Source organism: Hirundo rustica, chromosome 6, assembly GCF_015227805.2.
Source record: "Hirundo rustica isolate bHirRus1 chromosome 6, bHirRus1.pri.v3, whole genome shotgun sequence".
Taxonomy (NCBI): domain Eukaryota; kingdom Metazoa; phylum Chordata; class Aves; order Passeriformes; family Hirundinidae; genus Hirundo; species Hirundo rustica.
In genome coordinates, this window is record NC_053455.1 from 24,443,174 (window position 1) to 25,006,687 (window position 563,514).

At 38.9% G+C, this 563,514-nt stretch overlaps 5 protein-coding genes across 13 annotated transcripts; 3 read left to right on the forward strand and 2 right to left on the reverse strand.

Moving 5' to 3' along the window:
- The first annotated feature begins 5,155 nt into the window (after positions 1–5,155).
- Positions 5,156–10,024, forward strand: FOXA1 (forkhead box A1). Of its 2 annotated transcripts, XM_040067825.1 has the most exons (3): positions 5,156–5,227; positions 7,660–8,887; positions 9,381–10,024. In XM_040067825.1, the coding sequence occupies exons 1-3, from the start codon at positions 5,156–5,158 to the stop codon at positions 9,419–9,421; spliced, it is 1,341 nt and encodes a 446-aa protein (XP_039923759.1). In that variant the 3' UTR covers positions 9,422–10,024. The 2 variants fall into 2 exon arrangements, with proteins under 2 accessions (XP_039923759.1, XP_039923760.1); XM_040067826.2 differs by lacking the exon at positions 9,381–10,024 and having other exon boundaries at positions 7,660–8,998.
- A 22,106-nt stretch (positions 10,025–32,130) lies between these two features.
- Positions 32,131–221,383, reverse strand: MIPOL1 (mirror-image polydactyly 1). Of its 4 annotated transcripts, XM_040067220.2 has the most exons (14): positions 213,490–213,558; positions 190,687–190,824; positions 190,008–190,142; positions 188,700–188,779; positions 171,581–171,767; positions 168,560–168,695; positions 167,484–167,589; positions 156,211–156,340; positions 152,201–152,234; positions 151,771–151,941; positions 130,308–130,415; positions 84,140–84,234; positions 56,850–57,080; positions 32,131–37,706 (listed from the first exon to the last, which is right to left on the reverse strand). In XM_040067220.2, exons 3-14 carry the CDS (start codon positions 190,010–190,012, stop codon positions 37,640–37,642), a joined length of 1,350 nt encoding a protein of 449 aa, XP_039923154.1. In that variant the 5' UTR covers positions 190,013–190,142; positions 190,687–190,824; positions 213,490–213,558; the 3' UTR covers positions 32,131–37,639. The 4 variants fall into 4 exon arrangements, with proteins under 4 accessions (XP_039923154.1, XP_039923155.1, XP_039923156.1 ...); XM_040067221.2 differs by lacking the exons at positions 190,687–190,824; positions 213,490–213,558 and adding an exon at positions 221,262–221,383; XM_040067222.2 differs by lacking the exons at positions 190,687–190,824; positions 213,490–213,558 and adding an exon at positions 219,611–219,806.
- SLC25A21 (solute carrier family 25 member 21) lies at positions 221,159–461,559 on the forward strand. Of its 2 annotated transcripts, none has more exons than XM_040067225.2 (10): positions 221,159–221,286; positions 356,814–356,862; positions 401,805–401,888; positions 438,424–438,490; positions 444,762–444,821; positions 447,268–447,375; positions 451,094–451,258; positions 456,299–456,480; positions 457,297–457,349; positions 459,795–461,559. In XM_040067225.2, the coding sequence occupies exons 1-10, from the start codon at positions 221,220–221,222 to the stop codon at positions 459,863–459,865; spliced, it is 906 nt and encodes a 301-aa protein (XP_039923159.1). In that variant the 5' UTR covers positions 221,159–221,219; the 3' UTR covers positions 459,866–461,559. The 2 variants fall into 2 exon arrangements, with proteins under 2 accessions (XP_039923159.1, XP_039923161.1); XM_040067227.2 differs by lacking the exon at positions 356,814–356,862 and adding an exon at positions 441,221–441,408 and having other exon boundaries at positions 221,164–221,286.
- Positions 461,560–465,086: 3,527 nt separating this feature from the next.
- Positions 465,087–483,343, reverse strand: PAX9 (paired box 9). 4 transcript variants are annotated; one of them, XM_040067297.1, is made up of 4 exons: positions 483,181–483,343; positions 481,657–482,283; positions 479,261–479,400; positions 465,087–465,341 (listed from the first exon to the last, which is right to left on the reverse strand). In XM_040067297.1, exons 1-4 carry the CDS (start codon positions 483,182–483,184, stop codon positions 465,087–465,089), a joined length of 1,026 nt encoding a protein of 341 aa, XP_039923231.1. In that variant the 5' UTR covers positions 483,185–483,343. The 4 variants fall into 4 exon arrangements, with proteins under 4 accessions (XP_039923231.1, XP_039923233.1, XP_039923232.1 ...); XM_040067299.2 differs by lacking the exon at positions 465,087–465,341 and adding an exon at positions 475,143–475,421 and having other exon boundaries at positions 479,261–479,403; XM_040067298.1 differs by lacking the exon at positions 465,087–465,341 and adding an exon at positions 477,523–477,620 and having other exon boundaries at positions 479,261–479,403.
- A 51,245-nt stretch (positions 483,344–534,588) lies between these two features.
- Positions 534,589–536,408, forward strand: NKX2-8 (NK2 homeobox 8). The gene is made up of 2 exons (XM_040068433.1): positions 534,589–534,754; positions 535,864–536,408. The coding sequence occupies exons 1-2, from the start codon at positions 534,589–534,591 to the stop codon at positions 536,406–536,408; spliced, it is 711 nt and encodes a 236-aa protein (XP_039924367.1).
- The last annotated feature ends 27,106 nt before the right edge of the window (positions 536,409–563,514 follow it).

The window sequence follows — 563,514 nt, forward strand, 5'->3', positions numbered from 1 at the left end:
TAAAAATAATCCTGCAACGGAGCATCACTGTTGTAACGAGCCACACTACGTCTCCAAAGCCCGGCAGGGCGGCCATGAAGGGAGCACGGTCCCGAGCGAGATGCCGCAGGCCCGGCACCCCCGGGAGCGCTGCCCGGGGCCCCAGGGCGCGGCGGCGGCAGGACCGGGCCCCCGAGGGCCGCGCTCCGCGGGCAGCCGGGCCGCACTGCCCGGGGCCCGGAGCCCCCGCGGCCCAGGGCCCGGCAGCGGGCAGGCAAGGGGTGAGACGCCCGGCCCTCCCTGCCGTGGGTGGTGCGGAGGAGAGGGCACGTCTAGTCCGCTCAGGAGAACCAGACCACGGCTCCTGGGGAGGAAGAGGTGCTGTAGCAAAAGGGGGTGCCCTACCTTGGGCCGGCCGGAGCCCACTTGGTCGTCACGGTCCAAGACTGGAAGAGTACTCTCACTCGGCAAAAGGTCAGAATGAAATGTTGACCCCGTGCAGTGCCCTCATCTGCCTGAGCCCTGCTCCCGAGCGAGAGGAGGGTGCAAAGCCACCTTCTCGTCCGTGAGCTCCGGGGGCAGAGGCACGGGAGCGACCGACGGGGGCTCCTCCGGGCGTGTCTGAGGGGACCCCCACGGGCTCTTCTAAATGAGAACTCAGCCGCAGGAGCACAGAACCGGGGCGGCAGTGCCTGTGTGAGGGGCGGAGGGAGGGAAAACAACCCCCCGATCGGACGCCTTCTCTGTGAGCTCCCCCCAGAGTCCCCACCCCTGCTCCCCGAGCACCCAGGATCCCTCCCCGTCCAAAGCGCCCGGCTGTGGGCACAGGCACGTTCCCACACGGTTACTGTTTTGCCCGCTCGAATGGGGAAGGATGTCAGGTTGGAAACAGACGGGCCCATCGTGGGGAGAAGGCGGAGGAGGTTGATGGGGTCCTACGGTGTTTTTTGGCGATCCTCTGCGCAGGCTTAGGCCAGTCTGGAAAGCCGAGTATGAGGGACCCTCTGCAGGAGACAGATCCGGGCAAAAGAAAAGAAAGCTGTACAATGTAGAGCGGGGAATGCATACCGATGCGGAGATAACCACACAGCTCCTTCCCGAGCTAAACGCCTGGCCCGCGCAAGCACTGCCGAGAGAACCTCGTCCAAAAGACCTTGATATTTTGGGTAAAATCGAGTAAAACCCTGCGAGGCAAACCGAAGGGCCAGCAGATGCTGCTGCTGCCAGGGGAAACTTAGACTGGAACCAACCGAAACAGCGCTCCACGTTAAAATTAAAGCTCCCGCCCGGCCCACGAGTGCGAGAGAGCCTGCGGGCGACGCTCCCGGGCGGCGCTGGGAGACGGGCGCCAAAGAGCTCCGGAGCCCGTGGGCAGCGCCCTGCCGGGGCCAGCTCCGGAGCCCGTGGGCAGCGCCCTGCCGGGGCCAGCTCCGGAGCCCGTGGGCAGCGCCCTGCCGGGGCCAGCTCCGGAGCCCGTGGGCAGCGCCCTGCCGGGGCCAGCTCCGGAGCCCGTGGGCAGCGCCCTGCCGGGGCCAGCTCCGGAGCCCGAGGGGCTGCGGGAAGCCCCTTCCCAGGGGCGAGGCCACTCGGCCCGGCCAGACAGGGACGAGATTCCCAAAACTCAGACCCTTGCTGAGTGGCCTTTGCGGGGCCCAGCTCTTCCTGACAGCGCTGGTAACACGGTCTCCCCTGAAAGTCTTGCCCCCGCTCCCCACACACGTATTTCCGTATTTTTTTAGGTCAGGTTTTATGTTTGCATCCTTTGCAGAGCGCACTGGTGGAGCCAAGAGCTGACATCCTGATCCCATCTAGCCGGGTAAAGCAGAGCTCACCTCAGCCTGCGCTTTGTCCAGGTTACATTAACAGCTCGCCCTGGGAAAGAAAAAGAAAAAGGAAAAAAAAAAAAAAAAAGAAAAGAAGAAGGAAAAAAAAAAAAAAAAAAAAAAAAAGTGTACAGAAACTGGTGCTACTCGAACCAGGGCTGGGGAAAGGCACTGTGTAATTAAGGTCAGTGCTACTGACCTGACTCCGGAAAAACGCATCAGCTAGGGGCTCCTGTAGAGTTCCTGGTTACTACACAGCGTCCTGCATCCTAAAAGAGTGCTTCTCTGCTGAGCCTGCTGCAAAGAATACTGACAAATCCCGCTGGACTCGCAGAGCATCCTACATAGAGCTTCACTACATAAGGGCTCAAGTGCAAGGCAAGGACAGCTACTGAAATACCCTCTTTTTCCTGTGGCTGTGGGCAGTCCTGACCCCTTTCTGGACTTTAGAGAGGAATTTCTCCACCAGGGCTGCACCACAGCAACCGGGCTGAAGAGAATCTCCAGCAGCGGCTGGCTCTGACTCGGGCTTGCTTATTATGCATCAAGTCGAGAGGCTCTAAGCAGATTAAGAGAGGATCCTGCCTGTGCTCTCACCCCTGGGAGCAACCTCAGGAGGGAGCTGAGCCCGCAGCCGGACAACAGGAGGCGCTGAGGCTTTGCACAACCCCCGGCTCCCCTCCCCTCCCGGGCAGCGGGCATCCCAGCCGGGGCGGCCCGGGGGTGGCGGGCCCGCAGAGCGCCTTTGCCGGCTCCACTTTTGCTCCGCCCGGTGAAACGCCTCCGTGCTTTGTAGCAGCATCCGATGAGCGTGGCCGACTTTGTGCCTGCCCTTTTTTTCCAGGTACGCGGTGACCCAGCGTGGGCTGCCCTGCGTCCCGTCGGGTGTTGCTCCCGCGGGGCAGGGCTCTGGAAAGCGAGGCAGCACCGCCCCGAGGTCACCCAGCGGGGGGGTGCCGACAGTGAGGTCGCTGGGGCAGCTGCGCTCCTGCCAGCATCCCCGCATGCGGCTGTGCTGCTAGCGGGGAACCATACTCCACAGACCTCAAATACCGAAACGAGCAAGCCACCACCGAAGGGCATCTGTTTTCAGACATGTACACCGCTTCCATTAGGAGAAAAGAGTGGGTGCATACACGAAGACCGCAATTTTAATATTTCTTAGCTATTCCACTGGGGTCTGTCCCAATTTCCACGGGTGTAGTTTGACCATTTGAGAAAGCAGGGGTTTAATCCAGTGCTTTTACATATTTTATTTCCTTCAAGACATATTTTCATATGTTGTTCTCCTCTGCTGATTCCAGAGTTTTGTTTGTGTTCGAGAATTTGACTTAATTCCGTTTCCAGATTAAAAAAAAAAAAAAAAAAAAAAAAAAAAAAAAAAAAAAAAAGGGGGGGGGGAGAGAGGAAGAACAAAGAAAGAGGTAACAGAAAATGCATTTAGAGAACAAGTAAAACATATTTGTCGAGGCAGATATATGCTATATCTCGTCATTTCATCATTTGAATCCTGTGTCTTTATAAGAAACTTTAAAATCCTGCTTTTGAGGGTAACATTTCCACAGATCACTTGAGAAAAAATCACTGCGGAAGCAACTGTAGCCATGCTGAACGATAAACACATCAAGCTGAAATTCAGGCCCAGGTGTGTGTTACAGTTTGTGTGGTATGATATGCAAGCCCTTTTCAAAATCCCAAGAAGCTTTATTTCCCCTTCAAATTCCCACCGTTGGAAAAGTTGTTTGGGTCTTGCGGGGTAGAAGGGTTGTTAGTTGCTGGTTGGTGATGTAGATTTTTTTTGTTTGACTTTTTGGTTTATGTTTTCTATTACGAAGCGATAAAAGTTCTAGTAGCTAGGAGGGGATGCACTCACAAGGGATAGGCTAGAGAAACCCAAGAAAAGTCCGTGGTGTTGACATAGGCTCGAAGAGCCGGACAAGGCAGAAAATGTTTGATCCATCTGCAAAGACTGAGAGATTCCCTCCATAATAATAAAAACCTTTGTCCAGTGTCAGTTTGTTTTATCGGTGTTTTTTAGCTTTTACCAGCCTGTGTAGAATCCTCCTCCCCTGTTCGTTGTGAGAAATCAGGTCAATAAGCAAGAAGTTGGAAATGAGATACCCGCTACCTATTAGTGCTGCTCCTGGGCGTCTGGCATCAAAGAAAGCTTCCAAATGAGTCTTCTGGGCTGAAGGCTTTCCACGGCAAAGATATAAAATGGTTCTAGTGACTCACCTGATGTTTGCCTAGTGGAGGTTAATATCAGCGGATCCGCATTCAGGCCTCTGTCCGTATTTATTGGGAACCTGTAGTATTATGTCTCAGCACGGTGACTCACATTGTTTCTGAACATAAGGCACCCGAAAAACAATATCATTATCACCATCTATGTAGGACAGCGCCCCGTTTGAAAGGCTAGTTTAGCCTGGAGGAAGAGGGGGGGGGGTAGGGTGGGGGGAGGATTGGAGGGCTTTGGCAACGCGGAGCCGAGCCTCCTGCTCGCAGCCCGGAGCGCATAATCCCACCCCCTGCCCCGAGGGCCTTGGGAACGTGGGGGGCTGCGGCAGCAGGGCCTGGAGATACCTGCGCGGTAACCAGCTGTGAAGTGAGGAGCGGAGAGGGGGGTAACCTGTGCATTTCAGGACTCGGGACTTTGAAGCACGTCCCGGCTATCAAGTAAAAGGAGCATCTACCGGCCTTTAGTAAATATTGCCTCTAATCTCAGGGGTTTAAGGCTGGATGGCCTTTTGCGTTCTCTTCAAATAGAGGGGGCTGCCCTTCCTTCATCTACCTCATTTCATTTCCCCCTATCCTGCTAGCATTTATCCTGTCCACCTGAAAGGGTGATCTTGTCCGTCCCCCGTGCTATCCCGTCCCGCCCCCCCCCACCCCCCCGCCCCCCTCTGTCCCCCTCTCCCACCTCTGTCTCTCCTTCTTTCCCCACAAGCTTAAACCAATTACGCAGCTTTGCAAATAAAGTGCCGCCCCGGGGGGAGTTGCAGGCGAGGGGGACTGCCTTGTTTGCAGGTGCATCTCCGGCTTTGTAGGTGCGAACGCCTTTGTGCGGCGGACAAATGGGGAGAGGAGGAGGAGGAGGTGGGTACTTCTGCGACGTAAGATCCACATCAGCTCAACTCCACTCACATCCCAGCCGCACTTCCTCACTTTCTCAACTGTCTCGCCCCACACCGCTCCCTGCCTCCTTTTTGGCTGGTAATAGAGCAGAATTCAGCACCCGCCGCCCCTCCTGAGAGCTGGCTTCCTGCTAGGTCGGGCTTTCGGGCTCTTTTCCTACTGCCCGTCGCTCGCTTGCAAGAAGGCTGGATGGTTACACCGGGCAGGTTGGCTCCATAATGTTAGGGACTGTGAAAATGGAAGGGCATGAAACCAGCGACTGGAACAGCTACTACGCCGACACTCAGGAGGTGAGTAAATCCCAGGGTCTGGCTTCACTGCTGCCCCTGTGCAGGGTAGGGGGGGACCTGGGGGTGGCCAGGGGTCTGGAGGGGGCAGCAATCGGTGGAATCGGTTCGCAGTCCAGATCCTGCCAACGCAAACGTACCTCCCCCTCCCTCCGGCGCCGAAACTGGCTAGGCTTCCCCAAGGAAAACACAGTTTCCAGGAGCCCTGGAGGCGTTTGGGGAAGACGCGGGGCTGCTGCGATCCCGCCAGGAGGGCCAGGGGGCCGGGGGCAGCCCTTGATCTCATCTAAGAGGCGTAATCTTCTCTCGCGGAGCGCACAAAAGCACCCCGTAAACTTGGCTCGGGGCAGAGCACCGGCCGCGCCGCCGGCACCCGACTCCTTCCCGGCAGATGGCAGGGGCCGAGGGAGACGGACGCCAGCGCGTCCTGGTCGGGGGCAGCGCTTTCCCCGAGCTTCTCGGCGGGACCTCCGGCCTCTCTACTCGCCAGCGCCAGGCCCTCACCTGTTAAAGCCGGGGCAAAGGAAAGGAGGGGGAAAACCAGCCGTTTGTCCGTCCTTTGCGTACGGGCGGCCGGCGGCGTGCGCTGCTGCCGCGGGCCGGCTGGCGGCGCTGCCGAGAGCCGGGCCGGGCCGGGGCCCGCACCCGGACCCGCCGCCCCCCACCCGGACCCGCTCCGCACCGCCGCACCCCCCAGGCGCTTCCGCCCCCCGCGCCTGTTTGACAGCGCCGTGCATAAGGAAGAGGAAAACCGGCCCAAGCGCCCACAAGTGAGGCGGAGGAGAGGGCCACGGCGGAGCCCGGAGCCTTCCCCCGGCGCGCCTCGGCCCTGTGAGGCCTGGGGTCCGCTCTGAGCCTCCGAGGCTCTGCAGCGGGGGTCCCGGGAGAAGCCAGTGCCCGGCAGCACGGCCAGCAGCACCGCGGATTCCCGCCCGGGGAAGGAGCCGTTTTGAGGAAGTGCGGCAGCGGGGCAGGCACCTGGGTGTGCGCACCCGGGCATTGCATCAGCATACCCGGACACACGGCTCCACAGTCCCCACGCCTCGTCCCGCACCGGAGCTGGCACACGCGCGCATAGGGCCACGCGGACAGGGGCAGATACGTGTCACCCGGCTGGCATCTCCTTTAATAAAGGGAGTCGGCTAAGGGCAAATAAGGGTCATCCCAATTATGTGCCCTTTCCAAATTCATTTTTTCTCGCTATGTGCATTGTCCGCAAACATGAAGTTAAGCGAACTTCGCTTTTTCTATTTTTTTTAAACTTCAATCTTTTCTCCTCTCTTGCCATTTAATTTGAATAACTGCATGAATGCAACATGGGCAACCCAGCCGCGTTCTACCGTCTCAAATAATTAATGTGGTCCTCTGAATTAAAAGTGCATTTATAAGTTCGTGAAATTTGTGGAGATCAGAAATTAGTTTTCTATATTTAACCGTTGCTTAAACTTCATTTTCTTAGCCGTATTAGCCGTAGTTGGAGTAAACTGGGAACGTCTTTCTCCTGTTAAATCAGATGCCGTAGCGGAAAACACAATTTCAGGCTCTCCGGCTCTGCCTTTTTTAAGAGTTGTGTTATGTGGTAGGGTGCTACATTTTTCCCCACGTCGTGCAATTGTAGAAAATCTCATAGAGGAAAAGTTCCGGCTTTTAATACTTTCGGAAAGTTTTGGTGATTGGTTGGTTGGTTGATTGATATATTTTTTTAACTTTAATTGAAAGACTGTTTTGATAGAAAATGTGGACAAGGGGGAAGCTTTCCACAGATAAAACAGGCCAACAAGACCTGTTTGGTTTGAGTGAGGGTTTTTAAAAATTATTTTGCAACAAGATATTGTTGCATCTTGCATGTTTCTTAGAAAATAAATTTAAATTTATTTAAATTGCGGGAAGGGAGACACTCGTGAGATTTTTTTTCTCAGAAAATACATGCAGTTTTTCTTCTTGGCGCAAACACTGTACGCCCACCGATTTCAATACTCTCATGAGTTTAACTAGAGAGACGGGACGCAAAAACAACAAAATGCGGGAATGCGCCGAAGAGAACACGTCCTCCCGGGGCACTCTGAGCCCGCAGCCCGGCTTCGCAAGGGTGTGGAGCGGCTCAGGGAAGACGTTCCGTCCGTGCGCCCCGCTGATCCCGGCGCAGCCCGCGCAAGCTGCGACACGCCGGTGAACCGGGAGCGCGTCCGGAGAGAGAACCCCCGCTCCGTGTCCACTTATAAATGTATATAAATACTAAATAGACTTTTTCATGGAAACAGCTGCCTTTCCGTGCGGCTTTGGGGAAGATTTTTCCCTGGTGTCGGGGAAGCGGCCGGCGTCCCGCAGCAGGACGTTTGCACGGCTGGCCGGGCCAGGCGGGAGGATCCGGCCCCTACGGGGTCCTGCTACACCTCTCTCCTCTCTAACTCCGTCTCTTTGTCTCGCTGCCCTAGGCCTATTCCTCGGTGCCCGTGAGCAACATGAACTCGGGGCTGGGCTCCATGAACACCATGAACACCTACATGACCATGAACACCATGACGACAAGCGGCAACATGACCTCCAGCTCGTTCAACATGTCCTACGCCAACACGGGGCTGGGGGCTGGGCTGAGTCCCGGCGCCGTGGCCGGCATGCCGGCAGGCTCGGCGGGGCCCGTGAACGGCATGCCGGCCGGCGTGGCCGCCATGGGCACGGCGCTGAGCCCCGGCGGCATCAACGCCATGTCTGCCCAGCCGGCGCCCATGAACGGGCTGAGCCCCTACGGCGGCATGAACCCCTGCATGAGCCCCATGGCCTACACTCAGTCCAACCTCGGCAGGACGCGGGACGCTAAGTCCTTCAAGCGGACCTACCCCCACGCCAAGCCGCCCTACTCCTACATCTCCCTCATCACCATGGCCATCCAGCAGGCGCCCAGTAAGATGCTGACGCTGAGTGAGATCTACCAGTGGATCATGGACCTTTTCCCCTACTACCGGCAGAACCAGCAGCGCTGGCAGAACAGCATCCGCCACTCGCTCTCTTTCAATGACTGTTTCGTCAAGGTGGCCCGCTCCCCCGACAAGCCCGGCAAGGGCTCCTATTGGACCCTGCACCCCGACTCCGGCAACATGTTTGAAAACGGCTGTTACCTCCGCCGGCAAAAGCGCTTCAAGTGCGAGAAGCCGGCCAACAGTAAAGCCACTCAGGAGGGCAGAAAAGATCACGCCGGGGCCTCTAGTTCGAGCTCCAACTCCCCCCTGCACAGAGGCCACAACAAACCTGCGCAGCTGGACACAGCCACCTCCCTCTCCAGCTCCAACCCGTCCACCAGCCCCCAGTCTATGGACCACAGTGGATCAAGCACGGAGCTAAAGACCTCGGCCTCGGCCGCCTCCTCCACCATCAGCTCTGTACCCACCTTGGCCTCCGTCCCACACCCCCCTCACTCATTAGCCCACGAACCCCAGCTCCACCTCAAGGGTGATCCCCACTACTCCTTCAACCACCCGTTTTCCATCAACAACCTCATGTCCTCCTCGGAGCAGCAGCACAAGCTGGACTTCAAAGCCTACGAGCAGGCGCTGCAATATTCCTCTTACGGGGCCAGCATCCCCGGCGGGCTGCCCCTGGGCAGCGCCTCCATGGCTGGCCGGAGCAGCATCGAGCCCTCGGCCCTAGAGCCCTCCTACTACCAAGGTGTGTATTCCAGACCCGTGCTAAACACCTCCTAGCCGTGCAACCCCGGCAGCCGGGGCCGAGACCCCTCCTCCCCTTCCTGGCTTCTCTCCCCGCTTTCCCTGAGACAGACCAAGGTGTTTCCGCACGCTGCGTGCAAAGGACTGTTACTTTTTAATTGTCTCTCAAGGCGTCGTGTGTTGTTACGATCCACCACGACCTCCTGCAAAGCCGGCCGCGTCCCGCTTGTACATACTCCCTGCAGCCCCCGCCGCCCAGCCCCTCTCCCCGGAGACCTCCCCAGCCTATGCAGGGTGTTATTAAAAAGAAGAAGAAAAAAAATAAAAGTTGAGCTTGTAAACTACTTGTTTGTGCTTTCCGCCCCCTCGTCTCCCTCCCTTATGTGTTCTATAATCTCATGTAAGTTTACAGGTATGTGGCAATACTTTAACAATACGGAGATGAAGAAGCGAGTAGACATTTAAGACTTTTTTTTTTTTTTTTAATTAAAAAGGCTTTGAAGGACAATACTGCTGTGAAGTAGCAAAACACTAAGAGAATCTCTAAGCAACAAGAGAACTATTTACTTTCTCGGATCATCCTTTTGATACTTGCAAAATAAACCTTCGGCTACTACAACCCGCATAAAACCCAGATGCTGCGGGCCGGATCCTGCACTCCCGAGGGGACCAACTGGAGCTTTGGAGTGCAGGATGCGACCCTTATCTTTTTCCAAGTGTTACCTGTTTTGGGATGTAATATAAAGTTAAAGAGGTCACAGCCAGTTGGATTTTTTTTTTCCTTCCCATCTGTTACTGAAGATTCTAGTTCATCAGGAACTCTCATCAACACGTGGATGACATACTTGTTTAATTTGTCTTCATTGTGTACCACCTAGAAGTGTGTATCTATAACCAGGTTATTTCCCCTCCCCTAGGAAACATTGACTACTACACTGATGCAAGGAAAAGAGGACAGCTCTGTCTCTCCACCCTTTTCAAACTTGTCAAATAAAATTTTTTTGGCCCTTTAATTATCGCCATCGTTAGCTTATTTCATCCAGTGTTATTGCACTTTCCACAGTTTTACACGGTATTAGCATAGCCAGACGGGTTTTATTATTATTCCTGTTCGCTGTTTCAATGTTCTTAATTTATTGCATGGTTTATATTGTTTTCTTTCTTTACAGCTGGAAATTGCTTTAAATGTCCGTAAAAAATAATTACACGTGAATTTAAGAAATTTTGTTAATTTTATAAATGTGATTGTAATTGAAAAAATATTTTGATTTAAAACGATAACTGAGAATTTAATGCGTGAAGTATGTTTTTGATCATTTGCAGTTAAGGACTTTAAATAAATCAAATGTTATCAATGAAATACTTCTGCTATTTTCTTACAAAATTTCTGGGGCGGGTTACGGGGGATGGAGCCATGCAAGAAAATCAGAACGTAGTTCTTAAGTGTGGATGTGAAGAGGAAAGATTTGTACGGTCAGGCTTGTGCAGACGGAAGGCGGGGGACGCTCCCGCAGACTGTGCTTGTGGTAATTTTTTTTTTTTTTTTTTTTTTTTTCCCCTTATTTACTGTACTGGGATATGTTGAGGGATGGCAGAAAAAAGCCACCCGAGGCGATGTAACCTCCCGAGTGTTTTGCGGCCAGGGCTCGGCGTTTCCCCGCCGCACGGGACGACGCCCACGGGGAGCATCCCTAGGGCGGCTCCGCGCCGCTCCGGGCGGCTGGAAAGGCCCAGATCCCGCTTTGTAGTTCTGGCTCGGAACCATCCGTCGGAACGACACCAACAGCAGCGCTGGAGAGCTCTGGTCCCCAGCAGTAGACTTTGTCGGGGGAGGGGAGTTTAAGTGTGAACGGATTTCGCTGTGCCGAGCCCTATTCGTGCACGGCAGCCAGATAAAAGAACTGTGTAATTCTCGTAATTATCGTATAATTGCCCTCTGATGGGTTAGGGACAGCGGTGACAAACTAAATTAAGGCTCGATTTAGAAAAGAAAAACCAAGCCAGCGTCCCAGAAATCTTACCACATTCTTCCAGCACTGCTACCCAACTAAAAACGGGAGGGGGGGAAAAAAAAAAAAAAAAAAAAAATCTTGGGACAGCCTCTCACTTGTCTCACTTGCTTTGCAAGTGTGGCCGGATCAGCGGTGATCCGGATCGGAGATGCGCGCACGGCTCTCCCGGCGACACGGAGCTGTCTCCCGCATCGTGCTGCGCGGGTGCTCTTGGTCGGGCGGGCATTTACCGCAGGTCCCCCCCGGCTCCAGGGGGTTCTGTCCCGGTCGCCGTGTGCGGCCAGTTACCCCATGGCCCGGCTGTGTGGCACCTTCGCCTCTGTGTGTCCCGAAATGGCAAACATCAACAGACCCCTGCAAGCCGGGGGCAGCTCGGGGCTGCTCGGCACCGAGTCTGGGCAGGCGGATCCTATTTAAAGCCCCGCTTCTTCTGCCAAAAGGAGCTTCGTGAGAATCGAGACAGGATGAAGCCAATTTTCAGCAGGACTTCCCTTGTCTCCCACAGACTAGTCTATAGAGAATATGCCGCTGCAGAGTGGAGACATTGATTTAATGCCTTGGGCTTATACACGGAAAATATCAATCGACTGACAGCGATAAGGCAGCAAGTTTCACATATCAGCTGAGGAGCACAGACCTTGTGTAATGGAAATATTTGGGGCGTGGGTAATAAAAGGGTTTAAGCGGACCGACACGGCTCCAAACCTCTCAGAGATAAGGAGCCGAGCCTGTCACGGACGTAGCGTGTGCCCTTTCGCCACTCGCCATCAAGATTATATTCCTCCCCTTTCTTCTCGTAGGCAAATGGTGTCTGCGGTGGGCAACGAGCCACTGACAAGACAGGGATGCAGCTCATGTTAAAAACGCGGGTCCCCGGCGCAAAGCACGCAGCACTCTGTGATCAGTTTAAGACTTGGAAATCAGCAGGGCGAAGAGTCCCGCTTTACTTTCCTCTCCTAGCTGCCCTGCTGCTGCTGCTGCTTTAATCCTGTGCTCAGGGAACTCCGAGCCAGAGTGCAAAAATAAGCTAAAAATAGGCTCCAGAAGAGGAGGGTGCATCTCCCTGCCCTGCAATGTGTAGAGGGGAGTTTGCGAGCATCTCCTTCCAGCCGGACCTGTCGCTCTGTACTAGGAGGGAAGGAGCCGGCGGGTGCAGAGCTTTTGCCCCTGTCAGACATGGTGTCTCAGCCCCGCGCCCGGGACAGAGGCAAAGCGGGACCCCGCCAGGCTTCATGTTCCAGGCTCCGACCGACGCCCCAGTTAACAGGGGGAACTTCGTCTTTTCCTGCTCGGCAATTACCTCCGACCGGCCACGTGCGAGGGAGCGAAAACAGCTCATTTAGCGTCATTAAATACAAGCGGGGAGTAAATCGGGGCGGCGGGGGATCTCTGTAAAGATTTACACGGAGTTGGGGCGGCGAGGAGGCCCCCGGCCGGGGCGAGGGGGAGATGCTGGGTGCGCCGGCGGGGCAGGTGCTCTCCAGGCGGCGCGGCGGGGACGCTGCAGCCCGGGGCGAGGGGACGCGGAGAGCTCCCCCGGCGCAGCGGAGCGCTTCTCTGCCGCGGGGTCCGACAGCCCTGCGCCTCCCGGCAGGAGGGCACCCTGCCCCTGCGCCCCCCGCCCGTGGCACCTCCTCGGAGCACCTGCGAGCAGCGCCTTCGCGGAAGGGAAGAGTCGGCGGAATAAAAGCAACTTCAACCGCCCAAGCCAAGTGGGAGAAATCAAATCGCAAGGAACTGCTGGGTTCTTTCCTGAGTGCGAATGGACAAACACTGACATCTACATCGGCAAACAATCGGAGGATATACATTTGGAAGGAATAATTTGAAGTGTTCGGGACTACTGAAAGACGAGAAAGAAAATTTTTGCCTGACAGTTTTTCATTTTAATCCTGTTAGTGTCAATAAAATATAAGTAAATCGGAAAGAACGGCGCGAAAAAAAAACCACTTCAGCCATTGGCATAGCTTCAAAATTTGTTTTGAAATGTGTGTAGGTATTGAAATTGGTCCGTCAGCATAAACACGAAATAAATTAATTCCCTTGCTGTAACCTCAGCTAGTCTTTAGAAGAGCGTTTGTCTCGATTTTTTTAAAGGAAATATTATAGAAAAAACACCTGATCGCGATAACAATGCACTTTGTACGTTTTTTTTTCCTGTTCTGATGAAACGGAATCTAGGCGTATATGTGTGAGCATATGTGATTAATCACTCTGAAAAGACCATTTTAAAATCAGAGACTTAATAAATGTATAGATTTCGTGTGTGTTTTCGTGATAAATTTAATTCGCGAAGACGCAAATTATCCTCATATAAACATGGAGTATAAAGTTCTCTCGGGAGGAATATATAGATGCATATATTCTCTCTATTAACATACATATGATTAATATGTATTTGTTTCCAGGGGAGACAAGTGGAAATACACGTAATACACAATGACCAGGCAAAAATCACACCACACTATTGCACAGAGTGTGACCTGAGTAAAGAATGTACACGTAAGTCCCCGCAAAACTCCCACGCTGCAATATTGGTTAGGAAATATAGGAGAATGGTTAATAGCTAAAATCAAAATGTAATTAGTTTGATTATTTACATGTCAAGGGTCGTGCAGGAGAATGACTCTTTTTTCTTCTTCTTAATGTGAAGCCAGCCTTCTGAGCTCCTAGCAAAGGCATACTAAATATATATATAGTTTGTACATATTCTGCAGTTTGTAATTTCGAAAAGTCTGTTTCGGCTGGAGAAAATAATTGAGGGAAGAGTGGAAAACGCGAGATGATAAGAAGAAAACCTGCCTTTGTTCCCTCTGGTTATTTTCTAATAATTATTCTGACCATTGTGACAAAGTAGCAGTTAAGGATAGATTAGTGTAAATAACGTCGCATTTCACTTCCAAACCTTGCAACTTTCTGGCCCAAGCCTTGCCATGGTGATTGTTTCTCCCCTTCACCTCAAACAGAAACTCATTGAGATTTCAGATCTTTGAACTTTGGACAGATCAAGCTGCCAGCGCTCACCTTTGTCTCCAGTCATTAGGATTTAAGGCATATGTAGCCTCATGGCAGAATCCATTTGTCTCTACAAAAGAAAGAAGATGTGATGTCCTCTCTCCTCCCCAAAAAAAACCCCCCTCCTACATTTAGTTGAATTTATAGAAAGGGTCGTTTTCCGGAATGGCGCCTCTGCTGCGATAGCATCGCTCGAACGGGCTTTGCTCAGGCGAGTTACTTTAGGGGAAGTTCGACGTTGTTTTGATATTATTTTGTACGATTGGTAATCAATTTTTTCCTCATGAAATATTCCTACACCTGCTCGTTATTGCAGGGGTGAACTGCCATCAGACAGGGTATTATTATTATTATTATTATTATTATTATTATTATTATTATTATTAATCCAGCCAGCAGGCGGAACACGCGCTGAACCGGAGCGTTGCTGTGTTCCCCCTGCCCTGCACTCGCCCAGGCTGGCCCCCGCTGCAGGGAAGCTCTGCAGCGGCGCGGAGGCGATAAGGGAGCGGGCGGGACGGGGCCCCGGTGTGCGCGGGGTGCGGACGCCACTGACCTCCCTGCCCGTCCGAGTCTCCCGCCCGGTCTCGGTAGCCCAAGCCTTCCCCAGCGGACGGCGTTGCCCTCCTTTGGTTCAGCCCAGCTCACGATTTGGGAACCCCGTCCGCCTTCACTGAGTCGCCCGAGGGAATGGGGGGGGGCGGGGGCGGGGGACCCCAGATGGACGCGTTTCTGGTGACCGCATTTCTGCTTCCGAAATCGGGCCCGTTCACACACCACTTGGCAGTGAGTGTCGAGTCCGCAGTCGTCCGGTAGAAAAGCCACCTCCATCATCTGGAGCAGGGGCATCCCCTTCACGGACGGGTCACTCCTTGGCCACGAGCTGTCGGGGGAGGTGCCCTGTGTCCCCGGGGCTGGCACCGGTGAAGGGAGGGCTCCGGGAGCTGCCCCACGCCGCTGGGAGAGGGACCCGCGTGATTCCACTCCCCGCCAGGCTATCAGAGCACGGAGGTGCAGGCGTGCTCCCGGCGACTCTCACTTCGCTCCGAGCCTGCCCGGGCGCCAGGCGCAGGACTGCCCGCCCCGGGAGTGGGATCTGGCCCTCTCCAGCAACCATGTCTACGGCAAATACCGCCTTTGTGCCCGATATCTCTGAGTGCTCCCTAATCATCTACATTTGCCATCTACTGCGCAATAGATGAAATATATTTCCCTCTTTATTCCTTCTATTTCCCGAGCCTGCCCGGCGGGTTGCTAACACACATTTCCTCCGCTTATGACCGACGGAAAATGTAAACATGTTGGTAACTAGGAGGTGGGCCTCATTCTGCAAACCGGGATCTCTCCATAGTGACTCTCAGTAATGACCTCTTTAGCATAATAAAGCCCGGGGGGCGGGGAATCTTTGAACTGTGGGGCAGGAGATTGGAATAAGAGCATGTCTGAACTTATTCAAATGTATGCAACAAGTTTTCTGGTTCTAAGGTTATCTGATGTGAACAACAGACGTTTTACCTCTTCGTGGTTTTCTTTGCCTGGTTGCTTTATCTAAGGAAGTACTTTACAAACTTCAGGTATGTCATTAACTTATATGAAACGGAAAGGGAATAACTACAAGTGACAAAACCAAGTCCCGACCCCACATTCAGTCTGGAGAAAAACAAACACCCCCCCCGCGACCCCCCCGCAAACTAACAATACAGGCTCTTATTTAGAAAGCGGGGATGCCCTCCAAACACATGGCAGCAGTCCTAACATCACGCCTCGGCCACCAGGAGCCCTGGCGGAACGAAACGGCGAGCAGAGGTGACCCAGCACATCTCACCGAGGTCCCCCTTTTTCTCCCTCAGCAGAGCCCATGGTCGGTGCGTATCGCTTGCCCGTCTCGGCCCCGTGGACACGCGCGCAAACCAAGAGCCAGGGAGAATATCTTCGGGTCTCCCTTAAAAAAACACTCCCATCGGAGCACCGGTGTCCAGAGGACGGGGAAAAAAAAGGAGCCGCTGGACGATGCAGAGCAGAGCTCTCGCCACCCCACCCCCTTGGCAATTGTTCCCTTGAGCCCCTATTAATGCGGGACATATGTTATCCACAGGCAGTAGGCAGCGGGAAGACTTCGCCATCTAACTTGTTGCTCAACTTACGAGGCGGTTCTCATCTTCTCATCAAAAGCCGCCGGTCTTTCTTCAGCCGTATGGACAAAAATGTGAACAACAATGCCCGCATCCCTTCACTTCAAAAGCTGCCAGCGCAGAGGCTACCCAGAGAATTTTCTCTCTGCCTTTCATTCCCGGTTTGAAAAAAGGCACTACAGGGCCAAGGCGCTCCTAATACTCTTTGATGGGGATTGAATTCATTATCTCCAATAACACAATTGTGCTTGGCCAACGAAAAGAGCAAAGTAATACTCATCTAGAATTAGAGAGCAGGACTCAGAAGAAAAGGAGAGGGAGGGGTGGTGAGGGGGTGCATTTCAAAGGAAAGGGGTGGGGGGGGAGTGTAATGAGAAAACACCTATATCACAAATCAGCTTGAAAGGAGGGGGTCCCCAGAAGTTTAAATTGCAGAAGTGTATTAAGTGGCGGATTGTACGGCTCCAGGCGCGTTGGTGGTCTGACTGCGCATTCCCCCTCCGCCGACCGAGCCGGCAGCAGCGGGCTCGGAGGTTCTTGACATTTCCCTCCAGGGACGCCCCCGGGCCCGGAGGGTTCCTCCGCTCCGCTCCCAGCGTCAGCCGGGCCGCGGGCGGGGGTCGCCGGCTCGGACTCTGCCCGGGCGCAGCGCGGTGCCCGCAGCCCCTCGCTGCTCGAGCTGACTTGCGGAGACCCAGCGGCGGTGGGAGCCGCCGCAGGCACCGAGCAGCCGAGCAGGCAAATAGTCCTCTCCTCCGGCGTCCCCCGCCTCCTTCAGGGACGGCAGGGATACCCAGGAGCCTGTCCTAGGGATCGGGGTGGGGTGTGCCAGCACCATCGCACCCCGACACCGTCCAGGGCTGCGGGAATGAGACAAACCGAGGGCCGCTCCTTGCGGGGACGGCGGGCGCAGCCCGGGCTACCGCTGGCCCAGCGGAGGAGGGAATGTGATGGAGGAATGAATGAATGACGGAGCGGATGAATGAATGAATGAGCGAATGGAGAGAATGAATGAATAACGCATACACAAATGAATAACAGAGCACAAAAATCAACCGATTGGAAAACCGCTGTGTTAATATGAGAGATTAAAATATTTGCCTGTTTGGCTTCCAGCGTAAATGTTTTCTATCGGGTGTTATCCAAACAGGCTAATTTTCAAAGCCAAGCAAAATACGGCGATGAGAGTCATTGCACATACGACGGGCGGTGATGGGGCCCTGGGCGGGTGCATTTCACGCGTGTCAGCGCGCACGAGGAGCGGCGGCGAGAGGTGCAAACTCCTCGAGATGTAGGGCTAGAGGTGCAAAGCCCCGGGTCTGATGTATTCCTGCCTACCTGCAAACACGCATCCATCCCCCCACCGAACCCGCTTGTGCTTCCAAACTTCCAGCGTCAACAGCAGGAGCCTCGTAAAAGCTCATGCAAGCGCAGAAGTGGGAGCAGCCAGAACCCCCAGAGACGCTTTTCCGAGGCAATGCCCTCCAGGCATTGGCAGTCACACGGAAGGGGCCCAGCAAATCGCATCGGTCGCCCCAAAAACTTCCTGCCTTCTCTGCAGGCTCAGGGGGACACCACGCAAACAGTCAAATTGCGCTCTGGGGAACTGGAGTTCTTCCAGCCCACCCTAAATGGGGAGCCTGGAACCTTAAGCTGGCCAGCCAAGAGTTTCTCTCTGGCAATAAGAAACTTCGTCAGCTTCGTTAGCGGGTTTGTCCCCAGAAGGGACACACTGGCCAAAGGAGGAGACAGGAGGAGAGAGATGACCTCTTCCAGCCCCCGTGGGGGTTTCATCATGTGCAATAATGCTGACCCTGTCACCTTTCCTCTTACAAGACAAAGCTGACCTTCACAGGACTGGTTTCAGTGGATCCACACTCATCCTTTTAAACACTCCCTGGGTAGGGGGTAGATTTTTTCTTTTTTCTTTTCCTAATGAGTGTGACTGAGATTACATGGACCTCAGCAGAGTCCGAGGTTCAAGGATTTAGAATATTTCCCACTTTGCAAAGTGTCATAGAGTTGGTGTGGTTTTTTTTTTTTTTTTTTTTTTTTTTTTTTTTTTTAATCTGAGAGAATTGGGATCCTTATTTATTTAAAAAAAAATAAAGAAATTTAGAATAAGGTGTTTGTTCCCAGGGAAAGCAGTATTAAAGTACTTGTGCTTTCTGCAAAAGTAGGAGCAGACCTCACATTGTTTCTGCTGGGGTCTGTTTAGACCAAGCACATGCGTTAACCAGCTAACTAAGCATTTTACAGTTTGCAATTTACCTCCCCACGAATAATGACTTCTCCAAAGTGTACATTAAATGACCGTATAGTTCATGTCCAAGAATTACTCCTTACAAATCTGCTTACCTTGACGATCAATGTGCCATTTATACTTTTACACAATAGACTTTAATTGTTACAAGACTGTCCTTTGGTCTATGTGAAATAATTTGTTTTGTGCCATAGCGCAAACAGGGGATTAGGAGTTCAGGTAAGGAATAAGCAGCAGCAACAACTTAATTCCTAGGCAACAAAGATCCTGCTTTCACGCCAGATTTCTTTCTAGTAAAAAGCAGGACACGGCATCATCGCAAGCTCCCTGGACCACTCAGACACTTGCATTTCTTGCAAGTAAGCTTGCATTTCTTTCTGGTTTAAATCTCTCCAGGGTTTCGTGCCCTTCATCCCTTCCAGAGCAAAAAGTTGCATGTAATGCTATACAGTGCTAAGTAAAAATAAACACAAGCGATTTGCCAAATTAAATGGAATTCCATTAAAAAAAAAAAAAAAAAATCATGATTTGACAGACCGAGGTCAAAAGCAGCTTTGTAGATCTAATTTTTAGCATTCTATTTTTTCCATTGAGATTGGTATAAAATTATATTTTTGGTTTAAAATTGTATTTTAAACTATCACTTTCATTTGGGATGACAGCTGATTCCCCCGCCCCCCACCCCCCTGCAATTACCAGCATATCCCAAATTCAAGTAGAAATTGTAAAAACCAGACAGGTTTTGGACAAAGACCTTCTTTATTTTCTAGTGGCTGGGCACTGGTAGAGCATTGTGGTGGCCCAGACCTCACCCCTCACCTCTGCCAAGCAGTGGGTGGCTGGGGGACACACACACCTGGGTTTCCTTGGGTGTTTCAGCAGAATGAGCAACCTGTGTACACATGGCAGGCAAAGCCACTCAGAACATTCCCATATTTGAAAATGAACCCAACAACAAAGGGATCCTGAGCTTCAACACACCGGCTTTAGCCTGTCACAAAACTGGCCAGGGCATTATCAGTGACAGACAAAATGGGGTTGGGGGACCTGGAGGGGTGTGTGTGTCTCGTGGGCTCCCACCACCCCCTCGGGTGTGGGGCACCATGGGGAGCGACATGGGCAGTCTTAGCCTGGCTCCTTCACCCTCAGATGTCCCTGCTCATCCCCTCACCTTTCCAGGCTGGTGGTGCCCTTTGACAACAGCGAAGGTGGAAATTACTTGCTCAGATCCTGATCTCCTCAAAAATTAAATAAATACAAACGAAGGACATACAAGCTGATGCAGTAAACATCTTTTGTGTGCCCATATGAGTGCAAGCCATTGGGTCAAACCCGCTCAAGATCCAGGATGGATGGGTGAGACAAGCAAGAGGTACGTAGCAATGCTCTGCTGAATGAATGTAACGTCCAAATGCTTCTTCTTTCCTCGATACAGTCCTTAAAGCCATCCGAGATCACCCTCTTAATACCAATAACCAAGGGAAAGAGGTACTTAAGGTTGCCCAAGGATGGCTGGGAAGACTCTGGGATGCAGATAGTTTTTTCTCTTTCACTACCAGCAGCATAGATTAGTGGGTTTCCTTCTGTTGCTTCTAGGAACCAGGTGGAGATCAACCTACTGATCAGTTTCTTCTGCATTGAAACAGTCTCACACACAAGCACACATACACAAACAAGCACAACCACATGCACACACAGAGCTGGTCTCAGAGCTTCCCCAGGGGAGGGTTGCACTGAGAGGTCACCTGCTTAATGCAGGCTCCAGAGGAGGCAGCTGCCTGGGCCTCTGCCATGCTCAAGAAGGCTGGGAATACCTTAGTGCCAGAAGGAAGATGTTCTTCAGAGGTACTTCCAACATTTTGTCACCAGCTCTGTAACAGGGTCTGTTGTTTTGCCCTGTTATAGAGAAGGCTACAACCTAGGGGTTGCTGGAATGTAACGAGTAAAAAAGGCCTAATTAAATAATAGCTGTTCCAAGTGCCTCTAAGAGATGCACAGCACTTTGCAGGATGGAACTGCAAGAGACTTTCAATATTTTTAAGCAGTAGTTAAGATTTTTAAAGATTGGAAAAAAATGTATGTGTTTCCAGATTCACCTTGATCTTATGAAAATACTTCTTTCCCCGCCCCCCCCCCAAAAAAAAAAAAAATACACACACACACACACACACACACACACACACACACATCGTGTTTTTCACATATTGTCTTATAATAGGGTTATCTGCAGAGTGGTTCTTAAGCTTTTGGCAGATCCATATTCACCTGAGAAGATAGAACATTTCCGTCTACTGTGCTAGCTTAAAGGTTTGCCATCTCCTTTAAGTTTCTGGTAACATGCAAGACTTTAATATATATTAATATGTTTTCTAAGTCATAAATATATTTTCATTGTATATATTGTTTTCATACTAGAAATGCTGAAATAGAATAAGGGCTATGGTATATATTAATCAGATAAGACTTACATGGAAAGGAGTAATACCTTCTAAAGTTTGTCATTTCAGAAGGAGGAAAGTCACTGTACTTAACCAGGTGAATCATTTGTGACTGGGAAATCTAAGAACAAATAATCAAAATATCTGTATTTTGGATTGAATAATTCTTAGCAGTCAGATCCTCCAGACTGCAACAAATACACAGCACACGTTGATGACGTGAAGTATGACGATGCTGTTTCCATGCCAGTAACCTTAATAAGGAAAGAAAAGAGAAAAAAAAAAAAAAAAAAAAAAAAAAAAAAAAAAAAAAAAAAAAAAAAAAGAAGGGGAAAACAACTGAGAAAACATCAAAGAAGAAAGAGGGAAAAATTTTTTTTTTTCTCAAATTTCCCCTCGAAGTATCAATAACGCCTTTCAATATTGAGCTGCAAACCACAGCTAAACCCCTACGAAAATAGTCAATACACAGACACACGAGGACACAGATCTCTTTAATTTCCTGAAGACACAGTCTGGAGCTCTCCTCAGCTGCAAGGACCTCAGCTCTATAGGCTTTGCTGTTTGGCACAGGTTCAGCCTGAGCCAGAATGAGGGAGCGGGACACTTAGAAAATTAAAGATCTACGTAGGGGGAAAAAAAAAAAAAAAAAAGTTTTTCCAATATAACACCGCTTAAATTACGAATTTATTGCTCGGCTTACAAAACACGGGGGCGCCTCGAAATGCTCAGAGGAGGACTCAAAGCCGGGGCGGACCAGAGGTTTGCCGTCGCGGCTGGGTCGGGCTGCGCTGCCCGGCGCGCTCCCCTCTCCCCCCCGCCGGCGGCCGAGCGGCCCCTCCCGAGGCGGGGCGGCTCCCGGGCGCTGCTGCGGCCCCGGCGCCCCGGGCGGAGCGCTCTGGGCGGGGGACTCCGCACACCGCCCGAGGGGGATTTCCCTCGCCCCTGCCCGCCCCGCGGGCACTCCGGGCCTCGGGCGCCTTCCGACGGCGGCGGGGGATTATCGGCCCCGGGACGGGGGCGCCGCGGCCGGGACTGCTGGCGGGGCGAGCGGCGGGCCGAGGAGCGTTCCCCGGCACGGCGGGGCTGCTCCCCTCCAGCCCTCCCGCTGAAGGGTGCTGGGGGTTCCGCATGGATGTCGGTCCGTGACTGCGTCGGAAGCCACACGCACACGGCTCCTACAAGCACGAGTTGAGTTCCCTCCGCCCCGCCAGATCCGGCTGCTGAGCCAACTCCGGCCAGAGCTGCAGGCAGCGCCCGGTCAGGGAATCCCCGCACGGCGGGCAGCGCGTCCGCACGCCGGGGGATTTACTCTCCCTCCTCCTCCTCCTCCTCCTCCTCTTCCCGCTGCCAGCCGAACCCCGGAGCCAGCTGGAGGCACCCGGCGGCGGCCCCCGGGCGCGGAGCCGCCTCCCCTCGCTCCCCCCGCGGGGCTGCAGCAGCCGTCACTCCCCCGTGGGGCCACTTGCGCTCCCAGCCACCGCTGAGGCGCCGGGGATGCAGTTCCCTGGCGGGTGGGTGTCCGCTGAAACTGCCAACTTGCCTGGAAGGTTATTTGTTTATTTTTAAACTGTTCTTACGATCTGTGGTTTTCTTAAAATAAATGGAAGACCGCCCTCTCCCCCAGTCTCCCTTATCTAAGTCGGGCTAAAATATATGCCAATGGCCCCTGTGATAATCATGAAATCAAGCCACCTCCATGCCAACGGGTTTGTCGTGTCTGAAAATGCCAGTCCCGTCCAGGGTGGATGTGAAATCTGATCTTGCTTCAGTCTCAACCGAAAGAAATGATTCATGCTTGACCGTGTCTCCTTGATATTTCTTATTTTGATTTTTCCTGCTTCCTCTGTCCTGTCTCCGGGTTGACACTCTTTCCAAGGGGTCCTTTAAACACTCGAGGATTGCAATAACAGTGCTATATGAGGTATTTCCTTGCAGAGTTTTATTACTAGGCTATCTAAAATAAAAACAAAAGGCATTTTTCAACACATCTCTTTAAAAGAAAAGCGGACAGTGGTTGTTAAAATAAGGGAGGTTACATGGCAAGCCAGTGGTGCATTTAATAGTATCCTATTTTTCCTTCTGAGCTTCACAGTATTTGGTCTTAATTTCAAGAAGCCATTGTGAGTGCCTGATTCCTGCCTTCAGTTTTAAGGAGTTTGCTCCCTAGATGATGGACGCTATTTTGCTAGCGGGGGTGGCACTGCCCATTGTCCTCTGCCAGATGTCTGCCACATCTGCAGGCAGGTGAGGGGAGGTAGCACTTAGCACATAGGGCTGTGACTGTGGGGAACTCAGAGCTGTGAGTGTGGGGAATTCAGGCTCACACAAGACCCTGGAGAACCAGGAAGGCAGCCTGTGACTGTAGAGAATGACAGAAGCAGGGATGAGAATGATGAGCAATGAAGGCTTGGAAGGAAGATTGAGGACGTGGAAGGAAGGGATATAAAGCAGACAGTATGCAGGGGAAAGTGGACCTTGTGGTCACAAGTCAGGAGAACTGAGGGATGCCAGGAAATTGAGATTACTGCAGGGAGCAGATGGCTGATAGGGGTTAGGGGACAACACGAATGTGGACCACACCTGGAGCAGCTGCCTGCCTTTTCTAGGAAGTAAAAAGTAATAGGAAAGCAATCTACTGGCTGTTGCCCCCGGTGCAGACAACAGGAGACATACAGTGGAAGTCCGCCTCTGAACAGCAAACAAGGAAGCTTGCTTTTTTATGTGTGTGTTTAAGGCTGAATTTGACCTTGAGCTGACGTCATGCAAATCAAAGACTGTCTGCTTCCCTCTAAAAGGCAAAAGAAGTCCAAGGAATCAGCTTGAAATGAAGAGCTACTTATGTTTAAACATCTCCTGGTTTGGGGAGTGCAGAGAGGCTGACTCAGGGGCTTCAGAAGCCGCTGTCCCCTTTGCCAGGGGTCAGAAATAGCCACTGCTGTTTATTCGCAATACACACTAGGCCCTTTATAAACCTGTGGAAGGACAGTCCCTGCTGCTGCACTGTGCACTCCAAGGATTTGCAAAATGGGATCACTCGTGTTTCTTGGTATTATAATGTCACAGTGTCTCCAGGTTGGTTTCAAAGCATGTAAGAGCATGTGGAGAGCACTACTGCAAAAGTTACAAAGCTATAGGCAGTAGAGACTCAGGTTAGATAAGGGGCTGGCTGGGTGGAGCTGGTGAACAATGCACGAAAGTGCTTTTCTTTCACTGATCTTGGTTCAAATTAAGGTTAAATTCCAAGGGGAGTGTATTTTTTTTCCCCCTCTCTCAACCTCTCTCTCTCTCTCTCTCTCTCTCTCCAGGAAGAGGTTTTAAAGGCCATCATTTTCAGTTAAAAAAAAAAAAAAAAAAAAAAAATCACAAAGAAAGATACATGTTAATACAAATGTAGCATTCCACAGAGGGGAGCCAAGAGCTGCGGGTGTCGCACCCACAGCTTTTATTCAACCAAAGTGAGTTCAGCAGTTTCAGCACCTGGCAGGAGCAGGATTGATCCTGCTGTCAAGAAATGGCTATAGCAAAAGCAAGACTGCTTACATGCCAGAGTCTATACAGAAAAAATGCTGATATACAGGAGTGAGAAAAGGGATTATGGAAATAATACACAGAATTCAGGTAATTTTTACTAAAACGACACACATCTTAATTTGTGTGGCTCAGAAATCATTACCTTTACCCTTGTAAAAAAGTTATATTAACATCTAATCTATGCAAGTATGTAACAGAAGGAACCAGAATATATTTTTTTCTATTGAATCTATGAAGCCTGGTGCTGTAACTAAAAGAAAATGCAACAGGGCTTCCAGGCAGCTAGTCTTAGACCTGCTTTTGTTGGAGCGGGGGGAGAAAAGTAAAAGGAAACAAAAAGTTGGATCAACTTCTTCACAAAGCAAAATAATAGAATTTATTTGGCAATCTGTCCATCATTACTTTTCTACTTTAGAGCTGGTGTTTCAGGGCACTGTAAAAAACCTCAACAGATTCTGTGCCCTTCCAAAATTTGAAAGCAGAAATGCGGCCTCTCCTGTGATAAGAGCTCCCCAAAGTGCAGGGGCGAAGGTGGCACACATTTACTGCTGGCTTTTCTTTGGTATGACAAGAGCTCTTGAAAATCAGTGGGGAAATCTGTGGTCTTGAGATAGTACAAGTTTGCTATGGGGGCTCTCAAAGGAGTATACAGAACCTCCTCCCACAGCCTGCTCCCTAACTAGAGAGAAGCAGTCGGTTCTGCCGTGCTCAGGGGCATTTGTCATCCCTGTGGCTGCTTTTGTCTTTAAAGGTATGTGAGACATCAAAATATGTAATATGCCAGCACAAACTACCTTTTCCCATCTCAGTAGTAAGACTTATGTGCCCCATACACAGTACACAACACAAACCCACAAAATACAGCCTTTGTTTTATGAACTTTGTCTCTTTCTCCCCACCAAAATAAAATATTTTGGCCTACCAGTATGAGTGCTTAATATTGACTCTCAGTAGCTCCTCGTTACTATGAGGAGGCTGCAGCATGGAGTTATGAATGATTGCTTCACGTGTCTTATGGCTGTACAGTCCGAGGTAGGTGTGTTAGGTCTATTTTAAGCAGTGTGTTAACATTCTTAGGAATACTTTGGTCAAAAAGCAGTGCTACTCCATGTCAGTCTAGCTAAACAACATTTAAGTGCCGCAGAGCACAAAACATTGCTTAATTGAAGAATAGTAGCTTAGAATCAATCAGTGCCATAGCTGGTGACCTAATGCAGCTGATGATCAAATTATTGGTGGACTCAAAAGCTAAATTACCAGCTGGATACTTCTCTAGCTGGGCAGAGACTGCTGTTAGGTAGAACAAAAGTGAAGTGAATTCAGGGTTCAGCCTTACAGATGAGAAGTGCCTACTAGGGCAGGCAGATACTCAGTGCTGGTATTCAGCTCTGCAGTTTTGTTCCTGTGATATCCTTCCTTTCCTCTTTGAGTCCTATTTTTGACCTCCTCCTTCTTAACCAGCATCAGTGCAGTGTTTCTCACCCCCTTTTCATGAACAGTGCAGTATAACTTTTCCTACTCAGCAACTGTCATCCCTTCCTGCCAGCCCTAACTGCCTCTTGGCATTGCTCCCTCCCTGTCATACTTATGCCAAGAAAAGCCTCACCCCCCACTCTGGGAGCACAGCAATATCCCAGCCCATCAGATCTGCCCCCCAAATCACTTTTTTTCATTGACATTCCACTAACCTCTACCCAGCCACTATTCTTACCATCCTTTGACTTAGCTCAGATTACAGTATAATTAAAATCACCATGGAACACAACTAAACCAACAAGATTAACTACACAATCTTTTTTTTTTTTTTTTTTTTTTTTTTTTTTTTTTTTTTTTTTTTTTTTAAGAGCCTTACAAGACATCTACCTGGCTTCAGCAATTCTGACTTTCAGATGGTTGTGACAGGCAAGATTCATGGTCTAGCAACAAAAAATCCCGGATGGAAGCATCACTGTTAGTGAAGCAGAGTTCACTGAAATGAGCTTCCTATTTTTTTTTTTTTAATTTATTTATTACTATTTTATTACTGTTTTCTGCCTCAGATAGTTTTCTGCCTAGTCTCTTCCACATCCAGAAATTCTTAGAGAGGAATGGAAATACACACACTCTGAAGGGCTGTCTAGGACTGACATCAAGCACGAGGTCCTGGGGTGATGCTGTGTCTTAGAGAATAAGCATGCTCCTTGAAATCAGGAATGTGCACAAAAACAGCAGGGAAACATCAGCTCTGTATAGACCATATCTGAGTGCAGGAAAAGGGTGTTGTCTACAAGTCAAGCATCTGCATGCCCAAGAATTAGAAATGCCTTACTGTCTGAGCAATACCTGATAAGTGATATCAGAAACTCAGCCTGTTCAGTTTATCCAAAAGAAGATTAATGGTAGTCTGTTCATGGACCCCAGATACCAAAATTGGGAAGGATTTTGGGTAGCAAATTGCTCTTTGAGTTCTCAGGAAGAGGAAGCATAATGAGACCTATTGGTCTGAAGCTGAAAGAAGACAAACTAAAAAAAAAGTTTGACAGATCATCTGTGGAGTCCTTCATCATGTATCTGTAATTCCCCACACATTTGTAGTTCCACCTGAAGGCCCAAGTCTTCAGGTGTAACAAACCAAGGAGTGCTGGAATTGATGTAGTCATTGATATGCAGCTTTCCTAGGGCAAGTGCACCAGGAAAGCAAGAGTAAGTCAAGAACGAGGAGCCTGCCATCTGCTTTTTTGTGCGTTGGTTCTGTAGGGTTTCTCACATTTATGGCATGTAATAGCTTTTCAAGTTTTTAAAGCCTTTTCTTTGGGTTGAAATATGCTACAGGCACATATTATAATCACCATAAATTGACATGGTAGATAACTAGATACCTGTGGTGTATATCAATAATTTAGGTAAAAGAGTAACTGAATAGGAACTAAAGACGTAACTTGCAGGCTTTGCAAGCGAGGGGTGGGGCAGAAGGAGGGAACAGGACATGCCTGTGACAGGTGGTGGTATATCTCCTACACATCCTGGGTCAAGAGGGTAATATGTGGTTCAGCCTGCCAGACCTCAGCTTGCTTTACTACTAGTGGAAAGCAATAGTCATAGCACCTAGTTAGACACCTGCAGCAGGTGGTTTTGGAGGAGCTCTAAGAGGATAAAATGTCAGTAGCACTGAAAAAAAAAAAAAAAGAAAAAAACCACTTTTAATTAGATACTAGGTAGCAGGTCACTCAATAGCAATAGTTGGCTCTACAGGAAGTGAGACTGTGTGAGGGTAAAGTTCTGGAGAAAATACCTCGTAACATGCAAAGCTGGTCATTTGCAGACCAGATTTCAATGAATGGAAAATTACAAGGATAATGCCATTACTGGAAAATAGGGTGGATTGTTACAACAGACAGTTGTGGATTTGCTGTATAGGACTATTTAGAAAAGTCTTGTGGGATTTCAAAAAAACACCCAATGATGAAAATGTATTTTATTTAGGCACAAGTAGTACAGATTTATAAGAGTCTTACTCTAGTGGATGTTAGAGCTTTGGGGAAATAAAGTTATCCTGAGCAGACAGGCAAAATGTGGAGGAAGCCTGGCATTTAACTGCTTGAAAAGCAATTGAGCTGAGTTTCTCCATTATGTGATCAAAGAGGAGCAAAACTGCAACTCTTCCTGACCTCCATTGCAGTATGTGCTGTGGTGGTTGTTGCTGCATTCCAAGGTTTGGTGCTGTAGCTGTGCAGATGTGAGCAGTCCCTCTCACTGCGCACAGATAGCCCTGCACACCGGCAGCACAGCCCTTAGGCTGTGCTTAACACATTGCAGGGTGAGTTTGTGCGTCTTTGTCCTTGCTTCTCTGGCACTTCAGGCTCTCAGGAGGGGAGTAAATTGCAGTCCCAAAATGCTATAAATGGGCACAGTTAGTCCCATATGCAGTGCCTTTGGGACAGAATGGGGGAGCGAGCCCTGTTCTATGCAAAAGGCCAGGCAGACAGGTATCTCTGGAGAACAAACTCCCGAGGCAAATTTCACTCAGGATGCATCTATAGTTGTGTTTGCTTTAAGGTGAGGGTGCATTTTTAAAGCCAATCTTCCATCTGGCTTCACTTTCCGTACTTTGGTTCATGTCCCAGAGCAGTCTCGATGCACTCAGGATCCCACAGAAATGCCACAAGACTCAGTGATGTGATTCTACTGCCTGCCAGCAGGCAGCCCAACCCAGGGATTTTTGTGGAGCCAGCTCCAAAGGTACAGCAGTTGGCTGTGGGGGCTACATGCCATCTTTTTGCTCTAGGGGGTCTGCTTCTCCTGCTCTGCCTGACCTGGTAATCCAGACTTAGCCTTAGATCTTCCAGCAGAGGTGCAGCTACCAGCTGAGTACAGCCCTGGTTCATGCATCTGTGATAGGTCACTCACTCTAGCAAGGATGTACAGAAACACTGAAAGTAGTCCAACAAGCAGATTCTGTGAACGACTTAGACTGAGATTTGATTGCCTGTGTAAATCAGAGATGATTTACAATGATTGGGCACAGTCAGGCCTTAGTTGTTGGCAAGCCTGGGTATGGTATTAAAGACTGGCTTCCAGTTCTCTGTGGAAATGCAGGCTAGTGGTTCCCTGTCCGCTGGGATCACACAGCCAGATGGAATCTCAAGACTTTAAAAGGATTTGCAAAGCATGGTCACCTCTACCTTTCCTCCCTCCCTCCCTTTCTGTCCTGACCTCTCTTTCCCTTTGCCCACTTGACCGGCACATACAGCACCGCCTCTCTTGGCCACAGCTGGTCTGATCAATATTTATCTGGCTGCCTTTCACGGCGACCTGCTGAATTACAGAAAATCATCAGTATGGGGGATTTCTGGCCCCAAGCAGTAAGATGGTCTAAAGGCCCAAGTGAGGAACTCCATCTTGGCAGTGCAGGTATGCGCACCAGGCAAGGAATCCTGCACCCCTAGGGAAGGGGGAACACGAGTGGTTCAGTCAGCAGAAGACATGACCGCCTTCATAGTGCTGCTGCACACAACACAGCTGTTCCCATGGGATAATATCCCTTGTGGGAACAGTCTGTCCCTAAGACCACAAAAATCTTTCTGAGCTTCATTCCCTAAGACAGATCTCCTAGAAATCTGTTCATTTTCACGTGTATCTTCAGATGCCCTGAAACTCCACAGGTAACTCTGTCTCCAAGGGAGCCACTCTCCCTTCCGCACAGCTGAGCACCACTGCAATTCACAAGAGCAAAACCCTTAAGTAAATTAGCATGGTACAATTCAGTTTTGTTGACTCTCCAGTATAGTCCATGGAAGCTGTATACAGTTCTATAGATTCTTCCAGATTTTTGGCCCAAGAGCCAAGTGTTTGTTTCCAAAGCAGTTCAACAAGGATAGAATTTTTATTAAGGACTAAAAAAATCCTTTTGTATATACAAATTTTGTTGCTGATATAACTTTATATCTTGTCTTAAAGCAACTACTGAGCAAATAAATGACACCAAATGACAACTTTGCTATAGACAGGGCCCTTACTTTTATTCATACACTGGTAACTGATTATCGTGGATAGCTGAGAATGAATCCCTGAGAGCTGTAAATTAGCAAGGACTAGATCTTTCAGACATTCCTAGGGGTCATCAGTCTGATGAAAAGTCCACTGAAAAAGCTGTAGCCCCTCAAGCTGTTTGCCACTGCCTTCCCACACAGAGCTGTCCCACATCTGGCCAGCCATATAATCAAATGCTCACTTAGGCACTTCTTCTGCCAACTTAGGGACAAAACACTCTTAAATTTTCTTTTGAATGTGTTCTGAGATCTGTTGATGAAAGTTGTAGAAGGGTGCAGATTCTATTAAATATTACTCAATATTTACTATTTTCATACAACTTTTTAATGTCCTGTCTATATCAAGAAAATCTTAGAAGAGAAGTAGAGAGGACACTACCAATTTTCATACTGATTATTTACCAAGCAAAACAGCTAAATGTTAATTAGAAATGTTTTACTTGAAATTTAAAACCGAGGTACCTTGTCCTATCAAACACAAATTTAGTGAAAAAAATGAACACAATCAAATTTAAAATAATTTCCTAGTCTTATGCTGACATACCAACTTCAACCTTACGGAGACATCTACTTTCAAATATTACAACAGCTGTGTCTTGCTTTGACTTCTGTTAAGTTTTTAAAACTTATATATGTAAGCATAGCAAAGTATTTCTGTCACTCATTTGAACAACTTTTTCTCCTTTTCTATGTCTGAAGCAGGCAAAGCTTCCACACATACATATTAGGGTTTCACCCAGTTCTTGGTGTTCTGCTCAAAATTCAATTACTGTCTTGCACTCCACACACTAGTAGATTGTTAGGGGTGACAGAAAATTTTCACTGTCTAAAGTGGAAGAAACAAAGCTGGTAATTTTATATACCTCATTAAAGAACCAAATGAGATGATTTTAGTGCTATGAGCATGTATTGATGGAGACCATACTGCTTGTCATTTTATTTTTAGTGAAGAAATTAATTAACTTTCTGATTTTACTTAGACGCATGTGAAATCTTGCTTCTAAAGAGTATAACACCTAAATTGATAGCTACATCTACTTAGACTTAGGTCCACTCCATGAGTAGCCTCATTTCTCATTTCTCTGATTTTTGAGACATTTATCTCCTCGATCATAAAACCTGTGAAATATGGGCACCACATCAGTGAGTCAAATAATCATGACCAAAGCCCAAATTTATTCAGACGATAAATTAGAGTAGTACCAAAGTAGCTTTTTATTTTTGCATCTTAATGTTTTGATTTTTCTTTTAAGTTTGTTTCTGTAATTAGTTCTGTTAATACTCAGTTCATGAACAAATAAAACAGTTTCCATCCTTTGAAATCCTTGGGAAACCACCGTATGTTTCAACAGTGTGTGGAATGTAGAGTGCATATTCATGTGAGAGTATCAATCATCACACATTTATGTCACGTATTCTGCAAGGGTGATGCTAACCTCGTCTTTTCAGGGCCACTGGGAAGCAGTTGTGACCAATTCTATCAGTTATATTGCTATTTTACTATATGAAAATGGACCTGCACCTACCATGTTCAGAAGCTGTTCAAACCATGATGAGCTTCTGTGAACGTGGCACTGCATGCACCTTTGGCCCGAGGTCACCCTGAGGGAACCTGCCCAACTCCCCCTGATGACATCTTCTCCGAAAGGAGCGTGACCCTTTGCAGCTGGCAACTGCCCGGGCAAGACGCCAGCGCTCGAACGCAATCGTCACGGTGCGCCCAGGACTCCCGAACAGGGGATTGGCAGGTTTGACACCAAATATGCTGATTTCTATTCATAAATTCTCAACTTTTTATGTTTCACTACAAGTTTCAGGTTAAAGCTTGAAAGAAAAGAAAATAAAAGCAGTGGTGGTTTTTTGGTTGCTGTGGTTTTTTTTTGTTTGTTTTTGTTTTTTTTTTTTCCAATTAGACTAAACATTGCCCTTGCTCCTCCTTTCTTCCAAAGGAAGGAAAAGACTGCTTTACCTTTTCCATAGCTGTTCTATTTCATCAGTTCAGTACAGCTTTTCAATCTATTTTCTTTATTGCCTGGCTTTGCGCTCACCAGCAAAGTTAGTACTTACTCATCACAGTAAATAACAGGACGAAGAGTAAAGCACTGCAAGATTTGGTCCCACTATTACCGTGTTCCATTAATTTTACAATCCAGTCTTGGCTACCAACATAAAATCCTAGATTCCGAAAACACTTCTGGCTTTGTATTTCTGACATTTAGCTGAAGAGAGTTACCAGGTACATGTTACATTAAAATTGATTTTTAATAACAATATTTTACAATTAACAATAAGAAAAACCACACTCCAAACCCAACTTCTTTTGCAGACTATTTTAATAAAGGGATTATAAAATACAAAAGAGAGAGAGACAGGTAACGTGAGATGCAATTTTGGAATGCAAACTTTTAGTTCAAATGTGCAAGCTCAAACTTAACAAATGTTTAAAATATTTGAGTTTGTCAAATGGTGCCAAAATAAACCATGTCTTTTCTAAAGACTACATATTTAGCTAGGCACTGGCAACGTAAATCTTTCAACCATTTCAAGTATTTGTTTAAAAGCCTCCCAGAACACGTGGGCTCCCAACAAAACTGAAGAATGAAATGTTTAGAACACTGAAGCTCAACAGCTGACTTATAATCGACCTAATATGAGAACACTACTTTGTCTTTTTGAACTCGTGAATACATTTTATTTACCAATGCATGAGAAGAACAAACAGAGAAAGTCCAGTTCTGCAGACCTGATGTGAAATGTTACAGCGATAAGAGTCAGCCCATGTAACGCTGTGATCGCAGCAAGAGGAAAAACTGCCCGTCAGTGATTTCATGTGCCTCACAGCTGATTCTTGCATGGGAGGAAAATCTTCAGGGGTGTAAGTTAAGAAGAAGAAAACCCAACAAGAACAATAGCCTTATTCTAATTGAAGGAAATAAAGGCACAGAGAAATCCTGACATTTAGATAGTAAATTCATTTGTGTACGTGGATTAAAGATGTTACAACTCTTGATCACCTGGTATGACTTTATATAAAGTCAATCTTGTAAAATGTTCCCGATTTCGAATAAACAAATAAATAAATCACCATATGACAACATACTGCCCTCACTAAACCATTTCAATATGATATTTATAAAAACAGTTTTAATATTCCGTAACATTAATGATTAACCAGTGAATCTTACTTTGCTATGAATATATTTAAAGAGGAATCAAACAGACTTCAGCTACAGGACTCCACTAACAAGACTGAGCTGGCTTTGAACTTTTCAAATAGCAGTTTTCCCAACACTAGTACAGAAAGCAATGCCACCAGTTTTCAGCTGTGGGCTGCATGAAAAATAGTGCTAAAAGACTAAAGGTTCACAGTTCTTTTCTGTTAAAGTTGATTTGTCACAATATTGTTAATTAGTGAGGGCTTAGGGAAGGCTTACTAGGAATATAATTACAGTGCTGAAAAGCATTAATAATGCTCTTATCCCGAGCCAACATGATGCTATTTACATATTTTACCCTGACATATACCAGAAATGGCTCCCAATGCATAACGTGCCGCAGGATCAAGAGAAAGACACAAAAATCTCACAGGGGAAGAACATTTCTGAAAATCTATGTTCTATTCAAGACAGCAGGGACCCTAATTTAACCAGTAATTACAGCTGTCACCATAAGAATCACCTATGGTGAGCCACCTTTCATCATAAACTGTTTTTCCATCAGGAGGGAAATGAATTGCTACTCCTGGTGCATAATCGGATGCAATCTCACCTTTCTCACATGTATTAGGACAGAAGTGACAATTGCATTTGTCTGCTCTATGGGAGAAGGCTTCTTTTCACTTTCAGCGCTCTGCACAGGCATCAATCAGCTCTCAATGAATAAACCATATGATAAGCCCATTAACCCATGCTGTCATTATCGCCTCTTTCTACTGATCAGGGCAGATTTCCTGCCCTCATTACACTGAACGGTTAAAGTTAGACTGGGCTCAACAGGACCAGAAGTTCTGCTGAGGGCACTAAAGGCTGGGCCTCCACTCCCAGACCTATGTGATTTATGCTGCTCATTTCAGCAGGTGAGGAAGTGAAAGTGTTTTGACATTAACCACGTAGATAGTTTTGCAAACTCCCTGGAGGAGCCCAGGAACCTCTTCAGGGACCGCATGCCTTTAATGACAGTCACTAAGGAATTTGCCAAAGACCACACACCGGGTTGTTAGCAAGGAAGAGGGTGAACCCAGCTGTTTTTGAATCTTTCTACTCTCAACACAGTAAATTTCCCAAGGTCTTTTCCAAAGAATAAAAACATTTTCAGTTGAATTTTAAAAATCAACACATCTGATTTTATTACATTTAATTACAATCCAAATACATTTATCCACATTTGTCATTAATGACAAAACACCTTAACTCAAATTATCACTGAATTCCGGGCTGCTTGGTACAAGACAAGAGACAGTGTCAGGAACTATTTTTTCACCTTAGGTATAATGTGTCAAAAGGAAAATTACAGAGTAAAACTATCACTTAATTTTACCAAATCAAGTATTACCCACAATCATATGTATCTGACATCAAGCCTGCTAGATGGCTTTTGCATGGCCCATCCTACTTTTCCAAACAAGAGGCTGGAGATCAAACAGTCTGGCTGTAGGACATCTGCATTCACAAGATTATTCACGTGGACACAGAAATACTTGGGGAAAGGTGAGGAGCTCTTAGACACTCCCAGGGGAAGGAGGAACTTAGCACATTCATGCATGGAGCACGAGCCTTGATCCAGTAAACTTGCATTTTCAAAGTAGCAAACAACTTCCTCATAAAAGCTGCCGAGCAATAACCAATAATTTTACACTGAAAAATAAGTACTTCAAAGTTAGAGTAAAACAATGAGTAAGAAAAAATGTTTCATTTTCACAGTGAAGGAAAAGGAACCTTATTGACCTACAGGGATCTTTGTCCCAGAGTCCATGTTTAACTTAATTAAGAAATCACCTTGAAGAGGACATTAATTTGGAGATGGCAGTATTTCATATCACCGTATTCAGCATGGAGATGCTGATGATATTTTGCTATGGTGAGTATTAAAGAGGAGCTGTGAGAAAAGATGGAATAAGGGCTCATGGTCACCAGGGAATGCTAAAACAACAGGTGACATCCAGCACTCACAAATGCTACGGTATTCAGAAAACAGTTCTGTCTTCATACAAGCTACTGTGAACTCTGAGCTGAACATTACAACTGAGGAAGGAGATCTAGAGTTGTTGTTTTACTACAGCAATATTAATACCAATACATAATCTGTCATAAAGCAAATCCAATGCTAAAAATGGTTACAAATAGCACAGAGAATAAACCAGAAAACATCATTATGAAAACTATTAAAGTCATATTTTTGTCTGTATATTTGAACACTTGGAACAAATCTGGTTGCATCTCAGTAAAAACACTGCAGAGCTGGAAAAAAAAGATTAGTATGACAAGGCAAATTAAAAACACAAGACAGCTCCTTTAAATGAGACTAGGGGTTCTCTCTAGAAAAGCAAAGTGGGGGAAATGATGCCAAATACACATGTAAAAATCACATGGGACATGGAAACAATATGGACAGGGAATGGTTCCTCACCATTTCTCTCATACAAAAAACAGGTGATAGCAAATGAACAGAGCTGGTTCATAACAGAAAAGGAAGTATTTCTTCACTCAATGCATCATTAATTGCAAAAGACCTTGTGAAAGGAACAAGTAGATACAAACAATTTAAATGGATTAAAAAACAGCTCAGGAAAAAATGCTGCTAAATACAAAGACACCACCTCTGGCTTAGAAAGCCTCTAAATAACAAATTGCTGGGACACCAGTTGGGAGAGTAGTCACTAGTGCTGGTCTGACTTTGTACCCTTTCCTAGGCATCTTCTATTTGTTATGGCCAAAGGCAGTCTTTGGGCTTTGGTCCAGCAGAGCATGGTAGTCCTCACATTTTTGTCTTTACTCCTTCCTCGCTATCTCCTTACAGCAGAAATAGTTCAATAGCATTGACTGCTCAGGAGATCGTGTCATCCACCTCATGAACAAAGCTCAGTGAGAACAGGAGGACAAAGAGCTGTTGAGTCACCCAAAGAGCTGAACAGCAGCACGGGGGAGATGGTGAAGGGGCTGGAATCTGGGGGGGTGGCAATCCTCTGGTTTGGAAGCATTAAAATTTCTTCCCACTGAATAGGTGTGGGGGAGAGGCTCCAGACACACTGGCTATCTTAGGATTGACCAAAGGTCAAAAAGGAGCACTTCAGAAGTTTCTAGAAGTGACTTGGGTAAATGTGGCTTGGAGGGATGCTACTTATCTTCCTGCAAGAGGTTAGGTTTGGTCAACTGAAACTAGGAGGGGCTTAGGTCTGCAGATGGAGAAGGTTTAACATTTAAGTGTTTGAAAGAAAAAACAGACATTAAAATGTCTCTCCCTACACGTAAAATTAAAATTTCATTTTCTCCAGATAGACTGCACTATCACAACATCTGAACAAGCAAGCACTAAGAGGTAAGAGCATGTAACAACATTAAGCACAAAGCAAAGCAGACAAGTGGAAGCCTCAGGAGCTACATCCACCTTGCCTGAGTTGGCTGGTCCTGAGAAGACACTAAAGCCCAGCTGGCTGTTGAGATTCTTTATTGAATTTGGGGTGCTCAGAGATTACAGCTGCTTTATTGAGCAGGATTATATGAGTACTGACCTGACTGTTCATACCGGGAGATGGTTGGGTCACAAACATAACTCCAAGTTCAACTCTCATGTATCTCTAAGGTCTACAATGTCTGTGTACCCCAAATTTTCCTCCTCAGCCCTCAGTTTCTCCCATCCCTGTAATATTCTGTGCTTCAGCCTTTAAGTCCCAGGGCACTTCCTGAGTGCAAAAAGCTGAGGATTGACAGTTTGGCCTCAAACCCAAACTGGATGGTACTCCTGCACCATAGGGCAATCAGAGTCTTGTAGGAAAGGGATAAGAAGAGGCAAACACTGAAAAGGTGAATTTTTAATTTTTAAGGTGATTTCTGAAATCTAAGAGCTTTTCCCTCCTATAAAAGGACAGAGGAGTGACTAAAAACAATACAGGAAACTTTTTCCACTGTCTGGAACACTGTACAATGTCACAAGGCTTTTATGTTGCAACTTTTTAAGCCGTACTTCCAGTGAAACCTAAATGGAAATTTCTTTTTAATGTACATTGAAAGTGCCATGTACTAGCAGAAGCTATTCAACTGTTGTATAAAGCTATACATTTATCCTGCCCTTTGATGTAGCCACAGTTACTACCTGCAATTCAATGGGCTGTGAGTAAGGAGGAAAAAATATCCAATATACCAGCCAGAGATATTTCTTGAATGCCAACCTACATTATCAATTAATATATTTAACATACAAATACTGGACTATTTGCCGTCTCACAAATAAAATAAGGGACTTAAATTTTGAACCTGGAGCCTGCAGTATTTTAAAAAAATGACCATGCTGTGCCTTGCAGCAGATTACAGTCTACTAACACTGAGAGGACAGACTGTTAAAATAAGCATCTGCATAATTTTTCACAATGCACAATGCCACAATGCATTTGGTTAAAAACAAATACCTGTTTGCAGTGAAACATTTTAACAAATCACAGAACTCAGCAGCAAAGTAGTTAAACATTTATGATTTGATTTTATCTCAGCTTGGAATGTCGCTGGAGTGTCCCACTTCTAACAACTGTTTGCTAAGTTAAGGCTTCAGTGTTTACACAGTGCTGAATGAAGCAGCCTGGTCACCAGATGTGAAAGCTTCCTTAGACTACAGCTTTCAATCAGATCACGGTCCTAATGGTCCCTGCTCCAACCTTCTTCCTCAGGACATCCACCAGCCTTTCCAACCTGAGAGGGGGCAGGGGAGAGGGAGAGGAGAGAAAAAAAAGGAAGCTAATGTTAGGAATGTTCTGGCTGAAAGAGACAGTGTTTGCACTGAACCAAGCTGTCCTGGTGGTGGTCATGCTCAGAAACAAAGCACTACTGTAAAAGACAGACATTAAGGGAAAATGCAGACAACTTGCGAAAAACTTTTTAACCTACAACCCAACCCATCTGCAGTCAGTGATATATATCAACTCTCTTTTCCTTTGTAGTGCATGTAGAACCTGAGGTCCCTGTATGGCGTTAACACAAAACCCTGTGCAGCAATCCTGTAGTACATATAAACTTTGGTGTAAGCACAACAATTAATTTTTGCACTTTTAAAAATACAAACTGTCCATGGCTCTTGTCAGAGGTAGCATTTAACTATTGTTTCCCCTTAAAAATACCTTGCCCATTATCCAATACAGTCCAGTTTATAAATTTGTGTCTAAAAGCCAACATGTTTTATGTAAAAACTTTTTCAAAATACTCAACAAGCCAAGTTTCTGAGGATGTGGATGATGGTATTTTGAAGGTGGCCTGCATGATTCTTGTGTCAATACAACTATAGAAAAATTAACACTCTAAATTAGTAGGACAGAGAGTTGATCAAACTCTTAGTTTTAAGGCACAGGCACTACAAACATGGTAAGAATCTCACTGGCTTAACTTGTTCTTTCTGCTGTTGAAGTATGCAGACAAATGCAAAGGACTAAATTTGTTCATCATTTTGCATCTACACACATTTATCTTCAGCATTCTAGAAATCATACATTCACGATATTTCTTCAATTTGTCTGTATTTTATGGTATCCTTCAAAGAAAGCTCTCCCACAAATAAATTATCTGTATTTAAGCAGACACTGTGTATACCAGAACACTTTCAGAGCCATGTACAGAATATTATACTGGCAGCTTCCACAATGGATAAACTGCAGGTTTAAGCTGAGGTTTAACCTGAGCTGCAGGTTCAAATAGCTGTATTCGTTGTTACAAAGTTGACCATTTTTTCCTTATCTTGAAAGACAATTAAAAAAAATATTATACAACATGAGAAATGCAGATAGGAAATAAAAATAACACAGCTTTATCAAAATTGCAAAATTCATTTTATCTCATGAATGCATTAGTAACTTCAGTGCATGTAAACTAGTCAACATGGATTTATTGCCACAAGTCATGACTAACATGCTTGGTACGTATTGAAACACTCTTGTTTTCCAGGAACCACCAAGCACGATGAAGCTACACCTTTCATTGTACTCACCAGGTGACTTAATTCCTGAAATGAGATTAAGAATTCACCACCCAAATGTAATCATCAGACACCAGAAAAAGTATGTGGAAAGTTCAGCTCACTCTAGCTGTTCCACAGGGACTCTGAGGGAATGAATGCACAGGTAAAAAACTGCTCCTCCCACTTCAGTTTTCCAACAATCACTTTTCCCTCTTAACCAACTAGTGCATTTGCCCCCGGTTTTGTAAAACAACATCTACTGCACTTTGTCTTTATGGAGGCAGCACCCAAACAGCCGTAACTCAGTGCTGTCAGTCCATGCAAGGACTTCAGGGATTTCACAAGTTATTTGCTCCTCAAAGTTTTCTCACATGGACACATCAATGTTTTCTGAATTCTAAGGATTTTAACATAGGATTTTAACTGATCAGTCACAGTTCTGTCAGTCTCTCTTACTGGGAAGTTTCTCTGTTACACTGGTTGTCAGTCCATGTGCAATTTCAGACTAGTCCTCTTTCAACAGCATGTGTATTCAGAAGCACGGCAGCTTTCTCAGCCGTTTTAACTCTTGCTGGAGGTCTCTTTCACACTAGCACCCTCTCTAATGTACTTCAGAGACATTGAAGCACTGGAGAAACATTTCAAACTGTTTAGACAAACAGAAGGTTTGGGCTGAAAATTGTTTTTTCTGGGTGGCAGCATAAAACCTGTAAAATCTGAGATCATGGCTTATTTAAATCACTGTTCAGTTAAAAAGAAATATTGTGAGGCTTATACAAGGTGGTGGGGGGGGTGGGATAACTTCAGTAATTGAGGCTCCTTTTGGGGAAACATAAGTTGGATATCACAGCTCACACACTGTCCTACAACTGAGTTTAGATGTGCACCACTCTGTGACCAAGCAATGGCACTGCACACCAGAGCAGATCAAGTCAGCGAAGAGCTGCCCATGTTTGAAGAGAAATACCACTGGGATGAAAGTAGCTGTCTTCTGTTTAACCTTGAAACTGTCAGGCTTCATTGAAAATAATGAGGCTTAACAATCATAGTTTCTGCTTTTCAAATGAATGATGACTGAAATCATCGAAATGAGGTATTCCTCACCAAATACAAACCATGCAGAGCTTATTTGCCTTTTGTTTCAGTCATACGTGGATTCTCAAATTTATTTATTCTTTATCAGAAGGAAAAAAAGGTAGCACTGGATTAAATATTGTACCTTTGAAAGAGATTTAAGCAGCAACGTAAAAAAGAAATCGTAGCAGCTACTTATAAGACAAAATAACAGAGGGCAAAATTTACCCCGACACAGACACAAGACCCAATATACCACTGAAATCCCACTTAAGCCTACAAAATAATGCTATGCGCTGAATCAGTGGTTAATAACTCTTGATACAGGCCTCAGGGGGCTTTTTGGAATGATAATCCTGGACTCTTGTTCACCAAGGGCCAACTCGGTCATCCCAACTCACACTAAGCATCATTTTCTTTGTGGGTAATAAAGGGCAGCTAAAAGGGCCCTTGGTGCCAGTGAGATGTCACCTGGGAGGGGTGAGGGTGGCAGAGCCAGCCCTTGCTGGTAAGGCTTTGTGCCCAGCCCAGTGGGATACTGCAGGCAGCTCCCTCTGGAGACTGAGCATTTTAATGTGGAAAACTGCAGTAATAGTTTTATACTTCAAGATCAAAAGTAGCTTAAACAGAAGAATGGAAGGTGCTGGGAACTAGTCTCAATGTTTGCAGAGTTTTATTCAAAATATGGAAGACATGAAGACACGAAGAAAGCAACTTCTGTTACTTCGTGTAATTTCACCAAATTTTACTTAACTGAAAGCAGCACCGACTACAATTGATTGTATTCTAAGACGAATTCTAACAAATTCCAACATTCTAACAAATAACATTTGTTTTTTTGCTTGTGAAGAGTCCTCATAGTCTAAGTTAAATGTGCAACATGACATTTTCTCCTGAGATGTAGGGGAGGGCACTCACTGCATTTGCATCTCATGAAACAACTGAATAAGTCATTTAAGAAGAAAACATTTGAGTTCATATTTTAGGTCAGACAGGAGAATTATATGGTGGGTGGGCCATTCTGTTGTAGGGCTGAGGGTCCAAATGTGCAAGGACAGACACACACCTTTTTGAATGCTTTACAAAGCCTCCTAAGGGTTCACTCCCCTTTCTCACAGATTTCAATTTCTTCCTTAGAGATTTTTGAAAACTGCAGTAGATGATCTTCATTATTTCTTGCTTCTTCAAATACTTCTAGAAAATCTGTGTTTTCACAAATAAATTCTCTCAACAAATGCCACACCAGCATTCTTTGGACAATTACTGTATGCACACATGCAAAGTGAGTACAAAATATAAAATATAGGAAAAAACTATTGATTCAGATGGATAGATACAACTTTGGTTTTATTTCTTTTGATTTACATATATCGAAAAGTAAAAAGTAAAAATGTCCAGTGCTTTTCATGATAGATGAAATCTGCATTGATGAAATGCGCAAAGAAGATGGCTAGAAATATTCTTTATCTACACTGTAGACTTCTGTAATGCTCCCATGAAATGAAAAAATTAAATAAAACATGCAGTTTAGGAAAGGGACACCCGGTCCATCATTATTCTTAAGTTAGCAAAAGACACACTGTTCAGAGTCTTGAATTGCAGTGGCTTAATGCTTCCTCCATACAAATTTGGAATTAAGCAGTTGAATATGTGTTCTATACAGGAATAAAAAGAATTCCATAAGCAGCTTGCTACTATGACATTACAGGTTTAATTATGTCCTTTTAAACTTGTTGCTAAACTTCAAGAAGATCCTAATCTTTAGAGGAAAGCTACCTGAACAGGATTATTATTATTAGGTGTCTTCCCCAAGACAAAATTCTCAACAATTCTCAACTTCTCTTCCAGTTATTTCAAACTGTGTTCTCTTGCCACCTTCGCACACAGTTGTCAATGCCTGGAGGAAGCATATGTTGTTATGTGGAGTGCTCTTACACAGATCCTGAATTGCTTGACAATCTGCTCTGACTTTTAGCTAAACTTTATTCCTGTGAGTAAAAACAATTTTGATTTTAGACTTAGTCTCTACAAAGCAGACCTAAAATCCTAACTGACAGAGAAGTTTGCTCTGGGAGCCCAGAAGCTGAACAGATCGGCGCAATTATGTTACCTACTACTCTCTGTTTCTCATTCTTTCACATATTCTGCTGAAGAAGTCTAGCTCTAACCTGTAGCTTGGGATCAGTAAAAACTCTGCAACGGCGTAAATCCATGCAGACAGGTACATCCCTCCACACTGCTTCATCCAAAGGAACTCACCCCAAAGACAACAGTGGCCTTTACTCCCAAGTTCTGCATATGACAGCTGTACAGCCACAGAGTGACCTCCCCAGGAACCATGCCCCAGAAATAGACAAAGTGGACACCAACTGACAGAAAAGGGCACCTTTCAAGTAGCCCATGTCCTAATCTGCAAAGCAATATATAGACTAGCAAAAAACAATGGTTTCTACCTGCAAATGGAGGAGTTAAGTGATAAAAACAAAATCATCCTGGATTTTGAAATGCTATATAAAGGCTTATAAACCTAAGCTACAACCCCTGGTTATCTTTCCAGTAGATAAGATTAGGCTTAGGCTATGAAGATGGCCTTGCATGATTTCTGGCTTCTTGTGGAATGTGTTTTGCTGACACTGATTCCCTTTAGAAACCAAGCTTTTGAAAATATGTTAGATAAATAAAATGCACTGGACAAAAGCACTGCAAGCAGTGTAGCAGCAGAGTTCAGCAAATCATTGTTTGGTGAGTGGTCGTACAAACAAATTCACTTAATTTCATTTAGAACAAATTAACTCCCTTCCTTTCCCTCTCCTTTCCTTCAGCTTTCCTCTCAGATAAACTTCATAAAATTCTAAACGGCATACTCGTTTTCAGGCATCTTCTTTCAATTCAAGGAAACAAATGACCTAGAGAAGAGAGGCTGCTGTGATACTGGTCTCGCCCAAAAACCAGTCACTTGGATAGAATCATTTACTCAGGAGACTGGAGGAAACTGGTTCAGCTCTATTACCTGCAGGAGGGAACTGGACCCCAGCTGCTTCTCTGTCAAGGGAATATCACTGTGTTAACACTGGGTGTTGGGGAGGTTTGTTCTCAGTTTCAAAATCTGAGGCTTCTTTGATTGAATAAAATACTTAAATATTCACTGGTTTGAAGCCTGGTATCAAGGATATGACCTTGCAGTGCATGACCTATATACCATGCTACACAGCCATCACCCTCTTACTCCTGGCTGATTCAGTGAATTTTTAATTATCCTTATTCCTCAATTCAGGTATTATTTTTGCCAACTCAAAAGCCTGCCTTTTTAACAATATTTTTTTACCATCTCAGTAAAAATCACTGCCTGTAGAATTCAACGGTCTGTAACAATTCCTTCATAAACCATCATAGTGATAAAGACCACATGTGGTTCCAATGCACAAGTTGCCTCTCTCTTAACAAAGTTTCCTCTGCATTTTTTGGATCAGAGTCAGTGTGTCTTTCTAAATGGCACAATCGAGTTCAGCCCTGGTTTTGAACCTGATGCCGACTATAATTCAGTGCCCTCTGTCAGACAGGTGGCTGGACTGACTGGTACTAATGGTCCTTTCTGGTCTTAAAACATATGTCTTAGAGACTGATTTAGCAGCATCAGTGAGCTCTAAACCATGGTAGACCACAGTGCTGAATGTAATCACTGCAGGCACTGCCGCCAACTCCTGCCTGCCCAACACTGTTTGTAATGTCACTCCAAAAAGTATGTTACATTAAATGTACAGGCCTTAAATTTGGCAGGGCAAACCATTCTGCCTCTGAAAAGCACCGTGACCAAACAAGCATTCCTATTAAATCCCTTTCAGCATCTTCTCAACCCAAAAGAGTAATTCTGTATATGATTAAACTTAGAAGCAAATACAGCCAGTTGGGCTCTTGACAGCAGACATATTTCAAAATAAACCTGGCTTACACAGGCCTTGGCTAAAATATTAAGCCTTTATCTGTGGTCCACAATAACTAATCTTGTCAAACTGTTTGCCCTCTACCTTCTGTTTGGAAGATTAGAGCTAGCTCACCATTACTATTCACCTTGTGCCATCACTAGCAGCAGGAAAAGTGAGCAGTAAACACAGTTGGTCTATTTTGACAGCATTTCACCCTACTTTGCATTGATGTAGATTGTAACACATTACAGGATAATACAAAATCAGGACTTGGCTTCTATGCTGGATGTAATGCCACCTTGTGAAAGGTATCACTACTTGACTTTCAAATGCTTGCTCAGGACAGCATACACTGATTGCTAAAAATAAAGGAGCTTCTGAGAAAGAAAAACAAACACTTGAAACAACTACACTGTATTTCAGTACATCAAGATGTACAACATATCATAAAGGCCAGGCTCTTATTACTGGATGGACCATTCACATCTGAGCATGTGGCTGATATTAGAGATAAAAAAAAAAAATAGCTGAAATAGAGGACATATTGGCATATTTAAAGTCAAATGATACACAACAGATTATTTAATCAAATCTCCAAATTTTCATTATTACTCCAGCTTGAATCCAACAGTTTATATGGAAATTTTATGCAAAATTTACTAATATATGTGCCAGGAAAACCTTTTTTATACCTTCTTCCATAAGCCTGAATTACTTTGAGCACTGACAAGTACTGTTTGCACACATTTGGTGTCACAGTTGTTCTCTTCTCTTAGCAGAAATCTTGATATGGGAACCTACTCCTTACAGTGTACTCCTTACATTTCCATGAAGTTTGTGCTGATATAAGTAGGCAAGGGTCTCCTGGATTTTCTTGCTAAATATTTCCTGGAGTCTGTGTTACCTGCTTATGGAAAACTTGTAGTTTTACCTTATGCTAATATGTCTTGCCCACAGAAAGTATTCTGCCATAGTGTCTATTCATTCAAAGAGGGAAAAAAATTAATTCTTGAAAACTCCTGATGAACACTAGTCCTGCCCCTACATAATGATTGGTATCATTAGAGTGCCAAGAATCATAGGTAATTTTATTGTGTCTCTGAACTGTTCCTCACATTCTTGAGAGCAACACAATCTCAGATCCGGGTCCTCATGTGCACAAACATCATCATCATCATCATCATCATCACAATAATAATATCATCATCATCAACAACAACGACAACAACAACAACAACAACAACAATAATAAAACATCCCACTGAATTAGAGCCTAAAATTGCTGAATAGAGAGCCTTTTTCTCTTAGCTTCTCAGTTTAGGCTCTGAACCGTGTCTGGTAACAGCTCGCCAGTTTTCTTATATTCAACAGAAATGTATTTCAAGAGATGAAAAAAGGACCTCCTTTACAGAGGATTTTGGTTTGTTCTAAATCCATCTTCAGGAAAATTTAAAAGCAATGTGAAAAATGATTCTCTAAAACAAACAGTTTCTTTCAAATTTGCTCAAAATGAACAGTCAGGATTTATTTACAGATCAGCAGAGAATGGGGTTAATAAGAGACCCTAAAAGTTCCAAGTATCAGTCTGAAACCACCACATGACACCTTTCTGCATGTTAGACTTGTAAAGTCAAGTCTGAACCTCTCATCTGCCTATTCCAAGCAAGTCTCACCTCCTTCCGACATGTTCTGGTCAAGTCCTGTTTAAAATGAGTTTGTACAATTGCAAATACTGATGCACTATGGTGCTGGTTTTGGCTGGGATAGAGGCATTTCTTCTGGCTGGTATGGGGCAGTGTTCTGGATTTGTGCTGAACACAAGGTTAATAATATAGAGATGGTTTTGTTGCTGCTGAGCAACAAAGGGATTACACAGAGCCTTTTCTGCTTTGCGTACTGCCACGCTGGCAGAGGCTTGAGGCACATGGAAGGTTGGGAGGAGACACAGCAGGGACAGGTGACCCCAACTGACCAAAGGGATGTTCCAGACCACAGGACATTGTGTTCAGTATAAAAGGGAAGAGGAAGGAGGCAGAAGGGGGGATATTCAGATTGATAGTGTTTGTCTTCCCAAGTAGCTGTTCTGTGTGATGGGGCCCTGCTCTCCCGGAGATGGCTGAACACCTGCCTGCCAAGGGAAGCAGTGAATCTATTCCTTGTTTTGCTTTGCTTGCATGTGCCGCTTTTGCTTTTCCTATGAACCCACCTTTATCTCAACTCATGAGTTTTCCAGTTTTTATCCTTCCAATCCCACTGGAAAGAGTGATTGAGCAGCAGTGTGTGGCTTGGCTGCTGGCCGGGGTTAAACCACGACAACTACTCAGTCTCTTTCCCAAGTATATCCCCTCAAAGCACAGCTCTGGCAAACTCGTCTTCATATCATTAACAAGAAAGACAACAGGAACTTTTTTCTTGATTCCACAAGTATTTTAAAAAACCCAATGCAGACTTGACGGCTCTAAGCAGCTCTCAATCCCGTTCCACCTCCCTGAGATGGTTCCACCCCCTTGACCAAAATTAATCTGGAGCTCATGGAGAGAAAATTCTTTCCTATAAACCATCATCAAATCCCTCCACATTAAAAATAGGTTTTACATAGGTTTGTTGTATTTTATCACCAATGTGATAGTGCCTAAGGTGGAATGCTGTCCACATCACTGAGAGATCCAGTAGCAATGAAAACAGGTATGGATGTAAAAGGAAAGCATTTTACTAAGATGTTACTAGTGATAAGTCCTTCATAATGGGCTCAGACTAGTAGGTGAACTCTCTACCGCTCTGGTGGTTTCAGGACAACTCACACTGGGTCATACTTCTGAAAAAATATTTCTAGAAAAAAAGGGCATTCTTACAACAAAAACTAACACAAAATCCATGGACAAAAACATCCTCTCTTCTTCCTAATGTTTCCCCTGGTGGCAATTCTGCCTGGTGATGACATGAGTGGGACTGATTGTAGGAGAAAAATCTTCTAATTTCTGTTGATGAAAGCATAAAATTTTGGCTTTACATAAACAGTCACAAAATTCTTCAAAAGCGTAGAATAAAATTTAGAAAATGTGTTTTGTGTTGAGTGTGCCACTTAGATACCCCTTCTATCTGATGTGCATATGTTATATCCTTTAAATAATTAATGATTATTTTATTAAAGATTGAAATAGAAATGACAGAAATGCATATATTATGAAGCACAAAATAACTTGCTAAATAAAATAGTTTTATCGTACACATTTCAATACCTGCACAATACACAATACCTACAGTGTTTTTCATTCAAAGGCTGAATTCTGATACTTCCTATGGGCAAGAATTCCATGATCTGAAGCTAAAATGATAAAATTTGGTCCTAAAGATTTATGCCTTCCAACAGCTCAGTGTTTGGATCTATATCCTTATACCCACATAAACATAGAACAGGAAAGTCAAGCGACTTGCCAATAAAACAACAGTGACAATTATGGGGTTAAAGCCCCTGTTAGCTCTCATAAATACAGTTGATGCTGGCCTTCTACAAAATCTTGTTTACAAAAAGCCTTGTAGAAAAACCTGACAAAAAAGAAACACAAACTGTAATTTTTTTCTTAGATAACTAGCCCCTGGTTTAATAAAGGTATACTTAATTTTAAGCAGTGGAAAAATTTAAATGATTTCAAGTTTGCTTAAAACAAAATACTTTGCCGGCTTAGTGAGTCACTTCTTTTTGTTGTTGTAAAGAACTGTCCCAGCAATTCTCTAAAAGGTTATACGTAATTCAGAAGCTTCAGAAAGTCTGGGTTTTCTTTTTGAGCTTCTGCATATACATTTACAGTATTCAATCTTTTGCATATGTTAAGAAACAGTATGAGTATTAACAGAAAGAACCGCAAATTTATTTTTATTCCTTCAGCCAAGCCACAAATAAATGACTCTTGCAAACAAACCAAATACTATTTAGTAACGGCAGTGTAAATGCCATAGACTTATTTTATTTGGATATAAAATATTAAAGTAAATGAGTATTTGCTGTGACACTCTTTTTATCATCTTGGAAAAAAAAGCAAGTCTGAGAAAAAGTTTTCTTGCTATTTTTCAAGGAGCACTCAATCTGCTGTTCAAAGTTATTTAATAATTTGTCATAGAATGGTTAACTATAAGCTTACAAATACTGTGTCAGCATGCTTCTTCCTATTGGGCAAACAACTTCAAAATCTAATTTGTTTGTGTTATTGGTCTTACTAAATATTAGTCTTTGCAAGTCTGGTTTACACCACTGAAGTTAACTATGCCAACATTCTGATTTTGTTCTGAAGTATTCCACAACAAGCTGATATTATACAATACAAGTCCAAGAGCTGGCCGATCCAGTTTACTGAGTGTATACTTAGTGTATTTTGCTACTGATAAATCAATAAAACCACGTTGTAATCTACAAACTTCCATCTCTCTGAAGCAGCTATAAGTAAACTGTAAATGAACACACAGGTCAAAAACTGGGATGCTGTGATTATGTTGACTCTGAAAACATTTGACTTTCATAGAATACATTTCAGTGTTTGAGAGAATGAAGTTTCAGCACTGCTTTTTTTTTTTTTTTCTGTGAAAGGCTGAGATGATAAATATTCAAATGACAATAAATATTTGTGTTTATACTGTAACTACCCATACTTTAACAAAACAATATCTGCACTGCAATCCACAATGTACAGAGGTTAAGTAAAAGTAAACCATAGCTACAAAAAGAAAATAAATACTTGACTTTGACTGTATGTGCAGTTTTGCATTCTTCATCCATGTGAAACTCCCTGCAGCCAATGGATGTCTTGGCTGTGCAAGGAATGCACAAAAGGCATACCTGTCATTTCCTTTGATTGGGAATTTTTTTTTTTTTTTTTTTTTTTTTTTTTTTTTTTTTTTTTTTTTTTTTTTTTGTCTTCGTTCTTTGAAGTGCAACACTGAGCATAATACTGGCACTGATCATAAACTGTCACATGCTACAGGCCTCACTATAATTTATGACACCTAAAATATTCAGGAGAAGGATATCCCATAATCTGCTCTGGCAATATCACACATTATAACCGTATGAGACTTTCAGTAGTGATACCACAATCTGCTCTACTAAGGGCACTTCTTTGCTTTCAGTGTCTTGATCCAGGCTGTCCAGAAGTCCTCAAGCTACCTTCTCTAAAACTAAGGCCACAAGTTTCTTTCAAGGTGATAAAGATTACAGCAGTACTACCAGTTCTCCTTTTCAAGAAAAGCACAAGAAATAATACTTTCAGTTAGAGCATTCAGCCAAGCTAAGGAAAATCTTGTTTTAACCCACATCTGCCACTTCTCAGGGGAGCAGTACACACCAGGGTTGAAGACACTTCTATACTTTTCTTTCTGAAGCTGTGAGTTTCTACAGAAGAATCATACAAAATGCTATTAGACCTGAAGGTGTGATTCTGTGGGTGGCAATCAAGGGTGCCCACCTGGAAAACGGGAGATGGAAGTCCTGATACTGGTTTTGTATTTATGTTCAAGAGGCATTGCATAAAACTATGAAAAAGCCCTAAGTGTCAGAAACAAGTCTTGCTTCTCAGAGGTGAGTAGACTATTTGCTCCTCTCTGATCCAAGCAGCCTGCACTATTTTCTGCTACACAGCACAGCTTCAAACCAAGGAACAGGAAGCATCCAGAACAGACCTGTGGCTACAACACCCCTCTGACATACAGGAGACCTGAAACAGGGTCTCCACAGGTGGAGGAGAAAACTCAGATGCACTCTGTCACACCCTGGAAGAGAATGCCTGCTCCCAAACAGCTGCTTAGAAAACTAAGGGTGGGATGGGGACACTTTTGAAAGAAATGTCTGAGGTCACACTGCTCTGCATGGATCTCTGAAACCAGCGTGCCTCCCTCTGTTTCAGCATGTGCTCCTCCATTTGGGTCTCCAGAGAATCCAGGCAGAAAAGACAAAAAGTCAACTGTTTTATAATTTTTTGTTAAAAGTTTTCTGCTAATGCTTATTCAAGTCCTTCTATCCCAAGTGCTTATCCAAAGTGCTTCTTCAGGCTGAGAAGTTACCAGTATTAGTGGTACTGTGTTATTAGGCACTCCCTCCATCACATCCTGCAAATTTTTATCTGGACTGTAACATGAAGTGCCTGATTAAAAAACTGGTGTAATTCAATAAAGATAACCCAATAAGGAAAATACATTTCATTCCAGCTTTCCAAAAGTATTTCCTTTTGTACAGTATGAATAATATGTTAGCATTACCAAGGGAAAAAAGATCTGCCTAGTGATACAGAAATATGTAACAACAGCAGTCCAGAGAATATGCCAGTGATGACAGAATTTGTTCAGCTCACCTTAGATTTGAATATTAGTTCAATATTTTATTTCCTTCAGACCCAGAAGACAGATTTCTGTCTATATGTTGAATTTCTCTGAGGCTGCACATAACCTCGTTGGTTTACTCAATTTTTTTTTTGTTGCAACAAACAGGTATCTACAGGACTGCTTAATTTGTCATTTCACCATGCATATTAGTGCAGTCTGAGGGGAATTTTTCTGAAAGGAATCACTGGTGTTAGTGCAGAATTCCAAGTATTTAAAAAAATTATGACCCTGCTATGTACTGCTTTCAGTTAGATCAAACATGACTTTTTTCACACATTTCAATTAGTCTTATTTCCTCACTGACTAAAGAAGAATACTCCAGCCTATTGCCCCTAAATCCGGTACATTCACTCTATGGTAATAATATAATATGTGATATGAGTGACTGTTACTAGATTTTGTATTTTGGACTTTCTCATCTTCCTATTCATGTCTGGTATGCCAAAAAAATTTGCATCAGCTCTGCAGAATTCTTCAGAGTATATGGTAGTTTTGTGCGTCTGGGAATCTTCCATCTGGCTAGTGTGGGTTTCCTAAACACCATAAACCCCTGCCTTTGGAGGTTGTGTATCTCTTATGGGCCCCATGGAGCTTATAATCTGCTTTTAATCATTGTATGAGGCAGCCAGCACATCAGTCCTCATTAAGGCGTTTTTTCCATTTTGAATCCCCTTTAATAAGCTTTGATCCAATTCTGAAAATCCAGAACCTTTGCTAATTTGCATTGGTATCCTACACTGCTACAAAAGTTGTCTTCCTTTGCTTTCCATTTCCTTCCATGCAAACTCTGATGTCTATTGACTTCTGTGGATTGCTACAGCAAGTATAAGATTCTTAGCACCTTGCCCTCACTCACTTGTCTTTTGAATGCACCCACCAGCATCTGTTTCTCAGTAAACTACAGGTCATAGCCTTAACTGGGACAAATGAATGCAACTTAGTGAGACAGAGCAAAGTCAATTTGCTGTAACTAAGAAACTAGCTCTGTATCTACATTCTTCAACAAGACACCAGGACTTACTTTACATTTCAAAACGCCAGCACCAGTTAAATTATTCCTCATATGATATTAAAAGATTACCAACTATTATTCAAACTCAGCAGAATTTCACAGCAGCAGGCAGCTCAGTAGTTATCATTAAAAGGAAAATCACTTTTGACATGTGCTAAATTATTTACTGACACAAATCAGTGAAATTATTAATATCTATGAAATTGTACTCCTAGCCTCCAGTATTTAATGTTTTGATCTGACATGCAGCAGAGTACAAATCTGTAAGTAAAAAAAAAACAAAACCAAAACAACCTGAAAAAAAAGCGCAGGATAGTTTTAATAGAAAAGTCTCAACATCTAAATATAACATCTGAATAAAGTAAGAAATCAAATCATATTTATTGTTTTGAAAGAAGAAAGCAAAAAAAAAAAAATCTCTCTCAAATTTAAAATAAAGCCAACTGAGTTCTCTAAGACTTGGTGGTTCCTCCAAAACAAACAGCTTTAAGTCCCAGTGAATGTACAACTTGTTTCTTTTGTGAAGTGCTTCTGCCTGCAATTTCTAATTAACTAGCTCCATTCTTTTCTACAACAAGTAGCTCAACGCATACAAGCTACAATGTATACTTCAGCTAAATATATGTAGGCATGATTTTAAAAGCGAGATAACTAGTTAACAACATTTGCATGTTGCAAAGAGGCTCAATTACTACAATAATTCAGAAATCTTGCTTTCAGCCTCTTCCCTGCATAGCTGCCCTATACTGAATACAATCTGCACACTAAAGATATGTTTGCAGTTAAAAATCTCCAGAGACTTTAGACCCATACATAAAGATACTTACCTCACTCTTTTCTGAGACACTGACCTGTATCCTCATTTAAAAATGAACACCACATCTTTATGTTATTAAATCTTTGTTTTGATCTATTAGTATTCACCAAAGTGCCATTTTATACAACCCCACACTGAATAGGCAAGGCTGGAGGTAACCATCTGCAGCTTTAGAGTCAGCGTTTGAATTGATGAAAAGAGCTTTGTGTTTTCATTGCCAAGTTTGATTCTTCCAGTCATTAGACATTCCCCTCAGATCACATCAATGAAGCAAACTCCCTTACACCCATGTGTTAAATTCTCTTCTCCTCATGGTTCCCTTTGCCAGCTATACTCCAGAAAGACTACTGGGTCTTAGCCACATTCTTCTCACAGCTGTGTTAAAAAAGAGCATCAGAGCTTCTTCCCAAAATACATATGTGTATCTGGTCAGTCCCCTGTCGGAGGGTCACCTCACATTGTGGTGTGATTATTCAAATATTCATCCTTGTTCTTGAACTGCACTGCTTCTGATCATTCTGGGAAAGATTAGACCCTCCAGCCAGCACTGAAGAACGTGTTGGAGATTGATGTGAAACGCACACAGCTCCCGCACTCAGAAGGCAGATTAGCTTTACTTGCAGAAGAGGGGGACACTAACTACTTCATAAATGCTTTCTTCTTATTTCTTTGCATTTTTTGTATTCTTTTCATCCGTGTCAACTGTTGATAATAACTGTTTGTTTTTGTTGTTTGATAGATCGACTTATGTATCAGCATCAGCTAAGAAAATACATTAGCAAGTACAAAAGCAGAGAAAGTATTTTCAAAAAGGCTGGAGAGAAATTCAGGACTAAACAAATAAAGGGTGCGTTCCAGTCACAATGAAATTCAGGTGGTCAAAAAAAGTCAGAACTTAAGGGGTAAAGCAAATGTTATTAAGTATAGAATTTAATTCAGAAGACCACTTAGTTTTCTTATATATTCAATCAACTGAAATATTTTATCCAAAGGTGCAACTCTCCTGAATTCCTCTTTAAAAGAAAGAACAAAAAAATCAAAAGAAAATGTCTCTAATAAACAGTTAAGGACAAATGAAGCAATGACTTCTGGTTTGCATCACTTTTATATTAGCTTTATTCACAGTCAGAACTATCTTGACAAAGTACACAAGCAGGATTCTTCTCACCATTTATGCTTATTTTCATACCTGTATATTTTATCATTGCACTGTTACTTTGTGGATTTGTGTTTATTTTTAGAGGATTACATAGAAATTCTACCCACTCACCCTCCTCTGCCACTTTACACAGCTACATGACTATGCAAGAGTAGCTGTGCTCACATGCAGAGCTGCGCGTTACTGAGCAAGAATCATTATATTATAAGAAAAAAATAGAAGCCCCCAATAGACAAATTGCATTAAAATTCATTTCAGCTGCAAAGCTGTTGCAGAAAAATAGACCATTTCCTGGAAAAACCACATCAAAAGTGGCCTCAACCTTTACTGATAATTGGCTAATATTGATTTGGTATTACATTATAACCTCCTCTGATCTCACTGACATCAGCAACCACTCCACAATCCCAGAGGTTCCAGCCGGAAGGACATTTTTAAAATGCCTCGCTTCCTCTGTTGGCAGAGGCATTAATTAATTCACAGCCTCTCCCAGCCACCTTCTCCAGGTCACCCCATTTCCCTGCTGGGACTGCACCAGCTGGTTCCTGGCTTCTCAGGCAGGACAAACTTGCAGGGGGCCTGTGGTACTATACCAGCACTCCTGGCGAATTCTGTGCTCCTGTCCTAATTCTTTGTAATCATGAAATAGAAACATTCATTAAATCTAGAAAATTACAGTCATAGCCATTCCAGAGTATTGGTTAAAAATATTATTGTGCAGATCATAGTAGTTATGTATTGTTATGTATGTCCATATATGTATCTATATACATAGACCACAGTTAAAATGTGCACTTGCTTTATAAAGAATAGCACTCTCTTAAAAGTCAAAGTGTATCTTGATGGTGACTCAAAATCAAAACAGATTCAAGCAAATGCAGCCAAACCTGTGCGATCACCCTCCAAGCATCAACGTTTCTTGTTTTATACCAGCACCCCTGTCAGGATGGTGAATCATTTTCACAGGCAGGAGCACAGTCTCAATTTATAACTCACACTTCAGCGAGCCAATGTGAGATGTTCACCCTACTTCAGTATAAACAGATGTTTACTACATACAAGTTCACCGTAAGTAGATACCAAAACATCCTCCTTCTGGTTCACAGCTGCTGTTTCTGTTTTGTATGAGATAGGATCAAGAAATTTTTTAGATGCTTTTTGTCCTGATGGAAAGCACAGGACCACTATTCTGACTTGGGTCTCACATTTAGAAAGCCACAACTGCTGGTGGGTACACAAACGGCTGACATGATGGAAATGCTGTGGAGAATTACAACTCTCTTTTAAGCTCTGCATATCACGCTGAATGCAAACACTGAAGTTTTAAAGAATATTAAAAAATTCTTTAGTGTTGCCAGAGAACAGATTAGCAAAGGCAGTGTAAAACCAGTAAACTACATTGCATGAAGGTACAAAGTACATAATTTCTCAACATTATTTTATTAATTACAATGATGTTATTTTTAATGGTCATAATTATTTCACTTCTGTTTTTTAACTTTTGCTATTTTACCAAGTAATGTTGAGAAACTACTTCATACAGCTGACAACACTTCATATGTCAGAATTCAATTTTAGTTGAGCATTTTAAAAAGTCAAGAAAACATGTATTTTAGAACGGTCTTTAGTCTATGAATTTTAGTGCCACATTTTAAACTACATTAGGTACCCTCTTAAGGCAGTGCTAATAATTATTACTACTGTAATTAATACCAAAAAGCCTTTCTGTTGACAGGTTTATCAATTCTTTTTTGAAATGTAGAACATCCTACATCTTCTAAATAAAATGCTAAGCTAACAAATGAGTTCCTGCCTAATTGCCAAACACTGATTTGTATGAAGCAGTTGAGGTTACAAAGAAATTGGGAATTCTTAGCCCGGTTTCCCTGCTGATGAGTACGAACTGTCTGTGTAGCTCTCCCAGAGGTGTCAGAGGAATCTCTATAGTGTCACACAAGGGTTCTTAGCTCAAAGTAAACACACTTTCCACAAACTCAGCTGCTTAATCTGTTTGCAGGTTGAATTATAAGATGGGGGTGGATGACTCTGGTGCTGGGAAGACACGCAGAGCATTTCCACAGTTTCATGGTAAAAAGGGCATGCTATTGTCATCAGAAGGCTTCAACCAATTGTTTAATTTTGCTATAGGCTCAGTCGTCTGATCTTAACAATAATGAAAACTAACCTGACCAAAATTTTCCCAAGTAGTTGAGCATGTTAAATTCCATAAATTCTTTTCACTATAGTGATGCATCACCACTACTTTAATTCTGCTTGTGGCCGCACTTCTACTTTAGCCACCCTGGGTACATGGGATTAAACAAGATTGTTTTACTTAAGGGAAAAAAACCCAGCAAAAACCCAACCTCTGCTTAAACAGCTATACTATTAAGCAATTATAAATAAAACTAGATGTAACAACCTAAAACAGTGTACAAAAAGGTTCAATCATTATTCTCTTCACCACACTTTAATTTTTTTTCATAGGTTTATTTTTATCAAGCACACACCTCCTGAAGTTTCAAGTGTATCTATCTAAGTGCTCAGAACAAAGATTTGAGTGATTATCACACGACCAGTGGAGGCTTTAAAGTGATGACTAAAAATATGCATTTTCGTATATAGATCCCTTAATTATGTTTTATGCAGTTACAAATAAATTAAAAATATCGGAATATAACAATTTTTAAATAGAATAACTCATCATGTATTATTTTTTTTGGAAACAAGAAAAGCTTTTGTTGATTCCTTGCAACATATTATAAGCCAATTTCTGGCTATGCAGTAAATATGCTGCAGATATTGAAGTTGAAGACATATATGGACAGACAGGACAATTTGCATCAGTTCAGCATCGACCACCCTGGAAGGGTGAGAGAGGAGAATTTTGCAGTTGATGAATGTAATGCAGAGATGAGAAATGTCAGACTGTCAAGAAGCACTACTACTAACAAACATGACAATACGTACTTCACTAGAGATGAACTTCAGGTTTTGGAGTTCAGTAACCTTTTAACAGGGAAACTCATGATGGGAAAGAGAATACAATCTCTGTTCACTGACTCAGAGACTTCCTCTCTGTGGCTCTCAGTGAAATTTCGAAGCCACCCCTAGACAACCCCGTAAGCATTTACCGTGGCATGAAACCTGCAAGGTATGTAACAGACCAAAAATGAAAAACCATAATATTCTACCATGCAATTATAAAGGCAAATACTCTGTTGCCACGGGATTGCAACAGGGTAAAAAGACAGTGAAAACCACTCATGGGAGATGGAAACACTTTCTCTGTGCCTTGCACATGTAGGAAGCAAGTTCCATAACAGTAATGAGAGGCACCCTGACTTGCCTAATAGCACAAAACTGTTAAAATGATCAGCTTCACACTGAGTAGGAAATGAGCTGCCAAAGTAGGAATCATTTTAAAGGACCCTTTCTGAGTACTGCCACACTTTCAGTTATAGACAAGATACCAGAAAAAAATCCTTCATGTGGATTACAACTGCAATTTTTGTTGGATGGCAAGTGACTTACTTTTGAACTTTTTCATTGGCCTCCTGCGAAGCTGCCAGGGCTTTCTGGAGCTTCAGCTCGGTGTCCTTTTGCTCTGATTGAGTTTGCTGCAGCTGAGCTGCCAGCTCTTCAATCTGGCCATAGGTTAGGGTCACAACATCCTGCCTTCCTTGCAGTTCACATTCAGAAGTACTGAAAGCACAGTTAGGCTGGTTCTTTGGACTCATTCCTTCACGCAAAGACTTGTATAAGCTGGGAAAAACAAATCATATATGTTATTAAGTTTCAGTCTAAGGCTGAGATGCAAGGATTAATTAATATTGTTAATATTGTCATATATGGACTCACATGCAAAACATGTTATATTTAAGAAATGAAAGAGAACGAAGAGAACAAACCTTTTCCACAAGGCTCTTCTAGAAGTATGTAACAACGATCAAAATTTGAAAAAGTAAAAAAAGTATTCAGCAAAACCTCAAGAAGTAGTTTTAGCTGTAGCATTTTGTTGATCAGCTCTGAGCTGCAGCAGAAGTTTTTATTGTGATTTACATAAAGTTGAATTAATCAGTATAAGTAACTGATGTGTTATTAACCTGTGCTAAATGGGACTCTCTTTTAGCAAGCAGCTACACCACCAGCTACAGAGGATTTATTTGCAAAAGAAAACTTTTCAATAAAATGAAAGGAATAAAAACACTACAACTCAAAAACTAAGACCATTAAATCATCAGGATTACTTAGAAATATGATTTGCACATGCTAATCAATTCTAGAGATCCCCATTCATTTTTATCCATGATTTTGAGCTAAGTTCATAGAGATTCCAAATCACAGAGCACAAAACCAATACTCTTTCATTCCACAAACCAGAATATATTATTAAATGCTTTGTATTTGTGTGCCAGAAATTTCTGGACAAATCAAACATTGTTTCGGTGTGGATTTCTAGTAGCAGTACACACTAATTACAGTATTCAAGACAGTCTACATGACAGCTGCTGGTATGCGATAGCATATTTTCTTTCTTTGCAGTTTATTAGGGTGTTTGCATGGAAAACACTGCCTGTTCCAATAGCCCATGAAGGAAAACCATAAAAAACCTAAAATATAATATACATTGACAAACAAAATGTGGATGAACTAAGAAAAATACAGAAGCTAAAAGGTCTGAGTGTTGACATGTCATTGTGCATACTACCTGTGATTATCCGAATACAACGTGAAAAACCTTTTCAATTAAATGAAGACATATTGAAATTAAAAATATTTATAAAGGGACATTAAAATTCCTAGAATGGACTTATTAAAAAAAAAAAAAAATTACTCTAGCAGTTGCACATAAAATTTACTGACTGAAGTTCCACTACAGCTGAGCATTGATCACCACGGAAAAACACAAAGGTATGCAAATAATGTCGAAAGCAGGTTATTGAAATACCGCTGCTGCCCACTTCTTAAATATCTGGCACAAGATTAAAAGAAAAAAAAAAAAAAAAAAAAAAAAAAAGACAGATGAGAAGCTAAACTGTCCAGTGAATATATGGGTCCCTGATTAAAAAAAAACAACAAACCAAAACCTAAAAGAGAGACTAAATATTCTACCTTGTTCACACCAGCTCAGTTTTTTCTCAGAATATATGAAAAATAAAGTAATTTTTTTAGATCCTAAAATACTGGCTCTCTGTGGCTACAATTGGGCTTCTTTTCAGACTGGCCATGAAAAACACATATATACAACTACATGTCTTAACTCATGATTGTATCTGTTTGAACAATAGATTTTGGTGCATACACTTTGTAACCAGTGTGATTCCTCCAGATATAGGCACTGTGATTAATAGATCTTTAAATATTTTTTTTTCAAAAGCATGCTATTTCCAGACTTCCATCAATATATTTTGGTAAAATCCTTTTATTTCATCCATTCTGAAATTTACTAATTTGAAATTCCTTAATTGACCAGAAGACTATTTCTTCAATGAATATTGATGCTATAATTAAAAATAAATGGGAGTTCTAGGCCTGAAGAATGGGTCACAGAAGGATTCAAACAGTTCCTGGATTTCAGTAATTCACATATTCTTTTTAGTAAACCTTCTGCTTTACTATGGCAACAGAGCCTCTTTCCTGCTCCAGCTTGGGTCTGAGAGCTTCAAGGGCCTCAACAGTGTCTAAGCAGAAGAAAAAGTGACATGAGATGATATCACTTGTGCAGCTTGTGTAGAGAGCAAGAAGTTTCCTCAGTCCCCAAAGTCAGAGCAGCTTCAAGCCTGCAAAGAAATATCACCAGTTGTAACTGCTCCCAGAGGGACTTGACTTTGGCTGAAAATCAGCTCTGTGAAGTGCTGCTCCTAAAACACTTCTCACCTTGCCAGGCATACTTTTGCTGCAAGGTGGAAAATTATTTTCCACCTGAAGCAATTACTGAACAACATAGTAAAACCTTCCACCTAAAGGAACAACAACAAAAAAGCAGCAAAAAACCAAACATTCCCTAGCTGTCCCCTCCCTCTGCCTCCACCCCAGTGATAAACATATCCAATGTTCCCAAAGGCATGTAGGTTTTCACCACAAATGTTTCTCACAGGTCCTGGAGACCTCTCAGACCTCAGCCTGCACTCAGGATGGCTTTGAAGAGCGTCCTCTCATGACGCTGAGTGCACTCAAGGGCCAGGCAGCATCGATACCTTGAAAATACTACCTCAAAGGTGCTCTTAGGGAACACTGCAAGACATCAACAAAGTCTGTAAGACCTAAAAGAACTTTGAAGTTTTGCTGTGAAGTGAAGAATATTAGAGTCAAGTTTGCCTTACCTGTGAGTCAGGAGCCTGACAGCTGGTAGACTGGCAACTAGATGACATTGCCCTACCATAGACAAATATTTTACTAGTCTTCCTTTGCCTGCATTTACACAAGGTAAGAGGACCAAGTTTTCTTCTCAGTACAGCAAACCACGTTTCACCAATTTATCTGAAGACAGCAGCCAAAGGCAGACTCTGGCACACAGGCCATGGACCATGTTACAACAGGAATGCTCACTGCACACAACACAGTGTCCTAAGAGCCTGGACAATTCAAACATAGGTTCATTAGCTAGAGTGAAAGTTCGAATTGACAACTATCCATCTTTTTTCAATTTCTGTTTTTCAACAAATATCAATTAAAGGCCACCAGCAAACATGTTTTTCCACCTTGGGCCTCAGTCTCCTTATCTTTAAATAAGAGCAATCACAATGCTACCTTTGCAAAGTGCTCTGAGCTTCACTGATGTCAAGAGACACTGTTGAAAGAGCTAAGTTAGGTGCAGCACAATCAGAATTTAGGACAAAACCAAACCCGGATGGTCTTCTGGTGATGCCAAACTGCAAACACATTCTTTTCAGCCCAATTTTTACTGTCCAGGACCACTGAAGTACCCATACCATTTCCCTGCAATTAGCCTGGGAGAGGGAGTAAGGACATGGAGTTAATCATCTGAGCCTTTCTTGAAGCTGAAGGACTACCAAGATACGCTCTCAAACAAGACATAATTGGAAAGCATGCCTCCATTACAAACTCTTCATTTAGGGAGTTGCACAGTAATCAAATGTCTTCTGTTCACTTTATGCAGCCCCTGGGCAAATTGCTCGGATAGCACAGCCTCATGTGAGTGATACACACATGACATTCAGCACCACCTATCATTCCTCACATTCACCATGCCATCAAAAGGTCTAGGACGTCCACAAAAATAGTTTCTGGTTGAAAAAATAGGACCTTCACAAAAATTGTGTTTGGTTGAAACAGAGCAAAACATACATGAGACTGATGAGTAGAAGGAAGAGTTTCTGAGGTGTTTGCAGTTATAGTGCTATTCGCTTCAGCTAGAGCACAGACCCACAGCTAAGGAGCTAGCTTGTAGCTAAGAAATCCACCTGAATTCCCTGGGTACATGACGCACTTGGGGCTGGGGTCTCTGCTACCTCTAACTGATTAGAGACTGGAAGATTGCAACTTAGCATTAGCTTTTTTCTCACAGAGAGATATAGTGCACCCGAGTTCACAGAAGAGACTACTGTAGATTTTATGCTTTAATCCTGAATATTACTTGTCTCATGTTGACATTAACTACACATCTTCATGGTTCCACAATGTATCTGTGCTAACTGCAAAACACAGATTCACAGGCTCTCAAATTTCTTCCATGAATTAGAGGATTGTGTTTGCAATACAGCAAACTATTGCATATACTCTTTGTAGTTTTCCCAAGTTATACGTTATCCTAGAACCAAGCTTTCCATAAAATGCTCTTGTCATGTTTTGACCGGGAATTGGCTATATTAGCATATTCTAGCCTAAGCATTCACAGGGTGCACCATGAAGGCTTGCTTCTAAGTAAGTAAAATTAACCCAAAATTTAAAAAAAAAACAGGGAAAAAAAAAAAGGTAAGGTGTTTACTTTATCCCACTAGATGCTACAAGTAAGAATTTTGCTATCTTGTATCTGTTCTTTATTGTCAATTCATATGCTTTGGCCATTCTTAAATATTTGCCTAGGCTTTAGTTAACAAAATAACTTTAACTTAGTATTTGTAATACTGTAGTTATTCCCTACAGTAATAGATTATTTAGGTAATACTGCAAATAGAGAGGGAACCTTATCTATTAATCGAAGACAGAGCTGGAACCAAGAGTGACCTCAGTACGGGAATATAATGGACATTTAAGACGGTGCCAGTGAATCCGTGTTTTACTGGGTATCACAACCTCCTGTCTGCTCTCCCTGGGAAGCGCAAGCACTTAGCAGAGGCAGAGCAGCCCCTGGCTGGGCTGCGGGCAGCAGGCGAAGAGGAGGGGCACAGCCAGCTCACAGACAAGAGGCACTGACACCTCCCTCATCCCCAGGCTGAACTGGCAGCACCTGCGCCTCTCTGCTGGTTGCTGGAGGTCGCTGGGCTGACATGGATCACTGAAGGGGTGTGTACGTGGGTGGTGCGGAGCCAGCAGCTCTGGCCTGGGGCCAGCAGGGAAACTGCCGATGTCAGGGATTTGCAGAAACACAAGTTTGGTGGAAGAGACATAGAGGATCTTGTCCTAAAGGTCATAGCGATTTATTTTTTATACTGAGAGTATGTTTTAAACAACATTTCTGACAACTGTTTAAAAGAACAGTGCACCATTTTCTTCAAATCTAAACTGAATTAAGAAAGTAGTAACTCTTGGTAGTGCACTAAAATAACAACCACTGGCATACCAACAAAAACTGGTAGAAAACAATGTACTACTTTGTAATTTTAAACACTGTGTATTGCTTTTTGTCTTTTTCTGATGATCCTTGCCAAGAGCTTCATCCTGAACACTGTCACTCCCAATAAAAACAGGGTATTATGGCATAAAGGAACATCAGGCCTTCCGACCAGGCATTTTGGGATCAGCTCCTACGGTCCCCACACACCCACATGCCCACCAACCCAGTCTATACCTTCAGAAACCCCTTCAGCTCCCACAGGCTTGACAGTACTGCTGGCACGAACACTTACCCTCCGAAATGCCAACCACGAAAATCCTCCCTGATGACAAAGAGTGGGTGCACTCAAGGGCCAGACATTTCTGCTAGAGGCCTTAATTGATGTTGCCTCTCACCATAGTTTGAATTTAGATTTGCCTGTAGAACTAATAAAATCTAACAGGGATTTATTTGCTAGAAATTATGCATGAAGTTAAGGCTAATATGGCCTGGGCCATTATTTTCCTTCGCAGCTTCTCACTGGTAAAGATAATGGCATCTGATTTCCATTTTACATGAGTGATCTACACACAGACAATTTTATTTCAAATGAATAAAATCCTTTGGTAAAAAGTAGGAATATTAGTGAATCAACTCATATGAATTGCAACAATCCAGATGAAATAAATAAGAATCCTGACCCTGGAAACTGAAACAGCCAGTGAAGTGTCCACTCAGTGCAAAGGGGCACACCATATATACATCCATATAAAAGAAATCTGATGGTACTGATATATGTCATATTGCAGGCATCAGAATCACCTGAAAACAAGCTCAATGTAATGACTATGTGCTATTGACTTTTATTTTTGTCTCCAGGGAATAGTGTTTACTTTGCTTTAAAATTTATATGAGTCATTTTGTTATGTGCCTTTTTTTAATTAGTCGGAAAGAAATAACCATTTGAGAAAGAGAGCGGAAATCAATTCTGATTCAATACCGATAGCTACTGTGCGATGTAAACTGTGTGTTCTTTCTAATTAAATGTAAACACGTGCAGTTCTAAAGTCCAGCAGTGATGACAACTACTAGAAAGGATTGCCTAAGACCTGGTCAACTGATCCTTGTGAACCTTTTGTTCATACCGTAGGCGAACTTGTGCAATCTGTCTCAGGTGAACGCCAGTTGTAACTGACTTTATTTTAGGTCATCTTCAGAGAAAAGACTTGACAAGAATGTGGAGAGCTCTGTAATACTTCCAGTTACCCATTAACTATGTCCTTCTGATAGCTAATCAATAGCATTGCATGGAGCCAAACACACTGCACTGAACTGCCCCTCTTCCAAAAGCCAAGTCTTGGTAAATATTTAATGGCAGTAAAGGTGTTTTGACTCTTATCAATCTGATATGTTAAAGAACTCTTGAAAGAAACTTTATCTTGCTTCTCTCTGCATAAATAATTTGTTCGGTTACAATTTTAGTCTTATGCAAAAGCACCGAATTTAATGATCTAATGCTTTTAAATCAAGGCTTTGGACAGAGAAAATGTAGTTTCAATCCACATGTCACAAAATAAAGAAAAACCGGAGTTTGTTTCCTTGATAAAATGCCAACTAGAAATATACATCAAGGAACCTAGCCCTTTATACTGTAGTAGTAAATACTGTGCCAAACTCGCTCAAAACCTGTTATACAAGTGCGCATTTCAGATTTTCTTACAAGGCTTCAGTTTCTGAAAAAAATCTTAGCTCTCATTCAGATCAAGACAATGTAGGATTTTTTTAGCTTCTTTTCAGCAGGGAAAAAAAAACCCCAACTCTAAAATAGTTATACTAAGAGCCAGAGACCTTTTTGTACTCATACATTGAATATTCCCATCTTCAAGTAGGTATATTCACGTGATGAGTTTTATTAAGCATGTTTCCGTTTTTTATTTTTTTCTCTACACAGCTGCTTGTCTAGATCCCTAACAAAGAAACTTTTGTCCTGATCCTTTAACATCATGGAGGTCATCCCTCTGCTACAGCCTGGTAGGATCCAAACACCACCTTAGATACATAGATGGGCTTATTCCATGTCCCTATGCTAATGTCAGAGGATGGAGGAATCCTCTGACTCTCTCCCAAAGCACAGTCTTCTAGCTTCTTCTGTGTGATCCAACTTCATTATGAGCCTAAGTATTTTGAAGAAACGGATTCAGCAATGGATCCAAGCTTTTTCTTGGAAAATAATCTGGCAATAAAACATTGATAGTGTTTCAGTTTCCAAAATGTGAATCACCATAAATGTTTTCCCAGAAGTATAAGCATTACTTTTCCCCCAGTGTTTACATGGCCTCCTTTGTGCTCTTGATGCCATTCAACAGTCTTCAAAAATAAAGATCACAGGAATAATTCTCAAACACTGGCATAGATAGAGCAGCCTTAAGTTTTCTAATCATTAGTAACTGACTCTGGTGAAAACAGTATTAATTAAAATCATAAAGGCATATAAATTAATCAAGCAGTGAAGCACATGGCACCATCTAGGAATGATCAGCTGAAGAAAGCCTGTTACTAAAAACCTCAGAAAATATCTTGTACTTAATACAATGTTATCTTTATAAATCAGACATGATCGTGAATTTTATGGCTGTCCTGATTTGCTATTGTGATCACTTGGCTTAACTCCTCCACTGAATCAGAAAAGCAAGAGACAAAGCTGTCTTGGACCCCAAGCTGGAAGCCAGCCCTGCCTTCCAGCATGGCCAGGAACATCCAGCTGAGGAAGAGTTTCTCCAGGAGAAGCAATCAGAAGAAACACAAAGAATGGAAACATGTTTCAAAGATGGAATAATTGAATACATATGGTATTTCAGAGAGGAATGATCTCATGGATGAGCTGAGTAGCCCTAAAACTAGAAAACGTAGGCCTAAAGCTAGCTCTCAGTGTGACTAACCTGAGAAAGGGAATCACATGGGGCTCTGCCCCTTGTCCCTATTTTCTTGTGGGGAAGGTAGGTTTAAAAAAATCTTTTGAATAATTAAAAAAAAAAAAAAAACCCAAAAAAACCACAACTAAACTTTTGAAATTTGAGGAGACTTCCTTCCCTGTCCCAAGAAAATAAAGCAGAAAAATTTGAACAGTCTTGTCTGATCTTACTCAAAGGTATTACTGAAAAATATTATGCAGCTCTGACGAAAAGCAAACATGGTGTACTGTGCTCCAGCCCATGCCCAACTTTGGTCACCAGAGTGCCAGTAAGTGAGCAACTGATGAACTCAAGGTGAGTGTGCCCAGCACATTTTCCCCTTTCTTGGTACTGTACAGAGCAACACGTACCACTCTGCAATGGCTGGTGACTCACTAGGAGGACTGCATGTGCTGCAGTCTGAAATCTGTCCTCCACATGGGTAAAGACACCCCAAATGTCTACTTTAATGCCATCATGGCTTCTCCCATACAAAAATGCAGATGGTTTGGGGATTGCTGCATGGATACACACTTAGCAACTCACCTCCTGAATGCCATGTAAATGACACAATGGCAATGTATTGCTACTCAGTAAGTCATGTCTTACCTAGCTGCTGCTGCCAAACCCTTGCTCATATAAATCATACAGCTCCTTGGACAGTTAAGCGCTATGAAACAAGGCAGTTAAAATGATGGCTTAAATGATAAAGGGAGCGCCTGGGAAATTTAATATAGGGGAAGTCTGCTTCCCTATTGTACCAAAGCTTACTGAAGCAACTGGGCAGACTTGTCTGGGCCATTCTCCTTAACGTGAAACAAGGACACATGCTAAGGGAATGATTTAGTGGATTGGGGATAAGAGCTCTGTCTTGAATACCCTCTTCTATTTCATGTCTGCTGTGTGGTACTGAGCAAGTCACAACATGCAAAACTCAGCCTGCCATGATGAAACTGGGAGTAAAGTGCCTTTTCCTAGCTCATTTTCTTTGAAATCCAAGCTTTTGGGGTCCCAGATTTCCTCTTATTACCTACATGTGCCACATCTTGGAAACCTGAGGCCCAGATTTGGTTCAGGTCTCAGTGCCAATTATCGTTCATGGAAAGACACTAAAGAGCTAATTAACAGTATGCACATGTTAACCATGCACATCAGCCTGGTTAACCCCAGCAGAAAGATCCAGGGGCCTTAATGGAAAAAACAGTTCTTCACAAGTTTTTGCCTCCCCACTGCAGGTTCAGCCACCACTGTCACCACGGGGCATAGGCAGTGACACAGCTTCCTGTGCCTTGCTGATCTGCCCCGAGCACAAACATCCTTGTTTTCTGAGAAGATGTTCTTTCTTTCCTCCCAGTGAAAGGGGCCATCAGCTGGATATGGCACATGACTGGAGCCAAAACACACAACTTTAGAACCTTCTGAAAAGTGAGAGATGAGACTGGTGGCTGCTGGAGAAAAATCAGGGAAGAGAAGCTCTCAAGCATAGGGATTGGAAAGAGGCTATAAACAGTGTTGAATTGATTTCTATATCCTAAAAATTTTAAATCAGCTTACCTCACCTCTCTCTTCCTTTACCCTCATGAGTTTTGACCATTGAGCTATAGAAATAAAATGCATAAAAATTAATATAGCTGTGCACTTTACTTTAGCTTGGTTGAAGAGGAAAACAACATTTTTCACTTTATGACACAGGATTTCACAAGAAAATCTGCAGTTTTTTCTTTCATTTCTCTATGACCAGCAGGTAAAGTGAAACACCATAGCAGGAAATATACTGGTTGCACTGAACCAAAGAATTAATTATTTTCTCAGGACCTGACAAGGAAACTGAATGAGTATGAAAGCTCTTGTGAAATCTAGCCAACACGGAATTCAACACTCTTCAATTCCTTATTTATTTTTTAACAGGACAAGATAATTATTGATATGAATACTGCCTACTATGCTTATACACATTCAACAGGTATTATACACTCCTCTGATATGTGCAGTAATGTTGCTCAAGAGGGAAAAGTAAATTCCTACATCTCGACATTCCTCATTCTACGGTCACAACTGTAAAAGTATAGTAAAATGACTCCTTTGGTACAGACAGTAGGAAAGAAGAGCTAAATGAAAGAAATGTATTTCTCTAGCTCCATGAAAACCCTTAGGATGGAAGTCCCTTTTACAGAATATGATTGAAACAAACAGAACATTATCTTATATAAGCCTGGACAACATTAGATCCTGCCTAGCTCAGAAGCAAAAGAAAGATAAATCAGATAATATGAACCTTGTTATTCATCCTTCTTTGCAGTCTTTTTGGTGAGGGACAAATTCACTGAACTTCTTCCTCTCTGGCGGAAGTTCCTCCCAGTTCAATCTTCTTCAATGATAGTGGAAGCCAATAAGTGTATTTCCCATTGAGAAGCAGAAGAAGGCCTAGTGAAGACTGTTTTGAATTTGTATCAAGAAGTTAAAGGCTGTGGCCATAAGAAGGTGCTCTTCTGGCTGCCTAGTACAGCTAAACACTTCCTGGAAACCTTGCTGCTTCCTCCTGATCTCTGGGAATGGAAGACCAGAAGAAAAAAATGCAAGAAAATACTACTTTATACAGACAAAAATAGGGACAGTATAAAGTAGAAAGAAGAAAAAGTTCCTTCATGAATAAAAAGAAACAATAAATAATCTAGATGTTTGAAATTTTGGCCTCAACCTTGCTTGTTTCAATGACCATAGGTTGCGTTTGACACAAGTCCTTCATGGTATATTTCCAATACAATGTACATACTTTTTACCTTAATGAGATATGTAAGAACAGAATCAATGAATCAACACCATGATATGCCCCTAAGTTATTTTTTCATGGACAGCAGGTGAGCGGATGTCATTCCTCTGTTTAATCAGGAGTTAAAGCGTGTACAGTAATTCCTTATTTTCACAATATTCCTTCTGACAAAGATAACAACCATAAGAATGGCTCCCAGCTGGCTAAACCTGACATACAGGTTTTGTTAATAAAAAAATGCATGACTTAATTAATGAAATGGATCTATTAAGACTGTCCCCCAATCAACCAGAGTGGCCCCACCCACAGCTGAACTTCACATGACCTATCTTATGCAAAAAGAATTGTAATAACTTGCACTGGAAGCTGCTATAGAGGAAAGGTTGCTATGAAGAAAAAATATGACTTAGAAATGCATATAATGCCCCTAGAGGAGACAGCTTAGTATTTTCACTTTTACTCAGCATTTTCCTTTACAGTGAATACTCGAAACAATTTTGCTAAACTGTGTAAAATTATTTCACAAAGAATAATTACATTTGATCTATTAGCATCTGATACTATCTATTGTTTAAATTGCTTTCATTCAATTCATGAGTAATGTCAACAGTATTAACGTCCATTATAGAAGAATTAGCTGAGTAAAAATAATTTTTAAATGTTTGACATTCTTGTACCCTTTCTCTAGCATAATGTTCAAAAGAAGTATCATTATACCAACATATTCTTGGTTTTGCTTTTTTTTTTTTTTTTTTTTTTTTTAAGGCACGTCTTTATTTTAGTCTACAAACTCGGGGTCTTTAAAATCAAAAACATTTTTCCTGTTTTGTTCTGGCAAGCATAAATCTGTAGCAATCTACTCACTTTACACTCTTCTCAGTTCCCATCTAGCTGTTCCACACTAACTGGCTGTCCAAATTCACCTCCATTAACTTTGGCAGGCTCAACACCTCCTTCAGAAAACCATTTCCCCCCACCCCCCCCCAGTCATAAAGAGCTGCACTGTTACAAACAGAAAAAAGGAACTTTGCAACATTTCTACAACAAAGTTATATATTTATATATATATACACACACATTAATTTGATCACACACACACATACATGCCCCAAACTGAACTAATGCAACAGCAGATACCTATTTTTTTCTCTCTTGCAGCTTCATTCCTATTTCAAGTATTTCCAAATTTGTGCTTGCCTTTTAGCAGAGGAAATCCCATGAACTGTTTAAGATTACATTCTCACTGAAAGCAATGAATGCCACAGTCTTCTCCAGAATAAAAAGCTACTTTCTCTCCTTGGAATAGTAACTTTACAGTAATTTGGAGGAAGCAGGAGAAACAGTTGGTTATTAAACATTAAATGTATTAACGGGGTACTCACGGTGTATGACTCATCTGGAAAAGGCAGTTCTGTACTTGCATTTCAGAAGGACTGCTGCAATACAATAGCTACTGTGATAGATTTAGGTTTATCTCACTTAATATTTAGCAGAATCTAATAAAGAAAACTTAAATCAATGCATTTTCCAAAAAAATGCATGAGTAGCACTATTTACAACTTACAGCTAGGGGAATTGAGAGGCGAAGAAAAAACATTCCAAAGGAGGCCCTTCATTTGCACTCCCCAAACGCAGACCTTTAGGACTTGGTGTTTACAGCTTACAGGGACTTGCAATTCCAGATGAAAACAATGACAAATTAGAACATTCAAAGCAGGAATCCCCAAAGCACTTTAGCAGCATGTATAAAATCATCCACTTTTTCAGACTCACATTGCTCTTGAAGCCTTACTCAGTTCTCTGGAAATCTCAGACTTGCGAATATGGGTGAAGCACTTGGTAGCAGTTGCTTATTACATGATATTGTTGGAAACTGAGCTTCTGCAGAGCTCAGAAAAATGATCAAAACCCACTCCCCTAAAAAAACCAGGCTATTATAGGATGCTGACTTGATTAGTAAAAAGTTTCTTATGATGCCCTGGAGAGGAGGGAAAAGCGATTAATGTAAAATCTGATACATTAGCAGATACAAAGAAAGACATAGCTCCTATGGACAGAAATTCTGTTTGCTCTCAAGAAATTGTGAATCTCTGCTTTTCGGTTCTTTTTTACGAGCCCTAGTTGCTCATGATCTATTGAGCCCTAAAATCATATCACTTTGATGAAAGCTTTGTTCATTTTCTTATTCTGAAGTTCTGACTCATTTAGGTGATTAGGAGGCAGAACAGTAACAGAGATAAAATAACAGAACCACTTCAGAGCACACTTAAGTCACTGTGAGAACTCTCAAGTCCAAGGTAAATATATCTGTTCATAAGGAACTCCAGAAATGGAGACACTAAGAGAAACAGGCATGTGCACTGCATCCTGGGCTTTTAGTGTAGACTTTTGTCTTGTTTTGCACACTTTGTAGCAAATGAGCTCTTAGTTTTGTCTGAGGAAAAAAAATAGTTCGCAGGAATCTGAAGAACAGAAACAAAATACTTATGCCTAGAGCTAGGGAAAATGTGACACAGTTCAGAAGTCATTTGTAAGAGCAGAGTAGATGACGGGATTTTTTAGATGATGGACAAAAAAGCTTTGGGACACAAAACCTAGATATTTTACAACAAACGAAAACCAAAATTAGCTCACCAAAATAATCAGAACCCAGAGTCTGATGTACTTCTATCAAAAAACAGTAACATCTTGCTTATGTGTATGATGAATAAAATTCACCGGCAGCTGAGGTGCAGGCAAGCCTTCAGAGGGACACTCTGAGAAAAAGAAATGGAGTATGACATTCCCGGAGTAAATATGATGTGTGTGGGGAAGAACTTCAGTTGCTGGCCCCATCAAGTCCTAACAAAAGGAATGTGAGAGCTGTTCCCAAGGTGAAAGAAGACAGGCTGAACAATGTGGCTAATGGGATCACACTGAGCTAATGGGATCACCAGGACTTGTTTTACTTCTATTGGTGCATGTCAAAACTCTGATGTGTTTTAAAATACATTCTACAGCAGTAGGCTAAATCTTGAGGCATTTTGAAGAGAATTTACATATCTTCAGGTTTTGAACCTTGTGTAGAAAGAGTCTACTGGGTAAAAACACTTCAAGTTCAGAAACTGGCAAATTGTAAGAGCAGATTCTCTTCTGTCAGACCAAGAAAAAAAGAAGAAACAGAAGGCTCAAACATGTTAGTATCTTATTAAACAAGCGTTTAATGCACCTGCCCTCACATAAATCTGCAGAGGTTACAGACACCTCACACTTGCACAAGACCCCAATTGCTATCTTTCACAAACCAGGTTCAGACGAGAATAAAACCAGCCACACTGTAGCACCCAACTATACTATCACACATTTAGATTTGGCAAGTACTGACAACACTTGGGAATGCTGTAAGTAATATTACTGATTTCTTAAAGCTCTGAAAACTTGCTTAATGCTCCTGATTATGATATGCTGAAAGTATTCTAGGATTATCCTCAGTCAACACAAAAGGATTTAAAAATAAAATTGTACAGGTCAAAATGATCTAGCTTTGGCACCTACAGTTAAACTACTGCTCCAGAAAATGACTAGTTTTTCAAAGGGGCATTTGCAGGGCCCCTCCCAGCTCCCTACATGCAAACTCAGGTGTCTAAATTTACATATATGAGACTGAAAAATTTGGCTTCACTGTTTAACAGGCAGATCTTCTGGGAGGTCTCTTGTAACCAGATTTTTTTTTAAAGCCTCATATTTATTGGATAGATACTGGCCCAATTCCAATCCACAACTGCAAATCCAAAGAAACAGCTCAGAGCAAACCAGCAGCCTTATTAGCCTTTAAAGATTTCATTTTCAAGAACTCAAGACCCTTTATTGACTAATGAAAGGTTGGGTCCCCAAGCCCACAGACTGATGTTGCTTGGAACATATTTTAATCATTTTGGAGTGCTAGCAGCCATCTGTCTAAAGAGCTTTGATCACATAAATGCACTCTGAACTGCAGCTCCTTCCGACTCCAAACCCTGTCCAAAAGCCAAAGGAAACCCGCAGGCATGGCAACTTTGAGACAATTCAAAGCCTTGCAATGTGATAAGGCTGCTTTTATTATTTAGCACATCATTAGATTTAATGACACCACAGATAAGAGATACACTGAAAAGATACCATTGTCATCGCCTATCTTATAACAGCAACATCCAACTGTGACTTTGCTTTGTTTCTACCCAACACTTGTTACTTACTATGCTATTTTAAAAGAATAGTTAAATGAAACAAAAGGATTTCTTTTCCTGCTGCAAACATTGGAAATAGTAAAAAAAAAGTACCTAAAAAAAAAAAAAGGACTTTGTTTTCTTAATGCTTTCTTTCTTAATTAAAAAAAAAAAAGGGAAGACAAAAAGACAAGCAGAGAAATCCCAAATACTCTACTGTATTTTCAGACTTTTAAACTGTATTTTAGACTATTGACTGTCAGGCAGATACTGCTTGCACATACAATTCTACTTTGACCAGCACTGAATACAAATTTACATTGAAAAGAGAGAGATCCTTTACAGTTAGAACTCTTAACACTGTAACATTTATGAACAAATTTTACACAATTCCCATTATTATTTCCCACTTTTGAAACAATTCGGCCACCTCAAAGCTCATTTTATAGTGATCAGTATTTTTTGTTTGCGGTATCTCATGAATGGTAAAGACACATGCTATTAACTATGAACGCTTGGAAGCAATAACAGTGTCAGGCATGAAGAAAATCTATTTTAATTACCAGAGCCAAGAAATCGCTCTCAAAAATCAAAGCAGAAGCCCTAAAAGAGTGGTAAAAACTGTATAAAAACATCTCTTTTGATGACAGGAGAGACACAGTGGTGGAACCTGTGTGACAGAGCATGACTTTATTTGCTCCAAATATCAGCAACCTAAGCAAGTTCAACCCTGAGATTACAGTGCTTGTAGATTTCTCTTCATTCTGAGATCTCCTTCTTGGCTCTCTTCCTCAGCACATTAACCACCAGTAACCAGGAGAAACTTTGTGTTGCACAGTATAATAATAAACTTTTCAATTCACTAATTGTCATACCAAGTGCAGCTAGCTAGCGGTGCGAAGAAGGTGAAATAAATAAATAAATAAATAAGAAATAAACTCTGCATGTCTTTGTCATTCATGAAAACATTTTCCGGTGACCATTCTGTAATGCTGATACAGCATAGATTAAGAGAAAAGAAGACAAAACCATAAAATGAAATGGCTCAGGTATTGGAAGAGCTTCTCTAAACTTCTGCTGTCAAAGAAAATACAACAGTGATGATTCACTCAGGGTAACTCCCTCCCTCTCCTTCTGTGGCTTCTCCTTCCAAACTCAGAGACATAAAAGCTCCTCTGCTAGTGAGACAGCAGCTCCAGACCACTGCTTACGTGCCTGTCTTGGTGGCATCAGGAAAAAAGACAAGTGGCTCTGTGCTAGCTCTCCTTCCTATCATGACAATGTAACTGCTGCTTATAAAAGCAAACTATTACCAGTATGTTACACTTTATTCAAATATCTGAGAGACAGAACTGAGCAAATCCCAGCAGGCCCACTTACTCACTGGAAAACTGTGGCTGCAATTTCCAAGTTGTCTCTCCTAAAAATGACAGCTTTCACACCTGTGCTGGAAGAACTACCCATACCAGACAAGTAACACATCATTATGGAATGCTGGACACAGGTTAAAAACCTTCCAAAACACAAGACTTTTATCACATTAGTCAGAAAAGCAGCTTGTGAATGGGAAGTAAAACGGAAATTTTTCCAGTAAAAGGCATCAGCATGACATGCATGTATCAATTTAACAAAAGTTTTAAGTTTAGACAGGAATTGAATAAAGAAGATACCTTACTCTCGACTTCTCTCTTTGTAAACAAGAGGTGGGCAGGCTTCTATTTTGTGTTCTGTGACAGACAGAGGACTTCTTCTGCCACCTGCATTCTTACATACTCCCTAACATTTTTCCACTGTGAGCAGTGTTAAGGGCAGAGTAAGAAATTTAATGTCTAGCACTGACTGAAAATTGCTCATGTAGAAAGTCTTCTCACCAAAGATTGTTCTTTTATTGGGAAATGTAAATTCCAACACAAAAATATATGTTGTCTTCCTGTGGCACATTTCTAAGTGAAAAGTTTTCTTTCACCTTAGTATTTCAAACTGAAATGCCATTTTTTTCAGTTCTTCAGCTGAAGAGAATAGAACTGAAACACATCAAAGTCATGATTTTTGAAATTATTGAATTGACATTTTAACATAAAAACATGTCCTGTGAAAAACCAACAGAAAGGAAATGGCATTTTAAGTCCTCCTGACAATGTTATTACTTTATTTCTAAATATCATATTAATAACAAAAGAATTCCCTTTCATACAATATTTATACGGCAAGCCAAATTCTTCTTTAACACTTTTAGATTTTCTTCCTAACTTCCCATGGGAAAATCTGTCTTCCAAATAGCTCTTATTACACACACGGTTTTCCCATGTTTTTTTAACTTGCTCTAGAGAGGGCTGCTTCTTATTCTGTATCTGTTTTCCAACTCTCATTTTAAAGCAAGAGTATCTGCATTTTCATAGTCTCTGAAGGTGTTATGCAAAAGGGTAAAACTTCTTATTCCATTTATACAAATAAAGCAGCTAAAGCAGAATTTGGTGATGTGATTCATCTATATTCATCCAGCATTTCAACATTTCAATGGTAAAATCAGAATATGTAGCCTTTGGCCACACACCCTTTCTACCAGATAACACATATCATAATCCTGCATATGCTTTTTATAGATTCTCCAGTTTTGATTTTGTGTATTCTTACATTGTACAGACTAGGCATTAACTTTAGTGATCTCATCATCCTAATTTTTACAAGTATTTCTACAGGAGTTTTATACTTTGTATTGCTATCTACTCCAAATTACCAGTACGAGTCAGTGGGTTGATTGCAGGTAGTTATCCCAGAGACTTTAAACCTTCCAAGAACTCAATTTTATCACGCTTTAGCAACTTTGAAAAAGAGTTCCTAGACATCTCTAACTATGTGCTTATTTCAAAAAGCACAGAAAAAAGTTACACCTCCTAGACTTTTCAGCTCACTGAGAAACCAAGAAAGCCATAACAGAGAATCACACAGAGCAGAGGCAAAAAAGAAGGTGAAGGAATCAGCGAGGCAGAGGACAGCTGTGAACAGAACGCCAGCAGGGCCCTGTATACAGAGTCGTGAGACCATATCAGCATCCAGTGGCAAGGAATTCCTTTCTGTCAAGCAAATTGCTGCTCTTAGACAAGAACAGAAACTCATGAGAAAAGGCCCATCCCAGCAAAACTGACAAAGTAAATGTTGTTTCAGTTCACATTACCCCGCGATAGCAAATAAGTAGAGAAGAAGTCGGCTCAAGTCGGGCACAATACAGTATAAGGACCCGTGGAGTATTTCTAGCCTTGATGTACTTGGCACAAAAAGTGACTGGTTGGTCCTCAACTAATTTGAAAAACTTAAGAAACTTTGCCACCACAACACCCAGTAACAGAAGCGTAGTGGAATTAGCATAGTTTATAGGCGCTTCAGTCCACATTCATGCTGCTTCCTCAGACCTGCTGCTTAGTGTTTCTATTGGCAAGGCACCTCTGAAGGCCAAGAGGCATCCCCTGGAAACATTAGGCACGAAGATTTCATAAAGTGTAGGTCAGACCAATCCAACAGCAGCACAAGGCAATTCGAGTGTACAACATTCTGGTTGCAGGAATGGCATGAGGTGGCTTGTTACCCCATCAGGTGCCCTGGATCCTTGACAGTTCAGTGCTTCCTCTCTCGCAAAATTTTCATAAATCACTAAAGCTGAGGTGGAAATTGTTTTTCCATGCTAATTTTTTTTCCCCAGTGAGATAGGAAAACTTTCAAATCATGTCAGGGCAAGAAGCAAAACATTAAAAAAGTCTTTTTGCGTGCATGTTTCTAAATGAATGAGAAACACAGAAAGCTTAAAGAGCATGCTGATGGCTAAAATATTTCATTGGAGGGCAAAAAACAGACACCCCTCAGCCCACAAAGGGTCCAGACACTGCTTCGCCTTTTCATTGCCCACCAAATGGCCACTGTAAACATAAAGCCTAGGGTATATACTTGAATTTCTCTCCACCATCCCTTTTCTTTGCAAATGGTCAAATACTAATTGGAGAAGAGATGCGAGTCTGGTCTGCCATGCTCCCAAGAAATTTTTCTATCCATAGATTTATTTCTAAAGCCAGTCTCTCTGACTACACCATTGTTAGAAAACTGAACAAATGCAGAAAGTGAGAGAATAACCAAATCCAAGTCTGGAAATGGGGCATGGACAGGAGGATAATAAATTCAATTAAGTGTGAAATACACAAGGGTAACAAGGGAGGGCTCTGCTTCTACTGCTCACCTGCACTAAGCCACTGAGAGATACAGCCATCTCAGTAGCACCAGTAAAACTTCATGCAGCTGTTTTCCAGTGCAGAGCAGCCTTCCCCCCTTCGGCCATCTGATCCAGTTCAGAAACAGCCCCCAAACCTTGGACTTTTATCTCCTGTAACACTAACAAGAGCTGCGATTGCACAAGCATTAAAGTGACAAAGGAAAGAAGCCATAGGGAGACATAGGGGCTTACTAGTGGGAAAACGTCTATGAGACTACAGAGTGAGACCCACCTAAAATCTCAATTCTTTTGGGGCTGCAGCACCTCACTGGAAAGTGGCACAAAACAGAGGAGGAGAAGACTGAACACACAGATTCCAAAGCCCAGGTCCAAATTATCAGGGTGTTGGCTCCCCTCACCCTCACAAATTGATTAAAAATTCATTGAAACCTCCATGTATTCCTGAGAGAAGATGTGGTTTTAACTGACCTGATTTAAAGACAGCAGTGTTTCTCCACCCGAGTTTTCTATTAATTTTAACACTCAGTTCAATAAACAAACAGAAGGATGGTCTCTGAATTTTTCTTTGTTATAAGAGAAGACAAACAAAACCCTTAGTGCTCCCTTACAGAGTAATTGCTTTCTATGTGCTTGGCTGCATCAAACTGGAGCAGGTTAGCATCCTCCAAAACATGTATTACACAGTGTCCCACTGCATATCAAAGCCCCTCATCTCTTCGGTATAAAAAAGAACTTCTGTTAATGTAAGTGGGAAATTTAATTAGCTCAAGGTTTATATTTAATGTCAGGCGTCTGAAACTCTTTGATAAAACAGATGTCACTGCTGCAAGGACAAAGAATACTTAAAAAAAAGCTGCTGTCTTCTCCACGATCTCCTCAAAACTGCTTTGCAAAAAGAACAGTGCAGTTTACAGTGACACCATTGCTTGGTCATTCTTCTTAATGACTTTAATTACACCATGTTATGTCTAAAGCAACTCGTACTGAAACAATGACAGCAACTGCCAGAACAGAAGCAAGCAGACAGGATGAAAAGAGCAGGAAAATGAGTCAACGGCCATAACTGAAAAAGTGAGATAAAAAAACAGGTATGAAAAGACCAGTTCTCTGAGGTAAACTGCTGGGACAGGTGCTCAAGGTAGTCTGCTATTGCTTTAGAGGAAGGAATGAAACCACCACTCTGCATTAGTGGTTGCAGCTTCATTAATCCCACTGTAAATGGGTTCCAGTTCATTTGGGTTGGGAAACAGGATGTAGAGCAGCCCAATCTTCTGCTACATATTACGTTCCCCTGAGGGAAACCTAGACTGAGAGAGCTCTGAAGAAGCCTGAGAGATGGCAGGACAAACAGGCTGATACGTTTGAGCAGGGGTCAGTCAGAGTACAGGAATTTGACTATTTAGGCTATTTATTGTATTCTGACTTGCTACTGCAGTGGCTGTGAAGATGAATATTGACTTGTTAGGTAGAAATAATTTATAGTTTTTAATAGCCCTTAAAACTGGAATGAGAGCAACATTCTAACAGCAAGAATTACACCATTCTATATCTATACACAGAGTCCACGGAACATGGTTGAAATGGCACCACCTGAGTATTATCTTCCATAATACAGAATGGAAGTAAATTAAACACACAACTGTATCCAAAGCTTGAATAGAAGTGTCTTTTTACCCAGGACTAGAAGTAACAGCCTACAAAATATTTTATCTATTTCTCCTGTTACAGGGTGATTCAGTTCTGCAATTAAAATGAAAATTGAGTTTGTCCCTGCACCGGTAAGTTCTTCATTTGGGGAAATAATAAAGAACCTTCTTGATTTCCTACTTTCACATCTATTGATCTCAGTCTTTTAAAAAATGAACTTCCATGTCATTTTACAAGAGACTTTGTGGGAAAAATAAATGGACCTCCATAAAACCAACTGCTATTTAGACCATTTGCTTGCGCCACTTAAACATGAATTACAAGTATTCCAATTGAAGACTTGTAAACATTGATACTTGTAGATTTAAATCATGTTAAATGTCTTTAATAGTTTTTAACTTATAAAGTGCTACAACTGCTTAGGGAGCAAGAAAACTGCTGGCATTGCATGCAGAAAAGCTACCCATATTCACTGAAAGTTTGAATCCAAAAATACTTATTTCAGGTAATTGTACTTATTAGTACAAGGAGCCTTACTGAAGTTATTCTTCTATTTCATTGTTGAGAACCATAACATAACTGTAAAATAAACCATCTTTTTCTCCCATGCTCACCATCATTTACAGATTTCAGTTACTTTGCAACATTATGCTGCTCTTGATTGGGATACAGTTGAATTTCTTCATAGCAGCTGGTATGGGGCTACATTTTGGATTTGTGTATAAAAAAAGTGTTGCTAACACATGGATGTTTCAGTTATTCTTGAGTAGTGCTCACACAGAGTCGACCCCTTTTTTTGCTTTTCACACGACTCCAGCAGTGAGCAGGCAGGGGGTGCCCAAGAAGTTGGACAGAGACACAGCTGGAACAGCTGACTCCAACTGACCAAAGCCATATCCCATACCATATGGTCTCACACTCATCATTTAAATTAAGGGGAAGAAGGAACCTAATTATAAAACTGGACAGATCACATAAATGAAAAAATGCAAATAAAAAACTTGTGATGATGTTCAAACCACAGAGCTATGTGAGAAAGAGGTAGTGGAAATACCACTCTCACGTACTTCAAAACTGGTTATTTGGACATAGCCTTCTTTGGTCACTGAGGATCTTATGATTTACATGAATCTCTAGCTTAAAGAGCATTGTGTTAAAACAATTGTATTAGTAAGCTAGAAACTCTATTCTATGTTATGTAGAACTCTACTCTACAAAACTGTTATGCAAATTTTACTTTCTGGTGTGTATTTTTGAGTTTGCATCCAGAAAACCCGATTTTCTTTTTGAAACTTGACACAAAGACAACACAAGAAGAACAAACAGAAGCACAGAACTTGACAAACTTTGTAGCCAGCTTCTTGTTCCTTATGTATCTGAATTAAATTCTTCCTCCTTTTTAATTCCATTTCACTTCTCTGTCCCTTCTAAAGAAGACAAATTGTTCTAGGACATGCTTTCTTTTCAGAAAATCAGATTTCAGAGGGAAATAAATGTTTCCTCATTGTATCTGCAAAATCTCATTTTAATTTTGGTTTAGGCCATTCTGGCTTTCCATGAAGCTCCAGTTTCAGTTAGGACTGGTTTTTCACTTCACCTGATAAGAAATGTGGTTTACCACACAGACTTCTTTCACAGTTCAAGAAAAAAAAAATTGAATGTCTTCAAACAGTAGAAGCTACTAGATCAGAGAATTGTAGAATAATGAGGTTGGAAGTGACCACTGGCAGTCTCCAGTCCAACCCAACTTCTTCTCAAAGATCTCAAATGAGATCACACCATGTTGCTCATGACTTTATCATGTTAGACATTGGAAACCTTCAAGAATGGAGATGGTACAACCTCTCTGGCAACCTTTTCCAACGATGGTCAGCCCCCGTGGGGAAAAAGTTTTCCTTTGTAACCTGTCTGAAACTCAGTTTTAATTCAAGCCAGTTGTTTCTCACCCTGTTGTCATGGAGCACTGTGAAGAGGCTGCCCTTCTTGACAACCTCTGCACAGACTCTGTCAGGCTGCCATTAGGTCTCCCTGGAGCCAACAAAGAAAGGAATATTTTTTCTTTCCCAGGCTGTGCAAGAGCATTACCCTTGGTCTCTCTTTACATTGCAAATGCTATGGCTTCCTGACCGTACCAGTTGCCCTCTGTCAAACTTTCTCAAATTTATAGACGTCTTCACTTTTACTTGGGACCCAAAACTGGATGCAGTATTCTAGATACCAAGAATCTTTCCTCTGGAGAAAATAAAAAGGGATTTTTTTTTTTTCCCTGAAAGTATCCACTTGTCTCCTTCCTTTAGGCACACCCATACTTCACACATACAGATATTATGGATCTAAGTAACTTTCCCCTGATTTTGTATGATAAAATGATACTTTGCTTTTCCTGGATTACACTGTTAGTGAAAGCCAGATTGATATAAAAATGCACATTTTAATGTCATTGTTTACACAAGTATGCATCCAAAATAGTTAATATTCACACACAGTCGTTACTTTTGGGTCCAAATCCTTAAAATGTTATTGTGTGTTAAGGCACAAGTACAAGTGATGTAGGTATCAGTTGTATGCTTTAATGTGAGCCTCTAGCTTTTTTGGTTTTCTTTGTTGTTGGGTTTTTTGTTTTGTTTTGTTCTTTCATTTGTTTATTTGTTTTTGTTTTCTTAAATCTGTTTCTTCTAAGTTAAAGGATGATGTAGCGTCCTGGTTCTGGCCAGGACAGAGTTAGTTTTTGCAGTAGCCAGGAGGGGGCATGGCTATGACCCAGGGGATATTCTACACCACCTCACGGCATTTTCCAGTGGCGGGGAGAAGGGAGTCTCTTCTGGGGAGAAGGAGTTCCTTCCCATCAGGATAGTGTGGCTGTGGTTGGGTTGGGGTAAGAATTGTGCATTTGAATCACTCTCTCTTTTGTACACTTTGGTTATTAATATTGTAGCTGTTACTGTTCATTTTCTTGTCCCATTGCTGTTTCCACTAAATTATTCTTATCTCAACTCCTGATCTTTACCTTTCATGCCTCCAATTCTCTTTTCCATCCTGCTGCAGGGGAAGCACGAGGGAGAAGAGGAGAATGAGCTAGTGGCATGTGGTTTGGAGAGTCCCATCAGGAACACTAAGTTGGGGAGTACCATTCCTAAACCGTGACTCATAGAAACCTCAGTTTAAAAAGGGAGAAAATGGGTAAAGAAGGAGAAATGCTTTTTGTAAGGCCAGGGAGCAAAAGGCGACATCACCAAATGAGCCAACATTCTTATGCCCCTGACATGTTGGGGCTTAAGACAGAAAGCCTAAGAATCTGGCGAAGACATGAGAGAACAGTAGGTGAAGGGAATGTGCATCTGGCATTGTCACTTTGCAGCTTCAGAGTTCAGATGAAGATTGGAGCATGTGTGGAAGCCTATACTTTGCTCACTGGGGAATTCTGAAATCCAAAAAAGAGAAGTAACTCCAGGGAATGCAGCCTTGAATAGCAGATCATATAGCTAACTCACTTGGATCAAAGCAGCAAACTTCCACCTCAGTTCAAAACAGACTGTTTAAAAACACTCCCAGTGCTGATTCTAGCATAGCATGGCAAGTACTATGAGGAAATAAAAAGACCCAGCAGACATAAAAAGACTCCAGCAGTCCCTGCCAACCTCAATATGTGTCCCTTCCACATACAAAACAGAGAGCAAATTTTCATTCATTTGGGACGGCTTAGCAAATGCACTGCCTCCCTTATCATCCCTAATAACTGTGGCCATCCCACCCTTGGCCTAGTAAATTCCCCAGAGCTTTATGCACACATGACATATATTTTTTTCTGTCTCATTTGGCATGTGTTTAAAGTACTGTCACACTGCTGGATGACAAGGGCTGCAGATGTTCATGTAACTTAAAGGAAACTGTAACCAAAATTTTAAGAATCACAGAATCACAAGTTTGGAAGAGACCTTCAACATCATTGAGTCCAACACATGCCCTAACACCTCAACTAGATCATGGCATCAAGCGCCACATCCAGTCTTTTTTCAAACACATCCAGGGATGGTGACTCCACCACCTCCCCGGGCAGAAAATTTCAGTACTTTATCACTCTTTCAGTGAAAAACTTTTTCCTAATATCCAGCCTGTATTTCCCCTGACACACCCTGAGACTGTGTCCTCTCGTTCTGTTAGTTGCTGCCTGGAGAAAGAGACCAACCCTCACCTGGCTACAACCACCCTTCAGGAAGTTGTAGGGAGTGATAAGGTCACCTCTGAGTCTCCTTTTCTCCAGGCCAAACAACCCCAGCTCCCTCAGTCGTTCTTCATATGGCTTGTGTTCCAAGTCCTTCACCAACCTTGTTGCCCTCCTCTGGACACAAGACATTAATAAGGATCCTCATAATGGTGCAATTAATTTCTAATCAAGTCAAAAGATAGGCCTGAGACTTCAAATATTGCTGCTTATGTACTTACAGGAGTCCTTGTTGCCTTTTACAACCCTTGCAGATTCAGCTCCAGGTGGCCTCTGGCTTTTCAATGTCTTTAGATGCTTAAGACTGTGTTTCCATACAGAGATGTTGTGGAATCTCTGTACTTAAAGACATTCAAAACCCCTCTGAACGTGGTCCTGGGCAACCAGGTCTCAGTGGCCCTACTTGAGCAGAGGTTGGACAAGACAACCTCCAGCAGTCCCTGCCAACCTCAATCACTCAAACAGTCACTCTGTGGGTCCACTTCAGAACACAGAACACTTCCTCTGGAACAGGGAGGTAGGTAGGAGATAAAATATTCTACTTTAGATGTTATAACTTGTATAAATCAGTAGTGAGTGATAAAATAGTTCTTGCCCCAGGGGATAATCAAGTGAGCATTTCCACACCTTACAGACAGACCTTGCAAATGTCATCAGCCAGCTTACAGTGAAATTTTGACTGTTCAAATTAAGAGCCGTAAGTTAATAACATGGTACACTCTAATGCTGATTCTTGCAAGTCATTATTGTTAATATTTCTGGGATTTAAAGCATTTACACAAGTAAATGGCCACTGCTGCCTACAATTCTTGTTAAACGCTGTATGTTAGTGCAAACTTGATAGGCTATGCCAAAAATATAACTTAAAAATCAGTGAAAAACCTCCTAAAATATGCATAGACCAACCCAAGAAAGTTCTTAATTTCTGAAATAATTGCATTTCAGTTTTTAAATTAGTCAAAAACCCCATTTAAATGAGTAATAAGGGCACCATAATAAATTCTTTCTAGCTTAGTAAATCATACCATAATTTGTGCACACACTAAATGCTGACCAAATTCATTAAATGCAATAATCACAAATTGCTTGGGGTTTCTATTCACTATTAACAGGCTTTAAATAAATGCCTATGAGATTTAGGAACAAAAGTTGTTTTTGAAACTTCCCTCTAAGGTTTTAATAAACTTAATGAGAAGGGGAAACATGAAAAACCTCTAGAAACCTGAGTATTTTTCACTTTTGAATGCTGAAACACTGAATACATACACAGTTCTGCTATTGCAAATGCATTTTAGACATAAATAACTAGTCCTCTTTATTTCAATGAGTATAGTATTCACACTATATTTATTATTTACCTCTGTAGGCCACATCCCTCATCACAGACATTCAGCCTTCAGATTCACAATTTTCTGCTGTGTTGATGCCAATTCTCCTGCCTTTAACCTGCTGGCAGCTCTGTATCCCCTCTCACACAGGAGGTCAGGATGAAATGAGAGCTGTAACCCAACATCACTCCATAAAACAACCTAACTCCTTCACTGGACCACACAGAGGTTTTCCTTAGGGGCTAAAACCCACTGATCCATGCAAATGTTCAGTGCAGCCCACCTAAATTAATGAGAATGGGTAATTCTCTCATTCTACATACTGCTACAGAACATAAGGAAATAAAAGGCACATATATTTGGGTCGAAGAAGAAAACAGTTTTTTAGAATTACAGATTTTATTATTTTAAAATCTATATTTACTAAATTAGGTATGCGGAAACAATCAAGGAAGAAACAAGCATTTATGTAACCTGGTTTTTTTTGTCCATGTGTTTTTAAGTGATCACATTGTCAGAGCACAGCTTTTCAGTGTGAAAATCAACCATCACCAACTTTTCACTTACCTTAGAAAAAACTAATACAAAATTCAGGCTATAAGAAAGGGACTCCTATTTCAAAGACAGGGTTGGTGAGCAGTAAAGCAGAAATACAGGCTTTGATTCATTGATGTATTCACATTTTCCCAACAAATACCTATTTGATAAGGCCATTTCCTCAGTCAGACCGTACAGAAAATTTCCCCTATGAGTCACTCATTCATATTAGAATCAATCATTTTACCTGTAATAAACACGCAGTGTTTGTACTTCTTCTTCTAGTTTTTTGCACTGTTGAAGAGCAGCTTCTTTTCCTTGTTGCAAAGCTATCAATTCTGCCTGTGAAATGATAAACAATCGATAACCAATTTATTCAGAATATCCATACTTTTTTAAAAACTTACCAATCTGCGCAATCATTTCAACCATTATAACGGCACACATAGAGTTATACTGTTACATAACATAGTGTCGTGCTTTAACCCCAGCCAGGAACTAAGTACCATGCAGCTGCTTGGTCACCTCCCCTTCCTCCCACTGATGGCATGGTGAGGAGAATCAGGAAAGAAAAGAAAGTCAAACTTGTTGATTGAGATAAGAAGAGTTAAATAATTGAAACAAAGTAAATAATAATAATAATAATAGTGATACTAATACCAGTAATTGTAATAAAAAGGAGAGGAACAGAGGGAGATAAATCCCAAGACAGACACGTGATGCACAATACAACTGTTCACCACCTGCTGCCAAGCCTGTCCCTGAGCCATGATCACACTCTTTCTTGGTAACTTCCCCCATTTTATAGACTGGGCATGATGTTCTATCACACAGAATGTCTCTGGCCACTTTGGTCAGTTGTCCTGACCATGCTCCCTCCCCAGCTTTTTGTGTACCTCCTCTCTGGCAGTGCAGGAAACACTGAAAGTTCTTGACTTGGGAAAAGCACCACTTAGCAACACCTAAAACATCAGTCATCAACATTATTTGCATACTGAATCTAAAGCAGAGCACTGTATCAGCTACCAGGAAAAAAAAAACCAAACTAGCACTATCCCAGCCTATTTAATTATTTTGAAATATTCTTTCTTTTTTGAGCATTGGAATTGTTTCTAGGGTTTTTTACCCTAGCAGAATTTTGTTTTGAATGACTTCTCCCATGTATATAGTAAGTTTTTTTGAATACCTAAGGTTAGAACTCTTCAGTTCAGCCAAGTGGTTATCAGCAAACGTATTTCATATGATATATATGTGTTGTTATACTGCAAAACTGTTGCCCAACATATAGAAAGTGAAGCGAGGCCCTTGGCCATGAACTACTGACACATGACTCTGGTCTGCACACGGCTCTCTGGCCGTTAAGGGCAGTTCCCATGGTGGCAGCCCCTGGTTGATGTTGGCAGCAGAAGAGCTGCTGGACAACCAGGACCCTGAGCAGTGGCAGGCAATGAGCCAGCAGGGACTGCAGAGACTGGTACCGACAGCACACGCTGGGATCTGGGTGCATTCACACCCAGGATCTGGTTTATAGAGGGGTGAGGGAATCCCTGAGCAATCACTGTCATCTCCCATCTGTGAACTGCGCCAGATTCTCCCCCCATCCTTGATTCACACTGAAAGGAGCGTGACTCATGGCTATAATGGAAATTGCAGCATGTGGCTTGTAAGTCAGAAAGGTAGCCAGCCCCAACAGGCCTTACAGTTAAAGAGGAGGCAGGAAGAAATAAGTATTCATGCATATTTAATATGGGTCTATAGCTTAATCGCCATTGATTTTAAAAGTCCAGTTTCAACAGCACTGCAGGACTGCCTTGAGGGCCAAGGTACCATATAAATTATTTTTAAATCAGTGGATGATTTATGGCTGTAACAACAAATAAGATCAGGCTTCCACAGCAATGTCTTGACACATGAGCCTGAGCATTGGGCTGTTTTCCAATGTTTTTAATTCATGGTGTTAAGTTATTAATTGTACAAATTGTAGAGCCCTTAACCAAGAGGCACATGTGTGAGAAATGCCAGCTGTGGATTCTGCCAACTCTTCAAGACAGTGTTGTGGAATAGTTTCTTGGTAAATTAAAGACCTGTTATATGAGCTACAAACCCATGAAGGGAAATGCACATAGTTCAGCTTCGAAGTCTGCCAAACTCACTGTATAATCATGAACAGCTCTGCCTGTATGCCTCAAAATCTCTCTCCTAAAACAGGGCTCCCACTTGCTTCTGTTTCCTGTTTGTCTCTTAAGACTGTAAGTCTTCAAGGCAGGTGTTTTACTGTTTACTATCAACTCCCAGTCATCTATGGGCAATTCATTTTGCTGGTTGATTAATCATGTCCTGGATACTTGGCTGATTCCTGGCAAACTTTATTGAACACTGCATTGCACAAATGCAGCTACACAAGCAGTCTCTGAACCATGCTGCTTGGTGGATCATGTTGCACCCAGGGTTTCGCACTGCCCAGGTACAGGACCCACTGCTGTAACTGCTACTGCAAGAGACATCCATAAAATCTTAACAGGAAGTTCCCTGGTGAATAAAAACTTTCTTACTATATGGGGGGGGGGCATTCCTTCAGCTTTAAAAGCAGAAAGCGTTAATGTTTAACATCTGAGTGACAGTGGTTTTGAGCTTCTGACACTGAAAACAATGTACTGGATGCTGGCAAGCCCTAACTTCTGTCAGCAAGAGGTTAAAATCCTCTGCAGGTGAGCCTCTCGCCTGGTGTATTTTGCTGCCTTGCAAGCAGAACTCACAGAACACAAGATGTTAGCCAAACCAAGCTATTTTCTGTAATTATACTGTTCTGTAGGTGAAACAACATTCTTAAAAATTGGAAAACACACTTGAATCAAAGTAGGTGGTTTGTTCTAGAGGCCAGTAATTAACATCCTTGCCAATTTTCAGTGTACTGTGAAGTGTGATTGAAATGGTAGACTGGAAGGAAATGTTTGCAGCTGACACACCTACTCAGAGAGATTAACGGCTAGTCTCTTTGGAGAACTATCATAAAAAATACACCTAATGTTCCACTTGCCTTTCAGGACAAGAGTCAGAGGCACTAGAGTCTTAAGATTATTATTTATGTCAGTTTTTCAGCAGAAGAAATGGCACTGATTTGACTGGGTTTGCATCTGGGTTTGTACCAATAAAAATAACAGCAGAATCAGGTTCTTGGGACTTAAAAACCCCCAACAAATCCAAGAGCTACAAAAGTGAAGGGAAGAAAAATAGACATTTGTTAGCCTCCTCAGTAACTTTCTAGTAGAGTTGATACTAGGAACCTTCATGAGACCAACAAAAATCCAGGCACCAGAGTCTGTGCACAGCATGCGGCCATGTGACAAAATGACCCATTGTTCACAGGCCTGAGGGTGGTAAACACAAATAAATGAGTTAAATATCCTCCCAAGGCAGAGATATCTTCCTTCACTAAAAGAGGAAAGCAAAACAGTGCCCATCACAAAGTCAAATTTTTAGCTAAAATAATGGCATCTGCTCTACTATAAAGAATTTGGAAGACTCCTAAATGTATACTGAAATCCATCCACAGAGCATATGGCAAAAATCCTGTATGAGCTCACCTCTAGTAATAACAATAGCTGCTTGGGAACTTTTTAGCAAAATATTGTTCCTCTGGAAAATGTCAGGCTGTGGACATCAGAACTTTTCACAGAAATTGATTTGTTTTGATTTTTTTGGAAGGAAGGATAAAGAAGAAGCAAGAAGAATTACACTCGGGTTACTCTGGTGGTGGTTTCCCCTAAAATGGTCACTTTAGAGGTGAGCTTGATCACCTTTTGGTAAAGGTGTCACTCTCAGCAAAGTTCCTGCTTAACCCTGAAAGGGTGTTCTGATCACTTGGATACTGTGAAAAATATTTCTGAAGATTTTGGTTTTTTTTCAGAAGTTCCTACACTTTCATATTTGGTTAAATGTGGATAGATCCTTTCTCATTCTCTGTCTCCCTTCCACCTTCCTGCAAAGCAGAATAATTGTTTCTTTACTTTCCCATTTTGCATTTTAGCAGTTATTTGGTGAAAATTTAAATTTTACAATTAAATACAAAATCTAATTGCTGCCTATCAAACTTTAAATTGCTGATCTCAACTAAAGAAAATCTCAGTACTGATCTTTTTGCTGCTGCTTTTTATTCAAAACATTTAAAGGAACAATGTTATGGGTTTTCTTACCACAAAGTCAGGAAAAATACAAGACTAAAGCAAAGGAAAACAGAGGGTAAAACCAGTTTTTATCTTTTCCTAATTCCTCTATGGCAAACACGAGCACCCTCAACTCTAATCTAAATTTAAAGAGTTAAGAACACATAGCATCCTATGCTGTCAGGTTCTCTTTGGAACCTCACCTTTTTGTGAGAGATGACTTTTGTAACACTTTTCAATATCCAACAGAAGGGAAAAAATCCAATTAACTTGACTAATAAAGTTTCATAGCTTTATTTTTAATTGATTATTTTCTCAAGCATTTATAGACAGCATACATATTCCTAAATATATATATATATATATAATAAGCATTTATTTTTCCTGTCTAAGATAGGGTAAACAAAAAACCTTTTTTGTTACCTCTCACTGAGCAGGCTCTTCATTATCCTGATCAATTCAAACACATCTCTCCTTAGTACTCTGTACTAATGCTAGTGGAGACCTCTTACCTGACACATTCTTGCACTCTTTGCTCACAGTCACCCTCCAGCCTGTTCTCCTGTACACTGGTATAACCCAGTTGACAGTGGAAACTCTTATTCATTATGAAAAGATAATACCTTACACTTGGCACCAAAATTCCACCCCACTGCTTTTGTTTTTCCAGTACTTGAGGCCATCCCAATCTTTCTGTAAGACAGCTTGAACCTACTTTGTATTAATAATATCTCCATGTCTTATTAAAAACAACTCCCAGCCCTGTATCAGCAAGCAATTTTGTTGGTACATTGCTGCTCTTCATGCCAAAGGTTCTCAATGACAGCATTAATGAAAACTGGTTCAGCACCATTTGGTAAGAAATTGGAGAGAAATTCCACTAGTGAAATCCCTGGACCTTAACATTTCTTCCTTCAAAGCTGTTTGCTGCTGCCTTCCTGCTAACTAGTTCCTTATTGCCTTTGACTAATCCCTCATCTCTTTCATGGGTACATGACATTTTGCAGACAGACATGAGCTAAACGTGCCTGTTCTTCCAAACAAGAGACACTGGATGAACCCAGTTAATAGCAAGCAGCATTTCCCACATTAAGCTTGTGCCTGCTTGTAAAATAACAATATGCACATTCTCCACTGTAATTAATAATTTTCCATATGGCACAACACATAAGCTTATGTGTCAGGTTATATTAAAAAAGTTTCCTTGTCTAAATAACCAGTTACCATATCAAAGAAGAATTCTTGCATGATCATTCTTGTGTGAAAATTGTATTTCAATTCACTCTTGATGGATCCATGCTTTAAAAACATTTTCCTTCCAAATTTGCTCTGAAACCTCACAATAAAGACTAACTGGTCTACAGTTGTCAAAATTACATTTTTTGCTTTTCTAAATATAGATGCTGTCTCTGCTAATTCCCCAGCCATATTACACTGCACACAGCCTCATAGGATTTATTAAAGGACTTCACTATCATTTCTGGAATTTCAGGTGCCAGCTTTTTCAGAACTGGGGATGGAAACCATCCATTAACCCAATGCAAGCACAATAATCTACTCAACAGCTATCATATACTCCATTTGCATACATTCACTTTTCTTAACCCTTGTCCTCACAGCTGGCATCTTCATTGCCCAGTGCTGAGAGAAACAAAAATTAAAATCACATGCTTTCAGACCTAATCCGGAATTACTCCTGATCTCCATGCCATTCTCAGACCAGTGCCATATTTTGTCTTTCCTTGTTCTCATTTCAGTTGTTACACTATTGTTTATTTTGATTTCCTTTCCAACAGCAAATTTAGCTTAACCTCATGCTATTTGCTTTTGTCCCTGTATCTCCTGTTTTCTAAGATCTAACTTCCTTGCTTAATAAGTAGCCTTCTTGTGGAGAACTTATTTGTACTTTATTTGTATGGAAATTTTAACTGACTCAGTTAGAATGGGCACCCTTTCTACCCAGTGCAATTTCCCTTGGCTAGACTGAGATACATTTTAATGCATGAGTATTCCTTCACTCAGTAACAGTCACTATCAACATCTCGCTTTCTACTGATGCAGGATATTCCTGTGGATTAGAAGAAGGTTGGGTGAGAAATATGAGGAGTCTCCAGGCTAATTTCTACAATTTATGGTCTCAGCCATTTACATTTGGTAGAGCTGCAAAGCGGAAAAGGGGGAAAACGGAAGTAAAGATGTCCTTCCGCTATAGGTTCTACGTTATCTGGAGTTTGAAATGGAATCTAGCCTCAAAAAGACAACAGAGCATTGCTCTCATTTCTTGTGAGGAAGAAGTATGTTTCTGCTGATATTAGTAGGATAGCTGGATAGGAAGAGCTCAGGTGTCTTCTCAGGGCAGCAGGAGATTGGGAAGGCAAATAAAAGTTTCTTTCATTCTGAGTTAGAATAAACATACAAAAAACCCCCACCCAACTCTGGAAAAAAATTAAATAACTGAAGAAATATTTTAATCTTACACTATTTTTAATGATTTAGATTTTACACACCATGTCAGTAAGAGAAATACATACTGCCTGATAGAGCAGGTCATGTTGTGACACATATGAGATCCAACTTTTAACCGTTCTGTTATTTTTACGTTAGCAGCTGCTACTTAGTGCAGATTACAACAGCTCATCTTATTTTCTATATCAAAGTGTCAACATATCAAACTGTTTCAGCAACAATAGAATTAGGTGGCGCTTTGATCTAGAAAAGAATATAAGCACTTGTCTCTTTAATTAGGGGATCAGAGGTTTTCAGGGTCAAGAAAAAGACTCCAGCTACCATGAGAGGACTGAAAATGGCTAGCACTCTAATAACACACTAAGCAATCTCCTTTTTTTAAAATCACACTGCTGAAGTGTCAAATTGTATCATTACAGTACCAAAGGGGACACATTGACCTAGAAAATTAGGCAAAATGTTTCAACTTTCATTTAAGTATCAGCTGGCTTTGATGATTTTAAAAATTAAAAGGTAAAATTAGAACTTATTATAGTAGTTGTTAGAAAATATTGACACATCATGAACTACATAATTAACAATAGTTAGCCCAAATTTAAAATGTAAAAATTAAATGCTCTGTTTTTGAAGTTTGAAATGTAAGTTTCAATATTCACCAGATAAAACTTCTTGGAGATAAACTGAGCTGGAAAAATTTGGAATAGCAACTGAAATTATTAGAAATTCATACAAAGTTGTTTCTCAACACACAATTTTCTAATAGAAACAGTTTTTCTAAGCCTGTCTTAACTTGGAGTAAATGAAGCAACTGTATTACTGATCCCTGATGGATCTGCACTGCTGTGCAGACTCAGTACAGCTAGAAAAAATAAAATGAAGAATCAGCTGAGGGTTATTTGTGTGTGTGAATTTCAGGGTGAGAGTGGAAATTGTGCGAACTCCAACAGCCTTTAAGTTGCAGCCCTCACCAACCCTCTGCCACAACCACACCTGCGTTGACATACCCTTTGGGCACAAAGGAAAGGTATCTCAACAGCAAACATGACCTTTATGAGTTTGCAGAAGGATGAAACAATTAATCATAATAATTTATTCTACAATTTAATACTACTGTTGGTCCAAATAAATATCTTTAATTAAACTTTTTTTTTTTTTTTTTTTTTTTTTTTTTTTTTAATAAAAAGTATTATCTCACTGCATTGTGAAGATACACTGGTTTGGATAGAAGTATTTCTGAGGAATGTCAAACAGGATTTCTGACAGAGGAGAAAACTCCTCCCCAGCCATGTGATAAGGTTATTTGTTTTGAATGCAGAAACCTAATGCTGAGTCCCAGCTTCTATCTTCAACCCACTCTGGGCAGCCTGGTGGACCCCTCCCCAGTGAGAATGCTTCCCTCTCCAAAGTCACGTGAATTACCCATGTTTCTGGTGACTATCATAATCTGTCCTTTCTCTTCGGGACTGACAAAAATATTTTTTTATTAAATGGATAAGCATATGAAAAGCAGATACAAATAGGGATACATCATGGAAAAGAAGATGAACTCCAGAATTCAGGCATCAAAATGTTTGAGGGTGCCAAGCTTGGATCAGGGAACTGCAATAAGGGCTTTCACATACATGATGTGAAAGCATCAACAGTGGATGGTTAACCTGTATAATTTTCATTTACTTTACAAAGAATATATTTTTTCTTATTGGAATTAAAAATTTTAACCCTATAATCTTCTTTTTAGTCCAAAATGGAATTGCTGTTTTCAAGAAGTATTGTGCTTCACGTCTTATGTCACCTTCCTCAACTCAGCCTTTATGTTACCCCTAATTTAATATTTTTATGGAATTTTTCAGAAGACTTGTGAAAGATGTCACTATGTGACATTCAAACTCCAGTCTCCATCACGAGAAATTCCCCAGTGAGAATACATTATCATACCAGATGAACATCGCTTGCATGGTTGTTCTTTTCTAAGAGATCCTGTTGTGACTGGGATGACAGCAACCGGTCACAACAAATACTACACAGATTGTGCAATTAGGAAAAAAAAGAAAAGTCACCAAATAGCTTTTTACTGCTCTGAGAAAGAAAATGAAAGAATACAATAGCAATTTTGCTGAGACTAGGTATATATGTAGTTAATTTTACTACAACAAAAGCAAACAATATCATTATGCCTGAGATGTGATGCCTGATTCTTGTACTATGTGGTCACACCACATTGGGAAGCTCACTGTACCAGCAGTATTTAACAAGCAGTTTGCTCTTTTGCAAGCACATATTAAAGGCAAAATTGCCCAGGGAACTGGACCCATCCGTGGAGGTGTTCAAGGCCAGGCTGGATGGAGCTCTGAGCTACCTGGTCTAATGAAAGGTGCTGCTGCTCAAAGCAGATGGATTGGAATTAGATGACCATTAAGGTTCTTACCAACCTGTGATTCTGTAATTCATCAATTATCACATTATGTAAGAAAGTATCCATATGAAATGCCCATGTTTCAGTGAGAATTAAGAATTTGCTCATCTAACCATAGATGAGACAAAGTTTCTTCATCATTTGCAGTATTATTCTGTAATATGCTATACTTCTTCCAGGCAGTATACTGATATACTGAAAAATGCAGAAAAAAATTACCTATTCAAAAGATAATCCAAAGCATGTGATAGGAGCGTGAGACTAATACATGGAACCATTTTATTTTAAAGAATGATTTAGGGAGTGAGGACGATTCATTTGGAATTCTGCCCTTGTGGGGTTGACATAAAACTGCAATTGACTTCCCAGGGTCAAGATTTCATTTATGGTTTCCATTCGTTTGCATACATAGCAAAACCCCGGAGATACCATCACGCGTGCCTACTTGTGCATATGGATAACTACCTAATGATACTGCAAGTCTTCATTTAGGTAAGATATAACCATAGTGGACAACAAAAAGGCCCCTGAAAACTACTGATGACAGCTCCAAAATACATACTCATAGCTGGACTGGGCTTTGCACATAAGTAATGCCATTGGCAGAGACCCCAACCTTTCAGTAGGAGGGATTTTATTAAGAACACAAGCTGGGGGTGCTTTAATACAGGTAGGTAGATACTTGACTCATTACTAGATCACAATGTACACTGTGAAAAAAACATAAAAAGAAAACAACCAAGAGTACTTTGTTTTAATAGTGAAAGAAAAACCCATTCATGACAGCGATTTTTGCACAGTAGCCATGGCTTTGCAATCTATATGAAAATAACACATGTAAGTTAATTTCTTTACTTCTCAGATTAAATAGCACCTACAGCTGTGGAAAGGAAACATTACTTCATGTTCTGTAATTCAGGTTTGGCCTTGGTGACATCCCATATTTTTTTCTCTTCCAAAAATCAATTCGGAAAATGCAAATTCAAATAAACAATGGAAAAATATCGGCAATACAGAGAAACTTGTCTTACATGAAGGTAAAATAAAGGATATTGTTTTGTGCATGGTGTCACCATGTACCCCTTCATGGCTCCATAGGTAACCGGACTGGAAAACAGATACATATACCCCTTTAAGACATATCAGGTTACCAAACATAAGCTTAAAACAAAGGATAAAAATCGTCTCTGATTTACTTTAATAATAGGCATGTTTCCCTCAACTCTGAGAGGCCTGACTTCATACCATGATGATTACACTATATGTGAAACTTTACTGGCAATCTTCTGAGGGGAAATCAAGAAGGAAACAACCATGTAAGTTGGAGCAAGCTGAAGAAACCTTCCAGGTGCTGTCTGAGTCCTTACTGGCAGGTTACTCTGGGAAAGCTTCAAATGTCAGCACCCATTGTCCACAAAAATTACTTTGGCCACCTATGATTTCAAGTCAGTATCTGCCACAAACAGCAAATTGACAGCACAGGATCCAAAAGGTAATGTCATGTTGTCTCAGAAGCTTTGTGGTAACAAAGACCCTATTCAGTTAAAACAACTTTACCCTCAGCCCCAAAAGTGTCTTATCCAGTTTGGGGCGGAACTGAACTGGCAGAATAACTGAAGAAAGTTCATATTACAGCCAGACATGTTTTATCTGTGCAGCAGCCAGAAACTCTGTGCTCTCAGGGCTCTCCATCTGGCACATTTTTGAGGCTCCACTAACAGACCCCAAACCAACCACAGCACCAAACTCTCTATTGCTAAAAAGAACACACCGGAAACTATGTTCCAATCTTGAGATCTACTGGATGACCTTACTCATGTTAAAAGATGGTCAGAAGTTCTCTTCCATTCACCCCTAAAAGGAAGGGCTGCTAACACTAGACTGTCAAAGGGCCATAGGCCCTAGCACACAGTATGGTTCGAAAGCATCATCTGGGAGCGCAGGTTAAAACCATGTCAGGGAGCTCTCTAAAAGAATGCAAGGATGGCTGCACGTCACTGTGCAAATCCATGCCTTGATCCGATTTTTGTAACTAGTTTAGGTACAGATAACTGATCTTGTCAACTAATAAGAGCTTAATAAACTTGATTAAGGTTGATAAATCTGACTTTCATTCCCAGTAGGCTGGTGAGGCACTCAACTGTTAAACAAGTGTCACCCACGTCTCCATTTCAAGGATACAGGAGTAATTCTCCCTCAGACAGATCTTTCTAACTTTTCTTTATCACTCAACCTCTACTGCAGACTCCTCTATAATAAAGTCCTTGGCTTTGACCAGCCACTGAAGATGTCATTTCATTGTTGTTTGAACTTAGTTGCACTTGCCATATCTGATTTCAGTGTGATACCACTCCAAAAGAAACAGTCCAACTGAGAGACTGCAATATTTCACAAAACTCTTTCAATAAGAAAACACATCACTGAAATAATTCATGCTGCGTAAAGAGGGGGAAAGACCATCATGCAAGGCAGTAACTTGAGGGAAAAAGGAGTTAACAATTTATGCTTCATAGCTTATAACAGATGCTAAGTGATAATACTCTCCAAATTAAAACCTTACATGTAAAGAAACAGAATGACTGTTACCTCCTGACAATACTACCACAGCATTGTCTAATCACATTATCAGAATTTAACTAAAATTCTTTCATAAAAGCCATGAATCTGTAAAGGACTATAAATACGAATTGGCCCAATTACATCATATTACTCCTCCAGGATATGGAAGGAAAAGGAGGAAAGAGATTGAGAGTTAATGTTTATTACTTCACCTTGTGGTCTTCACCTTACGGAAAATGAATGACTAACAGGTATACATACTCAAATTTATCTGATATTTTTGTACACAAAGAAACACAGAACCAAAGTGCTGAGTTCAAAAGCAATTGTTACATCTAAGAATAAAAGTATCTGTTAACAGGAAATTTCGGAATAAGAAAGAATCCATTAGTATGCCCTGCATTGACATGTCCAGAGCATAACTACTAGACAACTCAAGACAACTTTGAATCTGGCAAGCCTATTAATACTCCTCATTTGATATCTGGAGTTCTTATCAAACAATACAGAAAAAAAAAAAAGAGTTCTTTCTCCAGCTGCATTATATCATGCCTAGCATATCTGGGAAAAAGACAGGGGCCCCATGTCTGCTCTTGAGGCTAGTTGTAGGCTTCATATCATTGAGCCACTTCTGCAATTGGAGTGATTATGAATTTCTGAGACACTGTGAACAAGCCACCACCATGTCTTCTGTGATGCAAGCATCCTCAATAGATAGTACAGAACAGTTTCAGTCTCTATCATTGCAATGTTAGCTGTGTAAAAGTGATCAGCCATACTGAGTCTGAGTAGTTGATTCTGAACAGAACAACCCCCTGAATCCTGCTTCTTCCACAATCTTACAGCAATGCTTTCTACCCAAGTAGAACTCAGAGTGAGGATGCAAAATTAAAGCAAGAAAAGCAAATAGGGGTGTTTGTGAGAACATAAATGTAAGTCTTTATAAGAAACATTTTTCTGATGGAAATAGTACAGGAGAAAATTCAATAGAGGGCACTTTCCTATCAAATCAGCAGGCGATGGATCCATCCATGGCTTGTGATGGATGCAATACTGTTGGATGAGATGTGTTGATATAGGTGAGTTACCTTCACTCAGGACTCAAAAGTATGTTCTGATACTAAAGATTTCTGCTCCTTTCTGTTAAAAATCTATTTACTAAATCTTTTTATGAGGTAATCATATTACCTTCTACTGCATATCTATTCAGTTAGATTCTAGTAGGTCTTTGCATTGGGCAGTTCCTATGTATGTTTTAGTGCTTAGTTGCCTACATTTCTGCTGCAACTCAGACTCAACTACATTTCAGCTGGGAAAAAAAGTAATATTGTAATCTTTGGAGTATGAGAAGTGAGTGAGAAAAGGGATACCTTAGCCATGTTAATTTTCTTAAAAATTAACTTGTGAAATGAAATAACATACTCCACTGAAGAGATAAAACATTTTTATCAACTATTAAATCTTCCAGCAATTTTCCACAGTCTAATCTAATACAAAAGGTTTATATCTTGCTGATTATTTATGCAACACTAAAGAAATAATTTTGATCAAAAAAGATTGTTGTTTACAAAAATATCTTCATGATAAACCCAGACAGTAAACACTTAGCTGGGTTGCTACCTTAAAATTTTAGCTAATGCTTTTGCTTTTATTCATTCTAAGTATATATTCTATTTTTTCACTGCACCTACCAGACATTTCTCAACATGAACACCTGTTGAACTAAACTCGTCTTGCCAGAATATTTTTAATTATGCAATCTGTATTCTGTCAATGGCAAGCACTCGAGCAGAATTTCTTTTATACCTTCCAACATACCCAGCAGACAATTAAGAACTCAGTGTACAGAAATATTCGCCAACTGAAATGTTAGTAAGGCAAGTTTAATCAAGTAATCTTGACTAACTTTTACCAAAGAATCACAATTTTCATCACCAGTTTATCACTTCAAAATACCACTTTAAATGCTATTTCTTAGAAATTTTTATTGACTCAAGTATTTCACACAATCTGTAATACATGCCTGACTTGCATAATACTTCAGCCATAGATCCATTAATGCCTGAAAACTTTCTTTTCATGGGTAGCACAATGAATGCCAAATTTGTCTCCAGCTTTTAAAAAAATTTGGTTTTACAGAGAAAATCCTGACCCATTGAAGCCAACAGAAGTTCACTGTTGACTTCAATGGGATTAACATTTCCCTGTATTTGTATACATGCATTCTCTCTTTTTAGTGACAAGTATTCCAATTACATGTGTGCTGCACCCAAGGATAAGTCTAATTATGAGAAACATCTTTGAATTAGTGTTTGATAACTGATACTACTAATGTAGATATTTAGACAACCATTGTGCAGAACCCTCTCCAGTTCTGTAGTGATAAAATATTGATATACTTCTGCAGTGCAAAGTGACAACTGGCATTTACTTTTAAACTAACCAACATATGTGCGTCTCATCAGAGAAAGAAAAGATACTGTACAATAAATTTTGCAAATCATCTGAAGAGCAGTATAAAAACTCTTAAACAACTGCCACTTTCAGAATGACAACACTTTTTTGGGAAAGGAGTGCAGAACTATTAAACTCATCCACAAACAGGGAAACATATTACTTTCTTTTGGAAGCTGCTGGATTGGCAGCCCTATTGCATAAGCATACTGTAGTTGATTATCTCCGTTGTATGAGACTCTACAAAATGCTTTTGATCCATTTTATCTTGCAACTTAGCAAAGAAATGTTGCAATAAGAAACAGCACCAGAGATCTGAAAAACTTAAGCTCTGGATTACCATATTGTGTTGTCCTGCCATTCAGCGTGTCAGACAAAGGCAGTGGTGTTCAAAGTAGAGGAAGAGAAAAGAAACTGGTCACAGAAAGTGCCGAGAACAGAGTAAATAATATTCCTCCACATCCCTACTCTTTCATAGATCTGTTGTTAAAAGAGTTGCAGCAATTAGGCTTTTGTTAATTACCAGCTGTTGAAACAGATGTGTTGACTGTCCTTATTAGCCAACAGCTGGGACAGGAGAACAATTGATGCTCTCTAAAATCAACAGCCAGCTGCTCTGCAGTAATTATCTCCTATGGATAATACAGGTGATAAAAGCAGCAAAAAGGTTATGAGTTTCAATATCCAAGGTACTGTTATTGAATATTACTGGAATATATGGTTAATTTTAGAAAACGAGTAAAACAGTAAGTTGCTGCATCATTGCTTCCTATCTGCATTGCGTTAAGGTCACACATTATGCAAATAGGAGGGGAAACAAAACCAGAAAAACCCCCAAACATCACAATTTTTCTAATTTTTAAAGCCTCTTACTTATTTTTAATATCTTGCTGATTAAGAAATGCTTTCTCTTTCAGGTGACTATGACTAGATGTCAGTCATCATTCCTCAGTTTCCCATATGCTTCTCTTTGCATTCAATTTTACCATAAATGACTTCGGAATGCGCAGATGGCTATTCCTACCTGTTGGGAAATTTTATTATACAATGTGTAATAAAGAAATTATTAAAGAGGGGGGCCATCCCTCTAGAGAGTTAGATTCTAGGCTCAGGCACGTAATCAAATCCTAAGGAAATTCACTTCACTTCTTGGAATTAAGTTTCCCTAGCACTAAAATGGGGGAACTATGTTTATCTTGATTGATCACTTTATGACGGATGACTTTAACATAGTATTTAAGTGTAAAGTAATGCTTGCATAATACATTACTGTAACAGTAAAAAACCCTGCATGCTTTTCTCGTAGTCATACACGTCAAAGGTCATAAAATGAATAGTTCTTTAAGAAGTCCAGGCCTGGGAGCCACAAGCTAAGTCCCAATATCTAAATGGATATAATATCTAAATGGAATATACTAACATAGGTAGTCAGATAGTTTATATTTACTTTTGCTCCTGCTTTGATTTATATTTTCTCATCTCAATACCCTATTAAATGCATTCAAAGAAAAGCAAAGCAGAGATTTTAAACCATTTCTATTAGCCTCTCAGTTCATCTCAAGCCAACAAAAGATATGTCTACAAGAACCTACAACCATGTCTATTCACTAATTAGTCTGTACTTAAAGACACTGCCTTACTGAAAGCAGGGATTAAGGCTGATTGAATACTCTGCCTTTCATAGGCCTCCCTTATGTCTCTGTTGGGTCATCATAAGCAGCTTGTTCTCTGAGCTTTAAGTAAGGAAGCTTGAAAATCAGTTCTGGGCTCATCAGTAGGCACTGGGGCAATTAACAGGAGCTACCAACATTTTAAGGGACACATCAAAAAATTAACTAGCCAGATTTTTCAGTAACAGGGGTGAGTAAAAATATATCATACTCTCATGGTAGCTGTATTTTAAGAAACATACACTCTTATCTTGAGATAAAGCAAAGTGATGCACTTCTCCATTTCCACTTCAGATTCAAAAGAAAAAAATGTCATTATAGCAAGAAAATTAACATGGTTCCTTCAACACACAATACTCCCATCTGTTACCAGGAACCCACGGCACACTATTAAAAAACCAGAAAAACTGAGTCTAGTTGTCAGTTTTATACTTTTGGAAGAATGATAAAAATAGGAAGAAGGAAAGGAGAAGGAATGGTTTTAAGCAATGGCTTTTAGTTTGCTTTTCAATCTCTTCTTACTTCTCCAGCTGCTTCTCTCTACTTTTGCAGTGCTTTGAAGCTGTTGCACTGGGTTTTCCCCTGAACGCAAAATTTGGCTCTTTGCCTTTTGTTTGTGAATGAATGTTTTGATGGAGGGATTGGGGACAGAGGAAAGTTTTGGTCTCACTCCCCTTTGGTCTACCAATGCAGTTTTAGATTATGACAACGAGGATAATTTGAGCAATGACAGAGCTCCTCTGCCTTAGGTAGACATCTGAAGAAAGGTTTCTATCCAATGTGGTCAGATAATTCAGGATAGAACTGGGAAATTCTCCAGAGCTGGTGTTCTGCATGAATTTCCATGGCAGAACCTACCACAAAGCAAGCAGGAAGTTGAAGCCTTGCAGATGAAAATGGTGGTGAACATTGTTTCATTCCCCTCAGCCAAGACATACTGTAGGAAATTTTCAAACTGCATGTACTCAGCAAGGGTCTCTGCCACCTAAATCCTCCGGTTGAGATGGCCACTTCAGGCCTCTGAACTGGCTGCATTTGGAAGTATGTCTGCAGGAGTAACCACCAGCCCGTACTCTGAGGGCAGAAAAGCACTTGAGGGCGTGTACAGTGTGGCCACTGGCATGCTGACAGGGAGCTGAAAGCACCTGGACTTTGGTCCTTCATCTTGCAACAGTCACAGCCTGGTAACACACAGTTTTGACTCACCACCTAATTACAGCAACACTTCCCAGCTGAAAAACAGACCTAAGAAGATCTGAATTAACACATGAATCAAACACATTCTGTCTGCTGAGCCACTGTGAACCTCCCCTGCACCAAGGCCACAGTAAATCTGTCCCAGTGAACTTAATTCAATATATTTCAATTTCTTGGTATCTGCGTTGCTAACAAAACCTACCATACATAACCATGAGCCAATGCACAATGTGCTTCCCTTTGGATTTTGTTTTCAAATAAAACATCTAGAGACAGCATAGGCCAGTTCCCCGAGAATGTAAAGTTGAAGACTGCTGGCCAAATAAAAACTTTTCTGATATCTCATAAAATCTTTGTAAATGTGACAATCAAGCCCTTATGAAAACTCACCTGGCAACAGCTGCATTGAAACAAAGTTACTGCAGCAACAAGTAACGTCACAGTGTTAATAATTGACACGGAAAGAATGAAAAGGTGAGCGAGGGATAAAGAGGACAAAGGAGAGATTTCAGTATAAACTTCTGCTGGTAAGTAATCAATCAAAATTAAGATTGAAAGAGTGGTAAGAATGTTATATTGAAAACTGAAGCGAGTTTGATATCTGGACTGCTGAATGGGGCTTGTAAAACTCCATTTTCTGCAGCCTGATTTGCAAAATTTGACAAACAAATCCCCTGCTGATTTGAATCTACTTTCATTCAATTCTCCCCAGAAACTAAAGCAAATGCAGGAACAGTGGCTTCTCACGCTTGCTGTACGCAGGAAAAGAGCCATGCAATGCCTGGTTCCGCAGGTTAAGGCAGGTATTAGCAACACAGTGGTAATGAATGAGTATCTCAATTTACATAATCTAACAAAAGACCACTCCCCTTGGAGGGAGGAACTACATCCTAGAGACAACGTTTAGAAGAAACTTTCTGATGACTAAATGATCAATAGCTTTGGGTGAAATGGACTGCTATCCTAATATCCACCACTACTATCACCACAGGTAAAAAGAAGCAAGAAGAAGTGTTAAGCCTAGAAGCTAAAGTCAAGTCCTAAGAAATCAAGATTTGATTCCTCAAATCACTTTTTTTTTTTTTTTTTTTTTTTTTTTTTCTGTATTCCATAATGAAGTCCCTAATGACCAAATTTGGATTTTTATATTAAAACACGTAAATTATCACTGTTTCATTTATACCAATATTACTTGGCCCTGTGGCCCAGAATCCTGGCAGCTGGTAAAATTTCACTGTTTTCTACAAAAGATACATCCTAAATTTAACAGAAGTATCAGAGTTAACAAAATGAATAACTAATTCAATAAAATGAAATAGTTCAAAAGAGTGGACTCACAAAATTAAGGAGTTTGCAAGTTCAGGCCCAAGAGCTACTGTTTTTCAGAGAAGTTGACGGCCAGTCTCAGTTCATGATCTGTGATGATACCCTGAAGTCCCATCATTACTCAAAGATGGAAATCCAGCTGTGCTTCACCTCTTGAGGAGAAAGAAAGCACTAATGCATACCAGCTCTTACTGACATATCAGTAGCTGCTCAATGAAGACACCATCAATATGACTTTTTTTCTTTTTTTTAATTTTTAAAAAAATCAAAATATCCCAGAAAAGGGTTTGTGATACCTTGTGAAACAGAAACAATTAAAGATGAACTCCAAGTGTCAAAATTATGTCACAGGAGTCTTTGCAGTTCACTGGACTTAATTACTTAAGAGTCCAAAGCTGCTTCCATTGACGTCAACACAAGTTGTCAGAGTAGGGGCAAGGGGTTTCTTTCTGGTCCAGTCACTAATAAGTTGCTACTGCAGGCAAGAATTAATAAACTTCTTTCCTATGAAGATTAATTAATTTTTCAGGCTTCAAGAAAATGATACTTCTACAGTCAAAAAAGCATTATTTAATACTTGGGCTGTCTGCTGAGGCCTCACAGTGTGACACAAATTTAAAATACAACATATTATAAAACTTAGCTTTCTTTTTCATTTACTGCACTGTGGTATTCTGAAAATTTCTGAGAACTTTATCCAGCATCTAGGTGGTATATAACCTTCCACAAAAAGTCCTACTTTAACATCAGCCAAACGGCAGTTTGATTGCCAGTTTCTCTGGAAACACGCTGTTTTATAACAAAAGAAAATTTGTATCTCTCTTAGATAAACTGCTGGGTCAGAGCCTGTAATCAACGATGGCTTTTCAACCCTAGGCAACTACTCTATTGACAGGGTTACTTGCTAAACTTTGCTTGTCCTACTCTCTTTGAAAATTTTTATTTTATAGACATACTATTTTTAAGGACCTTTTGCTACCCTCCTTATATTATATTTTTGAGAATTATGATCAGGGATAATTGCTTCCTAATAGCTATAAATATAATTATTATTGTAATTATAGCATTGAGGTTGAAATACTTTTGCTACAAACCTTGAAACTAACTGCTGGTATCTACAGTAAACTTCACAACTCAGTAAAAAGCCCGCAGTAAGTAAATATTGATTGACAAATTCAAAGTATATTTGATGATACAGGTACCTTCACTATTACTGCACTGAACTAAATCATTATTGTAACAAAATGGAACTTTCCCAAAGTTTGTCAAAAATATCAAAATTTAAACTAACCATTCTTAATTTTTCCTCCAGTATAATTGTAACACACTCATTTTGCAGCTGTTAGACCACTTCTAAGGAATAAAGATTAAATCAAGAATATTGATTGGAAAAGTTTCCTAGGCTGACACGCATTTTAGGAATTCAGTTTTATGAATTCATTAAGAAGGTAAGTAATGGCTTAATGTTTTTACTAACCAGGGTTTTTACAACACCAGGGCATCTGTCTCAAGGCTAGCCTCATCTCCTAAGCATGAATCTAAAAAAGTAGTATCATTAGCAACTGATAGGACAAGAAGAAAACTTTTCTCTCGATTTCCAGGGAACACATCTTTATTCTGTTTCATTACAAAGAATAAAGGATGAAGCCATACAACCTCTCACTGTCAATGCCTTACCAAGCTTCTAACAGAAGCCCATTCAATACCCACACCTAAGCAGTTCTCAGCTCGTTTGAAGCGGAAGAAGCTATTGTTCATCAACCAGAGTCACCTCCATTATCACTGCTGTATCTAGGACATACAACCTCTCCTCGGTGACAGAGCAAATTAAGACATGATCCAAATTCAGTAGCTCAATTCAGATGCAATGTTAACACACTTAAGGACTGATTTAACATTTATTTACAATTATTATGAGTAGAAGAGACACAAAGTATTATGTACAGCTAGATCTTAATACTGGGATATATACAACCACACACATCTGAACACAACTGTGAGTGCGCATTTTGACAGAGACTATGTATATAACTTACACACAAATACTACACACATAGAAATTATGCCATTTATCTCCCCTTCCTTCAGCCACCTGAAGTGAGGTGGTGTTTCCAAAGACCATTTCACCTATCATCTGCATTTATCTTAAGAAAGAACAAACTATCTTCCTCTTTATACTGGCTACAAATGGATCCCTGACAAGTGGCAGCTAAACCCGGGTGAGCAAACGCCTTACTTGGCAGAACATTAATAGGCTCATGAAGTCAAGTACAACAGAGATATTAGGAAATACTAGAGGTAAGGCTACCAGGACATACACATCATGATGCTACTTTTAACTGGATGGTCATTTTTTTGCAGACATTTGTCTAATTGTTGCACAAAGTGGACCTATACCTTGACATGCATGAACCCACACTGCCCAGTGGAAGAACCTGTAACCTGTTTATTCCTGTTTCTTTTGTTGCAGCTGATGGGATGGGACTGCAGTAAGAGAACAAATATGCTGCATATTTAATGTAGCTGAATGCTGCTCAGCAGTTGTGGAATGCATCTGTCCTTGGGTGACAGCACCTTAGCATGAATTTAATGAAAGTTTTCAGAGGGATTGAAAACGTCACCCATTTTCTGACTGTGCAAGATAAATCCCTCGTGTCTAATCTGCCAAAATACCCTGCACTCACAGCTGCAACCGGAGTGAATGGGACATGGAACATAAATGTTATATAAGGCCTTCATAGCAGAACTTAGATGAAAGTTCTGAAAACTTCAACTGCACTGAAAATAATTTAGAGGAAAATTAAAATGTAATTGGCTATCCACAGTTATCACAAGTGAGAAAGTTTATTTCCAGCATTTTCTGTCTGATATCCATAACTGAAAAACCAGGCAAATTTCAATCCGTGAAACAGTACATCAGTGAAAGAAGGGACTGTATGAACAGGACAGACTACACCACACAAGTAGGAGGCTAATCTTCTCAGTTGGAAACTAGCTGGAGCAGCCAGGATATTAAATCAGCAACACAAGGGGAGATTATTTGGAAGGCAAATGAGGTACATGCTCAAATTCAGCACCTAACGAGCAAGTTGAACCAATATAATAAGAATATAATGAAAAGAATCTCTTCAATTGTTTACGCTTTGATCCTAGGAATCTGGGTAAGCAGCAAGAGGAAACTCTCATTGAAGGGAAAAAAAATATATAACCAATATTACTAAAATCTGTTGGGGAACTAGCACGTTAAAGTCCCTGATTAACAGGAAGAATAAGAGAGACAGAATGGAAACAGGATGCCTTAACCCAACCCTCCCCCACCATGCCATTATTCCTTTTAGAATGATCAGTAACACAGGACCACAGCTCTTGAACACGTAGAGGTCAATATGCTAACTAAAATAACTTAAGAAAGACTTGCTGGTCAGCTAACTAGGGCACAGAACAATTTTTTCTTCAGCACATTTTTATAATCTTTGGAAAGGAAAAGAATTATGCTATAGGGCCAGTTTAGGACACACATTCTCTGAGTTGACAATTATAAACTAATATTACACACTTCAGAAACCACATATTATTTATAAGCATGAGCTAAAAAATCTCATTATGAAACTAGAAATATCAATCACTGAAATGGATATTGATATCTACTTGGAGATAAGTGATTGAATTCCACATGGGAAAAAGCAACCAGAATCCTTACATGCACAGAAATTCTTAGGTATTCCAAGTACTTGAGAGAAAAAAGGATAGCAGAATATCATAGAAAACTGGGGAGTCCTTTAAGGGTGGCTATAAGAAAAGTGACCTCACAACCAAGTAAAAGTACAGCTCCTTTTTCATGCAGAAAGTAAAGAAAGTTATGATTAAAAAAAAAAAAATCAGGAATGTTCAGTATATATGTGGTCTGTCTTTGGAGAAATCAGGATGGTACAGTTACAGTTGATGTAGAATAAATAAGCACTTTCAGTTTATTAGAATTTAAGGATGGATAAGTTTTACATTTACAGATTCAGACAATTTTCACTTTAGGTGTTGCAGTGTTAAAATACCAGGACATTCTCAGACTGGAAGAGCACTAATAAAGTGTCAATAGGAAAAAAAAAGACTAGTGAGATTAAAGCTGGGTCATATGAGTGAAAACACTGGATTCAATTAATACAGATTTTAATGAAAGACTGTAATTAGTCAACATGTTTTTGGTAGACTAGGTCTTGCCAGAAATCTGATTTCCTTCTCGGAGAAGATTAGAAGGGTATTGCTGTATAGCAATGTTTTCATCACTGTATTGTGATGTTTTAGGGTTGCACTTGTCAGATGTAATAAATTGATTTAAAAAATCACTGCATAATAAATTGATAAAAAAATCACCACACACCATGAAGAAAATATTCTCAAGTGGGTTCTGAATGGACTGAAAGTTATAAACCCCACAAACCTCCTATGTTCCAAGAGGCAACTCTCTCTTGGAGTACTCTTGGAGAGTACTACTAGAATACAAGCAAGGTTGCACAGGTATCACTGCTAGCATTGCCTTATTCAACGTATCCTTCAATAATTTGGAAACAGGTAGACATAGTTAGAAATATTCAGAAACATAAGTAAATAATGATGATTAAACAATGCTTTGGGTCACTTGGTGGGATATTCAAATTAAGATATTTTAACAAAACCAAATGCAAAACTCTCAGTCTGAGAACAGTAAACACAGGCTACACTTAAGAGCAACTATATTCTGAAAATGCTGACTCTGATAAAAGATATGAGACTTCAATGCAAGATGACAGTATAATGCTGTGGAAAAACTGGGAAATAGCAACAATTTTTTGGTTACAATAAAATAGTATCACCATGAAGCAATTAAGGTGACTTGACTTTATGTATGACACTAAGAAACAAATATATAAAACTGCATCTGTGTCCAAATTTGAAAACAAAAGGATGGTAAAAACCCAGAGAAGATGCAGAAAAGAGCCACACCAGTAATGCAAGCACAGAGAAAAAGGCATGCAGTGAAAGAACTTATTCTGTTCCCAGTATTAAAATCCCTGAGGACATGAGCTAATTTTGAACAAGCATCAAGAATGAAATAATTTTATGTTGCTACCAATTCTCATTGCCCCTTGATAAATGGACAGAAAATACAGTATGTAAAGGAATTTTTAATCTGGTTGAGTAAGGACAACTTGAATCACTGGAGCAAATGATCAAAGGGAAATGGTGGTCTCTCCACCTTTTGAATTTTTCAGAGAATATCTTTCTGGAAAGCAGGTTTTAAAACCCCATAAATTTCTAGGCTCATAACAGTGACAACTGGTGAAATCAATGACCTATGATATTCAGAAGGCCAACTAAATGACCTAAAAATATCTTTTGGTCTTGGCCTTAAGTGTTAGGAATTTACAAATGGTAAATATTCTAAAACATAAATCTTGTACATCTTAAATAGGCATGCAAAATTTGTGGGTACTTTTGACCCTGGATTTTTCATGCCTTGGTTTCCTCACACAGCATGAAGAAAACACTTCTGCAAGAATACATTAAATCATTGTTTATTAAACCTTTGGTTTCTATAATATTGAGTACTAGAGAAAATCCCCATGATGGTTGCTCAAAATTCTGTTTTCAGGGAAAGGTTTGAACAGTATCCAGTAAACAAGGGATTGGCACACATAATGAACAAAGAAGATAAAAAAAATATATTGATTGGCTGTTCTCTGGATACTGTGTGGAGCAGGAATGCTGTGAAATAAAGCACACATGATCCTGTAATGAAAAATGTTAACATACTGTTTCAGGAGAAAGGGGAGTAAATGAAGATGCTTGCTTCAGAAATGCCAGAACTGAGGTTAACTCTTGATTAACCAGCTACCTCAGTGTAGCATTTCACACATATAGCAAATAACACTGTAAAATTGTGCAAATACACAATACTTATAACTATTGTATAAATAACCTGCCTTCCTGAAAGGAAGGAAAATGTTCTGATGAATAACTTTGCTGAAAGCAAGGCCATTTGCTTGCCCTATCATGTACTCCTTAAATCCCCTGCAATTTGTCAACTTTGAATGCAGTATTTCTCCAGAGGCTACCAATGAGCTTTTCACATTTTGCTCATGTCATCCATTTTCCATTTGATTAGTAGAGACCTGAAGTAATCTTTCTGCTTCACAGAACAACTAAAGCCAACACACAGGAAAACAGCAATATCTAGGTACACTTCTTAGCATGGGATAAAGGGATGTCAGGGAATGGTCAGGATCTTAGTGTCTTAGTGAAGTGGGTGAGACAGATGAGGAAGAAATGAACACCCAGACTAAAAAAAGAAAGGATAAGTTAGGAAAACAATGAAAGAAGACAAAAGAAAAAAAAATTAGAGAATGGGGAATAGAAGAAACCAACATGATGTTGAAGATATGGTGTATAATGTGAGAAGACAGAAGTAATACTTTGTATGGAAACATGGAAGAGAAGAATGCAGCTCAATATATTTCTCAGAGGTAGGTCAAAAGATGGAAAGCACAGAACATAATGCAAGAATAAAAATAAAGATAAATATTTATTCATATTCCATTTTCTTTTGTGGGACAGAATTTTTGTGATTTATTTTTTATATTTTGCTTTTATGAACCTTTCTGTTTAAAAGTACTAACTTAAACAATGTGAATCTTAAACAATGTGTATCCCCATATTAAATGGGATATTCTTCTAAAGACAAGTGATATTATTCTAAGATTTGAAAATCAGACTCACTTCTCTGACTTAATGTTAACATCTTTTAAATTATTTTTAAAATGATTTTTCAACGTCAGAAATGCCACTGAATGAATGTTTGACCACAAAAGTGAATGAGTTTAAAACTTAAAGATGGTTTTGGTGCCAGTATCTTTTCAACATCAACTTAATTCAAGTGCTACCTCTTTTAATCTTCACTACTCCCCCCAAAACTGCCAGGGATCAGTTAGTGTTCATGTCATTAGAAACTAATGAAAGGTACAGACTTTGATTTGATAAGTTAAAACTCCTTCAAGGCTTAATGTCATCACTTTAAATGTAGCATAAAAAGAGTAATGGAAAGAAATGATTGAAGCTCCTCATGGCTGTACTAGCCTTGATAGATTTAAAATTTGCAGTTCTGCTACTGAGGCAGTATTTTCCTATATAAAACAAGAAAACAAAAACCAACCAACCAACCAACAAGTTTATAACGACACTAAAATGTTTGTAATTCCATGGGCAAAAGGATCTCTCTAAAAACAGTGTAAAAATCACATAAATTATTCTGTACCAGCCTCAATCTCCCAACCTCATATTCCTTCCAATGCCCACATAAAATAAATAGATTCTACCTGTACGATTCACAGATTTCCACTGCAATACCTCCCGCTCACTCTATGTAACTTTTTTGGTCCATCATTTGGACAGTAGTGATACCCTGCACTGCTACCTTCTACCAAACAGTAATGCCTACTGATAAAGTTTGCCTGAACTTCCCCTTCAGTGGGACATTAGGAGTTTCACAAAAACTGGCAACTGACTAGAAGAGAGAAACCCCCTTCTGGGTCCAGTCATTAGAGTTCTGTCAGATTTGGCTGAAAGTAGCTAAAAATCAAAAGGTGAAAAAAAAAGGACTGCATAATCATAGATCCTTTATTTTCTTATGGAAATGTGGCTAAAACCCCGTTTCCTCTATATTTAAAAAACCATTTCTTTATTTTTCTGTATTAAAAGTACATTAAAATTAAAGCACGTCTCATGCACTGTTCTCTTGAGAAATCATTTCTCTCCAGAAGACTAAGATCTAAAGACCACAGAAGGCTTCCAGTCACATTGGTACACAGAAAAAGAACAGAACAGTGAAAGGTCATCAAGAAGATGAAGATGAGCCTCATATTTACAAACCAGGACATTTTTAAACAGTTGTTTCCCATGGATTATATATACAATTACTGCAAACACAGGCCTAATGAGCATACATGAACATCTCCATCTCTTCTCATTAATGTTGAGAGTCTCTGATTGAAAAGTGAAAAAGGCGGTTGAATTTTTGAGTTTTTACAGTGAGTGGAAGACTCACAGTTCCTATAAATTAAGTATGCAGGTGGCAACTTCCTGGACAGTATCAGAGGTAGCAACTAATATATCAGGCGGTTAAGAAAGCAACTTTCCAAAATCAAATGCTGAACAGAGAAACCAAATCCACTGGATGACACTTACAAATAAGAACTGAGTTGCAAATATCACATATTGACATATTTTTTAAAAAAGCCAAATAAACTGTCTGGCTTTCCTCCAACTGCACCTTGATTACGACCAGGTGAGACAACACCATGTGGGCCATGTAGAAACAGACATTCCTCCTCTGAGCGTGTGATATCCCCGGAAAACATGATGAGATGTGGTGCTGAGGTGGATGAAAACACACCCTACCTTTAAGAAGTTTTTTTATCCCTGGATCAGAAAGGTGCGAAGTGACTAAAAGCAAGATGGTACAAGCAATCTTGCCAGCACACAGGCCTTGACGGAAGTGGGTGATCAATGATATATCAATGATATTTCAGTGGTAGCATGATACATCAGATCTGCAGTATCAAATACACTCTTGAGTAGGACAAAAAACCTCAAAGCTGAAGAGACTGTAACTTTGCATTTTTCCCTTTTTGGCTGTATTGTCTTAAGAGATAAGATTTCTCTCAATAATGACGCTATTACACTGCAGAAACAGAAAAAGTGCAAAATCTGGCAAATTTAGGAGGGATCCCAAAACCCTGCTAGTAGACCCACTACGAATGACCACACAAGCCCTTTTCAAACATCGACATCAAAGTATTCCCAGGTGAGATGCTAGGTATCATCTGTTGATAACCCTAACACCGCTAAACAGAGACAGGCCATCTATGGCATGTCTAAACAACCACATGAACAACTGTAACCATTTATGTACAAATCCCTTGCAGGACAATTGGTCTACAGTTCACATAATTATGACTTTTCTTAGATAGTTGCCTGATTTTATCTTACATTTGTAATGAATGTGGTGTTTCAGTGGTACTGTAATACTAAAACTAGATGGTCACAAGGATATACTGAATAAATACATTTCATAAGGGCAAGTCCATTTTTTAAGAACATTCCAATTTTAACTGCCAGAAAATTGCTATCTTTAATTTTGCTTTTATTTAACCATCAGCCTTTAGAATGAGCAGGGAGTAATTTTAAGACATGAAACAAAGTGAAGGGACCATTAGATTTATAGAGGTCCTGAAGCAGATCAAGACAGGTACTTAAAGAAATTTCAAAAACTGAAAGTGTGTTAGATACCTAAATATCACTGGAAATCTTGAGAGGTTGGTATTGGAACCAGACATGTTTTGAACACTATCTCCATATTTGTCTCCTTCTTATCAATACTGCAGTATTGCCTTCAGAAAAACAGTTATAGGCAGAAAGCTTTTTCTTCCCCTTTCACGTATTAATATTATCCAGCTTGATTTTAGAACACATCTACACACAGCTACACCTGGTAATCTAATAAATGTGACAACTTCCTTATTTCTTAGAAATATCATTTAATTACCTTTGGGGCAGTCTGGATTAAATTCTGTGAACTCTTTATATCTCCTATGCTCCCATTTCTTAGCCAAGGTACTGGCTTATGTCCTTTACTGGTATGAAAGAATGCTACTCCTATGAGGATTTCGGTTATACAACTGTGCAGATACTCAGGTGAAGATTTACCTCACAAGCTCTTCTCTGTTCAGAGCAGATTCAGAACGAATATCCCCCAGATCTGCTTGTAGAATCACTGAAAAAAGCGAATGTTAATGCCCTTATTTTTTGAACACCATTCCTTGCAGTCAGTTGAAACTGTGCTGTGTGTTTTGCAGGAGCCAGCTTTGTCAGAGCAGGCACCTGTACTGCTGCTCCTGCCCCTTGGGAAAGCCATGGCAAGGTGGGTGCTCTGCTGTGTATTGTCAAGAAAGATCAGTCTGGCATAATTTCTCAGATTATTAGAGGTTCCTGATCTGAAGAGGATTTGGCACATTCCCAGTTTGCTTTGTTGAGTCATTGTGTTAGACCAACGGGTATTAAATCAACTGTGCTCTAGTTAGGCTGTGCATCTTGGTCAAGGGGCTTCATATTGCTGATCCCCATACACTGACTTTGAGTCTATTAAACTCACAATTCGAAAAAGAAATCAGTCTAAGGGAGAAATCTGCTATGCTCCTGTATCAGCACTGTATTTTCTTTGATTTTCTTTTGCCTTTTTCTCCACTTTCAGGAGCAAATCCTGACCTTTACTGAGTGATCCACAAAGAAAAACAAATGTAATTACAAAGCATACGAATTTTATAAACAATAATGGAACACATATCACGTGAAGTAGAAGGCAGAAGAAACATTGCATCAATTTAAAAAAAAAATCTAGAAAAAGCAAATGAGGGCTTCTGAAAAAGCCAAGAAAGTTTGTAAAACATGAACGAATTTTGAAAATAATAATAAGTAAATTTGGAGCAGTAGCATAAAATGCTTCTCATCAGATGAATATCTTAAATACTGACCCACCAATGATTTTCAAATTTGTAAGCAAGCACTTACTAATGAAATAACGTGATATCTCTGTTTTTCTTTATGCTATAAATTAACATTGCAGAAGGTTAATACACATGAAACACTAGGATTTTATGAAGCAAAACTCTACACAGGAAAGAAACTATAAGATTACTTTTTTTTCAGGGAGGGGGCTGTGCCAAGTTGGGGGGTTTTTTTGTTTGTTTTGTTTTTTCTCTTTTTATTGTTTGCTTTTAAATTGGAGTACTGGTTCAATTACTTCCAAAAAATGAAATACAAAATGTTTGGACTGAAACACCATTTTGAAGCAAAAAAATACCGATTTTTGTTATTATTATTTACCATATTACTATTTACCACAAACCAGCGTTAAGCTTATTTCATTTTTGCTAGAAGATAAAGTAGCAAAGACAAAAATTTACCTTAATGGATTAGGAAAAAAATAAAAGCACTATCTGATAGACTATGAAAATCTAGAAAAGTTCAAAATGTTTTCAGCTAGGCACAAAAATGCTGTTAATGATTAGCTGCATAACAAGAGATTTATCTCTGTCTTTTTTCTTTTCTTTTGTGTGTGTGTGTGTGTTGCAAAGGCAACACAGACACACTGCAGGTCTGTCTGTGCCATTCTTAGGCCACTTTCAGGCCGATTGAGAAAAGCTGGAAAGTAAACACAGGTGTTTTAAAACTGGAGCGCTGTCATGGACAACCACAAACACCCTTAACTCTGATGTGGCAACGCCTCTTTCCCGCCCTCTCTTTTTTAAAGCATTACCCAAAAAGAACATGTCAAATGTTTCACCTTTCACCACCTCAAAATAACTTGGAGCTTACAGCATTGTTTGGCAAGTCTCAAGCAAAGAGATCATTTTTTCATTCCTTTTCAGATATAGCCAACTCCAAATCAGTCACTTAAATTACAGAGCCATTCTATTTCTAATTATTTTATTTTCAGTGTCCACTGATTTACCTGCAAGCACTATGTTTCAAGCTGAACATTTCCTTCCTCAAATGTAATTCAGGTTCCCTGTTTTCATGATTGAGGTTCAACTAAAAAGACAGTGAGGGGATTTTGCAATAACGAAATGAGATTTAATCCAGTGGATAAGAGGATAAACAAAAAACTTAACAACAATAAAAGAGTGCCATAAATCCCCCAAAACAAAAGAATAAACCTTGGGTTTTTTGATTATTGTGCAAGAATATATGCAAAACTGAAAAAGTACTTGTTTGTAAATTAGCTGTTCCAGAAAAGAGCACATCCTGTTAACTGCCACGAAGTACGGACTAGCTAGAGAAAAAGTATGGAAAGCTAAAGCAGAAAAAATCCCCAGAAATTATGTAGCCCCTAGTCACTTATGCAGTTGGGAGTGTGGGGAGAAAAAAGTAATATATTAACAAAAATGAAGCAGATATTGACAGTTAAAATTTAATTCTAAAACACTGTTAAACAACACAGAGATGGTTACACTTGGACTGAAATGAACAACCCTAGCAACATTCCTCACCCCAAAATGTAGAACTGGTTCATAATCTAAATATCAAAATCTAGCTCCGGCAAAAATCCTGAAATGCTATACTCAATGCAGCGCGACCCTCAGAGCTATACCAACATGAACGGTACAGCAAACATACAACATTGCTGAAAAGTTAACATATGCCAAAATCAGGTCTTACTTATTGTAAAGGATGATTTTTTCTTTCCAGCCTCAGCCTTAAGATTCCAGAATGATTTTCTTTTTGACGTAGACGCTTACACATCTCGGTTTCAAAAACCAGACACCAGACTTACTGTGTGTCCTGTGCTCCAACTTAAACAAACACAAACGACTTCGTAAGACAGACAGCGCTCACGCATACATTTATTTATGTTAGGACACAAGTGAGATTTTTCTTTTTTCCAGATTTTGTTCACTGTGGTAAAGAAACGGTGTTATTTATTAAAGGATCTGTCTGAACAGCTCGCCTCATTCCCTGTTAACTTCACTGGGCATTCAAAAGAGTTCACAATCGTATTAAACAGGCCTCAAAAGGTGACTTGAAAATTTGAATTTTGTACTGAAAATCAGTTATCATTATTTCCTTTAAGCCATTTTATCTGATTTTTGACAAGAAATATGAACTGCTTTGTGCACTTTTTTATTAAATCTAAGCAATGATACATTTAAAGCTTGGCCAAGAGAATGCAACCATAGCAAATATAAAGCATCAAACTTCTTCCAGTTGTCAGCATCACTCACAGTGTTGTGCATTAACTAACAAATGCTCAGAAGAAATCACACACACAAACACACTTATTAAACTACACTATTTCGCCTCATTTGTTGCTATTTCTGGCCTCTGCATTAAGCACACATGACATGAAAATCATATACCATTGAGACTATTACACATAATAGACAAATTAAACCAAACAATATTGCGTATAAATTACCTTGTTCATTTGCTTGCTTTAGAAATACCTTCCTGCTATAACAGGAGGGATTTATGCTTGGCAAAGCAACAGTTTAATCTGAGTTTAATCTGATCCATTAAAAAAAAGTGCACTAGTATATTGATGGAGAAAGCCATTGAAGATTCTGATAGCAACAATCCAGAAACAGCTAAAAAAGGAGAAAAAAGCTTGTTGAAATAACCCTTTGTAAGTGCAAAAATTTTACCCCATAAAAAGATGCAGCAATAATGGTGTTGTTTACCTGCAGATCTGTGAAGTCTCAGAAATATGTTTTAAGCTAACAGAGTTGTGGGAACTTTATCAAACCACTAACTAGTTTTAAACAGCAATGACGATTTATCCCTCGGCACTATGGAGACCTCCTGGCCAAAAGCTAATTTCTCATTCCTCCAGCCTTTTGTATTCAAAGTTATTACTCAGTCACAATACAAGCTGATTTTTAAAGCAAGAAACTTGTATCCCCATTTTGAGACAACACAGTGTTTTCATCTATGTCTGCTTCACAAGAAGTTGTGCACACTCAGCTTTGGGCAGTTATTTGATGCAGCTCTGGACAGCAACTTCTTTTTTTTGTGTGTGTGTGTCTTAAAGAACCAGGAGGAGATAAACCGTAAAACTACAAGAAAATACTAATAAGCTGTAACTGTGACAAGTGTGTTTTGCCTAATGAAACAAACTGGGAAGCTGATTTTGTCCTTTAAGAAACAGGGGAAAGAAACCCCACAAGAAACTGATTAAAAACTGATTGCTGATCATCTGATTTTACTCAGAGGCATAATAGGTACTTACCGAAGTACCTTCCTGTGTGAGGCTTACTGGCTGAGGCCCCAATTTATGAAAATGTTCTTCTGGACTCAGACCTGCTATTCTACGTTTTAGGACAGTATTAAGCTTTCAGAGTTTTAAGTTCTAAAGATAGGGGAAAGGAAACAAGTAAGAGTGTGAAATACATTTACTGCTGCTACATCAACTCTGCCTGGTAATTTTTCCCTAATTACCAATGAAAAGAAATATGATGCCTGATGTCACTTTCTTCAAACATAAATACATCTCAGCAAGACTGTGAGTCTTCATCTCCTAAAAAATAACTGAAAAAACAAAAATATAAGAAGCAGACATTCCTTTGTGAGGACAAAGTTAATAAAACATTTTATCTGGGAAGTAGACATGATACAACTGGAGTTTGAAGGTGAACTAAGCTCTAACATTTTAAATTTGACACTTGTCAAAAGATGTTAAAATTGTTTTGTGGTCCAACAAGTCACTCAGCAAGAATAATTTTTAAGCAGCTTTTCTTTTTGTTTCAGTTAAAATTAAAATCCATGCTGTGTAATCCTTGGAGTCAATCTGTAATTAAGGGGATTTGAAGAGAGACCACGCACTGCATTAATGATAAAATTTAATATCTGTTTTAATACTCTAACATAAAAAAAAAACCCAAAGCAACCTACAAAAAAGCAATCATCTCCCTATTTTGTGTGAATGCAGCATACATACACCATTACTGTGTCTAGCAGTAATGCTGTATTTGATATCAGCTTTTTGTTTATAGACCAAATGTTTCAGGATTTAGCATCTACAGAGCTTAAAACGTCATCTGCTTGAAAGCCGGCACCCTGATTTAACACGCTAGATAAACAGATTTTATTTTATCTAGTTTGGAAAATGAGTGTTTTTGTTGTTACTGTTACACAGCAATTCCAAAGGGAAGGAGCTATCAACAGCATTTTCCAGGTTTCAGTCCCTTTCTTCCCAGTCACTCAGCCACTCTGCCCTCCAAAAATTGCTGCCCAATTGTAAGAAATAAGAACAGATAACCAACTAAAACTGGTCAATTTTATGTTATACTCTTAAATGGTTAAAATCCTTAAAAAAAAAGAAAAAGAAAGAAAGAAAAAAAGACGCTTGGTATACTAAGTCTCTCCTCCAGACTAGACGAAAGGAAAAGGTTTGAAATCTTCAGGTCTTCAAAATGCATCTAACTGACAACAAAGTAATGTATGTACTCAAATGGTTTACTCAGAGTAAGCGCTACTGAAAAGTGGAGCAAACAGAGTTCCATTTTAAAACTAGAAACCTGTGCTAAATAGCTTCATCTTTTCCGAAGACGGGGTGAAGGATTACAGATCCAAAGAACTCACTAAGAAACACAGTTAAGGTAGAGATGATTGTGTCAGTTCTGCACCACCACAGATGATCTTAATGAGCTCTTGTGGGGAAAGGTTCTGAAGGGAAAAGTTTATCTATTATCCCGAGAAGTAGATTATTTTAATGTTACGTCAAGGATTTTTTCCTGTTAAAATGTCTCCTGGCCTGAGCTAGAAAGAACTAGCAACACATCAAGGTACTCTTACCAGATCCTGTTGTACCAAGTAAAACAACTAGTTTACGAAAACAAATTTTAACAATTTCCTCTGATCTCTGTCTATTTCTTACTAGTCTGTATGTGTGTATAGTAGCCTAAGGCATCAGAAATTTGGGACATAGTCCCATGAAGCACATGTGTTATTCATGAGCTTAAAGGTCAAAGCAAGAAAGGGTTCATTTTTATCTCAAAATACAATAACGTTTACTGTCAGCAGGACTTCACTGCAGCAGTCACTGCGACATATACGTTTGCATGGAATGTGGCCTATACACACATATACACAAGATCAGCATCAGTGTTTGGAAACCTGGGCCAAATGTTACTTATAATGTAAAAAATAGTTGAAATTGTATTGATTTTTTAAAACCAAAACCTCCCAATTTTCAAAATGTATGGTCAAAGTATTTGTAAACAATGAACTCTGTGTTTTAGTCATACCATGACTACCAGCTTAATAACTCCTCCAGCGTAGCAGGTATTTCTTTAATAAACAAACTAGCATTGAAATAATCATCTTGACTGTGATCCACAAAGAAATGGGAAATTTGTGAAACTGTATGGAATCTAAATACATCTAATAAAACTGTGAAAGATGACATCTGTTCTTCAGTGGAAAATCAATTTTCCACTGAAATTTTCTGGAGATGGAAAATCCAGTATCAACCAACACAGTTCAGAAAATGAAGCCCCTGAAGATTTCTTTACATATTGAATCTAACTCAAATTGACATTTTGGTCTTTCTGTTTAATTTTAAATTGCAAATTTGGCTGCTCAGCAGCTTAATACAATCACCAATACACATTAATACCACATTCAAGCAATGATTATCACTTACTATTACACAATTGCATTGGTTACTTCAGCTTCCTACCCAAAGTTTAAAGACAGCTGTTTTCTTATTTTAGCCCTCCATTCCCTTTTCTTTATAAGATATATTTATCTTACCATTAAGAGAAGATGAATTTTGGAAGTAACAACACAGATGACTGAATTTTGGAGGCACAAAAAATGGAAGTTTTAATTGCAAACATATTTTGAAGGAGAAATCAGACCTTCTTCGAGCTTTTTTAGTGAACAATTCCTTTTTTCTGCAATTGTAATGAACAATTTTGATTCAGCTACATGACAGAACTAGTCATGCAGTGTTTCTAAATATTAAGATAAACCTAATATACGCTGAGTTGAAATCCTAATATATTGATATACTTCTGCTGATATGAACCTTACTTTACACATTGTAAGACTTCAAATAACAAAAAACATGTCAAACATGTCAAATCATACATGCAGTTCTATCCATGCTTGTGTTAACCCTGAATAGGTAGTACACCAGGGTGTCTGCACAAGGTTTTTTAAGGTTAAGGACTGGAAACTCAGAATTAGCAAATGATCAAATTTACTACTTGACTCCTAACATACAGCTCACTGCACTAAAGCTGACTCCTAGAGAAAAGCCCAAGTCCAGATACCACTCCAAAATCTCATGAGGAAAGCTGTGGAGATCTAGTGGAAGACAGATGAGAAAGATTTTACTTCATTAGGCCCACTTTCATAGAAGGAAAAAAAGTCCAAAAGAAATCCTCATCCATTCTTTACTTCTGGTCCTCAAGCGTTTTCTTAATGACCTGCATACTGCTCAGGTAGATCTGCAGACCTACTGCACAGGAGGAGTACATCTCTTCCTCTTGGCAACCTTAATGTGTGAACAGCAAAGTTCACTTTTCCATTACACCTCTGCATGGCCACAAGCCTGGAAGTTAAATCAGAACTTTCCCCTTATTTACGGGCAAAAGGGATTTTCAAAAGGCTCTCAGTGATCTAGGAGCACAAGTGCGCTAATATAAAAAATGTGCCCTTGCACCAGACCAAATAAATAAACGGGAATTAAACAGGATAGGCAAAATGATTCCTGACTCCTCTGAGTAACTGAGGGCTAAGCACCAAGCTGCACTTTTCAGACATGGACAGTTTTAAATTCATCTCACTCTAAAACCTGAAGTTGCTCACCTGGGAACAGAAGAAACATCCAGATTGCAGTAAAACTATAAATGACAGCAAGCATGTAGGACCCTGAGGCTTCTGAATCAAGGCCAGTCTGCAGCCTTAAAACCATACCAAGACCTAATGTTTCAGTGTCTTCCTTCAGCATCTGTCCCCCTTCTATTCTGAAGCAAGCGCACTTCATATGATTTCCTGTATGCTAGGAAAGGGTCCTCCAATTCTCAACAGATATTTGGATACACTTAAATATACAAAGGCCAAATATTCCTTTTTAGTAAATACCTAAAATTCTGAAAAGTTTTTATTGATCCTTTATCCTATCCTTGGTTTCCTGTACCCAAGATCTGAAGTAGATTCTATCAATTCTGACAGGTGTTTCAGGTAAGGGGGTCATGGATGGGTCAGAGCAAGACCTTTGGTATTTAATGACCCCGTAGCTTGTCTTTTGCACAAGAGCTTAGGTTACTACCTTTTATATGTTTTATTGAAGGACAAATAACTCGCATGTCATCATGCATCCAGGCTCAAGATTTTGTTTACAGTTGCTGTTCAAACAAAAGAGGATCATTTTCCTGCGCAGCATAAAAAATGAAGAGTGTATGGTATGACACTGAAGAAAAAATTGGAAATTATGATTCACTACACTTCTTTCTGCATGCATGGATAACAGAACTCCTATGGAGAAAGAAACAAATTTATGAAATAAAATATAATACATAACCTTGATACTCCTCTTCATTTGTGAAATTTGATATATCATCTCCATTATAATTTAATGCATTTGATATAATTCAATACTTTCAAGAATGAAAAATATACTTAACTTGGCTAAATATTTTTTATCGAGATCAACAATTTTTTGTACTTTTTAAATTTTATTATGGTACAATGCTGATACATATTTTGAAAACTGTGCCAGTGAAGAATAGGCATAATGTTAATAGAAAGCGATGCTAAGGTCACCTTTAAACATTGCAGAAAGCAGTTACTTTTTTATGTACAAAGTAAGTTCAGATTCAGAATCTGAATTTAGTTTGGAAATGTGTTTCATAGTATCTGAAAGTGGAAAATGAAGGAATCCTAGTGTTCTTATAGTAAGTCTGATACATTAGGCTTCATGATTGCTTTAGAATTAGATGAGCATATGGCCTATATTCCTGGTCCATGTAATCCTGAAATGAAGGTCCATACCAGTAGGAGAATAAAAGAAATTTTTTTATAACTCTTTGAAGTGCAGCAATATGACACCTCCTCAGAACTTACAAAGGTTCATAGTAGTACTACTATTCACATGGTACTGGCAGAAGGAAGGAAAAACAACTCCAGGACTGGGGTGACAAATTATACCACTGGAGATGGTGACAAAGATTGTGACTACAGTTAGCGTTTCTGATTTTGTAAGAACTCACCTTTCCCTACAACCAGAGAATCATCATAGGATTGTAAAGGCTGGAAAAGATAACTATGGTCAAGTGCAACAATTAATTCAGCAATGCTAAGTACACCACTAAACCAGGACTCTAAGTACCACATCTAAGTATTTTTGAACACATATAAGCAGCTTTCCTAACATGACTATGGTTTCTACAGTATGTTTTGCTTATATATCAGACTCTGTGATTCTAATTCACAAGATACTGATGAATTCCAGTGCATTTTTGAACACACCATTTTTTAAATCACAGGTTTAAGGCCTGGCAGCCACCTCTGTGGAGATAAGAAGTAAAAGAGAAGGTAGCAGACAGCTTCCTAATTGTCTACAGGATGCCTGTATAGTTTGTTTCATCTTCTACAAATTCAGAACATCTATTTCAGAATATATATTTCTAGAATACATATATCTGAGATCTGACCCAGGCCCATAAACTGCTCCAGTTTTGAAGTCCTCTAACAGAGTTTGGACAAAACCCTAAAAATGCTGCAGAACACTGAAATGTAGCACCCTTCAAACTGTAAGACCAAGTGGCAGTGTAACTCAGTAAGGAAAAAGCTTCTAGAAAGTCAAATGTATCAATCATACAAAATGAGATCTATTCTGCTACAAGGAAAAGCATGTGTGTAAAAGTGCAAAGTATTTGTAAAATGCTAAGTTAATAGGCACAATTACAGAATGGTTAAATAAAACCCATGAATGAGTTGCTGTCGACATGGTCGTAGAAATCTATTACCATGAAAGAGATGATTCTTTGCATACCAGAAATGATGAAGTAAAAGCAGCCTAAATGACTGTGAGAATGATAGTCCAGATTTAGAGTCACCTCAAATCAAAATATTGTATTTCAAGAACTTGCTGCATTAATCAGAAATAGTACTTCTGGTAATCAGAAGCAGTACCACTGACCGACCTTATGGGAAGACAACTTCCACCTATGAAATGGAAGCCAAAACATAAAAGACTCAGCCAAAAGAATTAAATGACTACATCATCACCAATGAGAAAGAGGGCTGGATATGGTAGATACAAATAGTTGATGTTTGAGATTGTCAGGGGTAATCTGGTGCCAAGAAATATTTGAAGGCCATCAAATAAAAAGCAACAGACCTGCATGTTAGTGGAACAGACAAAAGCCAGCATCAAACACCAAGTGTGAACGAGTAATGAATTCCTCAATGCTTACAACTGAATCAAAGTTCAATAAACATACCTGCTTTGGTTAAGAGATGTTCAGTATCTATTAACAGAAGAGAAGAAAAACTTATACTCCTTGGGCAAGGTGAACAAGCTCTTTGAGCCAAGACATAGCTGTTCATTCTTCCACGATACATTCAGTGCCATTCTTGGGCAGCTGTTTACAGCAATATGAAGCATGCTAAAGAGATAAGAGTGCTCTAGACAAGCATTATTAATTATACAGATTCAACTCTTCTCAGGATGGACAAATACTGTTCACTCTTATCCATATATTACTTTGTTTTGAAACGATTCTGAAAGACTTGAGATCACAGTAGGTAACAAACACCAGTGTTTAGTCTTTCATTTGAACAGAGTCCAAGAAATCCTGAGTAACTGCGGTGCACAGAACACTGTACACACAGGGCTGACATGCCAGACGAAAGGACAGCCTTAAAAGAACAGGAAGGTGGCATGGCCAGTGCAACCAAGGAAGCGAAGACAAGAACTTGGGTATGTCTGTTTGTTTCCTTCTGTTTGAAAACAACCCAAGGTTTGAATGCATTCAAGATTCTGGCCTGCAGCAATGATTGGGTGAACCAAGAGCTGCACAAGTGCCCCTGCCATCTATCCACACAACCACTTAGTATCACCAGAAGCTGATCACTGAAAATCATGCAAGTACTAATGTAACCAAACATTATTTCTTTTCAGCTCCCAGGCAGACATTTCATATAAACCAGATTTATCGAACTCTGTAAGCCTGTGTTTCTGGGCAACTTCACTCCCAGTGAAGGGCAAATATCTCATAATTTTATTCTTATGTTTTCCATCAGGGGAAAATATTGTATTTGCTCATGATACATTTAAGCAATTATTCTAACTTTCAGCTACCTACAAAAGGTATTTTTGGTCAATGAATACAACTGTCTATCAATGCTAAAACACTAGCTACCAGCTGGGAGGAGACTAAGAATGTTACTGCATTTTTGAACAACTTTCTGTCAAAATCTACATAACTAAATAAAGTCTACCAGCTAGGCTTGATGGCTAAAAAACCAATTAATAAAACTGGTCACTGACTGTGATACTAGTCGATCAGATTTCTGATTCATGGTCAAATACATACACTAAATTAGTCACTTCCTGCCTATAAGGGATACACATACGCAAACTGTTACACTCCTAAATATATGACAGCAGATGAAGGAGAAATCCTTTGAGGAATCCCCTGATGATCTCCCACCCCGAATGATGAAATTTGGCTCAAAAGAACAATTGGGTCCAAGGAAACTTCAAATGACTGCTTTAAAGACCAGTCAACAAGTGCTCACATTTTTTCCACTGGGCTTGAGGGGGGTTGGTCACAGTAGGATTATATGAGTTATATATTTCTCTAACTTCTGTCAGAGTCTGTAGCAATAGCTTTTGGAGACACTGTAACTCAAAGAGAAATAAACACAGAAAATTATTATCCAAGTGAAACATGGACAGAATTACTTCTGCAGGAGTTTCTGTGGCCTCATTTTAGTGTTCATTTATGGCATGATGCAGCAGCTCACACTGATAGAGGTGTATGGTGCTATTAAATAACACCAAGCCATAAAGCGACTAATCATTCTTCTAGCACGGATAAGAGCTGTACAGACTTGTGTCTAACCTCAGTGACATACTTTAAGACCTTGTGATTAAGTGCTTCTGGGTGCAGCAAAAGCAAAGGCTCTGTTCAGTGCAATTAAGATTGCAACTCTGTCTACCCTGTCCGATAAAGTGTCTAGGAAGCAGCAACGGAATAAAAATGTTTGTACCTTCTTATTCACATCCAGGTTGTCAGCAGCATGCTCCAAGTTTTACTAGTCTTTTATTTTCACCTCCACTATGCAATTAAAAACAATTTAAGCATTAAAACTTCATCAAACCTCCACTCTAAAAATTAACAGTGATCTCATGTGCTTTATAACAAGTTTTATTGACAGGGTAGCAATTTTTTCTTTCACATTGCTCAAGCATTTAAATGATGGCACATCCTGTGTTAGGGAAGGTACTAGCAAGAGAAAGGAATTCATTATAGCTTTCTACAGCCTGAACAACTCTTCTGAAAGCTACATAAGAGGAATCCTTCCGTAGGAGAAGAAACCAAACTACTGAAAGAGCTCTTCCACAAAGTTAGAAAATTGCTGCTTACTTTGACAAATCCTGCAGTATTTTATCCCCATGTAGTAAGTTATTGGAAGAATAGCTGAAATGTTCCTTTAGATTCAGAAAAACAGATACAGACAATAAGTAAATGCAAGGGAACAGTGTACCTCCTCTCACTGAGAGACAGATCTGCGATCTACTTCATCCCTTCCATTTCCAGTATGAAGCTGGCACTCTATCTTCCAACACATCTATAAAATCATTTGCAAATGTGACAGTAGTCCTTTTTTCTAGCGCAGCACACGACATCCAGGATGAAAGGCACGATTGCTTCTGGGTTAACTCCACAGAGTAAGCTCTTGAGTGAGCTTTCACAGGTTGCTATCTTCTAAGATACAGAGGGAACAGTGAACATTGGCCAGAGGAATTAATAAAAAAATGTGAGAGAAAAGGGTGGATTGTCCAACATATGAATATTTCTGAGGTGCTTCATTGAAAAAAAACCCCAAAACCAACCAGTCTAATCAAAAAGTAATCTGTACCAAACAATAACGCCATACGGACAACTGGATCAATGGCAAGTTTCAAACTTTGCAGCATCTAGTTTAAACTTTGTAGCTAAGAGCTGAAGAAAAGTGTAAAACCCATCTCAGCAGTGGACAACACAGCCATTCCTCTGTTAGCTACAACATACAGGAAACCAGCATCTGTTTTCCATCAGTCACACAGCACTGCAGTAACTACAGTGCAACAGTTGCAATAGCTGCAGGTGGCAGAGTGGGGCTCTGGATGTGGCTGAGCCTTGACACATTCCAAACTCACATTCCAGCTGAATTAATGTGATCAAAATGAATTAATGTGATCACAATGAGTTAATGTGATCTCTGCTGCCCCACGTAAAATTGTTATGAAAGGATGAAACTAATAACCATTAAAATGTAAAAATTGCATGCTGAACTGGAATTTGAATAGAAGAGATTGAAATCTCTTGGTTTGCCATTGCCGATTCAGACAAGTTTCCCTGGATTACTTTTCAAAAGCAGATGTCTCTGTTGAAATCAGAGGCTTTATAGCCATAAACCAGCTCTAAACTTATTAAACTTAGAAAACTTCAGCTCTGAAGCACCAAACCTAAAACGAGATAGAATTACTCAGTTTTTGCAAATAAAGGCCGCATCATCTGCAAGAAGGAACACTTTTTTCCATAGTTAATATTGTATGTCTCAATAGCATGAATAGCATGTGCTTTTCAATAGTAGCAAATATTTAATACTTCATGTTAAAGCTTTTGAAAATTTTTTTAAGCTCTTATAACATCAGAATCTCTTCTGCTGATAATGCCATTTGTGGATGACAGGTTGACCAGTCAGCTGAACTTGCTTCTGTGGTTGATATTTTCAAGTAGGTACGGAAAAATGGTTTCTACTCTAAGAATCTGGGAAATTCTGGGAATCAAAAAGAACTTAATACAATTTACGAAAGGCATCAAGGAATACTTAAGTATTCTAGAGTGGCTTCTTCACTGGCATCATCACTGGAATAACTACCAAACTGCTAAGCATTGTGGATTTCCTGCCCTTGACCTGATTCCTGCATGTCAAGCAGAAAGCAGATGGCATCAGGCACAGCTCCTTTATGACACTACTGCAAACTCCTGATAGCTTCTTCAGGTCACTTTCTTGGCTCTAACTCTGAATTTATTACATTTTTAATAGAACTATGAAAGCATGTAGGATAAATTCTACAAAAAAAATCACAACTTCAAAGAAAGCCAGACATTACCAAAAAAAAAAAGTCAAACATAAGAAAAGATGTAACATCTCAACAGCTCTGAAGGAGATTAATAACCCTTGCAAGATCTAATGATACCATAATTGGATAGAATAACCTCATTTAGTCAGTAAAGGGCACCTTATTTGTATATTACCATGAAATAGTCCTCTTCTTTTTTAAAGTTTGCCTTGAAAATAAAAATAGCATGTCTTTCTGATCTTTAAAGTATACTAATAGCTGCTTTGAGAAGAAAATACTACCTAATTAAAACTACAAAATAGAGAAGGCCTGTGAAAAAATAGTTTCCTCTACTTCAGTCAAATCTAGTTAAACTTATTCCATGAAATTTCACATTAAGTTACTGGTTTCACAAGAATCATTTCCTATTCTTCTTCAACTCAGTAAAGAATACATGTACACTGGCAAAATTTTTATTTTTCTTTAGAAAAAACATATTAGTGAAAACTGAATTTGAAAATTACACACTACAAAGCTAGCAACAATGAAATGAATGAATATTTGAAAAATAATGAAGAAGTAGCAATTCTTCAACTTTCCTGTGTTTAATTGAATCAGTTGTTTCTGTGTATTATGGGAATACATTTATCAGAATCAGTAGAGACCAAATGTTAATTATGAAGGCCAAGCAGAAATGAATAATCTTACATATAGACCCTGCACATTAGAACTGCAAAGCACTCTCGGATCTTATTTTATGAAAATGTACTAAGAGCGCAAATGTATAGACCCTTAGGAAGCAATTATCCCTACAAGATTTAGCTATAATTCAATGTGAAATATAATAAGAGATTTTAAAAAATGGTTTCACAAAGAAGAGGATTATTCTACTTTAACTATGGAAATAGGGGCCCACATGTTTCTCTGCATGACCTCTATGCAGCTGTGGGCATTGCCTGGAAGGAAGATTTGAAATTGGCCTTTTCAGTCAATTAATACAATACCCTATGACCAACAAGAATATTATAAAAATTAGTGCCAGTTTGGCATTGTGGGGCTGAATGGCCCACAATACTGTAAGGAATTTTCTATGCAATAAATACATTAAATATGGAAATTTTAAATCACATACAACTAATATGTACACAGAGATTAGTTAAGAAGAGCTATCCCACCAAGATGTGCAGATGTTATATGGCACAGTACGATGAAAGAGCATATTACAATGTACACTGCATCCCTTCTCGTCATATGTTTTATTTGTCACATTTTCATCAGGTGTGACATGGAATCTAAATGTGTAAAAACAAAAATCTTCAAAAGAGTGCTTGTATCATCCTTGTGACTTCCAGATCCTGAACCTAGCCAGATTACTGCCATCACACATCTCCCAGAGTTATAATGTGTCTCCCTGCCTCTTTGCCTCACTCCTGACTATGGATGGCTACTGCCTCAAAGAAGGGTGGCAGTAGCTATGTGAGCTGATTTATCAAAAAATAAATCTGAAAGCTTGCAGCTTCAGATTTAACCTAATAGATCCTTACATCAGTGGAATGAAATAGGTTTCTTGTGAATTGGTCTTACACTTTTTCCCTTCCAAGCAACTCACTACTGTGAGAAGATTTTAAAAAGTAAAAAAGAAACAATAGCCAGGGGGTGTTGTTCTTAAGTGTATTTCAGGGTGCCATAGAGGTAATGATGTCAACTTTTATCACAGACTTTCACACCATCCTTAATCTAGCTGATCCTGATTACCTTACTTTTATCCAGTTAAGATTGCAAATATCCCTGCACCACAACTGATGTTTACACTTCTGTTACTCCTTTAAGAAAATCTAAAGCAGATCAAATTCCTCATCCTCAGGATACATCTTTTGCCAAACTGAATCACCCGATTGCCTCAACGTTAATTAAGTATAAGAGAATAGGGAAAATTACAGCTTTTAAAAAAAACTTCCTTGGTACGAACTGTCCTGGACAGACTCAGAAGAAATACCTGGATTCCTCCTGGAGAGGTTAACAACACATAGCACAGTTCCCCAGTTTGAATGTGGAGGTGGTTAAAATAGATGTAATTCCCTGGATTATGGTGACACTAAAAGCTGAGTTGATATTTACCCTGTACCACAGAGGCAAATGGCATGTCCTATTTCTCCGAAAATGGTCAAATGTCCAGAGGGTGCTCTGCAGTGGAGAGGGGACAGGACGGGATGCTTGGGTCTGTACATGCACTCTGCACGCAGCCTTTATGAGCTACTGAGAGCACACAAGAGAAGGAGGTGGGAGCCAAGGACACGAGGGTTTCACAGGGGAGCTGTGTGACCTGTCACAGGGCTCTGGCTGGCTATTTCCTTCTCTGGGAGCTGTGCTGCTGACAGCAGCAGGAGCGCACCAGCCATCTGCAGCCAGCCCCAGAGCACCGACCAAGCCCACCCCTAAGCAAGTCACTGACATGACTTTCGTCCTTACCAGACATCAGTTTTCCAGACTGTGGTTACACTAGAAGTGGCTGATAAGCTTTTCATTTACATGAGGTCAGGATGCATGCTCATGTGCTGTATATCAAAGCTAACTGCTATTGGCAATATTTCATTGGGGCATTTTAAAGTTTTCAAGGTCAAGAATACAACTTGGCCTTTTAAAAAATATTACAAAGGACCTGTCCTCACTGTAGGCAACAGAAATATGAACTGAGACAAACTCTATGGAGCTACAGTATTAAAAAGTTCAACTTTAAAAAAATTGAAAAGCGGTCTTTTTTTCCTCCCCAGACTCTCATCTCTAAGAGACTATGATCAATTAACCTTTAACTTTGAAAAATAAAAAAATTCCTGTGACAGTCAGAAATGAAATTCTTTAAAGATTAGGTGCTGGGAGAGCAATATCAGGCTTAGAATGAAATCCTAGTAACGCTCTGAACTATCAAATCACTTCTTGCTCTGAAAATGTAATTATTCTCTAAGCGTTATGTCAGACAATATTAAATGCAAAAAGTGTAGCTTAAATAAAACTTTTTTCTAGCAGAAAGGCTCTCCGCACAATATTTTCAATGACACACAAAAAACAAGTCAGCATGCAATTAATGAAAAACAGTACTACGTTCAATAAGTAGCATGCCTGGCAAGCACTAACTTTAAGTGACACCAGATTTAAAACAATGCTGTTATTGCAGTCAGAAACAGCCCTGAATGTTCATGATCTCCATTTCTAGTCATCTTCTTTCAGTATTGCACATCTGATTTTGTAGTATTCACCGTAGATTTTGATGGCAATTAGATCCTGTGGAATATACAGCATTTGTGTGGCACAGAGCCTCTCTCCATTTATTATTACATTTATTGTTTTTCTTACTGAGAAATGTCAAACTACACAAGGATTTACTTTTAATCTTATACCTTGCTTTGGATCAGGTTGTTGTATGTATAATGTTGTTTCCCAAATTAAAAAAAAAAAGAAAAAGGAGGCAGAGGAAAATCTGTCTATAAATGAGATACCTTTGGATCTTAGTGTATAAATCAAACAGTTTTAAAATGACAACACAGTATAAACAGAGTAGCTTCTGTATTTCTATTGTATCTCCACTACCGATAAAAGATATTTTTAAGAATAAAGTGGCTGAAGAGGTGTGCACAATACTTGCACATCTTACCTGGCACAGTCTCTTATCCTGGCTAGCGGTGAGATTGCAGGGTATGTAGCTATCAATTCCACTGACATTACAATTTCCTTTTCTCAAAGCAGCAATAACCTGTCACTTTATACTGTCCTTTCTCTGACCCTCTCCCGCCTCTCTGCTCATTTTTATTCTTATTGACAAGACTTATTATTCCTCCTCCCAATTCCAAGTAGCTACCCTTTTGCAAATAGTAGTATCAACTATGTGGTCACTAGTAGTATCGGTCAACAATGTTATTAATATAGCACACACTGCTGGGAGCAGATCAAACAGCCATGCTTTAAAATATTAGTTTTCCAAAGGTACCACAAGGCAAATAGTTGCAGTTTCCTTCACCTTATACAGTGCAATATTGCAAGGAGAGATCTAAAGAATTTAGTGTTAATTACCAGCGCAATAATTTGGAGGATATGTTATTTTTTTCTTGTTGCTTTCATACCCAAAATAAAATAAAACCATAACAGAAGGGTGCTGTATCTGTGTTTAAAGAAGCAGTTGTTGGCAAACACCATAGCTCACTTCTGCTGAAATGTACACAACTGATATATGCAGCCCAGAAAGCTGGCACCAGGGGCTTACAACCTTAATTTGCCTGCAAGAAGAAATGGAGATTTACCTTCAGAGCACGTTCTTGATTGTTTTCAGCAGTCATATGTCTCGTGTTGTTTGCTGAAGTCTGGTTCTGCTCTTTCAGATGATGAAGCTCCTGCTCCAGCCGTTTGCACTGCAACGAGGAAAGAATCCCATTAAGTAGAGGAGTGTGGGCATATTTTTTTTCAACAAGCCAAACGACTTAACGTAAATAACCCCACCACCATTTCTGCAGTACTGAAAGCAGCAGACAAAAGCAAGTTACAATCCCAGACAGTACTAAAGCTACATTTTTAAAATGTGTATCATTATTCAGTTTCTTCCTGGTCCAATAGTACACCAAAAAAGCTATGAATCAAATAAGATATTTATCAGAATGTTGGGTTAAATTTCTGCTCCTAGTTATGCCAATATATGGCTAGAGTTTGGGTTTTATGTATTAAGTAAGAAGATATGAAAGAAAGAATGCATACTTTTTGAAATGCAAGCAAATGAAAGACCCTCCTCCCAAATCAAGGATCCAGCCTTTTATTAGAAAATATAGATGAAATTTTTAGACTTGTATTTTTCATACTAAGAGGTTACGCTAATTTTGCAACACACACAACATATTGAAAGAAGTTTTAGGGTTTTCTTTAAATATTTAACCTAATGACAAAATATGAAAAAACTGCCACTTGCTGCTATGTGCCTATACATGTAGACTTACTGCTGTCTGCTGAGCATTTATTTTAATGATTAAAAATCTGAAAGTTGTAAACCAAATTACATTTTTCTCTTTTTTATGTTAACTATAAATATCTTGCCCAGTTCCTTGGTTTGAAAAAGCAATTAGTTGTCTGGAGTTGTCTTTGCCTTACCAAAACAAACTATTTAACAACACCCCCCCAAAGAACAAAAAACCCAAAACACACCCCTCCAAACCCCAAAAAAACCCCAAAACAAAACAAAAAAAAAAACAAAAAACCCCCCACAAAAAAAAAACACCACCAAAAAAACCCCAAAAAAACAACAAAAAACCACAAACCACAAACCAAAACAAACCAAAAAACAAAAACCCACCCAAAAAACCAACCCAAAACAGACGAAGTACCAAGAAGACATATGGGAACAACTGTTAGAACTAAGGAAAAACAAAGTACTAGGAGAAGCATTTTACAACAACATACTAAAAGCAGGTAGTTTGGATACAATCACCAAAACCTAAGCTAGTAGACTGTGGGAACAAAGACAATTAATTGATAAAAAAATATTTTAATACATACTTTCTGAAAACACCAGCAAAAAAAGGAATAAGAATTGTGATATAATGCCCATGTAAGCATTGCTATTGTCAAATGAAAAACCTGGAAATGTCAGTCTTTTGTGGTGTGTTAGTGACTGTGGACAACACAGACCTGAGCTTGCCATCATGTATATGCATCCCATTCCGGAGGAATTCAGTATATGGGACAATGAAGCCTGGCTCATGTAAATGCTAAAAAATGAAAAACTGTGAAACAGAAAGCTTCGGAACTGAGAAAATTTAAAAGAGGCCTAAGTAAAATAAGAAATGCTAAAGAATCTTGAGACAGAAACTTTAAGGACATGCCGATACATACAAATCTTAAATACAAAATAAGGCATAAAAATATACTGCTCATCAGGTATCCAGTATAGTACATAAACCAGAATGATCCAATCCTCTATTTGAATGAATTTTAAACATTTGTAGGATCCCAAAAGTACTAATAAAAATTTCGTTCACCTATCTGTTGTTATATTTCATTACTTCTGTTAAAAATCTGCGCTTATTTCTAATAGGATTACCTATTTTAAAGGCAGTGAATCTTCCTGGCCTAGTACATTCTCTCAGTGTGCGCTGTAAACTCCCTTAATGTACATTTTATTTTTATTGCAAGAAAAGACGACATTTTCCCATAGATAGGGAAACAGAAAATATACTAAGGTATATTTCATGGAAAGTATTTTCACATATTTGAGATATTTAACATCTATGTTTATCCCACGCACAAAACACACAAACAGAGAGATTATGTTGGTTTTGTTTTTTTTTTTCTAGAAATACTTTGTTCTTAGTTTACGTGATCTAAACACTATTAAAAAAAAAAAAAAAATCAATCCACCACTGCGGGCACTATACGTTACATCATGTATGTTCTCCAGGACACTCACTTTTCTGCATTCTTCTTCAAAACAGTGTTTTGGAATCCACAATTTGACAACACAAGTTTATGCAGAGTAAACATTAATAAAAAGACTAAAATCTCAATTTACCATTAAAACCTGAATTTATAATCATGCTATTCTCTTGATTCCAAAACGTATGTGAAAATATGCTAAGAGCAAAACCTAGCTACAGCACTACACAAGAAAAGATCTTGGTGAACAGAGCAGATTGCACCACTGAGAGCATGGGTGCAATCTTAATTCTGCTCTCTATTTCACTCCTCTGAAGACAGGACACTGAAATAAGGAGCAGCAGTGGGACTCAAGGATCTTGCAGAGTACAGAACAAGTCAAATACAGTAAAGATGCAACACAGGTCAAAATGGATAAACCTCCCTATCAGGTCAACCCTGATATGATTACATCAAACTTGTGAACATTCTGTAATTTCTCTTTCCTTTCATTTCTACAGAGTGTTGATATATGAGAAAAAACAAGTAGGGCATTTTCAATTAGTATACTATTTCAATTTGATTTGGGACATCATTGAAAGAAAAGGTGATATAATTTGACCTTTGCACCTAAGTGTTGTTGGAAACACTGTAGTAATAGAAGGTACTCCGATTTATTCTTGGTTGTCTAGCAAGTAAAATCTTCAATTACCCTCTTTGTTAAAGCATAATAATAATAATAGTCTTAAACAGCAACACCGTGTATGTCTTAATAAAATTTTATGTTACAACTTTGGTATCTGAGCTACTTTTAAAATATTAGAAGAGTATTCTAAAGGCAAGCACGCCTTTTCATAAGAGCAGAAGCATATTAAATTTTAGTGTAACCTTGCTGTAAAGAAAAGTTTTAAAAATAGCATTTAAAACAATGCAGCCCTTCTATTCATTTGAGCCAACATTTTTTGAATTGTGTCATTAGTTGTTAGCAAGGTCCAGTAAAAATAGATGTTCTTTAAAAGAACATGTGTTTTTATTGGTTCACTCCAGGGCTCTAAAATGCCAACAGCTGCAAGTAAGAAACTGAATTTCCTTCTCAAAACATATATAAAAATACTTTTTGGAGCACAGCGAAGGGAAGACATCTTCCAACTTGGTAGTGACAAAAAGGAAATGTTGGATGTATCCTTTTAAGAAAGCTGAAAGCTAAAGGAAGTGTTTAATTTGAAATACTATGTCTAAGTTCTGTTACCTCAAACTTGTGAAAATTCACACTTGGGAAAACTTCAAACAGACAATATATTTTGTGCAACACAAGTTACATAAACATTGGATCTGAGTTTTAATTGTGCTCTTAAATGCAAAAACGTTCAACACATTATGAAACGCAAGATGTTAATTGAGAAAACTGCTTCTCTACCTCAGATAAGGTGAGTACATCAAAGAATATGAGAGCAGTGTAGACACATGTCAATGAGAAAATGTCTAGATCAGAACACTGATGACTCTGCAGAGTAAAGGATATTAAAGCCTCAGAAAAGGTAACATAATTTTATAAAAGTATTACACAAACAACTTACTAAGAATTAACCTTACTGTTTATACTGTTTATACTGCGTATATTCGCAGTTCTGTAGCCAGAGAGGGAATACAGACAATTGAAGGTACAAAAAAATGCACTCCCAAAATCAGTCATGACAAAGGTTTCCTCTCTTCTTTCAAACCCACACACTTGTTCTCCTCTCTGAAGGGATTTCCCCAGAAAGTCTCCTACCTTAGCTAGCCTGCTTCAGGTGATAATGTACTTGACAGACAGTGAATCTCATTAAGCCTACTCCAAGTCCTCCTTGAACAACCATCAGTGCCCAGCTGTACAGTTGTTAGTACATCATCCATTCCCAGCAACAGGGACTCAATCTTCTCTTTAACTGTATTTCCACCTTCCATCTCTTCTAAATACACTCAGCCTTTTGAAACAAATACTTTTGTACCCAGCACAGGATATATCTCAAGCAGCTAAGACACAAAATGAAAAGCAAAGCAGGTAACATACCAAAGGATAAGAAGAGATTCATTCAGGAAAGCTAAGATAGACAGCAAGCAAACATATCCTTCCCTTCTATCTTAAAACGTAAACTATTAGGCTACTGTTGAGTCTTTTTTAATGACCATCAGGTAGCATGATTCAGCAGAATGGGGATGTTTGTGAGAGGCACTGGTTCAAGATGCAGTGGGTGCTGACCCCTTTCAATGACTCTCCAGGTGGGAGTGTTGGAACACCACAGGGAAAATCCAGACAAATTGAAAAAGGAGCATCTGCTAAAAGGGACACTGATGGGGAGGTCAAGAAATGGCCCAGGAGAGTATCACTGAGTAAAGGCCACAAGGCCCACCCAGAAAGTGACTGCTAAAAGACAGGCCCAGTTCCAGTTATACAAAAGGAGCAAAGATGGTTTACCTTGAATCAAGTATTTCGGAAGATAGAAAAATCAAAGCAAATAACCACTTAATAGTGTTTAGCCTTTACTAGAAAATAAGGTTGCATTAACATATCAAACATAACTTTAGCACTTGTATAAACAAATCATCTTTAACATGCTGCCAGCTTTTCAGCATTCTCTTCTTCAACTTGTACCTGTAACACATTAACCTAGTGTTACGGTGCCTGCCATATCACAGATCGATGAGTTATTTTTTGATCGTTATTTAACGTGATTCTTCAGTGAGATGTTCTCAAAGTAAAAGATTCAGACATTACATAACAGTAAAGAAAAACCTGCAAGCCACTGGAGAAATAATGTTAGTAGGGACAAAGGTGGAATACAGCAAAGCATTAGGATTGAGCAGAGTGACCACCTGTCCCCAACCATTTGGTCCCTGAATAGTTTGTATGAAAACAACACCTATTCCCAGAGGTTTCATGCAGAAGCCAGTTTAACTCCACACTTCTTGGGTCAATCAGGCTGTTCACGTGCTTTCATAGAGACATAAATATTTTGCTACACCAGGATGCTTCGCTCTCATCTCATTGAACTAGGATGGTAATGTCAGATGAATTTCTCATTTTGTATTTCATCATAGATTTGACCCAAGAAAGGATACTGTGACACAACCTGGTTCAGAAAGCAACAGCTAAAACTGAATATAACAGAAAACCATAACACTTCCTTACTACAAATGCAGTCCTGGTGCCTATTTAATCCTATTACATCTATATTTGCTTTTAATATTACTATATGGCATATAATATTTTTCATTGCCTTTCATTAAAAGGAATCCAAACTAACCTCTCCTGAACTTATGGCAATATGCTACAGGAAAAAAAAGTCAACACATTATGCCATTTATATGTTAGGGAAGAAGGAAAGGAATTGATTTGTCTCTGTTATTAAATGTAAGGGGGTCAAAGTCTAACGAAACAAGTGTACTAAGATGAGGCAAAATTTTGCACAAAGTTCTTTCCTGAATTCTGAATAATATTTAATTGTTGTATTCAATTAGTACATACAAAAGATAGTATTTCATTGTAACACATTTGTTCATCTAAAGTCCTTATCAAAACTTAGGGTGCTTACAAACTGAAGAATCAGCACTGGCATAAACACACAAGAGCACCCTCGAGGAGCTCGCTGAAAAAAGCCACAGTGCCTAGATGGAGGTACTGTAACGTGCTTGTTTCTGTACTGACCTGAGTGAGGTCAGGCTGGTGAGGCAGGTGGACCTTTGGTCTGATCTAATCGCACCAGTCAGTCTTATGAGGCCTCCCTAGTCTAAAAATACGTAACAACAGTCTCCCACAAATAGCTTAATTCTGTCAGTAAACTTAAGGTAACATATTTTTATTCAAGTCACACAAAAATCAAAAGTGAGTGCTAAGTCACTCACTCTGGGTCAGCCAGTGCATAATGACTTGATTGCATATCAGTGCCTTCACTTCAAACACTGAGAACTCAGCCACAATCTGTGGACTTTTATGCACAAAGACCTTGCTGAACTGGAATTCTCAATTACTGAAGTAGTGTGAAATAAAAATAACCTAGTTACTATGAATAACTTGGGGAAATGGTTATATTCTCCAAATTCCGGGGAAGTCAGAGTCCATCTGAATGGCAGAACTATTTTCCCACGTGCGTATTTTCCTTTACGCATTTTAAGTAAAATGCTCATGAGCAAAGTAAGTGACACACCATACATTGGAAAATGCATCATAAGTTTATGGGGTACTGAGATCCTACTACTACACAGTGCAATACTTCCAGAAGTGATAAAGTGATTCTACATTTTGAAATACTTTAACACACATTCATTGCAGTGAACTACTGAAGTACAAATAACTGTTCCACACACCAAACATTAGAAAGACAAAGAAACAAAGCTACTTTTCCAGCTGTTATATCTTTAAGTCCTCACCTGTGGAAACCTGAATACAATAAATAAGCATGTGAAGCAAACAAAACAAAAAAATTATTTTTCTCTTAGTTGGTTATTTTGCTCACCTTTTCTTACTTTGTTTACAATAATCTCTACTTCAGACTGGCTCCCAGCTCAAATATGCCACATGGAATGCAAGTGTTCTCACACTGACTGCCCTTCTTCCTCCTCCCCTCAATACTTTTTTCTTAACAGTCTACCCCTTGTCCCAAATTCATCACAATTTCTGGAGAGGCAAACATCTTGCACGACTTGGATGCTATACACTCTTTCCTTTGCAGACAAAAATAATACCAAAGTCATCCAGTCAAAACACAAACCAACCTTTGGTGTCACTGTGAATTATGTACTTTGAACTGCAGATGTTTGGAAGCACTTATATAAATAGAATTTATCCTTTTTCTTCTAAAGTAATAATTTTAAAAGAAATAAAGAAATAAATTAGTTTCTATGTAATAATCACTAGAAATTTTTTCCATGAAATTATAATTTTGAACTAAGGTTTTCTAACCTCTGAGAAAAATTAATTCACTTCAAAGTTTTGGCAAACCATCAACAAATGTCTTTGAATGATTATTTATACAATGCCCAGCAGCTTAGAACTACCGGAATTTCAAGAAAGAAAAGTGTTTTTTGTAGAGTTTAGGTCTCAGAAACATCTCAAAAAATTTATATTCTATTAGTAAGAGAAACACTTAGATGTAAACACTTCCTTTTTTTTGGTAGCAGTGCAATAGTGTCTTGCTTCAAAAAGCTACAAAAAGAAAAGCATCAAAATACAATTAAAGCATTTTTGTTTTCTATCTCACTATAAGCCAGATGCAACCTGTAGCATTAAGGCAGATAATATGCTGTGGGCATGACTAGGTTTCCTCCTACCTTTCCTCTCCCTGTCTATTTCTGAACACTTCAAATGCAGCAAAACAAGTTTTCAATTATTTTCATTTTAATAGTTAAAGGAAGTGTACAGTAAGACATTCAGAAAATTTAGACCATAAAGTTTAACTGTTTACACCCTTCATGTTAACCATCCTTACACGTGCAGCAATTCCACAGCACTGAGTAGCACTGATACCCACTCAACTGCATTCTCTACATATTCTTACTCTCTTGCAATGATGATATTCCAAAGTTCAAAACAACCCTGCTCTACTTTTCAATGAGTTCAGCACACGTAGACTTTCCTAATCAATGAAACTCATTATAAAAATGTGCACGAAACAGAGAAAGGAAAAGGTGACGCTCTTGAGCTGTATGTGACTCGCAGGTCATTCAAGCAGGGTTCCTGTGCTTGCTGTGCACTGGATGACCACGCCTGTGCTAACAGGGGCTGCTGACAGACTCCTGATCTGCAGGAGGAAACAACAGCAGGAGCTGCTGAAGCCACATAACTGGGTCACCTTCACCTTCTCCTGCATCCATTGCATGTAAGTTAACAAACATACCTCTGAGTTGTTTCTAATCAAAACACAAACCTAGTAACCTGGAGTCAAACATTTATTCATGAGGCTGCACTGGGTCTGAAAGTAAGCAAAAATGCACTCAACTAAACTAAGAGTGTTTTTTTTCCTAATTGCCTGTCATATATAAATAAGCAACTTCTGCTTTACATCAAAGTCACATTATTAATTCAATTTTTTAATTTCATGCCTGTAAGTCTAATAAATAATATATAAACTAAGCATGTAAGCAGATGAGTAGTACACAAGTAGTACGCCTGCTCACGCCCCACTGCAGAGTTTTAGGAAGAATAGACACTGTCACCGTATAATGACATTATAATTCACGTGTCAGTGTTATATTTAAAAGCAAAGGAAACTACCAATACTCCCAAATAATTCAGTAAATGGAAAACACTAATTAAAATTTCATCATAAGAGCAAAAGAGCACTCAAGAGCCAAAATTCTCTTTTAAAAGTAATGAAAAAAAAAAAAAAAAAAGTCTTGATTAGCTAAATTCTATATCACTGAAGAAAGGTCTGCAAGTACAATAAAAATTAGACTAGGATCAGTTTTACTTTCAATGGACATCAGCAAGTCCAGCACACAGATGCAGCAGAAGACTTCAGAGCACAAACTTCTGCATAGAAAATAATTCAGAGTAATGAACCTCAACACCTTTAAAAGCATTTAAAGAATAAAATTACACAACACACAAGTGGTTTTGGAATAAATTTCCCACTTAAGCAGAACATGCATTAATCTACTACTTACAGTAAAACCAGGACATAAATAATCTGCTGATTATACCTGAAATAATTTCTACCATGGTTAAGTACTATGCAGTACTGCAAGAAAAGTCACCAAGAAGCAGGTCAAAGCATCTGAATACTAAAATATTATTCTGATCTTATTTTATTTATGGTCTTAGCATGCATTTTCCAAATCAATGCAACCCCCACACTCATTTACAAGGCAGCTTTGGTTAAAGATGGATGTGGTACTAACGGACGAAACACAAATTTCAGAAAGCCATAAACTATATTTTTAAATAACTTCAAAAAAGAAATTTATTTCTCCTCCTTTATTGCTGAAAGGAGGACACATAGGTCTTTCTGCTCAAAGTTCTTTAGTTTCTCCCTCCTTCAAATGCAGCATCTTTCTTCCCTTCTTTTGCATGGCAGAATGAACATATAATGCACACTCTAATTCTCAGCTGTCTTGGCATGAATAGGGTTCACTTCCCTACACCACTTCATTTTTTTGTCTACACTTTTACTTCACTTTTTTACCATACATATTCTCTTTATTACATGATTCTTCTTTAATTATACTCATAAATATGAATATATGTTGTAACTTTTTGTAAACACTAACTAATCACTTTTTCCAACACTCAAATCAAGTTAGTAGTTTCTTGTTTTGAGGGATGACAAATCACCATAGAAAGTTGAAGAATCCTAATCAACAAACAAGATCGTGTAAGAACCGGGATTACTACGCCCCAAACCTTTGCTTTATTGATGTGACCAAATGACACGGAGCTATTGCTTCATGTGGCCACATGTTTTGCTGGTTCCTCAGAAGAGTAGTCAGCTCCATTACAACTAGATGGCCTGTGGCCAAGAGACAGCTTGTCAAACATCTGACAACACACCATGACAGAAAGCTGACAATTGCTTTTGTTTAAAGCCTTTCCGTCACCCCCACTTAATCACCTGCAATGTTGGTACTCAAACAATGTATATAGTAGAACAGACGTAGTGAAAATGTGAAAGCTGTTTGAAAATGAGAAATTTTAGAAACATTCACAGCCTAATCTTCCAACTAGATCTAGAAATTAGGAATCTGATTTGCAGATATAAGCAAGGCACTCGGCTGCAGACTGAGATTATGTTTTTAGAAAGTACAACCTTGTTTAATTGAATGTAACCAATATTAGTTGACAAGAAAACAAAATTTGGTAAGCAATCTGTCATTCTAATGAGCTGGTTTTCAAATAATCTTCAATGGATTTTTGTAAAATCCATATGCAAACAAGGCTATTGCTGAAACATTAAGTTGGCATTTACTGCACAAAAGGACAGGAATACTTCTGGTCCATCTTTAAATATCATCACATTTTTCAAGAAAACCGTATAATGGAGCACTGTGGCAAGAGTTTTAGAATCTTTTTATTTTGATGCTGTAATCATTGTATTGCAGGTGTACCTTGTAGTACATACTGTCTTTTTGTCCTGATAAATTGTGTACTCTCAATTGAGCTATCAGTTGTTTAAGTAGCAGTTCTTGAATATTTTCTATTTTTTATAATATGTCCACAAAAAACTTGTTTAACATGTAATAAAAGCTACTTTAAACTTGCGATTATTACAAACTAAAACACCAACCAGGTAGGTGAAAGCACAAACCTCTGCAGATAAGTAAGGGACAACAGACACTTTTCAAATAAATGATCCCAATCTGTAGTATTTGCTCTTTTTCCATGGATTTTTAGGAAACTTCAATACTGAAGGACATAACTATGTGAAAGCAATATTAACAGCAGTGTTTTAATTAAGTATAAGGATGAAAATGAAGCAACTAATTACAAATCTTCAAACGTTACTATGAAAACACTTTCTGTCTCATCAGTACAGAGAAAGTAACAGCAAATATAGCTCGGTAACAGAAAAGATACAAATTGTATTCCAGATAGCCTTTACAGTTTGTTTATATGCACTGAAAAGTGGAATGAAAATAATTTTAAAAAATCAAGAAATTAATCAGCTTTGCACAAACTTTAAATAAATCAGACATAGAATAAAAAGGCATCCCACAAAGAAAGGTTCAGGGAAGTAAACCAAAGCCTACAAAACTAAAACACACATTTAGAAATGATGTATTGCCCAGCTTTGGTAACACAGAGAAATGCCTGTATGGTTTTGGAACTTGAATAAGACTTTGCAAATATTAAACAGCAGTTAAATCTGAAGATTCTATCTCTGTAGCAAAATTTAGCTTTAGCTTCATTAGGGTGTTTTACAGAGATCAAGGTGACTAGATACCCAAATAGATGCACCTTCTCAAGTGGACTGATCCTGCAGTTTTGAATAACAGTCACCTAAAAGCTTTCAGATATCTTACTGAAAAGCAGAAATGCATAAACCTAAAATCAGCTGCCTTTGACTTGTGCAATTACCAATGCTACTCTCATCCTGGCAATTCCATTCTTTGTGTATGAGGATAGGACAGCCTAAGGGGAGAAAAAATTAAGAAAAACACAAAGATAGAAGAAGGATATGAGAACTTCTGAAAGCAAAGTGACAGGCCTGCCTGCCAAAACAAACAAAATGGGTAAAATGCATGACTACTGCTGAGAAGAGTCTAGATACCATAGAAGACACTGTACGTGACGTAAGGAGAACATGTAAGGAGAGGCACAGCTGTTGGCTGGCCCTTCAGTAAAAGGCCAGTTGATGGAACAATAACAATAATTTTGCGGTTTCTTCTTGAAGGCTGGTACTGTATGCTCTTCTTTTCACAGTGAGTCTTTCAAGGCTTTTTTTCAGACTAAGACTCCATTGAAGTCCTAACATTTTCATTGTGAACAGGACCCCAAGCAATGAGGCTGAAAAAATGCTTGTAGACTGAGAAAGAAAAACTTTGTCTTAAAGACGAAGGAATTAAACTCACGGAGAGGCTTAGCGTTCACTCCCATACTGAATACAAGACAGCAGAGCACTTTCAGGAAAAATGAGTGAAAATTCTTTTTTCCTAACATTGCTGGGACCTGAATACCATCTTTGAAATAAGAAATTCCTCATCATGATTACAACAAGACTTGAAAGAAATTAATCTATTGCTGAAAAATTATCTCAAGAGACAAATAGGAGCAAAGTGTTCATAGCCATTCTTTCGATAGAGAGTTTTACTCTGTTTTTTGGAGTTTCTCTAATCTTTGGTAATACTTCTGCAGATAGCAGAGAATGATGTTACAGCTAATTAGAAATAAGCAACAGCATAACTGAAAGCTGACCAATAACTGTTGCACAACTTTGGTTATGTATACATACTTAGATTTACATATTTATAGCTAGTAATTAATAAATAATAGGTAATGTTAAAATTCCTCTCTCTCTCAAAGTATAGTTATCAACTCTATGTTATTAATAATATAACATACATTCATAAGCATTACTGCATCAGTATTTTACACCAATTAAATACTGTGTAGTTAGCCACTTGTATTCTGTATTTCTGAAAACAACTCCAGAACTGCAGAAAGTTGTCTTGCTTGTATGGTTTAATACTGTTCTTCATCTGCAATAATTTTTCTTTTGTTACAGCTACACTTTTTACATAGTCACAGCCTCTTAAGGGCCCTTAAGTATTTTTATGTATTTGAATTTCTATGTAATTGAATTTTAAAATATTTTCAATACAAAAGTCAACTATAAACCAAAATGATATTTCGTGCTTCATATTAAACAATAAATCAAAAACATGACTAAAAAGAATGACAACAAATCATTAACATCAGAAAGCATTAAAAAGTTCCCTTAAAAGAGCATCTTACAATCACATGCAGACTACATGCAACAGGAAACCTGTCCTTCATTTGGCACAGAGGGTAATGGAAGCTAAATTTCTCTTGTTCTCAAGCAACTCAGCTTGAAAAATAATTAACAGTGAATAAACAGAACATGGAAAAGAGGCTAAATCCTAGATACTCACAACCTGAAGCACGAAACAGTAAAGCCATACAACAAACAATTGTGGGCATACTTGGTGAACCAGACAAAGATAAGTTAATGCTACTGTGAAATCTCTCTTTCATAAAGAGAATATTGATAGATTTTCTTGGCCCCCCTCCCCCTTTTTTTTTTTTTTTTTTTTTTTTTTTTTTTTGTCAGGACCACTATGCATTTTAAACCAGAATATGAAAAATAATTTCATCAGTCCTAAGAACTTGGAAAAATTGATTCACAGCTTCACAGCCAAAAAAAGAAGGTCATAATATTCAGACCGAACCAGAGAGAAAGAGAGAGAAAACTGTTATTTTGGTGACTGTTACCTGAACATTTAAAAACAGTTGAAAATCTAGAAAGAAATTGAACAAACAAAAACATTTTAAGTCCCAAATTTCAGTCACAATCATCTATAATTCTGTTGGAAACGAATAATCAGCTTATCATCATAGTAATTTTTCCTTACATCCTCTGTTACTGTTAGACCTTAGCTGCCTTTCTCATCTCCTCTCTTTACAGCTTAGCACACATGCTGAATCATAAGGATGACTGTGGAAGGTAATGCAATGCTGGAAGAGAGGTCAATATTTCACTTCAGGGACTCTGAAAATAAAAATAAATTAAGTCAACAAAAAGCAGCTCTATTCATTCTTCTTAGTTCCATGCCCCACAACACTCTTAGTCAATTAGTGATGTTGGAGAAATGGCATGATCAGCAATATAGTTTGCCTGCTATTCTTTGAAGATATCTCCACTGCACAATTAAATCCAAACTTTCAATTTTGTGTATCACTTTATTTGCAATTTATGCTACTAGTTCGAAACCTATTTCTCCTTGAAGGAACCAAATTAATTTACATCTTGATGACAGGACAAAAATGGGCATTAGAAAAGTCTGCACATAAAGTAGTCTAATAATTTTCAAAGGAAAATGTCTGAACACAAACATACTAGAATACTTTCTCCAAGAACACTGATACCTTTTAATTCCCTATTTATTTTAATAAATCTCATTGTTTTACTTAAAATCATCTCATTTTTATCCTTAATTTCATGTAATACACAATTTGCATGCTACTTAGCACTTTCTCTACTTATTATGCTTTGTTCTGCACCGTGCAGTGCCATCTGAGAAAACAAACTGGATTGCTTTTTTGATTTAAGCAAACTCAAAGATGCACTCCCGGAATTCACTTAGTACATTCTGACATAAATAGTATCCCCTCCCCCTTCTAGAAAGGAGTTAATGTGGATGTCAGATGCTGAGAACTCCAGATTCACCACTATTTGTTCACACTACTTGCTAATACAGGTGTAATAAAAAACAAAATTGCAACTTATGAACATAGGAGAAGGCTCAAGGTAAGAGAAGCAAGTGAACGCACAGAACAGGCATATTAGCCTTTTTAGACTCCAGATTAATGATAAAAATGAAACACAAAAATCTTCTTTGTTGATTATCAAAAGAATTCTTATGCAAACTCATCTGCATATCCAAAATAGCAAGGTAATTTTGCATAAAATTTCCCTAGGAAGCTAAGGAAACCAGCTTTTCATGCAAAGCACACAATTTTCCTCCAGTTTTTAAGAAAATCCAAAGTTTTATCTAACAAGTAACCAAAGAGAAATCTGATTCAACACTCAGTACCTAACTTGAAACTGTGAAGTGTTAAGTATCATGGAAAACTTACTTAAGGTACCTGTACAAGAGTTTTGGAACCTATAAACCTTATTGCATGCACAGCGATACTCTTTAGAGGGAATACCGTTTGAATTCTGCTTTTATCTACAAGTTGCTGCTACTGAAACAGGTGATCAGTAAGCATACAAAACATTTTTTCTCTCTTTCATACTAGGGTTTTGACATTAAATATTTAAATTAATTCCAGAAATTGGCTTGAAAGTCTAAGTTGTGTGAATATAAAGCTTAGCCCATGATAGATGAGTCAAACAGCAATTAATGGAACAAGCTTGCATGCAAATTTACTGCCATTTTCAAAGGGGTGAGGAGTTTTTAGGTACTGAAGAGAGGACAAATGTTCAACTGGAAATTCATTAAAGTTCACAATTAAAGATACCAAGCATGATCATGCCCTCAAATATTATGCAGACATGTATTTTCTGAATTCTGCACAACACACTGTTTGCAGAGGAACAACAGGTGATTTAACAATGCAAACAATGATGTGTCTCCAGGCATCATTCAGTCAAAACCTTATGGCAGCAAAAAGTAGAAATGCAGTATCAATTAAAATTTTGCTTCTAAAGCTCAAAAAGAAAAACCATAATCCCTCTATTCAAGGAAACACTTCATTAACATTTACATATTTACTCACACTTAGCATTCATGGACTAAATACTGCTCAGTATAACAGCTCCTCAGGGTAATTTCCTTCAGATTCTCCTCTCCCTCTACTAATGACCTACCCTCTGACCTGCACTTCAAGCGGCAAGAAGTATTAACTCAAAAATTGTGAGATCTCATGCAACCAAAGCCTCACTGAAGTCTAAACTAAGGAATAAATTGCAAAATACTTGCTTTCACTAATGAAATTCCAACTCCAGTGAAACCAAAGAATTTGCTGCTTTATTAACACATACTTGCCTACAGAGCGAAAATAACCTCTGCTATGTCAGTGTGAGACAAATGGACACTACAAACATGGATTTGTAGCGTCCCTAAACCTTCTTCTACTATCCTGCTTGAACATCTCACCACCCCTCAGATTTCTTAATGCTTTGGAAACTGAATTACATACCCTGATCAAATTAAACAGAGCACTATGGCAAAAGATTAAACAGGGAGACAGGTTATTTTTGGGGGGGACATTCTACACAAATCAGAAAACCTATGTAAGAAACCAGGTTTGGCCAGTTCCCTCTCTAGTTAAGTCTCCAGCGGACTTCAGAGGCAAAAAGTCCTACTTCAGAGGCAAAAAATACTTCATGATCTCCTAAATGTAGCCAAATATTTAACGGAATTTTCTCCTGGAAAATATTCATGCTAAAGCCAGTAAAAATATACCCAAAGTATAGAGTCAGAGCACACCTAATCATCTTGGTGTAAATGGTGCAAAGTAAAGAATTATTATATATTTTCAAACTGGGTTTGTTTTCAGAAAAACTAAGTAGCCAAGTCATGAAGAACTTGCCCTTTTCTGAGAGATGCTCTCCAGCATCATTCACAATAGTTTTATTCCACGTCCCAAATACAGCAATCACTGGTGCCTGGTGAGATTCAGTTGGTTTATTCTGAGAAGGAAGAAAGAAAACATGGATTTAACCACGTTCAGTATAAGATGGATGTCCTAAAACATGAATTTAGTCAAACTTCCAAAGGATTATCTTGATATAGGTACAGAGGAAATGAAATGTGGCATTTTAAAGCACTGTTGCAGTACAATGCAATTAAACAGACTAAAGCTAATACTGCTAATCACAACCACTGCTCATATAACTTGACTTTTTATGATCTCCTTTCAGGATCCCTTTTACTCAGCTCCAAAGAAGAGAATCTGTGAGCTTTACCTGAGGTCACTGAAGTGAATCCCAATAAAACTGACGACTATTTCATCAACCCCTCTTTCTTTACTCCCTGCAGTCACTGTGCAATTGTTAATGTTAAATCTAAAATTATTTTTCTTTTTCAATCTACTTTATATCTTACTCCATATCCCTGTTGTTTTCTCTCAGGACTTGGACTGAATTCACAGGGCAAAAAGGAGTATCTTGCAGTCCTCTCTCTGTTTAACCATCCTGCTGGCAAGGAGTTTCCCATGCCCATTCAACAGCTACCTCTCAGAGAAAAGGATACAAATGAGTACAGCAACTTGCTATTGCCCTCCCAAAGGAAACAAGCCATTAGTGAACAAGCACGGTTCTTGGACCTTCAAAGTACAATAAACATTGCTCTTACTTTCACTTTCCTCCTGAAATAAGCTCCGGACCAAAATCATCAGTACCCAACAGCAGCCGCCTGGTTCATAAACAACTGTGGATACAGCATCCTACCTCTTCTTTTCCTGTTCCCAAGTATCACTGGCAACGGGAAAAGCAGGGTAAGCACCTTAAGAGAGCAGGTAGGAGGATACTGTCAGATATGCTCCTGCCAGCCCAGAACTCGATTAGCCTCCTTAATCAAGAAGTGTCAAAGGGTACCAAAACACAAGAGTATAAAACCAAACTTCTAGTTAAAAGTTAAAAAAATAATGTCCCAAAGTTGGTTTGGCTTGCAAAGGGATCACCTCTGTCCCAAGACGCATGAGGCATTGTAACCATCGAACCTTAACCCAGTTAGGGGTCTAAGATCTGTAAATATTTTTTTTCATTTACATTTCTTGTTTTTACATTTCACACAGCTCTTGGGCTTACTACCTCAGTGAGACCCATTCAATCCTGTGCTGAGAGTGCCTCAATGCTCTGTGAATCACAGGCAACATAGAGTTCTACACACTACTTGGTGTAAAAGGAGGAAAATTGCTTTAGAAGAACAAAAATAAACAAAAAAAGAAGCTAGCAAGGAGCTGACTAGTTGTAAATACAGACATTTATCAGTTATTAGTCATTAGTCGAAACTGATAATGATGGGAAGTCATGCACAGTGCACCTCGTCATTGTTTTCAATGATGATGAAGTGCCGCCTGCTGCCTCAAAACAGCGCCTCAAAATGGAGAAGAATTCTTTAACGTGCTTCAGATGAGCAACTGGGTGACTGCCAATTTTTACATGAACAGTCATAAGCATGTTCCTGCACAGCAGGATGTGGTCAAACTATTCAAAGCTGTAAAACCAGGTTTGTTTGCCAGTTATGTTATTGCTTCAAGATCAGTGTAGTAGAGATGATACTTTGCCAGCCATGAAACCACCGCTGTTCCTTAACAGCAATATATATATCTTTAATATTTAAAACTCGGTACAGAAGTGACTGTTACCAATTTAAAAACTCCCACATTTACAGAATTAGTTAGGATTGGAAACATATCAAACACACAATCTCCTAATCTCTTAATGAGCTTTAAAAAATCACTTCCTTCAAGCTGTACCAATTCAAAGGTCCCCTTTCTTGTCTAAACCAGAAGAAAAGTAATTGTAATGACTTGAGTAAGTCTTCAGCTGCCAACCCTGTAATGATATTAACATTCCTGTCCATAAGGTGTGATGTGGCTAATAGGTGGCTGAGGCATTGTACTGTATTGCCTCCTGCTGGAAACCACTTCTTTTGAGTATTTTATGAGGATTGCACAATGTGATTATGCCATATGGAATCTCTACTGAATGTCTGGCACTAATTGGATCACTCAAGCAAGAAATATTTCTCAAGAAAGGTAAAACTGTATTATGATCAACTGGACGAATAAGTTTTTACCTTGAATGGGTTAAGACAAAACTGAACGTTACAGACAAGAAAATAATGTTTTATTTCTTTCAGAGGATCAGTCATAAAACACACTGAAGATCCTCAGTATCACACGAGATCTGTTCACTAACAAACATATCTTAGCAAATACAACCAAACTGTTGAGTTTGTTTTTTTAAGGGGGTTGATACAGGAGAAGATGGATGTCAATGTTTAGCCATGCTTTAGTTGTTTGTTTATTATTCACTTGAAAATACATACTAACAGTAGTATCAAATATTTGAGTTTATACCATTTCATTTGTTTTCACACATACAAAAAGTAGTTTGCATATTTGCTCAGCAATCTAGTGAAAGATCTGAGATTACAGACACTTGCACAGCTCAATACAGTGACAGAAGTGCCTCAATCTGCTTCCTAGTAAGAAGCAGTGCTCACCCTGGAAATCTCAAAAAATACAAAGAGGTTCTTGGATGTTACAGGTGGAAAAAACATTTTCATGGCCTTTCCAAGACATGGACAGAGCTCTTTGGTTCTTGAAGAATAAAAAAATAATTCAAGTAAAATTCAAAGAGAAGAATCACAACTAAGTAATCATCGAGAATGCTGCAACTGCAGTCCAGTTAAATGCAGCTCAGTAGCTACCAGAAAAAGCATTATAAAACTGAATTTAAAAGACTAGTTGGAAGTAATCTGTATTTACCTGGTCATAGGAAATGCATAGTTTATAGAACATCCATTCTCTAGAAATGTAATTTAGTCCTCACTTGAAATGAAAGCAATTTGTTTGAGCTGTGAAGGCTTTCAAATTATTATTTCTTACTCAAAAAAGTCAGAAATCCTGACTTTTGGGAGTTAACCCCCAAAAGCTACTTAGACACTACTTACATTCGCTGTGCTCAATTGCCAAATGCCATGCTATTGTGAAGAAAATCACAACGAAAAGTAATAGATGCAGCTTCAATAAAAACAGTCAGTCCAAACACTTGTTACTGTGTAGGTAGTTCTCTATCATATGGAACCAGCTATGTCTACACCATGGACATTGCTGTCTCCAGCACCATCCAACAGCAGCCAGGAACAAAGCAACACCATGTGTCATGAAACATTCAACCTCCATTGCTCAGTGACCTCTGAACTTTACAAATGCATTTTCCAGAGGATAGCCACAGCATGCTAATTGTTTACTCTATTTCTGCTTCTTCTCAACCTGCTCTCAATTCTCCCCTTCATATTTGATGTGACTTCCACAAAAAAGAAAAAGATTTAAACTTGCAGATGTTATGAATGCCTGAGGCAACCCCAAATCTAACTTCCAATAATTTGCATTTGTTATGCTAAGCATATACATCCCCTGAATTATATCTAGTCCCTTTGCGGTATAATGTAGAATCCCTCTCCTATTGTTCTTGCCGTTAGCACTGTAATAACTACTGCTATTGCAATGTTAACAAAAGACTACTAATAATTCAAGTATGGTGCGAATTCCCAAGGAATCATCAAGTGAGAAACACAGGCTGAAAAGGTATCTTCAATTGCAAGGACCTATTTTCTAGATTCAACAGTTACAGCTGTAAATGCATCACATATTTGAAAACACATGATGAATAGTTTTGTTAATAACAATTAATTTAAAACAATGGTGGTATAAATGGCTGTCAGTATCATAGTACTACAGCGTAATACCAAATATTTATATCTTCATTTCATGAGGATTTATTATTCTATTAATTTATTTTTTCAGCTGCAGTATTTACTTAACATTACCTGTGCTTTTTGCTGATATGACTAAAGATGGCTTTGCTAGTGGTGACACTTGAGCCATTACTATCTAAAAATAATTATCTTTATTAATTTTTTTAATCCAAGCTGATTACTTGGAAAATATTACTCCTTAAACAGGCAGCTTAAAATCAATTAAATTAAAATGTGTATTAAAATGCCTAACAATTATATTCTTCTGACATTCACAGAAGTTTTATGGTCCAAGTATGCCTGAAATTCCACTTCAACAAAGAATGAAAACCTGAAAAATTAAAATAAAAATTTCAAGAGAGCCTTCTCTTTTGCTGAAAACTTTCCTGTGACAAGCTGTTCACTTTTCAAATGCTCCGCGCAAAGAAGAAGGAACATAAACTTTTGGAAGGCCTGTTGGATGCTTCCCAACAGTAGCTGTGCTGGGAAACATCCCAGCAATTTTAGTATAAAAGGAAAAAATAGACTGAGAAAGCAAAATGCCACCAATAATACATTAAGATTTTTGCAATACATGACAGACACACAAAATATTTTAAGCTCTAGGGAGATGTGTTTTTCAAGGTTAAAGCAGGAGAAAAATGTAAAAACAATGACTGGAAAAAGCATGCAAACTACAGTGTTTGTAGAGGGGGCACTTTTATCAGAGGACTTCTCAACAGAACATAAATTCAATTAACATTATTGATATCATTAAAGATCACAAACTTGACTTTAAATCTAGTAGGAATCAGTTACATGTGGGCCAACTTTGGTTACTTAGATTTAAAATCAAAATTTTCAATACTGGAGGAGTCAGATGAAATTTCTTGTCGGGCATAAATACATAAGGAGCTGCATCCAGTCAAAGATCTTTTCTCAGGAGATGCATTCCCTACTTGGACTGCTCCTCCCTAAGCTTATTCCTATTCAGTTAAAAGTCTGTCAAAAAAAGTGGGTAAAAAAACCTAAACTCAAACAAAAAAAAAGACAGAAAAACTCTTCCATGAGATGAGGAAAGCAAGGAAACTCTCTTTATGGTGAAGAGAATGAAGACAATTACTGTTCTGTCAAAATAGGAAATTGCAGGCAATGAGCGAACTGAGCAGAAAAAAGAACAGATTCTTTCAAGTCACGTAGTAGATGGGTAAGACTTTGAGAGTCAAGGACCACATGCTGATTTTTATCTCCTGAATGTAAAGCAACAAAGGGAAGAATTGCTTGCATTGTTGCACGTGGTACTGTTATCTTCCTTTAATGTATATTTTTTGCTACTTATAACCCTTTATAAATCCTTCTGTCCCAGTTAACTGTCATCCAATGCATTTCACCAGTACATCATACTGCAAAATGAAGCCATTAATAGTTTTTTAGATTGGTCAACTCACTGAAAACTATTTTGTTTTAGAAAGAAGACACATAATAATGAAGTGCAAAAAACACAAACGTAACTTTTCTCATGAAACACAGTGATGACATTTTAATGGGCACTAATAACACGAAGAAAAAGTTGATCAGTAATCAGATGTTTAGTACAAGGGCTCTCCTTTGAGATTTTCAAGAGAGAAAAATAAACACAATAATTTTCTTCCCCAAAAGTAAACCAATCACCACCCCCTCAAAAAAAAAAAAAAAAAAAAAAATTTGCTACTGAGTGATTATATAGTTGTAGAGACTTACTTGAGATAAAGCAGCATCCCGTTGCTCGATTACTGCATTCATTTCCTCAGCTATTATTTTCTTTTTTCGTTCTTTGGTCCTGTGTATTCGGTTCAGAATTATAGCTCCATTCTTCAGTATATCTGTCCCTGTGTCTGCATTGTTTATTCTGTTCAGTAATTCCTGTAATGTCTACCAACAGCATTATATGTTAGTCAGACATGAAGTTTTAATATATTTTATTTAATATAGGGTTTTAATTAATAGGCACATGTGAATTGTAAATTGACTGAGTGAAGTTATTGAATTTTCATATTGCAGCAAAGATGTACATTATTAGTGTGTCAATTCTTCTTTTTCCCACATCTTAGTTCTTGAAACCCACTCAATTGAACTTAAGCCTCTAAGATATAAGACTGACATCAAGAAATCTCCTCAGAGAATGGCTTACCATGTCATTTTCTTCAGGGTTAATATTTTCTAGCCTAGAAAAAAGGGACACAGAAAGCCTGATCAGTAGCATTTCCTTAGTGCAGCAAAATGAGTTCGCTTTTTAAATCTTTAGAACCTCAAGTAATTTCATTCTACTAGTCTTTAGAGTCAACCATGACACTGAACATATTAAAGTGCCACCTGCTCGACTCCATCTTTCAATAATGCTCCGTATCTTCAGCACTGACTTCAGACTGTTAAGTTATTAATGTTTACTGCTATATATGACTACAAGGATCAATTGTTCATATGTGCTTAGATGAAAAAAGTTCCCCAGTGATAGAAATGACTGATGCTTTTATTTTATTTATTTCTCAGCTTACAACTTTTACATGCTGGGTTTTTTTGTTGTTTTTATTGCACCCCAAATGAAACAGAACATGAATTTTGTTGATAGGGTTTTTTTCATTTTTAAGTAATTCTTTTCCCACCTCTTTTTTTCCAAAATGAGGGAAAAATCCCAAACCAATTGAAGTTACTTTATAAATATTTTGATTTTATATCTTGCATAAAATAGGAAGATAACCCAGCTCCCTGCAAGGCCCATATTTAATTCTGGAACAAAGCTGCCTGCACTTCCCTTCCTTTCTATTTCAACAGAACATATATTGACCTGTCAAATACAAAGATGATACAAGGAATTTAGTCATACAGCATTGAACACTGGCTGTGTAAAAGCAGCAAGTGATAGCACTAAAATCTAATAAATGGGATAGTACACATTTTATCTTACCTAAGGTTTGTTAAATGGACAGGGATCTATCTTCTGAAAAAATGAGCATATTAAACTTACCTTACTACTCCACTGCTACTTACTTCATGGTGACTTCTACTAAAAGTAGCCTAAGATATTTTAAGATAGATATAGTACCATAAAACATCTTCTAAACAGCAACATTTTTTCAGTAGTGCTGTGACAGGCACTGCTCCAAAGTCATGATTTTAGCTGGCAAACATTATAGAACACTGGACAGCATGCTACCACATTTTCCATTAGTTTTAGCAGATAATAGTACATAAGGCATAGCAAATCAACCAGTATGGAAATTTTTAAATTAAAAAGAAATATTTCAAAATATACTATCAATGTATATCAGCTGGTATATTTATGCGGCATTCACAAGCAGTAACTACTCCAACGTATTCAGTCAGCACCAGAACTAAACAAAGTAAAAGCTAACCTTTGCTGGGTTTGACTTGTGTTCATAAAGTAACACAAATAATAAAATAACAAACATAATAATATTAATTATTTTATTATTATAATAAATTCTCAGAGCTGGATCCTTCTAGAGTTCCTGCTTTAGGTTTTTACATTGTTCTAAGTAAAAAATGGATCTCCAGCTAGTTTGTATTCACAATGAAAAGAACAGTATTTGTCAAAGTAAATTGGCAGGACTGACCCAGCTTCTCCAGAGAACTTCTATACTGCTAAAAGTGCAGGTCAACAAAATCACCCAGCCAACCAACAGGCTGGGTAAGCAAGACACCTTAGGGAGAAATGGGAATGGGAAAAAGAACATGAACTTCTGCCCTAAGCATACCTTCAGCATATTACCGCCACAAGGGATCTGTCTGTAGGTATACAAACACCTCCTTAGGTGACAATATTTTAAAAAAATTAGCATCCAGAGCTGTGTTATTTGCCCTGCTAAGTTTCCCTGTGCTGTGCATAGACAATGAATGAAAGCCTCATGATTTTAAACAGCAGTAACCAAGGATTCCTCCTCCCCCATTTCTAAACACATTCTGATAATTTAACCCCTAGGGCCAGCAGGGCTGAAAGAATTTTGGTGACAGTTAAATAATGACAATAGAACTGCTCCAGCTGCTAATTTAAAGAAAGTGTTTAAGCATTTGATAAAGGTTGGCAGGCTGTTCAATACTGCACTCTTGTAAAGTTCTCTGATTGGAATAAATCCAGAGCAGATGGAAAGAGTGACCTGTGCTCTAAAACTTGACGAGTGCGGCACAAGTAGCCGATGTTCTTTATAAAAACCCCAAACCTCTATGTGCTTCACATCTGAGACAGGGAACTTGACCTTTTGAACAACCACCATAAGGAAGGAAGAAATTATCAAGGGTGATAGAAAAGAAAGTTGGTGTTCTCCACAGGGAAATCTCCTATACCAGTTCTGAGACTGTGAATGGCAACAGGCCTCTCTATAAAGCATCGGAAAGAACACCCGAGTGGATGACGGCTAGTACAATTGCTGTTCTCTAAATGATAGCAATAAAATGTAATAGCTTGGCTTCAAACTATCAGTCAAGAGAGTTACAGACTCTTCTGGGAACAAGTACTACTTTGGTATTACCAGTATATCCAGTGCCTTCTGCAATGACATGCTTTTGAAGAAGGTACTATGCATGCTCTGTGAGAAATGGAGTTTCTTCTCTTTTCCCATACTTCTGCTTAGAACTAAGTCAGTTTTCAAGAACATAAGTGAAGCAGACAGAAGGAGTTGAAGGGAAAACAAGTGAAGGTGTTCTGAGGGATTCATGTGTGTCAAGAACTGCCATATACGTGTCTGTGGATTCCACTGCAGAAAAAGCAGCAATATGCCAGAAACCCAAAAGTCATTGACCAGGTTTGTTGACCAGAATAATTAAATTTCTGCACTACTTGAGTGCTTTAAGATCAAAGATATTGAGTTTATGCTAACTATTTATATAGAGGATCATGTGATGCTTGGAGCCATACAAAACTTTCTTTACTCTTGGAACATACAAGATTACAAGACTGGCAGAAGAAACTGGAGAGCCGAGTAAGGCCCACAGTAATGATGCCTCCTACAGGAATTGGAAGAACATCTATAATTTTCTCAGAGATTGCTGTTTAAGGCAAGATTTCAGTTGTATATGCACAGAAATGTGCTCCACGAAGATATTTAAGAAACCATACACCATACACCATTCTTGTGGGAATCATACTTGTGACAAACAGTGAGTCTGTGACAATCTCCAGTAACTCGAAAATTCCACAGTGTAATGGTGGACAAACTATGTGCAGATTATTGAAATGAATTTTGATAATATTCTCTGGCCTTAACTATAAAAATACCCAAAAGAAGACGACTGGTTTTCTGCCCTAAAGAGGAGTGTTCTTAGTAGCATCAATTATTTAAAACAAAATTGCCTGTTATTTAGTTAAATAACAACTGCACCTATTCAGTCTTCTGCCATGAAAAGCTTTTGCTTTGTATTTCTCCTGGCAGAAAAGTACGAGAAATTTCTCAGCCACTGTAGTCTTTGTGGGACTACCCTTTGGGAGACTAACAAAGATTATCACCAAGATCATCACAATTCAGATGGACAAGGATTGTATAGAAAAGCAAACTGTAGCTTCAAAGCTGCATGTATCCCAAAGGCAGAAGGAAACCACTCTTGATTAATTTTCTCATGACTTAGTTCTGTTTAACCTAAGATTGCCTATTTCTGTTGTGTTACAATGGCATACATAAAAATCTATGAACTATTAATTGTACCCTTATTACCTTACAAACTGCTCCTACACTAAAGATATAGGAAAAAACCCATATATTTTTACTGTGTTACCCATATAATTAGTAGAAATTTTGCTGAAGGAAATGTCTAGTGGGCTTAAAGGCTTGATTGATTTCCTATATGTTGTAACTTTTGACTGACATTCTGGTACTCTGTGTCAAAAGATCCCTACAAAATGTCACATTCATCTTATTTCTCCCTCAATAAGTCAATACTGAAAATTTTGATTATATTTTTAAATTTTTTGTGATTAAAATTATTCACCTTCTATCAGTCTCCAGAGAAAAATATGGTTTTACAGAATAGCTAACAAATTAACCAACACCACAGTAAGACCAGCCCTAGTCTATTTTATTGCACAGATAATAATGTCCTAATTTTTCCTATAACCACTGTTGAATAGTTTATGACTGTCACAGACTGACACAACAGAATTTTTACAAGGTGCAGGAAATGTACACTTACTCTTTGAGAGACTCTTCTAAACGCTGGACTCGCAGAAATGCTTCATCTCTCTCTTCATTGGCTAACCTAAGCCTCGCCATGACAGCCTCATCACGTTCGCGTTGAGCAGAATAAACTTCTTCCACCAGAGCTGTAAAAGTGTTCAACAAACACGTTTGACAGGGAAAAGCACTACTAGATGCACTTAAGTTGGTCTTTGCCACCACCTCCTAAAATCAACACTTCCAATGACCTTGTATTATTCTGTATAAGGTCTGTATTACTTCTTAGATACAACACTAAATTGCTGTTAATTGTTACAGTCAACACTTTAAGGTATTAAATAAAGCTATGTGTTTTCAAATTCACCCCTATAAAATCTAACAGGGAACAAAACTGATTTGCTGGGCATTCTGAATACTTGCTTAATGGAAAAGTAATTCTTAAAGCTCAGAATCATGTAAGACACTAGCAAGTTTCTTCTAGGACACAGAGTTAAAAGTAATCATACATTAAAACTACTACCATCAGACTGCTTCCTATCAGGGTGGCACAGTGATATTAAAAATTCTGATATTTTTATAGTCTATCTCTGGTATCACAAGAGTGGCACAGCTGGCATCTCCTTCTCTGCCAAGCCTCTACTTTATTGTGTAATATACTGTTATATTATCTGTTACAGCATACATGGACCTTGGAGCATTAGGTACCAATAAACTAAGATTTACTGTCTATCCTTGGGAGCAAACTAACACCTTCAAGTCATTCCTCATCCCGAGCTTACATTTTCTCTCTGCCTCTCCCCTGTCAATATGTCTAACACCATCTCTGGCACACTGCCAGAATCCTTACCTCGACCCTGCCTCCACTAAAATCTTTATTCATACTTTCATCATTTCCCTCTGCAATACTGCAAATCTCTCCTCACAGTCATCATAAAACCATGTATTCAAAATATCTAGGGACTTTCAGGATGCTGTAAGGCTGCTGTCACTCCAAGACAGAGGACTATATCCTCTCTCACTGGAACCTCAAAAAACTCATTTGAGATCTGTAGGTTCCTGAATTCTCCACCCCCCTTGTCCCTTTTGTCAAATTGGGATATAGCCATAGTCTCCTAACATCATACAGTAGTGTTGTTCAAATTTTGGTATTTATGTCTCAAGACAAAAATTTATGTCTCGAGACCAAAATTTCTCTATTAAGCCATTGCTACTGGGCTTCCTTACTCCCTTCAGAACTATCTGCTCCTCTCTCAACTACTGTTTAAGCCATTAATGAAAGAAAAGGCTTCTTCCCTCTTTACTTCCTCCCTTTTACTAAAAGCCTACAGTTTTTGTTCCTCCATTCTTACCTAAATTGATATTAACTTTTTTGCCTTTGTTTTTTTTACTCTCACTTCACCTCTGTACATTATTGCACAAAAAACTTCATGGTGGAATATATAATGAAACATATTGTCCTTTACAGAATGAAACAACAGAAACACAACAGCACATTTTTGTAGCAGCTACATTGCTGGCACAAAATACATTTTATCAGTGGCAAGAAAAAAGGAATCTGCTTGTCCTCAAGCTGGGGAGAAAACTATCACTGAGGAGTAAGGAAGCATTTTTTTGCAGGCGTAGCAAAAGGTTGCAGGCTAACAGCAGATTACACAAAATCAGACCAGGAAAAGCTAAATGTTACTTCTGAAAGTGCAGTCCCTCGCCTCACAAAAAGTCTGCAGAAGAGCTACAAGCTTAGTCCTCAGGTCAGAGCTGTAACAAGTTGTGTCCCAACAACACCACCAAAAGAAATTCAGCATTGGAAGCTCAGATTTTGAAATATATGCAAAAGTAACAAACACTGATTAAATTCCCTTTAAACCAGAAGAATGGTGTCTTTTTTTTCCTTGAAGATCTATTTCCCCTGTTTGCAACTAGAAAGCTTTGCTTGATGTGGAATGGCAAAACTAAGACAGGAGTAAGACAGCTGTAACACTGCACTTGCACTGGCTGGTATCCAGCAACAAGTTTGCAGCACTTGCAGAGAATGCATCTGATATCTGCAAAGGTAAGTGACTCAGCAAGGACAAGAAAAAACCCTATGAGGTAACCTAGGCTGTGCACTTCAACTCACCAGACATCCACTTCGATTGCTGAGATATGTGATGTCAGGGAAACTAGTGCCAGAGCAATGACAGCCTAGGTAAACTACAGTGCAACTGCTATGTCCTGACTGGATCTGGAATACACAAGCAGTTTGATTCTGTATGGTAACTATTACCTATCAGTATCTTAATATATTTTTTTGCTATAATTTTTCGAGTTAATTATGTCAGTTTATTTAACATCACAACACAGACACTTCACAGAGAACCCTTTCCGTAAAGCTGCAACTCGAAACACTATGCAATTTTCACACTGAAAACAACCGCTGCCATGAACAGAAAGTTGTCTAAAGTAACTGAAGATTTGGCACTTATTACTATTCTGAGGTTAATTATTTTCCAGTAAAGTTAACTTCTTTCTGGCTTCTTCAAGCACCCCCCTTCTGTCAGACCTTAGAATATCCTCACCTCAGCATGAAACTCCACGATTTGTTGACTTCTGCGATGGATCTTGAACATACATGTAGACATAGAGTGAATGTTTTTGGCCTATCTAAGTCCCTCTCTGCGTAAATATAGCCAGTGGTAATAATGACTATACAGGCTTTTAAAAAACAGATTATTGCTTATTTGTCATTAAACGAAAGTAAAGTGTATATAACAGTATGACAGTGTTCAGAAAAAGGTATTTTTCAAGTTATTTAAGCATCCTCCTTATCCGAAATCTTACCACCCCTGATAGCAGCTCAGATGCTATTGCCTTTGAAAAGTGGACCCTTCCCCCACCCAAAAATCTATTACAAAACACTGTCTTTTAACTATCAGCTCTTTCTTGTTGTTTTCTTAGCCTTCCAGTAAATTAAAGCATTGGTGCAAACATCCCACTGACCAGATGCACCAATTGCATTAAAAATATATATTTATAGGCATTATGTATCAATTACAAGTGTCTGGCTTTTTGTTCTGTTTCTTAAAAGTAATACTGCAGGTCAGTTGTTTAATACTAAAACAGACCAGGGAAAACGTAGAAAATCGTGTAAGATGCTTGCGTAGTAATCTAATTTAAGAACAAAAATATTTAGATACATGACATTTTAATACAACATAGCAATACTGACACTTTCAAAAGAAATTACTTATTTAAAAAAAACACCTAAAGACCTCATCTAATTAATTTTAATGGTCTACAGAAGACTAAATAACTTGATTTCTTCACCAGCCCAAGCTGGTGAAGTGTGGGTCAACAAAATTCAGTTTTGATGGTTTTGTTACCCAATGGCTATACATTTTTGACTCTTATTTAATATTTTATGAATTCCTTTTTTCCTACTCTAGGGAACATTATGACAGTCACATGATTGCAAGTAGTCTGAACATTCCCCATTCACTCTGACCTATGGATGAGTCACAGGTAGAACTTCAAGACCGTAAGGACCACAGCATGCTTGAAGTAAGTGAAATGCGTACACATTTAGGTCTCAATGCACCACCAGAGCAAAACATTTTGCACCTTATCTGGGAAAAGTTATGTATAAGCTGTCCAGTTATAGTCTATGAAAGAGTGACAAGAAATTCCTTCATATTAAAAAGAGTAAAAATTATCCAGATTATGATCCCTACGCTTCTTAAAAATGTGAGGTGAAAACTGAGAGTAACACCAAGTCATGCTTCTAAATTCCATTCAAGATATGACATATCCAGCAAAATACTAACTCAATACTGCCACATTGTCTTGGTGCCCGATCCTGCTTTTTCATCAGCTGCTCTGGTCGACATTACAAGGTTTTCTTTGGAGACTTTCTAGTGGCATACCAACCACCCCTATCCCTTTTGTCTTGAGGCCTGACCAAGAGGAAACAAAAATTCGTACAGAATTCATATTTCAAGAAAGAAAATGACACAGAGAAATGAATATGAGCAGCCTAGTATTAAGCTAAAATGAAGTGTGTAATTTACTAATTCATATACATATCATGGCATTCAAGAGTTAAAATATTTAAGTCCCAGAGAATTGAATTAAGAAAAAAGGATGATTTTCTCACACTTGAAAATATTGTAGTAAATAAAAGTACAGAACTACTATTTAGTTGCATAAATTTAGTTCTGGAAGAATTTAATAACATCTATCCCCTTGTAACTCAAAACCCTGCATACTCTAAAAGAGCTCTTTATTTTAAAAGAATCATTATGCTAAACTCATCAATTCTAAAACATTTTCAGTTTTTAGTAAAGAAAACAATTGTAAACAGAGAGCTTTTGTAAGGTAGATAGCTATTACAAAGTTCACTTAGAAAATCAATATAGCATTTTAGCTGGAATTTGCTCATTAAACACCCACAGCTCTAATGCAAATTATGATGGAATGAATAAAGCAAATACATATGCTTCTTTCTTTTTATTAAATGTAAAATCTACTGTTAATTGCATCTGGTATGTCATATAAACTTTTCTCCTTAACTATTAAATGGAAGCTTTTACAAAAGTCATTAGAGATTCTCTTTCTTTGACTTGTATAAATTTCAATATTTGTTCAGTAAAGGTTCAGAGCAGTTAAATTACATTAACAAATATTATTAGCTACTATGTAAGCCAACTAAGTAAAATACTTATATTGCAGGTAAAACAAATCAATGGATGTTTACAATAATATTTGGATATGTCCATTTTTAAACAAGCTTATCAAATATCATGTAATTCTTAGTCAAATGAGAGAGACTCAAAGTAGATTTTTTTATCCCAAATACTCAAATTTGTTTAGTAAGCTAATTGTTTTCTAATATGGGCAAAAGTAAATATGAAGAAGATGAACCATACCAAGTATGAGTTTACTGAGTCAAAGTAGTGTACATATTTTCTTAGTTGAACCTGATTCTTTCGGCAAACTTATCTCCTATACTTTTTAAACCGCCTTTAAAACAGCACTACTGAGAAGGTGTGCTGGAAATCATTCTAGTTTAAACACTATTTCATGATTTTCCAAACATGGAACTTCGAGGGAAGCAAGGAAAGCACAACTCCCTGGATAAAAGTCTGTTTGCTTATTCCTAGAGGTCATCTGTGTAAATAAAATAAACTGAGTAAGACAGGCAAAAGAGGAAAATGTTGGGACTAAAAACATTTATGGCAGCAGAAATCACTTCACATTACTCATTAAAAAAAGTCAAACTGGAATACAGGTTAGGTCTTATAAAGAAAATATGAGATCACTACCCACACCACTACTGTATTTCAGAAGATACAGTAAATACTATCACACAAAAATAACTGGTTTTCAATGTAAGTCAGTTTTACAGATTTAGTCAATTTTATTTAACCATATGGATATATGCTTGTTCTCCTTACCGAAATACAAACATGTATGTATTTGTCATCCACAAATTAGTAAAAATACTTTTAGACTTCCTACTACTAAATTTAATGCCTGTGCTCACAGCTCCTAAATAAGTCAATCTTATCATAGCCAAAATAAGAAAAAAAACCCCCTGCATTGCCATGAAAGCCCTTTTAATGTGTTATTAATTGGTCTCTGTTTATACACGTTACAAAATGCAGATAATCCCTAGAAATGTTCAATTTCTAAAGCCCTTACAGAGTTCTCATTCAGGTTAATGGCAAACTATCAGGAGCTCCAGGGCTCACTGTCAACTTAAAAATAGTGCTGACGTGTTCTATTACAAAACAGACAACTTAAGTTCCTAGCTCTTTTTTGAAAGCTACCATTCATTGCCTTTCAGTTATGATGTATAACTGAAAAATAAAAGCAAAATAGTGATAAGAGGATCACAGGAAAACTACTTAAGAGTTTTCACCAGTCTGTACCAGGAGTTACAGACTAAAAGTAATTTACACCTAAATGTGACTTTATAGATAAAGCAATCTGAACAAACACTGATAGAACACACTGACCTCTTTATTGCTTTGTGTTTGTTGTATGTATTTAGTGCATAGCATTCATCTGCTCCTGCATTTCCAATGCCATAAAAAGAGTGCTCTTAATAAAAGGCTAAAGTTGCTTTGTGGAAGCTCTGCATAGGGTTTTCTTTGTGCACTCAGATCGCAATTCAATTAAAAAAAAATAAAGTGGAAAAGAATAGCAGATAGTATTATACACAGACCCCAAGGCAGTTCTTGTGAAAGCCAATCCCTGTACAATACTTAAGCCTCTGCCTCCAATACACTAAACACAGCTGACTTCAAAATTCAAACCATAACGCTGTTAAACTTTTTTCTTCAGTGAATAACTGCTGATGCCTGAATATTTACTTTCAGGGGGAAAATATAAACATTGCATTAAAGTTTGCAAGTTATAATTTGTCATGTTAAAGGAAAGTTTTGCAATGCCTCAAGAAGTAGATCATTTGCAGACCTTTTTACTCCTGAATAAAACCCAATTCTTTATGCTCATCTAGAACTTGTGTGGAAGAATGAAGGGCCAGAGTTGTCATAAAAAATGCAGAAGAAACTGGCTCACTTTTCATATACAAGCTCCACTGATAAACAGCTTAGTAATTGACATTTTGATCTACGCCAAGTCATCGTACATTGCTCTTCAAAGAGCTGTATGCAACTTTTTGATAATCAACAATTTGAAAATCAACAATTCTGACAATCTTAAGGTAAAATCACATTGTTTCAAATTAAGCTGTTAAAAATTAATCCAAGAATTTCTCAGTCATGCTGCCCCTACCTTGGGGTTTTTTCTGTTCTCTAGATGGATTGTCTACCTTCCCATACAGAGGATTCAAATCCTGCAGCTCTTTTCAAAGTTGTGTTATTTATCAGGAAATAATTTGAAAGGATATTCAGGAAATAGTATTACATAATGAAGCATTTAATAGGACAAACACCCTAAGAGCTATAAAGACTAAATATATAAATAAAACAGGTTTAGAGAAGTATATGAATTACCTTCTTAAACTGTAAAATATCACTCATATTTAGGTTTATAAACATGAGAGTTGGGAACTACTGAGTTCTTTTGGCTAAAGCCCAATATTGGCCTTATTTCAGTTTAATTGGAAGAGGATCTTGAATTCATCTTCTCCATGAGATATCAGGAACCTGGATTTCTGTTTGTACCAAAGGTTAATAAGAAATGTGTCTGCAAAAGTCAAACAGCATTAAATACCAAAAACTGATTATTATTCTGCAGGAGTTGTTCTGTCATTCATAATCTCTCCATGCTCCAACCTTCCACAGCTAATCTTTAATGGATGACATGCAGGAAAGAAAAATAACATCTAAAAAAGGACTCTAAAGTGAGCTTTGAAGCAATGGAAAATACTTTTCTTCTGTGCTGAAAGTTATTGCCACCCAAAGTTTATTACTGGCAAGATTACTTATTTCCTCTTACTTTATGGATATTAAATCAAATTAACTCTAAACTAACAGCCACTTGGATATTTGTTTTTACTTTGCTATTAAATCTATTGCATATGCATATTCAGTAATTATTTTTCAAGTTAATTTAGAAAACTTCAAATAATGTTCATGAATATTTCCACACCATATTCAAGAATTCCAAAATAGCACAAATGTACATTCACAACATTTTCATAAAAACAGACTTGAAATAAGGATTTCATTGTAGGCATATTGCCATAGTTTCCAAGAGACTGAAAGATGTATAATATATACCACCATGTTAGAAGTACTGCTTTCCTCTTTTTCCACACTGTATTTCCTATCATTACCTTGGTCTTTCAGAAAGCATCTACAGAACGCTAATATAGTTTTCAGGCATTAAAAATAGTGTGAAGCCCTTAACAGGGCTGGACTCAACCCTGCTGAGCTGACGTTGATTTAAGAAAGTATTAAATTTTGGCAACATTATTATTAGATACAGGCACAAAAAAACCCGCAACTCACAGAACAGCTGTATTTTCAGTCAGAATTATTCTTAGCCTAAATATATATTCTGATAGCAAGAAAAAATATTCCAAGAGCTCCGGTTCTGATGCCAACAGTATATCTTGCTGCAGTAATGGCACTGTGAGAATAGAACTTTGATATTTTTTCCAGTCTAGAGAAGGTACCACTATGTTCTGTAACTCTCCCTTACATTCAACTAGCTCCTTCCTCTGAAAGTTCCTATATATCCCCCATTTAATTCCTCCATTAGGAAAAGACGAAGTCACTTACTACATTCATCCAAAGTGAGATCTGTTCTCTCAGCTAGTTGTTTTGAAGACTTCTTGCTTTGCAATGCCTCCATCTTGATTTTCCAGTCTGCCCATGGAAGCTGTTTGCTCCTTCCCCTTTCCACTCCCACAGGCAGCACCCACTCCCTTTTCTGTTCAACAGATGGAAATTCTGCACACCTAAATTTCAAGATTTGGCTATTCTTCATACCTGTTGCATACGTGGTGTTCCCTTTTTTGCTTACACTATCCTAGTGTCTGTTCTTTTATGATGCGCTCTTCCCGGAGTTTTCCTCATGCTGCCTTCACCTCTGTTCTTCATGACAGGGCGGGAAAATAACAGTACCTTCTGACATTGTGTCAGAATGACACAAAATCCAACAGAAGAATAATGAACAAACTGCAGGAATCTCTCGTAACTATGACCACAAAAGTCTCTAATGCTTAAATGTCTGAAATCAAAACTTTAAATTCCCTGATTTTCTTTAGTCATAACTAGCTGACATAGATAGGGACCCAAGGAAGTTCTAAAATTCATTTTCAAGGCTAGAAAAATTTAAAAATAAAAACATTCTGAAAATAAGTTATTTACTGCACACAGTATTATACTTTTCTTCCATCATGTATATCTTCTGCCTTAATTCTACTTTTTCTTCTTTTCTCATGAAGCATTTCACAAATTTACCCTCTTTTCTAAACTTTTTCCTTTAAATAATGTAAAAATCATAAACTGAAAATCTTTGGATTATTTGTTTCTGCAGACTATTGTAGCTTCATTTCAAAATGCCCTCTCTCTTCACTTTTCAATTCTTTCCATGGGACTTATTTAGGTAAAACTTATCAGTTAGAGGGTTACCTTTTAAAATGGAATTATAATATTCCTCCAAGTAGATAACACTTTTATGGTGTATTTTTCTTATGTTCTTTACAATATAATTTTGTGGAGTCACTTATCATAAAGTCAGTACTAAGTAATAATAAAAATGCAAACACCCATATTTACAAGCTTCACTCTACCATGTGTTACACACTGCAGTAATTAAACATTAACTAGTAACCTGAAATCACAGTAGCATGTGCTCTCCCTTCCTCAAAGAACTTAATGCAGGGGGATAAGTTCCTCCTTAAACACACCGTCTGTTCTTTATTAGGTTCTGCTTGTCCATGAGAACTCTCCCAAGGCTTTTATGAGAGAGACACACACAGGCTTCCACAAATCCAATTTGGTTCACATAATTCCCGATTTCAAACCATTTATCCAAATTTGGTAACATCCTTAGAACTGTAAGACAGGAAGCAAAAAAACCGGGAAATATTAACGATGCTTCCTTTTGGCAAACAGTTTAAGTAGTAAGGAGCCTCTTGCCCTCTCTCTTCAGCATTTAAAGGATTTTATACTTCCTGTACTCATAAAAGGAGAAAAAAAAAGTTATTTTTTAAAGGTCATTGTTACTACACTACGTAGCTCTCTTTAAAAATTGGTTTAGTCTGCCTTTTAAAACTCAATAAGCATGTTAAATTATTATATCCATATTCATGCCACTCTGTTTTTTAGAGAAAAATATGCTTAGAACATTACTAGAAAGTTTAAGCACTAGTGTAGGAAAACAACAATTTCCTAACAAGTATTTCAACTATATCCATAAAAATGAAACTATCTGTGTTTTTGATGCACCTTTCTTTCCAGGTTTTAATGAGCAATGAACACCTATACCAAAGAGAATCAAGTACAGAGGTAAAACACTGGGCAAATATCCAGGAACAAACACAAAACCTCATATTCAAGCCAAATAATCTGCATTAGCTTTTGGCTGGTGGATATAACAATGACACATAGTGCACATTTTCCTTTCTTCTGAAAATAAAGCAAGCAGTTATGTAAAATTAAATAATAATAAAATCATGCCTGTATTTAATTTTTTTTCCTAAGATGTTGATTAGATTTGACTTTCCCTTTCCCCACCATAGAAAATCTAGAAACTCTCTTTTCCTTGTATAATATTCACAGTATACCATATTTTCAGGAGTTTCCTATTAAGTGGAATGTCAGCCATCTGTTTTTCAGCTAAAGAGTTTTTTATCTGCCCCATTTTCCTGAACAGTTTCTCCTCCCTTTACTACAATTATTTTGGGGACAGCTATTAGTACTCTTAATACTCTATGAAGCATGTGTAGTCTCTGAGCCTGTCCACTGTGTGGTTGAGGGATGATCCACAAAGCATATGAGGAAACAATTTTACCAAGCTTACACTTTCTTTCTGAACAAATGATACATTGAATTTATAAAAGCACTCTACTTAATTTTTTAAAATACCTTCATGAAAACTTTAAGAGAATTTTTCATCTATTGAATACACTGTATATACACCATCACTTTTCTATAAGACTGCCCAGCTTCATCACATTAGCAGCTTCCACAAGTATAGAATACAACCTGTCTCAATGCCTTTACATCTGTCCAAAGAACAATTAACAACAAATATAAGCACGTTGCACTTTCACCTGTAAACTTAAAAATCTTTCCTTCTGAGAATTCATATAAACTCCATTCACTGGATATATGCCATCACCTATCAAAAACTCATTTTAACTACCGAAAGAGCAGATTTTTCAAGAACAGTGTGGGTCTCTAGTTGAGGTGAATGTGAGACTATCTCCAAACACGGGGAGGGGGTGGTATTGCTCTGAACCAGCTAAAACAATAAGTGGTATTTGAACTGCTGGTTGAAAGGTAGAGGCACTGGTAATCATTATTTCCCCTTGTTTGTTCAGGACCTTCCAACAAAACAAACAACCTTTTTGTGATTGGATTGACATGGTGTTAACAATGCATTTAATGCCCAAATCAGTATGAATACAGGTAAAGCTCCTACTAATACCAGTACCAGGATGTTAAAGCCATCTATTTTCTAAGCAACTCTAAACAGCCACACATTAAAAAAAAAAAGTCAAATCTTCCCTCCTTTAGCAAATAAAGCTAACATTCACTAGGCCACGTCATATAGCAACCACGGGTACTGTATGAGCCACACAGCCATCTGTTAAACGCTTGCCTACTGTACCTGCAATCTTTTCTGCAATCTTAGCTTCTGTAGCTCTGTCCTGCAATTCTAAGTCCAGTTTCATTGTCTTCAGCTCCTTGTCCTTTTCAGCAAGCTTATCTTGAAGCTGAATTGAACAAATGGACAGTAAGACTCTTATCTGCCTGAAACTGTCAACCAATACTTTCAACCACAAAAGAATTGCAAATAACAATTTCTCACCCCAAAACACAAACACTAAGCATTAAAACAGAAGTTAAATTTATTATATTTATTTGTTGAAAGAACAAATGTTAAAAATCTCTTTTTTAACATCCGGCCTGTCTTGCTTTGTGAGACAAGTAGGAATGCACATGCCTTTGTTTTTATTTGGGATTCTCTTCCTACCAGCTGTAGTCCTTCTTGCTAAGGAAGTTCATAATTGCATGGAATATAATGTAGGAGGTTACATGAATAGCCTGTTTCCTACCAGGATACAGACATCACAGTCTGAAAAGACTGTTGTAAATGCATATTTCTTCATATTCTTCATCAGACAGAAGATTGTTATTTCACATATGGAAGCCTTTCCTTTAAAGGGTATTCACTAAATCTGTTCTTGGACAGGTATCTGAGCTTGAATATTCAATAACACTTCATGGAAAGCCTAGAGACTGTTAGGTTGTTCAGGCACATGCAACCACAGCTAACAACAGAAGCAACTTGTGTTCAAGGAAGATGGAACTTTCTTCCATTCAATAAAGCTGAGTTATAAGGGCACATTAATTCTCTAGGCCACATGTACAGAAGTATCAGAAGAATAAGCTCTAGATTCTATCCGTGAAATCCTGGTCTAGTCTTTGGTCTTTGCTGGTTTTCATCCAGGGTGCAAGAATCTGTCATTGATTTAAAAAGTCAGAGAGTAGGATGGTGAGGTTTTTTTTAATTCCAGAGAAATAGTTGTTACAGATAGATACAAAGAATCCAAAATGACAGGAAGCTAGTGATTGGTGCACTAAAATAAACAACAAAACTAAATCAAGCACAATTCGAAATGTATGTTTTGCAAGGCAATTATAAAAAAGCAAATATTGGTCTCTTGAATATCTCAATTGTACCTTTTTATTTTTGGCCCTCAGAGTGTCCAATTCTTTTAAAAGGAATGCAGTTTCTGTTTTTCCACCTAAGTCTTCAGCATCATTCCATGAGTATATAAATGCAGGGAACATCCTCTTACCCTTCCCTTCTACAGTGCTGTATTTTGGAAGGAAAAAAAAAAAAAGAAATGAAAAATAATTTTAAAATAGTTGCTATTTCATCCCTCTGAAACAAAATGCAAAGAAATATTTTTCAGAACTTGTTAACAAAAAATGGATGCCCTCCTACCACTTCTTAAAGCTGTAATTCTGAAAATGTCAATTTGGAATAGTAAATAAATATCCTACAGTACTAAGACAAAAAACCAGATGAATATAAATTGGCTATGAAGCCTATAAACAGCAAATGCTTAAGGAAAGCAAGTATTGAAAACCATTGCATAACATAGAGCAAAAAGTAATAAAACATTCGGGGATCAAAGTGATGCTCAGGTTTAAGCAAACCAAATTTTTTGTAGGATGATTCCACAGGAAGTGATACGAGACTATCCATAAAAAAAATATGTAGAAGTTAATTTTGAAGAAATCTTTAAAATGATGGTATGATTCTAAATAATTTAACTGACAAGAGGAGTACCATACTGCATGCCACTTGGAGTTTTAAAATAATTTATTAGCCATAGACAACTTAAAATAAGACAAGAGTCAATGGCCAGAAAAATTCTGTCTCAAAGCAGGAGTTTCATAAAACTTCTTAGGTATTCATTTATATCCACAGATTACTCAGATCTCACTTGTAACATGGCAGCAAAACCAGTGAATGAATGGATTAGAAGGGGAACTAGCAAATATTTTTAACATTTGCTTTCCTTAAGCATTTTCTGGTTATACACTTCATAGCCAATAACCGATAAGAAGTAGCCACAGAAAAGCTATACTTTCTGAACTCCTGTTTCCACTGCAGACATTACTTTATGTGTAATTCACATCCTAGAAAGATAAGTAAAGCTGTCTCTTGCTCCAGAGAGTCATTCTCTTAGGCAGACAGTTGTCTGTACTCAGCCACCCTGTTTTCACCTGCCTCCACGGGATTTATTTTCTCTATGGTTTGTTAAGAAGAAAGTTAAGATCTGTATTCTGCAGGCAAGCTGTGCAACCTAAAGCCCATTAAAAACAGACAGCATGGAGATCAACATCAAGAAAATACTACTAAGTACATTACACTACATATGGGTGAAAGAATGGCTTAAACTGCATGCCTTCCCTTCCAAGATCCTTCAAATCCTATTTAACCTTTGCTGTGCACATTTAATTTAGTACTGTTTTAGGCTACAAGTGATAGATGCATCTAGATACTCTTGCCCAGATATGAAAAAACTCAAGTGTTTCTTGTGCATTTTCCATGTTCAAGAGATGCTTCCATGAAAAAGTTAGAATCTAACTCATCATCAACTTAAACTGATAGAGGGTAAGTTTATATTAGATATTAGGAAGAAATTTTTTACTCAGATGGCAGTCGGACACTGGAACAAGTTGTCGAGAGTTGTGGATCCTACATTCCTGGAAGTGTTCAAGTGTTGGATGGACCTGCTCTAGTGAAAGGTGTCCCTGCTCATGGAAGAGGGGTTGGAGTTGCATGATGGTAAAAGTCCTTCCCAACCCAAACCACTCTATAATTCCATGACCATCTTTCAACCCCCCAAATGTTTTCTTCCTTTCTCCTTAGAACTAAAAATGACAAATCACATTGACAGTACACCAAGACCACCATCTAAAACACAAATCAACATGACTCAACATTTCCTGGGTTTTTCTATACCAAGAAATTTTAACTGATATTCAAATTATAATCTATTTGGGCAAAGACAGGTTTTGGCATATAGCTTTAGGATCCTACATGTAATACACTTGGAGCTGAGATGGTTCAACGTGCTGACTGCTGCGGGACAATAATCTCAGTGTTCAAGAGAAGCCTGATTGTCAGTGGGAGTGGCACAGGCAAAAGGTAAAATGAAAAAATTTTGGCTGACTCTGTGCTGAGCTGTACCTAAGCACCCTGGATTATACCTGACATTTAGTGCAGGATGCATTGCCCTTACAGCAAATCTCAGTCACTAATGCAAAAAGGCAAAAAGAAAAATGAAAAAGTGTTAAGGATTGGGTTTGGCCCAAAAAGTCACTATGAGATCATAATGAAGATAACATAACTGGGTGTAGAATTCACTAGACAGGTGAGGAGTTAGTGTATTCTTCAAAAGTATATAACAGGGCTTTGCAGCCTTGATCCCATTTCCAAAACAATTCTGACACTCTCGGTTAAAAATTGTGGTCTTCAGACTGTCTAAGTCAGTAAAAACTGGTAGCATGTTCCTTAACCAGTTGGCTAGTAAAAGGTATAACTAGCCAGCTAATTATACTTCTGTACATTGTGTCACACATAGAATGAGAGTATATATTTCTTAAGACTGCTATAGAGGGCCATTGCACAGTAAAAACACTAGTGACAAGAAATTACCAAAATTAATGACACAAAAAAATCTTCAGTCTGTATTAAACTTTTCAACTATATTAGCCCATCTTCAGATTCCTGTCACAGACTGCTACAAGATAGCACCTCATCTTCACTCTTCCAGCTTCATCTGGACTTCACCCTGCTTTATTCCTGCTTCCTACTCACTCATCACATTTCAGGTGCTTGCTGTGTAAGGCCACAGATACTACTGGATTTTCAAGATCTGTTTTAATTCTGTTCAGCATGCATTTTCAAAAGTCTCTGTAGAGATCACAATCATTGAAATACCCACAATGTGTGATATAAACCATTGCAATGATCATATTTTCTATGAGTGCTAGAGAATACAGAAGTGAAATGCTACATTACACAAGGGAAGAAGGGTGGATATGGTGAGTCTAAGTAAAAAGCTGACTTACTGGTTCTCATGTGGGCAGCAAATTTCCCTATATTTACACAAAAATCCATGTGTATATTATCAATAATTTGAATCTAGAAAAAATACATAGAGGGGGATTTCTTGAGTTTACCTTGATTCTTCAGGACCAGAATTACAGTCAGACAGGACTCCTCCTCTTTGACTGGTTACTCGCAAATCTGAAAGTTTATGTGCTTCAGTTTCTGCCTGGATAAAAAATTCTGTGGGTTCTTGAGAATTCTTATAAAACTGAAGTTCAGCACAAAAGTCTTCTTTTTTCTGATCCAAGATGTGTGTTTCTAATTGGGAAGAGAAGCAAACACATTTTCTCATTTGGAAAAGGAAGCACAAACTTGAGATTTTTCATTTGAAAATAGCTTGTTATAAGAATATAATACTGTTGTAGAAAGGAATGAGTAATTTAGTTTAAGATTCACAACTTCTTCATCCCTTCACTAAGGACTGAGACCTGTGTTACCTACAGCATGGATGCACGTAGGAATTACAACTCATTTACTGGATTTTTCTCATGGAAACATGAAAAATTCATCACCGTTTCCTAATCCCTCCTCCCTCGTAAATGACTTCTCAAAAGAATGCTGACAGTAGAAAATTATTTACCTATCTCTTACAAAACTCAGCTCTACTATAGTGAGATATGATGAATTTCTGCTATAGAGAGGGAAAGTTTTAGGTTATAACTAGACTCCTGCTTACAGTCAGGTTTCTTCCAAATCCAACTTGGCTACAAAAGGATTATCATCAAGCTGTAATTAGCAACAGCGAATTTAAAGCACCATTATTCATTCCTGGAGAGTGTGAGGTACAGGCTCATACAACTAAAGAACTTGAAGAATGCAAAGCAGAAATTGTGCCAAAGGGAAAAATTATCTGATTAAAATGTTGAGTGCGATAGTTAGCTCTCTTAAGCTTGGCTACTAGATATTTTTAGGACATATTTCTGATATCAAGGCATTTAAATGAAAGAAAGATCCACATACCACGAATGTTCTTTCATAAAGTAAGAACAAGTATGTTTTAATTATAGAATTATATTAAAAATGAGAAGGAAGCAGCCTAAAACCACTGGAAATGGAAAAAAGGTGCATATATTTTTCATTCTTTCATTTAGATTAGTAGAGAACAAACACTGGAGCTCTTGCTTATTTAATAAAGTTAGTGTTTCCAAATGTTTTGGATAAAATATAGGGCATATACTATTTGATCCATCTTATAACATCCTCTGCAAAAATAATAAGAAACTGTCTATATAGTTGAAATCAAGTAGAAATAAAACAAAAATACAAATCAATCATTTTTCAAGGTGTCATCCTGCAGATAAACACACTTAGAATCACTGTTTCCAAGTAAAAAATACTGAAAACAGTCTCTAAAGTGTGTTGCAATAGATTCCTCTTTCCTTAAATGAGGAAAGAAACAGCCAATGGCACAGGAAACAGCCCAAGGGCCCCAAGAGATGACTTGAGAATTGGCTGGAGTCAGTTTAACAACTTTCAGTATGAAGCTATGTGTTACCACCTCCAGGAAAAAGTTATGGGACCCACTGCTCATCTATATTCTACGCATCCACTTTAGCACAAACTTATTTGAATCCACTCTAACGTTTTCTGTAAACTGTAACCACTGATCTTTATACTAGAAAAACAACAGTCAACAGAGTATCAAAATCTTTCTTTCTCAACACGTGGCGACCATTACCATAAAATATTTTTCAGTAAGTATAATATTACTTTCAGTACTGTGATTAAAATATGTTCCTCATAACATTTCACAGCTACTGCAGAAATTGAACACAAGGCCACGGCCACCTGGATTCTTTGAGAAAGTGTACAGTGTTTCCACTGGCTTGAAATCCTACAGGTTTTTGAGCAGATTTCCTCTGAAGTGCTGCTACATCTGAAAACTGGATTTGATCTCTCACTCTACCTTACAGTAAGGAGCAAGGATCTCTAAAGAAACATATGTTAAAAAAAATTACCAAATATACTCCAAGAACCTGACTCAATTTGGGAGTGGCAACACATAAGGGCAAAATTTTGAATCATTTCCAGTAAGTACTATCTGAAAACTAACCTAGTCTGAATTTACATACTTGCAAAGCATTTTATAAGGAGTTGCATTTTCCATTTGATTATTATAATAAAGAACTTCCTAGAAAATAACCTGTTCAGTTCTCCTGTATCAGATGCAGTGTCAGTATAAATGCAGTTGTGAATTATGCTGTCACATGCTGCAGAGGAGGTCCAATGCTTCACTTGCCATAAAAACTTTTCCTCCTTCTCCTCTCTAGGGCATCCACTTATTCTATAAGCTATATATATGTAAGTGCCTCAAGTGAAGTGTGTTGCATTCTGTGGAAGACTTCAAGCACAATGTATATCTGTTGAAATAACCACTGACAGTACTGCCAGAAACTTTTCCTTGTTTAGGACCATGGTACTCTGCTTTGGTCCTATGAAAGCTGGAGAAGAAAAATCCCTCTCCAGAGAGCAAGAAAGTTCAAATGATGTTTTAGGATGCTTCTATTCCCTTAGCAGGAGAGTAAGTTTTACTTTTCCCAGTTCCTGTTTTGTTAATTTGCTCCTTTCATTCCAGGACTTTAAGAAGAGACCACAGAAGAGTCACTGAAGTTGGCAGCAACTGGAGATCACCTTGCTGGCACCTCAATCATTTGTACCAGGAAGTTGTCACCAGCAACTTCCAGATCACCTGAGCCCTGCTGTTGTCTTTCCAGAAGATCATTAACATTGCTGTAGTACCCCATGAGAACCTGGATCTTTGAACGTGAGAGTTCTTCCAATTCTCTGAAGAAAGCCTCATCTACTTCATTCAATCCTCCTCCATGCCCCTCCCTCTTAGGAGAAGGATCAAGGCAAACACCACCTGGGTTCCCACACCCTGGACCATCATGCCCAGAGTCATAAAGTCACATGCAATACTTTTCAGGCCACCCCAACAGTATCACTAATGCCTACATGGAAGAGCAGCAGGGAGTAAGAGAGTCAGAGTAAGAGCATCAGCAGGCTTTCTATAACATTCTGAATATGAACTGCAAACAAGAAGCAAAGGTGTCTACATGACAAGTCAGTTCAGCAGGCAGATTTTTATTTTCAAAACCAGAAGTGAACATGACTGCATGATGGGGTAAATAGCTGCATAGCAGTTGCACTTCTGGTAAATCCTTGGGCAATGTCAAAATACGTGCTTTTAACTGTAAATTACTGCAGCTGAAGAAAAAAGATAATTTAGAATAGGACTAGAACTGTGTTGGCATTTATTAATGCTAATGCTGCTTCTTTAGACAACATACATTTGCAGGACACCTTTTCATCCAGATTCAATTCCCTCAAGCACATGGGTAAGACTAAGTAGCATCGCAGGAAGGCTGTAAGTGGCATTCTTGGAAATATTAGGTGAAACACAAGGGATCTGTTTTTCCTCCACTGGCTTTGTAAGAGAGAAGATGATGGCAGTCTCTTTCACTCAAAATTGAAAGCACGCTGCCCAAGGGCAGGTGACAGGTCTTTACTCATTTAATAAAGCTGTAACGGTTTCTTTTTATCAACATGCAAAATTTGTCAGTGGAATGCTTTAAGGAAGACATTTTGAACACTGTCAGATCAATGGACATAAGATTCATTTTATTTTTTAAAACCACTTTATTCTTCATACAGCCCATGACCCCCACTTCAAATAATTTAGACTTTGGTACATGGTAGCTTGTTTTGTTGCTAAACTAAGTGACAATTTTAATCAATGCACTTCAGTGCTTTTCCTCATGCCTCCTGCAAATCGTATTGCGCACTAATTACCAATGCTGCAGACACACACTGGGGAGTAAGTAGCATTTGCAATAATCAGGCTGCACAGGGAACATCAGAGAAAGGGGAAAACAGCCTTGCAAGCTTTGGAAGAAATTATGTAGATTTCATTATATGGTACCACCACTGCTGATTCTTATTCTTAACTATACTAAACAACATTTTTTCCATATAAAATAGTATAAGTTCAGTAGCCCAGATTAATATTTCACTATAGGGAGAAGCTGAACAGCTGATCTTCTGTATGTATTTATCTTGAATGAATAGCTTGTTCACATTGCGGGAAAGAAAAGCAAATGTTAAGAAGAAGGAATATAAAGACACTAGAATTAAATCTGGGAATTGATTGTGAGGGACATAAGGGGAAGATAATGCTGTCATGGCTTGAAACAGCAAAGGCAGAACAGAATTCAATGTTGTTAAGCTGGGAGTGGTTAAAAAGTCAAGTAAAAACATTAAATGCGTCACACCGTGCAGGCACCCACTATTCCTCATCGCTTCTTCTGAGAAGTGGGGGATAAGTACCGAGATCAGGGAAAGCACAGCATTAGAGAATCCCACACCAACATAATGTGATAAATGCACAGAAGGTGCAAATCGAACTGGAAGACTAAAGCGGCAATAGCTTCCCTTGTTATACTACTCAGCATATTCAGCAGTCTGTCATTCAGCAGAAGCTGGGTGGACACCCCCATCTCCCATCTATAGTCTTTCTGCACCCTACTAAACTGTGCTGATCACCTCAGGGGTTTACAGGGGATCTCCGTGGACTAAGAGTAAGGGAAAAAACCAAAACCCAGTGGAATATGCACATAGCACCTCAAAACACAGGACTGGCTATAGGTCTAGTTGCAGGTAAGTATGGGGACACTAGAAGCCCCAGGTGCACTGAATCAGCCTTAAGTGTAATAGTATTTACAGCTTGCTACCTACAGCTTATTAAAAGACATTATTAGTGTTTTTTTTAAGCTGGTCTATGACACAGACATTGTATGTTTTCATCTGTCTGCAACAGAGTGCATGAGTGAACGAACCCCTAGAAGGATGGCAGTAAGAGGTGTAACAGGAAAAAGCAAAAGCAGAAAGGAAGAGAATGAGCCATGTGCACCCTCGGAGCAGGAGCAAAGATGACTGCAAATTCAGTAGCTGTAACACTGTGACACTGTCAGATTAAAAAGATTTGAAAAAATGTAGAACAAAACATTGTGCCGTATTTGAGGAAGTGCAACCTCAATTAATAAAAGCCTCCAGAATTCCTCCTGTTAATCATAGATTCAAAGAATTTTTGGGGTTGGAAGAGACGCTCAAGATCATCTAGTTGCAACTTCCCTGTCGTGGGCAGGGAGGTCACAAATGAGATCATGTTGCCCAGGGTCCCATCCAGCCTGGCCTTGAAAACTTCCTAGGATGGGGCATTCATAAGTTCTCTAGACAACCTGTTTCAATGCCTCACCACTCTGTGGGTAAAGAATTTCTCCAAATATTTTACCTAAATCTCTTGTCTTTTAATTTGATACTGTTCCCCCTTGTCCTATCACTATCTGCCTGTGCAAAAAGTTGTTCTCATTCTTTTTTTATCAACCCCCTTCAAGCACTGGAAGGCTGCATTTATGTCTTCCCAGAGCCCTCTCCTTGCAGGGCTCAAAAACCCCAGCTCTCGCAGCCTTTCTGTCCTCACAAGAGAGTTCTCCAGCTTTCTGATCATTTTCCTGGCCTAGGCTGGATTTCCTGCAACAGGCCCACACTTCTTTTGTGCTGGGGCTTCCAGACGCAGTACTTCACATGGGGACTCACAGGTGCAGAGTGGAAAGGTGCAATAATATTCCTCAACTCACTGGCCAGACTTCTTTTGCTGCAGTCCAGGATGCTGTTGGCCATCTGGGCTGCAATCGTGTACTTCTTCTTTTCAGGCTAGACAAAAATCACAGCTTCAGTGTCTGGGGGGGGTTGTTTGTTTGTTTGTTTGTATAATATCAAACATTTTGAATTTCAAACAGGAGAGAATATTCACTATCCAACAAACCTGTCTATGCTAAGGGTCACCCTGGCCCTATACGAAACTAACCTGTTTCCACTAGAATAATAGGACCCATTCCCTATGGTTTAAAAAAAAATTGATCTTGCCCCACTACAAATCACACATCTACAACACTTGCTGCAATAAATATGCATGTAAAAGCATCACTTTAGAACTTCCCCTTAATTTTCACTTGACTAACTGTTACTCTTTATTATTTGCTTTCAAATTATCTAATTTTTTTCCTACAATAAGAAGACTAAAAACTTAGCCTGATGGCTACTAACTTTTCAAGTTATGCAAATGAAATTAGTATTAGGGCCAGACATTCCTTTTTGAGCTGAGAATGATGAGTCAACGATTTTGCCAAAAGACATTCATTCACTCAGCTATTTAACTACTGGAACTACTACCAAGCCGAATGACTGTGAAAGACTCAGATTGTTCAACAGTTTACCCTTTACTGAATGATTAAAAGGCATAAATCCTGAAAGTTAGTAGAAACCAAAATTCAAGGCTTTTATAGGGATAAATATGGAAAGAAAGAAAATTAGTCTGGTAGAAGAAATCTAATCCTATTGTCTGGTATTAGTGATAAGAGTTGGTCTAGGTCTTATGCATTTTCAGAATGCCTGTATTTTCCTTTTGCATTCATATTTGAGCTAATATAGATGCAATATACATGACTTACATGAATATGTCAATGGTGTTTATTAGTTTTCACTCATTTCCTCACTGTTTTATCTTTCCCATGATCTACAAAAAATTTTTCAAAGTTAATCCTAATAAAAGGTGCTGTACCTAATTTTCAAGAAAGTAATTCCTGTTTCTGGAAAACAATTACAAAAGGTCAGTACAAAAAAACAAGGTCCATAATATACACTTCCTCCAAAACAAACAACATAAAAAAGTGTAGCTTTATTGTCTTTGGACTTACTACAGATTTACTTATATTAACAATTATTTAGACCCCTTCAGTGCAGTGTAGTATACGGAGACCAAGTAATCTGCAACTAAGAGCAAATGACTATCCCTTCATGATGCACTTTTTCTAATGCTTTAAGAAAATTGGGCAAGCTTCAAGATGATTATTCAGTAGTTTTCTAAGATCTCACTAAAATCACTTCTGTGGCGTGGAAGAATGGCAGTCACAGGAACTTGATAACAAGCAAAGACTGAGCTCAGAGTAGATTTGTAATACAAAGCTAATTCCTTTTATTTCTCTGTGCTCTTCCCAGCCAAAGTACCACGCATTACCTGCCGAACCCTTGGCAGTAACAAAGAGGAAATCACCACAAGATGCATTGTACATTCAGTGCCCCAACAATACATAACCATAGGCTCCACGGAGAGCATCATGGGTCAGCTCCAAGGAATGGGGACTATCGACTTGCTTTTAAGTAACTCTTACTCATAAAGTTCCGGGATTTATCTCTGAGATAAATCTCTCACTTTAAGATACACAAGACAGATGTTCATTGAAATAAGCCTTGGAAAGTACATTTTTATGGAAACTCTCACAGATACTTTTTAGGAGATGTGTAAGTATTGTGATAGTCATTCTAAAGCGATTGAGGCTAAGGCACAGAGTGATGAAGTAACTACATTGAGGTAATTGAGCAAGCTATGCATCCCAGTTCCAGCCAGGACAGGGTTTATTTTTGCAGGAGACAGGAGGGCACATGACCAGGACACAGAAGTTACTCTATACCAACTCACATCATTGCCAGGGGCAGGGGGAGCTATCTGGTATTGCCTCTTACAGGGAAGGGGTGGTTGGGGGATTGGGGGTGTGGTTTCTATGTGAATAGTTTCTTTTCTTATTCCCTCTATCATTAGTATTGTTGCTGTTACTGGTTCAGTTTCTTATTTCATTGCTGTACCCAGTAAATTGCTCTTAACTCATGATCTTTGATTTTCATGGCTCAAATTGGAGGGTGGAGAGGGTTTTAATGGAAGAATTAATTGGAGAATACCATTCCTAAGCCAAGACAGCTGTAACTGGAGCCCAGCATGAGGCATGACAGGTTGAAATTCAACAGATCTGCATAGAGTGGGTTGGAAACAAATCTGATCTAAGCATTAGTTGCATTAGGTCCAAAGCCAGTGGTCACAACGTTGCTTAGGCTGTTCAAATGGGTGTGTATATATAACAGTGTATATACTCCCATTTATGCTCCTCATGGATGACCTTTTTCAGAGCAGGGAGAGGGATCAGGATTCCTTTGTTGCTGCACTGTGGGATATCAGCTTATGACATGATAACATCAAGGACAATGAAGGTAATTTGGGATGTGTATTCAGTGTTTCTTTCCTATCCTTACTCAGGCACTAGCTCTGTGAGTCCATTAACACTTATACCCAGTCTGTGAGAAGAACAGGGGGGATGACTTTTCCCGGCTTTTCACTCCCTTTTCCTCCTTCAGACCTGTTAAAACAGCTTTTGAGAATTTTGAATTCCTGCTGGATGTTAATACAAGCATATTCTTGTTGCTAAATCAGCTATGTCTCCTCAGTGCAGTCTACACGTATTTAGAGTCAGGGCAGGGATTTCTAGGGAGGTCATTCAGAGATCTGCCCTGAGGGTGGATAGTCATAGTGGCATAGAATGTAGGAGAGAATGGGCCAGTTTTTGGGAAAATTCTCTGCTCCAATGGTTTGGCAGTTCAGCCCTGAACAAATACAAGATCCTGTTTAAAGTGACACAATGCTGCACTGCAAGAAAAATGCTGTGGCAACTCCAGAGAGAAGCAATTTATTGCAGCGTGCTGGGCCCTGGCTACTCTTTACTGGACACACTTCCCTACAAGAGAACACCCTCCAGGGGAGGAGTAGGAAAGCAGACCTACAGGCACCATGGCCTCTCCAATTGCAGCTGAACCTGGGGAACAACCCATGCCAGTAGCAGTCGCCCCTATACAGAAGAAGAAATCTAAGACCAAATCCGTTCGCTTAGTGAGGAATAAAGAGGAAACAGGGCCCACAGAACAGGAGGAAGAGGCAGGGCCAGAGATAACCACCTGACCCCTATTACCTCAGGAGAGGGTATTTCAAGGGCCCAAAAGAGCATTATTGGGCTTTTGGGATAGCTGCTGTGCAGACAGAAGAAATTAGAGACCTGGGTACCTTTCCTGGTCTCTCAGAATGCTCTGTTCTTTGAGTGTCAGCAGTCCTGAGTGGGCTTGAATTGGAAACCCCAACTGCCCAGGGATTTTGGAAATCATCACTAACAGGCCTGAAGGCAAAAGCTTTGGATTATCAGGTGGAAAATATCCTGGTTCCAGCAATGACAGGGTTAATTTTTGCAGTAGCTAGGAGGGGACATGGCCAGGACACAGACATTATTCTATACCACCTCATGTCATGAGGACTCTTTTCTGGGAAGACGGTGCCTTCTGGTCCAGAAAATGTTTTGGAGGAAGCCATCCAGTACTGACCATTACTGGGGGGGAAAGGGTGGTCTGTTATTGAGTGCCCTGTTATGTGTGTTTTTCTCTTGAATTGCTTCTTTTCCTATACCCTCTGTCATTAGTATTTTTGCTTTTACTGTTCATTTTCTTATCTCATTGCTGTTCTCAGTAATTTGCTTTTCTCTGAACCTGAGATCTCTACCTTTTGTGGCTCCAGTTTCGGGGCGGGGGGGGTGGGGGGGGTGGGGAGGAGGTGTGGAGCTGCATGTGGTTTTAGTGGGGGTATTAAACTGGAGAATACCATTCCTAAACCATGACACCAGGACAGAAGGAAAAACTGCAGAAGTTGAAGGCGTTGGATCTACACTACATCTTGGAGCCTGTGCTACCTCACTGACAGCCCTCCTTGCTCTTTTCTCCTGCTCAGAGATGTCAAATTCTACTCTTTTCTGTCAGACATGTTTTAGAAACTAGTATCTACTGTACTTCACCAAAAAATACCACTTTTAACTATGAATGGCTAACTAACCATTACACAATCAAAAAATTAAAATTAATTTTAAACAACTAAAATAGTATCCTTTGACACTTCTTTATGATGATAATTTTAATTCACATGACAGTTTAGGTTACAGTATTTGTATATTGGAAGACAGATGTCCAATGTACAATAAAAACAAACTTCCTGTAATTTCAATATTAGGTAGAATAAAGGAAATGACCTTTTTAAAATTACATTGAGTATCATTCTAATGCAAAGGACTTCCAAGCAATTAAAACTGTTTTAGAAGTCAGTCAGGTGAAGACAACAATGCAATTCAAATACTTGATCTCTGGCTACAGCCAAGCATTTAAGTTGTCCGAAAAACTGAACAAAGAGGACAACATAATCTTATTGCAACTTTGTTGAGAGTTATTTGCAAATGCAGTAAGAATAACCAAAGCTATATTATGCATTAATGTTTTCCTTGCTCTATACCCCGTAACACATACATATACACAAAAAAGGAAGAGGCTTGAAAATATTTTGTCTGCTAAAATACGGACAAAACTCAGAAGTTTAATGGTTTGGGGTTCTTTATTCCTTAAAGGAATCTAAAGAGCACAGTGAATTCTGTTTTAGCAACATAAACTGGGGGACATCTGTGTTATTTTGAATGCTTCTGTATTCACCTGTACTTGTGTGGAACCCTGGCAGCACCCTTCATAAAGAAATAAATTGAGAAGGAGATTAAGAACAGTTGGGAGTTATTTTGGCAAAGGCAAATTTTTACAATTCTCCAAGGATTCTGATTATTTTAGCAATGATGTTCCCTTGCCTTTCTCTCTCACAAAGTCTTTTGTCCTCCTCTTCTGCATCTAAACAGCAATTGTGTACAAACTGTTGAATATTTAAAACAGAAAAATGCTACTTGGTCTTTAAAATACATGGCCAATCATTATTTTGGTATTCACTGCAGTTAATCGTGATGCATTTATTAATGTGTAAATATCAGACATTTCCTTGGCATTCCACTCTCCGTTTACAATTCATTAACATATTGTTATTTTAAAATATTAGTCTCTGAGAAGACACCAGATTTTCACTGGATTGGTCTCACAGTTGAAAAAGCATTTTTATATTCCAAATGCATCAAAACAGCAGAATCTCTAGGCGGATACTAAGTGGGATTCACTGAAACACAATGTCAGTTCTAATGGATGGATGATTGTGTTTGGTCTTTTGAAACTTTGAAGTATAGGTAAGTCTTGATCACACAAATTAATAAATCCTAAAGCTGGAGTTAACAATAACCATTACACCCAAATTCTGCAGCTTAGCCCAGCCAATTTTTCAAAAGGTCAGGTTGTGAACTGGAGAAGATCAGGGAGGTCCACCGCATAGCTTTGTTGCCAGGCATCTCTCGTCTGGATTGTTGCAGGCATTTATTAGTATTCGTCAGCAGACTCAACAAAGCAAACAAGAAATTCAAGCACGAATAATAAAATGAAATGCTGCTATATAACCCTTTGTCATTCAGCAAATATGGGACTTTTTAGCTACATTGTTCCTAAACCTGGGTTACTACTTTAATTTTTCTCCACAGTGCTGACTGAATGAGTATGCATGTGTGTTAAATGCAGAGCTCCCCTAACAACTGCAGGACTGCCATTTAATCTGTTGGTAGATGGACCATTTCCTGTGGGAACTCCAGCTATGATTTCCAGATCCACCAAATAAATCTCAGATTAAGATTCCAAATGAAACCTGCCTTTGGCAGATAAAAAATGTCAAGATGGATATAAACAGTAAAATTATAAATTATCTAGGTGTTGCACGATGACTTGATGTGCGTTTTTTTGTTTACACTTTCCCTGATATCACAACTATACAAGGCATTCATCAAATGTCACACTTTCATAATACTGGAGGCATCATTAAAACTGTTTGGCTAAGGACCTTGAAGTGTTTAAGCAGTAGCTCAAAAGTATATTTGTGCAAAGTAGAAGAATAAATTTACATATCAGCAGCAGCTCATAAGGGATGGGTAAATATTCTGTTTATCTCTCATTGTAATTCAGGTTAGTTTAAATACAGGGTTTCAGGATATCATTACAGCCTATATGGAGTCATTACATAATTTCCAAACATAGTGTCTGCTGGAGTTTTACTAAGCATGCTGTGTTTATATTTTCTAGACCAACCAAAAACAAAGTAAACCCTCCCACCCCATTTATCTTTTGCTATTGTCATATCAGACAATTGCTTTTCACATATAACCCCTTCCATTATCTAAATCTTAATGATCCAGAACTCCCTTTTATCTAGGCAGGGTCATGTTTCCCAATGCCCATTAATTATAGCGAAAATTCTCTTATCCAAATGTACTCAACCTCCCCTACCACACACAAACAATTAAGGCCTTGCTGAATTAAGAGTTCTAAACAAAATCCCAGGAAACTACAGCCTTAGAAGTAAAGAAAAATATTTAAATTTTAAGTGTCTGACATAAAAGAAAGATCACTCTGCATAAAGTAGCCATAAGAGAGCTTGCCCCCACACCCTTTATTCCAGTTGCGTTCTACTAAAGATGCAGATGAACTCACGAATAAGAGTTGGCAACGCATTCCCTGAAGAACCTTTTTTATAACAATTTTAAAATGTTTTTGCTCTGGACTTAAGCCTCATTCTAGCTGTTACAAAAGTAGAAGTAATGAAGGTTTCTAAAGAAGGAAATAACCAAATTCCTTTTGCACTTGTGCAAGGTCGTCTAAAGCTGCTTCTGAAGCACTACTTAAAAATTACTGCGGTAGTAAGTGCTGTTCTCTCTGAAGTACATTTCAAGACATTCTGAAGTTAGCTGCATTCATACATTACACACTTAAGATTCAAAGTGCAATACTTCAAGGTGTGCATTCTCTCCATCCTTGCAGCCCTCAGTGCAGATAAGGCCCAACACGTTTTGAGCATAGTGTAAAGGGTCCAGCAAAATCGTAATCACAACACTGCAGTGAGTCAGCCAAATACTGGACATCTAGTCATGCTTCTGATGAGGAGTCTTTCTGCATGCAGTCTGGCCAAAAATGTGCTGTATTCTACCACTCAACATGTACAAGGAAAGAAATGGAATGGAAAAAAGAAGAGATGAGAATTTATATGCATGAAGGGATGATCATATTTACAGGAAAGACCAATTTTTCAGTTATCATTAGCTCATTCTTATCTTCTTAGTTACGTCACATTATTCCTTCTTCTTTCATGGAAGAGGTTTTCTTCATCTTCCACGCTTAGTGTTGCTCAGCAGTTGCTAGCTACTTTTCCTAGGTTCTTCTCATGAAAGTTGATACTCTCAGCCTTGTTTCAGCCTTTTACATCCTTCAGAGAAACTTGCAACTACACTTGGTGATTTGCAGGGGGATCTCTGACAGCACACAGCGAGCTTGATGCTGAAAGCACAGCACACATTGAAGACACTCATCAGCTGAGCCACATGGGTGTAGAGGATGCTGCCTCTCTGCATATCACACAGATTTTTCTGAATACAAACCACCCTTGCAATAGCTAGGCCTTCTTTCTTTCCCAAGTAAACAGCACTTTGTTGTTAAAAGTTGGTAGGAGAGGGAGAACAAGCTCACAGTATCTCCTGTTGAGGCATGTAAAAAAAGAAAGAGACTTCACTACAAGTATGCTTAATTCTGCCTCAGCTATGGCCTTGAAAGAGGGGCTTTAGATTTACTTTACAGCTGTAGCGGGTATATTCTGGAGAAACGGCCAGCAGCACCTTTTACCATTAGCTGCTTTTTTATCCAACTAGAGCATTAGATGAAAATTTTACATTGCCATATTACTCTCAAGGCTTTCTTTACCCATTAATCTTTGGGTGTGCCAAACTCACACAACAGAAATTTCAGACAAAAAATTCCTTGGAATTACTATTGCAAAAACAAATCCACAAAAAAAGTACATGAAAACCGTTACACAACTAGAGGAGTTTTCTACTTCTAATAAGATAATCAAAGTTACACAAAAGGATGATTCATTTTACTTAACCTTTGCATAACATTAACATTTCTCAATTACCATGCAATGTAAAACACCCCAAAACCCCACAGCTCTCCACCAGATAAAAGACCTCCATTACAAATTTCCCTTTACAACCTGATTCTGCAGCTTTATTCCAATCTACATTATCACATCTCTTTAAAGCTAGTCTCCTCTAAACTAGTTTTCAGACACGCAATTTTAAGTATATTTACAAGCTGCAAGCATTCTTTTGAAGTCACATGGAAAGTGTCTGTGATCGTAACTAAAGTTGCCATCAAATTCTGAGAAATGAAATTGGTTCACTGGCTTACATTTCAATATATGCTTCAAGTAATGCCTTGAAAAACATAATAACCACTTTTTAAGAAAGCAAACAACTTTGCCATTAAAAATAATCAATCTCTTAACTTGTCTTAGGAATTTACAAATAAAAATTATACAACGCTTTTAATTCGAGAGTCAGCAAAACTCTAAATTTGTTGTCAAAACAGACCAAACAGTTATTAAAATTCTAAGACTTTGCCTAATTTCTGCCCTGTCCTTAAAGCATGGATGCTCATAAATATGACATAAGCAAAAACATTACAATAGTTAAAGACTATATAATACAGAAGTATAGCTGCACCTATTAAAACATGGTACATGAGTCAAATAAGACACAAATTTAACTCAAGCATTTGCACACTCACCACTTTCCTATCCTGTTAATGCTTCGGGAAAACTGCCATATCAAGTCCTAAACATATATAGAAGAAGAGAAAACACCCAGTTTCTGGTTCCCTTGTGCTTTCACAGTATTAATGTTTTCATAGTTCCTATCATGCATGGAAATTCCACTGAAATAACAATTCTACACCAATGCAATGTGCTTCCCCATACCCACCATCACTACAATGCAAAGATATGCACCTATTTGCCAATGCAAGTTTATTTTTATAATTGCACACTATTCTAGGCTTTCTAGCTTGGATCCTGAATATTTTTCATTTCTAAGTGGCACAGTCTGCACTGGTTTGCTGCCAATGTTCCTGGTACATTCTCTTAAGTATTCTTAGAGAGAAATGAAAAAAAGGCATCAAGCTTCTATTAAAAACAAGAGTACATTTAAACTAGATACAAACACAAAATAACAAGCCTTGTACACAAACTGTTCTTTAACTCTTCCTAATAGAACAGAACAGTGACAGTCTTCAAGCCACACAGGGATACTATACTCCAAACAACTCGGGAAGTTGAAAAGAAAATCTCACCTATCAAACACTTCAGATACATGCCTCTTAAACGCTACCTTTCTTTCAAGTATTTTATTTTATAACATCGGTTAACAGGTTACACATTATCCCACATAACCGCCATAAACCTACCACTTCTCTGTCTGTCTTTTCTGAATTTTAAAATTCTCATTGCTTGACTGAATTTTCATCTAGTCAGAGAAAATTTAATCTTGTATTTGCTTTACCATCTTTATTTGTTAACAAATAATGTAATCTCCAATATTTCAGTATGCTATCAAAAAAAAATTTACTAAATCATTATAGGGTTATTCTAAAGCGAGCTTTTGAACTTCCAAGTTACAAGAAAGGAACATCTACATACAATACAGTACCAAGCACACAAAGGAAAGATACAAAGATGACAGAGCAAACAGGTCAAAAAATAGTACCTCCTCAACACACACATTTACACAGAAAATGAAAAGTTGCTGTGGTTAAGTAATACAATGAGAAAATGCACCAGAATATCTACCAAGGGCACATATTGAACATTATGTTGCTGAAATCAACCTATCATCTTTATGATAAGTGAATGCATTTTAGCTGTTATTACCCAAATTAAATTCTAAGAAAAAAAAATTCCTCATCCACATCATCATGATGATAAATCTATGCATATTCCCTTTTTCTAGCTTTCCTAGGAGCAAAACCACAAAAAATTACATGACTTACTAATGATTATGCTAAAGAAAAGTGTATAAATTTTAATTTTGTTTACATAATAACTTTCATTAGATACATGAATCTGTAAGTGTTAGCTTGGAAGAAATAGCCGTCTAAACAGCACAAAATATTGACTTAATGCATCGGAAAAATAATACACATGAAATATGGTAACTACTCAGTTTTAAAAGTATCTCTGAGCAACAGCAGAACATAATTTCTTGCAATTAGAAGAAAATATTTCACAGAGAATCAGTTCCATTTGCCTACTTTGGAAAACTTAACCTCTTGAACCATTCTTAGGGTATGCTGACCCCTAAAGGTCTAAAAACACTAAACCTGATTAAGCCATTACACATTTAAATTGTCAGAATACAATTCTCCACTAACTTACACCACCATGACTATTTTTGTTTACAGAGTATATGATTCAAAAACTTTTGAACTTCACTCTGTAACAGCTCAAAATTCCATAAATTAAAAGGGGTTTACAAGTAGTTTATTTTACAGAATAATATAGGTAGAAATTCCTTTACATATGAAAGAAAAGCTTAATCTACAAAATGAGGCATTTCTTCTTTCTTTTAAACAGACTCTCCATGAAAAACTTGACATTTCCTATCTTTTCAGAGAGAATATATAGTATAAAAGTTAAAAAAAGGAAATGCACAAGAGGCTCTGAGGCTCTGATATAGAAGGAAATTTTGATGTTGACCCTCCTCTTCCATTTTGGATTTCTTAATCTACACAGTCACTTACTAGCAAAAATCCACCCTAAAGTGAGAATGTCTTTCCCTTTCTTCCTTTCACATGTCACAATCTAGTCACAAGCCACTTCTGAAATTTCTCTTCTACAAAGTCAGTCAGTCATGTAATGTACTCTCAAATTCAGTGGGTTTTTTTTTCCTTTAGGTTTCTGTAATGAAACATAGAAGAATGTATCTGAGAACAATGGTCAACCAACTAAAAATACAAAAAATACTTGCATCTTGATGAAGATGAAACTCCATCAACTGGGGAAGCTCCAAGTTAACCAAGGTCACCTTTACTTCCAAGCCTTACCTTACTGTCTAATTTCAGCTGAGCTATTAATGAGAAACTCATTAATATCAGTAGATGGCTTAATCATACCCAAGCCAGGAGTGAATAGCTAAGAAAATAACTTTAAGACAGACTTTCAGATTTATTGTTAACAACTGAAAAAAAAAAAAAGGTTGGAAAGTAAAGTGCAATGTACAGACTAAGAATTAAAACAAGACTTCTGAAAGTTATACAAAAACGTTTTCAATAATCCAGAAAATAAAGGTGAAGCTTTTATTCAAGTAGCTGCTCTTCTGCTAGTCCAAGTACTTTTAAGGGGCGGTATGTGGTTGTGGGTTTTTTTTTTTTTCCTTTTCTTCCAAAGTCAGTCATATATCAGCAAGAACAAACACACTCCAGTCACTGCCTAGCACTGGTATAACACCTGGGGTTCCTTATTAATATCTTTAAAGTCCCTACCTTTTGACCAGTTCTCCATTTGTTCCTCTGAACTTGTTTGATCTGGCACTGAGTCCAGTTTTTGCTTGAAGGCTTCAGAGCTAAAATAAACAAATTCTAGATAAATAAACTTGAAACAATATAATGCACCTATACTTTGCCTTCATTTGACAGAAAATTTACAAAACAAATGATTTTAAATATTTATAGCAGCACAATGAAGTCTGCATACTTTAACAGTCAGCGAAAAATTATATTTCTCAGTAAAATATTTTTTCTTCACTCATCTAATTTTTATACTTGTTTGGTTCGGATTTCTGTTGCATGTGATCCCTTTGTAGAAATATTTATTAGTTTGTCTTTTTCTTCTAGAGTCTGGTCTTGGAAACACACATCACTGAGCACAGCTCAACCCACACTAAGCAGTCCTGCTACAGACAACAAGACTACTTACTTTGGCAGTTATTACAGATGGTGGCATGTGCTTCACTTTACAGCGTTCTTTCTCTTGCTTTAATTTCCTAGATAAAATACAGGTAAAGTGGCCCTCCAACTCTGAATTTGCAGGTCTTTCTAAACAGCGAAATAAGGCATCCATATTATATTTGCATGCGTATTGCTTCAGACTATAGTTAATTACAGAGTTGCAATATTTCATATAATTAAAGATCTTCAAGAAGTAACCTGTAATAGTAAAATGTTATGCCTACCAGGCATCATTTTGGGTGTTAAAATATATGCTTTCTTATGCATTAAAAATTCAATTATACCCTGTATCACAAGGAAATTTAAATAAGTTTGTAATCTTGGAAGCATAGTAAGCTTACCACAAATTGTATTATTTGCTTAAGCGCCTTTTTAAAAAAACTATTGTACATAGGACCATTTTTTATCCTTAATTATGCAGTTGTGCTTATATGTTTTCCCTGCTAATTTTTTTTTCCACTTATTGAAAAGATACATGTGCCTTGAAGATACAGTGGCTTCATTATGAAAACACTCTGGAGAGTTGTCATTGTGCTGAAAAATGTAAGAGATTTTAAAAAAAATTAGGTAGATATTTTCACTTCAAGCAAATTATACCAAGACACATATCCTAAATAATAAAGCAGCAGAAGAAATTATTTTCCCATACAACAGCAAAAAAGCAGATGATCTCATTTTTATATTTAAAATTATAAAAAAATTAATCGTACAGACATCTAAGATTCAACACTAACACGTACACTAAATATTTAAGAAATACATATTTGGCTCACATTTGTTGTTGACTATTAAAATGCATAGGATTTGATGTGCTTAGGTCTTAACCAAAAATAAAAAGTTCACCTCATATCGCAGAACACTGAGTCCGTTAAAAGAATCCCTCAAATGAAGCTGTACGCTTCTTCTTCAATTCTGTGTAACTGTGTTGATTTGAAGTTGGCAATCTTTTCCTAAGTTCCTCATTTACTTTTGGATTAGCTGAAAATATAGAGGGTTATTAATATCAAGAAATAGGTTTCTGTCAATGAAGCCATTTCCCTACATATTGCACAAAAAGGTTCATAATAATTGCAGTATTTTAATAAGATATTCATATAGCAAGACATGAAGAAAATATGGTATTTAATAACCTCTGGAGTATTTTAAAACATGTCTTAGGGCCTTAATGTGTCTAGTAATATACTATTTAAAACCATAATTTTATCCCTCCACAATATACAGTCATTCTTCCTCACCATTTACCCAGCTAATGAATGCCAGCAATTAGTAAAATGTAATCCCATTGCACAATCATTTTAATGCTTTTAGCACTCAGAAAAGTAAACACCAAATTAATACTGCTCAAGCCATATCAGATCCTAGCTGGAAGCAAGCAATTATAGTTCAGCTCCTCAGGTGTAATTAAATGATTGGAATGATTTAGTTCCATAAATGCAAGTTAATTCATAAGCAAGCAACAAATATACTGGGAGTAATTACAAGAAACATTGACAGTCTAAGCAGGGCATGTGCTTTTCTGTACCTGATATAGGAAAATGCTGCCCTCTCCCGGAAATAATAAACTATGGCACAGGAAAAATTTGTAACTGAAGTCAAGAGACTCGTTCTACTGACTTTGTCTTCATAGGTGAAATAGGTTCTGTTAACTAATAGGAATTTCCTGGTTTAAACACAGAGGAAATACAAAAAAGAAGCTGATTTCAGATTAAGGTCACCTATTGATCAAGGTAAAGTGTAAAGATTTTTGGGGCTCCCTAGGGTGTGCCAATTAATTTCCTCATGATTCGAAAGGAAATGTTAGGACACAGAACGACAAAATATTCCAGGCACTAAGTATTTAAACTGGTTGCTCTGAACACAAACGCTGCAATAGGTAGCTGACTTGTGCACAATATTTATTTGTCATTTACATACTTCAACATTAGGTAATTTTAGAACCAAAACTTACTGAACCATTATTATTCAGTGAGTGTTAAAAGTCACCATTTAAAAAAAGATCAAAAGTGGCCATTAAGGTTTTCACACAAGGAATAATCAGAAAAATCGAATACAACAATCCTTACTTTCACTTGCAGACAATCTGTTAATAATCAATCTGTGTAATAACAAGAGGAAATTAAAGCTGGAGATTAAAATAAAGTGTACGGGCAGACCAAGAAAAAAACTGGAAATACAAAATGAAACCATAACCCAAATGCTAGAGGTAATCTTAGATCTAATTTCCTTATTCACTATTTATTTCTCCAACTTGTGCTAGTGTAAAACTACTAGAACATTATGAAAGTGAAAATAAAAAAAGAAAATGTCCCTATCAGTTGAATATAAAATGCAACAGTCACATAAAATTAATAGTTAAGTACAATAATGAAAGAACTCTCAGACCTAACTGTTTTGTCATCTACAGAAGTAAGAAATGCTTCCAAATGCTACAAATAGCAGCATGTGAGAAAAACCACACACCGTGGTCAGTATATACCTGTTTTCTACACAGAGAAACTATCAGAAAGCTTGACCCAGAAGCACCCGGTCAATGTAAAAGCCTTAAAATTGTTCTTTACCAATAACACTTCGGCATAAAAATATTTATTTGTTCCAGATCTAGGCGTATTTCAAACCCAAGCTGTACACAAATACCTTTGGTGTTACTTTACTTACTGTGGAAAAGAAAGAAAAAAAATATTTTAAGAAGTCATATTATTAAAAGTTTAAAATGTACTGCACATTTGCTTTGCCCTTTGATGTCACAGTCCTATTTTTCTATTCAAATCTTGTACACTGTAAGTTAATTGCTTTTGGAAACTACTTATTATTCATGTAAAAATTAATGTGCCAATGTGTTTAAATCCTTTTAAATGACCATTCATGCATCTTTCTTCTTTAAGTACCAATGAAATCTGTCAAAGATATCAATGCAAGATGGTCTTAGACAAAGTTCTAATATAGATTTTTTTCTGCTAACATAAGATTTTCATTTTCGTCAACTTTACTTAAATTCCATTAATTTTTTAAGCTGCTTTTAATAAATTCACAAGTAAAAAATTTTAGGCTCATAGTCTGTCATTTGTGTTCCAGCTGACTTTATGAATATTAATAACAGTGTTATCCTGATTAAATAGGCTTCATATAAAATCCCTGTGAATCCTATAGCTCAGACATCTCATTTTTCCAACCCTTTATGAATTTGGATTCAGACATTAAGCTGGAAAAAAACCTTAAAAAACAGACTCAATGGTACATTGATGTATCCTTAAGCAAAAAATTAGCTGTTCTAATGATTCAAATAATTAAAATTGATAGGACCACATATTGAGATTTCAGGCTTTCTGTACACATGCAACATATTTTAACTCTAATGAAAACATCAACACTTCACAGACAAGGGATTAAGAATCTATTATAAAATAATAATACCTGTCCTAATGCTTACCTTAAACAAACAGATGATATAATCATAAATCTTCATATATGGAGTGCTGATTTGAAGTATTTTCCAAAGAGAAAGAAATTAGTGGATGCTTAATTACATAAGCATACACATGAAATACATGAACATTCTAGTTTACCACAGGAGCCAGTGAAAAACAGCATTAACTATTAAATGTTTCAACTTCAGGAAAACCAGCCTTTTTCTTAAGAATGTCAAATTGAAACACACAGGTAATACTAATATTATCCTATGAGACTCATGCAGTCTCAGTTTTGAACTGTTAACTTCTTTCCAAGCTTGTATGTTTTCATTATTTATGTCTATGACAGACAAAAAATGGAAAATTAAGCTCACTGCACTGCCTTCTCTTTTTTATACAGTGCTAACTGGAATGACTGTTTGCTCATCCATTCAGGAAAATATTCTGCAAAAACACCATTAAAATACTTTGCCTTTCAATACCTTGGAATATGAATGGAATTTAGGAGAAAAAAAATCTAAACAAAAGAAGAGCTTATTCAAAAGGATGGCATACCAATTCATCAACACAAACACTTCACAGGAATTAAATAAAAACAAGAGGTACATAAAAGTAACATATATCTGCAAGATAGGAAGCATACAGTGCTTTATTTACGCAGTTCCAAGTGGCTTTTATAAGAGCTGTAGCAGTATTTCCTCTCTCTGAGGCAAAAACCCCAACTTCTTGTGTGTCTGCAGAATACCTGCTATACCAAGGAGCACCCCATGGTAACTCCAACCCCACAAGAGCACTGCAGAAACACTAACGCCAATGCTTTCTCTCCCTGGGCAGGACTGAGAAGTCCGTCTTCTAAGCTGGAGTTCAGTTACTGAGTGTCCTCCCCAGGAAGAGAAAGACTGTTGGGACCACTCTATATGGAGACCCAGTGAATGCAAACCCCCACTCCTTGGTCTTGCCTTGAAAGAATTTGAAGTCAACCACTGAATCATGGCCTTAGCTGCTGTGACAGGATGCAAATATTTGCTGCTCTTGACCGAATTCGCCCATTCTTCACAAAAAATCCTCCAGTCTTGGAAGAGATTTTCCACACAGAGGGCTATCCCACCTGCCCCACCTCTGGTGGAACAAGAGACCAATTCCTACTACTCCTTGGAAGAGCACTAAGCCAGTTTTTGTTCCTTCCTTGAAGATGCAATTAACAGTTGTCACTGACAGTGCAGGGATGAAGTACCATTTGAAGACGGAAACAGAGAACGAATTTTAGCATTATTCCCGTAAGATTAATTAGACTGGCAGGATCTTCTAAAATATCCTGAAACGTTTTGCCTCGGGGCACACTAAGCTAAAAAAAAAATTACTTAGGAGGGTACTCTACATAAAAACCAGTTGCCTTCTCAAAGCATTTCCCCAGGGAACAAACAGACAGTTTTCTTAGCCTAGGTGGATGGCAAGTTTTGATTCAATGATACACCCCTCCAAAAGGAATCACATTTCCTCCCTATCTTAAGAAACTTTATGGTGTTGTCAGAAATCTGGGGCAATTCAAAGTAAGTTAAAACTAGTTTTGGATAGTTATAAAAACACTAGTCAAAGGATAACAGAGGTAGCCAATTCAAGTATTTTTTACAAGTGGAAAAATACTCATCTGCTAGATACTTAAAAGCCGTGAAGTGAAACATACTTTGACTACAGAGATACTTATTTTATTGTACTGTATTTTCTTACGTTCATATGCTTTCAAATACAAGTAGTTAATGCAAAATATTGTTTCTTTTTAAAAGAATACAAAATATAGGCTTGTGGATTAGCCTTGTAAGTGGGTGAATGCAGCATGAGTATTATTTCAAAATTATAAACTTGAACATCGCTAAAAAGTCTTCAAGATTTTGATTAATAAAAGTAACTTCATTGTCAGGAAGCTTGATAAAAACATTTCCCCAGAGGGCAGAGTGAAGCAGTAATCCCTGGCTTTTCTTCCCTGCTGAATCTTGACCAAAAAGGAGGTAAGACATATGCAGTTGGTTTCAACTAACCTGCATAAATAAGAAAAGACATGAAGAAACAGGGCTCAGATAATTTTCCTCTGCTGCTGCAGCAGCTTCTTTATACTCTCCCTACAAAATTTGCATCTGGTGCTTTTAATGATGGCATACTGTAAGCCAAAGAGCACTTATTGTCTTTGTTATGGTTTGGACAAAGGCACGAGAGGAGGCATAAAAATGCATAAAACCAATTGGTTTATAATTGGTTTCACCTATTCTTGAATTAAATATAGTAGGAAAAAAAGATAGGGACTTTCCTCTTTATTTTTTTCTCCCTAACTAAATTGAACTAAGTATCTTCAAGGCTAAATTCTCTCTGTGCATCAGGAAATGTTTATGTGCATATTACCTCACCAACAGTCCCCTATCTCTTTTGCCCTCTGATATATTCTCATTTTCAAGTTAACAATCTTCATTTGTATTTTATTTACTAAACAATCTTCAGCCTGCTCTGTTGTCTTCTTTTCCAGTTTTTACCTGTCCTTTGTCTTTCAATTCTTTTATTTTTCCTTAGTTTTGTCTTCTCTTTGACAATACATGCCTCTTCCCTTCCCCTGTGCACCATCTCTGAAATCTAAAGAAAACTGCAGAGAATCTTGTCAAAGACTGTCTCTCCTTTTTCCGTAGCTTTTCTCATCTTGCCGTGCATTCCGTGAAGCAACTTTTTTCTGTGACACTCTAACATTATTTTCATTCTAATAATGAAACTATGACATGCTTCGATCAGGTGCGAACAGCCAAATCATTCAGCCATCCTTCAGTTTTGTTGTAAACTCTTCACTGGCCCTAAAATTCAGTATTATGTATCACATATAGACAGCCAGATCTCCATTTCTAAACATTTTACAACCAGACTGTAACTTCCACAGCCTTTACAAATAGGAACAAATATGTGCATTTTAAACTAGCTGTTGTCTTATCTGGAGCCAAAAGAATGTTTTAGTAGAATCAGCACTACATAGTGGTAAAGGCTACCGGCATATGACACTCTGTTGACAGGATCATAGGCAGCAGACAAAGGGAAGTCATTAAACCCCTATATTTGGCACATCTGAAGTGCTGCATCCGGTTCGACTTGCTCAAGGATATCCTGAACTAAGTCCAGCACGTGATTCAAGATGATTAGGGGTCTGCAGGGCATGAGTTATGAGTGAGAAGTTTGCAAGAATTTGGTTAGTTGGTTTTAAGGAGAAAAAGCTAAACAGGGATTTTATTGGGTTTCAGCTGCCTTGTGAGCAAATATAGAGAAGACAGAGACAGATCCTTCTGTGAGACAAGCTGTAACACAGAAAACTCAGAGTTAACAGGTCAAAGAAAATTTTTCACAGTGATGATGGTCACTGGAACTAGTTAACTCCTTAGAAAGATTACAGAATCTCTGTAGCTGGATATGGGCAAAACTCATCCAAATATATCAACCCAATCTAACTTTGGAGATTATCCCACTCTGAACTGGATCATACGCAATTCCTGCCTACCTATTTTGTTATTTTGTGTTTTGCAACAAAACAAACCCACCAGCACCAGAATTCCTGTAACAGAAAAAATACTACGTTGCTTTCTGCTTTATGGGTAGGCCAATAGAGCCCCTGACCAACCAACAACCAAACAGCAGCGAGACACAACCAAAGACCACCCATGCGGCAGACAGGCTAAATGCCAACAGGGCGGGAACTGCCAACAGCAGCATGTGCACAGCATTTTGAGCCCTACTGGTCTTAAACACCTGATTTTCTTCAGTCTACTACATGACTGGATGATTTGGCATTAAATTAAGTGCCAAATATTGGTTTGCATATCGCCCTTCAGTAAACCAAAAATGGACCACTGATACAGTTATTTTGCCTGTCTTTCTGAAAGCTCTGACCTCAAGCCCCACAAAATCCATCCTTTCCCCAAACTTGTAAAAATGTCACTGTGACTAAAGAGCTCCAAAGCTACCTACGGAAATGATTCAAGAGTCTACAGTGCTTATGTTTGCAAAATTCATTGTATAGTATATTCAATATATTGAAATTCCCAAATTCCCCAAATTATTTTTTTTTCACAGAACTAAGTTACTAGCCCAGATTTTACCATAAAAGCAAAAATAAAAGCACAAAACTTTATATGCACATAAAAATTTGAAGTAGTAACTCAGTGCCAAATTCAAAACCCACGAGTACAAGTAAGAGCATTAAGCAGAAACTATGTCTTCTGCCAAAAACATTCCAATTGTTTGGCTGCCTTTACAGAAAGAAGTAAGACTGAACAGGGACTCAATGAAGAAAAGGAGGCAAAAAACCACACTGAAGCAGAGAAACTTGATTCATCCAGCCAACTTACATTTCTCAAGGTACCTTCAAATAGCACCATTTTTCCTGACAGCAAAAGCAGTAAAAATAAAAAGCATAAAGGCTACAAGCAGTGTGGATATTGGAGCCTGACCAAAAAATATCATGAGCACTGAACATGCAGAGGCCTGTCAGAAATGTGCCAACCTTTCAAGACTCAGTCCTGTACATGGGGACGGAGAGGGGCCTGTTGGTTTCCTGCAGCAAAGTACAGCCACACATCCGTCAGGCTGTTTTAAACAATGAAAACACAAATGTGCCTTCGCTGCTGTCATAAAGCAATATATTCAGTGCATTGAATAGTTCTACCCAAATTATGCAACTACTCCAATTCTATTGTGTACACTTCAGCTGCTGAAAGGAATCACATCACCTGAAATTTTACAAGCTAAAAAGCTCAGAGAAAGAAAGTAACACCGACTCCACATTAGCCCTATTTGTTCTTTACAAGCAAATTAACTATTTCTTAGATAACTACCTGAAGAGAAAGCTAGCCTTCAACTACAAGTGCAATTGCTCCCTTAACCATGGCATGTGCAGCAGTAAAAGCACAGGAACACAGGGTTGCTCAGGTGTGAACACACACATTTTGGCTCAATAACCACATAATCTCGCCTGAACTTTCAATTTATTTTTTTTAAATTTAGCAACTAGATGGTGTACATAGTGCCTTCGTCGACTATGAGTAGTAACTTCACCCTTGTAAACGAGAAGTGGAAGTTACAGAAAAATGGCACACTTCAGGATGTGTCCAAAGAAGAGAAAAAGCTGGGGAAGGGTCTAGAGCACAAGTCTTATGAGGAGCTGCTAAGGGAGCTGTGATGTTTAGCCTGGAGAAAAGGAGACTGAGGACACCTTACTGCTCTCCCCAACTGCCTGAAAGGCAGTTGTAGTGTGGAAGGGGTTGATTTCTTCTTCCAAGTAACAAGCAACAGGTCAAGAGGAAATGGTCTCAGGTTACATGAGAGAATGTGTAGATTAGGTATTAGGGAAAATTTCCTCACGGAAAGGTTTGGCAAGCTTTGGAACAGGCTGCTCTGGGAAGCGGTGGAGTCACCATCCCTGGATGTATTTAAAAGATGTGTAGATGTGGTACTATGGAAGATGGTCTAGTGGTGGTCTTGGCAGTTCTGCATTAATGGTTGGACTCAATGATCTTAAATGCCTTTTCTAACCTAAGTTATCCTATGATTTTATGTTTGCTACATTCCAATAACAACATTTCTAAGCATTTTCAGCACTTACGCATTGACTGTGTGCTTTACAACACGCTTAACATGCATGATACATAGCATGCCTTATGTGCAGTTGTTTATTTAGCTATGATTACTAGGTTAGTGATTTTGGAAAATGAATCCAGATGTTTCCCTGAAATTTATTGCAATATCAAAGAAATCAGAAAACCAGTAAATTCAAAATAACAAGCTACACATTCAGAAATTATCTTGGACTCCCAGAGAAGAATAAGGTATTCTGAGGTGGGACAAAACTCAATGAGAACCAGAGACAACTCAGTGAAATAAGTCTGTTGAGAATGTCCAGAATTTAAATGTAAGCTAAGGACTGAAGAGGCTAAACCTGCAAACATTTAGCACCACAGCAACTGCTGCACTGTTTCCTTAAGTTGCACCAACAAAGAAAGGTAGAAGATTGAAGGGAGTCATCATAGACTGCGAATCAGTGCCAGGCAGTTGAAAATTACAGAAAAACAAGCAAACAACAACAACAACACCAAAAGGAAAAAAAGAGGCATTAGCTGAAGTTAGATGATCAGTCACAAACCAGGTATTTCTGATAGTGGATCAATTTCCCTCCCAAACTTTAAGTAAGCAATGCAAAACATATTCACATATGTGGCTACCAATCAAACGGCTTCCTTTTTTTTATGTCAGGGAAATTTATCCTTTAACTCTTGTTTGGAAAAAATCCAAAACCTTCTCTCAGTTGAAACTTGCAAAAAATAAGTTAACTTCACCCAGTAGGCAGGAAATTCCTGCTGTGAAAAAAAAAAATCTGTCTAAACTGTTAAAAGTTACAAACAATGGAAAACTGAGTTACAAAAGGTCTTCCAAAGCAAGGTGCAGAACAATTTTAAACACAAGCAGAAATGTCAGAACACACATAATGAAAACTCTGTCATTTCTATTCCTTTTCAGCCAATGAAATAGTCCAGCTTTTTTTTTTCTTTTATTTAATATTTGGATACATGGAACATTCTCATTCTTCCATCTTTTGATTATAGTGATATGCAACACACAGAATGAAGTAGCTGGACAAGTATGTTTTTTAAAAAACCCAAATTTGTTTCCTGGGTTCCGAAGAAAGTTAAGTTCCAAACCTTAGTAAGCAAATTATTCAGCCAAAATCATGAAAGTAATTCACAGTGGAGAAGCCCTAAAGAATTCCTCTGAGAATATAAACTACAAAGTTTCATGTAAGTTGTGGGTTAACAACTGATAGAAAAAATTCTTAGGGGTTCTGAGTCTTAACATCAGATTCTTTCCACACATATAAATGGAGAAAAAAAACCTAGAAAAATTCAAGACCTAGGATTATCTAGCCATTTTCAGCAAAATTACTCTTTGGATTTTTTTTTTTTTTCTTTTGTAAAAGGAAACGGATGTTTTATTCTTTCTTGCAAGTTCATTCTATATTCCAATAACTTTGCATTACTTATTCCTTGATTCATCAAGATACATTCATGTTTTCATTGCCAAAACACTAGAGCAGAGACAGCAGCTGAATACTGGCCCCAGACCAGTTATTCCTGGGTGAAGCAAAGGAATTCTAAATCCACTTACTAGATGAAGGAAGAAAAACCTTTCATTAGTACTTCTGAAACCCAGGCTTATTTTGATGGTTGCTTTCTCTTGCACATAATTGTGCTGAATATTTTGTGGCTTGTTTGTCAGATGTTGTGGTTATTATGCATTTCACTGCTTGGCATCACTAAAAGATTAAAAAAAAAAATCAAGACTTTATAGCTATAGAAGTGTAAATAAAATACAATATTTTAAAAAGGGAAAATCTGGCCAACAGTTCAAATATGCAGAATAATTCTGAAGACATTCCTGGACATAGTGAAGTTGTAAGACTTGCAGGCTCCACAGTTTTATCTCACCTTTCATGCTGCAAGAGCACCTGACAAAAGTATGTGCACTAGTAGGGCATCTGTACCTAATCGTAACACTAAGAAAACTCGTAAATATCTTCCCATTTCACAGTCCAACTGGGAGGAAAGAAGAAAGTCTTTTGAAATAGTTCCTAAAATTCATTATAAATGAAAGCAACTTTTCTTAGTATTGTGCTTTCATAGCTCCTTCCTGTGAAAAGCAAATCTTAACACATTCAGAATTAATTTTTCTGGTATGTTATGACCCTTTGACACTACACTGCTTTCAGTGGTCTTCAACATCTGTCTTTAAATTTCTTCCAGACTTTAAAGATGTGATATCTAATCAGTTATTTCTGTTCATATTTCTGCTTATCCAAGTACTTTTTTGTACTCAGTTCTTCAGCTGGACTGTGCATCTGCTGAACAGTATGGTTTGGGAAAGGAGGTGTTGTGGAAAGGTTCCTGTTTTTGCCATAACTTGCTGTCTGCTTAAGAGTTAAGTGAATTCAATTTCATTTACTCACCACAGTGAACTTTACTGAGGTGAAAGAATATAATTGTTTTTTATCAAAGATACTATATATAAACTAAACCAAAAGAAAAGGTAGTTCAGTATTTATAAGGTTTTTCACTGTGCTTTCAGGACAGATTGAAAAAACACACCTACACTCAGACATCCATTAATAGACACCACTCTAAAAACCTGTTTCTCAAGACATTTGAGAAGTCCAGAGACCCCATAGTGAGCAAACTCATACTCCAATCACATTTTTCTTTAATCAGATGAGCTAAAAGTTTTCTTCAAAACATTTTGGATAACATCTGATAATTTTTATGTGCTTCTTTATAACTGGAGTTAAGCATTAATCTGAACAAATTTTTATAGCAAGTTGAACAAAATTTTTGTTTTATTTACAGTATAATTCCAATATTACTAAACAGTGACACTTTCACACATAATTATATTCTACAGGATTACAGTTTTTAAAAAATTCATCACTGTTTTTTATTACATGTGGGATTTTTAAGAGTTGAAGATGTAGAGGTAACTTTCAATTTCCCCAATCTCTCATATGACCTGAATGGCTGTATTACTGGAAAGAAAGTGTCATATGCAACACTAAATGGGATCTCCATAAAGTACCTAGTTGATTTTTTTTTTTTTTTTTTTAGTTGTTGTTAACTTCTAAGGTAAATTTGGATACAACTGGAGGGGAACCTCACTATGAACGCAGCCTATGCTATTTATAGTAAGTTTTCTCTCTAGCGGAAGACAGGGAATATTTGCCAAAAGAATTGTACATCCAGGAGGGTTTTTGAAATATGAAAGATACTTTTAAACTATGAAGAGAATTATAATTTTTGCCTAATATTTAGTAACCTTCAGATACTGTAATTCCACTTCAGATCCTGGAAAAACATTCCGGAGACAAATATTAGTCTACCACTGGATAGTGAAGAGGAGGAACAAAATTACATTTCAAGGGGAAACTGTTTTAATTAGAGTTACCTTGTACACCTGCACAGCAGTCACCTTCAGTACATCGTGGGAAGTGTTACACCCCACAACTCTGTTTATTCTTGCTACTATCAAATTCTGAGTCCATAAAGCAAGAAGCTCAAGATTGCTCCCAGGCATATTTATATCACCCTACATTTATGCCGCTGTAATGCAGAAAACTAACTTAAACACCCTTAACTGGTTGACTGTACATCCTACAATAACAGTCTCTGGAAACACCCATCACATCTTAATCCATAACCTTTATGACAATGGAATCCTTCATGGATGCTTCATTCTTTTATATTCCAGGATACATGAACAAACAGGTGGACAGGGCCCATTAATGCCCTTTCACAATTGTATTGAATCAGGAATGGTCTCACTATGATCCTGAAAGAAATCCAATTGTATTAAAAAATGGAAGGTGAATGAATCTATTCTCACAGGTAGCTGAATTTCTGTATCGGTACTTCTGCAGTGTAATCAATTTTCAGCATTTGGAAAGAAAGCCTTGTTACATGGAAGCAGATCTCAGCAATCTCATCATCAGCCCAGCAGATGAGAGCTGCTGAGCTACTGCCTGTGCAGAAACTTACCAAGCACTATAGTAGAGCTCCATAGTTGTTAAACCACATGGCATGCAAAACCATTTACCCTGAATCCTACCTGAGAAATAAAAGATCAGACGCTGAGCCTGCAGCACTGGCCCTTCCTTGGCTGAAGCAGAACAAGTTACGAGCTTATGAAAAAACTTACAACTTTCGAAGAAAACAAAAAACCATTTGTAATCCCAGCACTTACCTAGAAGAGCTGCTCAGTGACACCAGTTCCTTACTCTACAGATGCAGAGTCATTCATTGCCACAACTCCCTGATGCGATCTAACTCAGGCAACAGTGCAAATTCCTCACCTCAGTGACACTGCTACTTTGACAGAAGCCCAAAAAAGCTGGACTCTGTAAAAAGCAACAAGTGCAGAACTCCTTGCTGCCAAATAAAGGTAGCTGATGAAGACATCTTTTGGAGGCCAACACTTGTGAAAAATGCCCACCTTGATGAAATACCTGCCAGGTCTAGTAACACATTTTTGTGAAGCGGGCGCCATGTCAAGAATTCTGTTTTTGCTTTGTCCTAGGACTCAAAATCTCCAATGCATTACATATAAAAACCCCCATCACTGAACACTACAGCTTAATAATTGTTATGTGTGTGGCAAGATGCATGGTAGACATTTCAGTTCACTATCTACATGTTTTAAATTCTGACTCGAAATTCAGTTACTCAGAGGATGTCTTCTTCTTTAGTTCAAACTGACTCAGATGCTCAGCTGAGGTACCCAACACAGAGTCACTTATGTGAGAACCTAGAATCCATTTTATTGTCCGGTCAAGTCTGAAAAATAGTTAAATTTCCTTCTCTTGAAGACATACCAGAGATTTGATTCTGGATAAAATAAGCCTTCCTGATAGGAAGATATTTATTACAGAAATGTACTCTTAAATCATGGGCTCCACCATGTAAGCGACATTTGGATCCATCAACTACACCTCCAGCACATGCAAGACTGTTTGAATAGGGCCAATCTAATTTCACAGTGCAGCTGCGACAACAGTTCCATTCTCACTCACAGACCTCAAGTAAATTTTGCAATAGTCTCTACTTAGGAGAGGTATGTTAATTTGGCTGCAGATATTTTACAGGAGGATGCTGAGAGCATTGATACCTATTATTTCCTTATTTCCTTCGAAAAACCAAAACTACTCTAAGCTCTAACATCATAGTGCAGGTAAAGAACGTATAGTAAGAAAGATGGTGCTTATCAGTTTCATTTTATTCACTTTGTATTTTCTGCTACTGCAATGTGTTCTGCAAGTGAAGAGGTTTCCTTTTACTGACCTTGGCATTCATCAGGACTATACTGTGATTTATATTGAGAATTCCAGGCCCTTATCTGATCTTATAAATAAATGTAAAATACATAAAACAATTATCCTAGTGTAAAATTGAATTTTATCTCTCTGTAATCAGCTTTTGTCTTTGATATATATTTCTGTGTTTGAATACAATTCAAAATTAATAATAGGTTTAATTTATTTTCTGACTTTTCATTATCTTGACATTTTAACAATCTTTTTGTTATATACTCAGGCTTTAATTTTATCTAGGGCTTCAACACCACAGTTCCTTTTTAGACATGTACAATGTGTCTTTCAGAATATCCATTCAAAGAGTAAGTCTGCTAAAAGAACACATAGGCCATTTAACAGACCAAGAAAAAGTATTAAAAAGAGCAGGGCTTTAAAACAAAGAAAAACACCAGATTAAGAGAGAAAATTTAGCATTGCATGTAAATGACAGGAAAAAACACATATTAGAAGAAATCACAAGTTACAGTGAAAAATTAGAAGTAAAAAGTAGAGTTCTGAAATTGGTGATTCCAGAAATTATTAACAGACAGCTTAGATTTAATGGTTTTAATAGCTAGAAGAGACAACTAAGGATTTTTTTTTCCTATTAAAGGACAGTCACAACTTTATATTGAATGCAATAGCATTAGCAATTTAATACAGAGACAGAGACATGATAACTGATATTAACAGATAAGATGTCTTATCTGGACATGAGGCTTTCAGTACTTTACAAGTAATTTTTTTGCCTTATATGTAATTTATACAAATGCACCAATCTAACAGTTTACTTTATTTTCTTAATTGAATTAATTAACTTCAACTAACCATCCTCAACGTTTTACTACCTCAGACATACATATGTTGATTTCAAAGAAAGTATGTCTCATGTCAAGTTCTCACCAGCATGTGGGGCTTAAGTAGACTTCATAAGCAAGTACTATGGTTTACACAGACAACTTCATTTAAAGCAAAAAGCTCAGAATTAGAGATGGTCAGGGGAAAAAAAAAAAAAAAAAAAAAAAAAAAAGAAAAGAAGAAGACACAGACATACACAATACAGCATGAGAAAATATCCTAGAAAGATTGTGATTAATAAATACAAAGAGTGTTATGGCTATATGGGCTGACAGCAAAAGTATCCCTTTGTCCCTTTCCATACAGGGCAAGAAGTCCACAGCCACTCTGCACAAAGCCAGACTGGCCACACCACAGCTGTTAGAGCAGCAGCAGCGGGATTCCTTCACGTCTGCAGCAAACGAAGCTGCTCACTGGGCCTTTGTGATTAGAGGAGGAATGTGATAACCACGGTGGTCTAGACTGCTACAAGTAAAAACAACACGCCCCAAAACGAGTGGTCCTTGGTCTGAAGTGGCTGTGGTCAGGATGAGGCATGTTCAGGAAGCAGTCCCTAGAATACTTTGTGATAAACATACATGGAGAAAATAACATGAAAGAGCAGTGCAGTTAACTGAATAAAAGGTTAAAGAAAATAAACAGTATTTTTCCAGCTTAGCATTTATTTGTGAACTGCTAGTGCAACTCTATGCTTGACAGAAAAGCTATGAGGCTTTTGGTAGCTTGACAAGACAATCTACAGGCTTGAATGAAATGTTCAGCTTAAGGAATTAGAATAAATCTGATGACTGATGTGCTACTGAACGTGACAGACTGTCATTTATTTTAAACAGGATCTCTGTAGGATGTACTGAAAGCAGTATTTTCCCATTATCTTAAACATACTAAGACTTTTCCCAATGAATTCTGCCTAATCTATTAAGACACAAGATCTCCTCAAACTCTTGGCATTTCTATAAAGTAATGAAATAACCATTTGGTTTACTTGCATAATTAATTAATGATGACACTGTATTTATGTGATTAATTTACAACTAGTCACAAAAGTATACCACAAAAAAAAAAAAACCCTCTAACTTCCTGAATTAAGTATAAAATTATGAAAAATGCACACTAAGAGCTTAAAGCAGCTTATTTAAACACTATTTGTAAACAGGCTTTCACATATGGAAATATCAAAATGTTTCTCTGTTATCAAAGCAGATTTTATATAAAAATAGGTAGAGACATTCCTTAATAGCTTTTGAAAATCAAGAAAAAAAATCAAAAAAACTACAGTCAAATGATATTGCAACACATATATTAAAAAAACAAACAAACAAACAAACAAACAAAAAAAAAACAAAAACAAAAAACAAAAAACAAAAAAAAAAAAAAAAAAAAAAAAAAACAAAAAAAAAAAAAAAAACACCCAAACCCTAAAAAACTGTAGCTTTAATTTGGCCAAATCCTTAAAATATTTTAAACCATTACTTTAATCATATACATAGACACATATATAAATAATGTAAAATAGATAAAAAACCTTGGAATGTAGTTGAGCCAATGCTATTTTAAATAGCTGACCCAATGCTATTTAAAAAACCATATAAGCAACAAAAACTTTGGCAAGATCTAGGCTGAAACAGGAATATCCTTCCTCTAGATAAACAGTCCCTGTAGGAATTACTAAGGTGTTTTACCATCTCCTTATCCTAGAGATAATGACTCAAATCTGTCCTACAAACACAAAATATGGAAAAAAGGATTTTGGGATATCCACCTGGAATCTGTACTTTAGATACAGGGAATGGGCAAAACTGCTCATTGGTGGATAAAGCGCAGTAACATCAGTTTGAACTACACTGTATTTGCAAAGCTGAGCAGGGAAGTCAGCACAACTCCTCAGCTCCAAAGGGGAATAAAATCCACCTCCAAAGGGGAATAAGAATGAAACCACCAGCAATGTCATTTTACCTTCAGAAAAGGCTAAGTGTCAGAAGTGCATATAATTTAAAATATATTAGCTATCAGGTGAATTTTCCTCTTAGTTGATTAATTGGTTAATTGGTTCTCAACTATAATTTCATGTAACACTTTTTAAAGTTCATATGGAATAGTCCACACTGTTTAGCTCATAAATGTCAGTATTAGACTAATTTGCCTTGCTAGTTCCCTTTACTGCTATACAAGAACATCACAATTACTGCTAATTAGCCCAGCAGATTTCTAGGTGTGAGCCAGATTGCAAGTAAAATACCACATGTATTTTACTAACAGAATAGAGCTAAGATTTTGAATGATGCTTTGCCATTACGGCTAGTGAGCTTATAAATAAATAAAAAGCTAAACTCAGAATATTAAAGCTTTGCCCACTCCTGCTGCCAAGATATAAATTTAAGTCATAAAAAAAGTTCAAGGACCTGAGTGCAAAATAGTATTGCTTTTGTATGAACCACAGCTAGGTGTCCCTTCATCCCCCATTTGCACTCAGAAACCACTCAGGCCTCTGAAGACCAAGATATGTTTTTCAAACATTTCTTTTACAGCTCATCAACAGAGGATATCACAAGCCTCTGCACAAGCTAATGTTATGTTCTGTGTTTTGCAGGAGTCCTTTATATGCCTCAGTTACCAGAATGTCCTTCCACACATAATGTAACTTGTTAACAAAAACCACTGTGACAGGGATAAAATGTCATGCTAGAGGCAACTATCAGCAGGTCTTTGAGGTATTCTATACAGTCAGAAGAAAAATGTATTATGCTTATATCAGAAGTACAAATTAATGTGTTTCACTATCACCTGTGATCTTTTGGATTGCGAATGAACCAGAGCCTAGAAGCTCTGATACTTCCCAAAGCTTTTCACAATTGATAGCTCTACATTTCTATCATCTTCCCTGGGTCAAAACATCAGTCCTCACTACAACCTTTGCTATTCAACATGTGCTGTACTTCCCTGCTGAATGCTTCAGGCACTATACAAAATCTCTCAAAGGACTCAGGTGCTGATACATAAGGAATGCTGAACACACAGAGGTGGTCTTCACTTTCTTCAGAGTAACTGCCAAATTCAACTGATGCATCAAGCACAGAAAAACATTGGTTATCAGTCATCTTTTCACGATGCTCTCCATGCAATGGCAGGTGCAAGACTTGGTGTTTCTGTATTTTTTTTTTTTAACATTTAAAGGCCAAGTTTACTGAAGGCTTGTCTTATTTCTCTCACCTTTCAATGACCAGTATATCCACTCTGTTGACTTTACCACTCATTTCAGGCATCATACAAGATTATTAAGCTCTTCTTTTCCTTTTAAGGGAATTCATTGGAATGTAATTTTCTGAACATTTTTCAGCTCTACCCTGTATTTCCCTGAAAGCTTTACTGTCAAACTTCTCAAAGAAACTCCCTCCTCTCAAAAGAAAACATCCCCTTTACAATAACATGAGCTAAAGTTTGTAACCATGCCCTTGAGATGCATGTTAAGCTAATTTTCATAAACACTCAAGTCATATACTTATATTCTGCTACAACTTCCTATTTGTGCTAATATCACTGCCTCTGGTACTAACTAAATCAAAAGTCAAAGAAGACAAAAACACAATGTCTCAAAACAAAAGGGCATGCTCATTTTTGAACAAAACAATGGTGGCTTAAGACATCACTAATGCCATATATGTATGTTGTGACCATTCATATGTGAGAAGTCATTGTTGCACAGAAGTAAAATCTCTTCTAAATTATTATTAGAATTTTAAAAATTGAGACCTACTTAAGTAAATTGTATTTATATAAATTTAGAAACTCTTCCCTCACAAATTTAAGCTGTATATCCATCTATCATCAGTGCTTCTACAAATTTACAAAATGCCTTCCATTACACATTCTAGAAAAGAATATTTTTATTATTGAAAAGATACGTTACTACTTGTACTGACTCTGGTTTGGATGTCATTAACTTCCTTCATAACAGCACACATAGTACTTTGGTGTTTTGAGGTTATAGCTAAAACATTGCTGATAACATACCAGTATTCTGAATATTGCGTACACTGCTTCCACAGCATCAAGGCTTTTGTTTCCCACCAACTCTGTCCCTCCAGAGAGTAGCTTGGACATGGGCAAGAACTTGTGAGGGGACAGAGCCGACCCAAACCGTGCAAAAGGATATCCCACACCACATAAAGTCATGTTTAGCAATGGGAACTGGGTAAAGCAAAGAAGGGGGTATGTCGTTTTTCTTCCAAAGCTGCTGTTCTCTGAGACTGGCTGGACCATGGTGGGCTGCAGGTGAGAGGAGGCGAGTGACTCTGTTTGCATAAATTTTTGTTGTTTTTAGTTTTGTTTGGTTGATTTGTTCTTCTTTCCTTCTCCTTTGCTTATTAAACTGTTGTTGTCTTGGATCGTGAGTTTTCTTCCACCCTCCTTATTTTCCTCTTCAGCCTGCTGGAGAGAGCAGCTGTGCAGGTGTTTAGCTGCTGGCTGGGGTCAAGCCCACACTACTGTTTATTTCTTCCTTTCAAAGCACAAGGATGTTTATAGCTGTGATTTGTGTGTTTTTTTAAAAATGCACTGCAACAATAACAAATTGGAATATTCTAGAGCTTCCTCTCCAGACTGTAACAAATAATTAGGTTTGAATGACTGGAGTGCTGCTACCATGAACCACGGCATAGTCTGGGTTGGAAGGGATCTTGAAGATCACCTATTCCAACCCCCTACCATAGCCAGGGAAACATTCCATTAGATCAGGTTGCTCAAAGCCCCATCCAACTATATGCCATATGAAAGAGAATCCATAATTTCATTTTTGCAAACTATAAGCAAAAGTGACTACTAACCATTAAAATGAATAAAGAAAAAAAAAATTGATACAATTCCAGTAGAATTCTAACTGAATAATTTATTTTTGAAAAATGCTTTCACAATCTCACTTCTAAGTGCATTCCCTAACATCTGAATGCCAGTTTAATACACACAATGAACAGCAGGTAGAAACACATTTCCAAAGATTATTCCAGATTGCAACTTAGCCCAGTATTCATACAGTCATCAGACAAATCTTCAAGCTTTGAGAATGACTTAATTTTTCTTTTGAGATATAAGGTACAGTACAGGAGCGTTACTGTGCAGAAATATTAGTCAGAGCAAAACCAGCAGGGACCCACACCCTTCCCATTGTTTTCAAATGTAAACATTAAGACACTTGGAATTTCAAACAAAAAATGCAGGGCATATGTTACAGAAATGGCATACCTGTTACAATCACAGAATACTACTAATCTCATATATTTCAAACACAGACTTACTGGAACAAACCCTCCCCCAACAACAACAAAACCTTACTATCTATTTTCTCCCAAACATTATCCTCTTTTCTCCCTTCAAAATAAAGAACTGCATTTTAAATTTTCAAATAAATTAGCATCTTGCTGCTTAAGGACTGTTTTTACACTAGAGTCGCTTGGCTATAAACAAAACTGCATCAGGTAAACTGCTTTCTAAAGAAAGCTGCAAAAACCTTGGACATTTTTCACAGTTCTACAAGTGGCTGACACAAATGTCAACAAACCCAGTCCACTGTATCATTTGGCTAGGCCACATAACAGCTCTGGGCTGAGGGTGTGGACACAGTGTGCGAAACAGGCAATACACAAGATTAGTTACTGCTGATTTTGAATTTCTGAACTGCTCTATTCAACAATTTTCTATACTCAAAAATATGGGTTAAGAAAATCAGCAGTTAGTATATATGAAAAACAAAACTACAAAACTAAAACCCAAAACCTGTGTTTTAATCTGCTTTTTAAGTTTCTTAAGAGTTTCCCATAGGCCGTGTTTTCGATGGTTTCAACCAAGATCTGCCTAAGGACATGCAGCTGGCTCAGAAGTTAACAGAAAAAATGTGGCAAGGCCACATGGGCTTTCGTCCTTGCTGCACCCTGGAACAGACTGGGTATTTCACCAGATTGCCTGCCCGTCATGAACATCACAAAGCTGCTCCTAAGCATCTCAGCACACAGTAACTGCCTTGACTTGCATGGCTAATGGTAGACATTTAATTTTAAACCCATACTCATTTATATGAATAACACATATCACAGATACATGCTCAAGAAGCCGGTCCCGCCTGGCGCTCAGGTTAGAGAGGCTGCAAGTTCTCTCATGAGCCTGCTCAAAGCTGGCTGCTGGCACAGGGCTCCATCTGCCGGTGTGCGATCCTACACACCTATGGGAAGAGCTGGTGGGGAAAAAATACATCAAAATCTCAACAGCTATTTCACATCTCTGTTTGCTAATGAGATATTCAGAAGACATAATGTGAGACTATTCAGAAAACACAACGATTTCAGAAGAAAACAATCGACAAACTACACTCATTCCCATGCTAGGTTGAAACTGTTGTATATGTATGAAATCTTTTGTTACCCTTTAATATTTGGAAAAAATGTCTCAAAAACTGTTATAAAGAAGCACTATTTTTCTACATGATACAGCATATGATTACACACTTCCAGTCCAGATGTGAAGCTTTATTGTTCCTTCTCAATAAAGCAAATAAGCAAACACAGATATCTCAAAAACTACTGAAAACTACATCACAATTTAAAGCATCAGAGGTGATCTTTTTCATTAAAAAAGGAAACTCCTCAAACATGCAAAAACAAAGTTTCAGAAGGCAACTACTGTCCATATTCAAGGGTATTTCTGCACAGTGGGAACTGCAGCTAAATTATATCTAATTTTAAAGATTAATTTGACTACTGCTGTCACACGCAGCATTTCTCAAATTGAGCCATTTAAACCTTGCCTTAATAACCCTGCCATGCCTTCAATTCGTGTCTGGGAGTGAAAAAGAGCAGTCTTTCCCTCCCCAGGGCCCTTTGTGCCCATCAGTCGAAGTTACTGAGCTCTGGCTGCAGGAGAGCAGACTAAACAGAAAGAAGGAGAAGCAGTGCTGCGCCTTCTGTGCAGCACTTCAGCAGGGGCCTGAGCTTGCCAAGGGCCAACAGCTGGCTGAGCAGCCAGTCCAATTCTACTCTCCATGGCACGTCTAGCCATATCAGCACCAACCTTAGGACCTGGTGCAAGAAAAGAGACAGTGCAGGAAATGGACAGGGCATTCCACCACCTCACCCCACCTCTTTTCTTCAAATATCCTGTCTCACAACACCACGTTGAAGGCAGCTGAGCACGGCTCAGAGCAGGGTAAGAGAATCCTTGAAATACCCATACCCCACACTAAGTACCTAAACACAGGAAAAGATGCAACTAATTTAGTCAGAAACACCTGAAAACAACCAATAGATGGTCACAGCAAGAAGGCAGGAATAGAGCACAGAGCAGTAAAATTGCTATCCTGTAAGGCAAGGAGAACTGGTGAAAAAGGGCATCAGGGAATTCACGTAGCTCCTCCTGTGGCTCAGTTTTCCCAACGTAGCTTGTTCCGCATAAATGACAATTGAAGAGACTAATGGAAAAGAAAATCTCCTACAATGAACTTTACATAGCGCCACAAAATGAGAACAGAATACTGTCTTTTTTTTTATTTTTAATTTTAACTTGAAGGAAAAGCAAATTTTAAAGCTTGAAAGTGGCTTTTCCACTTGCTAGATTTAAATTTTAATCAAAATGCACTTTAAAATAAAATTGAACAGAACTATGGGTTTGTTGATGTCTCTTTAAGGAACAATGACATCAATGCAGGCTACATTTGAGAAGGATATAGGTGTGGAACTACATCCTTTTTCATCATACAGTCAGGTGCAAAGGGAAAAGTTAAACTTCAAGATTCCTGTGGTTTAATGAAAATAAATACCATTACAAACAGATCCAAGAACACAGACGCATAAAATACTGTTTGTTTTTCTTCAGATATAGATCATGGGAATGGAGATATTTAACTACTTCAAGACTAATTTTTATTTCATTTTAATCTGTTTATAGCCAGCAATTTCCTGATACCAACTAGCAGAGGCAAGAAAAAGAAAAAAGTGGAAAAAAGTGAACTAGCACCTGTGAATAGTTTTAAATTGGTGTCTAAGTATTTGATTGGCCTGTTAAGCAACTAAATGTCTGTCACAGTTCCTGCATCACTCATCTAGTAATATTTGTAAAAAAGAAACTAAAAATAAGAAAACATTTCTGTAGCTCTACAAGAAGAGCTACAAAAATTTCAATAAACCTTAAAATTGTGGTGGGTGTTTCACAGCGCCAATTTCCTCATTACAAGGAAGGCACCAAGCAGCAAACTGATCACACAGCACTTATGTTAAATCTCAGACAAGGAAAACCACATCCTAGTACTCTGCCATAACAGCAAATGGAAAAACTGCCTGTGTCTGTGCACACACAAGAAGCACACTATAGAAATACATGACGAAAAACACGGCTTTGTTTCTTCCACTTGCATCTAAAAATTTACATAGCCAATTTAACACGCTCCCACTCCCGAATCACTTAGTGCCTAAAATTCCTATAGAACCTGAAATTTTATTTACTTGAATGCGATTCACAAGAACACATTGAGAAGCAGCATATTAAAGCAAGTCCAACTGCAGATCACAGAAATTTTAAGTTAAGAGCAGTATTTAGGGAAAGTAAGTTCTGACTTTTTAAGAGCAATGCTAATAACTTTATTAAACTATTTTATGGATACTAATAATTTTCTTATATCAACACAACTAATGATATTATGGGATGGGATAATTTAGGCAACTACAAGAAGCATAAATTATAATATCCAACACAACACTGCATTAGACATTTATCTTCACATTTTGTCATAAAATCTCTCTGAAACAGCACTAACTTTCAAAAAGAAGTATATAACTATGTATCATACTATTACTGAGAGAAATAAATGCTTAAAAAAAGAATACACCCATTTTTGCACAACTTTCAATAGCTTTGAAGACACCACTGGAATGTCTTAGCTTTTCTAATTATGCTCAGTCAGTATTCTCAGATCACTTAACTGCATTCAGCTGCAAGCTGAGATACTGCTTTTCTTGATAACTAGGTTTATCTTTTTGGCAGTCAATTCCTAAAATGAAGTTATATCTGTAATACATAGGAAAAAAACAATAGAAGTATAGTAAGCATAATACAAAGTGATATTTTCTTTCCTATCAAATACAATAGGCAAGAAAGAAGAATGATTCCATTTTCTCACCTTTGAAACATCAGAATTAACAAGAGAGGGGTGTCAAACATTTACATTTGGAAACAGTGCAGTGAAAGAAAGCTAAAGCAGAGTTGATTAACCCCAAAGGAAACAAGTCAGGAACATCTTAAAAAAAAAAAAAAAAGTAAAGATTTAAACATATTTAACTTTATGCACTAAAATCTGAAACAGAAAAAAACCAGTATTTAAAATTGTGCAAACATTCCATAAAAAGAAATATTTTAATACTTTTCATTTCCATACATCTCAACTGCCATGCCTCGGAAAGCCCTATGACCTTTTCACCAAGCCAATCTAAGCTTAGGATCATTCTTTTGTTAAACTGGCAACTAAGAACATTTTTGAGTTCTAGTCCCACCAAGGGCAACTCATACAAATGCCCGCCCATGAAGTAATTCTTCAGCACTAAATACTCCCTTTACAACTGGACATTTTTATTTACACGATAAAGTACAAGTAAACTTGTGAATTGTCTTAAGTAAATTACTAGCGTAAATTAAAAATGCAGCCAGTTTGCTTCAAGTACAGCAGGTTTTGATCCCATGTTAAATTCTCTCACAATGGAGCATCCTACAGCATTTTCAGAATAGTTTTGATTCAGATACAACCCTGCTCTCATTCCGCAAATCCTGATGGTAACTGCCACGCTCTCCCTCGAGACCTACCACCCCCTCCCAAAGACCTAATCAACAACCAAGTATTTTAATCCTTTTTTGTCCTAATACTACATTACTGCACCAGAATAGATTTTTCTAATTTATTTCACACTTAACATTTAAATTAGTGCATAGCTAGTGAGAATATTACTATTTAAATGAACATATAACTTAAAGATCAAATTCTGTCTTCAACAGATTTACATAAAAGGACAGAAAGGATAACATTTGTCTACCAGCGTGTTATGTGGATCTCCTTAACTCAATTTATTATGGATTTCATGGTGCAAAAATTAATGCCCTCCAGGAGCTGAACTCATTACCAATTATTTCTTCCAAACCCACAGTGTAATCCCGTGCTTTTATGACCGATAGGAGTTTTGCCATTCACTTAAAGGGAAGCTGGATCTGTTCCTGGGTTTGCTACTCTAGCAAGAGATACTGAACAAAATGATACCACAGCCACTGTCTTGAGTTTTTTTCTATTACTTTTTTTCTATTACTTAACAGATACTATGAACCAGTCTCATGTATTTTAGTCCCTGCTAAAAATAAAACAAACATCTTGATAATTTTAATTACATATGAAGCCAACAACAGTATTATACGCCTTTTTCCCATTCTGAATTTCCAGAATATATTTCAGCAACTATAATGGCAACCAGCCTGTAAGTCATTCATGGACCCTGCTCAGCCCTTCAACTCCTTCCCTACTCTAGAACCCACAGGAGCATTCCTGCAAGTCATCTGGTGCTCATGTAGCACAGCCAAGTCACAACGCACATACAAACAGCCTCCCATCAGCCACCTGACCCAAAAAACTCCTTCTACTAGAGAAAAGCAGAGGCAAACAAAACAAAAACACAGGTAACAAACAAAAAAAGGGAGGAAACTTTAAAACACTTTCCTCCCGCTTCTTCTTGGGCTTAACTTTACCCCCAGTTTTCTCTAACTCCTCCCCATCACAGAGCAGAGGGACAGAAACAGGGTTTACAGTCAGCTCATCACTCTCCCTGCTGCTCCCTCCTCCACAGGGAGAGAACTCCTCATACCCTTCCCCTGCCTCAGTGTAGGGTCCCTCACACAAGACAAAATCCTGTATAAACTTCAACGTGATTGCTTCCCATGGACTAATTATTCACAAACAGCTTCAGTGTCCAGTCCCTTCCATGTGGTTCAATCTTTCATGAACAAGCTCCTCCAGTGTGGACCTCTCCATCAGCAAACCTGCTCTATCATGGGCCTGCCAGGAGCCTGGTACTGCACAAGTCTCCCATAGGGTAACAGCCTCCTTTGGGATCAGACATCTGCCCCAGTGTGGGGTCCTCTGTGGGTTGCAGGTGGATCTCTGTTCCACCGTGGATGTCCATGGGCTGCAGGGGCACAGCTGCCTCACCATGGTCTGGACCAGAGTCTGCAGGGCAATCTTTTCTCTGACGGCTGGCGCACCTCCTCCCTCTCCTTCGTCACTGACCTTGGTGTCTGCAGAGCTTTTTCTCTCATGCATTCTAACTCCTCTCTCCAGCTGCAAGTGAGAATTCCCAGTCCTTCCCCCTTTCTTAACTCAGTTATCCCAGAGGTGCTGCCACTGCTGCTGACAGGGTCAGCCTTGGCCAGCAGTGGATCCATCTTGAAGCTGGCTGGCATTGCCTCTGTCAGACATGAGGGAAGCTTCTAGCAGCTTCTCACAGAAGACCCCCTGTAGCTCTCCTGCTAAAGAACTTTGCAACATAAAGCCAATACACATATAAACTATTTTCAAAATTCTAATATATCATATTCTTTACTATGTCAAAGGCCACCACTCTGCAGAAACTGTCAGTTTGCATTTTAACCTGTCTCTAAAGAACAAAGGTCCATCCATCATGGATGATTCCAAAGAATCATCATAGAAAACAGAAGCCTGTTGTTATGAAGCAAGCAGAGAGCTTCCTCACAAAACTAGCAGGGACCATACCAAGCATCCTGTCACTTAAACTGGTGGCTGAAAGTAGCATAGAATCATCTTAACAACTGAGCATTCATACTGGTTCTTTTCAGAGCTGAATATCTTCTGCAAATAAAGGTTCAATACCTTTTCTCTTACTCCTTCAAAACCCTTTTCCTTTCAAAGGGAAAGGAAAAAGGCAGCAATCATACTTACAGGAATATCTGTCAGTTGCAACATTAGCTTGTAGTTAAATCTGTCAATAGTCGGCAGCCCAGAAGGGCCGTTCGTTTGTTTCAAAGGTAAGTTTCAAAACATCAATTGCCCACATAGGATAACGGACAGTAAAAGCGAGAAGAAGCCTCTGCACTGATCTGGGTGATCTACACTAAAGTGAGCAGCAAGTCAGATCACAAATTCACGGCTTTAAACCATCACACGATGGCATTTCACTGCCTTCAACAGGCAGCATCTGTTCTGCCCTATGTTCGGCAGACTAAAAAGTGGGTAGCAGAAAGATCCATTAGGATACCTCTCAAGTTCTCAACTAATTTTACACAAAGCTGTAATCTATAGGCAGGATGTTCTTCCCCTTCACCCTCAGCTCATGTATATCTTCTTGCTTTAAATTCTAACAAATAATTTGTTAATTCTTTCCACGGAGAATTATTAAACACGTATTTTCTCTTCTCCCCTAACTCCTCCTAGCAAGATCTGAAAACTCCTTTACTTCTTTACTAACCTAAGCACCCTCAGAAACTAAAACCCCCACGAACTGCAAAAAGCTACATGTGGGTCATGTGGCATCAGCACTATACTATTTCTACTAAGCCTGAAACAAGACCTTGTTTTGCTTCTTACTGGTTAGGGAAAGAGTTTAACACCATTATAATGCATTTCTAATTTAGCAGCATCTAGAATGACTACTAACAAACAGGGAGATAGATTAACAGAATGTGAAGAAAAGTAACATTTCATTTTCCAAAACAGTCTAATAACTAAAAGAGAAATTAAGTAAATACAGAAACAAAGCAAGCAAACATAAAGGCAAGAAATCTAATTAGTTATCATGTGAAAACTGTGGAAGAGATTTTTAAAATTTAATTTGTTACCCATTACCACTGGGCAGTTATTCCCCATTACAAACTGTAATGGGAATCATACTCTAAGGAACTTGCAGTACCATTGCAAGAAAACCAGTAATACCTACTGAAACTAGTAGCAGCAACTGTCCCTACCTTCTTAAATCCTATACGTAATTTCACCTCCCACTTCCTCTCTTCACTTTTCATACTGCAACCAGAACTGCAGTAACTTCTTAGCTGGACAGACAAGTTTATCACTTTCAAGATCCGGAAATCAGTGGTAGTCCCTTTACCAGTGACAGGACAGAAGAGCTCATAGCCATCAAATTGATGGCACCTCATTGGTGTATGTACATAGGTCTGTCTGACACAGCTGAAGAACCTTGTCATAAATTACAACATTCTGGGCACTAAACAGCAAAATAAAACAAAACAGAACTACCACATAAGCAGCACGTTTAACTGGCATGACAGTTTTAACTCTTGTTAAACCTCGTGAGATTTGTAAGTTAGTGCCATAACATATTTAAATAAACAAATAATCTAAAAGAAGTGGTTTCAAGTTAAACCAGAGTTGTACATTCCCAGAGCAGAACTAGTCATGTGTGAATGCTCAAGGACAGGTACAAGAACAAGGCAAGCATATCATTGCACTTCCCTAAAACCCACAGATCCTAGAACCTCCAAGATCTGCAGCTCTGAGATCTGAGCCAGAAAGCACATTGCTGTGGTTAACCGATTTTTCTTCCACAGCTAAAGCACTGCAACTGAAGACTGTTCTAACTGCTGGAATATTCAAAAGCCACTACGGTGCTGCAGGGCACCCTGAATTCCCAAACTTGGGCTGAACAAACTCCTACGGCAACCAAGCTCCAATCACCTCAAGCCCCCGAAGTAGCACCTAGACCCAGCTGTAGTTTTCCCACGGACAAACATCGGAGGGTGGGTGGTCTCAGCTAAAATACTCCTTTGGCCGCATTTACTGAATATTTTTCTCCCAAACTGTTCACACTGAGAAACCATAGCCTTTTTCCCCAAAAGAAACAGACCCTCACATCATCATCAAGAATTCTGACTAGCAGGAATTACAACAGGAGCTGAGGTATACAGCTCACTGGGATTTCCTAAGAAGTTTTAAGTCATAAATATTCAGAAAAATTACAAACTTTATTTTGGCAAGTTTTTTTGTTTTGTTTTGGTTTTGTTTTTTTAATGTATTATTACAATGCTGAGTATCTTCCACAGGTTGTTCTCATGTGACACTAAAGATCCAGCACCGACCTCCTGCGTATGTTCGGGGCAGGTTTCATCTCGGACCGTCCCCGGCCGCCTTCCCAGCGCTGCCGCGCTCCCGGGAGGCGGCAGCCCCTTCGTCCCTTCCCTCCCCACTAAGCCGACAGCCTCTGGGACTCCACACCGCGCATCCCCGCACGGGAAACTTGCTTCCCCCGATCTCCAGCCGCGGAGCGGGCGATAAGTCGGGCAAGCCGGGTCGACCGGCGGCCGCGGGGAGGTAACGTTAACCCAGCACACGCAGCCGGGCAGCGGCGCGAAGGCCCGGCGGCTCGGCCCCGGGGGCGGAGGAGGCCGGGCAGGGCCGCTCGCCCGCGGGGAGGCGCTTGGGGCAGAGCGGCCCGACCTAACGCCGCCTCGGCGGGACGCGCCGCCGCCGCCGAGCCTCTGCAGAGAGGACGGGGCGAGTTCCAACCCGAGCGCCGCGGGGCGGCCCCGACCCGGCCCCGCCGCCCCGTTACCTGCGCGCTCCGGCCCCGCCGCCGCCTCCGCAACAAAGCCGCGGGCGGACGGGGGGAGGGGCGCGCGCGCCCGCCGCCCTCGGGAGCGCGCAGCGGCGGGGCCGCGGCCCGGGGGCGGGGCGAGGCGGCGGGAGCGGGGCGCGGAGGTGGCGCCGCCCTGCGGGCGGGAGAGGCGGCGCGGCGGGGCCGGGCAGGGCGGGGAGCGGCGAGGGGCGCTGCTTTGGGGGGGTCACTCCTGCCCGTCCTGCCCCCGCACAGCCAGTGGCGGTTTCCTTCTCCGGATCTTAGGCTGGGGTGCTGCCCAGGATGGACGGAATTCCCTACCAAGGGACTCAGTAACCACACACGGAGAGACAGACCCTACCAGGGATATCGAGGAAAAGAATGGAGTGGCGCTCATGTGCTGGTTTGGGAAGAGGCCATATGTTAATAGGATTAAGCCTAGAAGTGCTTTAGGAAACGTTCCCAGTGGGAAGGCTGCCCTTTGGGGGTGGGGGGGAGGAGGGAGCGGTGGATGGAAAATAAGTGAAATGTGGCATATGTAAAAGAGACTTCCAGTTGGGCAATTGAATTAAGGCACATAGATTCGGAGTTTGAATATTGTGAAGCAACAACAGCAGAGGTTGGTTGGTTGTTTTTTTTAAGGAGCAGGTGTTACACTACTGTGTGAACATCTGTATAACTTACACTCACTCTGACCGTTATTCTTCAGTTTCTTCATGTAAACCTTCTTTGATGCAGGGACACCTTCTGCACAAAACAGATCGATCTGACCAGTTTCTGCACCCTCTGATCAACTCCAAATTCTCTTCGCTGTCGAAATGCGGTAACAAAGTCCACCTTAATACTAGATTTGTTATTTGTACCCATTGCTCAGGGAGACCTACATCTGTGGAACAAAGCAAGTAGTGATGCTTCAGCATCTGCTTTTTGATGATAGGGAAAACTATAGAGACTTGATCATCCAGGAGTATTCACTAAGCAGCAGTCTCAAAGAACCAAGCCAAGGGAACTAAGGCAAATGCTAATGAAACATTGAAGTTGAGATTTTAATTACTCAAAGGTCAGCACATTCGAGGCCTATTAATTTAAAGGAGTTATTCTGTATTCCCATAGCAATCTGTACTCAGCTCCTACATAGATCAAAAATTCATGTTGTTTATTTGCTGATGCATTCAGGTGATATAACTGAATTGCTATACCTGACTATTATTCCTTTTCGCAATTAGGATCTTGGTCTTTTAACACTTTATTAACACTTCTCTGTATATTTCCATTCTTTTTCAGTAGCAATCGACCCTTGTTTCTCTCTAATCTTTGTTCTACATTACAAAAGGCTACAGTTCCTTTCAAGGCTTGCACCTCTCGTCAGTTAGCAACATTTGTGGCCTAACTATCACAAAAACCTCTCGGGCAGTCAGCAACCTAATGTATCAGAACACCCCTCTGAACTCAGAACTTGCCCTTCAATGGTGCTGCCTCTGGTATGAGCCCATGCTGCCCCCCACGTTGTACTCGGGCATCTTCTGGAAAGGCAGAGATTGGCTTTGCCGAAAGCAGTGCTGGAAGCAGTCGGCAATGGAGCTATGTCCCAGCACTTCCAGCCCGTGCCCTGTCACCGTTTTGTTTACTAAGATGGGCCAACAGGTCTGTGTTGTAACACGTTACTCTCCGAGTGACAAAATACCCGTGTCCTCTGAACATCGAAGAGATGGAACCAACCTTTAGACTAAGGATTTTAAAAGGACAGTAGGCATCAAAAAGGCAGCCTGTGAGCCCAGCGGTACCGCCGACCCTCCCTAGAAGCTGAGGAGCAGAGGACGTGCGGGTGTTTGTTAGCTGGGTCCCAGCAGCGGTAGCGGAGCAGGATGTGCGCTGTATGGCACCAGCCCCCAGGCGGGAGTGTACGGCCCGAGCCTGAGCAGGCGACGGGCTGCCGTCCCCCGCCGACAGTGCCACAGCCTCGCTCCCCGCCCCAGCATGGGCGATCGCAGCGCCGGCCGTCCCGGCTCTGCCCTAACAGAGAGAGGCTGCCGCTTTCCCGGCTGGAAGCGATCGCCCGTAGCTGCGAGCCCGTGCCGTGCCCGGGGCCGCCCTCTGGCCGGGGCCGGCTGCCAAAGGCCGCCGCGGGGCCCCGCAGCCCGGCGTCCCCGGCGTTCGCCGCCCCCCCTCCCGCCCACAGATAACCGCGGCCCCCCCGGCTCTTCCCCACCCGCCCAGCGCGGACTCGGCCCCGGCTCGCCAGCCTCTCTCCAGGCGCCGGCTGCCTCTCGTCGCCGCCGCGGCGCGGGCAAGGATGGCTCGGCAACCTCGGGGCTTTCTGCAGGAGGCCTCTCACCAAGTCGTCGCCGGAGGCTCGGCGGGTGAGTGGGCGCGTTCCTCGTGGGCGGGAAGGGTCTGCCCGTCCCTCGCCGGAGCTGCGCCAGCTTGAGGCGCAGGCGGCCGCGCCGCCTCCCCCTCTCCGCGCCGCTCGGGCGGCGGGGAACGAAGCGGCTCAGGGGCGGCTCCTCCCCCGCCGGGCGGCGCGGGCGGGCTCCGGTGGCGACCCAAGCCCGGGGGTCCCGGGACAACTTCTGTAACGGTGCTCGACCCGCCTGTGGGGCAGGGGGGTGAAGGGGCGCTCCCTGGCTCCTCGGTGTATCTGCGCCACACACGCCCTGCAGCCCCTCGGGCGATAAGAGTGGCGGGCGGGCCCCTTCAACGGCAGCACCGCGGGTGTCCCCCAGCGCGGCGGGAACCCTCCGGGCCGCCTGTGCCGCGGAGCCGCGCTCCGGGCTCCACCGCAGGGATCCGCCTCCAGCGCCTGGATACGGGACAGAAAACGTAGCAGCCCTGCCTCAGACGCCTTCCCCGTGCCACTCTCCGTCGCTGAGTTACAGAGAAACCAATGCAGGGCTACGGTGGAAATGCGTTTTGGTGGGGTTTTAAAAATACTTTTAGGAATGTCGACGTTACTCATTGATTTGTAGTTTATTTGTACTGCGAACTACAAGTGTCAAAATCGTACACATCTGTTCAGCAATGAAAGCGTTGCTGGTCAATTTCTTCAGGTTTCTTACCTAAATCCCAGTGAAACTGAAATATTTAAGTCAGCCTACAGTGCAGGGGGTTTTAACAAAATATCCTGCTCTTTGAGTCTGTATATGCAAATCCTGTTAATATTTCAACTATGCAGTGTGTTTTTAAGTGTTTCTCAGTGTGCCTTCCGAGATCTAAATGCTGTTTGTCATATTACGTTTTACATGAGAGAGAAGAGCTACATGCTGTGTCTTATGCTTCAGTGTTACGTGCACATGAAAAATTCTCCTGTGATTGAGGCCTGTGTGGCTGTGACGCTACATGTGAGCTGTCGTCCATTCCCTCTAATTCCCCTGGTACCTCTAAATCCACTTCTAAGCATTCCTGCCACCAATACACATTTGAGCAGTTTATTTTCATGCTAGTGACTCTGTATGCCCTTTGTTTTCAGCCTTCTCCTCTGACAGCGAGAGATGTCGTAGCAGAAGTGGAGAAGTCTGCTGTGTATTGTATGACTGTTTATGTAGCTTTTCTGCAGCCTTTGAAATTCTAAAGGTTTTTTGGACTCTGCTTGGTACCACCCCCATCTTCCTATAGGAGAGAACGGAAAGGTTTAATCTGCCCTAGACTGTTGAAAACCCTTAATACCTGAAGGGATACTGAGGTGTTTTGCCACCAGATGTTTTGCAAGATGACAGATTTATGTGCCCTTAGCAGTTGGCCTGTGCCTTAGTGATTCAGATTGATCTAATGCACTATGTTACCATCCTCTGGCAGGAGCCTGGTTTTGCTACAGGTTCTCTTTGTAGAAGAACAGATTGCCTAACACAACAGAAAGAAAATTGTCATTTAGATAAATGAAAAATATTTGGTAATCTGGTAAGTATCTGTATTAGGGTGAGAGAATTTTCAAGGAGACAATTGATCAGCATGCAACACTTTTTAAAAAAAAATATAATGTGAGAGGCCTGTTGTATCTAGTCCAGAGGCATAATGTTAAAGATACTTGCAACCTTTTGCTTAATCTCCTGTCAGGCAGGCAAGTTCCTTAGCTGCATCCCTAGTCTCAAATTAGAGCAAAGATATCTATTCATTGGTTTTGAAATAAACCAGTAATGATGTCTACGTCTGAACAACACTAAAATTGTACCAGGGGCTCTTTGGATGTGTGCTTCAAGTGGGAGCTCTGAGGTGCATTAGAGGGAAATGGCTGAAACTTGAAAACTTGCTTGCTTAAAACCCAGTAGTGTTTTTTCCTGCTAATTTATAGAGAAAGTAGAAGTTGAAGGCTGGAGTTTTGAGGTCTTTAGTCTAAAGTTGAAATTTCTTAGGCAAGTGTAGATCCAGCATTGAAAAGGTGGAAGCAAGGAGAAAAGGACTGAGTTTGTTTCCCGACCTTAATTTCCCAATATTACTTTGACCATCCTATATGGCTTTCAGCTGTCCCTGCAGAAGGACATAGGACTCTTGTAGGTGTTTTGTTCTGTTTCCTGACCTCAAGTGAATGCCACAGACATCCTAGAGTGGCTTTGCTGTCTCTACTACAGTCTGGTATTTAGAAAGAAACAAGACCAACCAACCAAAAAAAAAGCCAATAAACCCCCCCCCCCCCCCAACAAATGAACAAGCAAACAAAACCAAAAAACCAAACAACAACAACAACAACAACAACAAAACCAACCAAAACCAAACCCCCAAACAAACATAAATTATTCTTAGTTAAGCTTGCTTCTAAGAAAGATACTGTTAGTTGGACTCTGTTGAAGCAATGGTAGCAAAATACTGAGATAGCTGGGAATGAATGGCACAGCCCAACAGGTGTAATTGAAGGATCAGATTGCCTGTGTAAGTAGAATGAGAGGTTATTTAGTATCTGCATGTCTGATGCAAAAGGATCTGATAACAAGTAATTCTGCTAGGTTGAGTGGAAAATTATTAGAGATAAGACTAAGCTGACAGAACATGGAGAAAGGGATTTTTTGATGCTTCATGGAAGATGACAGGACTTGTTCATGGACTTAATAAAGACAGGGGAAGAGAAAAGAGGAAAGGAAAGGAAAGGAAAGGAAAGGAAAGGAAAGGAAAGGAAAGGAAAGGAAAGGAAAGGAAAGGAAAGGAAAGGAAAGGAAAGGAAAGGAAAGGAAAGGAAAGGAAAGGAAAGGAAAGGAAAGGAAAGGAAAGGAAAGGAAAGGAAAGGAAAGGAAAGGAAAGGCAAAGGCAAGGAAAAGAAAAGAAAAGAAAAGAAAAGAAAAGAAAAGAAAAGAAAAGAAAAGAAAAGAAAAGAAAAGAAAAGAAAAGAAAAGAAAAGAAAAGAAAAGAAAAGAAAAGAAAAGAGAAAAGAAAAATCAAGAATGACCCCTAGTCTACAGGACTGGTAAAATGGAAGATACTGGTATGCTGGAAGAAGGAGAAAGAAAAGTATTCAGTGTTTTAAGAGAAAATATATAAGCATACTGTTGGCTGTCTGAGGCATTGCTAAGTTAAACTTGAACAGCTCTCTGCTGTAACTGAACTGTAAAAGTCAAGCATGACAGATCTCATGCATACTTTGTCTATGGCAAGGGGGTGCGTCTACTTTCATGTGGCTTGTAATCTGACTTCATGTGAAATGGAAAGCTCTGCTTCCTGAGAATGAATGAAATTTTAAATATGGACAAAGTCTTACTCAGGCTTGGCTTATGTTACTTCTGCTGGCGTTGTTTACTCCCATCTTTCAGATTCTTCAATGAAGGTTAATAGCATGATTCAAAATACTTGGTTTTGTTTGCTTGCCTGGGTGTATGACAATGGTGAGGAAAAGAGCTTCAATTGAAAGGTAATTGGGACACTTTGTTAGTGAGTTCAGGCCCTTCTGGTACTGCAAGCATGCTCCCTTGGCATGCTCCCTTTCTCTAGTGGTTAATTAGTAAGCTAAGGCATGTGTGGAATTTATAGCAAAAAAAATAAACAAAAAATCAACTCTAAGCTGTAAGGATCACTGTGAAAAGAACAATTTGGGAGCCTCTGATTTCCTTAAATTTACGGCAGTTCTTCAAAAGGTTATTTGAGAAGCTCAGTCAATGCAGGGTTCAAGTCACAAGAATTGTTTCTCTAAAACACAAAGATCAAAAAAAATCCTTGTTTTGCCTGCCTGTATTGAAAAGGCAGAAATTAAAATAATAGTGTTGCAATTAGTAGTGAATCGATATTTCTTTCCTCATAGAGAGGAACCGAACACTGCAAAGTATGTTATGTGATACCCAGATTAATTTGTCAAGACATCTGTAACAGAGTGTTGAAACAGTTTGAATGATGACATGCAAATGTCATAAACAGTTGCACAGACACCCTTGGCATAGTGAAGGCAGGTGGCCAGATATAGTTACCCTGAAGGTTTTAGGATGCTTCTACTTGATATAGGGGTGTTCTTGTTTTTTAATAACAAAAGACTGCAGATGGAAACAATTAGCTAAAACCAGAGGTAACATAAATAAAATTTAGTTTATATTTAGTTGTATGATCACCTCTCTTTCTTCCATACATGTACAAGTTACCTATAAACATTTTAAATTTCAAAGTTAAAATATTGAAGAATTTATTTCATATATTTAGTAAGTGATAAATACAAAGATGACATGTTTTTCAGATCTTTACTATTTAACCAATCTTTAAAGTACTTTTCCGCTGAAAATTCAGTGTGTCTCTTTGCCTAATTCCATTTAATAAACGAACCTGAACTGCAAAATTAATTACTGTAAAATGAATATGGAAAAGTCAGAACAAAATGAGCTTTAAAATAAAATAATTACTTCATAGGAATAATTCAGGCTGATCTTTTTTTCCCCCCTATTCTTCATATTTTCATGAAACAGCAGGGTTTCTGCCTCTTTGTACTTCTCAGCTTCAATTTTTTTATAACTTTTTAATTTTTTTTAAGAGTTAGGTTTCCAGCTTCATTGAAACCTAATAGGATTTGTAAGTCTAATTCTCTTAAGCTCCTTTGAAAATCCAAGCCTTTTCTCTTGAGAGGTGTTTTATTTCAGGAGTAGACAAAGTTGATTAACCTGGATAGCAGCAACTTCTTTGAACCAGCTCTATAAGCAGGAAAGCCACCTGTCAAACTAAGACTGTCAAATGCAAATACGGTATTAAAACCAGTGTTTGGTCTTCCTGTTGCAAGAGGCATTAGGCAGACAAAAATCATTACAAGGTACACTAGCCAGCATACTCCATGAAACACCTTAGGTTATTTGGTCTCTATGAATGGGAGAAGGAGCATGATGGATGTACAGTAAGCACTTGAAACAGCAGGGAAATTGTCTAATTATTCCCCTCCCGTGTTTTTAATTTTATGACAGTTTTCTGGGAGTTAAAGTTAGGAAGAGTAGTCTATGTTTTCTTGGGTGCTTTTTTCTTCCTTTTACGCCATGCAATGTGCATTCACATGTTACTAAAATAATCATTTGATGGTCAGAGGTAATTTCAACTAGCTAAGTATTGAATACACCTTGTAACTTTCTTGACTCAAAACCATAATATTTTAAAAAGCTTAAACCTTCCTTTCTCCCTTTCTCTGAAGTCGCTTAAGGCTGAAATATTATCTGAGGCCACAGTACACGCTCAATGTCTTTCACTGCTTTGGTTTGGTATTTCAGATGTTAGCAAAACCTTTAAATTAAAAAGCTAAGAATGGGAAGCAGTCAAAAAGTAATCATTTCAAAGAAACACTCTACAAGTTAAAGTACTCCAAAGGAATGCACTAGAAGCGACCAATGAAGCCAGTTTTCTCTGCTAGTCTGAGAAATTCATAGCATGCCAACCTGATGTTGGACTTGGAGGTTTGGACAGGAGTTGCTTGGTTGGCAATATGGTGAGGAGAACTTCAGGTAAGAGAAGACCAAAATAAGGTTAAGTATGTCCAAGCTGAGATATCAGATATGCCGAACCTCCTCCAGTATGCTTGTAAGAAATTGGAAGGACATAGGAACAGTTGGGAAGTTAAGACTTGGAATGATTTCTATTTGTTTCTGCTCAGACAACCATCCATGCATGCTGTTTTATGAAACCTGCCAAAAAGAAAACATAAAGTACATTTACAAGGCCCATGTAGCCCCTATTGCTTTCATCATTATACAGTTCAAAGAGGGAGTACAGTATTTGGGACAATTTGACTTCAGTAGGTTGCTGGAAATAAGGAAGAGCTGCCATGGAAGCTCAGAGAAACTGATGACAATTTTGAAGCCAATACAGCTGAATTGTTGACTTTGGTCTCCTAGGCAATTCAAAACCATGCAATGTGATAATTTTCAACCCAGTAGAATATAGCTCTGTGCTGCAGACCAATGCAGTGACCAGCAGCTGAGGGTATGCAGAATGTCGTGGAATGAACCAGCTGAAGTTACCTTGTGAACCATTCTTAGTGGAAATTTTTCAGAGTATTTTCCCACCTACTGTAGCATTTCAAACTTTAGTTCTGTAGCATTTTCCAGTCTCTGAGCCTTCCCTTTTCTACCAGCTGATAATTCTAAAAATATCTGAGTCTGAAAGACAGATTGGACTGTTTGCTTTGTATACTTCTAACTGAATTAAAAGTTATTGGGTTGCCACAGAAAACCTTGTTTAAGTTTCGTAGAAACTAATGAAATCCTTATGAGCTTTCATACATTTTGCTGAAAATGCAAAGCTGGCAGCTAGCAAAATTCCTCTAAATTTTCAGACAATTAAGTAATTTGAAGAAGCAATACTCTTGCAATATAGCTTTAGTTTAAAAGGAGCAAATGAAAATTGCTATGTAGAATCGTGAAATCCTAGAGTGGTTAGGACTGAAAAGGACCTTATAGATCATTTAGTGCCTATTGTCCTGCTATGGAGAGGGATGCCACTCACCAGACCAAGTTGCTCAGGGCCCCATCCTCCCTGGCCTTGAATACTTCCAGGGGTGGGGCATCCACAACCTCTCTGGGCAACCAGTTTTAATGCTTCAGTGTCCTCTGAGTAAAGAATTTCTATATAACATTTAATCAAAAACTTCCCTTTCAAGTTTAAAGCCATTGCCTCTTGTCACTATCTGTCCATATAAAAAATTCCTCTCCCTCCTATTTATAAGTCTTTTTATGGCACTGGCAGGCCACAGCAAGGTCTCCCTGGAGCCTTCTCTTCTTCATGCTGAATGACTCACACTCTGCAAGCTGTATTTGTCAGAGAGATATTTCACTCACTATCATATTTGTGACCTCCTCTGGCCCTGCTCTACGGGTCCATGTCATTCTTGTGCTGAAGACTCCAGATTGGATGCAGCATTGGCAGGTGAGGTCTTGCAAGAGCAGAGGTGCAGGATCAGCTCCCTTGGCCTGCCCCCACTGCTCCTGATGCAGCCCAGGATAAGGTTGGGCTTCTGCATTGCGACTGCACATTGCTGGTTCATGTCCAGCTTTTCACCCACAAGAATTGCCAAGTCCTTCTCCGCAAGGCTGCTCTCAATGATGCTCTCTCTTGTCTCAGCATCTACTCATGTCTCTCCTTGCCTGACCCAGGTGCAGCACCTTGAACTTGGATTTCTCGAACTTCATGAGGTACTTGTAGACCTCCTTATCAAATTTGTCCACGTCTGGGATCCTGGGTGGGATCATGTCCCTCTGTTGTGTCAACTGCACCACTAAACTTCTTGTCATCTTCATATGTGCTGAGGTCTCACTGTCTGTGTCAGTGATGAAGACACTGAAGAGCCCTGGTCCCCAGACAGACCCCTGAGGGGTGCCACACATCACTGGCCTCCCCTTAGACACGGAGACATTGACCTCAACTCTCTGTCTCTGTCCAGAGTGTGTCTAGGGTGAACTGATCTCATTTGATTGAGTAATTGTTTGCAGTGTACTAGCAACTCATGAGCAGCCATTTGGAGCTCTTAAACATGTTTCAAGCTATGTTTGGGGATTTTTTTTTTTTTTTTTTAATTGTAATAGCTTTTATATGGGAATTAAGATATGAAGTAAATTTTACATGTTTATGTAAGAGTGACAGAAACAAACAAAAAATTTTCATAATTTCTAACATGACACCTTAGTACTTTCTGTAGAAACTGGGACCCTGAAAAGAATTTTTTTGTCTGTGGACTCAGATACAGTTCATACCAAACTGCTTCTTGAACTTGGGGATTAAATTTCAGACTTGCTCTGGTACTCACTCGGTTTGAGAATCCTGCAGCAACTTCATAATTCCAAGCGTGTCTTTGTTCCAAATGGGATACACTGGAAGAAAATGAGAAATTGGCTGAGCTTTATTTAGTCTGGCATGTTAGCCAATGGGGACAAAATATATTGTGCACAGAATCCTCTATGGGCATAATAAGGCAAATATCCTTCAGATTTTGTGTACGTGGTAAACCTGAGGGTTTTCAGAAAGGTTATAATTTATCTATTGTTTTTAGAGTAACAAGTTTTTTTCCCAAAAAACCTCACCCCTTATCTCCCACCCTCCGCAAAACCCCAAACCTGTCAAAACGACCAACTTCGCGCGCAGAAAATGGAGTTATGAAGTTATTTGCGCTCATTCGATCTACTGCCCACAAGATGGCAGTGCAATGCTACGACAAGATGCTAATGTGCTTTTCCGTGGCAGAGCGATAAAAGTCTATGCTGAAGCTGGTGCACATAAAAAGCATATGTAATTTTGAATGATAATATGGGAAGCAAAAGCTTAAAGATGTCAAATAAATAATGATCAATAAATGCTGATTTCATATGTGTACTGCACAACCAATGGCACTGAATTTGACTGTCATTGAATTAACCACAAGAATTGTAAGTGGTGACCTACCACTAGTAAAGGTCAATAGATGGTTGTAGTGCTAAGATACCATATATAAATAACAAACTTGGGATATATTCGTGTATATATACGTATAATCAATATGCAAATAGATACTGATTTCCACAGTGAGAAATTTGAATCTTGATTATTTTAATTTTAGCATAGATTTTATGCAATCTTGCAGAAATGTCACCAAGCTCTCAATGCCAATCTATAACCAAAGTAAAGAATGCTGTGTTATATACACATTACTGTAAGCCTCTGTTAACCCTCTTCAAGTATTTACAGGCATGAGATCTACAGCAAAGCATAAAAACTTTAACATACACACTTCTTCAAAACAGGCTATAAAATTTTGTTGTCAGATATTAAAGTTGAATAATATCGTGGAAAGTATATGATATACATGTAAAAGCATATAGGTAGCCAAAATAATTAATACTGGAACATGCCTGTTGTAAAATTGGTAGACAAAAATGCTTTGTCTGCAGAGGCAATTCTGAAGCTGTTACAGCTTCTGTGAGCCAAGATTATATTGGCATAAAGAACAATTTTTCATTACTGTTTATTGTTTCATCAGTTGTGCTTATGACTGATGTACATATTCAAATCCATGTTAAATTGTTGTAACACAAAAGTTTATTATGCATTAAGAATAAAATTCTAACATATAGCAACAAAGCATGACTTTTGATAACAGTAGATGTGTTTTCTGTTGCAGTGTTCTAGAAGAGAAAATGAAAACTGATTCTGGTTATTTCTGTGCATAAAATCTGGGAATTTTTCCTATTAAGTGATGGTATTACAAATTTTCCTTTAGCTTAGTTTCTGTGACATTATCTTGGATGTTCTTATACATGTAAACATTCCTTCTTTATGCTTGCTGTTTTTCTGCTTCAAGCTAGCAGAGTGGGAGACACTCAAAATCATACCCCCAAGAATGGAGGAACTCATCTGTTATGAGATTGAAATTCTCTCTGAAAAATTACTATATTGACCTTTTCAGACTGGTTTAAGTATTATGATTAGGGTTGGTATGAATGAAAAGAGCTAAAAGGGCGAAAGACAAGGGCGGGGCGGGGGGGGGGGGAGCCCCTTTTCAAATAGTGACGTGATTCCTAGAACCTGGAAGTTTTGAAAATCAGTATTGCAATGAATGGATAATAGGGATGCCTTTAAGTATTTTCAAGTATCTCAGTCTTGATTATAAAGGCCTTAAATGGGCTCTTCTTCAACTGGACTTGAAACCATACAATTAAAGTTTTTCCCTTTGGCAGAGATGGATTGATATTTGCTGCCTGTGCAAACCAACACTGGTCCTGTTGTTGGGTAAAGTAAATCAATATTGGTTTTTATAATATGAAAATATCACTCTCTGATGTCTAATTATTATTTGTGCAAGAAAGTGTTAAATAACAGCCATCTTAAGATAGTATTTTCTCTACAGAAAATCTGGTCAACTGTTTAGGGTGTGTTGAAAGTAGAGTAGTTACAGGATAAGTGCCCATTTTTTTCTGCAGCTTGTCTTGTTCTGGGGAATCATCACAATTAGATATCATTGCACCAACATCTGAAACAGGTAATTAATGTTTCAGTTGTTTGCAGTGGTGGTTTTCTGATGAGAAAATAACTGTGAGAGACTGAATGTTGTTGAGAAGTCCCACCCATACAGTGGGGAAGGAAATGCAGGAGTAATTGGCCTTTAGATCTGCTTTTCAATCACTGAACTACACTGTTAACAGCTGCTTTTGTTTTCCCTCTGGATCATTTTCAATCCATCAAGTTTTGTCAGGAAACACAGTTTATGGGTCATCTTTTAGTCTTTAGTCAATGAATCATTTCCCAGTTCAGTGTGTTATCCTAGTTTCCTGGACGTTTTACTGTTTTGATTATACTGAAGTATGCAGATGTGTGGCTGGTGCCCCCAAACAGCAACACTTCCAAAAGCAGATGAGAGTCTTAGTAGCCCTTTCAGTTTTAGAAAATTCTTTGCACTATTTATTTCACTTCCTCTTAGAGCTTCTGAGTGGCTTTGCAATAGGGTTAAAGTTTACTTACTTTTCTATTACTAACACTCGTGTCTTAATATTTAGTTAGAGAGTTGATTTCCAAAATTAGTGTATATTTTGAATGTGCAGTAAATATTGCTCAACTTTGTTTCCTTGGCTGGCTCCAGATAACATACGAAAAGAAAACAAACCAATCTTTTCTGTTGATTTTTTAGCAAGTTTTTCTCCTTTCTGTAAAATTTAAATTTTTTAAATTATGAGAAATGAAGCTGATTGATTAGGCATTTCTAAAAGGGAGGAAGAAAACATGTAGGCTTTCTGCAGATATAAACCCATGGATGTTGTTAGAGACTAGAATAAATGGAAAGAAATGTATTATTTAGAGTATGAGACTCTTCTAAGTTAATGTCCATAAAGTTTAAATTAGCTCAGACTTTTCTTATTAGAATAAATGTTTCCTTTTAAAAAGCATGATAATCATAATCAAGACTAAATTTGTTCTGTTATTTATTTTCAAAATGATTGTACATGTTTAGCAGACTTTTGATTTAAATCCCTAGGGATATATTGGAGACAGATGTTTAGATGACCTAATGTTTAAAGTAAAGTTATATTTGGACACTCGATTAAATTTTCCTTAAAATCTTTCCATATATGTTAGATTGTGGAGCAGTGCAGAAAATATTGAAAGATTTATGTTGAAAAGGTACTGCTTTATTTTTAAAGTAAGTTATTAGAGTTCTGTAGATTTTATTTCAGGCAACTGTCAAAAGTAGAAAATGTTTGATTATAAAACAGCATGTTTACAAATGAAAATATTGTGTCTTGTTGCAGAGTTAAATGGGAAACAGGTTTCTTTAAAAGTTCATTGGTTTCAAAACCAAATTTACCAGGCCATTTATAGCTGACCTAAAACTTGGTAAAGATGCTAGGCCTTAAAATGTAGCATCAGTCGAAGACTACATAATAGAGCACTACAGTTGCAAATGTTTTTACTACTTTCTGGTTTTGAACAAGTAAAAGCTCAAGATGCACCTAATGCACCTAATAGTGTGGATTACTGTAAGAGCTTCATATGCGATAGCAAACAACGTCTTGAAAAGTCTCAGTATTTCATCATCATAATTATCAATATTGATCTATTGGGAAGGTATTGACTTACAGATGAAAACAATGAGTATCTGTAGTTTTTATAAGTTTTATATATACTGGCTTTTACTGTGTTTAGTTAAGCACGTTATTGGGTTGCTGAACTTATATTGTACTAAGAGATGCATTCTTGTCACTGGCTGGATCGTTTGTAGGCTGATGCAAGTGTTGCACAAAACCATTATTCCGATGCTTTGCACTCATCCTGCAAAATAACCTCTGGCCAGAACTAGAGAATGTTTCTGTGGGACAGAATTTTTTATTATTTCCTGTCATTTGTGATTAGGAAGGCTGATGTGGGCAGCAGAGCTGAAAAGTATTTTATGCAGAGTGGACCTTGTTAAGTTTAGGCATCACATGCAGCACTTTTCTGTAATCTCATTGGGGTCTGCTGGGTTGGAACTGGAGTAGCTCTCTTCTGGGAAAAAACTGAAATTGCAATATTTGGAGCCTCTTCTTTCATATAGGAGTGGATGTTGAGTCAACAGTGGCATAAAAATCATGTTACAGAAAGGGAATGAAAGGAGACCTCATCCTGTTCCTGAAAAAGAAGTTTTCATGCTGTCTTTTTTGCTGTTAGATGAATGTACATTAATCATGGACAGTAACTGTTTTGTACAACATAGATCTAATCAAAACCTAATGAATGAATGTGTATTACCTATGAAGGTACTTTTCTTCCTGAATTAAGATTTGGGATATAGATTATACTCTGGAAGATAAATGGAAAAGTATCTTCTTAAGACTCCAAAGAAGCAAAGACTGGTCATAAAATTGGAAGAGACAACCCTGAACATCCTCTGACAATGTCACCTCTCAGTTGTTGATATGAAGATAAGGAGCAGTATAGAATGAAATTCTAAAAATTTTGCCGTTAAACCAGTTTTACAGTGTTGTGATTCTATTTGTCTACACACAGATTTTCTAAGTTTAGAAAGATTCTTTAGAAGTATTGAAAGAATATTGATCAGTGGATGCATAACACTGTTAATTGCGCTTGTCACTTGCTTAGTCTTGCAGACCTAGAGCGAACACTTGGAACTGGGCTGAAGTAACTTGGGCAACAACTTCTATGCGTGTGTAGTATAATCTTACCTTTTGTCACATAATGTTTTTTCCCTTTTTTTAATGTGTGTTTTCCAGTGAATGGAAAAAAGAACAGCTTTCTGTTTAAATACTCATGATCTTCTCATGTAATATATTATCATCTACACATATAAAATTTTTCTCTCTCTCTCTCTCTCTCTCTCTCTCTCTTTTTTTTTTTTTTTTTTTTTTTTTTAATGATACATGAATCACCTTATGCTACTTGAGTATTTTCCCTGAAGACTTCAGTTGGTGTGCTGAGATTTGCAGGAGTGATTAGTTCTCTCTGGTGCCTCAAGACAGACACCTGCAAGGAGAACAGACAGTTTTATTGAGATGCTATGAAAACTTTATGCAACTTTTAGAGAAAGAGGGAAAGCACCGTGGGAGCAAGGAGGATGAGATGGTTTTAACTTCCTTAATGTGTTGGAATTTTTTAAAAATTTATTTTTATTTTTTTATATTTTTAGTTTTAATTTTAATTTTAATTTAATTTTCTCCTTTCCTGTAGTCCTTTGTAGAAGTAGCAATGACCCTAAAGACTAAATGCTGCTCTGTTACTCAGACTTAGTTGTTTGCATTCTGTGTGCTGAATAACATCCTTGAGAGAAAACCACTGTCAAGTAGAGATGGTATCACAATCATTACCAGCTCAGTCCTAAAGTGGGCCTTTTCTGTTCAGTCTAAATCTTGTTTACGTCTAAATCTTTGTCTCCTAAGTTTTAATTAATCTGTAATGCATGTAGAACCTTAACTGCAAAACCTGTGAAAAATTCAAAAACTTAGGGAGGGACAATGTTCTACAAATTCCTTTTCAATAATAGAGCTGGAACCTTATCTACTGCAACTGGAATTAGGGATAGCTTGCTTTGTCTTTGTTTTGACTACAAACTCTATTCTGGTTAGGAGATTAAATTCAGCGAGAGTAATAAATCACTGCATTACATTTTGTATGACGATTGAACTGTTTGTAAAAATTGAACATACTTTATACATTTGCTAATTGTTTTGTAAATATTTCAATATTCGAGTTTGTAGTATAAATAGTTTTGACTATGGGCAAGATTTGGACTGCTTGCATTCTGTATAAGCAAAACCTGGGTGCCTCTTGCTCACTGAACAATTCAGAACAGACCCAGGTGATTTTAGTCCAGGGAAAGAATTTGCATCTTTGGCTTATCCCAGGAAATCAAGGAACCAAGCAAATTGTCTCTTGCAAGAGTTTGGGTTTTTTTCTCATTTGGTATTTTTGTGGGATTTTGTTAGTTTGTTTGAGTTTTTGGTAGTGTTGGGGTTTTTTGTTTGTTTGTTTGGGGGTTTTTTGCTTGTTTGTTTTTGGTTTTGTTTTGTTCATTCTTGCTTGCTTCCTAGGTCATTGAATCTTGAAATAACTTTTTGCATACTGGTACAGGTCAAACTGATTCAACTGTATATGAAGTGCTCTGGTGGTCAGTTAAGTCTTCTGAAAAGTGAAATAATGGTTTTGAGTGTTTTGCTTTCTGGACTCTAATACATTAACTTTTCATGTGTACTTCAGAGGAATTGTTATCCCTTAGTTCTAGGGGAACTGTAGGTACCTGAACCATGAGATTAATCACGATCCCAATTCCACTGAAATCAATAGAAGTTTTTCACTCCCTGAATCTCTTCTGAACTGTCTGAGATCTGTATCACATATCCTGTGAAGTCCAGCCTGTGAACATGCTCGCTACTAACTCCAGGTGGCTACGCCCTGTATGTATAAAGGAATGGACTTGTTTCCAAATTGTTTTCCTGGCTGTGGGTTTGAACTGTCTGAACTATCCAGCTGAAGTCAGGCAGCAACTTTCTAAGCATTGCAGTGCCTGGGCTGATGTCTAGTTGGCTTCCAAAGATCCCATCTGACTGAAGTTATTTAATCTAACTCTATTAAAAATGCTATTTTTTAAAGTTACTTGTAAATCTGAGGTTATGTCTCTATGAAAGCTTGCACAAGACTTGTACTGATATCCCCACCTGTGGTTGGACATTAGGATAAAATGTTGGAAAACTTGCTGTCATTTAAAAGAAATATCTCTGGAGGAAATGGCTTTTGTGATAGCTAATTAATTATATTTCTGTTATAGTTTACATTTTCTGTTTATATCTGTGGGAGAAAAAGGTATTTCTGTAATAGGCTGTAGATATCACAGCTGAAAAATCTAGCAAACTGAATTCGTACTTTTAAAATGTGCCACCTGTTGTCAAGTACTCCTGGATCAGAAGTAATGTGTTTGGTAATAACTGCTGTATGGTGCACAGAAGACCTCCATAAATCTCCTGGAAAACTCATAACTCCCGAGTCTTGTATACAACAGTTTTGCATCCAACAAATTTAAAGTTCTGCAGAAAAGTAGGAGAGCTGTTCTGATGTAGCACTGGCATCTTTTTCTGTCACTCCTTTCCTAACTGCTGTGTTCTCAGTATAAGTTTCTGGTTCTGTTCTAGAACTTCTCAAACTTAAACAAAATTCTTCTTGATGTTGCACTTCTCTTGCCCCAAGTTAGGTATGCAAAGTCACATTGACACCATTGTCTTTTGGACCAGGCTTCACCGGCCATTTATGAAAATATCTGGGGTGTGCATCTGGAAATAGTTTATTTCTAATTGGTGTGCAAATGGTAGTCTCCACTGACATCAAGTTCATGGACTCCACCTCTCCTTGTACAAAGTGACTTAAATCTAAGCAGTCTTCTGTCTGAGCCTATTTATACTTAACTAACAGTGTTGCTGTTTTGTCTTCACTTTCTTGTTCAGACTTTCAAGCTGTGATGTAAGGGAATTGTCAGTGGTTGCCTTAGAAGTTATTCTTTCAATAATACCTGCAACTTGTTCAATTTTTCATGTTTTCTATTGAGATTTGCCCCCCCTATATATTGATCACCTTCAGTTGGCTTTCAGTTGGAGGCTGAAGTCTGTATTCTGGGGCTGGATTGAGCATAAATTTTTCTTCCATTGTTTAGTATCCAGCACATGTTTGGGGTTTTTCACTCTTTTTTGAAGGACATAGGTTGGCAGTGGTCTGACAGTCCTAACATCCTTCCAGGTCTGTTTCCATTTAGTGGAAGTAAAGTTTATTTTGCTTTACTTCTGTTCAGCAAATCTGGCTTTTTCTAGAATTTTGATGGCCATACTTTGAACATCGAACATCAGGTGATTGAGATATTTTTCTAAAACATGATCTGTGCCAAGTAGGATCTAAGTGGCAGGATGCACCAACCATACAATTGTGCTTTGTTTTCCTCTGTGTTCTTGCCAGAACCTTGATGGTATCAAACCTGATGATGGGGGAAAATATTTGTCATCTGTGATCTCCTCCACATTATCTCCTTGTGTATGTTGTTAAAATATTCCTTTTTTTTACATCTACAAACTAGGTAAATAGTTGAAGGCCCTGAGCTTTTTCCATGCCTTTTGTCGCCAGGAAATATATTCACTCAGTTCCTTCTGCTCGTTCTCATGCCTAAAGAAATAAACTCCCAAGCTTTTTAGATTGTCTCTTGAAGAAAGTTCCCTATTTACCAAGCATGAGCTTTCTGTATGTTGAACTTGGTCGTTTTTTTTGGAAATTTCCTGTCCAAAGCATTCCTTGGCTGGATTAGTCTTGTGTGCTACCTGATTGTATACTAGCACTTTGCTAAACTAAAACACCAAATAGGGTGCTTCTCAGTCTAATATTTTGTAAGTTTTCCATTTATTGTTTGCTTTTACAATTAACTTGTGTTATTGGTGGGGATAAAGTTCACAAGCCCAGTTTCTTTCCTTAGCCAAAACTACCTGCAAGAACGCTTTTCTCATCTTACTTATAGCTGTCACATCAGTAGCTTTTGTGTCACTATCTGGTGTCCAAATTCTGGGTACACTTAAGTTGACAGTATATTCTTCTGTTGAAATGTTCCTCATTGACCTATGAAGAAGAGAGGTGGTGCTATTTATCTATGCCTGTTCTTATTGTGTTAGCAAACTCTTTGAAATGATGCTGACCTTTTAGGGAACTGATCCAAGGAGCTTAAGTGACAGAAACTTAATTGCTTTTGATAGGACAGTTTTCTGTCAGTTTATTTGCCTGAACTGCGGGAGCTGGCAGGGATTCCCAGGCAGAGGTGGAAGAGTAGGTAATGGCAGCAGCAGGCTCGTGTGATTGCTTACCTGTTTGATCAGGCTGCAGTGGGTGCCAGGAACACTTCTGCTTCTCAGCTTCACCCAAAGCTTAACACACATCAGCAATTTAATTTGCTTGCTCTATTGTGGTAGCTAATGAAGCTGTTTGTCACCTTCCCTATTTTCCCTTGTAGGGCCTGCTTCTCAGGTAACCTGAAGCTTTAACAAATACCATTAAAGGAAGATGCGTATTCAATTAATCCACAGCAGGAAAAAGGACTTTGCTCAGCTTTGTGTGAGGATTAAGAGGGAAGGAAGGTTTCGCTCTTGTTTTTTTGGGTTTTTTTTTTTTCTCATTTTTAATGTTTCTGGGGTTTGAGGTGAGTTTTTTTTGGTTTGGTTTGGTTTTTTGTTCTGTGTTTTTTGTTTGGTTGGTTTTGGTTTTGTTTTCCTGTTTTTTGAGTTTTTTTGTTTTTTGTAGGAAACCTTAATAAACTCTTCTTTGTAATACTGGTTTGCCCCTGAACATATAGTAAACTGAGTTAGGGTCTGGGGAATGTATTTCAGGCTTCTATTGTACTTTGCTCCGAGTATAACCCACTTTAATGTAAATAAGGTGAAGAACCTCAGCTAGCTGCATCTATGGAGGTTGAGTCGTTGTCATCTGTTTTACCAACATGTAAGTCCATCACTAGAAGAGCCACCACATCTAGAACACTGACAGATAAAACAAGGCATAAGACACTTTCAGATACTGCTTTTCTCTCATGTCAGTCACTTGATGTCATGGGCTGAGGCTGGACAGGCTGAGAGCTTGCCTACTCTGCCTCCTTTAGGCTTTGGGTTTGTTGAGTTTGGTGGTTTTCTGATATACTACATAGGCTGATTAAAATTAATTTTTCTGCCTGAGAGTAGTTCTCTTAATTTTCTCACAAAAGTTTTAGAATCCTTTACATGTGTTCTTGTTCGCTATATTTTATAATCTTTTCACTAGATTATGTGTGTGATACTTGTACTTCAGCATTTAAGGTGGAGATGGCAGTGTTGTGCTTCTCTGCTGTCTTTTTTAGAGACAAAAGCAAGTTTCTTACTGGGATCTCAGGCTGTTCTGTTTTTGCTGAGATCATGTATTCAATCAGAAGCCTAACCATGAGGGGGATGTGCAATGTATGGTCTTTTCAATAGGAAGACTATAATGTCTTATGATAAAAAATACTGAAATTAGGAAGCTATTGAAACTAGTTAAAGATGACTCTGTAACTGTTGCAGGAAAGTATGGTATTACTTGAAAAGTTCTCTTATATAACACTTGATTAAAAATATTTAAATTAAATTTTTTTTTTTTTTTTCTCATAGAACATTGCCTGTGTTAGCTCTAGATTAAAATGGAAGAAAATTGGCTTTTGAACCATTCATAGTCTGGAGTTCACAGGCTTTCATAGTGATTATGAAAATGTTCATAAACACTCATAGAAACTATTATTTTCTAACATTGTCACTAACATTATGGGTGTCAGAGTTCAAATTTTCTGGCTTCAAAAAGCTCCAGTTCTGTGTCTGAAACACAGAGGTGTGCCTCTGAACACCTGGAACTTCAGCCTTGTGTTTGGAAAGCAGCCAGATGCTTGTCCTGGTGGTTGTGCACGCGTAGACACAGTGCCCACTCAGGACTATCACCTTGCACAGTGTCTACTTGCATGCCGCAGTTTGAAGTCGGACTGCCACTGACTACTTGCTTGACTTGGCTTTTTGGTTTTGTATTATAGTGTTAGCTATATAAGGAAATGCTTCTTAAATCTTTTACTAGCAGAACCTTGCAGATGACATACCTGTGTATTCTGACATGCTTTTGCTTTTAATCCTGTAGTTTTCCTCCTTATGTTTTCCTTCGCTCTCCAGTAATACTTTTACACTTGGATGGTTTCCCTCTACACTTCTGTTCTTAACTCTGAACAAGAATGTGCATCTGTTAATATACATCCTAGTGACTCACACAGTTATTAGTAGAATTCAGTAGCAACTGAGTAAATTTGAGCACCTATTAGATCCTGAATAGATACAAATGTTTTACTGCCAGAACTTACATATTTTATCCTACGAGTCACATCTTCGATATTTAAGGTGTTTGAGTAGCTGTCACAAAAATATGTTAAACAGGGTTGGAAGAGGGGCCAAGTATGATATATTTGTATCTGTATACTATATTTTTTTCTCTAATGGCTGAGATTGTATTTACAACTGCAGAGCTATCTGACATTTGTTCCTTGAATGGATATTTAAAAGGGAACATTCGCATTCTGTAGTCCTGATTCTCTGTTGCCTGTTGAAATCCTATTTCACTAATTCATTTTCCCTTCCTCTGACACATGGATTTCCTGAAAACTGGCTCTAGACCTGTACTACAATAGAAATATTGTAGGATATAGTTATGATGGTACTACTTGTGTGTGTTTGAAGTTGAAGAATCATAGAAAGGTTTAGGTTGGAAGGGACCTTAAAGACCAGCAATTCCAATACCCCTTCCACGGGCAGGGACACCTTCCACTAGAGTGGGTAGCTGAGACCCCCATTCAAATGGGCCTTGAATGCTTCCAGTGGGACAGCCACAACTTCTCTGGACAACCTGTTCCAGTGCCTCACTACTCTCACAGTAAGGAATCTCTTTCTAATATCTAACATAACCATTCTCTCTTTCACTTTAACACTTGCCGTATTAATGTTGATTTTTAGAGTTATCAAGATTATTCTTTTTTTTCAGTGTTTTACCATTTAACCTTTAATGAATGATTAAACTGTTTCATGGGGTAGTTACCACCATTTTGTTCCTAAAATGCAAGTACTCTGCTACTAGGAAAGCATTACCTCTATTGTACCTTGTCTGAAAATTCTGATATATAGATTTTTTTTTCTGAAGTTTCTAAAGTAGTGATTGATATACACTGATTACACCATTGGTTTAGTTTGTTTAGTTTTTTGAAGTATTAATCATCCTCTTAAAACATCTATATACGTAATTAAAAGTAATTTCCCATCAAAGGTAATGATTGGAACCATGCCTCTTATAAAAGAAAGTGATCAAAATCAATCAGGAAATTTCCAGCTCTACCATTCTGCTCTATAGCTACATTTTTGCTGCACATAAAATCATCAAAACTAAGAGCAACAGCAAGAATGCTTTCAAAAGATTGAAACAGTATCTTGTGGGCATGAACTGTCTTTCATTGTGTGCCAATGTGCTAATGATGATGCTTATCAATGACAACAATTTTGATGGTCATCAAAGCATGCAAAAGAAGGAAGTTCATGTTATGTAGTTATAACAATATTTTCTGAAGTTTCAATGTCTGTGATGGCCTGGTAAGACTGCAGCAGGTCAAAAATAAGTATCTGAAGATGTCTCTGTTTTAAACAGTTCATGTTTGGGTTTTGGAATGCCTTTAAGGAGGAGTTAAGGAGGAATGTTTTTAAGAAGGGATTGTCAGTGTCCAGAAATCTGAAGTACTGCATTTCGAACATGACTGCAAAAAATGTGGGTTATGTTAATCCCTAGTTTAAGGCTTATTTTAGCTTAAATATGAAATATTGAAAAATATTTAAAATAATATTTGATTATTCAGTTCCTTGCTAAGCCTTCTCCTATACTAAGTCCTTTAGTACTATCTTGTCTAGAAGGGAAAAAGGAAAATGTGAATAATGTATCCTCCCAGTGTACTTTGTCTGTTTCTATTTACTAGTGATATCACCTGACTGTTTAGTGGCTACACTGATATGTTGCAACCTGGCCACTATGTGTTTGGTTTCTTTAATAGAAGGGTCCAAGTTTTTAATGTTGGAGGCAGAAAAATTGCCATCCTGCAACTAATCCAGTTTTTCTCATGATATTGTATCATTGTTTTTCTGCAGGCAAAAGTATGTATAGACAACTCTTGTGAATTTCTGTAAGCAGAGATGCAATGTTTCCATGTAATACAAGTACTAAATATTAGGAGATCAAGGGAAGGTGAGGATTAGTCAACAAAATGTGGATATGTGTAACCTTGATTGTTTAAAGTTCTTTTCTTTTAAAATACAGTGCCTGTTTAGATCAGTAATGCATTTTAATTGTTTCCATCTTTCAAAATATGTCTAGCAAGTTCAGTTTCTAGTTGTTGTTATACAAATAAACTGGTAATAGAGGCATTGCTTTCTTCCTTTCAAACATACTTTCAAATTAGTGCTTAATGTTGTTTGAAGATTTTGCCAACGTACTCTTCCAGATCCTTCTCTTATAAGAGAGTGGTTGATTACATCTATCTTTCTTCTTTGGTTTACAAATGCCAATATATTCTAAAGAATGCAAACCCTGGGACCATTTGTCATCACACTTTGATTGTAGTTCACTTCATTATTGTATGTAGGAGGAAAAGCAAACAATTAGATGCCTGAACGGTGGAGGTGGGGGAAGTTGGAGTGTCAGGACATGCTGAACATTCTTATTGCATTGCATACTTTAACCTCCTATTGTTTTCTCCTTGCTTTTAACACTTACCTGCCTAGATGTGATAGTTGTAAACACATTTAAACAAACCAGAACCATAAATGGTCTTGAAATGAATGGAGTCTAAGGGCTACAGACCTTTAGGATTTAAGTCCTGCCTGACCCTGTGTGGCTTGCACAAACGAAGCAGAGAATTTGGTAAAAATGCAATAGCATGCAGTATTTCTCAGCATGTTCTTTACAGATTTAGTCTCAAAGCAGAATTTTCAGGCCTTGAAAGTGTCATAGGTGATATGGTGAGTAAAGTGACATTAAGATCAGGATAAATGCCGATAATAGTGAAAAAAGCTCAAACAAAACAGTAACGTCAAACGGAGTCAAATATAGCATTTCAGTGCTGTATTCCTTTGTTCTCAGATGCATATCCTGAAGCAATTAACTTGCTGTAGTCCCTAAAAAAGGCTGTAAAGCAGCATACAGTAAAGTGTATTGCATCTTTCCTTTTGATGGACATTTTCAAAATTACACTTTGACTAAAATGTAAACCAAAAGAACTGTGAACTGGATCTCTGCCCAGTAAATTAGCCAAGGTGACAATTCCAGAAGAAAATGTGTTAAGTCATGGTGATGAGATGTACGCACTCCATGGAAGATCAGAGCTGAAGACCCAGCTGTTCTTGAACACTTTGAGTGTTTTTAGGCTAAATAATTACTTCCATTTCAATGTTAACGCTTCAAGAGTGTTGTTTTCCACTTAATCTGCTTCAGGTCTTCATATTATTAGAACCTTAAGTAGTGAAGACAGCTTACTTGTGGCTGTCCATTTTTCCAAGACTATTTTTTTCTGCTAGTGGACTGTAATTTTGCATTCTAGTGACTTTGGGAACTGTTTTCTTAATTGTACCGTGTGGAAATAAAATATATCAGGGCTGTTGAGTCAGTTTTTTAAAGCTTTAAGTCCCCTGCTTATATGGCAGGATTTAAATGAGGAAGATGTGTGAGCCAAAATAAGATACATTTACTTAGAGTCCCTCTAGTGTTTCATTCATCAGTCAACCTAATCTGAAAACACAAATTTCAGCATTTTTCTTTTGCTTAGTGCCAAAAGCACCTAAAGTTCCTAGGTAGCTGTATGATTCTTAACTAATATTATTCTGTTAACCAATTTTTAAACCAGAATTCACCACTAAACTGTTTCAATTACCCCTTAAATGGACCACCACATGCATGCAAAGATCTGTTAATAGACAGTTTACATGCTTAGGAGCAAAAACTGTGGATTTACTCAAACTCTCCCTTTGGATACACAAAGCTGCAAGAGTCCATTGGTGACAATACAGTATCTGAATTTGAATCTGAAATTTTAGGAGCAGTCATTGAATCATTTGGCAGTTTAGTTTGATGCAGCACTTAGGTGGAGTTGGCAGGAAGGCCCCCCTTTGCTTCCATGTCCATTAGATAGCCCTTTAACACATGAGCAGAAATTTATTTTGTCCAAAGAACATCTATCAGCTGGGGGAATTTGTAAATTAAATTTGTAAATTAACGCTCTGGCCTGAACCCATCTTCCCTACTCCCATTGAGCTGCAGATTTTGTTTTGAAAATGCAAAACCAAGTGAATTTTAGTCAGGAAACTGGCCTAAGGCCTGCTTTGTCATGCATTGCTTTTCCAAAATTTAGGGGGGGGGGGGGGAAGACACTTTTTCAAGTTATTGATGTCCAACTAGGGAGCTCAAGTGCCCTGAGAATCAGGATTCTCATAGTCTGGAAAGCATTTGCAAAAGTTGTCAGTTCTCTGTTCCTGGCAGGTCTGTAGTTCCTGACCAAAGAGCAGGAATGCTCTGGCAGCTTTTAGATTCTCCTGATGCTTCTATTAACTACAGTGCTTCCACCTGTTGTCCTCAGAGACTTGTGCGACCTGAAAGGCATAGATTTTCAGCTCTGGATTGCTTCATTAGGCTAAAGAAGGATTTTTTTTTTTTTTTTTTAATTTGAATTTTTATTCTGAATTATGTATTAGGGGGCTATACTAAACCAGATCTAAGAGATAATGGGAAAATATCTTGGGTAATCTATTTTATGATCCCTTTGCAATTACCCTTCTTGGAAAAGATGTATATTAAGGGAGCACAACAAACTTGTGTAAGACTGAATGAAACAAGTAGTCTCTCTTACCACACATTTAGACTTACCATCCCAAGGCTTGGCATTTTGTCTTTTATCTTTTTGTCTTTTTTAATACTTATCTTTGAAATTTTGTTTTCAAATCAATAGCAGTTTTCTTCTCAATTTTCCTCCCTAGGCCAGTTTGAAGTCTTGTTTTCTTTTATTTCTTCATTTTTTAAAGCTGTTACAATGAAATTACTTTTTTATACGTGCTTTGGAGATACAATTCTTGCCTTTGTGGACTCTTCTTATGATTAGGAGTAGCTCAAATCAACAAAATTGCATGTTGTTCACTTTTTTTCTCACTTAAGAGTTATACGATGAAACTTTTTTGAAGTCACTTTACTGAGATCAAAATTATACTCAAAAACAGTGTGATACAGAAATAGCTGATTTCTTCTCTGCTGACTCAAACATTTACTGTTTTTTATTTTGCTCAACTTTTTAGAGTGAAATTGATAAATTATAGTACATTTTAATATCTATTGTGATCATCCACATCAGGCCTGTTTTAGGCATTGTTTGGTACTGAATAATAGTTGGTTGTGGAGTAAAAATAACACTTATGTGTAGGAAGAAGAGCTAGAAATGAAACATTGTGCTGGAAGAATTACTTTTGGTATCACTTTAAAGCAGTGAGATCAACAAGCTGTGAAAGAAGGAAGTGGAGAAAAGTCTTCTTTATCACCTGGGGGAGAGGAGAGGAGAGGAGAGGAGAGGAGAGGAGAGGAGAGGAGAGGAGAGGAGAGGAGAGGAGAGGAGAGGAGAGGAGAGGAGAGGAGAGGAGAGGAGAGGAGAGGAGAGGAGAGGAGAGGAGAGGAGAGGAGAGGAGAGGAGAGGAGAGGAGAGGAGAGGAGAGGAGAGGAGAGGAGAGGAGAGGAGAGGAGAGGAGAGGAGAGGAGAGGAGAGGAGAGGAGAGGAGAGGAGAGATCTTGTTTGACATGAAAAATGATCTGTTGCATAACTTCCAGTTCAGTTTCTAGGAACCACACAAAGTGAATTCCCACTCTTAAAGCATGCAGGCATAGGTGCACACCAATACAATGAAACACCAGCCAAACAGATATAGTAAATTATTAAAGGTATATTTCTTCAAAATATTTGACTATTGAGAAGATGTAACATACAGGTGTGAGAAGATCATTGGATTTTAACTCTATTTATTCATTTCATTGCCGCTGTGAGAAAGGTGAGATAAATGAACTGCTCCACTGGGGCCATATAGGTTTTGCAGAGGCCAAAATGACTGCTTTGTTTGGGTGTGCCCCTGTCTTACCTGGGTCTGCCATGTCTTGAGTCAACAGGTGAAAAAAAGCTTTAAAAATCCATATATGACAGCAGTGTCAGATAAAATAATAAGAGCATCCAATACTTCTGTGACTAGATGTTCTTTTCATGTCAAAATTTAACTTGGGTATTTTAGGAATTGCAGGATAAGATATGTGTGATTTTGTACATCTGGGCAATGTGTTTAATACAGAGAATGCTAAGCTTTTGTCCACATAGTGTGAAAATAAAGTGCACAAGATGGGTCATAGGAATCAGACTTACTGGTAGCTAACTTTCAGGGTATAGAAGATGTTCGGCTGCAGCACATCTTGAGGTTCTGCTTTGAGAGACCAATAGTTAACTTTGCTATTTTCAGTTGACCTAGCTTTTCTACCTTTGCAACATCAAATCTTTCTAAGTGAGGAGTGAAATTGTAAGTAACTTCAAAACTTGGTCTGTTGTTCTGTGTTGTTTGTTAACTTTTCTGATATTTATATCCCCAAATTTTTATTTATTGGTAGAAAAATCAGTCTACATAGTAGTCTGTCCTCATCTAATTCTAGGTAGTCAAATATTTTTCTCACATGAAGGTAAATAACCACTCCTGTTATCTTAAAATTCTTGTAATAAAATGTGCAAATCAAAGAGAAGGGCAAAATAATTTAATATGTATACATTTTTTAAATAATAAAAAGTATGCAATGCTGAATGGCTTTAACCAGTCTACAGCTATACTGAATCATCTAAAGACAGTATATACTTGGATGGTCTAATGCAATGTAAATGTTAAGGATTTTTTTTTTTTTTTTTTTAAGTTTTCTCAAGTTTAAAGAATTTGTGCTCTGTGCATAAGTGAGAGAAAAAGGATAGATCCTTCTTTCTTCACAGAAACAGTTTACTGAAGTTATCTGGACTGCTTGCATTAAAACCATTATCTGGACTCGTCCCAGAGCATTACAGGTCCAAGGAACACATAATACGTTTTGTTTGTGTAAGCAAGGGACTGCAGGACCTGGATACTTTATTGACCAAGGTTGATTTTGAGAAATGTAAATGAGAATCAGTTGCTGTGGGATTTTCAGTATCTAATAATTTACTTCATTTTTAGTGGTCTTTATAGTTATTTCATGCTCTAGAGTGTTTATTATAAAACTAGCTTATATCTTTCTCATGAAGACTCTCCACTGCTCATAGAATATATCTTTGAAAACATATGTTGTTACATAAGAGCCTGTTTGTGGGAACTTCGGGGAATTAGTGCTGACTTGCTTAATCATCCTCTAGAGAGCAACAACCCCTACTTCCTGTCTGCTTCTATTACTTGTCGCTATGCCTTACAAAGAGACTGCAACCAGGAAGAAAACATTTCTGAACCAACAGAAAACACTTGAAAATGAAAGAAAAAGAACTAAATAACAGCTGTGTGAGAGGAGTTCCATGTAAATAATAAACTAGCTCTTGAATGTTGCACATTTGATCTATATAACATAATGTTAAAAATACAGTGTGCAGCCTTCTCTGGCCTCCAGCATAGTTCAATGAAAGTCTGATGCCAGCTTGGAAGTAATTTCCACTGATGTGGATTAGTATTTATTTTATCTGTCTCTAAAGTAGTCATGTTCATATACATACAGCTTAAAAATTAGGAGAGATTTGTAGCTGTTGAGAGAAGAGTTGAAACTGAAATGAAATCTGTATTCATATGTGTTAGATGCTCTTTAGATGCATATATGAAATATATCTTTTTTAATGGCTGAACCGAGAAAAAATAGGCCAACTGAAATATGCAGCTCCATATTTAGGTAGCATATCCATATCCTATGTGCTCTTTCAATGATTGAGCAAAAAGAGATGGTGGTTTATATCCTCTGAGACTGTCCTGTACAAAAAACACCCCCCAAAAAACACCAAAAAAAAACCTAAGAAAATCCTTTTTCATAACCGAGGGAAAGCTACTGGCTTTAGGAGGGACATTCTCCTTGCTGTGTCTGTAATGTACCTCCAGTTCCTGCTCTAATACCCAAGAATTATTCAGTGCTGCCCTGTCCTTTTGAATCTGATCTCATGGCCCTGTTTCTAGAGCAGAGTCATTCATGCTTTCTTGAAGTGGATTTTGCAAACACCACCAGAAAGGTATAGGAACTGTGTACAATCCTAAAATACTGTACTTTAGTGTTGTAAGTTAGGGGTCAGTTTTCATTAATATGCATTTTCCTTGGGTTGATATATTTGATGAGATTGAGGTACTTCTTTTGTTGGTTAGCTGAAGAATGAATAAGAATGATTAACCTTAAGTCAGCCTATTAATATCCTGTTCCTAATGAAGTTGCTGAAGCAATACTCCATCTTTCTTGACTTGTCAGAATTTACCATTGTCCTGAATCCTTAATTCCCCCTGATTTGTGTGAGGTACCTTTCAGTTTTTTCTCTGGCATTTTCTGTCTTCTAGTTTGAAGAAATGCAGGTTTCTTCTTCTATCTGAAGCTAGCTTTCAAGCAGTCTAATCTACAAACATGGGTCTAATTATTGTCTATATGCTGCATGACTTACTTGTATCTCTTTACTTCAAACCTCAAGTTTTTCTGTCTTGCTTAAAATGTTATTTTTTACTGTGAAGTGCCAATTCATGTTCATGATGGCTGAAACAGGTTTTTAGTCTATCTGCTGTAAAACCTCACTTCATTATCTCTTGATAAACATGAGCTACATCACCACTTGTCTTGGTCAATAAAGCCCCTAACTGTGAGATCATTTCAGAGAAGATGGTCAAGAGCCATTGATTAGGTGCTCACTTTCAAGTCTCACCAATCTGTTTGCATAGCACTTCTAGCATCAGACTTTCTGGTCAGCACTAATGTTTAAAATGCTTTTCAAGGTGGCTGTCATGCCATAATGCAAGGTCCTTTTCTTCAGAAGCAAGAAGACGCACGTTTGCGTCATGTTCACTCAGAAAGTGGATCTCTGTTGCTGGTAAGAAATGCATCACCATAGAGGGACCTTCTGGCTCCAGCCACATTATATACTCCAGTCCTTGGAAGTTCTGTATCCAAGGGGAAAATGTATGTGCAACCAGCAGTGAGGAAATGAGGAAGTTAGATGATCCTCCTTCCTCCTCTCACCTAAGGATAAAACATAATTAAATTCAGATTACAGGCAACAATGCTGATACTGCTTGGTTTCATTACCTTCTTCAGAAGAAAGGGGGGGATGGGGTGGGGAAGGCAAGCTACGACCTGTGCTTCTTGCAAGACAAATTAGGAACCAGAATGAAATAGCAAAGCAGGGAAATGAGAGAAAATCAAAGGAGAAAGGAAGGGTAATTTTTAATCTTTAATTAATGAAATTTTTATTGCATATTTTGCTGTTTAAAGGGAACCAAGGCAATAAGTAGGAATTTTCTTGTAGATTGAAAAGAAAAAGAACTCAGGAAATAATTTCTCAGCACTGATTATTTTTGATATCTTTGGAATTTCCAAATTATATTTGTTCTAAAAAATAGTGGAGGATATTCCCCAGTTTTGAAATTCTTACTGGAAAAGGCATATTCTGATATATGCACAAAATCTCAAATGCCTGTGAGACAAGAAAGTCCAGGCCAGTGTTTACTTCTTCCTTTTACAATGAGTATTTTAATGAACTGATGAAAAAGTCTGAGCTTTGGCATAAAAGCCTTTTAGTCAGGTAGGGAGCTGGGGACAAATATAGTTCCTTTTTGCATTTTGGAGAAATGAAAGGAAGTATATATTATTATCATTTTGGCTTCCAAAGTAGCAAACAGCTTGCTGTGTTCAGGAAGTATTCAGCTCTGGAAACCTTCCTGCTTTCCTTTAGCTTAGAGCTGTCCTTTTGTTTGTGCCATCTGTGGAGGAGTTTGAGTTAAAGCCCAGGAGTGACAGCACTTCCCTCTATGGCCTTTTCAGAGCATCACCTTTGCAGCTCAAGCTATTCAAACTATTGTCCTAGCTGATAGTGGCATAGCTCCTGCCTTCTGCAAGCTTGCAGGAACATACAGAATGTGTAATTATAAAATAAATCCCAAATGAAATCTGAGATTCAAGTTCTACCTAAGCAGTAATTTTAAGTAGCTCCATTTCTAGGTGTAGGGTGCTAATTGGGTGGTATTGATATTATACTAAATGAACATGCATCATTGAAGTCTATTGTTGCATTGCTTTGTTTAAAATCTGTAGTACTTTGCCAGCAGCAGCATGCTGATGGAAAACTGTCACAACAGCAATCAGTACAATCTGGGAGTTAAATTTGACTGAAACATATGTCTTCAATTTTAATAGCTCAACTTCCCAGATGCCCTAGAGGAGAATATTGCCTGAGAAGGAGCTTTTCATGTAAGAATAATTTGTGTTAAGTAGCTCAGTGATCTGTTTGTTAGGTTAGAGCTGACAGTTTGTTTATATTTCTAAAGGGGTATGATGAATGGGGGAGAAGTTGATGCTAATTAGCCTAAATTGTTCCTAAGAATGCAGAGCACTTTGCCAGTTTCATTGTTTCTGTTTCTTTGCACATTTTCAGTAATTGAATAGAGCTCAAACCATTCATCATAATTTTAGGTAAGATGGAAATAAATGAATATAGCACGGCTTAGTCTGTGTGATGGAAGATGTCACTTTAAAGGTCAATTAGATAAGACATCAGACTAGGACTAGTGTAGCATTTTCTAGTCTGTTTCTATGCATATAGCAATGTGAGTCATTTTAGATGAAAAAATAATTCTTTCTGACATGATACTAGTATTAAATGCTTCTTTCAAAGGTTTTTTGTCTCATTAGCATAATGTTTTTATCTTAACTCTCAGCTGTTACCTCTGTTACACTGTGTATGACAAAACATGCTACTTTTCTGTTCACTGAATATTAGATACGATAAATCTAAAAAAATCTGCTTTTGGGAGACCAAAAATATTGGTCAAGTGTGATATGCAGAATGTGTTAACAAAAGGAGATAAAATTAATCAGAGGCAATATAAATGTAACAGCAGAAAAGCCTTTTTATTGTTTGACTTCAGCATGCTGTACCACTCGTTTTTAGGTTTGAGTAATGTAATTCTGCTCAAATTCGAAACATCCTATTCATACACAAAACAATAATTTTATAAGAATGTGTATTTTGTATCAAACATTTCCTTGATAAATTGAAGTTAGATATGGGGGATGGGGACTTGGAATGTTCTGTTTTCAGTCCTTATGCAAGACCATTCTTTTTTAATTTATGCACATATAATACCACAGGAAGAGATGGTATAAATTTGTGGACTGTGGAGAATGAGTGAACATTTTTGAATCAGGATCTTTAAAAGGGGTGAAATTTGAGTATGATTAAGTTAGGAAAAAGGCTCGCTTACGGCGGAAGTCAGAGACTCTGTATACATTATAGGCATGTCATGGCTTTTAAAAAGTTATGTTAGACTTCTATACAAATTGCGAAGGAATTTGTATAACCCCAAACAAAATTCTGTGTGGCTCTGAATTCTTGCAAAAGTACAGAATAAAGTAAAAAGGAGTGAAATAATAATAGTAGTTAGTATTCCGGTCAGGAGTGAGTGTTGCTGTAGGGCAGGCTGCATGGGTGTTTTGTTGGTCACTAATTTTCTTGGAAGGAAATGATCCCATGGCTTATGCTATCCGCGTTTGTGCATATTTGCCCTATAATTGGCATTTATTAAGGGGACTTTTGGTTTGATGGATGACTGTCAGGGTATTGCCTGCTAGCTTTGATGCGGATTGCTTTTGCATGAGGTTTTTTTTACATTAACTCATTAGAAACTCTGCTCTGCTTCAACATTCTCTTTATTTACCTTCTGAAAATGTGATACCTTTCAGCCCGAGTTTCAAGGGACTTAGTGTGGTTTTATTTGTGTACCGGTGTTTTAATTTGGACAGATGAAAAAGATACATAGCAGAAAAATACTAGATTTTCAACCTGTGAATCTTAAAACTTTTATAAGTTTCAGCTTAATTACCTATCTTTGAAATGCTAAGCTGCTAGCAAAATATCTTTGGTTTATAGCATTGACTTCTGTGTTCTAATTTTATTTTTTTTTAAGGGGAAAAAAGCAAGCAAAATCCAGTCCCATAAAAGCAGCAGGTATAGTAATATTTTCACAGCAGGTCGATACTCAATGAATGTTCAAGAAATCCAGGATTGGTGTCTGAGACATACTAGTGGTTTCTTCAAGGCTGGATTGATTTGGTCTGTTCCTGTAATGTATCTGGGACATAGGACTGTTAATTAGATTAATTAGCTATAAAATGATTTATAAGGCAGTTATAATAAAACTATGGTTACCAATGTATTTATTCGCATTGCCATGTTCTGATTTGAGGTTTGGAAAAGCATACAAAAGGAATGGAAGTTGTGCATACTGACCCTGTCACTTTGAACATTCCTTTAATAAAACATTTTCTCTACAAGTAGCTGTGCAGAGAACTAAAGTTTGCTGCACTAAGCAATGCTTCTCTGAGCATGAGGAAATAATTGGAATGTTCAGCAGGTTAAATTCTTCCTCTGGGTTCACATCGCAAGAAGAAAATTTGATGGAAAACTTCCTACTTTTTTTACATTTTCATTGTTTACTACAAAACAATGTTTTAATTGTTTCATAGTAACAATTAAAATAGTAATAACAGTATTAAATATTATTAATTTAATAAAATTTAACAATTTAAATTGTTACTGCTGTTTTAATAAGGCATTGCAGATCCTGTGCTTGCCACCCAAAATGAAAAAGGCAAATGCTTTTTGCAAATTCCTGACTTATTTTCCTGTTTTCACTTGATGCGTGTGCAACACATTTCTTACAAGGCATAGTAAATGTAGAATAAAAATTCTATTTAGTGTAATTCTATGTAGTTTGGATCTGAAGATTTGAAGTAGGTAACTGACAGAATAACAGGACACAAATCGATCTTTTCTGCAGTGCAAGATACTTGTGAAGGATCTGAAATTTACTTGCATAGATCCCAAAATGAAATGATGGTTTTACCTGTTCCCAGTCCTGTATATTACTTGTGCATGTTTTTGCATGAATGGATTCTCTGGATCATCTGACATGCTGAAGTCCAAGCATTTGTTCAGGGGTTTGCAAACTCACAGCTCTTTGGCTTCTACATTGTAGTTGCTGTAATTAGCTGTAGCTGTCTGAAGTTTGGGACTTTACTGTTAATTACAACTAATCTTGACCTTTTATGTCATGAGGAACTAATTTCTATTTCTGGCAGTAAAACTTCAACGAGTGTAATAAATAATCTATTAATCAAATATAGTCTTACTCTTATGAATTTGTAAATTGAAAGGCCTATTAACCTCACTGAACTGAAAAAAAGTTCATTGGCAGCATTTGAAAAGTTCAGCTCTTTTATTTGTTTTTCATGGCTTGATATAGTACCCACAAGATATCAATGCCAGACAAAAATGAAACTGACCAAATATTTTGTTTATTTAATTTAAAAAATTAATTATGTCTTTTACCTTTGTCTAGTAGGGTGTAGGGAATAGGGAGCAACAGATTTGTCAGAAGAATGTTTACTTGTGATTTTAAGCTTTGGCGTTCAGCCTGAGAGAAGCCCCAAATATAGACCTGAGTGTTAATTATTAATGTTTCTGTGGCTGTGATACCAGAATAAGAGAAACAAGGTTTATGGAAACATCAAATGCAAGTGTGGAAAACAATCAGTTGCTTATGCCATGCTTGTTCTGAGTAAAAACTGAACTTTGATTTTTACCCACAAAGAATTTGAGTAACACAAAATCAAAAAGTTGTTGCTATCCAAGGAAGTTTGTTTTCATTGAAAGGATGATCAGGTGATTAATTCTTGAACTCAACCAGCCCCAAGTTGTTGGTGACAGTAGTGATTAGGCATCGTCTTTCTAACACACAATGAACAAACAAATGGTGGAGAATATATAGTTTTTTCACATACTTTTACATGGCTTATTTGACTACAGAGGCTTGTCTAATAAGAAATACAGAGGACTGCAAGTTGAACATTGTCTTCTCTTGCTAGTTAAGCTGCTCTTCTGCTCTGTCTCTTTTAGCATATGTACAGCCAGTTAGATTGGGACACTGGGTACGAGTGGGAGAGAACAAAAGTTTTAGGAGCACCATACCACAGAAAAACTGGTTTGTTTCTACTGTGAAGCATTTTTCAAGGTCTGTCACAAAGATCATGGGGTTTTTAAAAAGTGTATTCACAAATTGCCTGGTTTGAGTATAACCATAAGAGAAGTTTCTTATGGTTGATCATTCCACCCGTCAATGAAGTCAAATTTTGTTCAAAGCTGAGTTAAACTGTGCTCTACATCTTATTCTTTATGCACCAGCTCTTAGCTTATACGTCTTTGTACACTGTTCTGCTGGATGCAAAATTTTGTTCAGCTCCCACCTCTCTCACTCTTCTCTGCATGGACCAGTGTAGACAGTGATTCATGTGAGCAGGTGATGAAAAATGGAGCTGTGCTTTTGGCAGTGAGCAGTTGAGGTTGTGATCCAGGAATCTTTAATGGCAGCTGCAGGTGCCATGCCCCCCAGAAACGCATGGCACAAGGAGGCCTCATCATGCATTGGAGGACTAACTGTTTTGAGCTGTGCCCATTAGTCTCACTTAAGCTTAGAACTTGATAATTCATGTTCATGAAACATCATCTCCATTCCTTAAGCTTTTTGAGTTATATTCCTGCCTCTGAAAGTCCACACCTGTAATTTATTTGAGGAACAAGAAGGCTAATAATACTATGAAAGGGGGGTGAGTTTTTAAAGGTCAGTACTGTCTTGGCTAAGCAGTATGGTGTGTGTTGTCAGTTAAACTGGGAGAACCTGGAGAATAAATGCTGTTCCTACAGTATAAATCCTACAGAATAAATGCTACACCTATAGTATAGAAAGTGGAAGATGCCTAAAATGCCTGTTTCAGTTAATGAGCTGTTTTCTCTGCTTTAGGAAGTTTTTGTTGAGTATTTTGACACCCTGAAAAAGATAGAAAAGGACATTTTTTTAGTTGCATGAAAATAAAAATCCCCTGTGGCACCACAGCTTAGAGAACCAAAGTCCGTGGATAGATGGACAATAGAAGATCTTAAAATATCACGTGTAGAGAGACTTCATCTTCTTATGTAGCTTGTAATATACCAAACTCTAGATTCTAATGTGTGTTGTTGAGATGTCTTGGACAGAAAGTATGAAACATTTTTGAGAATCTAAGTTTTTAATTTCCTTTTCCATATCCCTTTACAGAGGTCAGAGATTGCTGTGACAGTCACTTAAAGTAACAGTACCCAAATGGCAGCAGCCCTCTGAAATGCTACTTGAGGATCTGACTGTAAATTGCTGTGGGGGTCTAGGTCTCAAATCATTGTGATCCCATGTCAGGGGCTTTCCCTTTAAAATTTTTGTTTTTCAAGTAGATTGCTACCATGGTAATGTGGTAAACCATGCACCAAAAATATTAAACCTACCCATTGATATGTATATGCCTAGAACTTTGCACAAATGTTGCTAAATCAACTACTGTTTGGCAAGAATTAAGCAACTACTTGTAAAGTAAAACTGGAAAACATTTTTTGCCAGAAGTGGGTTTAAATATGGTCCAAATATGTAATAGATTTGCTTGAGATAAAAGGAATTCAGTGTGAGTAAACCTTTAAATACTGTGTGAAAAAGAGAATTTGGTGCAGATTTGAATTTGATATAAAATCACTTAGTATACATTAATTCAGCCTGAGATGGCCAGATCTGAGATGTCTAATTCCACCTCCACTGTAAGGAAATATGCTACAGTCTACATTTCTGCTTGTACCATGCTGCCACTAGGAAACCTCATGGCTGTTCCAGATGTAGGTATGAAAAAGAATGGTTTTAAGAGGAAAATTATGATTCAAATGGAGCCTCTATCACTATGGAATGTGAAAAAAAGCATCAGTGCTGTTTAGCTGTTTACAGTCAGAGCAAACATGCTTTTTTTGGGGGTGGGGATTGGTTTTGCTTTTTTTGTTTTGTTTTGTTTTGTGGATTTGTTTGTTTGTTTGTTTGGGGGGGGAACTCTTTAGGAAATCTTTCTGTCTTCACTGGTTTTGCATATCAGGCACACAGAAGCTATGTTTAAGCATGTAGACCTGGAAGCATTTCCAACATCGAGGGTCTGGGCATGTCCCAGGCTGACCTCATCTCATGTTGCAGCAAAACTCAAGCAACTAACTAAGCCTTCTGCCTCACCCTGCACCCATGAATCAGTGGGCTGAGACGCAAATTTCTACCAACTCTTTTCTCCTGTTCCTCCAGGTGCTATTGATTGATGGGGGAAACCTGATTATGAGGCCAGATGGGAGGCAGACTATACAATAGTTGATCAGCCTGATCCTGGTGATCAGGAGGCCAAGATACACAGTCGCGTAAGATGCTCTGCATTAGGCACCCACCTTATTAAGCTAGGTGCAGCCAGAAAGTAGCTCATGAGCAGAAGTAGCTTGTCTACCTCTCAGCAGGTAGAGGAAGTTATTTATGATGTTGCTGTGTGTTAATCAAATAGTATATGATAGCATGCTTAAAGGCCTTGGATATCACTTCTCACTAAATCCCCAACGGCTTTAATTTACATAGTGAAGGAATAAAGATATATATAATAGTACATCTTCAAACAGGTAATGGTAAGCCAATAAAACTGATTAAGATGCCTTTGTTACTTCTTATTAGTTAGTTTAACACTTTTCCTAGCTATAAGGAGGGTTTCATGGGGGAGAAGCCCTTTTTTAAAGGTTCTAGTCACTCCCACAAGTCAAGCCATGCCATTGAAAAAAGCTGCATATATTGCCAATAGTGCTTTCTGCAGTTGATTCCTAGCTGGGAGACAGTAGTATAAATAAACAGCATGATATCTGATTAAAAAGAGATGATATATAATTTACCAATATACATAATTACATATGTATATTGGGAAATTATAAAGATGTAGGAATTCTAGTCTTTTGAGGAAGGGTAATTTCTATTAGGTTTCTAATGTGCTTATTCAAAATGTTAAGTTATTCCAACTATTATTTGCTACTGTTAGAAGGCTTTAGAGATACTCATATGACTGAATTTTCTTAAGTGAAAATTGTGTGGGGTAAAAAAAATAATGTGAACACTTTCAAATTTGAGACCAGACAAAAGAAAACTACCCATTTGAAATCTGGAGAATTTTACAATGCTTCAAGTAAGTAAAAGCAGATGTTGTAAAGTTTAGAAAATCAAGACATTATTTTCCTGTTTCCACTGAATATTTCTAAACACATTATAAATAAGCTTTGAAGTAGTACAAAATACTGTGTTTGTTTTGATAATAGCATCTTTTATAAAAAAAAATTATCAGTGCTTGTTTAAGTTATGGACTAAATGATATCTGTGCAGCTAAACAACTGGCTGTATCTCTTGCAAATACAACGCTAAACTACTTGCTGTGTCTGAGCCCTTCAAAAGCCTATCTGATTGATCTTCAGAGTTTAATTTTAAACAGATTAAATATTGCCTGTTTACAGAATGCAAAAATCAGAGTAATCTTCTGCAGCTTCTTCAAAAGAATATGATTTTCTTTTGTTGCTGCAAAAAGTAGTTTTAAATCAATAAATTGTTCTAAAACACTTAACTGAGTGAAACAGTTGTTTTAGGTGTCTGGCTCATTGTTTACTTACAGTAAATGTTCATAGGTTTTAAGAAGCAAATAAATCAATCTATATTTGTGATTGTAAGGACACTCATTGGAGATATTGGGCATTAAATATTTTATGTGATTCTATTAAGAGGAGATCACTGAACAAGGGACTTGTAGAAGATTTGCCAGGTAGATAAAATGAAGTGTTTCCAAGTAGCAATCTGGTGTTTGGGGATTTGTGTATCAAAACAATATGGGGATTAAAGGGAGTCTTAATTGAATTACATGCAATTAGTAGCCAGTCTTAATTTTAAAACCAGTCCTACATGACAATATTGTCATACCTCAGTTAGTGAGTCCTGAGAAGACTGGATGTTGAGAGTGAAAAAAGAGTTAAGCAGTCTTGCTATTTGTCGCCCTGTATTACCACACTTCACACTAAGCGAATTCCCATTTTACAGCTCTAAGTTCCTGAGTTTGAGAGGGAAAGAAGAAGAAATTTTAGATCATTTTCACAATCCCAGTGTAAATTTTGTGGTAGGCAGGCAGGTACACAAATTGCAGAAGTTACTGGTTTTGATTGGTTGATTATGTGAGAAATACATTGACTTCAACATCTTTATTTATCTGCTTGATTAGACTACAGTGTTAGAAACTGTAATCATAATCTCTTACAGATTTTTACATCTGAGATTTGAATATACTGAATGGAATGGAGCAGTTTTAGCCTTTGCAAAATTTTTGTGCATGTAGATTCCTTTGCATTCCTAGATGACAGAGGAGGAATCATCCATGTGGTATTCCAAGATCATATATACAGCTGCAAGTAGGATATGCAACACACAAATAAATACCTCTCAGGTTATTTTAGGTGGCCATATTTGTGTTAGTTGTTGTAGACTCCCTCAATCGCCCTTAGGAGTCCTTAGGTGTAATCATGGCTCAATAAGATACTTGTCATCTGACCTGCTTTAGCAGCCTTTCTTAGGGTATGCCAAACAGTGCTTGTTTCTCTGACTGCAAAGTGAGTCTGCTCAGCTGGTTCACAGATATCTGTGTTAGTTCAGAGAAACTTCTTTGAAAGTTGCACTTTGAATAATGTTTTCTCTATGTATTGCCTACTTTTTAAAATTTCTGTGTTTTTTTGAGGGCAATATCACAGAAAACAGGTAAATGAAGCCATAAGAATGTACACTGACAATTCAATGGAGTAATGGAAGAAAATTTTATTGATGACGACAGTGGAAGTAAAGCCACTTGGCCTAAAGATGAGACAGAGGTCTGCAGTGATGCGTCTTGTCTGGATTAAGGCTCTGTCTGGACCAAAGCTCTCCCTGACCTAAATCAGTTTGGAGTTTATGCAGTTCTGGTTCTATTAAACAGCTCACAGATGAGTAACTATTGATTGCTATCAGTATTGCTTCATACATGAGGCTGTGTATTGCTGTATCACTGAGAATGCAGTGCAGGGAACACCAAGACAGGGAAAATTGATATTTTATTTTCTTTCCATTCATGTAATTGCCCCATCAGTACTCTTAGAACTTGCATATGTCTGAAATCTGCATCTCAGGGCAATTGTGTTCTGTGTGCAAACTGCATTTTACTTCCTGTAATTTTTGTTAATTCAATTATGTACTCTGAAGCCAGGTATTCACCAACTTGCATGCAGCAGCAGGACATTTCAAAGTATTTCCCGCACTCCATTACTGACCAGTTTCTATTTCTGTTGACCTCTGTGATAGAACAGCCTTATTGACATTTCAGGTAGGCCAAACCATGGGAAGTTACTTTCATTTACTAGAATTGTAAATTCCTTTGTTCCATCTTTCCCTTATGTCTGTAGCCTATTTGGCACTAGGAACCTTGAATTTGTTTTGTTGGGGGTTTTTTTGTTTGGTTTTGGGTTTTTTTTTGTTTGTTGGTGGTAGTGGTTTGATTGGGGGATTTTGCGGGGGCAGAGGGGGCTAGGTAGGGTCGTGACGTTTTGTTTGTTTGTTCGTATTGTTCACAGTACTCTGTAGATGAATAATGAAAATAGTACACGTTTCCAAGCTGGCTGAAGACTTGAATAAAGCACAGCTAGTAACACATACGCCAAATTTCAGCCATCCAAAGGTTTTAATTTGGCCTTCTGAGAAACTAAATTTTGGCTTTATAGCCATAATGATTAAAAAGTTGGGGGGGAAAGAAGAGTGTTCAAAGTACTTATGAAAACCGCATACTACTAGGAAAATCTCCATTGTTGTATTTAAAATTATTTTTTGAAAGTGGAAAAGTTGTAAGAGTTTTAATTTTTTAACGAATAAATTCTATTAGCATTCTTTGCCTATTCTTGCATGAATTAGTTCATTGCATTATTTACTCTTGTTTTCAGAAAAGAAGCTCAGAATTCACTTACATGTGAGCCACATATTTTTCTCATTTGTTAAAGAGTCCATTTCTTACCTTTAATCTTCTAGAAGAAATGTGAATCCATGGTTATCAATGGTTTTACATGATGTAGTATAGATATAGTTACATAGTTATTGCACAATAGCTCATTTTAATAAAATTGCTTAAGTATTTGGGCTAAGAGCATTGTTGCTGTATTCAGGAGATAGGCTTCTTTAAGTGCAGGGGTGACTGATCTGCCCAGATTCTGTATCCTTTGCTTGCAGAAGGAGGGCACAGTAGAAAATGTTACTTTTTTTTAGCACACAATAGTAGATGTCTGCGGTGTCATATATGTATTACATAAATTAATGTTTGCACAGAAGATGTAATAAGCAAAGATGTCACATATAATTCGTACAGGTTGATAGAGGACATACAGAATTTCTTTTTGGCACATTTCTTCATACTGCACCATGTCCTTCGGCAGGCCACAACATAAAACAATGCAATGCATTCATTTTTCCCTGCAAGTAGACCTGCTGCTCACCACTTTCCCTGAAAGCATTTACCTGTCCTTCTGGACTGTTCTGGCATTATCCTTCCATGTATCATTATTCCAGTTCTTGTCTTGAAGTACGTCTCTGAAAAGCTTCCCTTACAGAAGGCTCTGCTATGCCTTTTGAAATGCAGAGGGTTCTGCTAGAAGTATGAACTGCATCTAGACACTGTGATGTGTTTTTCATTACCAAAAATCTGGTCCTCACTAAATGATAGGGTAAATTGATTAAGAATATATAGTTACTATCCATGTTCTTTCTTTGACTCTTAACTGGCAAAGATGAATTACTGCTTCTGGCTTAGAACATCACTGCTTTCTGTATTTTTACATCTATTGTTTCCTGTATTTCTTTGGGACGTATTTTATGTTCTTCAAGCCTTGAATATTACATTGGTGTGTCCTGTTGCCATAAGTTTACAAACTGTTTTTTTGATGTGAGAGAGAGGGGTTTTGTTTGTTGTAGTGACAGTGTGCTGTTTTGGCACACACTGTTTAGGCTGCTAGAAAAGTACTGTTTAAGGAAGATGGAAAGTGGAAATTTTTAAGGCATGCAAGTTCTAATGGACAACAGGACAGGCAAAGTGCTGTATGTGTAAGGAGGAAGATGTGTCAAAAAAAAAAAGTAAGGGGTTTTTTTAAGTCTGGGGTTTACTTTTTTCGCAAAAAGGCAAAGATAATTAAATTTGTGTACATTCCAGTGATCAGTGAAGAAAATGGACATAATTCACAGATAGACTGTTAACAGGGCTTTTTATTTGTTTATTGAGGAGAGTGTGTTTTTTGAACACTTCCATGGATGGTGGCAGCCACTTTCCTGGGCAACCTGCTCCACCCTTGACCACCCTTTCAGTGAAAAAAAAAAATCCTAATATTTAATCTAAACCTCCCTTGGTGCAACTTGAGGCTATTTCTTCTTGTCCTAAGGCTTTTTACTTGGGAGAAGAGACCATCCTCCCTCCCCCTACCCCTAGGTACACCCTCCTTTCAGGTAGCTGTAGGGAGTGATAAGGTCTCCTCTGAGCCGCCTTTCCTCCGAAGTGAGCAACCCCAGCTCCCTCATCCATTCCTTCTAAGACCTGTGCTCCAGACCCTTCACCAGCTTCATTGCCCTCCTCTGGACATGCTCCAGATGTCCTTCTTGTAGTGAGGAGCCCAAAACTGAACACAGGATTTGATGTGGGATCTCACCAGTGTTGAGTAGAAGGGTAAATTCATAATCTTAAGCTGTGAATGAAAAATTACAGCGCACCCTGGACTGCACGCTGTCATCTGGGTAGGTCATCTGTGTTAAAAAGAAAAACCTCAAACCAACACACAATAGAATGGTCTCTGGGTTTGCCCCAGTCTACTTGGCAGGTTTAGGGGAAGCTTGTTTGCATCACACTGAGTGGTGCATGGAAGAAATAACAAAATTCTTAGGAAGTTCAATAACAAACTTTTACTTCCAAACTTTAGAACATTAAGGTATAATAAGGTACTTGGTAAATTTTGAAACAACATCCAGACAAAATAAGGCACTTAGAAAACTTAAACTTAGCCGACACTGACCTATCCAGGTACAGCAAGGCACTAACTAAAGTGCTAAAAGAAGCATTGACTGAAATTTTTCAGTCTGGTTCACAATATATTTTGAAAAGAAGTTAGGAGAAGAAAGAGAGAAAGAAAATAGATAAGAGTAGAAAGATATTTCCACTCATGGATTCAACAACAAGACTCAATGCAATTTTGATGTCCATTGGGTGATAGCTGGAGTCTGGATCCATCAAGGGTGGAGGAAACCCACAAAACACAGTGTTCAATATATTGAATATGGATTAATATATGCTTTGGATAGGTGCAAACACCCCAGTAGTTCCTGTGGGGCTTTTACCTTGTCTGAAGCAACACACCGTGGATCTGTTGTGACACAGTGGAGTCCACATGTGCTGTCCTCTGGTGGAAGGCCCCAGAAATGAGTCTGGGAGTGCTTCAGGAGTCTTTGGTGGTTTATGACACCTTTTAAGACATTATTCAAGCTGCCTTGAATAGTTGAGCCAATTACGCCCCTTCAGAAGGTATGAACACCTTCAGGCCTACCTGTGGATGTTCCAGTACTTCTGTGGAGGAAGTCCTTACACTTGAGCCACTTGTGTAAGGGAGAACATTGGTATGATAAAAATGCACTGTCCTACCTCACAGGAGCTGATTCTTATTGGCTTCTTCCCTTACCTGGCTCAAACCCCAGCTTTCTGCTAAACCAAGCTTGATTTGTTGTTACCATCCTCTGGTGCTCACCCCCTCTGCCCCTGCTCTGTTACCCTGCACACTGTCAACAAAGCACCCGCTGCTTTTGCAAATGGCCAATTGTTTGAGCCATTAACCAGTAACATTTCAGTCTCTCACAGTCCACAAGATAGGAAGCTCTTCAGCACAATACCAATTTCAATGCTTCCATGTATATATATATATATTTTTTTTTTTTTTTTCCACCTGCATCTTGGTGGTCTTGCATACTCAACTACAGACTTCTATTTCCTCACAACAGTTAAATTTATCACTTTTCTTGAAAATAGGGGTTTTTTTCCAAATTGATGAACGTGCAGCTGCCTCAGAAAATGGAGCAAGGAACACCCTGTCAATCATAGTATCTACTTTAAATCCTGGCCCTGGTGGTAATAGCTGCTACCACCATGGTAATAGCTGCTACCACTGCTGGTAGTGTGAGAAAGAATCATGCCTTTAATATTTTTGTCTACTTATTTATCTTCTTCATCCGCTTGTTCACTAAACCTATTGGACACTATATGCAGTCTAGCAAAACTATTATGAACATTCTGCAATTAACATAATCAGTTTATAATGCAACTTAAGAAAACCTATCTTTACTATAGTAGAAGACTTTAAATTCCAGCTTTCCTCCCTTAAAATTCAAAGTGACAAAAAATAATCTATAAGCAGATGAAGTCAGTCATCAAATGTGAGACACTTCTGGCACCTGTGGGTAACAGATTCCAAACCCAAAGAACCCTCAGTTGAGGATGCACTTCTGGTACTTCCCAGCTGTTCATATTAGCTGGACTTCAACCAGAGTCTTCAGTTGAATTGGGCTAGAAAAAGAGGTGGGGGTGGAATTTTGTGAGGCTCACCTCCTTACCAGGGCTACTCCTAAATGTACATGTGTACATTTAGCTGACAGGCTCTTCGTCCTTGGAAGGGAAACTTCCAGTCCTGACTCTATATGGCATATAGATAACATAGCATTTCATCGCAACTAAAAGAGCACCATATGGATTTATTTCTGTGTGGGTGTCAAATGGTGTTAGGGCTGTAACACGGTAGACTGATTAGGGTTTTTGAGGAGCAGACAGACTTCAGCACTTCTTAGACAGTTCTGATTAATTTAATTTAATTTGTTCCATTTTCCAGCAAGCCATTTTATATGGGGCCCATATTTCTGGCTATGAATTGTGTGAGGGAACTGATACTGTAATCCATCCACATGCACGCACACATAGAGATATATCTATGTATATGTATGTATGTTTTGCTAACTATATGTGATATAGAAAAGAGGACCAAGAAACTATTCCTGTCACATAGAATATAGCAATGTTACGCATGTTCAGTTTTGTTGCTGCAGGGATATGACACTGATGCACAAATGAATCCAGTGTTCTCAGGTAGCTAATTTAGTGACCAAGCATTAAAGTCCCCTGATTTTATTCAGTTTTCCAGCTTTTTGTCTGGGGACATTCAGCTTATTAAAGATAGAGACAATTCCATTGAAGTTGTTCTGGTAATCTTGTGAGGCCCAAAAATGGATAAATTTCTGGTTGTTTGCTGAGTAGATATGCAGAATTTTGTACTAAAGATAAGAGAGGACTTTTTGCATGAAGTTATTTCTTTGCTGTAGTATTGGGGATCACAAAGAAGAATGTAACTGAGATAATGACAAATCATTCAGCAGAGAAGGATTTTTTTTTCCAATCAGAAGTCATAGAAAGCTTTACTTAAAAAAACTGTGAATTAAGAACTGAGAACCTAGGAGGAGTCATAGAATCATATCTGAACTATTTGACTGGACAAATGAGTTATATTATGACTAATGGGTAGTCTGAGCTGACGTTTACCTAGCTTAGTTTGCCACTTATTGAGAACATTTTTGGGGGGTGGGGCGGGGGGTGGCAGGCAGGGGGAAAGGGGGAAAGGGGGAAAGGGAAGCTGAGGGGTAAGGGGTGCATGTGTCTGTGTTCATTTGGGGATTTTTTGTGGTTTGTAGGTTTGGGTTTTATTTAGTAGAATTCCTGCCCATATCCTTTCTACGCATGCTGTAGAATTTTTGTAAAATCTAGGATTTCTTGGACCATTTATTTGTACTACTCCCTGTGTTTCTATGCATTTTCTCTCTAACTACACTGGCTAGAGGAATGATGTTCATTCTCAGTTGCCAAAGCTTTTATATATGCCACATGTGCAATGGTGATACCAATATGACAAACTGCAGATTCATCTGATAAATTGTATTTACATCCACCTTTGACCACCTCACCTGCTTTCTGCCACTAATCTATCTCCACTGGGATTTCTTCCACATTCCAAACCTTGGAGCAGCTTCAAACATCTGCTAATTTAAAACTGGGGGGTAAAAAAAAAAAAAATAAAAAAAAAAAAAAAAAAAAAAAAAAAAAAAAAAAAAAAAGGAGAAGAAACAAAACAAAACAAAAAAAGAAATCAACCTGCCAAAGAAAAATTTCCTGCCTTTCTCCTAGCCAATGAATTACTGTCTGCCTTTAAAAAATACAATGATCTATGTTAAAGAACCCACTCTCTGCCTTTAAAAAATACAATGATCTATGTTAAAGAACCCCTGGACAACAGTCAGCTGCACCCCTGGCAAAATTTAGTACTCTACAAACCTTCATATTTTGGACACTTTTGTCTTCAGTAAGATACACTGTCTGGGGATTTCCTAAGACATTCAACTTTAGATCTGCATGGTTTTATTTATAAAATTCTGTTGGAAGACAGTGAATTTTGGTTCACATCTGCAAATTTAGCTCTTGTGCCCGCTGTTACCAGGAGTAGTGTTGGGCTGCCGTGAACTTGAAAAGTCTTCAGTTGCATATACCTTTGCTGGATGGTCTGGCCTGTGGTTACTTTGTGTTGAACTTATATTGGTCTCCCTTATTAATTTTGCCTAAAGGGTTTATGACTATTAAGCCTGTGAAAGACTAAAATTTAATTTTAGCAGGACACTGTATTGGCAGTGTTTATATTTAAGCTCTGATGGCTCTACACTGTTAATTATAGACCTGTATTTAAACTTGACATCAGACATTTGTTTCAAAAGTACCCTCTGAAACAAGATGTTAGTTGGCTTTTGAACAACTTTCTCTGCCTAAGTCACAGGCCATTTAGTCTCCATTAATGGCAAATTGTGGTCTTAAGGGGAACATGAAACAAGTGGCTTCACAAAGCAGTTTGATATTTGCAGCTGCATTTAAAAACAGATTTTATGAACTGCTTGGTTAATGCTACTGAGGAGAGCAGCTAAACACAAGACTTCTAATATGGAAAAATTAGAGCACCAGTAAATACGTGGAATGGTTTGGGATAGCTGCCCGACATCTGTGGTATGAAGAGCTGGCCAGGAAATAAGCTGCAACGGGCTGTGCTTTACAGTCTACAGTATTCTTGGCTCCATTATTTTATTCAACAATAAAAATTAATGTGCAATATAACATTGATAGTCACCATTATTGTGTAAATATGATCACATGTGGAAGTATTTCATAATCATTTGCAGACATCTCTTTGTTTTTAAAAATGTACTTATGTGCTGGTTTACAGTATTTCTTATTGTCTAATAGGGAGTGTATTTTGAAATAATTACCTTCTCAAAACTGCTGACTCTGCCTCTTCAAAGAGACCCTTTGAAGAGATCACCATTTTTGTGATGCAACCAAAATGAGCAAAATACCTTGGTGTCCTGTATAAAGCTGTTAAACAGGCCCCTTGCCATCTGGGTGCATTCTTTTTAAAATTGTTGCAGATACTGGGACATAGAGAAGTAAACAAAAATTAACCACTTTAATTAATGGTAGAAATACTCAACACATATTTGCCAAATAGTCACTAGAGGGAAAACACATTTTTTCCACAATAACATGTAGTTATTGTGAAAAAAATGCCAGACTAATAAAATTAAAATCTGATGTGTTCTAATTGATATTTTGAGAGCACAGTGAGAAACTGTAGAAATTACTCATCATTGCTGCTAAATATGTCTAAAATTCATAATGGAAACTGCCAATAAATTCCAGCAGTGTTTTTGAAGGGGTATTTAAATTATGCTTTTAGAATTAGTTTCCATACATGAAAATATAAATGCTGTTGTGACAAAAACAAAACTCATCAATAAGAATTTTGTAAATCAGATTTTTTTTGTTGTTTCTGATATAGTTGTACAAGCCTTCTGTGTTATTTAAAACTTGTTTCAATGTAAGAAATTTTGTTTAAGATGAATAGACTTGCGCAGGTGAATGTGACAAACACTGGGATTAATAAATCATTTAATATCTCTTCCCTTAGAAAGAGGAGGAGGAGAATATGGAGGGATTGGGAAAAAAGGGAGAAAAAAATGAATATGCAGAGGAAGCACAAGATGAGGATCTTTTTTTGTTTTCCTTTCCTTTCACTTCTGCTGATATAAGGTCACATGGGATTTAAATATATTTTAAATCTATTTTTGTCAAGGATCAAGTTTTCCTAATAGCAACATGAGGGAGTAATTGGCATATGTAAGGTATCTTATATTTCATTCTGTGAGTATGAAAACATGTATTTATCTTTTCAGTATTTGTCAATGTGTGCTGTGTTTTTCTAATCCTTGGTTGTCTAATCCTTGCTCTGTTTCTTTCATTAAGTAAAAAAACATCTGGAAAGGAAAAGGTGTTCTGAATAACTTTAAATTGTTAGGTACATTATATAAATATATATATGCCAGCATATTTTTATATATATATATATAAAATATAGACCTATATGTACATATATACTATCATCCCAAAGTTAAACATAAAAACAGCACACTACATCATACAGAGATGTGGCACTTTATAGCAGTGCAAGAATGGAATTTTTAAGTGTTTTGTTTCCCTATTTAGTGTAGCTTTTGGAAACAGAACAGAAACTTCTGAAGCAACTTTCTAGAGATCCGTTGCTGGGATGTATTTTTTTTCTTTTAGACTTAATGTATTTCTGGTGTTCCTGGAAATCAGGGGAAACACTTAGCTGTTTACTTAATCGTGCTTTTAGCCAGCAGAAGCAGGGAAATTTCACATTCTGCAGTCTGCTGTCAGCTTTAAAAACACTATTATAGGGTATCAAATTCACATCTGTGTTTCCATGGCAATAAGGGTTACCAGTAGTGTAATATTGAAAGAAAAACAATGCCATCAAAACTGTTTTGAAAAGAAGTAACTTTTAGTATCAATGTTGCTGCAAATAGATTTCCTATTTGCTATTTCTTTAGTCATTGTGTATTGAAGCAATTTCAGTCATTTGATAGAAGAATCCCTAAAACCTTCTGAATTATCTTTTCCCAACTAATTTAATGGAAGTCATCTATAGATTATTGACCAGTTTGTCCATCTTGATTCAATATAATGTATTTGAGAATGTTACTCAGTGCATTGTCATCATAAGCATTGCACGTCTGGGACGTGCACGTGTTTATCACAGTGTGATCTGTCTAATTTGGATCATTTGCCTGTCAGCAGTTTTCCCCACAGGGTTTGCCCTGCACTTGCTGTGAAAGGGTTGGCACAGTTGTAGCTTCACCTGTGTGGTAAGTGTGTGCAGACTCTTAGCAACCTTCCCAGCAAGATTAAAGAAACTACAGCTCTGTTCTTCTGCACCTTGATGTTAAATGATACCAAAAAATGTAGATCATGGAAAACTATTCTGTTGTGGATTTAGCTGTAGATTTTTGGTGTATTTCTGTTAAGATTTCGGTTTCTTCTGTGCGAAATGGCTTTCTTAACAGAGAGCTACCCAACACCTCAATGCCCCCCCATTCCCCCCCAAAAATGGAAGAAAAAGGAGTGAAAATGCAACAGGGCTAACATGAAGTAGGAAAAAAGGGAATGCAAATGGAAGGGGAAGAAAACCTGATTTCTTTGACTTTTTTATTAATTTTGACTGAAATTAGAATTACATTTTCCAAAACTTCATTCAGTTGTCACTTCCTAAATTGCACTTCTTTTTCTTCTGTCAATGTCTTGTGGAACAAACACTAAGTTGAGAAATACTTTACTGATAAATGTTGATTTAAACTCTTGGGATACAGTCAGTTTTAGAACAGTATTGCCAAAACATGTTGAAACCTTCATTTAAATTATTATGATGTCTTGTAAAAATAATATACTTTTTGCTGTTTGCTTCCTAAGTTCTTGCTATCTTTCTCAAGCAGCAAATGCTGGAGGATCTGACTTTTTTTTCTGCTTTGATCTCAAAGTTTTAATGCCACAAGTGCTAGGGTTAGAAATACTGCGCAAGAGTCTTTACACAAATCCCATGTTTTATTACATGGAAACACAATATTCTGATTGTAGATTTTGGAAAAGTTTGGGTTTGTACATATAAATTCAGGGCCATAACTGTAGAGTCCTCCTTTATTAAGTCTGTTAATAAATATTTATGCATTTTAGCTTCCTTCCACAGCACAATGATTACTTTGCCTTGAATTTCAATAGGGACTCAGGTAAAAAAAAAAAAAAGAAAAAAAAAATCTTTTATATAACATCTTGTGGCTTTAGAAGTGAATGGGGATGTTTTGACAATAAAATGTGTGGCATTTCCTGTTGGTTGAAATTTTGGTTGCTTACTAAGGTAATATTTAATGTTATCATTGGCAATGCAAACTTCTATAGGAAAATATCAGTGTGAATTTTACTAGTGAGATGGGAGTACAGGCCATAAAAATTCTCAGTTTCCCTTTTAAAAACTTAATCCATTTCTCCAACAGGAATGAATACAGAAGGACTAGAGGTTTTGAACTTCCCTCACATCTGGGTATAGCAGTGTATTTTGACTCCAAGCACAATAAAACAATCGTACTTGCTGGTGGTATATGACATAATGACCCAAATATGTTTTTAAAAAATCATTTATTGCTGTACATAAACAGCTAAGTTAGCACAAGGGATGATAAAATAACATTGGTAATTCTTCCTTTAGCTGGGAACCATTGGTGGCCCATTAGGATTCCAGATGTAGCCGTGTGTGCTTTTCCATTTGTTTTCCAATGTCTAGTGCTTGGGCCCTTGGTACCTTGGCTGTGGTTGTCAAGAGTGTTGGCTTTTCAGCTTGAGGTCTTCCTGGAGAAACACACTGGCCTACCTAATAGCTATAAAGCAGCTTATTGTCTTGGGCCTAGTTTGTTGGGACTAGCTGGAGTGAGGGCAGCTTCCTGTCAAAGGTCAAACACCAGCTTGACCGAGTTTTCTATGGTAAACACTTGTAACTGGACCTCAAAATCTAGATGTTAAAATATAAAGAGCAAACGTTTTAAAACATTATTTAGGAGACAGCAATCTGTGACAATTCTTACATAATGAGGCTACATTGGATTACATTCAGGTATTCTAGTATTATTATGTGGAAAATATTTTCTAATTTCTTTTGCAGTCAATTACTGAAAGTACTTTAAATGGAATAATGAAAGAGGAAAAATTACTAGAGGAAGTAGCAATTATAAGCTCTCTTTGCCTAAAAGGTAAAATAAAACATTCACCTTTTTTTGTTTGTTTTGTTTTGTTTTAATAAGTTGGGAAGTTGTCTTCAGCTACAGATAGTCTGGTGATGTTGATTTAAGAAAAAAAAATTACCACATCAAACTTACAACAGGCAAAGGCATGGTAAAGGTAGAGCTGCTCTTAAACTAAAGTTAGTGTGTTGGTAGTTGTTTATATAGATCCAGACTGTCAAAATTGTTGACTTCCTTAGTCCAGCTGGGTTTTGTGGGACTATTTGAATGAGTAGCTCTTTTCTAGAAGCGAGTGTTTGTCGGTCTGAATTCAGTAAGAGTATTTCAATGAGCATTATTCAGTGTCATTACAGCCTACAGTAATGTGAATGACAATGTTGAAATAGAAGTTCAGTGATCATATAAAAACTTATATTGTGAAAAATGTTGATTAAAAAAAAATTCTGAGTGCTTTATTATATATATGTGTCTTTGAATAGAACTATGTCCAAAACAAGGCATCATGAACATTCCTGAAATGTTTGTGAATATATATGCGTGCCATATCCTTGTTTTCATAGGTGTATGTATTTTATATAGTCATCTACCAGTATTAAATTAATTGATCTGATTTTTTTTTTTTTTTTTTGAGGTTGAAGAACATCACAGAACTCTGAGGTACTTTGTATCAGCTGTACTAGCTGTGCTTACCTGGCATTAAGAATATTTTGATTTTCTGAGCTTTAAATCCAAGAATTTTAAATGCCCATGGGGGAATTTCTGAAATGTGAACAGTTTTATATGTAAGCTAGGCTTAAGTTTTCTATTGCAATTCAATAAAACCATAATAAATGTAGGTGTCTAGCCCCACTAGTAAGTGGAGTAACACAAAACCAGGATTCATTATTCAAGATGCAAAAGATCCCAGTTGGGTCCATGTGTCTGAGAAAATGCTGGTGGCAACATATTTATTTCCTACTTATGTTATTTTAAAGCCAAACAGTGGAAATATTGTGCTTCTGGTGAGAAACTGGTATGAGTAGTCCATATAAAGTCATGAGGACTAGTTGAGTGCCTAATGTCTTTTGGAGACCAGTTCGAGAGGGTTCGGGCCCAAATTAGCCATAGCCTTTTCTCTAAATATGAGGCTGTGGGCTAGATGGGATGAGAACCCACCTGTCCCCTGGTAAAGTTTCTTATGCAGTGAAGACTACAGAATTTCTGAGGTCACAGCAAGAAGGTGGTTGCTGGTGAGTTTTTAGGACCATCACATGGAACAGGAAATGTAATTTTTTGGTGTTTTTTTCCTCTCTTGCTACCAAAGTTATTCTCAGAACAGAAAATTGCGTTGCTGACTTTTCAAAAATTATGTGAATTAGTACTTAAAAATGAAAATTGAACTGAAAATGCATGGAGGGAACATGGATTGAGGGAAAAGACGGTGTTGAGAAAGAACAGTGAACTGGAAAGCCTAAGAGGATGAAGCAAGCCTCATCTTGTGGCATGGCCATGGATCTAATCAAGAGCAGTAACCAAGTGTTAAGTTCTTTTGAGCAGAACTGGCTGAAGTTCCTGCTTTTATAGCTCACCGGCTGTATAGCTCATAAATAGCTCATATTTTCTTGCCTGAACTCTATATATTTTCATTAATTATCAGGTTGTTTAATTCTGTACCCATATACCATGTTTATATTCCAAGTACTATGTCAAAAGAGGGTTGACTTTCAAATGGCAAGACTGTCAGAAGTTTATGATGTCACTTGGGAGAGTAGAGAATTTTAAGTACAGTGAGAAGTACCTATTTTGACATATAACAGTAACAAGGTTTGTGGGCATGTGTGGCTCTTCATTTGTACCATTAGATTCCTGTAGTAGAGTCCATAGTGTGCTTTTGTACAGTGCATGTTTTTACTTTTATCTGCTTGGAGAATAAAATTGTAATCAATTTGGAAATCTTCTTAAAGAAATTCTTTTGTCTTATATAATACTGTGAGCTGTGGTGCAGTCTAGCCCATTCTACAGCTGAATCACTTCAATAGTTCCTTTGGTCATTCCTGCTCTAGCAGAATGTTGCTGACACCTTTAGAACAGAACAATTTCTTTGGCATGTAAAAAACCTGGAAATTGGTTAAATCCCAAGCCTTTGGTTTTGTAAATTAGAAGTCATGTAGCTATCAGTAGAATGTTATTTGAGAAGCCTTTGAGTCTGCTGGGTTAGCAGATGTCTTTGAGGATAATACCAAGCAACTCCTTGTCAAGGTAGGCTGCTGACATCTGCCTGGTTAATAACTTCTCTCTCTATTAAATACATTGTAATATCCTGCGGCTGGTCTACAGATACAAGTGCCACATTTTGAACTGCTTCTCATAGGATACAAAGGCATTAAATCATTTAGGAAATCCAAGGTTAAGGAAAGCGTTTGTTTTCTTTGTTTGGCATTTGCACTCTTTGGCCATCAAAGATAAACACAACAAGCCGGCAGTACTTTGAGGATTCACATCACCCTTGACCTGTTCTGGGCTTATTTGGAGCCAGCTGCTGTACAGCTGGGCAGTGACTTGCAGTGTGTGTAAGGACACTTGCATACTGTCACTGCTGATAGCCTCATACTGAGATACTGACAGCAGTGTTAAGATTTTTAGTGAATTAGACCAAGATTATACCCCTTTTTGAATTGTTTTCTGTATCTCTGTCAGATTCAAAACGGGTCTTTCTAACTCTGACTGGTGAGGAGTTTTAAAGATCTCACCTCTTCTCTGGATCATCTTACAAAAATAAGCTTTGGAAACATTATAGGGCTAGAAACTGATCCAGATGTGTTGTGAAGAGGGGGCACCTCCATAGTGTGAATAACAAAATGGCAGAGAAATCAAATATTTGATTCTGTTCACTGTTATAGATTGTCCTCTATTTTTATCATGTCTCTCTTTAGTATGGCACAAGAAAGAAGTTTGCAATGCATACAAAATATTAATCAATAGAAGTCATATATTGCTGGGTCTTGTACTCACTGTTTAAGAATTTGAAATTTCAGAGTACATATTGTAAGACTAATTGCATTCTGACTGCAGGGGCATTTTGGTGGTGGATGAGCTCATCTTTAATTTTGTGTGTTAGCATGTGAAAGCATAATTTAATTAAGAGGAAAACATCATTGATCTTGAAATGAAAAACACCATGCAAACAGAACAAAACAAAATGTCAACTGAATGTTGCCAGGGATTAAAATAATTGTTTCTGTATCTCTGACTTGCTTTCTCTGTTAGGCATTTGAGTATTTTAGAGACAGAGGAAACAGAAGCATTCTATGAAACTATGTAATGACTCCTACATGATATAGGGAAATAGGAATTCGTTTTCTCAAGGAGAAAGATGTAATGCAGGTTTTAAAGAATAGCATTTTACTTTATTACATGTTTGAGGAGAAACAATAGCTTAAGCATTTTTAACTGTTTTGGGGTTTGGTAAGGATATTTTTGTTACATAAATAATGTAAGCCAGAGTTAAAAGATGAAGGATCTAGCCATTGTCTGTAAATGAGGAGTGTGCATTGGATTCTCTGCCCTGTGATAGCCATTGCAGAGAAATGGTCAATTTTGTCATGTTTCAGAAGTAGTAGTTAATTTGATATTACACCAGTCATTATGGTGGCCTTATAGAACTGTCTCAGTGAATATTTAAGATTCTGTATTCCCTTGGAAGATACTGAATTAACATAGTGGATTTTGTGCTGTATATTACTTATAATGTCGAATGAGCATGCTGAAGACATCTTTGTATTCCTATATGGAGATCAGATCCAAAACTGGCTAGATTGCTTCTCAGAAAGTGAAACAGCCTGGATTGATGCTCTCCATACCAAAACATAGCACACTGTGCTTTTAGGTCAGTCTGAAATTTTAAACTATAAAGGCATGCATTATCTTTTACAAGCTATTTCTGATGCTGTGCCTTTTTTTCTTTCTGCACAGTGATGCTGTTCAGTACTACTGCTGAAAGGCAACCTCAAACTGCAGCTGGCCTGTATCTGCTTCTGTCAGGCAGAAGAGATTGAACAAGAAAAAAAAAAAAAAAAAAAAAAAAAGTGACTGAGACTGAGCACTACAAATACCTACTTTTTTACTGGCTTCTGATAAGCACCCACAGATAAGTTTTCACAAGATCCTTCTCTTCTGGATCACAAGATACTTGTCTGTGTGCATTGAGTATATTGTAGATTTTCATATTGAATGGAACCCTTCATGTCGCTTGTGTGTTGCTGTTCTTAAGTTTTGAAACCTGGAAAGGCTGAAGCAGTAATTAATTTAGCTGTGAAAGGCAGATGCTGATGGGCACAGAAGGAGCTTTTGGAACATTAAACTTAAAGATTTGCCTTCAGGTTTAGCCATCTCCTGAACAGAGCTCCTTGGAAATGTGTGCATCAAATTGTTCCAAGCCTTGTTTTAGAAGCTTTAGAACTAGCTCTGCTCGTTGTTTTTTATTTTTCATGATATGTTAAATTAAATCAGTGTTATTGAATTTAAATGCCAGTGGAACTCTTTGGTCACTTATATTCAGACTAAGCTAAACTCAGTCTGCTTAATGTCAAGGTGACCTATTTTGTTCCTCTTCCATTTGCAGCCTCATTTTAATGGAATATTTGTGATACATTTCAATGAAGTGAAGTGCCAGAGGAATACTGTGTATTAACATGTAATTAATAATTGTCTTTACTTATGACAGCACTTGGTGTCATTCAAAGATCCAGAGTGTGTTTTAGCATAAGATGATACATAAACTGCTAGGTAATGTGAAAGTTTACATCACATGCTGGTGTTGAAGAATGACTTGTAGCTGCCCAAAGATTTCTTTGGGCCTAGCCTTTATTTTCTAGTAAGACCAAATTGCTAAAGTTGGATGGGTTTGGACTGCATTCAGATTGAGAAGCAGCTAGAAAAAGTTCTTCGAAGGGGTGCCTAAAAGTGGTGGGGAAAACCTCTGAAGCTGCCTAAGTCAATAGGCCTTGTTTTTAGGTGATTTGCTTCCCACCCTTCTCTAAGGGCTGGAGCTGGCTGTATTTCAGCTGGTAGTTAGCATGTGAAGTTATCTCAGATGTTACCGTAAGTATAAAGGATCTTGAGATCAGCAGATAAATTGGAATTATTGTGTCCTTCCATTTCTTTCTCTTTCAGTTCTTTTCTTATGGGACCCTTAATTCAAAACAATGGGAACTTTGCTTGCTCCCAGTTGGTTTCTTCAGCAGTGGTGCTGGGGGGTCTTTGACTGGGTGTAAGTCTTGATCCTTCATAGCCAAAGTGCTTTTATTGGCTTCTATTTATTTAAACAATGTCAGAATGGAAATTGCTCCTTGGCAAAGAATATGCAAGAAGGGCTTCCAGATTGAAGTCTGCCTGTTTTGTGTTACTGTTTTGTGTTATGTATGTAGAAAGACTTGCATAGAGCCCGCTCTTTTTTAAAATCAATGAACACTCACTTTAGTCCTATTCCTTCTTGAGTCTGTTCAATCTTTTTGACAAAAAAAAAGATTAGCGTGGTAGTATTGTCAAAAGCTTGTTTCTGCAGCATATACTCAGTAATTTTCACAATTTTAGAGTATATAAATGAACATTTTGATTTGTCAAAGGTTTAATTTGTATATATCGGAACTGAGACAATCGGAAACCAAAAGAAGAGTATGCTGTGCTGGTTAAAGTAAGGTTGCTCTTGAAGTGCCCGTTTTCAATTAATCTATGATAATTCACTCTCTTTGTGAAATTATTTCTCTAATAATACACTGAAATGAGTTCAGTGTTTACTTGGAGCTGACCTTAAATTATCTGAATCATCTTGTTTTAAGACTCCTAGTTGTCTTGAAAGAAATATTCATAAAGAATAAGCACTTGGATTTATAATTGTTTTCAAAGATTGTGTTATTGTTTACTAAAATATTTTTGTGTTAGAATCGAAGATTCAGTCTAGCAATGTACAGTAATTGCTACTGACTGAAAAATTGCAGTCTGTGTCTGAGAGAGAGCCAATTTTGTTGTTGTTGAATTTCCAGAGCAGAAATCCTATTAAGTTGTTCATGGAACACATTAGTGTTTCCTTCATTTTTTAGACATTTTCATTGGCTGGAGACTCACTTTTATACTTCCATGGACTTGTACAATGTGTGATGTTTAACAGGCAGATCAATAATACCATAGTAATTACATTATTAACATAGATAATTGATTCATGTCTTTTAGGTAATAAAGGCATCTAATAACCTAGATAAAAGCAACTAATAAAACCATAGTGTAGTTTGGATTTAAGGGGGGATCAAGCACTAATTGAGTGAACTCAGTTTTCATTAATCAAACGTCTACCATTCTTTCTTACACAAGTTTTTAACCTTTGAAAAATTAATTTTAGTGGCTTTGTATCTTGTGCTGCTATTGGTATGAGGAGACTTTAAAAGAAAGTTTCTTCTTGCAAGAATGTAAACAATTTTTCTATGTGCTAACATAGACCATAGAAGTCCAGGGAGTGGGCTATTAAGCCAAGATGCTTTATCATGTACTCCAAGTTTATAAAGTTGTATTTCAGAGTATTTATATGAAAACATAGCTGGAGTGACTAAAGGTGTCTATCACTTGTTTGGCATTAGGTATTCTAGTTTATTGTAATAAAATTTTGTGCAATTGTGCGTGAGAAGAATGAATAAATGGCATTTAGAACATTTGTAGGTAAGTTTTTAGAAGGTTACATTTCCGGCTTATTTTTATATAGTGGAATTTTTGATGCTACAGTAAATTAAGAAGTTGGATGCTTTTCCTATGGTATCCTATTTCACTAATACAGAATAACCTTGAGCCACAGTAGGGCAATAATTACCAAACTTAAATCAGAGACACACTCAGCCAAACAGCTGTTTTCAGTTTGTTAGGAGATCCATTTGATTTACTCTTGGTCAATGTTCATTACTTTATAAGACAAAATTTCACTGGAGATTTTAACCCTGAATTCCCGATTTTGTTTGTTGCCTGCTGTAAAATTGAGTGGTTTAAATGTCACGGCCACTCAACATGTGGGGGAGCTACTGTTGTGTTTTACATTGATCCCTGTTTTCTTGACAAGTGGTTTCAAATACTGAAGAGTGCAGGTAGAATTCAGCCCCAGATGCATTTCCAGATGACTTTTCTGTTCTGTGGGAAAAGAGGGGGAAAAGTATTGTGTAAGGCCACTGTCCTTTGGTGGTTTGTCAGCTAACATAGTAGATCACATAATTGTGAATATTTGGCAGAAAAATTCTTTGTTACAAAAATCATCACTGGTTTAGTATATTTTACAAGGTTAGCACATTTCTGCTATCTCACTCTGAAGCTTCATATATCTCCCAGGTTTTGTTTCTGGGAAGTTTGAAACCTAATGCTGACCCCTATCTAGCAGTGAACTCAACTGGTCTCAACCATGTGTCTATGTGTGTTTTACAGGGCTACTGTTACAGCAATATCAGTGACAATATGGTGATTTTGACAAGCTATCTTAATGGCATTGGAGGTTACTTAAAGGAGAATGCAGGCGCAAAATGTTGGGGTTTTTTCTATATTGCAGAAGTTTTCTTATAGTTATTCTAGTATTTCTGGCTCTCTGGATATTTTTTTTTTTCCTGTTACATGTGATGAACATGTTTGTAAATTTTGAAAAATGACTGCATTTGTACATGAAAGTGAAACAGGTGGTAAAATAAAGAAATTTCTGTTATATTTATTTGCAGCATCAGTTCTCTTATTGCAGTGCTTTCGTTCATGGTAGTCAAAAAAACAGGCATGGGAAAAGGAAATTGTTAAATGTATCTCATATCTTTAGAAGCAGTTTAAAACTTCTCTTTGTATTAAATTGTTGATTTTTTTAAAAAAAACTTCACTAATAGCTTTTCCTTCTCTTTCTGTTTATGTTTTTCCATTTATAAAAGATAGTACTACACCTCATTACTCAGGTTCCTCATTGAGCACACTCAGCAATTTTGTATTTGTCCCTTACTGTCATGCAAGTCAACAACTCTAAAAAATAGGGAAAACAAGAACTGCACTTTTTGTGGTGAATGCTAATCAGTTGTGGAACGAAAAAATAGTACTACAGTTTTTTGCACAGCCTGTTTTGTTTTCAGATCACTTTGCAATAAATAATTGCATATTATCCTGCTCTTAGCAAGCAGAATTTTAGTCTCACCTCCTACACATCACATGAAAATATTCGTTTGGGAGCTCAAGGTTGTCAAGGTAGCTGCATTGATAAATTCAGTCAAAGTAAGTTAGTTGTATAAGAAATGTGAATGTGTTCTGGTTGTACAACAGCCAGTTCATTTCATCTTCGGTGTCAGCAAGTGTCTTTGGGTTTTTACTTAATAGAAAAAGCACCTCCTTTTTATCCTAACAAGAGGAAAACAGTTTGGAGCAAAACTAAGAAGTCCAGAATAGGTAAAGGCAGGCAGGTAGCTGATCTCAGTGAAGAAAGATCTACAGTGTAACTGTCTTAGAGCCAGGGTTTCACCAAGCACATGCTCACTTCCATTACACTTACTGGCTTTTGGGCTCTGGTTGATCTGTTTTGTTTCTCATAACCATTGCATATGTTGTGCCCTGCTTTTCCTGTGTAGCTATGGAAAGGCTAAAAGCAAAGGAAAGGCTTAAAGGCTTGCTCTAAAAATATTATAAATGGATTTGCCAGGGTATCATTTTTGCTTTTGAGGAAGGTATATTATCTCTAGAGCCTGGAAATTATTCTTTCTGAAGGATTTAGTTCCTAGAAAATCATTTCTATAGAGTGCTCATTCTTTAGAAAGGCTTTTGTGTAAATTCTTCATCCTGTATTATACTGTTGTATGTTGTTGATGCTGTTGCTCATAAGTTACAAATGAATACTCAAAAGAGAAATTAACTGTGTAGTTAAAACTTTATGGCACCCAATATCACCATTGTAATAAATCTGTATATATATATATCAAATGATAAAAACAACATATATTGACTGAAGTTGTGCAGTGTATTTATGGATATCCTGACAGTGCCGTCTAAGACATTTTCCTGTTAATTTGTTGTTGTGAAGACTGGTTCTTTCAAACATAACTAAAGCAAAAATTATATGTTGATATTCAAGCAAAAGAGGAATAAAGGTAAGCTACTGTAAATGCCTAGCTCCTATCTTTATTTATGCATTCAACCTTGATAAAATTGGCCTTTTCACTACAGTCAGAGGAAATAGGCTATTGATCCATTGGCTCTGAAAACCTGTCATCCTTCTGAATGTAAAATAGTTTTCAATAGAAAAAGTCTTGAGCTTGTTAGTGAAAAGAGCAGCTGCTCTTCTCTGACACTTTGGAACTTTCTTTGCACACACACACAGAATGGTGTGATATAGGGGCACTTTTCTTTCTACTACTTTTTTACAATTATATATCAGGCAATGTTGGGAATTTTTTTTAATATTTTTACTTTTTTCAATTACATGATGAACTGCAGAAAATAGCTCTGATTGTGATCCAAGTCCCTAACTCTAATTCCTTACATCTGTAAAAGGACCTTAGGTGAAAAGAGAGTGTGATCTTCCCCTGGTGGTTATACTTAGGCTCCCCTGAAGCCCTAGACTATTACATATTCCTGAGCTAACTTTGGCATGCCAGGAGGAAGCCTAAACTTGGTGGATGTTTAAATCTTGTGCTCTGAAGTTCCTTTCCATTCTTTCTGCCTGCAGTTTATCACTCTGCAATTGTCTCAGCCGGGATCTGAGGGTTCTTTCTTAGTTTCCCATATGGGTTCTTTCATTGTGCAAACCCCCAAACCAAACAAACAAGTAAATCTTGTCCTGTTTTTACTTAGTTGATACCTGTTTTTAGAGTTTCTGTCTTTGCCTAGAGCCAGGAAGGAAAAAAGCCAGTACAGTTTGGAACCCAGAGGGCTAAAGAGGAAATTTTCATGAAAATAGACCGTGCTTTTGGTAATTGCTTTTTCATTAAAGGTTGTAAAATCTTTGGTCAGTTACTTAGAAGACTTAGAGAAATAGCCTTTTCAGAGAGATGTGAACACACCCTCCTGATGCTAGAGAATAAAAATTTGTTCTGACATTTGTTCACTGACATTGCTTACAGGAAGAAAGAGTTGCACGTTATTTTTGTACTTTTTCAGTCATAGAGGAGCGATATTGCATACTCTCATCCCTGTCAGAAAAAACCTATACATATTTAGCCAACACACTGCATAATCTCACTTTATGAGATGTGAGGCAGGTGCAGACTTTGCCAGTTGTTCACCTTACTTAAGGTGATGGACCAAACAAATTCTGTCTGGAGCATACTAAATAAAGACAAAACAAAAAATTCAATATGGAAAAGTCAGAGAGTGAGCTTCTTTGTGGGACCATCCACAGTGCTGACTGAGCATTCTTTTGGCTCTTAGTCCTAGAGCAGAAAAAGAGAAGACAAACATTTCTGTTGTCACAGCTGAGCCCACTGATAGGAAGTTATTTGGTTAGTGGAAATGTAATTTGTCTTTGTTTCTTAGTGACAACTCCACGCTAGACCTACTTTATGATCCTTGGGAGCTATGTAATGTTGTGTTCAAGTGATTTATTTTCTAAGTTAAGCATGGTTAAATTTGTCTCTACAGCAATGATACTTATATTTAGCGAAAATTACCAGCTAAGATAAGGCCATGCCCATAACTAAACTTAGGAAGCTTGTGACGGAGAGTGGAGAGGAAGAATAGAAAACAACAGAGTATCCTTATTTAAACTTCTTAATGATGTCCATGTGAAGATGGTAATCCCTTGGTACATTGTTAAATAGAGAATATACAGGAAAACTACAAAATTACTCCTGTATTAATTTGCAGGTCCCCTGAAAAGGTACTGAATTAAGATGATGACTCTATTTCAGTGAAAGAACTCTGTTCTTCTGAATGGTAAATGCTGAGAAATACTGCCTGAGCTTCTACTTGTCTGGTAGGAATTGCCAGTCATTGATACTGTAGAAGTTTGGTTTGTTGGCTGTTTCGAATATGGGGACAGAAAGAGAGAAAGACTTTGGATGTTTATTCCACCTTTCCTGTCTGATAAAAATTTATTTGTATAATTTTACTTGCCATCTTTGTATTTGTTTCACAAAGATGGCAAATGCAATAATAATCAGAGCTGGTGCTCTCCTGCGTGTTACATACAGCAGAATCCAAAAAAGTACACTTCACTCAGGAGACTGTGAACCAGTCAATCCCTTGTGCATTTGACAGGAACCATGGAGCCTCTTCCATGCCAAAAATCAGGTGTGGGGTGCAGAGAAGGCTACAAAAGGAGAATAAATACAGATGTCTGATAAGGAGGGAAAAATTAAACTTCACATGAATGATGTTCTAATGATGATTGCTGATCCCTTTACTTCAGTGTGCCTCATGCCTTATGAACTAAATGATGGTATTCAGAGGAGTCTCAGGCTTAAGAGTCAATTATGTCAAATCCAGAGTAATAGCACTTGGAATGAACAAAAGATACTCAAAAGGCAGTACAAGAAATATTTAGATTCCACTGGCTAGAAACCACAATAAACTTCTTAGGGATCCCCATTAATTCGCATCTGGAAAAAGTCTGCAATGAAGATGAAAAACCACTGAATAAAATAAAATAAGTTACCATCATCATCATTTGAATAGCACAATTTTAATTTTTTTTAAAGGGCAACAAAATTCTTTTCTAAACAGTAAGAGTTTCATCAACTAATGCAAATATAATAATTGCCCAATTAAAATAGATAGCCATATTTTGGAAAATTCTGATACCTACTGCAGAATTACAGGCTATTGGGGGGGAAAAAAAAAAAAGACCCAAACAAACCCAAAATTGTTACACGTCAGTGGAACTTTATGTGCTTGGGTACTTTCAAGTGCTTTACAGGAAGTGTAAAATTCAACTGACCCTATTCAGAAGCAATCTCCAAAACCACTTACCTGAAAGCTTGAAGAATCTCAGAATTATTTTAAAGTAAAATTTGTGATGTTGATTTTTCTTCACTTTAAATAGCTCTGTCTACCTGAGAATGCAAAATTCTCTTTTTCCTCCAGGGTGGTAAAATTGTGTATGAATGTTGCATGTTTTAAGAATAAACCTGCTACTGAGAGCTGAAGCATAAATGAGGGTGAAACTTATATGTGAAAATTTTGCACAATAACTGAAACAGAAGCAAACTAATAGCTTCTTATTTACTTAGCATATATTTTAGGAGTTTTAACAGAAGAACAAAATATGTTTTATGGTTGGTGGGTGAATTCCACATAATGGAACATAAAGAAGGCAAACACTTCTATTCAGCAGGTAGCTTTGTTTTTAAAATCTTGTCACAGAACTAAGAATTAGAAATTTCTGTGAATTCATTTTGTAAGTTTGTACTACTAAACTTGGAATGCTTATATTAATGGCTGTAACTTTATAATTTTCATGAGAACTTTTAAGGAGGAATGTTTCATAGATAACTATCTGTCATAGAATCTAATGAAAATATGATAGTATGTCAGAATTTTTACTTATCTGTAAGTGAATGTTGGGAAAACTTACGGTCACTGTTTTTGTCATCTTCATGTTAAATGCAGTTTAATTGATTTAAGATAAAAGGAGTTCATTTTGGCGGAGCATAATTTCTTCTTCAAATGTCCTTATTTAATTATGTCATGATTTCAAGAATATCTACTAGGCAAGTATTGTTATGAGTGTCTTTAGTAAGTCAAAATTCTTAGCTTCTAGGACTCCTATTGGTACAAGAAACACTTTCATTTTCTCTGCAGTACTCAGTTAGAATTTATTTTTGTAGCTGAGCAGTTTTCTTATATTTTCTTCAAATTTTCCTCAAATTTGCTTCAAATAATCTACAAATATAATAGATTATCAAATTTAATTGAATAAAATGTCAATGGCATTTCCATTTGAGAAGCCTTGTACAAAGTATATGAATCGTTGGTTACAAGTTGCAGTGATATACACATTTGTGAAAGCCTGTGTGCATATATAGCACGCAGTGTGGATAGAATAGCGAATAAAGGCATCTGTGACCTCAAGAAATGTCTGATTTAACAAATGTATATCTTTAAATTGGAAATCTAATTATTTGCCTTAGATTTGCACTGCTCAGGAACTTAATGCAAGTCTATGTTAAATAAACTTATTATTTCCGTTTTTCATTTAACCTGTGGGTTATGGTATGACCAATCTGTTTTATATCCTCAATCAACAGAAGATTGTATTTGGTAATAATTTATCAAGAATAAAAATCTGTTTTTGAAACTAATCACCTCATGTTAGGTCTGCCGTTTTTCAGAACCACCATCTGATATTCATTTTGTCTGCAAGACAAACATACTGATGAAAATGCATCTACCACAGGATATAGCTAGTGGAATGAAGCAGTTCTACTCTCTGTATATATTTAGAATATTTTGTTTTCTCAACAGATGGACCAAATTTTAGTATTAAAGGGGGAAAAAAATCAATTTTACATAGAACATAAACAATTTTTAAGAAGTACGTTTTGCATTTCTGATTAGTTTCTAGCAAAACATCCCATGGAATTTGGGGGTCAACTTGGGCCATATCAGGCAGAAAAAATTTAAAAGGTTGCTTTAACTGCTTTCTGTGTTTGTCATGAGAAGGCTTTATCTGGAGGTCAGAGAGTTCTGAGCAATTCTTTGAATTTGGCTGACGGAATTTAAATACTGGGGTTTTCTTTTGGGTGTTCTCCACGGTCTCTGAAGTGGCTGTTTTTTGAAGAGATTGAAAGCACGGATGAATTCATGCACTGTCCTGTGACTTCTGCCCCTCTCTGCTCAGACTTCTGGCCATTGCCTAACATGATGTATTCTTTTTTAGGCTGTCTGCTGAGTCTTTCAATTATTTTGGGGACTTTCCTAATCAAAGTTTCCCATAACAGTAAAATGTAGACTTGATCAAGACAGCATGAAAGCCCAATGCATGGAGTACTTGGAGTATGGAGCACAGATTTATACTCTGTATACAGTAGTTCTGTGACATTAACTTCTGTCCCAGGAGGTCTGACCTGGGAATACCAAGCTCATTTTAATTTGCAGTGCCAGCTAGATTTAGACTTTCTGACCCTACTGAAATTCTACTCAGGTTTTTATAGTGCAAAAAACTTAATAAATTTTAAATTAAATCTCAAAAGAGGCAATAAACTGCTACAAAGTAATGAAATTATTTTATTATTTTTAATTTTTAAGAACTGCACATACTGCAGCTGGAATTCTTCCAGTGTTCATTCTTCCCCAACTGCTTTATTAAAATAAATCTGAACACTTTCCTAAGGAAGTTATAAGTTTGCTAGCAAAATTAGGAAGTTAGGAATTTTATGATGTCAAGTTTGTGTGATAGAGTTTTGGGGGTTTTTTAATACTACTTTTTAGCAGGCAGCTGTCAATGTGATTTGAGATCACAGCAATAACCAGTTTTACAATTCCAAGTAATGTATTCTGTAGTCAATATTTTACCTACCAATGAATTTTTCTTATTCTATTTATTTTTGGGAAGTGGTTTTTTTTTCACAGACTTCAACCCAGGGAGCTTTCCATTCCACTATAGCTCTCACCCTTCCTCCACCCTAATTTTGCTAGTGTCTTGACCACCATGACAACAGGGATTTTATCTGACAAAAAGTTAAAAAGCTTCGGAAAACAAAGAGGCTAAAAAATGAAATACAGCTGTTTGCACATAAATATAAACCAGAAGGCCTCAAATCCTTTCTACTGATTGGCTGGATTACTTGAAATGTGGCTCATTGTTTCATAATAATCAGCAGTTATTTTTCCCCATTAAAATGTAGACTGGCAAAGTATTGGAAACAGCTTTCCCAATCCATTTCTATGAGGAACTGGGAATATAAAACATCTCTGTAACTTTTACTGCTTATATGTTAAGGGACCCACCAAAACAAAACTGCCTAGGTTCAAAATCCATTTTATATATACATGCATATTAAAAACAGTTTTATATACTGTTTTTCAATACTGAGGAGTCTTTTACAAAGTAGCATTCATCATTATTGGTGATGCTGTGAGTCGGCAAATGGGGCATCTGCCATAAGTTCAGTTGTAGCTGTCTTACATCTTTAGGTGTGTTCCTATTTTATTGAGAAAGGAAATGTTGGCCAGGATTCTGGAGCTACACCCAAGCTTTAAAGAAAAATGATGGGAGATCAATTTCCAGTTGGATGCCAACCAAAGACAGGCAGAGATTTACAGCTGCTTCATTTATCACATCACAGCAGGCTCAAGTCCACCGTTGAAGTTCACATGCCCAGTATGGTTTTAATTTTAACTGTGTAACTACTTCACCTATACTTACACATAATGAAATAAAATGCTGAAGCTTTTGTTTTCATGTTAATTTCAAATAATATTACTGTAGTATCAGGGTATCCAGAGAAATGGAATAAGGCTGCAGTACAAAAAAAAAAAAAGCACAAATTCTGACCCACTGTGTAGCCAGCAACATGGGAATCTACATCCACCTGCCCCCCTATCAAGAAGAAAGATTGTTAGTTTGTAGTAAATACTCAGCTACAAATACAGCAGAATTATACAAATTATTGACAGAAGGCAGATGACTTTGTCTTCACTGCTGCAGTCCCTTGGGTGTGAGTGTAAGCAAGGAAGCAATGAGCTCCTGCAGTTCTCATTTTTTGGATATTCATGCTGGAAAACAGTGAATATCAGGCCGCTTGAGTAGTATTGTCTTTATCAGTGTAAGTGAATTGCATTAGTGAATTAGTTTTCGCAGTATTTTTTGATTTTAGAATGCACTTCAGTCTTGACTTGAAAAGTTAGTTAATATTAACTTTTTAAAAATACATTATTCTTCCATTTTTTTTTCTTTGTCCCCCTTTCTTGTAAAGCAGGTGTCTTTGAATTTGTGCAAGTGTGTTCCTACTCACACCTAAAGCACTGAGGTGGTAACTCTGAGAAAGAAGTTCTTACTTACATCTCTTTCAAAATGTAAATACTTGAGTATTGTGTAGAAGTCCAGCTCTTCAACGTGTTAGGAACTTGACAAAGCTGACTGGGTTGTGAAACTAGGGCATTGTCTTATGCTGTTAACTGATTAGCTTGAGAGTCACTTAGTACTCAAGGGCTTGAAAAATTATCTTCATTCTACTGATCTACCTCTTTCTGGAAGGATTAAGTTAAAATCCTAATAATACCTTTTTAATGATACTTCTGGTTTACCTTCATGCAGTGAGTTTTGGATAATGTGCTATACATTTTGATATATTTTATCATCTAAATGTTCTTAAAGCATCACAAGCAAATATATATTTGATTTCCTTATGCACATTTCTATTCTATACACATAGGATAATAATTAATGGAGAGGTGTGCATGTGAGGTGCGCCTAAGAAAGTCCTGTCTGCAATGCTGTCACTGGAATTTGCTAGGGAATTTTTTAATAGAACTGAGAAGAGTAGGGTACATATAGACCTTTTGAAATATGTCCTCACCGCCACCTTTTTTCACCTGGTTTCAGTATGATACTTTGTGTGGAGATACCTGGTGTTTCTCTCTTGCTTCTTTCCTTCACACCTGGGTAAAAAAAAAAAAGAAAAAAAGAAAAAAAGAAAAAAAAAAAATTGGACATCAAGAAAAAGTAAGGAGAAAAATTAAAAACACAACATTCCCCAATTTTTTCTTCCAAATCTGAAAGAAAATATTCTGATTTAGAAAATGTTCTGCATAAATGTCAGTTTTCTGGCTGTTGTACATCGGTTCTTCAATATGCTTCAATTCCCAAGAAGTTTCTCAAAGAAATGTTTACTTCAAAAACATCAGATTAAGATAGAGTTCTCCTCTTTTCTAGATTTTTATTTTGGAGATCGTATTTGTAATTAATCCACAGTATTTGAGTTGTTACTAAAGAAGTAACAATTCAATTTTGTTGAATGAGAAAAAAAGAAAGGTAGAAAAACAACCATTGTTTCTCCTTGCCTTCCAAGATTCTCACAGGGAGAGTGGAGTCCGGAAAAAATTTATATGTAATTTTTTTTGCTTTAGTCAGACTTGTTTGGGGATGAATGTTCCTACGGAACAGAAGAACTGTATTCATTTGTAGTTATCACAAGAACTTAAAATATATATTAAAAAAATATATATACATGTGGTAGATTTGTATATATGTATGTATGATTCTTGCTAATGAAGTACTGATTTCAAATACAGTCAGTTTTTTAAAACAGAAAATAAAACAGAAACATCTACACCAAACACTTTTGGTGGTTCTGTTTGCTTTAATTCTATTACTTTTTATCTGGCTCTCTTGATGAAGTTAATATAATTTTACATTCAGTGGCCAATTCTACATTTTGAAGTTTTCACACATGGTTTGAGTTTCTAGAGATTTCCTTAATTTTATTCATGCATAAATTCAGTGTCTAGTCTAAGCTAGTTATCTAAGCTTCCTGTATTAAAGTGCATAGTGAGAGGCATCTTGTCCAAAACTGTCCAAAGATTGGTATCTAAAGTGGGGGAAAATGTTCTCCCTTGAAACTTTTATCTGTCCTGTTTTAGAGGGAAATTGTTTCCTTAGACTAGTTGCCTGACTTTTTGCCTAAGGTGGTGGATGAGACAAATGCCACCCCATGTGATAGATAACATTGGTTTGAGGTTTCCACAGTGCAAGGAAACTAGGCTAGTGATTTTGGAGTGCCTTACACACTTAAGTAGCCCTATTAGCACTGGTAAGCTTCTCATTCTTTTAAAGATAAACGCAGGAATAAATCCATACAAGATGGACCCAAACCTGTAAGTTGACTTCTGTTTACTACAGAGTAATTTTGGAGCACGTTACTGTGTACCCTTTTAGTTCTTGATATATCATGTCAGACTCTTGGGAGAAGCAAATATAAATGTGGTGTATTCCTTGGTAGTGCTCCATGGGTTTCTTAAAACCAATGTACAGAATGAGAAGCTTAGTGATCCTCAATTTTAATTCTAGCTCAGATTCCAAAAGCTCAATGTTAATAACATTTTATTACTGCTTTACAGTTTAGCCTTCTGTCAATAGTTTGGCCTGCAAATCAAACAAGCATGTCTTCTTAGGGCTAAGCATGGGTACAAAGGCAGTTACCATGGTTCAGCTGATGCATGTTAACTAGCTGAACTGAGATAACTGGATTGTGTGGCTGTGCCCTTTTTATTTCTCTACGAAAGTCATATAGCGTCTCTGGTTCTGCCTTGCTTAGAGCCAAAAGAAATAGAGGTAGAGACTGAGACAGGCTAGAAATCATAATCTTGGCAGTGCACTGAAATTCATCTATTTAAGCACAAGCATACTATGTCACAGTTGCTCCCAACATAATTTGAGGCAGATGCCCTCAGTCTGTCCTCCTCCAAACTGAGTTTACAGTTCCTATCACTATTTCCAGCTGTAGAAGAGGCAAGAAGTCTGAAAGCTTCAATATTCCCCCTTTTCGTAGAAATATAGGTGAACAGTGTGTTTAGCCTGTATTTGGGAAACTGTGTTCATCCTGTATTTGCTTTGTATTAACTGCAGCTTGTGAGAAACTATACATTCTGTTATTTTACTTTTAATATTATATTTCTAATTCATGTTGGTATGAAGTCAAATCTGCCTGTCTCTGTAAACCTGCTGGGAGTGTGAGAAAATTATTACATTTCAGATAAATTGTATCAGTAGGAAGTATGGCTTCCTTATCCTCTAAAAACCTGTAACTGTGTAGTACCAGAATATTCTCAAAACTTAGATCACAGTTCACAGTATTGTGCAGAGAGAATAAGGTATCTGAGATAATGTGAATCTTGAATGGCCTGGGAAGACATTTCAGGTTTTTAGCATGAGCTTGTGCATCTTGTTTTTTCCTTGGTCACTGAAGTAGAATAAAACTGAGAGGGAAAACAGGTACAAAAGGATCAGACTCATGGAGAGAGCAGGAATGTGGAAATTTTTTAACAGTCAATTGAAAACAGGGTAAACCTATCTGCTTTAATTTAGTGCTGTTATGTCTTCTTGCATAATTTTACTAGGATTCAGGCATTCCAGTGTGACTGCAAGGCAATAACTAGCAACTAGGGTAGACATTCAGGATGCTTTTAGCTCTGATTAAAATGAACTGGAATTTAGACTTCTCAAAATCTGGTGTCATTGGGTCCATCCTTAGCAGCTTTGTGTAAGGCCATCATAAATAAAACTTTTTAGTGGATTTAGATGAAGATATATAGGATTGTCTAATATTGAGGATATGCTGTATTTAGTGACTGAAAAAGGAATTAATTATTGGGCTTCTTCACATCATCAGTTATTTCGCGTGTATGTTTACATTTTCACATCCCTTTTTAATGTGCTTTGGCAATTATTGCATTAGCAGACAAATATTTTTGCTAAACCTAAAGGAGACTAAATCTAAAGGAAATATGACTTTATACTGAACCCCAGTAATGATTCCTCATGGGAGAGAAGGTGTTACAAGACTGAGTTTTAAGCAAGTTGGAAAGTGTGACGTTGTCTGCATGTCTCAACTAAATTAATTAGCTGGCAGTTGAGAAAAGGATGTGCTTTTAGCTGAGAAACAATTGGACAGAAAAGATGACTGCTATGCCAAACTGAATGAAAAGCCACTAGAGAAAATTCTCTATGGCAGTTTCTTTTGAAGTGAGTTTCTAGATCTTAGGAAGGAGCTTGCCAGGGCTAGACTGGAAGTTCTCTGTAATTATTTGACTGCCAGAAGTTGAGCTACAACATACGCTTACATCAGGAACAGAGTGAGATTCAGGAACAGACAGAATAAAGTAGCCATATGGTGCTTATGGTTGTTTGGTATGGCACTGTTTCCACAGAATACTGTTTCTCTCCTGCTGACTTTGAGGCACAGCTGCTAGCAAATCATACCATTAGGCTCACAGTGTTCTCATGCACTGTGGCTGGAACCAGGGATTGGCAGCTCTGGGTGTCTGCAGCATCAAATTAGGAGGTGATAGAAAAAGACCCTAACAGGAGGATTTCCAGGATACCTACCTGCTGCCCTCAGTTTAAGAGTGACAGTAGCTGAAAATTAGTTGTGCAAGTATAATACGAACAACAGAGTTGGGAGTTAGGCAACTGGATTAGCCAATGGAAATAATTAAATGTGTCTGAAGGGAAAGTCGGTACATTGGGACAATGGGAGGGATTCTTGATCCTCTTTTCAATTGAGATACGTGTTTTAAAGTTGTAGAGTGAGTGCTTCATCCAGTTGGGATCCAAATTGAGACTGTCTTCTGAGAGTGGGATACAGCAGCCCTCTTTGTTGTGTAATTGCTATTGACAAACACAAAAAGTAAATGTGGTTTGAATTCCCTCCAGTCTGAAGAGATTAATCCCCTGCCTTCCAGGGTGCTGGGTGAGTCCCCTGCTGATGTGTCCCAGTGAATAGTTGTACTGGTAGAAGTTCATCCTTCACCTGTGCTGCTTGGAGTGGGATGTGATGTTGCCAGGAATTCAAGAAGGCAAACAAACATGAGCAAGCTGGAGTTGTGAATTAACAGAAGAGGGGCAGCCAAGTAATTTCTCTAATGATCATTTAATGGAAAATTCCAAAGGGAGATGAAGTGGAGGAAAAAAAAAAAAAAAAAAAAAAAAAAAAAAAAAAAAAAAAAAAAAGGAAAAAACCCAAACCAAACGAAAAAACAACAACACACCCACGGAAAAAGAAGAAATAACAATCAGAAACACAAATTTCCAGATGCTACATTGTCAAAAGTAATACAATAGCAGGTATAACATAGTATATCCTCTGTGAAATGACAAAAGGAAAACTACACTTGCTGAATTTTTATTAGTGAGAGCATGGGAAACAGTTCCATGTGAAGACAGCTAGACTTTGACCTTTTCCAGTTTCATCTTAGTATTTAGGCTGTGGTGCTTGCTGCAAAATGGATTAGAACTGTTTTTAAACATAGATTCTCACGTGTGGAAAATCAGCTACTGGCAGCAGTGTCTTGCTCTACACTGGAGTCCAAAGGCTGTTGTCCCAATGGCTTCTAACTTCCTCTGGGGTCTGTAACGTGATTGCATTGCTGTGGGGCTGGCTAGACGGCTCTTCCTCTGGGAGCAGTTTAACCTTTAATTTGGAGGAATTTGCGCGGTTACGTATCTGTGTACAAAAGTAATATCATGTGGTTTGTGTTCTTGATGTGCATTGTCTATTTCCACGTACACTTTAAATTGAGCCTGTGTTATGTGAAATCAACATATTCTCTTCAAAGACCACCTACCATCAGGATCCTGACATCATGTTTTTCTTGAGAATCAGTGAGGTAAATGGTACCGATCGTGCTTTCCAGCCTTCACTATTCTTATATCAGTTTGCTAATCAGACAGAGCTGTAATAGTTGAAACACGGGTCTTTTTAATATAAAAATGTTCATGTTTTACATATGTTTTATCCATTCTTTTATTTTATGTGTACAGCTGGGACTTTCGTCATGTTCTCAACCCCCATTGGCCTTGTTGACTTTGCAATGATTTAAAGATTTTAAGAATTTTAATTCTCATACTCCTTTCCCTTTCTGCTCTTAATGTTTCTACATTTCAATTTTATTTGCCTCAGAAAAAAATTAATAAGTAGTAGCTATTTTTAATAAATCTTTCATTTATTTCCATTCCATCTATCCTCAACAGTATGAGGAAGTTTTTTAGATTAAATACTATGGTTTATACTTTGTTCTCCTACTGCTGTTGCTATTAGCTGTCAAAATCCTCTATGTACTAACTTATGCCAGGAAAATAGAAATCTTAGTCAATTATTTTATTAATTATTTACCATTTATGTAATTTTAATCGTAATAGAATACAGAGCTGAAATTTCCTTTTATTTGTATTTTCTTTCTGTATTTGTATTGCTTGTATGCACCTTAACTTGTTTTAAAACCTAGTCCATACAGTTTTTAAATCCTCTATATTTTTTCAAAGGTTTCTTTGTAAAAGGAGCCAGTTTTTTTTCTGCATATACAAGTAATCACTACAAGTGAAATAAACTTTTTAAATTAAAAATTTATCTTAATTTAAACTGTTTAATGAGATGGAATTAATTCCCATTTCAATAGTATCTGGCTCATAGTAATGGCAGATTTCTATTTATAAGACCAAGGAAATCTAAACAGAGGTGTAATCAAAAAATTCAATGTTCTACTTGGTGTACATATTCATAGGAAATTCTGAGATGTTTTACTTTGTTTAGTGTACATACCATGTGGAGCTTTTTGTCTTGCAGACTCAGTTTGTTGTTAATAGTACAAGTAGCACTTACATGACTGTATTATTCTAATAATAAGGGGGTGATCTGGTCCAACTTAAATCAGGCCAAAGTCAGATAAGACTGTTCAGGCCATATCCAGTTGAGTTGCCGTATCTCTAAAGTCCAGGGTTCCACAGCTAATCTGGACAGTCCATTCAGTGTTTGACAACCCCAATAGTGGATACAATATTCTTTTCCTTGTGGCAGCTGTGTTGGGCTCAAATCAAAAGTCAAGAGTATTGGGGTTAGTTTATACTTCACGTAGAACATATTCTAAATCATCCAAATGGCATATTGACAGAAGACTGAACAATTTAGAAAATAGTCTTCCATACCAGAATTCTTGGCTGATGACTCCTGTGCTGGAGCATCCCCCTTCTTTACAGTTAAAACTGGAATTCAGCACCATTGTCCTTGTCATTGTGTTACATCTATGAGCTGTTTAGAGGACTTGATATTACTATGTAGACATGAGGTAGTGAACACCGCTATAAAAACTTCTTATGGATAACATCTAAAATAGGGCCACAGCTTATTAAAGCTGAGGTGTTCCTGCTGTACAGACTTATTTATTTATACAGGGAGCTACAGTAATGCCATAGAGCGTTCTATGAGATTAAACATTTTTATGCATCATTTTTCAAAATCCTCTAGGAAGTTTCCTCTATCTTACCATGTTCTGTGCCATCCGGATTATTATTGGTGGCAACAAGAAGTTTTCTATCATTCAAAAGCCATAATAAAGATATAGATATTAAGAATGTCTTTCTCTTGTAATACAAAGATCTACATTCAACATATTTTTGCTGTAATTACATCAGTTTTGCCCTGAAAGTTATATTGTAATATTATGGTAGAGTTGGGGGGGTTTAAATTAGAATTAAAATCTCTGTGCAGCTTGACTATTTCTTTGTGCTCATTCTTAAGGATATAGCAATCATTGCATTGGGATGTTGGGAATTCTGACTCTTTCAATGCTTTTTAAAATTGGAACTGTTCATCATAGCTGCAGTTATTGGAATACATCTTTTTAGTCAATACCATTCTAATGTTAAACTCCATCAGGAAACGGGCTGGATTTTGGTGTATCACTTCTAAAGGTAGTAGTTCAAAATTCAGTTAAAATTTGCTTTGTTTATCTTGTTGTTTAGATCAAGGTGGCTCATGGTTTAATTTAGGGAAATACTTCGTAGAGATATAGGAGAAAATGAAAAGGAGAAGGATCTCACTGTCATGTTTGGAGGTTTATGGCTGTTTTCCTTATTTTTCTTTCCTTTTTATTATTTTTCCTTTCAGTGGCAACTGTTTGAAGCTGCTCAGTAGTTTGGAATGTTAGAGTAACTCCCAGGGAGCTGGATTAGTGGGCAGGTGATGCAGTCATGGGTATTACATACCTCTCCAATTTTTCACATAGATATTACCTTAATGTATATGGGGTGCGAATGTGTGCTCCATACATATATCTTCCAGAAACTCCAGGCAGCTGTATTTTTGTTGATAATGTATATGAAACAACATCACAGTCAGGGGGTGGGAAAAACAGTTCATTTCATGAATTTATGAAATACTGTATAAGTATCCATTTACATTCTAGCTATGGCAACATAAGCCTGAAATTCCTTCTTTTTTCTGTAAAATTTTGCTTTCTGCTAAGAATGAACATTTTCACTTTAAAAACTAGACAACAGGATATGTTCAAAATTTGATGAAAAAATAGTATTATAGTCTGGAAGTTAATAAAGGGCAGCCATGTGATGAACACAAATTAGTTCTACTTTTGTCCCAGATGTCTTGGGTCTAGAAATTAAAGATGTTTCCTACACACCAGTGCAGGCTGTCACTGCTAAGTGTTTCCAGACTCACTGTGTGTGCTTTTAAACCATGTACATGTAGCATGTCTCATGCTCACAGGGGATAATGCAATTGTAATTCTAGAATCATGTTCTGCAACATTAATTCTTACACCCTGACTGATAAGTAATTTTGTCTGCATGAAATGTTTAATGCTTGGTACTTTTTGCTTCTTCCTATTTAAAATGGTTAAATACTCCCATGAATTTCAAGCAGGTTTTTTTGATAAGGACTTAACTCAAAACTTAAGAGAAGAAACAAGTTGTCTTTGATAGGTCCAATCTGTCTGTGGCCTGAGAAGGAGGAAAGAGTGAATGGGCTTGAACTTGCTTATGTTCTGCAGACCAAGACAGAATCCCTGCAGGAAGGCTGAGGTTCCCCTGCCACAGGGAAAACTGCTGTTCCTTTACACATGAACAGTGTCTCTCCAGTACTGACATGAAGGTGAGATTTTGAGTGAGTCTTGTGCCCTTCTAGGCAATGTTTGGGGGAAGCAGCAACTGTTTAGTTGGTATGTCCTCTCCTTTTATTCTTGCACTGGTAAGTGTTATAAAAAGACTTAGCCTTTTGTTTATGGACCACATGAAATCAAAGGGAATTTTTCAGTCATCCTTGTTATGCATTGCAGGAAACCTTATGTGAAGAGTCAAGGCTGTGGTATTTCTGCAACATAGGTCAGAAGTTTTCTGTGGCTATGTTTCTGCTACAATCTGTCTCACAGAACAGAGGTTTCAGCATGAAAACCAACCAGCATGAGACTACTGAAGCAGTACTGTATTTTATAGCTAAAACCATGTTGGAAGAACTGCTTTGAGACAGCTCAGTTAGAATGCAAGATTGCTTTGGACCTGGGAAGAGCTTTTTAGGCTTCAAATGGAGCTTTAAATGTTCATGAACCAAACTACGCAATTCAAGTGCCACTGAAAAAGGGTCATAGATTTTGAGTTCTTGGAATGGGGTAGGAAGAAGGTCTAGGTTTCGATGGATGATTGCTCAGCACCATTTTGAAAATGTAGCTATTACTATATGGTGTAATATAGTAATAGGTTATGAGCCTAGAAACTGGTGTCCAAAGTCACAAGTCAGTTTTGAAAAGATAATCACTAAAATGAATTTAAGTCATTAAGTATTTTGTGGTCTAAAGATTGTGTGAATACATCTTAATTCTGTTCATGCCTTTAAGAGGAAGAAGATCTTTAGGCATTCTAAAACAAAGCATCATACATTAAAAACTTCCATAGTTTTAAAAAAAATATTTGTTGATAAGAAGTATTTTTCAGAGAAATAACAAAATTATAGCAGTCTACATATAGAGCAAGAACTTGGTAGCCAACCAAAACTGGCATGGTCTACATTTATGTAGTGTAATTTCTGCCGTACTTTAGTAAAAACCTAGTCATTGTTGGTTGGCTGCCATGGTTCTTTATGGCAATAAGTTCACTGTATATGCCATTTGAAGAATAGAAACCACCTGCATCATTGATACTCTTGATTTCAAGGATCCTTCTAAAGAAAACATCTAGGTATAGAAGATGTGGGTATTTTGGAGGCCTTGTGAAATCCGTCTTCACTTGAGTTTTGTCATAAGTGTGGTGCATTTTAGAAGACCTAAAAGTTCCCTTGGATAATTTTTTCTTTACAAACTTATATATGCAAAGCCCATTGGTATGAAATGAGTTTGTAACTTGATTCTGAAATTACCATCTACCTACTGTGTAATTGGTAGGAGGCATGACAGTGGTTTTGTGACCTGCTGTAGTAGAAAACTGTAGCAAACAGACTTAGGGGCAATACAAAAGTACTGTAAAAATATTTGATTACTTCTTAAACCTAAACAGGGACATATAAAAACAATAATAAATGTGTATGCAGCCCTCTAATATTCTTGGTTGTACAATTTTTGACTGGAAAAGCATAAGTGAGTAATTAGATAATTGCTGCCTTGATTGAGCTTAATAGGAAACATTTCAATGAGGCTAAAACTACACAGAGAGGAAGTAGGTTTTTATAAAGGGAAACATTCCTTGTCATGCAACTGTCAGCTTTTGCCCACACGAAGAGATGGAATTAAGTAGACCTATGCAAAGGAAATAAAAAGAGGGAAAGAAAAAGGGGGGGAGGGAAGGAAAGACTGGCATAATTGTACATAAACAGTGTCTTCTGATACAATTTCTTGATGATTGCAGTTTCGATAACATGTCTTTTGTAAACATCTTGGCTGCAACAGTTTATGGCATTAAATCCATAGGAGAGAGTGAGTTTCTGCTTTAAAAAAAGAAATAGAGAGAGATACAGAAAACTTTTCTCATTCTGCATAATTTAATATTTTTTCAGATTATCTTCACTTGCCAACAGTGTAAAAAGTAGTATGAGATCTGTATTTTTTTCTTTTTGTAAAGAAGGAATGAATACTCATGAACTATTCAGGAATTTCTGTGCAGAACTACTTGTGTGTCAGGAGACAATTTTTTTTTTGATGGTGGATGGGTGGGTACCTGAGCTGAGACTGCAAGCCAGCTGAGGCCAGTCTTGTTATGGATACTTCCATAGACTCCGGCCGTACCTGCTGTCATGGGTGGCAGTGTAGCTAATGGGCGTTTTGTCCACGTTAATGTCCTCCTGGTGTTCATACCAACAATTAGGAAAAATGGGGTTTTTCCATGACTGGCTGGTATGTTAAAATAAAACTGAACAGATGCTCTGTTGTTGTCTAATATTACCTCCTCCTGGCCCAAGGCTGCGCGGCCGCTGCTGATGAAATCACCCAGAGCAATTACATAGCTTGTAAGTCCATTACAGCTCCTATGGGCCCAGAAATGCAGCTAGGGCCAGAGAAGAGGGAGGACTGAGAGGCAGGAGGTGAGCAGTTTGCAGGAGGGTGAGAAGCATGTTCATGGAACACAAGTACTGCTTTTTCCTTGCGGAAAAGGCCTTTCCTTGTCTTGCCTTTTGGGACATACGGCTGCTCAACAGCCATTTACCACCTAAGAAGGAACATCAATTTCCATCCAGCTAGAAAACATTAGGTTACATATACCTGCTCTTTGTTCTGAGTCTCTATATGACATTACTATAATTTCAGTAGTTAATATTTAACTCTTATGAATGCCGTCAAAGCTAAGGACTGTGCTAGTTTTAATGCTCTGATCAGTGACTTGGAGAAGGGCACAGAGCTGTTGTTGAGGTTCAGCTGTCAGTCAGGAATGTGGGGCTTCTGTTTTGGGATTTGTGGATACACTGGGAGAGGTTAAATTATCTGTTAAATGTTGCATCAGTGTCCTAATCTAGCGTTAGCAGATACTGAGATACTGTTGATTTGTCTTTTGGAAGCAAAGCCTAATAACGCCACCAAATATTTGTATTTATTAAATATACCGCAGGAGTCTAGGGCTATGTAGGCTGTTTCCCATTGTGGTACTTTTTCATAAAGGTTGAAGCATTTCAATGTCTAATTAAGGGATATCACCTGAGGATGAACTAGAATATGTCTGAGGATGAACTAGACTTCAGCAGTCAGTGTTTTGCAACTCAGCATTTAAATCTGGGTATGAAAATGTGAAATATTCATATTTCTTTAACAGGAAGAGATTTATGCATGGCAGTTTTCAAAACAGAAAACCTTTGCTTATGTCTAAAGAAGAAAAGGATGATTTCCAGTAGGTTTACTTGTGATTAGACACTGGGACAGGAACAAGAGAATGCTGAGTTCCATTAGGAGTCGACTGTTGATTTCTGAGGTGCTCTATATGCCAAAAATGAGAATAAAGCTAGTGTGAATGTGAGCTCACCAACAAAGATAAGACAGTGATAGTTTCCAGTTACATGCACTAAGCTTTACGTGTTGCATGAAAGATTTCTGCAAAGACACTAGCTTTGTTTTTAAATGTGTTTTTCTGCATGCAAAACTTTAGAAAAAATAAAGTTCCTTTTTCATAGACTAAAAATTAGATAGAATTTGCATATTTTCATACAGTATAGCCAGTAATTCCCTTGAGTTCCTCACTGAATTGTTACAATTGCTGCTGAAGCCTGGTGTCAAGTTTGTTTAGCCTAGAAATAGTTGGCCTGAGGTAAAGGACTATTGGAGGTTTTCACATTTGTAGTTATAATTTAGTAATTTATATTTGCATGAAGGATGACAAATTGACTAATGACTGCCCTGAAGAGAGATGCCAGCCTGGCATTTCATTTGCAGAAATCTTATGGCAATACCAACTGGACTGTCTACCCTACAGGGCAGAAATAACTCTGCAGCTCCATTCTTAAATTTTATATTTTAGTTAGGTAGAATTCTTCATGTAGTCTTTTTTTTCCAGGAGCTGCTTTAGCTGGAGTTCTGCATTATGACAGAAGTTTGACATTCTGCCAGAAAAGTTGGAAATGAAGGCAACTTAAAATAAATACTGGTGATATTTCTCTTTCTCTCTCCCTTTCTCCTTCTCCTTTTCTCTCTCTCTCTTTTTAAGGAAAGGCATATGTTCTTATCCTAACTTGTCCCAGTAGAGGGTCAATTACAACCAGTTGGCTGCAAGTCCAATCCAAGAAAAATACTGAGTACAGAAACTTCAGCAACAGGTACCAAGGGCCTCTAGTACAGTCAGTCATTCCCAGTACATATGAAATGCGAACATAAAGCCTATGGGTAAGATATTTTTAGGCCCTAAGTTTCCCATGATGGTCCAAAATGAATCAATAAATTAAAGCAGACATTTTTGTGTAGTTAGGTATTTTCCTGGATAACTCTTAAATGTCCACAATAGTATGAGATCTTTTATATGAATCGTGAGAATAGAACAATGTCTTATTTAGAAAAATATGCCTTGCCAAATGTTCACATACAGGCAAATATTCTGTAATTTGTTCTTGTAGGGTCAAGTAAACATTTAACTAAAGAACTAAATGAAAAACCAAGCTTGTATGCATAATAATAATCATGCAAAGGAAAAAATACACAGGTGGTCTGCTTTGCTGATGTCAATCCTCACATCCTCACACACACTGTGTCTCAGGACAAACTTACGCTAGTGGAATTCACCTCTGGTGGAATAAGTTACTTTCAAATCAACTAAAGTGCAAAGGCAACAGCATATTAATGCCTGAGCTCTATCAGATTGACACAGGAGATTTGGCTGCTGTGCAGATGAAAGGTGTTGAGACCAAGGCCAATTAAATTATTTAGCAGTATCTTTGGGCAAGTATGTTTAAAGACCAAACAAAATTCAGACTTAAAGATATTTAATTTATTCCACAGACAAACTGCAGAAGGAGCAGTAAATGTAACCCGTTTTTGATGGAAGCATTTAATTAAGCTGGCTTCTCTTCTCTGCCTCTATTTACAGAATGAAGAAGGAATATGTGGCTGGTAACACTACTCATGCTGCATGTTGATTAGATTTAGAAATCTGATAATTCTCCTTTAGAGAGAGCAACCACACAGATTTAAAATGGCCCTATTCCACCTTAATCTCTATGCAGGAGACTTTTTGGGTCAGCCTTTGCATGCATTTCCTTCCTATGGTTTATGCCTGTGTGCTTTCAGTATATAACTCAGTCATTCTTGGGTTCTTGGATGTATGTGATAGACCAACACAACTCTTAGGCACTAACTGAAGAGCCAAGGCTTTCCAGCCACAAGAACTAATTGTTCAAACCCACTGGAGGTTCTGTAACACATTCCAGCAGATTACATGGCCTCATCTGTTTCCAGACTGGTTAAAATACTTTTATTGGAACAGATTTCTTTAGAAAGGATAAAAGTGCAGTTTTAGTACAATAAAATGTTTTGTGGGAGCAGCTTATTTTGATAATTCCTCAATAATAAGAATAGAATTTATTCCAACACTTTTCTAAATTAATTACAAAAATGTGGTTTGATATGGTAAAGTTTTATTTCAATGATTTTTTCTGGACTTGTATGTGTTTTCAATATTTATGTATAACATTTATTTCAGCTTGTAACAGTATGTTTGCTATCACAATATGTTTTATGTTTTAAAATATTAAAATGGGCATGCTAGGAAATTTTTTGATCTTGGAAAACTGAATATCTCAATACTGCCAGAAGGAAATTCTGACATTATAGAAAACAAGAATAGTTTAGTAGTTGTGATACTTTTTCTCTTGAATTTTTATTCTGTGGAAGTAGTTAAAATGTTCCATCTCTTATTTTAATTTTTCCCCCTCTCAGAAGTATCAAGCTTGCAACATAATGAAAATTCTGTTTAGACTATGCCTAACGTCAAATACTGCAGAAAATTTGCCTGGTCTTTAAAGTTGCTATCAAGTTTTTTCTGGTGATACTGTATCCATCAGAGTCTGTGACTGACTAGTTTTCCCTTTTTGTAATTGTTCATGACAACAGGTTTTCATATAAAAATTGCTGATTTGTATTCTCTTGTCATACATATGGTAGGTGTTATTTACTTTGAAAAATATTCTTTTTATTTACATATTTCTAAAAGATTTACTTTTAAAAAGAAATTTAGATGAATCATCAAATACCAAGGCTTATTGTCAGTCATGCTGACACTTTGTAGCCAGTACCCATGCAAGAAGATTCGTAGTTAAAGTCCTAAGACAGAGATTCAGGGAATTTGTATTTAGTTTCTCATACTTTCAAAATGCTTCTGTCTAACCTTGGGCAAAATATTTTTTGTAAGCAAAACAAATAATTTTTCATTCTCTCAGGATCTTTTCCAATAATTCCTTCTGTTTCCTGTCCCATCTAGGGTGCCAGTTGTTTCTGTCCCATCTCAGGGACGGCAGTTGTTTCTGCCCATCCCAGAGACGCCAGTTGCCAGGGGCTCCTTTTCCCTGGAGTTTAAATTCCCCGGCATTCAGGTGGTTTTAGAGTTCTGGCCCTCTGCAAAGCGCTGTGCCAAACGCAGGAAAAGACTGAGTCTTCAAGGTTACATGCTTTGTTTATTAGTTCTTATCTTACAATTTTCTCAGTGTCCAAAAGATGTTTGTCACGGCTTGGACATCTGGTGACTCCCCCTGTCTCTGGGCTGTCCTTATCTTTTATACTAATTGCTATGTATTCTCTATTTACTATTTATTACCAATGTCTATCACTATTACTAAAAAGGTCATCTTTACTCTGACCCAATCCTCACTAACTACTTTGTGCCAACGTCACTGCAGAAATGGAGTGAGGGAACAAGAAGGAAGAAGAAAGGGACAACGCCCTAAATTCTCCATCTTGCCCCATTCACTTCAATGCCAAGAATCCCAAACTCACTGTTTTTTCACCCTGTGATACACTAAACTACTATTTTTCACACTCTTGTGGCCTGCAATGCTTCCTGCAGTGCAAGAAGCCTCTCCCATGGACTGAAATCTAATCCAGTGTCTCTCTGAGCCCTGGGCTCTGGGCTGGGGTCCCAGACCCCTCTGCCCAGGTCCCTGACCCTCCAGGGCAACCAAAGGAATGCCCTGGACTCCAACACCCCTCATTTATTGTTTATAAGGCGTTCTGATGAGGGTTGTTGAAAAGCTGTATCTGAGGACATACTGTTTTCCTTGTTGGTTAAATGTTGTATGAAAGTCTTATATATTAAAGAAATTAATATTAGGCAAAAATTAAAATACTGAAAATTATCATAGTAGGGACTAAGTAGACTTCATTAAAATTAAAGATATGCAGATATTCCAGTAAACAGAATGGTGCTTTCTTTGAGGATCCTTTTTGTTTAGGCATTTTTTGAGAATGTAGTGTTTAGTGAAAAGGAGAAGCCTCTGGTAAGTAAATGAAAGAGATAAGTGATATATCCACTGACAAAAGAGTGATGTTGCAATTAACTTGATTTAATGCATTTTAGTGTTTGGCCAAGCTAGTCTGTGAAACACTTTTGACTATCAAAATGATTGAAAGGCGACCTGTGAATTATTTGAAAACAATAAATAATAAACCATATTGGTATTTACATCTCAATAAACTGCCTACAGTGAACCTGAGACTCACTATCCCTTACATTTTATGTCTGTACTGTACAAATCTCACAAAAACATACAATTCTGCAAACAAGACAGCTGTAAAAGCACTCTGTTGTGTTTAAGTTTGGCTGTGAAAAACTAGCATTTATGAAGGAAGCCACATTGTTAATCAAGTCACTTTTGCAGAACAGCAATCTGCTGTTAAAGAAAAAATGTTAAAGACATCAGACAGCCATCACTTTTTTTGAAGAATGCTATCTTGGGGATACTGCGGGACAGTAACATTGAAGTTGGTATTCCAGAGAAGGTTGAAATTGCCGTGGGAGTTTAATCTTGGATGAAAAAAATTTGGATATGGTAGATGTGAATTTGGTAGGTTCAAACCACCTCTTTTATCTACATCCATGTCATAAGGTTCAGTGTTTTGCAAAGGGCAGCAAGATCATAAAATCATAGAATGGTTTGGGTTGAAAAGGATCTTAAAAATCATCTTGTTCCAATTCCCCTGCCATGGACAAGATCAGTGTAAGTCTCCTAATACACAATGATTTTGTGACTCAGGAGGCCATTCATGAACCAAATGAGATGGAGAAAAAATGTCAGAAGGCCAAACTAGATATGTGAGGACATGTAGAGTCCATTATGACAGATAAGGTGCCTCCAGTATTTCCTGTGAATACAGGGGATGCATAGTTGGGGAATTCTCCTTAGCTCTTGATTAAGACTATGCTGACCTAGTAAATCTCAAAAAGTACCTGAAAGTCTAGTATACATACATAGAAATTTCCTCCTCCTGAAAGACACTTTGTTATTTATTTGCCTGCTTAACTGCTCTTATTGTCAAAGATTCATCATCATTTGTAAGCCTTGTTTCAGAGTCCATCCTCAATACTGGCTTTTATGCACTTCTGCAGAACCGTACAGTAGAGAAAATCAACTTTGCCAACACTCATAAAGGAAGACAAAATTATTATACGGACCAGACTTGTTCACAGCAGTCTTGAGTTTGGTGGTTCTGGCTGCAGACTTGTATCATGAATGTGTTCAGCAGGCTCACTGTTGTTCACATGGAAACACTCTCCAAGTAAATTCCCTACATAAAATCTATTTTGAAAGCATACATCTGTAAAAGCTTTTTCAATGTAAAACTTTCAATATTATGGATGTTATCCCCACTTATAGTTACGACTATTCGAAAAGACTTAAATTGAAAGCTAAACTCTGATAGCATTCCAAGTATTTTGTTAAAGGCACCTTTTGCTGCATAGAAATAAAGCTAATGTTCAGAGTTTTGAACAAGTGAATACATCTTTTCTCCTCTGAGAAAATTATTAGTTACTTTGTTTTAGCAGGAATTTTCTATGGAGATGTTTTTGCCTCAAACTTTGGCATATAAATTGCATGTTAGACAGAAGTTGTCACCTTTTCTGAGAGCTAGAAGGGAAATGCGGTATTTCATGAAAATGCATTCCATTTCAAAATTTCCCTCCTTTTTTTCTTCGTCTCCTTTGACAGACAGTTTAAGGTAGGAACAAAACTTATAAAACAGGTAAGAAGAGAACAAAGGGAAGAATACAGTCATTGTTCCAAGGCAAGGTTACCCTTCCTGTTCTGAGGTCATTAGAAGATGATCTTTTCCTATCTTCTGCGAACAAGACAACCTGCAGTGTCTTTTGATACTACTTCATACATCATGGTAATTGTATAGCTGTGTGTGAGTCACTTATTTCAGAAAACGCAGAAGTTGTTTTGTGTAAACAGGGCAGTACCTCTTAGATTTGAGTCCTCTCAATCCCTAAAATAACAAAATTAATCATGACATAATTTTCTTATAAAATTAGGAAAAAATACCTCTGTGAATTTGTAGCTGATTGACTTGCAGATAATAATTTGAAGATAACTGGTTTCACTACATCAGTAAACAGTTCTTTTCAAACTGTTCTCTTTTTGGATTCTTAACTTCTATGTCAATATTAGCCAGTGGTATCTGAGTCCTTCTTTTAAATCCTCATTTCTGTCCTTGTTTTGCTGAGCTTCTTACTACCAGCGGCATTTATAATCTTCAGAAGTAGACAGCAAGAGGAAAATAGGGAAAAACTAATAAGTTATTAGCTTTTTTAAAGTTATTTGCAGACCAATATTGCAGGTATTGGAAAGTGTCAAGAGAAGGTAATATTGCTTGCTTACCTAACTTAATCATACTTATTAAATCTCTGACTCAGCTGCTAAGCTAGCAATGCTTCCAATATGAAGCATATTTTCAAAAGCGTCAAAGTTTTGGGGTTTTTTGCAATCAAAATTCTTAAGAAGACTATATGGTTTTGGTTTCCAAACTTGGAGAATCAAAGAGTTACAATACCAGATGTGACTCTTTACAAAGCTAGACACATTCATCAACTGCTCACAGTGTGTTGGCTTCTAATTCTGCTTCCTTGTCTATCTCTTGCTTATAGGCCCAAAGAGCATGCTGTTTCACAAACATAAATTCTCATGAATTTAAAGTCCTGGGTATAGTCCAGTATTCTCTACCTCCTTTGGCAGCTCCAAGGATAAGGAACAATACAGGCAATATGTGGCCAATTTAATTGGAAGTGAATTTATGATACTGCATTTCAGTGCCCAGTGTATGGTGAATTTCCCGGTAAAATATTGCAGAGAGGTATGCAGCCTGGGTCTGAGATCATAAGAACAGTCAACACCCTCGCATATCTTCTTATTATACATGCAAGTTGGGCTACTATAAAGATACAAACCAGAGCTTCAAAATAACTGCTTTTCTTTCTCTTGATTTATAAATTACTGTAGGTAAAAAGTAATGCAGAACTTTCACATTTCTCCTTCAAAACAATTAGAGAACTTTTTTTTGTTTTGTTATTGATTTTTTCTGTATTTTTGGAGAAGTTAAATCTCTTTTCTGATTGAGATAGGCAATTGCAAGTATTACAAGAAAGAAATGAATTACCATTTTAGCTCTTTTTTAAAAAAAATTTTTTACAGTTTGGGACATTTTCATTAAAAACAGCCTTTAAATTGAAAATATTGAATATTTACAAGTAGAAAAGTCCCTAAATCTAGCAGCTGTTTAAATCACTTTCGGGCATTCTAAATGTGCATTTCTGGTGTTGTAGATCTGATGAGTGTTGTTGCACGATGGCAGCAACAAGCAGGCAACAGCTCCAGTGTTCATTCTGGCTGCTCACATTTCCTTCTAAGCATTGACAGCTGCTTCACAGTTTGAGATTCCCAGCTGAGGCCTCTAAGATTAATGACTCAGGGGAAGACCTGAGCCTATATAAGAGTATTTCTTGCGGAAAATAGGGGTGCTGAGACAGAATACTTTACAAAAACTGTGCATATCAATGGAATTTGTCTGATTCGGAATCAACTTGTGTTCCATTTTCAGTGATGCTTCCAGCAGGTAAAACACGTAAGTTATCATTATGCATCACCCCGGGTGAATGAAAGAAAAAGATGATCCTTCCTGGAAAATGGTCATTCCTGGACCTGCTTGAAGTTTTGAATCAGAAGTGGGAAGTATAGAGCTGAAGCGATAAAAACATTAGGTGCACGCCAAAGAATGTTTTTTTTAATATGAAATCTCACTTCATAAATCAGTAGAATTGAAATATGCCCCATAACGTTGATTTATTGCTTTCTTTCTCTGCAGTTTGAAACAGCAACATTTTTGACTGTCACACAAGCAACAAACATTGGAAATCAGTTATTCTGCTCCTCCTGATAACACATACATGTGTCATTTTTAAAATCCTTTGCAGAGAGAGATAATTTTCCTACAGGTTATCCTACAGGTTAAAAGCAGTCACTGATAAGATAATGGCAGTAGTTTTATGCAGCTCTAATCCCTTGGGGGAAAAAATGTATTTTTGAGATATTTTCTCAGTAAGAATATCTTCTGGAACAAAGCATCATTTTTGTTATCTCTTACACCTGCCTGAAGAAAACCTAATATATACTATAGGTACAACTTCAAGTGTTGTTTCACTCACAAGTGAAAGTGTACATAAATCCAGAAAAGTCATGATATGTTTAATTACAGTAAAAGACACAACTGTATGAATGTGTCACAACCACCTGTTATAATCTCCGTATAGTTTTGTTTAGAGATTGTATAGTGCACAGGTATATGTAACCAATTGGTAATGCAAGACAAAATACTGTTCAGCTGTGGTTGTTCACAGAAATAATGCTCCACTTTTTGTCTGAGAGTCTAAATAAAATTACAGATAACAAAAAATTGTGTGCGTTAGGTTCTGTCTTACCTATAAATTCCTAGTAAAATATAAAACATTTAGCATTAAACTTGCAGATAATTTGAAGATTTGGTTTTGCCCGTGTAAAATTTCTAGTTTCAGAAAACACAGATTGGCAAAATTTGACAGAATAGTTTTTAATCACTGAAATTCATTAATTTAGTTGGCAGTACAGTACTTTCGTGTGTGTTTGGTGTCTCAGAGGATATTAGTAGAGCTGTTGTTGAGTATCCTTACCTTTTAAGTATACTGCTGGGTCTTGCTGCCTGTAATCAATCCACTAATTTCTGATCTATGAGTGAAAATATAACCTTCAAATAAGATTAAGAAAGGAGTTATCAGTTGAGTTATCAGTTTGGAGTTATCAGAGGACCATATAAATAGGATATACAAATAGGAAATTCTTGCTTTCTCATAAATGTTTATAATGGCCTTTTCTATTGAGTCACTAGAAGGGGGAAGAAATAGAAAGGACATAAAGAGCAAGCTGGAAAAGAAGTGAAAAAAGAACCAAAAGTCATTGGCATAAAGAATAAATGTGTGATAACTCACTATATATACACCTTTGTTTTATTGTGTTGGCTAGATGGATGTGTGCACACATTGTTGTCTTCTACTGTTATTTGAAGGACTGGCTCACATATGTGTCTGGTCTTTGGTAAACTTACAGAGAGCAGCCATCTGAAACATAGGTAAACATGTAGTAAAGTGCCAGCATCTCTCATATAGCTGCTTTTTTTTCTCACTTTAGTCTGTTGGGGATGGAAGCATTCATCAAGCAGGTCCTTCAGTCTTTTTAGGATCTATTTCTTTCCTGGAATAATATGTGATACCTTCTGTATTTGGTATTTTATCCAGTGTGGTGGTGAAAGGGGAGAATTTTGCTAATTTGCACTAGAAGGCTCCCAGAACATGTCAGAAAGTGCTCAGTGGAGAAGGGGGGGGAAGGAAAAGAGAGAGGGAACCAACCCAATCCTCTTTGTGGCATTTCCTCACACCCAGTGTTTGACTTTGCTGTAGGGATGTAATTCTTGGAATCTTAATGACCATGCCTTGAAACAGGCTCGTATCTGCATTTCAGACTGCAGTCTGAGATGAAAAGAGCTTCCTACCCCTGTTCAAGCAGAAGAATAGCTGAATGACTGACTCTCTTGATGGTCAATTCAAGCAATCCCGGTGGCTGCAATTTCAAAATAAAAGATGAAGTTTTGTTTACTTGTTTAACCAAGTATTTATTTACACTGTCATTGCAATAACTTAAGGGTTCCATCAGAGGTGCACAGTAAGAAGTGCTGCAGCGGGAAGAGTTCTTAGCTCTTTAAATCTTCAGTAAATTTCTATGGGTTCTTTCTGGAAGTGTCTCTGTACAAGCTGCATTTCTATCCAAGCCCTAACATTTATCTACTCCAAAAGCTGAAATCAACCAGTTCATCAGTCTTAGAAAGTCTTCACTCCTTCTAGTTTAGTCAGGAGTAAATTATTATAGTGTACAGATCACAAGTCAGCAGTCTGCTAATAACAAAGATAACATATTGTTACCCCTTCCCTAAAATTATAGTGAACAGGTGGTAGGTCAAAAAATGTTAATGTCCGCCCTGGTCCTTCACAGTTCCAGGAAAGAAACAGGTCTATTCATACATACATTGGTAAACACATTATGAGAAGAGACCAAGAAGTCTGAAGAACATGCTGTTCTAACAAAACCCACTTCCCTTTACAGGATTCTGTCTGCAAAAGATTGCACAGCAAAATTTCAAGGGCAACTTGAAATCCCAAGTTATATGCCTGTACATAGAATATCTGTGTCATTCTGTTTGAGTTAATTTTCTTAGTAAGCTTCTAAAATGTGAGGTCATAAGGTCAAGAGAAATGAACAATTTCCTTGGTGTCTCCACTGAAATACAGAATTCACTTTCTTACGTAGTTTGTTTCTTCAGACTTTTTAAAATTATGCTTGTCATCCACTCTCTTGATTTTTGTGGAACTTTGTCATCCTGTATAATTTCTTCACTAAAATCACATGCTGTACAAATAATTTAGTTCTTTGTAAATGTTCTGCCATGAACATTTTTTAAAATTCAGGCAAAATGACTGTCCAATTTCTCAACTATCTTTGATATTATATATATTTTTAAGCTAGTCTCATTGCTGGTAATATATTTTGCATTCATCTCTAACAATGCTATAGGACTGGTAAATCTGCTCCTTTTAAGACTCCTAGGATACACATAAGACATTCAGTGCATCTTGTGACTTCTTTCCATTTATCTCCTATAGCATTTGGATGGTACCATAGCATCTTGGTGACTGTGATTGTACTGTACTTGTCGAAAGATTAGTCAGAATACATAGAAGATTTAGTATAAATTGATGAAGATTTCACCATTTTGAAATAAAAGCAGCTTTGGAAATGTGGAAAGCACGTAATTTCTCTACCCATAATGAGAAATACACTGCTGTGTTTTTATTGTGCTAGGTGGGATATAGGCCTGTGAAAAGGGAGAGGAAGGAGTAAGTCATTCTTGTGCCTCGCCATGCAGGTTCTTTAGCACATTCTTTGTGGTGTTTGGCTTTACTATGCACATGGAATGCCTTGCCTGACATAGGTCCAATGGATGAGAAATCTGGCTTCCTCCTGCTGAGTAACGAAAGGAAAAGACAACCAGTGAGTAGTTATACATATGTATACATATGGAGGTTATGCCACACAACGGGGTGCCTGTCTCTGACCTAGTCTTAGACGTGCTTGAGTTGCTCCAGCGCTTTCTCTCCTCCTCTCTTGGCTTTCCTGTGCTTCACTACTGGTGGTCTTCTGTATTCCATGCAGATGTTTTCCCCATGTTATTTCATGGTTATTTTTCAAGTGGTTTCTTAGAAGGGATGGAGAGTCCACACATGGGAACATCTGCTCTAACAATTTTTCAAAGCAAACAGCAGATGGCATTGCTGCTTCCTTTTGATCTTGCAAGAAAAATCCTTTGCCAATTGTGTTGCTTTAAGTTTCAGGCTGCATGGTAATGGCCTACGTGAGCATTTGCTTCTTGCTTTTCTCTCAACAGTAGCACTACTTGCAGATGTTTACTCTGCAGCTTTCTATTTTAGCTTTTTTTTCTTTTTGTGACCCTAACTCCTACTAGGTGTCATGTTTGTTGTTTTTTTTCTCTACTCTACTCTCATATCAGCTCTATGAATCGCATCGAAGGCCTCGAATATACGCTCCGCAGACTCTTCACCTCTCATCTACTAGAATTACTCCTCTCCTCTCCTCTCTCTCCTCTTCCTCTCCTCTCCTCATAAAATTTACAATTACTGCCATATTATTGTTATCAATTCTCTTTATTCATATGCAAATGGTGGGGAAATAAAGGATTTGTCATATTCTTCTACTTTGATTTCTCTTTGGTTCAACCTCTGCACATAGTGAGTTGGGAACTCTATACATATTCTGTGCTCTTTTTTTTGTAAGAAAGCTCTATTTCTAAGGCAATTTCTTATTTTCTAAACAGAGCTCTTCCTTTTTATGTGAATTTTGACATTCTGAAAATTCAATGCACTTAAGTATGTATGAAATTTGAAATGTTTTAAGGAAATTTTTAGACACTTTTTCTGTCATTTTATTAGTTGAGGTTTTATCTGAACCCCCTTTCCAACACGTACTTCCATGTTTGATCATCCTGATATAGTTATATGGCTTTTTTAGGTACTTTGTGGTCAAATCTTACTGTAGAGAATGACCAGGTTGCTCTTTGTAATAGGTGACAATAAGAGGAATTAACTTTGCATGCAGGAGGTGAAAATATGAGAAAAAAAATAAGCTCAGTTTATAGTGAAGGGGAGCTGCAGTAAATTTCGTGTGACAGGGCTAAGATTGTAACCAGAAGGACGTAGTAACAGATACAGGAGGAGTCTCTGGGGACAATTCAGGAGTTTACTGTCAACCTGATGTGGAATTTAGGACTGTCACTTCCCTTAAAAAGCCTGGAAGGTTAAGGTGGGGCCTTTGCACATTCTCTCAGTTCAGAGTTGTAAGGCTGTTAATGGAAAGTAGAGTATGCATAATTTTATCTTGTTTCTAAATTATGCTGAATTGTATTTGGTCATTTTAGGTGGAGGCGAGTGCGACTCTTGTAGTGAAAACTGTGGGGCATTTGCACAGGCTCCTATTTTTAGCTCTCCTAAATTCACTGTTTCATTGTATCTGATCCTTCAACCTCCACTTATTTATGCTATTCTGCCATAATTTTTATTTCTGTTTAAATATTAATTTTCTAAAGCAGTGCATAAAAATAAGTATCTTATAAAAGATTTCATGTCCAAGTTTTAAAATCTTTTTTAATATATGGTTTTATAAAATATCATAGGTCAGTAATGTTCATTTCTGTTCCATATATTCAACTAATCGTTGATTGCTGTGCATTCTTTAGAACATTGAGGCTAATTCATTGGGGGGAAGGGGGTGAGGGAGGGGTTATTTGTTTTCAGATATTAATTTTAAACCTTCTGTAAAAGAAAGAATATATTTATGTAAGTGATATAAAATGCACAAACAATTTGCCTTGAATGTTCTGTCTTCATCAGTGGAACTTGATGTTCTATATTAAACATCACATATAGTTTCAAATTATAATTGAAAACGAGAAATAAGAAAAGAAGAACATTTTCTGTACACAGTTGTAAATGGCTTTGGTACCTTTCTACTCTCCAGAAACCAGTAACTTCATTATTTAATACTAGATTGATTTCCCTAATTGAAAAAAAATTTACAGACAGGCATGAAATAGATATCTTTTTGCCTTACTTAACTGAATAATAAACAAAATTAAAAAATAGGCCTGGGTATCACAAAAAAGATGCCATTTTGTCCACATCCTAAAGCGGCTGGGAAATCAGCAGGTATCAAAAAGGGAAACTTGAGTTATCCATGTAAATATTGCTCCAGAAGAACTCTTCAGAAATATGCCAATTTAGCTACATGTATTTTTATTCTATGCCATCAAAAATAGGTTAATGCTAGCAAAATTAAGTGGCTCCATCATTTAAAAAACTAATATCAAATCTGTTTACAGCCTTCACTACACAGTTTTTATATCTCAGGACTTTTCATTTTTATTGGACAAAAACGTCTTGCAACTTGTGTAATATTTGGCTACTACCTGGCAATACTGAAATGGACTTTGCAGAGAGCCTTTCTATGGCTTTTTTCCTATTGGTACCATAGGAAAAAATTTGTAGTTTCTATATCCACTTAATGGCATGGCTAATGTGAGGGGAGACATTGTCAGTGCACTTAAGTTGGAGTTTTGTTTGCTTATTTTTAAATATTGATCTAGTGTTTGCCGCTGAAGAAATTATTTTACTCACAGCTTTGCATTCCTCCCTTGTTTGCGCCATCATGCCTGGAACAAGAAGGAGCATTTGTGTGAATTCACTCCAGACTTGCATCAGAGGAGTCAATTAAAATTACTCTGGCCAGAAGACCAGAAGGACTAAAGTAGTGCATGGAACTAAAGAGATCACACTGGCTCAATGATTTATAATAACATAGTTTATTGTTATAACAGCTTTTAGAGCTGCTGTGACAAAATGGTGTTAGCCAAGCATTGTAGGCTCTTATGCTGTTCTTTGATCCTCAGCAACAGGGAATGAATTTATTTCTGCTAGCTAAAAGCAAGATCTGCTTCTCAGACCAGTCTTCAAAATGTAGTTTGCAGTTTGGTTAGAAGCAATTCCCATTGCACTAGGGTTCCCATAGCGCACTAAATTTGAGTAATGCTGGAGGGCTTGGATTTGTTCTGTCCCTAGAATCTCCGTATGTCATTTCACTCTGAATGCTAGACTTATTTTAAAAGATAAAGAAAAAAAAATAGCAGAGAGGATTTCAACAAAAGATGAGTGGTAATATTTTCAACTTTAAAATTGGAATGCAAGTTACAAACCAGAGAATAATATACAATGTGTTTTTACTTGCCAGTGTCTGTCTAGTTTCTGCTTATGATTTCTCTGAAGTGTCTTAACTGAAGCAGCCAGAGATTTGATTGAGTGGTATTCTTAGTATTTTCATTTAAAAATTGAACTCGCTTTTTTTACTCAAATTGCACTCGTCAACAACAGCATGAGCTACTCAATAACACTTTGCCCCTTGAATGGAATTTCAAAATTGATTTCCAAAGGTAATCATTCTTTTCCAAATTAGGATTGTTTCATTCTGGTAAACCATCTAATCTGAGTTCATTCATTCTCTATTTTTCCAGATGGAGACTGTTCTTCAATTATTTTCCTTGAGAATTCTCTTTATGATTCTTTGATGAGAAAGGAAACGTAAGGATCCATAGCTCAAACCGTGACTGTGACTTTGTCTTTTGTGGTCAAATTTGTGTTCACCCTACACTGGTGGCAATTTAATCTAATTTTATATTCATTTTCTAGCCACCCAGGCAAATTTCCAAGAAAGGCACATATTCTTCTGCTACCCCACTAACTTGTGATTTTAGGACAAACGAACTTGGAATGAATATTCTTTCTACCATTTTGTGATCCCTACCATGTTTTATTCATGTGAGGAACCAAGAGGACATTTACATTCCATTTAATATGTGCAAGTGTAAAGGACAAGTGGTAGTCTTGCCATAGTATTTCATGTTTCTATTTTTGGTGTTTAACACTACCTAACCTTGAACATTAACAGTGTAGCTGTAGCTCCAACACTAACATAATCATGCCAAGCATTTATATCAGGCTAGATTACTCACCACTGTTGAAGTTAAATGAAACTTTTATTCTCTAACTGTTCCATTTGAAAAGCTAATGAGAATTCCAAGGTTCAAGAAAATGGGAAAAGTGACTAATATCCTGATTTGCAAAATCTGTAGAAAAGAAGTGAACTTTCTTAAAAATCTTTAATCTCTCATTTTGTTGTGGTTTATTCATTCTAGAATAATGCACTGTGGCACTGTGAAAGGTGTATTTTTAAATACAAGAGTATTATGGCATGTGTGGAACCCATAGCAGGTGGATATTGTGGGGGGAAGACAGGAAGGGGATGTATGAGCAGCACTGGGAAAAACGAGAGGAGGAGGGCTCCAAAGAAAACAGATAAGGAGAGGCAAGAAGACACCTGATGTCAACAAGGACAGGAGCAGACAATGATAGGATTTGTTTGAAGGAGAGTGATATAATGTCTTCAGTTTCAGAAACTCTGATGAGAAGGAATGATTTAAGGAGGAAGTGAGGCAGAACAAGTAATTTGCTGGCACTGAGTTCACAGGTATTGGGACAAAAAATGCAGGAGTGCATTTGATTAACAGGTCTTCAGTAAATAAATAATATAAGGCTTAATTAATTGATGTGTTAAGGTGTTCTATCCTGCCATTCTCTATAATTGCATGTTAATACTTATTTTCACCAGTTAGGTGAAAACAGCAGGTTTAATCTGTTACATGTTTAAGGTTTAATGAATAAAATGTACAGCTTGGTATCATGACGGAGTGTTAATTACTGTGCCGGAAATCTAACATTTTATTTGTCTTACATTCTGTAATAGTGCACCTGCAGGTTGTGTGATGCCATCCTCTAAAATAGCCCCTGTTTCAGAGGGAGAAAAGTTTCTCTACTAGTAAATGTAATGGCATCACATCAGGTCTCTCTGCTGGTGTTGTATGGAAAAGACAACATCCCTGAAAGCTTTGCATTCTCACATTGTTGGAGCTTCTGAGTTTTGTCAGGTGCTGGTGACTTGGACCTAACACTGAGTTGTAACTCAGGAGACAAAACAGTTGGAAAACTTGGAGAAAGGCTCTAAGGGTCAGTGAAATTTACTGTGGGCAGCTGCTGCTTCAAAGCAACTTGCTATGCAGAAGCCTATTAAGTAGTAGTAGGTTACTTTCCTGCCGTTTCCCCAGCATGATGAATCACGTTCTGAAAAGTGAAAGGACTTCCTGTGCCACAGAGGTTTTCCCTGTGACTTCTTACCCAGACCCAGTTGCTTTCCAGACATTGACTGTACTTCCATCTAAATGTTGTTAGGGATCTCTGTAAATGAAGTATGTTCTGCACATGATGCTAGGAGTTTGTTCTCATCTGTAAGAGGTACTTTCATGCCATTATTTACAGATGGTCCTATTTATTTTCTAAACCATCCTTTACAACTCAAAACAACAATACATTTTTACTAGGAAATACATTCAAGCTGCGGAGTTCAGTATGGGAAATATTTTTTCCAAAGTTTTGGCATGATTCCACTTTGAAACTTAACTTTGTAGTGTAATGAGGCCACAGTTTTGAATTTCATAGTATGTATATGTAAGAGTCTGTGTTTGCATACGTCCTAGTATGTAATTCTGCCCTATTAAATCAGGGTGCACTTGAATGTAGGGTAAGGTCAGTTCCTTCCTTCGTAATAACAATGGATTTTAGTAAGATAAGCATGTGAAACTAGCAAAAATCAATATGAAATCAGCTAAGATAATACATCTTATGAGCCAAACTACTTGATGACCCTAATTAAGATGATTATCTTCCCTTCCATACTTAAGTGGGAAATATAAATATTGATGCATCAGTAAAAACATTGTAATTGAGTAGGTTTGGGGATCTTTAATTTTCACTGTATCACAGGAAACAGAACATACAGCTAAAAGACAAAAATTCTCTCAATGGGATTTTTATCATTAAATCCAAATATGTTTGAAGACAATGAAAAATGTCCTTTTACATTCTAAATGGTTCAAGATACAAACGGTGGCCAAGTCTTCAGCAGAAGCTTTTGCTGGAATCATTTAGGAATGTGAAGAAAGAAGGCTCGTGTATTCCTGCTGTGTGTCTCTCTTGTTGCCTTTTCTTCACTCCCCTTCATAACTTTTTCAATCTTTTGCCAATCATAACCAGATCTAGCAGAGGGTTGGAAGCCTCAGAACTTCAATAAATTATGTGAGAAAAGGATGAGATAGGAATGCATCCACTGGCTCAGAGCAAATGTCCAGTGAGCTCCCTCTGACAACAGCCATGAGTAAATCGTTAGGAATGTTTCTTCTACTATCTTTTCCATGCTTCTGGTAAGCACAAAATGAACTTCCTGCACCACATTTCTGTCAATCAATTTACTCTTATTTACTTGCTGACTAGTGATGTTTGAGGTAATAGTCTTGTGAGATATAGCTTCCCTCTCTGAAATCCACATTGACTCTTTCTTTTATAGAATTAGTGGCGTATAGACAAATATTATATGCTTTACTATTCATTTCTAGTGTTGTGCCAGGTACAGAATTGGATATTTTGTGGGTTTTTTTCCCCCAGTTCTGCATATCCACCCTCTAGTCCATGTATAGTATCTTGTTTGCTCTCTCTCAGTATCATTCCTTCAGCTTCTACATTTTTCCAATACGAAATTGGCAGGAAGAAAAATTGCCTTTTTGTATCCCCCTTTCCTCCATGTGTTTGTATGTCTCTTTGGATAGCCACATTGGTGAGAGCAGAAAGTGCTAAATCTGAAATCCCAGGATCACAAAACATCCTTTTGTGTTCAGCACTACTTTGTTGGTTTTTTCATAAGCTTTTCTTGGGTTTCTTGCTGTTTTCTTTAATTGGTGGGAAAACACACGCAATCAGACATCTCTGCCCACATTCGTTTTTGTGTGCTGATCTCTAGGGTGAGGATTGATTTTATTTCACCTGTCTCATTACTTAAAAGAACTTAATAACTCCATTTACATTTACTGTGAAGAAATAGTGACTGCTATAAGAATGCCCTGCATTGGCATCTATCCCAATCCATAAAAGTAGTTCTGTAAGTAGAACTGAGGTTTAGACCAAAATGTATTTTCTGTTCAGTTATTCTGCTTTGAGATGCTTTTACTGTTTGCTTGTGGTTCTCCACTGTACAAAATGGAGAACCTACATGGCAGTGCACCTGTGCATCCTCCAATGCTCTTTCTTGAAAATTAGCCAAGTTGCTTAAACAATTTATATGGAGTGCCTCAGCTGACCAACAAGTGACTTATGGGATTTCAGAGGGAGTCAAAACAAGCGTGTACACATAATGTAAATTATGGCTGGATTTTTAAGAGACTTTTAAGTAGGGTCCTCATCAAAAATTGTTTAATAAATTGGCAGAAAATAAGGAAAAATATTTGTCTTGGATAATTAGCTGTAGACAAGCATGAAGTAAGAGTACATGGTCAGTTTTCACAGTAAATAGAGGTCACCAGTTAGTCTTCTCATAAAAAGGGAGGAATAATGAGGCAACCATATGTCAGCGATGCTATTATAGAAAGAAATTAAAACAAAGACCAAATACAGACAACTGCAAAAGGAGATTACAAAGTCTATTACGTGGCTTTGTGAAAGAATGTTCGATAAAATCGGTGTAGGTTACTGTCAATTATTAGGCAGAGAAGGTGAGGTATTCCTTACATATGAAAAGACAGAGTTTGAGACATCTCATCACTCACTAGTAAGATCTTGGGCTTATAATACCTCTAAAGAGAAGTAAAAATATTAGTAAAATTATATTCCTTTAGCAAAAGATACAAATAGAAATAGTAGTCCTGCAAAAATATTAGCTTACTATCAATCAAAAGAAATCCAATTCAATGTTAGTAATTACTTGCAAGGGAATATAGAACAAAACAACAAAATCTATGTGTCTTTGTACAGCTGTTGTATTCCTGTGTTTTGAAGACCACATGAGGTTACTGCCCCCCTCTGCCTCTGTAAAGACGTGTTAGAACTTGGCAAGATTCTGGGCATGGTGGCAAGGTTCACCATGAAGCAGTATTCATATGGGGGACATATAAACGAGTCAGACTTTTAGTTTTGTAAAGAAATACTGAGGAATATGAAATATAGAAAGAACCACCTCTGGTGTGGGGAATACCTCATCTGTAAATTAGTGAAGTCTGTTGTGGGAGGGTAGCACTCTGCTCACTCTCTTTTTGACCCATCAAACGTCTGCTGTCCGATACTGGGCTAGGTGGGGTTTTAATCTGGCCCACTACAGCCATTCTTACGATCATATGGGTTAACAACCTGAATTAGCCTACATGTGGTCAAGTTATGCCAGTGGAGAGTGGCAAACGCTATCCTCAACCTTATTTCATGCACAGATCCTCAGCAAGTTCACTGCTTTTATTATAGTATGTGCAGTTGGACACTAAGCCTGTATATAAGTGAATGTGAAGTACAGTGTGTCAGTGGTTTGAAATCTTTGCAGTCATTCTTCAAAACATGCACTGAAACTCAAGAGGGTCAAACAGTGCTTAAATTGGATGGAAATCCAGATAATTTATTACATGGAAAGCTCAGTTAGGAGCCCAAACAATGTTTCTTTATCTGGTGACTTGATAATACAGCCAGAAACCTATCATTACTACAAAATCATAGATGTATTTCCTATATAAAAGTGTTTTTAAGATAAATAGTCTCTCTTTATCACTCACCAGCTTTATTTCTTTTCCTGCTATTATATAAGAGCAGGAATAACAATTGTTCTATTCAAAACAAAAGAAGCAGAATTCTGGCCAAATTTATAGATTTGCAACACTAGTATATGTAGTTGATAAAAATGTAATCTTTAAGCACTACTGGTTGTGTGGCCACATGTGCTGAATCATTTTTAGATCTAACACCTAAACTCCATCCTAATGCTGGCTTCTTGCCAGCATTTATGGTTCATGGAAGCATCCACAGGACTACTTATGCATTCCCAGATGTGGTTTGTGTGCCTTCCTATTCATAGAGGCTTGCTGCCTTCCAAATTAGTAGAAAATCTGCAACACATATGCTTCCAGAAATGGTCTCAAAATATGATGATTTAACACAACATTCCTTTCAGATTAGGAAAACTACTTCCAATGAACTATCTGCTTAAAGATTTTTATCAGACATTCAAACTTTTATCAGACATTCAAACATTCTGCTTTTAAATGATGCTTTCCTTGGCTATATATTACCTCATTCTGACATCTCATACAAGGAGATTAGTTTTCAGCTTGTAGAACACTGGTTTAAAAGCATTCCCCCTTTTATATTAAGCAGAGAGAATAGCTCATAAATTAACACTTGCTTTGTACTGTTATCAGTGTTCTCAGTGCCTCGGAGCGTTTGAGCTGCCTTTATGCACATTAACCATAATAATTGTCAGTCAGGCATACAGATATAAAGGATATCTGGTCATCAGTATTTTTTACAGTGTGAGTACACAGAAGATATTATTGTTACAACACACGAAACAAAAGTGTGAGATAATGAAGATGGAAACATAAGACAAAATAATTGATTCAATGAACTTCACTTCACACTGCAGATGGTGAATTTTTTCAGTGGTGATCCCAGGGTTCTGGGCCTTCAGTGTTCTTCTCCTTATTCTCTTCCTATTTGAAAATATCCTCTGTTTTACCCTTTTCTATCCAGAGAAGCTGATCTCCAACAGTGTAAAACCCAGATCTTGTTCTCGATTGATTAATAGCAAATATTAGGTGTAAAATTGTTTTTACAGACAAAGGTCTTGATTTGTTTTTATTACCACATTCCGCAAAACGTTCAGAGTAGTTTTCAAGTACAGGCTCCTATAGATCACATTATAATAATTTGGTTTGAAGATTACTGGTTGAAGGAGTTAGTGAAGTGGAAAATGAAAAGAAAATAAGTTTTTCAAATTTAATATGAGGCCTATACATCAAATTAAATTTTTTTATATAATTATAAAAGCTTTATTTATGTAACTCTCATTTCTTCTTCCGTAGTGAATAAGAGGGGGGAGAATCTTTCCACAGACATTTTTGGGTTTTCGTAGTTAGTTTCTTCTTCAATTTTCCTGTTCATTGCTGTTCACAACTTTCTTCCCAAACTCACCAAGATTTTCATGCATAGAAGATTTCTCCGAAATTTCTTCTGCAGTTTCATGCCTAATCACCAACAACATACCGGCATTTCAGCTGTACCAGGGAGAGATTTAAGATGATTCACTCTTTGATTAACACCAGCCTCTTCAATGCAAGGTGATGAGTTTCAGTCACTTACTCTAATTTCTCAGCCAGTTTTGTAGAAATACTAGAAGCTAGCACAGCGTGTGAGTAATATGATACACAACTCTACTAATATAAATGATAGCTTAGCTGTAGAGTTGGTGAACAAATGATTTGCTAGTGTAACCTAATACTCCAGTCTAATTTGATGCTGCTAGAGGCTGAAAGGAGACACAAATGCAGGATGTAAATTTCTGTTTAATGCAGTGTTTGATAGGCACAGATGGCTACACTTGTAGGCCAAGACAAGTAAAAAAAGATAACTTTATGGACTGGAGATATTTTGCAAGGTTTTTACTGCCTGGAAAAGAAAAATAAAGATGTAGGTCAGAGCAAAAAAGTGAAGTGGGAAGCATGGAAGAGATGCAAAATTATTTGAATCAAATACAAAATTCAGCTGATTTGAGATCTGATGCTTTAAGGAATCTGAGTCTGTTCTAATGAAGTTTGCCACCATTTACACTGTGACTTCTCTGCAATATTCTTTTTATAGCCAAACATCTCCATTCATCAAAATATGTAACACTTGTTTTTTTCTTTAGAGAGTAACTCTGTGAATCTACAGGACTTGAATTTAGTTGTTAATTCTCAGCATTCTCAGAACATAATTCAGAGTCTTGATCCTTGAGTGGAATTATCTGAGTTACCAGTTGGTGGTTTCTCTATTACTGATTTTTGAATGGCTGGATTTAGAATCTGTTTAGCATTTGCCGCCTTACTTTCTAGATCTGGAAGCTCTTTGGGTTTTTTTGAGTTCCCTGGAGTAAAATGAGAGCAGGAAGACTCTACTATCTCTCCTGCTTATTGTGATATCCTCAGGGGACTCAAGGACTGGAGATATGTGAATTACATCCTTGTACACATATGGAAGACTCCTTGGGCTGCCTTCATTCATTCATTAGTGATTAAAGGGACAAATGTTTTAATGTAAAGATGCTAAGAATTCAAAAGATGACCAAAATGCTTGAATCAAAGTGAACAAAGTGAACAAAAAAATATTGGCTCCTTTCCAAACCTTCTGAATCAAACTGCAGGGGTTCATTTTGTGAACTGAACCCTGCAGGATTCACACAGCTGTGGAGAGAAATCTAACACCTTGTCCAAGTGAAACAATTCCCGGATCCAGCAAAGAATTCCTAAACCACACAAGACATAAAACTTGCTTTGTGAAAGTCTTGTTTTCAGTTTTCAATCTTTATGCAATTTATCCATTTGTTGTCTATGTCTATTTATTGTCTATGTTCTTACTAACAGTAAGTAACTATCCTTTACTTCAGGAGAAATCATAAAACCTACAGTGAGGTTTTCTTCAGACAAACTGTTGTTGAAGTGTCTAGAAGGTAGAACTTTGCTCCAGTAAAATCTGAATGAGGGTCTTATGTTGTGACCTTGAATGACTTTTATTGACTATTTAATGAAGTAGTTAAATAAAATCAATAGAGGTCTGAGCTGAGTAATTTTTTTCAGAATTCTGCTTTCTTCATAATAAAGGCCTTTTAGGTTGCAAAGTAAGGACTAAAGAAATTGTAGATGGCTAAAGTGTGCCAGAGTAGATTATTGAATTAGTGATGTAGGGGAAAACATAAATAGAAATCTAGGTAGATTACAGGAAGTCAGGCATACTTAATTTATGCACTAGTAGAATTTTTTTGTTTGTTTGTTTGGGTTTTTTTTTGGTTTGTTGTTGTTTTTTTTTGTGTTTTTTTTTTTTTTTTTTTTTTTTTTTTTTTTTTTTTGTTTTTTTTTTTAATATGCAAAGAAGAGGTTGAGAAGTACAGTTTTTGCTTCTGGAAGATGGGTGTATATGCCAAAATGTATAGTTTCTCAAGAACATTGTAAAGTTTTTAATTATTAAATCTTGTGCTTCCCTGTATTTATGGAGTAGACAGACAGAATTCAAGAGGCTAGTTCCAAAAATCATTCATATGCATATATATGCTGTTCAAAGTGGAGGTGTAAATGAAAAACAGCCTTTCTTCCTTGAAACACCATTGTCTGTTTCACCTTGAAATTTGTTAGCCTTATTAGTAACTAAATAAGCGATACCGTGTTGCTGCTGTAGTATGTTATAGCTCTCTCTTGAACACTAAACTTGTAAATAGTAAACTGTATGTAAATTAAAGGAGTACGAATTAGGAAGAGCACTATTTTGAGTTCTCTGATGAAACAACTACTGCATGTCTTCCCTTGTTTAGCTCTGTTTCTTTTTTTTAAAGCATGCATCCTAGTGACACGGGATACACAAGCACTTAACAAATTGTTCTAAGGGCTAGCAATCATTGTGTTAAGTATTTTATTTCCAGTCTTAATTTATCTAGCTTTGGTTTCCATTTTTTTAATCTTCTTACAGCTTTATCCACCATGAAAATGAGTCCTCTAATGTCAAACACATCATCCCAACGTACACATGAAACAGCAAAGTTCCAACATCACATTAGAAACTATGTGTAGTGCAATAGGTATTTTAACTCACTTTGTCATACTATTAGTAAAAACCTTTTTGCTAACTTTAATTTAGAGCATCTTATAGTTGGACATTGTTGCAAAGAATTTTTCAACGAGTTTCATGCAACTAAATCTCTGTATGTGTCACTGTGTTTTAGCAAAATAAATGAGACACATACTGTGCAGTTTCTGCAGACCTGGAGCAGACGTGGAAAAGATATAAATGTGTCAGTATTACGGGAGGGAAAATACATAAATGCATATGGTGACTCTCTTAAGTCTTGGGCTCAGTGTGATACTAATTCATTTTGGTGACATTTGGAAAACTTCTCCCAACATTAATAATAAGTTTATAGTGGGGGGTAATTCTGACAGACACAGTGTTGAAATAAAAAGTTGAAAGAATGTCCATCAGATTTTACAGGTGCATAGAACATGCATTTGCAGTTGATTGATGATCTTTTTGTTAAAGGTTGACATAATGCTGAATGGAATGTTTTGTTTATATATGGTGGTCTAGTTTATTGACCAGTACCAAAATGTATGACCAATTTGGGACTTCATACAGTGTCTCTTTTTTGTCTTCTTTTTTTTTTTTTTTTTTTCTTTTCCCTGGAAGAAATTTCTGTATTTGTCTTCTCTAATGATTATCAGGATATGGATGCTCATTGATTATTTTATAAATATTCTTTCCTTGAAATAATTTTTCCTTTAAATGTATTCAGTTGAATTGAAAATTTAGATGAATAAACCAGAATTTTAAGCAGTATTTAGAAAAAGGATACTGGGATCAACCTTCTGTGCAAATGTTATAGAAATTATTTTTTTTTCTTAAAATGAAAATAACAGTTGGCATGTAATTTGAATAGATCTGTCTTCTATTTGACTATTTCTTTTTAATTTCATTTAAAGAAAGAAATCTGAAAAAAAAAGATCCAATGATGTCTATTCCCAGTGGTTGGAAATGGTAGAACTGAAAAGATGACACCAGTATTTAGTAAAGAAGTTGATTTGTTTCTTCTATAAGATCAAATCAGTGGAAGAAGGGTTGTCTTTAACCTCACTTCCCATTCAAAATCTTAAGACTAAGATGAACTCTCGACTGCCACAGCTAGTTATCGAAATACTGGTTTTGAAATTATGAAGTGTTGTGCACTCAAAGCCATTCTTTATATTCCTGTGAAACAAGATTTCATCCTAACTGCAGCATGTACGTTGCACTTACTTGTAATAAGTGTGAAATGAGAACTTTTTTGTTCTTCAATCAATTTTGTTAGCTAAAGTTGTAGTCTCTAGATACCTTTCAGTCAAAACTGCCATTGACTCTAAAAGCTGGGTTTTTAAAGGTTTAAACAAAACTAATTAAAGGATCCTAATACTCACTTTGTGCTTAAAGTTTTGTCTATGATTTTGTCTTTGTTGAGACTCCACATCTGTATTTGTGTTTATTCAGGAAATAAAAAGTATATCAGTATATTGGAAATGTTATGCAGTTTGTTGGTCTGCTTTCATCTTCCTTATCTCAAAATATGATGATCTGTATAATTGCAAACTCAGTGTACTTCTCCTGACAGAGAATTGACTAGAACCAAAAGGGAGATGCTTATTAAAAACATTCCCCTTCATTAGCTGTGCCAACAAAACACAGAATCCAAAACTGTTCTGCGTGTCCTGGATCATCAAAGTATATGGGTTGAGATATAGTCAGAAAAATTATCTGGTTGTAATCCAACCAAGTCGCAAGAAAATCTAACTAAAAATGTTAAAACCCAAGTAACTAAAAGACCTGCGCATATCTAGGTTTCAGATAGAACATTGTGTTAGTTAATCTAAAACGACATCAAATGTTCCCAGGCATGTGGTGGGTCTCAGTGCAGTGACCTTTGGGGCTGTCCAGTGCGGGGCCAGGAGCTGGATGCAATGAATCTTGCGGGTCCCTTACAATTCAGCATATCCGATGATAGGCTCAAGTTCTCTTATTCTTCATAAATGCAGAATGTTTTATACATTGTTTGTTTTTCACCACACCCTAAGAAAAACAAAGTTAGGAAAGTTAATAGCACCCGAGTGAATCAGGTAATCTGTGCTCATGGGCCTTCTCAGAGAAATAAAGGATGTGTGGTCTTTTCATGGTCAGACAGTTTGTCTTGTGAAAAGACCAGATTTCTGTCTGATGTTCATTGTGTAGACTCCTATATTTTAGAAGTTAATATTATAATCCTTAGATTTTCCACAGACACAGGAATTAATCTATTTAAGAGTTGTTCTCACTAACCAAGACGTACGTGGAAGAATTTAGCTAAATTATGTCTGTTCTATACACCTGATTTTACTTTTGAAGGAGATTGATTTAGAATAATTTCCAGTCATGTTATGGTTCCTACAATAAAGGTGAAAGCCTTTTAACCAGGTCATACTTGCCCGTCCATCTTCTGAATCCAAATCCATAAAGGTGTGGTCCTGAAGCACTGTATACAGCCACTCAATATTCTTTAGGGTGCTGTAAGTTTTGTTTTCTTTCTTACCAGTGTAACAGGTGAATGTAGAAGTCATAAAATGGTATTGAGAGAGTGACAACACACTCTTTTCCACTAAGGCCAAAGACATCCCCTTCCCCATAAGAAGGAATTTAAAGAGTAGAAAGAATCATAGATGCAAGAACTGACAGTGTAAAATGGGAACACTAAGTGAAGGAAGTTAAGCTTCATAAAGCAGAGTAGAAGATGTTTTCTGTGCTGTACAAAATTTTGAAATCAAACAGTATAATGAGCTTCAGTATAACTGTAAGAATATTTGAATGTGGATCTTTGTTGAAGAACTTTTAGATGAAAGCTCAGAAAGTGATATGTGATGTAAATTACTTTAAAAAACAACTTATGCCAGCAATTATGAATATATTCAGTGTATTCATCCTTCTGTATATTGAACTTTTCTCGAGTACCTCAGAAAGTAATAAACATTTTGCATATTTCTGCATAGTATTTACTGGCATTTATTTATTAGGAGCTGAATGAAAAGACTTTTTATTGCTCTTTCTTTTGTCTTTTTAGTGGATTCAATTTGTTGTGTGCCATGACTCAGTGTAGTTATCAGGCTAAGCCACATTGTTTAAAAAGTTGGACTATCCTACATATTTAAATTGAATGTCAGAAGGGACATAGAAGAAGCACTTAAAAATTGTGTTCTCTTTTGTGTAATTATGAGTTTACGTAGTTTAACGCAGTTGCGTAATATTTTGATCCTCTTCCTTGCAGACCAAAGACTGTTTATAAGTGTTGGTTTGGCTTTTTTGAATTGATAATTCTAAATATTTGATTAATGACAACATTTTAATATTGCTTTATTTTCTTACCCACATGTAAAACTACTCAAACTGCAGGCTCTTTAAAACTAAAAGAAGGTGTGGGCTTCCAGTCCAGTGGTTAAATTACTTTTTATCTGCAAAAACAAGTAAACTGTAATGAACAGTGTGACTATCAATTTGACAGCTGTTAACTGTTGCCAGGGAATTTTCTTGGATTTGTGATATTCCTCCAGTGAATACTTTGATTTTAATTGGGACTTTGTGACTTTTCCAATGCTTAGTTTGGCATATATCTCCCAAGTTCAGGAATAATTGGCTGGTGTTTCTGCTATTTATCATGAGGCAGTGCAGATAAATTCTCCAATAGCTGCACTGATTTGAGTATAAAAAAAGTCATCAATGTCTTTTACTTTTCTGTTATTTTACAAATGTAAATCAACTCTTGTATAAACTTTGTATAACATGGAACTTGAAAATATGAAAACTGATATTTTAAGACCAAAACAAACTCCTGTGCTATGCTGAATTCTGGGAATACTGGCAAGGAAATAAGTCATTATCAGACGTGAAAATACTGATTAAAATATTTCTATACTGTAACATTGCTTTAAATAATATGGCACCTAAGAATGTATTTTGTGTATAATAACTTTAAGAAAAAGTGCATGCAGGTAGATATTCAGGGCTTTCTATGCGAGGAAGTTTAAACATACATCAGGTGTCAGAGCCTGTTGGAAAACTCTATGTCATGCAATTCAGAGCAGGCCTGGTAAATCTATTCATCATGAGCCGCAGACCACCACTGTGTTTGCACTGCAGAAAGCTGGCCTTTCTTTTCTGGATAATAAATGATCACAGAACTGGAAATGAGTCAGACCTTTCAGACCAGCCAAAGACAAACTATCTTTGATTCCAGTCCTCTTGATTCACCTGTACATATTCCATGTATTACTCAGGTGCTAAGCAGAAGTGCTTTTTGTCTTTGAGGCTGAATGGCCCTTTAGTTTAAATTAGGGACCTTCACTGGTCTTCCCTGAGAAAGTAAAATAAATTTGCTAGTGGTTACTAGTTGTAAAAAGCTGTTAAAATACACAAGTTCTGCCTCATTTCCAGTGAAATGCTGTGACTTAAGAACACTCATTTATTGTTACACAGTATGCTGCCAGACGGTCCAGGTAGATGAAACCTGATTCTCTCTCTTATTGCTTTAAGCATTTCATTATCACTTGTGAGTTGTTTCGAAAGACAAGGAAAATATAAAACTAACTCCTTGGAGTGAAGGAGTAACTTGCAGCTGAGATTTTTTTTTTGTGGGTTGTTGGAGTTTTTTGCAATAAATTGACTTCATTTGACCTTTGACTCCGGAGGACTTTATGGTTTTCTATTACACGAGAAATGTTTCCATAATGACAGTGCTATGAGAGGTGAGATGCGTAAAAGAAACTGTTATGTAATGAAACATGAAGAGACACACATGAAATACGCGAAGCTTGACTGGGCAAGTCAGCCTATGTCAGCAGTAATGCTAAGAACATCTATCATTGCAGAAGCTGTGCCCAGTCTGTGATACCCTACTGCAAGCTAGGTATGTAGTCAGATTGCTCAAGTGAAGCCCTTTTTCACTGACCTGTTACAATGATATGAAGTGTTAAATGTATTTGTAGATAAGCCATCTTGTTTGCTATCTCTAGACAGCAAGCTGTTATTGAGTGATTCCAAACTTTGCTTTCCCAAAGTATTTTTAGTGATTTCTTATGAATACTTGTATTAACTACATACCTTTGAGTTGTGCTCTTTTGTTGTTCTAATGATGACATTAAAAGTTAGACATTAACAATGGTGGGAAATGTCACAGCTGTTCTTTCACTTAAATGCAGTTAAATAACTTTTTTATAGTCTTTTAATTCATGGGGAGCTATGTCCATACTGAAAAAGACCATAGAAAAGTTTACTTCTTTTTGAATCGTCTTTCCCTGGTATTCATGCCTGAAATCTCTTAGAGATGATACTTCCATTTCCCAAGTTGCAACAGTTTTTAGGAAAGATTGTACAGCGTTGCAGACATCTGTCATTTCTGAGGTTGCTGATTCTGATTAAAGGTCTCAACACTAGATTTTGATTACCTTGTATGTTAGAAAAACAACTTACAACAGGCAATTGTATTTGAATAAGTACCACTGTTCATCATTAAAGTTAGTACAGGTTAGTTAGTTAGAATTAACCTAGCTGAAAAAAGTAGTTTTGCATTTACAACTTTCCTGGTCTCTTATGTTAGTGGTACATATAATTATCAGCTTGTTAACAGGTTGTTGGGGATTTCTTACCTCTTTCTTTTAAGAAGAAATAGGGAAACCTTGAAATTACTGGTGTAATAAATCCTTCTGTTTTCAGCATCTTAATTTCTGTTTTAAATTGTATTAAATTCTGCTACAATTATTCCCAGTTTCGGAGTCTACCTAAATTTTTTCACCATGCTAACACAAAAGCAAATAATTATTCATGTTATCTTAGTAGAATGCTTCTGAGGCAGGGAAGGTCTAGGTCAATTACACAGCCAAGGAACTACAGCATCAGAAAGACATAAGTGGCATATGTAGGTCACACAGGAACCTGTGGTTGGGCTGAGGAGTGACCCTGTCTTATTGCATCTTTTGTTTACCACTTGTTATTTTAATTTTCCTTTCATGATTGTGATAGTTTGGGTTTCTTATAAAGTTATTTAAACTTCCAGTAAAGCTTTAGAGTAATCCATAATCTTCAAAATTAAATCCAGACCAGGGGTGTCTTTTTCTTAGCATTTTTTTCTAAAATTCTTCTTTTTTTTTTTTTTTTTTTTTTTTTGGTCGTCTATGAACTTCCCACTTTAGCAGAGATAGGAGGTAAAAGAAGAAACTGCAATATCTTCAACCTAACAGAACTCAGGACTAGCAGGAAACGTCACAAAAAATTCCTGCCTCACGATATTTTCAACTATGTGTCTTTTTAGTCAGGTATGAGAGGAAAGATGTGCGACTATGAGCCCCGGAAGTTTGGGGGGTGGGACTGCCCATTTTTAGCTCAAAGAAACTTGATAGGGTTTGGATGACAGTAGCACGACCAGCCCTGCCACAACCACCACCCTATCTTTATGAGCAAGTGAGGGAAGCAGATGACCAGCTGTGCAAAAACCTACTAACCACATTTCTCTGCCTTCAGACCATTTTTATGCAGCCATCTCCACTGCTTTAGGCACTTTCTAAAGTAGTTCCACAGTTTTTGCTGTCTGCACCCTTAACATGGATGATTCAGACACGTGTTTTGAACACGGCTGAATTGCCATCACATGTTCAGGGAAAAACCCAAACTTTCTTCAAACTGATATGTCCTCACAGTGTGCGTCTCAGAGGGCTTTAAAGATCTGTGCAAAGAAATAGGTCGCAGATAATTCCATTTCCTTGACACCAAATGGATATAATTCTGCTGTCAGAGGCAACACTCTTTTCTTTCTTCTGCTTATTAGCAGGTACTTTTCCCAGTCTTTAAAAGTTCCTAATTCATCTGTGTTTTCTAAAGTATTTCACAAAATACGGTGAGGGTAAAGAGTAAGTCTGTGCTGAACTCTTCATTCTCTGGCTTTAGGAAACAATTAGAGTAACTTCTGGAGTGTTCTAGTTTTTTTTTTAATAATTAATGTCTTGTAAAGAAGCCATAGGGGATTAAAATGGGTGCCTCACACCCAGAGTTGTGAAACTGTTAACTACCTTGCTTCTCTAGATGGAAAAAATTGTTATACTGAAAGTAACTCTTTAATTTAAAATATTTATTATTTATCTATCACTGGAGATGCCCCTTCATATTTTAATTTTAAGTTTGGCATAGTCCATTTTAAATATCAGTCAGTATTGGAAATATTTTAATATTATTTAAAGTCCATATTCTATAAAATCTAGGTTGCAAAGTGTTGCATTCTAGGAGGGAATTCGTAAACATTTTGCCAAATCTTTTTTAAAAATTTCTTTGTTTGATTATGTCCCCTGATGTTTGCTTTCCAGCTTTGAATACTCTAGGAAACATGTTGTAAGGACGCTGTCTGAAAGTACAAGCTGTGAGCACATACTGCTGACTGCTCACAGAATTTGAATTATAAATATTTGTTGCAAGCAGTTCTAATCACTGAGTTTAGTGTGAAAGGGAAGAGACTGAGCATAAACTCTCACACACCAAAGACAAAATAGTACATCATATTATTTGCCACTTCTTTTAAATTGCACAAAGTCACATGAAACTCATAGTTCGCCTCTACCTATGCTCAGTACTTAGCTCGGTAAAAAATTTTTCAGTGCAAGGAATTTGCTCGGTTCTGTTTAAAGCTGAGTATTTGCAATTTGTAATTGGGAACCAAATGATGTAAGGGATATGCAAGAAAAAAATACATACTTTTCACTAAGTAAAAACGTATACTGCAGTTTGTGTGACTATGACAATTTCCAAGTTTATCAATTTCCTCTGTAGATGTGGTATGCACTGTTTTAGTGTATGTGGAAAGAAACCTTTTCATTAAAATACTCTGTGTCAAAACAGAAAACAAAAAATTACTGACTTGCTATAAATATGGTTGAATGGAAAGCCTGAACAAGATTTTGCAGTTTTATAGTAATTTCTGGTTTCCACAGCGTTTCAGTTTGGAGGGGGTTTTTGGCTGGCTATTTAGTTTTTTAAATATTTCAAGATCAATGGTATGTTTACTACTGAGTAAAAATTCATTATCGGTATTTTTCAAGATTTCTGGTAGTAGAAAGCCATAGACTTTGCATTATAAATCTTTTGCAAAGTGCGGTGAAATGTAGGATATTATGTGTCTTTTTTTAATTAATGTGGAACTTAGTGGAAGGAATCCATTTTCAGATTGGAGCATTAATTAAAAATAAATCTGTTTCACTGAAGGCAAGTAAGGGTGAAATGACAGTGTCAGGTAATCCAACACCATGAAGGTATCTCATAGAAGTTTTTTTGCATATGCCTTGTTTCTTATGATAATAATGCTTTATGGTGACCTGCTTTCATGCATGTTCCCAAAGGATTTTCTAATCATTGCAAAACTAATGTGGGTTACTCTTGTGTTGCAAAAAAAAAAAAAAACAAAAAAACCCTCATAAAAATTAACATCAAAGGGAAATCTATACTTCCTACATTTTTTCTAAAATTCCTCAATCTGTGGACTAGGATGAGGTGGTTATACATGGCTTCAGATGTTGGAATAGAATTGAAAATGGTCTTGAGAATATGACTACTAAATGATTGCAAGTAGAAGATAATACTTCTAAGTGTTTCAGATGTATTAGTTTTTTCTTCTTTGAAAATCTGTTTTAATAGTAAGTAACCAAATGTCTATTCCCAAAACCTTTTTCCTCTCTTGGCATATTAGACTAAGTGGAATGGAGTCCCATCATATCTCTACAAGTCTTCACTCTGTTTCCGCTGCACAAGAGGGGTTGGGGAAAGTGGCAGCATAGGCTTGGTTTGAGTTTTGACACAAAAACCCTGAAGCAAAGCTTTTGCCTTGGTCCTAAATCACAGGCAATGATGAAAAGTGAAAAGTTTTGGCAAAATTTCAATTAAATATTTACCTGCTCCTATGTCAAGAATTTGTCTGAAAAAAATACAGTTTTATTTGAAATTGTATGTCTAGTCCATGCATATATTTAGGTTGAATTTTTAATTCAGTGACTTAAACTTTCAGAAGTCAAAAGAAAGGTTGGCTACAAAGCATTTTTTGTCTTTATTCTATGTGTTGTCTACACTACCAGTCAGCTCCTCCACCTGAGGCTTTTCTCCTGCATCCCAGGCTCTTAAATACGCAGTGTTTACATTCAGATTTAAAAAGTAGTGGCCAACATTACAATGAAACAATGAAAAGATATGTTCAGATCCAAAGGCTCCATAGGTCTGTCTTTAAAATACTCAGAGGACCAATGTCAGCAATAGAGCCGATTCCCATGTTTACATGTCTCTTTCAGGAAAGCAATATAAAATCTGAAGTATATTTTAATGTTGTTAAAACTGTAAGTTAAAAATTAATCCTATTCTACTACCTTTATCCACTAGGTGACAGCACAGCTCTTTTACCTTTTTTTATTATTATCCGTAGATGCTTTTTAAAAAAGTAGTTCGTCATGAACTTTTAAGATTGTGAAAAGTATGTGCTGTGCATGCTTCTTTTAATAAGTTAAAATTTTATATGGTAAGGAAATTTTTCATAGTATAGTTACTTTAGTTAATACAAATAAAATTCTTTTATCATTGAGCAAAGTTGTTTGACTGTGAAAGATGGTGCGGAGTAGCTTAATTGTGGTCTGATAAATAGCTGTGGAAAAGCAAGTCCTGGAAATAACTGGGGACGAAAAGCAGTTTTCAACCCCAAGGTAAGATATTCAGAACAATTATATTTTTTACTATACTCCTGGTCTTTAAAAAGACCTTAAATTAATAAAGCTTTCTTCTTAATAAAAAATGGATTTTGCAGTGCTGTAAGCCTTGTTTACAGTGATTTAATTAGAGATGCACTGCTTTGAGTACTCTATTTTATAGTTCATTTGTCTTCTACTCTAGTACTTCCAGTTTTCTGAAAATTCTTGAGAAGCCCAAGCATTGGGAAGAAAACAGAAGATAAAGTTTATAGAATTGTATTTCCATACAAAATTGCATGCATTTTGAAAACTGATCGATACTGCCTAAAATTAATTTCACTGCTATTCTGTGCTTGGGTCAAGTTATGTCTCCAAGTGTCCATAGACAAGTCAGGAAATGCCCTGTGCAAGATTAAATGTAGTGTAAATACTAACTTTCCTACATATATATATATATATGTGTGTGTGTGTGTGTGTATGTGTATATAGATATACACATAAATATATATGTGTATCTATAACATATAATTATATAATTAATTAAAAATATAATTTGTCAGGTTTAGAGATTTTACATGTTTCCAAAAGTCGAGTGCAAGTATTAAAAAGGCCATGAGTGCCATATTTTGTGTTTATTATAAACTTTTTTAAAAATACGTTTGATGATAATATTAGTTTTGGCTGAGATTATTTTATGTTACACTTTCAAGCTGCTTATTGTTCAGTGGTGGAATAATTGCATGTTCATACTAAATTTTCTTGACTCTTAATAAAGAATAAAAATTTGTTACATAGCAGAACTGTTTCCTTCTATCACTCTTCTGCTGCACTCTCTGAAGAAGTCTTTAAAACTAATACCTAAATATGTACAGTAGGCAGATTAAATGAGCAAAACGGATATTGCACAATAATAAAACATGCTGGTCAGCAAGTAAAATGAAATAATTTTACTGATTTGATGGGTTGTCTTACCAAACATCTTCAATATAAACCTTCTAGAAATCTGAATTTTAAATATTTAGGGAAAACAGACTTGTAATAATTTATAAAGTGTCATTCCTATAAATAAATTTCAGTATGATTTACCAAGCTGATTGCCAGCTGAAATTTTGACAAGATTTATGCTCTGGTTACTAAGCTTCTTCCCCAAAACAGTGCAAGTTTGAATAGAATTTGGCCCATTTATATTTAATGGCTGAGGACCATGTAAGACTTGCACATTTAAAATTTATGATAGAGCAATACAAAGGATTGCTTTGTACATTGACTTAAGATTTCTAGCAACATTAAAGGCTGGTTTATTTCAGGGCTTCTAGTAAAATTCTGTGGTTCACCTCTGAGACATCATTTTATATACATGTATATAACTGGGCTTTTTTGTTTGGTTTGGTTTTTTGTTTTGTTTTGTTTTGTTTTGTTTTATTTTTTTGTCTTATTAGAACATGGAGTATGAATATTTCATTTAAAATAAAGAGTTCCTCTCTGAATTCCATCATTTTCCTGTTTTTTCTCGGAGGGTAAAAATCCCCAGTTTTGCTACCTAGTCAACTGCATTCCCATTGTAATAATTTTCTTTTAGGCATACAACAAAAACAAAATACATGCATCCTCTGGCTGCACTGCATAAGAAGCACTTCTATACCTTTCAGTTTAGCTGTAAAACAGTTAAATGAAAAAGCTCTCCTACCTGATTTTGTGCAATTATGTGGATAACAGACACTAAACAAAGAAGTTACCAAGTTCTTAACTGAGAAAGAAGAGATTGCAAACAAAATACATTTCCAAAAATGTTGCATATTTCTACAAATAATTTAATAATCAAGGTAGCAATTTTATTCATAGCTTTATAGTTTAAAATGTGTAAGTTCTATAATAAACTGATATTTTGGGGTGTTTTTGACTGTACTCAGATATTTAAAAATAAACTAGAGAAGCTATGAGATATTTTTGTGGCAGCGACTTTTTTAACTATGTGTTTGAAAAAAATAGTTCTGATTTCTTGGGGTGTACATACGTAAAAATTAGTGGTTTTCAGACACATTTCTGTTAACTTGTAAGCTAAAGAATATTTTATTTTTCCAGAGAAGATTTTAAAACCCCATAGTTCTTAAAATTATCAGTGCTAACAAAGTAGCATCTTTACTTTTGGAAACAGTTCCTCTCTGAGATTGCTTTTCCAAAAGGAAACTTTCCTTAGCTCTGTCATTCCATTAGTTTCTAAGCAGAACAGAAGTTACCTAAAAATTTCTTTTTAAGGGAGGCTGGTACAGTTCAGCTTCATGTACCAACAGCCTGCTCCTGTTTCTTACCTTCCTCATATTACACTAATGACTTCAGTTAAACTGCTTGTGATTTATAGCAGTCCAAGAGAAACATCAGGTTGGTCATGCTTTTAGCAGCTCTTTCTACAAAATAGGATGTGAAACAATACCTTCACTACTAAAGTCTAGTCATCTCTATCCATGTTTCACAGGAAAAATTGATGGCTTGATTCTGAACTTGCTGAAATCTTTAAAAGCAAGGCTTTTCTGTCAGCTTCAGCAGGTGTCGAGTCAAGCCCTTTGTTCTGATCCTGCAAGGATTTATGTGCACACTGCTGTATATCCATTAATTTCACATAACCAAAGTCATTGCTGATTTGAGGTGCCTGAGTTTTAACAGTATTTGTATTTTTACTTGCAAAAATTATAGTTCCATTATAAGTTGTGGTTCTGTCATTCGCAATCAAGGCTTAAAAGCTATTTTTCATTCTTTGCAATTTTTAGTGCAATTTTTTCTTTGATTTTGTCTTTGCAAAAACAACGGATGCATTTAGAAACATGCAAAAGAAAAAATTCTGTAGCATAAGAAAAGTAACAAATAGATGGAGGGTGAGGAGTAAAACATCGTTGTTCATTGAGTATATAAAAAATGAAATACTAAGATTAAAACAAAATGTAGTAGATGGAAAATGCAGATGATTGCAGTTTTTTCAGCAGCAACAATTACCTCGGTGGTCAGAATGGTTGAGAACCTCATAATAGTGGAGGTATTTATCCTTCTGACATCACTGGGAGAACAAGCCCCGTTTTGCAGCTGAACACTGGGGCACAGGCTCTACAAGTTAACTGCATTGTTTCAGACTCCTCCAAGACTCCATGAGCCTTTGCTGTATATGTAAGCTGTTACACAATCTGCCATCCTCAAGCTGAATAGCATCTTGGTTCCTTGCTAATAGCACATGCTAAGATTCTGCCATCGTGTTTGCAGCACAGGCAAGAATGCAAGCTTTTTCTGCCATTTTAAGTAGCAAAAATTAACATAAAAGTGGTGTTTATATTTATTAGTCTCATTCAAAGTAATTTATGCAAATGCATCAGTTGGCGAACAAAGAATGCCTCAATCCTTTATACCTTGAGGTGCTGTGTCTGTGCTTCCTGAGTTCCTTCCCAAGGCCATCCTGTAACCTTGCTAGCTTTTCCCATGTGCTCTTACATTTGGGCAAAGGCAATGTGAGCTGTGGCTAGTTTGATACATTGACTGTGTAATCAGACTAGTAAATAACACCTGCAATTGGCTATGTGGCTGTTGCCAAACAATTCCTAATCATGTTTCACTTTTGATAAAAGCTGTTAAGACTGTTAGACTAGAAAAGTGTCTAGTTTGACTTCACAGCAGCTAATTGATTTTTAAAATGTATCAAATAAATAGAAGAGTCATGTCTTTTAAAGATAGCTATTCCTCTGGTAAATATAATTGAAAATGGCCAGTGAATTCAAGGTGTTCAGAATATTTGAGGTTGGAAGGTGTCTCTGAAGACTGTCGAGTCCCAGCTAGAATAGATTGCCCAGGGCTGCGCCTGAATAGGTTTTGAGTATCTCTGAGGACAATGTCTCTACAAAATCTGTGGGCAACCTGTTCGGTCTCACCATTACAGAGTACTCTTAGGTGAGGCAGAAATTCCTGTATTTCAGTGTTCCCCCTTGCCTCTCGTTCTGTCAGCTGGGCACCCCTGAATAAGGGCAACGTCCTGCCCCATGAGGTATTTATACCCATGGATGAGATGCCCTTGAGTCTTCTCTTCACAAGGCTGAACAGTACCAGCCTCTTCAGGTAGATTCATGAGAAGCTCCCCTCCCTTAGTAACCTACTGGGCTCTTTGTTTTACTCACTCCAGTTTCCCTCTTCTTGTACTCTTCAAGTACAAGACTATACATGTTCTCTGTATCTATTCTTACCGTTCAGTATTGTTGAATGCATTTAAGCTTTATTTAGTAGCAGTAGGAGTAATTATTTTTTGTACATCAACCTTTTTTTAAAGTATGTTTGATTTGCTTTTTACCTATTCATAAAATATTAAATTTTTTTTCCTAAGGAAGGAATACTAGCCCATACTGGAAGGAGAATACTTTTCTGGTCATGCAAAGGAACAGCATGTTTTCTAGCACTAATAGCACTATTTATTGTTCTGGATATGTGAATTTGGGTCAAGGAATTTGCTGTGTTGAAGAAGAATAATTTTGGAATCCATTTGCATTAATTAAAGAATAATGTTGGAAAAGTCTTCTGATTATACCCGAAATTTTAATGAGGTTTCTTCAGGCTACTGACTTCCTTTTCACACAGAAGTGCTATGACTATGTGACATTTCAAAATTTCAGAATGCATTATTTCACTGTGTTGTGAGTGTAAAAACAGAACAATATAAGTAGTATATTTGACTATATAAAATATAGTTATAATTTTGACTACATTTATCTATGAATCTAAATACATATACAATATACATAATACATATATCTATGAAAGAATATAAAAATACAGAACTGACTTGTAAAAATGTTTTAATCCTCCCCTTTTGATTCCATTGGGCTCTAAGACATAACTTATTTTCAAAGATGCCATTATTCCTCAGCTATGCACTGTGTCATTCTACAAAATGTTCTGTAGCATATGATTCCTTTTACTGATCTGAATAGTTTAGATTGGAAGAGTAAAGGACAAATATAATGACTGTGAATGGTGCTCATTTATAGATTTTTATGTTACATGTGTTTCAGTAAGCATGACATGAATTTACACCTTACCAAATTTGATTTTTTACATCAGTATTTGTATTCCACATTTGGGTTATCCATCTCTTGGTTAAAGAAACATGGTGCATTCAAATACAAAAGTGTCAAGTAGGAGGAAATCATAGGGAACAGTCTTAGCATAGTCTTAGCAAAGTCAGGCAGGACTGCAGGGAAGAACAGTACTAACCTACCAAGGAAATTACCTCTGAGGATTTCTCCAGTTGTAAAGATACTCCAATTTTGAAATTTTATGAGGATTACCAGCCAGTGTTACAACACAGCCTCTGAAACTATAACTGCTGTGGTTGTTATTCATTTCAAATCATGCCATTTGTTTATGGAATAGTGTTTTTTCCAACTACAATACTCTACAGTAATGCACTGGGCCCTAAATGCCACTTTATTATAAGTTCGCCTCTGAAATAAACATTATTTAAAAAAAAAAAAAAAAAAGGTTGTCTTCTGTAAGATACTTGTCTGTCAGGATTCTTGCTGATTTATATACTTGCTTTGAAATGCAAGTAATAATGGAGGAGTTCACTTCAGTCAGAAACATTCCTGAGGAATCTGCAGTTAGTGACCTAAATCAAAAAGCGTAATTATGAGCTCTAATTAATAGTTAGCTAGTTTAATTGAAGAAAAGACAAATATTAAATTTTCAATTAATTACTGATTTTCTAATTTAAAAGTGGAAATAGGAAAGAAATTGTTTTTAAACAATTATATATGTACATATTAATTAATTTTGTAGTATATCAAATTAGTTCCTCATCCAGCAAGAATAAGGCATATTTTCTGGATAAGCACATAAACTTAAAGGTCCAAATATTTAGGTTGGGTCAGATTTTCAGGAGATCAGTGCCTATAAGTATGCACAAATTAGGGTTGCTTTTTTCTAGTGTCCTTTGTTCCTAGCTTCTCAAGAAATGTAAGCAATTAATACATAGGAAATGGATTTAGAAACTTTATTTGAGTGATAATACTGAGTACTACTGTTTAAAGAAAATACCTGCCATTAAATGGCTCAGAAGCAGTAAGAAAGGAAACATCAGAGCAAGACAAGCTTAGGGGAGTAGTCAGTGGAGAACTGATAGAAACCTTTTCAGTAGAAAAGCGTTTTACACCATTTACTCTACTTTAAAAATCCCAGTGAGATTGTATTAAAGCCTCGGTTTTCCTCTTTCCCTTTTCAGGAGGTTAATGAGTGGCAGAAAAAAAGTTTAACCAAATAAAAATCTTCACATTGTATTGCTGAAGGGCTTTGGCTAATTATTTGAATTCAGGTAATTCTTATGCACAGTTACCACATACAGTCTAAGAATTTATTCAGGCGATATATATTGAAGTTAATAGTTTTTACATGTTTATGTGCAAACTAAGTAAACTATGTATATTTTGCTAGTTTTACAGATCTATGATACTGTTTGAAGTTCAGTATTTCCCTAGTTTTCATCAGTCAATTATGATTCATTCATATGTTGGAGGAAAACTGTTGTGGTTCTCTCTGCGCAAACGATCTTTCTTGCTGCATTACTTCTCAATCTCTTCTTAAATTGAGAAAGAGACAAGTGCTACCCAGCATTTGTCAGAGCTACTTTCTTTGTCCAGCAATATACACAAGGTTCTATTTTAAGACTTGAATTTATTTTTTACTTTTCTAGATAAGTTTAATGGATCCATCCCATTAAAAACATGGCTACAGAATATCTACACATTAGGGACATTTCATATGGCTCTTGTTGCACCTGAAAAAATAGTTTCACTTTCAGCGCTAAATAGAGAGAGAATAGCATCAATGTTCATGGTTTTATGGTTTAACGTAGCAGGTGAGAGCTGCTCTTCAGAATGGCTGTCATGCTAGTTTCAAAAAGTACAAAAACATGTGGGCTTTCTAGAGCTGAGCAGTCAGTGCTGGCTGTGTGCCAGTGTAAGTAAAATGTGTAGAAATGTAATGGCCCAGAGCAAGCTAATGAATGACAATGTCACACAAGATCTTCAGGGAACAAGAAGAATATGCAGGTCTTAAAATATTTATTTGTGTTTTTGGAGAATATGTAATATATTTTCTAATGTCTTTCAGGGAAAAAAAAGGTCTTAAACTGGAAACAAATATGATTTAAGTGAAAAGAAAGCATTAAGGCATAAGATGTAAAATTGGAAAATACTGTTTATTCAGAAGTAACAGCATTAGTAAATCAAGGCTGTGAGTTATTATGGTTCCTACGGCTATGTTGTGCATATGCAGCTACAGTCTGATTCATTGTTCACAAAAAATGGCAAGATACAACAGGTGGGTGGCAGTGATAAATTTAAATGTACAGAAAGGGAAAAGACTAGGCAATTATCATGAAGTGGTGGTGCCGTGTATGCAAAGTTTGAGTACAGCTGTAGCCGTCTAAATTCGGTAGCTGACCTGGGTTAAACTGTCATTACTGAAGTTTTACCCTTTTTGTTGCCATTGTAGACTGTATGCATTGCCAGATTCCTTGGATATCTGCTACTTTGCAATATCAGCTAAAGGAACAGACTGGCACAAGAAGTGGTTGAGAACAGCCCTGTGGAGAAGGACTTGGAGATTCCCATGGATGAAAAGCTGGACATGAACCAACAGCATGCATTGCAGACCAGAGGGGCAGTTGCATCCTGGGCTGCATCAGAAGCAGTAGGAGCAGCAGGGACACAGGAGCTGACTGTCCCTCAGCTCTGCCCTTGAGAGACCCCACCTGCAGGGCTGTGTCCAGGTCTGGAGTCTTCGGCACAAGAAAGAGCAGGCCCAGAGGAGGGGTACAAGAATGACTAGGGGATGGAGTACCTCTCCTACAAAGATGGGTGGAGACAACTGGAGTTGTTCAGTATGGAGAAGAGAAGGGTCTGCATAAACCTCATTGTGGCCTTCCAGTATCATTAAGTGGTACTATAAAAAGGTGGGAAAGGGGCTTTTTATATGGACAGATAGTCATAGTGACAGGACAAGGGACAATGGCTTTAAACTGAAAGAGGGTGAGATTCAGTTAGATGTTAGAAAGAAATTCTTTGCTCAGAGGGTGGTAAGGCACTGGAGCAGGTTGCCCAGAGAGGTGATATATACCCCATTCCTGGAAGTGTTCAAAGCCAGGCTGGATGGTCCTGAGCAAACTGATCTAGGGAGTGGTGTTCTTGCCCATGGCAAGGGGATTGCAACTAAATGACCTTAAAGGTCCCTTCCAATCCCAGCTATTCTATGATTGTATGATTCATGCACAAATATTGTTTTGTTTAGTGTTTATGTTCTTTGCACATCTGCTGCATAACACAGATACAACATTGGTCTACAGAGATGCAAAACTTAACATCTGAACTTTGACTCTGAAAGGTGATGATATCCATGGCAAATCACTATTCAAGGACTGTTTAATGAGAGAATGTCCTAATGGTTTAGTTTACAAGAGAGAGGGGAAAAAAAAAGTCTTTGTAGCTGTGATAGCACTTGATAATGTTGAGCTTGGAAAAACACACTGTATTTAAGTTAAAAGAAAGGTTGCTATTTGCTGTACTTTGGGCTTCTTTACTTCTTCAAAATTCCTACTATTTTTAAAGTCATAGCAGATGCTTGTTTGTTTATCTGAGGAGGAGTTCTTTGGTACCAAATTAAGTGGATGAATGCTGTTGTTTAAATCACGCTGTGATAGTTCAGAAAGGTGTGTTGCTTTCCTCAGAACAGCTTTCCATTTAAAAAGAAAAACTGCTTTTCTCTGTACATTTGTAGTCAGAACTGGGTTGCTTTCCAGTACAGGTTTCTACAATGATTACAGTCAGGTGTAGAGGCACCAGCCATAATTTTGGAGGAAAACTGAAGTTTTCTTTATTGGGTCTCATGGTAGGAAACCAAATAAAAGTTTCAATTTAGACCATTTATAAATTAAGGACCTTGCAACATATACAAAGTGTTTATTCATGTGCTTATACATATACCATAAAAACAGTGGTAATTAGCTACACAGATTATATCCTCTCCAGTTTAAGTATCAAGTTTCAATTCTCTCCTGCAGCTCTGTAGCGCAGGGCTGCTGTCTCACAGACTTTCTTAGTGGAATAGTTCCAGAGTACAGGGCTCCTGGAAGTGGTCTTCTAAAGGACTTCCATGGTTCCTGCAAGAATGACTTCTTGGAATTAGCTCTGAATGAACAGATTAATTTTATACTCATAGGATATCCAAAACAGGAACATCTAACCTACAGAATAAACATAGAATCATGGAATGGCTTGGGTTGGAAGGGACCTTAAAGATCATTTGGTTCTAATCCCTCTGCCAATGGGCAGGGACACCTTCCACGACATCAGTATCCGCAGCATTAAGCTGTGAGTGTGGAATAGAAGGAATATCAAAACAATTAGATATTAAAAACTGACTGTTCTCTGTGCCTACTAATTTCAAAGTTTTCAGACTGTCATTTTATGCTTTTTCAAGTCTTACAGAAGTTTCGTGTTTTGTAACTCATCAGCGGTAGGTGAGCTGCACAGTGCCTCTTTGTCTGGATCTGTCATGCCAGATGCAGACAGAAGTGGAGGATAAAAAATGCTGAATACATATTGCATACAGAGAAAAGAGGCATTTGGAAATAAAACCAAACACAACTCCAAGATTTAAGTTATGTTTTCCCTAATTAAAATGTAAGATTTGCTCTGTTATAGTGAACATTTTTTTAGTGACTTACGATGCTAACATTGGCAAAGGTCAAAGAGCCTGTGTATCCCACAATTGCATTAATTGTGTTTCACTAAATTACTTCTAGTTTGTTTTAAAGAGTTCTTTAAGTAATATCTAACTGTTAGAACCAAGTCACAAATTAAATAAGAGCAAATATATTAAAGGCCTGATTTTATTTAAGCAAGTGAAAGACTATTCCCATTAGTAACAGGATTGCATCTGTTCTCGAAGCAATCTGCATAACTAAGTCTTTGGTCTCCCAATTTTTACATTAGCTAATCATACATTAATGAGATGCCTTGCTTTGTGTACGAGGGGAGAACAGTGGCTGTTGCATACTCTGACTTCAGTAAGATGTTTAACACAGTCTCCTGTAGATTCATTGTCACAATGTTGGTGAGTTGTGACGTGAACCAGTGGTCACTGAGTCAAAAATTGACTGGACTGCTGGTCTTCAGGAGTTGTGATCAGTGGTGCCATGTTCAGCTGGCAGCCAGTAACCACTGATGTTGCATGGGAAGCAATACTGTGGATAGCACCAGAGTGGAGCAGACCAGGATTTTATAATGTTAGACTAAATGGACTAAATGGAGGTCCCTCCCAAACTAAATTATGCCATGATTTCATGCAAAACAAAAATAACCAGTGTAGTAGTGCACAAAAGCACAGTTTCAAGAAAAGAGCAGAACAAAATCTGTATCAGTAACAGTTGTCATCTGTAGCTGTAGCAAGAATGCTCTGTGTTACAGACTGAATTTTCAGTGTTGCAGTTTCATGCTTGTGCTTAAGGACAGTCAATGAGCAAGTGTCTGTTTAAAGCAGTTTCTGAAACTGCTGCCCTGACACTGTCTTCATCAGTAGAAAGCTTCCAGTTCCTACATAGCTGAGTGTGGACATTGGGAGTCTTGCTTCAGTGTTGATGTTTGCCTCAGTTAACTACATGCAGTTTTACATGTGGCTTTTGACTAAAACCGCACCACTGGTTTCTTCGTGAGATTTCATATGCAAACACTATCTGACATTGTTGAATGTTGACACACCATATGTGGCTGAGTGCTAGAAGTTGCAAAGGTCTGTGAAAGCAGGGCACTCTGAGACAAATATCAGATATAGGTGATAACAGTGGCTTCCTGACACTGCCAAACTCCACTACATTATGGAACTATGCTCTAATCAGACCTTAGCCTCACCCAGCAGTCCATGTAAAATCCATGGTGCTGTGTTGCTTGCCAGTGGTGCGATGCAGCAGCATTAGATGAGCTGCACAGTGCCTCAAAAGCTATAATGTGTCTTCTTTTTCTTTGATGTCATATCAAAACTGATCAGAGAATTAGCTCTAAAGCAGAGTAGGCTATATTCTCTGGCAGTTCAGGAAAATAAGCAAAGAAACTTATTTTCCTCTCTTCACAAAAATCTCTATTCCCTACCTTTTCAGTCAAAGCTGTCTGCTCTGCTGTCAGTTCACCAAGCATTCTCCAAACCCTAACAAGCAAAAGGAGTCAAAATGAAAGGATAAGACAAAGCCTGGTTTTAACTAAAAATGTATGTAATGTAGGTATTTTGGGGCCTCAGCACTAATTGCTTAATCTTGTCATTCTTTTCCGTTGTGTTAAGATATTTCCAAATATAGATATAAAAAGGTAGCAAAAGGAATTAAATTAATGAGTTAAGTCTACTAGTCACAGTCCTCTAATAATAATGTAAAATGCAAATGCTGTATCTTAAGAACTTTGCAGGCAATTTTGCTTCTTCGATGTCATAATATAGAAGAAGCATATGTCAGCATTTGCCTTCTGCAAGCACACAAACTGGTTTTGATTCTGACAGGGTGGATCTTGCAGGTCTGTTTATTCCTAACTTTCACAGTTTGTGAAGAGGACAACACTTGCCAGTATACAGGAACTCTGATTTTCCTGTTTGTTTTTTTGTGTTTGTTTGTTTGTTTCATTGTAAGAGGAGGATGTATTGATGGTGTGGAGAGATTTGAACAATGAATTGACTTTGAAGTGCACATTTCAGGATATCCACTGTTTAGATGCCAGAAAATTGGATCTGTAGAACACTTTTCAGCTGCTAATTGCATTACACTACTTGGCTCTGACGCACATATTTTTGCAGGGGAAGTATGGACAAAACTTAAGGGATACAGAGTTTCTTTATTAGCATCAAAAGTAGTGTGGCCCACTACACCATGACAGAAGCATTTTATTTAGGTGACAAAAACCCTCTACAGATACCATAGCTATGTCAAGACTTAGAGTTATCCTTTTTTACGTGGCACATAGCTGACCTCTGTCAGTGATTATAGCGTGTATTAAAGAAACCAGCAAGGGGATTGTAGCATCCTTGCTTGTTTTCAGGGTTCATTTTGTTCTGAAAAAAGATCTCATTTTAAAACAATTAGTGGAGAAAATGCATATTCTGTGAAAAAAGATCCTTAAGAATTCAGTTACTTACACAGTTACTGACCACTAAAAATCAGGTATTTTCCCAAAGGAAGAAGTTGAAAATTTCTATCATTACAGTCAGTGATGGTAAGTCCTCATACTTTCAGTGAAAAATTATTCCTTTTTAACTGGTGATATTTATTTTTTTTAAGACATTAGACTCTTGGCAAATTCAGTGTTACTAGCCTCTGTGCCTCTGTTGGGGGATTACTGCTCTATCTGTGTGTCAAATAGAGCTACACCTCTTTCCCTTCTACTTTTCCTTTGCGTTTTTTTTTGGGGGGGTTGGGTTTTTGGGGGATTTTTTGGTTTTTTTTAAATGCTGTCAAGTTGCTGATGTAATTAAGGTTTGGAAAGAAGAGAGGGTGTGTGGACCTGAAAATGTTAAAGACAGGTTAATTCTAAACATGGCTTTGCATGTTGACATTTCCCAGTTAACAATCAGCTTTGTAGTGGATTTCTCTTGAATCTTTGCCATGATATACTGCCAGCAGATGGGAGTGGTGAAAAATACTGGGAAGACCAGTGACTGCTAAAATAACACATAATAGTGGTGCTGTCATCACCTGTTGCCACAACATAGAATTCATCAAAAAATGCATGCAGTAGAAGACCTTAGAATATTTGACATCATTGTGTATACAGGTCATACTCAAGAAAATAACTTATATTTTTTTATTTTATCCACAGATACTTGATAGTTGTTCATTGTGTTTTAGTTGACTTGACACCAAGAATCTGGTTCCTTCTAGTATACATGTAGAATTTCTCTGAAATATTAAGAAAATGCTTCCATTTTTAATAAGCAGGGGATTCAATCCTGAATATCTTTATAGATAAAGAATTGTTTTAGGCCTTGCCTTGTATTTGGAATGAATTTTGTATTTTAAACCTATTGTAAGTGTTCATATTACTGGTGGGACATCGCAGAAGAAAAAGATGCATCTAGTTTTTGATCTCTGCAGAACTACGAATATCCCAATATTACATTGCTTGGATGCATAAAGTTTGAGTATATTGTTCTTAAGACATCTTTTATAATTTGATCCTGTCTCCGGGAAGGAAATTTTTCAGTAGCCATCTGGAATGGACCAACAACATTTGTACAGTATTAGTTTACCTATACTTCTGGTTTATAAAGCTTTCCAATAGGTAGGGAACTAAAAGTAGTTGAGGTTTTCATAAAAATTTTATCAAGCCTTATCAGCCACAGAGTTGCTTCACAGCAAATGGAAAAAATCATGGATTTTTCAGTTTATATTGCAACAACTAGTGGAGAGTTTGGAAAAAGCTCTTCAGCTGTCTCGATTTGAACCAAAACTCATTTTCCTTAATCATTAAAATACAGATTAGCAAAGACTGATAGGCAGCCAGTTTACAAATCTAAAATGAACACAGTTTGATATGTTAAGGTGCAGCAACTGTTCAAACCTACATGTCATTATAAACTAATTCTGGATTTTTTTGCTTTTTCTTGTGGTCAGTTGTCTCATTTTCCAGGCAATGGCCATTCAATACTGAACTCCCCAATAAAAAGTTCTATTATTTTTGCCAATTTTCATGTATTTGCATATAAAAGCACTGATATGAAACATATGTTTATAGTCATAAATATTGTTTTACAGCATACATATTTTATTTTGGAGTATATTTTGTCTAAAATATTATTCACAGACCTTGAACAAAAGGAAGTTTGCAAACAGGAATTACTCCTCCTTGATATTTCTGAAACATTTCTACTCATAAAAGCAGGAAATTGAAGCCACTGAAATTTAGTGAAGAAAACAAGTGAGACCTCAACCTAGGATAGCTGGTCACATTTTGACTGCATGGTTTCTCCCAGAGTAAGACACTTCACAATACATTTTTTGCACTTCTGCTTATTTGTAGTATTGTTCACTTCAGCACCCATTTCAAAGCTGACTGCTCCAAGGGTCTCAAACGGTAGTTGTTCTATATCTTGCATGTATATTTTAAACAAAATTTTTATGGGTTTTTTAACTGTTTAGATATTTTTACCCAGAAGAATTATTTATTTTTGTTGATTCAGAAGAAAAAGAAATCTTTATTATACATTATGTAAGTACTTTGAAATGGCAATATTTTTTGAATTCCAGGAGTGTCCCAGTCAAAGTTGATGTATTTTCAGTGTAACATGGACTAGTACATGGAAAATTACCATTATCTATATTACACATTCCGCATTACTGTGTGTCTCTGTTTGCTTTCTTCAGCTGAACTGAAACTGGTACTCTCATTTTATTGTTCAGATGTCTGTGTATTTTCATATGTCTTTATATTGGTGGTAAAAAACCATTTAAAAAATCCACATCATGTTAATAACTATTCAGTTATTCTTAACTTTAGGAAATACGGGACAAAAGTAAGCAAGTTTAATTGGTTTTTAAGTCCTCTAACTTTATTTATTCATGCATGTTTCTCCTTTAGTTATATATGTAAATAGATTTGACTCCTGGTTTAAATCAAATCTTTTAAATGAGAGAGGAAAGGCACATGCCTTTGTAATAAATGATGAATAAGTCTATCAGCTGTACACCAGGTCAAGCACTGTGTCCAGTACATGTACACTGTGTACTAGAGAGAACTTTGTGAGAGAAGAGTTGAGGTGTAACAGTAATCCCTCAAGCTTTGTAGTCTTGGGGAGAAAGTTGCTTCTGTATACTACTCGTAGTAGAGTCTTCTCTTGAAGAATAAGACTTCCAGCCACATCTGCTAGCTGATGTACATTCATTGAGGCAGGTAATTTGGTTGTTTGTGCACCTCAACACAAATTCCTTGGACAGCTTGCTAATTTATTTGGAGATTAACTAAGAGTTTCCTAGGGAGGCCTGAAAGGTTGGAATTCTGAAATAAATAAATAAATAAATAAATAAATAAATAAATAAATAAATGTGTATTATAAATTGTTTTCGCATACAGAGAAAGTTAAAAAGGGATAGTTTAAGAACAGATTCCATTTTTTAAACCCTTCTACTTTTTGTATATATATGCAAAAATATATACTTTTTGTATATATATATAAATATATTTTGTTGTTGTTGTTAGCTAATCCTTTGTGAAAGGACCTAACCCAAAACCCAGGCAATTTGAAGATGTCCATCTCAGTGTGTTAATATAATGACCTGTGTGATAAAGTACCAATAACTTGAGTCACTTAGCATACACTCCAGCTGCTGTGTTAAACAGCATTTTTTTATTCCTAAGGGCCTTAGTTTGATGATATAAGCTTTCAGTGCACCCTTGACTGCAAAGCTGTAGTGTACACGAACTGCTTATTGATCCTGCAGCAGCAACAGAACTTCCAAAATCCTGCTGGATATTGGTGTGCATTATGTGCTTTATTAGTGTGCATTATGTGCAAAGGTAAAGGAAAAGGGTGGGGGTGCCAGGTATGTGACTTCCTTTACAGTGAGTACCACAGCTCCTGCAAGGGCAACTTTGTGTCCTAGCCAAAGAGGCATGTGCTTGGCTTTCCATTCTCTGTAGGATTTCTTGTTGTGTGAAATTCATTCACTGCAATGTTGAGTAGTACACAGAGAAGTACACAGAGAGCCATAAATAGCTAATCTAAGATCAGGATTGATTCAATTTTGACACTCCAAATACTGAGCAATCTGTGGCTTTTTCAGATAAATCCAAAATACTAATACCTCGGGTAGCATTTCTATAGTGAGACCAAATATTTTTTCAAATATCTGTATCTGATATTTTTAATTTGTATTTTGTTGAGACTCTTGTAATGGTAGCGTCCTTAAGGACAGGTCAGAAGGCTTATAGACTGTTGAATGTGTGACAAAGAGGCCATAAAGAATCTGGTCAGATGTAGCTAATTAAAGGTAAATGAAGGACAGCTGCTTTTTATGTTGCCAGCACATCTTTGATCTGCTCTACCCCTCAGACCTCTGTGGGCAAGGTAGTTAAACACAAACTAGGAGGCCTATTTTAAAGACATTAAAACCCTCCAGGGCAATCGAGTGACAGTCCAAGCAGCCATAAGCTGTTTGCTTTATTCATTAGAGAACTTTAAATGTGTCAAGAAATAAAATAATGTCCATGCTCTTAGATCAGCATTAGCAATGAAGATTACAACAGCTCTGGGACATATGAATGGGCAAACTTCTTATGAAAACAAGTTTACTAAGAAGCATTTTACTTCTAGCAGCAATGAAAATATCAGTTACACATTTTTGTTGCAGGAATATTGATTCAATATGCATTGAAATATCTGAAGCTGTAGTGACACAAACATCATGTAACCCAGCGCTGACCTCAGTGGTCCCTTCAGTCATGGTTTAAAAAACTTCCATTTCAGACACACATGAAGGAAAGAAAATGTCATATCTGAGTGACATAAAGGCCTGTAATACTTGCTGAAAAATTTATGGAGAATTTGCACAATATATAGACTTTCACTTGTGTCTAGAGACTCAGATACTGAAGTTTGTAAACTGCAAGTGTTTATTTTATAAGACAAAGTTTTAATGCTAATATAGCATCAGAAAGACTAACTAAAGAAAAAAAATCAGTTAACTATATAAACAACTCCTTATTGCTAGTCATTTTGGAAAAAATTACTTTGCACAGAAGTATTTGTGAATCCAACTTGGTGTATTTTTGAAAATTGTTTGATATCTTAATGTTTTATTAGTATTTTAAAATAGGAGTTTAAATGATAGTTAAAATGAATCTAATTCCTGTGACATTCTAAATGGTAAATTTTGGTGATCCATGCTATATTGCCTCAATAAAATTTAAGAACTTGAAAAAAATATTTGCTTTTTTTTTAAAGTTGTGTGCTGTGTTTTGCTCCATTTTATTTTGTGTCAGTACCTAAATGTCACCTTGTTTGACTGCATGATCAAACCCTCCGTGATATTTATCCTCACTGGAACAGCTTTGGTATTTAAAATCAGGTAAATGTGTGAAAAATCTAGAATTCTAAAACTGTATTTTTGGCTATGTCATAAAAGCAAATTTTGTGGGTCTTACCATACAAAGAACATTTTTACATAGCGTTTTGCCTCAAAAAGGCTCTGTGTGAGTAGTGCAATTCTAACTGCATCCCTGTGAAAGCAGTATATGCAATTGGAGCCTGGAAGAACCTTTCTTCCAAAGACATGTAGCTCTAGTAAAAGATTCTTTGTTATGAGCCACTGATTTTTGCTGGCTGATTTGACAATTCCTTCTTGTCTTACTATAAATATATTTAACTATGCATAATTTAAGATTAACTCAATCCTCCAAATTGTCGTAGATTTCTCTAATGGCAGATATAAGTATCAGTCAAGCCACAGGCATGAAGTTAATCAAGTTGGTAGGTCTGTGAAACAAGGACTTAACTTTTTCATTTTGAAGTACACAGCAAATAAAAAATCAAATTAAACTGGAAGATGGCTTTTGTTTTGACTCAGTACTTAGAGAACACAAATGAGCATTGAGCAGTTTAAGTGAAACTATTAAGAGATTCATAGAGCTGTATTCTAGGCAACAATAGGTATAAAGACTGGTTATTGCTGGCAGTATGAGCATAATTTCCTGATTTGACTGTGCCTTGAATGTTGTAGAAAACAAACAATGAATAAATTTGTGCTAAATTTAGGGCAGTTTGCACACATGCTTTGAACATTAAAGCTAGATATTTTTTACCCTGGAGGCAAGAAATACATTGATAAAATATTGCAGAATTCTCCTAAACATAGATGAGATAGACATTGTTGATTGAGAACTCATGGTTTTGATGAGCATATTTACAACTATCCTGCTCACATTGACTCAACATGTGTCAGCTTGGCTGTGTGTTAGACTGGAAAGATGTCTATGGTAGAACTACTGTGAAATGGAATTATGATTGCTTGATAGGACCATTTGTCACCAATCTAAAGTTCCTATAAAAATAAGTCAGAAAAAAAGGAGCTAAAATATAAGAATAATCTCAAGGGGGTTTATTTTTTCATTTTTCCACCAAAGTCCCCAAGGCAAGAAAAATACTTTCTCAATGTGTTCCTTATTGACAAATGTAGAATTTCAAATATTTTTTTATCATTATTATAACCTCTCAGTACTTGTACATGCATGTATTATCTCAAGGTGGAATGTGCCTTTCCAAAAATATAAAGTTTTGTGCACGTGTGCCCAGATATAGATCACAATTTAACTTTGAGTATCTTTTATTCAGAGCATGACTATTTAAGATGATGCATGCCATTTTCTGTATTTCTCTTCATTGCTGTAGCCCAATTTTCAAGCTCAGTAAAAATAATAGACTACAGTTACATTTCTTTTATATTTGCAATAGCACTGAACAGTTTCCCATGTGGTAATAATGTTCTCTTCAGCTGGATAGGCGGCAGTGAAATGCAGCAGATACTAGGTAAGAATTGTAAGTGTCAGAGATGAGCTGTTTGAACTTTCTGATATGAGCACTGAGCATCAGCATGTATCTAGCTAGGTCTGTGTATTGGGACTTGGAGGCTGAAGGAGGTTGTGGCTGACCAACAGCTGATCTAGACAAAATGCTGCCTGAAACACTCATTTCCAGCTCCTGTCTTCCACACATCTAGGATGTGATTCTCCTTCCCTTGAGGTATCTTTACTTGAAACCTTGAAGATTAAAAGATTAAAATGTTAGGTTGCTATACCATGTAATGAAGGAGCCATTATTATTTCAAAACAAGCTGAATTGCTTCCGTGGAGACAGCTTCAAGAACACTGACCACTTTCAGCACAAATAGTATAGACCAAACAACAAAAATTTCCATCTGCTGCTGAAGTCCAGGGTAGTTTGGTTTTCTTTTTTTTGAAAGCCAGGTAATCACTGTTCCCAGCCCCACTTTTGGGGATAACAATTCCAGATAGCAGTGCTACACTGACAGGTTGCATCTGTTAAGGAACACTGTTACTTAACAAGAAGCTGAGTGTGACCCCACCTTCTCCTGTAGACATGCAAAAGACTTCTTCTAAAATGTGACAGTAAACCAACAGCTCCTCCTGGGACCCTCCTGTGATCAGCCAACACATTTTTAAACACAGGCGTCTTTGTCTACACCAAGGGGAAAATCATGTTCAACAATTTGTTTTATTAACATGTTTTCTAGTGTATTTTCTCCGTGTAGACTCGGTCTCTGAGGAAGAATGACTCATGAATACAGGACTGCCATTATGGAGTACTTTTTGGAGTAACTTTTTATTTCTCCACATTTTCTAAGGAAAGCATTGATTTGGCTCCTTACCTAAAACATTAATTAATGCTTGTGAGGAGCTCCAGGGTATCATTAGTTAATCCCATAACACATCAATAAATAGAATCATGGGCAAGAGTTAAAATAGGTGTCACTTTCTTAAGTAAAGGCTAACAGGTAGATCTTTCTCAGTGCGGGCTGTGGATGCTCTTGTATAGTTTTCCTTGGAGCCAAGTTGACATGTACTACAACTGAGAAGGGCACAGTATGTGACTGCATCCCTAGGAAAGGAGTGAGCCTTGGCTGCCCAGTGAACCTAACATTTTGTGGACTCTTCTTAGAGAGTTGTACTCTACAGAACAGGTAAAAGCTTTATGTGTCTGCGAAGATGAAGTCAAATATCCAGCTGATAGAAATTAATTAACCTTTGCAGAATTGACTGCAGGAATGCTTTTTTCCAGGCATTGATTGTTTATGAAATAGTGCTGTTACAATCAGGAAGAGAGTCCATGCTTCATCTTGTCAAACTGAGTGTTTTAGCCAACAGAAAAGCGTATTTAACAGGAATTTGTCATTGTTTTTATTAGGATACAAAGATCAACACGAGATTCTTTCTGTCAGACTTATATTCTCAGAAGAAAAGGCATAGTATGCATAAAATATTATGATCACTTCATACATTGTAACTATATCTATGTAAAAGCCAAAATAAATATCAACTGTTCCAGCTATACAATATACAGTGCCTAATGTGTTTATTGCCACATTTTCTATGACTTTCTATCCTGTCTGTTGTGTTTCTCCAGTGACTGTGTTATTCCAGGGAAATGAGTAACACAAGGGGAGGAGAGTGCATAATGGCTTCTACGCTATAGGGGGTTGTCTGAACTAACACCTGGATCATGCTCTACACCTCTTGAATCTGTGTTGAATCTGTGTCGTGTATTGTGCAGAAAACATATAGAGGGTGAGCTGCTCACCTCTGCATAATACATGAATACAGATGCTGTTTCTTTGAAGCAAATCAGTGTCTGTCACAGGCACTTCACACTTTTCAGTTCATAGCTTTGAGGATCAACAAAATGCTGATGATAAAAAGATAAGTCATCTCCTAAGGAGTTCCAAAGCCCAAATGGTTCAGGTTTTATCTGTGTTGTTTTGCAAGAACTGTTCGCTAGATTTCGTTATTTTTCTCCCTATGCAGTGAATAGATGAAGTATGGAAACCCTTGCAGATACAAGGAGAGCTATAATTCTTTTCTGCTGAAATCTCAAGCTTTCACCTTTTGCTAGATGGACTGTTACAATTACAGCACATTTTAAACAGTGTCATACATTCCCAAGTCATGTATGATTATTGATACAAGATTTGTATGAATGATGGAATAAAGCAACAAAGAGCAAAGGAACTCAAAATAACCACCAGTCACCAAAATGTTTGCATTGAAGAGATGTATGTGAAGATTGCCAGTTTGAAATTTTAAGTGTGAATCTTGTAGAGGGAAATGTAATGTAATCCATAATGGGAAACAATTTAAAGACAAAAATGTTAGTTGAGAAACGGAGAGTGCTTTACTGAGGAGGGTGAGTTTGGGGGGTCAGCATTTTCTGTCATTTTATTCCCTCCATGGGCTTAGTTACTAAGCAGAATGTTTTACATAATAGAATTCTGGACTCCATTCTTGGTTGTTGATATTCCACTTGTGTATGCTCAGAACATGTCAATGATGGTGTTATTTCTTCAACACACAGATTTTGATTATGTCTTGTTTTATGGTTAATATTTGGTTTTTACAGGGAATGTTTTCCCACCCAGAAGACAACAAATGTTGGACAGTAATTGTTCTTTCCTATATTTCCTTTGGGCTCTTGTTCAGCTAGTTGGATCTGAGTTGTTTTAAACATAATTAGGCCATCATAAATCACTCTGGGTTAGTTTGCATGAGACATCACCAAGGAGACCCAATGGGACGGTTAGAGTATTTTTTCAGACAATGTATCTGTAACTATTTTAACTACTCTATCATGAAAATAAAGTTTGTAAACAGTAGTCTTTGCAGAGTGACAAGTTAAGATATATTGCACCCTGATAGAGCTGTTTAGTAAATTAGATTTTCATTGTGCTAATTGAATTTGTCACAAAGCTGATGAACACTAGTTTAAAAAAGGGCAATATATTTTATTTTATTGAGCACATCTCAGAATGCTTGTAATTTAGTAGGGCCACCACACTTTCTGGGCAGGCTATCAAGTAGGATGTTGTAATGATTTGCATGACCACTATAGTAGATGGAAAAATGTAGCATTACTGTCTTGCACAGTGTGCAGTCTTTTGGTGCTCTTCAGAGAGCTGTGTCATAATCCCTGCATCTTTTGAAGAATTCGGTCTGGTGAAATCAAGTAACTATACATCGTTTAAAACCTGGTGTGTAATTATATGATGAGACAAAGGAAAGAACTGAGAAAAGCAGATAACCAATGGAATCCTGAAGCTATCAAAACAGATCTCTTGCCAAGGACCTTGGAATTCATCTGATTCAGTTGCTGGAAAAATGCCTGAATTAAAAATTACCCTACAAGGACCAAGAAAACAGAGCCAAATTCTGGCACTCTACGGTTTTCTCCCAAAATGGTCATTAATGCTGCAGAAACAGAATACGGTGAACAACCCTTGGCCCCATGCTTGGCCCCCTACTGTAAGCTCTATCTGCCAAAATAAGATGGAATACAAGATCAAAAATGGGGAGGGGAGAGAAAGTTGGAAAAAGGGAGCTTAGAAAAGGAGGGTGGTTGGAAAGGGGAAAAGTCATAGGCTATGCCCTCTGCCAGCACTGAAATACTCGGTTGCAGCTCCACTCACAAAGCACCTGTTGGCAGCTGTTGGAGCAGTTTATAGATTTTGGGACAGTTCCCTTCTGTGAAATGTGATGTGATCTTATTTTAGTAAAATAGAGGCAATTCATGGACAGTAATCACAGCAATAAATATACCTGCATGGAAATAACACTGGCAGCTTTTGCTTTCATTGAAATAATTGCATTCTTTTTATGCATCTCATTACTACTAATATTAATGTCCTTTGGCTGATATCACCTATATTGTCTTCCTTTTACCCAAAATTGAAAAAAACCCACAATATTGCATGGAGTGAAAAGAAAATAGAACAAAACAATTATCATAAATAGTAACCTGATACTGTCCTTCAAACTCAGTGGCAGCAAATTAGGGATCAGGGGCTGTCTGGCAAATTTTATGTTTTTCAATCTTTATGCATTAGACTGTAATGATAGAAAATAATGAAAATTGTTTCTGTTAAATTACAACTCACAGCAAGTATTTATGTTAGGAACTCCATTTAAACATTGTAACATCTTCACAAATTTTAATGTAAATTCCTGTTTCATACATTTAATGAAGATTTTTAGCATTACAATTTACACCCTCCTTCAATTACTGTCTCAAAAAGTTACTTGTGTTCATGTGCAAAAACTTTTGCTATTCTTTCTTGTTGTATAAATAGTTTCTTATTCCTTAGGATAAATATGTAACAGTTATCAATAATATATGTATTCAATAAGTAAACTACATCGAGCCAAAAATAAATTATTATTTTTAAATATAGGTATTTAATATAGGCTGAGCTAAAAACTCTGTTGCATTTATTGGTTACATCTCCTTTGACTATAATGAGAATTCTCCCCCTGCTAATGATCTGCTTCAGTTTAAAAGGCTTACTTAGTAAGTATCTGTGTTACTCAGGTTTGCATAAGGTTGCAATAGAAAGTGGGTAATGTATTGAAATTTAATGCTCTCTGATATAAACTTTAAACCCCATCTCCAATTTCCCATTCTACCTCAAACACTAAACTTATTAGTCCTAAAATAATCAAAAAGTGAAACTTTAAGCCTCCTTTAGGTTATATTCAATAATGAAAAGCAGCTCAGGTTTCTGATGCTGATTACATACTGCTATGTGTGCCACTCAGGCAGAGCCTGGTTCCTGCATGAATCTCACCAAGAGCTTTTCTCCATCAAGTCTATCAAAGAATAGGGCCAAAATGCAAATGCCATTAGTTCAATAGTTTTTAAATAGTATTTAAAAATGTGATTTTCTCTTTGTGTTAATTTTAATACTTTTCTTAGAAAAAGTCGTTGAGTAGTCTAGCATGTAACAAACTGTATTAGAGACTGTTAACTTTAGTAACACCTAAGCTCAGGTGTGGTGTGTGCCATTAAAGGAAGAGGACAGGATGTGGAACTTAAGGCAGTGATATCTGAAACAGGAGAGCGTCTAGTGAAGCATAAGCATGTGCTTAGTTTCAGTGGGACTGTACATAAAGAAGGGAATTTGCAGATATTTTAACTTGAAGAAGAACGCTTTCCTGAATCAAGATATTTGGAAACTTAGCTCTGAATCACCAAAAGATATATTGTTTATTACAAAAGCTTTGTAATTATTTTTAAAATAATTGTAAATAAATTAAATAAATGCATTCAAGCATTGTACTTAGTCTTCATAATCTGTTTCTTCATGATGTAGCATTAAATTTATTATACTGGATAAGAAGTGTGAGTGGACATTTAATGGTCCTAATAACCAGCACACAGAAATTTCAAAGACATTGTAATTATTATCTAGGACATATATGTATGTATTTTCTTGGTATTTCAAAGTCCTGTAAGATTTGTATGGTAGTTTTTATTGTGTCTGCAGATTGACAGATCTCTAAAATACACTTTTCCAGTGGTCCTGATAAATGTATCTTTTTACTGTTTGTTTGGTCTTTGGAATGAGGCTGATATGCTAAATGGAAAGTCAAGTAGGCAAAAATAGAAGTTTAACTAGAAAGTTCTCCCTGGGTTGTGTATGGACTTTTCATCAGGTGTCAGGTGGGTGGAAAAAATAATAGAGACAATTTTGAAGGTGGCTCTATTATTTTTTGGTATTGACAGGTGCATTTGGGACTTCCAGGTCTCTTTTACCTTGGCATTGGCCCCCTGAGATTCACACTCTCTTCAGGAATGTGAGAAGTCCCCATCACGTGAATCTGGGTGCTAACAATGAGCAGTGGAGCAGGAAGGGTAAAATCCAGGACTACACATCAGCATCAGCACAGGGCAGGATAGGACAAAGAACCAGTGAGGCTGCAGCTCAGATGCTCAGGAATCAGTTGTCATCTTAACATCGAGTTCATCTGAGCCACCAGTGCAGTCCTGCTGTGTCCTTAGGAATTATATGACGAAGAAGCAGGTGCCAAACTGAACTCCCTTCCTTTGCTACTCTAAACAAGACTTAATGTATTTATTCATTATGCCAGTCAAATGTTTCCTTGTTCTTAAGTCAGAAAACTGGGCAAAAACTATTAAATTGATTGCATAGCTAAAGTCCTCACATACCCCACTCTAATGAACAATTAAAATTGTTTACGTTTAAAATTGTTTATACCCACTACGGAAGAGCATATTTAATCTATCAGGTATATGAGTACTGTATCATCAATGATATGTGTGGGTTTTTACTTTGCTTGCTTTTCAAATTTCAAAAACTGTTGGAGTCAATGAAAATTAAAGTACTATTTGTACAAATGTTTATTAGGCCTTTCTTTGTTATTCTTTGATAGGTCTTGTAGAAATTTGCCTGATGCATCCCCTTGATGTAGTGAAAACAAGGTAAGATCATGCTCGAACAGGTTTTGTTGACACTGGAAGATATCCAAATTACAAACTGTCAAAAAATAAAATCCTAGAACTTCTCCCAGGAAGATAACTTGTGCCTGTAATGACATTGATATTTACTTACCTGTATTTACAGCATTTGACAGATGGAATTTGAGTAGCATGGCACATTTCTTATTAGAGGTCATCTAGAGGTGTTGAATCTGCTTATGACATGTATTTTTACTCTTGTAACACAATGCAATGACATGAAGATGGCTAGTTAAATTCACTTAGTATATGTTATACCTGCCATACTGCTTTTATATATAATTAGGAAATACCATATTGCCTCTAAAATAATTTTTAAAGATTTTTTAATAAAAATAATGAGGAGATGTTCCATATTCTCTTTGTAAGCTAAATAACTTAATGATTTTTTATTTTAATTTTTTTATCTGTCTTTATTTTTTCTGAATATTTGTTCTTATATAAGTGATTAAATTACCTCAAAAATTTGCTCAAGTTAGGTTGTTTTTTTTCCTTAACACTGGTTACTGAAATGAAAGAAAAAAAATAAAATAGCTGTGTTTCTAGTTTCTGGAATATCTCTTTATTTTCTATGCTTTTTAGGTTTTATATAAATTCACAAGAGTTATTGTACGTGACAAGCAAACCAGAATGGAGAAGCTCTATTAGTAGAAGAAGAAAACTATTCATGCCATGTGTGTTATGCAGTGCCAATAATTACCATGTACTATTTCTGGAGCTCCATCTAGGTCACAGACATGTAGGTAGAAAAGTTTCACTGGGAGACTAATCAGCCCCAAACAAATGATGAAGACAGCTGTGGTCTGTGGAGTGTGCTTGAAGTTGTCAATTATGACTTCATATTCTAGTTCCAGTTAGCCAACATATGAGCTTTTTATGGATGACACGGTGCTGGAGCTGGCCAGCTCTTCCCAAGCACCACACCAGGAGCAGGACACACCTCCAGAGCAGGTTGACCTGGGGTGTGTCTTAGAGCTATTGCTCTACAGCACTTGTGCTATTAAAAGGCGCACAGCAGAGGCAAATGAGGAGAGGGAGATCTTCAGTATGGTACCCAGGGAAGGATTTATTCCCTGAAGGGGCCAGCGATTGAAGACCCTGATGTGCAAATGTTTTTAAACTGGGGAGGCTCTAGGGGAGGGGTACAAATCTTTAACCAATGGGCAGAGAACAGGGGAGGAGTGGGAGGTGGGGTTTACATTTCACAAACCAATGGGAAAAACATGGGGAGGAGACTCGGTCACATGGACCAGTGGGGTGTTGAAGATTAGGGACTTTCCAAAGGGGAGCTTCAAACAGGGGGTTGGCATAAGGGAGGATTGACGGCTGGGTAGGGTGACAGGCAGAGTACATTCTAGAACAAGGGCAGGGTTAAGGTGTGATTGATAACAGAGTAGGCGGGCACAAACTAGGAACAAACCATCAACCCAGGGAGACAACAGAACAAACCATTAGAAAGAAAACATACCACAACAGGTGCATTTTTGGCTTCTGTTTAAATCACATTCTGTGATTTGCCTAGGGCCTTGAGATGCGATTTTTTTTTTTTTTTTGCAGGTTGCATTTTGCAGAGGGAAGTCATCTGTCTGTGGTCATTGCCCAACACCAGGAGACAGTTATTCAGGTCCAGCCGCATTAACTGCTGCTGGGGTGCTGTAGGTCTTCCTCGGGGCTTGGAGTCAGCTCAGGCAATCCTTCTGCATCCCTTCATAACCTGGATGTGTTGATTCATATAGAGACAATGCACCTGGTAGTTCTGAGGGTCCTCTCTGCTCCCCCAAGTACCACTGAAACAATGCTATTAAAACAAGACTTTCATGAGATTGAAATGAAAGGCTCAAAAGCAACAGGGTAAATTTAAAACAAAATTATCTGTCTTGCTTTTCTGTCAAGTGGTCCCCAAAGGATGTGCTTTAGTGACTTAATTTTGGCAGTTTGTGTAATAACTCGCCTATAGCTTTCAAGCTTTGGGTTTACTTCTCCCCATTTTTCTTTTTGTACTGAACCAGATATCATGTTCTTTTGTAGTAAGAATGTAGGTCTGTGGGCCTGACATTTCTAGGTCTGAAGAGATTTTAGCCTGCTAGCAGTGCTAACTCTTTCCCAAGGGAAAAGTTCTTGAGAAAACCTCTTCTCAAAACAATCTTGGCAAAACAACTATCCTTTCCCAAAACAATCTTTCTCCAGGTGGTGTTTTGCTGCTTCTCTAGTTTTACCAATGGGATTAGAGAGGTGTCGTTCCTAGTCACATTAGAGAGGTGTCGTTCCTAGTCACCAATCATGTTACGTCTGTATTGGAACACCCTATAAAAGGTGGTAAGAATTAGATAATAAAGCCTTCTATACTCTCTGCCTTCTGAAACACTTGGAGTCTTTCATCTTTCTTTCGTGTCCTACAGCAACATAGGTCATTCGTAATTTAGTGTAAGCCACGTATCGTGTGTCAGAAAATGCATTAATTACACATCTGTACTGGTGGTCAACAGGTGTACTTCCAGTTTTCTGACAGGAGCCCCATGTCTCTTTGAGATTTTACTGAGTTTTGCATACTTTTAGTAATGAAAAGGCTTTTCAAATGTGACATCCAGAAATATAAAGCATTAAAGAGTGTATGGGGATGTTTGTGGAGCTGTAACAATCCTTAAAAACACAATAAAAAGTAGTTAAAATTAGGAAACATGTAAATGTGAAATATGAGTCCATAAACAGTATAATTTTTAAAAGAAAGAAAGAAGGAAAGAACAGTAGCTGTGCAGAAGAAATCAGGTTATGAATCAAAGTAAAACTGAGGGGCTGAATAAAATAGAAAATCCATTAAGCAAATTTCTTCATTTGAAGAAACTTCCATTGAGTTAACTCTTGCAATATGTCAGCTGCAACTCCTTGCAGAAATGGGCAGCACCCAAGAGATAGTTTTTCTAGTTTGTTGATGCAGATGTATTCAGAGATATTACACAGATTTTACAAACTTTTCTGTAGATGTCAGCAGATGGTAATATTTGAAAATACTTACATTTTGAAAGCAAATGACAAAACCAAGAATAGAATGTCCTTTGATCTCATCCGTCATTTTGTTCTTTGTTCCTAACAACATACTTCTTCCTTTCATTTTGTAATGTTCCCAATTTACTATGGCAGATTAATTCTTTGATGGCCTTCAAAGTTCAAATGAAACATTGGTTTTAATCCTGAACTTTGGACATAGAATGTTTTCTAATAGTTTTTCATTTACTTTATTCCTTTCTTGCAGTGCCTCTAAGTACTATTGTGTACTTAATCTTTCCCAACATGGTATTGATAATCCACTGTTTCCTAGTCACTTCCAGTTATTACAGTTTTGGTGATTATTTTAGGGTTTTCTTCCTTTTGGTTAGGTGAAAGGATGTGTGAAAGCACCATTTGTTGACTAATATTTATGGTGGTTTCAGTTTCCTACCTTTTTTTCTAGAAGTGTGTTTGGTACAAAGAGTCCTTTGGCCATTTCAAATTACTGTAATCTCATTGATCTAAGTTACTGTTCTGATGGAGTTTAGGGCAGATGTCAGAGGCTCACATCTAGTGGATTGGTGGCTTAATGCTTCATTGATATTTTGTGTATGTGCATGTTTTTAATAAAAAAATTGGAGAAAATAAAGTTTCTGTCAAAGATTATTTTGAAACGCTGGAAAATGGTTTGGCTCCTTTATGACATTTTGCAATATCTTTTCTGTGTTTAGCAATTTTCTATTATTCTACAGTAACAATGCTAGATTTGTTTATCTGCTCACATCAAGGGAGGAACAGTATATAAGCACATGCTTATAAACCATAGAGAATCCAAATGCTTAATGAAGTGTTTTTTCCTAAGTGTACATCTGAAAATAATTTTTTTTCCTCTGCTAGAACACCAAACATCACTACTCTAAGAAATTCCTGTTAGCTAGATAGATGAAGATAACTATGATCCATTGTTTTAGCTTTATGAATCCTACTTATTCTTTGAAATTAAGCTCTTTTCTCATTTGCAAGATATTTTGGAATAGTTTCTGATGAGATATTAAAAAAAGATGTGCTGAATTTTAATTTTTTTGTAGAACAGTCTCTAATAGCTATTTTATATATCAGTTACCCTTATGATTAACTTAGCCATTAAATGAGGTAATGATCTTGATACTAAATAGGGTACTCTGTTCTTGTCCTCCTAAATACAGTCTGCTAAGTCTGGTAAGTTATTGTGTGTGGCCATGTAAGAGAAGTGACAGCAGTAGCAAGAGTTTTTCAGTACAGGTTCAGTCAAGACATAGAAGGTATATTCTTTAATTAAGAAGTCAAGATGATCTTTCTCCGCTAGAAAGTGAGGGAGTAGAAAACTCTCTTAGCCTGGATAAAAGATTGGGTTTCCTTACTTTGTACCTTTTTTTGTGTTGTAAGCATAATGCAGACTGTAATGTCATTTTCATCCATGAGACTTTCAAAGGATGACAAAATGACATACTACGTCATGATACATAGAACAAGACATTGCTATATATAAAATTAAAAATAGTAAAGTGCTTTTCCAGGCAGCGTTTATCCTTTGTGTCCTAGTATCAAATGATTTGGCTCAATCAAGTATACAAAATTCAGAAATTAATAAAATTTTATTGTTGGATAATTAGTATTTATGTAGAAGCTCAGAGGTGTGTAGTTGATAAGAGAAAGGAGAATTACAGGGAGCCTTATAAAGTCAAGGGAAAGCTAAAGGTCTGATTTGAGGAATCAGTCAAGCAAGACTAACTGGTAACTGGAGGATGTTACTGTGGTCTGTCTGACAGTTCCAGGTTATGTTCTAAGGTAATCTGAATTCTCAGGGGAAAAAAACCAACAACCCAACAGTTTATTTTTTTTTGCTTCCCTGATACTGGGTTGCTGGCATAAAAACGACATTTTCAGGAGCTCCATAACTGTGAACTAAATGCACTAACATAGAATTTTCTTTCCTATTGCATTTTAACATCTCAAAAAATGCATGCAACCAATGGTCATATTGGAAAATTAGAACCACAAGTAGAAATAAAATTCTAGCTAATAATTGATTTAGCTAATCAATTATAAGTTGATGCCGTTTATGTGTGCTTTCTCTTTTTCTTTGGTTATCGTCAGTATTTATATATACAGCTGAATTTTAGTGACTCCACTGTTCTTGAAAACAATTTCAAAACTGCCTTTGCAAGAATTCATACAGACTGTGAAATATATATTGGTGTAGTCATTTTGGATGTAACTTGGAATTATATAGTTAGGAAATGGAAACCTACTGAGTAATTTTTTTTTAACTGTTGTCTACATGAAAGAATTTAATAGAAAACACAAATGAAGAAATATATTAATGTTTTTAAAAAATAACAGTACATCATCAAAAACTTTCAAATGCATAACATCTGAAAAAAAATGTGTCTGAAATTCCTGTGAACAGGAAAAATATTACGGGAACTAGATGAATCGTTTACTTCCCTATTCCATTTTAGGTTTAAGTTTATATCACTATACATTTTGAGACAAATACTTGAGAGAAAGTTGGTTTCTCTTACGTCACACTAGTGATAGTCTTTTCTATTTTTTTAAATAGTTTGGCCTTCACAATGCAGTCTCACATTGGGATGAGTGTGCAATTTCAAAATCAATGCATAAAGGAGACCCAGGAGACATTATTTTGAAAGATTTTACTTCCATTTATCAGGAGAATAAGTTATTAAGTATAGCTTGTTTTCATGATCATCCTATCCAACGTTGTTGGTTTTTTTCCTTAAGCTGTTTGTCACCTTCGGCCAGGAGGCTGCAGTCCATATTGCTCTATTGTAATACCTCTTCACATAGTTCAGCTTTAGATCAGAATCTTATTACGGACTGACTTGGTCTCATGTGTGAATCTGAACACCAGTATTTAAATTATGAGGCAAATAGCTCATCTTGGAAACTGTGGAGGAAATTTTTGTGTAGTCAGGATGGAGATTTTAAATTTCACTTTCTGAAAAATTCTAAACCAACATCATTAATCTAAAAGGCCCAAATCTAAAAAATAATTTGGGGTTTAAATTGAGGTTTGGAATCTCAATCTGGAATCATTACAGACCCATTTCTACTTAGCAACTGTTCTGCTGATTTGTGTGCGTGTTTATCCATTCTGTTCCTTTGTTCCAATTCTGTCATTTTGGTCTTATTAAAAAAGTTCAGCTTACTACATGTGTTTCCGATCTCATTCCATCTGTTATTTTGCAAGAGCTACTTCCTTTATATCATTAATTCCTCTTTGATTTTTGGTCTTTTTTGCTTGAATGGGCAGAGGTGGAGCCTGTTTCTGAAAAACATTGGTTAAGGAAGAGTTCAGCGTCCTTATACAATGTTACCATTTCCAAGTGACCGTAGTTCGCTTGCTTTGCATCAGGCCATGTTAAGTTCATGGTACTTGATGCAAACTGCTCTAGTTAGATTCATAACAGTTTTAAGCAGAAAATAGTCTTCCTGTCCTGGGAAAATTATCAGGATACCAAAATATTCTGTATTGGAATGAACAGTTGAACTCTCAGAAGACTTAGAAAAACAATGAGTTATGGCCAATGAAACTTCGTGTAATTAATTTTGGATTTTGGAACTTTTCACTTCCTTTTTTCCTTTTTTTTTCTTTTCAATGACTTTGACTTTTAAGTAATTTTGAACTAGAGAAACAGAAGGTTTTGTTTGAAAATGTAGAGAACAACATCCATTGTCATCTAGAAGTGTATAAAAATATATTGAAACTGATAGTTTCTTGAGAAATGTTTTGGGTTTTTTGGGTTGTTGGGGTTTTTTGTTTTTTGTTTTTTGTTTTTTTTTTCATTTTGAAGAAAAATAACCAAGTAAAAATAATCCCTGACCAACTCAGCTTAATGTCCTTGCTTCATCCAAATGTCAAGGCTTTTCTCTGGGATTAGATTTCCTTTAATTATCAGTGGCCTTTGGCACAATTTTTCACAGGGCTTGTGTGCAGCTTATCCTCTGGTTTTTGGCATTTGAATTTCAGCATTGAAATACTTTGGATATTTACATACAGATCCAAATTTTTTATAAAGGGGACTTTACAGTTCATAGTAATTTGGATGTGGATGTGATCCAGTGCTCTGTAATTTGCCCTTCTTTTTCTTTCTATGTACAGTCTGTTAGGAATTAATAAGGGCACATGCGCTAATAATTCCTGCTAGATATACTATTGCAATTTAAATCCTTCCCTGAATTAAAGAACAGTATTGATGTACACTGTTAAACAGATGCTCTGATGTGCAGTGCTGGTCAAAGTGATTTCTGTTACTGTGTGTGCTTTTTTTTTTTTTTTCTTTTTTTTTTTTCTTTTTTTTTGATTATTCATAGGTATACCACATGTATATTTTATAAAGAGTGTCAAGATCCTTTGGGATAAATGGAGCTGTGTAAGTGTGGTTTCACCATCTACTCAGTGATACTGTGGTATTTATGATCAAACACTAGAACTGTTTGATGATGCCCCTATTTCAAATCAGTGTAGATTTTGGAAGATCTATAATCTGTATTCTTTCCTTGATTTTAAAATAATTATATCCCTTCTTTGATAGAAGCTGAATTTCTGCATCATCAAATCAGATTACTACAGATCTCCCCAGCTTTAATTTTGATTATGCATTCTGCCATCTACTCCTGAAGTCTTTTAGGGGCTTTTTTAGACTAAAACACCCTAAAATCATAATTTCCATTTGACAGCACAGCATGATGATAGCCTGCTTTGGGTTACATGTTATCTGTGCCATTTCACTGGACTTGCCAAAACTTCCCTCAGTTACTTGACTCATTTGTGAGGTGCAGCAACTTAGAATGTCTAAGACCCACAAAATAACCCATGTCCACCTTCAGCTGAAGACAGAACAATATTCTCTGTTTACCTATTAAGGAATGCTTTCCTTGTTTGTGAGGTTTTTGGTGGACTAATATGAAATAAAAGGCAACTCCAGATGCCAAAATAGTTACTTACCTGCTTCAGGAGTGCGCCAGAAGGAAGTAAAATGTCTCTGTGTGCAAGACCATCATAGCGGAATTGAGAGAGACAGTAGTAGATGGGATAAGCTTTTCAGACAAGGAAGCAAGTGGACAGTCTACCAGAGAGAGCAAAAGAAAGAGAATACCAGGGCAAGAAGGAATATGTGATGGATTTCTTGTAAAATTTCTTGTCAGAGAGATACGGAAGGGATGTGTTGGGTTTCTAGAGGGCTAGTGGACCAAAGCTGACCTGGAGCTGGGGCTGGCCTTAGTTACAAGATTTAAATTTTTTTTTGAGATTTTTGGTTTGGAGAATCTTCCCATTAGAGTGTGGTGCCAATGACGCCAAGGTCACAGGTTTGATTCCCATATGGGCCATTCACTTAAGAGTAGGACTTGATGATCCCTGGATCCCTTCCAACTCAGACAATTCTGTAATTCTGTGAGGCCTTTTACATTCCTCAAGCACAGCTCTGTCTAGGTAAACCCTTACAGATGATTCCTTGAGCAGCTGATTTGGGGAGTAAATGGTAATAATGCTAGAAAACATATTATCCATCCTGCTAGTGACAATCCTTTTGACTATGGACATTTGCAAGTCATTTGTTCTCTTAACAATTTTTGCTTGCTATTTTATTTTTCCTGCAGTTTGGACAATGAGCTAGAACAGTTTGTTTCAGGTCTCTTTAATGCATATTTTGTTTTCATTCTAATGACATAGCACAATATTCTTTCTTTGTTTGGATTTCTAGTGTTTACAAAGTTCATATAAACATTACTGGCAACTACATGGGCAGAACTTGTGAAATGATGAGAGCCTGAGGGTTTCTCCTCTATAATCTTCATCTCTATATTTACATGCTTTAAAAAAATAAATGTACATGGAGATACTTGACTGCACTGGTAAGCATCTTCCTTGGCAGAGGAAGTGAAGTTTCTTTATATTTAAGTTCTCTAGCACTGAAAAAACACACAGTTGATTAGTTGTGTCTGCATGATGCAGTAGCAAAAAGTGGTATGGACTGTGTTTTGTGATTTCACAGGCTGTACATTCTGCACTCGCTGTTTAAATCCAAGAAAGCTCTGAAATTTTTTTCTTCCATTTGTTATTGTCTTAATTTTATGAAAATGCTTCCTTTTGTAATATGAAGCTACAAATAACCCTCTTCTAGACAGAACAGGAAAATGTGATGCAAGAGCTCTGAAACTGTTAAAGTGAATCATACCATGCCTTACAGTTATTTTTTTTTTGTCATTACACTGACCAATGGGAAAAGGAAAAAAAGGAAGAGAACCTAGGGCTAAGTACCCTCTAAAATATACTCATTGTACTGTTGTCTGTTTCTCTAGTTAGAAACTACTGAAGAAATTAAAGACAGTATAGAAGCAGTTGGATTTTCTTTTACTGTCTCAAGATATCTACAGATAAAAAGCATATTTACATGAATCATAAGCCATGATTAATTTTTATGACAAAAATTAAATTAATTTTGAAACATTTTGGATATGTGGGTCAGTGACAGATCTGGAAAAGTATAGCTATGTTTGTACAGAAAACACCCTGTAGTATTATAGTGTGCTATGTTGCATTAAATACAATAGATGTGTTTAATTATTTTATTTGTTTAGATTCCCACAGTCTCAGGACTGTGGGAGTCTAAACAAATAAAATATTGTATTGCTTTCAAAAAAGGAATTACTGTAACTTATGGTAATGTACCTTTTTTGAGTTATATAAATTTCCTCAGTGCCCCTTACACTCTTAACAGTGAGAAAGAAATAACATTAGAATTCTTGGTCCTCAGTGCAACATGAACTAACTTGTGCATCACTTAAAAATATGATTTATTTATTTTGGACATGGGACATCTATTCAGCTATTCATCTGCTATTTCTTGGCAATGGGTAATGGTACCAGGACTGCTAGTATTCTATCCAGAGGTGTACTGTTTCGACCACTGCAGTAGAACCAGCACTTAAAACCACAGCCTGTTCCCAAATGAGGTGTTACAGCCTGTGTCTGTCATATTCTGCCACTGCTGTACTAGCACCCAGAAATCTCCATCCCAGTGCTGAGTTCAGCTTCCTCTCCCTCTCACTTTCCCTCACCCTCACCGTCACTCTCTCCTCTCTCCTTGCCTCTGGCTGTTGCCTGGTCCCAAACCATACCTTTTGTCCAGTCTGTTTTAAAATGTGCTCGGTGACAAGTCCCCTCTAATTCCCTTGGAATGTTCCTGCATAGCCTACTGCTTCTCACAGCCAGTAGGTATTTTCTAATGTTCCAGTATTTCCATTACATAGTTTTATCCCTAACAACTACCTACACACCCTTTACTGTATATTGTTCCCTTTCCCTTTGTTTATTCCCTTTAGACATAGCAGATTTGTGGCATGGCCCCATTTTCTTTTTTCCCAAGCCTAAATTAGTGTGAGATAATCAAGGAAGCTCTTTAAATAATCTTTTTCTCTCTATTAATACTGTAGTTAAAATATAATCAGTCAAAAGAAATCATGAGGGATACAGTGGAATGAGAGCAAGAGTGAAAAGGAGAAAATGAAGGACTAGGAGGTGAGAAAGTACATGGGATTCTGTTTACAAGAAAAATACATGCTGAAAATAAGTATTTAAGATGGGAATTGGGGAGTGAAAATGAGCAGATGTTAGCACAGTTACTTTGTCTGGAGACAAAGAAATGGGATAGTTAAAAAATGCATGTGTTGTAAAGTAAGATTTTAAATAAGGATTAAGCAGCTGGGAAAGGTTACTTAGACTGTGAATTGGAGACGTCTATGGTGCACATAAGAATTTTTAAAACAATCTAACAAAGCAGCTGGGTGAGTTATTAACAGATGTTAATGATTCTTCAGTGGTATAAAACATTAAGATCACATTCAGGGGTAGACCGTAGTCATGTCTGATTTCTCCATGGACAAAACTTTTGCATTAGACCATTGTCATGCCTGATTTCTAACCATGGATGGAACATGCCTAAAATAATTCAAGCAAGGAGAGAAGAAAGGAAAGGAAAGGAAAGGAAAGGAAAGGAAAGGAAAGGAAAGGAAAGGAAAGGAAAGGAAAGGAAAGGAAAGGAAAGGAAAGGAAAGGAAAGGAAAGGAAAGGAAAGGAAAGGAAAGGAAAAGGAAAGGAAAGGAAAGGAAAGGAAAGGAAAGGAAAGGAAAAGGAAAGGAAAGGAAAGGAAAGGAAAGGAAAGGAAAGGAAAGGAAGGAAGGAAGGGAAGGGAAGGGAAGGGAAGGAAGGAAGGAAGGAAGGAAGGAAGGAAAGGAAGGGAAGGAAGGGAAGGAAGGAAAGGAAGGAACGGAAGCAAGGGAAGGAAAGGAAGGAAAGGAAGGAAGGAAAGGAAAGGAAAGGAAAGGAAAGGAAAGGAAAGGAAAGGAAAGGAAAGGAAAGGAAAGGAAAGGAAAGGAAAGGAAAGGAAAGGAAAGGAAGGAATGGGAAGGGAAGGGAAGGGAATGGGAAGGGAAGGGAAGGGAAGGGAAGGGAAGGGAAGGGAAGGGAAGGGAAGGGAAGGGAAGGGAAGGGAAGGGAAGGGAAGGGAAGGGAAGGGAAGGGAAGGGAAGGGAAGGGAAGGGAAGGGAAGGGAAGGGAGAACTTCCTATGTTTATTTTATTAGTATTTGTTAATCTACTGCAATGAGTGGGAGATAGTTCAAGTATGGAAAATTGTTGTTTAATGATTGCATTTACAATAAACAGAATGTAAATTTTCTCCTCTTTAGATTTCTTTTTTCTTACTTGTACTTGAGCTAGCTTTTCAAAGCTATGGATACAAGAGAATAAAGCTGTATGTGTTGGAAGCACAATGTAATTGTAGCAATGCCAATAATTCTCTCAGAGAAGTTGGCCCTTAATGCTGTATTTAAGTATGTCCCGAAAATAACTGCATTAGGCCAGTAAGTGCCAAGTAAATCTATAAATAAATAAAAAGAGAGATAATATCTTTATGAACTGTGCTTTCTGTATGTTTTTATGAACAGATGCATCAGTGTGTATTCTAGGTCTAGAGGGGGTTTTGAGAAACAAGAGTCTTCATGTTGAGTGGGATGCAAGTAAAATACCATCTCCAAAATAATCTTGGCACAATAGAGTTGTCTTTTGAACTTATTTCTCAAGAGAGTAAAAAGAAACAAAAAAAGCTAAGGAAATATTTGCAAGTTTTTAGCTGCTGCGATGTTGTAGTAAGCTGATGACTCCCTGGTGAGAAGGCAGTGGGTTAGATTGTGCTTTTACAACACGAGTTGAGCCAGGGGCAGAGCTCAATGGCACCAGCTGAAGAGCAGCACACAGAAGGGGTTGTGCCTCAGAGGTGCTGTGACCCTCCCAATTTTCTCATATCTCCATAATGGATTATTGATCCATAGGAGTACTAATTTTTTGCAACTACAAAAGTATGGTCATTTCTTATACCTTTTAATCCATTTCACTAAATCTAGAGCAGGGGTAAAACAGTACCTGTGTGTCCCCTGTGCACTGGCTGCCATTAGGGGCCTGCAGCAGAGTGGTGAGAAGGTGCTGTGGGTGCCCAGATGCACATGGTGGAGTTCAGGATCTGTAAGAGAGGGAGATGTATTTCCAAGTGCTACATGTTCTACTTTCCATCCAGCATCTGCCCAGATGTGGCAACTTAGATCAGGTGGTTTCCCCCTGGGAGGAACACTGGATACTTCTTTCTTTAGCACATTAGTGAGCTGAATCAGTTCAATGCTAGAATCAGCCAACTGCCAGAGAGTACAAGGGGCGAAGTAGGAAAACCAGACAAATGGGAATTGGATTGAAAAGTGCCTGTAAACAGCAGCAAGTCTTTAGATTATTCTGCTATCTCATGGCAACTTTTTCCTGAGTGAGTCATCTACAAACTGGAAGGGTGAAATTAAATAGTTTTGAAATTGCTAAACTGGAATCCAAATTAGGAAAGAAAAAGCAAGCAAACAAACGAACAAATGAACAAACAACAACAACAACAAAATCTAAACCCCCTACCTTTTTATACTTATTTTATATTTTAGAAAGAAGTGAAGGAAGACATATTTCATGTAAAAACATGGTTCCACAACATTTTCAGCTCAATTCTTTTGGAATTGTGTTCCCTTGACACATACACTACCAGTCATTCCCCCGTTGACACACATTGCATTTCAGTGAGCTAGCCCAGTGGAAGACTTATCAATTAGTCATTGTCTGGCTGGGTTTCCTTTTTACCAGCTTGGTTTTCTGAATTCCCCACACAATTATGTATCAGGAAATACAAGGACAAAGAGGGGAGCAACCCAGACCCAGATCATCAGTGGCAACCCCCAAACTGTATGCTAAAGGTATGCATGAAAGGCATGTGTGTACATGCTGTCATTAGAGGATGCTGTTACACTTAATCTGGTGAAAAGGTGGTTTTACTCTAAAAGAGTTAGGCCTGCTCCTGGTTCCTTGACACCCAACACCCTTCTAGGCTTTGTAGTTTGCTCCCACCATTTCCCATATGCCAGACATAGCAGTTGCAAAACTGCAGGCAAAAATTATTTAGCTTGATGGTGTGTCAGAAAACAGAGCTATTGAACATTATTTATTTTCTAGAGGCTGCACACTATTGGATCAGTCATTCAAAACTGCATCCTAGTCAAAGATGTATAGGTATTTATTTACTATATCTCTAAGTTATATATGAACTTCTATTTCCATGATTGCCATTTTGTCTATCTTGTCTATCAGAACATGCTTCATAGTGTTATATCTTCTCTTAGAAAATGAAGTTTCGTTAGTTATGGACAAATATGTTGTTTTGAAGGTGTTGTTTTGAGTTCCATCACAGCGGAAATAAAAATAATGCAAGACTGTTATGTTACCTTCCCAGGGGAATAGAATAATGCAGCAAGGTTTTGTAAGTAAAAATCTTTCCTAATTTAATCATTGAAAGGTGAATTTTTAAATTAATAGCAATATATCCTTTTCCTTTCCAGATACATTATTTTTCTTGCCAAATCGTTATATTATCTGAACAACTTGACATATTTAAGAAGTAAAACAGCTAACAATTCCATTATTGTACAGATAATGCATTGTAATAGTATATGGCATATGTCTTAGGAAATTTAGGACTATACTGAAATTTAGTATTCATCTTTACAGGACAGGAAGTTCCAATTCTGTTGTTCATTGTTGCTAAAAAGACAAGATGCTTGTCTCCCTCTTGTCAACAGTGCTTCTCCTTACAGAACCTTGTAGTTTGCCATAAGCAACATAGAACATATCATTCTAAGAGAAGAGACTAGTTGGTACAGTTTCTCATGAATTTGTGAACTGTATCACCTTACTAGAAGGGTTCAGTGAGCATCAGAACTATCACAGAGAAAGCAGCAGGACCACTCAGTGAAAACCTGATAGGAGCAGGGGAGAATAAATTGAGAGGTAAACCTCCCTGTTCTGTCTCAGGTGAACTCTTACATCTGTTCAACTGATCATGGAAGATCTTAAGTCAGAAGCATCAAACCATTAAAATCATGGGTATATTAGTTCCTGTTCTTCAAATTACTCATTTATCAGCTCTGCAGTACTTAATTCAAATGTCTAAATACTTGGCCATGAATGAATAAAGGATTCTGATCCCTGTCAATGAAATCGCACAATGTTGCGGAAGTTGCTTGCTGTTATTACTATGAAAAAATGATTGCACATTACAAAGAGCTGTTGACTTTTCTGTAAAATATGTAATTAGGGTGGAAAATTCATATTACAGCTTTAGCAGATATACTAATTCATGGCTGCTAAAAAGAGCCTCATATTTCCTCATGTTAGCCCTGCACTCATCAGATTCGGCTCTCTAACTTGGCCCAAAAACTAATTCAGCAACAAAAAGAAGAAAATCTGAAAACCAAAGAAACAAGCAAACAAAGAAACAAAACTGCCCAGCAAAAAGTGTAGTCAGAGAGGGAGGAATATGGAAGAAAGCAAAATTAATCTCTCTCCAAGCAGATGTGTGATTTTTTTCAGTCAATTCTGATGAACAGCATGAAAAAAAATGGAGCATGAAGCATTGTGCCCTAGGTAGGAGGTAAACCTATATAAAGAAATGTATATAAACCTATATAAAGTACAGTGCCATATGTGAAACTTATTCCCATAGTTAGATGGAGATAGCAAGGACATAATTAACAAGAAGCCTGAGGTCCAGAATCACAACATCTGGAAAAACAGAGGGTGTATATTTGTCATCTTGCTGTATGCTGTCCTGATGATCCTCTATAGACTGTTGGCAAAGACTAAATATTAGGACAGATGGCCTTCTGAGCCTTCATCTTCTGATACAAAATAATAGGTACTATGGAGGCAAAAAGCCTCTTATCTTTATAATAGAAGATATCTTTATAATTAGAAGAGGCACTTTCTTAGGACAAGTAACCTATAAAGGCATATGTGACAGAGTTACCTGTGATAGTAAGAGCTGAATTCACTGACTCAAACACTTTCCATCCACTGATTCAATGAATTGGCAGAAAAGGAATAAAAGAATGATGATGAGTGTATCATGCTCATATGCTTTCTGAGTACCATGAAACACTTCTCATCCATTAGAAACAATGTGAAATCCCAGAGAGCATCACACCTGTGGAACAAGGTTAATAGTTCACATAGATTCAGCTGATTCTGCTAGATGAAACTGTTCCTTGATTAGCCAAACTAAATTTTGAGATTAATTAGGTGCACTAATGATACCACTTCCACTTACTCACTTTTCAACCTTTGAATAAATTTATACAGCAGAAGCATTTAGAGTAGTTGAATAAGAAGAGCAAGGTCTTATTGTCTTTTTGTGCTATTCTGACAGCTCAGAGGACATTGAGAGAGATTTTGGCACTGGAAAATTTTTTTACTGCATCAGAAATCCTTAAGTGGTGTATGGTGTAGAGTTGGATTAATGACTCTGCTTCACCTGTTCCTCACAAACTCTTATATGGGAGTAGGTAATTCTGGAAAGAAATCAATGGTCAGAATGTCTTTTATAATCCAGCTTCTTGTGGCTGCCAGTACAGACCCTTGTGACTAATAGGAATTGTGCACCAATTAGAACAGAGTTGTGTTATGTGTGCTGGGGCTACAACAGTTCCAGTGTTCTTGGCTAGCCCGAGTGCAGTGGAAATACGTATAGCAGCTTTGAAAAGCTTGGCCGGCCGTTCTTCCTCCCTTTTAATCACATAGCTTAAGAATAATGTAAACTTGAGTCTTGGGTGACAAATCATAAATGTTACAGCACGAGGCCAAATCACAGGTGCTCTTGGAAGACATAATTTATGCAGTTGCACCAAATCTCAACTGATGTGAACAATGGGATTCAGAAACCTTTGGAAAGAGGTTCTTTTTCTGTCTGAAGACAAGTTGGGTTCAGGACACTCAGATATCTTGAATGCTGGTATTTCAATGCTTCCGTATTTGAATAATAAACCAGGTTTTTTATTCAGAGCATAATAAAATGGAATAAAGATAAATTTGGTCCGCTGAAGTTTTTATGAGACATATTTCAAGAAACAAAGACAACTATATTAGAAGAAGATGTTTTTTGAAGATACATCAATCATAATTTTCAGTAAATTTTCAGATTTCAAAATGATGAAGCTACTGCTTTGGAAGCTAGTGGAAAACTGAAGAAGTGACATAGATGAAAATGTTGTGACTTTTCATGAAATGCAGCTTAAAGACCCGTATTTTATGTTACTGTCATTAAAACTAAGGCTGTGGGCAAAAATACCTAGGAACAGTTCATTTTTGTTCCTTCTGCTACAAAGTGGTAACCTGGGGCAACATGTTGGTCACCTGGGTAAAAGTAATTTACCCTTGATTACAGTATTGTTAAATCTATTCCAAAGTCCTGTAGCTCAGAATAATCAGTTAAGTAAACCCAATATTGGTGAATAATTTGGCATGACATTAACATTTTGGAAGGTCAGGATGGTATCTGTCTGTGACTTTAAAGAAATGACAAAATATGCAACATTTCTAAGTGACAGTCAAATTTCTCACCTTTTCCTCAGGCGCTGCCACAAGACTGTGTAGCACCCTTCATACTCCACAGGACGTTGAAATGGGGCTGAAATATTTTAGATGCTCTACTCTGGACACATGCATGGGCTTGAGTTCGTGACAAAATATTTAAACCAGGTCTTGTTGGAAATTCAATTTTGATAATTAAACTTTCATATTTTTTGGAATTTTCTTCTAAATTAACAATTGATTTTCCAAGTGAATTTTCCCCACAGCAATCACTTTATCAAGCTGTAATTTTTTCTTTAACTTTATTTAACAATGAAGGTGGAGTAAATGCATCTTCATTGTATGGGTGATAGCCATAAAAAGGATCTGTAGGAATTGTTTGAAGGTGCTTATCTTGCTCTGTTTCTCAGGTATGGTCCATAATGTGGCTGAAGGGGTCAAAGTCAAAGAATGTTTCATTGCAAGATGTACAATGGACATGTTATCAAATGTAAAGTTTTGAATAATTTCAGTATGGTTGTATTTCTTTTTTCTGCAACATTTATCTTACAGTATGGGCCTGTACATCTATAACTGCAAAACTATCTTAGAAGAAACATATTATGTGCTAAATAAGTACAGAAAAATGTGGGAGGAGCTAATCCAACTGCTATTTTTTTCTGTCCATATCTTTTGTCATTGTGTATTTTCTAGTATTAAAATTTATGTATTTTTTAGTTTTCCCTTCTACACCAGTGTATTTTAGTACTTTTTGCTAAGCAACTTACATACAAGTACTTAGGAGCAGACAATTTAATTGCACTTTCTGTTGCTAAAAATACTTCTGTAATGGCAAAGAATTGCACTGACATTTTAATATGCTGTCACTTTAAGATACTGCAAGAAGTGTGAACAGAGCACAGGCCCTTTTAACAGGTGTCTCTAATTGTTAGTTTGTTTTGTAGAAATAGCTATAATATAAACTTTGCTGGAACATGTAGATCCAAGGTGTTTGGATCTTGCAACATCCTAACCAGGTTTTCCTTTGGTTGCTGGTGAAAACAAATTGGGTTGTGTAATTGACTCTTTTTTGTGAATAAAGCTTTTATGTTTGCTTTAAGTTCAAACTCCATCTTTTTCTTGTTACTTTTTTTCCCTTAGGAGAGATTGCAACATGGGCTTCGGGGGGGGGGGGGGGGGGGTGCGGAGGGAGGGAAAGAAGTTCAATGTATTCGTTTATTTTAGCAAATAGGACGTTTCTATTACTTTCAGATTTTGCCAGTCTGTAACTGCAGAAACAATCAGGAAAATAGGGTGAAAGCCAGATCAATTACATTTTTAAAGAGTGTATTTTCATTGGATTGTCTAAGTGCCTGTTATGTTCAAAGGGAGCTCGAGATTGTCTTGTTCACAGAATACTTGAAAAACCCCTTAAAAGAAACAGATCTATCCAGGAAAATGTCTGGGTTGTATGAAGCGTGCTTACTGTAAAAAAAAATGGCAGAAGGAGAGCATCACACATACAGTTTTTTCAAATTTTCAGTGAGATTACTATTAGTTCCAGCAGTTGATACAAAAATGTCTTTAAACCTGGTAACAAAAGTTAATACTGAATTTTGAAAAAGAAGAAAAACACCAGTTTTTTTACATAGGAAATTAATTATGAACATTCATCTTCTACAGAGTTTACCTAGTTAACAAGTTTTTATTATAAATAGTTATTCTTTTCCAAATTGGCAGAAAGGTAAGCTGCAAAAGTTTTTCAACATTATATACTTAAGATTTAGTGAATATTTCAAGATCAAATGTTTCACTAATTTTTAAGATATATTTAGATTGATTGCAGAAAATTATGAAAGTCTATTTATTAGTTAAGCTGTAGTTAAAGTAAAGGAATTCTGATCAATTTGCTAAGAATTGACTCCAGCTGTGCTGGTTTCCGTCATGTAGTTAAACAGAAGCTCACCATAGTTTGATCTACTTGTCCTCATTTTCATGGTCACTGAAGTAAAAGTATGATGGACTCTGCAGCACTGATGTGTTCCTTGAGTAGTCAGGTGCTAATCCAGAGACTCAATTAAAAACTTCAAAGCCAGTAGGGAAATATTTCTGTGAATTTAACATAACTTACTATATGTATTCATTACATATTTAAATATATCTGAAGAAATAATGTAATAAATTCTTAATTTCAAGATCAAGTTGACACAGGGAACTCTGATCTGGAATAGACAATAACATCATCATCATAGCACATAGCTATGAAGTGAGAGAACGAGTTCCAGTTCTTCCTTCCTGAATTGGATGTCAAACTTGGACTTGACTTTCCTAAAAACCTTCACAGATGCCTTGACCTCTGAGTATCTCTGGCATAGTCCTTTATTCAAAGCTCAGAAACTGTTCTAGGCAAGAGTAAAATATGAGCTTCAAGTAAGTTCATTCCTCCAGTATGTGTGCATGGTTAAGCTACAAATTGCATTGTAAAAAGCAAGAACTGATTTTGTCTCTGCTAGGTCCTATTGTGAGTACTTTACCCACTAATACCCTGCTTCTCATTTCTTCAATAACTACAACTCCTTTTAATCAAAATAACTAGACAGAAGCACATTTTTTGCTCCTCATAGGAATAAAAAATAAAAAAAAATTAAAAAAAATTATGTGTCTAATGAATCTATTCTTAAAATGATTACTGTATGTACATTTATGCTGCAGGGGCAGAATCATGCATACTCAAGATACAGAATTTCTTTATATTTTAGCACTGCCCATGTTGTATTCCTGAACCTCCTGCCTGTGTGCCATGTGTGTAATACGTCCAAGTGCCAGAAATTGACCTGACACTGCAACTGTGGCCCTCAAGAGTAATTTCAAACTAGTATTCTTGAGTCTTTTGGCTGGTTCTTGTTTTAGTTGAACTACAAGGAAAAAGAAATCCAAATTGGTCTTACTCCTTCAAAGTTACCATTGCCCCTTGGGGTGCTGAATCTGGCCTGGTAACTGCAGACACTGACTCTAGTCTTCGTGTGTTTCAGCATCATCTCTACTCCCTTCAAACAGTAAAGTCCTGGTTTTCACACCATCTCATATCCCTCTTCGTTGCTTAACAAGTGTCAAAAGAAGAATCTCCTCCCATATTTCTGTTCAAATCCTCACTGTGCCATCCAAGGATCAAGAGCTTTTGCATGAATCTCTGAAGTTATGGTCTAGTTATGCACTAGAGTTCTTGTGCTGCTTGTGGTAGATTCTCAAGACAGTCTGACATGCTTTCATAGTTCTCAGGTCAGCAGCTCCATGTGGCTTTAACTTGGGATACCTCATGATCATCAGTGATGACCAGTGTTTATCCTAACAGTGTTTTTCTTTTTCTTAGATCATTGTGAAAAGCAAGAATTTCACCCGTATTGTATGTTAGACTTGGATATAGTGTTCAACACTTACACTTTTTCCCCAGTGGTTTGGAGTTGTTTCCAGAACTATAAGAACAGATAAATATCGGTAGTGCAAGTTTTGTAGATACTGTATCTTCTTATCATTCATGTGTAGGACTGGTTATTTTGGATTTTCCTTCCCACGGTAAAGCATGTACTTTTGGTAGAGACGCAGAAAATAGTGTACTCAGAGAATGTTTAGAATACATTTTAGATAAGGACTAGAAAATCAAAGTAATGAAAAGACAAAATTATTATCACAGTTTTGAAATATGTTAATCATAGATTTTGAGGAAAATTTGAAAATGGGTAATTAATTTTATTCCTTTCTCCTGTAGTCTTTCTGCAAGTACAGAAAGCTATATGTGCTTTTGGTCACTTCAAAATAGCATTAAGACAGTTCAATGTTTTAAATAAACACTCAATGTTCATAAATTCCAACTGCTGTATATATTTCCTGTGGAATGTTTTAAACTAAGGTCTGCTACTTCTGATGTTTATCCCTGACATTGTTGCTAGACATATCTCTAGTATGCTTTCAGTTGTTGTTATTAAGGTTTTATTCTGTCATAAATTTCTAGATATATGTACAACAACAGGATTATTCTATTCTGTCCCTAATTTTTGTGAAACATTGCCAGTTGACTTTATGGAGGAAACATTGAAAGAGTTTAAATCTTCAAGGAAACCACTGAAAGAGCTAAAATCATCTGTGCTAAAAAGGCATGTGGATGGCTGTTGTGGGTAAATGCCATTTCTGGAATGAATTTTTACTTTTGTGATTAAGATGCGAGTACCTGTTTCTGAATCACCCTTTCCAGTACAGCTAGCTAAGCTTAACTAAAACCAGAAGAGGAAGCATCTTAAAATCAAATCCAATTATGGCAATACTCCCACAAGGTTTCTGAGCTAATTTTAGGAGCTTTTCTTTTGAAAGTCCATCCCTAATCCATTCCATCAGAATCATATAGTGGGGAATGTAGCCAGGAATATTGGGGGGGGGGGGGGGGGAATATATATATATATATATATATATATATATATATATATATATATATATATATATATATATATAACTGAAACAGAGATGGTAGATCTGTGCAGTGTACATGACACATCATATGGTGTAGAGTGCATGCTGTGATTGTGGTTGTCGTTGCTGCAGGAGCTTATGTGCTCTAAATATTCTGTTGACTAGTTTAGGAAACGTTCTATCTCTAGGGATCTACTGGCTTCTGCTGTTTCTTTGATTTGCATGCAAATCCAAGCCTTCTCAAGGGCCTTGACAGCAGAGTTAGTATTTTAAAACAGTGGCTTTAAGTCCCAATATAGTTGTGCTTACATGATTGTTGATTGTGGGAGACATGGTTCGAAAAATGCTTGTAATGCCCATTCTGCTGGTTTTGACTGGGGTAATTTTCTTATCCTGTATCTCTCACCTTCTCCCTCACTCTCCATTTCTTTCCGCTAAGCCCCTGAATTTACAAAGGCTAAAATTTCACCCAGGGTGGTTTCAGTCCATGGTGGAGGCCACAGCAAGTGTAGTGCTGAGTGTGCAGACCCTCTTTTCCTGGGCACAGATCTCCTTCCACAGCTCATCCCCTTCTTCCCTACTGCCCCTGGACTCCTGCCTCTTCTTTTCCTGCTTAGATTGTCTCTTTATTTTTGCACAATCTTACTGCAGATTCCTTTTTCAGGACCTGTAGACCTTCCTGAGCCTGTAAAAGGCTGCTCTTCCCTGATATTTTTCCGGAGCAAGGAGACCCACTAGGAGCAGACGTGAAGTTAACTCAGCTCTGAAAGAGAGAACAGTTGGGAAAAAAGGTTGGGATGGTCAGAAGCAAAACACAAAGGGGCCAAGCCATCTGCAGAGTGGACCCGCAAAGTTTAAGAAAAAGTATTTTCTCCTGGTTGAAGCTGGGTGCCTCTGACATTAATTTTTAACCAAATTAGCACTTGTTTTTAGTTTTTAATGAACTAAATTTTGGTAATTTCATGTTTCATGGGAGCATGTCTGAGATTAAGCAAAATACACACTGACACCTAATTATGCTGCATGTTTTTATCAAGGGTATTTTAATTTAGTCACTCTGTTCCACAATCTTGGATTTTCTCCATAAACCTAGGGATTTTTTCCCACAATCATAAATTGCGAACAAGTCCAGTGATTATACATCAAGCCTATTATTTTATTTTAACTGCTTGTTCATTACATGGTTGTTCAAGACATTGAGATGTCTTCTTTCTGAGAAGCCTTCTTTCTTCTGTGAACTTTCTTCTCTCCCTTGTATCCTAGACCTCCTCCTCCTTTCCTTGTCATCCTCCAGTCTGGATTACTTCCCAGTTCCAAGGAGCACAACCCACCCCAGGCATTGCAGTCTTGTGGACAAAAAGAGCAGAGCAAAGGGGACTACCTGTTCAAATTTCACCATTGCTGCTCCTGTGGTAACATCCACAAAATATTGGGACATCAATATGCTGTTCCCCAAGGATATGGTTGTGGGAGTCTGGGGGCATGTGATGATAGCTTGTTGTCAAATTTAGGTGGCCTACTCTCTACTTTGAAAAGTTGGTTGTATTTTCGTGTGCGAAGTACCCCTGCTACTACTGAAAATGCAAACAGCCAACTAAGAAAACAGACCATTGATAAATGTGCACCTCTTCTTTTAGGGCACTTGCTTGAGCCTTGGCAGTGTATCAAAGACAGACAACTTCACCTGTAGTCTAGGGAAAGCGTGGAACAACTATGCAGGACAGGTAATTCCATCAGTCCTTGATACCCGTTTGGGGACATGGGATGAATTGGACTTTGGTAATGCATGTCTCTGCACTGATTCTGCAGGGAGCCTAGATGACTGACTTAAATTCAGCAGTGAAATAAAAGATAACTGAAGATGAATAAAATAAAACAAAACAAAACTGAATATAAGACAAATAATACTTAAAAACTTAAAATATATGCAAGGGTTCTGCTTTAGTGCATGTCTAATTCCAGCAGGCTGTACATGACTACTACAGTTTAGGACAGATCCTGACTCAGCCTAAAGGCAGAGCCCTTCAGTACCACTGAGGTGTCTCTTTCAGAAAGTCTTGCTAGGCATGACTTAATCCGCACATTCAGCGCCTCTGATGGCCCCTGCCTGAATGTCTGAGGTGCATCTCTGCATAAATGCTGCTGTGTCTTGCAAACAGGGTTTTGTGCTGTGGGAAGTAGCATTGAGGACTACAACCCTCTTATGTTCTTGATAAAGCCATGTCTGCATCTATATTAGAAGCTACTTAGTTAATACTTTCTATAAGCTTACCCTTAACTAGAGGTTAGAAATTGTGCCAATACCAAAGCAGTAAAAAACTTCACTGGCTGTTTTGCTGTGGTGAGTACCATGAAAAACCTCATTTGATTTGTGCTGTGTGTGACAGAGATGCTTTGCCACTCTCATTTTAAGTACCTTACCAGTAGATGCAATGACAAAGATTTGTGAGCTGGATGATTCAGGAACCTACTCACCCCTTTCCTTGAGCAGGTAAATGAGCTAATGGGATTCTGGAAATACCATTTTTTTAAACAGTGATTGCCACCTTTTCTAAGATGAATAGAAACCAGGAATTTAGTTTCCTTCCTGCCAGTTAGATTAAACATCTGTGGTTTTTGCATCCCATATTTTAGGATGCATAACACATGATTTACGGAACTGCTGACTGCAATTAAAACAGTGCTGCCTTCATAGCTTGAACACAGTGCAAACAGGCTGATAGTTTAATCAATCCATTTTAAAATGTATTAACTAAACCAGCAGTTTACTATTCTTGTCAAACACTAAACAACTGTAAATCTTGTTTTCAGAAATCAACCAGAAAAAATGTAACACATTAAAAATGAATTAGACATGGCACACCTCCCATAAGCTGTATAATAAACAGATCACAGCCCTCTAGTAATAGTTGTGATTTCTGGCATGTCACTGGAGAAGAGCTCATGGGTTTTCCGAATGACCTGTGTCATAAATCACTGCATTCCCATTTACACTGAGCACATGTATCTAATTTTTCTAGTGGCTTCTGAAATCCTGATGAATGGCTTTGAAATTGATTACTGGAATCTATGAAAAGTAGTGCCACAAGTGCCTCACTGAGGAAAGGAAAAAGGGACTAAAAAATAGCCCAGTGAAACTGTAATATGGACTAAGTAACAAATTAATAACCACACAGGACATAACCTAAAAGATAACAAATGTTAAATCCCTCACACTTTTCTTTAAGGCAGATAAATTTATGTAAAGTTTTGGTAGAATTAAAATAATGTAAGTGCACATGCCAAGCATAAACTATACATGTGTATTATTGGCTGTGCAGGTGTCAATGTCTTGCTTGCTCAGTTTACTGTGTTTTCTCTGTGTTAGTATGAAAATGTTTATGATATGGAATGCTTCATGTTAGAAAAGGCATTCAGAAATGTATTCAAACTTATTAATGAAACACCAGAGTCACACTGAGGTACTTTTATGTATATCCTATCCACTTTCTTTATATATGTAATCTTTTGAGAGCAGATATGACTCTCCATCCATCACACCCAAAATTGAACAAAACCTATGCACTCAACCCAAATTAACACTCCTTGGCCCTCTGCACCTCTCTGCAGACACCATAGACGTAGTATCCAACATAGTCTCATTTTCAAGTGACATGCAGGAGTTCACTTGGTGATTCCAATTTTTATTTCCTTTGTGTAAAAGACTGCAAATTATGTTACATGCTGAAAGATAATGTAGACAATTTTTATGTTTTGCTCACTGCTAAAGATTTATCTGTGTCAGCAGCTGGAGCAAATGGACTGAAGTTGAATGTGTTACATGATTGTAGCATGTAGATTCTGATTTGGTGTTGAAAGAAACTGCTTGGCAGATAAGTAATGAAATGAAACAGCAAACATGCCATCACCTAATAAAAACATCAGTTCATAAAAACTATTAACTACCTTTTCCCAAGACATCCCTTTTTATTTGATATATTTGAATTTGTCATAAGAAAACAAATTCATGTTATTCTAATAATATGTGCTGACCTGTGCTTATAGAACAAGGGGCTTTTTTTAAGGAAAATATTACCTTTTGTCCAGTCTCTATTTGCAAGGTCCAAAATGACCAGCATTCATTAAACTTTATTACTCAGGTTCATGAAACTTTCTTTGGATTAGAAAAGCATAACCTTCTGTCCTGATTTAGAAGGGTGTTGCAGCTTTTCATTAACCTGGAAGCCTCCTATTTACATGGTTCACAGCCTGGTCTCAGCTCACTTGGAGGTAACAAAGGGTGTCGGGACACAAGTGCAGCAGGGGGCTCATCCTTTAGGGCTGCCATCTGAGTTGGATCAGGCCAACTGTTTTAACTCCTGCCTCATTAGGCAAAATAAAATGGAGATTATGGTGTGTGGAAGGATCACATTACAGACAGCAAACTCTGTCTCCTGACACTCTCTGTTGATTTTGCATTTTGACGAGACCTTGCTCTCTGTGTTTCCCATTCTGCATTACAGCAGGCCTTAAATTATTTTGAAGACAAGATCATTTGTATCCCCTGGCACTTCAGAGCTTAGCCATAGAGGAGTGAAGTAATAAGTGAAGACACATTAGTCTCAGAGGCAGTTTACCTACTGGAGAGATGTCACTGTGTAGCAAGGGCTTAATGCTGATAGACACATTAATTCAGCTTGTCAAGCAAGGCCTAGCTCTTCTTCTTTCAAAGTTCAAGTTAGCTGTGAATTTGAAAATATCTGACACAAAAAAAAAAGTTCATGAGGTAAATTATTATAAATATTATAAATTATAAATTATTACCACTTGGCACGTAGGATTGAGTATTTAATTTTCATTTTTTACGATAAACATGCTCAGTCTATTCATTTTAATTTAGTCACTGGTTTTGATGTTTACATAAAATTGTAATATTGTTTAGAGTTTAAGTGTGTCTGTTGCATTTTTGTGCCTGTTAGAGTGGAGATGAGCATCAGTCATCAAATATTCATCTCCTAATGGGAGTCTTTGTCACCTGATTGTCCATTAAAAAGTATTTTCCTGCTGAACTCCTCTGTATGTGCCATAAATTAAGAGAAACTTCTCAGTCTTTAAAAGTCAGAAATTGCTTCAGCATATCAGTTTGGCCAGCTGATAACCAGTGGCAGATCTCCTATGAGGAAGATAATGACAGTTCTTATCCATACATCCAATTATGCTTTTCTTTAGGAAAAGCAGGGTGTTAAAAGCAGGTGATGGTCAGTAATCAGGTAGATCTCTTCTTCCTCTTACTCCGTTTGTTAGCAGGATTTTCTTTAACTTCTTCCTCCATAGGCACAGTCAATAAAAGTGAAATATCAAAATTAGAAATAAATTTACTGTATTTTTTGTGATTATTCCTTTATAAATCAAGAGCTAGACAGAAGTACAGACAACAAGGTGCTGTCAGAACAAGAAGCTCCCCTCAGGGAAAGGGGAAAAGAGGCAACAAGTAATATGTGACAGATGTGAACGTAAATTGTTTAATGCAAAGTAAAGTGTGTACAATTCTATGGCTAGAAGTACAGCATAAAATTGTTTTAAGCTGACCTAAATTTTTTTATTCAAGTAATGGCCAACTGAGCAATATAAACTATTGTTACCTCCTATATGAATTAAATATGTCAGAATTTAAAGCCATTAACTTTCAGGAAACATTAGGCACAATGCCTAATAATGTCTCTTCAGTAACATGGGCCACATGACCACCTTTAACTTCTTCTGCATGTTAAACACCACCTTCAGCATCCCTATTCCTGATGCAGCCTGATTCATTTGCAGACTGTCATGTATCCTTGGACCTAAGGAGGAAGGGATCATAAAAAAATAAACTTCTTGTTACACATTTCTGTTTCTGTGTACCTGCCTAAGAGTTGTGTCTTCTGGGAATGTCTCAAGTTGAAAGTTTTCTCTAAGAAGTTTCACTGAATGAACCTACAGCTTCCAAAAACAAACAACAGAGATGCAGAGAATATGATTTTCATGAAGCAATTACTCACTGAAAATGTTTAAAAGGATTTTATTAAAGTATGCATCATGAAGCATGTGCATAAATCATTGCAGATTCTTGTGGCCCACATTTAATTTGCGTCTGTTTCCAACCTGCAATTCCTCCTTAATTTTCTTTTAACTTTCTAGGTCTGAAAATCTTTCTCTTTTTTTTCAGTTCCCTTTACGCTATAGTGGCTGCCCTTCTCCACCAAATCTGTTCCTTCTGTGTCTCTTCTTTATCCTTTTTAACAACCTGTCCCAGATTCTTCCTCTCCAACTCATTTCCACTTCACTTGCCAGCAGTTCTTTACTTGCTCTGTTTCCTTTTAACTCCTTTCGATGAAGGCATCACTCTCTGCTATAAATTTAATTCTTGCTGAGACAGGGAGACACAAACCATGTCACGATATGCCTCATACATATAATGCTGAATATGGTATTTAGGAGATCCTATGGTAGAAAACAGAACAAACTACATCAGGAAGATTAAGGTAATTGTTTAAATCAAAGCTCTGATGATTTTGGTGTGAATTGTGTGCATCTACTCAAGAGCACCACTGAATTAATGAAAAATAAAGTAATCTTGGTTATTAGTAAAAATTTGGCATAGGGGTGGGAACTGTTTGTTTTTTCTCTGCTCCACAGCCTTGTAGATATTTGCATCAGCAAAACAGAGTCTGGCAACAAGCAGTGATCTTAAGCTGGGTCTCTCATCAGAGCAGCCACTCACCAAATTACATTCCAAGTGGAAAATGTAAGATGTTAGCGATGCTTGACTGTCTTCCCAGTATGAAACCCACCTGAATCTGAGTAGTCTTCAGCAGCTTCAGTTCTGGAAAAGTGTGGAGGGCTCGAACTCATTGCACTCTCCAAGTACTCACTTAGTATAAGGGCATGCTCAGTTGTCATTTTAATAGGATTTGTCCTTCATTTATAATAACTTTGGCCAAAGGTCTGGTCTCAGGGGATGGAGATGGCTGGATGCAGAGCTGGTTCAGCTGTATGAGTAAGTTAAGAGAGCAGTTGCTTGGCCTTCTATGATGCCGAGGAGTCAGAATGGCAAATTCTTAAATGTTATTAGCCTACATTATCAGCATCCTAATGCAACTATATTTTTCATCTCCATTTAGAAAGCTAAGAGGGAAGTGCAGCAAATACTCCTCTTGCCTGCTGTATGCAGTAAGAAAATGATACTGATATATTGCAAGAGCACAGTGGTGAAATTCCTCTTTTTCTGGAAAGAACAATACAAGCCGTGCAGCAGGTCTGAGTCATCTGGCACAGGTCAGTGTGACTCATGGTGACATTCAGTAACTACAGCAAGGGACAGCAGAACTCACTGGCTTGCAGATATAGGAGCAAAGAGACAAAACTGAATGCTTTTACAACATCATAAGCTCACACCTTTGGGGTCCAGGAGCAATCTGTCAGGTTGTGTTCTCTCAGAGAGTTTAAGGGAGCATTAGTGAGGGCTTGTGCCCAGGCTGTTTTGACAAGAGGAATAAAAGAAAAATTTGTCTACGCCTTTTGCAATCCAGCACTAATAAATCTCTGAGTATTTTAGCATGGATGATTACCATATGGTGATTAGAAATTATGTGGTACTGCAGCCTGGAGATGGTTTGTCTTGAAAAGGCTTTGGCTTCAAAGGAGATAGGAGAGTAATAAGGTACATAAAATTGCTTTCTTTGGTTGTGCTTGATTGCTTTGAAAGGTGCAGAGGGGTATGTTACAAGAACCATTTCTAGGATTCTTTTTCCCTTCAGAAGGCATTAGCAGTAATACTACCATCTCTAAAGTTCAAAGAATGCTATCCTAAGCTGATTTGAGGCAGCAGAAGTTCAGAGCTTGGAGTTCCTTCTTGCCCTTCTGTTTGTATGGTAATGTATAAATAAAGGGTCCAGTTTGTGATGTCAGATTTCCACTGTAACCTTTATGCAATTTCACTACCATTGCATGGCAGCACAGATCAGCATGGCTTGTCTAGAAATTAAGCTGTTTTTTACATATAAAGGTTTGAAGCTTTTCAAGAAAAGAAAGGATGAAAGGATCAAATACAGAAAACATCTATATTTACTTCATAGATATTCTTACTGGCTTTGGGCATGAAATCATTACTGGAACTTCTAGTCTAATATACCCATGATAAATTGTGTTTGAGGTCTTTAGTAAATCCAGTGTTTAGACTGAAGCCAAGTGATTAACATTTTTGCTTGAGTTGTTTTAGACTCTCTGGTAGATTAATACTGTCTAAATTTCCTCTAATTCTGTGTTATATTTAATTCCATTTTACACATTTGTCTATAAACTATTTTAGACTGCATCAGCTGATACTCTTAAATCAGATTTTAAGGACAAATATTTCTCTGGGTCTTGACGATATCTGACATAAAATGTCTTAGGTTCTCACCTCAGGAGGTCTGGATCCTTCAAGCAAATTTAGTACCTATTTATGCCATGAGAAGACCTTGTCTAATGTGCTTTTGGTTCAGGATCGTTCGTAGCTTTGTATTATATTGAAACATGGACAAATAGTGTAATTTGTTAATGTCATGAAGGATGAAGTTGGTTAGAAAGGGAAGTGTACAGGATTTATAATAACACAAGTATTTCCTTGCTAATCCCTTGTCAGGTTCATTATCTGTAGTGCCCCAGGCAATGGTTGGCCTATCGTGAGAGTGAAATTTAACCCACAGCATGAAATTAATCCTCAAAGACTTTTGTCTACTCTTTCTAGAAATAATAAATTCACAGTCATTTTATAAATCTCCTCTCTAACTTTACACAGAGGTGTTAAATTAATGTCTAAACTCTGTGGCATATGTCAATCTATTGATTTACGTTGAGTTAACTAGCATGAAAGTGTATATCAAGCATAATAAGGCATTTGAAGGATTAGTGATATGTCTTTTTTTTTTCTTCCTGAATTTTTTTTTTATTTCATAATACAGAAAATTCTATTCCTTGTAATTACGGGGAAGACAAGGATATATGTACACATGTGTGGATAAGGCCATTCAAATTATCAGATCTGCATTTCCTAGAGTTTCCAGGTGAAATATATATGAAATATATATGAAATATATATGAAATATACATGAAATAACATGGGGGGAGGTGTTTATGCCCTGGCTTCTGTTGTAAAGCTTGTTAGAAATCTAATTAGGGCCTGTTTCAGCTAAACAAATAGATTTTTAGTCATTTTACAAAGTGCGCCTTGAATGAACTGTGTAAATGCCATGTAAATCAGCTGGAGTTTTTCAAAGAGATTTCTTTTTCTTTGTATGCAAAGCTCTTTATGAGGAGAGAATAGTTGAAAGTGATTTATTACTGATTGATTCAGACTCTCTTCAGCATTTTAAGAATATCATTCCTCACTCACAGCACTCATCTACTCCTATGGCTACTCAAAGCTATTCATCTTTCAGTAGCCATAGGAGCTACTCATTGATGCTCTTTACTCCTGAAGGCTGAGGTTTGGTGCTCACTTTGAGAATTGTTCCACTTCTGACAGCAGGAAGTCATATTTAATAAATGTTTGCAATTGGCTGTATCATCCATGTTAAAGAGCTTCATCAATATATTAATTAAAACTTCACACAGTCATAGCCCTTGGGACAGAAACCAAGTGACAAAAATTAAACAAGTGTTTCATAGTACACAGTTCTGACCCTGGGCAGGAATTTTGCAGGCTACTTAGATGGCACTATATGAGCAGATCTGGAAATACATTATTCTTCTGACATAAATTATAGCAGTAGTGTAGACATGGAATTATTGTCTCTGCACATATTCCTTAAAAGAAAATTATTTTCTTAATTCACACTGTATTTTCTCTGTGTATTTTTAAAAAGCTATTTTTGTGCATATCTATACTCTAGCAGTGAGAAGAAAAACAGCACTTACTGGAGTATAAACAGAAGTTAAACAGAACAGTGAGCAGAGAAGTATCACTGAGCCAAAAAAGGGCTTTGGGATGTGTTAGAGATGCCACTTGATATTAGAGATGAGATGTTGCATCAATCTAGGAAACCTCTGAAAACTACCATACCCTTTTAGTAGAAAGTCCTACAGAAGTACCTCATATAATGTTAAAAGATCTTTCTCTTATATATATTTTAAGTGGCTTTTATTGCTAATGGGAGCTGATGAATTTAATAATTATAATTTGATACAGTATGGTACAGTAAATGAATACCATATATTAATTCAGATATTCATTTATGTCAAATTAATACTATCCATTGTATACAGTAGTAGAGAGAGAGAAGGGAAATTTGCAGTGCTTGTTGGTAGTTTTAGAGATGACAAGGAAGGAACAAATGCAGCGATACATTCTTCATATTTTGACAAGTATCTGCCTCAAGGTTTTCCATCTGCTCAATATATCATGTTTCTTCAGCACCACACTCTTTTCCATCCTTCCTATTTTCATAATTTTGCTCACTCCCTATATATCCATCACGCATTCCCCTGTGATTGAGTTTCACTATTTGCCCTTTTCCCAGACCACAGGCTCATAGGGAAAACTTCTTGCAACAAAAGCGGTAGTGTTTGTCAATTCTGAGGCTGTGGTTTCTGCTGCCAATTCCAATGACAAGCTGGCATCTTGTGACCTCTAATAAATGACCTCTAATAAATTGGTGGGTGATACATCTCTTAGCTGTTAGGCAGGATGGCTGTCTGCATTTTCAAGAGAGCCTTGAAAAAGAAAAAGGCTAAAACCTGTCCCCTGCACATAATAAAACTGGAGATTCCTTTCTGCACACCTATAAGGTCAGCTTTATTCTTGGAGCGGGCTCAGGCCACAAGTTGGAGAAACTTTGGATTTTTAATGAGGATAATTCCAATGTACTCTGCAAAATTAAGATACATTAGGTCCTTCTCATACTTCAGACTGGGCACCTTTCAGACTCCATAGCAGGGAAAGTTGGTTCCTAAAAATACTTAGATCCCTGTTGATGTACACAGACTATATGGCACAAAGATTATACCCAAAATAGAGCAGCTAAACCTATTGCTACTATCATATCACATAGCAAACCACTATACAGCTAGTTATTTGAAAGAATCATAGCATAACTTCAGAAAAGGATAAATTATGCTGTTCTTCTTTCAAATATTTGCCTTTTCCATTACCCAGAATATGTGCCAAGAAAAAGAGGATGGGAGGGAGTATGCTTACGTGTTGGACACTTAAGGCTATACCTATTGCACTCTTACTCAGTTTGGCATTAGACAAGACACAGAAATTTGCCAACAAGGTCACGATCCTACTCATTTTATATATAATTTATATATATATACACACACACATATATATACACACACATATATATATACACACACACTATATATATAGTAAATACCTATTAATTCTGTATAAGCATGCAGAACCACTTTTTTCCAGCAGTCATTTTTCAACAAACCTATTTTATTTATCAGTGGGCATTCAACAATTCAATAATCCAGTTCATTTTGTTCATTTTATCTCCGAATCCATGTAGCATTACAAAGACTTGACTAAATGTGTACATGGAGGAGGTACTGAACGTGGTAAGGAAACTGAACAGTAGTTCCTGAGAAATACTGCATGGATAACATCAGAATTGCCTTTTCTTTTTTCTATTTTTCAGTCCTCAAGCTCAATATCTGAGTCAGATCAGCCATGTTAGCATAGTTTGCCTGCCTGCCTGCCTAGAGAAGAATGTGAGCAAAATGCTTTCAAAGACTTCTGTGACTATACAAAATGAAGGCGCTTTTCTAGCTTCCCACTGGTGGTTAGTGAAACAGTTTGTTTTCTGAGATAAACATCACTGCAACAAAACCTGAAAATACTTCCTAGATTTTGGTACTTTCATTAACTCAAAAGCAATCATTTACCATCTCTTTTTGGAAAAATAATCTTTTAAACTTTAAAAGGCACAAGGCTGCAAGAAAGCAGTAAAATCTGCTGAAAAGTGTATCCTCCAGACTGCTGCACTGATTGCTGCCCACTAATGCTTTGCTGAAATCCTCTCTTTTTCAAAAGTTGCCTTGTTTTGTAGCTTTAAAATTATCAGCTCTTGGAAAAGTCTTGTTAAATCTGAAAGAATTCTTGTTTCCCTTTTGACTTAACAATGTTTCAGATACTGATTAAAAAGGGAACTCTCCCTTTATTCCTGAAGTTGGTAAGAAATATTATGGAAAATTGTGTTAACTCTTGCAAATCCCTCTACAACTATAAAAGTACAAATGAGATCGTCCCTGCTGTTTCAGTCAGGCCTATGAACCTCAGAGCAATAGGATATTTATAAGAAAATTCCAGACATAGCAGTGGTGCCGTGATCCATATGACCCAAAGTTTCCAGTCTTTGTCTATCCTCCTGTCTTTAAGGAAAAACAGAGGGGCGTAAAATGAAAACTTGGAAGATCACAAATCATTGTTATGACTCATTATAATGAATGATTTGTGCATTACTTTCTGGAGTAGTTAGGTTGAGTTCAGGGGAAAAAAGTAATGTTCCTTTATAATTTTCACCACTTTAGGCCAGTTTTCAAGCAACTGTCTTTCCTGAAGCAACAACGATCTTTTTTCCACACCATCCTGGGTAATGAGTGAGTTTTTTCAGCTGGAAGAGTTTGTTGTGATATAATGGTTCAGCCTTACATGGCTGTTGTCAAGACCCTGTTAGTGTTTCCATTGCAGCATTATTTTCTATTATTTAAAACTGAATTGTCAAGTACTTGAAGTTGAACTTTGGTAGGTTTAAAATATATTTACAAATAAGAAAAATAATCTCATTGTGTGAGGCACTGTATTTGGTTTTGCAAAAAAAAAAAAAAAAAAAAATCATGACAGTTTTGTAGCAACAACTGTGATTCAGCAACAGCTTTGAATATTTGAACTTACTCTTCTGACCTCAGTGTGCAACCTGCATTCTAGATTCTCCTGAGTTTTGTTTAGCATTAGTTTCTGTTGCTAACTGTTAATAGTATGAGTTAGAAAAATAAAAATTAATCTACTGAAGTCTGAAAATAACTGCTGTTTTTCCACTACATTGAATTTTTGGGAACTCACAAATTTCCCTTATTTTTTTCTTATCTTCACAGAGTGAATTAATAGGATATATTCATAGGTGTCAAAGGTTTCTCCTTGCTTACTAGGGTAAATTTTAGTTTTACACCAAAATTTCTTGAATGTGTCTTCATGTATCTGTGGGCTCTAAAAGAACTGGCAAGCTACAACTTGAACACACAGTAAACTTTCCTTAGAGTTAAGCAAATATGTTTTTGTTTTGATTTTTACAGAAGTGTACTATTTCTGATAAATTGAATTGCAGAATGCAGGTGCTCCAATATTTCATTAGTTTTACTGCAAGTCACCACAGCAGCAAAAGTCATAGTGCTTCAGCAGAAATTTCATCCTTAACTTGCCTTGTTGTGTCCTAATGTAAGTTAAGAATTGCTGAGATCACTCAGCATGGGTCGATAAGGAATTCCATATAGGCTGTAGTATTGAGGCACAGTTGGGTGGGTAAGAGTTGAGTTTTAGTCTTTAACTCAGAATTTCCTTTTTTTGCTTATTTAAATCTATGTGTTTTCTGTCACTTAGCAGTACAGTTTAAGAGGAAAAAAAGTAATCTTTTCAAGGAAGCAGCACATGCATAATAGGTAATGTCTGTATTATCTGAATTAGCTATTAGTCATTTGAAGTGGTTTGTCTGTTAATAGGAAAGGGCATGTGAGTTAGCATTTTCAAATGCAGGGTATTTAGTTGTATTTTTCAGTAGAATAAGTCTGGTTGTATCCTTTCCAATACTTTAAAAATCTCAGCCACAATATATTAATGAAGTTGTTTCCCTTTCAAATATTTTCCAGAACAAACACTGCTTTCAGCAACTCACAATTTGATTTTGGCTATTCTCCTCTGAAAATGAATTTGGGTTTCTGTGTTTGACCATTTCTTCCCTTTGGGGGAAAAGATATTTTTTGTTATCTTTCTTACTTTGACCATAGGGAGTAAGTGTAATGTACATTTTGTTGTGGTTTGAAAATTTTTGGTGCTAAATCATTTTAATACCAGGAAAAAAATTAACACTACATTCAGCTGTGATAAGATTGATCTCATCAAAGAAATTTAAATGTTAATGAATACTGAAAAGTATTGAACAACTCACCAGAAAATACTCCCCCTACATCTTCATGCCAGAAAGCCACAAAAATTCTTCTGCCTTCTCAGGAGAGGTGCTGTGAGAGTTCCACAATGGACACTGAAATCAAAGCTTTGTTCAGAAAACTGAGTAGAAGTACTTGGCCCTTTCTATAAAAATTGTAGAAGAAAAATATTACTTTTTCCAGTTGCAAGTAGATCTTTAGTATGTTTTCTGAATCTGGCAGGGTTTCAGAGCAGTGCTTACTGTTTGTATTGCAGCTATTGTCCAATAATGACCAGTAAGTGCTCATTTGAAGCCTTTCTATGGCTAATTAGACACGTGCTTGATTTTACGAAGCTGTGTTGAGATTTGCCTTTGTATCTCTTTGGAGTAATGGAGAATACCCTTACCTTTTAAAGGCAACAAAATTACTCCTCTAACCTGGTATCACTTAACTGATAGAGAAATGTTCATACCTACATTTGAATTTTTTAACAGCTCTAATTTGCAGAGGCTCAGTAAGGGGTCATAGATCACAGTAATGTCACAGGACACAAGAATTGCTTTCCAGCAAGAGGTCAAGAGAGTGTTGGGGAGGATGAAGCCAGAAAGCCCTATAAATACGATTGCTTAGACTCTGAGAATGTGAAACCTGTAAATGAGATAGAATTGAAAGTAAGTTTTGATGTTTGAGATGTCCTAGCTACTGGATGTCTGGGAAAACAGTTATGTGACCAGCTGAAGGTCACCTGCAGCCAGACCCAGAGGTCAAATGGGATGTTCTGTCTCACCCCCAATGTATGGTTCATCCCACACCTGTAACCCTCCCCTGAAGTATCAGGTATCTGTAACCCCATTGGCCCAAATCCTGTTCCAGCCCACCTTGAAGCCCCCTGATAAGGGGTCCCAAGGGGGCTGGATGCCCTCTTTGCCTGGCACCCTTCCCCGAGCACTTTCCTCTCTTGGAATTTCCTCTCCCTACTTCTCCCTTCCCCCACCTCCCTAGGCCTTGCCACGAGCTGCAGTCTGGCAGCTCCAAGCAAGGCCTCATATCCTTTACAATAAACCTCATCTTCTAAAACCCAACTTCAGAGATCTCTCGTCTGCATTCATCCACACCATCCTGGAGTCCACAGCAGCAAAGCAATTTCTACAAGAGAGGATATACATATTTGTAATAGAAGCTAAACTGAGATTAAAAAATGGTCACTTTTTAAGCAGGCACATGTTTCACGCTGAAATCAGCCAAACCACATTCTCATTTTTCCCTGAACTGAGACTGCGTACTGGGTTCTTAATATAATTATCATGTAATATATGATTTCTTGTGAAATGTCTTCTAGTCATTAGTTTATATTCCTCATCAGTTTGTCCGTTGTTTCTCTATAAGCTGTTTTGAAGGAAAACATATAAGACTTCATTCAAAACTAATGAAAACCAGATTTCTTCTGTTGATGGCTTAGGCTATGACTGACTATTCATACTTAAAATTATACAAATAGCTCCACCATCTCTGACAATACAAAATTATTCCTTGTGGTGCCATTTTGAATGATTTGTCGAGTTTAGATAAGGCTCAACAGTGTCCATAGGTTTTGGGGGGTTGCTTTCACTTAGGAAACAGAGATTACAAAGGTTTCAGAAATAAACCATCGCCATAAAAACAAAATGTTCTTTTTGCCATTACTGGTTTCTGCAGATTCTTTCACCAGTGTAACAAAGTGCCTTATACACAGGAAGATGTAGACAGAAAATACAAGTAGTGCTTAAATTTGTCTGTTGCTTTTACAGTTGGCACATCCTGGCTGATCTTGTTAAGACCACATGTATTGCACAATCCTTCAAACAAAATACTGCGTGAACTTTCAAATAGCCGTTCCTTTTATGATCATTGCTGTCACTTACATTGTGCTCAGAACTTGTATCTAGGCAGCCAAAGCAAAGCTTCAGTGACAGAATTGTACTTTGTACATAGCCACAACACTGGCAGAGCAGAGTGGAGCTGTTCCTGCTCAGGCAGGACTTGTGGATGGGCTCTTCACACAGAAGAACACTGAAGACATTTCTAAAGGATAATAAAAATATGTATTGTTTGCAAGTCCTTAACTGTGCGGAAAGACTGATACTTTCAAGGAGCTCGTAGAATCCCACAGCTGCCAGTTGTATCTGGGACCTCGGAAACACAAGAGCATTACAGGCCCTGGAGGCTGGGGTGGAAGACAGGCAGCTCTTGCTGTGCACATGCAATAGGTGGGGATACTCCAGCATGGAGCCTCAATCCTTACATTCACCTTGTTGTGAAACATTAAATCAACTATTCTCAGTACTTTCATCCGTGAAATAAAATGGAACTTGCCCATTCATGTGGTTTCTCTGAGTGATTTTTAGCATGGAATGAAAACGTTTTGGTTTTCACTGATTTTGTTGTTGTTGTTTAGAACTCCCCCTCCACACATGCAGTCATTGATGGAACTAGATTATTAAAATATTTATGGTTTGAACTTAGTTTCTGCTGAATTTCTTTCTTGGGAAAACATGAAATTATTCATATATAAGTCCGATGACTAGTTATTTTTGTTATTCTTTTGCAATATTACTGGGATAGAGCTGTATGAAACAGTTAATGGATTAATGTGACCTGCTTCTGGTCAAGTTATTTTTTTCATGTGTGTTTTTTAAAACTACATCTAAAGAATTATTTCCTTCTGATGTCATAGCTACTGTATGTTTGTCCCATGAGCACAATGGAAGAATTAATGCAGGAGAAAAAAACATCAGAAGAGTTCTTCATTAGTAGCTGAAAAAATACAGCTTTAATGTCTAAAATATTAAATAAATAAAAATATATTTACTGTACTGCATTCTTTTTCCCACTGATATTTTTGATGGAAGGACATGCTGCTTAGCTTGAATATAAAAACAAGAGAGAAGGGAAAGTCCTCTATAAAAGGAATAGGAAATACAGGAAAGATGAAGTTCTTCTGGTTAGTGTACTTTTCTCTGGTTTAAAAGTAATAGTCACATTCAGAGAATTGGCTGAGTATCAGTGGAACACCTGAGCTGTTTTGTCATGTTTAAGACTTCATGGTTTTTGTATTCAATGATGCGGTTCATTCAGGGGACATATTTGTCAAAAATTCTAAATTCAGAGTAAGCTGTGGATGTGACGTTCTCATTGGAAAGGCTGAAAGAGTTTAGACCAGGTGTTTTATGAGGGTTCAGATAAATTGCTTTTAGCCAATCTAAAAGGTGGCAACAGCTGGTGATGGTCTTGTAGGGTCCAGTTTGATCAGAACAGCCAATGTGTTCCGTCTAAATTCTGCTGTGAATTGCTGTCTGTTGTTGATCCTCTGTTTTGCCATGAATGTACCCTTATTCAGATGTGGGCTGTTGCTCCTTTCTCATCTGGTGGTGATGGTTCCTCCTTTTGCCCTACTAATTTTTCATGGCAATTTCTGAGGTATTTTTCTCAGAGAAAAAGTACAAATCAGATAGCAAGTGGACGGAACAGACCTGGATTGCCATAAGGCAGAGATCAGGTATGGAATGGACAGATTTATGAGGAACAATGTTTGATAAACACATTTGTAAATGTGAGAAACCATCAGTTTTTGTTTGGTAATTTTTTATTTTACCATCATAGCTGATAGTTGAAAGCTGTTATAAAAATCAGCTCTGATTTATGTTGTAACCTGAAAGCTTTCGGGGTATCTTTACAATTATTTCCATTGTTACTCTTCTTTTTTTTTTTTTTTCTTCTTGGTAAAAATCCCAGCAAATTCCCCCAAAATTCAAAGGGGTGAATAAACTTAACAAGCATTGTTAATTCCAACAAAATGAAAGAAATTGTGATAAATTTTGAAACAAATTTTCATAATGCTTTGCTATCTGTGATTCTGGTTTATTTCTGTAAATTAAATATGAATTGTAAGAAAATCCAAATACAAAAATCTAACTACCATAGATTTGAGACAAATCTCTGGCTAGTATGTAGAATGACTGGAGTAAGTTCTGTTTCTTGCCTGTTCTTTATGTTACTACTTTATTATATTCCTATATGCTTTTCACAGTTAAATAATCATCATAGCAATACTATAATGCTGAAAATATGACCTCTGCAGTAGCAAAACTTGTATCTTTTGCTTAAAATAATTAGGCTTTTTTTGGTTTGAAAAGTAATATTCAGCTCTTTTACAGCTCCTATGATTTACTTTTAAAATAAGTGGCAGAATTATACTCTCAACTCAGTTATTATCCTGTAAGTAGCATAAGCAACTCAAAGAACTTTAGTCAAAAAGTGAAATAAATTACGTTATTGAGGTCCATTTTCCAGTCCAAAGTTTTTACAAAATTTAAGTATCAGTAGATATCACTCATAGTAACACCTGAATAAATGTTTAACTTAACAAATCAAAATCTTTTAAAAATATAATGCAGGGTTTTTTTATTATTATTATAACCATGTGAACTGTTAAATAGTGTATATTTATATAAAACTTCAGACTATACATTTTTTTATCAACATATGAGGGTGGGGTAAATACAGTTAGGGGTGTCTGGAATCATGGGAAATACTCAGAGAGCAAAAAAAGCTGTGCATATTTCCAGTTTTCCAAAGACCATACATTTACTTAAAACTTGTTTTAGATTTAAAGTTGCACAGATATTTTAATTTGTTTGGTTGTTATGCCATATTATTATCTTCTTTATAGCATCTATATATGTCAGTTCCTATGTTTATTTGTTTGGTACTGCACAAACCCCAGCCATGAATGGAAATGTTAGAAGCTGTATTCAAAACTGAGAAGAACGTATGATAAAATCCTACTGAGATGTGCAGAGAAGGAAAATACAGCTAAGGCTGCCATTCTTTGGCAAGCACTGCAGCCTGGTATAAAGCTTGGTTCTCTTTGTCAGTGTTTTTCTTTCCCTCTGAAATCTGTGGTTGAGAATCCAGTCAGCAGTGCTGCATAAAACCAGCAAGCAATTCTGGAATTTATGCATGAGGGTATATAGTCTTTGCAAACCCAGTGGCAACGATTTGATGAGTCTAGACTGCTCCATATCACATTGTGGTTGTCCTGCATAACTGGGACTTAAATTTTCATTATGTGTTTCAATCTAGATATGAAAATACTGATTTCTTCCTTTTAGATTTTAAGTCGACTGAAACAAAGTCAGTATGAATTAGAATTCTTTCTCAAGCCCAGATCAGTAAGTAAAACTGGGAGGATTTTTAGGTACCATTGTGATAAACAGGCTTTAAACTGTATATACCTGGATAATGTAGTAGCAAACATGCACAAGACAACTTCGATGAGATATTCAGCAAACATGAACAAAAAAATTAACAAATTATAGAGGGATATGAGAGAATTTTTTTTTTTTTTTCCTTTCAGAAAGCACATGCATCTATTTGTTCTTCTGTAGATACTGATTCTATTAGAAAAGATAACCTGGAGAACTTTTGCAACAGGAGTAGGGTCAGAAAAGCATGATCTGGACTGAGGATTTTATTGAACTCTGAATGAAATGCTGGCTATTAAAAAAACAACAAGGACTGTGAGGAGTTAGACATTGGAAACAGATGCATATGTTTATGTAGAGTCATTGCTCCACAACATGATGGATCACTTGTTAAATGATAAGTGGTTCAGAGAACTGGTGAAAACTCAAGCGTCTTCTACATTATGGAATTTCAGGCAGAGCCCATTGAGACTTTTGATCAAGAACTGTTATAACCATAAAAAAATGTTCTCTCTCATGCTAGTAAAATAACAATAATTTAGGTGTATTCATTTCACAAGTAAAAGTTCTAGTGCTGATTAGTGTGGGTAAGTTAAAATATTTTCATGGTTTTACATCATCACTTTTCAATGCCTTTTGAACAGACCCCAAAACCTCAAATAGTTTTACACGGTTCCCAATTTTTACAGAGATCCCAACCATGTTCCTTCTGCAGTGAACAAGAAAGGATACTAATGTTCTCATCTTAAACATTATTAGGGCACTTTTGTGTCTGATGAAGCTACTGCAGAGGTACATCCCGTTCATTCAAATGGGACATGGAAGACTGAGCCCTTTGGACTGCTGCTACAAGCCAGAAAAGGAAAATGTGAGGGCCCACATGGCATGGGAGATGGATGTGGGCACTGCAAGGAGCCAAGGGGGCAGGCAGTAAATGCCTTGGATGGTCCCAGGTAGGAAGAGGTAACCTGGGGTGCAAGGTGCCTCCCACAGCTCTGTGAGCGTTGCGGGGCTGGGAGCGCTCAACACCACAGCATTCTGCCCAGAAAGCCAAGAAGCAGGAAAATGACAGGGCAGGAAAGTTAGCCTGATGCTTGTTCTTAAAGTGATAAAGCTTGCAGTAAACACAGAATGTGTTGAAGTGTCCAGTGGGTTCTGACTCTGGTAGTGAGTAGGTAGTCACTGGTAGTGAGTGGGAGGTCATTCATCCCTGGAAAAGCATTGTTGGACATATGGCAGTTCAGCATGGCACTGAGGGCTGCCTGCCATCACACTTCAAAATTATTAGATCAGAAGTTAGTGCTCCGATGGTATTTAGAGGGGAATTTATCTTTTTTTTTGTCTAGCAAAAGCTAAAAGGATACAAGGCAGCCATCCAACTTTCAAAAATGCATGAAATTCAGTGGTTTTATAGTGCTTTTAGAAAGGAACAGTTTTGAAGCAGAGAAAGCCATTACATATCCCCTAGTTGTGTTCATTCCTCTAAACAATCGTTAAAAACAGGCCAGGTCGGTGGGTTTTTTAAGGGAATGCTTTAGCTCTTCCGTGTTATTAAGACTAATAATAGAGGCTGCCACTGCTGTCTCCAGGAAAACAAACAAACATTTTTTTTTCAGCTCTTCCCTGAGCTTCTTATAACAAGTGCTGTTGATCAATTAGCTAGTTTATTAAAAAGTTACACATGATTTTATTGAGGCAAGCAATTCTGAATCAAACAACCCAATTCGCAGATCTAGGTTGAAGCACATAATTGGCATGTATTTTAGAATTGCTGTTAAAGCTATAAAATAGATTTACTAGGGAAGGAATTGATCCAAAAACCCTAAAGGAAGGAATATGTTATTTGTGTGACTCAGAGTTACAAATGGATTCATTTAATACTAAAGTTTTATCTATGTTAAAACAGATATCTGAAATAAATGTAAAGCTTCTTTGACTTAACTTCTTTAACAAGAAATTATCCTTCATCTGATAAAACATAAATTACCTCCAGCATTGTTGCATTTCTTATGATATTTCTTTCATTATTACTATCAAAGATGTGTTTTTATTAAATCATTTAAATTCAGTTGAGCAGTTGCCAATGTGTAAGCTGTAAAACAGAATTACAAAAATGTGTTCGCTATGTTGTTGAGATCCGCTGTGACTCTGCAATTGAAGCCCCAGTTCAACAAACAGTTTTGCGTGCACGGTTTAGTGGGGAGGCGTACACACGTGCAAGTAGGACATTGCTGAGTATTTGCAGGGTGAAAGAGAGCAAAGTGCATTATTCAAGGGATATTTTGGAAACAGTGATAGTTTTTTGAATTTGCAAGGAGGCCAAATCTTGAAACTTGAGGAAAAGAGTTTGGGTTAAGAAAACTTTATTTTTAAATACTTGGAAGAAGATGTTATTGGTGAGTTTTTGCAAGTTTTCTTTAAGAAAAAGAAAGGCATTTTTGATTTTGAACTGAGATGTATAAATAATCAAGTCTTAAATATATTAAAATGTGCATAGAAACTAGGTTCTATTATAATTTGGAATGCTTGATTGCCATGATGTAAAAGCTTCTGTAGCTGATATTGCTGTTGGACTTTGTGTGATGGCATTGAAGCATTTTTTTTTACTATTAGCCTTCCCAAGGGATCTTTTCAGACAAAATGTTATGCACCAGCTCTTACTTGAGTGTAAGCATATTGAATAGCATTCTTCTTTCTGCCAACTTGGCAGCAAGTTCTCGTGCTAATAAAAGAGGTTACCCCAGATAGAGATCCCAGATGTGCCTGAACTACTTTTATTAGTAGGACTATGGAGGGACTCAGTGTTTCTTTCCAACTGTTTTCAAAAAAGGTGTGGGCTTGCCTTCATAATTGCCCAAAGAATTGCGTCACTAGAATTTTTGTTCCTCAAACTGAACAAAAATTTAGATGTGTTAGCACAGAAATATTGATGTTCGAAACAATGAATGCCTTTTGCCACAATACAAATGTTGACTTGACCCTATTGAATTCTGTGAGAGAGGAAAAAATTGCTGTTTAACCTTGAGTTAAAAATACCTCGGTTCGTTATCTCATATAAATGAGATTCTGTATCGTGATCAGAATAAGTAACAATTGATGTTTCTCAGAACAGCAGTATACCTGTGGCATGTGGTGTACTTGACTGTAATGTGAATTATTCCTTGTGGAGAATTATTATTGTACCTAGTGATAAAGCAAGTATAGTGATTGCCTGATCTGGGGCTATTTTAGACTGGAATTGTCAACAGCAATTTTTTTTTTTTTTTTTTTTGTGCTATTTGGCAATTAGCAGTTTAAAAGGAAGTTATGTTGCTAAAAATTAATATAAATATCTCCATTCTATTTACTTGAATGTGCCAGCTGCAGTTTTGGAACTGAAAGAAATAGGATCCTCTAACTGAGATACTTAGTAAAATAATATAGTTTGTTAAACTCGCTGTTGCTATCCATAAATCATAACAATGAGAAGTTTACAATCCTAAATCATAATCTTGATTTTCCTTTCAAGGCCACAAGCTTCATGTCGAAATTTTTATTGTTGTCAAAATGTGAATAGAGAAAATAAGGTTTCAATCAGAATAATTCATTGTGTGCTTTTATTGTTCATCTTATTATTGAATTATGAAAAATGAGTGGTGCTGTAATATCTGATCATGTCTCTGCTTGACTTTTGTTGTAATTGTGTCAGATATAAAAAAGAGCAACACATTATAGTATTTCATTTCAGATTTTCAAAAGCAGGGTCTAACTCAAATACATTAGTTTCAGTGGGCTTTGGATCAGGCACAGGGTTAACAGCTTATTTTTCAAACAACTAGAAAGAGGTGTAAATGTCAAAGGTGATAGCTATACTGTGAGTTCCATAAACTACAAAAAAAGTTACTACTAAAGCTTTTTTTTTCCTTGGTTTAACAGCTTCTATGAAGACAGTGTTAATAAGTATATCAGGAACAGTATATAATAATGAATCAGAGATGTAAAAAAACCCTTTAAAACTCCTTTTATATAATAATTGGAAAGTTAAAAGTGACTTAAAATCCCTGACTTCTCATGCTGTGATGTAAATTGTATTTTTTTTAGGTTCCAAATTCAAAGAGGGAAAACTGATCCAACCAGTTACAAGAGCCTGGGGGACTGTTTCAGGACTATTTTCCAACGAGAAGGGTAAGAGTATATGTTTTTTAAATTGTCAATTTTATGCGACCTTTCTTAATCACCCATTTTCCAGACATTAGATCCTCTTTATATTCCAGTCTTTTTTTTGCAGTTGCAAGAATTTGGCAAACTTAGTCTTACATAATGAGCACAATTTGAAAAGTCTTGATTAGTCTAAATTAGACTCATAATGCCAATTTTGGTTATTATAATATGTTGAAGAATGCACAGCTGTATAGAGACACTGGTGCAAACCCTGCTTCAGCGCCAGAGCAGGATGGCTGCATCAGTGTATTGCTGAATCTTCACTCTTGTGTTTAGTCCTGGTTTTCCAAACTAGCTCAGGCTGAACATATAATTTGTCAACAAGCTCTGATGAAATAGCATTCCCATTTACCTGTGGCAGACAATGTTTCCAGGACCTGTGTAAGCAAAATTCCACAGTTTTTCAGTTTGACAGAATATGGAAAAAAGGGTTATGTTCATCAGTTACTTGAACTGTACTGGCATCATAAGGTACCACTGCTCTAAGCCAGAGCTCCTTTAAGGGAGCTGGGTTCTGATCCAGAAAGGCAGTTAAATATAGGCTTAATTTTATGAGCAGTCCAGTTAAAGCCAGTGAATGTAATGGGATCAATCATATGCTTAAAGTTAAGCCTGTTATCCACAGGAGCTCTTTGGAAGCCAACCTTTAATCAAGGTAACTCTAATTAGTAAATCCCAGCTGGCAGGCTTTCCATAAACTTTTTTAATACAATAGCAACCCAATTTATTTTTTTTATCCATATACTACAGAAACATTTTGATTGGAAAAGACCTCTGAGATCATCAAGTCCAGCCTATAGATCATGAGTCCAACCTAAATATTCATCAAAATGGAACAATTCTTGTATATAGTGGCACAGATGCTGGGTATGGAGGTAGCATAGGTGCAGTGAGACATAGACTTCCTGCATCCACAAACTGCACTGGAAAAACAGAGGTGAGATGAGCAGTGAAAATTAATAACTAGACCAGTTTTGTTTTCTTGCAGTGAGATTTAGCTAAGCTATACTTCCTAAGTACCTCCATATAGAACTGGATGGTTTGAAATTAGAATGTAGGGACATACAAAGAAGTTTCATGGAGGTGTTGAAAGGAAGTTGTCGCAGCTGCCCTTATTAGTTGTAAAATCGTTTTTCTTGAGAGATTAATGTTGTGGGTTTTTACTACAATAGACATTAATAGCATAAAAGCTAAAAAGATCCCACAGAAATTATAATCTGTGGCTTCTGAGGTTTTCTGGGCTGAGTTAATGTTAACGCATATTGTTTCTCAAAAGAAAACTATTAAAGTATTAATACATACAGAAATGTAGAACTATTTCTAAATAGAAATCTAGTTCCAATATTTAAATCAGTGAGTATGAAAACAGTAATTATATCATCCCAATTCACTAGTATTTTTCATATCTGAAGGAAGAGTCTAAATCAAGATACACCTTCCAAGTTAATTGATTATTCATTGTTTTTTTCCTATGGAATTCTTGTGCTCCAGTATTGGAACTAGAATACTTTTAATGTTTGTATCAAGTCATGAATCTGTGAGCAGGAAAAAGAAGATTATTACATGAAAATATTTTATATTTAAATCACAATTTAGCAGTGGGTTGCACAAAATTTCTGTTGAGGAAGAGCTAATACAGGGTTTTACTTGCTTGTTTCAAAAGCAGTTAATGGTGATCCAAACAAAAAGCAAATGTCATTAATACCTCTTTTCCTCCAGGAAGTTAGACAGAGGCAGAAATTCACATTTAAACAGAGATCAGTAGTAAGCACTATGAAAAAGAAAATTAGATAAAAAATCTCAGATTAACTATAATGGTAAATTCCAGATAGAAATAAGAAAATAAATCAGTTAATCCTGAAAAACCTGTTTGACTCCATGAGCCTTTCATTCTTGTCTGCACAAGTTGTCTGGTTTTCTGGAGCATGGTGATTACAACAACTGTGAAGGAAGTGAGGGTGGAATGTGAATTATTTTAGTTTGTGGAAACCTTTAATCCTGATAACCCATTCTGCATGTGACCACAAGAATATGCAGGAGAGCCCCAAGAAAGGGCTTCACATTTAGATACTAAGCAAACGAAATCAGTTTATGAGGTGTTCAGACTCAGGTGTGTAAATCTGTGAGGAGGGTATAAGAAACTCATTTATGCCCCATGTTCATTTCATACTGGCAATATGAAACACCCCTGAAGGTTTGTGGCATTTTCTGAAAATATGTAAATATCTAAATCTATAAAGAGCTTAGGCATAAACTAAAGTGAAAAGAACTAAGCTAAGCTAAAAAGGGTTTAGGCATCTTTCTCCAGCACTCTGAATTTCCCTTTGGCATCCATGATTTTATGTTAAATTGGCTAAAAAAAACCCTAACTAAAGAAACACAGTGGAAAAGAAGTGTTACTAATGGCCTGTCCCCGAGAATGTTTACATTTGGGAATATCACTTATGCTGATTTTTACTTAATTTTTCAGTAGTAGCAACTAAGGTAAGCCAGAATGTCAAAGCTGAGTTCAGACAAGACACTTTATCGTGCCTTGATTTTTTGACCTTGTTATGTTGTGGTTAAGTATGCAGAATTAGCCTAGGAAGTTTTTTTCTGAACACATATGCAAATGTTTCATTCGCTGCGGTGGCTCTTACGGAAAGTCAACCAGTATTATGTTACTACAGTATCACTGTGGCAATCTGGTGATTTCAGGGAAAGCTTTTTCATCACAAATAACAGCCAGAATTCTTCAACCATCCCTCTGATTTTGTCCTTATATACAATGAAAAGGACAGAGGAAACAATTGTCTAACCACTGACAGAACACTGTCCATTTCAAAGAGTCTGAAAACTCCTTTATCACAAAACACTAGAAATCTTTTAACAAAACCAAGCAAACAAACACACACAAAAACAAACAAACAAAGAAACAAACAAACAACACCACCAAAAAAACCCCACCAAGACAACAAAACAACAGCCAGGAAAAAGTCCTACAAAAGCTCCCTTCCCCCAAACTTTGAGTATCTCTTTAGCTGGAAATAAATTTTCTTCATGGGGAATTAAAATCTTCAAAGAAGTATCCATCCCTTGAACTCTTTTCTTGTCTTACAAGAAAATGGGAGCCACAAAACATAAAATTTATTTAAGACTCACTAAACAAAGGCTCAGTCAAGCAGAGCATTGAAGGTCACATAACTTTCTTTTAAAGGGAGGCAGAAGTATTAACTTCAGGGATTTTGTGAACTTGTTTGGGGAGCATCCAGCCACTACCAATTGCACTGGAGCTGCAGTGGTGGGAATACTCTCAGGTGATAAGCAACTTCTGCTCAGCTGGATTTGCTAGGAGCCATGCAGTAAAGGTTCTCTGGTTTCACTTATGAGATGATGCATGAATTGACAGATCTTTGACAGCGAGGTAAACACACCAGGAGCATATCTGTTTATTGAGGAGTGACAGCTTTATAGCCAACATAAAAATAATCTGATGCTTATTGGAGAAAATGTTTGGATACAGGATTAACTCAAACCATTGACAGAGAAAACTTCTCTCTGTAGATCCAACAAATAAGATGTTAGATTTTGTTAAGTGACTGATTTTTAGATCATCATGATCTTTACTGCATTTGTATTCACTTTTTTTTTGATGGTGATTTAAGTTGGAATTTGAAATGTAAGAATAAACCAATGTTCTAGCAGAATGTATATGTTGTATCTATATTAAAGACACATGGTGTTGTGTCTAATATTAAGAATGGAAAATTATGCCCATCTGCATTGTCTTAATCTGCAGTTACAGCATTAAAATGAAGGATGCTTTTGTTTCAAGTCTGTAAACAACTTTGTTATTATAAACTTGGATTTTCATGGGCTCATAATTTTAACAGTAGATGTTCTGGCTTATAGCTGGGTTGTTTTTGGGAGGCACTCAGTCAAGAAACCTGTTACTTTCTCATTCATTTGTTAACTTGCCTGAAATAGGAAGGGTAGTAGTGTCCTGGATTCCAGTTTTATAATTCAACACTGCAATAAGTTACAGTTTAAAGTGCTTGTTAGCCTTTCTTAGAGCTAGATGGTCCTGGGAAAGTGCAAAACACAATTGTCATTAATTTCAGACTTCATTACTTCTGCTGAGTTATTTGATTATTTATGTTTAATTTGCTTTGGGAAGGAGCAATTACCTTCACATTTACACAGTCCAATAGCTTTATAATTATTCCTGTCTTGTTCTCAGCACCACCTTGCCACTCTCTTGTACCTATAATTGTCTGTATGACCACACACACACACCTCTTTTTTAATAATCAGCACCCTGACTCATACATTAATGGGATTAGGTTATAAAGCTGCACAAAGCTTGTCAGCTATGGGTGGAGTATGTGGGAGAACAGCCAAGGCTAGGCAGGAGCTGGATGAGTGCAGAGTCATCAGCAAACACTCAGAAGCTGGAGGGCTCCTGGTTTATGTGATATCAGCAATCATGCATCAATTAAGGAATTTGCTCGCACTCCCCTTTGTCTTGCCTAGTATGTCATGGTAACACGTGTTTGAGAGACTGCAGCAGTGCCCTTGAGGCCTGGCTCTCCCACCTGGCTTCAGAAGATGCTCTGCTGCGGCTAAATGCCAGCAGGTCAGGGAAGGAAACTGGCAGAGTTGGCAGCCATGCAGGCAAGCACCAGTCTCTGGCACTCAGCAACATCATCGCTGACCATTCCTGCTCCCAAATAAGGGTTGTACAAGATACAAATACTATTTTTCGTCTGAAGCCTTCAATGAAATTTCCAGCCCGGAAAGTATGACATTGTCAGTTATGCCAAAAATCCCTTTTCCCAGTATGCATTTATAAAGGAGAAATTAATTTCCACTTACAGGAGGCATAAATTCTTGTGGTATCGAAAGACCAGACTTTAGGCTCTGCTTTCAGTGCTCTGAGGGAAGCAGAAGTTGTAGATTAAGATGTTATTTCCCCCCACACACAGCTATCTGCCCCACTTCTTCGTTTCTTGTTAGCACTTCAGACCAGGAGGAGCAGAAGTGAACTTGGAACCATGACTGCTTGCTACATTCAAGAATCTTATTTCTTAGTAGAGAGTCACCTTCACTGAGAGTTTCAGAAACTGTGATCTTGCAAACTGAAGTACAGGTACCTTTTCTGCCTCCACTTCAGGAACAGTAACTTCCAACTGAGCACCGAGGAAAGTCTACTAGCACTTATACTTCAAGAGAAAAAAAATCTATATATAGGTCCATCTCTCTTCTAGTCCTACTGGCCTGTCTCACTTAAACTCGTAATACTTGTACCAGCCTTGCTAAAGTGAGCCTGAAGATGCTAAAAAAAAAGCACTGCATCACAAAAATATCTTATCTGTATATGTCTTGATGCATCCCCATAGTTCATAGTATATTGATAATTTTTCTTCTTTTCATCTGTCATGTTGTAGAATTATTCTGTGGATCACATTATTCTACATTGGCATCTTCTTGCCATACTATTGTGTTTATTGCAGACTTCACTAAAAACCTGTAATTTAGAGTAGAAATAATTATAACATTCCTGTGTAAAATAATATAATCCAAAACATAAAGTCTCAATTAAGTTATATAAAAACTGTTGAATTGAGAACTCTAATTGAAATTATAAAGGACAACATAGTGGCTTAAACTGGGAACCTGCGTTAAATCAGCTGACTTTCATGAATAAAATTAATGTCTTAAGGCTGAAGCTTTGAACCCTTGTACTTGTTTTGCACATTTTTAAAGAAGAAATGCTCGGTGTTAGAAAAGCTAGGATTCATATATTTTCAGGGAGCATGAGCTTGCAATAAACACTAGGTAGGGACATTGCGTGAGCTCATAATACATAATTTAATTTATCAACTGCTTAATCAGTACATTTATTTTTGAACTCAACACTCCTCAGCAAGTGTCCTCATGCCTGTGCAGTTTGGAAGACAGGATCCACATGGTCCTGTGGGAAATTGGTCTCACATATCTGCAGTGAAAAGAAGAACGATGCCGTAGCATAGACTAGGTGCCCCACAATCAAAGAATTTCAGAATTTCTTCTGGCTAATTAGCAAGAGCTCCTTCTTCACTGTCTATGACATATATATGCAGAGTAATAGATCTTCTCTCCCTAAAACTCTTCTTATGCTAATTACTCTCACTTTACCCCTTGGCCTACATAGACCTGTGTGCAATATCTGGTCTTACTGTTTTCAGTTTCATCTCATTGTCTCTATTTTATCTGGACTTGTGTCTTAAAACCATCATTTTTATTCTTACTCTGAATGGGTGCTGAGCCATAAAATTTAAATGATGGTGTAGCCTTGAATAAAGTAATCATAAAGACTACTTTCAAGATTAAAGGAATGAATAAAATTTGACTGACAGAATTTCCCTGATAATTTACTTTAACATGTTGATTTATAATATACTCAGAGGTTTTAGATCAAATATGGCCACAAAGGAGACATCTTTTGTGTATTTATATGAAGACAATGTGCATTATGCTTTCTTTTGTATATAACCAGTTCTTAATCCGGTGCCAGCAATTCTAAGTGGCTGGATGCTTTTGCAACACTAGTGAGTCATAAAATAAATATGATACTTGCTCTTTTAACCAATGGGTCTCGAAACACTTTGCAGAAGAAGCAAGTGCCATTATCTTAAACGTACAGATGGGGGATATTGATGTGTGAAGTGAGTCAAGCAGAGTCAAGTACATCTGGACTGGAGCATGCACACAGGTGGTTCTCACAGAGCGTGCTGACACCATCTTGCTTATTTGGCCCATGGTAGCACCTGAATATGGAAGCTCTGAGGAGGAACATGTGCTGGACACGAAATTGCATTATTTGATACAGGTTTCTAATTCAGAAGTTTTCTGAAGACTTAATCAGCAGCTCATTTTATGAAGTAGTTGTCTGAGGGCATGCATGGATGTAGTGTTAGGTTCAGGCCTGAAGCTGGATAACCTGAGTGCAAGGCTAGCTCCCTGTTCATGGACTGGACTGTCTCCAGAGTCAGCAGTGTTTACTGATGTTACTGTCATGAGGTTCTCATCATCCTATTCAAGCAAGAATTCTCCGCTCCTGACTGGAGGTTCCCTACCCCCATCTTCATATGTTAACACTTGAAAACGTAAAAAAAGAATAGCTTTGGAATGTGAAAAACTTTATGTGTGTAGCTGTCTGAAATACAGTGAAGTTATAGTGGTGTAACTAAGGGCAGCATTTGACTAACCACATTTTTATTACTGGAGAACACACATTTTACTTGCAAAATTTAATCTGGTATATATGGCAACGCAGTAAACAAGAACACTCTTTTAAAGAGAATCACTTCTGAGAATCATGTGCTTTAAAGATGAAACATATGCTTATTTATTTCCCAGAGGAACAAAACACAATAAAATCATGTAAATATTAAAAGCAGCTTAGAAGTAAACAGGCCAGACGTTAACTGGCGTTAGTTGTTATAATTTCCTATGGCCACTGGAGGTACACCCACACTGGGTGTCTGATCTGCATTTTTTAAAGTTTCAAGCTGTTGTATTTTTTTCAAGTATTTTCATATAGTTTTAACCCTAAACACATGATGTCTCAAGTGTCTCTGTTTTCTAATACTATAACATATATAGAATTCATTATAACATTATTATTTATAGAAGTAGCTCCCTGGAATCAGATGACAGCATCATAAGATGCTCATATTAAAGAAGTAAAAAGATACCTACAAGAATTGTTTGCAATCCATTTTAATCTATCTACTCGGAAGGTCAGTGGAAGGAAATTGTTTAATTCTTATTATTTTAACATTCAAATATATTTGTCATTTTGCCACATTAGGTTCCTGATGGTTTCAAACATCATGTTTAAATAGATCAATGTAATAATTGTCCTTATAATAAACCTTCTGTTAGGTCTAGTGTGTGGAAAACACCATACTATGCTTTATCATCAAATTTGCTGAACGTGTTTATGTTCTCTGAAAATGTCTGCCAAATTTGGTAGCCCAGGAAGATGGCCATGAATTTCTCCTGTTTCAGTAACTGGTTCGGCATGAAAGACTGCAATGTTTCACACAGGTTTCACACACTATGACATTCCCTGGTGCTCCAAGCAGAGGTTTGCTCCCGGGACCCTGCTGGAGACATTTCTGCCTGGCGCCGTTCTCCTCACTTCTTCCTCACACGGTGCTGCCTCTGAGCCCTAAAAGCTCCGTGCCTTGGTGCTGCTGAGCTGAGAGCCACCTAGAGTTAGAGAGCTGGGAAGAGTTTGTACAGGCAGTGCCATACATGCTGTCCTTCCGCACGGCTTCCTTGGCTCCCCTGGGGCTGTACGAAACTTTCAGCTAGGGAGGATCTTTCAGGCCAGGAAAGAAGTCCCCCCAGAGTTCAGTCACAGCCAGGGCTGCATATCCCCTGAGCAAACATTTCAGGAATTACTGCTAAATGCTAAATTAAGAGTAAGCCACACTTTTGGACCATGCTGCTTTTTGGGGACCTGTCCCTAAAAATCTTGCTTATTCTGAAATTATACCTCTGTAGCGCCATTAAAGTCTCGAGAACTGAAACCTGTGTTTAAAACATGAGAAACTGATTCAAACCATGATGGAGAGATGGGGGATTCGGGGGGGAGGTGGGGGGAGGCTGTTTCTCAAATCTGAGCTGGGGCAAGGCTGTCATGCCCAGTTTCAGGCAGACAAAAAATCTGAAATCTGTCTGAAACCTCTGTCTTACCAGAAGAAGTAGCTCTGAAATCTGATGATTGTCAGTTGTCAGGTATAAGAATTAGCTATCCATCAGTTATGTAAATCTAGCCATTGCATTTAACATTTCATAAACACTGTAGTGGAGGCATCATGAAGTGCAAAATTAATTGCAGGTACATGATGTGTTTTTTTTAAAAGACAAGTGATTATTTATGTCTATGTAATTTGGGCTTCTGGTAGCTATTATTTGATAACCTTTTCTTTAAAATAAAAATTCCACTGTATCAAGGAAAAAAACAGTGACCAGAGAACAGATAAATCATTTTTATGTCCTTAGAACAGCTGACTTCACACTTTTATTACATTGTTTGAAATAGCATCTTTTCATCTGGAAAGAATCAGTTTAAAATGTGATTGTCAACACAACAAAACCAGCTTTCTGTTTAAAATGGCTTCTCGTGAAGCTTAGAACTACACTTTTGCCAGGATTTTCTTTACAGACTTTAGTTACTAGAACCAAGAGATTTTAGATGGGATGTTCACAGGAAATACCTGGCAGACAACATAAAATGCAAAGTAAAGCATTTTTATTTTAGTTGTAGAAAGCATGCCTGTGAAAATGAGCAACAGTGTTTTAGGTCAAAAGCTTTGTTTCTCAAATAAAAGTTTCTAAGCGGCAGTTTGAAGTGGGTAAGAGAAAAAATTCTCATTAATTTTTTTGTGTCCTGACCTAATTAACCAAACAATGTACACTTAGCATATTTCTTACACTATATCTCATACTTATTTGTAATGGCACTCTTATATCTCTGTCTAATCTGTGTGTCTTTACCTCATTTAAATTAATTTCTTTACTGGTTACATCTGAAAACACAGCTTTGTCTCTTTTATGCCAATTCTTTTAATCACTATAGTCCACAATTTTTAATTTGTATGTTACTTAGATTGATTTGAACAACTAAAATTTTTACATCTGTAAAAATGCAGATCAAGATTCTGTGCCAAACCAAATACTTTATTCAGTGATAAAACATTTTCACTTAAGAAATAACTAAGCTTTACTCGGTTAAATTAAATTAATAGTAAAATTAAATACATTTGCTCATTTTTTTTTTTTTTTTGTAATTTTTAAATGTGTAATTTTTAAATTGCAAAGAGGTAGTAAGACTATGGCAAGCTATTAGAATGGATAGGTAGATTTTTTTCAGTAATCATAGTTTTCTTGTTTTCTTGTTTAATATATTACTTACAATAGTTTCAGTAACAATTTTGTATTATTAAGAGTGGAGGTCTCTTCAAATTTTTTCCTTTTTTTTTTTTTTTTTTTTTTTTCCCCTTTTTAATGTTGGAAGTTAAATACCATTATATGAGAAGCTTCTAAAGTAAATCTTTGTTAGGAAGGCAGTCTTTTTGTTGAGCCATGGAGCTGCCATGGCAGCAGTAACTGCTGGAGAGGCTGGCCATTCATCCCTGGAACCATCACCAGCCCCTCTTCTCTTTGCAAGGTTCTTTACCCAAACTGAAGTCTTCCTGTATATCATGCTTCACATTCTGAAAAAAATTTAGTAATCCAGATGTTGAGAATATCCATGCTTGACCATGAGGAGAAAATATTTCTCCAAAACAGTGTGCCAAATCAAAATAAAAAGGCAATTTAAATAGCTACAAATATTTGACAGTTACACAGATTTTCCATGGAATGCATCCTAAATAAAACAAGATAAAATGGAATTAGCATTGAGTATGGAAATATTTTCAAAGACTGTTTCTGTATAATGCTAACTCATACTTCAGGGCTTGTTGCATTCCATGTGACACAGATAATCAAACTGTGAAAAATAAAGTTTATTTTGCTTGTTATGTTATTGGCCTCTTCAAAGAAAATAAAATTCTAAATATGTATGAGATTGGGTGGGTTTTTTTGTTTTCATGTTCTTTGCTCAGGCAACTTACAGCATGCTGTGGTTTTTTACCCCATAAATATCAATACTAGCTTTAGTGACATAAAAATAGTTTTATTTAATTCCAAAGCTGTCTACATCAAGTGTAGTGTGTGTCTAACACGCTGCATCTCCTTACAGGAATGCGTGCATATAAGCACAGATAAACTGCACCATTGCGTTCTGTCTATCCAGCGTAGAGAGCTGCTTTCACAGTGAGCCAGCAGCCACTTCCTAGTAAATTTCTGAAGTTTTCATGTCACATATGGGGCAGTAATTCTGGCTAAAGCATTGGCTCCAGTTATGAGTGCAAGATCAATTCTGATGCTTTTGTTATATGGCTTGCCTTCAGTATTTGTCTATTTTTGTGTATTTTAGCTCTGCCTGAACTTGCATACACGCTGTTTTGTAGCTGACTATCATACACTGGGTGTCTCATACAGAATGATTTTTTTAGTGTTTATTTCACTCTGAAAAATGGATTTCTTCCATAATACATAAACGTCTCTGCAGCATAGGAATTAGATAGCCAAACGCAATACATCTCTTCACTGTTCTCTGTAGGAGTAAAACTCTATGGCTAGGATAAATGCTTCTACAATCCTGCTGCCTCCTAATATAGGAAGGGGCTCAGATCACTTACCATTAAAACATTTCCTAGTGAAACTCATTTTTTCATCATTTTAATCCCACATAAACTAACTTTATATCCTGACTTAAGAAATTAATTTTGATAAATGCACCTTCTCTAATTTGTAAAAACCTACTTGCAACAAATCATATATCCCATTTAGGTCTTAATTCAACTATTTTTCTGTATAAAATGCTTCATCAAAACTGGCAGGTATTTTAAGAGCTGATTTTCTACACCACTTTTGTTGGAAATATCATATATTCTGTCTGATTTGCCATTTAGTAAATAGGTAGTATTTATTCTTTTGATTGCCACTGTGATGTAGAAGACTAAATCTGGCCTAAATTTTGTGGCTAAAAGTGCTGGCTGGTTAGCATTTCAGCTTTTGTTTTAAAATATTTTCACGTATATGTCTCTGTATTTGAAAATGAAAAATGGTATCCTTGCATAATATTTGGATTTTCTTATACTTATTGGGTGACAGCATATTAAAGTATTTAATCTCATTTTTTCATACTTTATTCATAAATGGATAATTTAATTTAAGTAGCAAATTAACTTAGGATTTCTTTAAGAAGAATGTAAAACAGCAACCCAAAACTTTCAGTTAATTTTAAAAACTCCTGCACAAATTAAATATGTTGTCACAATTTTGGAAAAAATAAAACATCTCTGACCACTCATGTTAAAAGTTGCAAGTAATTAATAATTTTCAAAGCGGTAATATAAGGTCAAGAAAAATAACAGTGCATTTTTGTACGAATAGCAATTTTCTTCAACTTTCTTCAAAATTTTATAATTTTAATTTTATCTAGGGTTACATAAAGAAAAAAGGTGAAAATTAATTTAATATGTTCCTGGGAATAATTGATTTAAAATAAATATATTTATAGATAAATAAATAAATATTGGTTTAAAAGGTGAAAACTTGGCTGGTGAGCAGTTTAATACAGGGAAAGTTGCAAAATGCTAGGAATCAGTGGCAAGAAAATTTTCTCAGCATCCTATTTGGGAAAATGCTGTTTTTAAAGCAGGTCTTTCTAAGTTACTGTGAGGGAATGCTTGGAATTTCGTCTTTCTACCGAAAAGGATTGGTTTTCCCTTGATTGTCATCAGTTTGCTGGGTTGTCCTGCTATTTAAGCTATTAAAGACTGGTGTGCTTCTTGGTCTCAGGTGATCCATAAAAAGGAATGAAGCCTTGGGAAGGCAAACCACCACCAGACTGGCTCGGTGTATCAGCCTTCCATGACGGAAGCTCTTTGTTGAGAATTGCTGGCAATTCCAGCAGTTTCCAACCGAAGATAAGAGCCAGCGTTCTCAGATAATGCCCTCGATCGCACACCTGATGACAGACTCCTGCATGCAAGTTTTTTCAGGTGCTATGTTTGCTCAGTAATCCTTCAGTGCCAATCTTTTCTAAATGGTGAGCAGGTCCCGTCAGTAATGGACATCAGCCATTAGGCTTGTAATATTTGTCATAGATCAGGTTACAGCTTTGTTACTGCAGTGTGATGAATGGACGCTGTTATGCTCAAAGAAAATAAGAGCTATAAATTTAGCAGTCAGTACTAAATGAGTTGCTACTTTAGGGGCCTGATTCTCATCCTTCTGAAGTCAGTGGAAACTGTTCCGTTGGCTAAAGCCTTTATATCAGGCCTTCCATTTTCTTTCTCTTTTAAGGAACACAATCCAGGCTTGCCCTTAAATACAGTTCCTCCTTCCTTACTTTAGGCAAGTTTACACCTAAACAGTAATTTTAGGGGAACTCTTGCGTTACCTGTGTCTTAATGTTGATTTTCTGTGCAAACGTTTGGATTAAATGTGGAGGCATAGCGTTGACCACAAAACTTGACAGATCACTCATGAGCTAATCACAAATTAAATTGAAGGGTTCAAAAATTCATACAGTATTTCTTACAGATTTTTTTTTCAGGATCCCAGTAGTTCCTACACCACATTTTGAAGTTTGTGCTCTGATTTATGCTTTCTTTGCTTGTAGCTTCATTCAGAAGCTGCTCTGAATGGAGTTTAAAAATTATCAGGGACAATAGAATCTGTCTGTGGCCAAAGTCTGAATAGCGTTTCATGCTTTTTGCAAATTTTTAGGGAAGCTCAGATAGCACCTGAACAATCTCTAATTCATTAAAATAATTTCTGATGACATAAAGATGATGCATTTCCTTTTTCTATTCCAGGATATAGGAATACAGATACATATTAAAAGTAAGGCACGGTTTTAAGATGTAAACCATACAAGCATTGTTTGTTACCAGTCTGGTGTGGACAACAGTTTAAGCTGTGTAGGGGCTGCTAAAATACTGCTTCTACCCATATCCATAAAAGTTCTGCATGACTGTTTAGTTAGTAGCTAGAATGTTTGCTGTAGCAAATCCAATTTCAAATGACCTAATAGATATCCTGCTCCTTGGAGAGGAGCTATCATCTTGCTAGAAAGTATATGGCAGTATGTTAAATGCTTAAATGTTTATTCTAATTTTTACCTTAAAATTGATCCCCTCAAGTTCAACCTGTAATTGCTAAACAGGCCTAATTTTAATACTGTAGCTTGTGGCAGTATTTTGTAAAGATTCATTCTTTCCCATTGCTTTGTAAATGTTAGTTCCCTTCTTTGTGCTTCCAGTGAGATGACCTATATCAGATATAAAAACGAAAACAAGTATACATGTACAAAAAAAGATGTAGGAAGAGAAGAATCAGTAGTAGAAATACACTGGAACTTGTATAGGTTGCTGTGTTAATGCTGAGATACTTCCTAAATGAAATGCATTCTTGGGGGCATTTGACAGAGAAGGGGTCTGGGTAACTGTGGTAGTAAGAAGAGCAAAAAGAGAAGGAAAGAATTCTGTACGAAAAGATGACACAAATGTATTCTTGTTGCTTTATGTAAGCAATAGCATTTGGTTTTGAGTAGAGAACAAATTTGTTGCAAACTAAAGTGTGCAGGTCCTAGTTCTTATTGCTTAGACTATACACATGCCCAAAAACTCTTAAAAAAAAAAAAAAACCAAAAAAAACCACCCACCACAGACAAACAACAACAACAAAAAACCACACACAAAAAAAAAAAAAAAAAAAAAAAAACAAAAACAAAACAAACAACAAAAGAAAAGTAAATCCAGGATCTTTGAGCAGTGCAATCTGCTGCTGCTTGCCTGATCCTCAGAACTTTCTTTGATTCCTTCTCTGCCAGGTAAGTAATTTCATTCGAAATGGAGCTCACACTGCCTTCCCGAGCAGAGCATGTAAATTTGCTTCTGTCCTGCTGGGTGATCATTATATATAGTCTGCAGTGCCGTAGGCTCTATATAAACAGTTCACCTTTTCCACAATCATTAGTGACCTGCACATTTATGGATTGTTTACCAAGTTCTTCTGCACTACCTTTCTAAGGTTTTTCTGGCATATTACCTAAGCCTGTGTTTAAGAAAACATATTAAATAACACACTTCTTAATTTTACAGTTGCCCTAAGTTTTAAGATATTCAGCAAAAGAAGCAGAATTAAGACACCTGTAATTCTGTCATGTAAATCGTGTGCATTGTGGCACCAGATGTTTAACTGGAATTTCTGCAAGTCTACATGGAAATTGTATGAAATTTGAATTCAGAGAAGACTGTAGAAAGTACCTATAATATATGGGTTAGTCACTATCTATTATTCTATTTTTCTTCATTTTTTTTAATTGCAGTTATTTTCATTTGTGAAGTCTAGATAGAGTGTTCATTGTCATAGAAAATGTTCCAGATAGCAATGGTGAAATGTGAGGATCCCTGATAGCATTCTAGCTAGCCTTCGATGTCTACATTTCCTACCTTAACTGATGCATGACCAAAGCTTCTGCTTCTGTGATTCATATGAGACCATTTTATAAACACCTGTGAATAGAAATTCTCTCACAGGAAGAAGTTAATTAAAAAGTGCTTATATGTGTGTAACTATAACAGAAACATCTAAATGACACTGCTTGCCCATCACTGAAAAACAGCTGAACTAAGAATTCTGTTAGCCCTCAGGGTTTGCTACTGACTTCATATGTTGCTTGACGGTATTTCATCAAAAAAGAAACTAACTAAGCACCTATTTGTGTTTAGCAGAACTTTGTATAACCCTTGATAGTGTGGGACAAAATCTGCTTTGTCCTTAGAGCCAACTGCAAAGCTTGCTTAGCAGCCTAGACAGACCATCGTCCTATCCAGAGAACATTTAAACAGTAAAGCTGGCCTGGGTGTTGCAGGGAGGAAGATGTGGTCAGAGCACCACCATGTGTGTCCACAGATTTCCAGAAAGTCCTGCCAGGACAGACCCTGGGACAAAAGGCAACATGTTGCAACTTAAGCTGTGGGCAAGGCACCATGACTGGGAAAATGAAAGAACAGCTACTGTAAAGCTATAGTACAAATTGGTTATGAATAAAGCTGATTATAAAACCAGTCCTGCATAAATACATTTCACTTAAACCAGAATATCTGTACCAATAGTTCTAGTGCTCTGAAATCCAGTGCGTGGTTCCATGAACAAACTACAAGCTACTCTTTTTCTAAATTATGATTATTCTTTTGGTTGAGAAAAACAGTATTAACACAAATTAAACTGCTCTTTTTGGACCATACCAGACAAATGGGAGAAAAGAGAAAAAAAAAAAAAAAAAAAAAAAAAAAAAAAAAGCCGGGTCCGAAAAACCACACCCATATGGTTGGGCTCCTCATAAAGTATGGTTGTGTCTGCTACCTTGTGTTTTAGAAACAATATCCTCTGAAATATATTATCTGTTATACAACAGCTTAAAGAGCTTGACCAGGAGCTCAAGATCCTTAGTCTTTCTGAATACAGAGGAATCCAGACCAGTAGGTCCCATTTGCTGGAGTATAGTCTCATCACCATTTTGAAGCCAATAAGAGGTGGGATGTTAAAGCTTCTGTAGCTGCAGTCAGGTGGCTGCTCTACAGACTATGTCTGAGTTTTGGGGTACCCCATGCTGGGAAGTGTATTCATTGCAGCGCCATCTCTGCTTGTGGAACCCACTTGTCCCCTGCCTGTGGGAATTACCTCTGTTGGCTTGACTCTGTGGAGTTTCATCAACCTGTTTCTCACCCAACACAGCAGCACACCCGGTGCCTGGGGTTACACAGCATCCTGAATGAGACTTAGCTCTCACTTCTCTCTCTACCACCAGCCTTGCTGGGAAGAAGCCTGGTCTAACCACCCTAACCTGCTTATACTTATATTTGTGTTCCACTATTGGAAAAAGAACTTAAGACGTGTCCAGTAAGAGTGTGATCGTGAATGGCTGGAGTGCTCACTGTAACAGTATTCAATTTATGGGGAAAAAAAATAAAAAACATTAAACTTTTCTTTAAGTGTTTTTTATGCATTTTTCATGAGGAACTAATCACATTTTTTTTCTAAAACTTTTTTGTTCTGAGTTTTATTTATTTAGTCATAGAGTTTCATTAGGCATCTAGATTTTGAACCAGGTATTAGTACTTAGACCATGTGTTGGCAGGTATGACAATATCAGTTACAGAGGGATAACTGGAATTTTTCCCTAAGACTATTGGGAAAAAAAAAAAAAAAAGAGAGAGAGATTGCTGATTCCTGTGGAAAGGGGAGTTATACAAAAAAGTGAAATTCTGGGAGCTGGTAACAAATGAAGACTGAGGACCAGCTTCACTTAAAAGCCAACATAATATTTATAAAACTTTCATTACATTATTAACGACACTAAAGCACTATTTGTATTCATAATTAAATATATACTTTTTAAATAAATGCAGCTAATATCATTCTTCCTGATCTTGTTCTGTAATGTCATTATGTTGCCATGTTGACATTCCTCCCACTGAAGAAATGCCTATTGTACTGTAAAGAGATCGGTTATCATTGCTTATGGAATTATAAACTGCACATTCTTCTGATTAAATTCTTAAGACAGGGTGCGCTGAACAGACACAAAAAGGACATCCAATAGATACAGCTCTTCATTCATATTCCTTCTAAAATCCAAGAAAAAAAAATATCTTTAAATGTTCCTGGTAGTCTAGGAGTATATCATTGTGAATCTCATAGACTTCAACAACTGGAATAGAAAGAGTCCTGAGGTCACACCTGAAACAGAATTTTAGGGACTAACATATTGCATTACAGAATGAGTCACGAGGCCAGCTGTGTATATATATATATTGTGCAATTAAAAGTTGGTGATCTTTCTCATGATAACAATGGGGTGTGCTGTACTCTGAATTCACAAGTCACATGGACAAAAATCACTGTTTGGCCATTATCCAAAAATGACAATGACAAGTACATAAGCAAGTGGTGATTTGTTTTGCTCAGTCTGAGGAAGATTCTTTTTTCTTTTTTTGAGTTCTGTTATTTACAAAGTAATACAAATGTTGGGCAATAATCAAGCATAGAGAGCTGACTGTAGAAATATAGCATTGATGGACTGGAAACCAGATGGTCTGTCAGATAATGAAGTATCATCTGGCAAGGGATTGTTCCTGAAAGCCAACATCCTCACCTATTTAGCACTCTGGAATGTCAACATATCGGTTACCACATTCACAAGGTGGTATGTGTTGTACTTTAGAAGCCATCCCTAGAAGAGGCATTTTAATTCAAAATTACTGCCTGATGAGAGGGTAGAAGTGCCATTATTGTAGCACAGCTGGAGGAACATAATACACAGCAAGATGTGAACCATACATCTGAACTCAAAGAGGAAAACTTAATAGACTACATCCTGATTTCTGTCTAACCAGAGCCATGATTCATGGATGCTTTAAGCCATCCCTGCTACCAGAAGAAGTGGTGTATGCTGTGTGCCCAGATTCATGCATTCCTGCTTTTGTGCCACACTCTCCTTTGTGCCAACACATGCCTTTCTGCACCCAGTCAGGAGTCTTGGATGTTGGAGAAATGATTGGGTTAATATTAACCTGGCCACTTTAAAGGAAATGTGTTGGTAATCCAAAAAGGTTTGCCATGGCTTGGTCATCATGTCACACACAGACCTTTTCCCAGCAGAATGGACAGCCTATTGTGGACACAGGACAGAGCAACTGGGAAAGGAAAATGAGGGAAATGGGATTATTTTTTTCTTTCACAGCAGTGCTGGCTTCTCTCAAATGTGTGTGAAACCAGAATTCAAGAACAGCCTAAACTGTTGGAGGTAAATATGGTAAATTTCAGTTGCTGTAGCTGTCACCTGGAAAGATGGAGCAGGGAACACCAAAGGCAAGGGCAGCTGGCTGCAGGACTGGTGGAGGCGGTGGGCAGGGTTGGGAGATACTCCCTGGACCCCAAAATGTCTCACTGTGGCTGTGATTATAGCATAAAGTAGAGTGCATTGCTATGCACAGAAAACCAACACAAACTAGATGAAATGGTTTATTTAAAAGATGGCAGAGAATTGCTGTCTTTTATCAGTAAGACTGTAGTTTACGACTTTGACTTTAATTCCACAAGCCATTTTCACTACCTGCACGACTGCTAAATTGAAAACTGACTGGCCATGTGATAATAGCTCTTTGGTATTTTCATAAGCCATTTTCTGTCCTCACAACTAGGAAGTCCTTTTTCACGTAACGGACAAAAGTGGCACATGTTACTATTGAATGGAAAGAAAATGGTTATCATACAATCTCTTGAGATGTGCAATAAATTATAAATGTCCTTTATGAGTACAAACATTCTCCCATCATTGTTAGCATTATTCATTTACAAGACCTAGAAAATAATTTATCTAGATAATATAAATAAGACAGGACGGCTTTACCTTCTATGATTTTAGTGATATAATATTCAATACTGATGATATAAATAATTTCTTGAAAACATCTGTCTCGCTCAGCAAACCAATATACCAAATGAAGCTTCAAATGACCTAAATTGAATTTGTATTATCATGGCCCAGTTATCTTTGTGGGGTCACTTTTCTGGCAGTAGGGTGAATATTCTGTCTGCCAGGCAGATGAAAGAATTCAGAATATCCCTGAAGTGAAACTAATACTTTCACGCACCTTAAATATGCACACCAAAATATTATCAGTTAAAGTCTCAGTTTTTCTGAAGCTCGGTTTGGGAGTTCTTCAAAGCCATCATTATCTCTAGAATTAAATGTATTATTCCTCCCAGGCCTATCCCTTTAGAACCAGTGTTGTGTTTTATTCCCTGCGAACTCTTAATGAAGTTGGTAATTGTCTCAATAGACACAAAAACTGGTGGGGCAGTAAGTGAGAACAGATTATTGTTTTAGAATTACACCCAATTTCATGGTCACTGTGCAACTAAAGGTGTCTTCATATGGCCAAATACAAAGTAAATTGAGGGGATATCAAAATTGGGATTATACTTACTGTATCAACAATGCAAAAAAACATTGTCTTAGGTTGTGCTGGTTTTGCATGGCAGTGATTTTTTTCTAAGAAAGAAAAAATTGTTAAAGATAGTCACATAACATGAACCCATAGAACTGTACCATGGCAAAAAGGATCCTGCAATCCTAAAGTATTCACAACCAAGGCATAGTAAGAAGTACAGAATTTTGCCTCTCTATGTAACTTTGGTAACACAGTTGATAAAATACTGAACTAAATCAACATATTAAAGAAAATATTGAGGAAATATCAAGAAGTTTGAGAGGTCCACAAAACTGTACCAGCAGGAAGATAAATCTTGTGTCATAAAAATTGAGCGACTAAGTTTTTCTGGTTGTGAAAGAGAATATTGAAAAGTTACTTGATTGCTATGAACAGATATATTTTTCACCTATAGAAAAGGTTTTCTGGCACCCAGAAGCTCATGGATTTTCAGCTTTGCTCACCACAGCCAGTACCTGGATTCTGATGTTAAGCAAGCGCAGCCTTCAAACACAGCTTTCTCTGAATGCAGAAAAACACTTCAACAATCATCTGGAGGACTTCTGCTGGAGGGCCATTACTTTACAAATATTATTTAATGTAGTTTCTAGGTAAAAACTTGTATGAGTAAATTATGCATCCTAAGGGGTCCCTTCTGAGTTTGCAGTCTAGTCTTGTAACTCATTCACTGTCACGTATTAAGCTTTGAGAACAGGAAATCTTGCACTGCCCTGAACCTCCCATAACACTTGGACATTTGCATTAGAGTAATGACTGTACTTACATCATGCTTCAGAGCTTCAGCAAGTCACTGTCAGGGATCAAGAGGGATTATTTTTTCTTAATGCACAATTGACTAGAAGCATGATAGAGAGGGGGGGGTTTCCTTCCTTTTAAGCATGATTGGATACAGATGAAGATGTGATAGCGTGGATTAGTCTTTTGACATAAAAAGGAAATCCATTTGGGGAGAGGGGGATTGGCTTATTCTTGGAGGCTCAGAATCTTACCTATTTACATTTTAGGGGGAAGGAAGGAATTTCTGCCTCAGTCTGGTAGGGGTATATCGTAGGTCTCGTCTTCCAGGCATCACCTCTGGCTCTCTCCGGCTCTTCTCTGCATTCCACCTAGACTGCTGCTCATATTTCCTGTCTTCAAGACCAGTGTTGTGTTTAATCTGTATGAGAACAAATGCAGCAAAGTGAAAGGGGGTTTTAGCCCTGTTGAGCATACCTTCAGTCACCCTGAAAAGAACTTCAAACCATAAAGGCCCATTACACATCCATCAGGTATAACATTTTATCTTCTGCTCTTGTCCTGTCATGTCCCCACTCCCTCCTTCCTTCCTTCCTTCCTCCCTCCCTCCCTCCCTTCCTTCCTTCCTTCCTTCCTTCCTTCCTTCCTTCCTTCCTTCCTTCCTTCCTTCCTTCCTTCCTTCCTTCCTTCCTTCCTTCCTTCCTTCCTTCCTTCCTTCCTTCCTTCCTTCCTTCCTTCCTTCCTTCCTTCCTTCCTTCCTTCCTTCCTTCCTTTACTATAATTCTTAACAATTTAGCATTTAATTCAGATTAAGAATTAGGCTGAGATGTGGATGATATTTTACTTTGCCAGTCCAAGCACTTACAACATGAACTGCTCAGTCGCTCAGCAAGAAACAGAACAAACAGAGTTTACTCCTCTGGTGATTTAATCAGAGATGTGTTACACTATTGGAAAGAAACCTGGTGTTAGGATTTTCTTTTTCAGTTGATTGGTTGGTTGGTTGGTTGGTTGGTTGGTTGGTTGGTTGGAGTTTTTTGTTGTTTTGCAAGCAAAGTTTTGGATTAAGTCCAGGCAATTGTAACATACTGATTTTTATCCTAACCAGTCAGCACAAATATTTCAGGATCTGGGGAGTAAGAAACTATATCTTCCAGAACATTCATTCTCATGTACCTTTCACTGTAACAAGTAATATTTTTATTCTATCTTTTTAAAAAGAATGACTGAAACTTAGATTACAGTATAACTAAATGTTAAATGATTTTTAAAACAAAAGCTGATTGTGCACAAATGGCAGATATATGATACAGCTCCACTTTTAAAATCTCCATTTCTACCTTAAAAGATAAGAATTAATGCTATACTGTGCCTGGTCCTTTGTTGCAAGACAAAGTTTTGCTAAACTTCTCTTCTACTCTTCAGGCCTAAGCTTTGTTTGCAGTTCTCAACATTTTCGGTGACTAGGCCAGTTTCACATTGCATCAGTTCACCCACTTCCAAGAAAATATTTCCAAAGGCTATGTGTACTTCTAAAAACATGAAGACTGAGGCACCACAGTTTTCTTTAATAACTGATGAAAATAAAATGTTAGTGATTAGAGTTTATGTGGTTTTACTTGATTTGGACATATCCCACAGAAGATTTAAAAAACAACTACCAACTAAAAAATCATCCATTACCAGTGGGTAATTTCCTGGACACCAAAATGCAAAACGTCCAAGAAAATTTTGCAGCTCCTCAGAATCCTCTGTGTGTGGAACTGTGCACAGTAACAGATGTTTCCACTGCCACAGAATTCACTAAAAACTGCCAGGGAATTTGGCCCAGATGTGCTATAGAATTACAGTGACCCTAGTAATGGTGAAACTTTAAGAAGCAAGCACCAGATGTCCAGTAAAATGGTTAAAAATGAGATCCAAAGCATTTTTTTTACCACATCATCACAAACAAATACAGAGTGAATAGGATGAAAATCTAAAGTACTACTTTATTATTTTTCATCTCTAAGATGATTCTATGTGCTTGACTTGCTGTGATATTGTGCCACTTGAATATAATGTCTTGTAGGAAAGCTGCATTCCCAGTGGCTTAAATAACTTTGAAAAATGAATTAATTAGACAGGCATATACATTAAACTTAATACAAGGTTGTATTTTTCTCCTTAGCTCCTTTCTCTACTCATTTTGCTTGAAAAGTGATTGTGGCTGTGTGTGTGCTTTGCTGCTGCCTTACAACAGCTTGCCTGCAGCCAAGATAAATGAACTGCTGCTAGTGCCAGCTAATGTAGTTCTGCTTTAGCTCAAATGGTAGCAGACTCGAGCTGCAGTACCAGGGCTCCATGCACTGCCTCGTTCTGTCTCTGTACGCATGGTAAATGTACTTCTCCCACAAAGTACAAGTATTCATTACATCATGAGGCACTGCTTTGTGGTTTCTAAGGGGTCCATGTAGGGCAGACCCTGGAAATGATGGAAAACATTGCATTTCTCTTTCCACTCTATTGATTATTTATGATTTTTTATATCACCAAGTGTAAGTTTTAGGCATTCATTATCAGAACATACTTCAACCATTTTTAAGTGACTCTAAACAAAAAGATAATTTCTGTTACAAACCTTGAAACAAAATGTAGAATTCATGAAAGGATGGTTGTGTTTGCTGCTGGTATAGATCTCTACAGGACAATAGACATATATAAGTATTCATGATTTAGATTCACTGTTTTTGCTTAAAGCCTGAATATAGCACTACCCTGCTCTGTTCTGTCTCTGGAAAACAAATGGTAACAAGATTTTAACTTGGAACTGGGGTTATAGCCTTCATAGATAAAAAAGCAGAAAAATATAAAGGGAGAACCACAGGTATGAAAAGGTCTTGGATGCTTAGAGAAAGAATTAAGGAAAGCATAGTCTTTGAAAGCAAAGCGGTACTTATGTGCTCCAAAGTATCTTAAAACGTCTTTGCAAAAGATGCTATTAGTATAAAGAGGACTATTCTGGCTTCAGTAGGAGGTGAATCACTGGAGAACTGTCAATAGCTCTGTTACTCACTATCACATGAAAAAGGGTAAAAATTTGTTTACTAAAACGTATGTTCTTCCCTGGAGGAAAAACTCATCATAAACCAACCAATGCACCATGACAGAATTAAAGTTAAGATAAACTACAGCTTTCAGAAATACTACTGCTTAGCAATTTGTGAGTTTACCAATTTTTTATTTATGCAGCTTTTTAGATGTCTTCAGCTGGCCTCAGGTGATATCCTTGTCTGAATTTTTGCAACCCAAAAGGAGAACTCAAGGCAGGACTGCTGACAAAACTGCTGAGTTTTGTAGGGTTTTTTGCTGTGTTGTCATTTTCACATAGTTTCAGTACGAAATAATAAACTGTGTAGTTCTTCTTGAACTATAGACACACATTTTATTAAAAGCACACTGACACTCATGGACTTTCCAGCATTTTTACCTTATAGCAAAACAGAACCCATAAAAGAACCTACGGTGTTGCGTATCAGTGCTGATCAAGTTGGATGCTTTTTTTCTGGAGCATTGCTTGTGGATGCCCAGCACTCCAAATGACTTTACTATGTGTTCCTTTAAGACCTGCTACAATTACAGCCCAAATCATTGCATTTGGAGCTCTCTGCCCACCCTCATCTTGCAAAACTGCTTGTAGCACAGACTTTCTTGTTCTTCCACAGCTGTTTGCAAGGAAGCAGCCTATTACTTCAGTTAGGAAAACATAGATGTGTTCTTACGTCCTTGCTGGCTGTACTGTCCATAGGTAAGGTTTTCATGTGTCTCTACATCAACTCTCCAGAATACCAGGCAATCAGTGAGTCGTGTCTAGTGCTGTTTATATCAACTTAGTAATGCTCTCTGATGATGGTGAAGAGGAAAGTAGTATGGTTACAAATTGCAGTGACGTTCAGATGTGAGATCATGGCAAACAGTGCTGCTGTAGAGGTGTAATGGTAATCTCTGGTAATCTGTCTGAATTCTAGATCCAGCACAGAGCTGGTTACCAAGCAAGCCTCATGGCTTGTTTGTGAGTTATAAAGGAAAAAAGATTCTCTTCTGAAAACTCAGAAAATTAGAGATCTAGAAGAAAATCAAATTTGATCAAAAATTACTTTCTTTTTGACATGTTGGTGGTTGTAAAAGTACTTTGATTATAAGTCACAAAATGCAAAAAGTTTTTGAAACAAAAAAAAAAATCACACTGTAAACTGTAAAATAGCACATGTTGTATTTACTTGAAATGTTATATGAAATGAGTTGTTCATTTTTACAAAGTAAAATACCTTTTATGCTCTTAAAAGTAACTTAGGAGGGAGAGTTCATTTGTTTTGTTTATTCAGTGCCCAAGTGGCAAAATGTCTTTTCTGCAGAAGAATTCAAGTTGTGAAGGGTGTTGGATCAGAAGGGTATATTGAGAAAAAGAAAACATTTCAAAAGAGATGTTCAGGTTAAACCTGCTGAGGCAGGTCTGCTGCTCAAAGAGCACATTGCAAGCTTTTTTAAAAAATAAATAATCCAGTACAAACTGCCACATTACCAAGAAACAGACTCCATTACTTTTTAAGAAAAACTCTGTCAGGTTTCTTTACAGATGTCTATGCAGATGAGGACACTGTTGGCAGGTAAGACAAGACTACATAAAACAAGAGTTGATCACTGAACAATAAAAAGCAGTAATAATAACAATTGGGATAATTAGCAATTAATAATATTTAGGACAGCAACTTCTACACTGTTCTTTGCACATCTCATTTGCCTGTTGATTTGGCCTCAAAAATTATTTACATAATTCTGCGTCACAATCTTGTAGCAGGATGTTCATCATAAAGGTATATCCCTGATTCAAATCCTTGGAAAATCTGTTTCTAGTAGTTTAACAGTCAACACTTGTTAGGAATATTTTGGTAAATCTTTGGTAAGTCTTCTTAATTTCCCAGTCATTTAACGTTACTTTCCTGGTCCGTTTTGTCTTAGAGAAACTCAGTGTCCAGGTTAATCACCTTACAAAGTAATCACATGACATCATTGTGCTTTATGTTGTAAATTGTGCAAGAAGGACAAGGAAAATGTCATCATAGTGTGGGACTATCATGGTACTGAAGGTAGAATCTGTTTTAAAACATAGCTGCATCTTGGCTGGAAAGGGACCTTTCGTGTTTAAAATGTATTCTGATTTTAAAAAAAAAAAAAAAAGTTTGTATTAACTGTTAACTCTTTTTGTTCTTAGATGAGAGTAACGCTGAGGAAAATGTATTAATCCATGTGGTACTTTTAGGTGCATGAGGAGTAGGACATATCCTTTTGGACATTGTTCCTGCATCCATGACTGTCAGTGTGTAATGTAGATCTTCAGATGACAGAGTTTTTCTGAAGCAGTGTAACCTGGGCTGGGATGAGCTGTCTGGAACGAGGGACTGGAGATAGATTTCACACCTGTGCCCACACTATATCACACTGCACAATGGCCCGGCAAAGGTAAAGGAAAAGATCTGTGAGGCTGCCTCTGTACCTAGGGACAGTAGCTATAACTCTAGGAAATTTGGGCTTTTCAAGGAATTATTTTCTTGTTCCCAGGTACTTGAAACTTTTCTGATAGCTTTCACATAGGCGCATCCATATTTGATGACAAACACAGATATTTGTCTGTCTTTAGGCAGGTAGTTGCCATTCATACAAGCTTCCTCACACATCTGTATAGTAATGCCTTTCACTCCCGTGGTATGTCTAGATGCCACAACTGCCTGCCAGGTGGAAATTCAAGTGCCAGTATGCGTATATGTTCATGGTGTTGTTCACTGCCTGAAGAGTGCTACAAATTCTGCACCCTTTGATCTCAGTGCACTTTTGCTCTCTAACAGTGCAACTATCAACAGTATTTCTCTTACAAAATCAGGGCTCTTTCCTTCTTTTCATGCTACTGGTGTAAAGGCAGTAAGAAAAAAACCCCAAAGGTCAAGATTTTAAAAGATGAAACCAAATTGTTTAGTCCATGTTTGTATATATTTAGTGCTAAAAAGAGTAGTTGTGCACTTTTTTGAAAATTGGGGAAATTATGCATGATTTTTTTAGTTTGTTAAATATACTATATAAAACCACTACTGGCCTGGTTTTACTTTAGACTTTGGGAGATGGATGTTTATGAATTCAAATGATTGCAGACAAAATTTTGCACCTGCAGCTATGGTTGCCTGCAGTTCAGTTTAAGTATCTACATCATTGATTGCATCTGTAAGTTAAAAACATCTAAGTAACCTAAATTACGAGCACAAATAATTGCAGGTGCAAAACTCATACTAACACAAAATGATCTCTGAATGTTGGTCTTTGGAATCTCATTGTGAATTATTCACTGTATCATGAACCTAAATTCCTCTGGGAGAGTCACTAATCTGTATAATGACACTGAAAGCCTCTTGAATCCCGTACTTAACTAGCAGATGGGAAAGAATACATGGCGTCATATAACTCCCTAGGGATTATGCATGTGGATATTGAAGAGTACAACTTACTCCAATGAAGGCTAACATTAACTTGCAATCAAAAATTTCCTTCCTGAACTACATTTTTTTCTGATGGAATTAAAACAACTTAATGTTGTATTTTTATGAAGTCACAACCAATTTAAGTAGAACACATTCGCAGGGCAAGCACAGATATTTTGCTCATCTCATGACTTTTCATTTAATGAATGACAGTATCATTTTAATACAGAGAAATGCTGTCAGTCTTTTCCAGAAAACACATCTAAATATCCTCTCTGTGATTTTTATTTTTTATTTTCAGATAAAGATTTCTAAGCACATGTCCCAAAACATCTGGTCCTCTGGTATCAAAATTAAAAATAATTTTCTTGCATTCTTTAGCTTCAATAGACATAGGCGTGGAGCTACTTTAAAACCGTGACTGCTTCCTGTCGTACCAGTTATGGCAGTATTGTTGGCAAAAGGGGAAAATAACCCATAAATTCTCTTCTAGTGTTTGAACAACTAAAACTCCTTCTGAACAAATGAAACATTCTGCCAATCCGGACAATCCAAAACGCAATGAAGAATTTTTCTGTTTCAGAAGCTCTAGGCAAAGCTGTTTTGGCATGTCTGTAGTTTGTTCCTCTTGCAAACAAAGGGGCAGCTAGAGGGAAAGTCTTTCGGGGAAGAAATGCTGTCAGTTGTAAAAAATGAGACATATAGACCAATTCTACAGCCCAGCTAGTGATTACATGCAGGTAATTTTGCAAGAGTCTAAACTAGCTACCAGTGATAATAACGCTGGCATTTGCACTGATTTCAACAGGAAATATATCAAACAGACCAGCTTAAGGCTTCTCAGAAGCATGGGCCAAACTGGTACTTCATTCATTGATGTTGGGGCCAGACCAGAAGGAAAATGCTCGGAAGGCAGAGGCAGCGGTGGCAGGAGCCCTGCAGAGCGCTTTGCCGGGCTGGCAGCAGGGCAGCAGCAGAGGTGCTGCAGCTGGCAATGTCCTGCCTTGCTGCCTGCCAGCTCCCAGCACGCTCCCAAGCAGCTCCATTACTCCCTGGAAGCAGTGCCAGCCCAACTTCACGGGCCCTCAGCACTTGCAGAGTAAGGGGCAGAGATGTGAGCCCATCTACATTTTTAAAAATACAATATAATTTAGCTCACATTGATCTATTAGACAAGCAGTACACAGTAACAATGTGCCACTTAAATAAATAATTTTTAATCAACCTCGGGGACAAAAATAAAGAACAAGAGGTCCTTTTTCTACCCATGGGAAACTATTGAGGCTACATTGTGTGTTTATTGTGAGGCTACACCTTTACTTTTCTAGATTATTTTTTCTCATTTTTTTGTGTATAGCAAAACACAAGCAGCATGTGAGAAATACGTAAATAGTACATAAAAGTAAAAAAGTATACAAGACCGTCATTTGAACAGAAAGAAATTTTAACAAATATTCATTTTTTAACTCTCGCTTTTCACTGCCACAGATACAAGCAAGGAAGGAAAAGGTTTCATCTTTCAGTTTCTTGAGGGATTTATATTTAGGTGCATCCTGTAACTCATAAATTCAGAGGGCAGCTTAGAAAGCTGAAAAATTAGCAATTGTTTTGACCAAAAGATTGAGATGTGATTAAAACTCATGGAAGACTCATTTCTCTGTAAGAATAACAGTCACATGGATGATGGATCATAATAACCTCATAATCTGACCCACATGCAGTAAATACAGTGATGACTGTCACTTTGAATAAGTGAGGGGGATTGATGCTGATTATTAATCCATTTCTTGGCCAGTCTCATTGCTTCTGAGCCAGCTTCTCCACTGTTACTACTTTCCTGAAGTATCTTAATAGCTTTCACCGACAGCCGCTTCCTTTTTAACCAGCCACTTTTCATACAGTGTGTTGTCCTAACTTATTTGACAGATTTCTTTCATTAATTGGTCTGCTGCTAGCATTCCTATAGCTGGAGGCTTGGTCTTCTTTTAGCATGTAGTGTAACAGCGTTACGGCAGGCATAGGGTAACGTATAATTCTGGTTTATTTGCTGCAAAAAATATTTGTGTTTTTCCTTAATTCTCAGGTGTTGCAATGAAAGCTTCATTAAAAAAAAAAATAATAAATATGCTATGAAAATAAGAACCTAGTATTTAGTGTCAGTGTCTAAAAAGGCAGATGTCTGTATAGCAGACACAGAAAAAATAAAGAAATATAGTTGCATAATAGAAATTCAGAACCCAGCTTAGCTAACTGTGTCATTGATAGGTTTATATGGGGTTCCTGTAGAGATGTGTATTTAACATTTGCAGTGGGATAATATACATAGCATACTTCACATGGAAAAGAATGCTTTCTGGAGAGCAACAGAGTGTCCAAGCCTGATTTTCTGTGAATGTGTCCAACCTTTAATATCTTCTCAAGTATGCCAAACTCTGTGCCAGTTGTCCCAAAATGACACTCAGCCTTCCCTGTAGGATACCTTCTCAGCTGGGCAAATGGTTGTAAATGCTGGCATTGAGGGTGGACTACATGTGTGAACTGGTTAGTGGCTTGCAGCTCTCAAAATAAATGGCTAAATATAAGACCCTTCTTCTCAGCGGTAGGTACTAATTTGTGCCTGCCTTCACTAAGCACTTGCTTGTTTTTCTGAAACTTCTGGGAATTTAAAATCTTTTAAATAGGTCAACACAAAGATCACTTCACACTATAGTTATGTTAAAGTAATACTGCCCTGTGTCCAATTATTTATTTTCTGTTAGTAAAAAATTCACAATGTGCTACATAGCATGAAATTGAAAGGTACCTCTTTCCTGATATATATGAAATTTTAAGCAAATTTAATTATATTTAGACATATTTTCTTCCTCTTTTTGAACAACGCCCACCTTTTTACCAATCATGTCTTCAAAATTCCTTCCCTTTGTTTAAATAAAACATTTTGTAAAATCTGAAAGTTGTGCATTTGTTTCATGTAACTGATGTGGTCATGAAAGCCAGGTCTTTTATTTATACTGGGGATAATGCAGAGGTAATGAAAGCAGAATTGGACCTACGAGGTTTTTTGTTTCAATTATAAAATAATGTGGGTAAATGCCTTGGGTTTGACAGCAACAAAAGAAAGGGAATATTGTGCTTATGCCTTCAATCAACTTTATTAGATCCTTAAAGGGAAAATTATGTGAAGGCAGAGGAAGAAAACAACAAGCTAAGCAAGATCGCAATTTCAGTATAATTCTGAGAAAAAAACTGACTTAAGTTGGTCGTGTTGCCAGGGTGAATGACTCAAGGCTTCCAAACAAGAAATGGAAACCAGAAGGATAGGGAAAGCCTGCAAGAACAAATTGAGAAGATGTGATTGACTGTAATGTTTCAAAATCAACTGCTGTAAAGATGAGTTTGGGCTCTTGCCCAGAATACAATTGAATGGTGATGTTCATTTAGACCCTTAATGCTGAAACAAAATAAGATGTAGCTGTGTTTCTGTTAGAAAGTTATTTGTTCTTTTCCAGTGTCTCTAGCTAGGGATATGATGTCATCTCCTCTTTCTTCTATCAGCCCCTGCAGTGATTGCCGTTGCTGCTGTTTCATAATTTTTCTGAACACCAGTTTTTTGAAGGAAGGCTTGAGTCCAGGTGATAATATCACTCAAATGTGAAATGTCATCACTGTTCATTGGATGACTTTGAAAAATTTCATACTCTGTGAACAAATAGGCTAACTCAATTGGCCAAGCAAAACAGAAGTATAAGATCGTTGTGTATGTGCTTGTTGACTCACAAAGCCAGTCAAGTTTTTGTTACTATCATGCTAATTGTTTTAATTAAGTAAATGGTTCATTCTGCAAAGATTGAAATAACTATCTTTAATGGGTACAGTTTGTAAAATGTCATTTGTAAAAGCTGGGGGCAGCTGCTTGTCCTCCACCTCAGGCACAGGAGGTTTTAAAAGCAACTACACTATGCAAAAAATTAGTCAGTTGACAATAGGCAGTGATGGGATGGGATTGTCTTCTACTTCCTCCTTTTGTTTATTCCTTTCATCTCACTGGCTGTGCTTAGTAACCTTTTTTCTGTTTCTATTTCAAATCAGGAAGGGAAAAAAAAAACCTAAACCACAGCTCATAATTAAATACTGAGCTAGTTCTTACCATGTTTACTGAATTACATATTGCATATATGGATGTATATCCTCAAAGTTTCATGTGTTTTTAGATTTCTAAACTTAATGTGTTCCATAGGAATAGACCTTAACTCCTTCTTGTCTGTTTTCCATGAAAATATTTGCTTCCACAGAGGAAGGAGGAATAAAGCAGTGAAACGCACTTACAGATCCTTTCACATTTTAGGGATTCATAGAGCCATGAATATAGTTGCTTGGCTCTGCAGATTCTCCTGGTTCACAGTAGAGGTTCCTCTGGTAGAAAATCTTCATTGTCAGACTTACAATAAGCAGATCAGCATGACATCAGGTGCAGAGTGGTATCTTTGCACACATATCTTTGCTGCAGGGTAGCTGACCTGGTAAAGAGGGCTTTAAACCAGGAGCCCTGAGGGCGGGGAAGAGTTACCACAGCTCTGAGGGAGCCAGGGAGAGGCTGCCAAGCAAAGTGATGAAGTGAACCACGAGGAGCGCAACATGAATAAAACAGGGCTCAGCTGGGGTCACCTCAAGCATCTGCATGTGTGTGAGGAGGTTTCTCTGAGGAGCCTGCACCCCAGGGCACACAACATGGGACATAAACATGAGGAACTGGAGATCCGTGTGCAGCTGCAGGGGTAGGATCTCGTCAGGATCCCGGAGATGCGGTGAATGGACTGAGTGCTGCTGTGGAGGGATACGGACTCTTTAGGAAGGGCTGGCCAGGAAGACAAGGAAGGAGCAACTGGAGTGCATGGAGCTCTGCCTGAGGCTGAATGATGAGAGCTTATGGGTAAGGATTAGAGAGCAGACAGATAGTGGCAACGTGGTAGTAGGCATCTACTGTGGGCTGCCTCACCTGGAACAACAAGCAGATGAGGCCCTGTAGGGACAGTCAGAAGCAGCCTGATGTTTGCAGACCCTGGTCCTTAATGGGGACTTTAACTACCTTGATATTGTCCTGGAGGGGCAACCTTGCAGGGCATAAGCAATCCAGCAGCATTAATGTTTACTTCTTGATACAAGTGAAAAAGTCACTGAGAAGCTTTGCATTGGAGCTCGAACACACAAATGAAGAAGGCCTCACTGGAGTGATGGTCGAAGTGAGCCTTGGTTGTTGTGACCATGAGGTGGTGGAGTTCAGATCCTGAGAAGAGGGAGCAGGGAAAAAAAACAAGTTCACAACCCTAGACTTCAGGAGAATGGACTGTCGCTTATTCAGAGGTCTGTTTGGAAAAAGTCCCATGATAAAGGGCTCTGGAGAGAGGAGGGGTCCAAGAAACCTGCATAACCTTGAATACAAGGATCACCTCCACTCCAGCCAGCAAGCAGCAAGTCCATGCCAGCAAGCAGAAAGTCAGGCAAAGCCCCCAAGAGGCCTGTGTGGTTGAGCAAGGAGCTCCTCACAAAACTCAAACATAAAAAAAGCATACAGAGGGTGGAAGCAGTGGCAGGTAACATGAGAGGAGTATGGAGACAGCTTGAGCATGCAAAGACTTGGTTAGGAAAGTCAAAGCCCACCTGGACTTGAGCTTGGTACAAGATGTCAGAAGCTTCTGTGAGTACTTACTGAGGTGGGTTGAAAACCGGCTGAACGGCCAGACCCAGAGGGTGGTGGTCAGTGGTACAAAGTCTAACTGGAGGCCAATAACTAACAGTGTGCCCCAGTGGTCAGTACTAGATCCAATTCTGTTCAACATCTTCTTTAATGTTCTGAATGATGGGGCAGGGTGCACCCTCAGCAAGTTGATACAAATGTGGGAGAGTGGCTGGTATACCAGAGGGTTGTACTGCCAGTCAGGTGGACTTTGACATGCTGGAGAAATGGTCTGACAGGGACCTCATGAAGTTCAACAAAGGGAAGTGTGAAGTCTTGTGCATGAGGAAGAATAATCCCAAACACCAATACTATATTAGAGATCAATCAGCTGGAAAGCAGATTTGCAGCATAGGACCTGTAGGTGTTCGTGGACACCAAGCTGGCATGAGCTAGCAATATGGCCTGAAACCAAAGCGACTGCTGATACCCTGCTACTTTAGCAGGCTGCTTTAGCTGCCAGCAAGCCAAGGAAGATGTTTACTTCCTTCCTCCCTACTCAGCACTGGTTAGACCACAGTTAGAGTGCTGGGTCATTCTGGGCTCCCCAGTACAAGAGAGACATGGACATAACACAGAGTTCAGTTAAGGACCATTGAAATTATTAAAGGACTGGAGCATCTTTCATATGAGAAAAAACTGAGAGAGACAGAACTGTCTGGAGGAGAGAAGGCTTGGAGGGGAATCTGATCAATGTGCACGAGTGCCTAAAGGAAGGGTGCAAAGAGGATGAAGCCAAGCTTTTCTCAGTGATGCTCAGTGACAGGACCAGAGGCAATGGACACAAAGTAAAGCACAAAGGGGGTCCATATGAATATCAGGAAACACATTTTTACTGTGAGGATAGCTGAGCACTGGCATAGGCTGCCCAAAAAAGTTGTGGGATCTCCTTGCTTAAAGGGTAGTCATTCTTTGAAGATACTTGGAAGTTGTCTGGACATGATCCTGGACAATTGTCTCTAGGTGGCCCTTCCTGAACAAAGGGTTGGGTCAGATGATCTCAAGAGGTCCCTTTCCTCATCAGCCTTTCTGTGATTAAGAAGCAGTGGATACTTGCCTTTTGTATTTTCAGTTCCCATTTCTTCAGAACTTTCAAATAATCCACTGCCTGGTCTAATGGTGACCTGAAATCATTTTGACAAAGTATTTTGACACTGACTTGTGGTGTAATGCTGGATTGCTCTTTAGAGGCTACTACCTGCCTTACAAGATTGCCAAGACGACAAATGTATTGCTCAAATTCCTAGTAAATCCTTCCTCTCCAGATTCTTTCTGGTAATATATCCAATATCTGCATGCATTTTGAGTATAGAAAAAGGCAACCTGGAAAAGGAACCTGTTGTACTGTGTAAGGCTAGGCAATGCTGCTGTGTGTTTTTAAAATTTATTTGTTGCTCTACACTGCATATTTCTCTGCTTATGCATCTCTTACTAATGAAAAAATCCAGACCAAGTCTCACTTTTTGTAGTGAGAGTTACACCAGTAGGTAAAGCAGTGGAAGACATTATTTTCCAATTCCAGCCACGTGGAGTAGTAGAAATTGCAAGCAGGATGCCTGTTTGTAGACATGCGTGCAGGGGTTTAGACTGAGCTGGAAGGAAGAAAGTGTTTACAGGGATCTGTGTTTTTGTGGCTGATCCTACTTGGACCTCAGTTTCATTTCTTCTTGAAGTTATTTGACATCTCAATTGCTTGCTGAATCAGCAATATGCTCTGAATATTTATGAAACATTGAAGACTAAAATGGGCCCAGGACTAAGAATAAAGACCAAGAGCAGTCTGGATGGAGCTCAGAGTAACCTGGTCTAGTGGAAGATTCCCTGCTTATGGCAGGAAGGTTGGAACTAAATGATTTTTAAGGTCCCTTCCAACCAAACCGTTCTGTTTCTGTGAGTGTATGATTCCATCGATTCAGTATATTTATATTGTTATATCCATATCTATATGTATCTATAGGTAAATCCATATCTATATGAATAGATACGTAAATATATATTTGTATATTTATGTTTGGAAAGTAAGACTTTGGGGAAATTTAAACATCTGAGGACAACTGATTTCCTTAATCTCCTACCTTCCAATATTTCGTCATGAAACCATCATTGTATTAAACGCTCAAAATATCCTTTTGTCATGGACAGGAGTTCATGAATTGTTTTCTTCAGAGTAAGGATAAGCAATCTGCCCAACCCGGAGCATCTTACAAGGCCTAAATTATTTTATTTATATTGAAGAAGCCAAAGCAGAGAACTCCAGAGAAGCATTTGAAGAAGGATGGGGAAAATGGTATCGTATTTGTAGTATTTTAAATTCACATAAGGAATACAATTTTTTTTGTTGTTTCTTTGACATGTAGAGATTAACTATAGGAGAATCTATTGATGTCATGTCTCTTACACATTCTGCAAAAATATTCCAAATAATAGACTGCTTTAGAAAGGTGGATCATCACATTCCAACATCACCATCTTTCAACATTTTAAAACACATTTTTAAATGCTTTGCTTTAAGTTGTTTCGGTTTTGGGTTTTTTTTTTTTTGGGGGGGGGGGGTTTGCCTTTTTTTTGCCTTTTTTTTTTTTTTTTTAATGTAGACAGAATCTTCTCACAGTTCTGAATAAATGCATATCCATTCTGAAGATGTATAAATTGTAGGATATATTCTTGTTGGCTAACAAGGTAACTTATGACTGTAAGCTAAGACAGGGACAACGCAAATTAGATATCGAAAAGCTTTTTTTCACTATTAGGGTGGTCAGACATTGGAATAGTTTGCCCAGAAAGTTGGTGGAGTCACCATCCCTGGAGGTGGTCAAGAAGCATCTGGATCTAGCACTGGGTGATGTGGTTTAGTGGTTTAGGGATAACAGTGATAGTGCTGGGTTGATGGCTGGACTGAGTGATATTGAAGGTCTCTTCCAACCTTGATAATTCTATGATCGTCTTGGTGATTCCATTAGATCCTTTCTGAACTCTCACTTTGCACTCTCGAGGTTAGTGTGCAGACCCAGCAGACAAGGACTATGTCTACTTCTACCCCACATGGAGATTTTGAAAACTGCTTGTCATTTAAGGCATTCCCAAGACCTAGCATTATGTATCTACACTGAGCTTGCAATCAGAGCTCCGGCTGCCTTCAAATGCCATGTGTACTGGCATGTAGCAGGCTGCAAGTATATATGTGTGTGTGTGTGTGTATGTATGTATGTATATATATATATAAAATATATAAATATACACGTACACTGACAAGATATTGCCCAAATGTTTTTTTCCAAGATGAAATACACGCTTTCTGTCATGGATCGCTGAATAGGTAACTTGAGTTAAAACTAAGTTGCTAAAAGAAAAAACTTCAAGCATTTTGAGTCATGTTTAAAACTAAACTTTAAAATATGTCTGACCTAGCATCTGAAGATGAGCAAGCAGTGGTTTTGTATGCAACTTGCTGAAGTCACAGTTTTTTCTGAATTTGTATTTTGTGATTTTGTGACTTCAGTTTTTAATATAAATATTGCTGCGTTAAGCAAATTAAAACAATGAAAAAATACTTCATTTTCATTGTCAAAAATGTTCCTCACCTTTTAAATACAATTTCTTGTATTTCAGAAAAAAAAGATGGAATTTTTAAATATTCATTGCTGATTTCTTTATATCATTTCACCAGCACATGATATAAATGGTAGCACATAAGTTGTTTAGCAAGTAAGTAGAGAGTATCATTATTTGTCTGTATGCCAGGAAATGCTGAAAGGTTAGTTGCTTTGCTCAAAAACAAAAATAGAATTGGCAGTATGGTATTGATGTGTTGTTTATCCATACTTTTTTTTTTTTTTTTTTTCCTATAGATTACTTGGCTTCTACAAAGGAATACTTCCTCCCGTCTTGGCTGAGACACCCAAAAGGGCGGTGAAGGTAAAAACCCCACACCTCCTCCCTCTAAAAATATAAGTAGGGACAGTGGCAGCTGTAAAACATTTTATTTCACCCCCACTGACTAAGATTAGAATCTTAAACTTACTTGGTATATTAAACCTCTGATTTTTACTAGGAGGAATGTTTCCTGTTGATGGCACAATAAAAACTGCCCTTGATTAAGTTAATTTTGATCTGTGTATCAAATGTTACTAAAAACAAATTGCAATTATTTTATATTGTCAGAATTAACAAAATAGTTTAAGTTATATTTTAGCTTTGTAATTGCCTCTGGTTTACATACTTTGTTTTACTGAAATGCCTAGCAACTTGCAAAACAACTAACAGCTTAATAAATTAACACAACAAGCCATTAAAGAAGCCCCTAATAAGAACTTACTTAGTAGATTTGAAATGCTGCCCAGAGTTTTCTTGTGCTCCAAAGAGCACTCTGCTCCATAGTCTAACTTTTAAGAGATTGAAGATCATAATGGATACAACTCCTAATTGTGCAAAACCTTTCACTCCTGCTCTCTTACAGTTATAGATGCTAGCCTATATGAAAGTGTATTTTCTGTCAAATACTGATCTGATTTTCTTTTAATATTGTTTATTTTGATTTGTAGAATGGGATTTTAGTAACATTCCTAAGCAAAATACTTCAATACTTCAATTTTTTTCAGTTGAGCCATTCAACCTTTTTAATTAAAACCTAATTATTAAGCACATCGTCCTAAAGTTCTATCAAAACCTATCAAAGCAGCCATTGTGCTAAGAGCAAATGTTTCTTAGTCTTTTGCTTCAGAACTTTGAAGTTTCCATAGTTGCACCAAATGTGTCTAAAAGCAGTTATTATACAGAATGTCTTGATTTTCCTTTCTTTCTTTTTGTTGTCTCTTTCTAAAAAGGCTGCATATGATTCTGGTCCTTAGTCTGCAATTAATCATTCACATTCCAATTCCTTTACAGAGGAATAATATTTGTATAAAGTGACAGGATGTGACCTTGTAACAGAATCCTAAAGGAGTTCTGGTAATGTCATCTTCTTGTTTGCACTGGCATTTTAGATGTAAGTGACATATGTCACTTATCTCAGAATTATTTGATAAAACCAGGAAAACTAAAATCCAATTTAATGGCAAAGTGCCAGTGAAGAATAGATGGATGATATTTAGAAGATTCTTAATAAGTAATTTTCTTCATATTGTGATGATTCCTCTGTCTCTCCATTTAATTTCATTTGAAACAAGATAAAGTAAATCTGACTGCGCTTTTTAGATTCCAGCATGTATTTCGTTAAAATACTAACCCAAGTTTGATTTCTCCTACCAATTTGAGTCATTCATAAACTTTAAATTATTTTCCTTTACTCAAGTTGATTAAATTGGCTTAAACCCCATGATATTCAATATAATTATAGAATCATAAAAAGATGTGAAGTTGGGAGGGATCTCTGATCAAAGCATGGTTAGATCGAGTTGTTGCCTTATCTAGTTGAGTTCTGAAATCTTAAAGGATGGAGACTGCAGCTTCTCTGTGCTCCTCCTCCAGTCCTTAAATGTTTTACTGTGAAGAATTTTGCCTTATATCCAGTCCAAATCCTCCTGTTGCAACCTTTGTGTGTTGCCTTTCACACTTCTGTTGTTGGCCTCTGAGAAAGTCTGACTCTTCCCTATATAAACTATGGATGGTGGAAGACAGAACTTAAAACACCTTAGCTTTCTTGTCTCCAGGCTAAACAGACACTGTTCTCTCAAACTCTTGTGCATCATAAGCTCACATCTTGTACATCACAGCTCCTTAAACGTCTTACTTGTCCTCTTTTAGCGAGATGCTTTCTACCTAGTTCTTGGACATTATGTGAGAGCTGAGTTTTCTGCAAACATGAGGATCAAGCTTAAATGTTAAACATGTGAGGTTTTTCATTAAATAGTGGAATTCTTATATTATTTACACTATTGCTTTAAATTTACGGCTGTTCCAAGGACATCAGGATGACTTTAAGTTACTTTGAGACATCAGCTCTATTCTACATTAGAAGAATTCAGTAACAGAATGGGCCTGAGCAATAATGTCCTTGTAAGAACCCGTATAATGAAAAAATTCAATGTGAGATGTCATATGCCAGTACAATTTTTAACATCAGAAGTAGAATTTGTACTTGTGCTTTGACCTGCAGAGAACCCAGCCTATCTCAAATTTCCAATAACCTTATTTGACTATGACCCCAAAGGAAAAGTCATTGCTTCCTCTGGCCCACTCTCCAACCTTTATTCTTCTAAAAGTTTTCCTCATCTAAACAAGCCTCAAACTCTCTCTACTCCACTGCATAAATGACTAGTAAGATTTAGAGGAAGACTCCATTCAGGCCAATGATTATGAGATTTGAGAAAGCACAAAAGGAAAAGAGGCATTTTCTAGGTTCCAGCAGGGTTTTTTTTAATGTTTGTAATGAACTTTTTTGAAAGTTTCTAGTTATAGTGTCATAAAAGTGTGTAGAGAATAGACAAAGGAGATTTTGTACTAAGAAATGTACTTCTGCTGCTGGAACATTGTATTTATCTTGTGTGTATTTCTGCAATCAAAAATAAAGCTATTAAAATGAAGTTATTTTTCCCCAGTTTTTCAGTTAAGTGTTGAAGATACAGCTTCATTTTTAGTCAACTGTGTTCTCATGTCTGTCTTGCTATTTCTTTTTTTTTCCTTTCTTTTTATTTCCCTTCTAAAAAGAAAGCTGGTATTTCTGGAAGATGAAAAAGTTTATAACTTTCTGTTAGATTGAACTTGGAGGAAAAGAAATGATGATGCCAATACAATGGTTAACAGATGAACTTTTGGGGCAAATTTATATTGCTCATGTGTTCCCAGACATCTTGTTTCAAGCATATATTTTTATCTTAGAGTTATTGAGACATCTGGTAAGTACTTTGGCTATTTTCTGTGTAACTTCAATTAAAGTGTATCTTTGCCAGATGGACAATATTGGTTATTATATACACAAAAGTATGTTTTAAATACATTTATTCTGAGAAAAATTTTTTGCACAAAGCTATTAACTTAGTACAACTGTAGAGGAAAAGCCAAATTATGCTGTGTTTTTAAAAACATTTTGAGTGGACTTACATTATATAAAGTCATATGATGTAGTATGAAATCTTTCTTTTGCAAAGTTGTGTGTGTACTGGCCACTCTAGTGCACCCAGCAACATTTATATTACATTTTACTACTATTTTTTTTTTTATAATTATTTAAAGCATACTTACTATAAAGTAGTTATTTTATTTATGACTCTAGGAAGCTATTGATTTTTAAGGTAACATTTTAAAGACCAAAAAAATTGCTAGGTAATGTAATTCTGCCTTTATTACAACTGTTTTACAGATCTGTAACACTATGGAAAACATTAAGGAATACCAGAAATTCCATTAAAGGTTAAGAGGGTAACAATGACTAGAAAGATGCTGGAGAAGGAATAAAGCAAATTTTATCACAATAAGAAATTAATTTAGTTCAGTGAAGCAGCTTACCCTCCAACTTTGTCAGACTTTTACCTCTATTATACCTTCAGTTGTCCAAAAAGATAGAGCTAGAATTTAAGTAACACTTCTATCTTTTTTTGTTTATTGTCAAGGCAAATGCAAAAATTTTAAACGTATTTTCAAGGTGTTGCAAGATTAATGTTCTATCTGTATACTCTTTGGAGGGTAGTTAAAATCTGGGCCCAGTTCTAGGACCTTTTCTGCAAAATTATATAATAATCCCATCTAAGGATATAAAAAAATATCCTTCCAGTGACCAGAGTAGCAGCAGATCAGTTTTCAGAATTTAACAGCCCAGTTTTGCATTATATATGCATATTCCCTCTTGCTTTAAAACAGTGGCTTTATTAACACATTAACACCCAATTCTCTGATGGTTTCGGCATGATTCCAGTGACTTTCATTTGAAGCAGGTCTTGATTGAAAAATTTTATTGGCTTTGCTATAAGACAAGGTTCTAAACAAGTTCAAATGAAAATGTGGTGCTTATTACTTATGTTCCCGTACTGATGGTTTATGGAATAGCTGTTTAGTTCTGATAGGTCAGTAGTACTGAACCGTGAGGGACAGGGCTTGTCTTCTTTGGCTTAGACTCAGCACAGGCCACACAGACTTTCTGTCTTCTCTTAAAAACTCCATTCCCTTATGTTTCTTGTGATCCCCACATCTTCATTGGCCTCATTGCTCATTGCCTTCCTCTCATGGTGGAAGACTTTGATTGTCTCATGCGTGGGCAGATGCTGTGTGGAGGGATTGTGGCCTCCTCTGTAGTCACAAAATTCACAGACTTTCCAAGGATCCCACCTTCATTTGAACCATCTTGTTCTGAATTAATCAAATGTTACAGGTCAACATTGGAAATCAGACAGAAAAACTAAAAGTTCTGGCTATTTACTTTTGCTAGACTGGGACGTGACAGCTCTTGTACTACGAGATATGAACCTGCACTGATGCAATCTTAGTGGAACTGTGACAGGTTTTGGTTCCTCATTCCCATCATACCAGACATGCTGTGTAAAAGCCACTTCATTTTGTATGCAAAGACTTGAATATTTCTTAAACTGATTACAGGACTCACAAATAGTGAGCTGTGGTTAGGGGTTTTGTGTTGTTCCGTGGGTGAAAATTATGTGGAATAACACCTCCAATATTTTTGGTTTCACACAGAATTCAGATACCTAATCTTTTTAGCCCACACGTTCTGCCATCCTCATGCTAGAAGATCATTTTCACTACCCTCAGATCTGTCTTATGTGATAGCTACTGGCCTGCTTTTTCAGTGGCTTCAGCAACATTTGCAGAATACAGAATTAAGACACTGTGGGGTTTGTTCTACAATCTCCTTCATAAACTTATCGAATTCTCCCCTACAAGTCATGAAGATTTTTTTCCCCCATCATTCTTATTGGAAGACTGTTTCAGGGCTCTACTCTTTTAGTTGCCAGAAAGCTTCATCAGATCTCCAACCACATTCTACTTATGAGTATATTTTGCTTTTACACATGATTTCTTTATATTACATATCTTCCTTGTTTTTCATTCTCTTGCAGCATCTCTTTTGCTAAACTAAACAAGGAAAGCTTTTATTCTCCTTCAGTCTTCATTCTTAAAATAATCTCTAAGTTCTCCTTAATGGTCCTGGTTGCCCTGTTTTGAATATGATGTAGTCTGAGTTGTTTTTTAAACAGTGGCCTAGATTGTGTGCTGTATTTCAAAGGGCATCTTCCCAATAATTTGTAAAATGTCACATATACTCTTTCTGGAGAGTATATCTTGACCTGCACATCTTTGTCTTCGTGTCCACAGACAAGGAGCTAGGCAACCATAGTCTGTTTGCCCATACCAACAGGAGGTTTCCTGCTGACTTCAGTGCAGTCAGAGTTATTCTAAACCCTCTTCTTGGAAGAACAAATCCATTCATTTATTATGCTTTGATTTTTATAAGAATTCACAAAAGATATTCTTAAAATTAATGGGTTTTGGTGTCAAGAAATGGTAGGTTGCAAAGTGAGCCATTTGCTAATGATTGTCTTTCACCATATTGGTGCAGGTGAAGCTGATCCTATTTCTTTCTAGAAATTCAAACACCCAAGAGGACAGCTTTCAAGACATCCTCTAGGGAATTGCAGATGCCCAGAACTTCGAAGCACCATGGTTTGAAAGCAGACAATTGACTGAAAGATTTATTTGTGAAGAGAGAACAGGAAAAGAAATGTGCCTGTTGACAGTAGAAGATTATAAAAATGACAGACTTTCCATCTTCAAAATCCACAGTTATATCTGTCTGACAAGAAGCAAACTAGTGTTTGAGAAATGCAAAAACATTACATTAAGGATGTGGGGATGATTTCTTGGGAAAACTGTAATAGCTGCTACTACATTTAAACTAGTATATGAAAGTTAATGCTAGAGAAAAGGTTTATAAATTAAAAATATGTCCTATATTATGTAAGTGAACTCTAAGATAAAGCGTTACTTGAATTGCACTTATGCTGCTATTATGCATGACACACTAATGAAATCAGTTTGAAGCCTGATTGTCTACTCTTGCACATCTAACACTACTAGAGAGAGCGTGAAATAAAATTGGCTTACATTTTTTTCACAGAACTGCATGCAGCTGCTCAAGATATGAGGTAGTGATAGTCCATTGTAGTCTGCTTTTTACTAATTTGCATAAGTAACTGATAATTTTTTTTCAGTTCAGTTTCAATCTAACTTCTGTTCACAGTTTTTTACCTTCGAACAATACAAGAAGCTACTGGGATATGCGTCATTGCCGCCAGGGCTGGTATGTATGGACGCAGAACTTCATGTTCTAATGTAGTATGTGTCTGCTGAAAAGTCTGTCTCATCTGTTTCCTCCCATAGAAGAAGCCCAAAACTAAAGGGTCCAACTTAATACAGAGTTTTTCAAAACTCTGAAACCATTGATGAGAATTTATCAAAATTGATAAATGATGCTTTTCATCAAATGTCCTCAAAATAATTCCCAACAACATCATAACATTTGTTAACATGGATAACGAGAGTCACCATGAAAGAGTCTGTAAACAGCTTGTCATTCTTCATTCTTACAAAATAACAAAAAAAGTTGAATATTATCAATATTTATTTATTAATGTCATCGTGTCTAGTTTAACACTTCAACCTCGAAGTGCTGTTCTCCAAGACACAGTACAACTATAACAAAAATACAGATCTCAGTCTTATTTTAAAAACTTTATAAAAGAAACACAAGTTAATGATAAGAAATTTCTATTTCCTTTGAAGTAAATGGCAAAACTCTCTTGTCCATCAGTGGAGTTAGGAATTAATTTCAAGAAATAACTTGTTCAAAAACAAAATGCAGGGCATACACATACGCAGAAATTTTTAAATGCTGAGATGTAGCTTGCATGTGTAATCTGCATTCTCATGTGTAGGTCTTAATTCTGCTATTGTGCATTAGGAGTAAAATACTTTTTATAAGAACTACTGCTTCCTGTGGTGTAAGAATGTAAATCATAGTAAATATCTATTTGTCACAATGATGACATCACAACTTTAGGAAACAATTGGTGTTTTTAAGGCTGCACTATAAAGGTTTCGGTAATTTCAAGTCTCTTTTGAAGAGTGTTGCTTCCATCTACATCTCCCTTTAATTGCAGTGAGTAAATGATCATGGAGTTCTATTAACTAGGCTAAAGCAAGCTCTTCCTCTTCATAATTCCACTGTCCCTATAGTTGTTTTCAGTCTCTCCTATTCTATCTGGTATTTTTCAGCAGTTCTCATCCTTAGGTGTATATAGAGACACTGATACTTGTTCTCCAGCAAGTGGAAAGAAATGAGTTGAAGGTTCTATGGTACCCCAGCACTTTTTGGGGGCGGAAGAAAAGTAGGCTGAAAACTTGTAAACATGCAATAGCTGCCCAAAATCTGCCCTGATCTGCAGAACAGATACAGCAATGCTCAGAACAATCAGAACCCTCTCCCATTTTTGGTGCAGTACTGTTACTATAGAGGCATTTTTGGTCCTAAGGTAGTGAGGGAAGAAGAAGACTGAGGGGGATTCTGGTCTAAGGCAGGCAGAATGTTTCTAGGTACCTCAACAGACCTCAAATCAAGGCAATATTTATTGTTAAAAGACAGATGCATACACTGGCACCATTTTCCTATTGGCTTCAGTGTCATGGGTGATGATGAAATGTTCCCATCTTACTGGAAAAATCAATTTGTTGGTAACACAATCTTCTCCAAAGGCAGTAAGACTGGAGTTTGCCACTACCTTTCTAACTTCCCATTCCTCTCTTGAGCTCTCAGGAGTCCCTGTTCAAATCCCTCTGTGTTAAGTAAGTTTTTTTCTCACTATTGTTTTTTTCCCTTACTATTGGTTTCTTTGAATTTCAGCTGATGTACTCATTATAATGTATTTTGGTCCTGGGACTTTTTTTAGCACTTATAGAGTTTGGGGATGTTAAGTGAAGGCAACAAATGCGTAAAGCGATCATTGAATTTAACCCCTCTGAATTTTCTCAGTTGACCTAAGTATTTTAATACTATTTTTTGTTAAAAACAAATTAAAGTATCTTAAAATGCTGTGCCAGGATGGAAAGCAAAGCAGTGAATATCCCCATATCTGTGACTGAAATGCCACCAGTTTCTAAGTAAATGGAGTTAATTCATACTTGCAATGAATGCTGACATTTCCCTGTGTGCCACTCATTCTCATATAAACTTTTCTAGGATTGTTAACTACTAGGTGAACATTCTACTTCTGTAATTTGCTTAAGTACTGAACTATTTTAGTTTTTTACATGTATTTTTATGTCAATATGTTAGTGTTACGTGCTTAATGCTCAGTTCAGATATTTTATTTTTTCCAGTGCTGCATAACTTCACTTATGTTTGTGTTATTATTCAGAGTCCACCCAAAGATAACATGAGGACATTCTTTTTCTACTTTTTCCATGTTTGCGTAATAATTGGGTGCCACATTTTCCCTTCCAGCTGAAAGGAGAATACATGGACATGGAGTGCTATGACATTTAGTTTTGATTGTTCTGGAATATGGCTTATGGGTATTGTCATAATGCCTTCATGAACTGTCAGCATGTAATCAAGGGCTAAGTTGTTTAGCAATAGAATACTGCTGCATTACTGTAGTCTTGCAGTTTGCATTGTATCCTCAGTTTCACAATCTGATGTAGAGGAAGTATTACTCCTTAATATTTAATTTTCATTTTAATTTTCCTAGGCTTTTGCAGTTGCTGGCTTGGGATCTGGGTTAACAGAGGCAGTTGTGGTTAACCCATTTGAAGTAGTGAAGGTTACCTTACAGACTAATCAGAGTGCCTTCACAGAGGTAGGAAAACTGCTTTATTCTCTTTTTTCCACTTTATGAGATTCACATTTAGAGCAGAATGTCTATAATATATTGGTGAATGCAAATGATTTTCCCACAAGCTTAACAGAAATGGAAATGGAAGAGACCCAATAGACAACGCCTTCAGACTGCAGAGATGCATGCAGTATTGTCAGAGGCATCAGCATCTCCACTGTGAATATTCTGTGCCTGAGGGGGATTCTGGCCTTCATCCCTCCTGAGCAGCCAGCAACCCAGCCCCATGAGGAATTGTAATTCAGGAGTACAAACCTGAGCTCCTTGTACACAGCACATTCACCCCAGCAGGCTCCAGATTTCAAGTGAGCACCAAAGGTTAGCATGAAACACCACAGCCCTGTGCCCTTGATGCTGCTGTATTTTACACTGTGTTTCCTGGATGAAATTATTTACAAGACTTCACTTTTATTAGCACAAACTGGAAAATTGTTGTATAGCAGGTACATTGAAAACTCAAATTCTTGCTTCACTCCAGAGTTTTGTTTTTCAAATATTGTTTCATGCAAAGAAGTCATCGCGCATTGTCCACGATTCTGGGTACTGCTGAAAGGGGAAAAAGATTAAAGGAAAACAGTGATTCATGAGAATCAACTGTTCTCAGGAATGCACTAGCTTCTATTAATTTCAGTGCAGAAGATGTTCCAGGATAAAGTGAAGGAAGGCAGTAATACAGTTCATTTTTTCTTTTCTCATTGAATCAAAGTAACAAGTGTCAAATCATCTTTTGAGAAATCTTTTGATAAATCAGCTGTACCATGGTAGAAGTGCCAAATCACATAAGCATCACATGAAAAGGTTGGCTGAATTCCTGGTGGGACATGACTTTTGCGTATTCGACTATTGAGTTTTGACTAAGTTAATACTTGCGTGCCTTGTAGCACTCATCTGCACAAAATGAACACTTTTGGGGGATGCACAGTAAAAAGATTCATGACCTGGCCATTTACATAATATGCTTGGGCCAAGCTCCTCCAGTACATTCTGGAAAAATACAGCTACTGATTTCCAAATGCCATAGAGTAGTAACTGGTACCTACTCCATAACTCATCCAGAAAAGCATTTACTTCCAGAATAATTTTTTAAATGTTTGGTAAGCTTCTATTTGATTCTTAATGCATATGAAAGACATGTTTATTTGCTGCAAGTCTCCAGTCTAGACATTTTTTAAACATGGGCAGCAAAACCACTAAACAGATAAATAATGCAGAGCAGGAGTAAAATGTTTAGGTTCCTGAAAGCAGAGAGACTGAAAGTAGGAAAAAGCAATGTGTGAGAGGACCTGTCTCACAAGAAGATGATGTGATAAAAATTATGAACAATTACTGCTCCAGCAGTAGTGAACTGAGCAGGTATTCTGCATCTTTCTGCTTCAGAATTATGAAGATGTAACTATCCTAGCTTAAAAAACCCTGAGCTTTTAAGTATAAACAAACCACTGTTAAGATTTTTAACAAACTATTCCTTGTAAATTTGCAAAAGACCAGTGTATCCTTTCACTTCATACGTTTCATTTTTTTCTACTGCAAAATTTATAACAAAGTCTGGGTTGGTTTAGTTTGTAAATTTTAGCCAATTGCTTCCTTTAGTTACAGCATCCCTTCTGCTACAATAATCAAACTGTAGCTGTTCAAGAGCATTCTGAGTTGGTTTTGTTCAGGTGAATATTCTCTAATTTAATTTAAATGCAAAATTTCACAAAATCCAAATAATATTATATTATCCTACAAATAAAATTGTGATGGAATGGTATTTGGACTCTACTAGAGACCTAGTTTAAACTGAAAATATTAACTACTTTGTCTAGGGAAAAAAAATCCAAGCGAAATTAAGTTCCTAAATCACAAAGATTGTTATATCACAGACATATTAGTTTTTAATATATATTTTTTAAATGTTAGAACTTCAAAATTTGCTGCAAATTAGGAAAAAAAAAACCTCCAGTGACTTCATACATTGACATTAAGTTCTCATTAAGAAAATGTTAAAGAGCATTTCACAATAAAGCATGTAAACTCAAGCCCATTGGAAGAAGCATGTCCAGAGGTTATATTATACAGCGTAAGGCATTACAATGCACTGTTTTTCTAAAAGGTTTAAGTAAAGTGTGTACCTATCCCATTGTGGAGCTTTCATACTACATGATGAAACCTAATGCAGTTCACATATTTCTTTGACTATTGTATAGAAATAATAAATATATCTTGTTTAAAAGGAACAAGGAAGAGCATGAACACATGCACTCACACCCAGACTCCAGCACACCCCCAAAGCAAATATTCACACCCTGCGGTGACAGCTGAATTGTTCCGTGGTAGCAGATCATCTTTCGAGGGTTGATAGGTTTAAAGAGGAAGGCCACTATGAATCACGTATCAGCCCTTTTGTGATGTGGATTGCTGTGGGTAAAAATAATGGTGGCTTTTTGTTAAAGTAAACGGCGAGAAGCCCAACACCGTGTTGTTTGGTTTTCCTTTTTTTTTTCTTTTCCCTGTAGCCCTGGATAACTCACTGGCTATAGAAGCTGGTGTGATGATTAAAATCTTCTCACCTGACATGAGAGATATGATTAATTAAACAAATACAATTTTCTGCTTTATGATCTGACTCCAGATTCTACTGAGTAGGTCTATATTAAGTAAAAGTCAACAGCTGTGTGAAGTGCATTAACTCCAGATGTTTGTACAATAAATTCCTCTGTCTAAGGTCCTTCCATCATCAATGATGAACCACAGACCTTCTATGCTCGATCAGTTTACATGATGACACCTCCTTTGGTAAAAGGGAAGTGCTGCCGAAGAGAGCCTCTTTGTTACTAAAGGACTGAAAAGGGAAGTCATGTGTAGACATTGCAGGTGTCTATATTTGGACTTATTAATCCTGTCTCAGGTGTAAAATATATGCAGAGCATTAACAGGATAATATTTGTATGAAAGGTTAAACTCATCAGTCACCTAAATAAGCAGTTATATGCTGTGTCAGATATGGTAGCATCATTTGGCTGATGTTGTTGATCTACCACAGTGATGCTTTGAAATGGAAAGCTATTAAACAAACGAGTATATTGAAATTAGTGGTATTCACAGTGGTGTAGTCAAAATTCTTCTATATTTTCCTGTTTGAACCTCCTAGTGGAAGCCATGTTTTGCCTTTCTAATTATAGATTTGGTTACCCAGAGCTTTATGGCTTTATGGTTGTTTTTGGCTTTATGCTTTGGAGAAAGCCAAACTCTATTCAACAACTTTTTGAAAGTAATGTTTTTATAATGCTGCTAAAAAAATGTAAAATATTCAGAAGGGGAATAGCTAATTCTGAATATCACTGTATATTCAAAAAAAGGTCAAAGTTGCATGTAGTAAGGCAGATTCTGTCTGATATGAGGCAGTTTCTTCCTTTTTGCCTTTTATGAAATGGAAATCTGTTACAGTACTACTCTTTTACAGTACTCAAATCCTGTTTTCATCTTATTCTGCCATAAGAAAATTGACAAATTGTTTTTTAATTAAAGTTGTGATTTTTATATGGTCACAGGAAAGGGAAAATAACAAATACGGTGATAGTTAACATAAAATTACAAGGATAGGCAACACTGTGTTTGCCAACAGGACGGAAATGATGCTATGTTTATTGTTTTCTTTTTGTAAAGACTATCTCTTCCTTCTTTTGCTTAACTTGTGTAGCAACCATCTAGCTTTGTTCAAGCTCAGCAGATCATTAAAACCGGTGGTCTGGGCTTCCAAGGACTCAACAAAGGCCTTACTGCAACACTGGGCCGTCATGGAGTTTTTAACATGGTTTACTTTGGATTCTACTTCAATGTGAAAAACATTCTTCCAGTCAATAAAGTAAGTTCTTCATACAATGCAATAGACAATCAGATAAAAAGTCTGACATTTTAATTCACACTCTATTTTTCTGTGCAAAGCTGTGGTATTTAGTGACAAACAGTGACTAACCTAGCTCTATTTTGCAGAAATCCATAGCATTTTAATGGAAGCAAATTAAGGACTTGATCGTCTCACTTTTTCAGCAAAGCTGAATGTTGTCATATTTGAGTTATCCTTTTTATGAATTTCCCTTTATAACATGGTAGCAGTGCAAAAAGGCACCAAATGAGATACAGACGTGTTGTGCTTATGTTGGGTATGTATGCACTTTTTTTTTTTTTTCCTGGAAAACTAGCTTAGAAGAGAAAAATCAGTTTCTAGAACTTCTGTCAGTATTCAAAAAGGGGCTAAGCTTGCAGAGGTGGCTAAGCTGCAGTATGTAGGTTATTCAGGTTCAGGCACTGGACCTATTTGCTCAAAAGAGAGTTCAACCTAATACTGAAGGATGACAGGGAAGTGTCATCCTTATCGAGAGAGACCAAAACAGGATGTAAAGGGTCATGTACAGGGACTTTATGTCATTTATAATTAAAGAACAAAAATCATTATAGCTGTAATTTCACTTGCAGAAATTTTGATAGTCCTATATTTCTTTAAATAACAAAGGAAGCATTCCCTTTACAACAAAAGGAAAATTTACTAATGAAAACTTTGTAATATCAGCAACTTTCTAAATGACTGTGTGAGAAACAACTAATGGTTTATTAATGATTCCAGCATGCTACTTATTGAAGTCTGTTTTCACTAATGTGATTTTTAGATGATGACAGTTAAACAGTCACAGGTGTAACATGTAGTGATATACATGTAAGAAGGTGCAATTCACATCAAAAGGGATCGGTTTCTATTCCCAGATGAAGTAACACCTCTTTTTTTCCTGCACTTCTGAGTAGCCTGGTATTTTTGTTGGCAGCGTTGTGTAAATGGAGAAAAGCTCCACTTCTTATTTGCAGATTATTACAGTAAATTGAATTGTTCAAGAGCAGCTGACCCACAAGTTTCTACAAGTTTCATACAGTGTATCTAAGCATATTTTACAGTGCACTTTAGTCACACATTCTAAAAACTCAAGGCACAAGCACAGCTTGTTACTAAGAAAGGAGTAAACACTTTTGTGTTGATCAAAAGATTAAAAAATTATAATCACTATGCAGAAAATTCAGGAAAATATCCAGGTAAGGACAGAGACTAGTGTGCAGCTTCTATGGGAATCATGGGAAATGTTCTTGCATAGAAATTGAATAGTAATAGTATTTAGCGTAAGCATGCTTTCCGAGCCGTTCAGATTTTAAAAAATAGGAAACAAGTATTACATTATTAGAAAGATTCGTAGCTTTATGATCTAAAGGAAATTAGTACTTTATATAGATTTTGTATGATGCAGAAAAATTTTAACGTCTGCAACGCGGGTTTAAATATATGTAGAAAACAAAAGGGAAATTACTTCAGTGTCAGCCAGTGGCCCAGCTGTCCTCAAATTTTAGCAAAACCCAAAGGCAATTTAATCAGTGTGGGATTAAGTGCAAATAAGTGGAGAGGTTTGCCTTGTGGTTGACCAGTGCACAGTGCCTTATCTGGTGGCTTGCACAGTGGCTACAGCTGTGACAGTAAATGGGGTAGCAACACTGAACAGTTGCTGCACTCGGCCGCCGGTACTGTTAAACATTCCCTGGCACAGCTCCGGCCCTGGCCAGCCAGCACAGCTCCTGGGTGTGGCTTAGGAGCTAGAGAAGGCAGGGAACCCTTCCTGATGGGCTGGTTTCATGCAGTCGCTCGGGTTTGAATGGTGATAGCATTCTGTAGTGCTAATAAAGCTAAGAGGACTCTCTAGCCCAGCCAGCACCAGTGGCGTAGATGGTCTGTACAGAGAGATATAGCCATAATTCTGACCAAACTCCCGTGAAAATCAATGCAAAACTTATTCTGAATTTAAGACATAGATTAGGCTTCATCTGGCTGGCACTAGCCAACATTGTCTCAGGTATTGACCTGCATTGAATTTCACGTCAGTGACTGCTAAATGGAAGTATTTAACAATAATTTATGAACTATAACTTAAACCTTTTATGCCAGTGGGCAGGTACTAGAGGCTTAGATTTATCAAGCCTGTTCAAGGAATTTGCAGTTAATTTGAAAACTGCAGTTAATTTGAAAAATATTAAACAGCTGTTAATTTGTCTAGATTTCTCACATGCTTGATTCCATTACAAAATCTAGTTTGTTAACTTTGTATGTTTTGCCAGAAAAGAAAGTCTTAAAGCCAGTCTTGTAATATTGATAAATATATAAAAATCACAATATATAAAAATTGCAAAATAAGAATACTACACTTGTGAAATAATTTTGACTATTGATTATGTATTTGCTGTCCACCATCTGTAACATAAGTGGAAAATTTATTAATCTCTGAATGAGCCTTTTAGCTATCAGATAAACCTTGCATTTAATTTGCATCCCAGTTAGGGATGTTTGCTGCCTATTTTGCCAAAACCAATAAATCTTGCATAAAAAGCAAAATTTGAGGGGTCAAATGATATCTATGACATGTATGGGTTGTAAATGTCCCTAATGAATAATTTTTCATACATTCAGTCTATTCAGCTAAACATACCATTTACAGCCAGCCTTGTGCTCTGTTTACTGAAAATGGAATAAGCCAGATTTCTTTCAATGGCCACTAATGTACCAACCATAGAGAATTAGCGGCTATGACTCTGCCCTAGCAATGAAATTATTTTGCAAATGGCATCTACTTTTGTAGCTCATTTCATAGGTGTCCAGCAGGTTCCACTTCACCATTTTTTATCATAATTAGATTTGCTTCTAAACATTCGTTTCATTACTTTGCTCACCACCACCTCCAAGTGGCTGCCACATTCCTCAACAGTATGAAATTTTGTCACACCTGTTAAAAGCCCCCTTGGAAACATGGCCAACTGCAAGACTCATTTCAAGTTGGGCACTGCCAGCCCTGCCACTGCAGATGTGCCTCCTGTTACAAGGGCTGCTGCATCAGACCAGGGGTGCTGAGCAGCGCATTGTCTTGTAAGGGAAAGGGGTTCTGAGCTTCTAGAGGCAAAGAAGAGATGGGAAACCCAAATGGGCTGTTCGGCTTGCTGAGTAAGTGAAATAGCAGACAGTAATTTTATTTTAGTAGCTTTCAGATCCTTGCCAACATAGAAGTTCTATGTAGGAATAGAGAGTGAAATGGATGTGGTGCAATGGACTTGAAGAAATAGTAAGCCAAGGTGATTTAGGAGAAGATGGGATCAGAATGAGTGGTGGAATAACCTCAGAGCAACTAAGCTCTGCTTTTAGAGTTTGTTTTTTTTTTAATTTTTGACACCTAAATTTATATTGAATCTTTATACTAATGAAATTATCCAGATATTAAAGTGATGAATTTCATAGGAAAACTTTTCCCATAAGGTTTATGATAAAAAAATCACATGATAGCAAAGCTGGTGTTGACTGTGGTACATTTGTTTAAAGTTCAGTTTTGTGAATGGGCAAAATGCTTCAAAAGGGACCTTCTTTTCTTCTCGATACCAGAAGCATTGGCTTTATTCTATTTGCATTTAAATCACTGTATGTACAGAATTAACAGAATTTTTTTACTAAGATCTTTGTTTAAAAAGGGCTACAATTCTTGTACCACAAGTGATTCTAATTTTTTTAACTCATTATAGGTATGTTTCTTGTTTTGTGAAATCAAGATATTGAGTTTTTCTGCAAGTAATAAAGAGCTCTGCCAATTTTGACATTTGTTTCTTAACACCTGTATGGGCTTAATTTATTTTTCTTGTTGATAATCTGGAAATGAAAACTTCTTTCTTGGTGTCTTTTTTCTTTAAAAAACATACAGGTTTAGGAAACAAAAAGCTGTCTGATTGTAACATTGTGCTGATGTTATAGCACAGCAAGATAACTTGTTATTTTAATGATGATTTTCTATAATTAAAGCACCTTCATGACAGAATTAAGCTACATATAAAGATTCTGATGTAGCAAAAATGTGTCCTTCTGTTGAAAACTGATAGCAAATATAAATCATGTGCATAGAAAATGTTGTTGTGAAACACACTTCCCTGTGACTTCCACTACTTAGAGAAATAGGATTAAACCTCCTTCAAGGGACTTTGACTCCCAGATAAACTCTGAGTTCTTTGATGTCATAGAAATACCAAAGTAGGAGGTCTTTCTAAAAGATCAAATAAAACCCAGTTGAACTGTGAACTGTGAGTGAGCAAAGAAGTTTTTAGATGCACTTCTAACCTCCTTCTAACTTTTACCGTGTGCATATAGTAGGGTTCAGAAACAATCTGTTGTAAATTCTTCAGCCAATTAGCTGAGTGAATTACCACCGTTTATAATGCGCAGAACGTGGAGGCTCTCTTGCCGTTGTGCCGAGTTGGATTGTTAATAACAGGAAGCTAGCACTTCTCAGTACAGTGGATCAGCTACATGTGAAAATAAATGTAAAAAACCTGGAGGGGAATGGCAGCAGACTGAGATTAGTCTTTATTTAATTTAGCATTTGGGGGTCCAACACACAAATGAGTGTTTTAGTAGGCTTCATGGTGGAAGTTGCTGTCATTTGTAAAATATTCTGGCCAATTAGCTAATAGTGTGCTTGGATTTCTCCTGTTTTGATACAGTAATACTAAGTACATTGTGAAGCCCAATTATACAAATCATCCCCATATGCCATACCAGTCTTTCTTTATGAACTGTGTTTATAAATCCTGTGTGAGGAAATGTGTACTTCAGCAATTTAGACCATGTGTAAAAACACAGCCAATAGGATTGTCAAGAAAACAAGTTCCAGCGTAGGAAATCCTAATGTGTTCCGCTAAAATAACATGAGTGTGTTGTGTGAGTTTTCTGATTAAATGCTTATTACTTTACAGTGCTTAACCTGCACAGGTTTTTCCGTTTCCCTTTTTATTCTTTCTTTCCTCTTTTTTTTTTTTTTTTTTTTTTCTTTTTTTTTTGTAGGATCCAAATTTGGAGTTTTTGAGGAAATTTGGAATTGGGCTAGTCTCAGGAACAATAGCCTCAATTATTAACATTCCTTTTGATGTTGCAAAAAGTAGGATTCAAGGACCACAGCCAGTTCCTGGAGAGATCAAGTACAGAACCTGTTTTAAAACTATGGCAACAGTCTATAAAGAGGAAGGGTAAAACATTCTTCTTTTAATAAATTTCCAGACCTCTGTTTTAGTTCATATGGATCCATAAAACCACGTTGTTATATTTCAGATTTGACGAGGACCATTAAACCACGCTGAACTAACGTATCAAAGGAGCCCAATGTAGCATTTTGAAAATTTGTTGTAGAATTACAAGGACGTATCTTCCTAATACATATGAACTTCTACAAGAGACTTACAATATGATTATTATGTTGTCAAAATTTATGTTCCCCAAGTAGATGCTTCATATAGCTCATGTGTAGTTTTTTCAACTCTTCATTTTGTAAAAGGAAAATTTGAAAACTATTGAGACTATTTCTCAATTTAATCTAATTGTAATTATGCAGGCCTCTGTACCTTTAAAATTATTGCTGAAATAATTAAACTAAGGAGATACTTGTGGTAATAACGTTTTCCAACTTCTAAAAATATTTCTCAAGTGTTGACTGAATTGTGGCTTTGATATTCAATTATATCAGTCATTTTGTCCCTGTATGCAGCTGTTGTTAACAGACTTGTCGTGAAAGTAAACCCATCTCACTGATTAAAGTCATATTTCTGATTGGCTAGGCTCACAGCATTGCTTTTGTGACTGAACATTGATTAACTTTTTCTCTTCATCTGATCTGCCTCTGTAAAATGTTAAAATCCAGATACAGCCTGCTATTGAACATGTGTAATTTCAAATAATTGCTTCTAAGTGCTCTGCCAGCATTTTAACAAACATATGCTACAATTCTGTTTTTCTGCTAGAGAAAGAATATTGTTTGAAATGTTTTGTTTGTTATTCTTCTGCTACAGATTTCTAGCTCTGTACAAAGGCTTGCTTCCCAAGATTATGAGGCTGGGTCCAGGTAATTTTCCTTCTGTCATTTCTATTTTGATTTTTTTCTTGTTTTCTCTTCCTGTTTTTCAGTTTCTTGAGAATGTGGTAAATATCAGTCAAATAAATGAATCAAAATATCTTTCACTTTGAATAGTTTCTTTTTAAAATAGCCTCATCTAGTAGTATCACAGATGGATTTGGCTAAATATGCATCTGAAAAAAATCATTTACACATATACATCAGAGAATTGCATACCCAAGTAACTGCTGGTTTGTGCAATTGTTTTATTTATGAACACACCAAAGTACATGAAAATGACAGAACTGTAAAACTTTTGGAAGTTTCTTAAAGTTCCCTATTTCTTCTAATGTGATCTTTGGAGTTCATTAGGACTATTCCATACCTATGTTCACTGAAGTCAGCCTAAAATGCAGATTAGAGTCTCTACGTAAAATGCACTATGGTGAAAGCACGGCCCAAGCATATCAAATTCCATTTACTTTCTTCTCCTATGCTCTATGGGGGCAGACATTAAAAAGCTGATAGCAGAGCTGGGAAGAGACTCGTATGGCCCTGGAAGACTAAGAGGACAACGATATCTTAAAACTGGGGTTATTGTTTGACCCTTTCTTACTAATTGTTACTCCAAATGTAATAGTAACTCCAACCAGCACAGTGGTTGAGAGCTGTATCTTCTTTGGCTTTTAGAGTTTGGTTTTTTTCCTGACTGGTTTTGATTAATCATGAAAGCAAAACACTGGGCCCTCAGACTTTATCAGCCCACAAAGGCAGTCTGTGTCAAAAAGAGCAGAAGCCCCAATTTGAACAGTATCCCATTCCCATAAAATTGTATTTCCAGTTGTGCAAGCTGGTTGTTTAATATGCAGGAACACACATAGGTAAAGCAAGTAGGTACAGAGCCTGTTCTGCAGTATAAAGGAGGCATTAGGTTTGTCTGTAAATGTTTGCATATCCAATCCATCTGGCTAAGTACTAGACCATGCCTGGGTATTGTGCAGGGTGAGGAAGAAGGTGGAGAGGGGAAACAAGGAGCTAAAAGCCTTTTCCCTCACACTCCAAAGACACTAGATTACCTACAGGACAAAGAGAAGCCAGTGCTTAGCTTTCCCAGTACCTCTTAGCACAGCAGATTTTGGAATAAAATTTTCTATCTTACAAATGACTATGCATTCTGGCCCAGATCCAGCAAGTCAGTTACATGTGAACTTCATTCTAAATACTTCTGTAGTTATATTGGCTAACATATAGGTTTAATTTTCTGATGACACAATAATACAATCTTTATTGTGACTGGAAGGTAGTTCTTTCTTCCAACATGTGAGTGTTTACAGGAAAAGAGATTCTCAAACAGATCGCACAGTATGAAATCTGAAATCAGCCTTGATTTGAGTTCAAATCACTTCTTAGACATTGTGTCTGTCATTTGTTTGTTGGTCAAAGCCTTTTGCAAACATCTGCTCTGTCTAGATTAGTACTTTTCCATAGAGCATTTCAAGTCTGATAATGGTTCCTTAGGATAAATTATATGGAGAAACTCATGTAGTTATTCTGTGTGCCTGGTTGTCTTAGCCTATCCCTAGAAAGATGAGCCCAGCTCAGCAGAACCCTCATTTGTTAGAGGTGCCACTCCAAGCCCCCAGCTGAACCTACAGGCAAAAGCAAAAGATATTTATGCCCCAGTGCTGGCACACACAAATAATATATTTTCACTGATGCAGCCTGGTTCTCTTTATCCATGTTCTCCAATTAGATGCTTCTCTATGTGTTTAGTTATATATACACCTTCTGAAATGTTCCCTTTTTTTATCTCATGCAGTAATTACAGCCCAGTTACAGTCTGGCTTCACCAACAGTAAAGATATTTTATGGCTTTCAAGCTGAGATTTTATACTGTTACCAATTCTAATAAATAATGCCATTTCATTAGATCAAAACTTTGCCTGTGGATTTGTAGCCAGGAAAGATTATACTCATTTCTATACCATGATTTTCTGCTTTAGACATGGTGAAAAAACAGGTGAAAAGCTCTCTTGAATCTCACCTGGAAGCATTTTTAACATCCTGGAGATGAATTTTTGTCATTTCACCAGTCAAGTTGCTCTTTCATGACCAAATCTGATTAAACAGGCACACAAATATACAGATTGGAAGTTTCACTTGTAGAAGAACAAAGAAAAATATTAATCTTGAAAAAATATTAGGAAAAATCACACTGAGGGTTAATTTGATTGACTATACAAGCTATTTACCTCAACTTTATGATCTAATATTACACAAAATTGGTATGGTTATGAATTGGTGAATTTTTTGTGAACTTGGGAAATAGTAGAATTATCCATTTTGTAAATAAGGCTCTGCCATATTCTGGTTTATATTACACACTAGAAATGCTCTATAAAATCTTGAAAATACTGGATTTTCTATGTAGTAAAATAATATCTTTTCTTCCAGGTGGTGCAGTGATGCTTTTGGTTTACGAATACGTTTATGCATGGCTTCAGGACACAGTTAATCACAAGTAGCACTTCTGAAAAATGTACTCTTTAAATTACATGCATTCTGAAATACACTATAATAAAGCAAAAGTGATTCTTATCCTTTATTGTGTTGAATACCCTCAGATTGCACTGATGTGGATACAATTCCAGACAAATATGGTCTCTAGGTCCTGATCCAAGAAAACATCTAAGTACAAGCTTTTCTGTAATTAAATAGCACTTGGCATTTGTAACTGTTTTGCTGGACCAAGAGAAAATATAAAGCAGACATAAAACAGTGAGTTTTTAAAGAACAAACTGAAATTTCTTGACACAATCATTCTATGTAATCATATATTTTTTAGCAGTTTCAGCAGAAATGGCAATATATAAACTTTCAGGGCATTTTAAAGGAAAAAAGTGAATAATCCTGGTGCAGGGGGGCAGACACTAAGCTAATGTAAACTGACAACTCCATTGACTCCACATTAAGAAAATTATCCATACTTTGCAACGCTTCAGTCAGTCTTGGGTCCAGTTTCAATTCAGCCCGGTATGATTTCAGCATTCATAGAAGAGGTTTTCAAATTCTTGGGAGCTAGGATAGGAAAGGACAGTACAAGGAGCCACAACCTTAAAAACATGCATACTGCTAAATATCCTACTTGTTCTTAGCCATATATATGATGTAAATCTCATTCAGATCACAAAAGATACTGAAAGTAATTAGTGTGCATCAAGTTACATAAAAATGCAAAACAACATGGGATTCATAGAAGAAATTAGTAAATAAATTAACAGAAAAAATAATTTTAGGCATATGATATTTTACTGCAAATTTTTTATCCACTTTGATATAATATCCCAGAAGAGCTGTCCTGTGATAAAAATGCTCAGTGCACCCTGTCTGCCCCTTTAGCCTTTCATTTCCACCATGGAATGGGGAAACAAGGTTGTAGACTGATAGCACATCTGCAGTTGTAATTAGCTAGCCATACACCTCAAAGAAATGCATTTTTCTGTAGGTAAAAAAAAAAAAGTGGCTCTGAAGCTAATTTTTTTGCTTTTCCCAGTCACTGTAACTATAAATATTCCAGGGATGTACTTGTGTTCTTACTGGCCATTCTAACTCTGTGAAATACAGTAAATTATGCTGTACTGACTGAAGACATAGTTTCTGTTCATGCACTTGTGCTATTCTACATTTTCTTTTAAAAAACTCTTTAAATAATTTAAAATCATGCATTATTCTGTTATAAAAATGTCTCCGTTATCTAACTTGGTCGGTTGTCAAACGAGCGTGTATCTTGCAATTGCTGAAAATTTCAGTATCTGCCCATACTACATTCACTCTGTTGACAATGATGTTCTTCCTCTGAAAGAGGTACAAACCTTTTCCTTAGCAATCCTAAAGAAGTATCTTTCTGCATTGTTGCTTGAAAATGGCAGTTTGCATGTGAAGTCTCATTTCACGAGTGTTTTTAATGCATTGAAAAAGCAAGAAAAAAATAAAAATAGAAACGTGTTTTCAGCGCTTTCAAGGATGCCTGTATTAACATGCTCAATAAGCCTCTCTTTTGTCTGAATTTGGCAACGGTGGCTTTTCATACCTATGCTATTTCATAGCTAAAATGAATAAAATTAGCTCTGTTAAAGTTTGTGGTTTTAAGGCAAGTGTTCCTCATTGTTGCATTTTATTATCAGTACTTGGCCAAAGAGAAGACGCTACTAAGATAATTTCAAAAACTAAAGCAAAATGCTTTATAATTTGTCTTTTATTAATTTAGACCATTAAAAATATAAAAATAAAATGCTTTAAACATACTGTATATACATATATAGCCTTTGGTTTTACATCCTTTCCAACATGATTTTTTTCTCCGTTAATAGCTCAGCCTGATCTTGGATAAAAGGAGAAACATTCAAAAACAGAAAACAGGATGGTATGGGAAAACAAACCTGTGAACATGCCAGCCCAATGCCCCATTACTCCTTGTGTAATGTGGGCTGAAATTCAGTTTTACACCCAAGATCTTCTGGACTGGAACCATGCAAGCACAGTTCAGTTGAAGGGAGTTAATTTTTTTTATTATTATTATTGGGTTTCACTGATTTCTTTGAAAACATTTAACACTCTGGGAATGAAGTGTAGACTTTTCAGATTAAACCATTTAATTCTGCACTCACATGTACTGAGTATGCCAAATGCATCCATTCACCTCAGTGGGTTCACTCCAGCTTTATAGCTTTGTATTGACAGCACCAGTTAATCCTTATTTCTTATTTTCAAGGAAACAATTCCCTTTTTCGTTTTAATTTAATGTAAAATTAGTGATTAGTAAGTGCACATGTTGCAGTATTCAGTTTACCTGTGAGTATAAGCAGTGAAATAGTCCTTGGGCAAAGGAGTATTCTACACCGTAGGTTTACATTAAAAAAAAAAAAAAAAAAAAAAAAAAAAAAAAAGGTGAAACTTCACACCAAAAAAATCCATCACAGACAGTTCACCAAGAGCCAAGGTCAGGCACTTTTGCTCACTCTGAGCAACACTTTCTGCATGCAGCCCCACTGACTTCCCATTCAGGGGTAAAGGTATCGTACAGCAGACAGATGCGCGGAGAGCTGTACCTAAACAAACACAAAACAAAAATGGTTTATGATGGTGTATCCCATGGGAGGAATAATTAACATAAAGTCCTGTCCTTGTTTTATAAATTGTCATGATTTATCTGAAGATAATGGAAATAACTGATACAAGCTAAGGATCTGTCTCTCTGTTTCCCAAAACACACTAATTCCTCATTGGAATGTCAGGAAAGACAACTTTTATTCCAGAAATTACCTCATGTTACTCAAGAAAATTTGGAAAACTTTAAACACAGGCACACTTTGTTACAGGCTTGCGAAGTCTTGAAGTTCAAAAAAGCTGTGCTTTAAAAAGTTTCTCTTTATTTTTTTGTTTTCTTTTCCCTTTGGTGCCCCTTGTTTGAGTTCTATGGAAAACAATAGGTAGACTCACTCAATAATTCTGTAATCCAGTAGAACAACTAAGTTGAAAGCTATGATCCTCTTGCCAACTTAATCACTTATCTACTTACAATCTTATCTCTTTTTTTACCGATTTTATCTTTAGTGAAAAGTTTGTCTAGTATTAAGGTGATTTCTTTTTTATGGTGTTAAGGCTCATCTTATTTCAGCTATAACAGCATAAAGGCAGAATAACATCCGTCACGTCACTAACAGTGTGGCAGAGTGGAAATGCAGTTGTGTGCACTTTACCTTTAGTGGTTTCAAAGAAATATTCTTGAAAAAGTGTTCTAGTGAATAGCAAGGGTTTCAGCATCTCTTTAAAGTTAAACAGCTGTTGAATACCTTTGAGGCAGAAGAACAGGAATCACATCCAAGATAAGATTTTTGTTTCCTTGGGGCCAAAATACAATATCTGTATTCTTTACAGAAATGCAGTTCTGTTAACTATTTTTTTAGTGCAAGAAGCGAAGGTGGCAGCAGCCCGCGGAGTCTATCCATATTTAAGTGGATATACTGTACGTGACATAAATACTGATTACTTAGATTGTTATGAAAATTTACCCACAGCTGTCTAGGTGATGAACGCTGGAAATCCACAAAAAGAGAACTGTATCTTAAGAGGGAACTGTATTTTACTTTCCCACTGAATTAGTGTTTAATATGGGATGCAGATAGACTAATATATGAAGAATGGAATTTTCTCCTTTGCTTTAACTATGTCTGCGGTAATTTAAGTTATTGCAAAACACAATTTAAAAATACACAATATATTAATAGTCTATGATGGATATGAAATGTCACACCAGGCTTTTTTTTTTTTTTTTTTTTTTTTCACATTCATATTCTGAACATACCTACAGCATGGGGAAAGCATAATAATAGTCAGAACTTTATTATTGCCCAAGGAAAACAGGTAAATTTTCAAAAATCAGAATGTTAGCTTTCTTGGGATTAAAGTTTAAAGCAAAATAACTGGCATGGAGTACTTGCCACTGCATACAGAAATGTAGAAAGAAAATTTGCTAATATTAAATGATATCTCTGTTTGTAGCACCACCACCAGTATACCTATAAGGGAAAAAAAATGCTTCAGAACAACAATGTAAACTTTACCAAGAGCCATACTTTACATTCATTAAAACAGAAATTAAAGACAAGGTCCTCTTTAAAAAATTACAACATAATCTGGACACAAGTGAGCTGAGAATGATGGTACAATTCTTTCTCCATGGGGTTTTTGACTAATAGGGCTTTTTAACCATCTCTGCACAGGTTGCACACTAACAGCATGTTCCTCTACAGTCTTCCGTTTTGTTCAGGTATTTTCCACCCATTTCTATTTGTACACTTCATATGAATGTAGTGTTTCATGAATCTGGGAGGCTGGGTATAACTGTGGAGAGTTACTTAGCTGGGTTTCTGCCTTTGACTCTTCTGCCAAAGAGATAACTATTTCATAAGATGTTGAAGCCGCCACTGTAGGCACAAAAACAGGACAAAAAACCCCTACCTAAATCTCATCACCTATCACCCCACCATGCAAAGACAAATAAAGTAACTAGAAATCATCTTCTTAACTTAAAAAAAAAAAAAAAAAAAAAAAAAAGGTAAGAAATGTACTGGAAGGTGAAAACAAATGCCGTCAAAAGCCTCTATTTACAAATGGATAAAATCACAAAGATCTTACTACTGCCTGATGATGGCAACATGCCAGAAGAATCTGAAAGCCATCTATTGCCTTCATTCTATACTTGATTACCAAAATCCAATAAAACAACAATAAAGGACCTCTTAATAATAATGGATTGTACCTCATCAATTAAAGGGGTTGTTCTCTAGGCAATTGGCAAACACTTCCCATTCAGCCGCCTTTGCTGATTCAAGGCATAGCAGAATTATCTGTGATGATTTTTCTTTATTGATTTTTGCACAAATCTTAGTAACAATTGCACATTTAGAAAGTTTGTGATGATTAAGAATAAATATGTGTGGTTTGACCAGGAGAGAGTGGAACGAGGCTCCACGAGCCCTTTGAGGGACACAAAGTCTTCAAGAGCGCAACACCACACTTCTCTCAGTTTCTGATGTTGTCTTCAGCTCAATCCCAAAAGCCTTACGGGAGACAAGTCACGAGGAGAAATGCCAAGTGTCGCCAGCGTGAGGAGAGCAGTCCGTGAGCTAGGCTCAGGGGCTGAGGAGCCAGCGAGCCCATGGTGCTCCTGGACCGGCTCCTGCATCAGAGAGCGGAGGCCGTGACAGAGTGGCTGCCCTCCCTGGCTGTCTGCATGCCCTTGAACGCCAGCGAGGCGGGGATGTCGCAGCTGTGCGGGGACAGCGGGGTGCCCCCGGCGTGCTGCCAGCCGTGGCTCGCCATGTAGCTGGACGGAGTGGCGCTGTACGTCATGTAAGGTGACACTTGGGCTGGCGTGGCGTAGGGTGGCATGGCCGGTGCGGACACGAAACTGCTGACGGCTGGGAGGCCATTGGGTGCCTGAAAGGAGAGGGAAGGGAAAAGCATTTCTGAGAGAGTAAGACACGTTGGATCTGGCATAAAATAAGATGCCCTCAGATGCTGCTGGGGCTTTGTACCAGAACTAAGGCCAGCAGGGACACCAAGAGAGAAATCCATAAGTATTCCCCTAAATTTCAGGGGCTCAGTGGCCCCATCTGCTTTGCTTTTAAGACCAGTTACCCCACTGTGATCAGTGCTTCACCCATCCCAGACGGCGACCACCAAGAGCTGTTTAGGGAACATGCACCAAGAACAGGGCAGGAACTGCTAAGCCCCCTGTACACCTGCCTACCTTCCTGCAAGCTGTTGGTTGTGGACTCCTAAAAGCCCGTGGTTGCATCTAATTGTTACATTTAAGAGCTACTGGAGGGATTTGTAATGAGTCTCTCCCTTCTCTCTCACTGAGCACCTTGATGCACTTAGCAATGATTTCCGCAGGTTGGAGTAGATGAGCTGCAACATTTACCTACCTTTCCCAAATTTTGCACGGGTTGTTGGTCACTGTTGCAAGGCCTGTTGGGTGGTGCTGTGACAGTTTAAGCTGTGACCACAGCCATCCCAGCGGCAGGAGAGACAGACCCGTCCCTGTGCCTCACTTCTCCCGGCCCCAAAGGAGGGTGGGCTCAGCCTGAGCTGCCATGGGCAGGTGCGGGCACAGATCTGAAAGCAAGACTCCCCAGAGTGAAGAGGTAACAGTGGCTGGGGGAGGTGGAACATCTTAAACTCTTCGGTAGTTGTTTGTTCAGAGCATGAGTCAGAACTCTAGTAGTAGTATTATTGATGGTGTATTTTAAAAATCTGTTTTCCAGATACTGGGGATAAAAAAACTTGTGAATGTTCTTTGCTCACAGCTTCTCCTGCTTTCAATAGGGCTTCTGTGCACAAAACAATTGCAGGGCTGAGTCCTTTCCTGCAAGCTATTTTCCTAGGTCTTTCTGTAGGCTGGAGAGGAGGGTTTCTATTTAAATAGAGGAGGGAGAGTCCCTCAGTCAGCTATGGTATGATTTCACAATTAATGACTCCTTATTTAACTAAAAAGTGTTTGGTGGTTTATTTCACACCCATAAATGTTTCTTCAGCACAACAGGTACAAACCAAGACCATTTGTCTTGCTTAAGTTTCAATTTGTGTAGTGTTTGGTTTAGGATTTGGAGTGGCTTTTTTTTCTCAAAAATGTTTCCTATCTGAATATGAAAGAAGAGTGTTGATTCAGCTAATCCTGTAGCATCATCACATGGTACAACTGGACCCAACTTGAACAGTGCAAAGTTAAGAAATTAAACAGACTTTTGTTTCTGCTAAAACTTCTCATGGTGTTAACATTTCACTTGTTCAATTTCTGCCTGGATTGCACCTGCCTGATTTCCAGTATTTACCTTCACAAAGGGCACCGGCCTATTTTCAGGGTCATGAGTTTCCTATCCATGCAGCTCACAGTTCCATGGTCTAGACTATCCTCTCAATGTCATTTGGGAAACAAGACAGTAATTCTGCTGGCCTCCATCAGTATATACCTGTACAGCAATCTAAAGCAGCAGGAGACAGCAGTGGGATCCTGGCCACAAGCTTCCAAGAGGAATATTAATTAGTACCTATAGCTGCAGCAGCAACATAATTGTCATTCAAAATCCATAAATACTTCATTGAAGCTAAACTTGCCTTGTTCTTTTGAAAATTCAAATATATGATCTGACCAATAACTCATATTACGTTCCCCCTACTGTGAATTACACTTTAGTCTTGGCTTTAAATATCAGTGTTTGCAACAATACTAATTAATACAAACCTGCAAACAATTGCACTGCAAATCAATACAATTCCTGAATCATATGGAAAATTATTTCATTGAATTTACTGGAAATAAAAACTGTGGCCCTAAAAAGCTTTTTTTCCAACGTGCAAACATGAAACAAGAATGAACACCTCTGTTTTTTGTAACGAGTACCAACAAAAAGCTTTGCATAGGGGCAGTAGAGCCATTGAAGCCAAGTTGTAACTCTGGGTTATCAGGAGCCACTCCTCTGCACTGAGGAGTACAGAATGGGTGAGTGCTGGAAGGAGAAAATATATGGGACAAGTCCCTAAAATCTCATACCCATTGAGACAGTGCAAACCTTCAACTTCTAGACCTCAAAAGAGGGTTTTTGGACTCTGTGAATCCATCCTGTTCCTCAGGCTTTCCCACTCCCAAAGAGGCTGGTACCACACAGTGGGCTCAAGGCCATGCCTGGAAGTCCCATTTTAAGTGGGATTCCTCATGATGAATGCTCATATTCTGTGAGCCCCTAACTGTGCTTTGGGAAGGATGTGTTAGTAGGTACAGGTTTGATCTGTGCCAGGCAATGTGCCAACAAGGCATCTCTTTGCTGGTCCACCAGTGTTCCAGCCCATGTCCTAGCCTCCTGTATCTCCAACAGACAAGACCACCAGGGGTTCTTTAGCAACCATAAGCAGATGACTTTGCAGGATCTGAGGCAATCTGAGCTCCTGAGCATCTCACATTAATGCAGACATTGTTGATAAATATTTTATCAACAGGCTTGCTGATAAATATTTGATCCAATCATACATATGTTCTGTGGCTTTACAGCACCAAGTCTTCCAACCATAATTCATGGAGAAGCCCAGGTTTCCTATTGTATGATACTGTAGGTGCCACTTGGGTTGTTGATAAAACAGGTGGAAATTGACTAAAGAGTGACTAGTTTTTAAAAGCTAAAAGAATGTTTAAAAGAATACCTATACAGATTTAACAGCAGCCAGAACAACCCTTTTACACACACACACATACACACACGCACACTTATTCAAAATACAGCTGTGAACACTGTTGTTTTTATAGTCTGTTCTGAATGTCAGAGAGATCTTGCCCCAGCTACTGAGGACAGGACATAGAGACTGTTGTGTAGGGACCACCAGCTGCAACCTGTCAGAGGCCACCAATGCTGTCTGTCATCACTGCCTCACTGAATTGGTGAATCATTCTTTTTTTCGTTCCATTGCTACAAAGCTTTACCACTCAAAACCATGATTCCGTGGATGCCACAAATGCCCTCAGCCAAGGAGGCAGCACTGGGATGGGTAGGAACTGGCCCAGCACAGAGTGCAATTCTGCCTCGGGGGAGGTTGTAGCCATAGCCACAAAGCAGTCGGAGACTTCCTCTGACCGGAATTAAAGGATGACGGGATAGAGAAAATCTCATTCGATATGATTTAAAACTATGCTACTCAAAAACAAACAAACAAACAAACAAATTTTCATCTCTGACTTTCATCTGTGAAAGACTTGACCTAATAGTCTTGACACGAGAGCTTTTACTTCCAAACAGCCTTAGATACAAAGTGTAGGTTATCAGAAGGGTTGAATCTTGTCTGTCAATCTGGCACTTTTTACAAACATGACATTCACTTAAAATAAATGGAGGGGATTAAGTTCCATGACCCTGTATATACTGGATGAATAATTCATCCTGCAGTATTTCAATCTGAGGAAATGAACACCAAAATGTAAACATTCATAATTAGGAGTGCAAGAACCCCACGGTGTTTATGGATTTTTAAAACCCTAAGAATTTGTTTTAAGTGCAGAGGTTCTTGAACCTGGTTTTTAAGTTTTATAAATATTTTTTTTCTTAATTTGAGCCACCGTTTTTCAAGGGAAATCTAATTTTTTAAAGCAAACAAACAAACATGTAGTTGTAGCTGAACAAGAACCTCTGCTGTGTAAGAGATGAGGGTTCTCATTTTAAAGTGCCTACTTTCTGGCTTCTACAAAGATCAGAGGGAAACTTTTTTCTCTCAGTTGCTGCTTCTATCAATGTTTTGAGACAACTGATGGAATAAGTATTTCCAAATTTTAGAGCTGCCCTTGAAACCTGGAACACGTGACCTCCCACCAACTCACAAATTAATTTAAACATGTTCTTGCAAAGATACCAGCAAAACAAGAGTAATTGGGTCAGGATCACAAGTTGGGTCTGGTGCCTTTCTGCCAAGTTGCTGCTGATACCTTCCAGTGACAGTAAAAGGAATATTGAGGTAAGAAATTAAAACCAGGGCAGACATAAAGCCTTGCTTTAGGTCACACAAAATGGTACTGCTGAAACAAACAGACTGCACATCTTTCCACCAGTAAAGGAGTTTGTTGAGTAGTTTTAACAGATGGAATCTTTAGTTTTGGTCACTTTAGATACAATACTGACTAGAGACAACTTTTTTGTCATTATTTTCAGTCTGTTTGTGATTTGCAACACAGAAGGAGTGGGTGGATGAAAAGCAAGTCTAGAACCAAGCTACTGTGAGGATGTCTTTGGAATGAGTCATTTCCATTAGTTGCTTCGACTCCTTAAAGACAGAACAATTCCTCCCCAAACCAGAGAGAACCACCACACACACCTTGGTATCTGTTTTGAGGGTTATGCTTGTATAATGTGTTGTAGAGCTTCAGCCTCCTCCCCACTCCACGATAAGAAGACACAAGGGTACAAGTTTTCTGGGAAAGACTTCCCAGTCAATCCATGTCAGACAAACTACCTGATTTTGATTTTTTCTGCCTTAGTCACAGAAGAACCAGAGAAACATGCAAGCTAGATTTCACTTTCAGTCCTCATGGTATAAATTCTAATTATATATTATAGTGAATTGATATTATTTTGTTTCATTCCCTTCACTACTTTTCCTTCTCCTACTTTTGCTTGCTAGATATGTGTTCTCTCAGTATCAAAATTAGATCACTTATGTTCTCTTCCCGTGCTACTTCTAAATATTTCAGAAAATTACCCACAATTGTAACATTCAAAATCACAGACCTGTATTTGTGTTAGCTATTATTAATGGCAATAATGTAAAGGATCTCACTTCAGTTTCATGTGAATACAAACAAGAGCAGATTTGATGCCACAGTTGGATGCCACCTCAGTTTTATAGTCTAACTCTAAAGTGAGTGTCTAAAAGAATGTAAATTATTTTTATTATTGTTGTTGTTATTATTTACAATTATTTAAATTACTTGGCCATTGTAATACCGTTGTTACAATATTTAATTAAATAGTTCATGTATTGCATAGACTAAGAATGCCTGATTTGTAGAAGTATTCTAAATTACTATTTAAAAAAAAAAAAAAGTTTCTGGAGACACAGCATAGCTTTCAAGTTCGAGTTACGTAATTCAGCAACCCGAATGAGCTTGGACCGTGACTCAGCCCAAAATCCCCTGCTGCAGTCATCAGAAGTTCAGTCTGTGTCATGGCTTAAGGGACACACCTCTGGTGAATAAGGTTGCCGTTTCCGTTTGTATGTCTCAGTCCTGACCCTGACTTGGAGGGGACGAATCCTTCCTGTCCTGGGATCGGCAAGCTCCGTGCATTGCCTTGGTCCCGCAGCACAGCCCGTCCCCGAGCGCCCGTGGACGCGGGCGGCGGCGGCGCCTCAGCCCGGTCCCGGGAGCAGGGCTGCGCGGCGCGGTGCCGGCCGCAGCCTTCTCTGCGGGCGCTGCCGCAGCCCCGCGCACACGCACACCCTCTCGCTGCTGGTTTTCAAAATGAAAACCTTCAAACGTTTCCCGGAAATTATGAATCTTTTCCAAGTGGCCTAAAATCACAGTCGTGAAGAAGCTGTTGCAGAACTACCTCTTTCCGTAGCAAGAAAAAGCGTAGCAGGGAACAAAATATCTAGTCCTTCAATCAGGAGAGCAAATTTGCATAAAAATCCAGAGGATATCTCATTTTCAGTGACATGCACGTAATCAGTTAAAACGATTATGACAACAAGACGAGGAGCAATCAAACACAAACTGCCAACATCAAGGAAGCAAACATGCTAAATCTCCCTTTATAATTGGAGGTTAAATATGATTTATAAATCAAGTCAACATATGGGATCCCAAGGGAAGAGTAAACAAATTTTCCAAGTAAAACAGCAGCAGCGGGCCTGTAATAGAAGTATCATTTAGGGAAAAGGAATTACTTAATGATCTAAGCAATAAAAATGAAGGGGTTTTAGATTTTAAAATTGATAAACTTAAGTTGGTTTTTTTTTTTTTTTTTTTTTTTTTTTTTTTTTTTTTTTTTTTTTTAGAAATTGTAGTTACTAAATTAGAGCTAAATTCTGAAGCTGCAATTCAGTGCTACAACATCAACAGGAAAAATTACATCATACTACAATGTTCACTAAGATCAGTGTTCCACTAAAATTAATGTGCCTACACAGGTAAGTCACAATTACCTAAAGAAGAAGGGTTACAAAAGCGAACACTGAGTAAATCACTGAGTAAATTTCCCCAGTTTATGATAATGTTTTTTATTAAAAATCTTTAAAGAAAAAAATGAGATTAAAAATGCTAAGGTATGTCTGAATAACCTAGCCAGAGTTAATCCTGAAAATCACAGTTTGTTTTTTATTGTGCTGGAAAATATTCTTGCAAAAATATTTTCATATTAGACTAAATATCCATACTCTTGGATGAATTAACTTATTTTATTGAACATATTCCTGATTTGATTTTCTATTAATTTCATTGCAATCAGCAGAGAATAACACTGAAAAAAGAGGACATTGACATTAAATAATTTTGACATAAAAAATATCTTAGAAGAGGTAATGTTTTGTACATAGGATATTAAGGTAATATAATATAATAAGTATAGTATAGTATAGTATAGTATAGTATAGTATAGTATATAATCATATATCATATCATATATTTACCTTTGTTTTCAATGAAGAGTGAACAGTGATAATACATTGGAATCGAGAATCTTTTAAAAGTAACACATGGGCAAGGGGCTTACGGCTTCTCTGTTGCTCAGCTGAACTGAGTTGATTTCCAGAAGACAGATTTGGGAAAGGAAAAAAGACCTTTCAAGAATGGAGAACTACACTATTTCTCTTTCACTGTAAGCTGTGCAAAGCAGTGCTGGTATTCAAGTTGAAGCCACAATTAAAACGGACCTATTCACATGCTGGAGTGCTCTAATATTTCAAACACAGTTAGCTACCCAATCCGATACATTATCTCTTAAAAAGATGCCATTTTCTTTATAGCTATTTCTCCCATTATTAAATTCAATGCACAACAATTACTGCATAAGAAAATCATGCTACTTCCTTCTAAAATGAAGTCCAGTCCTTTCATAATGATCAGATCCCATTCTCCATGTTTAACATGCTTTTTTATTAACTTAAAGTTGCTTCCTTTACTTATAGCCATCCCCAGCTGCAGTGAATAACACAGAAACCAGATAATATCAATTGAGTGTTTTAACTATAGCTGGGACATGCATCAAGATCACTCTAAATCATATTTTCTTATCCAGTTTTAAATCTCAGCCGCTTCAGGGAAATAAAATCCCAGTTTTGGGAATAGTAATAGTAACTTGAATTTACACACCATCACCAATCCTTTTCTGAAGGAGCCAGGGGCATTTTATGTCTTTTCCAAAGCAAACTACAGGAGAAACAAAAGAAAAGGAAAAAAAATAAAGGGGGGTGGGGAGAAGAAAAAAAGGGAAAAAACGCCACTCATTCTCTGACACTGAGTAATCTACTGCAAAAACAACAAAGGAAAAGAGACGTAGGAGAAAGAGGCATGGTGGATAAAAGGCAGACAAAGGTGGTTGTAAAACCTAAGCACATTCTGAGGGAAAAGCAGGGAGGGAGGGCTTCCAGTGCTCCTTCAGAAGTGCCATGGGTTTAGGCGGCTTTCACAGTGAAGTGAGATCTACCACGGCACACCAAACACACGCTAATATGTCCACCTAAATGTCTCCAAATGCTGATTATAGCTCTCATTGAATGGTTGCTTCCCTTTCATACACCAGGTTAAGAAGGATGATATAAATCAAAGTCACTGCCTTTCCAATGAAGATGCTGGATCTTGGGCTATAGTCTAACAAACTTCACAACCAGACTATGTTGAAGTGGGACGAAAATAAATTTTGGTTGCTGTAAGCACTAAGCCTGGTTCTGACAACAAAAACACATCTTAAGTCCTCCATAGACAGATATACTTGGTTTATGAGGACAATAGGAAAGCACAGGAAAAAAATCATGTCATATAAGCAAACTCCTTTGAGCAGGAATTAACAACAGATTCCCATAGTTTTAGAACAGATTTGCACAATAATTCCCCCTTGGTATTCTGGCAAAATCTCGAACTGGGCAGGGCACACATGGACACTAAACAAGCAAATACACTGGAAGGAACAAACATTTGTTCTTTTCTATGCTGTTGGTTAACACCATAATGTATTATTGAAAGGCTCTATGAAAAAATGTCTTATTATTATTATATACTTAGCAATATATTTTAATTTCAATATGCTGTTATTTAAATGAAACTGAGGGAGGAGGCTTACGGACACAGACACTTCAAAGGGATTCTTGATGTCTAGAAGCTAGACAAATATGCAGTCAAAATGGTAAAGTCCCCACCTTGTTCTCTTCGGGGACAACAAAAACAGCAGTCTCCTATGTCTAACAAATCTCTGACACTGCAGAAGCAGTTACTGGGAAGCTGGTACACTAAGGAGGGTGAACCCACAACCCTTCAATTGTTGAATGCCTATGGTTGCTATGACTAGGTGTGTAGGCAATTCCTAAAAGCCGATAAAGTGCCACAACAGACAAATTCAAACACACTATACTGTCTTTATAAACTTGCCAATCTACTGCAAGAACCAAGACTGAACAGGCCAAATCACATCTAATACCCCTGCTCCTGGCACTGTGCTCCCTGGCTGTGATAGGTATCTGCCATCACTCCCAACTTACGGTCCCTGATCCTGTTTGTCATGGCAGACCTCCTGGTGGGTTGGGGTCCTTTGAGCAGAAGGTGCTTAGAGTGCAGTTTGAGTGTCATCGTACCATTCACTCACCTCTCTGACTTTCTTTATTAGTTTCATCCGGGTGGAGTGCCCTGAAGCCATGTGGGTTGGTGGACAGGGCACTGTGTTTTGGCCGTGGAAGCAGGTGGCCAGTAAGAGGCAGGTCTCACAAATGGGGTTCGAATTGGGTGCCATCCAGATCACCTGGGAAGGAATCGGGTGCATGTAGTGGGATCAGCTCATCCCCCTCACCCACAACATGCAATGACAAGGATGCCTAGACCTTGAGCAAGTCGTCTTGGTGGCAATATTCTGATAGCAGGTCTGGTCTGGAGATCCTAGTGAGAGTGACACAGAACCAGACAGTCTCCAAGCCACGGTCTGAACCCCTGCACCAGACTCTGCTAACAATGCGGCTGGATACAAAGGCAAGAAAGCAAATAAACACCTCTCCTTCACAGCTTCACCCCCCTCCTGCCTGGGTATGAGTGAGGAGCAGTAGGTCCCGACCTTTGTTATTGATGGATTTTGCACAGACTCATAGCAGGAATCTGACTGCCTGGATCCCGAGTTATAAGGTGCTAAATAAGTAATGTGCTAATTTTTTTTTTTTTTTTTTTTTTTTTTTTTTTTGGTAAATTGTGTGCAGGAGGACCATGTAAATGGCCATAATATTTAAGGCTACATTTTAATGTTCTCCCCAAAGAAGTTACCCTGTGTTGTGGGTTCTAAGCACTGCAGATACAGTTACAGATGCATGACCACCAAATATACAGTTCCTTGTTCATCTACAAATGAAAGATCAAGAACTAAATGTTTAATTTCCTACATTTTCTGTGCAAGTAATTGTCCAGGATTGCACCTACATTTGTAACCACTTGCCTTAGAATGGAGCCTTCCCCTTACGTGCTTGCAGCACACACAGCTCATGGCCCCCAGTCAGAATGCAGCCAAAGGACAGGGAGTGACATCCCAGCAGTTCAGAAGTTCAACTGAGACCTGAGGTAGTTGCTGCTTAGGGGTTTGGCCAGTGTGTCAGAGGAAGACTTCACTCAGACTATGTTCACAAACCCCTCTGAATTAGGAGGAATATTTTCTGCAGCTCCAGCGGGTTTGGGATGAGGCCTCCAAACAGTGTACCATTTCCAGGAACAAGCTTGCTCTTAGACATCCCCAGTTACAAGATTTTTCCCATTAATGAGTATCGGCTCCCTTTCGCAATACGCACATCTGCTTCCTGCAACACACACAGAAAGTCATTCTGAAAATAAATTATTTCCAAGCTATTTGCCTCTCAGCAAATCATTCAGACATATGTCAGGTCTTCTTCATTCTCATCCATGTGTAAATACAGACCACAATATTTTTCAGTTTGAACATCCATGATGTTAGTCCAACAAGTCACAAACATCAGATGTCTGAGATCTGCATTTTGAATACATGTTTATTAAGTGTTTTGATATCAAATGCAGGTTACAAATGTGTTCATATTGCAGTCATTTCAGCTATTTTTTTCTTAATGCAGTAGTCAGTATAAGCTGTGCAATGCAAAAGAAAACACTCAGAATATTCACCCTCTGTAACAATAGCATAATTATCTGTAGAAGCACCTGAACACAATACTGAATGTACCTCCCTGCACAAATAATGCAATACAACTGAGCTCTGTACGAAATGTGTATGACACAAAATTGTTAAGCTCTCGGAAAAATCTATTTTCCTTTTCAGTTTCTCTGATTCACAGTCACCCTCTTTGAAAGCCATATGACAAATCTGTGAGTGTGATACACCAGGAAAATTATGCAATTGCTTATGTATAAATGACAACCTGGGACATCAGGTAATTAAACCTGAATAGAAACTTGACAAGGTATCTTTTGGTTTCCTGTGGAATGTTTTGTACAGAATCACAGGCTGAGCTTTCAACTTCTGAAACCAAATGTGAGCAATATTGCAAACAAAAGCTCCAGGAAATCCACAATACATAAAATGAAGAATGTTCTACATCCAGAGGTTCAGTTTCATGTTAAACTAGTGTGACTGCATATCGTCAAGGCAAAAATGTGAAGTCTTCCTGCCTTTTTTGAGGGTGAATTCCCATTGATGTGTGGGACAAGGGCTGAAATGTAGCCATTGGAATCAATTGGAGAGGTCAGCCTTGGTTGCTGCCTGACAAGTCTGGGATATCAGTAAGAGTTTTGCCTACAAAGAGCCTACAGTATCTGTGCCTTTCAACAAATGTGTATCATTTAAAAGAAGTGATCAAATAAATGTACTGTAAAAGTACACCAGATCTTGCTCTTTGTTCTCAATTCTTCTGGTCTTTCTCACACAGAGGGATTTTCCAGGGGAATTCTTGAGAAGCAAAACATTATCTTCCATGACTAAAGCTGGGGAACAAGTCTTTCACTTGCCTAGGAGTTATGGAGCTATTTGCAAGCTACGGACAGGTGAAGTTTGGATGCTGATGATGCTCAAATATATAGGTTATATTTGTTGGAAAATGCAGAATTACCTATCACTCACACAAAATCCATTGTTAATGTGCTTCAGAGCACATTTCCTCTGCTCCTGTTGTGAAATTGGGAAGCCTGAGTTAAACATCCTCACCTCATTGCCTCCTCTTGAGGCACCTCTGATTTTGATGATACATACATAACACTGAAATATCACAGAACAATCACTTCTCTGGGGGAAGTCTGACGTCTGCCTCCTTAGGACCCTTAAGAGCTTTTGTAACGAGCTTTGCCCAAAAGAGGTAAGGAAATAGAGTATGCCCCGAAGTACAACGACAGAGCCTAGTTCACCGTAGTCCTTCTGGCATATTAAGTATGTCTGAGACTTCCCCATTTTCCCACCATTCCAGATAGCACTCTGCTAGATTCACAAATGAACCAACATTCTCTCATGTACCCTGCTCATCTCTTTACACCCAAAACCATACACATTGCAAGAGACCACGGATCCCACGTCAGAGAATTTTGTCTTTACTGTCACAGACTGTCGCTCCAGACTCACTGCACTTCAGCAAAAAGACGGTAAGGCAGTGCTATGTGCAGCAGGAATTTGGTTCATAAACTTCACTTCACACTGCCTGGAATAAATATTTTGTCAAAAGGAATGTGGCAAAACCTGCAAATAATCACATTTTCCTATCCTTATTTAGCATGATTTTTTAAACGCATTCTAATATCTTTACAAAAATTAGAAAGGTAGTGAACTTGTGACAGACAAAGCAATTAATGCACATTTAAATTAATTTTCTGGATAACAATTCTGGATACTATATGAATAGACTGGTCTATATGTTGGAACTTTCCAAAGCCAAATTCTCTTTACCTATATTATTACAGGGAAGAAGCTAGGAAGAACCTCCTCTGTGTCTTCTTTTAGAGAGCAGGGTTCTGAATATGGCTTTTCCACCCTTTGAAACTCTCTGGAAAATTTATTTGGATAAATTAACTCCATTTTATTAATAGCAATTTTCTCTATTTTTAAATAGCACGTATGTTTAAATAACATTTATCAAGTGATCTTTTAGGTTGAACAAAACTTTAAAGTTAAACTGGTATTGACAATAGAATAGTGATATATTATGCAGATTAAATCATAAATATTGAAAGTAAAAAAGAAAAAAGGAAAAAGAAAAAAAAAAAAAAGGTAAAAAATAGTTTCCAAACCAGCGCTGAAAATAACGCAATTTATAAAACACTGTTTCTCAACACAACTGTTGAAGTAAATGAGATCCATCAGAGGCCATGGTTTATAGCCTATGAGCAAGATCTTGTGAATATTTCAGCAGGATTGTGTGCAGAAGGCCCAGCCTGGAACCTAAGACGATGAAGCCAGAGTACAGCTGCCCTTACAGAATAGTGACAAGCTGTATCTATTATTTTTTAGCAAGACTTTTAATGCTTATTTTAGTCCTTAAAGAAAATTGTAGAAGAAATAGTAATGCTAAATCTAAGCCTAATTCTATCTTTAACCATACAATCATCGCTATCCTATAGCGCACATTATTTGTAATATGAAATGAACGTAATAATAATGGGATAATAGAAAAACAAAACAAATACGACAGTATTGAGGGTGGTATATTGTCTAAAAGGCAATATATGTAATGGAGTAGCTGTTCACTGTCGGGATCTACAGCATTTCTAGCCCTGCCCGCTCTTTGCAACTGTTCCCGCAGTTTGTGCTCCGCATCTTGAATGTGAAAGAGTCTGATTCAGCTACTCTCACCAGCAAACACGAGCTACAAAAGTCTCCTCTACGTGGATCTAAAACCAGACACAGAACTCAGAAAATATGTCCAAAACCTCTGTCTTTGAATGGGGGAAATGCTAAACAGCTATTGTGGGTTTTCTTCGGCTTGGTTCTAAGCACAACAAATGCGTGGCCGGGAAGTCAGTGTGTCTGAGAGACCTCTGATGCATTTTGAAATGTTTCCATCACGCAGAAAAAATGTTTTCAAAACCTGTGCTTTCCCAACGAGTAACAGTTGAGCCTTTTATAGCTTTTCTCCCGGCATGGGACTTGATTAGCAAGTACAAAGATTTAGACAGAGATTTATTAAGTAACAGTTATATTGTGTTGTAATTAAAACGTAGGAAATTCGCCGTCTACTTAAGCGTTTAGAAATGCTTAATGTAGGAAGCAATTACACCTCATTTTCAAATTATTCCCCTGACTAGAGAGCGCGCTGCGGACAGAGTAAGACGCGGCTGCACGGGCAGAGGCGGCGGCGGGACGTGCCCGCTGGCCCTGCCGGGGCGGGGGTCGGTGGCGGCGGGTCTCAGCCCGCTGGGCGGGGATGTGGGATGCGGGATGCCATCGCCGCCACCCCGCCAGCCCTCGGCTCACCGGCAGCAAGGCGGGGTGGGGGTGCTGGGCGTCGCGGCGGCCGGGCCGGGGGGGCAGCGCCGAGAGGAGCCGAGAGAGGCAGGCTTTTTTACCGCTTGTCTTTGCAAACCAAAGCCGAGGGAAGTCCGGCACCGGCTCTAAACCGAGGACGGTATCCCGAGGCCGAGATCAGGAGCCCTGAGCATCACCGCCCGCCCCCCGCTCTCTCTTTACCTGGCTATACTTGGTCTCCTGCTCAAGGGAGCTCTTCTCCAACCCGTTCACGGCATGCTGGGCCGGCGGGTGGAAGCTATTTCGGCCCAAGCTGCTCCATTCCTCCACCTTGGGGCTGGGGTAAGGCGAAGTGTCATTCACTGCTGGAAAACAAAGGAGGGTGAGAGAGGGAGTTAGAGACAGAGGCTGGCATTGCGAGATGGAGATGGCTTTGCTTAGGGATGGAGACTGCTCCCTCTCCCCGTGGGAAGCAGTCTGTGGGGCAGAGCTAAGGGGAAGCCGGTCCCTCGCCTGCCACACCTCGCTGAAGTTCCTGGAAGCTCTTTGAGAGGGTGATTCGTGGGCAGAAGGGAGTCGGCTCCCTCCGTGAAATTTGTGACAGAGATCAGCAACTGAGCCCAGAGCTGGCTGGCTCGCACGTCCCCACGTCCCCGCGCTGGCGGGACGGAGCTGCAGCCCGGCACTTGTCCCCCAGGATGTCCTAAGGGGTATTTACGGCAACTGCTGTGTGTGTGTATTTCTGAGTCAGAGGGGAAGCGATACCCCATGTTACAAACAGACCTGACAGGCCTGCAGATGAACTGAGCTCCAAACACTTTTCGGGAGAAAAAGAAAACGAAGCACAAAAGTAAATAAATAAATAAATACATACATACATATGAAAATAAAAGGGAGACGATAAGAAAGCCGGGAGGAAAAAAGTTAACAGTCTTATTATTTACACGCCTATCAGCCGCTCCATGGGCATACCGGCATGTTTTTCAGGCGGAGAAATTCCTCGAACGGCCAAATTCCCGCACCGGGGAGCCAGGGGAGGGGTAGGGGGAGCCCTGCCCAGAGTCCGGCCGCATCTGGGCCGCCGTGGGAGGGGGCTTTGCTGCGACACCACCTCGCCCGGCCCCTCGCAGTGCTGGGGAAAGGCACAAATCTGAAGTTGTCTTAAGAAATTGAGCTCCCTCGGTGAGCGCCCTTTTCTGCTGATCTCACACTTTCCCATGAATAGGGGCTTCCTTTCCGTGTCAGCAAGGTCAGTTTATCCTATAAATCAAGGGCGAACAGCCCCCATCTGCGGCACCGGCCACTCCACAGTCCCGACCCTCTGACGGGAAGGGGAGGGGGGAGATTTCACACTGCAAAAAAAGATGTGTGCCGCTGCGGGGGCTGAGGGAGACGGGGCAGGGACCGAGGCACCCGGCAGCACCGTCAGAGGCCTGCCTGCCAATGTGGTGTTAATAAAGGCGGAACTCACTAAAAAACCCAACAAAACAAAAACCAAACCAAACAAAAGCAACCTCCCTAAATTTCCCGTGTGATTGTAATGTTCTCATTCTTTTTAATGTTCATTGCCAACACTACTTCTAGATTGCCTCAGAGATTGCCAGGCGTGTATTTGTTAAAGTCGATTCAGAAAAAAAACACATTTGTTTGTGCCACTGAGGTCTAGAATAAAGTTTATATTGTGAAGAGCAAAGAAGAACAAACTTACATTTTTGCATGTATGCATATAAATAAAATATACTTTTGTGTGTGTATATGTTGCTTGAAAAAAATATCACCTGATGAAATAAGAAGAAAATTATTCTGCAATTCCTAAAGGATCGTTTTGCATTTGAAATGCTGCTATAACTGGATTGTTGCTGCTGAAACACCCACCGCTCCACTAATACTGAGAGAAGAATGGGACACAGATATCGCTGTAGGCGAAGGTTATTTTGGATTGTTGTTTTCAGAGCCACTTTGAGTAACGCTTTCACTGTTAGTTCACTGGCAGAGACCGAAATGGAAAAATGTCCCTTGCTAGCGAGCGGCAGGGAGACACAACGCAGTTTCCAGGGGGAGGAACAGAAAGAATGTGAAAGGGATAAAAGAGGCAAATCTTGGGCCTTTGGTTTTCCTAGACCACCGCTTCGGAGGAAAATACAGCATCAGAATGAAAGCAATTAGATGACATTTGAACTTTCTGCCGAAGCAAATTTGGCCTGATTGCGAGAACTACAGAAATTGTACTTCTCAGTAACGCCAAGGCGGCGCCCGTGACCGGCGTGCGGCAGAGAGCCTCGGTGGGGACCGGGGCCGAGCGCGCCCCTGTGCCGCCGCTCCCCGGGCCGTCCCCTCCGGCCAGGACCGCCACTTCCCGGGTCAGAGAGGCGGAGGTGACGGCCAATGTGTCCTGTTTGCTGGTCCGCCTGCAGACCCTTCCGTCTGCCCACGTTCCGACACGCATCCTCCAGCAGGCTCAGTGCCCTGCCCGTGCTGGCGAAAACGCGAGGGGTTTCCCGAATCAAACAACGAAACCGCCTTCCGACCCTCAGAGAGGAAAGAACCCAGGAGTAGGAGACGAACCCCTCCGGCCCTGTTTGACTGCCTCTGTGGCCCCGGCATCCCCCACTTCTCACCTTGGTCTGTTATGGACCGGATCCCCAGGATGTCCGTCACCGAGTGAGAGGACGGCCACGTCCTGGGCATGGCCATGGAGCTGGGGATCGCCGGCACTCCGGGAGGGGTGGACACCTTGGCTCCTGCAGCAGCGATAGGGCTGGGGTAGGGGTAGATGTGGTTGTAGGGCAGAGCAGGCTGTGGGGGCGGCTGGTGCTGCTTGTAAGACTCGTAGTGACTCTGCTGAGACAGGTTCCCGATTTTGTTCCGGAGGATGCGGCTGATGGAGCTGACCGACGGCACGTTGTACTTGTCACACACGCCGTCGGCCAGCAGGCGATCCCGGATCTCCCAGGCGAAGATGCCCGGATCCCTTTGTTTGTAGGTCCGGATATGTTTTACCACGGTGGGAGTGGTGACCCGAGGCTTGCTGCCGCCGATAGCCCCCGGTAGGATGGAGCCGGTCTCGTTGTAGCGAGCCAGGATTTTGCTGACACAGCCGTGGGAAACGCGGAGCTGCCGGCTGATGTCACACGGCCTGATACCCAGTTGCGCCAGTTCCACAATCCGCAGCCTGATGGCATTGGGCAGGGGTCTCCCGTTGACAAACACCCCCCCGAGCTGGTTCACTTCCCCGAAGGCAGGTTCTGCAAGCAAATGCACAAACACAGCCGTCGGACACGGCGGACGGCACAGAAGGGGGCGTCTGAGCTGCTCCTCATCACGGACAGATGTCACAGACAGGGACACCCCCCAACCCGTCACTCCACGCTCGCTTCTTTATAATAGCGGGAGGCCCCGGAGACTGAAGGAAGGAAAGGGGAAGGAGGAAGAGAAGTGAGAGATTGGGAAAGAAGGAAAAAAAAAAAAAAAAAAACCAAAAAAAACACACCACCAGAAAGAAAGAAAATCCGTGGCAACAAATGTCGGAGCTCTCCGGACTGTGCATCAAGCGTAGTCCCAAAAATAAGCACATTCCAGAGATGAAAAACGAGATCGCCTCAACAGAAAAGTGGGCTTTATTGCCACAGGAAAAAGGAACGCGAAGAAAACAAAAAGAAAAGAAAAACATCTTCTAAGACGTGGGGGAGGGGGAGGAAGGAAAAGTAGTTGAGGAAATTCTTTTACATCTTGGGAGAGACGAGGGCAGCGCGGTGCTTCTGAGTCGGGACTAACTTTTTAAAGACCGTTCCTGTTGCTGTTAGCGCCTTTCGCTTAACAGCACGATTACACCGGGCTGTAAAACAAGCGCGTTAAAATGTTAACTGCTACGATCGGTGTCAGGAATAATATACAACGTGTCACGGGCTCCAGCCATCCTCTCGGCTGCGACCCTGCCTCGCACTCGCCTAATAACACTAATAACAAGCCGATTAGTCATTAGCTCGCTCTCTCCCCTGCTCCTGACCCTCGACATGTTCTTACAACTTGTAGGAACACGAGCAAAGTCAATAAGGGAGCCGCGGCGGCGGCAGATGACTGCGCACGGGTGCTCCCCCTCTCTTGACAGCGCTTGAACCCTCCTGCGGCTCTCGGCCACTTACCCATTCCTCTGAGCGGGGCACCTCGAGGCCGGCCCTGAATCCCAACGGATCCCTATGCCCGGGAACCGACCGCCGGCCTCCTGCGCTCCTGGCCGCGCCGGCCCCGAGCCTGTCCGATCTCCGCTGAGGAGGGACCGGCAGCGCGAGGAAGAAAAGAACTACAAGGAAATCGACATCCCGACGAGAGAGCCTTGACTTCTGCATTTCAACCTCAGGGCAGCGTGGGCAGGGCCGGGCTGGGCCGGGCCCGGGCCCACCGCCCCCCCGAGCCCGCCCCTGGGGCGGCCCCACGGCCCAGCCGCCCTCCCAGTGGCCAGGGGAGATGACGGACAGCGCGGCGGCGGCGGCGGCGGCCCTTCCGCTGCCGCGCAGCGCTCCGCACCTGGGCCCGCCGCGCCGGGACGGCGGCTCCGCACCTGCGGCGGTGAGTTGTGCGGGAAGCGCCGCCGGCTTCGGGGCGGAGCTGAGCGGGGCCGGCGCCGTGGCGGGGCCCCGCTCGGCCGGCGGGGCAGGGGCATTGGCAGGCAGATCCGCGGGGCCGAGGCACGGTCGGCGGGAGACGCAGCGCCGCCCTTTCTGGCCCTTTTCCCGGACTAAGCAGCCGGAGAAGGGGCTTCGAGCCTGGCAGAGCTTGGTTCCCCCTTTCCCCGAATGAAACAGAGCGATGTCTTGACGCCCACATGATTTCCCCGCGTTGAGATAAGTTCTTCGGGGGTTTGATCGCCTCGTTATAATGAAACACCTTTCGCTAACGAATGTTTCGAGGGCGGTGTACGAGAAGACCGTGAGCGATGAGAGTTGAGTAATTTTTGGTGAAAATCACCAACCGGTCAGGAAACGAGCTGCATTTTCCCTTGCCTTGGGAAGAGACGGGACGGGGCTTGTACAGCCCGGCTCTGGGATGCTGTGTTCTCCGGCACCGGGATGCTGGCGCTCGCTGCCCGACGCAGACCGGCCCCGGTTTTGTTTTCACCCCCACACTCATACTGCACCGCGCTTAACCGTAAAATGTCAATGCCTCGCGGCTGACTTCAGCTTTATAAAAGACTCTGATACATATTAGCAATGAAAAGAAAATCAGACGAAGCTGGTAGGAATTAAAGCATGTGTGGGTCACGGCGTGTATGTGGAAGAAATGTTTGGTTTGGCGGTGTAAGGATCTGATCTTGTATGTGCGCATCTTGTGACCTGTGTTACATCATGTTGCACACAGAGATCGTGGGCTCTCAGCTCCAGCTAAGGATTTGTTTTATTTTTGTTTTATTTTTATTTTCCTGTATTATCCTCCTGAGATTCTTTGTCGTGGTTTGTTGTTGTTGTTGTTGTTGTTTTTGTTTGTTTTTTTTTTTTTTAATAGCGTCTCAAAGGTACAGACCCTGTAAATTAAATAAAACTTGAAAAGAAATAAGCCGGTGATCCTAGTTCACGAAATATCACCAAGTAAACTACAAACTGTAGCTGGGGTGTATAAACATTGTCTAGATATTATTTTAATTGAAATGTAAGATATTTTTAGGGAAAAAAATTGAGCGAGATTTCCGAGCCTGCACATATCACAATGAACATTCCTAACTGTGAAGAAATAAGATGTTGCAGGAGATCTCCCAGAAATTAGTGGCATGTGGTAAACATTTTATGCTAAAAAGAAGGTAATCATGGCTCTTTTGCAGGTACCCTATTCGATCGAAATATCGGTGGATACTTCTGTTTTCTCCACACACACACAAAAAATTTTTTTAAAAAAAATTTTAAAACCCAAAACAAACAAACAAAAAACCAAAACTAATAAAACCGAAATACCACAGCAGCAGCTTTTCTATGGCCGTTTTGTGGTTACTTCAAAAGTGCGAGTTGCTCCTTCAGAATATCGCACCTGTAAATTGTGATGCTTCCTCAACCTAGATAGAATTACCTCTGATAAGGGGAGCACTCCTCACACCCGCGCAAATGCCACTGTCCGAAAGCGCTGGCATTTTGCGCAGGCAGTACTAGCAGGCGTTTGCTGAAGACAGAACCCCTTTCTGTGTGGCGAGCTGACCTCCTTTGGCCATTTTTAAGGCAGAAGGCATTGAACTAGCGGGACCCGGACCTAGCCTTAATTAAGTTATTTATGTAATGAAACAGTGAAAGGGGGTGGGAGTCCGTAAAATTTCCGATCCGCTTTGACAGGGTATTTCTTGTCGAAGTGGAGTTTCTTGTCGAAATCCCCGACAAGGCTGCTCTCCCTACAGAGCGTCTCCCCAGCCCGACGGGGCCTGGGCTGCTCGCCGTCCCGGCCGTCCTGAACACGCGGGAGTCCCGTTGCTTTAGGCCGGTCCAGTGGCGTGTGGCCGAGGACGATCTCCGGAGGGTGTAAGCCCAACCCTGCCGCTCCTAGACCCGCTCGGCTCCCCTAAAGCTCCCTCAGGGTTGCTGGGATGCTCGGGCGTGACCCTGCGCTGCTCTCCCACGCTGCCCGGGCAGCTTCTCTTCCCATCTGTGCCTATTGTGTTCACAGTTGGGTCTTTCTCTCCCGCCTCCGCCGTGTCCTCCAACCTGTCTGCTCCCCCTCCTTCCCTCTCCCACCCCTCCACCCCCGAACCCGCCTCTGATCTCCTGGATATTTTGTTTCTTTTCCTTTCTCAATGTGTGTTCCTGATGTGGTCCTGTCGGAAAAGCTCGTTTACTCCGCTCGGGTCTCCAGTGGTTTAAGGATAATGTTTATCAGAAGTGAACGTGCTCAACTTGTTTCCATTCGACTGCTGAGTGTGGGCTGAAATACCAAAGGTCAGATCTACAGTGAGTCGGTAGAGGGCAGGGGGAGACGAGAGGAATATGAAAACATAATATACAACAGCCCGTCGATCGCTCCAGACCTGCCTGGCAAAAAGATTAATTTTTTCAGGTAGGAAATCATTGTGGAATGGGATGGGAAAGGCAGCAGGGAGAGGAGGGCGGGGGGCGCGGCGTGGAGGCTTCCCTAGCCGGGGAAGGGCACGCGTGCCCGGGCAGGGGCTCGCCCCGAGACGCCGGCGGCTGCCCCAGCACGCACCCGCGCCCTCACGGCGGGGTGCCCCGGCCTGACAAAGCAAGGCGGGAGTGGTGGGAGGGAGGCTGTAAGAGACTCGAGCCAGTGCCAGACAGGAGCCTGGCTTCCCCTCCCGTTCCTTGGCCTCCGTGCGAGAGGGTGACCGAGCGGCCCGAGCCGCCGGTGCCGGCAGCCGGCGACTGTCGGGACTCGCTGCCTTCTCCAGAGGGGAACCAGAGCCGCTCCCCTTCCTCTCCTTCCCTCAAACTCTGCTCTCTCGCCCTCTCTCCTCCACAAAACCAACTCGGCGTGAACTGCCCGCTGTAAATCGCGCGTAGGGCGGCAGTAGCCTCGGTGCGCAGCCGGTTCCAGCGAGGCGGCGGCTGGCAGCCCCTGGCTGCCGTGAAGGCCTTCTCCGGTGCTTTCCGGGACCGAGCAGGCCTCCAGGCAGTGCCCAACCTCCCGCAGCTGAGAGCAGAGTCCCCACGCTGCGCTATTCCGCCGCTCCGGCAGGGCTCCGTTTCTCCGCCGTGCTCACCTCGGCGTGTCCTGCTCCTTCCTCTCAGAGCCGCCTTCGTGCGGCCTTTCTGCGCCTCGCTCTGCTCCACAGATGCCTCTGCTCTCCCCTTGTAGGAAGAAACCAGACAAATCCAACGCGGCACATACCCCCAGCCCCTCTTTGAAGCTGCAGATTTTTATTGAATTTTTTTTCTTTTTTTTTTTTTTTCTTTTCTTTTTTTTTTTTTTTTTAAGAAGGAAGGAAGATAACCCCCTCTCCTTCCTCGAGGAGAGTGGGCTACTGGGGCGCTATTAAGGCAGAAGGACACTCTCATGTTAACGTATTTTGTGAACAGAAGGCCCCCTGATCCTTCTCAAAGGACACAGTCCCCCCGACCAGGTATGTAGTGGGGTGGCCGTATTTTCCCGTGGTGGCGTGGGTCACCCTCGGTCTGAGGGGCGGACGTGGTGAGCCGACCAGAGGGACTGTGGTAGCTGCCCTGTCTTCCCCGCCCCCAGCTCCTGCCAGGCGGCTCAAAGCAGTGAAATCCACCCCCGGAAGCGATGCAGACAATTTGGTGGGCAGAGAACATCTTGGAGCCGGAGCAGAGGTGAAGAGATAACGCGGTGGGGGTATCGGAGGACATTTTGGACGCCTCTGAAAGGCAGGCAGGGAAAAACGGGAAGAGGCAGGTGGAAGGTTAGCGACAACCCAGCGACAACCTCGAGGTATGTCCGGAGGTGACCCACCCGGAGAGAAGGTGCTGTGTGAAACTGAAAGAGATGAGAGCTCTGAAATGGGGCTTTCATTTTGCACAGAGCTATTCCTACACGTGAGCATATAAAATCCCACGGAATCTCCAGGGATCATTCCCGTTTTCTGCGAGGAGCCAAACGCACCATGAAGAGGCCTCCACGCATCACTGGCTGCCATGTGCATTTCCTTATGCCACAAAATAGCTGAGCGCAGTAGGTTAGCGAGGGCAGCGTGCCTTAGCAAGCAGAAGGAGGGAATGCGGAGCTGCTCGTGATTCTGGCTGACCTGGCCGCTCCCTCTCCCCCTCCGAGCCTGAAAATACCCGGCCTGACCCCCAGCTCTCAGGTGTGCTGACCCCGCCTCGTAGCCTGGGACAAGACCACATGCGCCGGCAAAGGCTCGTGCGAAAGGGAAGGGAGATTTTTCACGGGGAAACATCCTATCCAGCCGGTACGCGGCTGCAGATAGGGACCGCTGCAGATAGGGACCGCTGACCCCCCCAACAGCTCCCTAACGCCTTGCGACCCCCAGCCCCCGCCCCTCTGCGGGGGCTGGCCTTGCTTCCCACTTATCCCCCCCTCTTCGGGAGAAAAGGGCTTTTTGAGAATGATCCTGGCACGAGTTGCTGATCTGTTGTTGGTAGATGTCGCTTTTCTTGTTGCAGCCTGCTACCTTATTTTAGCTCGCTAAAAAACACCGGTTTGTACATTTGTGCTTGCGTAAACTGCCCACGTTCCTTTACTTGTGATTCCGGAGAGGAGGGTATTTTTATCTTAATTTAATTAAGGTAGTATTCAAACCTGCACGGAAATACACACAACTACTCCCAAAGTGTCACAAGCTGGCAGGTAGAGAGGGAGCTGTCCCGTGTGACAGTGTGTGATTTCAATTTTAAGAAATTATTTTAACGTCAGGGACAAGACGGAGAATGGAGATAGAAGAGGATGAAATTTTGTTTAACAGAGTTTCATCAGATATAAACGAGCCACGTCTGGACACTTTCTACATATTTATGAAGCAATGATGGGCAAAACACAATCTGGTCTTGGAGTCACTTCGGCCGTCACAGACCCAAAATATGAAGAAAACGAAACATAGCAAGAAATCGAGACCCGAGCCTGTTAAGTGTCCTGCTTTGGGGATAAGGATGCAACCCCTTGCAAAGCTCTCCTCTCTGGCGTGCAGAAGAATGGAAGCTCAGCATCAGGGGTAGCGGTCAGGAAATGCCCACGCGGTGTCGGACTGTATCGGCGATTGGGCTGCAGCCCCCCGCTCGTTCTCGAGCAGCTTCTCCCGCCGCTCGGAGTCGGCTGGTTCCCCGGCTGGTTCCCCGGCTGGTTTCCCGGCTGGCCGGTTCCCTGGCCCGCCCGGGGCTCTCAGTCCCTACCACACCGCCGGGAGCCGTCCCCGGCCTGGTGGGAGAAGGGCAGGGTCTGTAGAAATCTGTAGAAACTCAGACGACCCGTGGAGAGTGACCACGGGCATTTTACCCACTCTCAGGAGGAAGGAGGAGACCGACAGACCCGGTTACACTGTCGGGGTTGAGCCCGCCGTCTCGGGTCCGTACAGACCCTCTGCAGCGAAGGCATATATGTGCACTCCACTGGAACATGCTGAAGACGGGTGAACAGGTGAAATAAATGTACAGTAGTGCTAAACAGGGAGAAAGACCGGGGGTTAAGGATATCCCCGCGGACCAAGTTTCCCCGGTAAACCCCTCCGCGCTTCCCGCATCTGCCGGGACCCGGGGCTGTCCCAGTCCTTCTCCCCGGCGCGAGGAGTTCCACCTGGCCCATGGCATCTGTGCCACTGTCATAGCCCCTTCACCCTCTCTTGAATATTCAGATCGAGCTTGGGAGGGTTAGGTAGGATGTCTTAATGATGTGTTAGCTTCTTGGACAGATTCAATAACTTTGCCGCCAATCGTACTTAGCAAACACTCTGGAAACCAGTCAGTGTCTCATCAGGGCTTTCCTGGTGCAAGCATTTTACTTGAATCAGCCGTGTTGAGTTAATTTTTACTTGCACTAAGATTTGTTTAATGACATATAGGGGAATAGACAATTCTCGTGCACCAGACCATTAAGCTACAGAGGACTAGATTTTATAAGCATATTTTGTTCTAAGAAAGAACCCAGGTTTTCATTTGTCACATGTTACATTAATTTAGAGTTAAACCCCCCCCCCCCCAAAAAAAAACAACCCACAAAAACAAACAACCAAACAAAAACACTCAATTGTTCTGTCTTAAATTATACGAATCAATTGGGAATTCGTAGGCAATTTTCTCTATTTCTGCCTTCTCTTCCGCAACACCTAGTACCAGTGCCACCTACAGGAATAATTGCATTTTCGAGCTGCTTTAAAGTGACCAGAAGCGTTAGAGGGTCCTGGTAGCACTGTCGTCTTCCTCGACGTACAGCAGCAAGTCTGACTTTGTTTTTCTTGGTGGCTTTCGTTTGAGATCACACACTGTTGCAGGTTCGTTCCTCTGTTCCCCGGCAGTGGGACGGTCGGGGCCCTTCCCGCGGGAGCCCGGGAGACGCAGCCAGCTAAGGTGAAGGGCAGCACCGTCTGCTTACACCCAGGAGTGTTTCGGGTGTCGCTCGGTCCCGGCGAGGGGGCCAGGCAGAGCGCCGGCGGCCGACCGCCCGCTCCCGCTTGCGCCGCCGGAGCCCAGCACACCCAAGGATCCGGGGAACTCAGGAACTTTCCTACACGGCGATTTGAATCAGGACCGGTCTATCTCCTGGCTGTTACGAAAGACAGCCGCAGCCAAGCGCGGCTCTGGGGATCTCCCCCGCACCTCCCGGCGCTACTTCCCTTGACGATTTATAACGACGAATGTCTTACAGTGGAAGAATAATTATCCCCTCTCTGGTCTCTTTGGTGGTGGAGGCCTTGGCTGCCGGGGAGGTTCTCCTTCGCTGCGGCCGTGCAACCCCACGGAGTGAGACCGAAGGGGCTCGGGGGGCTGAGCGGCGAGCAGCGGCACGGGCTGCGCTCCCACAGGTGGCTCCGCCGGCAGGAAGTTTCCTTGTTTGAATCTGTGTCCACTAATCCTTTCCCACGGTTAACCCGAAACCCTAAATATTTGGTTTTGGGACCTAAGGCCGGTAACAATCCTCCCTGACCAGGCTCGGCAGTGCAGGTTTTCTTTTTCTCGATTCTTTAAGAGTTTCCAGTTCATATTGCTTTACTTGTGCAAAAATACTTTATCCAAAAATGTGTACGCGAATACTTTCATTCTACACTTTAGGCTCATTGATGCCCTGTTGCTCTGGACCTGCGAGATGACCTGAGGTTCTTCTGCAGGCGGGAATATCTGTGTCATGCGGTGCACAGAACACAGCTGCCCATCCGGCTGAAAAAGGGCAGCGTTTTCCTTCAGAACCATGTCTTTCCCTGCATTACACAATCACAAGACACTGAGATGTTCGGTGGGGGTTTTCTCCCTGATAGAGTAGGAAATAGAGGCGAGAAGAGAAGAGAAGAGAAGAGAAGAGAAGAGAAGAGAAGAGAAGAGAAGAGAAGAGAAGAGAAGAGAAGAGAAGAGAAACTAGCTTTTTTGTCTATGCTGAAAGGTTTGTGGCCTTTTTAATGTTTTACTGCCTGTAGAAAACTCGGTCATTACCGCCCTGAGGGTTTTATTTCGTTGAGAAAATAAAATGGGAACAACCAAGCTTCCCCGCCCCAACAACAAAAACAACAGCAAAAGGATACGAGAAAAGAGAGCCGAGTTGCCCTTACTCCCTGTCCCATCCCCTCCTGCCTTGCGCGGGTCCACGGGGAGCCTCAGCGTCGATCCCAGAGGGGACATTATTGATGTGCATGAAAACAAATTACTTGCGACGTGAAACAGCAAAAACGTAACTGGGCGTGGAGTTCACTATCAGTTGCGGAGTTTCATAAAGTAAACGAGAGCTTCTTCCTCTCCGGCTCAAAGTCTCTGCGATGAAACCCGGTAGGTTTTCTCTACACGGCGGATCCGAGTTCGAGCTCTGCCTGCTTACACCACACGTGGCAATGAAAGTGTTATCCCAATCCCACCACCACTGCTGCAAACAACGTAAGCGCCATATCGCAGTTATCCCCAGCACCCCACGCCACCGATCCTCTGCCGAAGCCTCTCTGGGGCACCGCCGGGGGGCGGGAGGGTCCGGCAGGCTGAGCCGGAGCAGCCCGCGGCCGCCGAGCAGCCGCTGCGCCCGGGCTGGCAGGGCACGGGGGCCCGGCTTTTGCTGTCTAGGTTTCGTTTGCAAAACACTCCTGCAGCTGCGGTGTAATACGAATAGGGTAAAACCCACCCAGCCCATTTGCAGAGTTGAGGCGCCGCGATGTTTAATGCAGAATCGTGCTGGAAATAAGCATTTTTTATTTCCTTTTGAGAAAAACGCTGTCTCGAGAAAATTGCTGCCCCTCGCCACTGCCTACCAAACGGGACTCGCCTTCCGGGAAGGGCAGATGCCCTTCTGCGTGGCGGATTTTTTCCTCTCGGTACTCTGGCAGAGTCAGAAAACGACAATTCAGAGTAACATCTCCATGAGTTTTCTGCCAAATACAGCGAATAACCCGGGGATGATGCGGCGCTAGTCGCGGCGCTGAGGGGCATTTTGGCTTCCCCGTCATGCTCTGACTGTGCCCACATACCCCTTTTCCTGCACGCGCTGATGTCCTTGTCCCAGAGCCTGTAGGTGTCCGACAAGGGTATCTCCCTGCCGGGACCCCCATGCAGCCCCGAGGGATTCGCGCAGCCAGAGAAGGAGGAAGATGGGCGGCCCGCAGCCAGCAACCCGGGACGTCGGGTCTATCTCTTGCCCCCTCCTGCAGCTGTTCCAAACCCAAACCCGGCTACCGCCCGGGAAAGAGGCGCAGCAGGACCAGGGCCTGGGCTGTAGAAGCACTCCCCTCCTGGAAAGTGGGTGCCGGTGAGGGGCCCAGGTTGGAGAGCCGGGTACGGCCTTTACAGTCCATGTGCTGTAAACCCAGACAGGTTCCTTCACCCGGTGCGCTAGAAGCCGATCCACACACACTGCTCTAGCATTGCTTTCGGCGGTGAAGCCAGGGGGAAGAAGGTGAGGGAATTTTGCTGCAAGCAGCACTGCTGAGCACTGAAGCAGAGTCTCAGCAGCTATGGGTGGCTCCAAGCTCCAGAGGGGCTGCTCGCTCTTGGCCGTGGCTCAGGCTCCATCGGGAGATCCCATTGTCACCGACTTGGCCCTGGCACAGGGACCACATCATGGGCCCTGCTGCTGACCCCCTGCCTCTGCCAGTGCCCTTCTCTAACTAGTGTTTCTCTGGACAATTTCCTCCTCACCAGGGATGAGATTTGAAATACTTGTCTTTGGGGCGTTTTAGTTAATCTTTGAGCACCTAATAAGGCAGAAAGTGTTCAGCAACAGGGGAAATTACCATAAGGGCTGTGAGAAGCGTGGGCTTTTCCTGCTGCTTCTAGGAGACCTATGCACTTGTGACCTAAATGCTTGTAGGAGATGTATGTGATGGAGAAAAGGGTGATGCCAACACCTCCAGAGAAAGTTTGCTGGCAAGAGGTCCAAGAACTGCTACGAAGGACCTCATGAAGTTCTGCTGGAGATGCTTTCCACATCCCTGGACCAGGCTTCTCTCCATGGTAAAAGTCAATGCTTACCCTGTATGAGGGAAATCACAGGTGTCCTCGGCAGGAGGCTGAGCTGGAAGCTCCCCCTCCAGGTTCGTGCGACATCTACCGAATTTCTCTTGGCTTCCTGCATTGGGACCTGGAACCAAGGCCTAACGGAGGTGAGTGACCCTTTACCTGCACCGACCTGCTGCTGGTCACTTCTCAGGGGCAGTATGGAATGGCCAAGGTGGGGCTTGGGTGCAGATTCATGGTTTAGTTACCATATCTATGAATTCAGCAACCTCTCAGCAGTTTGGGAAATTCATCTCAGCTTCATTGTCAAAACTTGCAGATTTTTGTCCGACGTCTCTCTTAATTCATGCAAAGTTCTGTGAACAGCCTCTTAGTCTCTGGATATTGTGGTATGAGCCACACAGTTTCCATCTCCCTCTTCACATATATAAGAACACCCTCTGCTTATAATAAGATTAAAAGTTACTTAGGGAATTAAAAAAATCCAAATGACATTCAGTTGTTCTGCATGTTTGAAGGGTTTATTTGTTCTTTGTATGCACACAATTTAAGATGAAGGTGGGGGCTTCCACATGATTTAAATAAAGTGCCCTTTCTACCTCGTAGTTTTTAACTTATACCTTCCACTAGTAAATTGTGACTATCAAAAGAAAATAATAATTTATGTATTTTAAATCCCACTCCTGCTAAATATAGTTGCAAACCAAATCATTGCAATGTTCTGAGTGGAAAAATTAATTTAAAATAATCAAATCGTTGCAGTTGAATTATTAAGGTATTGTTGAAATTTTACAATGACTTTGTATTTGCATGATTGCAGCAATGTAGAAGATACAAAAAATACTATCAAGACCAGCTTCCTATATTAATAACTGTACAATTTTCTTTTTAAAAACTGTGGATGTTTTCTTAACGTTTAAAATTTCTCTGCCTATTACCTTCAATATTTCTATGCCTATATGCATAAAATACAGCTTTTCGTTTGCAAACAAATCTGAACATTCTCTTTGGAGGGGAAAAAAGTGAAAGGCAGAATTACATTGGGAATATGTAATTAAAATTATAAAGATTATTTAGTTTGTCTTTCAGGAATGCTTTTTTTTTAAAAAAAAACCCTCAGATATCGTTTTCGTACTCGCACTGCCCGGTTTGTATTTTTATTTTGAATGCACAGGTGCACATTGAATTTCGTCTTCTTTCGGTGGATTTATCTGGCTATATGCATGGAAGTGCCCACTCGATGGGTTAAGGGACGGGTGTTAGACTGTTAGGACGTGCAAATTCATTGGCAGTAGGGAAAGGAATTTGCAGGCTCTGGGCTCTGTATTTGCGATCGGCGCGGCAGGGAGTGAGTGACGCTCGCTCCAAGCGCCCGGCTGTGCGGTGAAGCTGGACGCCCGCCGTGACACTGAAGGACCGCACGGGCTCTTCCCCTCAAGAGCATCGTTTTCCAGCCTCCCCAGCTGACACCAGCGCGACGCCAGCTTAAGGCGACCACGTGAAAACTGCGTGAGCCTGTCCCTTGTGCCCCGCTTTCGTAGTGGCTATTTCCCCTCTCCCAGTCCCGGGGCCGTGCCCGGTCCCCGCGGGCAGCCTCTGCTTTTTGTGACTCGCACCCGGAGGAACGGGACGCAGTGAAGCAACATCGGCTGTGAACGGGGTAAAATTCGCGATCGCTCGGGGTTTTATCACTTCGGAGAGGCGAGTTTTTGAAAGGAAAGCTGTACACCGGGTAGTCTCACGCTGTTCACCCCGCCCCTCATTTCCAGCTGGAGCACCCCTCGGAAAGAGAGGAGCAGCGGGGGTGAGGCACCGGCACCGTTCTGCCTGGACACCGCGCACCAAGGTGCGGGTGCTGCGCGCAGCTCGGACCCGCAGGAGAAGAGGCTCCTAGCCCTGGCTGCCGGGGAGCAGGGAGAGCCTCCGCGCCGAGAAATGTCCCGGCTTTCTTTCCCGGCGGTAAGGAGACCGGTGTGCGAGAGCCCTTTCCCATTGCATAGCCATAAATAGCGGTGCATGTAAACAAGAGAGAGAGAGTTATGTGTGTGAGTACACGTGTGTGTGTGTGTGTGTATTTCCATCGTTAGTTGTGTTTTACAGGAACCGGGACGTTTTCTGAGAGAGGGGCGTTGCTCCTTTCCCGGGAAATTTGCCGAATAACCAGAACAGCTTTTCCCTGGCGCCTGAACTGATGCTCCCCGACTGTGCGTTTAAAACCAACGTGGTCTCTCCTGTTCGTTTATTTTGCTCTTGGTGTGCTTTTGGACTCACTAAATAAGCTGCCGATAATGTCCCTAAATCCCTTCTGGCGTCAGAAGCAAACGTAGCAAACGCGGGCACTTCTGCCTGTTTGTGGGTTTTTTTGTTGTTGTTGGGGTTTTTTGTTTTTTTGTTTTTGTTTTTGTTTTTTTTTTTTCTCATTGAATTTTTGAGGCGGATAGGAAAGGGGTGGGGGTAGCTACCACGACAGCGTGGGCAGGGAGGGAGAGATATACATATTTTCTTGAGTTTGGAGAGTGACAGTTCTCCCAGCAGGAGCCTGCAGCCCGTGCAGGGGGGAGCGGCGGCTGCCGGGGCTGGCCGCGGGGACCCCTCCCAGCTCCGCACCCGGGTGGGCGCAGCCCCGCCGGCTGGAGGGGCAACTCCGCTCCGCCGGCTTGCCAAGGTGTTGCATGCCTGGAGAAGCTGTTGAGCTTCTTCTGGAATGTTTCTACGCACTGCAGGCTAGGAAAACGTGGCCTGCGAGAGAAATTGCTCTGCCCGCACCCGCGGTCTTTCGGGGCTGTCCGAATCTGCAGGAAGGGGAGGCAGGAGCACTGCATCTTTGTTCCTTAGGGAAATCTAGTTTTATTCTCTTGCTAGGCTAATATTAGGAGTGACTAGCGATTTGTAGCAGTACTTGTCTCTTCCTGCTTATCAGAGATCTCTCTGGGAACAGCCACCACCCTCCAAAACGTCCCGTGCATGCCTCTGACACAGGGGACCTCAGAAGGGGCTCAGGGTCGGACTTCGATGCCCCCGACCATCCCGGAGTGGAGGTGTGACCCCCAGCTGCCGTGGGGATTTTTTCACAGGTCCCGGGAAAGCAGCCCTAGGGGAGGAGGAAACAGGTAATGGAAGCTCCTTTTCCAGGCATTGGATTACGGTCAATGCGCCTGCCCCATCCAAACCATGATGCGGCAGGCAAGCCTTTGGCCCACCAGGCAGTCTCTGGGTCCCGCCCAGAGCTGGGATAGAGGGTGATCTCGTTGTCTAGGGGTGACTGCAGTAACGCCGGATGCCTACAGCTCCTGCAGCCACAGCCATCGCATTCCCCCTCCTGCCTGCCAACCATCTTAAAGTGCAGGTTTGCATTTAAAATTGAGAAGTATCTCAGCAGTCGCTCTCAGATTCCTCTGAGCTGTGGTTAGAATAACCCTTGCTTGGTGAATAGCTGGGTGGAGGAAAGTCTCTGAGCTTAACTGTGCTGGGAATTTTCCACTCTCGTTTTAGTGACAGATTCCCGCCCCCCCGCCCCCCCCCCCCCCCCCCCCCCCCCCCCCCGACCTTGGAAAGTGTTTCAGTCCTCTGTGTGATTAAATTCATCGGCATCACTTGGGATGGGACATCACAGTGACAGAGAATGAGACCGTGACTTTCTGGTGGGTCGTGGCAAGGTGCAGGCATTGCAATGCAGAGAGTATTCAAATACCAGAGGGTTCTCTCTCACTCACTCCTGTCCTATCTCCTCTCTGACCGTGAAGGTAATACTGGGCTAAGTGCATTGTTTATAATTCCCTTGTACACTGGAGTCAATCACACCATATTTCAGGATAACTAGTAAGATATTAAAGACGGATTCAAGCCTTATTCATCTGGCTTATGGTGCCATCTACTTGAAAGAAGGCAAATACTGTGTTGTAGTGGTGATGATGATTCCCTTATTTGCTGTAACACAAGACCAGAGGAAACAAGATCAATACACTTTCAAGGAACAGGTTAGCTCTTGTTGACAGCAGGTTTCTCTTTTTTCATTCTTCCCTCTGCTGGTCCCAGGATTATAGTTTTAACTTTCTGATTTCCCTCTTTCTCTGGTATCAATATTGCACCGGAATGAGATCACTTACAGCCAAACAAGGGCTTCTCTGCTAATAGTCTCTGTCCTTGAAGCCCATTTTTACTTTACCAGCACTTCAATACCACGGAAGTCCTGCAGTCCTTCCTGAGACCCAGTGACTCACTGCTTGAAGCACTTAAGAAACCTTCTCTGTTTTTTTCTGATCTTTCTTCAGGTCATATTTCTCAGCCTGCAAGGATGCAAACCTGAAAATTTTTCTGCTGATCCATGGGGCAACAGTCCCTTCAAGTAGATCACAGTGCATGGGAAGAAGAAGTCCTCTCAGACAGACTAGTGTGTTAAAGCCACCAAGGTGATCTGCTGTGCCCAGTCGTGGGCAGAAGCCTTCCCTGCACTGCCAAGTGAGTGTAGAAGCTGTCTGGCACCGGCATGCCTGGCATTTCATGCATGGTGCCTAACATTAGCACAGTCAAGCCCAGGTTTCCAGGTATGTTCTTTCCGGGCTTAATTCTACCATCATGTACCAGAACAAGTAGTATCTTATTCATCAGTGAATTTCAATCAGCCTTAGTCATGGAGATGGAATTAGTCCTATAACAACAACCATAGCTTTTTACCTGTGTAATTTCCAACACTCCCTACGTGGCCTCCCCACCGCAATAACAAACAAGCTCCCAGAAAGCAGCAGCAAGTTCAGAGAGATCTGGGTCCTCACCAGTATGAATTTTACCAGGTGGTGTTTGCTCTGAGACCTTGAGCTGTAACTTGCTTTCTAATATTGAACTCCTGGGAAGACATAAATCCTTCTATGCAATGGAGAACTAAACACTTTTAAATATACTTATCTAATGGATATCAGTACTGACTTTTGTGCATGCTGCTTCTAACATGAATCTACCTAGCCTCTGTTTTCAGAGGCCAGAGATTAAAATGACTTCATCTTCTAGACAAGACATCCCTATATTTGATAACAGGAGTGCATCACAATCAGTCCCACTCTCCCCGTTATTACCCTTCCTTCTGTTCCTGCACTTAAATCTAGTCACATATGGACCTTGAGGAAGAGGTTTTGTGCCTACCAACAGCTACAATGCTTGAGTGAGTACTTCAGCCTGGTGCATGGTCATCGAGTCAGGCCATGGGTTAACAGCTGAACAACTGGGCACAACACCTCAGTACCAGCTTGCTCTGTGTGCAGGGACTCATCTCAGGTATTTCTGAAATACTTTTCTGACTTTTTATTCTCTTTCATTTAGGTCACATCCAACTCCATATTGCAAGGTGCCGAGTAACAGCTTATGATCCCTATCAAGTAATGGCTCCAGGGTTTGTTTACCAACATCCACTGGAGACTCCAGCTTTTCTGTAGAAACAGAAACTGAGCCCAGGCTTATCCAGGTATCAAGCTGTCACATTCCTTGGGGCCTGTAGAGCAAACTGGCCTTTGTGAAGAATGTTTACCATGACTGTGAGGCAGCTGTGTTTAGAGAGTCATTTCAAGAAAGCCGAGAAATATCCAGTAGGATTCCCATAGCAAATTTATACCTATCTGTAAGGGAGGAACTACTCTTCATCAACTGGAGTTTTGCATCCATCACAGGTGATACAGTGAAATAGCAGTGATGAGACTCAAAGTCAGACAACAATGCAGGGAAGTCCCAGGTCAACTCTAGTCCAGGTTTTAATTTATCAATTATTTCAGGATCTGTTCCTGAAACATTAATTGATAATCAGTGTAGTCCTGATCTCTGTGCCCATGCAAAGCATTCCCTCCCAGTGGGACTGACATTAGCTTTAGGTTTTTACCGTGGGAGCATAGTGCCTACAGCCCTTTTGATTTTTTTGCAGCTTCCAGCTTACTAGCTGTGGAAAGATATGCTGTCAGATTTAGGATAAAGGAGACAACCAGTCACAGAGGCTTATCCCAGCTTCAGGACAGGAGTAATTTTTGCTATTAACAGTATGCTGTGTGTAAGGAATTCTGTAACTGCAGTGCCTTTCTATCCCAAATATCTCCTTTTCCATGCCCCAAGACGGAACCAAGCATAGCACATAAAAGAGGATTGAACAAACCATGAGGAAGCTTATTAAGGATGTGCCTCTTCCAAGAACTGACTGTGGAGTGTATTGCTTTAACTCACTCACTTAGATACTATTTCACACAGACAGGACAGGTCCTTTAATGGACAGACAAATAGATCAGTTGTACTTTTGTTTAGCTTGGAGGATATTTTTTTTCCCTATAAATACATTGTGGGGAAATGCCTCCTACAGACTTTGGGGGAACATTTTAAATCTTATATTAATCACCTCCTTTCAGAGGTGAAACTTTTTTCATCTCCTGGAATTAATTTGAGATTTCAAAATTTTACAGACAAAAAGTTACAGAAATTTTTGAGGTATGAATTCTTAATTTTTCTACCAAATCCTTTGATTGTTTCCTTCCATTTTTAACTTCATTGACAATGAAGATTCTTGTCTCACTATGACCTTATTTTCTATTTTTGCTGCTGACATTTATTTATGACTAAAATATGATGTTATCATTACAACAAAACTGGTAGAACTGCAAAAATTATATTTACTACCCAAATGAAATATCCAAATATAATGATAAATAAATTAAGTAACTCAGATAAAAGATTTATATTCTCTGTATGAATGTAAAGTGCAATATTTTAGAAGTCATAGGTGCAAGTTTTGCCTTATGATTCACGTGCTGTGTGTTCCAGAGAGGATAGGAGCTACCAAAAAGTATGAAAGAGGATTTATACTGTATAACAGATGACAACTGTCTTGTAAGCTCAAACTCTCACAATTCATGCTTTTTCTCTGAAGTTCCTTGAGACAGTTATTTGATTTATGAAAATCCAGTTGGTAACTGGCAAACACGCATATGCAAAGAAGCCACAGAAGCCAGCAGCAGCCAAACGCAGGCCTCAGAGGGTAGAATTTTGTTTATGAAGTTAAATAACACAATAGTATTCCCTCACCCTCTCCCACAATGTGCCAGCACACCCCACCCCCGCAGCTCTCTCCCTTAAGTAACTGCAGTTCAGGATGTGGTGGAAATACTGGAAGGGACGAAAATCAGTCCACAAGTGTTTCTGCAGGGTTTCACTAGGAGGAGCCATACGATATGTAATGAATGTGCAGAGCTGTTTGCAATTAGTATACATCCGAACTGCTCCCAGGACAGCATTTTTGCTACTGCCATTCATCTTTGTAATAAATACTTTTCAAATAGAGCAGAAGGTAAAATTGACACAAATTACTGTGATCCCTTGGTTTCTCAGTATGCTATTTTTGCAGACTTCATTCTGCCACCAAGAGGACAGTAACTCTAATTACCACATCACATACACACATTATGTAGGACTGTAGTATTTTGTGATCTTCCTCTATATTTAGTACAATTGTGAGCACAGCTGGGCATGATCCTACCTCATGAATCACCTGCAGTAGAAACAATTATCAATAATAACATTTTGGGGAGTTAAGACTGGGAGGGTGACTTATCTATCACTTGAGCTCCACAGTTCATCCCTAGGGAAAGCACAGATGTAAATTCAAGGTAATGAAAATGGCACAGACTATCCCTACTCCAGGTTAGAAAACACAGGGGTGAAAAAGGATGAATAATGAGGGGTACTGCATTTGGAAGGGCATTTACTTTACTGTTACCACCATGTTCCTTCAGGAAGCCCAGAAATCCATGTGGACATGTCCATAGAGAAGACAGCCACAGCTCAGCCTCCTGTTTTACCTTCTGGACTGCTGTGTCCCTCTGAGGTGAGTAATGCTGCATGTCTGCTCTAGGTGCAGGGGTAAAGGTCTATAACTCCTTCCCACTTCTGATTAGAGTTTTTTCCTCAGGCAGCGTTAATCACTTTTCCCAGCCAGTAAACTCCCAAAGGCTGGTGACAGATGGGTGGCAGTACCATCTGCAGGAAGCACAGCTGTCAGTACCTCTAACCTGGCAAGGCACACACCTTCCAGGGTCTGAGAGCCTCAAGACATCTGCTACACCATTCAGAGAGTGGAGGGAATCTCCGCTGTTGGAGTGATTCCCAGTGAGGGTTAAGGGGCATTTACTTGTGTGAGCTGGAACTGTGTGAGTAGCTGACCCTAGGGAGGACCAATAGACATCAGCATCAGCAGCCCTTCACCAGCCATAAGGGACTGAGAAGGTCTAGTGAATTACCTACCAGTGCTGTTCTGTGTTTTTTCTGCTATAGGAACCACAACTGAACTGTTCAAAATCCCTGAAGTGCTTACTTTTCAATTCTGTACTGTATGAGGGGTCCACACTACATAAAGAGAACAAAAAATAAATAACTAATTTGCACATTTCCAATGTGCACAAAGGCATAGAGTTTCCTGCACAATTAGAAAAAGCCACACGTGATTCTTTGAGTATTTTTAAAGGAAATAAATAACAGGGTTGTTTTCAAAACTAGCATTTAAACATTCTTCTTACAGTGCATTCCTTGCAAATGCAGGCTGGGGCTTAGATGTCTCCCTGCTTAAACCTACTGTATTAATCCTGTTTTCAGACAGACTCTGTTGAATCTCTGTGAAATGACTGATGTGACTTACCAGTATCATACAAGCTGTTCCAAGAATATCAGCAAGGCACTGGAATATGGCAGGGGGACTGGAGGCTTTCCTGAGAAGATTTTACTCGGTGATGGAAAATATATTTGTGTTATTACTTTAGCACAAGTGTCTTCTATAATGCTAAGGTTTACTTTCAAATAAAACATAAATTGCACATCTGGCTGGAAGAAATAAATGCAATAGTGCTTCAAAGACTATCTGTCAGGCTTAAAAAGCAAAGAGATGAGGATTTATTGGTGTTTTTATTATTAACATAAAAGCCTTGGGATCTCAAAATAGACCAGGGTTATAGGTAAATATGGGTTTTATTTTCTTCTTTGTTTGCCTTAACATATTATTAGCATCAAGCTAAAAAAGGATGATCTGAATGCTACTATGTTTACTGTGTGCACATGGATGTTAGCTTAATCAATATATAGATACAAAATACTGTAGAGAAAAGTATGCACCACAGGTATATTCATCATCTTAAACATTTCAGACAGTATATTCATTCTGGAGATACTATTTGCTTAAGAAACCCCAGTCTTGTCCTTTCCCAGTCTTTGGAGACCTCTTTGAAGCAGCAGTGGGCTGCTTCTGTGCAAAGGCTTGGAATGGACATCTATTTGCAAATGAACAAGCAATGAAGGAAGTGGGAGTTTCTGAAGTAGATTACGTATAAAATTATAATTTGAGGAAGCTGGGGTAAAAATAACATCTCCAAATCAACAAATATTTGGTGGCTTGAAGACATGCACCTTAGATTTCCTTCCTGAGCTTGGCTGGTGACTCCAGCCTCCTTTCCAGGAGAAAATTATCCTGTGCAAGGCTGGTTAAAGACTCACATAGGTCACTCGGAGGTGTTGGAGGGGGCTGTACAAAACCTGGTCCCTAATTTCTCCTAAAAATTGTCTGCAAGAGGTTTAAATTTGCTGTGTCAGGACCGGGTTGAATCTTTCATGGGATTTAAATTAAATCCTTGGCAACTCCTTTTCTGATTTTATAACAAAATCTGACCTATGTGTTAAAGTGAGGACATTGTTTTGCTGGGTTATTGCTTAATTACTAAATGAAGAAATATGAAGTACAAATTTAATGACTCATACAATATTTCCAAATGACATGTACTATAAAATCCCATTTACATCTACCACAGTGGTGTTTAACTCATTTTCCATTATTCCTGAGGCTATTAATGTCAGTAATTACAGCAGGTAACATGTCTAATATTGAGTGTATTGTGGAATAAAGCAATGTTGAGCTCCTGGAGTGTGTTTTATATTAAGTACAAAAAGCTTCTGATACAGTTAATGTAACTATAAATCTTAACTCAAATGCCTATATGTCTCGTTTATGACCTGAATAAACTCTGAGGCAGAAGCAGGGCAGCTGAATAGCCACTCACTGCCAAACCGCATATTCAGTGGAATATGCACTTACAATATCCTTTTCATATTGAATAATAATAGAAAGACAGAAAACAGGCTGAGTATTTTCTCTAAATTAAATTGGGGTTTTTTTCCAGAACACTGAGTTTAACGGTAAAAAAGAAAAAATCCCTACATACACACATACTTTAAAATCATAAATATATAAATAGAACATAAAACTCAAAATAGTGTGGAGGATTTTTTTTCCAGTGAAAATCCAGCCTGTGGTTATGATAAGAGCTGCTCTACATGTTTTGATGTGTTAAATATTGAACACCCTGCCACTTGGAGAAAGCACCCCACTCTGCCCCTTTGGGGAGATCACTGGATTGGCCCGGGTGTGGAGGTGGCCAGAAATCACAGTCACCTTTGGAAGAGCTGGCATTCACTGTCTGTGTGAGGTGCCAAAGTAAAACTGGGCTGTGAGAGCAAACCTTTGGAAGGAGCCTTTTGGAAGGCTGTGCGGTATGTGATTGATGAGATGATTTGGTCTGGCTGTGCGCTTGCTTGCACTCACTGTTAGAACCCTGAGCAGGAATAGTGTGTGCTGAGAATGAGATAAGCACCAGTTAAAGTCCTGTCAGCCCCTTGTGCTTTGGCACCCACGTGTCCCCAAAGATCAGCACACACTCGGTGAGGTTTCAGCCCAGGTGCCCGCAGCATGAGAATGTGGCATGGGAGCCTGCAGGATGAAACGGGGAGTGAAATAATTTGATCCACAAAAAATAAGATTTAGGTGCAAGCTGCACTGGGGAATCACAAAATTAGGCTCAGAGAGAGATTAACTAGCAGAACACAGAAGCCCTACTTCAATCAACTTCCAGTGAAATTAATTCCTTTGGATGGGAAGTTCTTCTTAAAGACCTTCAGTACAGTATGACCCTTTCATATTAGCATGTCAACATTTAAATTGATGATGCCATTTTTTTAGAGCTATTTACAAGGGGAGTATTTCCCTCTGAATTTGTGATAAATCATGTAAGACATCTTTTCATTCCATTCCCTTTTAGAAAGAAATATTTGGTAGTTTAAAATATTTAATGTAGTGGAAAATCTAAAGGGAAAAATAAAGCATCAATAGACTATTTCAGCAGCAGAAACCATTTGGGACCTGCTTAACCACCTAAGCTCTTCTCCAAATTTATTTGGAAAGGGGCATATAAAGAGCTCATCACTTTCCATCTCCGTTTTCATACGTGCAGCATATGCAATAGTTTAGCTTTGCACTCACACTCTGAGTTGATCTTGATGGTAAGCTGAAGTAACTTGAGATCACCATTTCTTTCTCCTTATGACAGTTCTGGAACATTTGGTTGACTAATTACCTTGTTACTAGTCAGCTTTTTTTTTTTTTTAATATTTGACTTTATTTATTAATGTACATGCACAAGAAGGGTAGGAGCCACACACACAGAATACCATTTTAAAATAGAGGATTGTTACACCACCATGCTTTCCCCACATTTGTGACAGGAAAAACTACACAGGCAAGATAAAATTGTATTCATGTCCAGTACTTCACCCTGTCCATTGCTCAGTAGAGACAGAACTCAAAGACTGATACAAAGGTGTGATCAAGGTCTTCCTCAGTTAAGTGCAAATCTTCCCCTTATTTCAAGGGTTGATTGTCTAAACTTGAAAGCATGGAGATTATGAAGCATAAGGCCCATAGTATGGGCTGTGTCTGTTTCTGCATTTGTGTCTTTGTACAGATATATACATAAATATATCATAATACATATTTACTTACCTCTTGTGTTGAAGTTAAAAGTTTTTCGCTGTACCCAAACATCAAAGCATTACTTTTAAAAGGTGAACCCTATAAAGAGCAGCATATACTTTCTCCCCATACCCTCATGTCTATTTATTTTCAGCAGTGCCTGGCTTAGCAGGGCCTTGCATTCTTCAGAGCTCAAAAAGAAACCCAGGCAGTGACCCCAACTCTCAGCCCTCTACTGCAAACCCCTGCTGAAATCCTGGTAAAGAGCTACACAACACTGAATCGCAGCATCAGTGTCAACACTACATACATACGCATTTATTTAGCCAGAGAAAATTATGTTCCCTGAAAAACTGATGGCTAGCTTCTATAGGGCTGAGTCACAGTAATCTGAGAGACTGCTTCCAGAAAGAGCAACATAGCTATAAGGATGAAAAAATGTCTCACTTATTTATAGTAAAAGTGTAAGTGGACATCCTGAAGGGATGTAATTACAAAAAAAAAAAAAAAAGTAGCTGCAGTAAGGAGGGGAGACATGCTAGATGATGACAGGTGGTTTTATCCCAGTGGAAGGTAATTTCCTTCAGCACTTCTTGGGGGGGCTCTGTGGCTGCAGGAGGACTAAAGTAGAAGAGGATGATGTGAGAGAAATACAGAGCAGGTATCGAAAGGGGCAAGGAAACAGGGATAATTTCACACATGGTCAGAAACCTGGAGCTACGAAGCAGAATTCAGGAGGTGGAAAGACCAGTATGGAGACCCGGGGGGATTGCGACTTAAAATCCAGATGGGAGAGACAACAGTCAGACCTTCAGAGCTGACAGAGAGAAAGAATTAGCAATTGAGACAGGCTGGGAGACAGGAACAGCAGTGGCTGAACCAAGTAGCCAGATATGAGGAAGGAACAGGAATGGGACACAGATGGTCAGAGGGGAGTAAGACAGAGCTAGAGGAGGAAACCTTTTTTTGACACTATAGCCCATTCACTCATCATTGCAGGGCAGAAAATGGGCAATGAGAACCCTGGGTTGTACGCTGCTCTGGTCTCAGCCCCTAGGAAAGGTGTCTTCTGGTCCACAGAGAAGCTGACAACTCATTATTACTACAAATTACCCTGTTAACTCAGAGGGCAGAAGTCCATATTGAGAAGCTAAGACTAATATAGCATGAGGCACAGAAGTGTTAATATGATGCCACATAATAGGATTTTTGTTTTTCCACTTTGCTTCATTAACAACCTAGGAAATTACCTACAAACACTCTCTTAAGAGAAGTCTGTGAGCTGCCAAAGCAAATATGCAAGGTTAGCAAGTGCCAAAGCCAAAGTTATCTGGGCACTTTTTTCCCCTTTCATAAAAATGCACTGTCAATAGAGGAAGCCATGCTCTTTCGCCACAGAGGATGTGTCAGCCTTATTCAAGCTGCTGGAGGTAAGTCAGGACTGTGTAAAGAGAGGTGCTAAGCCACTTAATCATTTGTTTAAGAGGGAATGGTGTGTTTTGATTGAAGTTTGGGGATTGGAGAAAACAATGAATGCTATCTTGCTTTAAGTTTTTGAATGTCAGTCTGTAGAACAGGATGCATCTCTGCCTGCTTGTACCACATATCTCTTGTACAACATCAGTAAGTTCTTACACCAAATTTTGCACTATGGTCACTAATTTCTTGTTCCCAGTTATATGAATACCTGACTTGAAACTCCAGGGTCTGGTTTGGAAAAGAGCTGAGTACTCACAGCTGCAGCAGGACTCAGTGCAAGCTCTGCTCTGAATATCTAAAAAAATTACATAATAATAAGTACCCTGACAAATAAGGAGTCTTGAGCATAAAATCATTGCACTTATCTGTTCTTCTACTTTCCAGCTGTAAAATGAAGATAATAATAGGTGTTATCCAAAAATAAATACACATTTGTGAACTGCTTAGAGACCTACAGTCATGAAAACCAAGGGAAACAAACTATATTGAAACTCTCTCTTAAGATCAAGATCAGCTGGTCAGTAGTTAATAGGGATTAGGCCACATGTTAAAAACATGGAGAAAGCAAAATATCTAATGGCCTTTCCATAAATGAATGACAGCCATCCTGAGCAGTGAATGAGCTAGGGATCCTGTGGGAAAGGCACCAAGTATATAAAGGGGACATCACAAAAATGCATATGGAGAAAGCATATGCAGACTCCTAAGGATAGCTATTCAAACTGCTGCAGAATTAATATCACAATAAAAATTACTAATATGATTTATGTGGAAATGGGATTAGGGATAATAGATGCTTTAGAACTGTCTTTTCTTTTTGGGAGATTTCGTGCTTGAAATCAAGTTAAATATTGCATGTATGTTGTGTTAGCCAACCCTAATCCAGCTCAAAAAAACCCCAACCAAACCCAACAGTATGTGTACACGCTGTTACAAAAAAACTAATAGCAACTGGGTGACTGCCATATATTACCTAGCACTGAAACTCTAAAGTCTGCTTTCACCATCAGAGTGTGGCTTATCATCTGGAAGTGATTTAGTTGTGCAGTTACCTTTGGACTGCTGGGGGTTTTTAGCTCTTTAGTAGCAAGCAAATAATGATGGAGAACAAGACTTTAGCACTTTTAAGTAAACAAATAATTGGGCTGGACATTTCAAAACCAGAGGTGAGAAGTGATTTCAAATCTAGTCAAAATGCTGTAGTTTTTATCCTCCATGGTTGTTATTAAAAGTAGCTCTGAAATCCAGATCTCTGCTCTCCCTCCCTCCCCAGCTTCCTTTTCCCTTTACTGCATGGTATGCAGGGAACATTGATTGAAATAAACTGCTGCTCAGATCTGCACAGTCCATGTCCATAAACCGAGTTTGTTTTCTGAAGTAATTTGCATGGTATAGATCAATATTCTCCTCTAAATGCACACACCTGTAGTTTCCATCAGCATCACTAAGGGCTACTTGTATATAATGAAGGGAAAATATGTGCTACACTGGGCACTTCACAGGAGAATCTCCAAATGGGTTCATGTTACCTCCATCTGACTGAAAAAAACATGAAAACCACCTCTGATAAATTTCTTATGACTGCTTCACATGGCAGGTGGCTCTCCATTAGAAATAGAATAGTTATACCTGACTTCTCCAATATTTATGAACTGAGGACAGAAATTTCAAGAACATATCAGCCCAAAGGCATCATTGTGTGTGGGATCACAGCTTTCACACATACTGCATCCCAAAATGCTTTTGCAGAGTCATCAGGCACTGTTAGTTTAGCAATAAGTAAATGCAGAAGAAAACAGAAATCAGAAAGTGATGACAACTGAGAAGATATTTACCCATAGCAAAGGCTGAATTAAGTTGAAGCAGAGGAATACTGGAAAGCAGTTTCAGATGCAAGAGCTCCAGGGATTTTACACAATACCAGCTGAGGTGAGAGCACAGAAAGGACCAAAGGGTATGCCTCAGCTATGTTCACTGCAAGAAGGGAATGAAGACGGGAGACTGTGACGAACAGGTGAGGTTAGAGAGTTGAACTGATTTTTACTATTTTTGTCACAAAAATAATGTGACCGACAGGAGCAGGGCATTTATTGTCCCTCTGTACTCGGCATTGGTGAGGCCACACCTCACTTCCTGTGTCCAGTTCGGAGGCCCTCACTACAAGAAAGACATTGAGGTCCTGGTGTGCATCCGGAGAAGGGCAATGGACATGCTGAGGGCCCTGGAGAGTTAGTGGTATGAGGAGTGGCTGAGGCAGCTGGGGTTGTTTGGTCTGGTAAAAAGGAGGCTCAGGGGACCTTACTGCCCTCTACAAGTACCTGAAAGGAGGCTGTAGCCAGGTGGGGGCTGTCTCTTCTCCCAGGCAACTGACGACAGAATGAGAAGCTGAAGAACTTCTTCACAGAAGAAGCTGCTAGCCTGAAACTGCAGAATTTCTTCACAGAAGGAGTTGTTAAGGGCACTCCCAAGGACTGCCCGGGGAGGTGTTCAAGAGTCACAATCAGCACCCCCAGAGGTGTTCAGGTAATGACTTCACCTGGCACTTGGTGCTATGGTCTAAGTTGACAAGGTGGTGTTCGGTCAAAGGCTGAACTTGATGATCTTAGAATTATTTTCCAACATAAATGATCCTGTATTTATTCTAAATGTGACTTAGCTCATATTTTTATTTAGTGACTTGAAAACCCCCATTCTCATGTACTCACTAGGAATTGTGTGGAATGAACTTCTAAGACTACTCTGGGGGGAAAAAACACAAATAAGTAAATCTTGAAAGATGTTACAGAAATAACATGATAAGATCACATTTTCTTAAAGTATTTTCAATTATTCTGTTAAATAAAAAATACATCTCTCATTCAGATCATATTTTAAAAGAAAATTCTTAGGAGAGCAGCACAGTACTGGCAGTCATTACTCAGAGGGGTTATAAATTCTTTGTCCAAGAAAGTTTTTAAGGCTGAGCTAGACAGCAGTGGCTGGCCTTGTCTGCTGTTTGGGATGGTGGGGGGTCCAGGGCAAATCTTGAAGACCCCTATTTCCCAAAACCAGCAGTAGCAAGAGAAATGGGCACCATGCGTTTTTCTCTGTGGAGACACTTCTCTGTCTCTGACACCCGCAACCAACAGAAAAAAACAACACAAATAAAAGCTGTGAGAAAGCATCACAGGTCATAGGAAAAGAGTTTAATAAATTTTAGATAATGTTTCATATTTTCTTCAAAAGGTATAACTTATGAGTGAGATGAAGAATAGCTTAAACCATCAAACTGATTTAGTTATGAAAAGTATTTAAAATAGGTATAGCATTACTGAGGGGTCCCTGAGAAGGGCAGCCCTAGGAACAGTAATGCTGCCTTATGCCTGAAAGAGGGCAGGGATGCCAGGGAAGATTGGTGAAAGGATGCTTGTTCTGTGAATCCCGTGAGATTTACATGGGAGCTGCTTCCTTACAGAAAAGATTTCAGCTGCTCCTCACAAGCCCAGCAAGAGAAGTGTGGGTGTGCAGGGAAAGGGGCACCTTCAGGGTCGGGTACCAACTGTGAGGAATGGAGCAGGGTGTTGTGAAAGTCAGTGGTAAGGGCTGCTGGACACGGGACTCACACGGGCAGAAATACACTAACACACTTTCAGCCTTCCATAAGCTCTGCTCCACATAGTTAATATTAAATAACAATCTGTTCTGGGACGATTTTTCATAAGACATTGCCATTCTTATATGTGTTAATGCCTCCAATATGTTGGGAAAACACTCTTTTTTAACTAGCTCTATCAATTCCTCTAGGGGGAATGGGAGTGGGACACAACAGCAGGTTTTGCTCAGCAGTTATGCTACTGATATCCATTTCTTAACCAACAATCAGACAATAGCTGAGATTATGTCCAGAGTAACCAGAGCAGGATCAAACCCACGTTTGAGGTGTGTGATGTGGTGTCCTGATAAATCCCATACAGTTAGCAAAAGAATGAATCACAGCAATAGTGCATCCAGAACAGTTCACAAAAGGACCAAGAGAATCAGTGGTCTGGATTTCTGTTGCCTCTCTGGAGACATTCAGAAGGCTTACGCTTCTTTTATTCCTCAACAGCTGGTCTCCCTCCTCTGGCCATGGGGCCCAGTATGGTAGCACAGCCCTGCAGTTCTCTCCACCCTCTGACACTTGCTGTCCAGCACAGTCCAGAGCCAGGGAATCACTAGGGCACGATGAGCCCAGCATGTGCAGGGCTGTGGCAAACTGGCACAAGTCGAGCCCAACATATTTCACATCCAGAATGTGATCTCTATCCTGTGCATCTGTGGCTGGCAGGACAAAGAGGCTTTTGCTTCCTTTTTTTTCAGTGTCTCCAAAACAGGATAGGTGATAAGTCAGATTTATGACCAGTCTTGGATATAGCTAGCTGCACAGATTAAAGTACTGAGTAACAAGTGACATCCCCTCAGCTGGGCTGCTGTAGCTGAGTGCATGAGTGCTCTTAGCACACTCCAAGGGATGCAAGGGATGGTGTATTAGGTGTTAAAGAACTCTGATGGATGTGTACAGGGCTTCAGTAACAAACAAAGAGACAGAAATTCTTCCATCCTTCTTCCCTGCCTTAGAGAAGGGAGATTTGCAATTACGACTAATTCACTAATTGAATTATAATGGGATTTATTTTACTGTACAGATCCTGAGATGAATAAGGTGGTATAACATATCACACCTGCCTCTTACCCACAGGTACAATTATTTTGAAGGGTTTTTTTGTTGTTATTGTTAAAGAACTATAATTGGCTCTTTGGCTAAGTGGCTTGAGAGAATTACAGAACTAAAAATACTGGGTTAGTTATTTCTTGGGAAAAAATATCAAAGCTTGGGGCAATGCAGACACTCTTAACTCTGTCATATTTCAGTGTTTCTTACACCTATAAAAGATATTTGGCCAACATACCAAGAGAAACATTTTGATGAAGACAATATATTTAAATATACAGAAAGGGATCAAAAAGGGCTCATGCCACAGATTCCCTTTGTCATATTAATATTTTAGGGCAAACCTGATACTTAAAATATTTGCCCTAAATTGTCTAAAGCACCATAACTGCAGGAAGCAATGTGGAAGGTTATGTAGAAAACACCTCTTCAGAAACACTTCTAATGCTAAAACATTTCCCTGCTGCAAGCAGGCACTGGCTGATACCTCAAGAACAGCTGTGTGTTGCCAGCTTCTGAACTTCTAGTGATCAGTGAAACTTCCAGACATGTCCTTTCTGCACTGTTTTATTGGTTAAGTTCACAGAAACCCCACTTAATTATTGCATAATGCCTTCATGAATCAATTTTTACTGTGCAATTCTAGTTGCAGTAAAATAAGTGTGCTTCATATGTTAACAATTACAAGCTAGATTTATAAAACATCACAAATGTTTGCCTTGGCATTTCTAATGGCTTAATTCACAAAACAGGGTTAATACATCTAAAATAAATCCACCTTCCTTCTGAAACTCATTAAACTCTTTTTTCTCTGCACAGATAACTCTTTAGTCTCCAAGCACTCTAGGAATGTATCACGTAAAATAAAGATGTTATGTTCCTGCTACTCTGCTTTCCTTTTAAACCAGGCAGATGTGTTAGACACGGCTGGAGACAGGTCTAAGCTGCATTTCACTGGGTTTGAAGTTACAGGCAGATCATCTGTGATAGACTCAGCCCTAGAGAGCAAAGGGAATTACAGCAAGGATCTATTCCACTATAAAAAGACACCAAGAAGAACTTTGCTTTGAAATTCTAATCTATGCTGCAAGTTCAAGTTTGCCCTGCTTCCACTGGCTTCAATGAATGTCATCTGTACTCGCACAGCTGTTAAATATTTATACCTACAAGTCTAGTGGGGTCAGAGCTCCACAGAAATGGTGTAAGAGAAGAAGCCAGAGTTGCCTTCCTGTAAGTGGAGGACTGTCCACAATATAAGGCAGGTCTGTAGCAACAGAACTTTGGTTTTGCAAATCACATTTCATCTAGATAGAAACTCAAAGTATATTTATTTTGTAAGAAATATTTCTTTTCCTATTTAATACTCTCTGATCTTTTAAAAGTAACTTCCAGTTTTATATTGTAAGACAAAATAATTTCCTTTCTAATTCTTTTTTTGCAAAATTTTGGCTTGTTTGTGTTGTTTTGGGGGTTCATTTAATATGGACACACATATAAATTTATTTAGCATTTTGTGGAACATGATTTATAAATTTATAAAAGAAACTGCAAAGAAGAAATTGTTGATGGAGAGGACTCTGCATAGATGTCACTGCTTTTTGTAGATCCTAGAAATCATAGCAGTTTTACCAAAAGCCAAGTGAATTTCCTGACTGGAACATGTGATCAGCTTGGAAAAAGTGTGGTTTTGTGCGATCTGTTTCCTGCCCAACTACAATTTTTGCCTTTGGCTAGATTAGCACCACAAGTCATAATCAATTAAAGTCCTTGTTTTTCCTTTTGGAACCAAGCACTCAAGGTTTTTTGTGAAAGTCTTAATGGTGGGTATATGTGTAAGTGTGAATGTTTTCCTATATCATTCATCTTAATGAAGGCTTGCAGGTGTATTTGTAACACATTTTCTGAAGTAACTTGCAGAAAGTATTTTTTCTTTTCCTTCTCTTTATGGAGACAGGCCCCCTCCAGCATCTGCATATAAAATCAAATTTTGTGGCGGATCTGACATTCCATACCCCCAATCAGACCAAGAACCTGCAAGTTTAATCTCTTCTCTGGAAAAATGGTCTAGGAAAAGACTCAAACTATTCTCCATTACAGAAGAAATCCACTACTAATGAGGCATAGAAATATTCCTTCAGATTGACCTAATCAAAACAAATTTATTCCTTCTTCCATCACTTGAGTAATAGATGTTGACAAAGCCACTGAATTATTTGGCTCTGAGTCTAGCTGAAATTTCTCTGAATGGTGAGTATGAGATAGATGTTACAGATGTGGCTCAGCCTTGAGCAGCAAACAAAGTATTTCCTTCTGATATGCGATGTAGCAGTCACTCTTGTTACCTGAAACAAAAGCACAGAAATCTGCTAGGGAGACACACAAATACTTGCCAGAATGTGTAATCCCAGAAAATTCACCAAACCTAATGACATGTTTTCCACTTTTCTCTGGGATTTGTGTCAGTTTTCACATTTCCCCACAAAAAGTGTAATTCAAAGCCTAAAAGCAGCTCTTCCTGGACTGCTGGGAAACCTTAGACCAGGAATCTGGAGGGAGTAACCCAAGAGTGCTCACCTAGTGAGGCTCTTCTGAAGAGCGTTGATGATAATGATAATCAATAGCCATAGCAGGATTCCCTGTGTTTAAAACCCAGAGATTAACAAGGAATCAAATTCCAGTCAGAAGCAAAGCACCAAAATGAACCTCCCTCAGAAAAGCTCTTTTGCTTGATATGTTGTCTTCTATTTATAATTACTATATTTTACTACATAGGAAGGATTTTACAGATTCAGACACAAGCTTTTACAGATAACTTTTGCAGAAACAACAGCATGAAGGACTCTTACCTCACATACAGTGAACTCATATCTACCATATACAGTGTTAGCACAGAAGAGACAGACAAGTGGTATGTCAGATCCTCCCCTTCCTCGGGATACATCCTTTTTCTTGCAATATTTTACCTCAAAAATGTCTTATAGAGGTAAAAGTAACATCAGCATCCTCTGCTTCATATTTACAGTGCAACAGGAAATTCTATTTTAACATAAGGATAAAGAAATTACTTAGAGTGTAGTAAAAAATGGGAACAAGTTGCCTGCAGAGTGTGGTTTCTTTATAATGGCGATATCCAAATGCAGACAGACACTGCCCTGAGTAGCTGACCCTGCTGTGTGGGGTGGGATCGGCCAAGGTTTGGACTAGGTGATCCCCACATGTGCCCTCCAACATCAACTACTCTCTAATTCTGTGGCCTTGCAAAACAAAAGAACTAAAAATGGGACACATCCTGGAAGTTTATTGCCTTCTCCTAGTTATTTTCAAACTTCTTGACCCTCATGAGGATAAAGCCCTCTGATCCATGCTCACATTTTGATTACACATCCATAAAGATTTCCTGCGTCGTCAGGGCAATATGTATGATGTACCTGAAAATTTGCACCAGAATATTTTCAAACAAAGTGTTCCCTTGTTCATTTGTGATTGCATATTTGTACTTTGGGAATCAAATTTACAGATGATACATCTTCTTTTAAAGCCTTTCTGTCCTCTCAATCAGAACATCCCTGTCTGTGTCCGCCAAAATAATTTCATGCCTTAACATCGTAAGTGCGCTTATTTACTTCTTATCCTGCTCTGACATAAAGTAAGCCTCACCTTGACTTCTGAGGGCTTAAGGACCGCATCAGCAGAAGCTTCTGACAAAATAAAACCCCAAAACCTTTAATTCAAAACCACGGCGTCTTTTTGCCATATGAATTTTGATACGACAGTGTGATTTTTGCATTGCATAATTACACGTGTTTAAGGGATGGTACATTTACAGTTTCTTGCGCCTGGTAACGTTTTCCAGGCCACCAGCTTCAGGCGAGCCAGATGGGTTTGCAAAAGCCATGCAACATATTTCCCCATGGATACCAGTAAATCTGATGTGTCTGTGCATAATAATTGTGATACCTGCCAGTTTCTGTGCCAGTCCAGGGTTCTATGAGATGCTGGTTCTGTTTGGAAGGGTAGAGCCCAGAGATGGAACTCCATATATCTATATAAAGATATACATACATATGTATGCGCTGCCTTTCTTAAGGGCCTAACAAAACTTTTCAGTCTTGCGATTAACGTGCAAAAACCCCAAATACAGTTATTCCTTTGAGACACAGGCAATGACTGTGCGATTTAGACTGAATCAAAGAAGGCAAAACATTAAGAAATACTTAAACCCACCACGATACGTGCTGTATTTATTTTTTTTCTGCGCAGTAAACACTGAGTCAGAAAACTGATTTCTCTGCTACCTGTCATGGTTTTTTATACCTGCGCAGAGGTCTGCAATTCACAGTCTCACCGGACCGCTGGTGGGTTTGTACGCACTTGGGACAGGAGCCGGGGGTTTCCACAGGCGGGGAACGCGGGCGTTCAGGCTCGCCGGCGGGAGGTTCAGCCGGAGCCCTCGGGCGCGGGCACTTGGGACAGGAGCCGGGGGTTTCCACAGGCGGGGAACGCGGGCGTTCAGGCTCCCCGGCGGGAGGTTCAGCCGGAGCCCTCGGGCGCGGGCACTTGGGACAGGAGCGGGGGGTTTCCACAGGCGGGGAACGCGGGCGTTCAGGCTCCCCGGCGGGAGGTTCAGCCGGAGCCCTCGGGCGCGGCGGCGCAGGCCCGGCCGATGCTCCGCGCCGTTTCCTCTAGAGGGGGATAGATCCCCGCGCACCGCCGCCGGCCGCTGGAGCCCCTGGCAAGCGTCGCTGCAGGCGCTGGCCCGCGGGAAGCCTTCGGCAGTCCTTGCTCCGATACCAGATGGGGACCCTGTGACGTTCTGCTGCAAGCGCAGCCGCGGGCGCTGGGACCGGGCAGAGCTGCACGGGGGCGCCAGGAGATGCCCGCGTAACCCGCTCACTTACGATCGCTCCTGGGCTCTCTTCAGAGCCCTCCTCCGCTGCGACACCACGAAGGCCTGAAGACATCTAGTACTGCCCTGTCACACCCCGGAGGACAAGGCCAAAAACGTTAGGCTGAGACCTAATTAAGTTAAGACCTAAGCGTGCCTGCTTGCCTCATGGGCACTCTGGGAGTGAAGTTTTGAGATAGAAATTTGGGTTATTGCAAGCGGGGGACGTGCTGCTCCTGTGGAAGTGTCTGTCTCATGGTTCTGCTCGGAGCTGCTCCACCCTGGAAGTGCAGGAGTCAGGAACCCCCAGTGAAGCATCCACATTTTGAACATGGATTTCCCTGGAAGAAGAAGTGGTCTTCCCTTTGCAAGCAGTGGAACTAGCAGATCTGTTTTGGCTCAGGGAAATATTTCCAGCTTGTATTTTCTTGAGGTCCAAGCTGAACCACAGGTAATTGGTGATACTAGACAATATCCAAAACTAGAGCTTTTCAGAAGTTAAGATACTGAAAAAACTTTTCACCTTTTTCCTGTCCGGGAAAAAAAAAATAGGAATACTGAGAAAAAATAAGTTAAAATAAATAAAATTGGATATAGATATAGATATAGATATAGATATAGATATAGATATAGATACAGATAGGTATAGATTTTTTTTTTTTTTTTTTTTTTTTTTTTTTTTTTCCTTTTCGACCCTGGAAGTAGATCAGGTGTAATTTAGTTAGAATTTAAAAACTCCTACAAGATAAAATTTTCAAATAAATAAATATTACAGAGTATAAAACATCATGGTACCATGGCAAGACTGCATGTGAAAGCACAACCATTTTTTTTTATATCGGCACACATCTACATTAAGGAAAACCTTACACTGCAAAATAGAAAATTTAGACTCAATCTCTAAACCTTGTGAGCTTACAAATACAATACTACAAAATATATGCAATATTATTAAGTTCCGTAGTATTATTTTGTAGAACAGAATTGCAGCAAAATACCATAGCTTTAAATTTCAAAAGATCAGTATTTGTGAGAAAAAGTCCTTTCCTTTTTTTTTTTTTTTTTTTTTTTTTTTAATTTTCAATTTTCATTGTATGTTGGGCAATTTTAATATTCATTGTGGAGAGGGTGCTGGGCTATCTTGTCTAGATTGTGCTTTTGACAAAAAATATTGGACTAGATGATGCTTGAATTCTCCTTCCAACTCACTATTCTATGATAATGGGAAGCTATTTCCTTTCCATGGTCAGAGCAAGGTCCACTTGCTAGCAATCAGAGATTTCTCCCCTCATGAGAAGGTGAAGATACCATAATACATATGTCAGTTAAAATTAACATTTCAAAGGTCCTTCTTCAGGGTAGATTTGTGCTTTTACTGAAACACTTCTGCCTCAGTTTTTTTAAGTTTTTTTCTTCTGGATCTTTGGCATCAATGAGAGAATTTCACAACTTTATGTTGGTTTCATTAAAACACGAGCAGAACCAAGGAACTCAATTATTTTTCTAGTGAGAGTTTCATATTTAGTAGTTCTGTCACCTGTGCAGTACTTTGGCTGCTTTTGGACATAGTAACATTTCAAAGCAATGACTTTTACCCACAACACAAAGATTTCCCTCCTTAATCTCTGCACCTGACTCTTCAGATGATTCCTCTTTCAAAGGTCATGAACTACCTTGCAGAGAACAGAGCAGACCTTTGGCTACTGTTGCTCCCTCCTGCTTGGGATCCCGATCTGCTAGGCTTAAAATCTCAGTTACAGAGAATGAGAGGACTGTTGAGTTTCAAAAGCTCACAATATCCCTCTTATATTTGCTTTTGTGATCTTGAAAGGCCAAGAAGACACACTGTTGTCCACAACAGCAAAAATTCCTAGGCTTGCTAAAATCCTTCCTAGGAAGAAAATAATCACGAGATTTTAAGTACTCCCCGGGTTACTTTTTGTAATATGGTTTTCGACCATATTCACTTGTTTGGATGTGAAAAGAGACTTGAGATAAACAGAAATCAAATAAAGGTGGTCCAATTTATTATAGGTCCACGGAACCTATAGGGTTTTAAAGTATTTTACTCTCTCTCTCTCTCTCTCTATTTATATTTATATTTATATTTATATTTATATTTATATTTATATTTATATTTATATTTATATTTATATTTATATTTATATTTACATAAAGTAAAAATCTATTTTTATATCGCTTGTTGGATTGTGTCATAATGAAATTAGAACAGCTGAGGAAAACCATATGCCTTTTTTCACTCCCATGCAAAAGAGCTTTTCACCCTTTGACTGAGCTGCAGTCAACCTCTCAGCTTCAGATAATAGGTTCTCTTCCATTACTAGTTGCTTGCTGGAGTAATTTAATTTTTTTTTCCAGAGAGAAAAATCTAGAAAATGTTAGGGATGTTCTGCCTTTTCTGAGCTGTAAGAAAAAGCTGGTGGCCTGCATGATTTATCTATTTAGCTTTGCTCATTTGAGGACAAAAAACCAAATTAAATGTCTGCTTTGGTTTTTCAGTAGTCTATGGAATACTGGGATAACTGTTCCTTGCCAGCAGCTAATTTCACATGAGTCTATTCCAATGTCTAGACCCTTCTGGGATCGAAGTCACATCGCTGAATGTGGCTGGGTCTGACTCCCGTACATGCTCTGAGCCCTGTATTTATTGTGCTAATTAGCAAAATCTTTTGGGTGCCAAGCATGGGTGTCACAGCTTACCCAGGTAGCCAGCCTGCCTCTGTAACCTGGGGCCTGGGAGGAGAGGTGACCTGGCAGGCTCACACATTGCAATGCCTCATGGCATGGAGAGCAGGCAAGGGCAGGGTGACGGGGCCAGGGCTAAAACAGAAGGGAAAAAAAACATTCTCTTGGTTCTGGGAGGTTCCCTGTGGTTTGGGGATCCTGTGGCCAGCTGGGAGGGGAGAGGAGCAGTAAGACACTCATATTTTAAACTCAGGACAAGTGTGGTCAGGCAAAGGAAAATGCAAATTTCCATGATGTTTAAAATCAAAGGTAAATTGACTACGGAGAACAGCCCTTCCACAGAACCCGATCAATCTCTGTATCATCTTAAAGACAAAATTCTGGGGGAAATAATCATCTTCTTGGTATGAGTAATCAGTGCTTGGACAATAACTATTTTTATAAGGACAGAACAAATTTTGTAATTTCTGTTTCAAACTTTTGGGGAAACGTCTTTTCACACACAAAAAAAATCTTGCTTAAAATCAGGATAAAAATATCAGAATTTCTCATGACACTAAATACTTCAAAAAGACACACACAAAAACTTTTTTTTTTTTTTTTTTTTTTTTTTTTTTTTGCATTGACTTCAGTGCTTACAGTTTAGGCTATTTTGTTATTTTGCTAAAGTCAAAATATTACAGCTATGTTGAAGTGTTTTGACCATAGAAAGGCAGAGTACTTCAAACTGATATATTCAGATATTTTTCCACTGAGCAACTTAGGTAAACTCTTCATCTTAGTGAGGCTTCAGACAACAAAGAACTAGCAGCAGGCAGAGGGATGCAAGGAAGAAGATCGCATTGCGGAGCCAGAGAAATAAATGGAGTGGAAGGCTGACAAGAGCTTTTTACTTACCAGTTTTAAAGGACTTTGTGTGGGAAGGAAAGACACTTTAAAAATAAGCATTGCTGGGATTCCCTATCTGTGCTGTCTTTATGCTTCTGCGAAATGTTTCAGGTTGTAACAAAGAAGGGAATGCGGGAGTTGGGAAAACAGACTGTTCTCTTCTCATGTTCAGGTCCCAGCAGCTTCCTAGTCCTGCTTACAAGCCTCTAACAGCCACGTGATTTTTTAGTGTGTATGCCGGTTGGCCAACCCTAGAGAAGGCAGCAGAACACCTATACACAGAACATGTACGTAAAAACTTGGCGCATTTCCACAAGCTTCGGTTCTCCAAGCCCTTTACTGACTTCTAGTATGTTAGTCGTGGCACACAAGTTACTGTCTCCAGCATGCACTGGGCCATTAAACGTCCACTTGCTGGGGAAAGAACTGTTTCCATCCACTTGTTTTATTGCAGAACTAAAAAGTGTACTGTTTAGTTTCGAACCACTGTCAGAACACATTGGTCTCCTCCATCCCACCTGCAAAGGAACTGAGTATCGGAAGATGGCCAGCGAGCTTCATTCCCTGAGGGGTTTAAGCCTGCAGTCTTAGCAACAGTTGATATTTTTCTCAACACGCGGTTTTAAAGGCCTTAAAAATACCAGCTCAATTTGTCTTTCTATCCTTCTGAACAGGACCAAAAAGCTATGTTGCACGGAAACCTCTGCCAATTTTTTCCTCTCTAAAGCCATATATTCCTATTAAAAATCACTGTCCCTCATGACCTTTAAGGCTCAATAAATATTTTTCATTCTCCACTACCTTTTAATTTGAGTCCCCTAACCAAGTCTTGAGTCCCTTCAAGACTGCAATGTGATACATTATTACTGCGAAAGATAGAAGTGCAGCTTGTTATTTAAACTAAGGGCCTCACTCTACCAATAAACATCAAAGTATGTTAAAGTAGATACAAACACAATAAAGATGCTCTGGAAGGGCATTTTGTACTGTCAGAAGAACTGGATGAGGCCTTTGTAGGGCAAATGAGTCTCACAGATTTATAGTAATTCAATTTTTTCCTTGAAAGCCCCAAGTCCAGACATCATAAGAACGTAAAAGAAACCGTTTTCAAAGAAGGTTAATTTCTAGTTTTCGTATATGCAGAATATATTTTTTCAAAAGGATCTTAGAACCAGGTTGTCTATTACAATCTGATTATAATTAGCTCATTTTAGGTGCAACATGACAGCATATTTTTTACATATTATATCTGAAAAAAAACCCTTCTGTTGAAAATACTTGAAAATATTTACTTGTGTAGTGATCTTAAGAAAGATTACAGTGAGAGTAATACATTGTTTCTGATGTAAATATAACATTTTGAACTGTATAACTCCTCTAAAATATTGATGTTGAATGCTAATTACAGTGATTCTTTTTTTGACAGGCTAATGTATATATCAGATTATGTCCCAGGTAAAAAGCTGGAGAGGAAGACAAGTTCAAACCCAGAGACAGAGAAACAATGGTGCTTACTTGCTGTTGACAGCTTTCCAGCAGAAAAGAAACATCAAGTAATTTTGAAAGGCCAAAAAGTTTTTAGAAAAAAAAGCAGAAGCTGTGGCACTGTCCTTTCCACTGGTTGAAGGGACATAGGCTAATGCCAATACTACCTGGAATTAAATTCCTTCCAGAGGCCAGACTGCAGCCTTTAGTGTGCTGTTACAAACTCTGCATTTTCCATCTCAAGTATTTTCATAGCTGTTTAATAACAAGTGTGTCTTTAAACAGCTCTGTAGAAGTGGACAAAGGAGGTAGATTTTCAATAAAATTTATGGACCTGTATTATAGCAGAATACAAAAGCTGAGCCAGCTGTCATTCCACGGTATAGTTATATATGACGCTGTATGGAAAAAGAAGAAAAAGGGAAAAAAAAAAAAAAAAAAAAAAAGGAAAATAAATTCTAAAAAATAAAGAAAAAATAAAGAAAGAAAAAGGAAAAGGAAGCAAGGGAGTTTTCTGCACTCTGGATAACTCTGTAATCCTTTCTTTAAGATGCTGTAGAGTCTGGGAGCTGTGCTGCTTGATTCTCTTCTCTGTTATTCCTATTTGTATGATGCAATTTTCTGGCCAGACAAGCCTGACTTGGGCATCCAGCCGGGCTGGGAGTGGACGGGCTGTGCTGGAGTGCTGCTGGATGCAAAGGAGTAAGCATTAGCTCTTACCTTCCCTGCTGTTTCTTGGCATGCAGCCTGTTCCCATGACATTATCTGAAGCTGGTTGTGGAGATTTATGGTTTATTTTTATAGCAATATTTTCAAGCAATTATCTTCCAACTTGTAGCTGTAGGCCTCTATACTCTCAGCCTAGCAACGACTCAGTTCTGTAAATCCACTTGTTTAAGATTTCCCTCATGTGTGCACACTAAACACATTGTTAACCTTGACAAGCAGTTAAACACTTAACCAGCACTGCAAAATTTCAGTTCATTTTCAAGTGTCGTAAGCTTTCATTTCTCCTATCTGTTCCGAAAGCCTGGAATCGTAAGGCCATAAAGGAAGGAGTGAAACAGCTAGAGCCAGCAACTTAACTGGTTTATACCTAGGTAGCACCAGCAAGTCAGTAGGGCAATAAACACTGAAAATGTGGTTTTACGTAAAACAAAATCTTGGTACTCACTGTTTTTCATAAGTCTACCTGTATTTTTTTTCTCTTTCATTGTTTTGCTGGGTGTGTTTATTTGAAAGATTATTGAGAGCTTATTAGTCAATATTGATTTGAATATGCTTGAGTAGGCATAGCTGCCTTGAGTAAATGAGAATATTTCAGACTAAGACTCGTGTCAGTGAGTGTTACATCTTCACAATGGACTGAAAATCCATTAGGTATTAGGGTAACTAATTCTGTAATTCAGAATCAGAATCAGTTAGGGTAACTCAAATGACAGGATTAGAGATGCAGAAGAATAATTTGAAGATGTTCTGAGCCAGACCTCCCTCCACTGGGTGTGGTACACAAAATGTAATATGTATTTCACATGCTAGTCATAGGCAAATTCTGTAGCCTGAGGTTTTGGATCTGGAAGAGGGAAGGGGAAAATGTTGCCGTAGTGGTTACTGCACAAGTGAAACACCAAACAGAGCATATGAGGATCAAAAATGAGCAGGAAGAACACAAACTTAAACACTCTGCGAACAAAGATTAATTGCATAAAATAAAAGCTGGAAAAAATAAAAGAACCAAACGAGGCAGTACAGGAAATTTCTAAAAATGTTGCTGTTGACACTAAAGAAAAAATATTTTGCCTGCAGCTGCAACACAGCTGTCACATCCAAACAAATTAAAACCCTCTGAGGACCAAAACCCACAATAAACTGTAACGTTATTTAAGTGAAGCAGTATCTTTTATCTGCAGCCCAAGGCAAATACTTATTTAAGGTGCAAAAAAGGCCACCTGGGAGCACCCAGAGGCACAAAATACCGTTCTAGGTCCAGGAAAGCTTAAGTACTGATTTTGTGGATGTTAAAATGCATCTCCTTGCTGTCCTGCTGTCACTGTAAGAATGTCACAGTTTTCCATCTCTGTTCCGAAAGTTCTGACAGCATATTCTGAGGCTGCTGATTTTGGTGACCTAAGCAATCGGAAGGTGCAGATGTGCACTTTTAAACTGAGTGCTGCAATACTGCCTTGCAGCCTGGCTTGTTTGCTGCATGGCGCTTCAGACAGTACTGTACAAAAAGAGCAGCTGGGCTCTGCATGCTGCTGGAGGTTTGCTCCTAGGAATGCCCCAGCCTCCCAATCCCATCTCAGTTGCACTTGGTTACCGAGAAAGTTTTTGCATTCATTATAAGGTGCTTATCCTGATTTACAAAGCCATTAAAGAGCAGAGCCCAAGTTACCTTTCTGAGTTAGTGACTCTTTACTCTGCTGGTCACAGGCTGAGGTCAACTGGTACAGGTCTCAGTGCATGCTCAATGTGAGCGGCGCCACTTTGGGTGGTCGCTCTTTCAGCCATTGTGCCCGTGGCCCCTGCAGCTCCTGGCAGTACCGGCACTGTCACCTTCCCTGTGGCCAGACTCCGCAGGCAAGACACAGTCGGGCTCAGCAGCTCTTAGCTGGATGCTAATCATTGATTTCTGAAGAATCATGGCTCGCACTGTTTTCTCAATCATTTCCCTTTAGTGTTTTGAGATGTGTCTGCGAGACAGGCACTAAAAAGAATGTTTGCTTTTTTTCCCCTCTGCCGTTCCATTTTTATTTTCTGTTTGCAAATGTAATTCCCCCCCGTGGTACAGCAGGAAAGCATGCATAATGTAACTATGTGAGCACAGCTGAACTTTTCCCTACTCTAAAGAAAACATTTATTATGGACGAAGCACAGAATAGCTTTACAGAGTACTTCTTTGATTAAATACATAAAATAAACCAGCTGCTGCTGTAAAGAAACATAAAATATTTATCAGATTAAATATGGATCATGCAATCTTATGTTGACTGTTTAACCTTAAATGCCTACTAAATCATTGCAACAGATCTGAATTCACAGAAGAAATCGTCCTTGTCATCCTTCTAAAGCCATTATTAATAATCATTACTTTAAATTCTGTAAATCTGTTTGATATTGTCCATAATATGTATGACTGTGAGCTGGAATTTCAGCTGTATTGTTAATCAATAGATGTTTTTGCTCACTGTATAAAAAACAGAGAAAGGAAACACATCAAGGAACGGGAAAAAAAAAATTAATATGTCTGCTCCAAAAACAGTAAAGTAGCTTTTTTTTTCACTGATGTAAGAAACTCTGTGAAGTGTAAACTATTACTCAAAGTTTACTCATTAGTAGAGGTATGTCACAAAATGTCATGGCAATAGTGTTGTCGTGGGATAAATATATCCCACTTTGAAATACTCTCCATAAATTCCACAGTCACTACAGCTTCCATTTAGCTGCAGAGGGCTGGCAGGAATGTTTTGTTTTAAAATTAATCGTCCATTGTTCTTCCTTCCTGTCACTTGGCTTAAGCATTGCAATATGAGGGAGAAAATCTTGGAAATGCTTTTTATATTCACCCAGTGCCCCAGCCTGAAGGCAGAAAGGGATATTCAAGAACCTGATTTAGGGAATATCATAGTTTTGAGGATTTTAGTGAAAGCTATCACTTAGCTGCAGTACCCAAATAGTAAGCTGCTCTAACTCAAACAGAACTGACCATTAGGTATTTCAAGTGGTTAGTAGCTGATCTGCAAAAATCTGCAAAAATATTATCACAAGCAAGGGTCCCAGCACTATTAATTCCATGTATTTTAATTTAGGAAGGATGTCAGCACACAATCAGTCACCAGAGGAGTTATCAGGTGGTTCAGTTGAGTTTAAAACTGTATGTGCAGAGCTGACCAGACACTCCTAAAGAAAACAGCTGATGTACAACATTACCCTGGGATCAGCTTGAAAAAGAGGGCAGAGATGGGGAGGGTCAGCAGTCATTTATCCACTATTAGATATTCTGTGTTCCTTCAGCCCCTTGGATTTTTGTAGGCCCTGTTTCCTGAGCCTGTGTGTTCAGGATTTGTCCAGTGCCTCAGCTGGCTTCTTCTCTGACAAACCTGCCAGAGGATTTGCTGGCTGTTTTTGTTGGACATGAAGCAGAGTCAGATTCTGCCCTGTTTCTACACCCAAAAAGATTAAACCACACTCCAGTGCCCACTGCTCCTGCCCACAGTAACCTCAAGTGGAGTACATAACTCTGAAACATCATGCAAGCCCACTCAAGGTCAAAAAAACCCCAAAAAGCACATCTGTGAGTATTCATAAAGATTAATTTCTCACTAGGCAGCAGATTGTGTGCTCAGCCATTGAGCATTGCCATGAAGTTGTGCTGGGAGAGGAGCATGATGACAAGTGGGGGTGAAGGGGTGTGAAAGCAAATTGGATTTATCTACATTGTTAATTGCTGCCCAGAAGTAAAAATTAGATTTTCCTTTTTTAACAGTACTAGTGCCTGGCTGAAAACTTTATGAGCAATTGCTCCTGGTTTGTTGTTTTTTTTTTAATGGGAGCTCCAGCAGTCACATTTTAGAAGCTGTTACTTAATATGATGTCACTGGGTCTGCAGGTGAGTTAAACACCCAAATAACTTTTCTTTTGAAATGTTCTTGCAGCAGCTGTTTCAACACATGAATCATAACTTATTTGCCTTGACAACCGCAGCTATTTGAGTAGCTTCACTGAACAAAAGCATGACACACACACAAATCCAGTATAAAACATAAATTCTTCCATGAAATACCTGTTTCCACAAATTCATGCAAGTGATTATTTAGATTTTTTAAGGCATTTTATGTAGTTAATGCACTCTGTGGATACTCAAAATCACACCACATACAGCAGTGGTTAGAGAAAGCTGATTTAGTAGAATCTGACCCTATTTTAAAGGCAAGGAAATAGATGAGGAAGCACAAAGGCATACGGGATAAAAGTGGCAGAACCAAACTACATTTCAGATCTTCCCTCCATCCTCACCTATCATATCTCCTTTAGATCATGTAACTTTATTACTCGAGCTGGACTTTGACAATTGCTGTGCAAACGAACCTTTGAGAAAGTAACTTAAGGGGATACTACAAACAAAGTCTCACCACATGTAAAGTAGCCACATAAACTGATTTTCTTGTTTCAATTAAGTGACTACATTTCTGAATCTCACCCAAACTAGATCTGCCTCATTGGAGTCCTGATTACCTTTGGGGCTACATTTATACATTTATACAATATGACAGCAAAATGAGGAACAGATCTTTTACATCTTGGCTGCTCAGTTTTGATTATTTAGGTTGGAAAAGACCTCTAAGGTCATCGAGTCCAACCGTTACTCCAGCACTGGTGAGTCCACCATCAAACCATGTCCCTAAGTGCCACATCTACCTCCACTTCCCTGGGTATACTGTTCCATTGCTTGACAATCCTTTCATTGAAATAATTTTTCCTAATATCCAGTCTAAAACTCCTCTGGTGCAACTTGAGGCTAACTTCCTCTTGTCCTGTACTTGTTACTTGTGAGAAGAGGTGGGTCTCCAGCTCACTATGACCTCCTTTCAGGTAGTTGTAGAGAGTGAGAGGATTATACATTCCCTCAGCTGCTCCTCATCAGATTTGACCCTTCACCGGTTTTGTTGTCCTACTCTACACTCATTCCAGTGCCTCAATGTCCTTCTTGTTTAGTGAGAGACCCAAAACTGAGCACAGGATTTGAGGTGTGGCCTCACCAGTGCAAAGTATAGGGGGAGGATTGCTTCCTATATCCTGCTAACCATACTGTTCCTGGTTCAAGCCTGGAAAATTATTAATGGCATTTAAGAAAATGCAACAGGATAGAGAAATTACTACAGGTTCTCCTGGCTTCATAATGCAACCTCTGAAGGTAAAGGAAGTTTAGTACTTCATGTTACTGTAGAAAATGACTGCAAATAAGCTTTAAAATGTAAACTGTGGAGAGGGAAAAATAAGGGAAAAGACAGATAATCCATGGGTTGAGAGAAGAAAACCAAGATAGCTGTGGAGTTAGAAAGTGAGGAAGAAAAGAATCATCAACTGTGAGATAGAAAGACCAATATTGTGTTAATTAATGAGTATCAAAAGTGTGTGTATAGAGGTACATGCATAAAATGTAGAGAATTATATGTGTGAAGCTTGTTGTAAGTGAAAATATACTGTAGCTTCTCGCTGCACAAACCTGGAACAATCTTTTTTACAACATACATTTGCAGGAGTGAAAAGCTAGCTGAATATCAAGTCATAAAAATCTAAAAAAATCATAATCTTATTTTTAATTACATGGAAATGGAGACATTTACATTGGGGCTTTGGCCCATGTCAAATATAAAAACTGATTTTATTGCTATACACTGGATGTGACTCCCCTTTAAACTCCTTCATGGTAATTTGTACAGCCAAAACCTCTCTGTCACTCACTGTGTGGCATGCCTGAGCCACCATAGCTTTGCTCAGCTAGCTGCACGAGAAGTCAGCAGAGTTATTTTACTCTGTATTTTAAAGGCTGCTGTAGTCAATAGTGTGTAAACAATAGCGAAAATTCAGTCTAATACTGGTAAGAATCTGCAGTTTTAAAATTGAATTTCTGTACTCATATAATTTTACCTCAGCATCAGCAACAAATCCTTCAGTTCTGGAAAAAGCCGTGAGATACCCTTCCTTAAACATTTTCTGTGGAGATCTACAAGTGTCTTTTAGCATAATTTCACAAAGTACAAGACTATCTTATTTTCTGCTTGAAATCTGAAGAAAAAAAAGCCTCAACCTAATTTGATAGATGGTCAAAAGTCTCAAACCCCATTATGGTCACAGAAGGTTTGTGTATGTGACTTGAGAAAAATCCCATCTTACTGGCTCACAAATAGGAAACACATTCTTGACTTTACAGCAGCCTGCTCATGTGATGGCCAGTCCATCAGTGTGTACCCAGCCTTCTGGTGACTTGGCATGTCCCAGAGGAAGAAAATAAAGCCTCATGAAAATAATAAAGGGACCTTTTAGAATTCTGCAATTTTGGCTGCCAATTTTATTCTAGTAATTCAGTAGAATTTAACTAATAGAGGATATTTATCAGAACTTAATGAATACTTTAAAATGTAAGTGGTATAATATAGTGCAGAACAAGGAATTATACATTGAAATCAAGTATATATCCCTCTGAACTATCCAAAGCACAAAATGCCTTTTGTCATTAAGAAGGTCTGTTGAAAGTGATGGCATTGTTTAATATGGACATCTTTCCCCAAGGAAATTTTTGTCCTCTATTGCAGTTTCTCAACAACTGCTTTAGGACTTTCCTTCCGTCTTACCACTCACCCCATTTTCCTAGCACCACCCACTTCAGTTTTGGAGCCAGATTCTCAAGGGGCTTTAGGCACCTAATTCCCTCTGAAGTAGAGAGTGGTTAGGTACCTAAATGCCAGGTGTATCTGGGTCAGGGTTGCTGGCCCTGCCTGGGAGCAGCTCCTTTCCAAGGTCATTGAAGGTACTGGCTGCCCCTGAGCTCCAGATGAACCATCTCCACCCGGAAGCCTGAGCATCTTGCACGGGTGTGTTACACAGGAAGGAGAGGACCCACATGCTCCAGATAGAAGCTGAATCTGGGCCCAAGATTATGCCCTGTCTTGGGCATGTTTTACCCCTCAGCTGGAACCTGCTCCTGCCTCTCTGTACAGCCCGTGAAGGCTGAGAGTGAGGGATAAAACTGAGCAAAGAGACAGTGGCACTGCAAAGGTGTCAGGTACAGAGTTTGTACTACAGCCAGCTCTTAACATAGCAACTGCTGCAGTTTCATGAGCCAAATAACCCCAGTGGGAAGCCAAAGCCCCATCCTCTCAGTCTTTCCTGCGAGCTGAGCTTCAAGGAGCCCAAAGCAAGGAAAGCACAAGCATCTGGTTAGCCCTGGTCATGTCTACACCGGTTTGGCTCTGTACAAACTAGTCCCAAACAACTTATAGAGCAAGGAGGATTTGTCCCTTGCTGCTTTGCTTTGAATCAACTTGCAAAATAATTTCTCCGGGATGATCACACAGAGCAAATGAAAAACTCAATCCTGAATCCTCCAGTGCTGTGGAGTATCCCTGTTTCAAGGAGCAAAGTCTCTTGTTTAAATGGAGAATGAAAAATGAAGGGCTTCATAAAGAGTGTAAGTCTTGAATAGTGTGCTTTACACATATCAGATTTAATAATTATTATTTATTTTAAATTAATGAGCTCTGAAACACACAAACAAACAAACAAAAAACCAACAAAGCAAAACAAAAAAAAAACCCCGCAAAATAAAACTGATAGCAAAGGGGTTCATGATTTTGATGGGATGGCAGTTAGTGCACCAGAGAATAAGCATCTTCAAAATTGGCTATGAAAGAAAGAAGTTTGTTTCTTGACGTCATTAATAGGTTAGACTCAATGTATTTCGGTACTTAAAACTAAAAATAGTCATTAAAAAAAAAAAAGAAATAAAGGAACTGCAGGAGGTGCAGGTTGTTCAGATGTATCAAGAAATGCACACAGCAAATTTCATTATTCTACAAGGAAAGAGAGACAAATACAATGTACAGAAATATAAAAACCAGTTTTCCTGTAGGGTATATTCCATGTCTTCCACAGTCTTACCCTAATTAGAAAGTGCACTATAATGAGTGTTAGTTGCAAAGCAAAAAAAAAAAAAAACAAAAAAGGGGAAACAAAAGGACAAATAAAGGGTTAAATTAATTTTCAAAATCTAAAGCTGGTTTGTAGTTGAGAGGGAAAGATAAAAGATACTATTTTCAGATGATGCAGGAAAAGGGTATAAAGTTATGGGAAAGTTCATTATTCGGAAAAATGAAGTAAATAATTCTTTGGGTTTTACATAAAAGGTGAAAATTTGCCTGTTTTAAAATAAATTCTAAAGTTCACATTAAATTCTGTGAGGTCAGGTTTTCATTTCATTCAGTTCAGTGTATTGCCTCTAACGCCTCTGCACATACACTGTGGAGAGTTCCTCCTCAAAGCCAGGACTACACCAATCAGAGCCAGACGGATCTCTATTGATAATCTTTTCTTTTCTTTTTTCTTTTTTTTTTTTTTTTTTTTTCCTTTCTCTCCTCCTCTTTGGAAGTGTAGGGACGATCAACCGGTTTAGGAAAATTCTCGATTTCTGCATCTCACATACATCGATTTGGTCAATCTGCTTTGCAATCCTCCACTGAGCACAGTAAATGAACCCATTCAAGTAAAGGAGGGGGGGCGGGGGGGGGGGGGGGGGGGGAGGGAGAAAAGGAAAGGGGGGGAAAAAAAAAAAAAAAGAAGAAGAAGAAACTAATTCTAGAAAAAGCCGCTATTTTCTCAGGTGGTCGGAGGTGTTTTTACAGCGGGAGCTGGTAAGGAGGGGTGCCGGCCAAGGGCGCGGCGTGAGCCTCGACGGGACGGTCCGAGCCAGCCCCGGGATCCCCTCAGCGGGCCGGGCCGCCGCTCGGGCAGGAAACCCCGCGGTGCCTCTGGGGCTCCGGCTGGCCGGGAGCAGCCCTGTCCACGCTGCAGGGTTACCTGCACCGGTGTCCGCACGGGGTGCCAGGGCCACCGCGCCCCGGCTCGGTCCGCTCCAGCGGCTGCGGGGACGCGGCCGGGGTCCCGGGTTCCTCTCGCTCCTACCCCGCTCCACATGAGCCGCAGCCGCGCGTGGTCGTCGGAGAATGAGCTGAAAAGCGCGCTGCGTGCAGTGTGAAAACAAGCAAATATTCTTAATATTTTGTTAACCCCCTTGGAAAGGTGAACATTCATTTAAACGGTCGAGGGCCTGGGGGGAGCGAAGTGTTTCTGTGGATTTATCCGGAGGGGCCGGGTGGTCGGGCACAAGCGGCGGAGGCCAACAAGGTCTCACCCCGTGCGCCCACAGAGACGGGCTCATGGCGGGGCCGATCCTGCCACAGGACCCCGCCGCAGCTGCGGGCGAGCACAAGAGTGGGCCCTGCCGCGTACTTTTAACAGCCCCGGAGAAATGATTGCCCTGTCTCCTGCCCGTGGGTACCGTCGGGGAAGAGGCGGCTCTCGGTGGGGGGCCGAGGACACCCGCCGAAGCGGTCCGTAGAGAGAGGTGAGCGGCAAACGCGCCCCTCGATCCAAGGGTGCCTCCCCAGAGGAACGGCAGGGCCGGGGGTCCGTGGGCAGGAGCTTGGCGGGAGAGAGTGAAATCTGACCCGGCAAACCCCCAAATGAGGCCGGGCAACCAGAGCTGTAAAGCGTCCAAGTCTGTCTCAAGCAAACCAAGAGATGAAACATTTCAGGTTATTACGTTCTGCCTTTGAAGCAAACCGTTTCCCGCAGATAACAATGCGTAGGTATATTTAGACAGCTCCGCTCGCCCAAGGGGAATGTGTCTTGCGCTATTTGAGAAAAAACTCTAAGAGTAAGTGCAAATATTTGACGCTGAAGAGCTCTTAAGGCTTGAAGAGTACCATTTACTTATTTCTACACATCAGTGTGGGCTTAGGATGTTAAATAGATTAAAAGGCTAAGAGAGGTCACTGAAGTAGACTCTCTTTCTCTCATCCTGACTTTTTTCCTTGCAAAGTTTTTGCACTTTCTTTAGAGTGTCTTTGGCAAACTCCTCTCAAGAGCCACCTCGGATACTGTATGACTTTGTGGCGCTCTGAACCCCGGCCCCGTCCCCTCCTCTGGTCGACCGCCCCCCCACCCACCCCCCGAAACTCTCCTGCGCAGGCATTCAGCAAATATTTGCCTGCTGGGCCAAGATATTAATAAGCCCTTTTCGGTGGCCCTTTATACCCGGGGCGCCCGGGAGCGCGGGGCGGCGGCGGCGCTGCCGGCCGGGCCCGGGCAGGTGAGCGTGGCTGTACCTGGCCGAGGGGGGGCCGCGCCCCGCAGTCCCCCCGCCGGGCGTGGGCTGCCCCGCCGGTGACACGGGCGGTCGGGGCCGAAGGGGACGCGAGGGCGACAGCGGGAGTAGCCGCTCCGCCGAGGATGGACACGTCGTTTCAATTTAATCTCATTTAAAAAGACGTAACTAATAAATTTGTATGGACGGGGCTGCCGGAGACGTAAAGCAGAGTCGATAGTGGTTCAATCCCATTGAACCCTATTGAAAACCATGACAACAAGGAACAAGCTCCGATTTATCCCGGAGAGTTAAAGCACATTGTGGGAAGGCGTCAATCACCTATTATTCTAGATCTGAACAAATGCAAAATCTTGACTGGAACAAATGCTTCCAACAGGTCCGGGACATAGGGCTACATTTCCCTTTTGTTCACGGCCTAGCAGTTGGCATGTATTTGTGCTCCCCTCGCTCCGACCACCCAGGACGGCTGGGAGGCTGTGCTCGGAGCTGGGAGATAACTACTGTCACCAGGCACGCTTGATAGGTGGCTGCAGTAATCACGGCCTGGGAATCGTTTATATGGAGCCTGTCCGGTCTCGAAGAAATATGCGGGAAGGTGGCCAAGTGAAGCCTTGTGCCCCGTTCATCTCGCCCACAAATCTCGCCGATATAAATCTCACCTCTCCCTCGTCGTTATTGCTCTATTGACATTTTCCCCGAGAATCGTAACTGCTCCCAGAAGGGACACCAGGCCAGGGCGGGGAGGGTCGGCGGTGGCCGGGGGCACGCGGGCAGCAGGTCTGGGGGACGAGAGAGGGGCTGGGTAGATGTAATCTATACACAATAGCTTATAGATGCCTGTTTGGACAGGGAAATTAGAACCAACAAAGCGGCCGCGGAGAAGAGCGTATCTGAGCTTGTTTTTGCAGGCCCGCAGGGCACGGCCGCAGGGTTTCGCGACGCTCCCCCGTCGGGGATGAGCTGTGAGAGCCTCGGCCCACGCTCCAAGGGAAGCTGATCTGCAGGGGAGAGGCTGGCTGTCTCCTTCCCTCCAGGCTTTGCTCCATCCAGCCAGACTCTCCTCCCTCTGCTTTCCGAGGCGTGCGCCGGTCCCTCCCGTGACACCGGGGAAGGCTGTGGGGAAGACGGCCGCGGCGGGGGCGGGGGGAGCGTGTCCCTCCTCCGCCCGCTGCGGTCCCACGGCTTGACCCACGCTGCGCCACCCGCGTGAAACATCGCCCCCATCGGTCACTTCTACCGCTGCCCCGCCGCTGGGGACCGAGCCCTGTCACCGCGGCTTTGCATTTGAACGGCACGCTGCACCGCTCGTGTCTCTACCGTGTTTTCTTACGAGTCCTCGGCGGCCACCGAGGCTGGGCAAAGCCCGACCGCAGCTTCGCCGTGGGACGGGGCCGCCCGGTGAAAGGATGAGGAGAGGGGAAGCTGAGAGAAGGTGCTTGTCCCGAGAAGCTACCGCCGGGCGTCCCCGAACCGTGCCCAGACAGTGTCAGTCAGCACCCTCCGCCCGGGGCGCGCCGGTCCTCGGCTCCGTTCGCTGCCTCTTTCGGCAGATGAAGCAGCGGTCGGCAGGGGCGGCAGGGATAAATAGACGCGCAGTGTTTGATCTTTTCTCCCTCTCCCCAGCTGGAGTCGTTTCAGTCACTCGCACATCCCGCCCGAGGGGATATTCCCTGGGTTAGTACAACGCAATCTGGTGATTAAAAAATAAATAAATTTTTAAAAAAATCATCCCTTCCCCCCTCCCGATTCTTCCTTATGGACCGAGTATGCCAAGCTCCCGCCATCATCTTTCTCGAGAAAAAGGTGCACCTTCCATCTACCATGCCTCGGTGAAGACGCAAAAAAAAGCCCTGTCCTAGAGATCCCATTCCTTAACGCACACACCCGCCAGCCTTCCCCGCCGAGAGCTCAGCCGAGGTGTGAAAAATGCCCCGTTGAGGGTAGGAAACCTGCCAACAACAAGGAGAGAATTTGAGGTAGCACTGTAAACAGCCCTGCAAACAAAACAAATAACAACTTAAATTCCTTCCAGATTTAAAGAAAGAGGCAAGAAAGAGGCGGGGGGGTGGGGGGGGTGGAATAAAGAGAGAGAAGCGGGGAGAGGGCTCTCGGCATACTCTGCGGATGTCCTGGGAGGATTCACTTTGTCTGCGGATAGAAGGGACGCTGGTGGCTTCGGTGGCGGATGGAGGGGGGTGGTTGTTGGTCATCCACATGCCACCCAAGATGTTATTCACTGCTAACAATTACCATTATCTGTCCCCACTTTTGGCTAATCAGACAGAATATGTAATGATGACGCCTGTTTCCTGCTGTCTTTGGGAGGTAACGGGTTATTCTCTCATGGGGGTGGCAGGAGGGGGGGTTACACCTACTCCCATTAGGGCTTTAGCACTTGACTAATTCAGGTACTTAGCATCCTATAGACAGGGACGGTTTGAAAGCAGGCAGTGTTTGCAGTGGGGAGGACTGTTTATATAAACAGGACACCTCTGTAAACGACACTAATATTTGAGGTTAGGTGGCGATGGAAAGGAAGGTCCTCTTGAGCCGAGAGATTCCCCAGTAACTGGACGCAATCCTTTCCTCGCAGCTTTTAAAGAAGGGAGTTCTGTTTGGGGTGATTTTTTTTTTTTTTTTTTTTTTTTTTTTTTTGGGGTGGGGGGTGTGCACAACCTACCATGGCCACATCTGGCAGGATCAGTTTTACAGTGAGGAGCATTTTGGATTTACCAGAGCAGGATGTAAATAACATAAAGCAAGCCTCTGACCATCACCACTCACCGGAGAACTGCACCGGCTCGCCGTATCGAGGGTGGATAGAAACAGACAGAAATCACTATCCTTGTGAGTATAAACCGGACAGGAATTCGCCATCCCCGCTCAGTTATCTTTTATTTGTTTCCCCCCTTCCTTTGAGGAAGATGCGAAGCAGTGAATTGACAGTGTACACAGCCTACAGGACCGGGGGAATCCAGGCTAGGAATTTTATATAATATTACTGTATTGCAACAACAAAACCGCTGAAATGCCCCGGCCACGATCTTAAGACAGAAAAGAGGGTTTGGGTTTTGTTGTGGGTTATTTTGGGAGATTTTTTTTTTTTTTTTTTTGCGGCGGGGGGGAGGGTGATAGGTCTGGGCGTGTTCCCAGCTGTGGCAGAACCCAAAATCTCAGGCTGTGTCTACCTCTCTCTGCGCGTTTATCGTTTTAGCCCATTTCCCGGATTATTATTTTTTTTTTTAACCCCCGTTTCACCGTTGCGAAAAACCCTGTCGCTTTGTGCAGAAGGGTTTGAGGCCACCCTACGCCCCTCAGAGGAAAGCTGAGCACCCCCCGTGCCTGGCCTCCCCGAGCTGCCGCGGAGCGCCCTGCGCGCCACCGCCTACATCCCCGCACCTGCCGGCGCGGCGGGCAGGTTCCAGTTCGCACACCCGGCTGTGAGGCGTCTCGGCCGCACCTCGCACACAGAAACGGTGCCGCAGACACACGGCGTTTATTGTATACCTGTGTGCGCAGGGGGAGCTCGTCCCTTGCATGGGTGCGGGAACACCACCGGGATAAGTTAAATATTGAGGTAATCGAGAGGCGAGTGAAAAGCAGTTGTGAAAGGACCGGGCAGCCTCATATTCTGTTTCAGTAGCCAGGAAACACGGGGGCTGGCAGCCCGCGATCCTCGGACTGCGCGCGGCGAAGCGGCCGTGCTCCTGCGGGGATTGCCGGCCGGGAAAAGCGAGTCCCCCACGGGAGGACAGCCCGCTCCGGCCCGCGGGCTAGGTGTACTGTACTCCTGGGGTTAGCTCACATCTCTCGTTGACTGTTGGGATCAATCCGGCCCGGTAGACAGCCGGGGCTCTCCCTGCGAGAGGCGTCTCAGCTCTCGGCGGCCTCCTCCGTGCTTGCCCCGCTCCCGGGCCCCGGCTGCTCCCTCTCTCTAACCCACTCGCTGTCCCCAGCTTCCGACGAGAGCGGCCCGGAGATGAGCTTGCCCGACTCCACCCAAAGGTCGCTCCCCGCCCGCGGCTCGGAGGCCGAGGAGAAGAAGAAGAAGCGGCGGGTGCTCTTCTCCAAGGCGCAGACGCTGGAGCTGGAGCGGCGGTTCCGGCAGCAGCGATACCTTTCGGCGCCGGAGCGGGAGCAGCTGGCCCGGCTGCTCAGCCTCACCCCCACGCAGGTGAAGATCTGGTTCCAGAACCACCGCTACAAGATGAAGCGGGCGCGAAGCGAGGGCCCCGGCAGCCCCCAGCCGCGCCCGCCCGCCCTGCTGCGCCGGGTGGTGGTGCCGGTCCTGGTGCGGGACGGGGAGCCCTGCCGCGGCTGTCCCGCCAGTCCACCGGCGCCCGCAGCGCGGCCCAAGCTGGGCTGCGCCCTGGCGGGATGCAGCGCCCAGGCCGCCCTCACCCTGCAGGGCTACCGAGCCTGCCCGCCCGCCGCCGCCCTCGGCGTCTTCCCCGCGTACCAGCACTTAGCGCACCCCGCCGTCGTCTCCTGGGGATGGTGACAGCGGCGCTCAGCCCTCCGGGGCCGGACTCACGCCGAGGGAGAGGGGCTGCCCGCCCCACCCCGGGCCGTAGCGCGGGGAAGGCGCCGGGGAGCGCCGGGGCGCGGCGCGGTCGGGCTCGGGCGGGCCGGGCGGCGGAGCGCGGCTCCGGGGCGGCGGCAGGCCGGGGCGAAGCTGGCCGGGGCCGCGCTCACCTGTGCCGGCCTCACCCGAGGGCGAGGATGCCGCGTGAGGCGCGAATTTTGTAAAACCTGCGCTCCTCCTCCTCGTATCCGAGAGATTCCATGTTAAAAATTAATGATCATCCTAGCGACCTAGTGTGTTTTAAAATAGCTGACCCTTCCAGTGACTAATAAAATGATTTTAGGCAAATAAATTTTTCCCGGCGGAGAAGAGTAGTTTTGACGATTGGGACAGTTTCGTAGGATTTCTTCCTGTGCTATAAAATCTTAAATACTTGTCTCGATAGCTCCAGTCGAATTTGACGTTCAAGTTCGTTTGTTTTATCCATATGAGCCGGTAAATGGCAAATAAATTTTGGTGCGAGCATCTCACTGTAAACGCGGTGATAATTCCTACGGGAAGCGTGAGCTCGCAGTCTCCCGCTCTGGAGACTCCTGCTCCTCACGACTTTGCGTTTTAAGCGGCGATGTCCTCCACAGTGCCGCTAAGGCAGCATCCAGAATTAAGCCAAACTTTCCGTTAGCTTCAAACTGTTCCAAATTTCGACTGGGGAAGGATAGCCAAGAAAATTATGTTTTGAAATTATTTGATAAACTACCGATTTTATTCCTTTGGGGTGAAAGTAATAACATATATTTTCTGCCAATCGCCAATGGGGGAAAAGCCCTAAACCCTGCTACAAAGCTAAACCCAGGTCCCTGAAATATGGACTAGACCGACTGCTTCCATTCCTCCTACGGCACCTGCGGAGCACGAACGCGGAGGGAATATTTGGGGCAAAAACCCCATGGGGACTGATGCAGACAACGTGGCCGCCCAAGAAAAGGTGTCACGGAAAGGGACCCGCAGAAGATATTTGAGTGGTGATTTTATTATATATAATTTTTTTTTTAATTTATTCCCTGGAAGGGGATCATTTCGGACGAGGTATGCCCCTGGGATGTGGTGTGCTACCTACACATCCCAGGGAGCCCACGGAGAACGAAGCTGGGAGGTGCTGTCGTCGCGGATGGGGCGGCCACCAAAAGCACAGATCGATTTCCGTGGCTGATTTTGGCCGCTTCCCTCTCCAGAATGGCCCCGCTCTCCTCCCAGCCCTACCTTACCGAGGGCTTCGCACCCTCCACCTGGGCGGCTCGGTGTCTCCTCTGTCCTCCGTGAGGGAGGATCAGAGCCAGCTGCGGTGCAGGACAGGCTGGGGAGAAGGAAGGGACGCCAGTCCCACCTACACCCCCTTCCCCGCTGGGACAGGGGGCCGTGCGCCAGGAGGCGGAGAGCGCATCAGGCCTCTGGGATGTGCGAGAAGGACCTGGGGAAACATAGCTTCTCTCTCACCTGGGTTTGATTTTATTAGTTGGTTGGATGGTTGGTTGGTGGGTTTTGATTTTTCGTTGTTGTTGTCTTTCCCCTGCCCCTTTCCCTTTATTTTTCCTCCTGCCACCCGAAATCTTTTTTTTTCCGTCTCAGCTGCTGGCCACCTTGTCTCCCATATGGATGGGGTTATCTTAGAAGAATCTCCCAGAGAATCGCTCCTTAAACCTCCTTTTGTCTTGGAGGTTGAAAAGAGCATTGTTGTGCATGAAAAGGACCTAGACAAAATCCGCACTGTTTCAATTCAGGACTGTTTAATCAGTCCCTAGTGACAATTTTATGGGTTTTAGGTGGTACAATAGCATCTTTTAAAACCTTGTGGCCTTCATGAAAACAAAGGGCTTGAATTTTATGGGCTTACAACTCCAATTAGAACAGTGCCAATGTGTACGGGAGATTATCAAATTTGTATCATAAAACCCCTCTATAATAAATGATTACTGGAAGCTGGGGAGGGGCGGGAAGGGAGAAAAGACTCAGACTTCAAGCAATGGACTTTGTCACATGTAGTTTTAAAAGTACAGATGCTGCCCTGCATTTTAACCCTTTGTGACCCAACTATGCAGCAGGATCATCTGTGGAAATAGTGTGATAACGTCATTAGAAAAGGAAACAAAGACAACGGGACAAGACTGCTCCTCCTCAGCACAAATCTACCTTCCATCAGCTTCCCGAGTGTTTGCAGCATCTCACCTGGATGAGGTCCTTCACCAGGGTCCTTCCCTGGCTCCATCACTCATCTGCTGTCCTGTCCAGGAGTCCACATATGGCCACAGGAAGGCTCTCTAAAATAGGAAGGCTTCCTTAAATTACTGCTTTTATGAGCTACTGTACATCCAGGTAATGACAGAGGATGTCCTTCCCAATCCCAGTGGTTTTCTCTGATAACTGGCTGATGTGGGTTTCTTCACAAAAACTGTGCAATTTGTGAGTGTTGCCTTTTAGCAAGTCCAGGGAGGGGGAAAGGTGCAATTCCCAGGCACTGGCAGAGGCTAACGAGATGCTCTTGCCGGGTGAGTGAAGCCATCTCAACAGGGGTGCAGGGAAGATGGCAGAGTCATGTTCAAGCATGAAGAAAAGCAGCCCTTTAAGTTAATACGGCCAAGTAGAAAGAAGAATGAATTAAATAATGAGACAATTCAATAGTCTATGGAGAGAGATGTACAGTAAAGAAAAAGTCTTGAGGAGGATAGGGTGGGACTGAAAATATTATTTTTTCCTGACAGAAATAAATTAATCTGTCTAAATTTTAACCCCTTTTAGTGAGGAAAATAGTTTACCACTGGTTAAGCTGTATCTAGGAGATACTTCTTTAAAAGTGCCATTGATAACAGCTTTGGGGCAAGAGAAATTTAGCACCTTTCAGCATATTTTCTGTTACTTTGACTTTTTTTTTTTGATAAGGCACGAAATCATCTCAGTTGTTGGTTTAGATTTTTTTGCCTCCTCCTCAAAGGGGTGAGTGCACAGTTTCTGCCTTTTCTTTCTTTTCCCCACCAGGTCTCATTGTTACTTTCACCCAGCAAATAGGCCTGTGAATTTCACTGAAACTAATGAATAAGCATACCACGATCAAGACCTAATGCCATCTTCAGCTAATGAAAAGCATTGCTAGCATCATCAAACGTATTCCTGGGTGCTTTTTTCTTAGTCAGTAAATAAACAATTGAATTTGCAAAGGCCCAGCCCTGTTTCAGTGGGAGCCCCCCGAGAACATGTTTGGCAACTTAGAACTAAGACATTAAAACAATTCACCAGATTGCCTCTATTTTTCGGATGATACTTCTGAACGAGCACATGTTCAAGCCTCTTTGTGATACTTCATGAACAAGTTGAGTGTTCCCCTGCCAATGCACATCCATCATTCATCTTTGTATATACACATCCCAGGCATTTTGAAAATTACAACAGATGAAAAACGTCGCCTCTGAAGCAGAGTTCTGCCATGCTCCAAATTCTCTTGTCACTGACTTAGGAAAAGCTCCTGGCAGCCTTGCTGTGTGTATGTCTTGGTTAATGACCCATCTGGACTGTGCTGTTAATTAAGTCCAGGTCAAGTCTGTCAAAACTTTCGGAATCTTGTCCTCTTGTACCTCACAACATTTGATAGGAATAGGCCTTCCACCCTTGCTGAATGTCCAGCTGACGCTCTAGGATCACAGTGAGCTCACTTTGTTTTCAGAAACAGCTCGTGTCCAACTCTGTTTGTGGAGAAGCCCAGTTCTGGCTCTCCTGGTACTCAGTGACCTTCACAATTTGCAGTTCATTGTTTAAGATAGCATCTTACTGGACTCGAGTCCCTGATAGCTGCTGCTTCTTGAGAAATGGGAACAGCTAAGATACAAGGAATAGGAGCTTCTGAGCCTTACTAATGGTACTCAGCCTTTTCTTCAAAAGCCTAGGTCGTGCAATTTCCTTTTCCTCAGATGGTGCTTCCAACGCCTAAGCATTGGACCAGTCCCATACATTATTGGCCACCAGGTAGTGAACTCTTTCCAGAATTCTTGCCATGAACAAAGACTTGCAAAACAAAAGTTCCACTCCACTTACATTAAAAAAAATAGACAAGAATTTAAGTGCTACCAGTGTCAACAATGGCAGAAGGACCCCAGACATCTCACGTAATTTTCAGGAGGCTTCTGACTCACTGTGCTGGTTGTAGCTGAGATAAAGTTAATTTTCTTACAGTAGCTAGTATGGGATTGCTTTGAATTTGTGCTGATAATGGTGTCTGATGGTTTGAATTTGTGCTGAAATGGCTGTTGATAATACAGAATTCTTTATGTTATTGCAGAGCGGTGCTTGTACTGCATCGTGGTCTTTTCTGTTTTTCATATTCCCCACCAGTAAAAAGGCTGTGGGTGCACGAGAATGTGGGAGGAGACACAGGTGGGACAGGTGACCCCCACCGATCAAAGGGATAGCCCATGTCATATGGCACCAAGCTCAGCGTTTAAAGCAGGAGGAAGAAGGAGGAAGAGTGGCTGTTCAGAGCTCTGGAATTTGTCTTCTCCAGTAACTGTTGGTTGTGGTGGAGCTCTGATGAACACTTGCCTGCCCATGAGAAGAAGTGAATTGTTTTTGCTTTGTTTATATGAGTGACTTTTGCTTTCCCTCTTAAAGTGCCTTTATCTAAACCCATGAATTTTCTCGCTTTCTTCCTTTCACTTCTCTCCCTTCTCAGGGGTAGAAGGAGCAACTGGCTGTGGGTGCTTAGTTGCTGGCTGGGGTTAAACCATGGCACTCAGTTTAAAGCTAACTTCCTGTGGGAAAGGAGGCAATGGATGGAGAGTTACCCAGAGCAGAAAAGTTGCTTTATTCTCCTTAAGCATGGAGCTCAAGTAACACTCAGGAGCAGAGGAGCTAAGATCAATAGTAACACCATTAAAATGATTTTTGGAAGTCACACATCTACTGGGTGTAACAAGCCTAAGGAGATCTCAGTCTGCCACTAAGCACAGATTACTGAGCTATGAGATCAGGTTGCTTTTCATCATATTCAGGCTCACAATTGCCTTCTAAATTATGAAGGAAATCAGCTCTCTAGACCAAGGATACTGGTAGATGCCAGTTTTCATCCTGTTTTCTCCAGGATGAGAGAGATTTAAAAGAGGTCATAAAGTGTTCTAGAAAAAGCAAGAATATCTTCAGAACACAGATATAACTTTTTTAATATTCAGGGCCAACACAGAGAAAAGTCCATTTCTGACATCCACTGGTTTCAGGTGGCCTTCCTGAATAAAAGGAGACCTAGTCATTTACTTATTCACAGGCCTCTGCTCAATCTAATTCTTAAACGTCAGAGTTAGATATCCTCTTCAGAATCTGACAGAATTTTATTCTAGATAAATACTAGAGTTATACTTTAAAAGAGAAAAGAAACAAAGAGACACAGCAAAAAGACACAGGAAAACGTGTAACAACAGTGAACAGAATAAATCTCGCCACTTTTTGTGCACAGGATGTATTCTCATGGGACTGTCCCCGCTGCTTTTGAACAGTCAGGGGCATCTCCCATGCAGGAGAGCCCTGCTCATTAGTTCACAGTGTGGACAGAAATGATTTCTTGACATTCCCACAGTGCTTGACTTTGCAGTATTTGTTGGCAGGAAGCATCTGACTTTTTAGAGTCGGAATGCTGTTTTCCTACTATGTCCTTATTTTCCTGTTTGATTTGGTGGGGGGATTTGGTACTAAGGTAATGGCTTTATGTTATTCAACACTAACCATGATTCTACTAAATCATAAATATAGCCACTTAAAAATATAATAAAATATCTATCTGAAGATTAAAAAAACCTTCTCTTGTTTGTGTGCATCCATATAGAGTTCCGAATCAGACACATCTGCTTTCTGCAAAATGCAGTATCATCCACGAGAATTGCTTTGCCATCACACTTCAGAGAAGTCCTCTTCTGTTGCTCACTGGGCACCATTTGGGAGGTCCTCATGATCTGTTGCTTTCAGGGGTTTCATGTTACCAGACATCCTTCTGCGCTATTTGTACAAACAGTAAAAAGGTGGATGTGACAGTTTTGACTCATCTTTTCCCTTAACTTCTCCTACACTAGCCTCAGGATGCTACTGTTGGTATCTTTAATGCTGAAGTTCTGCCTTCATCACCACAGGTTTTTCCTCTGTGCATGGTTTACCTGCCTTCTGTTGGTGGCTGAGATGGTGTTAATATTCTGTCTTCCCCTTTATATTATTTTTATCTCAGTAAATTATCTCTCTATTTTCTTCACTCATGTCTAATATAATGATCTTGGGGAAATAATTTTACTACTGTGTAACCTTCAGACTCAGTTTTCAGAGTACCAATGTGTATGTGTGTGAATCCTGTATTTTTTCTATTTGAATTTGGCTACTGAAAAATAACTTTATCTATGCTTCAAATAAACCCAGACTTTATTATTGCTTTTGGCTTTGAGTTTAAATATTCCTTGGGCAGTAGAGAGTTGAGTTTTCAGTGTACTGAATTTTCAAGACACTACAGGAATACTGTTCTGGTGTTTACATTTTAAAAAGATGTTGAAGGACTCAAAAGCCATTGTGGAGGAGCTGCATGTAAGGTGAAGGTTTGGCCATCATCCTGTAGAGTGAAGGCTGGGGTAGGTGCCCTGTCTATTTCAGCTTGCCAAAGAGGCTGGTGGAGCAGCTGAAGTAAAAACACTCACACAGCAAACATCATCTTGGGCATAAAAGGCCTTTCTGTTCAGCTGGCAAAGTTTAACGAGGTCCAGTTGTTTGACAAAACCTCCTCTGAAATTTGTCGAAACTCCTAACCAGTAGAATAATAAGGCATTTTTTACCAGGATTTGACGGCAAAATCCCTGACTCTGAAACAATTTCATGGGGTATCTGAGTAAAAATATTCTCATTTAGTCATAGATATTTGCCTTGTGCTAAGAATGGGTTCCAGGAATCACTATGGCTCATAGATATTAGAGATGAGAGTGCTTGGTCAGAACTGACCCTTCTGACCTTTAAGTATGAACATTTATGTATGTCAGGTACCAGAAAGCAAATTATCACCACTCTTGAGCTACTTTGCTTTCAGATAACCATGAAAGAACCAGGTATATCTAGAAAGCTCTTCAATGCTGCAGTTGCATATGCCAGTCACCAGGTAAATGGCTTGCCTAGAAGAGTTGCTGAATTTGAGGCGGATGCAGTGCAAGGATAGTGGTGAGGCTGTGCGACATTACGGGCTCTTGTTTGCTGCATGGTGTGGCCCCGCAGCCCACGCTGCCGATGGCAGGCGCTGGCTCTCCTGGGCTGCTTGAAAAATCTGCATCCAGCTGCACGTAGCACTCTCTGTGTCTATTCCTAGCAGCACCCGCCTACCAGTGTGCAGATATCCTAAGGCAGGGCTGATAGCAGAAGTCCAGATCCTCACCCTTCTCCCCAGCACCATTTCCCCCTGTGCTACAGCAGCGTGAAAATCACTCACACTGCCTTAGGTCTCCTTTTGGTCACTGTCCTTTCTCCCTCTAGCACTGACTTCACAGAAAATGGGGGCTGCTAAGGACATCTTCAGGCTAGGTTTCCAAGGGCACCTTGTAACAGCTGGGAAAAGAGTTGAAAAAATCGGGAGGCTGAGGAAATGTATGTGTGACTGTCTCGCTTTTTCTTTCCCCTTTCCTTGCTCTCTCTCTCCACCATCAGGCTATGCCTACTATGGAATCAGGCCAGTAGCTGCTCCTAACAGCCTCACTTTGCATTTTTCACTATTGTCATTGTATCAGCCAATCATGTGAAAAAAATGACATATTGACTTGGCAGGTGCTTCTGTTTTGAACATGATTAAATAACTTTTTATTGTCATCTTCAAAGCATTTTTACGGTCATTTACGGAGTGAAAGGGGCTCTGATTTTGTGAGTATCTGCCAGAATATGTTTGATCCTGTCATCATTTCTTCAGAAAATCACGCGCCCGTAGCTAGAGCACAAGATACGGTAAGTGCATGAATCGTCCATTGCCCTCTGCACTTACAACACTGCCTTCATTGTCAATGATAACAACAGCAGGGGAGAGATCTTGGGAGTTAAACTACCTGCTGTTTTCTCCTTGATGTTTGAGCTCTTGGATGCTGCATGAATCCCAGAGATGCAAGGAGTCACTTCTTTGCTGATGCCTTATTTTATAGGTTGTTTAAACATGGTACGCTGTTGTAATTAGAGCCAACAAGAAAGGAGGATTTCTGTTTCACAGGAGATGCTGGGTGTTTTATTGTGCATCGTCAGCGTGGCAGAATTACAGCACTGATGGGGACCTGGGCCGTGCTTTGCTGCTGCTCTTGGACGCTCTCTGTGGACTTCCCTTGGATGCACAATTCTGAGCTCCCATCAAGCTCCCACATATTGAGCAATATTCACATGTACCCCTCAAATTTCCCAATTCCACTGAATCAGCACTTTGCTGGGGGGGAAAAAAAATAAAAAAATAAAAAATCCCCAGCTAGAGCACTCCCTGTCAGCAGGATCTATCTATGCAACAGCCTTCAGTGACCTTCATCTGGGCTTACAGTTTCTGTGTACATCAAAATAGAAATACTTCTTGCTAGATGAGTTAGGCTAGTAATATTGTGTGCATGAAGCAAAGAGAGTTACAAGTAGCACATCTTTGTTTAAATTTAGCAGTAACCAGCTGGCCACATTCTGTAGGAAGCAGGAAGGGAGGAATCACAGGGAGGAAGGGATCTGATGAAAAATCAAGCAGAGGCTATAAAAACATTTCTCTAAAATGGCAGCATAATGAAAAAGGGATGCCAAGCAAAGAGCTTACTGATAATCTGTGTATCACTCATAACATATTCCAGCTAGCTCAGCCCTTGGTTTGGAGGGGACATGCAGGTGTTGGGAAGGAGCATTTCCCACGCATGGTATTTTCTGCAGGATTCTTTTCCACAGGCAAAACTTACTTGTACTTCATTAACACCCTTTGAGACAGGCTGTGAAAGTGCAAGGTGAAAAAGGCAGAAAGTTGATGAAAATGAGTGTCAGCATTCCTGAGAACAACCGAAATGAGTCTGAGAGCAAAGGCTTGAGTCTCCAAAAATCCCCAAAAACCTATGGACTAAGTGGCTCCATCTTTCCCTCATTTTCATGCTCCTTAGTCCCCCAGGACTATTGCTCCTTAACTATTGCTCTGCCATCTGCATTTCTTTGAATGCCTTTCAAACTTCCCTTTGACCGCCATCACTTTTCCTCTCATAAAATTATTAACAGAGAAATGAAGCTCATATAAAATCAGTTCTCATGGAACAATTTGAAAGACAAAAGAATCTGTTAATAATAACAAGGACCTCTGACATTGCAACAAAGCAGCTCCTCACATCAGGAAGGCAAAATCATTTGTTTTCAGGACTTCTTCCTTTTGGCTGGAAATGTAAAAGGAAGGAGACTGTAAGAGATACCTTAGACTCACATGAATATCTCTGACTGTGCTGGGTCTGGCTGAGCTGGAGTTCATGTTTCCCACGGCAGCCCTCACAGTGCTGTGCTTTGCACTGGTACCTAGAAAGGTGTGGATAACACACCAGTGCTTTGGCTACTGCTGGGCAGGGCTGGCACAGCATCAGTGATGTCTATCAGCTCTCACCCCCACCAAGGGACTGGGTGCATCCTAGGAGGGGGCACAACCAGGCCAGCTGATCCGAATTGATCGAAGGGATATTTACACCATCGGCTCAGGTATAACAGTGAGGGAAAACAGGAGGAATGGGGGGGTGTTTGTTGTGTACAGTGTTTGCACTCTAGAGCAACTACAGGTGCTGAGGCCCTGTTTCCTAGTAAGTGGTTTAACATCCCTAATTGATGGGAAATAGAGAATAAACCTTTTTTTTTTTTTTTTTCTTTTTTTTTTTTTTTTTTTTTTCCCCTCAGCGTAAGAGCATGCAAACTTCTGCTTTAGTAAACTGCCTTATCTCAACCTATGGGTTGTTTTCTGTCTTATTTTCTCCTCCTTGTTCAGCTGGGATGGGGAGCGGTAGAGCAGCTTGGTGGGCACCAGGTGTCCAGCCAAAGTCAACCCACCACACTAACGAAGGAATATTTCTGGCTATATTACTGTGATTATGCTCATGTGCCTATGCCACATGTTCAAGACCGTGCTACACAAGTATTAAAGATCAATGAGTCAGATCTCAAAAACCATGAGCCCAACATAAATCATCACGAGATTTAAAGAAAAAGGGATAATCTTTTTGCCTCCCAGTTTCTGTCTGAAGAATAATTTTGTTCTTTGATCTATTTTGCCTTTTCAGAAGAGACCTTTAAGCTCAATGAGATCTAAAATGGCTTGTATTTGCATGTGCTGTCACTTCATCAATTGACCTCAAGGACTGGGACACTGAAAATATTAGTGGCAGACCTGTGAAAATAATGAGTTGATGAATTCTACATTTTCAAAGTCCTGCTATAAAATAATCTGCCTCTCATGTGTTTAGCTGTGGTGGAAAGGTCCCTTCAGCCTTACTCTTACCTTTAAAAGCATGACCCAGCTATTCAGATGGTGCTCATCACCACAGCAGCAGGAACATCATCCCTCCATCCATCCATCCCCAGCTGAGGGTTTGACCTGATTAATTTCATCACCTGACATTGATATATGTGTAATATATGTTTCCCCCCTTCAAATGTACACAGCTCTAGTCCACAGTCTTTGACTAATGTACTATCTTTATTTCTTAGAACAGCACTTTGCCAGTATCTGTACTCCAAATTAGCAACAGATCCTTTGAAACAGTGACTCCCCATCCACTTAATTTCCCTTCAAAACCCAGCTTCAGGGTATTGACCCTCTGGATTGCTTGGAACAGCGTCCATGAAGTTGCCGGAGCAGCCGTGCCACAAACGTGGAAACGTTCACGGGGCTTTCACTGTGCACCTGTCACAGGCCAGAAGCCACAGGGCATTCCCAAAGCCCCCTAACACCTAGACCCCCAGGACACTTGTACATTGTAACAATTAGACTTCTTACATTAACAGCTAATGCCCTACTGGAGAAAAAAGAAGGAAATCAAGGTGAGAGAAAAAGTAAGTGAAAGAGAGAAAGAAGAGAACACGCACACAGAAAGGGAGAAAGCAAAAGTGTGTTGTCATGGGTTAGCCATGTTCATATCTTGGGAGATCTGGAGTCTCAGATGTGACCACTGCAGGGACAGATGATGTGCAGGTGAAGTGGCTGAAGTAGCATAAGGAATGCAGCCACTGAGAGTGTGATTTTTGTGCGCTGTGTAACTGCGAGGCAGTTCTATGGTGCTAACAGTTTTCATGCCAGCTGACCTCCTGTCAGCCTGCTCCTGTGCTGCGCTGCAGAGAGGGGCAGCGTGGACAGCACATCCACACCTGACTAACCAGGGCTTGGGGAAGCCAAGCCTTTACCTCATGCTAGCTGGGGGTGATGGGGAGATTCATCCTGGCCTGTAGAGCATGGTGCCTCCCACGCTTGTTAGATCACAGGATGGTCCCAAACAGGTTTCCTCCTACTCTTCTGGTCACCCTTCTGGGCCCCTTTGCGATTTGGTCTGGCTTTGTAAAGCCAGAGCAGCATATATAGGGTAGGTCAGGTGGAAGAAGTCTGACTTATTATATTTGCTGAAACATCTTTCTTAACTGCTAAATATTGTACAGAGTAAAAGCAAAGATTTTTTTTTTTCCACCTTGCTAATCAGGAAAGAGGTAGATCTTAGCAAAGAGACAATTATGAAAATCAGGAAGCAATTTAATTGTCTGAAAACAGCTTAATTAGGGAGAATATAATTTTCTTAAATGATAGTAATCATTTTCCTGGGGATTAAAGAATAGCAGATCTTAACTTCAATGAAAATAAGATTTGCTATCAGAAACAAAAACAGTTGAAAAAATAATGAAAATAAATAAGTTAATAAATAATAAGTTACATTTTGTTGTTTGTATGTGGGTTTTGGGTTTTTTTAAATTTTGTTTTTCAGGGGTTTTGTTTGTTTGTTTTGTTTACTGTGTAGATATGGAACCAGTACCTATCTACTACAGAACACCTTCTAAGCCTGTCAGCAGGGGAACAGCTCCACATTGCAGTAGGAGCTTTCTAAATGTATGGCAATAAACCAGCAGAACGTTCCTCACTGGCCAAAAGAGAAGAAAAATAGTACAGTAAGCAAATAAATGCATTGAGGATGCAGTGTTGCTGGACACTACACACTTCAGAAAACTGTCACTCAAGACTGTTAGGGGTGTACTTGGAAGCCTGAGTATACAGTCTGAAAGCTCCTGCATTGACCTGTACTTCTAGAGTGATAGCTAAGGCCTGCCTTGTTCAGGGAAACAATCACTTGCTTAACTTCAATGAAAACCTCATGATCTACCTACCTCATGCTTATCCAGAGGCTATTTCATGGGAAAAATAAACAACAACTGTTCCATGCACAGATATATTTAAGTGTCTTTTTATTTGCAAAATTCACCCTTCAAACACCAGGACATTCCAGAATTTACACTGATATAAACTTTAGGCAAGGGATCATACTGAATTTGTCCAATGAAGTCTCTGCCTCAGTGCACAACGTGGCTGGAATTCCTAAGAAGACGATTGCACAATGTTTTGTATTTTCCCAGCTCTTCACATTATTTTTCTCAAGTGAAAACATACACAAATGGCAGAAAATCTTTTCTCTCTCCTGTGAATATCACGGTAAGACACTGGAACAGGCTGCCCAGTGAAGCTGTGGATGCCTCAACACTGGAAATGATCAAGACTGGGTTGAATGGGGCTCTGTGCAACCCAGTCTAGTGGAAGAGGTTCCTGTCCATGGCAGGGGGGTTGCAACGAGAGGATCTTTAAAGTCCTTTCCAGCTCAAAACTTTCTATCATTCAGTGATTCAATGGCAAGATGGCTGAGCTAATCTCTCAGTTTGTTGAAGTTAGAAGGGCCATCCGTTTCCCTTCCCATCCCAATTTTGGGCAACCATAAAATGCAGTTCCTTTGAAAAACAGGTCCTTACAAAATGCATTTCCGTACTGCCACAGGAAAGCAGTACATCAAGGACTGAAAAATACTGGTCCTACGGAAGGAATAAGGAAAAGATAGCTAGGAAACAGAGTCTGAAAGAGATCTAGTAAATCAGTTCATGGAAAAAGACATACAAATAGAGGGTTAAAAAGGCTAGCGTAATCCTCGGATTTTGAAGAACAATTTAGAAAGCCAGAGGAAGGGAGTGATTTTGCTCCACCTCTGCTTCTCTTGAGATCAGTGCTAGATCACTGTGTCTATTGGCTATACCCATATCTTCAAAACACATTGCAGGCCAACATGCAAACAAGCACCACAAACTAATCCAAGAAAGGTCAAAATATAAGGCTAAAATGCTTGAAAAATTATCTCTGCTCAGCTTAACAAAAACAAGACTGAAACATCATTTCATTGTACTGTAAAGATCTCTTCCCAGAGACACATGGGGTTATTATGCAAGTAATTATGTGAAGAGACATACGCGGTTTTATTCCTTAACCCTTTGCAGTAATAGGGCTGATGTCTCTTCAGTCCAGGCAGAAAATCAGAACAAAAACGAAGGCTGAAAGCCAGACAAGCCCTATCTTGGAGCAGCTCATGCCATTGGAAATGTGCAAGCAGTTAGCTGAGGTAAGGACTCCTTTAATGAAGGCTGGAGGCCCCTGTGCAATGCACATTTAAATCACACTCAAGGCTCAAGGCAGAGTGACATGGAATGATGGATGACATACAGGAGGCCGGGCAACATGATTGATTGATTTCTGATTTTATTCTTGTCAGTGTAAATCGGTGCAGAAGCAATACTGCTAATAGGTCTGGGCTGAGCACTGTGGCTCTGAGTCCAGTTTTGCAGACTAGATCTTCAGAACAGGAAGCAGGATGGCTTTGAGGAGAACTGCAGAAAAGAGGATCTAACCCCACTTTCCAAGGTAAATTCTAACTCAAGCATTGCATCTTAAATCTTAACCTTCCCACTCAACCATTGTGATTGGAGAAGCTGTTGTTTTGGCTTGTATCTCTTCCTGTTAAGCAGGTTCTTTTTTCAGGCTGAGTAGCACCTTTCACCAACAGTGCTCAGGCTGAGACTAAAAATCCTACTTGTAGAGTAAGTCACTACTTAATGCAAGAATGGCTGTGGCAGAATCTGGCTGCAGTGCTGCTCTTGTGTTGAGGAGCACTTTAGTCACCATCAGCCCTTGTTTGTTTTCATCAGAGAATCACTTACAGAGTCAAGAAGTTCTTCATGGAGGCGTGCAAGATCTAAGAAAATATATTATGTAAAATGTGTATTAAATGATGTTTAAAGGAGGGTTTTTTTAAAGCCACACAGGTTCCTAACTGGCTATGTGAATGCTGAAGCTTAGTTTTTATCCTTCGTGCCTTCTTCCTGCCTGGGGTCGGCAGCACAGAATATGAAAACCTCCTCTGACACGTGCTCAGCCTCACTGTATTCTTTTTAAGATGCCAGTGCAAAAGGAATTATTTTTTTTGTTTGCAGTTGTGGGATTAACATAATTTTCTGTATTTTTTTCTTTTTCTCCCCAAGGATATTTCTACTTGTTTAACTCTCTTTCTTAACTAGAGCAGAGATTTTGTTGTTGTTTTGGATTTCCTTACAGAATGTGGATCCCCAAGCACAATCTCTCCTTGCAAAGAGGCTATGTGGAAGCCGAGGTACAGGTGTATGAGGGAAGAGCAGTCCAAGTCTGGTTGTCCATGTCTTGAACACTAGCTGAGAATGTAGAATTTCAAAAAGCAAACCTCTCCCCAGCGGGACAGTGCAGCTGCATTCTTACTTCACACAGGCTGAAAACCAAGTGGGAACAGATCTGCCTGTGGGATCCATAGGGATGAAAAGGCAAAGGGTTAGTTGACAGAAAAAACAGATAACCTGAGAGCATCTCTAGAGATGTTAAGTTTCAACAAATAACTGCAGGAGCAAACCCTGGCCCTTTCCACCTTGCAGGGACTGGCACAGACAAGGATGGGGGGCGCTTGTATTTCCTGTGAGAGCGCTTGTGTTGGCACCTCCAGACCTGCAAGTTCCCACAACCTGGGGAAAAGACAGCAGGGATTGAATTGTGCAGCCAAACAATGCAATTCCCACCAAATCATGGAATTTTTCAGTCCATCATCCCAGTGAGAACAGCAAATTGCTGGTAATCTGCAGAGACGTGAGTAGGAACATATTCCATGAGTATGGAAACGGTACAGTGAGAGAAGTGTGAGGATGAAATTACTATAGCTGCAGAGAAGTAATAGAAACTATTAATAGAAAGAGAAATTTGGTGGATGACAAGTTGACTGTCAGCCAACAGTGTGCCCTTGGAGCCAGGAGGAAGAATGGTATCCTGGGGTGCATGAAGAAGAATGTGGCCTGCAGGTTGGTGGAGGTGATCCTCCCTCTTTACTCCATCCTTGTTGGGAGGAAAGGGTCAAAACCAGAAGATTTGGCAAAGAGGAGGGAATATTTTTGTGCAAAGTGACCTTGCCGGTTGGAATGCTAAAAACGTTGGCGTGGGAAAACTCCGATTATTATGCCTAGTGTGTTCATCCTCTGCCTGTTTTGAGTAGATTCCTGTGTAGAGATAACACACTCTCACACACAGGTCTGAGCCTCCTGCTGGGAGAGGGAGCATAAAAGCACAGCCTCATGATGAACTGCACAGGGCAAAGCCCTTTGATCTATTCCTGCTGCCATTTCCCACTAGGATGAGCTAAGCTTAATGGAGCCTGTGTCCCCACGAGTCTCTTTAGTCTGGGATGAACTCAGCCCGACACAGCCTGTGCCCCTGTGAGTCTCTCTTCACTGGGAAGAGCGAAGCCTACCAGAACCCGTGTGTCTCTTCACTGGGATGAACTAAGCCTACCAGAGCCTGTGTCCCAGTGTGTTTTTGCTGCCTGGCATACTTAGGGGGGTGATGAAATAAAGCTACTTTTTGCACTTCAGCCGTGGTTTGGCGTACAGTTACCTGTATGTCCATATTCACACAGTGAGACCACCTCTGGGGTAGTAGAGTCAACACTGGGCTTCACAGTTCAAGAAAGACAAGGACCTACTGGAAAGGGGCCACAGAGATGAAAAGGGGTCTGTAGCTTCTCTCTTAGGAGGAAAGACTACAGGAGGTGAGCCTGTTTAGTCTGGAGAGAAGACTGAGGGGGGATCTCATCCACACATATAAATATCTCAAAGGCAGGGGCCAAGAGAATGGTGCCAGACTCTTTGCTTGTGCCCAGCAACAGGATGAGGAGTAATGGCCATAAATTAAACCACAGGAAGCTCCTCCTCAACGTAAGGAACAACTTCTTTACATTGAGGGTGGCAGAGCACTGGAAGGTCATGGAGTGTCCCTCCCCACTCAACAGCCAGCTGGATATGTTCCTGTGTAACCTGCAATAGGTGACCCTGCTTTTGTAGGGAGGTTGGTCTAACTGATCTGCAGAGGTCTCTTCTAACCCGAACTATTGTGTGATCCTGTGAAATCTCTTCGTGTGAGCATGAGTAATATGTGAGGACACTTCTGTTTGCCTTGCTGGAGTCAGGTCAGCACAGAAAGAGCTTATCCCACCCCTGCTAGAACAAGTAAATGGAGCACCTACACAAACTTGGAACAAAGCAGAGACTTAACAGAGGATCGAAATGAATTTCTGGCCTAGCATGTGATACAGGATAATGCTCAAACTACAAAGACCAAACATTTCTCTAGTTTATGACCCTCAGACAAGGCTCTGGCACATCAGCAGGTAGACAAATCATCAAACCACTGTACCACCCCAGGTACAGTAACCACCCCAGTGGTTACTAGCATTTATAAGAGGACCAAGAAATACAAGCTAATAAATATATCCCTAAATGGAAAATGGAACATGAGGCTATACACAGTTCTGAGATTTTGATATGATGGGGTGAGAATCAGCAGACTCAGAAAATCTAGTAATTGTGGAGCCACTGAGCATAGCACAACACAGCTGGGCCACTAGAAGAGGAAAAAGAAACCATCAGGATGTCATGGACTGCAATACAGGTTGTACAAGTCTGAATAAATGATAGGGCTGTCTTTCAAACAAAAAAAAAAATACTTCACAGATGAATCCACACTCTTGTGGCCATGCAAGGTAGCATGAAAGAGAGATTTTGCCTAGGAAGACTCAGCAGTTTCTCCTTTCAGGTATAAGAGGAATTTTTATAAAGTGGATACAGACTTATTTGAAGTCTTTGAAGGCAGCAACATGGCTGAATGAAACTAGCGGATAGGTAGATGAGTCTCTCATGAACCATTACCATGGAATAGGCTTAAGTATGCTAAGATTGAAATGAGAAGCCTAATCATTTGAAGCTGACAGTTTTAAAATCTCACAAAACCCCAATGTGATGCTGGGAAGAGGCCAAGACAAACAAAGGATTTAAAAAAAAATTTTAGGTGGTCATAGCAGATGTAAAACTAAAGTAAATCATAATCAAATGAGAATTCCCCACAATATCTGCCTTTAAATACTGGTGAGCAGAATGAGAGCAGTGACAACCAAACCTCCTACAGCCAAGTGAAAACCCAGACAAAGGACTCATTCTCAAAACATGCCAGATCAGTTATTTGTGAGCTGCTGGACGGAGATCCTCTTTCAAGAAACACCAAAACTCTGCTGCTACATGACCTGGTTTTCTTCAAAACAAAAATTCAAGCAGCAAAGTAGATATGGCTCCAGCTATCAAAGCAAGAAATGCAGTGATGACCTGGTGGGGCAGCCCCTGTTCTGAGCCTTCTTGATTAACTCAACCTGGCCAGCCAAGATTATGCCGCTATTTTGGAATTGAAATGGAATGAAGAGAAGTCAATGGCAGGAATCAGCAGTGAGGAACATTAACAAGGAGCAGTGAAGGGGGTAAGATTTTGCTTTATGGAGATGATTAGGCACATTTGTACCTGGCCTTTTAGCCTCTTGCAGAAGGCTGCTCTCCTCAGTTAGCAAGTGTTGGCATCACTGAAAAAGCCTGCGGGTTTCTTAGCCCACTTAACTGCTGACCGTGTTAATAAGTTTCCTTCTCTTTTCCAGAACTTTGATTTCCTTATTTTTACTTTTATTTTCAATCTAAAAGAAGTCACAACTGTTGATACGGTGAGTTTGCTACTTTGTGTTTTATTTTAAATAGGTGCAGCTTTTTTATTTCTAAAAACATTGAATGAAAGTTTATGTTTGATGTACAGATAGATATGTTCAGGACATTTAGGTAGGTTAGTTTCTCATAATTTGCATATACTACCACCTGAAATCAAGGGGAAAGCTTCCCTGATTTAGCTGTAGTTCCTCATGTAAAAAATTGAAGGTCGATACCACAACCAGAAAGCAGAGATTCAATGTTAATTTTAAAAGATACTTCCAAAAAAAGAAATTAAAATTACACCTAAAATGCTAAATTACGATCTCTAGACACGGATTATTATGTTCTGCTGCAGTACAAAGGAAGAGATGGTGTTTTTTCCCCTGCGAATTAAAGAAAGGTTCGTATTATGCAAAACTCACTCGCTATCTGCCTAATCCCCTAGAGGGCAGTATGACCTAAAAATAAATTAAACTGAGCTAAGCAATTAGGCTTTTCCAAAGGCTCGTTATGTTAAATAGGATCACATTTCCTCCTTCCTCTGGCAAATTTCCACAAAGGTACAAGAAATAGGGAGCTATTTAGAGTTTTCAGTGTGTATGAGAAAACCAATAGGATAAGATTGGCAGTAGAATCCTATACCAATTTCTTTAGCTCATATGATAACGTATATTCAATATTGCAAATTGTCCAAGCCAAGTGTGCTGTACTTAAGCATCCTCTTGGGTGGTTTCCTAAGAAGGGTTTTATAGCTTTGATTTTGGATGGTCTCTTTTCCCTGTGCTAGCCTTATGATTTTGCCCATCTGTACCATTGATCCAAAGGCTTGATCCAGAGGTATCCAAGCTCCGGGGAGGTAGGGAGCAGTGGCTAATTAATCAGGCATTTCTGAGATTTGCTGCTCTAGGTAGTCCAAATGTTCAGCACATTACTACAATCTCCCAGTCCTCGAGGCTCCTTTTGTTGTCTGAATGAGGGAGGGATGTGTGTCTTTATCAAAATGAGGAAGTCTGTATCCTGTAAACATTGTTTTATATTACATACTGTATGAGAATCACAAGACGCCTTTCTTTTCCAAGCACGAGCATTGTGTTTGAAATTAATGGAAATAATGAAGAGCAAGTTTAATCACATAGTGACTGCTTGTCTAATATAAATACAGCTCCCATTATTTTCATTCACTTCCCATCCAGGGCACCACTTTCTGGCTAACCAGGATCCTATTGCCTTAATTTTCTGAGCAGGGAGAATACACCACACACCCCACCCCCCCCACCCCCCCCCCCCCCCCCCCCCCCCCCCCCCCCCCCGACAAGAGCATGTTTGGTACACACAACTTTGGTATACACAGCTCAGCTGTAATTTAATTTAACAATTGTTGAATCATTAAATATGCTGAGTTGGAAGGGACTCATCAGGATCATTGAGTCTAATTCTTGTCCCTATAAAAGACACTCCAAGAATCACAGCATGTATCAGAGAGTGTTGTTCAAAAGCTTCTTGAACTTGGACAGGCTTGGTGCTGAGATCACTTTCCTGGGGAGCCTGTGCCAGTGCCTAATCACCTCTTGGGTAAAAAAACCCTTTTCCTGATACCTAACCTAAACCTCCCCAGACTCAGCTGCATGCCCCCATGAAAATGTGGAAGACTGCAGTGAAGTCCCCTTCAATCTCCTCTCCTCCGGGCTGAATAGACCAAGTGACCTCAGCCACTCCTCCAGTTCCAGGGGAAAATCCACAGTTTCCCTCCAGGCTTTTAAAAATCTTTGTGGCCCTTCTTTGGATGCTCTCTAACATCTTAATATCTTTTCCATTTTGTGGCACCCCAAACTGCCCCCAGCCCTCGAGGTGAGGCTGCCCCAGTGCAGAGCAGAGCAGGACAGTCCCCTCCTTTGCCTGGCTGGCCCTGCTGTGCCTGATGCACCCCAGGGCAGGGCTGGCCCTCCTGGCTGCCAGATTCACCCTGGTTCAGATTCACCCTTTCATCAACCAGGACCTGTAGGTCCCTTTCTGCAGTGTTGCTCTCCAGCCTCTCATTCCCCAGTCTATAACAAAAATCCGGTTTGCCCCATCCCAAGTGCAGTAGTCACCCTTGCTAAACTTCATTTGGTTGGGTTGGTGATTGCTCAGCCCTCTAATTTGTTGAGGTCTCTTTGCAAGGTCTCTCAGCCCTTGAGGAAGTCAACAGCCCCTCCCAGTTTTGTCATCTGCAGCCTTGCTCTGTTTCTGTTCCAGTGCTGCATCCAGTAATTTATGAAGATATTGGAGAGCACAGGGCTGAGGATGGAGCCCTGTGGAGCCCCATTAGTCACAGGTCCCCAGTCTGACGTCACCCCATTCACTGTCACCCTTTGTACCTGACCCGTGAGCCAGTTGCTCACCCATCCCATGATGTGTTTATCAAGCTGTGAGCTGGACATTTTGTCCAGAAGTATCCTGTGAGAGACAGAATTGAAAGCTTTACGGAAATCCAAAAATATTACATCTATTGACTTTCCTAGATCAACTAGGTGGGTTACCCTTTCACAGAAGGAAATCAAGTGCTATAAGCAGGACAAGGGAGAGGAAAAAATCCAAACGGACGTAAGTGTTGTGAGCAGCCCTTAAACACCATCTTCCTGCCAGAAGTCACAACCTCTCGGTTCACATGGACTCCATGATGGCCTCTTGTCAGTATTCTGGCTGACAGCGGGTTTTTAAGGTTTGAAAGCTATCTTCTGGAGATGACACCTCTGTTTGGCTGTTTCAAAAAGTTGCAGAAAGGGTAGTCAGAGGACTAGTAACACTCATGACTTTTTAAGCAGCAGACTCCATTCAGTTAACAGCTCCACAGGAGCTTTTCTAGCCAGCTGAAAAACAAGCCGGAGATGGAAGAATATTTGTCCAGGATGATTTGATTTGAAGTTAAAGTGATGGAAAAGAAGGTAAAGAAGCCTTCTAACAAAAAGGTGCTATCTAGGTGTGCACATTTTTATGCTGGTGTCATTGCAGAAAGAATTTTTTATTTACAGTGGTCCCAGACATGCCTAAAGACAAATACAGAGATTTTTTGTATGAGGAAGAACAAAATAAATATGTGTGGGCAAATGAATAAAACCCCCCAGGGTTTGGTTGTAATTACCAAGGACAAGATTGATTATCTCAGTATATTTGGAACTACTTCATGAAGTCCTCTAATTCCAACAACAAAATATGGTTTCCGTCCTTTTATACTGCATACAGAAACACTCTGATATAACAGCTACAAGGTTTCTAGAATACCCTTTGCATGCGAAAAAGCATTTCTGAAGAAGTAGCTGACATAAAAAATTACTTACATTGCTAAGTGTGACTGTTGGATTTGATGACACATTTTAGTTAACTAGTTTACATTTCTTTTGAAGTGAATTTCCTAGCGACAATGTTTGCACTATTCACCTGCCTCATCAAGGCCTGTTTAGAATACAGTGCTTAATACAGTTTTTAACCCATTATAAAGCCATGCACAGATAATTTAAAATGATCATAACAACTAACAAACACGTAATCAAGGAGCTCTTAAAATGTATTAAAATTCAGGTCTCTCGCTATTAGCAAAACCGCTTCATTAACATATTAAGACAATGTTCATTTGATAATTAGCTTCTGTTTCCTTTGCGTCCTGGCAGTTAAATCCTTCTTATGAAGCCAGAGGGGAAAAGTTTATGTTTCTACAAGGTGTCTTTGATGAAGTTTAGGTTGCATCCTTAAATTTTTTAATCAAATTCTGTATTTCCTTCTTGTACTCTGTTTTGGAAATGCTGCAGATTAAAGCCCTCTTCATGGTGAATATAGGACTTGATGGGCTCATTTTCTCCTTTGGACTCATGCTACTTTAGTAACACAGGGATCAAGGGAATTTGTCCCTCTGTGGTGCACTTGTGCTCCATGTAGAGCTCAGAACCTGGTAGAGGAGAAAAACTAACGTGTCAAAGCCCTCACACTGAGAGCGGCATCACTGCTCTCCATCCTTCTCCTAATCACCACTTGCTCATTCTGAACTTTTCTTTCAAGAGAAAAAACAACAACAACAACAACAACAACCCAAAACCCCCACACCACTATTATTCAAACTAAAGAATGAGGCATTTGATTCAAGATTTTTTCTGACTTCAAATGTCAGCCATATCTGCTGAGAGGCCTCTGAGCTGCACATGAAATGTTGCATGTGTCACCACTGTAGCAATAGCCAAAAGAAGTAGCTTATTTATAGTGAAGGAAGGGAGCACAATTTATTTACATGAGAGTGCTCCAGCTCATGCCCTGGCTGCATCCCTCACCCACCATCACGTCACCAGCTGTTTCCAAGGAAAGATCCTCTTCTCATCCTCTCTCACAGATTTGCAATATACAGATAGCCTGGCATTACTGAATATATGAACTAGATCAGGCAGCTACAAGTCTCTTAAGTATTTAATTTGAATATGTTCTTAAGCCTAAATATTAATTTAATACATATTCTAGCCTTTAAAATAACCATTACTGGGTGCTTTAGGTATAAGAAGTAGGTTGGCAGAACTGTTAAGGAGGATCTTGCAAGATGGTGTACCTGGTTTCTAAATAAAAAAGGAGTATCAGTGTAGATGAACATTATGTGATGTACATTAAACAATCCCATATCCATATATATCCACAACTTCGCACATAATATTATGGGTTGAAAGATGACTACTCAGGAATGAAAGTTTAAAACAGATGGTTATAAAAGGGAAATGCCATCTCAATGCTTAGTAATGGAAACAATGTTAAAAATGTTAAGGAAAGGAAAAGAGAACAAGAAAGTGTATAAAATCATCTGTATCCTGAACAGTATGTACAGTTCGGGTTGTCCTTCTCAAAAAGGACATACAGAAGGTCAGAATAGGTACGATTTTTTAATTCCCTACCAGCCTGAAAAGAGATAACAGAGGGATAATATACTGGAGATGTATAAAGCCCTGAGTGCCAAGGAGAGGGCAAACAGGAAGTGATGATTATCCCCCTCTCAGTTCAAGAGCAAGGGAGCATCCCATGACTTTGGCAGGCATGAGATTATAAACAAAAAAACCCCAAACAAAAAAACAAAACAAAACAAAAAGGAGGTGGTTCTCCACAGAATGTCGTTAAACAAAAGAACTTATTACCGAAAATGTGTACTAAAACTGTACATGAATTCAGGAAAAGACTGGAAAAGTTCAAGTCTCAGAAACCCCCAAAATATTAAATACCTTATCTAGCTTAGGAGCCACAGGTTATTGGAGACTGGAACTCTTTTGGAGACGCATCACTACATCGTTTCTTTCTACCCCCTTTTTCTCCTTCATGTATCTACTGTTGACCATTATAAGATATCGGCTAGATGGACCTTTGACCTGACTTAGCACTGAAGTTCCTATATTCTCAAATCCTTATATAAGATAAGATTCTGCTCCAGGAAAGCCATTGCAGTAAGAATTTTGTCAGACATGCCCTCAAACAAATGACTATATCTGTCCAGCTAAACAGAAATTAAATGGGGCCACCACAGAAAGGAAACTACACCAAAGGCTATTCAGTCATTTTAATTTTTCTTTGTTCAGATCACTTTTTATTACTGTTTCAGATATCTACTGTAATGATGAAGAGATGGGGTAGTGTCACCCATGTGTTCTCACAATTGGTGATGTTTTTATCATATTTTTGTTTCAATTTTTTTGTTGTTAAATTATGTGCACTGAGTTTTAGAAAAACCACAAAATTACTTTCATTTCCACTAGCAGAGACACAGACTGAAATGAACAGGAAAGGGGTTGTATCTTTTCATATATATGGACACAGAAGTAGATTTCAAGCAGAGTTGTTAGATGATCACTCTTTGCATCTTTTGTATATTTTACCTTAGAAAGTACTCATCTCTGCATTGATATCAAGCGCATCTGGAGAAGAATATAATTTTCAGCCCTCCATTTTTTCTGAGATGTGTGGGAACAGCACTCACAGAAGACAACAACCAAGAAAATGGCACAAAAAATAAATTTCAAAAGGGAAAACAAAAATCTTGAAGCTTATTACATGTTCCCTTCTTTTCTTCTTTCACCTCACTAGAAGTCCTAAGTGGAGATTTTTTTTCCCTCTTCCACTAGGTTTTCCCAATGTCTTGCTCTGGGACTGCCACAAATCTTGGGGTATGGAAACAACCTTCCCTGGTCTGCTGTGGGCTCCCCTTGTAAAGCCCAGCAGGGACCAGCCTAGTCACCCATCCCTGGCCCAGGCCAGGCTGCTAACGGAGGACTTAAATCATCACAGAAATTTGTGTTACCATGGTGCCCATGAGAGCACACTCTCTTCTTTCTCCATATCTTGAGCATCTATTGCACAATTATTTCTGTTTCTAAAGGAGCATGGGCCTTGGACAAGAGAAAATGGGTCAGATGGCTCCTGGGTATAGTGGAGGTGGATCTCTACATGAGGGAAAGCACTTTGGGGCAGTGTTTTTTGAGGAAGCTGCAAAAACTCCAGCAAGCCTTTTCCTCCCATGTAACGCTGTTTGGCAGTGGCATTTGGGAAACCTACTGCTCATACCTATTTATTTAACCAGCAGGGTCCTGGTTGCTTTCATGGACGTGAGGTCATTACATGGAGGTCCGGAACACTGCTATTGCCTTTGGAGACCAATTCAATTACATCAGCTAGCAGCCATCAGCCCTGAGGCACTCGCAGTGTGTAACTGATACAGCAAGTTTCAGGTAACTTTCAGTAATATCAACTGGCATTGAGAATGCAGTAGGAGAACAAAGATTTTCCTCCACTTAAAAATGCAACATACTTGACCTTGGCACAAACAGAGCTTTGCCAGATGCTGTGATATATTTAACCTTCAGTTTCAGTGTTCCAAAAACAAAGTCTTGAGGTGTTGAAAGCCCTAAATGTTTTTTAATGGAAAGTGAGAGAAAACAGGCAAATCAGCCACAGAGAAGGCTCTGCCGAAAATTGCAGCTGCATCACTGTGACTGGGTTAAAAAAAAAAAGAAAATGTTTTTAAAACAGAAACTGCTGATATGGCTTTTGGTGAAGCCCCTGCAGCAGCTGTGATGGCTTTTAACTTTGAGTTTTCAGTGAGGAAAACATGATATTTCTTGCATTGTCATTATTATGAATAACACAGGCGGCTTTCAAAATGTGAGGCCAGGTTGAGGTGCAGATGTAAAGTTAGCTGCGTCTTGTACTGGACCAAATAGCAGGGGCTGAGCAGTTTGCTGGACCTGGTTAGTACTGGACACATAGAGATCGTCAGTCCGCAGGTCAATTTAACTTCAACACAACGTGACGTTGGTGTTGGCTGGCAGCAGTGACACTCAGGATAATGTCTCCAAGCAGCTGCCTCCAAGGATGCCAAGGTACCACACGGTGAGAACGAAGCACAGAAGTACAAACCAAGCATGAGAAGATGCCTGGTATCTCGGGGCATGCCCATCCCTTCCTTGCATGTAAAAACATGCGCCCAGTGCCTCATGTGCTCCTCCTCACATGGCAGAATTGCTCAGTCTCTTGACACTCCACACAGGAGATGGTGACTCTGGGACAGAGTATCATATGAAGTCTCTGAAAAAAGGGAGATTACCTCTTCCAAATTGGACTCACTTTTGTGCAAAAAGGAGACAATGAATAGTTGGTTTCAAGCATCAGGTCTCTTTACTAATATCGGCTCTTGGGTGAACAGAGGGCTGAGAAATGCTTCAGCCAAAAGTGACTGAAGACAAAACATCTTTATGAAAAGTGCTGGTTTGAAGGAATGAACATTTTCAAAAATAAAGAAAAAATGTCTGATTTTCTGACTAGTTTTTTTAATTTCTCCAAAGAAGAAGGTAAGGATCTTGAAACTCATAGGTTATTGATATTGATCTCTCAAGAAGACCCCGAATTTTCACCCTGGGAACACAAACACTCGCAAGAGGGGGACACTTCTATGCTTGAATACCTATCCTCTGTCTGAGAGAGCTGGCAGTAGTTGTTTCTTTCTTTGAACATGTAAGATAGCAAGAATTGCAACGCGGGTATACTGCTGGAAAATACAACTCAGTTTTTCAGAGACGGTAACCTTGAACCCATTCCGATTCCCTGCTAAGATTTATTATGTAAGTACAATCTGGGAATCGTTCATACATGATGATCATTTTCCAAGTAACGTTTTGTATCTCCTCCACCTCTTTCAAATTCCTTTTGTTACTCCCCATGCAGAATTCCTAGACCTGGAGGCAGATGGCAAATGGAAGAAAGGGTGTGGCCATGTGCTAATAATCAACAGCGCTAATAGCAAGGGGAAAGATTTGCCAGCAATTGGCAAATGTCAAGGATGCACATCACCTATTGAAAAGTTACATCGGCAGCAAGTCTCCTTTGACAGTTGTTCTGGGAATAGACATTAATGCTTCCACTGCTGATCTGCTCTTTATTGGCAGCTTGTTGAAATAAGAGAATAGGTCTACTGGAGCTGGAGTTCCTGATTGGAGGAAAATGAGGTAAGGGGACTAGGTCTCTTTCCTGTTTGGATGGCTCTGGATGTAGTTTTGCTCATTCCTGTACATTTTGTCTTTGGAAAAAGCAGTGGGAAAAGCAATGCATCACCGAAGATCAACAGATACTATACGACACCACCAACTGACCAAAGCAAAGACCCTGTCCCGGACTCAGTGCTGAATTTTTGGCACTAAATTAAGCATTTTGTTGTGTAAGATGCTTGCATTTACTGTCTTTAGTCAGTACCTTTGCTTAGACCACTTTTTCGCGAGTCATTGCAGTGATCTCACCAGTGTCAGGGTTTAACTTGTAGGCAGCTAGGCACCAAGATAAGCTACCAAATACTGCACAGAATATCTGGCCTAACACTTTACTTTGAGCTTTTAAAAATTGCATTCCTTGGAAACACAGGTGAAGGAAAAGAGAAAATATTAAGAAAAAAATTGTCTCCTTTTTTATCCTTCCT

What these genes read in the sequence shown, in the direction of transcription:
- FOXA1 (XM_040067825.1), top strand. Translation starts at nt 5,156, where the DNA reads ATGTTAGGGACTGTGAAAATGGAAGGGCATGAAACCAGCGACTGGAAC. An exon ending in ACTACGCCGACACTCAGGAG is followed by an intron (nt 5,228 to 7,659) that starts GTGAGTAAATCC and finishes TCGCTGCCCTAG; the next exon opens with GCCTATTCCTCGGTGCCCGT. An exon ending in AGAGCCCTCCTACTACCAAG is followed by an intron (nt 8,888 to 9,380) that starts GTGTGTATTCCA and finishes TTAATTAAAAAG; the next exon opens with GCTTTGAAGGACAATACTGC.
- MIPOL1 (XM_040067221.2), bottom strand. An exon ending in AATGGAGAACTGGTCAAAAG is followed by an intron (nt 171,768 to 188,699) that starts GTAGGGACTTTA and finishes CTTCCCAATTAG; the next exon opens with AAACACACATCTTGGATCAG. An exon ending in ACCCTGAAGAAAATGACATG is followed by an intron (nt 151,942 to 152,200) that starts GTAAGCCATTCT and finishes TGCTGTTGGTAG; the next exon opens with ACATTACAGGAATTACTGAA.
- SLC25A21 (XM_040067225.2), top strand. Translation starts at nt 221,220, where the DNA reads ATGGCTCGGCAACCTCGGGGCTTTCTGCAGGAGGCCTCTCACCAAGTC. An exon ending in CTTGATGTAGTGAAAACAAG is followed by an intron (nt 356,863 to 401,804) that starts GTAAGATCATGC and finishes TATTTTTTTTAG; the next exon opens with GTTCCAAATTCAAAGAGGGA. An exon ending in ACATTCTTCCAGTCAATAAA is followed by an intron (nt 451,259 to 456,298) that starts GTAAGTTCTTCA and finishes TTTTTTTTGTAG; the next exon opens with GATCCAAATTTGGAGTTTTT.
- PAX9 (XM_040067297.1), bottom strand. An exon ending in CCGGTCCATAACAGACCAAG is followed by an intron (nt 479,401 to 481,656) that starts GTGAGAAGTGGG and finishes GTTTTCCAGCAG; the next exon opens with TGAATGACACTTCGCCTTAC. An exon ending in AGGAGACCAAGTATAGCCAG is followed by an intron (nt 465,342 to 479,260) that starts GTAAAGAGAGAG and finishes CTCTCCTTTCAG; the next exon opens with GCACCCAATGGCCTCCCAGC.
- NKX2-8 (XM_040068433.1), top strand. Translation starts at nt 534,589, where the DNA reads ATGGCCACATCTGGCAGGATCAGTTTTACAGTGAGGAGCATTTTGGAT. An exon ending in AGACAGAAATCACTATCCTT is followed by an intron (nt 534,755 to 535,863) that starts GTGAGTATAAAC and finishes CGCTGTCCCCAG; the next exon opens with CTTCCGACGAGAGCGGCCCG.